The sequence below is a fragment of the Amyelois transitella genome, chromosome 3 (genome assembly GCF_032362555.1).
Source record: "Amyelois transitella isolate CPQ chromosome 3, ilAmyTran1.1, whole genome shotgun sequence".
Taxonomy (NCBI): domain Eukaryota; kingdom Metazoa; phylum Arthropoda; class Insecta; order Lepidoptera; family Pyralidae; genus Amyelois; species Amyelois transitella.
The window spans coordinates 9047987-9528929 of record NC_083506.1 but is presented as its reverse complement, the minus strand read 5'-3'; the positions used below and the strand labels follow the sequence as shown (position 1 = coordinate 9528929).

The 480943-nt window shown below is 36.3% G+C and overlaps 34 protein-coding genes and 1 non-coding gene across 48 annotated transcripts; 19 read left to right on the top strand and 16 right to left on the bottom strand.

Annotated features, from left to right (window-relative positions):
- The first annotated feature begins 4395 nt into the window (after nucleotides 1-4395).
- On the top strand, nucleotides 4396-22856 carry LOC106140131 (tyrosine-protein kinase Shark). 2 transcript variants are annotated; one of them, XM_013341663.2, is made up of 14 exons: nucleotides 4396-4635; nucleotides 5179-5275; nucleotides 5367-5443; nucleotides 5809-6017; nucleotides 9108-9306; nucleotides 9419-9559; nucleotides 9860-9965; nucleotides 10286-10515; nucleotides 10854-10994; nucleotides 11304-11622; nucleotides 11977-12206; nucleotides 19723-19919; nucleotides 20350-20575; nucleotides 20827-22856. In XM_013341663.2, the coding sequence occupies exons 1-14, from the start codon at nucleotides 4600-4602 to the stop codon at nucleotides 21031-21033; spliced, it is 2415 nt and encodes an 804-aa protein (XP_013197117.2). In that variant the 5' UTR covers nucleotides 4396-4599; the 3' UTR covers nucleotides 21034-22856. The 2 variants fall into 2 exon arrangements, with proteins under 2 accessions (XP_013197117.2, XP_060804073.1); XM_060948090.1 differs by lacking the exon at nucleotides 4396-4635 and adding an exon at nucleotides 4840-4974.
- A 57-nt stretch (nucleotides 22857-22913) lies between these two features.
- On the bottom strand, nucleotides 22914-25619 carry LOC106140132 (SLIT and NTRK-like protein 2). 2 transcript variants are annotated; one of them, XM_013341665.2, is made up of 3 exons: nucleotides 25300-25618; nucleotides 24222-24461; nucleotides 22914-23941 (listed from the first exon to the last, which is right to left on the bottom strand). In XM_013341665.2, the coding sequence occupies exons 1-3, from the start codon at nucleotides 25513-25515 to the stop codon at nucleotides 23150-23152; spliced, it is 1248 nt and encodes a 415-aa protein (XP_013197119.2). In that variant the 5' UTR covers nucleotides 25516-25618; the 3' UTR covers nucleotides 22914-23149. The 2 variants fall into 2 exon arrangements, with proteins under 2 accessions (XP_013197119.2, XP_060804091.1); XM_060948108.1 differs by lacking the exon at nucleotides 24222-24461 and having other exon boundaries at nucleotides 25300-25619.
- Nucleotides 25620-26017: 398 nt separating this feature from the next.
- On the bottom strand, nucleotides 26018-30255 carry LOC106140133 (uncharacterized). Of its 2 annotated transcripts, none has more exons than XM_013341667.2 (6): nucleotides 30104-30255; nucleotides 29823-30008; nucleotides 27941-28070; nucleotides 27579-27727; nucleotides 26980-27084; nucleotides 26018-26498 (listed from the first exon to the last, which is right to left on the bottom strand). In XM_013341667.2, the coding sequence occupies exons 1-6, from the start codon at nucleotides 30143-30145 to the stop codon at nucleotides 26367-26369; spliced, it is 744 nt and encodes a 247-aa protein (XP_013197121.2). In that variant the 5' UTR covers nucleotides 30146-30255; the 3' UTR covers nucleotides 26018-26366. The 2 variants fall into 2 exon arrangements, with proteins under 2 accessions (XP_013197121.2, XP_013197122.2); XM_013341668.2 differs by having other exon boundaries at nucleotides 29823-30025; nucleotides 30104-30236.
- Nucleotides 30256-31318: 1063 nt separating this feature from the next.
- Nucleotides 31319-42148, top strand: LOC106140134 (ubiquitin-protein ligase E3C). Its single transcript, XM_060950966.1, has 21 exons — nucleotides 31319-31493; nucleotides 31593-31720; nucleotides 32165-32368; nucleotides 32650-32769; nucleotides 33302-33428; nucleotides 33777-33927; nucleotides 34088-34311; nucleotides 34621-34993; nucleotides 35236-35504; nucleotides 35934-36160; nucleotides 36503-36671; nucleotides 36840-36954; nucleotides 37031-37149; nucleotides 37566-37677; nucleotides 37917-38049; nucleotides 38279-38491; nucleotides 39135-39229; nucleotides 39519-39679; nucleotides 40090-40220; nucleotides 40756-40925; nucleotides 41589-42148. The coding sequence occupies exons 2-20, from the start codon at nucleotides 31595-31597 to the stop codon at nucleotides 40921-40923; spliced, it is 3237 nt and encodes a 1078-aa protein (XP_060806949.1). The 5' UTR covers nucleotides 31319-31493; nucleotides 31593-31594; the 3' UTR covers nucleotides 40924-40925; nucleotides 41589-42148.
- Nucleotides 42149-71534: 29386 nt separating this feature from the next.
- Nucleotides 71535-94823, top strand: LOC106140160 (protein patched). The gene is made up of 16 exons (XM_013341711.2): nucleotides 71535-71949; nucleotides 79844-80036; nucleotides 86038-86183; nucleotides 86500-86711; nucleotides 86933-87140; nucleotides 88254-88523; nucleotides 88732-88872; nucleotides 89109-89238; nucleotides 89515-89762; nucleotides 90024-90212; nucleotides 90328-90468; nucleotides 90572-91444; nucleotides 91554-91736; nucleotides 92100-92342; nucleotides 92691-93023; nucleotides 93214-94823. The coding sequence occupies exons 1-16, from the start codon at nucleotides 71800-71802 to the stop codon at nucleotides 93484-93486; spliced, it is 3933 nt and encodes a 1310-aa protein (XP_013197165.2). The 5' UTR covers nucleotides 71535-71799; the 3' UTR covers nucleotides 93487-94823.
- A 1117-nt stretch (nucleotides 94824-95940) lies between these two features.
- LOC106140072 (voltage-dependent calcium channel subunit alpha-2/delta-3) lies at nucleotides 95941-153679 on the top strand. Its single transcript, XM_060951195.1, has 26 exons — nucleotides 95941-96041; nucleotides 107829-107910; nucleotides 116045-116155; nucleotides 137024-137249; nucleotides 139384-139515; nucleotides 140354-140631; nucleotides 145299-145412; nucleotides 145629-145824; nucleotides 146268-146404; nucleotides 146727-146807; nucleotides 146895-146975; nucleotides 147054-147128; nucleotides 147360-147374; nucleotides 147608-147718; nucleotides 148046-148259; nucleotides 148437-148482; nucleotides 148572-148744; nucleotides 149232-149322; nucleotides 149638-149670; nucleotides 150791-150904; nucleotides 151111-151381; nucleotides 151706-151957; nucleotides 152034-152148; nucleotides 152426-152747; nucleotides 153056-153242; nucleotides 153559-153679. Exons 1-26 carry the CDS (start codon nucleotides 95941-95943, stop codon nucleotides 153649-153651), a joined length of 3651 nt encoding a protein of 1216 aa, XP_060807178.1. The 3' UTR covers nucleotides 153652-153679.
- A 3108-nt stretch (nucleotides 153680-156787) lies between these two features.
- Nucleotides 156788-166052, bottom strand: LOC106140177 (exosome RNA helicase MTR4). Its single transcript, XM_013341738.2, has 18 exons — nucleotides 165866-166052; nucleotides 165656-165778; nucleotides 165251-165493; nucleotides 164742-164916; nucleotides 164316-164427; nucleotides 163710-163912; nucleotides 162946-163189; nucleotides 162410-162600; nucleotides 162157-162258; nucleotides 161767-161940; nucleotides 161226-161328; nucleotides 160275-160447; nucleotides 159754-159948; nucleotides 158925-159166; nucleotides 158453-158689; nucleotides 157971-158133; nucleotides 157516-157678; nucleotides 156788-156968 (listed from the first exon to the last, which is right to left on the bottom strand). Exons 1-18 carry the CDS (start codon nucleotides 165955-165957, stop codon nucleotides 156811-156813), a joined length of 3093 nt encoding a protein of 1030 aa, XP_013197192.2. The 5' UTR covers nucleotides 165958-166052; the 3' UTR covers nucleotides 156788-156810.
- Nucleotides 166053-167260: 1208 nt separating this feature from the next.
- On the top strand, nucleotides 167261-183101 carry LOC106140175 (lamin-C). The gene is made up of 10 exons (XM_013341735.2): nucleotides 167261-167842; nucleotides 172264-172396; nucleotides 172771-172969; nucleotides 173385-173506; nucleotides 173737-173877; nucleotides 179336-179541; nucleotides 180156-180396; nucleotides 180898-181119; nucleotides 181355-181447; nucleotides 181689-183101. The coding sequence occupies exons 1-10, from the start codon at nucleotides 167412-167414 to the stop codon at nucleotides 181731-181733; spliced, it is 1833 nt and encodes a 610-aa protein (XP_013197189.1). The 5' UTR covers nucleotides 167261-167411; the 3' UTR covers nucleotides 181734-183101.
- A 1256-nt stretch (nucleotides 183102-184357) lies between these two features.
- On the top strand, nucleotides 184358-191014 carry LOC106140176 (UPF0489 protein C5orf22 homolog). Of its 2 annotated transcripts, XM_060950976.1 has the most exons (5): nucleotides 184358-184582; nucleotides 187654-188098; nucleotides 188703-189539; nucleotides 189975-190220; nucleotides 190871-191014. In XM_060950976.1, exons 3-5 carry the CDS (start codon nucleotides 188733-188735, stop codon nucleotides 190973-190975), a joined length of 1158 nt encoding a protein of 385 aa, XP_060806959.1. In that variant the 5' UTR covers nucleotides 184358-184582; nucleotides 187654-188098; nucleotides 188703-188732; the 3' UTR covers nucleotides 190976-191014. The 2 variants fall into 2 exon arrangements, with proteins under 2 accessions (XP_060806959.1, XP_060806955.1); XM_060950972.1 differs by lacking the exon at nucleotides 187654-188098 and having other exon boundaries at nucleotides 184359-184582.
- Nucleotides 191015-195424: 4410 nt separating this feature from the next.
- Nucleotides 195425-250438, top strand: LOC106140127 (insulin receptor). Its single transcript, XM_013341659.2, has 26 exons — nucleotides 195425-195724; nucleotides 199473-199615; nucleotides 229077-229254; nucleotides 229721-229832; nucleotides 230545-230679; nucleotides 232259-232400; nucleotides 233147-233325; nucleotides 233758-233901; nucleotides 234277-234436; nucleotides 234851-234998; nucleotides 235323-235540; nucleotides 236115-236286; nucleotides 236674-236909; nucleotides 237480-237656; nucleotides 238036-238235; nucleotides 238533-238683; nucleotides 240409-240603; nucleotides 240845-240999; nucleotides 241396-241560; nucleotides 241954-242202; nucleotides 243588-243676; nucleotides 244057-244285; nucleotides 244644-244862; nucleotides 245490-245570; nucleotides 245720-245969; nucleotides 246214-250438. Exons 2-26 carry the CDS (start codon nucleotides 199510-199512, stop codon nucleotides 246444-246446), a joined length of 4323 nt encoding a protein of 1440 aa, XP_013197113.2. The 5' UTR covers nucleotides 195425-195724; nucleotides 199473-199509; the 3' UTR covers nucleotides 246447-250438.
- On the bottom strand, nucleotides 249543-252178 carry LOC106140073 (gamma-glutamylcyclotransferase). The gene is made up of 3 exons (XM_013341598.2): nucleotides 251833-252178; nucleotides 250265-250398; nucleotides 249543-249951 (listed from the first exon to the last, which is right to left on the bottom strand). The coding sequence occupies exons 1-3, from the start codon at nucleotides 251956-251958 to the stop codon at nucleotides 249555-249557; spliced, it is 657 nt and encodes a 218-aa protein (XP_013197052.1). The 5' UTR covers nucleotides 251959-252178; the 3' UTR covers nucleotides 249543-249554.
- A 132-nt stretch (nucleotides 252179-252310) lies between these two features.
- Nucleotides 252311-254030, bottom strand: LOC106140130 (gamma-glutamylcyclotransferase-like). Of its 2 annotated transcripts, none has more exons than XM_013341662.2 (4): nucleotides 253756-254030; nucleotides 253211-253384; nucleotides 252973-253106; nucleotides 252311-252730 (listed from the first exon to the last, which is right to left on the bottom strand). In XM_013341662.2, the coding sequence occupies exons 2-4, from the start codon at nucleotides 253325-253327 to the stop codon at nucleotides 252448-252450; spliced, it is 534 nt and encodes a 177-aa protein (XP_013197116.2). In that variant the 5' UTR covers nucleotides 253328-253384; nucleotides 253756-254030; the 3' UTR covers nucleotides 252311-252447. The 2 variants fall into 2 exon arrangements, with proteins under 2 accessions (XP_013197116.2, XP_013197115.2); XM_013341661.2 differs by lacking the exon at nucleotides 253756-254030 and adding an exon at nucleotides 253495-253679.
- A 940-nt stretch (nucleotides 254031-254970) lies between these two features.
- Nucleotides 254971-257976, bottom strand: LOC106140128 (glycosaminoglycan xylosylkinase homolog). Its single transcript, XM_060952751.1, has 6 exons — nucleotides 257378-257976; nucleotides 257046-257183; nucleotides 256481-256712; nucleotides 256016-256208; nucleotides 255641-255841; nucleotides 254971-255290 (listed from the first exon to the last, which is right to left on the bottom strand). The coding sequence occupies exons 1-6, from the start codon at nucleotides 257672-257674 to the stop codon at nucleotides 255083-255085; spliced, it is 1269 nt and encodes a 422-aa protein (XP_060808734.1). The 5' UTR covers nucleotides 257675-257976; the 3' UTR covers nucleotides 254971-255082.
- A 1097-nt stretch (nucleotides 257977-259073) lies between these two features.
- LOC106140074 (gamma-glutamylcyclotransferase-like) lies at nucleotides 259074-261488 on the bottom strand. The gene is made up of 4 exons (XM_060948891.1): nucleotides 261315-261488; nucleotides 260405-260538; nucleotides 259528-259684; nucleotides 259074-259202 (listed from the first exon to the last, which is right to left on the bottom strand). The coding sequence occupies exons 1-4, from the start codon at nucleotides 261486-261488 to the stop codon at nucleotides 259074-259076; spliced, it is 594 nt and encodes a 197-aa protein (XP_060804874.1).
- A 4935-nt stretch (nucleotides 261489-266423) lies between these two features.
- LOC106140075 (short stature homeobox protein 2-like) lies at nucleotides 266424-280152 on the bottom strand. Its single transcript, XM_060951492.1, has 5 exons — nucleotides 279554-280152; nucleotides 275137-275324; nucleotides 272351-272408; nucleotides 267230-267414; nucleotides 266424-266729 (listed from the first exon to the last, which is right to left on the bottom strand). The coding sequence occupies exons 1-5, from the start codon at nucleotides 279894-279896 to the stop codon at nucleotides 266529-266531; spliced, it is 975 nt and encodes a 324-aa protein (XP_060807475.1). The 5' UTR covers nucleotides 279897-280152; the 3' UTR covers nucleotides 266424-266528.
- A 50-nt stretch (nucleotides 280153-280202) lies between these two features.
- On the bottom strand, nucleotides 280203-283677 carry LOC106140076 (mitochondrial import receptor subunit TOM40 homolog 1). Of its 3 annotated transcripts, XM_013341602.2 has the most exons (3): nucleotides 281335-283104; nucleotides 281058-281252; nucleotides 280203-280646 (listed from the first exon to the last, which is right to left on the bottom strand). In XM_013341602.2, the coding sequence occupies exons 1-3, from the start codon at nucleotides 282040-282042 to the stop codon at nucleotides 280422-280424; spliced, it is 1128 nt and encodes a 375-aa protein (XP_013197056.1). In that variant the 5' UTR covers nucleotides 282043-283104; the 3' UTR covers nucleotides 280203-280421. The 3 variants fall into 3 exon arrangements, 1 of the variants encoding a protein (XP_013197056.1); XR_009657331.1 differs by lacking the exon at nucleotides 281335-283104 and adding an exon at nucleotides 283559-283677 and having other exon boundaries at nucleotides 280510-281252; XR_009657330.1 differs by lacking the exon at nucleotides 281335-283104 and adding an exon at nucleotides 283137-283500 and having other exon boundaries at nucleotides 280510-281252.
- On the top strand, nucleotides 283625-287051 carry LOC106140158 (uncharacterized). The gene is made up of 4 exons (XM_013341708.2): nucleotides 283625-284169; nucleotides 284323-284486; nucleotides 285188-285322; nucleotides 285637-287051. Exons 1-4 carry the CDS (start codon nucleotides 283854-283856, stop codon nucleotides 285781-285783), a joined length of 762 nt encoding a protein of 253 aa, XP_013197162.2. The 5' UTR covers nucleotides 283625-283853; the 3' UTR covers nucleotides 285784-287051.
- Nucleotides 287052-287818: 767 nt separating this feature from the next.
- On the top strand, nucleotides 287819-293294 carry LOC106140159 (mitochondrial enolase superfamily member 1). Its single transcript, XM_013341709.2, has 9 exons — nucleotides 287819-287978; nucleotides 288174-288392; nucleotides 288664-288786; nucleotides 289440-289590; nucleotides 289991-290148; nucleotides 290394-290536; nucleotides 290881-291044; nucleotides 292222-292403; nucleotides 292858-293294. The coding sequence occupies exons 1-9, from the start codon at nucleotides 287880-287882 to the stop codon at nucleotides 292990-292992; spliced, it is 1374 nt and encodes a 457-aa protein (XP_013197163.2). The 5' UTR covers nucleotides 287819-287879; the 3' UTR covers nucleotides 292993-293294.
- A 22-nt stretch (nucleotides 293295-293316) lies between these two features.
- On the bottom strand, nucleotides 293317-306746 carry LOC106140179 (WD repeat and HMG-box DNA-binding protein 1). The gene is made up of 17 exons (XM_013341739.2): nucleotides 306550-306746; nucleotides 306095-306338; nucleotides 305663-305845; nucleotides 305284-305347; nucleotides 305033-305148; nucleotides 304455-304623; nucleotides 302124-302255; nucleotides 301479-301683; nucleotides 301034-301216; nucleotides 300687-300849; nucleotides 297486-297609; nucleotides 296971-297179; nucleotides 296598-296696; nucleotides 296323-296445; nucleotides 294683-295000; nucleotides 294277-294420; nucleotides 293317-293687 (listed from the first exon to the last, which is right to left on the bottom strand). Exons 1-17 carry the CDS (start codon nucleotides 306624-306626, stop codon nucleotides 293424-293426), a joined length of 2817 nt encoding a protein of 938 aa, XP_013197193.2. The 5' UTR covers nucleotides 306627-306746; the 3' UTR covers nucleotides 293317-293423.
- A 274-nt stretch (nucleotides 306747-307020) lies between these two features.
- LOC132902723 (uncharacterized) lies at nucleotides 307021-312276 on the top strand. The gene is made up of 4 exons (XM_060948885.1): nucleotides 307021-307307; nucleotides 307527-308546; nucleotides 309175-309497; nucleotides 310334-312276. Exons 2-4 carry the CDS (start codon nucleotides 307534-307536, stop codon nucleotides 311656-311658), a joined length of 2661 nt encoding a protein of 886 aa, XP_060804868.1. The 5' UTR covers nucleotides 307021-307307; nucleotides 307527-307533; the 3' UTR covers nucleotides 311659-312276.
- A 92-nt stretch (nucleotides 312277-312368) lies between these two features.
- LOC106140153 (cystathionine gamma-lyase) lies at nucleotides 312369-321098 on the top strand. The gene is made up of 8 exons (XM_013341702.2): nucleotides 312369-312586; nucleotides 312984-313136; nucleotides 313723-313919; nucleotides 314114-314204; nucleotides 317385-317652; nucleotides 319031-319183; nucleotides 319686-319860; nucleotides 320143-321098. Exons 2-8 carry the CDS (start codon nucleotides 312984-312986, stop codon nucleotides 320285-320287), a joined length of 1182 nt encoding a protein of 393 aa, XP_013197156.2. The 5' UTR covers nucleotides 312369-312586; the 3' UTR covers nucleotides 320288-321098.
- Nucleotides 321099-323298: 2200 nt separating this feature from the next.
- LOC106140085 (trans-1,2-dihydrobenzene-1,2-diol dehydrogenase) lies at nucleotides 323299-326751 on the top strand. The gene is made up of 6 exons (XM_013341610.2): nucleotides 323299-323459; nucleotides 323973-324177; nucleotides 324442-324733; nucleotides 324974-325223; nucleotides 326088-326238; nucleotides 326567-326751. The coding sequence occupies exons 2-6, from the start codon at nucleotides 323973-323975 to the stop codon at nucleotides 326683-326685; spliced, it is 1017 nt and encodes a 338-aa protein (XP_013197064.1). The 5' UTR covers nucleotides 323299-323459; the 3' UTR covers nucleotides 326686-326751.
- A 5513-nt stretch (nucleotides 326752-332264) lies between these two features.
- On the bottom strand, nucleotides 332265-333707 carry LOC132902721 (uncharacterized). The gene is made up of 2 exons (XM_060948882.1): nucleotides 333539-333707; nucleotides 332265-332593 (listed from the first exon to the last, which is right to left on the bottom strand). The coding sequence occupies exons 1-2, from the start codon at nucleotides 333705-333707 to the stop codon at nucleotides 332265-332267; spliced, it is 498 nt and encodes a 165-aa protein (XP_060804865.1).
- Nucleotides 333708-335867: 2160 nt separating this feature from the next.
- Nucleotides 335868-336029, bottom strand: LOC132903812 (U1 spliceosomal RNA). Its single transcript, XR_009657496.1, has one exon. It is a non-coding gene; the product is annotated as a U1 spliceosomal RNA (small nuclear RNA).
- Nucleotides 336030-336653: 624 nt separating this feature from the next.
- Nucleotides 336654-339969, top strand: LOC106140167 (trans-1,2-dihydrobenzene-1,2-diol dehydrogenase). The gene is made up of 6 exons (XM_013341723.2): nucleotides 336654-336813; nucleotides 337074-337278; nucleotides 338254-338545; nucleotides 338794-339043; nucleotides 339142-339289; nucleotides 339484-339969. Exons 2-6 carry the CDS (start codon nucleotides 337074-337076, stop codon nucleotides 339600-339602), a joined length of 1014 nt encoding a protein of 337 aa, XP_013197177.2. The 5' UTR covers nucleotides 336654-336813; the 3' UTR covers nucleotides 339603-339969.
- On the bottom strand, nucleotides 339805-341716 carry LOC106140168 (gem-associated protein 2). Its single transcript, XM_013341724.2, has 4 exons — nucleotides 341480-341716; nucleotides 341019-341331; nucleotides 340672-340771; nucleotides 339805-339941 (listed from the first exon to the last, which is right to left on the bottom strand). The coding sequence occupies exons 1-4, from the start codon at nucleotides 341714-341716 to the stop codon at nucleotides 339833-339835; spliced, it is 759 nt and encodes a 252-aa protein (XP_013197178.2). The 3' UTR covers nucleotides 339805-339832.
- A 616-nt stretch (nucleotides 341717-342332) lies between these two features.
- LOC106140172 (probable RNA helicase armi) lies at nucleotides 342333-348068 on the top strand. 3 transcript variants are annotated; one of them, XM_013341730.2, is made up of 7 exons: nucleotides 342333-342500; nucleotides 342902-342959; nucleotides 343066-343457; nucleotides 343649-344070; nucleotides 344560-344712; nucleotides 344995-347271; nucleotides 347688-348068. In XM_013341730.2, exons 3-7 carry the CDS (start codon nucleotides 343271-343273, stop codon nucleotides 348036-348038), a joined length of 3390 nt encoding a protein of 1129 aa, XP_013197184.2. In that variant the 5' UTR covers nucleotides 342333-342500; nucleotides 342902-342959; nucleotides 343066-343270; the 3' UTR covers nucleotides 348039-348068. The 3 variants fall into 3 exon arrangements, with proteins under 3 accessions (XP_013197184.2, XP_060806311.1, XP_060806307.1); XM_060950328.1 differs by having other exon boundaries at nucleotides 342343-342449; XM_060950324.1 differs by having other exon boundaries at nucleotides 342346-342483.
- Nucleotides 348069-348723: 655 nt separating this feature from the next.
- On the top strand, nucleotides 348724-362183 carry LOC106140144 (protein hook). The gene is made up of 16 exons (XM_013341690.2): nucleotides 348724-348992; nucleotides 349443-349595; nucleotides 350136-350252; nucleotides 351151-351245; nucleotides 352332-352451; nucleotides 354491-354626; nucleotides 354980-355131; nucleotides 355308-355445; nucleotides 355915-356028; nucleotides 356355-356535; nucleotides 356941-357071; nucleotides 357526-357670; nucleotides 357868-358041; nucleotides 358313-358415; nucleotides 358698-358814; nucleotides 359318-362183. The coding sequence occupies exons 1-16, from the start codon at nucleotides 348905-348907 to the stop codon at nucleotides 359415-359417; spliced, it is 2064 nt and encodes a 687-aa protein (XP_013197144.2). The 5' UTR covers nucleotides 348724-348904; the 3' UTR covers nucleotides 359418-362183.
- Nucleotides 362184-362399: 216 nt separating this feature from the next.
- Nucleotides 362400-419463, bottom strand: LOC106140165 (cytosolic carboxypeptidase 1). 4 transcript variants are annotated; one of them, XM_060952413.1, is made up of 23 exons: nucleotides 419335-419463; nucleotides 411962-412044; nucleotides 411464-411554; nucleotides 411206-411286; nucleotides 410037-410207; nucleotides 409807-409938; nucleotides 409572-409703; nucleotides 409148-409291; nucleotides 408597-408794; nucleotides 408247-408514; nucleotides 407774-408033; nucleotides 407329-407524; nucleotides 407025-407147; nucleotides 405950-406073; nucleotides 404743-404950; nucleotides 404195-404367; nucleotides 403835-403972; nucleotides 399668-399846; nucleotides 367715-367802; nucleotides 367324-367488; nucleotides 366460-366636; nucleotides 364278-364396; nucleotides 362400-362890 (listed from the first exon to the last, which is right to left on the bottom strand). In XM_060952413.1, the coding sequence occupies exons 1-23, from the start codon at nucleotides 419459-419461 to the stop codon at nucleotides 362812-362814; spliced, it is 3456 nt and encodes a 1151-aa protein (XP_060808396.1). In that variant the 5' UTR covers nucleotides 419462-419463; the 3' UTR covers nucleotides 362400-362811. The 4 variants fall into 4 exon arrangements, with proteins under 4 accessions (XP_060808396.1, XP_060808390.1, XP_060808387.1 ...); XM_060952407.1 differs by lacking the exons at nucleotides 362400-362890; nucleotides 410037-410207 and adding exons at nucleotides 362899-363906; nucleotides 410240-410407; XM_060952404.1 differs by lacking the exon at nucleotides 362400-362890 and adding an exon at nucleotides 362899-363906.
- Nucleotides 380550-399502, top strand: LOC106140166 (uncharacterized). 2 transcript variants are annotated; one of them, XM_013341721.2, is made up of 6 exons: nucleotides 380550-380688; nucleotides 391852-391957; nucleotides 396867-396943; nucleotides 397156-397363; nucleotides 397775-397930; nucleotides 398521-399502. In XM_013341721.2, exons 1-6 carry the CDS (start codon nucleotides 380628-380630, stop codon nucleotides 398951-398953), a joined length of 1041 nt encoding a protein of 346 aa, XP_013197175.1. In that variant the 5' UTR covers nucleotides 380550-380627; the 3' UTR covers nucleotides 398954-399502. The 2 variants fall into 2 exon arrangements, with proteins under 2 accessions (XP_013197175.1, XP_013197176.1); XM_013341722.2 differs by having other exon boundaries at nucleotides 397775-397939; nucleotides 398521-398653.
- A 5311-nt stretch (nucleotides 419464-424774) lies between the features above and the next one.
- LOC132902720 (uncharacterized) lies at nucleotides 424775-426568 on the top strand. Its single transcript, XM_060948876.1, has 3 exons — nucleotides 424775-424905; nucleotides 425998-426130; nucleotides 426354-426568. The coding sequence occupies exons 1-3, from the start codon at nucleotides 424813-424815 to the stop codon at nucleotides 426566-426568; spliced, it is 441 nt and encodes a 146-aa protein (XP_060804859.1). The 5' UTR covers nucleotides 424775-424812.
- A 505-nt stretch (nucleotides 426569-427073) lies between these two features.
- On the top strand, nucleotides 427074-430420 carry LOC106140112 (uncharacterized). Its single transcript, XM_013341646.2, has 3 exons — nucleotides 427074-427173; nucleotides 428163-428327; nucleotides 428645-430420. Exons 1-3 carry the CDS (start codon nucleotides 427168-427170, stop codon nucleotides 429551-429553), a joined length of 1080 nt encoding a protein of 359 aa, XP_013197100.2. The 5' UTR covers nucleotides 427074-427167; the 3' UTR covers nucleotides 429554-430420.
- A 2780-nt stretch (nucleotides 430421-433200) lies between these two features.
- On the bottom strand, nucleotides 433201-438812 carry LOC106140090 (uncharacterized). The gene is made up of 2 exons (XM_013341618.2): nucleotides 438682-438812; nucleotides 433201-438203 (listed from the first exon to the last, which is right to left on the bottom strand). Exons 1-2 carry the CDS (start codon nucleotides 438739-438741, stop codon nucleotides 434499-434501), a joined length of 3765 nt encoding a protein of 1254 aa, XP_013197072.2. The 5' UTR covers nucleotides 438742-438812; the 3' UTR covers nucleotides 433201-434498.
- A 1708-nt stretch (nucleotides 438813-440520) lies between these two features.
- Nucleotides 440521-449767, bottom strand: LOC106140114 (uncharacterized). The gene is made up of 3 exons (XM_013341648.2): nucleotides 449647-449767; nucleotides 441543-441734; nucleotides 440521-441282 (listed from the first exon to the last, which is right to left on the bottom strand). Exons 1-3 carry the CDS (start codon nucleotides 449704-449706, stop codon nucleotides 440701-440703), a joined length of 834 nt encoding a protein of 277 aa, XP_013197102.2. The 5' UTR covers nucleotides 449707-449767; the 3' UTR covers nucleotides 440521-440700.
- Nucleotides 449768-461525: 11758 nt separating this feature from the next.
- On the top strand, nucleotides 461526-464672 carry LOC106140184 (dynein regulatory complex subunit 5). The gene is made up of 6 exons (XM_013341747.2): nucleotides 461526-461810; nucleotides 461926-462093; nucleotides 462300-462858; nucleotides 463342-463469; nucleotides 463918-464059; nucleotides 464433-464672. Exons 1-6 carry the CDS (start codon nucleotides 461526-461528, stop codon nucleotides 464627-464629), a joined length of 1479 nt encoding a protein of 492 aa, XP_013197201.1. The 3' UTR covers nucleotides 464630-464672.
- The last annotated feature ends 16271 nt before the right edge of the window (nucleotides 464673-480943 follow it).

The following is a 480943-nucleotide window of genomic DNA, read 5'->3' as shown; positions in this document are numbered from 1 at the left end:
AGTAGGCAGAGACTCTTTCCACTTGCACCTCCAGGCAAAGCTGTAAAAAAATATATTGCGATTTTATAGAAACGTCTTACATTTGTTATACTATTTTCCTTCTTTAAGTGACACTTTGTTAGGTTTCTTATTGCGTTCACGCTCTGTGATCGAGATTAGGAACGGTGGTGACTCACACATATTTAGGTACACCTAGCATTTTAAATTGCGCACGAAATTTACAGTCGTCCATTTAAAATAAGTTCGATGATGGGCGAAATAAAGTTTATTGTTGCATGTCAAATATTTTTGAATACAGTTAGTTACCTGATGCTTTTTTCTCATTCATAAGATTACCTCATCTTAGCTACCGTTCAGTTTTTGCGCAAAACATGGTAGTCGTGTAGCGTAGAGCCATTAGTCTTTAATAGTTTACCACAAATGCAATCATCTAAGATACAATAAATAGTTTTCAACAACTAAAAAGGGGCGATTAACGAAGAGTAAAAGAAGCAAAAAAAATATTTTTTAATTTTTGTCTGTCTGTCTGGGAAGTTATAACTTCGAAACGACTCAAAGGATTTGAGCTCGCAGTTTCGCATTGGAGCGGGTCAATACTATGTTTCGTCAAAATCGGTTAAGGGAAAAATAAGTTATGGTCAGGTTGTTTCTATTCTATTTTAGAAATAGTGACCAAGACAAAGATGTGATAGTATGTGTGTTAATGGCTATATAAAATTGTAACGGGGATAGGATACTATAGAATTAACAATAGATGTGGATACTTGTAGTTTCCACAGTACTATATGCGAAACGAGGCCTACACGCTGGCGGAGCAACAGCTAGTTGACTGTTGCGAGGGATGTCATATATTAATATAAAGACTAGTAGTTATTTCTACTCTCAAAATCATAAGAGAGAAAATTATCAAAAACATGGAATTATTATAATTTAAGAGATAATGGATCAAATTAATTTTCACAAATTTTAAACAAGGGGTAAAAAGGAATATTAATGTCGCTTCTTCCAATATAAGGATTACTTCAGAAAGTAATCACAACGTGTTATTTTACCACAATGGGTGAAGTGCGGACATAGGGAGCAAACTGGCTTGGGTGTCATCGACCCACCTACTGCGCTGGCGATGGCGGTAGAAAGTGGAGTGAGTCACGAGTGCGCAGGCGCAACGCGGCCAGCTCCAAGCTGCCTTGACGAGTGGACGACTTCCACCTTCCATTGCAGCAGTGTGACCCTGGTACAATGATACAGATATAGCTAACAAAACATTCAACTATAATTTGCCAATTCCACGTAAAGAGTACTTTTTACCGGGATGCAAGTTACCCGTCTCAGTTCTAATGTGTGTGTTAAATTTTATGAAGATTAACAATAAAGGGTGAAAAGCGGACAAATATGCGCACGATACAAATTAAATCTAAATTCTATCTTAAAGCCAAATAGCTGAACGTGGCCTATCAGTCTTTTCAAGACTGTTGGCTCTGTCTACCCCGCAAGGGACATAGACGTGATTATATGTATGTTCAAATTGAAAAAAAAAATTCTTTTACTTAACAGTAGATTTTTAGGTAGAACCATGTAAAACTATAGGAAGATGTATGCGGCTGTTTAACAAAAGTAATTAATTGGTTACAATAATAAAAAGTAACCGGGTGGGTAGTACTTGTATATATATTGTACATAATACTTATATAAATGCAAAAAAAAAAAACCATAATTTTACGTGTACAACTGGGCAAAGTTTCCAGTACCTAGAGGGCATTTGGTTTGTAGGTACCTCTAAGTATAATAAAACGCAGACAGGTTGCAGCCACGGGCCCTAGCAAATGAAAGTAAATAAACATTGCATTCGTGAGGTAAACAAACTTTGACTGGTTTGGCGGCTTCTTAGAACTATGGGAGTTAAATAGATACTTTCTAAAGAACTTCAGGTGTATCCGAGAGGTATCTCATATAGCAAGATAACTTAATAATATATCAACAAATAGATTAACGTACATATAATCACGTCTATACACGTTCAGCTGTTTGGCTTTAGAATTAAGATCCAAATAGTGACAGGTTAGTGGCCCATCGCCTACAAGAGTAATCCCAAATATAAATATCAAATAAATAAACAAAACAAAGTCCAATTATAAAGAAATTTGGAAGAGAGATAGAGAATAGATCTTCAAGAGTATCATAATATAAAAAAACGGGTATTGAAGTGAACGTGGACGGAGCTGCGGTTAACAGCTAGTAGTTATTCTATGCATAGGTATCTAGTATATTTTCTATTTTTATTAAAATCCTGCTTAGGTAGTCGCGGCGTTCAAAATTTAATTTAGGAAATCTTTATCAGTAATCGATTAATACCTCCTCTGAACGAAATTACGCAGTATAAATAAAAGTAAACCAAGTTGTTGCAATATATAAGTAAATCATTGGAAAAGATTGAGACATCGCTATTTAAAAGTTAGCTGGCTCTTTGGACCGAAAAGTAAAAGACCCAAACCAAGGTCTGTTTACCGGACAAATGAACAGTTAAGTACCCTCAGTACTTACATCGTCGGAGTAATCACGGAGTAGAATAAAATAATAGGAGTAACAAAAGAACACTGACTGACTAATTACTTGACTCACTATCAACGCACAATTTTAACCACTGGGTTCAAGATTTGAAATTTGGTATGTGTCTTTTGTGGTCTCGGGATGCACTAAGAGAGGATTTCCCGAAATTCCCATGGGGAGAAGTCCACAATCGTACCTAATAAGTCGTAAAATTGTAATAATCTTTTTTACATAGTGTGACTTCGGGCCGCCATGGTCTCCCCTGCGACTCTAATTATATGTCTTACGAAAGAAACTTTAAAAAATTAGAGCCGTATTAAATAAATATGGGGGCTTTTTGGTCATAAGAACTTTTTTGAAAAAGTTGCAAACTAAGGGCTTACTTTGTGCCTTCGAAGTATGGAAAACTTTTTTGGCTCCGTGATTTTTTGTACCTATTAGGCTGGCCTCATACTTCGATCTAATGTAAATTCTACCATGCATACATACATACGTATATACATATCACGAATTTTGCCCTTACGAGGAAGACAGAGCCAATAGCCTTGTAAAGACAGATCACTTTGAGCTGTATGTCTTGAAGATAGAATTGAGATTCAAAAAAATCAAATAGTGGCAGGTTGCTAGCCCATTGCCTGAAAGGAGAACCCCAAGTTTATTTCCTTTCCCTTGGTATACTTTTACAATCTGCACGAGAGGAGAAACAGCTGGCACACACTATGTTTTCTCTTTGCTACCAGACCAAAAGCTTGCACTATATATGAATGTGCCTAATATTCCCTTAATCGCCTTTTACTACATCTCCATGAAAGAGATTGAGTGATGAGATTTCTATAATGAGAATTCTTATCTTACTGCATTAAGTTACATTACAAACATCAAAGTAAAAATTACGAGGTTTGTAAACTAAAACATTCATTCATAAGCTGTCATTCAAGTTTCAAACATATATTTTTCATTCATAATCTCTAGGCACTAATTAAAAATAACTTTTTTCATTGTACTTTCCTAAAAAGAGATAGAGTATCTACTCAATAGAATGACTTCATTCATTTTTGAAGATTTATTTGAATGAAATTCAAAACAATGAAGGTCAAATCAGATACTTATTATTTTAATTACGAAACTTTTTTTACTTCTCTGAATTTTGAGAATTTCTCTATTTTATTTTAATTTATTTTTCAGCATATTCATTGTATAAAATAATAAAATATATTGATGATACAGCCATCTTATACATATATCTTGGAAAGAAAGAATAACTAAAATGTTCAATCAATAAAATCAAAATAAACTAAAAATAACGTTATTTATGATGCGTCTTTTGCTTATTTTTGTTCAACAGGTAAGTTTCTCTTTTAATCTTAAAATTAACTAATAAAGTTTAAGGAAACAGTTTTTGCAGTAATAATTCAAGTGTTGTTAATTTATTTATACTTAAATACTTGAATTTAAAACCAACTAAAAATAATTGAAGTTGTTTTAAAAAGCTACAAAAACTCGTGTTATTTTTAAAATTTTACATCGAAATAAACTAGATACCTAAATAGGTGTAACCAAATCTGCTTGCCTAGTGCCTACATAGGCATGTGTCTAATAAACAATAGTTAAAGAAGCAAAACATGTAATACTTAAATATGTATATGTGTATGGCGTATGAGTAAGACTGATATTAAAAAAGATAGGAATTTGCTGTTGATACCTATAGAATACTACTGAGTGGTGCATAACAATAAGAGGCAGTGCTGTACTGTAAATGCGACCAACTTACAACATTATGGAACTGAGTACATTGGTGATTCATTTCTCGGAATTGACCTTGCTATGAGTCATTCGCTGGAAGGCAGAGTCGGGGATACCGCGCCTGTCTGCCGGCTGCTCGGTACCTATAGACGCAATCCGCTCACCGCGATAACTTTACGTTCTAGTGCTAACAATAAACTACGAAAAATATATCTCAAAATGTGAAATCATAAAAAGAGAAGAATTATCATTAGATAAATCATTTTGAAGTACGAACTTTATTTATTTTGTGGACAAAAGTTGGATAACATGATAACAACCATGACGTCATTCATATTATTGAAGGTGAGTAGTAGCATACTATTTAAATTTATAGGAACATAATTTAGGATCCAAAATAAAAGTATTTCCTAGAATGAATCATCTCATAATTTCTTATCAGTTTTTTATTTGACTACAGTAGTATTCGTGACGTTTACAATTTTTGTGTTGACGAATTCTGGAGTACGATAATATTTTCTGTCTCTTTTTAGCACTTCACTAATTTATACTCATTCACTGCGACACCAATGTTCATTGGTTATGTACATCATTTGTGCGGTTAATGACTTGAGTTGTTGCGTGTGTTAGAATGAAATAGAAACAAAAATGGCGAATAGTTTGTAAAGTTTGATGTTTGATTACGTGCGTAAAGTTAAATCTAGTTTTTTTTTCAATTTGAATATTAATTAGTAAATTGGGATTTGAATATGTGTACTTGCTAAAAATTTGTGGCCTTAAAGGAAAGGAAGTGTAAACTCTCATTTCCACTAGTTGTATGAAATGTTGATGGAAAAGTTTTTAGTCATCTGATACACTTGTTGAACAAGTTTCCAATTAACTTTTCAGACAAACTCTTTTTTGTTGAGGATGAATAGAGAGGATAACGTAAACTGGTTCCATGGGAAAATATCACGGGAAACTGCAGAGAAATTGCTAAAAGAAGGTACGTACAAATAATCATGTAAGATTGACAGTGCTTTGTTTGTTGTTGTATGAAGGAAAACTGCTATGTACCTATTGATATGGCTTTGCAGAGGGTGAGGATGGTGTTTTCTTGGTACGTGAAAGCAACACTTCTCCAGGAGACTACGTGCTCTCGGTTCTTCACCAGGTTTGTGTAATTCGAAACTATTATAACCTATAACCAACTAATAAATGATACCTTGCTTGCTTTCCCTGTCACTATATATCTAGAAAATAATGTTTTATGTGACAATTCTTCATCAATTTATTACTTATGTTAAAGCCATCAATAGTTGACATTAAGTGCTTTTCATTTAATATCCTGAGTCTTAATTTAAGAATGTGCGCATTATGATTTTAGTTAAAATATGTTTTTCTTGTGAAGCTATTCTGATATAACTTCAACATTAAACTTATCAATATACTTCTGTTTTTTCCTTGTATAAATTCTTTATGTTACAATATTGTTAAGACAACCAAAATCAAAAATAAATACATATACTATACTTGCAGGGAGAAGTAGTTCATTACCAAATTCGGAGACATGGTGAAGATGCATTCTTCTCTATAGAAGAGCACACAACAGTGCACGGACTTGATACACTAATTCAGCATTACCGAGGAGACTCCAATGGCCTGGTCACTCGGCTATCTGTTGTTTGCAAAGGACAGCCACCACCTCATGAGTCTCGTACACAGGGAAATACCAACCTTTTACACAGGTAAGTTACGTATATTTATGTCTAAAATTGACTTAAAGGTAGATATAGAAATGTGACATTCATCATAAACCCTTCCTACTAAAACATTGTACAATTTGTATAATTTCATACTTTTATCAATGTATCACTGAGCACATAACAGTACCAGAATTCCTAGTAATCCTGACAGTATTATTGTTGGGTACATTTGAATTGGAATAATAAGTCTTATACTTATTATTCTGATTTATATGGTTTTGTACAATATTTTCTTTGTTTCTGGAATGGACTTACGATTCCATGACAAAGAAGGTACTTAACTGAATATTTAAATTTGAGTCAGGCCTTCCCTATTTATTCTCTGATGAAAACTAAATAAATTATTCTTTGATGTACCTACCTACTTATTTATAGAGATTTTCTACTTCTCATCTTTCATCTAACAATTTTTTTTACCTTAACCTATAAAACTTCACTGCTGGACTTAGGCCTTCCCAGAAATAGGGGGATTTTACCCATAGTCACCATGCTGGGCAGGCAGGTTGGTGACCGCAGTATCTATTGATTCTGGATTATATTGTCATATCAACATAGGAGGCCATACTGTCCACCTCCTGCTCAATCGCTTCTTATGATTCCACTCTGCCGGCACCACACGGCACAATTTTTTTTTCCAGTCATTTCTAATCCATACATAATATTGAGTACAAATACAGGGACTAAAAATTTTTCTCATTGCTGACTGCTTCTTTTAATAATTTAGTTGGTTAAATGTTACATGATGTCGAATTTTAAGGGACTTTTTCATTCAAACATTCTATGCTGAGCATGACAGCTTGTCCTTATCCTAATGTTGCCCAATACACCATGTATTAAGAGAGGATCAATCGAAACTTCCGCATGTTATTAACTACTGCTAAATAAATAGTGTAACATATTGATATTTATGTTGTCTTTGGGAATAATCCAGTACTTCCATAATAATCACTGGTTGGAGAAGGAAGTTCTATTAACTTGAGTGCCATATAAATTGCCCCTAATTTTTCCTTTGTGTTTATTGTTTAATGAGGACAGTTGGCTAACGTTCCTTTTTATTATGGTATGAAGCATTCTTGCCCTATCACACCATAATATTATGATGCAAGATGTGTGAACACAATATCTTATCTAGGAAACTGCTGGGGCAATCTCTAGTACTTTCTCACTGGGGTTATTGAACTGCATTTTTATAAACAGTGCACTAAGTACATGCAATATGATACTAACAAGTTTATCGCTGATTTCCTGTTGAGCATTGTTCAATACATTTATTCAATAATATCGAGAGAAGGACACGCCGTTTATGTCTACAAGCGTGTTTTCATCAATTAAGGAAAGTATAGAAATATACACAATGTGTAGGTTATTAGTTAGGAGGAGTAGAGATACAGGTGTTACCATTGCTACTAGAATTTGTTTTTGTGTATATGTTGTTATTATGTATTAGGCTACTGGCTCGCGTTTTCGCTGGTATATTTCAATAAAAGAAATGAACGTGATTTCCCAATCATATTTAAGAAAGTTTTAATAATAGTCGATAGATTTCGTTTCCTGCAAGGCCAAATGTTGGTCTTAGGTATAATTTTGTGCAATCACTCCCGCGCCATTGCATTGTTTCTAGTCATTCTTTATTTTGAAATTATATAAAATAGCTTTACACATACATAGCATTCTTCATATGCTACGTCGCAACTATTACTAATTACAATACCAAATGTGGTTTCAAATACGCTAATTAGTTTGCCACTTGTTTCATTAATAATACCTTTAGAGAGATGACTAATGTTATTATATGTCTTTGTTTAGATTTTTTAATACTTGGATTTTATTTCCTTTATCATATGATAACCGGGAATAACGATAAAACATATGTTTAGGGCGTAAGTTCCAGTTGCGTCCTAACTTGTCTGGAGAGCAGCCCCAGGTGCCTCTGTAACCTGAGTGATTCTGAAATGGGTATGTTAGGTTTTTACACAAAGCAACTCCCGTTACCTCCGCCTATATCACCAGCCTTTGCAAGAGAAAATGATCAATTTTGAATCATTATTACACTCTACACATCTATTTGCCTGAATATGCATCGATTAGCAATAGATTCTGCCTATATGTCTAAAGCTCGACATCATTTAGCATTGATATAATTTTTAGAGGCATTTTACCCTAGTAGAAGGTTTCTGCAACTTTTGCGATATTCAAAGAAATTAAAAGTAAAGATAAAAAAATGCTAATCTTCTCAGCCAAAAATCACGCTTATAAAACCTAGACTTGAAAACATTAGCTATCACGATGAAATCTCATGATGATGACTATAATTGTAAAAATATTTAACCTTGAGATTACCTACCTACGTCTTCGCGGCTACTATGTGTGTTCAAATGATATAAATATTTGGACATTACTCATTCGGTCCTCGCATCTATTGCTCGCGAAGACTAGCCATGAAATGATATGTATAACATCTGTGTTTGGCGTCGTTGAATCACTGCTTATACTAGTGACTCACCGTAATTATGATATCTATGCTAATGCCATGCCTGGTACTTAGATACTTGTTTATTTTTTAATCAGCTGAAATTATGACAACCTAATTTCCCAGTCTAATTACTGAAATAATTAAGAAGCAAATAATAACAGTGAGGTTAAAGAAGAAGTCCCAGTAAAGATGTTTGTATTATAACATGTAAATTGGTTCATACAGGGATTTATACGGTTTTATAAAACATCTGCCGACTGTGATCGTTATTCAATTTATTCAATGGACCCAGAAATGTTTAAGAACAAAATGCAATCATTTGCAATTCATGTGTATGACATGTTTGTAAATATAAAGTCAAAACGAATAGTTTGGAATTTTAACCCTTTACTTGAGTTTCTGAAATGTTCATTATTCATCGCGTGATTTAAAGTCATTCCCTAAGACATTAGGTTGAACCTTAGAACTTATTTCGAAAAGCGGAATAGACTTTAGTTACTACTTAAATGCTATTCAATTTTTTCTGAATTAGTTACTGAATCTTTTAGAATATCTTAGTTTAATAACCCGCTTTATACAATTTTAATTTCGTCTACCAGGGCGACGGAAGCGGGCGATTACACCGTAGTGTCACAGCTATTAGCGTGCGGGTACCACAGCCGCGACGCTAAGAATAAAGATGGACAGACAGCCGTTCATATAGCGGCTAGAGCCGGCCGGGACAAGATCCTGGCAAAACTCATCGAGAGTGGCGCCACCGTCAATGTCAGAGACTCATTCGGATACACGCCGCTACATGTGAGTTAAGACCTGTTTAAAAACTACGGTAGCCATCTTTTTCATTATTTATCTTTTTAACAGAAACAAATCTATCAGTCAGATTTACTGATATATAAAATCAATTTTTCAGTACACCTGCCAAAACAACTTACCCAGCACGGCAGAGCTGCTGATTACGAAGGGCCACGCCAACTATCAGATGCGGCACGCCGTCACCGGCAAGGTTCCGATGCACGACGCCGCGCAAAAGGGACATTTAGATTGCATAAAGGTACTTCTATTTATTTCGTACTCTGTGGCATCTTGTTTAGGCCAATGGCGCAATTCTGAAATTCAGGCTTTGCTTCATTCAGACAACATTGCCCTACAATTTTGTTTGATAAAGCTGCCGTGTTCAATGTAATCGTCAAATAATCAAGAACAGACTGTTGATGAGAGAGGAACGTGACCAGATTTAATCATCATTCTACATTAATTTCAGAAAGAATGACACGTTTCGCCAAAATCACAATAAGATTTTGCAGTAGTAAAGTAGCCAATTGCATAAGATTGAATATTGTTTTGTTTGCAGGTTCTATTGAAACTGAAAGCGCCGGCGCATCCGAGGACTATAGCGCAAGACACACCAGCACAGTTGGCCAAGCACAATGGACACACAGAGTGCTATGAATTCCTAAGTATGTATGCGTATTTATCTTTAAACCTAAAAGTTATAAGTACTGTAACAATTTAAATGTTTCATTTGTGCAGGAACTTTTTTATTAATTTATAAGAATTTAAGATTACTTGAAGACAAGGTTAAGATGCATAGGAACGCCTATGCATCTTAACCTTGGATTATAAATCTTACTTTTGGTTTTTAATCTCTATCAGGTTTGCATTAGATAACATTTGTCATATTAGCGTTTATCCCGGTTGTGCCCTCCCTAGGGAGAACGAATTCGGTAGTTAATGCCGATGTGGGAAGTTATAACAATTCATTATATAAATATTTCAGAAAATTACCAACCGGATCCGCCTAAAACGTCGAAAACTCAATGGTACCACGGCACGTTGAACCGAGACGAAGCCGTCAAACTATTAGAGGATTATTGTAAGAAAAATAACCTCAAAGACAAGACGTCCGACGGGGTGTTCCTAGTTCGCTACAGCGAGCGGCACACCGGTGCCTACGTCCTCACGATGCTGTGCGAAAATACATCGTACAACTACATCATTAGGAAAGACGTAAGTCCTTGGATTATATTTGCATTAGTGCAAAGATAAATTACCTGTCCTCAGCGACGTACATTCCAGTCCAATACAGTCACAATATATACACTAGTGATAGCCTGCAAGATGATTTCGATGATGACCTCACACTCGATATTTTTAAGGTTTTGATAAGCCGATGGATTCAGGCTGCTTCCAACCGGTCATATGAGGAATGAGATCTTTGGAGAAGCTTATCAAGTACCCGAAATCAATTTATTGCAGCTGAGATGATTGATGATAGTTTTAATACAAATTGATTGTCAAAGAAACAAGCAAAACATCGAATTTTATATTTTTAATGCGTATTTCAGAACAACAGCCTCTTCATAGACGACGGGCCTTACCTGGAGTCCCTGGAGCGTCTGATCGAACACTACTCGCTGGTGCCGGACGGCCTGCCCGCGCGGCTGCGAGCGCCCGTGCCGCCTGAACCCAAACCGCCGCTGCCCGAGGTCAGTATGACATCCAGTGAAGTAAACTTTGTAAATTTGTTTGTTTGTGAGGGTCATTTTTCGGAAATACTGGATCTATCATAAAAATTCTTTCACCATTAAAAAGTAAATCTGCGGTATCTGCTCTAGTTTCCATAAGGCAGATTTTTTTTATATTGTATTATATAATTATATATTTGTAATATCTCTGAAACACTCATGAATTATTAATTTGATTGACTATTGATATACTGCAAACATTATATAAAAATTTGGTAATCAAACATGTTTCCTTTCTATATTTATTGTAAACAAATTTCGCCATTACAGTTCTCAACAATGCCGCGTACAAAGAAACCATCACCGAGCCGAGCGGCCATGAACCAGACGCTATCCCTAGTCAAACACGACATCCTTGGAGACAACAACAAGATGTCGCCAGCCACCTCACCTAACAACAACGCGTTTGAACTATTGACTAGAAACCTTTCCTTCTCGTCAGACTTCGCAAACGACAGTCTGAACAATAACGAATGTCAAGACGATGACACGTATAAAGTGCCAGCAAATAATACAGCCGTTGTCACTCTAGCGGAGAATTACAATGAGATTTCGATTAATTCTGATGGACAGTTATCTACGTTACAAGGTAAGATAAAAAGAAACTACATTACTAGTCGTCCATTGCTAACGTCAACCTCGCCATTGGATTTTTTTTCTAGCGCCATCTACAGTACTCTTTCTGTACTACAGTCATACATTTTCGTTACTATCTTTAAAACTACTGAAGCCGTTGCGATTCCCAACTAATTTTAAAGTAATGCTAACATTTCCTTACTGCCTGGCATATTCCATCAAATCTAATCATTGCATGGATCATTGCATCTCGGAACAAATTACATAAAAAAAAACTAAAATTTGAGACATCACTTGCTCAGCACTCTGTATATAATTTTTAACAGATTATTCAAAATTATCGTAAATAAATTTATCGACGTTTCAGAATTCATCCCTATGAGCGAGTTGACGCTCGGCCCTGTACTCGGCGAGGGTGAATTCGGTTCCGTTCTCCACGCCACGTACAATGCGCCCGATCAGCCGCCAATACAAGTGGCGGTCAAGACGTTACATGTGCAGCATACTGATACCAATAAAGAAGAGTTCCTAGCCGAGGCCAAGCTGATGATGGCCTTGAGACATCCTTGTATAGTGCGGCTCATTGGAGTTTCATTGGTGAGTGAAAGTATAGCATTTCTTATAGGTTTCTCAAGATGTTTTCCTCAGCGTAATAAATTATAAGAATAAGGCTAGCAACCTGTCACTATTTGAATCTTACATCCATCATGAAGCCAAGCAGCTGAACGTGGGCTTTCAGTCTTATCCCTGTTTACACAGGGATATAGGCATATAGGCATCCCTTACGGGATATAGACATGTCTATTATGTATGTATGTAAGAATGCGTTTGACCATAGTCTGAATATTCCACGCCTGTGACTCACAAATAACTTGATATTAGTGATGTTCCGTATATCCGTATCCGTGGATATCCGAGGGACAATTAAGATCCGTATCCGTTATTTTTCGCAAGGTTTTTTACGGATCTTTTACATTAATTTTATTTTGTAATTGTATTAGGGAGAATGAAAACACTATTAAATTCCATAAAACATTAAAATTATAATTTATAGCATCACTTTAATAACTATGAGATGATGAGAAAACTAAAAATAAATTCTAATTGAATGACTGTTCTAATAAAGTAAATTAATACTGCTTGCTATATTAAGTGTAAATATTAGATGACACAAGTGAACACAAGAAAATTACAGGAACTTGAATAAATTATCAATCATTATTTAGATAATTAGCCGGGATGTAAAATAAAAAACTGTGTGTTGGTAAAAATAAAGAAAACTATATTAAAAAATCTTAAAACATAAAAACAATCCTAACTTTAATTCGTCTTAAGTCATTGTTGTGAAAATTAACAAAAGAAGCTCGTCATATTTCATTTTACAAAAATTTACTTTTTTTCTTAGCGGCCAGTGCGCTATACAACTTTAAACATTCTGCCCGCCAAAGACGACAGTCTTTCAATCTAACTGCCTGCCATAGCTAACTATACTTAGTATATCAAAAAATTCAAAGTACAAAATGTCTAATTTCCCTTAGGGTTCAGTTCAGTTGCACAGTTCATTTATCCAATTAAATTGTCATTTTTCTATATAAACAAATCAAACACTAAGTAAAAGTCTTATTATTATACATATAAAAATAATTGTAACTTTGTTCAATGAAACATTAATTTTCTTAACAAGTGGACTGTATAATAAAGAATGATTAAAAAAGAACAAAAGTAATGAGTAGGTTAATAATTTCCTTCGTCAATGATAATAACTCTAGCTAGACTATTTACTGGAGAATTTAAGTAATGAATCATGTACACTAACGGTATATACTATAAGCGGAATATTTTAGAGAATCAGTAGTCTACTAACTAGTGTAAGTTCCAAATATCATGGAACTTAGGTAATTAATAAGCATGTTACATCAAATATATATATCCATATTTACACCACATTTTTTAACACTTATTTAAAACATTATCCGAAATTAACAGTCAATCAACAGTTCCAGATTAAAAATACCTACTGAAGTATAAATTCAAGTTCTTTGAATAATCTAATTCCTTTACTGTTTTAAATTCCAAAACATATATGTATCTTATCCTAATTATTGTAATCTGTTATACAAAACATTAATTAATATTTACACATTTATTATAACAACTTTGTCTATGAGATGTTTTACTTTGCCACTTATTATCCACCCTAATGTTGTGTTTTGGGCGATCGCAGTTCCAAAGGGTGATTTGAGGAGACCTTCTCTAATAATGTTGCTGTAAACCTCAGCACCTAACAGAACATCGATTGTGTTAGGTGTATGATATTTAGGATCAGCTAACTTTAGGGTATTAAGTGCTGCCCAAGAAATCCCAATTGTCTTGGATGGAACAATAGTGGTTATACTATCAATTACATAGGCTTTAACATTTCTTATATAATCAGGTCTAATAAGAGAACGTATTGGTAAAATAACCATAGCTCTTGAATTAATACTTTTGCCACAACCTAAACCCGAAACCCTACAGTTTGAATAAAACTTCCTCAACCCCAGCTGTTTTGCCATGCCTTCTGTAACGAATGAAGTTTCCGAACATTGATCGACTAGAGCTCGAAGAGTGCGTCTTTGATTTTTATTAGTTTCGGTTGTGACTAAAGCTGTGGGAAGCAAGACATGATTTGTATTTCCTCGTGAGAGGTGACTGCTAATGTGTTTAACATTCTCTTCTAACAATGTAGGTGAGTCAAGGTTAACTTGGCACTGATCATCATTCTCACTTTCAGTTCTATGTTCTTTTAATCTATTTACTGAATATTGATGTAAGAGAGAATGATGTCTCCCTTTACACGTGCCACAGTAAGTTGTACTGCGGCAATATTTCGCTGAATGATTTGGCACAAGACAGTTATAACATATTCGATTAACTTCAGCGAACTGACGCCTTGCGCTGTACTCTAAATTAGAAAAATCGTTACAGTTACAAAGGCTATGACTACCTTTACAATATATACAAACTATTTCTTTTTCGAACATAGTTACAATTTTTGAGGAATTATTAATCATGTTACTATTTTTATCTTTAGTTTTGTTAAAATCATTTACTTTGGGGTCTAAAAATTCTAGTGTCCGACCGAAGCTTCGGCTTCGGCTTCGGCTTCGGCCACCTTCGGCCAAAAAATCCACCTTCGGCGAAGCATTCGGCTTCGGCCCAAAACCCGACCGAAGCCGAAGGTTTCGCCGAAGGTCCGAGCGACCGTCGAGATTGAACGAACTGTTACGAAAGTCATGAGGCGGCGGGGAGTCACTGTCAAAATATCACATTGCTGATTGCATGCATCCAAACAAGTCCGTACGTGTATTTAAACGAGTGTTTTGTATTGAATTTGTGTTTATCACATTCAAAACAAAACACTCCAACAATTAATTATTTAGTAAGAAGTTAGTGTTTGTTTATTTTATTTATTAGTCTAGTTTTGGTCTAGTCGAGTAAAACAAAGACTGATTGGTCTAATTGTAATTTGTGAATTACTGTAATTCAATTACATAATAAAGAAATCAAATCATTATTTTTTACCAGTAGGTAAATCACAAAATCAAACTTTTATACATACATACATAAAATCACGCCTCTTTCCCGGAGGGGTAGGCAGAGACTACCTCTTTCCACTTGCCACGATCTCTGCATACTTCCTTCGCTTCATCCACATTCATAACTCTCTTGATACAAGCTCGGCGGTTTCGGGTACTTTTGACCTGACCCTTAACCAGGACGTCCTTAATTTGATTAAGATACGTTCGTCTAGGTCTTCCCACTCCGACCTTTCCCTCCACACTCTCCTTGTATATCGGCTTAGTCAACCTGCTTTCATTCATCCTTTCCACATGACCGAACCATCTTAACATACCCTTTTCTATTCCTGTAACTACATCTTCTTTCACATCACAACATTCCCTTATCACGCTGTTCCTTATCCTGTCACTGAATTTCACACCCATCATACTCCTTAACGCTCTCATTTCCACTGCATTTATTCTGTTTTCATGCTTCTTTTGCCATACCCAACTTTCACTCCCATACAGGACCAACACGCCCCTGTGCACAGCCAGTCGAGCCTTTTTGGATAGATTCTGATGCTCATAAAAGCATGCAAAGCTCCATTCACCATGTTCCCCGCGTTCACTCTCCTTTCAATATCACTATCACACTTGCCATATGATGTAAACTTTGATCCTAGATATACAAACTCTTTCACTTGCTCAACTTTTTCTCCTCCAATCAAAATATTACATGCTGTCATTACTTTCTCCATTTCAAAAACCAGTGTTTTAGTTTTACTTACGTTCACTTTCATTCCTTTCTCTTTTAAAGCTTCATGCATACAGTTTACCATCTCCTGTAACTCCTCCGCTGATGACGCCAGTATAACCTGATCGTCGGTATAGAGCAGACATTTGACGAGTAACTCATTCATCCTTAATCTACTTTCAGACTCTTTCAAATCTGTCAAACAAATATCCATAAATAGGTTGAACAGTCACGGTGACGCAACACATCCTTGCCTAACGCCTTTCTCAATCTTAAACCACTCAGTGTGCGCTCCGTTTATCCTGACACAAGCACTCGAATCCTCATATAAGGATTTCAGTGCTCGTATTAAGAGACTGCTCACCCCATGCATAGAAAGTGCTGACCACAATTCAATCCTCTCAACTCTGTCATAGGCCTTTTCCAAATCCACGAATGTGCAGTAGACTTTTTGACTCTTGGCCAAAAACTTTTCGGCTATGCACCGCAAAGAAAAGACCTGATCAGTACATCCCATTCCCTTTCGAAATCCCGCTTGAGCATCCCATATTTTGTCATCAGTTTCATTCCTGACTCTATTAATCAATACCTTAGCATACAATTTGCCGACAACGCTAAGCAGGCTTATACCACGATAATTTTTGCAGTCCATTTGTGACCCTTTTCCTTTATAAAGTGGCACGATAACCGCCTTACACCAATCTTTTGGTACTCGGCCGCTTCTCCAACACAAATTGAAAAGGCAGTACAACTGTCTAGCTACGACGCCTTTTCCTGCTTTTAGCATCTCGACCGACACTCTATCATACCCAGCAGCCTTACCCGCTTTCATACTCTTAAGTGCTTCCACAATTTCAAACATTTCAATTTCGCCTTCCATCTCATTCTCTTTTTCTTCGCTATAGCAGAACTCTTTCTTATTTTCTTCCTTTTTTTCAAATAAACTTTCAAAATAGTCCTTCCATATCTTTAGCACACATTCTTCTCCTTTCACAACACTACCATCCTGGCATCTGATCCTAGTCAGCTCTCTGGTTAACTTTTATTTATCTCTAAACCAACCATCTCTATGATATATCAACTTCTATATGAGACAGTCAATATATAAACCTTCAATATTGAGGTTTTGAAATAATTTTAATATTAATTGTAGCTTGTAGACAATATAGTATAGTGCCGTGTGGTTCCCAGCACCAATACAAAAAAGAATAGGACTACTCCATCTCTTTCCCATGGATGTCGTAAAAGGCGACTAAGGGATAGGCTTACAAACTTGGGATTCTTTTAAGGCGATGGGCTAGCAACCTGTCACTATTTGAATCTCAATTCTATCATTAAGCCAAATAGCTGAACGTGGCCATTCAGTCTTTTCAAGACTATTGGCTCTGTCTACCCCGCAAGGGATATAGACGTGACCATATGTATGTATGTATGTATGTATGTATGTATGTTGTAGACAATATTGAACAAAATTAATTACTGAGTGCTGAGAGAATATAAACCTTCGGCTTCGGCTTCGGCCAAAAATAGACCTTCGGTCGGACACTAAAAAATTCTAATGAATGATATCTTTTTTCTAAGAACTCCTTAAACTGTATAAAATTAGGCAATTGGTTCGACTGAGAAGATATTTCGCTTACAAAAGATTGCTTACGAGACTCTTGATCTAACCTTAAACTAACAAAATATATAACTAAAATATCCCAAGACTGTACATCAATACCCAAGTTCTTTATTCCGTTTAACATATCTAATGTGCTATCTAATAAATCTTTAATGGCGGTGGCAGACTCTGTTTCTATCTTCTTTTTACTAAAAAACCCATTTAATATGCAGTTCACTAAATATTGTTTATTGTCATACCTGCTCTCTAACATCGACCAACATTGCGAGTAATTTTCATTTGTAATTGGAATATGACGTAGCAGTTGCTCTGCCTCCCCGGTGATACTTCCCTTTAAATAATGTAGTTTCTGCACGTCGTCAATGGCACTATTGTTATGAACTAATGAAATAAAGAGATCCCGAAACGTCATCCACTCTGTATATCTTCCTGAGAAAACTGGTATGGATATTTTCGGCAGCTTCACGTTACCTCTGTTACTAAATGCAGTGTTGAACGACGACGACTCGGATGTAACTAAGTCTTGATTTGGATTGCACAATTTTGCTACTAAATCTTTTAACTCTGATTTGAACTCGATATAAAATTCCTCCATGTCGTCATACAGTGAGTCCTTGAAATAACTACAGTCTGATAATTCCTTTATTTGTAAAAGTTTATAGTGGTTTGCTGTAAATTCAGTCCATTTTGCTTCTATAACTTGCAGCCTCGTTTCAATGTATGATTTTGACAATCTATCCTTAGGACTCTTTTGAAAGTTAACTTTGGACTTTTTTAATTGTATCATAATATTATTTTGCACGTTTATAAGCTCCATTGTTATATAAAATCACTTAAATTGTTATGTTTGTATTACTCACGCACGGCTCGGCTCTGTTCTTTTACCAACACACGATCTCTTCCGCCGCACTACTGCGGGAGTAGACTTCGCTCAATGATGCTGATGCTATACCTCCAAAGCCCCGCTATTGCAGCGCCTGGTATCACCGTCGAAGACCTACTGCTTCCTTTACCCCGGCACTTACACGAAAAACTTTGCTTAAATATTCTACCACTGGTTACTACAATTCGGCGCGTAAGGACCAAATATTTAGATAATTAGCCGGGATGTAAAATAAAAAACTGTGTGTTGGTAAAAATAAAGAAAACTATATTAAAAAATCTTAAAACATAAAAACAATCCTAACTATAGTTCGTCTTAAGTCATTGTTGTGAAAATTAACAAAAGAAGCTCGTCATATTTCATTTTATAAATACAATCAGGCACGTAACTTAAAAGTTTCAATTCATGAACTCAAATAGACTGACTTAATATAAACTATTACAATAAGAAACATTACAGGTCTTAATCTTCATATTCAAATTACATGAACTTACATACAGAATCTCAAACTAAACTTAAAAATATTATTATTCATCATAAGACGACAGTGAAACATCCTTTTGTAACAAAAACTTATGAAATTGTATGTACCTACATTGTTTGTAGTGTAGGTATCCTGACCATTTAAAACTAGTGGACTGTATTAATAATTACATCAGTTAAGAAATAATACTTTGATTTCTTCGTTTAAACAATATCATCTTAAAAACGCAAACACCATGTTAACACTAAACAATACAAGTTTTAAGATAGCTAACCGAAATGTATAAAGACATATGCATTAAAATGAAAATAAAATAAAGTAGAAATTTATAATTTATCTACAGAATCTTCAAATTAATTCGATCTATAAGCTGTGGAACATTATTTTGACAATATTTTATACTCATTGCACAATAAACAACTTCTGTAACTATAATCTTTTTTAAATAGAACTAATTCTGTTATTGGAAACAATAATGTATCGTGACTAAAATAAAATAAATAACGTACAAGTAGATACTATAATAACACACATCTAATATTTATTTACATACTTTCTTAGCGGCCAGTGCGCTATACAACTTTAAACAATCATAATTAAAATTAAGTAATGGTAAATTGTATTTCAAAAAAAGAGTAACTTGGCAGCTTTGTCCCCCATAAGTCTATTACGATGAGGATCGTAAACAATTCCGTGCGCCGACACTAAAAAATAGATCCGTATTCGTATACCCGGATTTTGACACTAAATATATATTCGGATCCGTATCCGCGGATATACATTTTTAACGATCCGGCACATCACTACTTGATATGTGTGCGGGCAGGGTCCGCCGCTGGCCATGGTGCAAGAGCTGGTGCCGCTGGGCTCGCTGCTGCGCGCGCTGGGCGGCGGGCCGGCGCGCGCGGGCCGACGCTCGCTGCGGCGCTGGGCGCGCCAGGTGGCGGCCGGCATGCGCTACCTGGAGCGCGCGCGCTTCGTGCACCGCGACCTCGCCGCCAGGAACATCCTGCTGGCCGACAGGTGCAACACATTTTATCGATGATTATCGAACATATTTATAACAGATTTCCGTAAAGAAAGTAAACTCAATCTCATGTTTGTTATCAGATAAGTAAGAAAAGTTCAAATAATTCGTGATTATCGTAAATTTTGAAATTTTACCAGGAAAATGATAACTCGAGTATTTTACCGACTAACATTCTAGTGCCAAGTAATAGTCCCAAAATATAGTTGTACTGAAAAGACTATATAAGCATATGCTTATAACGTAAGCAGTTTTCTCAATTGAACTATAGAAGTAAGCAGCTGTTTGCGTAACTACTCTCTCATGGAAAGCGGACCGAACTCTTCTAAATCAAACTTTTAAATCTCGCGTCTTTTCACCTTTGAATTTCAAAATCAGCACCATTAATTCATGAAAAATTGTCACATTTACCATTATTTCCTACAGACATCAAGTCAAAATCAGCGACTTCGGCCTCTCCCGCGCTTTATCCGCCGACAGTTCGTACTACAAGGCGCGCCGCGGCGGCAAGTGGCCCATCAAGTGGTACGCGCCGGAGTCCTACAACTACGGCACTTTCAGCCACGCCTCCGATGTGTGGAGCTACGGAGTCACGTTGTGGGAAATGTTCTCCTATGGGAAGCAGCCCTACGGAGATATGAGGGGGATAGAGGTAAGTAATTGTAATTTTACATCTTGTTTAAATATTTAAGTCGTGGTTGCAATCTTATCCATTAACGTCAATATTCGAGGACTGTTAAAGATAATTTGGCGTCTTCATTTGATTTAAAGTTTCACAAAGAACATGTCGAATATATTTTTTTCAAAGCTCGGTGTTCGTTAAATAATAAACTATTATACGTGCTTTGTAATATTTGATTTTTTCGAAACTTTAGGTTTATTAATTTTAAATATTTCCTCCAGGCAATACAATTAGTTGAAAGCGGCAAACGTCTCGACAGGCCAGAGGACTGTCCCGACGAGATCTACCAAGTGATGCTGGACTGCTGGGCCTATAACCCTGACCAAAGGCCCACCTTTAGTCAACTTGTGGACGTGTTCTCGAACAATCCCGAGTATGTAAACATCAGTGAACTGGCTCTAGAAGACAACGAAGACATTATTGTGTAAATAATTTTTATTTTTGCTAATGTAAATTTAAGCGTGACAGCTAGGCCTTTAACCTAGTATTGGCAGGTTAGTACACATGAAATAGTCGAGTCGTAAGAACAATTTAAAAATATTATGACCTAATAATCAATGTAAAATGCATTTTTATGGTTAAAAGATTTTATTGAATAATGACGTAATCACTTATAGTCAAGATTTGTGTTTGTGCTAGTTTGATATCGATATCTGAAGTGGGGATAGTATAGGGTGCGTTGCCATTGAAGCGTGGCTCTGTGGAGCTGAGTTAGACATGAAAGAATGATCGGTCACAATGCTCAAAATAAATATCTTAACTCCATTTCAGCATAAAAAGCATAAGGAGTTTAGAAAAAAATTAATGATAATTTATGGAATGCGAAAGCTGCATAAAGCGATGCTGTGCAAAGCACAGTGGTGTTTTTGTGTAATAAATTTGCAACGCAGTGACAGAAGTCCAATTCATTTATCAGCCATCTACACAACTCGGCTCCTCACAACTCCGCTACAATGTCATGTCTTTCATGACGCTCCGTACAGTTCCGTTTCAAGGGTAATGCACCCTAGGTATTCAATTTAAGTCGCCATTTTTAAATAAGTAGAACACATTTTAAGGAATTGCTTTACAAAAATTGCATTTTATGATTTAGATAATATGTACAAAAAGGAATTGTTACATTTTTAATTTTTTACCTAATAAGGCATACATATACTCGATTTTTCATAACCAACTCTTTGCATATGGGGATATATAATGTGAAATTGATTAAATTTAGATTTAACTCCAAAATAAGTATGCATTTAAGAATACTATCATTTCTATCACTGTACTCTGTTTTTTGCTATCCAGACTGTTGACTTTGTTGACTTCCAACTGATACCAAGGGAAACCACTATTGGCCCTTTTGGGTCTTACGGCACAATATATTTACCATGTGGTCTCCATTCTCGTTTTATATACTTATACATTTCGCTTAGCCTCTACCTCTTATACTTTTTAGTAAGTTCAAAAACTAGAAACTACGAGGAGGTCGCTAAAACATAACACCGAAACTATTTTGCCGTTATGTGCCTACTCTAAACGGGGAGTATTTAGGTAATAATTGTGTAAATAATCCTTTACTAATATTACATAGTGGATCTGACATTGTTATTTTTTAATTGCATTTGTGGTTTATTGATATTTATTCATGAATAAATGGCAGAGATATATTTTTATTATAAAGACATCAAATATATTTAAGCTTTATGCTTATTACTTTAATTTGGCTTGGTTTATTAGATAATATTTCAGAGAATATTTGTATCTATTTTAACTGAATCCATAGCAATCTAACTAATCTAAGGCAATAAACATGCCATGCCAAATACATTGTATCTCATAAGATTACTTTAATAATGTTCCTTACCTTTGCCAAAAACGGCCATCTGAAATAAGTTTAATCAAACATTCCATTTTACATAGTGAGTTCACGTTGACCCCACATTCAATTTGTTTTTTTTTATGGTGCGTTTTATTATACATTGTATTTACATAAGCACCAATGTAAATATTTATTTTAAGATGTGTTTATATTATATTATTGACAGGAAGATCGTTATGCAATAAATTTATTTCAATTATCGAGATGCCATTAACATGCCATAAAAAGTAAAAAATCATATGTAATCGTAATTATTGCCATGAGGTTGTGTTATATAATGTACAAAAAGCTATATAGTTACCTAATGTATATGTTTATTATTTAGAGAATTTATATTAAATTCTATATGAGTCTGATTTAGCTTAATACTTTTATATCGTGACAGATCTTATCGTTATTTAAGAAAATGTGATAAATGGTATTTATAAAATAAATAAACAATTTATGTTGAAGACTTATTTTTAATTTGTACATCTATCTTCTGAAATTAACTTAAAAACGCTATTTTTTTGTATAAAATTCTAGAGAATAATGTTTTACATATACATAAAATCGCGCCCTTTTTACGGAGAGTGTAGCCAGAGACTTCATCTTTCCACTTGCCACGATCCCTAAAATATTATACCTTAATTAAATTCAAAATATCACAATGAAAGAGTGTTCCGGTCAGATAACACTTAAATATTTATCCGGCACTCGTGATAGGGCGGCGGCGGCGTCTCCGCCCGGTCCGGCAGCCGCACGGCGTCCGGCCGCAGCGCCGCCTCGCGCGCGGCCGGCAGCCCGTACGGCGGGAACACCGCCACCCGCTCCGGCAGCGACAGCTCCCTCCGCAGCGGCGGCGGCGTCTCCAGCTCGGGGTTGATCACGGTGCTCCACAACAAGTTAGCCCTCATATCCGACCCCTCCGTCCGCCGCGTCCTCCGTCCCTGCCGCCGCCTCTCCGGCCGCGTGCAGACCAACTGCCCGCACTTGCAGAACTTCCGCAACCAAATGTACGTCCCCACCACGCCTATCGCCAACCCCAGCTCGAGACCGATGATAAACGCCTGAAACGCTGAAAAGTCTTCGTCGAACTTCTCGAAAGAAGTTAGAGGCTTTTCTGGAAGCTCGGGTGGTAATGTGGTCTTCGCTTCTGTTATGTTCCATACGTCGTTGACGTCCACAGCCTCCTTTTCAACCACCACGGAAACCATTTTCTCGGACATTTTCGCCATTTTTTTCTTGCATTGTTTAGTATAAGTGATTTCGCGGGAAACGATCCAAGTTTCAACGGCGACAAAATCTGGTGTACACTTTATGTTGTCGTTCCTGAACTCCAATCTATTCAACTTTCGCAGCGGTCGCAACACGTCCAGGGATAGGGACATCACGTAATTTTCACTCAAGTCCAACTTTTTCAAGTTTGGCAGCCTGTTAAAAAGTCTGTCGGGAAGACTCTTTATACGACAACCATTCAAATTCAGTATCTGTAAAAGAAACAGATAATAATAAGATCTCATTAAAAATATTGTTAATAACTACGTACTTTACGTAAAAAGAAACCTAATTACGCGCCAATTCGAAGGTGCCAATGCAGTGTTTTAAGCGAGAGAAACGAGACACCTCTTACATAGTTTTACTTTAACTACAAATGAGTATAAGTACTATAAATCATTATTTATAAATATGGCAAATGTTCTTAGCGGTCATCGAGGCGCCGTTTTTGAACATGAGAAGAAAGGGAATAAGTAATACATTCTAACTCACTTGCAGTTTTTGGTGCATAATAAGAGGTTCGTTCTTGATGTCCTCGAATATGTTTCCAGACAAGTCCAGGCTGTCCAACAGCGGAGTGTCCCAGAAGAGGTCCGATGGTATATATCGTAGCCTATTATTGCTAAGGTCTAAGTGGACTAAGTTATCTAAGCCAGAGAAAGCGTGCAAGCCGATCCAAAATATTAAGTTGTAGGAAAGGTCGAGTGCTTGCAATGACGTGTAGCCTATTGCCTGAAACAATTAAATATACTCGTAATATTTATAGTGTAAAAAATTAAAACTTAATCTATGTTGTACCTATGTAAATAGGAGACGTTCGAGGGTCGTAGGAATATACTAATGAACAAAAGCAATAATTAATGTATTTAAAAATCCTGTTAAGTTTTCAGGCAGGCAGCTGATGAAAGATCCTTCAGCGAACTTTACGTACAATCAAAACAATCGAGAAACATTTGCCTAGTAGTGACGAGATATATCAAAACCCTTAAGTTCTGACGAACTGAAGACGATGTATTTTCAAATTTAATAAGCAAAAATCAACATTAACTCAATAACAGCAGAGTTGACATCGCATTTTCAATCGGCGATACTTCCAGTAGGTAGATAACAATCTACAGTGATCTATTTTCATAAAGATAATGTAAAACATGAAATATGATAACAGATATTTCCGTACGTATATACTTAAATTGAAAGAAACCTATTTGTTCATGTTTACATTATTCTCCTTGATCACAGCGTAGTTCTGATTGTATTATCAGCTTCAAGGAAAAACATCTAAACAGAAGTGGGTGTATTACTTATTAAATAGCTTTAGCCCGCGGTTCCGTTTGCGTACAATGTCGTTTTATTGCAATTCTACGGAAACAGTACTAGTAGAGTCAATAGAAGATATGACAAAGTTTGGCGAAGTCGGCCACATGCCTAAGATCAATCCGCCTCGTAATGTACCTAATTCATGGTCAGTCGCGTCATCTTTACTTGGTATTGTGTTATCATAGCTATATTTTCAAGGTAGCACAAAGCCATCGTCACAATAAATCTTTAGAAAATTTACAAAAACACTTACTTTGAAGCAAAAGTTATCCAGTTCTGTTATAGCATTATGGCTCAAAACGTACACTTGCACTCCTTTGGGCACCCCCATTTCTATACTGATAATATTTTGATCCACACATGTCGCACGATTCAATCCATTGTCCGAATCGCAGTCGCACTGTTTCGGACACAGTTCCGCATCAACACACCCCAAAACAAACAACAATACACAATATCTCACCGCCATTTCTTATAATTTCGCACAATAAAGTAACGCGACACTTGCATTTGCATTGTCCTACAAACTTTACTGACTCACAGTATTCTATAAAATGGAGCAATGAATGATAATGCTTGGATTGATTACGCGCGCTATCACTCTGTACAATTATCAACAAAAGTGGGTTTACGTTCTTGGCTCTTATTTTACCGCAATAAAGCTCATAATTGAATCAAGTGCATAACTACTTTTCTGCTTCACTATAATGGTAGATTAGATCACTTGTTTCGTGCTGAAATAAAACTACTTATCTTTCGATGTAATACGTATATCGTGATCGTATCGCTGACTGGGTAACCTAGTATTTGGATAATGTCTTTAAACGAGTTCTTCCCATATTAAACGTCTTGAGGATGTCATCGTGCAAAATCACTTAGTGTAACGACGTAGACAACAGGTTTTCCGAAGGGATCGAAGTTTAAAGTACAAACTGTTAATTATTATTTTAGCAGTAGAAATAACACAAGAGTGAAATATAAAATTGTCATATAATATTTAACTTACACTATATACATACAGACAATAAAAATAATTAATACCTTCCTAAAGTTAAAATAATACAATGATAAAATTACGTCTGATTCTAAACATACGTACAGGTGGGATAAGTACCTACATACCTACCACTTTAATAAACATTATTTTAAAAAATCATTGAGATTAATTTCTTGAGACCAATATTTTCTGGTTTAATACAATTCGCATTTTGTGATGGTATTTTGCTTACTTAGTTTCTTATAACTTTTTTTAAGTATCTAAAACCCTCCAGTTCACGAGTAGGTTTTCAAATAGGTTTTGCACGACTGAAATGTACAAAACTAAAGTTCTGCAGCTGTTGGACCGTAACACCTTTTCATAGTGTAGTCGATGCCCATGAGAGCATTTCTCACATCATGTACCGAAGAGCTGATTGTTTCGAAGGTGCTCGCAAGCCGATTTACGGCTAGTGCCTGTAAATTAAAACGTAAAAACATAGTTTTAATTTATTGCGATCCTAAAACACTTCGAATGAAGCAATAAAAAATTATATCTATCCACAGGTGTAGTTGCGGATCAATCATTCTGTAAAAACAACACTAAAATGTTTTATAATCAACCTACACCTAAATTGATGGGGTTGTTAGTCGTTTTAGACCACAAGCTTTTTGCTAGCTTAAATAGGTAAATCTGTCAAGTGCTTTGATTCTCCTTGTAGGCGATGGGATAACAACCTGTCACTATTTGATCTATCTCTATCTCATACGCCTTCACGATGAGATAAGAGAATGTAGTTTAAAATTATTTCTAAATATTCCATTATTGGTGACAGCTTAAAAACTAAGCTAATGATTGCACCTTGCCTTGTTACGTTTCGTCCAGTTATTAACGTAAACCTCGTTAAATGAACCATAGTGACACTCATTAGATTACACTGTACACGAACATACTTACTTGAACATGTGCCGCGTCCGCAAGTCGTTCAAGGGACTTAGAATTGTCAAGCGAGGCTTGTGCCACTTGCGACATGGCGGTTGCCTGCTGACCCATAACATCAACCTGTAAATAAAGCTCACTAAAGTCAATGGCAGCAGAAGCAGACTGTAGCGGGAGCGATGATTCGGCTCGACCGCCACCAAAGGGAAGATCTTCCGCCAGGCTAGGTGTTATGCCTGGGGAACCGCGGCTCCGACGTGGTTGTGTCGCAGATTGTATATATACTCAAATCCGTGAAATCTTTGCTGGCGCGATTTAGACTTTTCGCTGTTTTTGACTGATAGCGACGCGTGATTTTATTTTTGAGACTTGTAGCGTATAATTGTCGCCACACAGACCATTAGCATAACATGTATTATATTATGTATAACAAACATAAAATACAACAGCATTTCACCAACCTCGACATGTTGGCAACCCTGAAAATATCCTGAATCAAATTAAATGCCATCATTGTTATTGCTTATGTGTATTGCTTTGTAACATAACATAGTTCAAAGTTTCTTGCAACTAGTTTAAGATTTAGTAAATGATATACCTAATAAAATATCACTTACCAATTTTTCCATTATACCTAGTTGCCTTTCATCAGACTCACTGGAAAACATATGGTCTAATTCATCATTATTTTTGTCAAAAATGTCATCCAGAGAATCATGGTCATCATCTCCATTGCATGGCTCTTCTTTGACACCTCTCTTTTTTCCTGAAAATAGTTTTACCTTTAGTCTTTGATGCTTTATTTATATACCATTTCGACAGACTATATAATGAGACACAGTAACAAATCTTTAAATATCAGTACAGATAGGCAAGCAAACATTTTTAAGTACCTTACTTTAAACTTAAATTTTTAATATAAATTTAACAATGTAATTATGAGAATGAAATGAGATAAAGAAAGGGAACATATTCTTACTTCCTGTGGCTGGTTTTCCTTCACTTAAGTCTATAATTTTCTGCTCCAATGCTGAAAGGGATCCTCCCAATTTTCCTTTTTCTATCTGCTTTTGTTTTAACATAATACTTCTCCTTTTATCTGACCAAAACTAAAAAAAAAAAATTTCCATAATGTCAAGAATAATAGGTTTATCCAAGTGAATTTTCTCATAAGTTTTAAATGAATATAATGATTACAGCTTGTATAATTTCTTTGGAAAGAAGCTGAGTGGCACATGACCACTGTCCTCAGCTTTTTAACATGACTACTGTCTATCTTCTACATCACTGTATAAAATCCTTATCCAGCTCAGATCATGATGTGTGTCAGAATGGCGGGTGTACCTCACGGATTTTAATATCTGTTTTGGGTTAAAAACGTACCTGATGTGTACCTCAGTGTACCTCTCCTAAAAATCTGTGTACCTCCTTCTATGTAAAGATTTTAAATAAAATAGGTACACCCGCGATCCTGACGTCAGGACCGCGGGTGTACTTCTAGTTAGCATATGTAGGTAAGTAAACTGTATATGTAGATTTGGTACCTCTTGTGTACCTGCAGAAACAAATATTAATTAAATAAAAAATATTAAGGGTGCTGAGAAAATGAAAAAAAAAAGTTTTTTTTCTTTGACGTCGTTTTTATTTTATAAAAATAACTACAGTATAAGTAACTAAAAATAAATTAATTGTAACAGGTGTCATTAATATAATTTATTTTAAGAAATTAATACTGTAGTTATTTTTATGTAATAAAAACCGGCCAAGTGTGAGTCGGACTCGCGCACGAAGGGTTCCGTACTATCATTTTTAGTATTTGTTGTCATAGCGGCAACAGAAATACATCACTTGTGAAAATTTCAGCTCTCTAGCTATCACGGTTTATCTACAGCCTGGAGACAGATGGACAGACAGACAGACAGTGAAGGCTTAGTAATAGGGTCCCGTTTTACCCTTTGGGTACGTAACCCTAAAAATGACGTCATAGAAAAAACATTTTTTTTTTCATTTCATCAGCACCTTTAATATTTTTTATTTAATTAATATTTGCTTCTGCAGGTACACAAGAGGTACCAAATCTACATATACAGTTTACTTACCTACATATGCTAACTAGAAGTACACCCGCGGTCCTGACGTCAGGATGGCGGGTGTACCTATTTTATTTAAAATCTTTACATAGAAGGAGGTACACAGATTTATAGGAGAGGTACACTGAGGTACACATCAAGTACGTTTTTAATCCAAAACAGATATTAAAATCCGTGAGGTACACCCGCCATTCTGACACACATAGATCATGGGTACACATTCAGATGCCTTAATATGAAAGGTTCACAATGTTTTCCCTTAAAATTTTACCAAAACAAAACAAGACAAGGTAGACAAAACCAAGTCTTGAAAAGACTGAAATACCATGTTTGTTACCATGACTTTGTGATGGAATTAAAATTCCAATAGTCAGGTTGCTAGCTTATAGCCTAAAAGAAGAATCCCAAGTTAATAAGTACACTTGATTTAATATTTTTTTTCTTTTATCTGCAGCTTCGTCCAGGCAAATTTAGTCCAACTAACAAGAGCACCTACAAGTTTTTTTTGTACTAAAGTTTGAAAGTATCCTATGTACTTCTCCATCCAGACTCTTAAATATATACATAATTATACACAGACACTCAAGAAGATATGTTGAGTAGATAATGTGTGAGAGAGGCAACAACCAAATAAACTCACTTTCGCATTTATAATATTAGTTGGGATAACAAGAACCTGACTCTTTAATGCTTCTACAAACACAAACAATATACAAAAAAAAAGTAAGACAATCAATGCACGATTTTCAAAAGTAACTAAAGCCTGGGCACCTTTATCCAGCCTTTGGTGGATTTGATAGCTCCATCAATTGAGTTTGCAATATTGGACAGCTCTATCCAACGTTTCTTGAATTTTTGTTGGCTTACTCCATACCGCAACTTTCTGTATGCGAGGTCTGGATATTTTTCCATAAATTCAACTACCGCTTTTAGTTGCGCTAGGCTTGGCCGAGTCATCTAAATAACCAGGATTGCTATTTAATAAAACCATACAGTAAGAACATAACAAAAAACATTCAAATTGCAATCGATTATTAAAATTTAGTACTAACACGGCCGTTGTCTATGTTTTCCGAATCAAGCAAATCAGACATGTCGTGTTCAATTACATTTCTACCATAATTCAGTTACAATAATTAAAATTGTTAGTCATTATTTTAGTAAAAACAAAACAAATAACAATTATTTATCAAACCCATTTCAATTTTCTGATATTGACACGAAGTGACGTTGATTTACGTTAATTTAATCGGGAATAATTGACCAAGAAATTATAAGTAAGTAGAAATGTAACAGGATCCTTACATGCGTGTCATATTTAAGATTCACGAGTCTTATCTTGAAATAGCCAATGTAGAACTCGGTAAGTACGGAATAATGAATAAAAAATAAGAAATGATGCGCCTTTTTACAAAGAGAAGGTAGGCAGAGAGAGAGAGTTTCCACGACGCATACTTATTTTGCTTTCTGACCAGATAAACCGAACTTTTTCATTACAGTTTATGTGGATATGTGTGTGTTTGTTACTCTTTCACAAACTTCTGAACGGATTTTGCATTAAACTTTGCAGTAATATAATTTAAACATTAAGTCTTAATAATAATAATATGGTGGCATATTTAGGGTGCCCACATGCTGTTGTATAGCCATCGATCAGCGATTCACCATCTGCCTAAACAACATTACGTGAGAGATTTTCGAGGCAGATGTTCGTATCTCACTCCATAGCCCAGCAATCCGGTCCACTAACATACCGTTAGCATAATCCAGACTAAGTAAATTCCTTCTTGGCAATAATTTGGCAGCTACAGAGGGTTGTCCGTTGGTGTATCTTAATGGTTCATCAAAAGTCCATAGCAGCCCTCTCATTTTAGAACAAAAGGTTTCAATGAGCCTCTTCAAGTTGGCTTCGGTCCCATGAACGGCCCCCAAATGACCAGGTCCCTATGGGCCCGGGCACATTTTATATGTACCAAAATAATAATCATTAATAATTTTAAATCTCATAAGTGAAAATCGGTATAAATTTTGTCTACCCCGCAAGGTATAAAGTTGTTGTATAGGAGTACTTGTCCAAGAAGTCGACGTTTTTCTTTAAGCGCGGCTCGATTTTCTAATGCGTTGGCTCCGTGTGTACAGGCGTCTTTAATGCTTTAATAAATAGATAGAGTCACCACTTCTCTATTAGTTCCATGGTGGCTTGATAGCCTTTTTAGTCCTCTTGAATATGGCAATACTGCTTGTTTATTATCTAACTCTGACATTTGATTGTACAAAAAAATCTTAACATTTGTCTTGTCATTCTGGAAATGAACAAATAAAATAAAAGGAGGATAATTTTATTTTGGCTTGATTTCTTTCGATTTTAGGGCATGTTTATAACATTCGAGTAAAAAGTTTTGGATTATTATATCAAATAATAAATAGTTATGTTAATTTAAGGTGAGTTATAATAATAATTGAACTTTTCAGCTGATTGTTGTTTGTATAAGATAAATGATAGGATGTTTTACTCTTTGATAATCCAGTACATTATTTCAGTCATGTATTCCTTCGAAGGCGACTTCAGGCGAAAGCCCCAACAGAATTTATCTGGTGCCAGCGCCCAGCGAAAGACTGACAGGGAAGCCTTGATATTGCAGTCACAGCAACAAAGACAAAAACGAGAGGTTTGTCTATTCTCGTTTAAAATTAATTAAAATTAATTCATTTTTATTCACTACACAGTTAAGTGTTCCTAGTTATAATTGATGTATATATAAGTAGGCACACTTAATTTTAAATATCCTTATAAAGGAGAGAGAGAGCCAGTAGTTTTGAAAAGACTGAAAGGCCAGGTTCGGTTGGATAGATTATTGATGCAATGCAAATTATTCAGCAACAGTAATTTGAGTTTTTATAAAAGTTTTTGTATAAAATTACTTGGGGTTAAATCATCTATTTGACATAAATTTTTTTTGAACTTTATTTTAATTCTCTCTCTTAGCAACAAATTTGAAATAACAAACCTAGGAAATAAGCTTTAGAGACGTTATTTATAATTGTTGACTAAGTAAAGCAGATTTTTGTGTGAATGAATTGTGTGACTTGCTTTAAATCTTTATTTGATATAGGAGTTCAGAAGGCGCCTCAACAGTACTATTAAAATCCAAGCGTATGTCCGAAGTTACCTCACAAAAAAGCATTTGAAACAATATGAGCGGGAGCAGTTTGACAGCATGTTTGTCGGGGCAAGGGCTGAAGACCACTTTGTGATATCTGCTCTAGTTGCAAAATTGCTCTTTTTCTACAATGATGGAATAGATTTTTCTAGATTGGTAATGTATCTTATTTGTTGCTTTTCATATTTTAGCAATAATTAGTTGTATTATTAAAAAAGCAGTGAACATAACAAATAAATAGCTGCTTGATTCGTGAAATGTAATATACTATGATACTTAATATTCAGTCTTAGATTCATCTTACCTGTTGTTTAACAGTATGGGACTTATTTTGTTCTGCCATACACAGCCATACACATGAGTGGGTTTGTGGTATAGTGCTTAAATTATGAAAAAGTAGGGTTTATTATATAATGTATGCATCATTCTACTTTCAGGTTGCAATCTCACAGTTATTATTAAAACAATGGAAGCAAGTGTTCAAAAGTGTAGAATCTTGTATCCAGATGAGGAGGCTCCTTGCATTGCATTTAAAATTATTGAGAAAAGAGTCTGAGGTGAGTAAATTATGGTGAGAATAGTACTTTTTGTGGGATGCGAGGTATGTTCTTCTCCCTATGTCCTTCAAGGTACTCCTAAGTATGTGTGTGCCAAATTCTATAGACTGGTCAAATAGATAGTAGACAAGCAAATAGGCTTTACCATTTATAAGTAATATTATTTTGGATAAGTATCGGGAGTACGGAATGGGACTGTTGGAGTGGGAAGACCGAATAAACGAACCTTGAACAAATCGGAGACATTGTAAAAAAATGGTCTGGTTAAGAGTACCCGAAACCAATGAGCTTGCATGAAGAGAGTGATGAATGTAGATAAGCGAAAGAAGTGTGCAGGGATTGTGGCAAGTGGAAAGATGTGGTCTCTGCCGACCCCTCCGGGAAAGAGGTGTCATTTATGTATGTGGTACAGATATGGATTTCACTATTGATGCTAGTCACATTTGTGATTAGCAGCTATAAGTTTATACATGACTTTAATGGAGAATTTGGAGAAAGAAGAAGTTGAATTTGTTTTTTATATTCATTTCAGATTCCCCTGGCAGTGCCTCTGAGAATGTTTGAAGTGTTCACTTCTCTGTCTTCGGCCGAAGCAGTGATGCCTTATGATGAAGTTGTAAATACCATTGGCAATACATATCTTTATCTTGTCAAAAGAGGTAAAACTTTCCCTTAAAAATAAACATTTTGTGTATCTACTTTTTCGACCTTGGCATGAATGAAGATTAAATTGTACAAAAATATTGTAGTAGTTTTGTAATATATATATTTTATTGGTCACAACTTCATGGATATAATGTTATCAAATAAAAATAAGTCTTTTTTGACATTTAATCTAAACATTTAAATTAAAAGTAAGGTAACCAACCAGCGCTGATCTCAAATAATCACTAGTATTTATATGTACAAGTACTAATACTATTTATATTTATTAAATGATGCTATGTATTTTCAATGTTTACGACATTCATCCATTATGTAATAATTTCAAATAATAAAAATTGCAGGCTATTTCAAGGACCTGTGCGCTTTATTGTGCCAAAAGACCCCCCCACTCTATGGACCATCTCCAAACCCACCAACTCCACTCTGTGGAGCACTACTCGACCTCATCGAGAGACCACTGCATTTGACCGTTCTTGACATACCAGGATATGAGTACGTTTGTGGTTGTTTTTTTTAATACAGTGTCATTGATAAATTAGTCGTTATATTAATCTAGTTCATTTTTTTTTTCAATTTAGGTTTAATATATTTTTATTTTAATAAATAATTTGATATACGAAATTTTAAACGATTTGCCAATGTTTGTTTACAGCGATACCATCATGTCTGAATTCGCATCGGCATTCCTCTGTAACCCTTATCCGGAGCCTGTAGAAATGTTCATACTGCCATCCCTTTCGGACCGGAACAACCACAAATTCCCGTTCTGCTCCCTCGTGCGGTGTCTACGGGATGACGACAAGTTTAATAGTAAAAGTTTAGTGAACGACTCCTGGCTGTTGCATTCTGTATTGTCTTTAGAGCCACCGGACTGTGGTAAGTGCGCAATTTTGTTTTTAAGTTCTTGCTTTGTAGGAGGTTAAATTTTACCATCACTTAATCATAATATATGTATCATTTCAGATAGTATTTCAATTCAACCTTTTAAACAAGCTTTAAATGTTGAATTGATTTTGAGCTTGAGAAATGAAACTTATTGCAATGATATAAAGTTAAAATTATTGGACACATTAAATTTTTATTAAGAGATATAAAGAGCACTTACACAAGTAATACTTTAATTATTATTAATTCATACTAAAAACAATCCAAAAATATTCACCTTAAATTTTAATTTTATTACAGTTAGCCAACTAAGAAAATGGGACAGTCCGAAAAACCCCATCGTGTTAGATTACCTTAAACTAATAGCCAAATTAACTGTTAATGTTTGTAATAAGCAAATTTCGTATGAGTATGAAGATTCACTGTACAGTCAAGAAACTGCAGCTGATAAGGATGACGACAGTGATAGTGAAACTGAGGTGAACCCTACGTCTGTGAGGGAGCAGACCTTACTCACGCGTTGTATAGAATTGCTGAATGAACCGGACCGTTTTGTGATGGTCATTTGCACTCAAATCACGGCGATGGACCTTACCGACGAGTTCTTAGACTGCGTATCTGAAATTTGCCATAATTTACTGCTCAGCCATAGAATGGCCTTGCACAAATACAGGTGAGAATAATTTAGTTTCGTATTAATTATCGCAGTACCTATACAAAATATTAGCTTTATTGGCCCTTTAAACGCATGTGAATTTTTGACATAATTTGGAAATGCTGAATTTTACTTATTCACCAAATCTTTTCATGTCGACAATGTGCATTCGTTAACGGTTAAGATTTATGATCTATATCTTTTCCGTGCCATTAGTAGTCGTTCGGACACAGCTTATTATTTTTATACTTTCTTTCCAGACTGTTGTACACACTAGCGTTCAAACCTATATTCCTGCGCGGTCTGTGGCGCTGGTTGAGCAGCATGAGCCACGAGTCCTCATTCGGCGGTTCGGCCACGCCGCTGCTAGCGGCGTTGTCGCGAGGCCTCGGCGCTGACTCCGCTGTGCTGGGCCTCGACCGGCTGCTGGCGCCGTTAGCGGTGTTCTGTGCTCTGTTCTCGCTGCTCATTGGCACGTTGCACGACACGGAGTTCTGTAGGGACCCGGAAGACGATGAGAGCCTGAGCTGTAAGTTTAGTTTTGATGATATATTTTTGTCTTAAATTATCCTTCTTAAAAATTTTTCTATCATTATGTCATTATAAGCACTGTGACATATAGCTCGGCCGTGAAGCCAGCGAATTTGGCACCACTTACAAAAAGCGACGAATGTAGCGCCATCTACAAAAGAATACTGGGTTTTCAAATCCTAAGTAAAGTTTTTACCGGAATGAAAATGTCCTTCTCCAGATTCATAATTATATGCACGCAAAATTTCAAGTAGATTGGTTCAGTAGATAACGCCTGAAAAGGCAACAAACAACCAAATAAACTTACATTCGCATTTTCCACATCAGCTGGGATTATGATCCCAGCTGATGTGGAAAATAGCCCAGCTGTTTGGTATGCCAAACAGTGACAATTCCCATAAGGTTGGTTTACTATGTGCGACATCAGTAGGTACAGCGCCGGAGCCGAGCGCGGGCGCGGGCGCGGGCCGCGTGCACGCGTTCTCGTTCGCGGAGCTGGGCGCGCTGTGCCGCACGCTGCGCCACGCGTGCCTGGGGCTGCTGGAGCTGGCCGTGCCGGGCGCGCGGCCCGCCGTCGCCGCGCCCTACCGCCACGCCGTCAGCAGCGCCGCGCAGGGCGCCGAGCACACGGCGGCCTGGTCGCATCTCTTCAAGGTACGGACATTTATACTGATATGAACGTACAGAAATTTTGTCACTTTGATTTCTAGAGTGTTTAAGCCATAATAAAAAATATCTTTGTTATGAAAAAAACTGTTTTTGGATGCATAATTTTAAAGTTTAGTGGCTTTTATGAATTTCTGTCTCGATGCAAAAGTAATTAAGCTTTGTTCTACATGGCTTGAGAGGAAAAAACTAACCCTGATATTTTACCGTACTATCTTGATTTTTCTATATTGTACACTCTTCGCAATTTTATTCCTTAGTGTTTCAGTAGCTAAATACAGTTAGTACAGTGTATACATATGTTATAAAAACATGTAATAATTTGTGTAGGTGTGCACGCACCTCCTCCGCTTGCTGTACGACCGCGACGCGCGCCTGCAGTTCTGCGGCGCGGAGTCGTGGCCGGCGCCCGACGCCGTGCCCGAGGCCGGCGCCGGCGCGCTGCTGGCGGCCGGCGCGCGCCGCGCTCGCGGGCCCGCCGCGCCGCCCAGGGACGCCGGTCAGTTGTTCATAATACTGTCCATTGATACTGTTACAAATTAAAAAATATATATTTTAACATTTGGATTTCGAAAGGTCTCCCTCGGTTAAGAATTGGTATTTTTCTTGTGTTTTCTCGGTTACCTACCTTATTTTAATGAATGCAATACAATATTTTGTGTTACAGAAGAAGGCCCACCACTCACTATAAAAGAGCTGAGAACGGTCACAATTCTACGGGAAATACCGTTCGTGGTACCGTTTTCTACGAGAGTTTTAATATTCCAAGGATTACTTATTAGGTATGTATCAAAGTCTAATGAGGTCGTACTAAAAGAAGTCTTAGGGATTTGTTATAATTTTGTTTGTCTGTTGCAGGGAAAAACACGATCACTGGTATGAAATGAGTAATTTCAACGAAGGCCCCTCAATAAATATCAGTGTTCGGCGTACGCACTTATACGAAGATGCATTCGACAAACTTAGCCCTAGTAATGGTGAGTACTGATGTTTATATGCATAGTAACCCATATTATATTAGAAATATTTAAGCTTCTCTTCCATCTTATATAAGCCACATTGCCATCAGGCAGAATGAGGTCAAAGGCACTTAAATATCCAGGTGTATTTAGATTAAGGGGAAAACAATTTAACTGCATTAAGATTGTGATTATGAGCTGAAACAAACTCAAAATTCAATGTGAACACATAATGAGTACAAATGTGTGATAGTGATAAGGTAGAAAACATTGGAAAAATGTGTGAATCGGCTACATTAAAAAAAAATAATAATAAAATTAATGACTACCAAATGAACTTTCGAAAATCTCTTTTCATACAGTCACTCCATGGCCCCTGCCATCAACTTATTTAACTGCTTAAAAATATATAAAATTCCGTTGTGTTTTATCAGAACCGGACATGAAGCTAAAGCTACGCGTGCAACTGATCAATCAGGCGGGCGCGGAGGAGGCCGGGGTCGACGGCGGAGGATTGTTCCGGGAGTTCCTCTCTGAACTCCTCAAGTAAGTTACCCTGAGCCTTCCTTTATATAGCTACCTTTATCTTACTCCTCTCATCATAAACTAGTCTGTTACAGTCTTACAACAACCTTCTTTTGTTCTTTAGTCCGGCAATGATTCTATTTCACTTTTCTTTGGTGTTGCCTTCTACCACAACTATAGGAGATAATGTAATAGTCTTATTTAACTATATATAACATTATTTGTTTCCAAATAAAAATAATTATTCTCATTATTTTCAGATCTGCATTCGACCCTAACCGGGGTTTATTTAGACTAACAAAAGACAACATGCTGTATCCGAATCCAGGGGTGAACTTGCTATATGATGACTTTACTATGCATTATTATTTCGTCGGCAGAATGTTAGGGAAGGTAAGGTTCGCCGTTCTTTATACATTCAAATGTAAAATAAAGTTTTATCTAATTCATCGTTTAAGTTTGACGAAGATATTAAGTTCAATGAGCAGATTTTGAAATTTAAGTATTTAGTAGTAGGATGCTTTATTGCAAGATCTTAAGATCCATTTTTGAATTAAATTACTGGTACGATTTTTTGTTTAATTTTGCTCTCATTTGTGAATCTTGTTGTGTATTTACCCAGGCGTTATACGAGAATCTCCTCGTGGAACTCCCGCTCGCGGAGTTCTTCCTCAGCAAGCTGTGCTCGTCGCGCGAGCCCGACGTGCACGCGCTGGCGTCGCTGGACCCGGGCCTGTACCGCGGGCTGCTGCTGCTGCGCGCGCACCGCCGCCAGGACGTGCCCGACCTGGGGCTCGACTTCACGCTCGTCAGCGTCGAGCTGGGCGAGCAGAGGGTGCGCACCGCTCCTGATGGAACATTCTAGAACATACATACATATCGGTCACGGCTATATCCCTTGCGGGGTAGACAGAGCCAACGGTCTTGAAAAGACTGAATGGCCACGTTCAGCTGTTTGGCTTAACGATAGAATTGAGATTCAAATAGTGACGGGTTGTTAGCCCATCGCCTAAAAAAGAATCCCAAGTTTGTAAGCCTATCCCTTAGTCGCCTTTTACGACATCCATGGGAACGAGATGGAGTGTTCCTATTATTATTTTTTATTGGTGCCGGGAACCTAATAGAACATTCTAAAATGTTTTCAAACCTTTTAGCACAGTTACTACTGGCGGACTTTTTTGTACTGTCGGCTGAATTAGAAAGCGTGGTGCTGCGAAAATGTTTAAAGCAAGACAGAGTGAAAGAATTAAGAGTTCTATTAGAGTACTTGTCATTATGTAAGAATGACAATACTACAATTTATAAAAATGACTTGATATTCTGAACTCGACCTCAGTTCAGACGACAGTTCTTAATTTTAGGTGTGATTATTGGGAAAGCAAGAAATACATGTTATGTCAAATTAATTTCTAAAATATAAGAAAAATCCTTAACACAGGAGTTTAGTTCACTTTAGGAGAACTGATATTTTGTTACAGATAGACGAACTGAAACCGGGTGGTGCCAACATTCCTGTCACCGCCGAAAATAGAATAGAGTATATACATTTAGTAGCTGACTACAAACTAAACAGGTGCGGACTTCAATTTAATGTATTAACAACAAATTAATATATGTAATACTGTATTTTAATATGTCAAGATTTGTTCCTATTCTTCTATCATTATAATTTTAATCGATTGTTCGCATAGTTATTGTGCCTTCAAGACTTTGGTTACCTAAAATGTACATGTGAATGATATTACATCCTGTGAAAAGATTTTACATTCGGAAAGCAGAAATCTTTCCAAAGCATGTAAAGTATCGATCGATAAAAAGAGACAAATTTGCCATATTTTTTTATTAAAACATTTGTTTTTTAGGCAAATAAGGTTACAGTGCAACGCGTTCAAACGGGGCCTGACGTCCGTAGTGAATGCAGAGTGGCTGCGAATGTTCTCATGTAGAGAGTTGCAGCTTCTTATCTCTGGAGCAGAGGTTCCCATTGACCTGGACGACCTGAGGAGACATACCCAGTACTCAGGTCAGTGAAAAAGAATCAGGATATCAGTTTTTACACAGACATATATCACAGCTTTATCCCTTACAATAAACAGAACCCGTAGCTACATGACACAGGCCACGTTTAGCTAGATGTCTAAATGTTGGAATTCAGATTCAGAGAAAGTGTCATAGGTTGCTCGCCCATCGCCTAAAGAGTCCCAAGTTTAAAATCCTTTACTCCTATAATTTATAAAAAACCAGCACAATATAAATCCCATTAAACTTATTGAGCAGTCAATCACTTATTCATTTTTTTTCAATTCCATCATTAAGACATCCGATTGTGGTCTTCTCCAGATCTTTTTCTGTGCCCCATTCCCGTAAAGGATTAAAATGGCATATTAATTGTTAATGTGACTCAGATTTCTTAAATTACTATTTGTTGAACAGGTGGTTTCTCCGACACACACCCGACGGTGCAATGTTTCTGGAAGGTCGTGGAGAACTTCACGGACGACCAGAGGCGGCAACTACTCAAATTCGTCACCAGTTGCTCGAGGCCGCCGCTATTAGGATTCAAGGTTATTATAAAAATAAAAATATTTTTTTGTCAGATTCCATGATCCATAGTTTTGTTAAGCATTGTTAGTAAGTTTATCGATATGAAAGTAAGTTTGTGTGATTGTCTTTCACGTCAAAACCGCTGAATAGACTTAAAACGGGTATGAAATTATGAGTAAGCGCCGGAGTCCGTCTGTGATCCGACTAAGCCCTCGTAACATGACACGCGCGACGCCGTTTTTATCGCGCGATAAACTATCGCTGTCCCGTTTCACGTCATAACAAATAGCGAAACTGCGATAGGTTATCACACGGTAAAAACGGCGTCGCGCGTGCCATGCCAAGGGGAAAGGAATGCAAAGGTCATAACGTAGAGAGACTGTCATCTCCATTTTATAATGCTTGTCAGCCACGTTGGATAACCGTTATACATTTAGTTGCCTGTATATGAAAGTATCCTCACTATTTTCCCTCATCTTAAGAACATCGGTTACCATCCAAACACGCTTTTATGATGGATTTATATGTCACTATATAAATATTTTTCATAACCAGGACCTCCAGCCACCATTCTGCATACAATCAGCGGGCGCATCTTACCGTCTCCCGTCATCTTCCACGTGTATGAACCTGCTGAAATTGCCGGAGTTCCACTCGGAGGACCAGCTGGCAGAGAAACTATTGTATGCCATACAGGCCGGCGCCGGCTTCGAACTTAGCTAAAAGTGAGTACTTCCCTGTTTGACCATAGAGCTGTCTATGAAACTGCTAAAGTCCCACTCGGAGAGCCAGCTCGCAGAGAAACTATTCTACGCCATAACGGCCGGCGCCAGCTTCGAACTCAGTTAGACGTGAGTACTTATCATCAATCTTTAGGCTCAGGAGGTTGAACTCAATAAAGTTGAAATTCGAAAATGAAGAATATTTGGTTTTCATGGTTTTTCAAAATGTTGAATTCTTATTATTTTGGACTTTTAAATCGTTGAATTCCCATAATGTTGATTTATTTTTGACCATAGAGTTGTCTATGAAACTGCTAGAGTTTTACTCGGAAAATCAGCTGCTAGCACAGAAGCTTCTGTATGTCATACAAGTAAGGGGATGCGGTTCGTACTTTGCTAGAAGTGAGTTACTGCAGAGAAAACCAAATATTCGTTTAATTTAATATAAACAGAAGCAACGGCTACCAAAGTAATTTAGTCACATCGCAGTAGGTCGCGTCGTGTCGCTAGTGGAGTTTAACAGCTATATTGTCCTGTTACTAGTTAATTGCTTGCTGTTATAATAATAGCTTTGTGAGATACTGGTATTCCCGTTTTATAATTCATTGATACAGCTTTTATTAATATTTTAACGCATTCTTATTATTTGTGACGTTTTCATTTCAGGATCAAATGTCGTCCGTGGCGAGACTCATGCGTGGATTATGTTGAAGATGTATACATTTATTGTACATTTTATTTCTCTACAATATTATTATCATAATAATATTTTAAATCTTATTGTGATAATGTATTAGAACTTATACATATAGTATTTAATGTTGTAAATGTTACCTACTTACTGTTCGACTATACTTTTTTTTCATTTACTGTTGTGACTATTTCTATGAAATCTATTTATTTTTCCTAAAGGTTTCTTATTCTTAACTATGTGAACGACAAAAATATTAATAATTAGATACGTGTTGTGGTTACTGATGTTTGTAGGTGTAAATAAAATTAGAAAAATATTCGAATTTATATATCTCTTACAACATAGGTATATGAAATTGTATAAAAGATATATTTTTTGTTCGTTTGAACTTGTATGTGAATGCAATGGATTATTTTAAATGCGAATAGTCGCATTTTACACGAGTCATCGCTCCTCTATTTGTTTAAAAGCGATTTTATATTTTAGTACCTATACAATAAAGCTGTCAACTCCGTGTTTCTGTTTTTCACTATATCTTTGTAACCTCAATAAAGTATGTATTATAATTTACAGCATAGGCCATGTTTAACTAAGTGCATTAAACATAGTCACTGTTACTTTTTCAATTGTTTAGCTGCGGTACGATGAAACAAAAAGGTCGCATACTCGGAATCATTTTTTAACAGAACGTTTTTTAACAGTACCACAGAATTAGTAATAGTATCTACTCTTGATATTAAAAAAAAGTTTTTGCTCATATAAATAACAGTGCAATGTTATTTCCCACATCCCAAAGACAGTGTTTAATCCTATATTTATGCCACACCCTAATCATTTTGATATATTTCAACTGTCGTCAGTGAGTTGTTTGCCATAGGACACCTCAGAGAATTAGAAAAAGCGTGATACGAGATACGACAGTGATGTATATTAGTTGAAAGTGTTTGTTTAGTAACAGCCACACCGTGCCTCTGCGGTAGGTAAAGAAGTGATGTTATACCACCCTGTATATAGCTTATTATTCACCCACCGATCACTCAGAGATTGAATGGGCGATACGAATTCAATTAAAGATTTATTGCCACCATCACGTGAGCGTTCCAGCAAAGAGCGCATCTATCACGTACTGTCGGGATCTAAAGCGGCAAACTTGTCGTTTCTTGTACGACTGACGGACAAAGTCTAGTAGTAGTAGTAACAAGCCTAGGCTATATAGTTTTCTTTTTCAATATTTTAGTACTAAACATCGCTTTTTTAACTTCATCATTATTATGAATGATTTTATGATTGTTTTCATGATTTTCCGGTCAGATCTTAGCTTGGCAATTGTTCCGGGCAATATCATTTCTGAAATTACTCGTATGAAACTACTCTCAAGATATAATGAGCGATTGGAATGATAGCTTATTTAAGTTTTATAAAATTATGATCTCAGTGGCAGATTTGTGCTCCAGTTGGTACCTGTAGGTACTATTCTGAACACAAATTAAAGCTTTAATTCATGAATTTAACTTGCCTTACCTTTGTATTTACGTAAACACAGTTTTAATTTATTTTTGTCTTCCAGTTTGGAAATTATGAAAACCATAGCGTCAGCGACTGTACCAGCGGTCATACATACCTGCTAACGAGGTTTATCGCGGGCTCATTTACCTCGTTTTAAACATCAATAGAATGCTTAATAAATTACACATCTAATAAGTAACCGTGAACTTAAGCTTGGAGCTCATCAATAACGCGCATTAATATTGGCTTAGGTGCATTCATCGGTTCCAAGATGGCGGGCTCTCGCCGCCATTAGCGTTTTGACAGTTGCAATCAATCTCGGCTGATGAATGAGGTTTGTTCGCAAGCGTGCGTGCCTGAGCCGTGTGCGGTAGCCACCGGCTCAGATCTTGCCCACGAACCCTAATTCCACATAACTGGCTTGTACATCACATTGTCAAAGTTAGCAACAATCATTCATCACAATTTTATGCTTCGTAATCATGATTATCCTAAGATACAAATCTTTTGATTCATTGTCATGGTCTTTGGAAAACTTATAAGATTTAAACTAAAGGCAAGGACTAAGTTCTGCAGGGATTTAATTGTCCATGATGATCCTCGAAACTGTTCTGTAGATACTTTTCTTCTTTCTAAGTAATCAATAGTGTCAGTCTCAGTTTAGTATATTATCGAGATCAAGCAAGTAGAAAAATGTAGATAGTTTTATGCCTAACTCTTCTGGAAAGGTGTATGTTGTGTTTTGTAATATCTATACATCGGATAAAAGATGAATTTAAGTCACTCGGTGAGTCACAGGGCCACCACGTTCGCGGCAACTATAATTCTGTGCCAATGAAAAGATTGAACGACTCGTCGACTCGTAATGAGAATAAAATGACCAACACATTTAAAATTTATTATTCAATGACGTATACGATTCAAGGAAAATAATGAAAAATCAAAGGTACGAGTATCTATAGGCCACAACACCTACGAAAAATTAAGACAAATGCAGAAGTGTTGTAACGCTAAAATAATTTCAAGCTTATATACACAATAAGAAATGCTAAAATATGTGTTTATTGTTCGCTCTAATAAGCAGTTATTATAGAAAATAAACTCGGTACACGATGATCGATCACCCTGACTTGCAAGGCGTTGTTCGCATTTACGCGCCATCTAAAGCGATTTTGCATGTGTCATTTAATTAATTAAGCTTGAAATCAGACACGAAGCACAAACACATTGATCATTGGTCTATATAGGTAGATGCCGAGATCCAGAAGATATTAGAAACATACATACATACATATAAACATATCTATATCCCTTGCGGGGTAGATAGAGCCTATTAGTTACAGTCTGGTAACTAATAGGCCGAGCCGGGCCGAGAGATTGTTTTTTTTCTGTTTGTTTGGCTAAATTATAGAATTGAGATTCATATATATATTACCGGCACCAATACAAAAAAGAATAGGACCACTCCATCTCTTTCCCATGGATGCCGTAAAAGGGGACTATGGGATAGGCTTACAAGCTTGAGATTCTGTTTTTTAGGCGATGGGCTAGCAACCTGTCACTATTCGAATCTCAATTCTATCATTAAGCCAAATAGCTGAACGTGGCTATCAGTTTTTTCAAAACTGTTGGCTCTGTCTACCCCGCAAGGGATATAGACGAGATTATATGTATGTATAAGATTCATAAAGTGACAGGTTGAAATCCCTTCGCCTAAAAAAAGAATCCCGAATTTATAAGCCTAACCTTTAGGTGCCTCTTACGACATCCATTGGAAAGAGATGAAGTGGTCCTATTCTTTTTTATATTGGTGCCGGGAACCACACGGCACTATATCAAAAACTATGTTTTCAATCAAAATCATGTATGTTCTCACATTCCTTTTCTTTAAAGACATGCATATATATAAAATATGCAAAATAGAAAAGATAAAAAAATACATACCTACTGGTTGCCACAAATAAGTCAATCTTACGTTTTATACAATTCAAAGCGCACTTTCCGTGTCTTATCCATACTGCGTGAATGACCAATTTACTCAAACCCAATAAGCGCAAAATCGTCATAATATTTTGCATACTCCAGCTTGCATGAAGGGTTTCTTGGGTTTTACTTTACATTGTTACTATGACGACGGTCAGCTATTCCGAGTTGTATATGGAGCCTTTGTCAGCTGAAGGTCTCATTTGCAGGCCAATCACGTTCAGGTACGCCTGTGACGGCACATGTACAGATTTGGTGACAACTCATTTGCTTTGCAACATTGTTCATCAAATTGCAATGTGTGGAAAGTTACCTATCGACGACTGAATAAAAATATTCAGCGGCCCGTGTGGACGTGATTTGGTAACAAGATTTTGTGCATGCGAAGTGCCTGTGTGATTTGTTGGCTTACAGTATTTCTACAGTTTTCTTTGTAGCTTAGTCTTACAACATATGCATCAATATAATAATATATTAATATATTGATGCATAATAGCTAATAATACCTTTACGGGAATAATACTAACATCATAAAATATTATCTTTTTATCCCCAATCCTAGATAAGTCTGAATAATTTAGGACACTGACTATGGGTGCTACATTAGCCCATTAAAATTCTGCACATACGTTACCGCTCGTGGGTTTGACTAGAAGCACCGGTTGCATAAAGATACAATCAAAGGGAAATAAATTGCAATTTGTTGCGTGGCTGTTATAGGTAATCAAGGCCCTGCCTTGCCTACAGGATAGTGTTGTAATTAGAATTGGTGTCAAATGGTTATTTTCGAATTAGATTCGTTTAGGTGTGGATTGAGGTGGAGCATGTGTAGATTCATCGTAATTTCATCATAATGTGGTCTTTTATCAGCTCAAGCTTGCCTTTTTGGTTTTCAAGCAAGTTCTAATTCCCGGCAAGAGGAGCTTGCTTCCTCCTTTAACATGATCGTCCAGGCTTCAAAACTGTATATCCATGTGTGTAGATAAATCCAATCCTTGGATGATGAATCAAATCTTCGTAATGTAGAGTTTTGACTGTAAAACTTTGCTGTTGATATTGACTGTGACACTGGAGTCTACCTGAGTTTGTAGTATAGTGGAAGTGGAGTATAGTGTGGAAAAAAAGGAAGAAAGGCTAAACTTTAGGTTTATTCAGAGTTGTAAAATAATATTTTTTACAAACCTTGGGTAAAGGCCTTGTAAAACAAATGTAGAAACATTCGTTTTAAAGAATATCGGTCCAAGATACTAATCGTTCCACAAATACAACAAGGCAAGTCTTACAATAAAAGGAACCTAATTGTATTGTGACTCGAGCTCTGAATAAGGCCGTGTTATGTTTCCACTTAAATTTGCCTGGTAATACAACAAACAGTTCGTGGGTGGTCGTGGACATTGTCGAGAGCTCCATTTTCTCGGAAGGTCAGTCATAGGCTCCGTGCCGTAAAGCCTTGCCTAGAAGATCGTAAACTAAAACCTATAATTACAGGGAATTGAAGTTTTCGCATATGAGGAAGTGGCTATCTTCGGTTTAGAACAGACGTAATGATTGGTTGGCGCAAATCGGTTCGAAGAACGGGTGTTCTGGAAACCACTGTAATTGTTGCATTAGTAGATATAATCATTCCGAACTTTATGGCCTAAAATTTAAACCACGATATCAATATTAATAAGTTTTTAATGAACAGAAAGAGTTAGACTAATTTTCAAAAAAAAAAACCTAGCTTGGATCATGGTCTCAATCATAAGTTGCCTTAATATGGAAATTCGCAGTTGCCTGCCGAATGAGCATCGGTTACCAATCAAACTTATGTAATAACTTGGGAAAGTGTCTTTGTTTGCCGCTGTAGGATTTGTACCTGGGCATTATGGATTTTTTTATTATGCGCTTTTTACCTGACTCTATTTATGATTCTCGCATTAATTTATATCATGTACCACTGCTACATAAACCTCAGTTGTTGTTTTATATAAGTATCAAATGTGTAGGTAGGTCGTAGGCATTAAGTATTTAATTTATATTTTAATAGCACGGTGCTTCTTTATTTGGAAAATAATCACTGGTTCCCAGATACTACCAGTGGTACATACTAAGCAGTCATTTGGAATAAGTATTCTGCGTGTGGGAGGAAAATGTGAAGCTATCGGGTGTGTGCCTTGGTGCAAGCTGAGGCTGCTCTTATGTTTATTAGAATTCCAATTAGGTAAGCTTATTTGGTTATGGAATTTTGTATGCGGGTTATTCACGTAGGCGTAGATAACAATTTTATGTGCATTCTTTATTTATTAAAAATTCATAGCATTTTGCAGTTCTTACTTTATCAGATAAAGCTGACAGAAAATGCCACATTCATGGTATTTTCTATCGGTTTAATCATGAGACCGAACTTGGATTCAAGGTGTCCGAAAACTTGTTCTTAACTTAATATTCATAAATAGGACTTCTATTCATCAGTTTCATCATTAGTTAGAAATAAAAATTTTCCTTAAGTTGTAACTATGATTATTAATTTGTTTATTCTTCGGAAATACTGAACCGACCATGAAAATTCTTTTACTGTTAAAAAGATGCATAATCTGCTATGTATGTACCACAGGAGAAGCCATGGCAGGCCGCTAGTAATATAATAAAGAAGTAGATTTGGGAATTTAATATTGATATAATCAGACACATCGAAATCTCCCCAACTCTTTGGCGGCATCAAGTATAAGGTCGGCCATGCTACCTGCATGGAGTACGCTGGGTGACATGGCGTGGATAATGTACCAGCGACGTTTCTAGGCGCACTGGAGCACTAGATGCGATCTGACACAAGATAAGTGCCTACCTCTCCCTATCTATTTCAATTTCATCCGAGCGAACGATATCTCTCAAATCTCGACCTTATTCTGTCTGCTGTCTGCCCCAAGACCACCCAAGTCGCAGTTAAACATAGATCCGTTTATTATTAATAGTGTAGACAAACAAAATACAACGAAATTCGAGCTGCAGATACGTTTTATTGCCGCTCTATCAACACTATTATTGTGATCATTATTTTTGATGAGCTCGTCATCAGGGACAATAAGTATCGGGGCAGTAAAAATATATTTGCACTCGTAAATTAGAGACAAATGTTATATTAGTTTATTTATCAACCTGTCACTATTTGAATCTCAATTCTATCATTAATCCTAACGGCTAAACGTGGCCTTTTATCATTACGTCTTTCAAAACCGCTTCCTCTGTCTACCCCACAAGGGATATAGACGTGCTTATATAAATAAATGAATGAATGTATTTATCAAAACTTTAAGACTGTCCTTAAGATTAAGTAGTAACGAAAGTAGCTAATAGTTTGCGAAAGTATTTCGACTAATTACTTAGAGTAAGTAACTTATCAAATAAATTGGCATCAATTTCAAGGCCAATTCGTTAAACCACGTGCTCGTCGTACCGTAGACCAAATAGACGCCTAAACCTTTTTCTAACCTTTCAATTTTTATTCTCAAATAGAAAGGTCCTTTACTTTTTTAGTGTTTCTGGAAATTTTCAGTTATAATTAATAAATACACAATCGCGTAAAGGATAGTATGAGGAGAAAGGGAGTAACCAGTGAGATGGCAATTGACAGAAGTAATTGGAAAAAACTAACACACTGTGCCGACCGACAAAGAAGAAAAAATACACAATCGCCATCCGCCTGACGTTATTTATCAAGATGATTTTCATGACTGATTTATCAGTTATTTGTGTTTTCCTACGAAAAAAAAAAACTTATTAATTCAAGAAATAAGAAGAGATCCTAAATAAAAATAAATTTAAAAAATACTCCGTTAATTGGTGAGTAGCGATATAATATTTATCGCAATGATCCACTGAATAGATGACGTCATTCTACGAAAACTAAAATCAATGACTAAAAGATTTTATACATACATAAAATCACGCCTCTTTCCCGGAGGGGTAGGCAGAGACTACCTCTTTCTTTTCTTTTTAAAGATTTTGCTGAAAAGATGCAAGACCATGTTCAAATTCAATGTTTCTTTCTAATTAGGTTAGAAAAACTTTAGTCAGCCAATTATTTGCCACATCATGTACGTACATATATCGCGGCCAACCACTTCATTCACGGCCATCATGTAAAGGACTTAATTTAGATGATAATAAAATGAGGTATATTCTTAACTTTAGTCGTTTGTTTGCGAATGAATTTTGGTTGTTCATAAAGAGTTACTGGTTTTATTTCTGTCATGGGCTTACCGACATCGACCCTCATATATCAAAATGTCTGCATGGTCTGGCGAAGGGTCCAAAATAAATAACGAACAGATAATAACACATATCCATTTTTGCTATTACCAGCATAGGACTTTCAAAATAAAATTATTATTATAATTATTAAAATTATAATGAAAATTGTACTACTCCAATATCTGCGGATGTTACGAGTAGACCATACCATTACGAAAACTTTGTTGAAACAAAGATTCCGGCGAATTGAGAACCTCATAAAGAGGTGCCTACATATTTCATAAACCATTTCATAAACCAAAATAATTTAAATAAGTAAGTACAAGTATTATGCCAAACAGCTGAACGTGTCCTATCAGTGTTTTAAAGACTGTTGGCTCTGTCTACCCCACAAGGGATATAGGTGATTGTATGTATGTAAGTACAACTAAAAGTGTTGAAAAATCTTACAGCAATCATACAGCGTTTGTAGGACATATTTTGTTATTTTATGAGAAAAGTACTTATCAACTTTTTGAATTTCTCTTTTATAGTTACACAGAAGAATAAGTACCTACCTATTATTTTGTGACCTTATTAGTTTGTATTATAAAATAATGGTCATACGTGTGTTCATTTCCCATAAATGCAATTCAACGAAGTGACCCAAATGAAATGTCAGATTTGCCAATAGTTAATTTGATATTTTAGAATTTACTGTCGGTCGTAAATTTACTTTTAATGGTTTATTTGATACCGGCGACGTGCGACGTGCATTAAATATTTTATTCAATTACAATAACGCAAAATTAGAAGACTTTGAGTGTTAAATGAATTCTGAAAAAAAAATACTTTGCATTCTGGAAGAACATTTAAAATATTATGTTATTAGGTTATCTGTAAATATTTTATGTACCTAAATCATTTTGATATACCATTTTTGAGTTTTGTAATTCGAACACACAAAATTGGAATTACCCTCTGAAAGTTTTTTATGCCTCTACCTACTCTACTGCATTACCAAAGGGTAATGTCTTTTAAGGTAGTTTTATTATATTTTAAGTATAAGTATTATTATTATATGTAAAGTACTTTCAAGGTAATATATACTTTAAATGTTTAATACTTTTGCCGACGATACCTGTCAGCCTGCACTGTCTCCGAGCAGCAACGTGGGTGGCCCGCTCTTGTTTCCTTTCAAAATAAGGAAAAAGATATTTAAATCCCAAAGGAAATTAGTCCCTTTAACACAAAACTCGGACCACGTGTTACGTTTTAGGGATAAGCGCCAGTTGATGGCAAAACGGAAAACGGATAATAAAATATTATTTAAGTTTGGACCCCTTGGTAGGGTTGCCATCTCACAGGCAACATTCCCGCGCTGTATTGCTATAGCAATACGCTGTGCAAGAAAGCTGCCCGCGCGAGTGTTACCCGTTGCCTCTCTGCCGTTTGGTGAGCGCCTTGTGAAGCCCACGTGCCCCCCTGCCCCACGAACCAAAAGTCTCGACATCAAAGGGTATGAAGTCATACTGGGTGCCAATGGTATTTATTAGTCTTATAGCGTTCCCGGGTATGCGCCGCCGCTCCAGCCTCCCTACTAGTCGCTGCTGACATCGGTGCAGATAAACGCCCTGCGTAGGATGTCGTTGAGGGCAGCATGGCGGAAATGACGGCCGGCACCCGAGACGCAAGAGAGTCCATGGTGGCCGAAGAAACACAGCAGTTGATTTACGCAGACTTCAGCCATGATGTGCAGACCGACAGCTACAAAGGATAAGTGTATTAAGGAAAGTACTTAAGGCAGGAGAGGAATAAGCATAAAGGCAGTGCCCAGATTCTGGCCTGGCCGCAGCTTGTTAGCTGCGGCCAGGCCAGAATCTGGGCACTGCACCACTGCACGGCACTGGGCCTCGCCCGGTCTCTGCCTGAGAAACCATCCATCTGGGAACTGCAAGTAGAAGGAACTGCAAGTGTAGTTTGGCTGGTAAATTTGGACTCAGTCTAGCTAGCCAAGGTTGAGGCTTAAAGTATATATTACCTACGAGATCGCGTGTGCTATGGATTGAGCAGAGGAATGCATACAATGCATTACTGAAATTTTGCAGATTCCCAAACCACCGTATAGGCAAAGAGGCTTCGGACCATGCCTGCGCACTAAAGCAAATGTTTAAAATGGATCCAATTTTAGTTTTCAAAAGCTGGTCAACAGAGTGTACCAAATTGGGAAATTTTCAAATAGAGCTACAACGGAGCAGGTAAGTAAATTTTGGAACGAGTAAATAACATTTTCAAATAAAGAAAGCGGAATGACTACTAATTTTAACAAGCGGTCCGAATGGTCATTAAATTTGGGAATAGATTTACTCAAAAGGGGAGGTATGGCCTGGTCGAAAATCGGTGAACCCAGTAGGTAGAGACTTCCTTTGGGCACAATTTTAATATTTTGGGGCAACATTAAAGAAATTTAAGATAATTTGAGATGCCAAAGATGTATGCAAAGATTTTTCTACATTTATTTAAACTTCATTGCACAAAATACAAATGTATAGCACAATTGGCGGACTTAATGCTGGAAGCATTATCTACCAGTCAAACATTGGATCTGACAGAGAACTTAATTCCTGAAAGAGTAATTTAATTTCGTGCAGCAGGATGTCCCTGTTGACCTAATTAAAGGCTTTTTGGACATCAAGCTTTTGAATAACTTCTCACAAGTCAGATTGTGTAAAAGTACGTAATCTTAATAATAATGGCATAAATGCCTAAAATGTTATGGAAATAAATAAATAATTCCTTGTCCAAGAAATAAAAGCGGGTTTTTTCTTTTATCAACAGCTCATAATACTTACGCTTACTAAGTTCTTCTAGTGAAAAAAAAAATTATTCAATTGAATACTATGAACGGAACTTCAATCGACGCATAAACATTCGCACTTAGCCGGTTTATGCGCTTTTAACATGTCGTCTGATAAGATTTATCGCTGGACTCTTTTTCGACATCAACTTGTGGTCAAAGTGAACGTTAAGGTTGTTGAGAACATTAAAAAGAATTACAGAGTACTCGAGTACGATTCTTATTTTGCTTTATTTGATTTAAATCCGTCCCTGGAGTGTTTACCAGGGATTTATTTATTTTTATGGAATGATAAGGGCTGCAATTGAGACAGGCGCGAGGTGCGCTGGCGCAGGTAGCTCGGCTACTGTGCTGAGCGTCCTGAGTACACAGCTTAGTCATACAATAAGTTCCTTAGGATGACCATGATATGTGAAAAATAAACCGATGTGGAATAAACTAACAAACATACATAGTCACGTCTATGATGGAATATTAGTGGAAGATATTTTTAATTGTTGACAAAAAGGGCTAGCGTCCATTTAAAGCAAAATTGTGTGTGATTATCGATATATGTATATGCATCCAGCTACCCATAGCCCGCGGATTCTCGAGAAATTGCTAGCGGTTGATAAAAAAAACACATTCACATAATGTATCTCATACTATATACAATCACGTCTCAATTCCGTACGCGGTAGACATAGACAACAGCCGAGGCCACGATTATCTCAAAATTTCAAATTTTATTTATTCCATAATATTCCAACGATAAACTGCCGTGTAGATACCAATGCAAAACGTCTTGGAAGCAGGGCAATTCGCCTGACGGGGAATTAACGTGGCTGCCGTGTTGTTTATACACGGTGCCACTCGAGGTAACAAGGGCCCGCTAAACTCATGCGCAAACACCGTCCGACACTATGCTCACAGTTTTTTCTAAAGATTGTTATTTTCTAGTCGGCCTTACGGTAGGCGTTTTTGGAAACGACAACAGCTTACTGAAATACGCGGATGTTGAAAAAATTTTAAGCTTTGCGGATGTTTTCGAGTGCCTACAGATACTATAAAAATAAAGGCGATTAACGGTAAGCTATTGTATTATGTCGATGACGAGTAAAGTACCTACTTTACAAAGTAAGGCGGTAAGGGCATCTCATAATATGATACGAGAAATTATAAGAAAAAAAGTTAAATACCAAACTATTTGACGGGAGCATCATAGAATACAAAGCAATGTTGTAGGAGATCTGGCTTATTTTAAACAGAAAATAATTCATTCATAATCTATACTGTCCGCTTGGAACGGTTTTTTTTACTAAATCGAATTTAAAAGTTTGAAAGTAAACAAGTAGTCTAATTGTAACAATTTATATAATTAATTAGTCTTGGGAAGCGTGAAGTTCTCACGAGGAGCCTGTCCAGTCAGCGCGACTGATTAAAGCAAATAGTTAAGTCAGACTACGTACAGAATCGACCAGGTATCAGAAGGCCCACTTTGATGATTCTATGTCTAATAAAATAGTTTCGTAATTCTTGGGTACCTAATTTCGTTGACATTCATCATATCATTTTAATCATTATTAATTTTAATATTGTTTTTATATTAAAATTGCATAAGCAAGCATAGTTTCTATTAAGATTTTTCTACGTTTTTATTTTTTGTTTTACTGTACTTACCTTTCCGTATCTGTATTTATTCTGTGGCAATATCTACCAGCTCAGGAAGCACGGTTATCACCGGGAGCCACTGGTGGCACTGTTTCCATTGGCTTAGATGTATTATCATATCTTGGTCAATCTGTGGTTTATTCACTAGTGCAGTCCGAGAGTTTGAAAAGAGAGAAAATTACATACAATTTTCACGTCGGTTAATACCATAGCGTAGACACGTGGTATAATTCACATGGGATTTGCGAAAAACCTGTATTCTTTGTGGGTGACGCTAAATTCGCGCAGGCGAAGCAGCGGGTAAAAGCGTTTTCTATATAAAGACAAAAACTCTACACGAGAACATCATATTTACTTTCGATTGCAAGTAAGTACTGCAAGTGTTTTATTCTTAAAAAGTAACACACAGTTTCACAAAATGAAAGTTCCCATTCTATATATTCATTTATATCATCATGATATTGAACAATATTTGCTAAATATAAAAAATACTAAACTCAAACGTTTCGCTTGTAGTTTATAACAATGGAAACGTATTGCAAGAAAAATCTTGAAGAGTGAATTATCGATGTCGCGCTTGCAGCCAAGTTTGTTCAGCCTTAAGCCAAATGCCACCTTGACGAAGCGTGGGGACATCAAAAAAGGCTGGTCCCGGCGACATCCTGCCCTTTCATCAGCCCTCAGTTTTTATTAAAGTCATCTCCATCGCAAGCCGGTAATGATTGATTACCTAATGTTTACTTTCGATTTCCGTGATGGATGTCACAGTTTGCTTTAGCTTGGGAAACGCAATCGAGTGGAAACATTTTAAACGCAAAGTGGTTACATTTACCTACTTATCTAAAACCAGGATGAGTCGACAGTGAAAAATAAACCTTCTCAACTGACTTCTGATCTGAAGAGAATGTAGTCGGAGTCATTTACAGGCTATTGTGCGGCGTGTTATCCGCGTCTTACTAATTGAGTCGTCCTACAAAAAATGGTATTGTTTGCAAAACTTAAACATAAATTACCTGCAGAATACTTGTTACTTGGGTGGTCTCCGTTTTGAATTTTACACCGACTAGGTTTGGTTTTGTGAAGCATAATTTACATACTTATATTGTTGTCGAGTGACTTAGACTAGACCTGATGAATATTTATTTATTTGTTGAAATTATTATAGTTAGAAGGAATTTCGAACTTGTTTTAAATAAATACTGGCATGTAAATATTCTTGACGTTTTGAACAATATAATCAATATAAGAAACGTTGATGCAAACAAAAGATAGATTTTATTATATCAGCTATCCAAATTCTCATGCTGCTAACACTATCAATAAGATTGTTTATGGAAGGTATATTAAATGCGAAACCATAAAGGTGCCGACAGAGATAAAATAAGTTATCTGTGAATTAAGTCTTTACATGTCAGGGCTTAATGTATTTCTAATCTTGCACCTGTTAAAAAAATAATACATGAGCAGACGGGTGCGTGACGAAAGATGCATCTATCGAAACGTTACAGGGTCGAGGGGTGGGCCAAGGGTTGGGGGGCGTACAAATTGATTACAATGCGGCGACGGCACGGCATACGGACCACCCAAGTGGGATATGGAGTTATTATGATCATAGAAATCGGAATAAAATAAGACAATAGAAATATCAGTTGCAGCTAAATGAATGATGTTTTGTCTTATTGCATTAAACGCATTTTTCTGCGCCGTTGTAAAGTAGTCAAATCTATGTCAGAATTGAGATGCAATATGAAAGGCTATGATGTCATAACATTCAGTTGCGTTGCGACTTCACATTCACCAAACCCAGGTTGGACACTTCTAAAGTCTTATATTATTCCGAATTCTATGAATGAGAAAGAATAGTGCCAGCGACTTCCACCAGCATTGTACCGCGATTTAGCACCACTTCACGGTCACCGCCTGAAATCAGAACGATTCAGTGTAACTTTTCCGCGTGTCTTTGTTATTTTTTTTATACACGACGTAAGGTTACACATTTTTATTTAAAAAGCAATATTCACACGACTTTTAGTCACGGATATAGGAGTACTTATTAAAAATAGATTTGCCTTAATACCGTACATTTATTGTGCACGAATGAGCTTTTGAAATAGATATAAGTAAATTGCAACCGAATTTGCATAATGGAGATTTATGTATCTGTCCCATTCTATAACAGGTCGAAAAGTTGTTACCTAGTACCTACATTAAAATAATATTTTTTTTGTAAACCTTGGCAGATAATCTGAGAATATGCATAATATTTTTTGTATCTAAAAAATAATAAGTGCCAATGGATTGATCGCTCATTTCCATCCCTTAAGACACGGATCACGATAATAATGGATATCGATGAAAAAATTAAGCAGTCAATTTAGATGCCGAAGGGAAACATACTAATAATATAATAATAACAGACCACCAGCACCCGGTTACAAAACTAATAATTCACGGGTTGAAAAACAGACACTCATAAAAACAATTAAATTTGACCGCTTTACCATAAAAGAGACTAACATGACCAATCCCAGAGCAATTAAGGATTCTAATGGCAGGAAAGGATAGTGAGGTGTACGTGAGCGGCCATTACAGAGGGAGTCTGCACGTAATGTATATTCTATGATGTTGATGAGGATGGTCCTGCGATGCTTGGTTGGTGGATTGATGGTCAATGATAATTTCACAGAAGGCATTTCGGTATTGTATAGGTACTTACTTACTACGGTTATTTTAACGAGAATCTTCCTTAGCAAGTACACGTCCATTTAAAAAATTGTTTAATTTGTATTTCAAAAAATCATCACAATTATAATTTAAGTAAGTATTAACAACTAACTATCTAAAATTTATATATATCAATCACTGTCAATTAGCCTTTTCAAGACTGTTGGCTCTGTCTACCCGCAAGGAATATAGACGTGTTTTTTCATATTGCATCTCAATTCTGAGATTGATAAAATCGAATTTTAATGAAAAAAAAATTATTTTTGCATTTTATCACGACTTTACGGAGTAGGCAGACCCAACAGACTCAAAGGAGTGAAAAAATAGAAAATCATAGGTTTAAAAAAGTTATTACCCACCCATTTCTTAAAATTATTGGTTGACAATGGTTCCAGAATTGAAAAAATAACACTTTGTTCAGTCTAGGAACAGGTACTTTTTTGTTATTGATTCTGTGGCAATGGAGCCATCCATATTTAATAATTATATACAGACTGCAGACATTATAAACTGCTGGGGGCTATTGAATCTTTTCTTAATTTTTATAGTTTCACTGCGTTGCGTAAAGGTAGAGATATTTTTTGTTTTGTATACTTAGTGTATGAGTCATTATAAATAAAATATTTTTATAAACATTGAGTGCGTTTAATGTTTCAAGAGTCCTCTTAAGGATATTTTTAAATGAGACTAAACATAAAACCAATCAACCAATAAAACTTTATTGAATACCAAAAAAATCGATTATTAATCGTCAGGGTTTCAGAAATATTTTAAAACGATGAGAGAGAGAAAAACAGCTTCATATTTCATTTTGTAGAAGAATTCACTTCAAATTAATTTCTAAAAATGTTTTTTCTTTTTCACCACAATTTATCTGAAAACTACGGCTTTAGAAACTTAGTTTGTGCTGAAATATAGACTTAAATTTTATTCGCTACTTTAAGATGTTGGAAACGCTTGCAGCCGCCAGTTACTGTTTGTATTTACTAATGAAGCCTGACGAAAGGAGCAATAAGGCCACAGGCACGGAGATTTAACACCACTGGGTAATGTGCCAAACAAGGTGCTCATCCACTCTCTAAGAATTTATTGTTAGCGAACAAATAAATCGGTGCAGTTAATAATTAGAGGTGGTATCTCATCATTCTCAAGTTACCACTATACAGATACGGAAGTCTATACAACTTATTCGCGATTCAATCTCATGTGTTCGATAAATAATCCACAAGAGCTTTATTGGACAAAAAGATTTGGCAGTTTTTACGGACGCCAAAATTGATGCGAAAAAGAGAAAATCAAAAGGCGCTACCTGATACCAAGAATTCTATTAAACATACAAGCTTAACATCTAAATGGAAATAAGTTAGTAGTTATTGTGAGTGATTTAGAATTTGTAGAAAAAGAGGCAAGATATTAGGCCTCTGATTCTAATTTTTCGTATGTAATTCGAGGATTGGTTCATATAGTTTTATTAGAAAATAAACCATATTTTGTTCTTGTAAATAACTGTCATAATGAGTGACCATGCATAATATTCAGCTTTCAATCGTATAACGTAGGAATTCATGAAGAAAGCTCAGTAGTGAGATTTTTAACTTCTATGCTCTTATTGTTCCATGCAAGTCGATTCAACTACTTTGTTGATTGTTTGTCACGCACACGACGGAAGATAACCAATGCACTATGAACATTTACACATGTATGGATGGGGACTTTGCAACTATAGAGACCGCCAGCATTTTTGTTCTTAACCTGTTTGTACAATTTATTACAATTAATAAATTGAGTCTTAAAAAAATCTTGTTATATTTCGGACGTGAGTGTCTAATGGAAGTGCAGCTTAACCCGTGAAGCGCTCGGCTTTGTTTCGCCGACGCACGGTGGGCTCCCGGGCAATAAACCGCCGCCGAACAATACTCGCATAAAAATGCGAAATTCGAGGGCAATGACGAAGCGTTACTTGATATCGATTGCTTCACATATACGTAAATTTATATAATTTATTATGTCTTTTTAAAATCTTAAGCAACCATCACCATATAAAATTAATAGTTCGTTTAAACGAAGATTAATTCGCTTTAACAAAATATTTACAAATCAATCCCTATCACCTTCATGCTAAGCCTCCGATGGGGACGTTCTTATCACAAGTGTACACCTAGTACCTAGGAAATATCGAAGATGGATGTTATCCAACCCCAAGCATGAGAACCTAATTAGTGCTGCTTCCACTCGATTTGTGAGGATGTCAGTATGGATATTTGTTACTCTTTCACGCAAAAACTACTGAAACGATTACGATGAAATTTGTTATGTAGGTAGCTGAAGACCCAGAATAACATATAGGCTACCCGGAGTTCCCGCGGGATTGATTGTTACGTTATGATTGGGTTTCCACGCGGACTAAGTCGCGGGCGGCCTCTAGTAAGAGATAAAGGCATGATATGTTTGTAATGCGGATGTTTTAAACTATGATAAAAGGCGAACTCTGAAGCGTTGTCTTAATTTCGCTGACTGTATTACATCACGGCCGTTTAATTTCCAACGCTTTCGTGTCTGAATTAAGTTATAAATCAAGCGGCCGCAGTTTTTGCGTCAATTAACATTGCATGCCATTTATAACGAGCGAGTTGTAACCACTCTCACCGTTATTGCTACGTCGATACACTTATCGTTGTACTATAGTTTATGCTTGATAAACGAACTGCTGTCATTTTTTTTAAGATCTTGTAACTGTATTAGCAACAATGTAAGATTCGTGTAGACAAGAATATTGTGATAATGTTTATTTTTTTGTCAATGTTATAAGTTTGACATGAAATTAGTTTTTTTTTCTGTGTTGATTTGTTTTTCCTAAATATTATGTGTCGGAAGCGAATCTTCTATCAAAAAACATCTTATTGATACTTAGTGTATCGTTCTAGAACTTCAATCGGCCAAGGAGGTCTCGGAACTGTTTGAAAGTATACAATTGCAATATTATTGAATTCGAGTTATAAATAAAAACAAAAAGCTTAGAAGAGGCTCGTTCAAATCTGTTTGAAGATAATATTACCGATCAATTAACACATAGCGAAGTCGTCTTCTTGTTTTTACTTTTACTTAAATAATAAGTTAGGGCTTTGAACGCAGTTTAACTCGATATAAATTTTCCGACTCTACATTATAGTACGTCGTATGTAAATTTAGGTCGTAAGCTTTTAAATAAAGTTAGTGTCTTTCGTAGTCAATATATAACGCAAATTACGAGTGATCGTAAATTCGTGTTAGTTAGCAAAGCTTGTGTTTCTACATTTCGTTCTTAACATAATCATGATTTTGAAATCTGTGAGCAATAAATTGCTCCTTAGCAAATCGGATTAGAAAATAGGAGTCATTTGTTTGTATTCCACAACCGTGTAGGCTGTGGTTTGCGCCCACCTACGACAGAAAAGCTATAGTCTTTATTACTTGAATGTAATACTTATGCATATACGCATTTGCTGTCCTTGAAAATATACATGGTAAATTTGATTACATTATCATCTTTTTTAGACTGTGCTCATGATTGCGATTACATGGAGCCCCTGCCAGTCACCAAAGATATGCGATAAGTGCTCGAAGAATCAAGCAATGATCTTCACCCTCCTTGCATCTCGGTTACATCTTCATCACTCTGAAGAGGAACCCGGGGTATGTCTGTGACCGTGGATCCTGGATAAGGGTAAGGGTAAGTCTGGTTTTTACACGAAGCGACTCCCATCCCATCTGACATTCTCAAACTGGGATGAGAGGCTAAGCATTCAGTTGCCTGAATGTGCAGGTTTCATCACGATGTCTTCCCTCACTGAAAGAGTATTGGTTAGTATTCAAACTAATACACATAGAATCTTAAATAGTCATTGGAATATGGTCCGAGGTGGGATTCGAACCTGTGCCTTTCTGCGCATCACGCATTTTAACCGGGCACCTTACCGATTCGACCACCGACGCTCAATCAAGCAATAGTTATAAAGTTAATATTATTCTATACTAACAAAAGTTAGGTAACACGCTGAATTCTTGCGTAACTTGTGTTATACAAATAAGACATTGAAAGGCTACCGGTAGATAACAATATGACCTTAATTCGTGTAGACTTTTTGTAATGCGACCAATAAAATTGAATATACCCGTATACTATCAAAGCCAAATTCCATGGCTGTTCTGGTCAATTATGGCTATGATTGTAACTTATATGATATATATAGGCCGTTGTTCTACAATGATGATCATTAAATTGAACGTCATTAGATCTTTTAAGCAACAACTTTTTCAAATTTCCCCCTACAAAATCTCATTTTTGAACTATTTAAAATAAAACATCGTCCTCCGGGTGGTTCCTTACATCACCCTGTTTGGATCGGAAAGCCGTTTCAGGACCAAGTCGCCTATTTCCAGGCGTTGAGTCTGCTCGAAATTATTGTTATATCTCAATATGACACGAGTATGATTAGGGTTAATAACATACAATTACGAAAGTACGCGTTTTCTTGATCGGATTTTCTATGACAAACGTCTATGTCTATGACTGGCAGTCGTCGCCGTCTAGTCGGAGCGTAAGGCTTGGCAAGACGAGCGCGGCTCGATGGCGGGCGCGGGCGCGTGTCACTCGCCGCGATTCCTGCAATAATCTCCTCGAGCGATTGCTCTATCCGGTGACGGAGTAAAGTATCACTAGTTGATTATTGTGTTTATTTGCGCGTCGCGAGCGTGTGTTGGTGCGGTGTGTGTGTGTGCATGCGTGCGAGCGGTAGTGGGCCACCCAGCGCGCGGCCACACGCGGCGCCCACCCACGTGGCAGGGGCGCTTACATGCGGCCCGCTCACTCGCACCGCTCGCCTATCGCACTCGCCCTCATGCTAAACTGGCTACCGTCGTCCCATTGCTGGACACTGATATGCATCCTTGATTGACACATGCCACTCACAAATACAACCAATCCAAATGAAATCAAATATATCACCCGTAAATATCTTTTACTGGCCTACGCAGCTTCCTACGACATTTATGAAATATGCTTAATAATGGTAGATCGGTAATTCTTAAAATGTACAATCTCATTTTGGCTTCTGAACCAGAATACGTCTCGTTGATGTTTTTTTCTTAGAGAAAACATAAATGCGATATTAATATAGATTTAACATTTATATCCCAACATGAAATATTTATATAAGGTGGGCCAGATATCTCCTGAGTCATGTGTGCAGCTCCATATTTAAGAAAAAATATGGTATTCATTTATATTTTGATTCAAGAGATACATCTATTCATCCATAACGTTTACCTAATACATCCCAATGAATACCAGCAACCCATGTCGGATACAATACCTATACGAGTATCTTCACGGTTACAATCAGATATTAATGCACAAGTCAAAGGTCATCAAGACATAGATCGTTTGTGTCATGGAGCAAATGTTCATTTCAGTTCCACGACGCTACATTACTCATTTTAAATATAAATGGAGTTCGGTCACCTACGCATTAAATAGTTAATATCGAAATATAAATGAGGTTTTAAATCACACTATTTATGTATTAAATGCATACGCCAAAATAGAATACTAAAATGCGTTGGGTGATCTTCGCCAAGCCTTCCAATATGAGTTACTTTTGTGAATTCCCTCTGCAATGTGTAAAAAATATTTGTAAATAAAATTGTTTTAGATTAAATCCCATCCTTCATAACAATATATTTTTTCTATTATTTATTTATTTAGAAAATATTTTTCGTGTGATTTAATTCCGTCATTTTATAATGACTAAAGTCTTTTCCTTAAGCTATATTCCCACCTCTCTGGAGTGTGCCTTTGTATTAAATAATAACTAGAGCTATAAAGTTTTTATATTGCCTGGATATTTCAGTTAGAATAAAAAACAAAGCAAATATTTACACAGGCCGCATTGCAAAATACCTGGCGCAAGCGCGTGCGCGGATTACTCCCGAATTTGGCAGTAACGTCGTCACCGCATCGTGGCCATGCGCAATTCAATTCATTCATATTCTGATTGAACTGAAAATAAATTAAATCACCTTTATAAATTTTTTATTCTTGGCCAAGTTATTAAAAATACGTTTATTACAGGTAATTTAAATACTTAGGTAAAGACGATGATTTTATCACATAATTTTTTTTATGTGGGTCAATCAATTAATTTTTTACTTTATTTACTCCTGAAGTATTATAATAATATAATTTACCTCAAGTCTGGTCTGACCCATGACATCAAAGCTAGATTTGATATCTTACCGATACTTACTGTCAGCTTAAATTAAGCACAAATTAATTTCATGTACATTTTTGCAAATTTTATTGTTTAATCCACTATTTAGGACTCCGTCCTCGTTATCAATTTGAAACTGCCACCTTGACTTAAATTTCTATTTGAACAAATTATATTGAAAAAATTCTTGGGTGTATAATCTATATGTAGAAACCACGATAAGTTTAACGGGTGGAAGAAAAATGTAAAACTATTAACTCAATTGGCCTATAGGCGAATAAGGGCGAATTCCAAGAGAATGAAGTCATAATGTTTCGGTACATTTATTACAAAAGAAGTTGAGTCAAAGCATAGCTTAATTTGTCTTGATGAACTCGAGGTAGGTATTTTTAAGATGTGAATTCCTTCTAGGAACAAAATACATTAACAGGTAAACTTCAAGTCAGGTACTTTTAAGAACTATAAAAATCCATCACTTTTGAAAAAGCAAAATGAAATAACAGATGTCATAATGAATTACATTTGCTATTGACCATACTAGAATTTTTAAAAGTATTTTGCGAGAAAAATACTACAGCTACTATGGAATAAAGACCAATAGATTTGACATAAAGTTTACTCATGATAGTAATAATGTCATAGCCTAAAGACTGATCATTATACGCCATTATTAAAGTAGTGACCATGAATGAATCAGAGTTTTTCAAGACTCTTGGCTCTGTCTACCCCGCAAATGATATGACGTGATTATATGTATGTATGTAAACAATAAATGGTACATAATAGAATGAATTGTTAGTATAATGGAAAGAAATCTTTATATTCTCCAACATTTATCTGACTTAAGTGCGTAAATAACAAAAACAGATAAAGTATTAGCTATAGTGATTAGACGGCGACAGGCTGCATTACCCGGCAGTTAGGAGGCAGGACCCGTCTACCTGGTTGTTATTTTCAAGACGCCCTTTCGGTTTATTATTCGGATATCAATCGATAGTCACTCGTCTCGATGATACGAATATATACAGTTTAGAGCGTCGGTGTTTAAATTCAAATTCGCCACACGCTGTTTGTCCGTATGTGTGCATAAATTTTTAAAATTATATTAACGTATTTGTTGCGAAAGGGCAGCAATTCCAGGCAAAGCAATTCAGTTTACGGAGTCGCCGTCGCCCCTATATAAACCGACATAATCACTAGAACAATCAAGCAAGCAAGCAAATCAACTTGTAATAAATCTCTTTTATAGAAAAGACATTTTTATCTAAACAAATTTCGATAAACAAAAAAAATGCCGCTTTAAAGACGCCGCGTGAGCTACCGAGAAATGATCGGACCCTGGGCGTGGCGAATCGCTTCGGCATCATTCTGCCAGCTATGAAGACATTAGTTTGACGGCATCGGCAAATGATAGGCATGTCGTCAGATCCCCGCCGGTTCGGTATGCGTTTCCGCCAATTTTTCAACTCTCTTCCTTTTTTAAATTATATCGTTTCCTTCGAATAGAGGTATAATTTGTTTGCTTTGGAAACGGATTCGATAGTCCCGATTCGTGAACGTTGAAATATTTGTAACACAAATTGAATAATAACGACGACCTCTTTTGTAATTGGTTGCGGCTCCTCGGGCCGATTCTCAGTAAGGACAAATATTTGAACTTAATTACATCGATATTTTTCTATAGCTTTGATTATTTTGTTCGTAAACGAGTCAAAACATCTTTCAGTGTTTCAACTCATTACATATGTTTGTGTGTCATATGTTTTCGTTTAATTTTCGCTTCAATCTATTGCAGATATCAATAAACAATAGCAGTGCTGTAAACTTTGTGCTTAAGAAAATTTACAGTATGTAAGAATCTCAATTTTCTTTCTGTTTTGTATCGCAGATTGGCCAACTGTAAAACAAAATAAAAAGGAAATTTTTAAGCGCGCATTATGTTCTAATTCTTCGATGCGGGAAAATTTTAGGGCTTAGGTGTTAAGCCATGCGGAGCGCAAGGAACTACCTACTTTTAGCGAAAGGTTTCGTCGTTTTTTTTTAATACCTAAACATACAAAATTGTGAATATGTCGAAAATTACTTAACCTAATAATTAATTTTGATGCCTCATTTCATGCCTCAACGGATTTGAAAATTCAATTGACAGATCCTACATATATTTTCAATTTCATCAAAATCATACCCACCGTTCGAAAGTTATCTAAATCGATAACTTTCGAACTTCTTACATATAAAAATGTACTTTCGCCCCAAGTTGATTGATATAACAACGGTAATACAATGAAAAATTATATGTAAAAAAGATATAAAATAATCTCTGCACTCTGCACATAGTATAATTGTTTGTCTAAAGTAACATTATATCGCGAGATTCTAGGCAAGTATAGCCGCAATAAAATCACTAACTGAGAATGCTTTTACCACAGATAACCAAGAATGATATGAACTTTACTGTTTTACTCACTCATTTGTCATACACTTTTATCTTTACAACGTTGTAATAAGCTTGTGAACGAATGCAACAAAATATCATGTCAACCATTAAACACAGTATGTAAACGGTTGTCAATTGCTAATGGTAAAGTGGATAAAATGTACGTAAATATAATATTTACATTTTTGTTTGTTTGGAAGACGGCAAGATTTTTGTTTGTGCAAATAAAAATGAAAATGTACTTAAATTTTAAAGAGAAAAGTTTGGTTAGGTTATATGGTTCAATAGCGGCAGACTGAATTTTAGGAATAAAATAGGCTTCTTTTATTTCAGGAAGCTAAGCGATTTCTATGATATCAGAATCTCGTACTAAGGCTAGTAAATATTAAAGACAATGTCGCGGAGAAGTTGAAAATTAAGACATTATGTGGAACGGCTGGCGACATTTAATGAATGCGAGAAAGGTGGAAGACAATGGGACGATTGTTCCCGATGTCCTATCGGCGCAGGCGCAGATGTGCCGCGTGTATAGCTACATTAATAGTTACGCACATCAGCGTGAATATCTTGTTTATTGGTTGGAATTTGAGAAAAAGTAACATGTTTGCTAGATTTAACGAAGTACAGAAAATGTTACCGGATATTTTATAATTTATATCTAAAGTACCTACTTACATTTTATTACAGCAATTTTTAATTATTATCTTTTCATTTTCCAACAAATGCTACAGATACTGCTGTATAACATAATTACAACATAAAAGTCATAAACCTGTAAAGTGTGCTTAATTAATTTGTTAATTATTTTGTCTAAGTATTTTGGTTGGCGCGGCGCGTCCCTCCGCGGCGACGGGTCCCGCCATCTTCCCCAGCCGGGACCACCCAACACGAACCCGCTACATTATTTTATTGTACAATAAACAAATTTATTGCTCCATATGGCTATTTATGTTTTTATTTATAAGGGCTTTTTGTTGGGTCGACTTTTTAGTAATCTTGACGGGATTGCGTTTATAAGTTTTGTGGTTAGCTGAGCTGGCTGTTTACGACCGACGCCGTCACATTTTTTGAGTTACATCGAATGTTATTAGACAAATGTCTGATTGATGGCTGAAAAATAATAGGCTCATGAATTTTATAATGGGTAATTTTTTTCGTAATGCTCGATCATTTATATTCATTTTTTCAACACACGCGTGGCCTATACAGATTTGCTACGTTGTTTATACTTACTAAGGTTAATAAATATTTAGGAAAATGAAAACATTACGTTATTCCGTATAATAATCTTAGACAAGATATTATACTTATTCAATTCACATTTTACGCCTTCTAAGTTTCTATTCTTCGTTTTAATAAAAGAGATGGAGTGGTCCTCTTCTAACGAGCCGCGACTTCTAGGCAAAGAATTAACTTGAATGCTAGGTCTGTAAACTTATATACTACACCAGGGAGACATATTTTCGTAAATAGAATCATCACATAATCTACTAATTATAAATTAATTTATTTTTACATGTTAAATGGTAACGTGATAAAAAATACATTAGATATAATGATGTTTTGCTACGACGTAACCACCTATGCTACAACTTTGTTGTAGCTACTATTCGGTAGCATCTGCAAAATTTGAACAGAATCTATTTTATTTTTTTTACTTTTATTCGTCAATGCATGTATATCCTATCCTTATTTAATGCCTTGCTGGCCTCAATATCTTATTTTGTTAAAAGGTCTTATAATTTATTTTTCTAAGTAAATTGTCGCATGGGACAATATAAAACATCCAGCATTATAAATACCGGTACGATCGCCCATTGCCATTTATGAAACTCGAGTAGTGATTGTGTATACCCGCTACATAAATTATTTATGAACACCATAATTCCTAGTAATCCCGCCTAGGACAAGCGCTCATTAAAATAATTAAACTATCAGTAAATACACGTTAGGGAACGTAGACATGCATTAATTATTAATTAGTCTCATAACAAAAAGTAGTGTGTATCATTATTGGAAAATATCAACCGTGCTTGCATTATGGATAGAGCGATCCGGTTGATGTAGGGTGGCCATGTTTGTATCTTTTTTGCAAAATCTTATTGGCAATTTTTCAAACAACAAACAAAAGACAAAGGAGAAATTAATTTGTGTAACTATATTTTAATACCTTTTACAGGAAACATTCTTAATTGTTGTTCATAGTTAAATGAGGATTAATTGAAATGGAACCGGAATTCTTCGCCAAAAAGGTTTTTTATTGTTAAGTTTGAAATTATGTAATAGAAAATAGCCCAAAACGAGCCCAAATATCATCTTATATTATTCATCAACATATTTCGCAAAACTTGTCACCCTACCGTACGCAGGCGGATAGTGAATTATAAGACCATTTAGATGCAAGCCCAAGAGCCGCTATCATAGAGTCATCACCAAGGCCACCCACGGCGCGCTACCAATCACCGGTCACTAGTCAGCTATCATTGGTCACCGGTCAACAAGAACTTCAAAAAAACAGATAATGTCTAAACAGATATTACAATTTACGCGGTAAGAGCAGCCAAATACCCAATAATTATAATAATACAACTCTTGGGCATTTATTTCATGTTGTAATGTCCATAAATCTCACCTTAGTGGTGATCATCTGGAACCTATAAAGATTCTGCCAAAAAATGGTGTCCCTCTACTGCCACATTACATAATGCGCGAGCGCAACAATTTCTTAAATTCTGTTTATCGTATGTCTAACGCGGCAATTTATCCAATTAGGAGCGCTCGCGGCAGACCACCCACAGCGCTGGCTATTAAAGATAAATTACAAATAATTTGGTTACGTTTATTTTGCCTTATGAAGCGATGATTGCGCCCACGGTTGCCACATGCTCCGTGTCGGCGATAATTAGCGATCAATTCAATTGACCGACTTGGATTGACTCGGAAATCTATTCAATGGAACCTTTACATAGACATGTTTAATATGGATGCGACGCCGTAAAATTATGTGTGTATCGCGGTCGCCGTCTGTAGTGGGAATGATTTGCAACAGGATACCTCTATTAATTGTCTGTGGCCAGTGAGCGCGCCAACTATAGACACACGTAAATTAAACCGCGAGTGTCCTTAATCAAACATTTTACTGCAGTAACTACACCAATATTTAACGAGGCCCACCGCGACAAGTTTTTATCAAGATAAGTACGGCCCAAGGTGCGAAACCTAAGAGTGCGAGCTGCAATTAAAGTACTCAAACAAATTGATTTACACAACAGTCTTTAGCGCTCGTGTTATCCCTTAAAACATTTTATTTTCGTATAAAAACGTTGATCTCTGTTAAATATAGGCAGACGCGCCATTGTTTTGATAATATGTATTTCAGAATATATTTGTTTTAAAATATCATTTTATTTGTACTTATACGCAGCAAGCCGCTCGCAATAAAGGGTAGAAACATCAGGTTTAAAAAGTGAAGAATGCTTAATCAATTTATTTCATATTATCTGAGATAATGAAGGCTCCACATGCCATTCTGGGCTGGCTGTCATTCAATCATCATGAGCTTGGCAGATCGCCGCGCCGTATCTTTATTCATGAGGGCCAGCGCTCGTTTTACGACCGCCGATATTGTGGAGGAACACATGCGACTCTAAATAAGAAGGTTTCAGAAGTGCCCTGATATTTTCTGAATATTTCAAAGGACTTGTATATCAATCCAAGTGAATACCCGAAACCATGGACGGGTTTGTTGAGAATTTGTTAACCTTACTATAATAGTGTGATACCATGGAAGTATTTTGGAATTTCCAACGGAGCAAATACATGGGCTAAAGCTAGTCTTTCCCATAGAGGGATAGGTAACAAGTGACTATCTTATGTTTCGCGATAACGTGCCCTAACGCTGCTTTGTCGTCTTTATACATGTCAAAATTACATTAGTACAAACAATTAGTTACCTACAAGTTTCCTGTGTTTTATTAAGTATCTAATGATTGTAACACCTTATCCGCGCAGCTCTCTTCTGTCCTTGCATTATTTATCACACTATAGTCGTGTGTTCACTAAACAACAGTATTGTCACGACATATCAATGAGCTTCCTCGATACTACTCTGCATTTCAGATTAACCAAAATATACCGTTAAGGTGAACGAAGCCTTCAATAGAAACTAAGATGTTCTAATTCAGTGTTATATTCTGAAAAGTATGGATTATTTATATCTACTGATATATGAATATCTCGGGTCCACTCCACTTAATGGGTAGGTAGGCAAAATAATTATGATGCTGAATCAGTCAAATAAACTTTCTTTAAAATATTTAAGTACTTTATTTATGTTTTCGTCGGAATTTTCAAAAATAAAGTAGCCTGTGTTACTCCTGAAAGTTTTGTCTGTCTCTATATCAAATAATCGTTAAAATTAATCCAGTGTTATTTAATTTATTTGTTACAAATTAGTTTTTTTTTCTAATATGCAAAAGACTAATTGCCTTTTAGTTTGCCACAATAAAGTCACGATTTTTCCAGTTTCCGTAAAAAATTCGGAAATGCCTTTTTAATTGCTTCCATACAATCCCTACATGTTAAATTAAATTCTATAAAAATATACCTATATAGATTTGTTTCCAATAACAAGTTAACCTTAAACCGCTTACGCCATTTTTAATGTAAAATTTTATTATACGTATCATAATCATACCAGTGACATTTCAGTTTGTATTAAGAGCCATTTTTATAATAACATTCCTTGCTTACTTTCTGAAATTCTTTAAATATAAATATAATGGTTATAATAGGTCACACGATATGGTTGGATTGCCAATGATCGTAATTGAAACGTACTACATTGTGATCCCCTACCTCACACAAGGTTCTAAGAAGATGTATTGGGCGACATCCCGCTGGGTTTTCGCCCGAAGTGTCAAAATGTCCAAGTCAAACCACCCTATAGACACCACAAGATAACTATTTCGTTTCAAACTCTTTTATTACACAAGTTTGAACCCGATTGGGAAACGTATAAAATCGGATTTCCACTGACAAAAGTATTTTACCATAATAGTATATTTGCGGTATCTTATGCAGGAAGATCAGTATCGATCTATTTCATTGCATTATCTTTTTCACACGAACCTTTTCAATTTGAATTGGGACGTTTACACCTAGTTTCTGGGAAGGTTATACTGTGAAAGGGAGTTGTCATCAAATGTGACTTAAAATCTTAATCAGATTAAATTATATTATTTCTAAAGATGCTATTGTGTATAGAGATTATGAATTTGATCGACTCGATTGTGCCTTTTTAGGAATCGTAGAGCTCAGTTAATTGGTTAATTAATATTTAGCATTGCAATTTCTCAGAAGTATCTATAAAAACTACTGCGGTAAAATGCGAAACATAAAAAATTTTTTGTTAGTTGGGTGTAAATTTTTCTTGTTGTTAGTATTAGACGCATGGCTTGAGTTCAAAATTTTAGAGGTATCTTTGTTAATGAATAAAAATAAAAATGAAAAAATATTTTAATTATCATTATTCAATCATATGATCGATTGTTTCAATAAAAAGTTTTAAGGATTTCATTACAATATTAATGACAAAAAGGAAAAGTCACTTTTTCTAGGTCTTCCTGACCATCCTGGCGGAGTGGAAGATACTTGGTCGGCACGCCCGCTAAATAAATTCATTAGCCGGCGGCTTTTTATGTCGGTAACTTCAAAGCGGGGCTCGCCGCCCTGCCGGGGGCCGGGGGCGCGCTTGCCCGACTTTTTACTCAGAAAACTCTGTAAACAAAATGATATGGTGCGTCCATCGGTACGTCTGAATGTTTGATCCGCCTTTATTATCTGTATACAGAGTGAATGTTTAACTAGCAAACCCCTCTCTCTTTGTGGTAATTGTGGGAATGTAATAACTTTTGAGTATGAGCAAACCATGCTAGTTATGCCTTTGATCTACCTCCTATGAGTACAGTTTGCCTTACTCTGAACTGTATTCACTTTCTTCATCTTATTATAAAATATTCTTACAACTTTTCAGGTTTCCTTTTTGGTTTTTGCATTCGATTCAAAGATAATGAAGAGTGCTTTTGATAATATAGTAGCTCAAATGTAGACTATAGTGGCACTGCAGCTTCATTCAATGCTTTTATTTTGCCGAGCTTTGCTTCCCTCTCATCGTAAAGTGTAAGCGAGATAGGCTCATCACGTGTGTGGTCCACCGGCGAGAGGGTTCGGGCGACTCCGGAGCAACTCGGGTCCGGTCGGGTCTCTGAACGGCAACATAACCGATCGAATAATAATGGCGGCTCAACAAACATTCAGTCTACGCATTCTGTGCTTGAAACAGTGCTGTTCCGGTCGCGCTAGTGTCAACACGTAATCGAGCGGTGACTATCGCAATCGAAACTCGGTATCGGTCCGTGTCGAACGGTAAAGTGTTAAATAGCAGTGAAAAATCCGAGTGTACAAGTGTGTGGTTATGTGGCGGCGAGTGATATGACCGCGTGTGCCGCCAGACGGGCTCAAGCCGGCTTCATGAGGATACTGGTGACAAGCCTGGCCCCGAGATCATGGTGGTTCCCGATTCCGAGGCTCCTTCGAATCCTCGGATAACGACTGCGAACGAGAGCCCCTCGGCCGCTGAGGCGCGCCACAGCACCGACTTGTACATACGCACCAGCTGGGTGGACGCTGCTTTAGCACTCTCTGAACTTGAAAAGGTGCAGTGTTTTAAAAATTTCACTACAAATGCGAATACAGTGTCAAGTTCCAATTGTCATTTTGCACGTGTGATTGTTTTTCTGCGAATGTCAATCGCATCCACGGAACGCGGCAGCAGCTTGGAACAGTGGCGCTGACTAGCGGTAATTGAGAGTACTATCAAGGCCGCGCGTATTTATTTTCTATTTTTTTTTTGGTTCAAACTTATATTGTAACAAAAAAATACATTAAGCATACCTTTAAGATTTCCTAAAATCTACCTTTTAAGAATTATCAAAAACAATTTTTTGAATCATATGTAGAACAACTGTTAATATTAATTCTCAATTACTAATCCAGTTGGATTAGGTAAGGTTTACCTTCGTTATAGAAAGTTTTTAAATGAATTTAAAGTAAGTAGATCGGTATACATTAGAGAGGTAGCAGCAGCGGACGGTTCGGGGAAGGTAGCGATTCCTAGAAGGCCGGACGCCCGCGGTGGTCGGCACCCCCGCCAGGGGCGTATTTGCAAAAACCTTTCTGTTACATTAAACTTTTTCTATGCGTTCATGACATATTTTAATTGATAAAAATAAAAACGAATAAAAATACTAGACCACAAATATTAAAACACAAAAAATCTAAAAACAATTAACTTAATCAATGTAAAAAATATCTCGCCGTGTAAAAATCGTGTTTAGGTACTCGTAATGGTTATGAAGTTCGTGTCGTATTCAGTATTCGAGATGAAGCAATTAAGGTGGGCGCGGGGAGATGCGCACGCGCAAGCGTTCGAGCTGCCGCGGATAGAGACATCAAGCGAGCTCTATTAGCCGAGAAACCTGCGCCCGCCCGGCTCCGGTATTACATTATACGGAACATTAATATGCCGAAGAACGTGTGTTTGCCCCATTAGTTAATAACTTATTTCTACGAAGCAATTTTATTTCGAAATCATTTCAATTAAATTTTTAAGTAAATATAATGTTAGGCCAGTTAAACGAGCATAAAATCGTTATACTTAAGAATGCTTTAAGAATATTATCTTTTTAAAACACTAGGGCACAACTATAAGGAACATGAATAATATAATGAAATTAAATTATATAACTTCTCAACGTAAAATAAAAGAATGCTATTCCACAGAGTTCTACGTCTGGCAGGACAGGACCGCACAGAGCTCGCCTCGTGGAATTGAGACATCTTGTGGTTTCCGATCTCTGCATCCCTTTCCATCTCCAAGGAGGAACGGATTCCTTCCCTTTCCTTGACTTTTATGCTCCATCTCTGTCCCACTTGTTTTTCCCACATATCGTTTATCTTCGTCCAAACACTGAGCTCGCCGGCGGTCGGCAGCTGCGCTGGAGACCTATAAATGATTGTACACCCACGATTTTCAAAGGAACAGCTTTTATAATTATGTTTCTTCCAGTTATTTTCAAATTTATTTATCCCCTTATGTATCAGATTTTTTTAAATTCCATTAAAAATTAGAAAAGTTAATTACAGAAACATATAATTACAAGCTGTAGTATGTCAGCGCAAAGGGTTAACCGCAAAGCGATTGCAAATGTGTATCGGATTACTGCAAATCGTTGAGGCAGGCAGCCGCGACTGCACGTGGTGTACACGCATCAGTACACAATCAGTTTTCCTCACCATTACCCTCGCTTCCGTGTAAGTAACCACAAGCAGCTGCCGCGTAATCAAATCAATTCTGGTCAAAGTTTTTATGAAAATACGTGAAAATATCGACTTTATTTTAAGATCCATACAATTTTTCTACCATATTTACTCAAGTTTCAATAAATAAACAATATCACGGCATTTCCCGGAGGGGTAAGCAGAGACTACATGTTGTCACTAGCCACGTTTTCCTTTAGTGGTACTTACAAGGTCATAGTTTTGGAGCTTAGGTATACTACTACAAACAAATAAGAATAAAACAAACCAGCTCAATACTAAAGAAAAGTACAATAACAGCTGCATAGTCTGCCCTAAAAATTTATTTACCAAGCCATAAAAAAATTGTAAGTCTATTCTATTATACTATCTAGTAATTTTAACTTTTCCTACTACCTGATTACAGATTTACCTGAGTTTTATGGTATACCTTATATCCATTGCAAAAAGAAAATATCCGTACACTTATATTATAAAGGTAGGTAGGTAAACTTGTATTGTTTGTTTGTTTGTAAGGGCTAATCTTCAGAATTTAAGGCCGATGATGTAAAATCTTTCACCTTTAAAAACAAATATATTCAGTAACATACATACATACATACATACATATGGTCACGTCTATATCCCTTGCGGGGTAGACAGAGCCAACAGTCTTGAAAAGACTGAATGGCCACGTTCAGCTATTTGGCCTAATGATAGAATTGAGATTCAAATAGTGACAGGTTGCTAGCCCATCGCCTAAAAGAGGAATCCCAAGTTTATAAGCCTATCCCTTAGTCGCCTTTTACGACATCCATGGAAAAGAGATGGAGTGGTCCTATTCTTTTATCTATTGGTGCCGGGAACCACACGGCACTATATTCAGTAACAGCAATGAAAAGTAGGTCTTTGACCAAAAGTTGGCGGTAACCTAGTGCGTTACCGATAGTGTGGCTAACATATGGTGGAACCGGTTGGGCGGGCTACCTAACACAACTTTCTCGAGGTTCCAACTCGAATTAACCATTAAACAGAAATTAATGCGATTTAAATTGCAACCATTAAAATGAAATTATTTTCACCGCATACTACGAAGCATAAGCAGATTAGTAGAATTAATATTGAAGACAATTTTATTACTGATAATATAACTTATATTGATACCTTATTACGCGTAAGTAATTACTCTTTATCTGAATAATTACCTAAGAGTAAAAAATACATAAATAAGATTCGCTGCGTTGTTGTAAGAAACAATCTATACCGTCGCCGGCGCAATTACGTTTCTACATTCTTTAAACTGGTTTACATTTTTCCGGTAAACTTGTTCACAGATTGAAAGAAGTATGCCTAGGTCGGGGATAGACCAATTGTATAGCTATCTAGAAATATGAATACGTAAATATGAAAGTTGCAAGCAGTAATTTCACTTTTAAGTAGTATATTTATAGATTCGTTAAACTGTTCGGTACTTACATTAGAAAATATTTACCTAATCTACATTATTTCAAGCCTTTTTCCCCTTGGACATAAACCACGATTCCACAAGCGATCTTTGCAAATCTTACTCACTCTTTCTCACTATGATTTTCACGAATTGTCAGAGATTGTGCCTAACAATTATAATTTTCTGATATGAGATTTTCTGCGGTGTATTCCGTGTTTAACTTCAGTTGAACTTAATAAAGAGACCAAATAATTGTCATCGCGAAAGTCACAATAATTTTACCACAAATCCAATTAACAGTTTTTGTCATATCAATTCAACAATAGAAAGTGCTTTGTTTTAACATGAAATTGTTTCTTTAATAATGTATTTATATAAAATGTTTTGGAGTTTGACAAGTAGCAAAACTATTGCCCAAGAAGACTGGTCCATGTTACATAACAAAGTTGTAGTGTTAGTGGTTCGATTACTACACTATGCGCCAAATTTTATGAGCTCTCGCTAAAGTTAGCACTTTCCGCAACGTTATATCTATATCGTAATTGCCCCTATCTAGACAACTTGTGTTTGACCTAGTTATTGAAACAGTGTTTTATGTTGATTTCGTTTATTATTTATGACATGTCGTATTGCTGTAGGATAATGGTTTAAATTAAATGACATATATAGTTACATAATATTATTAATAAGTAGTAACAGGTCACAAGATATTGATGAAAAATATTTGTTTGTAATTTTTCCTATTACACCTTATTCGTATCGAGATTGAGACCTAATTTTAAGAATGCCTTAAATATCAATTTATTTTAGGTTATGATATTTGTTAGCATTATTTCCTAGTACTACTATGCGTGACATAATATAATTACACAAAGCTCATACATATATCGAGTCATTGACATTCAGCCATTCAGTGACAAGGTCTGTCCGACTTGGGACGTGCTATATCAGCCCAGGCCTTGTTATTTATGACTACGCATTCTGCACGTAAGAAATTCAGAATGGAAATGTGGTTCTGATTTTTATCTGATGATTATCCAAATGAGATTAAATGTTTATCTATACATATTTAGTACTTTTGTACTGTACTTTTTAATATTTATGTTGGCTTATTCAATGATTATCATTTGAATCAAATTAACATTTGACTCATAATTAAAGCGTAACCCCAGGAAAATACCAGGATATTTACCGGTATCAGATCCAGGTAATCAAAGATCATACTATCTTTCCTTTTTAAACCGCTATCAACTGAGTTAGACATTTAACTGCAAATCGCTTTCCATATGCATTTGTGTAACGGAATGTGCGTCGTTAAGTCCGCATCTATCAGGGTGTAAACATGTTGTGCGTCACTGACCCGAGTTACCGAAATATCTGTCTACTACAAAACAAAGCGACGCTTAGACTTTGCTTTAACAAACTAGTAAATAATAAGTACAATGTTAAATGTACTCTAGACCATATTTACGTATTCTGAATTACTTTTAATCTTTTTATTTATTATTATTTGGTACTATGCATAGAAATCTGAATAATTCTCCTCATAATTACCATTTCAATTGTTTTATACAACTGTCGGTATGTGATTTCTCTTGTTTTTATCTTACACATGTAGGCTCAACTATTGGCGTGGTGTTCCGATACCGACATCCGCCGAACACCCTCCATCTGCATATAATGGAACGTAGGTGCGGCCCTCACTATTATCCCATCAAAATGCATGAGGCATCGTGCTTAGACCTTAGAGGCTAGTATACAAACTATTGGCACAATCGACCACCATTGCGTATTAATGATCAATGCTTTGTCTCTCAATCGTGCTAAAACTAATTGTTATAAGTCACGTTTAACTTGGGTTCACGGAATGGAAATGTATTTATTACACAACCAAATCTTTCACACTTAATCACAACGTTTAACAGATTGCCATACTTAGATCATAATTTAAAATTTCTGAATCTGGTAAAACTCGACGGTTAAAACGATAAACACAGCAAAGTAATGATGGCCTTGGCGGTTTTTGATGCACTAGGAACTAATGCTTTTACTATGTAATATAAGTACATAGTTACCTCTTGCGAAATATATACCTAGAGACAGAATGGGCTATTTGTCATTGTGAGAAACCATATACTTAGTCGTAGTAAATATATTTTTTGAGTATAAAGACTTCATTAATGTTTATAGGTACTCATTAAGTCCCCAAATCTTTATCAACAAGGCTCATTGTAACAATAAGTACTAACAATCACACAAGCCCACACACCATCAAGATTGATAATGTATACATTTATCATTACAAAAGTGAACCGTTTCGGTATATATTATTAGGTAATTATATAGAGACATTTATGACAACGAACTCGACCTCTGATAAGACACAAAATCGCCCGACAACTAACTGTCTGTGTGTATTCAAGATGATTAAGTTATATTAATAACTCCTACTTTGTTAAATATTGTTTTAGAAATACGAATTTGAAGTACAACACATGTGTTATGTAACTTGTTTACGACTTAATAACCTTCGATATGAAGAGGTTGATTTCTTACATGAGTAAGAAAGCTTGCTCACTGGTTAGGACACCCACATTAATCGATACTCGTAAACAGAGTTGATTGATTCGGGTGACAGTTAAAGTTAGTAGGTATTTGTGAATAGAAAGTCTACGTAAGCCGTGAATAGATTTACCAGAGGCAAGTTTATCGGGAAATCCAGCGCTAATCGTGAGAACGTGCGCGAAGTGCTCCAATCTCTTATCTCAGGAAGTGCAGTCGCCGGCGCCGGCGCAACGTGGATTACAGTAACTAATCTCGACCCGCAAGCTTGCGTCAGCGGTTTTACTCAACGCGACATGGAAGTCTGCATGATCTTCCTACGTTACTTTGTGTATTGGTGATAAAAATGTGCCTCGTATTTGGGATTGTTACGTTGCGCATACACCTGGATAATTCGTTACTGAATGGAGTGGAAGGGTTAGCGCAGCGTGGAGTTTAGTTTGCGTACTATACACGTGGGTCGCACGGCGGGCGACGGGCGCGGGCGGCGCGGGCGCATTCTTGTCGTGACGTCACGCCCACCCAGAGCGCCCGACATTCACCTCGACCGGCCAGCACGAACCGTTCTTACTTCGTAGTTCTCGCTGTATCTGCCATTATTGTTGCTACGATTTATTTATTTAGCTCGGAAGCCAAACAACTCTGTTTCGGCGGGAAGCGAATGATAGTTCAGCGAACTTGCTGCACGGACATGGACACTGGCGTGGCGTGATGTATACAGAATGAAAATAAACTCCTTGGAATTCGCTCAGGTCGCTAACGATTATTTAATTATCACTGGCAGGATCGCGTTTCTGACCCGCGGAACCACGCCCACAGTCATCAACCGTATTTTTCCTATAGGTAGCTATTAAAATATTTTGAAATAAATAAATACTTTGGCCTGGCAATATTGAAATTATTTGTAATTTTTGTTACAACATTAAATAATCTGGCAATCAAAATATCTTTGGGCTATATATAAATGTGCTTATTTAAGTCTCTAAGTGCCCAAGAATATACATAAATGTGATTAATTCGTGAGCATAGAGTAGGTTATCCGACTGATAAAAAATTAATTGACAAAATTCACATCACAGATTTATTGTTGAAAAATAATAAGGAAAGATTCTTGGAAAATCATAAGCTACTGTCCAATTCGATAAAAATGACACGTCGATAAAAACAATTGATGCAATCAAGAGTTACAAAGAACAGTAGCCATTCCGTTCCACTGGTGGCTCACAATAGACTTCTTGCTCTTTAACCCTGGTCCGTGCTTCAGCGATTGCTTCGGCGGGAGATTATAATAACATCAAACATTTTAAACGTCGAAATAATTCGTGAGTTGATTGTGATTAATGACGGGCTCGCCGGGTCGGCGCGGCACCCGTGGCGCCAGTCGCCGGACGGCACCGGACCGGCATCGGGTCGGAACCGACACATGAACGACGGCCTCTCTCGACGAGCTATCACTAATTGCACAATAATAACTCAATCTACGTCTCGTGTTGACCGCGGCGTTTACGTACGAAGTAATTGTAGTTTACCCTTGTTTCCGCTCCCCTGCGGTGACCAAGAAAATATGATACGACGAAAATGGAAATATCAACATTGACATCTTTGATATTGTCGTAAGATTAGCCGACAACAAAGATGAATCGATTGTTCGGTGATGAAGATTGAATACGACAACTTAGTAATGTGTGTACAGGAAAAACATAAATTATATTTCTAGTATCTTTTTATTGACTAATAATATTTGAAAGTTCTAATTTTTGTGGTCACTAAAACAACTGCTACGAGCGCTACGAAACTCGTAACCCGCCACTACGAAACTACAAATTAGCGTAGCACTGCGATCTAATTTGCCGTAAAACGCAAGTTATCGAAATTTTAACACATTAGAATACAAAAATTAACTCATATGATCAAATGCGGTCCAAAATATCATGAAAATCATATGTTACCATTAACGTTTTATTGAGCATTACCTATTGTTGTATAAAAATGCTTTCAATATTATTGCAAGGCCCTTTTGATACTCTTGATCGCTGCATTTTTGGAATATTTGACACTGATTCGCACATATTTATTCGAAAAGTTTTAAATTCCAAATTTATTACAATAAGCCAGTTGGTACTCGTTTATTTACTTAGTTACTTAGAAAATACTTGATAATATTTAGAAACGGTATATTTAAAAACATACTTAATATTATCTTACACCATGTTTTGTTGACAGTGATTAATTTTACGTTGCAGGGTAACATCGAGGGCGGGCGCACCTCGCTCTGGATCCGCGCGTGGCTGCAGGAGCAGCTCTACATCCTCGGGTGCTTCCTCCAGGGGGACGCCGGAAAAGTCCTCTTCGTCGCCATCCTCGTACTCTCCACCTTTTGCGTAGGACTCAAGTCTGCGCAAATACACTCACGAGTCGACCAACTCTGGGTTCAAGGTACTTGCACCTGATAATATCAAATTGTAGATTTACATTGTGCATCTTTCAGAATACAAATGCATCGCGGACGACTGTCGAGCCGCTTCCTCCTCCACGAGACGTGACTCGCATTCATTAAAACGACTACACAGCGCGCCGCGGTGTGTTAGCGCCCTTATACGACAAACTCGAATTTAATCGATGAATTTTAATACGACCAACAACCGTAGGTACCTATATGCGTCCGGTACGCTACTTGATTTTAATTAACATTATTTTGAACACTAAAATACAGGCGAGGTTTATGCGTTTATAATGTTTTATTATTATAACAGGGTGAATACAAATTGTTCTTAATCGATTATAAATTAGATAAATCAGATTCTTTTGTTTCTTAGTTTAGGTGTGTAGTCAAATAGTTTTATGCAAATGTCAGCGCTGTTAGAATAATAAACAAGTAGGTACTTTCGGGTGCAACGGTGCAGGTTCTCGACGTACTTATTTATATCCCGGCTCTCGTGTGACTCCGGAACTGTGAGGCAGGATGCGTATGCGCATGCATGCGGGCGCTGCGGTTAGCGTCAGACGAAGCATTGTGCTTCTACTACATAGGAACGAGTATATGTATGTCTGTGTTCCAGCACGATGAGGCCGCCATGACATACGCTTGTTTTGGTCCAATCTGAGGCATGAGTGTGTTTACAACGCATAATCGAAATAATATTCTTCGATTAGCATTAAAAAAGTAAAGCTTACTTCATAGAAGTGAAATAAATCTCAAGTCCATTTTCTAATTCTTGATACAACAATAACTTAAATATTTGTCTAGTTTCGCTCTCACCTATCAGTTTCATTCCTAATTATCGACGATGTGACTGTTTTATCTTAACTCTAATAATATGTGCTCATTTTTATTTACCTTATTTTTGATACAACACTTGTTTTAACAATAGATACATACATGCCACATATTAAAACAAAGTGAGTTTGAATAAGATCTGCCTTAATATTGTTCACATTCAAAATTACAACCTTTTGTCAGTACCAATTAGTTTAACCCGGACACCATTCTACCTGTTTTTACCTCACTTGCACTCAATTTGCCTTTTGTTTAGTGTAGTCCTCAAAATATTATTCACCCTTGAATATTATACGCTTCGCTCAAAAAATAAACATTGTAATGATTATTTGCCTTCTTTTTATTTTGGGCCGTATAGTGCAGGGTGGGCCTGTTAATTTTTTTGTTTATTTGGAATAGTTACATTTTAGTTACTAATTATGTCGAGGGATGCCGCATTTTTTAATACCTCTCAGTAGATAAAAAGTTGCCGGGAGTGCCAACATCCATTAAAAAAAATGGCAAAGTAATGGTCGCAAGTTTACAATTTTGAAATACACCACGACTGTACAATTGAAACAAAGCCAAGCATATGTGCTAGGGATTCAATTATTTAAACATAATAAGAATACTTTAGAAGACTAACTAATCGATCAACGTCAATCAACAATTAGGTAAACTAGTGACACTTTATGTCGTGTCCGATCTAAGACTTTAAAATATGGGCCTGCCCCTAAAGTATGCATGAATTGCAACAAGCATGACATTAATTTGTGAATAGCAGATGGAAATTTATCATTGCATAAAAAAATTGCCAAGTGCGAACGTTCCAAAAAGGAAGTGGGCGGTTTAATTGAGCACCTGTCTCGTTCCCCCACCCGGCTGTACTCACATGTTCCTGTATTAAAACGTTCCAGTCAATTTTATAGCACGAAAAAACAATTTACACCTTGCTCTTATATAAAAAGTCTTCTGAATAGGTATGATGACAAGGTCTTTAAACAATATATAATATCAAATGAAATAATGAGAAAAGGATATATAGCCCTTCTGAGGAAATTCTGATATAGTTTTAATTTTGACCCCATAAATGTTTAATATTCATTCAAAATATGATGGAAAAGTACATTAAATATCAAATATCATGCCTATTATGGTAAAATCTAGTGGAAACGATTTTTTAATTTGAAGTAGTATTCATAAATGCCACTAGACGCCAATCTACTGCACAAATCAAATAGTATACTCATAAATGTGTGTTAAAAAGAGCCCATCTTTGAATTTCTATTTTGTGCACATCAGTCTCCTGCTACCCAAATAAAATAAAATAAATAGACACATCACACCGATTGATATAAACAGCTACCGTACAAACAATACTTTGATATTCAACAGCTTCACAAAACCTTATCGCGGAACAAAAAGGCTCTGTTAAACCACGCCGGTCCAAACCTAACAACTTAATTAGGTGGCCCACGGCCGCCCGTAAATATCCCTACATAAAATAACGACTAATAAAACTAAAAAAGAAAAGATATTTCTATTGAGTCACAAAAAGGTTGGGTTCTGATTGTCCGACCGCTTTTGTGTGAAGACGTCGTGCTGCGCTGCGCGCCTGCGCATGCCTGCCCGGCCGGACCCGGACCCTTGTGACCTGTCTAAAATTCTCCAAGTTGATGTTTCAATAACTGGAGTTTTTAATAACTTAATACATTTTGGCTAGTGATTTAGGCATATCAGTCGAATTCAAAGCAGAAATTATTTTATAATAAAACATTTTTATCTGATTTTACCCAGAACGAAAGTTTATCGCGTTACACAGGCAAATATTAAAACATAGAAAAGATCTGAAGATTAAAGAATTCAAAAATTTAAGATAGAAATTATCCTACTAATTTTTATAAAGCACTTTATAGTTCTATCATTCGCTTTTTACTTACCGCAACCACATTCAGTGTCGTCGTTATATAGCGCAAGATTTGTTAGTGACTGGATAGTACAGCTTTCGCTACAAAGTACCGACGTGTCATGCGCATAGTCCGCGTTGCCGCAAAGGACGCGGTTTGTTTATTCCGCCATCCATCTGTTGTCTACGCTCTGGCTAATTTGCATAGAGGGCCAGAGGGGGGAGGGACGCAGGGCCGCCGGACCACACGGGCTCGGCACGGCGGCGCGCGGGTGGCCACAACCACATGCGCGAGCGCACGTACCGCTCCGCTCCCCGCCCTCCTCAACGTCATTCATTGCGATCGTTCGCGTTGATCGCTTGCTACCATCGAGTAGAAATGTTGTCATTATCGGTATGCACGCATCGCCAATGCAATACGAATATGTTTGGCATTCACAGACTTGCGTCGACGATTTAAGTACGTGCCAAATACAGGATCATTATGCATTGTGTCGTTAAGATAGCCGATTGTTTTCGTTTCAATGTATTTCTGATGTGTTACATTGATAACGTCTATAAAAGGAGTAGTAAGAAATTGAAACTCATCATTGACGTGGTGAGATGATTGGAGTCGGCGCGTGAAAGCTGCGCGTGCGCTTACGACATGATAACCTCACGCGACCTTGCGCTGTTTCCGCGCTTTCAGCCGCCACCGGCGCCGCTTGCGTTTATTGTATCGTCGCCGGCGTCGTTATCATTTTTTATAAATCCTTTGAAAAAATACGAACAGTTTATTATAAAATTCTTAAACCTAAGAAACAAGTTCACATTCCTTGGTTTCAAAACTTCTTCTACGTATCTTCAAAAGACCATCCAACGGCTGTAAGTTTTATTATTGGTATTGGATTTCAAAAAAATCAACCCGCGATCCAAAGTTTTTGTAAAGTATTTTTGTCACTTTTAATCCCCAAGAATTCGTTGTGATCGATACTTAAATCCATCTTCAGGCGATACTCGAGTGCTATGTATAGTACGGCAACATAAGCGTCGTAAATCGCGCCCACGGCTAGTAGGTGTTAAAATAGAGGCGCCCTGTGCGGCCCAACACGCTCGATTCCATTCCACTTGCTTTATGATAATCCCTAATATCCGGCACGAAGTATTCTTGGCCTAAAGTCCTTATGCTTACCACTGATCAAGCCCATTCTGCTTGGAAGATTATAATTTGTGTACAAGAATATGCATCAAACTTCCTCACGATAAAATATGCAATAAATGTAAATAAATATATTACAACTCTCTCTCTACAGTCTCGACCGCTCTCTGTATTGTCGATAATGTATTTTATTTCTTAACAGCTTAAATAATTTTAAATTTTGTAATACAGAGGGCCGTTACAATTTTAGTTTTATCATATAATAATGAACTTATTATCTTTCACCGCATGTTACACTTGTTATCTTACAAAGCTTTAATTTTTCATGAAGCAAAAAAAAAAGAAAAACGCGCAATAAACATTTATCGAATGTTGTTTTTGTGATTATTATGCTCGGTTATTAATCTAATTTACATAAACGAGTATGTTGAAATGATGACTAATATAGTGAATCTCATTTGAGAACCATAATCATCGAAAGGTCGGTAACATTAAGATGCTAAGAGAAATAGAAGGGGAAGAGGGCACTTCCTGGTTATATTTGTGTTATAAAATGTTTTAGGAATTCATTATTATTACGAGTATTATAACTTCGAGTCTGTCAAAACTCGCTGTGACAGCATGGTTTACATTGTTTAAAAGTATTTTTTTACTGGACTCGTCTTATAAATCGTTTAATAATTATTTCATCAAAATTAATATTAAACGAATTCTAGTCTTTTTAATACAATACAGATTTGATTAGACAAGATATTTTTGCGTTATCACAATAATGACCTACATTAATATACGTATCATCTACATAAATATTCGTTTAATGCGTACGAGTCACGTAACTTTAAGAAACACGTTTGGGAAATATGTCGGCAAAAACATTTTTCGACACTTGGCAGGCTAATTTAGCGAAAAAATGTGACAAACCGGCTCATATAAATCAGCGGTCGGGTGTTAATTGGCCCGGGTTGCTGTGTGATAACGCGCCAAATTGGAAAACACCCTTGTTAAGGACCCAGTGAGATGGCAAGATAAATTAAATGCTTCACTTTTAAAATCTTCAATATTTTACTTTAGAGAGAGCCGCTCGTTTCGCTAGTTGATGATTAATTCTAAACTATCTTTGAAAGTGAGAAGTTTCTTCAAAGCATAAAGTGAAATAGCATGTGCGATTATTTTCTATGTTGCCCTTTGAAAAGATATTCTTCTCGTATAAACCATTAATGTTGTTTTTTTTTCTTCTACAACTTTGTTGATTGATTCTTAAATGCTGGCTTTAAGGCAGGATACGCAAAAGTCAAAACATGTAAGCACGCAGTATGTAATACGTTCACCCTACGAAGTCTATGGAAAAGGAAAAAATCTTGCGCAAAAGATACTTCATAACATAACATACAAATGCTTTAAGATTATTTAATTACGTTGTGATGTGCCTGGCGACGACGGGACGAGCCCGTCACAACTTTGCGATAAATCACCTCGGTGTTAACGGCCGTCGCCGGAGCCCCAACAAATGTGTCGACACTCTCCAATAAACCAACAACCGAAGCACCCCTCGGATAATATTAGACGCTTTTTTGTTGCACTAATTAATTCTGGGAGTGATTTGATTTCTGTGGTAATTGAAATTTAAGATCTGCGCCGAATTTGTAGGTTTTAAATATGGAAAATTTGACATTTAAAATCCATTGAGTTGTATTGTTGTATTATCAATATACTTGACATAACCCTTCTTTAAGCGGTTGAAAATATCAAACCATTTTCACAACTTGTAAAAATGAACATGTAAATATAAACAGACCTAGGAGTAAATGAAAAATAAATTAATAAAAAGCCTCATTAAACCAAAGGTTTATTTTAATGAAGTCGAGCAGGTGACATTGTTCACCTTTGTGATTAAGAAATAATATTTCAACGCGATCTTAATTGCATTTTTATTGGTATTAAGACTTCTGGCCGTTCTCAGCCTTGATTGTAGCATTTTTAAAATCAAATTAAAAATCAAAAATATTGTACCTATATTAATATTGTGCTGGCTCAGCGACCTAAATTGGACCCTCCTTAAACGAATGAAAAATAACAGCTGACTGAAACGAGCACAGATTCAAACAATTTATTTTAAAACTTATATTTTTGTCCACAGAGGGCGGTAGATTAGAGGCCGAGTTGAAGTACACGGCGAAGGCTCTTGGAGAAGCAGACTCCTCAACACATCAGCTAATTATACAGACTGCAAAGGACCCAGACGCCTCATTATTACACGCAGGCGCGCTACTGGATCATCTAAAGGTATAACAGAAAATCTAATTATGTCGGTTAATTTTAAATTTTTCATGCGACATGCTATGAGCTATTTTTTAGTTTAAAAGATAATTTTGTGGTTACATGGTTATATAGAAAAGCAATATCCTAAAACTAGCTAATATCCTTTATCGAGATTCTTTCACGTATATCCATTAGTTGATGTCACGGGAATAAAATGATAAATAAGCTTAATTATTTGTAAGTTACATACTATCAAAACATTAGAAGTATAAAATGAAGATAGTGTTAATATGAACCTGTATCCACATCCAAATACTTAAATAAAATTATTTCTTACCAGGTAGTTCACGCAGCCACCCGCGTCACGGTTTACATGTATGACATCGAGTGGAGGCTAAAAGACCTCTGCTACAGTCCAAGCATACCCGACTTCGAAGCCTACCACATAGAGAAGATCTTCGACAACATCATACCTTGTGCCATCATAACCCCACTTGACTGCTTTTGGGAGGGATCCAAGTTGCTAGGACCCGACTATCCTATTTTTGTTCCGTAAGTAACACATCATCCAAATATATGAAAAATATGTGTTGTGTTGTAATTTTAAAAAAAGGTTATTAATATGTTCATTTTATTTTCTTCACAAAAACAGACTAACTGAAGCTCGTAGTGATACTAAATAAAATATATTTTGTAAACTTTAATTGCCGCGTCGACTACTGATATTTGGTAAAACCCTAACTTAATGTCCATATTGTTCTGTTTCTATACAGTGGTTTGAAAAACAAATTCCAATGGACGCATTTAAACCCACAAGAAGTTTTGGAGGATGTGCGGAAACTGAAGTTCAATTTTCCTCTGAGCACCATGGAGGCTTACATGAAGAGAGCCGGCATCACCTCGGCCTACATGAAGAAGCCTTGCTTGGATCCCACCGACACACAGTGCCCAAACTCGGCTCCCAACAAGAAATCAGGCCAAGTAAGTTTTACGGTTTTGGTTATTGTGCTACACCTTTAATGTGTACTTACTTATAAACTTATATTCAAGATTCATATATTCATATGTATATTTGACAATCAAATTGAGTAAATCTGTTGTTCTTTTAAATTCCAAAAATTTAAATCCTTTTAGGGTCAGTGAGAGTGAAAATATAATAAGAAATCATTTGTTATGCTTGCGTGAGACCCACATTAGGGACTATTACGATGACTCCCGGTTCTTTTATGAAGACTTCAATTTACGACAGTTTTACTAGCACATAAATAAAGCGTGTAGGATCACGACGAATAAAATAACTTTATCGAGGCAAAGGCATAAAGTTTAAATACTTTCCATAATAATAAAATATTTTTGGAAACGGTAATAAGGCAGGATGAAAGCGGTCGCCGCCGGGCAGATGGCGCGGCTACCTGCGGGGCCGCGGCCGCTCGAGAAAGTTTCGTGCCTGATCTGAGAATTCAATATGTGAGATAACATCACCTGAAGCTTCGCATTTCGCATACAAACGTCAACACAGTATTCCTACTTTTTTCATTGTTCTGTCTGGGTATAACTTAAAATAAACAAGCAATTAAATTATTTATGTTTGCGCCAAAGTGAACGGTAAATTGTGTTCCTTGATTGTTGAACAATAACAAAACAATTGGTATCCTTAAAGTGCGCGCTCGCTGCTCGGGGCCCGGGTTTGTTTTTGTGAGTGCAGTGCACAGAATGAGTCGGCCGCCACCCACGTTCGGCGAAGAGCCGCGCCGCAGATCGGGCGCGCATTGTTCCTTGCGCCCGCGCAGCCGGACCGCTGCATTATACGGGCGCATTGTAACACATTTCAATAGGTCTCGTTTGACGTTGCTATCGGCCGTTACAATGACACTTGTATCAATAATGCTCACCAACCATTGCTGACGAAGTCACTCGGAGACATCGTAAATTTTACGTGGCATTCTTTGTTCCGTAAATAATATCATCAAGAACAGGTGGGGCAGTGATTACGTAAAGGTATTTGTTATTTATAGGTATTTCTCGGAAAGTTTTTGATGTCTTTGTTGGAGATTCGGGGTGGACATTCTGTAATAGATGACGTAATTGTTATAGATTCCCGATGTAGCGGCAGAGCTGTCGCACGGTTGCTACGGTTTCGCAGCAGCCTATATGCACTGGCCCGAACAGCTGATAGTCGGTGGTGCCACGAGGAACAACACGTCGGTGCTGCGGAGTGCGCGTGCGCTGCAGACGGTAGTGCAGCTGATGGGCGCGCGAGAGATGTTCGAATACTGGGCTGACAACTACAAAGTTCACCATGTCGGCTGGAATCAAGAAAAGGCAGCCGCTATACTAGATGCATGGCAAAGGAAATTTGCGGCTGTAAGTGTTTAAATTATATTTTATAAAAATCACTCACCTCGAAACAATCACCCACTGTTAAAGTATTTATTGTACTTACCACCAGAACCATGCCATAATAAGGAGTGAGAGTGGAACGTTTTTGTTGTAGCATATGCTTAAAAAAATCAATCAACAAAATATTTATAAAAGCTTAATTGTGCTTACCATATTTTTTGTTTATTTCCAGGAAGTGCACAGGATGACTGCTTCTGAAGCAGTGTCGCCTTCATACAGTTTCTTTCCATTCTCAACATCGACACTCAATGACATTCTATGCAAATTCTCAGAACTTTCTTTGAAGAACATTATCATGGGTTACCTGTTTATGGTAAGTTTCCTTTTAGAACTTGTATAATACACTGCTTGTTAGAAATACTTAATGATAAATAAAAAGTCAAAAACCAAAACTTCAAAGAAATAACTCATCTGGGCATACTTTCTGCATATAGAAACCATGCGAGGAATCTACAAACAGTTGTCACCAGTAGATCAGGTTTTTTTATAGTTTGTTCATTTGTTTTTGTTTCTTCATTGTGCACATTTTTAGTTTTTATTTTTTTCCAGCTTATTTATGTGGCTGTAACCTTAATGCAGTGGCGCGACCCGGTGCGGTCGCAGGCCGGCGTGGGCATCGCCGGTGTTCTTCTGCTTTCCATTACCGTAGCAGCTGGCCTAGGCTTTTGTGCTTTGTTAGGTGATTATTTTTATTTGTTTTTAAACTCACATCATTATTTCTTTTTTGTTTAGTTTAGATTTTTACTTATTCAGTTATACTAGTATAAGCAAATATGCGGAAATGCAGGTTTTATGACTATCTTGAATAAAGCTCCTCAATATACTTATATTCAAACGATAAATGTTCTTCGATTAAAATTACAATCGGAATAAAAAACAGAATTCTAAGCAAAATATTATTTGATAACAAATTTACTAAACAACAAGCAATTAAAATATCATTAAAAATTTCCAGGTATACCATTCAATGCGTCGAGCACCCAAATCGTGCCGTTCCTAGCCCTTGGACTAGGCGTCCAGGACATGTTCCTTCTCACTCACACGTACGTGGAGCAAGCGGGAGACGTGCCCAGGGAAGAGAGAACTGGACTCGTGCTGAAGAAGAGTGGCCCCAGCGTGCTGTTGGCGTCACTATGCAATGTCATGGCTTTCCTGGCTGCAGCCTTATTACCTATCCCAGCTTTAAGGGTGTTCAGCTTGCAGGTACAATATAACCATTTTCTATAGTACCTGTGTTTATATAACGTTAGGATTAAAAAATATAAATACAAAAAATACTACCAGACCTGAGAATTTTGTAAAATCTTTAGACACGTAAATTTTATCTTCTATAATAAACTTCGGCAATTGCCAACTTTTGCGATAGACATCTGAAATTACATTTTATATAGCCCTAATAACTTTTTAAAATTTTCTTTAAAGATCTTTCATATCAATGTTCTCATCGTATTTTTTTTTCAACAGGCTGCCATTTTACTTCTCTTTAACCTGGGTGCGATGCTCTTAGTGTTCCCCGCTATGATCTCTCTGGACTTGCGAAGACGCTCAACGGCCCGCGCTGACCTTTTGTTCTGCTTCATGCCAGAAAGCCCATTACCCAACAGAGCAAACAACACCAACAACTGGTCGAAAGCAAGGAGTTCTAGAAATAAGGTACATAACTTACACAAAATGAAGTTGCATTAATTAAATTCAATGGTCTACTTTAGTAGGTCTGCTAGTAGGTAGACATTTCAAGATATCTACATGTATGAATTTTCTATTACAGAACAATTATAAGGATTCAACACAACAACCGCTTGATCCTGACGTAACAGGAACCACGAAAAAGGATTGCTGTCTCAGTCTATCACTTTCTAAGTGGGCAAAAAATCATTACGCACCTTTTATCATGAGGCCGGCTGTTAAGGTAAGTTAAATTATCTATCTGTAACATTTACTTAGTTACAATAATAAGGTTTAATTTTATAAACTAGTCATCAGCGTCTAATCTTTGATGTTTTTGTCTACAGGTCATATCAATATTGGTATTAATAATCGTAATATTGGCAAGTATCTGGGGAGCAACGAAAGTCAAAGACGGTCTTGATCTCACAGATATTGTGCCAGAAAATACAGATGAACACGAATTCCTTTCACGCCAAGAAAAATATTTTGGTTTCTACAATATGTATGCTGTGACGCAAGGTGACTTTGAATATCCCACGAAACAAAAATTACTTTATGAGTACCACGACCAATTTGTGAGGATACCGAATATCATCAAAAATGACAACGGAGGCCTGACGAAGTTCTGGCTGAGTCTCTTCAGAGACTGGCTTCTCGATTTACAAGCTGCGTTTGATAAAGAAGTAGAAAGAGGCTGCATTACTAAAGAGTGCTGGTGCAAGAACGCTACCGATGAAAGTATATTGGCATTCAAACTTATGGTTCAAACGGGTCACGTGGACAATCCTATAGACAAGTCCCTTCTAACAGCCCCAGATCACAGGCTGGTTGATAAAGATGGAATTATAAATCCCAAGGCGTTTTACAACTACCTCTCGGCCTGGGCCACCAATGACGCACTAGCTTACGGAGCATCGCAAGGGAATTTGAAACCGCAGCCTAAAAGATGGTCTCATTCGCCTGAAGACGTGGACTTGAAGATACCAAAGTCGTCACCTCTGATGTACACGCAGCTTCCGTTCTATCTGGCCGGGCTCAGTGACACCGAGAGCATCAAGACGCTGATAATGTCAGTCAGGGAGCTGTGTCTGAAGTTTGAAGCGCAAGGCTTATCTAATTTCCCGTCTGGTATACCCTTCCTGTTTTGGGAGCAGTATCTGTATCTTCGGACATCTCTGCTCCTCGCACTAGCATGTGCTCTCGCTGCTGTGTTTGTGGTGAGTCAGACTTCTTTTGTATTGTTTTGCTATCATTTCAATTCCACGTTCATTTCTAAACATTTGTCATTTTAAAGTATTAAGTAGTTAACCTTTATTTTCATTTTAGGCTGTAATGATTCTTCTACTGAACGCATGGGCCGCTGTCCTCGTGACCTTGTCTCTGACCATATTGGTACTTCAGCTACTGGGCACCATGGCTCTGTTAGACGTCAAACTTTCGGCTGTACCAGCGGTGCTTCTTGTGCTGGCTATTGGGAGAGGCGTCCACTTTACCGTCCATATTTGTTTGGTGAGTTTATTTTACTGTTAAATGTATTACACTTATATTTTCGACTTATATCTTGAATATTTGACATAACGAAGTTAAATCAACAGTAGGTCTGACTTCTGGATAGTTAAAATAAACTTCCGGAGATCTAAAGGAATTGATCTTGAGATCTAATTCTTACCACATTTTTAAATTACAATGAGACACAGGATCCCTATAGATATATATATTTAAATATTCATTTGACTAAACATGGCCATACAGCACACATAAAAATTGTTTTTTTTTTATCTTTTTTGATTTAACACAAAGCATACTTAGCAATCAAAAATTATAAAGAACATCTCGTTATTCGTTTTTTCCTAACCCTACTTATTTCTTCAGGCCTTTGTGACGTCAATCGGTTGCCGCCGGCGCCGCGCCGCGCTGGCGCTGGAGTCGGTGCTGGCGCCGGTAGTCCACGGCGCGCTCGCTGCAGCGCTGGCCGCGTCGATGCTGGCCACCAGCGATTTCGGCTTCGTTGCCCGCTTGTTTTTAAGGCTGCTGTTAGCACTTGTCGTTCTCGGAATCGTGGACGGACTGCTATTCTTCCCTATTGTGCTCTCGATATTGGGACCTTCGGCAGAGGTAATTGGGCATCGTTACTTAATACATATACTTAGATCATTATTACCCTTTTAGGCGCTTAGAGTTTCGTCTTCGTTAGAAAATCAGCTTTTGATTATATGAAGCTATTATTAATTGAATATACTTATGTATGTTAGTTAATTGTTTGTGGACACTATTTGAATCTCAAGTCCATTAAAGTGATCGTAAGGAATAAAGCCGTGATTATATGCATATATAGTCAGCTCCATTTTTGTTTTCATTTTTGTCGTTTGTTTTTCTCCTAGAATTTTTCTTCATTCTATAGGTAGGTATCTAAGTGAAAATAAAATGCTCACAGTTTGTTAAATAAAACATTTCTCTACACAGGTACGACCGATAGAGTACCCCGAACGGTTATCGACGCCTTCACCCATGAGTTCTCCGATACACCCTCGGAAGTCAAGTTCCAGTGGTACTGGCGAGAAATCCAGTCGGACCAGCAAATCAGCGCCAAGACCTTGCGCTCCTTCTCTTACCACCATCACAGAGGAACCTCCCAGTTGGCACAGCTCCGCCCCATCAGTGCAATCGTCGATGCAGTCCATCGTGGTGCAACCGGAGGTAGTTGTGGAAACTACGACGTACAATGGAAGCGATTCTGCATCTGGAAGGTCTACGCCGACAATGAAGTCGTCGCATTCTGGAGCGATAACTACTAAGGTGAGTTCTTGGATATTGTAACAAGTTTGTTTTGAATTTCAGTATAACCTAATACAAAAATACCCTCATATATAAAATTATTATCTTAATCTGACTTGGCAACTAATAACTAACTTAATTGATGCATATAATCTATTCGATTTATTAACCAATAATACCTTTATACTAATATATGTAGTATTATTTACAGGTAACGGCAACCGCCAACATCAAAGTGGAAGTGGTGACGCCGGGCGACAGAAAGTCCAGGCGATCGTACCACTACTACGATCGGGACCGTCGACATCGCGACGACGACCGCGAAAGAGACAGAGATAGGGAGCGCGACAGAGACCGCGACAGGGACCGCGAGGACAGGTCCCGGGAACGCCGCGACCGCTACCGGGACGAGAGAGATCACCGCGCTTCCCCCAGAGAAAATGGCAGAGACTCCGGCCACGAAAGCGATTCTTCAAGACATTAAGCCAACACTAGTGACCGTACAACGAACACAGCTCATCTTAACACTTATAGACTGTAGTGTAAATATTACGCGTGTATGCATATTGAATGATATGCTTGTAGGAAGAGACATCTTTACCTAAAGTTATCGAGTGTCATCTCTAATATCGAACGTAAAACATGTTTTAAGGATCGCAATACCGCTTATATTCAATGCCTTAAGACAGTATTACGAGTAATTTTAAGTTATCTTCAGTTAAATATATTGGAGGCTACAATTAATGGAGTGCTATCCTACTCTCGCAGTTACTTTGTATCGTTTGTGTGCGCGATGGTACTGAAATCATTCCATGGAGCTCGTTTACATCGCCGCACGGTGTAGACGCTTTATACCTTGTGAATTATTGTTAGTTCCAACTGTATAGACCAAATGTCATTTTAAGAGTTTATTTATGTATTTTATTTTGTGTGTTCCTATTTGAAAGACATTTCCACTCGACTCCGCGTTCTTATGTTGCATTTTAGACGAGGTAGATCTAAAGACTGGTCAAATTTTTATTGATAATTAATCATATTATTTATTTTATTTCTATTCAATTATATTATTCTGAAACCAGAGATCTGTGGAAAATCTCAGAAATATTGTACAAATTTATTAGTAAGTGATAATGTTAGGTTAGACATCTATTTATGAGATTACTTAGATTTCCTTAACTGTATTGTTGTGATGTTTAAATAAACTCTGAAGACTGCATTTAACGAGTTGGCCGTGGTTACTGCAGCTGCTGGCCGAGACGCGCGGCGCGCCCGCAGAGATCGACCGTACGCTGGCAGAAATACTGACCTCAGTAGAAGAAACTATGTTGTGACGTTTTGTGCAAAGTACTTATTAGATTGTATTAATTTATACCTATATAACATAATGATATTCTGTAAATATAGGTTTATTGTAGGGACGTATGTATACGCAATTAAAGTGCCTGCGCCTTCTTGGCGTTTATTACTTTTGTATCGTATTTTTACACAATTTTAAGAGACATATTGTCGTATAACTAAAAGGTGATTTTTTATCGCCATTTTACTAGGCCTGTTTAAAGGTGTTTTGTAAACGTAGGTTCCATCCTTATTAGACGGATTTTTAACTTGGAACATCGTTTCCAAATTATTCATAAAGTTTACTCTTCATGCCTTTTTCATATTTTTTAATTTGAATTTAGATAAACTTGGACTTGTTCCATGAGTTTCAAATCCGAACTGAACCGAGCTGTGCTTACATATTTTCATAATTGTATGTTGAATCAAAATTAAATGACAAATAAATTAAAGCAGGATAAAACTGTTGACTGTATTCAGAAAATAAACCACTATATTGTATTTGTGTTATTACTTTTTCTATATCCTTAATTTTTTTCATAAAAGAAACGAGTTTCGTTAAAACGAATGTCTTAAATAAGCTAACCCGGGTACGAAATAATAACGATTGCATTTTCTTCGATGTTAGAAGTCCGCTCCGAGGTCCGCTACAGATATTGTTTCTATAATTGTGCATCCTATGGCTCATACCATAAATATAGAATTTTCACGTGAAAACGTTCACGTTAGAACCAGATTCTAACCAGTTCATAAGTACTATGGGTTTGGGAAATATTGCTAAAGTTATCAGTCCTTCTCGGGAAATTTGTGCCTCATTTATTCCTCTTGTGGGTTAAAATATACATAACATAACAAATTAACCACAAAGACATCAAGCTAAATAAAACCGTTTAAAACAAATATATCGTTGTTTAGACTTAATCATAATGAGGTAATACGCGTAGTATGTCGTCACTCTCCGTCTAGTGTAAGTTATAAAATTTGTCGGAATTTCGGCGTTAGCAACGCCTGCGACATTCCTTAGAAAACGGGAGCGCGGGAATCAATAAAGGATTTCCTGGCGGCGTGCCCACGCATGTGCGTGGCGCGTCTCGTGCCGGCCGAGCACGCCGCCGCTCCATTCTGACCATAACCCTCCGCATGCACCGACCAGCCGACCTCAGGCACGACCAGCGTACTGCGAGCCGACTAATTAACCCTGAGGGAGACATGCGACGCCGGTCCCGCCGGATGTTTTTATAGGTTCGGGACTTCGGGAGGCGTTCACGGCGGTCGCTGACCATCAACCCTATGTATGAGCAAATAAATCTCGGTAATAAGTAGTAGGCCGCTGCGTTATTGGGCGTATGATTCGCGCGCAGCGTCAGTGCGGGTGCGGGGGTGCGCGGGACGGAAAGGGACTCCGCGGCGGCGCGCCGGCTTCCCGCGCGCCACTGTCCTCGCCCTGCGGCCGCCCGCACCGGTCTCCGCCGTCCCGCACGACCACTCGCCGACTCATGTGCAGTCGTCCGGCCCCTGGTGACATTGTCGGGAGATTGTGGTGTAGCTCGATGTAGGAGCGAGCCAGTGCTGTGTGTTTCGTGTCTGACATGTGGGGAGTGCGATGGTGCTGAGACGCAGCATGTCGCGGCCGCTTGGCCTGCTGCTGGCGACGCTGGCCGTGGCAGCCCTCGCCAACCAACTTGAGGACATACCGCACAATGAGTATGATTTAAATTTCTTACATAAATTAAATATACTTCATAAAAATTACTACAATATATCATATATAAATTCTCGTGTCACAATGTTCGTTCCCGTACTCCATCGAAACGGCTTGACCGATTCTCATACAATTTTGTGTATGCTCTCAAATGAGAAGGTCTGAGAATCAGCCGGCATCTATTTTTCATAACCCTTAGTGATAAGAGTTGTCCACCCTTAACATTTTTTTAACTAGAAATTACTTAAAATATTTATATGGCAAAACAACGTTTGCCGGGACAGCTAGTTACAAATAAAAATATTGTTCACTAAATACACATGAAGAACTTGCATTCTGTAATTGCATTTGTATAATGATTTGTTATATTTCATTAGATAATTTATTACACTAAAATATCAAATGTTTTCAGAATTCATAGCCGAATATCAAAACAAGTCTACTTCAATTAATTTCTGATGTGATCCTCATGAGAATGTATTTAGATCTAGAAAATAACCCTGGTATCAATGAAGACACGATCTCACTGCATTGAAGTATCCTCCCACTACTGTGAGAAGATTTACAAACAATTTTCCCCGTTCTACGAAACTCGTAGCACTCTACGAGCGCCTACGAATCTACGACTACGTAACACTATATTTTAAGCGTTATACTACGAGTATTACACTACATGCGTTATATTTTAGTCGTCATCATTTTTATTGCATAGAAACTACAGAGCATGGCATTATTTGTTATGGACGAAGAGATTTCATAGGAGTACTTACCTATTGAAAGTAATCAGCATTTAACACCTCGGTTGTATCAGTTTTAGTTATGATTCTTCTTCTTGGTCGTATTCTTTATGGCCAAAGGTCGTGTCCTTGTATGGAATTCGTGGTTCGTGGATAGCAGTTATCTGGTTAGACCAGAAATGTTATGCCTGTACCGTGTCCACCACTTGTTTGTTCCTAAGGCGGTTTACGGAGTATTATTTTCCAGTACCACATGTCAATGACATCAATTATTTTCCGTTTATACTGATCAAATCGTCTACGACTTCGAGCAACATGTAATAAATTAGGAAGACGAGAGTTCGAATAAATTTGATGGTGATATCCAAGTAATATGATATGCCTGGGATTGGCATATATTAGTTAGATATCACCATCAAAAAAATATAATAAATACAAAAGTTATTTGTTAACTCATCACGCGTTATCTTCTTAATCAATTTTCTTGAAAATGTAATTAAGAGTCTGGCGAAGTACATATCATATTTTATCCCGGTAAAAACTAAAGTTTCCGTGGCATTTGCTAAAAACATGTATTTTTTTGTAGGTGACGGTTCGCGCGGGCGAATTCACGGTTTAAAGCTTTAGTAACATTTTTGTCCTGCCACGACAATTGGCTCATTGAATTGTATTTAATGTCTTAATTGCAAACAAAAATTCATTACAAGAATTTTTCATAATTAAAGAAAGCAACAACAGGCCAACCATTTTCTTCTACAATATCGGTTTCCAACGTTAACAATATCCCCCTTTTGAGGAGACTTCTGGCTACTTACAACTGGAGCTCTAATAATGTGGTCACACTACAACTCCATTCAAATTACTTAAGAGTACTTATTAAAGACAACAAAGACAAACAAATTACACCAAGTCGTTTAAAGTTATTTTACTTTATGAAAAAAAATATTACTCTGATCAAAAGAAAAACCTATTGGAGATGACTGCAAGAGATATTGAATCATAGCGCCGATTCAAACCTATGAAGTACTTTTTTTAATGTTAAACAAACATACATAAAATCACGAATCTTTCCCAGGGGGGTAAGCAGAGACGACTTGTCGGATAACTGTCTAAGGATTATTGTGTAGGTATTTTTCATTTTATATAAAAATTATTAGAAATTAAAAGGATATACGCAACCCAGCGCAACTTGTATCGAGGGCAGGTGAACGACTTAACAAGAGATATGATTGGTTTGAAATTATATACTGCGTGCTAACCTTCACTTGTTGATATGTTTCATTGTTTTCTTGATAACATTTCATACAATGGTTGGATGCGGTAAAGAAATAAATATAATATGACCGAAATTTTAAATAATCATCATTTGAAGAAGCATGTTATATTTTTGGTTGATTTACTAATTGGGTTATTTTTTAAAATAAATTATGTATCTTTTTTTATTTTACAACCATGATCATATATAAATTACGAGTAGGTTCCCCTGCAAAGGTTGCGGAGGTCAGATGCGAGTCGCTTCGTGCAATACAGTATCATGGTCGCACCCCGGGCTCCAGAAAGGCGCGGATGTCGGGACTAACACCACGAGGAATAATATTTTATATAAAAACACATAATTCTTTTAAAACGTTTTGCTGTGTTTATAAAAAAGTCAAGTTGTTTTGTGTTACCTGTTTCTAAATATGTTAAAGCATGTATATTTGGACCTTTAAATCGAGAGAACGAAACATAAAACATACTTTCGCATTTATAGACTTTGAATACATATGTATGTATTCAAAGTCTATAAATGAAGGGATAGACGTGATTATATGTATGTACATATAATCAAGTTGATAAATCATTGAGGGGTAGACAGAGCCAACAGTCTTAAAAAAACTGAATCAGCTGTTTGGCTTAATGTAAGAATTGAGACTTTGAATAAGTATACGTGAAGTATTAGCAACCTATTGCTATTTGAATCTCAATTCCATCATTAAGGAGTACAGCTGTACGTTGCCTTCTCTCCCTAGTCTGTCTGTAGTCTTTTTAAGACTGTTGGCTCTGTCTACCCCGTAAGGTTTACAGATGTTATTATTATGTATCATGTACGAGTATAATCATTATTGTATGGTTATTACAGAGCTTGTGAAGTAACTCAACTTCGTAAGTGGTTTGTAAACTATGACAAGTAGACGCAACCACATTCCTTCCTTCTCGGTGTTGCCAACTTCACGTAGAATTAAAGTGAGGGTATTCTCATTAAGTTTATCAAATATATTACACTAATATATATTACACTAATATACTATACAAGGAATGTACAATTTATATATTTTTTTTTTAATTTCATTGTCTGATATTATACTTAAAATTATTTTAAAAAATACATAATGGTTAGTTAAAAACTTATAGAAGCAAAATTAAAAAATAATAATTGTTGAATTGAAATTAGGAGATAGTTTTTTTTACAAGTTGCAACACCATTTAGAAAACCCCAAGTTTATAAGGTTTACCTTATCATCATCATTTATATAGTCACGTCTATATCCCTTGCGGGGTAGACAGAGCCAAAAGTCTTGAAGAGACTGGTAGGCCACGTTCAGCTGTTTGGCTTTATTATAGAATTGAGATTCAAATAGTGACAGGTTGCTAGCCCATCGCCTAAAACGAGAATCCCAAGTTTATAAGCCCATCCCTTAGTCGCCTCGTACGACACCCATAGGTAATGAGATGGAGTGGTCCTTTTCTTTTTTATGTTGGTGCCAGGAACCACACGGCACAAAACCTTGTGTACCTTGATGGACTTTATGAAAGACTTTACGGCACACATTATAAAAGCAATTTTATATAATAACTAGCTTTTCCGTCGGTCTTCGCTCACGGGGTAATCTCCCAAAAAAAGTCTATGTCGCTCCTAAAAGTTTTCTTATTCTTATGTCTCTGTCTTCTACTAGTACTAATGCGAAACCACTGATGGAGATCAGCAAGCCTCCCATTTGCGACCTTGTTTTCTTTTGCCTAAGTTTCGTCTGTCTCTAATCCAATTATCATCAAAATCGGTTCAGTAGTTTGTAAGTATATTCGTAAGAAATCAAAAAACAAAATCACCTTCATAATATCATGAAGTCTATACTTATGACATAACACTAAAAAACTTTAATTATGATTGACATGTAATGAAAGAATATGATGTCAAAAGTAATTACAATCACAACACAAAGTATAATGACTGATTCACCATAAAGGGTGGTCCTACGGCGTAGCTGTGTCTACGAAGAATTACTACGCCGTAGCAGCCCCTACGCACTCGTCATACAAATGTAAATATACACCGTCACACAATAATATAAACAGTTCACAAACTGTTTATTTTTTTATATGAATGTGTTTATGTTACAGGCGTCAATGATATACACATAAAAAAATGTTCTATAAATATTTTTTGATTGGTTTGTTTCCTTTGCGCTCTATTAGTAGCTACAACACTACTTTTTTTTCTACCAAATTTCTTTACCGAGTTTATCTTTTATTCTTGCATAACTTTATTCGCCACATTTTAAAGATTAGGAAGACCGATATAGAATTCTTGCCCGAAACTTCGTCTTTACGTATTGAGAGTTAATATTATGTAAAAATAAAAACACAGATGTGCGATTCAACGAATAATTAAAATATAATAATTATTCAAGGTTGACTCCCTCTTTCCTCAGCTATAAGACGAATTCCGGTAATGACGTGTCGGAGGCTGAACTCCGGGATTCGCTAAACGAAAAAGTTCACAGCGACAGTTGTGAGCGGCGAGATGGATCAATTGGTGATAAATGAGCGTTCAGTTCGGTTGGCCGAGAGGCACGTATTAACAATTGTAATGAAGTGAGCCCACTTGCCACACGACGCGATTGAATCCCAACTAATGTTATAACCGCGAAAATGAGTTCATACCTCTTGACGGCGTATCTACTGAATTAGTCTTCTTAGTATATCACGTATGTATAATTAAGAGTCCGGAGAAGGACTTAGGGTACCTTTCATCCCAATAGTATTCATCCCATAGTTCCCGAGAGATTTGCGAAAAACGTTCGTCGCTTTTTATAGGTCGTGTTTAATCCGTCGCTTTCTGTAGATGGCGCTAAATTCACGCGGGCGAAGTTGCGGATATAAGTTTATTATTTTATACAGTACAAAAAATTGCTATAATTTAACTCATTCAATGAGAAATAATTTATTTATATATCAACCATAACTACTTGTCGTTGCTTCATTACCGTCCATAACACATGCTGCACAAAGAACATATACATACATAGAGCATTTGAATTTCACATTTCTGAAATTAGCCATGTCGCAAATACATTTGGACAATAGACATTACCTTATTGTGCAAACTGTGTTGTTAGTGTGTTATAAGTTGTGCTTTGAAGCAATTGCTTAAAAATTAATCAGAAATATGGCGAGTGATACACATGAGCAAAGCTATTAAAGTAACTAAAATAATGTACATTTTCTGAAGAACATGATGCCGTAGAGAGTTCCGAATAAGTAAACCATAAGAATCTAAAAGCTTATTAATGAAAAACTGTAAAAATTAAGTAAATTAAATAGGTATAACTTTCCCATTTTCATACGAATGAAAATTCCAATAAAGTAAGCATAGGTAGGTAAGGTAATATACCTAGTGCTTAAAGATAACGATATCGCCTACACGTCGAATGTTCAGTGATCCTAGAATTGATGTAGGTAGAGGAATATTTTACAGCTATGAGTGGGAGATTGCTGACTCCAAAGGGTGACTATGTGGGCGTGCAGGGTTGGGAGTTCCCCTTATTACAGGGTCACGGAGGTCAGACAGGAATCAATTCGTATAATGGCCAGACTTGCCCACTCTTGACCGTGACCTGGTTTCTATTAATGAGAAAAAGAGGGATTATGTGGGTAGATACCTGTATATTTCAAACTGCTGTCTTTAAAAGGCTATGTGGGCGTGCAGGGTCGGATTCAGATCTTGAAATACAGATTCAAAGAATTTCGTTATTATTTTCGGTACAGATCAATTTTCATTATGAGATTGTTCAAGCAATCCTTATTTTTATGACTTCCTGATCAACTCTAAATACATTTCATTAAAAGACTCTTCGGAATAGTACGTACATAAGCATTTCTCAGAGTTATTTAAATATTATACAAATTGGAAAGGTTAATTATTTATCTGCTAAGATTTTACATACGCACATATAATAGCATATTTATCCCGTACACCTCGTAAAACACAGGTAGTAGTAAATAAAAAAGGTAGCTAGTCGATAGTTATAAAAATAATCCCAAGTTTATAAGGCTTTCCCTTGCTTTGCATTTCCAATGAAACACACTATATGTTTCCACAGTATGAAAGTTTAACAGATTTTCGTTTAAAAAACTTAATAAACATTAAAGAATAATCAAGCGAACAATTTATCTTTGGTTTAAGTATATGTAACGATTTCGTAATATTCTTCTCAAATAGTGCCTGAATGCTCTCCTATTGCCTTTGCACTCTATATGTACATAAATTTGGAAGCCTGCAGGCTTCGGCTAATACAGCGAGTTTGTTCAGCCTAGCCTCGCTCTCGTACCTACAAACATAACTTTGAATAGAAATGGTTTATTAATAAACCTATTTAATAGCAACAAGCAAAAAAATAAGTTAATATGGACATTCAATCATAATTATTGCTTGACTTTAATAGATTAACAAAATTAAAGCAAAATAAAATTAAGTCATAAATGCGCTCGCCTTAAGGTTTGCTTTTAATCAAATTCTAAACGAAACTAGTTATGATCTGTTTCCTCAACGTAAATATTTGCGGAGCGGCACGCGGGCACATGTCAAAGGCGCCGGCTCCGGTATTGATCTAGCGGGGGGAGGTACCGGAGGCTGCATGGGGGAGGGTGCCGCGAACTACGGAGCAAGCTTACGTAAGGGCACAGCGCGTCTGACACCCCGTCTGCCAGCTTTGCCGGCGCTGATTAATAAAACAACCGTTATCGACGCCTGCAACCGAGATATCATCGCGCGCTATCTTTAATGAACTAACTCTGGACCTGTCGTTCGAAGCGCTCAAGTTAATACAAAAGATCCGATTATATCTGCAGCTCTTAAAGCACGTTAAATTTGACGTTATTACGAGTAGTTCAAAGATGATAGGATTTATAACTTTTAATTTATATCATTTTAATCATTCAAGAAACCCAACTATGTATCAACGTAAACTGCATGAAAATAGATTTGCCGCACAGATATTCTAAAGATTTACATTGAAATGGAAGTTTTGGCACGATTCTATAATAATTCGAGATCATTTTGAAGGTAAGCCGCAGCTTTTCGATATCGTTTCGTATCACGCATTTCGCCCGTCTCGCGCCCCAAATCGTCGCAGGCACATAAGCGATATAAACTCAGGTGGAAGTAAATCGCGTTACCCGGACGGCTGTGCTAGGGTTAAACCGATTACAGTAACAAGATATTTTAAGCGGATCCCTGCTGTCTCCCTTACTCTGTTATTCTCGGTAATCAGAGACTTCTTACAACCAAAATAATTTGTTTTTTTGCGTTTCGCCGAGTACTTAACGAGAAATGATTGCGGAAGCTTAATTATGAGTTTTTCTTAATATGTGACACTTAAAATGACGTATATTTTCGGATATGAATTAGAAAATTACTTTCATATATACGAGATAAGATTCAAACTTACAATTTTCGGCAACCTATCTATTTACTAGGAGGAAATATAGAGTAGATATCATAAATTAAATCTTTCGTCATAATAGATTGGACAAAAATATAGGTTTTTCTTAACTCAAGCATTCTACTATTAAATAAATTTAACACAGTCATAGCAGCCATCATATAAAGATGTATATAGTTGAACTGAAAGACGTTACGGGCAGTGGCGCCGGCGTCTCGGACGCTTGCCGCCACCTGGCGGTCCGCGCGAGCACTTTAAATAATTTTAAATTCGGAACTTCTGCCCGTGACGGCCAAACTTATGCCGACAATGCCGCGAAACATTCCCTGATTGCTAATGAGGACATTGTGGAACAACTTGAATTAAACGAAATGGAATAAGGAAAGATCTCAAAGGGCGAAGTTTTGGTGAAAATTCGTGGTTGTTTGGCATTTTTATTGTGCTCTATTATTTTATTGTTGGCTAATTCTTGGTTCTGAATTGGTAAAAAGGAAATAACAGGCAAAAGAAATTACTATTTATGGTCGTAGCAAACATATCAACTCGTAAACAGAACGTAAACGTATCAACTCGGGCGATCCTTTTTTTCCGTTGCGTTGCAGGAGGATCGTACGCAAGGTTACGATCGCGGTTCGGTAAGTAGTCGACTTGTCGTTACTTACGACTTTTCGCATCCTAGCTTACGTTTCTTCACGTTCAGTTTACTTAACAAGTGAACTAGTGCCGCCTAGCCGTCAACTCGGAGCTCGCTTGGCCACGCGCTTACGTTGAGTTGTCACCTGGTTGACAACGAGCCCTTAGGTGTATTAATATGTTAATTTTCTGTAGAAACTGAAATTTAATATATATTTAGTCTTACTAGGTAATATAAAATGTATTATAATGTAAACAAATAACTTACCACTTGGCTTACTTTATACATTGATATAAAAAGTACATAATGTAGAACTGTACACAGCGAGAATTGCAACTCTAGAGGAAGGCATTGCTATGTGCAGTAAGTGCAAGTATATTCACAGCGCTCGTGCGGTTGTAAGCTATTTCCATCTCTCCAGCGCTTGTAACTTATGAAAATACCCAATGTGGAATGCTATTTCTATTTTGAATACACATATTCTGGTTCAAACTGAATTCATTCATATAGTACTATCTCTCTTACGTAGGCATCATGGAATTAATATACATAACAACACTTATAAATTAAGTGTTGTATTGTAGGAATTTTACCTTAATCGTATTGGCATTGTTTTTGTGATTCCGCTTGTAAAAGTACCTAGAATAAAAAATAAAAATATCTAGAATAAAACACCAAAAAGTGTAAAGTACCCTCATCAAAAGTTAAACAAATCCGTTGTAATCTTAATGAAAAACTGTAATACCTTTGTAATATGACTTCTGGCGTGTGCTTGCCATTTTTGAAAAATCGTTTATAGAGATTAACGAAGTATGCAGAGCATACAAGGAAAAGTCTTTTTGTCGTAAATCAAGTTGGCGACAAAATATACGAAGCGGAGTTTGTTGACTCGCGCAGTCCAGAGAGGAATAAATATCGAACAGCTAGAAAAATATCTCAAGCAAATTTGTTTTTGGAAATATCGTTTTTAATACCCTACTTGCTAAGTTTGATGATTATTTTCTTCTTAAGCATATCAAAATAAGGCACAAAATACCCATTCTGTTTCCATCGGTCTCTCTTTTTAATACATTTGACAATGTCCCTCCAATTGTTGAGCGGTTTACCCACACTTTGGAGACGAAGTGTCTATCTAATTAAAATTTTCTTAATTTCTTGAGATAAATAAAGTTTTGCTTATAATTTATTTTACTGTATGTCTGTGTCTGCCTCCATTGAAAGACAATGGGATAAGACAGGTGTTCATACAGCAACATGTTACTGAAGTATAAACTCTATGTAGTGTTTCTGTCGGTCTATCTCCGCTGATTTGTACCAAGGACGTTTACTCGTAGGAGGCGTGCCCTTTCGTTTTTCCCTATTTACAGTCCCATGAGTCGTTTTCCCTATTATTCAATCGGAAGTATTTGTTTACAAATATATTTTATGGATTACCCAAGCGCGAGGCGGTGAGCATTAGTAGCAAAGTACACAAATATGGTAATTTATGTAGATGTACCGTAAATGAACCCGCCAATCCACTTTGCTGGAATCTTAATTTATAAGGCTCAGACTTCAACTTTGAGAATTTCTTATTGGGCCATATTTTTCGATTTACGTAGCTCACAGTAGCGTGTGAAGATAGTATTCATAAAAAGGCCTTATTAGCAAACTTATTAGTGTTCATTACTGAACTTAAGATCTGTAGTTATCAAACAGCATATATTTTTTAAATTCGTTGCGTAACTAACTAACACAGACCCTTCCCCCACAACTATTCGGCGTACGAAGTTAAAATGAAAACGTGAAATATTCTATAAAATTACAAGTTCATGTCATTCTCGGCACATGGAATAAGCCGTTATAAAATTAAACAATTAAACGTTTTATGAACGAGTAGCATGTCTAGTAGGAAGCGTACCCCAATGTTAACAGTTTATTCTTTAGCATTCTTCAAGCTAAATTAATTATTGACATATAAAACACAACATAACGTGAAATTAAATAAGTACTAATTATGTTTACTTCAAACACATACCACTTTTTATCGGTAATTCGCTAAGTATTGATGGTGCATAGAAATTCCTTGCCTATCCTCTGGGAATACTGCAGTCCCATAGAGCAAACTCGTTGTTCTATTTCATTCCCTCGCGGTGAGGGATAATCCTCCTAATCCTTCATCGCATGCAAGCGGTCTTAGAGCAATACGGCGACATTAATTCCTTAGTTGATTCTATCGTCGATGAAATGTACTTGAAAATTAAACGGCAATTCTTACTCAAATGATTATATTTACTTGGAACTCTCTCAATGAAAACAAAGTCGCGTTTAATGGAATCCATTTAATACTCTTACTAAAAATAAGGAATTAAGTTTGCATATGCGTCAATGATTGCATCGCCCATCAGTTCATAAAAAGGTACATTATCACAATTTAAGGCAGTACGAATGCACACACGGCAAACAAGATAGGTAACGTATGCCCCAGCCATGAGATATTTCAAATGTCATCTACAGATGAGATCTCTAAATCCAAAGAAAAAAGAAATAGTGAAATCCTTCGTTGATAAGCCTTTCCTTTAATAGGTTTTACAATCACGATGGGAGAAAATGCAGCTGGTAGCCACTATGTAAAATTTTAAAAGGATTTAATAAACGAAAGTGGATATAAAACGGATTCATAAACGGACATTAATTATGTATCCTCGTAGCAAAGGGAAGCTGAATGTGTTTGTCCGACCATGGAAACGGATCGAGCGCAGTCAATCGAATGGCGATCATTTAAATCTCGTTTGTGAAATTTTTATTATCGCGCCGAAGATGGGAATTAATGGGAAAACATTCAAATCGTGACCCGGCAACGAGCGCAGGAATATTGAGGTTATAAAAGTGACACTATAATACAGAAAAATAATAGAAATTTCGAACATTCAATTATACATTTGAAGACACGAATGCTCCAACTGAAATCGAATCAAGTTTGAGAACACGCACTACATATACAAAGTTAATGTAATGATTAAACCAATTCAAAATTTAAAAAAACTTTATAATCCTTTTTTGTAAAGTCAAAAACAGCCGAGGCTAGTACGCACATAATTTGGCTAGGTCGAAGCGCTGTTGCATCTTGTAAAATTTTCAAACATCGAATTCAATTGTTCTTTTTTAATTTTAATTTCAAGCAATACGTTGGCTAAAATACGAGTACCTACAAGATACAAAAATTTTCGAAACTCGATCTGTGCTTTTATAGAATGAAGAAATAAGAATTAAAAAACAAAATCACCAAATATATTTCGGCTTTACTTCTGCAACTTTTTTAATCCGAATCACAGGTATGGCTCTCACCGTTAATTAAATTGGGCACATCCCATCACAATGATTGCTATACATTTATACTCTGTGAAAGTATGACAAATATAAATGTATAAGCTCTCAAAACGAATTTATATGAAATAAGGGGTGGTTACCGAACTGGAAAAAATGCGTAACCTGCTTCCCCCAATCACATTTACTTCCCTGCGAGCCTTGACAGAATTATGGTAAATGTTTGAAAAAAAAATTTCTTAATACTGTTTTTCTTTTTATTTTGATTATTTAAATTGATTCACTCGTATATCCTTTGGTCATCTCCTTGGTTATCACGTAGGAAATGCTAATTTTATGTAAGATATTGAACTCATTGATTATGTACAACTTGATAAATAAAATAATGTGTAAATTTGTTTGTTTCAGAGTCAAAAACTGGGCGTTAAAATTCGGCGTAGACTTATGGGAGTTCGGAAGACATTTCACGAAAATGAATCAAATACAAAACGTGAGTATCTGCTCAACGTAGCTAGCCTATTGTTTTGCGAAGTGTGGATTTTCCTGGCTCGATCGCGGTCCGGCGTAAAGCAAGTAACTAGGCTTGTCGGTCGGACGCGTTCGTACAAAAATGCACTGTGAGAGAGTTCACACCCTGAGCCACCTCCTCATCCCATCTCCCCCATCCCCGGCGCACCCCCGCGACCCAGATACTTGCCGGTCCGGCTCGGGTGCGGATCAGATACACTGGAGTGGAGGTACACTAGCTGTACGATCTCACAAACGCAATAATTAACACATTACACACGTGATAGGTAACTTGCAATATGTTAGAATATTCAAATTGAATGTTTCGATTAATTTTATATGTGAAGTCAATATTCGTCGTTCATAAGAAAGCGTTCAAGAATTTAAAATTTCAACATCATTATTGTTGTTGCTCGACGTTCGAAAAAGTAACATTTGGCACTTGTTCGTTCTGGCAATTGTTGCTATTAAAAACATTAATAGATCATTTAAAACACTTGTTTTCCTAACTGAGTTTGGAATATCTAGGTATGTCTTTAGGTCTAGGTAGCTCAGATCACACAACGGCAGGCATTATTCCAGCGCTTATATTGAGCAAACATGATTGATTGCATTATCCTTCAGTATACAGAAAAGCCTAGGATATACTTTTGACATCATTTCCTTATTTGACTTTCAACATAAATATAAAACATATTTTCGGGTAATTTCATTAATGGCTTCGTCTTCAATAATAACAAAGTCTTTCTAATAACTCACGAGATAAGAACGTCATTTCCAAAACTTTTGTAATAAATGTCAATGAATAAATAATAAGAATGTGTATTATAATTTGTCGATATTTCATTATTATGTCCGTCGCAGTAATAAAACAATCAAAATTCTACGGAGCGAGGCCTCCGAGCAATATAATGTTGCGCAGAGAAACTTCCATCAGAACTTATTCAATATTAGCGGCTCTGATCGACCGCCCGCTGCGCTATCACTCATATAAATCGCTTTGTTTTATTCTACTCCACTATCTTGCGCAAACGTTTTATATCTTCCTTTGTTATTTCAGTAGAACCATCAGTTCAAGGTGGTTATTAGTTTCTTATCGATATCGTTATTCATTTCCTCTGGATTACGGTTAACTTAAAAAGTTTGAATAAAATAATCTTATTTGATAAGAAACGAGATATTGTGTTACCAATTTTAATAATGCATCAATCACTCTTTATTGCATTCTAAAATAATATATGAGTATGGAATATTATACTATTGAAAATCAATCTGATTTTCATGTAAACATCAGCAAACAATGTCGTGTAGATAATACGCCGCCTAGAACAGAAAGCTAGTTGATTCAATATGCAGCCGCTGTCATAACTTGTCATTCTGCTAAATGCAACGATGAGGAGATGCAATATTAATGGCTTCTATTGTTGTTCAATATTTGATCCCAATTATGATATCCTATATGATATATTTTATTATTATAATATTGTATCACAATTTCACCCAGCTTGTAGTTCACACTCTTCTCTTCAATTGGCGGTTTAAAAAATGCACCCGCCAAAGAAGTTCCTAAGCAAAATTTGTTCATAAAACAGCTTTCATTAAGTAATTTTCAAGGTAGTTCGTTATTATATTAATAATCATTGTTTCTGTCACCTTGCTCCGGTTTTACACAAAATAGAGACCGAGTGGAGAAAGCTTTCTGGCATTTAGAACAGCAGAGAATGCAATTGGGTTAAACTCCAGAACTTTGCTTTGTACAATTTATATAAACAACAGTCAGGGACAGATATTGTGCTTTTAAAAGCTACAAATATATAAGTTTATTAAGGTTATGTGTTATATTAAAGAAACTGATATTAAAATGTTGTTAGAAATATCGTCTATCAATTTTAGGAGAGCTGAGGGGAGTATTTTCAAGCCACAAAAACACGTCCTTTTTAAATAATTTCAACTTATTTTAGTAAGGCATTGATTGAAATTTATTTATTTACTCAACAGTATATAATTTGCATTTTTAACATTGCACTTAAGCATTTTTATTTATCATATACCCTCATGTTTATTCGCTTAATTTGGACATTAAATAATAGCCTAATACATAATATTGGAATTAATTTAAATTATAAATCCATAATCAAAGTTACAATCCGTGACATAAAATCACATGTACTAATCACATAACTTAATCTTCAGTTAAACTATTGGAATACTGATGAGAAATTTATATGCAACACAAAACATTTGTGAGAAGAATTGAATTAAGTAGGTTAAACTGTAGAACATTGCTACGAGCCTGCTACGAGCTACGAGTGCTACGAGCTACGACCGCTACGAACATCCGGCGGTGGGATTGTGAAGGACCGCTTTGTGCATTACAAGCACTTTCTCGGTTCATCGGGTATCATTCTATCACTACTTTAGATTACAATTTGATGGAATATGAATTGCAAGGATTGCGAAAGCAAAAAAACTTAGACTAAATTTGTCTAAGTTTTTTAAGAGTAAAAAAATATCCTACTTCATACCAAACAAAAAACCAAGTGCGATCTCTAAGCCTTCACTGACTTAAATAGACTTTAAATGAATATTGTGCTAACACACTTTTCGTAAACGATACAAAAATTTGTGCTTTTTTAGTAAGAAATTTACAAGGTTTGGTCAGAGCTGATCAGAGGATCTTAAATCATTAAACTCTCTCGATAGCGAAATTAATTCAAAATCTAAGCTAATAAATATGTTATAATCACCTTATTTTAAACTTTATCCGTATTGAATCTCAAAGAAAACAAGTCATACAATTCCTTTATTTCAGTACCTTGATTTCTTTATAACAAACCAATAATAGCAGTTGAACGTACATATGAATAATAAGAGTATCTAAAATAGATACTCTAATTATTCATATGCACGTTCAAATCCCGTTTAAATGAAATTGCTCAGTTAGGTTATCTTATTTACTATTGCAATATAACATCTTATTTAATGTAAAATAACGGCAAATCATAACAAAGCGAGTTTCGCGTCGCAGGTGGCAGTTGTTTGCAGCTCGGAATAATAATACTCGTTAGTTCAGCAACAACAAGTGATACACAACCTTTTCATAACCTTTTAACATCCCTTGCAATGTATTTTTATTAAGAAATTTATAGTGCATGAAAAAGATGTTAAGCAAGAAACTAACTGTAATTATTATACTTACAAGAAATGAATAAATCCTATTCTGTATAATTACAACAGTCGCTGGCATTCCCGCTAGAAAATACTCAAAATTAAGTTTAACATGAAATAAATGTTCTCCGCGCACAATCCCGACGTTGTAACGAGAATATGAAATTCCGAGACCGCTCCGACGCCTTTCCAAAACTTTAATTTCATTAGTAATACATTTTTAATTAATCGGCCCCTAGGTATACAAAGTTGGCGAATTTGACGGGTGTCGGCTGGGACTTTAATTGTTGGGAATGTCACTACGGGATGGCCGCTTTGTGGAATATAAATCTTCGGCTAGTTTCATAGGCGATGGCGATGGAGGAGTTTGTATTTAATTGGCTTGGTGATTTATATTCTTCATAGATACATATTTATAGTCACGCCTCTTTACCGGAGGTATAGGCAGCAGATATGTAATTTTTCCACTTACTACGATACGATTTCGGCAAACAGATTTTTTTCAAAAACTTCTTTACAAAATTCTGATTTATTTTCACCAAATCGTTCCCGTTTTGATCAAGGTACGTGATCATCTTGGCCTTCTTCTTCCAACGTATTCATTTATACTCGCTTTGTACATATTTCTCAACTTCATATTTGACCAACAGAAAGAGATTGAGAACTACGGAAAAAATTCGGAGTATTTTTTCTCATATGAATCTTGCTTAAGTATTATTTCACGTTTGTCATTATTAAATCCTTAATTACTGTATAAACATCATAAAACACGCGGCCGAGTATACAGTCCCCATCGAGACACCGGCGCCAGATCAAAGGGCGCGCCACGAGGGGCTTCCAATCGATCACACATCAAATCATCTCCTCATGTGTGAAAGAGTGGCTCAACACTGCTCCCACATGGCCTACCCTTGTGTGAGGGTGTGGCGTGAGGGATGGCGATGTTTTTGAGTGAAAATTATAACCCTTTCTCATTTTAAATCTGATACATAGCCATGCCATATGAATGGTGTCTGTTTCTTGAACTTGAATGTGATACAGGAAAGAGGTATATTTATTTATATATAATGTTTTCTTCATATATGCCGTGTAGCATTTAGTATGTAGTCCAGCATTTTAGAATAGAACTACTCCATATCTTTCCCATCAATGTCTTAAACGCTACTAAGGGGAAGGCTAATAAACTTGGGATTCATATTTTAGACGATGGGCTTGTAACTTGTGATTCAATCTCTAAAGCTTACAATTCTTATGACTTTTGGATTCGTCTACCCCATAAGGACCATGATACTTGTGTGTGTGTGAATAAATAAAATCTATATCACCGTAACTCAAACAGAATAGTCCAGAAGAGGTATTTGCATCATATATTCAATAATTCACGCCCATATAAGTACGAATAGCTGTCTGAATGGGTGGTGTGGTGTGCAGGCGACCGGCACAAGGTATCCTTTCTTTCGCTATATATTTTTTGCTAGTAAATGGAATTCCCTTGTGAGACGCGCAAATGCGGCGCGGACGTAAATTAATACATATACAGAAGGACAATTCGTACATTGATTACCTTAAATAAGATACTCTCATTTTATAATACAACTCGAAACACTTAACACTTATTTCTATAATTTGTGAAGCTTTGTTTTGGATTCGATTACTTTAAACCAATGTCATATATGAAATTTACTTGTTTGCCCATATTATTTCGTGCATAAATTAAATCACGGCTTATTCAGACTAGTGAAAGTAGAAACTACATCCTTCCACTAGCTTCATGTTTTCATGAAATCATGTCGATTTATGGTACTCATACCTACTTCATTTAAATGTATTTCCTATAAAATTACACTTCTGTAGTTTCTCTATTTGATGGGCGGGCGGAGTGGAAAATCCTGTACGGCGCACAAGAAACCGGCGACCGGACCGGCCGCCGGTCATGACCGTGCGTTTTTATCCTCCCATTTGTTGTGCGATTTTAGTTTTATACGCAATTTCTAGGGGGTTTTATTTAGGAAAGCTATTAGCTATGTGCCTTGCGATTTCTAATATTGTTTAATTATTTGTCTGTTTACGAATATAATGTATATCTCTGAGAAAAATGTTATTAAGTAATGTATGCCGCAATTATTTATTTTTATTTCTTAAAAATAATTTAAAATCTACTGTAACAATGATAATAATAAATTCAAATAAACCATCACATATTCAACATCGCGCGTCATTTTGTAGATCGCACATGACCTCTGATAATATAAAGATATTATGCTTAGTATATACATAGTCCTATCAATTAATTAAAAACGTCAAACGCTATACGAAAGTTTTTCCCGACTTTGTTATTCCCATTGTTCTATACATATAATAGTGAAGACAAACACAAATCAAAGGTTTGGGGGTGGTGTTGACGTACAAAGCGGATTAAATTAACTGGCTTAATTGAATTTAGGTGCCTTGTCGGGCAACGTGTCCCCGGACGGCGCCGGGCGACGCTGTGCGGCTCCGGACCGCAGGCGACCGCAATCGTTAAACGCTCACTTCAAATATTAACAAGGAATGCTTGATTGTTTCAATTTACGTACAATTGTGATGTTAGTATACTGGATATATTAAGGACAACAGTGTAATTAATAAAAGTAAATTATTAATTACCCTATTTCTTTAGTTAGTTGTAGGTTAATTATGTTTGAAAACATTTAAACAATTTAATTCCATGTAATATACAATACACGTGTAAATTAATAAACAGTTAAATAACCATTGTTACATATTATATCCAAAGACAATGTTGTTAACAGGTTACGTCTACAATGTAACTACTCATCTCAATCGGCTACATAACCAATCAACGATAACAAAAAATATATACTATAATAAGAGACACCACTGCTAGCTTCTCTTTCATGATACATTAAACCGTTTGTACCAGAATGTTACTCACCAAAGTCCACAAACGAATTCCTCGCACATCAAAATCCCTATAAATCAAATCAGCGAGTGTTCCCACCTCGTCCCACTCGCCACACCTTTACACACCCCGCATATTTTGCAATCAAAGTTCACGGCTTAATGCACCACCCGACTGGAAGCAAACCAGTCTCCCCGGCGCGGCGCAAAGATAACATCTTACATAAATGCTTTCCGATAGAACATTTGGGATCTTATCGATTTAAGAGGGCTTCGGATGTCGTTCAAGACAATGTAATGTATAGGGTAGGATTAAGAATGGTGACTGTCAGAGATGACCTACACAAAAAGGCGGTTTTGATGTATATTATATATCTTTATATGCGCGTATCCATTAAAATAAACTGAGCGTCTACTAATCAGAGAAAAAATAGTATATGTTTTACATATACCTAACTATTTGAATTTCAATTCTATCATGAAGCCATACTGAACGTGGCCTTTGAGGTCTTTTTGAGACTGTTGGCTCTATCTACCCCGCAAGCGATATAGATGTGACTATATGTCTGTACGGTTGGTTCGTATGTTCCTCTTTACATTTGTTCTCTGTACAGTTGAGTGCATAAGTGCGTAAACAACAACACAAACAGCTGAAACAGCTTTCAACTTTTGCAGTATATTGCAGTGATTTTCAACATTTAAGAGGAATACGGTGGTGCAAATCATTATAAATAGGAGCGCAGCGAGTCCGTCGTTAGATTTGATGGTGCACAACAAAGGCCACGAATACAATCCGAAATTCAATAACAAGCACACGGAGCGGGTGGCTCCGCCGAATAACAATAATTTGGCAGCCAGCATCCGCCAAATTCCGGACGTGTTCGTTCCATTTTTAAATTTGACAGGTCTCGACCGTTTTTCCATTGCTAGTGTGAGTGTGAGCACAAAGCTAGGAGATAACAGATACTAACTTATGTGACGTAATATAAGGTATTTAGAGCACCGTGAACGTCTTGTGGTCTCATTCTAACGAGGAGCCTTTTCTAATGACATTTTGGCTTCTCTACAGCCGCAGTGAAACAACTGATACTGAGCCAAGCCATCTCAAAATTAGTTAAAGTATTCCTAATAATTACAAATACATATTATAATTTTGTATTTTTCAATCGATGATAAAATGTATTAATGGTTATATTCTAACCATGTTTACTTGAAAGTTTAGAGTCCGCTAAAGGTAGCAATTATCATAGATGTTACTGCCTTTGTTGTTTACAGCAACCCAAATAAATACAATTACGTCTTTAACCTCCACGGTCCCTTACGGGGTCTACGCCTTAAGGGACCGTAGAGGTAGACAGGGACAGTTTCAATAAAATTGAAAATCCACGTTCAGCTATATGGCTCAGGCACCCAAATAAACGATAGAAGAATAATAGTCTTATTTCTAGTATACTAGAACCCATACATCTTACGGGAACAGATAGTAGATATACTTATACAAATATGACGCGTTATTTCTATTAACTACATATTTTATGTCGCGAGTCCCGCCGCCATATTGGACCCAATAACTCAACGCGTAATGTAGCGAGAATGGGACACAATTGATGTCATTTTCGCAAATTATGCGAACGCTACATGTCTGCCAATGTTTATCTGTGCACGGGAAGGCACTAAATTATGTTTGCCAGCGATGATAACACACTATTTAATACACAATACTGCGTGATAATGTGTTGTTGTTAGAAAATGTTTCATAACTATTACCTTTTAAATAAATATGAAATTTTTGTCTTATACAATTGGGATTTCTTAGGTTTTAAGTAAAGCTGTAATACTTAAAGTATATCATAATAACATCACAATATATCCGCCTTAATATTTGTATATTATGGCGGATATACAAACACTATAAACTAAAAACCCACCATTTAAATTAATTCAAACACAATTTGTAACTATTGCATTGACTCAGAGAAAGCACAGAATTCCCTTCACCCACAATCAAGAACAGAACCATAAATTCAAATTATGTGATTGTTTTGCAGAAATACCACGAATACAACGTGGAGGTGGCTCGCAAGGACGGACTGCTTCTCGTGCGAGAGTTGGCTGCCGAGGTCAAGAACCATATGGACTTTAAGATCAACGCAGTTATGGTGAGTGCTCTTAGTTATGTCTTATTCTATTATATCAATAGCCTAAGACTATAAATCTTGAGCCCAGGAAGTAGAGATGTCACCGCCGAGTCACATATCGCAGCCAAATCACACTTTTTACATCAAAAAGATAGCTGGGGTACAACAGTAAGTAATCCATCATCTGCACGCTACCAAAAATACAGTGGTCATTGCTTGAGATTATCCACTGTTTTCGATTCTTCATGTATCTTACCACGCCACAAAACAATCTATTTAGCGGCTTCTATACCCTAGGGTAATTTGTGTCCAGGAATTTTCCTCGCAGGCTGACTATCAGGACGAAGATTGAAAAAAGAGAGGAGAAAAATGTGTTAAATAACCCGTTCCTCGAAGCATTGGCAGCAAAGATAAAAAAAATACCGACGTAGTGATTATTACCAATTGCTGCTCCTATATAACGCTCCTAAATATTTTTCTAAAAATATAATTGTAGAATTTGATTCGTTTATGTGTTAACATTAACAAACTAAATACTTTTAAGCTGAAAGACGGAACAAATCTCTGTATAAAAGATATTCCGAAACAGATACTTATATATGTACATCAGTAGTATATAGATCTATAAATGGACAAATTGTCCTTTCGAGCTAACTTTATTATATTCGTAGGACAGTATTAAGTTTGAGAGGGAATTGGTCCGATTCGGGCGCGGGCCTGTATAAACACGACAACGATCAGATCACACACAAGATTTGATTCCTCGTAACAAAATGCGCATAGTAATGTAAAGGTCACTAAGAGAAACCTTTGCCAAAAAATTGGCTTAAACTAAAAGCGAATCAAGCAAGAAATACCAAGACTCAACCCCATTCTAAGACCTATTCCAATTTTATTACATAATGCAAATTAACCTTCGATAAAATAGAACAGAACAATAATTGGCCAAGAAATCGCGTAACAAATATATAAACAGTCAAATTAGGAACTTCATCATTTTTGAAGTAGGTTTAAATGGATATTCGTTTATTTAAAACCACCCAAAAACGCGACCAACATGATAACAGCTTGTCGTTTTGTTCTTTAAGCGTGGTCGTAAAATAGCCAGTGTAATGGTCAGAATTAGATAAGCTTTGCTTTGTGTTCGTCATGTTTCATTAAGTCACATTGTTTCTATCTTAGGAAACACAGCATTGTTTCGGTAAAAACAAAAAATCATTCTCCACCACAATGCTCCTCGAAAGCCTTTGAAAAGCTAAACAAACATTCTGAACAGGCATTGTCTAAGATTCTACATCGTTTGAAAAACTATATAAATATATATTCGGTACAAATTACACGAACTGAGTTAGCCTCAAAGTTCAAGACTTTTGTTACGAGATATTAAGGATACTTAATTGTATAATGAAAACATTATATAGATGAATATCTAATAAGAAAAATTAGTTTCACCGCTGCGCCATAGAGGCTGTCAACTTTTTACCTATTGAACTTTGCTGTGGTTTTCAACTCAAAGTTTTATACCAGGAACAAACTTTAATAATTAAACTAATAAAGTGCGAGCTTACCGTCCGTGGTCATAAAATTTCCAAAACCACTTATCGTGGTTCGTGGCGCCGGTGTTATTATTAACTTTAATACTATACTATCAATAAGGCCAACACAGTTGAAATAAAAATTAAGTATTAATAAAGATATCATTAGCAACTTCTAACTTAACCTATCCTACTACGAGTAATATTATTAATGCTAAAGTTTGTAAGGAAATATAAATGTGTGTACGTTTGTCACTCTTTCACGAAAAATCTTATGAATGAATTGTCATGAAATTTACTAATAATGTAGCTGACCCATCGAAATATAATATTAAAATAAATATACATAACTTAAAATTAATAGATATTTTTTTATAATTAGCTGTAACTGTCAAGTCAATCGTTAAAAAATTAGCTTTTTGAAATCTATATCGGTTTTTCTGTTCACTTTTAGTTAATACTCGTAGTTTAAAATGTAAATGTATACAGAACCTTACTTACATTAGTGCACAGTAGTATGTAGGCTCCACAAATCTCAAGGGTCTTTTTCCTTAATATTAAACGTAATAATCCCGAGAAACGTCAAGTAGCTAAATGAAACCAAGTAATTTAATTTAATCGCCTGAGGGATGAATTTAAGCCTCCACTTAATACAGGGCACCATGGGTAACATACATAGCTTATTTATAGGAACCGCTCGCTTCTTGAATTTCTAATTTAAGTGGCTTTCGTTTAATTATTTACTTGACTAAATACACCGAGATGATAGTTCCATAAGTACCTATGTTTTTTATTGAACTGAAAATAATTATATGTTTGATAGTCCATGCTTAAGGCGTCATCAGACTTGAAAAGAATCATGAAACTGACTGAAGACTGATCGATCAGTACCGAAGTTCTGTTAGTAAAATAATTAAATTTGGCTTCTGATCTCCTTCAGCCATGTAATCTTATCTTTAAAAACCGAGATGTGACGAGTACTTGGGCACATCTTTATACTAAATGCAAGTTGTAACACAAGATGACTGTACAGTTTCCTTCGTCTGTAAAAATTGCAAGGAAATATAGAGGCAGTCTGTCACAAAATAGAAAGCAACAGTACTGTTGGGCAAGTCGCGAAGTGGCGAGATATTGCGGCAGCGACACAAATACCCATGGCACAGAAAAGAGTATGCACGATATGTGTGTAAAGTAACGTACGGAGGGGTAGGCAAAATCTACATCTTCCAACATGCCACGATACTGGTACATATTGGGTTCCACAAATTGTAAAGGAACAATTTAAAGAAATGCATATTTTTTTAATTGTAATCGTGGGTAAGTAATGAGTAATGTCAACAAAACTCAACAATGGTAGAAATTCAAGACATTATACATATAAATTATTTTTCTTGAAAATGAGAACATGTTGATAACTAAACGAGAATATCGAAAGTTAATTTGAGAAGCAACCACTATTACGCCACAACCACACATTGTAAAATATCGCTGCGTCATCTAAAGAATTAATAAAATCATAAAATCGTCAAAACAGTTTACAAAAATTTCAAATTCGGAATCCTATGTTTACGTCAAAGTATAATCTCTTCCGTCCCTTCGCTCTTGTAATCCCTCGGTAGTGATAGACGTCTCTTCAGCATTAACATATTATTCAGCTATGGCGAAGTTAGCGACCTCCCCCCACTCCACCCCTCCGCCACTCCCCTCGGACACTCGCGATTGCCGCGCCCGCTGTTATTGGAATTCTTTGGAATCGCCAACTATAGTTTCTCAGACTGTTACCTAGCTAACTCCAGCTAGATGCAAACTCGACAATATCAGGGATAAGACGGGTTTTACATCGTATGAGTGTCGGAATGGGTTCGGAAAAGTTCATTTTGACTAAAAATTTTGAAGTATTTAGTTTTGGTCGCAAAGCAGTTTTATTTGTATCACATACAAGCATACGTAAATGGGTTTGCATTAATGAAAGGTGACACCTCTAAGCTACGAGCCACAATCTTTCACTATTTGAATCTCAAATCTGAACGTGGCCTATCAGCCTATTTAAGACTATTGGCTCTAACTTCCCAGCAAAGGATATAAATGTGATTATATATTTGTATGTATCTATGATGTAATAAGACACCTAATCAGACTCAGCAACGGTGAAATATATGATTTTAAATTACAAAGCTGTGTGTTTTTTCTCAACAAGAATATTCTCTACCAAACTATTATCATATATAGCAATAACAACTTTATATCTGCAAAAGCAACCTTTAAGATGTGGGCGAGTTTCAGCAAGTTGAATATAACTTGGCACTCAAAAAGCGTCACCGCCAGCGACACGCCGCCGTAGCATTCGAGTGCTACGATGCTACGACATAGCTACGAGGATGCTACGACGAGCTACGAGTCCTCCTTGAGTTGTAGTTGTATTAGCAAAGTATATTTCCAGAATGAGATATTTTAATTGAAACATAAATAAAGATACTAGTCAGCTCTTTATCCTTTACGGACAGACAGAGGCAATAGTCAAAAGACTCGATGACCACGTTTTATACTGAATGTCTTAATGATGAAATCGATATTCTTTGACTGTATAATTTGTGGCAAAATTTTTAGTTATTTTGTTCTGAATATAAATTATTTTATTGTGTCTGACTATTTTCTGTCGTTTTCTTTTGTAATGATAGTATAATCATTATAAAACTGCTTTGATTTATGTAAAAATGTAAGTAAATTTCATGGAGATCTGTTCAGAACTTATGACATGAGAGACGGACAAACAAATACACATTCACATTTATAATATTAGTATATATAAATTCTCGTGAATGTATGTATATACAAAATATGTATATTATCAGACAGACATAACGTTAGAGTTGGGGGCGTTTACTTACACTTTAGCAAACATGTAATAATTCAAGCGATGGGAGTGAACACCAAGTTTTATGAAAGAGTGACGATGTGCGAGAGTGAAAGCCAAGTTGGCTGGCATTGCAATATCGAGAGAACAGATCTGTAGATTTCTAAACATTTTAATTTTTGCACTGACTTATCTCAATAACCATCAAAATCCAATTATGGTTTTTAATCTCGTTGATATAGATGTATTACAGAATAATGAATTTATTATTTTCAATAATCATTGTTGGTCAGAACGAGACAATCCATTCTACTGATAATGTCAGTTTTTGCACATATTATTTTGTTGTACATTTATTCGCTTATTCAAACACATCGTATTCTTTTTAATTGTACCCGTTATCACTCTTTAAAAGAGTTTGAGCAAAATTACATCACTGTTTTTTTTTCAAAGGAGACGACAGATACTACATCTTGTCATCGTGTCTTATAAAGTACAAGTATTCTGTACCTGTACTCTCTATACTTTATACTCGGGCGTCCTAATTATTCGATCCGCGCCACCTCCTCAATGTCATTTGTGGTTTTTGTCTGAACTCCGACGTTCTCCTTTCGTAAAAGTTCGTTTTTGTCGATTTGTTCGGCTCCCTTTCTAATGAAGGCCTACAGGATTCAATTAACCGAAGATTGGAATGTTTTGTGATTTGTACCGGGCACGGAATCCCATCAACGCCCTTCAATCCGATACCTTGCAACCGTCTTTTAAATTAAACCGGCGAGAAACTTTAATTCGAAACATTTTTTTTGTACAAGTATATGTTTCTTACTGTAAAGAAGACAAGTAAACGTGTGATTTGTTCATACGTAGTTCTAACTACCTTAAAAATATGTTCATATAAGTATATCCTTTTAATATTATGTGATCTCTACTTACTTGTCCCAAAAAAGGTGTGATTATATCGCACATTTTGATACTTTATATATTTTTAAGACTATAATACAATATTAAATCCAATAATTAAACAGATTTTTAACGTTCTCACTAGTGATCATGATCACGTCGTGGTCAGAAAACAAGCCTTGACTGAACAATTCAACTCAGGTTTTGATTTCTCATGCTGCTTTGAATGTACTCGTATCATGGTAACGGAATTCTATATTCTGTTTGTAACCCGCTTAGTCGAATTTACGTGAATATTTAAGGCGATGTTGTAATACCTCTTGAATTTTCAACTAAGCCGATATATGACCCAAATACGTTTATATATTTTGGAAACATCTATACAAATTATATGTGTGGCAATGGAAAAGGTTCAACATGGTATTTTTGTAGTAGTTTACTTAATAAAGTACATACTTAATTTTGTAATTAGGTTGTTATATCAATGTTTTATACCACTCATTTTAAACAGCTTACAATTAAATATAAAACACAACTTAAAAATCTAGTTCTAAACTGTAACTTAAGAACGGTTACCTAACAGTCGGTTTGCGACGCCTCATCCCGAGACTCAAAGACGCCGCCATGGTGGGGGCGCGCAAGCTGAATGCACTCGATCCTCTCTGTGTGTGTGTATTTGCATTCTGACTTCGCACTCCCAATTTGCCGTATTGTTAGACGAACTCCCAACTCTGGTATAAGCGCTTCTGATTCTCCCTGCACTTCACTTAATTCAACACTTGACTACGCACAAACTATTAATTAAACTTCAACTTGAGATGAGCTAAATCAATATTAGCTCATGATATTCCATATTCACGCATCGTTTTACGGTTACCTTTAACATTTAAACACCTCGGCAATTTATACTTTCGTACATACCTCCAAGTTGTATCAAAGCGCCCGATTCCTTTCATGTTAAGCGTAGTTCAAATTCCTCCATGTGTATACGAAGTTTAGGAAAATTGAGGCAAAATTACCGAGTCGCTATGGCTGGCGGCGGCGCGGCATCGATTGAGCAATAAATCATAATAATATAATAGGCGTAATGTAAACAGTGCCCGCGGGATGATGCCCGCCGCCCGAGCCTCCCCGCTGTCCGCCTCATCCCGCCTCATCCCTCCTCCCCGCAGCACCCTGCCATAACACGCTTCTTTACATTTAACAGGACCGAAAAAGCAATTACTGTAAAGGTTAATCAAAATTTATTTTTTAATCTAAACGCGATGCGTCGTACACTCCCGATAGAATTTGGGTATCCCGTAAACATTTACAATCATAAACATATGCTTATTTTTGATCGAAAATAATAACCTACCCATTTATTATTATAATTTACGAAGTTTGAAAGAAAATGCCTACTGTTTAATTAAATATATATACGCAAATAAAGTGTTACTTAGAACGGAAGCATTCTACTTCTAAGTTAAAAAAGAACATGTTTTCATATAATATATAAAGCCTTTATATCTTACGGGGTAGACAGAACTGTAGAAAATAATCGAAGGCCACGTTGATGGAAATATGATTCAAAGAAATGGCAGGTAACTAGCTTATCGCGAAAAGGGAAGTATCCTAATAATAATCAACGAAAGTTACTTTGCGTGCACCTGATATATATGTATAAGTAAATATGGTTGCTACACTTAAAAGGTACTTATCCCTTCTAAGTAAGGATAGGTAAGGCATAGTTCACATTTTTAATTAACTACAGCTACAACCTGAGAAGAGCATATTTTAGGCTGTGCAGGAGCTGGCGGACGCACCGGTCTAAATCACAAATGCGCTTATGGTCTGCTTACGTAATTAGTGGACAAATAAAAGCTGTCCATTGCAATGAGGATGCAAGGCGAACCTATTATTTTTTTTAATTTAAAGCTACAAGCGCCTATTTGTCTTACATTCTGCAATGTAAGAGTCGAGGATGCAGCGCACACTGGTATATTCCAAATGCGCTAATGATCTGTTCGCATAATTATCGACCTACAAGCCCGACACAAACCACACTACAAACCTGTCGACAAAGAACAACAGGTTCAATTTAATTTCCCACAGAAAACATTTCCTGTAAATGGTTGCCTAGAGTTATTTACGAGTAATGTTAAAAAGTTATGAAGAATCATGTTCAGCTTACATTTTAGTCATATACTATATAGCTAAGCATATACCAAGTTCATATATACGAGTATATATGTTTATAATGCATATTTCTTTATGTACTTCTGAAATTCTTTCGATTTTTTAACAGTTGAAATATAAGCTAACAATTCAAATACAAGTACAATAATAATGAACAAAAAGAGAAATATTCAAGTATTTTCTTCAAAGCCACTTTAACTTATTTCTTATCTTGAACAAACAAAATCATCACGTTGAACGCTAAATATAAACCATTCCTGCCCACCTTTTTTTTTAAATTATAAACCAACAAATCGCAGATAGAAATACAAAATAGCAGAACAAACATGTGTATATAATTTTATCGGTGTATTTTACCCGACGTATTTGCATTGTTCCGAAATGAATGTCCTTTAAACAGGTACTCATTGTGTGCCCAAATACTAGAAATAAATTGATAGCGTTCGCGTGTTGTTTGTGAAATTGCAATGAACGAAATAAAGCTGTCCATTGCCGGGTCGGTTGCGTGCATGTTCTGGTTTTAATAAAGTGTACTCGTACATATATTTTAGGTTATAACTCTTTCTAGAGTCCATTTCTTTAGGTATATTTTTATAAAGACTTTTGCTATAGTATTATTATCATACATGCATACAATAATTATTAAAATATCATGCATATTGCATTGAAAATTATGTACTGTATAATGCAAATGTAATTTAATATCCTTTTCAATGTAACTGCAGTAAATACCAACATCATATTCATGTTCAAAGTAAGAAATTACGCGGTAAAGTTAAATGACTGTGGCAATAAGTTCTTGTAAGGCGAACAATCTCGTCTCCTGCGATGCGAAGCACGAGGCACGCCTCGAGGCGTCGAGGCAAGTTTCACCAACTATGCTAGAGTAACGAGAGAATGCCTCGCCAGCGGTAATCTTCATCGACACCGATAATATCCTTGAAACTAGTCAAATATTTTTCGAAACTTGAATAGTTTGTAGAGAACTTGAATGTTTGAACTGATAGTACCTATCATTTTCATTCAAACTACTCGTAATGTGATTACTCCAAATTTAACTTGCCTTCTACTGTGACTGAAAATAACAACATCATATTCAAGTTTCATAAAGGAAAATTTGGGTCTTTTCTCTTTTTATTTATTATAATTAGTAATGATAAATATGTTATTTATTAAAAAAATATATTTATAAAAATAATTGACAATTGGATTATTAAAACTGATCTTGCCATTACCTTATCAATCCCATAGGTATTTGTTTTATAACCAATCCATTTGCTGTCCATTCGGCAAGCCATTCCAAATCGAAAACCAGCAGATTAGGTAATGGCCCGTGATCACGCGAATAATAATTGGTCTATCAATCTATTCCCGGGGACCCTTCACGGCTATCTGATTAGATGTTAGTAAAAATTAATTATTCCCTTTACACACACATTTGTCTTATTGGGATATTCGCTTTTTACAAAAGAACCATTTCTTTTTACCCAACTTTCAACATATTAAAATCTTCAACTGCAGAATTATCGCGAAACTAACTACATACGTAGGTTTATAAATACATACAAAAATGTTTTGTGGCCCCTACTCGAATTGCAATGCTCTGTGTCATTCATCACATTCGTCTTACTGGAATATAGGTATGTTTTTGTATGTACAGTTTTCTATTCACGACTTGTTGATAATACCAAAAAATGTTTTCTAATCAATATTTAATTCGACCTTTAGGCAGCTCCTATCTGAAGTACTCTAATTTAAAGAATAGGTAATTTTCTGTCACTCATTCGTCCTTTTTGACAAATTGAGACTGCGGCGGTGTAGATCGGTGCAATTTATAAGTTAAAAGAAATTTCCAACTTTCCGATTGTCATCATACTTCACGATCATTGCATACTTTTTTCGCTTCATCCACATTCATAATTCTCTTCATGCAAGCTCGTCGATTTTAAGTTCTTTATTCTAAAGTTACTTATTCAACAGTAACCTGATTCATAATCACTGCAGCCCAAGACTGCAACTAGGTACTTCCCTCAATTACGCCGCGTTACTAAATAGGAGCAGAGCGAGTCTCGCAAAACACCAAATCTTGTCACAAGAGCAGCTTCTCATATGTTACGGTGGGCTGTACGTGTGTTGTACAAGCACGTCATAGTGATGTAACAAACAGTCGCATTCGCGAATATTCGTATATTCGTATTCGCACAATATTTGCGAATGTTTTGCGAATATATTTTTTTTACCTGTCAACACCACAACATAGAGTCCAATGAAATAATTTCCTTATATAAATAATTCCCAACAAACATTACTATTCCTAGAAACCGTTTTGGAATATTAATGCTTACTTAATTATTCTATCAACATAACACAGCTGAAAAGATTTTCATTAAAAATTAACAATCCCAAAAAACCTCATCACAATCTGTTAGTTAAGCTGGCTAAATACTATCGTCATTAATCTAATTGTGCTTCTTTCTTCTATACATAATAAGCTGATTGACGCATTCGTATTCGCGAATGTCGGTTGTAGAAAACCGCATTCGCATTCGCGAATATTCAAAAAAGGATATTCGCTACATCACTAGTACGTCGGTATTCTGTTGCAAGCTTGAGTGCAAGGCGCACCGCCAAATTCCGGAGGCGCGCCGCAGGCCGAGGCGGGGAGCGGGGAGCGGGGGCACAGGAACTAGTCCAGTGCACTTGCCGACCTTAATACCGCCATCAGCAAATTGCAAACAGCAGCTGCTTGTGACAAGAAATCTCTGACATAATTCACGCCATTGGACCGCAATTGGTGTCGGAAATTGCTATGACAATCGTCCGATGTGAGCGGTGATGACGCACCAATTGCACGTTTAGTCCAATTAGTTAGTCGAATCGATAAAATGATTTGAACTTTCATCATGATCTCAATCTTTGTTTTAAGTCCAATAATATCATTACTTGTTGCCAATCGCCAGCTCAATCATGTCCGAAACTCCGAACAAGAACTTCACTTTTTTTTTTGTTCATAATACTTACTCAAAATGTTGGTACATGTATATTCAAACGTAATTGAATGTTACGACACCACACTTTAACACAAAATAAACAAGTTCCCTAGAGAATTTCTATTGCGCTAGTCCGCAAACCTCGCAGATTAAATCATAAATCTTAAATCATAAGGTCGTAAACCGGGAAGAACATTAAAGTAATTTGCGGTGTGCATCAACACCGTTTTCGTGTAAAGCAGACGGGCCGAGCAATATCTGTCGGGAGTGCGCCCGGTTATTAAATACCATCCCGCTGGCTCATTGCACCGTCGTGACCCACATCCACTGCACCGCCCGACTTATACGAGTGGACTTTATCGATTCGCAGTCTTGAGACGCCCTCCCGTCCTGCTCGCACCCGCGGGATGCGCCAGGATGAAGCTCCTGAAGGCTACTTACTCAATATTCCAGAGGCGCGCGGGGACGCCTGCAATAATACGACGCTTAGGTAACACGCACTGAACTAAACGAGAGTTTTATGTGCGTCCGTTCTATAAATTGTATTCCGGTTTTGAAACCGGTGGGGATTTATCAAACCCTTCCTTTGAAAAATAGGTGCTGTTGCCGAGCACGGGTTAGGGAAATACTCGACAGTTATTTATTAGTCGTTAAATTGCCCTTATGAATATGCAGCCTTACAGTGTAACATGTCTTTAAATTGTGTATATCAAGTATGCAGCTACTTTGTGACTAGTCTTACAAAATACCATTTTATTCCTTCTAGCCTTAGTGCCTACTTCTAAAATAAATTTAGTTTTCTTTCCATACTTTCCATCTTTAGAATTAAGCTACTTATACTGCTCCAGAATATCATTGTTATCTTTTTAACCAAAAGTATTTAGTTATTTGTTAATTATTCCTGCCTTATTCAAGATCAGCTCGTTAAACATTAAGTACTTACCGTATAAAAACTGTGTACACTCAACTGCAGCCGTGCAGTTGAACCGTACAAAACCAGGACAATGCAGAAGACCACAAATCATGTTTGTTTGTTGTTAGTTGTTGTTGGTCATTATAAAGTTATGGATGGTTATCGCGGGAAGTTTAATGGAACACTCTCGCGATGTAATCTTGGCGGCTGCCGCAGGTACGCTCGTCCCCACACCACGTTACTTAACTAAATACGTTCCATTAAGGCACTTTCGTATGGTACAAAATATAAATATATCGTTCTTTTGAGTACGTATTTGAATTTTGATGTAACCTTAGTAGAGAAAAATAGCTTTGATATACATAGATGTGCAACATATCGTTGTCTGAAGCCGAAGCGGGGCTAGTAATAAGTACATTTTAACATCCAGATATGTGAACCAAAAATGATAAGCAATCTAACTAATAAGTATTGAACTAAAATATTTATTTTTATTTTTAATCAATCAATAACAAAAACGAGAATCCATTATCCGGATGTATTATTCAGAATCGTCAGTGAAAATATACTGGAAAGCGAAATTATTATTGCATACGAAAATGTATTTTCGGTAAAAACAATTTACTCATAATATTGTCTTCTGCATTAATTAAGTCAGCTATTTGGTAAATTTTAGCACTAAAAATTACGCACAGCGAAGTTTAATGCAAGTAAAATCCATGTTTTAATTAGCCGCCGCCGCTACGCTCATAGCCCTCATTTCACCATGCCTTCACTAGCTAAGTGCTTACTAGCAGGCAGCTGCTAACTTTAATATAAAGTAGCATTTAATATTTTACTACTCTGTCAAGAAAGTAGCGGGAAAAGATCAATAATACACAAACTGTTTGTTATTCATCCAAATTTATTTTATCACCTTCAAAATATGCTCCTTTAGAAACGATACACTTACGCCAACGAATAATCCAATCATCAAAACATTTTTTAAACGCTGTTTCCGGAATTGAGGTCAGTTCTCGCCGCGAATTCTCTTTTATGTCTTCTACCGATTGAAAACGGGTGCCACGAAGTGGTAATTTGAGTTTAGGAAAAAGAAAAAAGTCGGCTGGAGCCATATCTGGTGAATATGGTGGTTGCTCGATGGTATTTGTTGAGTGTTTGGTTAAAAATTCGTTCACAATGATGGCCTTGTGCGAAGGTGCATTATCATGGTGCAAAATCCAAGAATTTTCTTTCCATAAATCTGGCCTTTTTCGTCGGATTTGCTCTCTTAAACGCCGCATAACACTCAAATAATATTCCTTATCTACCGTTTGACCTTCCGGCAAGAATTCCGAGTGCACAACACCGCGATAGTCAAAGAAAACAGTCAACATGACTTTGACTTTTGAACGACTTTGGCGTGGTTTTTTCGGTTTCGGTTCAGTTGGAAGGCGCCACTCCGAAGCTTGTTGACTAGTTTGCATGTCAAACTCGTAAACCCACGTCTCGTCACCAGTAACAATGCATTTCATGAATGTTGGGTCGGAATTGACTCGTTCTAGCATGTCCTCAGCGACTCTCATGCGATTGAGTTTTTGAAAAAAATTCAGGTCTTTTGGGACTAGCCGAGCGGCAACATGTTTCATACCCAAATTATTAGTTAAAATGGTACGGATCGACTCGTGAGATACAGAAAGTTCGGTGGCTATCTCTCTCAAAGTTGAATGAGGATTTTCAGTCACTATTTCCTTCACTTTTGCGATGTTAACTTCAGTTGCAGACGATGATGGCCTACCAGAGCGAGGCAAATCTTCCATCACATCTCGACCGCTTTTGAACGCTTTGTACCACTCATAAGCACGAGTTTTTGATAAAGTCGATTCACCGTAAGCCTTCTGTAACATTTTCAGTGACTCCGAACACGATATTCCATTGGCAATGCAAAATTTAAGACAAACTCTTTGTTCGATGTTTTTATCCATTATGAAATTAGCAATACACACTAGATATGATATAACTAAAAATAGCACTGTATTTAATGTAAACAACAGATGCAACTCAAACTCCGCGCCAAAATGGAAAACAGTTGTGCCAATCTAACAACAACAAAAAAAACAAAAATTTGAATTTGGAACCATAAATAAATAATCCATTCCCGATACTTTTCTGACAGAATGTATATTAAAGACGTTATATAATATATGTAGATCCGACAAATGAAGTTACAGATAGAATTTTTTCCATTTTTAATTGCGAATTTTGAAACTTTAATTATGGTAATCCGTAGACTGACAATTTTATTTCAAAGTTCCGAAATAAATTTAACTCGGTTGGGATCAACAGAGCTATGAATTTGTGTGATAAAATTACAAAGTATCTTTTATTGTTTGAAGTTCGTAGGCAGGACATTTACAATACGCCTACTACAAGTTTGTATCAAAAATGTACCTTTGTATTTTTCGGGATGTTTAACGAGTGGGCGATTTTATGATTAAAACATAGGTTGTTTAGATTTTCCTTATTTTTCTATACACTCAAAAAAGCAAGTATCACATCAATAAATGGAAAGTGAATAAAATGCTCTATCGTGAAAAGAGTTTTCCAGTGTAAATTCCAAAATGTTTTATCTCAAATTCTGATAAATTAATAGGATTGTCATTTATTCCTTAGAATACGGTAATGACGGTAGAGATTATTTCTTGCCTCAAAAATTTTGAGGAACACCGAAGTCAGTGATCAACTACTTTATTTATGTAGCGGGAGCGATGATTCGGCTCGACCGCCACCAAAGGGAAGCTCTTCCGCCAGGCTAGGTGTTATGCCTGGGGAACCGCGGCTCCGACGATGTTGTGTCGGAGGTTGTATATATAGCTCCAATCCGTGAAATCTCTGAAATCGCGATTTGGATTCTTCGCTGCTATTGGCTGAGCGCGTCAATTTCTTCGCGATGATTGACAGTTGTTGTGTGATTTGATGTTGTGACAAGTGGCGTAGAGATGTCGCCACATTTATAACCGAAGTTATGGATAATAATACAGCTGAACTTTAACTTTTAGATTTATCAAGACTTGGCTCCGTCTACCCCGTGAGCAATAATGACGTTATTATATGTATGTCCATGCATAATACGTTTTTGTGTAATACGAGTTTGTTGACACTGTGAGTGGTCACGCGATCCCTTCAGGGCAGAGCAATAACTCAATATCACTCAACATACACTGATCGATATGCTTTCGTGCCAGCGGCGTGGTGACCATGATCAATGGTGGGCTGAACCATTGTCAACGGCAATTTTTTTTTTTTTTTTATATACGGGACAAATTACACTGATTGAGTTAGCCTCGAAGTAAGTTCGAAACTTGTGTTACGAGATACTTACTCAACGATACTATATTTTATAATAAATACTTATATAGATAAACATCCAAGACCCAGGACAATCAGAAAAAGATCTTTTCTCATCATGCCTTGACCGGGATTCGAACCCGGGACCTCCGGTGTCACAGACAAGCGTACTGCCGCTGAGCCACAGAAGCCGATGTCAACGGTAAATAATCTTTTTATTATTGAAAAAAAACTAAACGTTTATAGTGAAAACAAATTAAATCAAATGGCAATAAAAATATATAATAACTGACGCTAAAATGTGACAGTTTGCAAGACAAATGCTGTAACATCCCGGCCCACAACTGGCCCTTTATAAATTCTACTCTACTATTGAGTGTTCTTTTTGCCAATTTTTATTCCAGTTTTAGTTAAGTACTTATAACTCACCACAATTTACGTAAAGTATTTTATTTTACGTTCTCTACGTAAAATTGTACAAATTGAGTACGAATTAGGAAGCCCTTGGTGCGCGGCAAAGAGGGCGCAAGAGCGGGAGGAACGTGGGCGCTACGGGAGAAGGCTGAAGGGCGAGTTCAACGACCTACCACAAATATTTAAGCATGGACCATATTGGTCGAGTTTTAATACAAAATGTTTAATTTTTATCTTTTTCTTTAAGTATTGAAATGTGTTTGCGTTTTGGATGGATAATGATGTAATCAATTAAATAAAAGACTTTATTTTGAACTTAACACTAAAGAGAGTACAAATAAAACGACAGAGTTATCCGAAATCTTGAATTAATATTGGCTTCATCCTTATCAAAGATCATAAGCAAGTTAACGTTCATCAAATTTTATCCCCTAAACAGCAATTCAATTCACGTTGTGCTAAATTTCACTGACTAATCCACTCGCTCGCTCGACTCGCACGCTCCTTCATAATTCGAAGCTCGTCATGCGACCGCCGCAGGGTATCCGGTCTAATAAATGTTAAGCCAGAGTAATCGCGTTATTGTTTCGTCTCTACGTGCTTTCTTTATTCCGTTTACCGATAAATTGAGTTTTTCCTGCCGGGTAGCTTTTGAAATTAGGTACAGTGTATCCTGGCCAGTAATTGATTTTTTCAGCTCAGTCAGCTCCTAAAATAAGATTAAGCCCTTTGGTGAATAGCGGTATCGTTTTAATATATTTTTATTTAATAAGTTATTTATAGCCATCGTTTCAGTTGAGTTTCAACGGTGTTTGTGGTAAATGCAACGAGAATATTAGTAAAGCTTAGCTTTCGGCCGCACGTTTTAATAAAAATTTCTCTTTTCCCCATTTTAATAATAGTAGTAGATGAAAAAGTACGATCTTTTTCGATGACTAAATCGGTCTTAATCTAAAACCTGAAAGAAGTTACTAACAGAATTGTATATAAGTACGTACGTAGTAACTTTATTTGAATAGAACCACTCCATTCCTTCCCCATGGATGTCGCAAAAAGCGACTAAGGGATTATTGTACTTTATTATTTTTTATTAATTTAACAAAAAGCTAACTTAATAATAAATCAATAAACTGAACATAATAACGGAAAAACAGGAATAAAAGAAGATTGTTTTACAAGAAGATTAAGAAACTTACATGATAGCCCGGTAGATTCAGAGCCACCGCTTACATAAAAGTTTAACTTAATCGCTTTACAGCGAGTTTAGCTTGCAAAGTTCATATTAATTGAATACTAGTTGTACGTAGTAGGATTTTGGCTTAGAATTTAACGTGGTCGATTGGCCAATCTATGGTTTAAAGGCACAGGCTAACCACAGAAAAAATATTATTCCCTAAATATGCTTTGTTTGTCCCGTCTTACCGAGGGTAGAACCTAGGGTATCACCTAAAACCTTCAACTAAAAAGAAGTTAGCAGACACCAAGCGCTCCACCATGACGCAAAAAATAGGATAATAGAACATAGCTTAAAGATTTTAAAACATGCTTTGTATTTGTCGAGACCTGGGATTCATTTTGGTTTTCTTCATCTTCCAGTCTTGTATTTTGTTCAGGCCAACAAATACAAAGCTACTCGTATATACCTATCTAAGGATTTAGTTTACAATTCAATCTCGAAATTCGAAATGAGACGTTAGAATTAGGAGTCACTAAAACAGGATACTGAATTTTCGCGAGAACTACAAGAACGATATTTCGGACAAAAAACACAGGTACCATTAATAATATCCACGAAAATGCCCATGTAGCTGCAGTTAATCCACATTGGAATGACCACTAAAACCGTGGAAGGCAGATAAAGTATGGGGATTCTGATATAAATTTACGCGGGCTCGGCGGTCAGAAACTAATCCGCGCTACTTGTTCAAAATAACTGCTTTAATGCACCATCTTTCCGTCTATTTATTTTCTAATAGCTTTAGAGAACAACTTTTCCCAATGATCATTATATTACTGTGTTAGTCATAGGTATCCGAAATATCAAAGATTAATTAATGTTATTCCTTCATTAAATCTAGCAGAGGTTTAATGAAGGAATAACAAAAATAATTTCATTTCCAATTCCTCTCTTCGTCTGTCGGCATAAGCAAACGCTGGACTTATTTATATTTAAAAGTAATTTTAGTACTTTTTTACATGTACAACAATAGAGAAGAATAAATCAAATGGCTTCATTTTGAAGTCTTCAGTGCAATGTAAATTGACATACTGAAACCTGAATTCTTTACTTCTTTTTCGCGTTATATGACAAGCGATAAAGCTGGCATTCTCGAGAGCAAATTAGCTTTTTCACCAAGTTTATGGTGGCTACAAACTTCATATATACGCGGAGTACGTTTTACGTCCCGGGACAGAAGTTCTTACATCGTAGCTTGTTTTATGCCAGTGGTGTTGAAGTATTTTATGCTAACGACTGTACTAGGCGTCTTTTCTTTCGTTAATGGAAAGCAGCTGAAATATTCATTACTATCCCATTTTTGTTGAATATCTAAATTTTAGGTATATATTAACAAAACGGATACACGAATATTATGCGGGTCGATAGTCTAGTGGGCTTAAATAACTATACAGAGGTTATGTGACTTATGTTTCCAAATAAAATATGTAGAAAGTACAGGAGTTTTCTGTGCTTTCTTTATTCTGCTGAGAGAGCCGGCAACCGGCACTCACAAATAAGTTGAAAAATCGAGGGATTTGCCGCTGCGTCGTCGGAAAAACGCTAGCACCCGCACTTAATGAAACTGTTACGAAGAATTCCGCATTTCTGAGCGTCGTAGTTATGTTAATGGCGATTTGGGAACTTAATGCGTTTGCCGCAAATAAAAGCTGGAAATTAATACCTGTCCAAGAGGTACCGACTACAGGAGTATCGAGAAAAGTTGTTCATGTTTCTTTATCCAAAAAAAATTTTTGGCGTAAAGCGGCTCGCGCCGCGTCGCTCTCGCTCCGGACCGCAAAATAAATTGGATAGCAAATTAACTGTCTCGTAAATACTCTATACCCTATTTATTCTGACGTGAGACGAGATGTAAACAAAATCATCAATTTAGTGTTGCCCCGCGGTGGATTACGCTTTTTGAGGGTAAGTAATAAATAAGTTAGTGGTGGTAAGTTCGACAAACATGATAGAGAATGCGAGCATTACATGTATGAAATGTGTGTTTTTAATCTAATACAGAAATTATTCTACAAACTGATAACACTAATTTAGGTATGAGCTTTTTCGTGGCGAAGTCCTGGTAAAGAAAGGGATAGCTGCACTTTTGGTAACTGTTGCACAAAGGCTTATTATTAATCAGGGGATGTGATGCCTTCAGTGTAAGGTGATATATCTATGCTTTGAAGAGGAGACCCAGCTTCACCATGCAGACAAGAAAAATACTTCAAAGCCCTTAAGCATGAAATCAGCCTCCTAACTAGTCTAACTAACTACATACATATCTCTAATACTATAACACCGACGACGATCGCAGTCTGTCGGACGTCGCCGGGCGCGGGAGTGCAAGTTTTAATTACTTCGCCCCCACCCCGCTAGTCCCCACTGGTCTACTACGTCTCCAACTAAAAACAATCGTTTATAAACTGTTTTCAGACGCTTAAACGAACTTGCCGAATGCTAAACAGGAAATTAATCCTTTTTTTACTTTCATTTATATATTCTCGTGCCCTTAATTTTAACAACATTTAGCTATCTTATTTGCAGGCCCAATGTACTTCATGAATAAAAAAGGTACTACGATTAAGCATGCTAGGTACCTCACTATCTGCTCGTAAACATTTACAACGAAAAATTTATTAATACCATGTTTAGCTGATATAAATCGTTCTCTACTTCTTTAAATTCTAATACCTATCTTTGTATAGTTATTATTTGATCCTTGCAACAAATTAAAAGTTAATATTTTAAATTTCGACAGTTTTTTCAAAAAAAAAAAATTACCGATGTGAACAAATGATTACGTTTCTGTTTACAGTTTACTACAGTAAAACCACTGAACTATAATAAAAAAAGTGATGGGAACAAATTATAGAGATATTTTTAATATTATAAACCATTGTTGCCCACCGAAATTTCTACTCGTAATAAATAACCTCGCATAAGCAAGGTTTACCCAATAAAATAAGAAACCCCTCCGAGACTGGTCTCGGGGCGAGTCAGGCTGCTTTAAATGTCATTCCGTACACGCAACCTGGCTATAATCCGGGCAAGATGAAAGGGTTACCCGGAGGCCACGCAAGGTCACCTGCATCACCTTAACCCCTGCCTGTGTTTGTGTGACCCAACCTTAATTCTTTTAGACTCAATATAATGAAATTGAGATTAAACTGACCATATTAATTTTTATTCATTAATATGGGACATTTCAATATCACTTTATAATTTTCTTATCTTTTGGGTTTTACAACATTTGTTGACGTAAAATAAAGTTTAACAGACCTTCTTGTATCTGAATTGCCGGCCAGTAGTAGAATGATTACTGGCACTTAAAAAAAAAAAAGAATAGAATATTAGCATTAAAGAAATAAAATGAATTATCTATCAGCTTAGAATATTAGGTAAGAATCTAATGTCATTGATGTGATATTTTTATAATGATTAAAAGTACATAAGTTTTGTATTATAAATATGTATAAAATAAATTAAAAAAAATGTAATGTTTTAATAGTGATTAACATACAATAAACCTGTAAATTTTCAAGTTTGCCGCGTCGATATGACTTTCTGCGACAACGCTTCAAATATAATTATACATTACAGTAACATAATTATATTGAGCATCGGTTCATAAACCAATCAGACATAAAGTTATATTTTAACAAACAAGCGTTTCTTTTTAATTAATTTTTTAAATTAAGTATAGACTTCAGAATCTCACACTTTTTAAAACCTAGTTAAGTTAATAGTCCTGCGCGATTGAGCAGCGAAAACGTGCCCATTAAGACGGCACGGCTGATTATTTGTCATTTTTCATCGGCCCCGGACAAAGCCGGCGATCGATCAGCCCAATTCCATTCGTGCTAATTGCCACCGATTGTCTACTCTATGCCTTTATTCGGCCATTCTTTGTGCACCACGGCCTCCCCTGAACTTTGATTTAACCCTTGTAAAATAGAGGAAGTGACACAGGCTATTGTAAATCATATCTTGAATATTTCTTTGGTAAATTTTGTATAACACAATCATATTTTTTGGAATAGGTTTTTCATTGTATACATTTATTTAGACGCAAAAAGCGTGTGAGTCAGCTCACATTTAAGGGACAACCATAATATATATGTTTCTCAATAAACGTGTCTATTAAGAAACTCTTTAGCTTAATTAAATTCAAAATGGCTTAAGTACTATTTTTGACTTACTGGCTAGAAAGAAGAATTAAAATGAAAAGAAAATAAATAACGATTAAAGGGCGGTCAATTCCGCTGTTAAAATATTGTGATTTTCATCGTGACGAGGTTGCCTTCTTGTTTTTCCAATTGCCAACAAAGTCACATAATCCAATAAAAATAAAACTACAATTCTATAAATGCATGAAATACTTAAAATAGATTTCAACTAATACGGGAAAAACCCACCCATAGCAAAGTCACTACGTACATACGTAAACGTAAATACCTACTTTCTCTCCCTCTCTACTTAATCCTTTTGCACTTTCTGCAGTTACTCATCGAGACCTACCCTACTCACAGCAAAACTTTAACCACTTATTTTTCTTCCAGCGCATCATGGACAGCGCAGAAGCGGCTGCGTTATCCGCCAGCGGCAGCGGTGACGGAGCCCCGGGCTCCTACTATGACGCCCGATGGTTGAACGTGCATGCAGACGACGGTACTCTGGCCGCAAGAGCAAGACGACTGCTACTCTCGCCGAGCAGACACTTCGATCATATCGCCGTCAATACCAGCTTCAGCGCTGTACTCATGCCGCCTTATATTAATACTGAGGGTAAGCGTTCTTTTCAAAAACATTTAGTACATAAAACAATAAAGACCCACGGGATTTTATCACGTCGTTCGTCAGCTGAACGACTATGTAGACCACGATATAGGAGGCTTTCATCGTTCTATCAAAATGTTGACTAAGGTGATGGTTTTCTACATTGTTATAGAAATATTGAAGGGGAAACTTCTAATGAAAGTCCACTTAGACAGACGAATAAGGGTTGTTTTTCTTGATAGCGAACCGCATAGCCCATAAGCTCTTATTTGCGGTTTGATAAAGACATTTGAGTCTTTAATGTCTCAAATATATATCTTTTTGTGATTCAAGCGTATTAATTATTACGCGTGAATCACAAAAAGAGAACTCTGACACCCGTACTAACGTTGATTTTAAGAACGTCTTATTGACTCAGTAACCACGCATTATAACACGTATAAATAAAATATGTATATCGGTAGCAAACAAAATCATAACTTCCATATAATAATAGAAATATATCACGCTGACCCAAAATTTGTGAGTCTAACATGCTTTTAACCTTTAATTTGTTCCACCTTTTATATCACGACCACTGACATATTGACCAGACAATCCAAGGCCGATTTGTCCGATAACGCTTTTTAACGCTAAATTATATATGCAGGGAATATTGAACTAGTAGGTAGTACTCTATTGAGACAACAATTTTCAAAACCAGAACCAGAATAGAAATCATCACAAAACATTTTTTTTAAATATACGGAAAATAATTGACATCCCAGATTTGATTGTATTATTCTTCTTCTTACGCTTTGTACTTATCCAGTTGTAATAAGTATGATTTTATCCAGAAAAATGTTATGCCGTAAGATGTGATATACCTACCACTAATTGCGGAGGCGATGATAGTATTTCCATGTTAATAACATAGTTGTTTATATTAATACGTAGCTGTAACTTAATCCAGCGTTAAAATTTTAGATCATCGCACTGCTGAACAATGGCAGACATCTTTAAATAATGACAGCAATATGTATGTTGTTGACACGCGGGAACACGGAGTAGTGTCGTGACGGTGGGGCGCCATGATTTATACGGTCGTGACATGTTTATACTTATTACCCTAAGATTGTCTACTATTCACACAATTATTCTGATTGTAGATGATCAAATAAACATTGCGGAGTTTTGTTCCCATTTCTGTTAGAACTCCAGTTGGTACACGATGAAAATGAACGTTTTCTGATAGGCCTGGATTTATTTATATAAGTATTTATTGTAAATTGTAATATCATCCTATTAAAAATTTTACTTACTGTGTTTTTTTCCAGTAGAAGTAGTTTTGTAATCTCATAGTAACATTGTGGGGTTATGAAGACAAGAAAAGTAGGTAAGCCTATATTTAACATGAAATCCACTCAAAGCTTCCGACAAAACTAGTAAAGAACAGAGACATTTTGGTTCGATCTTTTCCTTTCATCTTGCGAGGGCAAAACAAACCATTAATTTTTCCGGACGTCTCGGCCCATAGGGAAGCAATCGCTGCCCAACGAAGCACATTTACCAATTACTCTTGTTTTAATTTGATGAGTGGTTACGAAAAATTTTCCTGATTGGTAGCGATGTATACGGCTAACTACAATTTATATATGTATTAACCATTAGTTACAGCTAAGTCAAACAGCAGAACATGGCCTTTCAATCTATACAAGATTGTTTACTCTGTCTTCCCCCTAATGGATAAAGACGTGATTATCTTATATATAAAATTCTCGTGTTTGTCTCCGTACTCCTCCGAAACGGCTTTACCGATTTCAACCAAATTTTGCATGCATATTCAGTAGGTCTGAGAATCGGCTAACATCTATTTTTCATACCCTATGTGTTAAGGGTTGTCCACACTTAACATTTTTTTTTTACTAAAAATTATTTATATGGCAAAACAACGTTTGCCGGGACAGCTAGTATGCATATAATAAGAGCGTATGTGAACACGGTAAAGGTCCCTGAATAAAAAAACAGCGCACTCCTCCAATGATGCGGCTCGTATAACCCGAAGGTTGGATGATTTGTATCGTCATTACTTGAATCTTGATCAAAAAATAATGCCAAGAATACAATTTCATAATTATGTATGTCTTTATTGTTTTGTAAACAGGTTCGGATGTGCAGCATCAGATCGCTTGGTCGGAGCACCTGGATCCGCTGTTCATCAACAATTACGAGATCGACCCCACGCTGTCGTGGCAGTACTACGCCTCCTCCACCGGCTTCATGAGGCGGTATCCAGGTATCAAAATACCATATCACTTCCACACCCAATATTTTTAATAGGAAAAGTTCGTATTTTTATTTGACATAAAAACTATTGAGATCTATTGATGAAATTTTGCATATATGTATATATATGAAGACATATCTTTTGGAAAAACAAACGGTTGCAAATTCTCACCAAAGCGAAACCTAGTTTAACTGAAGCTCAGGGAATAACAAGTAATTTTAAACTGCAAGTGAAATGCTGCGTAGCATTATTCGTAGCGCAGTACTACAGTGCTACGAGCCAGTGCTCGTGAGATGTGATGAGAAACATATTTGTAGCAGTCTACAAATATGTTTCTCATCGTCTCAAAATCTATTTCTCATTTACTTTATAGTATCTCCTTATCATATTTTTTGATGTAATATTATCAACAACACAAATTCCACACCGATTATCTTTTATACCATACACAGATCATTGGGTAATTGATGACATGTCCGCATAATCGCCGTATAATCAATCTTCTAATGTATAGAAACAGCGTTTTCTCTTCAGTGAGCATTATCAACCCACGCTACCTCCTGTATAGTATTAAAGTAGCCTTCCATGAAGCCTTAAACCTCATTAAATAAGGGCCCCTAAAATTCGTGTGTATGTATTTGTAACTCGGTCAATAGATCACATTTTTCATTCCGAGAATCTCATTTGGGAATGGGTTCGCTATTGTTTCCTTATCGACTTTTCTTGGTGAATTGTTGTAACGAATTCTAAGCGAAAAAAAATTATGTGGACATTTTTTTCTTTAGACACGAATCTAATGATTTTATCTTCAAAAAAGTTCTTTTTGATATAAGTCTTTTTGTTCCAGCCATGTCTTGGCCGCCCGAAGACGGCTTCTCGCATCACGCGCGAGACTTCTATGACTTTCGGTCTTCAAATTGGTTCGTTGAGGCCGCCACGTCGCCCAAAGATCTGGTGATCCTTCTAGATGATTCTGATGACCTGGGCTCTTCGTACTGGAGACTAGCTAAGGCTACCGTGTCTGGTTTGCTGGACACACTGGGCCCTAACGACTTCGTCAACGTTTACCGATACAGTGACAGCGTGTCGGAAATCAACTCGTGTTACACCAAAATGCTTGCTCAGGTGAGTTTTAAATTAACAAATAAAACAAATATTATTTGGGACATCCCAGTCACGTTAAAAAAGTATTAGGGCAACGGTCAGCAAATCCTACACACCGCTCATTTACGTTTCAGGAGTTTTCAATTTCCAAACTAACGAATACAACCGTGAAAATGAACTTTTACTTCTGTCTATGACATATATATACACGCGTATACAAGACAATCAGGTGTAATAAGACAACATAAGTTTAATTAAAACAGGCTTGCCGAAACAGGTGGATGTAACTAATTGTTTTACGTCACTCCTGTTTAGACTTGACATAAATCCTGAACGAAATATATTTATCCAGTCGATTCCTATGAAAACTGCTGCTCAAATGGTTAGCCATCGTTTTATATTTAGCTGAATTATGAAGTGACCATAATTACACTGAACGACTGCGGTTCCATTTAATTGTTATTTAGGGCCCATTTTGCGAACATTCGTGTGATATGCTAAATACATTAATAGACACCTCGACCGCGGAAAATTACTGAATAATCATATTTGAACCGTGTGAATTATTTTATTAGTATGAAGTGTAATCATTTAAGGAAAAATATAGTCAATTTTTACTTAAATGACTACATGATGCTGATGCGGTTGGTGATTTGTCAATATATGTTATATTTAACTACTCGTATGATATGTCAATATTACATATCATAGTTAAATATATATTGACATATCATAGTTAAATATTATGCGTTAATTTTTATATGATGAATACTCGACACCACCAATAAATTCTTAATCTGTGTTCGGCACACAAAAGCTCGAAATAAAACTAGCTTTCAAAGGTGTTGTCTGGCTTGTCATTTTGACACAGTCTCACTTCTACTAAAATACTAAGAAATTTGAGCATATATGTTTTTATACCACAATCAGTTGCACAATATCCCGCATATATAAATAAGGGTTCGTATAACACATAGGCCTGTATTAATATAATAGGTTCCGGCCCAGTCCCGCAGGGATCGACCAAGAATCCCTTGCAATGTCATTAACAGAGATATCCAATCCTATTTGCCACTTACCTAAATATATATTTCTCTGTCATATTTTGTATTTATAACTATTTTTTCTTGTAATATAGAAAATATTTTGATAATGTTGATAAAAACATGAACTTTAATTTTCGTTAAAATTACAAGACAAATATTATATACAACAAAAGACACAATATTAAAGTAACTGTCTTTTCTTAATAGCTTCATTCGATTAAATAAACAATGGCGGTCAAATAAAAATTAGAATCGTTCCATTACACAAGGTACAAGGACAATCGAACGTAATGTAGCGATCAAATCTGTAATACTTGTAAATTAGTACGCAAATGCAGGTATCGCGTGCGTGGCACGGACGCCATGGCAGCGGGCGCGAGACATTACGCACAAAATATAAATTATACAGAATTAATTGTAGTCATCACTTAAGAGCATGTTCTGTATTTCAAACTTTTCAAAATACTTCTAATAATGAATTCTTAACCATTTTTGGTTTTTCATCATAATGAAGACACGAGAACGTCAATGCTCAATTAAGTTGTGTGGAATGAGAATCTCGCGGGAGGAGATAGCCTCGGCTCTGCTTCGTCCTACTAGAAGAACGTATATTGTATGTCATTGACACTGAAAGGAAATTTATATGCATACCTTCTTCGCTCTGACAAAGACAAGTCGTATATATATATATATTTTCTCGTGTATATTGTAACATAACATTTTCTTATATAGTGAAGGAAATTACGCAGTCATGTTTTCAATGCCATATATTTTAAACATACAATACTAGCCAGATTTTATCATATAAAATACGCTATCCTTCCGTTCCCCCCTTATTTTCATCATAACGCGATAGGCGATACGCATCTATCCACGGCATACGCACCTTAATGGATTCAATCAAGCCAACTTAATGTAGGACGCCATTAAAAGCGGGCGGATACCGTAAGTTCGCAATTTCGACAATGGCTTACGTACATAAATTTAATCACACATTTTTTGCGGGATAGACAGAGCCATCAGTCTCAAGAAGACTGAAAGACCACGTTCAGCTGTATAGTTTAATGATGGAATTAAGGTTTAAACAAGACAGCTTGCTAGGATAGCCCATCGTTAAGAAGAAGAATCCCAAGCCTTATATTATTATTTCTTTCACCTTGATTGTTTTTTTCTAATAGCAAATGACATTTGTTGTCCCGTTTTTCAAACCAACACATGAATATTGTTATCCCTAAAAGTTGCAAGATTGTTCCTGCAACCTTTACGTACCTATTAATTTGCGTAATAAATTATGTCCTCAAAAAGCTGTAACTTTTCTCTTTGAATTTAGTCTTATTCGATTTATTATCTGTATTATAGAAGTAAATAACAAAACGTCCTGTCACCGCATTGCTAACATTTTCCAAGGCTTTTGGAAGACAAGTCAGTCAGTATGTCGTGTTTAGTTAGAAGGTATTCACGACATTGTTTAGTTGTTCACGCATTTTAATGGAGGCGCCGTACTCTTTTCATAAGTAACGTTCGTTAAATTGACATTTTAGGTTTCAAATAACACACATATAACAGTAAACTATTTGAAGTTTCGGTAGTCTCTGTCCTTTGTTTCTGTAAAGTATACCTACGATTGTAAAATTATAGAGAATTGTTGTAGCGGTCTTGGGTAGCGGGTGATATTATATTTCATCTACTTTATATCCACAGGCATAAATTTCTAACATGTTTATTTTTTGTTACTTGCCATACTTTTGACAATGATGAAAAATTAATATCTTTCATTTAAGTATAAATGACGAAGCAGGAGAGCGACTTAACAATTTGATAAGGCTCGTATTTCCGTAGACGTCTCGAGGAACTATGTATATGTAGACTACCATCAGTGCTCGTACTTATCCAGTTCGCGAGAATGTGGAAAGTTTCGAGATAAAATCTCCGGCACAAAGAAAGTGGCGCGTAGCTCGGGACAGGTGCGAGAAGTCGCATGGCTTATCGCATTCAGTTGCAGCTTTGCTTCGTGAAGTGTCACATTCTAAGTCCATTGACTCCATAACTTGAAGTTTAATGGCTACAATATTGGATAAATGTTGAGATTTTGAATAAAACTTAAGTTAATTTGACGCTTTTCTAAATTAATTAAAAGCTCTTGGACGTAAGACAAACTTGTAATGTGTATCTGCATCCAATGTAATCAGTTTACCTTGTTAACAGGCCACTGAAGATAGATCACGGTTACTCTATTAAAAAAACCTTATCTTCTCATCCCTGTATCATTATTATAGACTGAACTCGGAACTGCCAAAAGAGTATGAAACTGGGATTAAAAAAATATGTTTCAAAATAATAAAAACTATTATGCAACCACTTAGTTATTTGAATTCATTTTAATGTGATAATGCTTTACATAAAAAAAATCATCTTTCGTACGGCCCATTTAATCTTACGAATTTGAAGTGTGCGACACCAAACAAGACAGTTGCGGAGTCACGTATGACGCCGGCGGCGCTCCGCTAACATACGATCCCACATTACTTACATGGCAAACATTCCGTTTTATATGTCCCTCGGGCACAAATTAACAACTTACAGATACGAAGCTTCATATAAAGTACGAGTACATCACGTCATAACAACGCAGACTCTATCATTACTTTACGCACCAACCAACATCGCTTACGCAACTTTCAGACGCATGTCAAACGTTTGATCATCGTTTATGGTTGAAACTGTCATAAGTTGTGTGAACTTGCCTCTTGCCTAAGGTACTTGCTCAGTGAAGTTCCAAGTTTTGACAGCCCCTCAGGCAATCAAATTGCGAGTATGTAGAGACACTACGAGTCGAGACACAAAGTGTGTTGGGGCTTAGTGTTTGAGAATATTGGAAGGCACTAATACATACATTTTTGCGTAGGAATAAATTTTTGCGTAAAATACCTAAAAGCGTAATAATCTAAGCCTGTGCTTGATAAGTTTCAATGACGTTAACTATTTAACATTGTACGGGGTTTCATTTTGTAGTATGATTATTTTGTGCCAAACCAAATGAAACCTTGTAACAACATACATAAACTTTCATTAATACATCCGTGTGTTTGTTCGAATTAACAAGCTCGAGTGATTGCTACGTTTAAATTATGACTTATTTGCTGAGGGGAGCAATGTCGGTTTTACAGATATCAACATTCAACTTCGTTTATCTAGAGGCAATATATCAAATTCACTATGAATATTTCATAACATATTGCACCCTGAAATTTACGATCTTATAGAAACTTCGATTTTAATAGCCTATCTTCTAGCTACATAAATCAAAGAGCCACTTCTCACAATAGGCTTTCACGGAGACTCAAGGTTGTTAGTTGCAGCGAACCGCAACCTTCATATAGCTTAGATACAAACTAAGTTCCTATACAATGTAGCCTCGTTTTTAGTTCGATATAAAGTAGAACGTACCAAGGTGAACTATTTTCGATTCTTTATTGCCTACAGTAACGGAGCCGCATTATTCAACTGCAATGCTATGTCGTGTCTTATCTAATCCGAACTAGGAATAATAGCGTGCAAATGATGAGTTTCGCGGTACAATTTATATCTGTTTGTTGCACAGAAATCTATCCTTATTATTTATATTGTCTAATTTGTTAACAGGCCATTCCTGAAACAATAAGAGACCTGAAAACTTCTCTGTGGAACGCCGAGGCTTCTGGCGGCGTAGCCAATTTGACAGGAGCTCTGACTACCGCCTTCGAGATATTACACAGGGTAAATTTTAATAACACCTGTTTTACAAATTTTGATTAATTCTCCAATGTCACTGCAGTATCATACATTCACAAACATTATTGTTTGTCCTTCCCCATGCAACTACTTGCCAAGTTACGGCTAGAATAACGTGAAGTCTTATTTACTCTAATTATTTTATTTAATTTCCTATTCTTTACTATATATCTAGTTGTATAATCCAAATATTTTTAACAGTACAACCGTACCGGCCAAGGATGTCAATGCAACCAAGCAATAGCCGTGGTGGGGGCCGGCGGCGGCGCGGGCGGCGTGAAGGCGGTGTTCAGGACTTGGAACTGGCCGCATATGCCCGTGCGCATCTTCACGTACAGGGTGGGAGGAGATGCTGCATCCGGACATACTATGAAGGACATGGCGTGCACTAACAAGGGTAAGATAAAAATAGTAAAGATCTAGAAAGTTAAAAAGATCATACATCAACCAAAAAAGTACAAAAAATTTCTTCAAAAATTAACTACCTTATCATTATTGAAGTCACTATCAAATGCACCATAACTATGGAACTGACATGTAGAGAGCTATTTTAAATTCAGTCAGACCTTCTGGTCCACCAACTTAGTTCACTTTGGTCAAACTCGGGCTATCAACAACTACTTACCCGAACTTTCTTGTTTTACCATATCATACCATAGCATGCCAACTTCGGCTGAATGTTTAGTGCTTAAAACAAATGTAACAACTGTAATATAACTCATTCATTGCGTAATAAATCATTCATTCATTCATAACTTTGTTTAAATATTGCTTCATATGTGTAATTTATTTCAAAATATGTAGTTATTTTGAGTATTTTGACAAATAAATAATTTTCAGGATTTCACGTATCAATAAACGAGCACTCAGAGATCCGGCCTAAAGTCCTCCACCTGGTGGAAGTCCTTGCTCGGCCGCTCGTCATGTACCAGACTGTGCACCCCGTGCATTGGAGCCCCGTCTACGTGGGAGGCAAGGTATGGTGTTATAAACAATATACATTCATAGTCACGCCTACATCCCTTGCAGGGTAGACAAAGCCAACAGTCTTGAAGAGACTGAAATGCCACGTTCAGCTGTATGGCTTTATGATTTGAGATTCAAAGTGACAGGTTGCGAGCCCAACGCCTAAAAGAGGAATCCTTTGTTTATAAGCATTTCCCTTGGGCACCTTTTACACAGTTAATTTTCACAGTTAAAATGCAATGCGACCATATATGACTATTTAGTTTCTTTTTTGAAGTTGCGTAAATATGATAAAATTTAGTATTCGTTTTTTTTTCTTTATTACAATTACAGAGTAGCAGCCTTTCTAACGACGGCATGGGACAACTCATGACCTCCGTGTCGGTTCCTATCTTCGACAGGAGAAACCACACGGTAAGCGAGCACAACTGATTTTTATTTTTATCTGTATAATCAGGTGAACCAAAGAATAAAAATAAATATAAATTTATTATTTTCCAGCAAAGAGAAGCAAACTTATTGGGTGTGGTGGGGACTGACGTGCCTGTCGATCAAATAAAGAAGCTCGTGCCACCATATAAGGTATATGCATTGTTACACAAACACTTGTAAATTCAATTTTAAATGGAGATGAAAATTAATAAATAATATTATTTCCAGCTTGGGGTAAACGGCTACTCCTTCATGGTGGACAATAACGGGCATGTGTTGTATCATCCAGATTTAAGGCCTCTGGTAAGCATCTTAGTAGAGTTATTTTAAACTTTACGGTAGGATAAAATAAGAGATGAAGTTATCTTTTTCTGTATTACCGGGAGATAAAGAAATTTACATGTTTATATTGTATGTGTATTAAAAACAAAGTACATATTGTGTTTGTCCCGTATATTATGTTTATTCATTTGTAGTTATTTCTACGGAATATACCTACTTTTAAGCATTAAAATATATTTCTTTCTATTTCAGCACACGAATGAAGAAGTGAGTAAAACAAAGTCTTTAAAATTAATGTCAACTATAAATACTGCAATCGAAAAATTGATACGAAATGTATACCGTATGCTTAAAGATGTTAAATTTTGAGACATAACAACGCCGCCATTTGTTAAAAAAAAAGAAAAAGAAAACAAAATATGTACAATATTATACAATCAGGATTATACTATATTTTTGAATGGAGAGCTATTTTTATCATATGACAATGTATATTACAGTACACAGAAACGCTACGTCCACTGTACTCCAGTATAGACCTTACTGACGTGGAGCTGCTGGTGGACGCAGACGAGAACTCCAGGGTCAACCTGACCTCGCTGTTACTTGATGTAAGTGCACAATGTAAACGACATGCTTTTATTTGCTTTAACATGATGCAACTTGTAAACTCTTATAACAATGATATAAATGACTCTTAAGTAAACGGTGAAAGTATAATAATAACTAGGAACTTAGAAATCACTGTAATTTCAACGTAATATAGATAATAATAATTTTTGTGAATTAAAAAGGAATGCTGGAAATATCACACATCCATCCTTATATCAACATTTTGTTTCCACTGCATCTTGTGAAAAAACAAATAAAAACGATGATGTTTTTTAAAAACAATTGCATGTAACGAATCATGATCCTTACAAAAACTTTATTTGCAGCTCCGCCACGACATGATTGAACAGCGCGAAGGCGAAACTGAAATTGGGGTAAAGGTTCAATATGATGCCATGAGGCGAGTCGCCACTAGACGGCAACGATATTTCTACAGCCCAGTGGATGGCACCCCTTACTCGCTGGCAGCTGTGTTGCCAGATGGATATGGCATGTATGAACTGCAGGCGGAGCAGGAAGTAAAACATAGTCTTATTAATGGTAAGTATCTTGTTAATTTCAAAATTGATCATTTAATCATTTCACCGAATATGTATAGCATGCCATAAAGACAGTCCCTCTCAATCAAATCTCACTCAACTTTTTTTCATCATCATCTACGAGTACACTTTGTCGTTTTATTACATTTTACACTACAGTTAATTACTTTTTCCACAGTGACGGAATACTTCAAAGGCGATAACTGGAAAATCCATCCTGACTGGTAAGTTTATATATATTATCTAGAAAGTTCAATTTCTGAAATATAAACTTGCTAATTAACAGATTCACTAATAGCCCTGTTGTCTCCAGGGTGTACTGCGAATACGCCTCAACATCAGACCAAACATTCACCTCGGCGGAACAACAGCTTTTACACTTCTTGTCCCGCGCGGGGAGGCCGGGATGGAAGTGGATGTCGCTGCGACCGCGCGCTCTAACGCTGCACAACGCGCACAAGAAGCAAGATAGGGATTCTTATTACTGTAAGTTTCAACATTCAACTTGGCAGAAAACAACTGCTACATTTTCCGCGTGAGGTGGCCGGGATGGAAGTGGATATCGCTGCGACGCGCACATGAAACGGAATAGTAACTCCTAGATATTACTGTAAGTTTCAACATACATTTCATTCAACATGGCAGAACGACAACTGTTACACTTCTTGTCACTGCGACCGCTGTTTCAGGAAAGGAAGGAACTCTTATAACTGTTAGTGTATTTTAAGTTCCATTTTATGCGATAACAAACAAACCTCCAACAACGGATCAAACGATTAACTCGCTAGAACCAGAACTAGAACTAATTAAAGTATACGATTATGCTAAACAAAATAACATCTGACTAACATATTTATTATGACTGGATAACATCAGCATATTTGAGATTAACATCATGATTGGTAGAAGAAGAAAAAAATAACTACAACAAATTCACTTGCTTTATTAACAATGGCTTTGTTTTCCTTTTCAGGTGACAAAACTTTAGTACAATCGCTTATTCGTGATGCAATGGTAATAAAAGAATTGGACGCTCACACTGGACATGCCAGCCATCACTCACAGTAAGTAAATATTCAAATTTGAGCATGTTTATCGCATAAATTACCAAACTTCAAACTGAAACTCGTGCACCTACGAGTACGTATACTACAACTGAAACATGGTTTTCAATGGACCGAGATTGGTGCCCTCAGTAACACCTAAAAAAAAAGTAAAAGTAAAGTAAAAAAAAGTAAAAAAAGAAAAAAAAAAAAAAAAAAAAAGTAAAAAAAAAAAAAAAAAAAGTAAGCATGAAATTAATGAGTAATAAATAATATTATTTCTATTGCACTTTATTACGCTGATCACTAATTTCTATGTGTTTGTCACACGAATAGCCCGATAGCAACTTTAATGGCACTTCTTACAAGGTAACGTAACAAAGAATCTCAAAATCGTTCAGTAGATATGAGTTTGACATGCTGCTAGGATGAACAAATTGACTCACCGAGTGCCGTAGGCTTTGGTAAATATGATCTGCAAAACGCAAAATGGAAACGTATAAGTTTGATGTTTGATGCTAAAACTACGAGTGACGACGCCGAATACATTTATGACTAAAGTTAATTAAGACAAGTATACCGATTGCATACACATAAATTTATCAACACAAGCACAATGCACTTTTATTGTCAATAAGCCATATATAAAAAAAACAATCACGAAACATTAAATTAAAAAAAAATGTATAATAAAAGGATTCTTCTCCGTCCTATTCAATTAAATCTAATTTTCAGAAACCACAGTTACATGATTGTTTTTTTTTTCTAAATTTACTAACAAATAAGTAATTAGCAAGTCTGGATTCAGGTAAAGTATATAGGAATTGTATATAAGAATACGAATACATAAACAACGTACGACACATATTACTTTTTTAGCTTTCAAAGGAAGGTTTGTGTATTTTATAATATGTATAACATTTAGTTCAAAAGAGAACAATGGGAATTTGTTATGGAATTTGCGAAGTAGTATAAGATCCCAGAAATGATGCTTAAAATGATAAATAAATAGAAATTGGGAGACGAGAGACAATCCTAATATGGTACTAGCGGTCTGCCACAGATTTGCTCGTTTGCCTATGACACCTTTTCAACGCGAAAGAATTTCCCAGATCGGTTCAGTATTTTCGAATATTAGCACTTATAAACAAACAAAGTTACAGACGATGCCTGTATTATAGTATACATCACGGCTTTAGATTGTAGAAAACATTTGGTTTGTGAACTCGACCGTAACAAATACCGGATGGATGATGATGGTTGGAAACATTTTATATTCAATTGATATTTACTGTAGGAATGACCATCACTACCAACAATCTCAAAAAGACCATAAATTTTCTTTCCTTTGACCAAGAATGAAGGAATGAATGAAAAGTATAATTAAACAAACATCATTCCTAACATTGCCATTGCCAACCATTGCATAATGGTTTCTAGCTACTGTGCTCTCAACCAAATCCTGTCTAATCGTGATCTTCTATTGCAGACAAGGCCGCTTCCACAAGTTTGTGGTGACGCTTTCTTTCATCGCCACGCGCAGCGGCCTTCTCAAGTGGACCGAGAACAGCAACACCTCCCGTACCGCTGACTCCGCAGAACCGTAATAGCATTTTGTATTTAAAATTCTTAAAGGAAAGTTTTGGTTCAAACCAGGCATATATAGAACCATTTGGTTGGATGGTAGTTCTGAAACACCTCGGCTTGTTTAAAAATCTACAAAAATGTCCACTATCGATCACTATTATCAATTTATATTGTGGGTTAGCGCCGATCCTTCACTTCCTAATAAATGTTCTCGCATTCCAGGCATTTCAGCGAGAAATACGCCCGTGCTTTCGATTCCGAGTGGTACCGCCGAGCAGTGGAGCATCATTCTATTGAGCCGGAGAGTTTCGTGTTCTCCGTGCCTTTCCGGGACGGTTCCGAAGCGGACGACCTTTCTGGAAGGCCGCCTTTGGTTCTGGCCACGCATGCGGTGTTTGTGGCGTCGAAAGGTCATCGGGCACCGGCAGCAGTAGTTGGACTTCACTTCCAGCTGGACTCGCTAGCGAAACATTTCCTCAATGTCACATCAACGGTAAATATTGTAAATTTTCGTGAGTAGAAAAGTAGTTCGATAAATAAAAAATAAATAAATAAAAAAAATTCAACTTTATATGCGCAATAAACGTGTGACGTGTGATACCCGGCGAAAAAAAAAAAAAAGAATAGGCCCACTCCATCTCTTTCCCATGGATGCCGTAAAAGGCGACTAAGGGTTAGATTTATAAACTTGGGATTCTTCTTTTAGGCGATGGACCAGCAAGCTGTCACTATTTGAATCTCAATTCTATTATTTTGGGCCAAACAGCTGAACGTGACCTTTTATTTCTTGCATTTACAAGAAATTATTTTTCAACAGTGCACGGCAGGAAGCGTGTGTAAAAAGACGTGCGCTGGCGACGAGTTGGACTGTTATATCTTAGACGACAACGGCTTCATAATTCTGTCCGAAGATGTCTCGCAAACGGGCAGGTTTTTCGGACAAGTGGACGGAACTATCATGGACTCATTAGTTCAGGACCGAATCTACAAGAAAATAACGGTTCACGACCATCAGGGACGATGTCCTGATTCTAAGAACCCTTTTAGCGGTGGCGTTAACAAATTAACGGTAAGTGTATTCTTTTTAAAGTGTAATTTTAATTGTTTGGTCTTTGGGGTTTTACCTAATGAGGTTTATTTTTCAGCCGATGAAACCTCTGTCCTGGCTTGGAGGGTACATCGCAAAGTTGATAGCAGTTTGGTTCCCACTTTGGGAATCAGTACGCGGTAGAGCACATTCATATGTGGATGAAGAAATTGGTAAGCATCTTCTTACTTCTCTATTATATTTTTTTAACTTTGAATGAATTAACAGAATAATATTTATATTAACTAGATAAATAACCTAATGACAGCCTCGACTTCGCTGCTTGGTTTGAGAACTATTACTCCTAAAATATAAAATGTCGAACACCTGTCGAAGTGTAGAAATAAATTAAAGAAAGCTGACATCAAATCATATCATCTGATGGTGCAACTGGCAAATGCAAATATGAGAGATCAGGCACTCACAAAATACTCTTGTTATCTTTTCCAGCTGACTATGAAGACTACGAAACCGACCCAGGCTTAGGCAATGACGAAGAAATCGATCGAGACAGGGGCACATACGAGATCATTCTAGACGGGATTGGCAAAGGGAGTGGGAGTACCGAAGGGGGAGGGGCTGAACCTTCAAGGGGAGGAGGTGGAGGGGGCGCTAATATTGCGAGAGAACCACCAAGAGAAGCCGCCCGGTCAGCGGCTGTAAGGCCGTGTGTGACCAGCGCAGAGTTGTTCACGCTTCAGTCAACAAGGTTGAATGCAGCGCAGCCGCTCAAAGGAAAACTTACTAACTGCCATAACTCAGGATGCGAGAGGTAAGTAGTTTAAAGTATATAAGGAAAATTGTGTAAGTAAGGTACGTTCCTATATCCTAATCTTAAAACACTTTCGACAATTAAATTGTAAAAAAAAGAATCTCAAACGGCCAATGATCACAAACAAGAAATCAGTGATTCTTCAGTCTTCGGTTCACACTCATTCAGTATGATAAGCAACTAAACGTTAAGTCTAAAGTGTCATAGCCCTGAGTGAGCCTGGTTAAGCAAATTCTTCCAGGCCCCTCTGTCGTTGGTGAAACCGCTTCAGCTTTTTAACTCCGACACCGCTCTCGTTCTATCACCAGGCCGTTCAGCGTGCAGAAGATCCCGCACAGCAACCTGATCCTACTAGTGGTGGACACGCTCTGCCCGTGCGGCTCCAAGCGGCTGGACGTGCGCGCGCGCGAGGCCCCCGCGCGGTCCGCGTGCCGCCGAGCGCCGCCCTTCGCGCACCGACGACGACCTTCGCACTGCCTCTCTTACCATCCCGAGGTAAGTATACCTACATCAAAAACTCATGCCAAATCCCAACCTTAGTACCAGCCGAAAAGTGAGACAGACTGTCGCGCTGTGGCGAGTAAAATCAAGACTCATTTCATATAAACTAACGCCATTACAGACAAGATTAGGTATATGTGACAGCGACAAGCAGTGCGCGTGGGACTCCAAACTTCCGGACAATCGCGCCCGCATATAAGTAGGAGGCTCACCCACTATTAAGGTTTTAATTTATTTTCGTAATCATGAATGATCTCATTTATTCTATTCTTGAGAAAACCGGATAAAAATCTCATGAAACCTTTTCCAGGAAATCGAAATCCAATCATGCGGTCGTGGCGGTCGAATACAACCGTTATTGGCACTAGTGGCGGCACTGCTGCTACGGCTTTGCTGCACGTGACTGCTGCAACTTCAACTTTAAACCACGCGGCCGAGAACAACCAAGAGATGCTCATAGTACTCGACCAGATAAAGCATCCGCCAAGAAAATATGGGATCGGCCGCCGTTCAACAGTGTTCACTGTTCGTGTGTGATTGAGGACCGTTTGTATGAAATGTGGTGTAGTTACGAATGGTGTGATGGTAGGATAAAGCGTGCAAGTCACGCGAAGCGCGATGGTTAAGAGTTTTGATCTATTTTACCGACTGAAGTTTTGGTCCGACCAAATGAACTTTCGATCTTGTTTTGAGACAGGATTATCTATTCGATTTAGGATACGATAATAAATTAAATGTATTTTCCCCTCTGGTTGAGTTGTCACGTTCATATTGTAACTATTGCAGGCGCATACAGTAAATAGGTAGGTAACGAATATCTTGTTAAACTTAATTGAAGATTATCACAAACTTGGAGATCTTATAAATTATAGCTAATGTTAATAGGTATTAAAGATAATTAATGTAAAGATAATATCGTTTGAAACTGTTTTAGAAAAATTTACCTATGTTGAACATTACTCGATTTGTTTCTCGATAACTGTCATTTATAATATTAATCGCAATCTTATTGAATAGTTGCATAGTTGATGTATATAAGACTATTTTGTTTGTAGGCATTTCATTTGCTAATTTTATGTGTGCCTGTGTAATAATTATATAAAAGTCATGAAGTCAGAGGAGAGTATCGTGGCCGAGTGGTCATACATTACGCTTCCTGCAACTGTATGACATTTTGGCCAGCGGCATGGCACGTTACCATCAGAAGTCATACCGCTCGGTGTATGAGTTAGCTGGATTGGATAGTCGACCACACTTGACAATAAATGTGATTAAATGAAGAATCGTTCAATGACGCCACGACGCCGACTCTCGGACTTTCCATTCATCTAGTTGTTAGTATTTTTCTCGCCTAATCTTCGAATAATATCGTATTGAGGAAACTGTAAACGGTTTCATATTTTTATTGTAAATATTTTACTTACTTAAATGGCCTACTACATTTAAGAACGTGTGTTGCTAATGTTAAAGACGTTTAATTCGACTTTGTGGTTATAACTACGTCATATCGACCCATAAAATAATTTATTTGCATAATCTTGTTCCTGGACTTGAGGCCACATATTTTATTCTACTTTCATACGTAAAGCGTTTGGTGGTGTAGAAGAGTAAACGTAAGTATATAACTCGTTTGTACCTAACATAAATGTGAATGTTAAATAGGAATAAAGTTCAGATCCATATACCTACATAAATGAATAGACTTTTGATAACTACCTACATATATCATATCGAATAGTCATAATCGTAAAGTTTATAGGGTGGCTTGCTGTTGTCCGTTTGCCGCCATATCTTTACCTGCGGGAATATTTTGAAATAGTACAAAAAATATTACAAATAGTTATCAGATATCGCGTGCCAAACATCGGAGATTGTTTTTTTTTTCTCGACTAATGTATTTTATTCGACGGGACCGATAGTTTATGTATATGTAGGACAATGGCAAGCTGCGAATTCTGTCGGCAGTGTATCGATCATAGTAAGCACCTGGCTTTCCTAAATTTTTTGATATCTAAGCAGACGTTATTCATTGTGTAATGCCTAGAATGTATACGATCATTAAATCTTTAAGAAATTGATCGCCCCTTTACGTTGCAGCTAAATTGTTTTCTGGGCCACCTACTATTGCCGATACACGTCGTATTATCAAATCATACATAATCAAGTCGTTACATATACATATTCACGCGTAAAACAGAATCGTCGAGGGCGCTTTTGAGAAATTGTACATTTTGTATAAATAATACAGTAAGGAGTCGATATAATGGCGTAGAGATCGTTTTAAATGGTGAGTGGCGAGCGACTGGTAACGTATTGAAAGTGCTTATAGTAAGCGTCGAGTCTTCCATAGCAGTCAGCGCGCCCGAGAGTGTTTACTGTAACGTTAAGTATTAAATGATAATAATAGCGTATACTTATCATAGAATAGGCGAGCTCGCATCTTGTGCGTGCAGATATTTTTACTTGCACTTTGCGGGATTTAGTTCGAAATAACATAGACACAAAACAAATACCTCGTTTAGTTACTCGAAACGTAATAGCTAGACAGAATTAGCGTTTATTTCGCGTTTAGTTCTCGGACATATCAATTCAGGCACCAAATGACTATAGCGTAAGTGGTTTTAAATATTTTCAATTGTGATCTTTACGTGTTAGAGGGACGCCTCTAGTTATCGTCTAGATTCGTACGTACAATAACTTTTTAAGAGATACAGTGATATTTCCACTTTTATCAATGTGTGTCGCCGCTAATTGAGTTAATCAAGTCACTTTATTGAAAACCGAAAAATAAGTTAGATTGTTAACGTAAAAATCGGCAGTCCGCCAAAAGTAAGTTTTGGTCATCACCGGCACTGACAATTTTGTTGTTGTTTACAAATATGGACAGTGGGCCACAAAGTAATGCATACCACGTTCGATACGTCTACGATACGAAGTTTATTTTTCTTTGTGGCCCACTGTAAATATAATTTACTCAGTTTAATAAAGGACACATTTTAAATGTAACTATCATCGTTTGTCACGAGAACCATAAACAACTATAAAAATTATAAAGTTATATAAATTTCGTACCATTCAATTGAATGACTGATTAAACTAAATAGCCGCGACTAAGGTACATTTTTCTATGAAATCAAGGTTCGAATCCGTTAGTTTAATAAATATGTCGATCGTTCCCTTGTTCAAGCTTTTTAGGAGTATATTCAAAATTTGTAATAAAATTCCATATCGATTTCGGTGTCACTGTTTTCAAATTTGTTTTTCATGTATTAGTTTAATGAGTAGTTGTATTTGGGCACGGCCGATTCTGAACATGGTTCTCTAGTGTAATTCTAGTTAAATACTGTTCTTTTGTTACTTGCCAGTTCATGCTATAGATATACAGTAATTACAACAATAAAGTTCTCTTATAACATTGTGATTTTGTGTTTGATTTATTGGAAATTCCTATATTGACGGTCCACGCTTTCCACTCTGGCAAAAACAATATGTATAATACCACATGGCAACAACAAAAAAGCGGATAATAAAACAAAATAGACATATAAAAACCTATATTGATTCACATGTAAAGACTGGCTGCAAACACAATGTCTCTCTTGAGCAATTTGATGGCGTCACTGAACTTATTCTCCAAGTCTGTATTGCCGATGTTCTTGGCAGCTTGGCACAGCTGCCGAAGAACCTCCTCGAGACGACGCATGCAGCGGATTATTGACCCTGAGACAAAGTTGAGCCTTTGAGTATGTAAAAGATAACCAACTGGAGGATATCAATAAATTCTCGATCAAATGCACAAAATTACACACGGTAGGAAAGATCATCACGTCGCCAGTAAAGTCGAGTGGTTAAGGCAACCAATTTATAAACCATTTTAAGATACACGGTTCGAATCCAGCCGCGACCGTGTACCAAAGACGAGTCTTGTACATCAATTTTAATTCTAACCAATTCTCATACGGTGACTTCTAACATCATAAGAAAACCTTCACAATGCACGTTCAGGCAACTAGGTGTTTAATCATAATCCAAGCTCAAAAAGGTTTCTCTGCAGTCGAGGTCAGATGAGTATCGCTTCGTTTAACTACACACTCCAAGATCGTAATCAAAGCAGATCTCGGACTCCTGAGTGTGAACGCTCTGGATAAACCAGGCCAGGGGTGATGATCTACATAGGTATACACAAGGTTGGAAAGATTCAAGCCCAATAACTATAAGGCTTAGATAATGTAGGAATATTAGTAGTGGGGTAACAAACTACACTAACCTTCAAACACATCGGTCATCTTGCAGATCTGCAGGAAGCTGGCGCCTTTAGCCCAGGAGAGCACCACATCCATGAGCGTAGACTTGAACTTGCTGACGTACTCGTCTTCGTCGAGATCCATCTTGGCGTCGATCGAGACTTTTGCTATTCTGCGCGCGTATTCCTAAAATAATCAAACTCTTAAAAATGTCCTCCATTTTCTTCTATTGTATATATAAACAACCCAAACCGCTTCGTCTAGAGATTTGAAATATGGCATAGAGTTTCCAAATGGTCTAGGAATGCACTAAGAATTTCCCGGAATTGCTGCGAGAAGGGAAATTTACGGTATTTTACATAAGGTGCTTAGTTTTGACATTATTTTCGAGTATTTTGCGATACAAATCATCCAAGGCAATATCAAGCTATTACGTAATAACTTGTAATAAACACTTATTAAAATGATTGTGTGATACCTGGAGCTGCCTCAGCACTCCCCTGAGCTCCTCCCCGGCGGCGGACAGCTGCGAGGAGTTCTCGTCGCACACGAAGCAGCTGACGAGCGCGGCGCTCTGTTCCGGGGTCAGTGTGTTGAACACGCCGTTGAATATCAACTCGGTCAGGAGCAGCTCGTCCGCGCTGGAAGTTATTATGTATGTTAATGAACAAACAACTTAATCCGAAAACAATTTTTCTTCTAAACCAGATTAATTTAAGCAAATACGCAGCCACGGTAACATTTTAAAGTCAAATATTTAGGTTGTAATTAAGTACTTCAGCGGGCTGGCATTTTTATCGCGCGATAAATATTTTACAGACTGTAAAAAGAGATACATCAAATAATCTTAATAAATAGCCTCAACAAATGATTACAGATACAATCAGTATCATGCTTTTTTACACCGAGCAAGCCCCAAACCAGAGACACAAACTGATAAAAACTAATTTGCACACTAACCTACTTAATTCGCAAGCTATCCTGCCCTTCAGTTCAATAACATCAGCGGCCGTACAGTACCCCATTCGACGTAACACACGTTTCCTCTTCTTGAGTTCGTCCATTTGTAATATGCTCTTGGCTTTCTTCAACTCCGCCTTGGCCGCGATTAATTCTTCATACAGTTCTTGTTTCCGCTCGTAAGCTGCTGTTAGCGCCCCACGGTTCTTGTCGTTATGGAGGGGATGTGCGTATAATCTGCATAAATGACGGTTTGTTGTTTGTTATCAAATAATAGTGAAAGTAGGTATATAACAAACGAAGAAATAGGTATATGAATCATATATTTTTTAACTATAGAGCATATGTATTCAAAGTCAAGCCAACATATTCAATTAAAAAAGGCAATGTCTGAATATTGGGATTCTTCATTTCCTTGTAACTTTGTCTTCATTAAAACTATTGAACAAGAAAAATCAAAACTGTTACTCACCTTTCTTCTAATTCTTTAATTTTCTCAACACATTCTGTAAAAACCTTATCCTCAATCTTCATATCTTTAATGGGGTTCAACAGCGGCGGGCCATTAGGGAACCTTTTTTTGACTTCTCCTATGGTCTTTAGGACGGACTTTCGGCTGTCAGGCGGCCGTAGATCTTTAGGGTAGTACACGCGCAGTGAACTCACTTGGTAGATGAGCGTGTGTAGGACTGGAACAACTTCCACTTCGCCGGTCTGTGAGTCCGAATTAAAAAGAAATCTTTGTCGTATGGTATCAACAGGCAGAAAAAATAGAACCACTCTCCCTTCTTAAAACTAAAAAATCAAAACGGCCGTTGAACCTTTACCAAATAGTAGGTATCATTTGAAAACAACGTGCTGTGAATGGATTGTTTCTTCGGCAGATCAATAATGGGTCATCCTAATTTGATATTGTATGTATGTATGTACCTATATGTATTTTATAATAAATAATATTATGTATCTTGTATGTATTTATGCATTTTTTTATAATGTATGTATTTTTCAGTATGCATGTGCAATTTATCGTACCACCAACTTAAAGTTTTTTCTGTTTGGTCAGCTGGTTGACTGGTAGAGATTGCCAAACGGCATTGAGTCCGACTTTTGTTATTTTTTATTGTGCAATAAATAAAAACAACACACACACTTTATTGCGCAGGCACTGTATTCCAGTAGCCACTCTTTCCATCACCGACGCCAGAAAACGATATGAAAAAGTAAAGACGTACCTTCGCATAACACGAGATAAATAAAAATAAAAAAAAGAAATATATAATACAGATGCAGCCAGAACTCACATCTCCCGGAGGGCATGGAATATTTGTATCCGCATCTCCAGACTGCGGTTTCTTCACGTGCAGCAGAATGTCCACAACTATCGCCTGCTCCGCGGTCAACGGATTCTCTTCTTGAGGCCTCTTGCCTTTGCCCTTCGTCTTGTGCCGGAAGTTCACTATTATACCCCAGTCGTACTCGTATTTTTCTGTTTTAACCTAGAATAAAATGTTTTTATTGGATATCAAGCGCTTTATTCGCGATTAAATAAATTTAAGAACGAGTACGACGAAACGCGCGATTCACGTGAATTTTCTTTTATTCGAAATACAAAAATGTTATAAATTATAGTCGTATAAAAACAATTCTTATAGGTATTTGTGTAAATCAGTTTAAAAAAAGAATTAATTAGCTATGCTCTTTACTTGTAAAATCTTTAGCTATTGAAAAGCGCAAGGAAAAAATTGTTTTCAACGTTTTGTTGATAATTTCTCGACTTTTATTGGAAATATTCCACACTGACGTCAATATCACCTATAAGTACCTTAACAAGCCTGCCTGGTTGTAGGAAAGGTTTGAGGTACTCGGGCCTAGTAATGTAGGAGCGGAACTGCGCTCCCAACAGCTGCAACTGTGAACGGAGACTGCAGTACGCTGCTATAGAGTGCTCTTGTTCTACGCTGACTACAGAGTACTCTTTCTGCTTCGCCTTCACCTCTGGCAAAGATAAAATAAAAGAGGTTTTAATGATCTAAATAATAATTTGAAAGAGAACAAGTCTCTATTTTTTGTCGGCCTCTGTGGCGCAGCGGTAGTGCGCTTGTCTGTGTCACCGGAGGTCCCGGGTTCGATTACCGGCCAGGGATGATGAGAAACGAACTTTCTCTGATTGGCCTGAGTCTTGGATGTTTATCTATATAAGTATTTATTATAAAATATAGTATCGTTGAGTTAGTATCTCGTAATACAAGTCTCGAACTTACTTCGAGGCTAACTCAATCTGTGTAATTTAATAATATATATTTATTTATTTATATTTATTATTTGCTAGTAAGATACTTAGTTCTAGAGTCTGCAGGCCGTCCGGAGGAAACCCATTAAAAGTAGAAGGTTATTAAAGGTATATATTACAACTAACATTAAACAAAAACGGCTTCTAGGTGTGGTATGGCTGGTAACTGACAGGTTAAATCGATAGATAAAATAAGGGGTTAAAATTTTACCTAACTTTCCAACAAAAATAAGAAGCGTGTGAATCCGACAACGCGGCGGTGCCGGTCGCGAGCCGTCTCGCTGGAAGCATACCGAGCGCACCTATACATTACTTTATGCACTATTTTGTTTGAGGATTTTTATCTTTTTATATTAACCTAGAGAATATTTTGTTGGTTGTATATTATATAAAATTAACCGTATTCATGATGTGCTATGTCCTTAAATAAGAAAAACGCTGTATAGCCCCTGTGTAAAGCGCTTGCCACTGTTTTGAACTTACTGTCAATAAGGTCAGGAATCGCAGCTTGATTCTGGAATTGAAAGAAACTCCGCTCCAACATATACTCTGGGTTGATTTCTTCCACTCTCAGCAGGTTTAATACCTGTTAAAATACATGTTTTTAAATGACGATTACAATGAAATCAGTTATTTGTAAAATTAATTTTTACGTAGTATTATTATATATATTTTTTGCATCTTGTAAAATCACTTTGTTTGATACAAGAGTTCGATATTTAAGTATAGCTTTAGAATAAATTTATGTATAATCAAATAATTTAAAATAAATATCATAGGTTATACTTCAATTTCACAATCACTATTTTTTATTATTATGCGAAACTTGTAAATAAAAAATTACATACCCTACAAACTTGGGCATAAAAGTTGATTGCAGCATTGAATTGAATTTAAAATTGTACTTAAAATTATACACTTAACCTGGCGAGAATACGGGTCTAATAGATTGTTATCCTGCTTTCACACACAAGGCAATTCCAGTCATATCTTGTCGAATCTATGTAAATGGATCACTACTCACCATATTGTATGTGAGATGGAATGCCGAGTTGATGGGGTCGGCTTTACCCTGCACCATGCCCTTGACGACAGTCGGCGTGATCTTGTCATCGATCATCAGAATCACGATACCTTTGTCGTCCAAACCACGGCGACCAGCGCGCCCTGACATTTGGATGTATTCTCCTGACGATATCTGTCAGAAATTATAATATTTTATTAACTAAATTGTGCCCAGCTTTATGGCTACACAATAGCCTTTGAATCGAATTTAAATAAAATATTTTATTAGTAATTATCTATATTTGAAAATTGCGTCGATAACCTATGTATTTGGTCTGCAGCTGCTTCTTACACTTAAACATATGTTACTTATAATTTCTATTCCCAATTCTGAAAGTTATAAACTTACAAATCTGAAATCCTTTCCGTCAAACTTCTGACAACTTGTAAACACTACTGTCCTGGCAGGCATGTTTAAACCCATGGCAAAGGTTTCCGTTGCAAAAAGGGCCTGAAACAAAATGCTTAATGAATGACTTGCTGATCACATGAACCTAGACTCATTGATAAAAAGTTTTGCCATACAATCAACTCTCAAGGGACCCTTAATTAAAAAAAATGTCATTAGAATTATTTTTTATTCACAACACACGATTTATTACCTTTATCAGCCCCAATCCGAATAGAATCTCAATAGTTTCCTTGAGTATGGGCAGTAGTCCGCCATGATGGATCCCTATACCTCGTCGCAGAAGTGGGACCACATTCTCCACTTGCGGCAACTTGCGATCCTCCTCCGTCAACACGTCCATAGCATTGTTAAACACTTCGTCTACTAATTTCTTCTCTTCAACTGTCAGACAAATATCAAGGATTTATATTTATTTGTGTATCTTAAGTAATTAATTGAATACCGAATGGAATGTATGGGTTACACTTTTGTTGTTTAGCCATAAAACAAATCCAGTTCTAAATGTGAAGCTCAGTACTTATTTAAGATCTTGATAGCATCAGGCAAAAACACGAGTGATATAAACGAATCAGAAAAAAAATTACGAAGATTGGTTGATAATATGATTTCTTTGTTTTGCTTGTGGTACCTATGCACTAGCCCAATATGGCTCTCTAAAGTTCCACGGATGCGAAAGTGTGCTAAAGCTAATATAGTGGGGGTTGGCTAATTCTTTAATTTACATACTTGTGTTAAAATCCAGTTTAGCCATCTGCATCGCATATGCTTCACATTCCTTCTTGCTAAAGCTGAAAATAATGACAGGCGCGAAATTCCTCTCCATGATCATCTTCACAATATTGAAGATGTTTGTCTGGTTGTGGTTGCGCGCTCCGCCCCGCCGGCCGCGGGCGGAGTCACCCTTGGCGTCGTCCCCAGCGTTGCTTAGTACTGCCATCGCTGTGTTAAAATTGTCCTCCTTGAATTGGCCCTAGCAATAATATTTAATTTGTAAATGATACATTTTAATTATTGTCATTAAAATATAACTTTTATAAGTACAGGGTACTTAATAAAACAAAAATTGTTTAATGTCAAGGTCCCAGGGGTAAGTTATTCACCTTTTATAACATCACATATGTACAATTATGATTTAATGGCTTTGTTTGTGGCCTTTTCTAAGTGAAGGGCTCGATCAGCTTCAGTAACACCATCCCAGCATCATAAGAAAGCAAAGCGCAGGGCTTTGCTTAACATCCCTGGTTTTCTCAGAACTTCTCATACATACATATAATCACGTCTTTATCCCTTCATGGTAGACAAAGCTTAAAGATGGAAATTGTGACAGGTGCTAGCTCTTTACCTAACAGAAGAATCTTAAATTTATAAGCCCTTCTCTTATTCACCTTATACAACATCCACAGAAAAGAGATGAAGTGGTCCTGTTCTAAAATGCCAGGAACTCACGAGCAACTTCTCAAGGTTACCGAAAATCATAATGAAAACCTCACCTTCTCATCGACCACAAGATGAATGCCATCCCCACCAGCGGGGAATATGTAATGCTGCAGCGGAGTGGGGCGGTACTCGGTGTACACCACGTGGCAGGGCTGCGAGTGCAGGCGGCACACCCACTCGGCGAACTGCCGCGCGTTCGGAATCGTCGCCGATAGAAACACGTAGTGCACATTGTCCGGTAAGAGAATCAAGGTTTCTAAAAAAGAGAGCTTATGGTCATCTCAATTTTATCGAAAGCATACATACATATATAATCACGTCTATTCCCCTTGCGGGGTAGACAGAGCCAACAGTCTTGAAAAGACTGATAGGCCACATTTAGCTGTTGAGCTTAATGATAGAATTGAGATTCAAATAGTGACAGGTTGCTAGCCTAATTTATTTAATGTTGTTTCTAAAGAAAGTCAATAGTTGCGCGTAGTAAAATTAAAACCTCATAAATAACAAATTTGTGTAAAATTAAACTTTAAAAATTTCTTTTTTTTTTAATTTGGTAGTTCTCAGATGAAGAAATGACTTTTAAAGTAAAATAACTTTTAAAAAAATAGAATGTGGTAGGCATTCTCACTAATTGAACTAAAGAAGTATAAAAATCTTACCTTCCCATACAACACCCCTCTCTTTATCTCTCATGTAGTGAATTTCGTCAAAAACTACCCAACCAACTTCACGCATAATTTCAGAGCCTCGGTATAACATATTTCTTAAAATCTGAAATAACAATTTGAATTATTTTCAAAACAATAGTCTGACATAAAGATATCTATAGAGAGTGACAAAAATACAGTGTTCTTTCAAACAATCATTTACATTTTGAATTAAAGACATTTAAAGAGTCAATATTACATGTGTCATATGGTAAGTTTAATTATTTTTTTAATACTATTTGCCGAACACTACAAAACTCAGTAATTATCTTTATATACTGTGGCGACAACAAAACAACGTTACATGCCAGTATGATTTAAAGCAACAGGCAGAAGTTTACAATTATTCACTAAATAAGAGTAGTAACAATTCCCCACCTCTGTAGTCATAATAAGACATGATGCTGAAGGGTTAATGGTCACATCCCCCGTGATGAGACCCACATCAAGAAACTCTTCTGAGAACTCTCTGTACTTTTGATTAGATAGAGCTTTAATTGGTGTGGTGTATATTACTCTTTGCTTGTTTTTCAAAGAGAGTGCTATAGCATATCTGAAAAACAAAATGATGATAAGGAACATTCCTCAATGAAAAATGAGGGTCTTCACTTGTGTTTTTTCATAATGTTTCTGCTAAAATTATATTCTATATCTATGTCTGTACCAAACCCAAAGTTCATCAAAATTGGTCCAGTAGTTTTGGAGTTTGTGAAACAAAAATACAAATCTTTTTACAAGATTAGGTAGACTTAGATTGATATGAAAGACAAACCACTGAATGGATATAACAAACACATAAGATGGCTAACTATAGGAATTTGCTTTGAAAAGAATATTGGAAATTCCCAAAACTTATCAATAGTAAGAAAAAATTCAACATTACTTACTCTGCAACAACTGTTTTTCCTGCAGAAGTATGTGCAGACACTAATACTGATTGCAAGTTGTCTATGCACATTATTGCCTCTTTTTGAAAAGGGTCCAATATGAAACTGTACTGTTTGGCGGGCTCCGAAGTCAAAGGCAGGAGTGGTGCATACTCATGGTTTGGCGGCATAGCTACTTCATGTGTGCATCCCTCATGTGTTTCTAAAGTGTGTATCACAATGCGTGAACTAAGGAGATCTACACTGTAAAGAATTAAAAACAATGTTATTAAGAAAGTGTTGCAAATAAACAGAAACAACCTTCAAAGGTGATCCTTGCAATAAAACAACAGTAAACTTACACTCCAACAACAATTTGTGATTTTCTATAAAATGGTCCTTTATTGGAAACAACACAATACTTACTTTATATCACTAATCAAATCTGCATCATCTTCATCTGGTTTTGTTTTTTTTGCCTGACTTGTATCTGCATACTCAACCAGCTCATGAGGTCGTTTGTTGCTTGTCTGTTCTTGAGATGGTTGACTGAAATTTAACAAAACCAATTGATTGTAGGTATGTAAGCAAGAGCTTTTTTTTAAGGGTTTATATTTTATAGGTTAGAAAACTTACGGATCCTCTTTTTTCAGATTTGGGAAATGAACAGCAGATTCACTTTGTTCTTTTTCTTCGAAACAATCGAACAAACTATCAATATCAGCCATTGTGTTCTAAATTGTAAAATTGTGAATGAAATTAGTTGCCCACCATCCCAATAAATAACCAATCTAAGAATCTTGAAGTTGAAAACACTAGTGTTTTGTTGCCTATCGATATAGTCTATCGATAGTTGAATAAAACAACAGTATCGATAGTCACGATTTTGTCTATAGTATCAACTATCGATTGCTGCTGTCTTTGCCACTAAATATCGATATTATTGATCGAAGTTACTAGTACTCGATACGATTTTAGCAAACTGAGCTTCTTCTTCTAAGCTTTCGAGATTTTTGAAATAATAACTTCAACATTGAGCTGCAATAATAAAATAAATAAAATAAAATAATATCGATTATATTGTAGTTTATTGAAACTATTGTACCATAGTGAGCTTTCGATACTATCATCTATAAGTATATCGATGTTATAGACGATTTCCAAGGTCATCAACCGATTACAAAACAATCGATTGTTCAGCAATACTTACACTCAACCTTCGAACCGCTCCATCGAGTACCTACCTACAGTCGTGAAATCATAAACTGAAAATGACAGTGATTATATGTCACTTTTTATTTTATGACAAGCATAATCCAAGTATAGCAAGGGCAAAGTCTTCCATATCTCCGTAGAAATTTACAAACATACTTATGGTCACTTCTATATCCTTTGCGGGGCAGACAGAGCCAACAGTCTTGAAGAGACTGAATGGCCACGTTCAGCTATTTGGCTTAATGATAGAATTGAAATTCAAATAGTGACAAGTTGCTAGCCCATCGCATAAAAAAATAATCCCAAGTTTGTAAGCCAATCCCTTAGTCGCTCTTTACGATATCAATGGGAAAGAGATGGAGTCGACCACACCACCACCATAAAAATTTAATAACAACAATAAAATAAAAACGTTATGGGGCGTGGAATGCTTGCCAAATCTATGTCTTGCAGGTCTTTACTTAATACCTACGTCTACGATATTAATAAGTTTTTGTCATACGTTTTTATCTATAGATTCACAATCTTGATTTAATATAATTTGCTTTTAAATTTTATAACACTTTCTTTTTATAACACTATCTAGATTTAAATCTCAATTCTGTCATTTAGCCAAACAGCTGAATGTGCCCTATCGATCTTTTCAAGACTGCTGGTTTGTCTATCCTGTAAGGTATATACATGTGATTATATGTAACTATGTATGTTTCACTTAGAAACCCTAAGAACTAAATTGAAACACCACCACACACCGTATATTTCAAATTCTTACAAAGGCAACTGGCAACATTTTCTGTGACTCACTCAATTCAACGGTCACGTGACCAAAATCAAGCTTGGGTTTACATTTTGATTGGTTGTTCGTTCTTGAAGATTTCTTCTGAGAACTCGCTTGTGTCCGTGTGTCGTAAGCTCGCGCGTGGATTATTTTGTTCTATTCGATATCTTGAATTAAAAATTGTTTAAAATGTCTTCTAAAACCAAAAAGACTGTAACTTCTTCGTCGAACATAAGTGTCGTATCTTCAGTGCAAAGCCCCCCTCAATCAAGCACTCCTGTTGGCAGCCGCCCTTCCAGTTCAGCCGGCCGGCCGAGTAGCCCGCTAAGCCCTACAAGACATAGCCGCCTTCAAGAGAAAGATGCTTTACAAAACCTCAATGATCGTTTGGCGGCATATATCGACAAGGTACGTCAACTTGAGAGTGAGAACTCAGGTTTGCGCCGGGAGATCCAAACAACACAGGAGGTTGTCACCCGTGAAGTTTCAAATATAAAGGGAATGTATGAACATGAACTCCAAGATGCCCGAAAACTTCTAGATGATACATCCCGTGAGAAAGCAAAATTGGAAATTGATTTGAAGAGGTTGTACGAAGAAAACGACGACCTAAAGAAACGGTATGTTTATTGCTCTTATCACATCTAGACTACCATAAAATAGTTATATAAGGTTTTTAAATATTTAACATACATTTATACATTTTATGCAGTATTGATAGTTCCAAATTCCTTCCGTCTAACCTTAGCGTGAAGTTTACGTCATCCACAGAGTTTGCTAGCGGGCGCGGTGACGAGCGCGCGGCCTCGCTTTTACGACATACGTGACATCATAGCTCGATTTAGCCAAAGCATGTGAAGCATGCACACCTTAGTATACACTTAAGCAATGACAACATTCCTAATTGAAAGTCACTTATAACCTAGAATCCTAGTATTGTTTGTAAACAAATCTTAATTTCACTTGCAATACTAAAAATGATGACAATGAAAACAAAAAAGATGATTCATAATGTTATCAAAACATTGTTTTCTTTCAATTTCTTTTTTCCTAACATAAAACAGAAACATACAGTTTTCAGTACCTACCTACACTATATGTTTTAATCCAGTTTGTTCGGGTTTAGGAAGCAAGCTAAACATCTATTTGTGTCAAGGTGAAATTGCTTCTTCACTTTGATATCTCTGTTATTTTTGCGTATTTAATTTTGTATCATTTAATTGTTATTACCATGCTTATATGTATATATGACAAACTGTAAATAGTTATAATGAACTTTCATTTAGTTAAAACTTTATTCTATATTTTCTTTTTGATAACAATTCCCAAGCTTCTGTGACACAGAAAGGTCCCAGGCTTGAATCCCTGCCATGATGAGATACAATTTTTTGGTCTGGGTTTTGTATGTTATCTATATTAGTATTTATTAAGTATATTATAAAAAATAAAGTATAATTAAGTAAGTGTCCCAAACTAACAGGCTAACTCAATAATAATAATTTCACCTTTATAAACTATTATTATCCTTTTCAACAAAATATGAATTTTGGGATGATAAAAATTATAAACTTTTTAACATGTTTAAAGTTTTTTAGTTTCACATAAGTAGGTATGTTTGTGAATAATAATGTTGTTAAAAACCTTTACTACTACCGATCAGGTTGCATTGTGGCAGTAATAACATAGACACTATCTTAAAGTAAAAGGAACCTCAAGCCTCAAAGGCACCAGCTTAGAATACTTATTAGATTATGATGGCATTTCATCAAAAAACAAGAAACATTATTGGCTCAAGCACAACTGGAAATGGGCAAAAGAACAATATGAAAAATCTGAATCAGCTCTTCAAAGATATTTAGTGTATTTAACTTCCTATCTTATTTCATTACCATCTTGATGTATAAGCCTTGGTTAAGATTGCTTTATTCGGAAGTTGTTAGCTTTATCAAGTTAGCTAAGGTCATTTCCTTGTGAGAGAGATTACCTACATAGAGATCTTTTTAAGACTGTTTAATTAATTTATATAATGCTTGCTTCAAATGTAAATGTTTATTATTTTTTAGATCAGTTCATCTCTTCCAGTGGCTGCTGTAGGCAATTATGAAATAACACCCCTCTTTTTCCATCAGGAGTTAGAGAAAAAGGCAAATTTTTTGCATGCTGTGATACTATTCTTGTAGAGAATGAAAAAGAATATAGATAAAAATTTGATTAGGGAAATGCTAAAACATTTTGATCCTTCTAGGCAATGGGCAAGTGACATCTTCAAATTCCAATTTTACCATTAGATGGATATCAAAATGTAACTGTTGAGTCTAGTGACTATTAAATCTATCTAACCCTTAAGGATAAAGATGTCTAAACATATCTTAATTAATTTCAGGAATGTAATAAATGTAATTTAATGTTTTAATACTTCTTGATTAGTCATCATTGCATTTCATAAAACCTACAAACGTTTTTATATAAGGTCAGACAATGAAAAGATTATTTTAAAACATGCACAACAATGCAGGGCATTTCATTTGTCTCTTAACAGACTTTATGGTTGGCTGCCTATTTACACCAACCTGCTTGAGGACAAAACGAAATAATTTGGCCTCCTACATCATCCAAGCGACAACTAAGTTTATTCTTCGTTTATTGACCGCGACCACGTCAGCACACCGAAACGCCGAAGTTTTGCCCGCCCACGGTTTATCTTCATAAAGTCGCGTTCATATAATAGAACATAGTAATATATTGGCTATAAAGTCGGCAACTTGTTTGAAAACCGGAAACCGTACCGCCTGGTACTAACGATAAACGCGTCTCTCCTTTCTTCAGTATTGGCGTACATTGATGCCCCTCCAAAACTCGTAACTACGTAACTTTCTAAGAATTTAATTTTACATGCGAAGTAGATCATTGTATTAAAAATGTGACTTTAAACCGTTGCGAAACCACAAAAACAAGATAAAGTTTAATAAAATTCATAAAAATAACTCAATACATTCCATCTAATTTACTTGTATAGACCTCGCTTTATCTGACGTAATCGACTTTTATAGCTTAGCCGCCGGTGAGCAGCCGCATACTAATGCAACCTTCATTCCAAAATATAGGATGACGATTTCTCAAAATTATATCCTGACGTCATGGTCAGCTTAGATAAATTTATTTCTCTAATATCAAAATCTGCATAGACTTTGCTACCCCCACTGTTGCCTCCCACATTGTATTCTATTTTATAATGTATTTATTTATAAATTAGCAACTCTTTGCACATGTCTAATCTTCCGCATATTTCAGCAAATGTCAATAGTATCGTGTTATACTGTATAACTGCGTTAACGTTTACGATTACCTTTTCCCACGACATTACCTCGTGTACCTACCTATCTAATGCTATTATTACGAAGTTATTTTTCGGCTTACAAATAGATAGATTTTGCTACTCTTTTCCGACAAACCTATCAATCCGAAAAGTGTTTGATTTGTTACCAAAGTGCATGTCTCATTGCCCTTCCGTTCTTTAAAACTAATGTGAACAAATACTTTTTGTAAATTTATTTCAAAATACAATCTTCTGACACCGATAAAGTACAGACAAATAGATTACGTAATCTTCCAAAAATTGTAGTTATGACCTCAAATATGTTAAATATCATGTACATACTTATATCAAACGGTTATTAGGTACTAGATAACGAAACAGTCGACATCATCTCTAAAAAAGAATGTTTACATAATTTTGTTTACATTGACGATGGTCTTGCTCAATCGATTTATCGTTCCGTTTATTTTCGGCATGCCGTGTTCCGCTACGGAGACCTAGATTTGTGAGCCGACAATTAAGCGAGTGACATTCCCCTTTCTCTTTAAATCCCTCTTATCACGCATTCGTATATCGGCCAAGGCCCGCATTCTGGGCCCCCGCGACGTCACCACCGGCGCGGTGGCGGCGTCGGTTGACCGAGCGCGGGAAATACGAGTATAATGTATAATGTATTTATAAATTTAACGTTCAGCTGTATGCTTTAATGATAGTATTGAGATTCAGATAGTGCTAGGTTATTAGCCCATTGTTTTAACGAATTTTACAATCAGTATGTGAACGTGGCGTTTCAGTCTTTTTAATACTGTTAGATTGTTGTGGACGATTAGACTCTGTCTAATCCGTAAGGGATAAAGTGGTATTATATTTATGTAATGTATAAAATTAACCGCCAAAGCTGCTTGTTAGAATACGCCAAGCAGGCGGGAACCGGATAGTGGGATGTTTACTATTAGGTATACGAATACATTCCGTATATGGTTGCGCAATATCGCACGGCTTGCCGCTTGGAGACAAGACGTTCACCTCGCGCCGATGTCACGGTTCCAAGTTTTCAATAACTTGACCCTCAACATCCTATTATTATTATATTTAAAATTATATGTAGGTTTCTGAAAGTTATAAAATAAAAACCCATTAAAAATTAAATAATTATCTATTAAAATTTAAACAAAATCCAATTCAAAATTTCAAATCGCTCTAAAAGATGAGTTACAATCCCGTTTACATTGGCTTACAGGATTTATATTAGAAAGGATTCAAATCCAAATGAATAATGCAAGAGTTTATTAAAATGCCATGAAGGTAATACTACCGCTATCACAAATACTTTAGGAGCGCGTCATTAATTACTTGTTTACCTATCGGAAATAATTCATTGTATGAGTCGATGACATTGACATTATACAACGTTTTTCTTGGTATTTTACATCGACAAGCTGTTGCCCGCGTTTTTTCAAAATAACACTAGTGGGACAATAATATGAAGGTAATTTGGTTGTATGTGTAACCTGGATTATGATTACGCATCCAGCTGAGCCACGTAGACGTACTTGCAATATTGCGGATGTGATGGGTGACGGGATTCACTTCGTGTAGAATAAAAACCGGCATTTCCGACTTTGCTAAGGGGTTGATGATAAATAAATCAAAAATCTAGTTAGAAGCCTAAATTTCCGTCTGTCAATGTAATAACTAAAATTTTTATTTATTTATTAATTTCAGCTTGGACAAGAAGACCAAGGACTGCACGCAAGCAGAGAACCTTGCCCGGCACTACGAGACTCGCTTCACGGAGGAGAGCAACAAGTACAACACCGCTCTTGCCGACAAGAAGAAGGCTCAGGATGAAGCCAGGGTAAATTTCATTAACCTTCATAGATATTTTGTTAATTGAGAATGATTTGTATTAAATTAATGATGGCGATATGACGATTCGTTTCTGTAGACCGATACAAGATAACAATTCAGTGTTCATGAAATGGCACATTTTCGTTTGATATTATTCTTTTTAACATTTTTTTGTAAATATGTTGGCAGAATCAAACATTACATTACTACATTTATGTTGCAAATTAAAGCCCAGATTTAAGGGAGGTTAATATTAATTCAAGGATCTAAAAAATCGCTAGAAAATTGTTGATACATAAAAATGTCTTATTTCATCTGAAACTTATTTCTATTAGAATGAAACTATATTATTACTAACTAATTCATAAACATTTTTGCCAGGACCTTGCCAAGGAGTTGGAGAAGTTGCGCAAAGTGTACGCTGACACCCGCAAGACCCTGGAAGAAGAGATGCTGTGCCGCATCGACATGGAGAACACCGTGCAGAGCCTGCGCGAGGAACTCTCCTTTAAAGACCAGGTGTTCCAGCAGGAGCTGCAGGAGACGCGCACCCGCCGACAGGTGGAGATCTCAGAGATCGGTGAGTGACGTTATCATCTTTGTGTTAGTTTTGCTATTAAAGTTTGTTAGAATGAATAATACATACATATTATCACGTCTATATCCCTTGCGGGGTAGACAGATCCAACAGTCTTGTAAATACTGATATGTCACATTCAGCTGTTTGGCTTAGTGATAGAATTGAGATTCAAATAGTGACAGGTTGCTAGCACATCGCCTAAAAAAAGAATCTCAAATTTATAAGCCTATCCCTTAGCCGCCTTTAACGACATCCATGGGAACGAGATGGATGGAATGGTTCTTTTATTGGTGCTGGGAACCACACGGCACAATTAATAATATAAATAAAGATTTTTAGCAAAATGTAATTATAAAAGCCTATGGATAAATGTTGTTTTAACTATTTATGATTCATAACGTCAATAAATTTACAGATGGTCGTTTGGCCCAACAGTATGAAGCCAAGCTGCAGCAAAGTCTTCAAGAGTTGCGTGAACAGCAGGAGGCCAACATCAAGGCCAATCGCGATGAGATCGAGGCACTCTATGAGAACAAGGTACTAGCAATTATTTTATTTACTGGGTTCAAAAAATATAATTTTATGAAAAAGCATCCTATGCTTTCTCATTACTTCTGTAAGGATTGTAGTTAGTGAAAATCTTATAGTCATTGCTTTATCAAATAGAAATTTGTGCGATGTTTCAAAGTAATCTTTTTATGTTTATTTACCTAACAAATAATTGTAACATGATTGATTCTTGGCTTATTTTTTTACAATTTTAACAGATGAAGAACCTGCAAGGTGCCGCGAGCCGCAACAGCCAGGCGGCGACGGTGGCGGTGGAGGAGCTGCGCACCATGCGCACGCGCATCGACAGCCTCAACTCGCAGCTCAACGACCTCGAGAACAAGAACGCGGCGCTCAGCGTTAGTATTATTACACTACTTATTGTAAGAGAAGCAGGAATTCCATTTCTGTGAAAAAGTCGTTCCTAAAATATCTTGCAATTTTAGCTAAAAAAATGCATTGGTTTGACTGTATTTAGATAAGTCGGTGTTATAATTTATTATTTTCAGTTGTACGTAGATGTTTTAGTGACTTTATAAAAATAAAGGGTAACCGAATACTTTATCCAACTAAGCAATCTCCATAAACGCGTTCATGGATCGATACAAATTCTTGTTGATTACTCAACGATTCAGTAGCGCGTCCGTTATTTGTGAGGATAAAGTCACATATGCAAAGGCAATATATTATACCTATATCCATATAATGAATTATCAATATGCCTGTTTATTTAGAAATAAAGACGTAATTGCGTTTCTGTGAACAAAAGATTTCTTTATTTACAAAAGTTTTTTAACACTTTGATAATGACATAAGCTTATAAACTAAACATTTACTCACCTGTGAACAAAAGAAACAACATTTAAAGCCCTTATTTCGGGTCTATTTTAATAATTTCACAGGCAAGATTTTTACAATAAAATATCTGTTACACTACCTACACAAAATAATTCTAACCTAAATAATCACACTTGACATCTTGACGTTTAAGCTGCCAGTGACCTCAACTAATTAACGCGGCAAAATTTAAATTGCATACATTACATAAAGAATACCTATAAGTTTTCTTTACATTTCCCCTCCCGGAGAAAAACAATTACAAGTATGTAGTTGTTTGTGTATCAACTGGCAATGGAGTGAGTTTTGTAACATGGAACAAATTTGATTCTTCCTTTTTGTGACCAGCATCTACTTCATAAATTGTATTAGATATTTTTCTCAAAATCTCGTAGGGTCCAATTCGTAATTCATCAGTTTTCCTCCTATTTAAACGATTACCATTCTCCACATAAACTCTATCTCCCTCTTTAAAATCATGTTCCCTCCTAAGCAAGTCATATCTTTTCTTATTATAATCATGAGATTTTATGGTATTTTTATATGCCAATTTTCTATCACTTCTTAGGTCTTCATTTGAACATTTTGTTTTTAATTCTGGTGGTAGAATGTTTACATCTTCTCCTTCTAATAGGTATTTAGGTGCAAATTTGGTAACAGTATGTTCAGTCTCATTATATTTTTTTACACAATTCTGTGCGATAGTTGTCCATGCAATTTTCTTTCCTCTTTCATTTATTTTGCATCGTATCTTATTAACCAAAGTTTGGTTTAGCCTTTCATTAAGGCCATTAGAAAAAGGAGTATCCACAGCAGTAAAAATTATTCTTATATTATTATCTTTCAGAAATTCTTTAAATTCTTTGGAGTTTATGCCGGGATATTGGTCTGATAATATCATATCAATTTTATGACTTTGTGTCACTTCCCGAATAAGTTTAATAAAATTGTTAGAGCTTTGATTCTTTGACGTTAAAATATAAGCATACCTAGTGAAATGGTCAACTAAAAGATGTAGATACTTTTTTGTCGACCGTGATCCTCCAAAACCGCCAATTGTATCAATTGATACAATTTCAAAAGGATATCTTGCTGGTCCTAAATGTGACATTAGACCATATTTTGGCTTTCTCCTTGTTTTGTTTTTTATACATATTTCACATTCTTCGCAAGTTTGTTTTATCTTTGTGATTATATTCTTTGCTGAGTAGAATGGGGTTAATTTATTTATCATTTGTGTGCTTCCTAGGTGGCAATAAGTAATGTGTACATTTTTTATCAGTGTTTTGCTTAGTTCTTCTGATAATATAATTTTGTCTCTTCCTTTATTTTTTTTATAGTATATTTCATCTTTCAGTATTAGTTTGTTTATCCTTTTTTGTATTTCTTCATTTGCGTTTTGATCACTTTTTATCTGTTCTATAGTTATTAAGTTTACCACTTTCAATGCATCATCAGTATTTTCAGTTTCATCTAGAACAGGATTTCTGCTTAAGCAGTCTGCCTCTTGATTTGTTTTTCCAGGATTATATTTAATTTTAAAATTGTATTGAGATAAATAATATGTTAGGTCACCGAGTTCCTCATCAGTTCTTGATCTAATATTCATGTTTTCTAGAGGTTTATGATCGGAATACACCGTGAACTCCTTTCCCATGAGCCAGTGCTGCCAATATTTTACAGCTTCTTTTATTGACAGGCATTCTAGGTATATTGCCTTTTTCTTTTTTTGTGCTTCTGATAATTTTTTTGAGAAATAAGCAACTGGCTTATTGTTTCCATTTTTATCAGTCTGTTTTAACACTGCTCCTATTCCTTTTATACTTGCGTCCGTGTAAATGTTTATTGGTAATCCTGGATCATAAATTTTCAAAATTGGTTCGGAGCATAGTAATGTTTTTATTTCATTAAAAGATTTTTGACATTCTTCGCTCCATATGAATTTCACATCTTTCCTTAATAAGTTATGTAATGGTTCCAGGATGATTGCACTGTGTGGTATAAACTTATGGTGAAAATTTACCTTTCCTAGAAATTGCCGTATATTTTTCCTTGTTTCTGGTATTGGAAAGTCTTTTACTGCTGCTAAATAATCCTTTAGAGGTCTCACTGAATTGTTTTCTATTATATGGCCTAAATACTTGGCATAATTGTTTGCAAATATACACTTGGTAAATTTTAATCTAAGCCCCTCCATTTCTATTGCCTCCAGAAATTTTGTAATATGTGATATATGTTCTTCAAAGGTTTTCGAAAAAATGAGTATATCGTCTATAAAGTTTACTGCAAAATTAGAAAGCTTATTTTTTCTTATTATGTTACTCATTATTCTCTGAAAAATGGCTGGAGCCGTTTTTAATCCAAATGGTAAGCATGTCCACTGGAAATGTCCTTCCTGAGTAACAAAGGCAGTTTTATATCTATCTTGTATTTTCAAAGGAATAGACCAAAATGCTGAATTAATGTCAAATGTTGAGAAATATTTAGAGTTCACTGTTTTTATCATTAAATCCTCAATTAATGGGAATGGCTGTGATTGTGGGACGATTATTTTGTTTAATTCTCTGAAATCTATACATAGTCTTGTTTTACGTTCATCTTCTTTTTTGTAAGCCAGAGTTACTGGGGCGGCAAACGGGCTATATGATTCCTCAATCAAATTTTTTTTTAATAGTTTCGATATTTGTTCTTCTATTTCTCTTCTATCTTCAACTGTGCATCTATATGGTCGTTTGCAGCAGTATTTATCCATTATGAGGTCAATATGTGCTTCATAATCTCGTACGGTGCCAATATCATATTTATCCTTGGCAAATACAGTTTTAAATTTTTCTATGAGCTTGTCAATCTCTAATTGTTGCTGCTTATCTAGATGATTAGCAATCTTTTTAAATTTATCAGTTTCAATGTGTTCATTGAAATTTATTTCTTGTTTCACTTTCTCCGTTTTAGGACTTAATAATCTTGGCTCAGTTTTGTCTCCTAGTGCATCAGGAATGTTGACATTTCTATTGCTTTTTGTATTGACATCTTCTTTTTGATTAGCTTTTTGTATGATTTTTAGGTCTTCATTTTGGATAAGTCTGAATTTTTTAATACAATCTAATCCAATTAAAAAATCATAATTAAAGTTTTCTTTGTCTATGACGAAAATATCCATGTTTTGTTCTATATCATATATTTTAATTTTTAATGTCACAATACCTTTTGTTTTTTTCTCACCATTAATAGTCTTTAAATTTACTATTTGTGTATTCGTTGTAGATTTTTCTTTATTCTTTAAGTTTAACAATTTTGCGTTTATCAACGATACATTTGAACCCGAATCATAAATTCCAGTTATTTCTATGGCATCATTCAATAGCAAATTTATTTTTATTAATGGCGGTATCTCTAGTTTTTTGGATCTTTGTTATTTAAATCTGTTTCTATTTCAGAGTTATTTACTGATTTCACTATTGATTTCCGAGTTCTATCTTTAAACCAACAATTCTCCTCTGGATGATAACGTTTCCCTTTTTTTTCATTGATACAAATTTGGCATGGCTGTTTTTCTTCTATTTTTTTTTGTTTATTGTCGGAATTTGTAAATCCTTTTTTTTCATACTTATTTTTTATGACAAGGTGTTCCAATTTTCCTATTTCATTATATAGATCTTCTGTTTCTTGCAAAGCTTCTCTGTCAATTTTATCAGCAACAAAATTTGGCAAGCCGAATGCTATAAGATCAATAAGAATTCCAGTATCTATTTCCTTCCTAACTTCCAATAATAATTTTTCTTTCTTTAGGGCATATTCAAGTAACGAACCTGCTTGATATTTAAAGGCAAGAGCATATCTTATGGGTGACCAACCTTTATTTGTAAATGTCTCACAAAATGATTTCTCCCATTGGTTCCACTCTGATTCCACCGTGTGTTTTATTAACATACAATCATACCAATGTAGACTCGAAGATTCCATAAAATTTTTCAAAATTTCTATTTTTTTTCTGTCTTCGTTAATTTTGAAACGTTCACATTCCTTATTAAAATCTTTAATCCACTGGTAAGCATTTGTGGTTTTAGTTGTGAATTTTTGTATCATAAAATCTTTAGCAACCTTGCCTAGATTTTGAATTTCTGATTTTTTCTCTTTTTCTTCAAGTAATTTTTCTAACAATTTTTCCAAAGTGTAGTTAGAGCTGCTAGAACTAGACATAGTCTCTGGATCACTTTTAGTTTCTATTATTTCTTCTAGATACATATCATTAAATTGCAAGTTTTGTTCTTTATCCAAATACACTTCTGAAATCTTATCTGTCAAAGTTATCCAGATTTTCCTTACTTGGTGTCTTCTTTGTAATGTTTTTTTTATTTTGGCATAGTTTGGAGTACTTGTAATTGCTTGATGTTGAGTAATTGATTGATAATCGGATGGTATTCCATAGACCTGCCCGCTAGGCGTGGCAATTGAGGTTAAACATAAAATGTTTGTTTTTCCATCAGATGCTGTCTTCACAGCAAAATCAAATCTTAATTTATCCATAATTCTCTCAAAATATGTGCAAAAATGTTGTTTTATAATGAATTATCAATATGCCTGTTTATTTAGAAATAAAGACGTAATTGCGTTTCTGTGAACAAAAGATTTCTTTATTTACAAAAGTTTTTTAACACTTTGATAATGACATAAGCTTATAAACTAAACATTTACTCACCTGTGAACAAAAGAAACAACATTTAAAGCCCTTATTTCGGGTCTATTTTAATAATTTCACAGGCAAGATTTTTACAATAAAATATCTGTTACACTACCTACACAAAATAATTCTAACCTAAATAATCACACTTGACATCTTGACGTTTAAGCTGCCAGTGACCTCAACTAATTAACGCGGCAAAATTTAAATTGCATACATTACATAAAGAATACCTATAAGTTTTCTTTACATCCAGTTTTCTGAAACTAGCAAAGTAATTGAATTTTTTTCAATTTTAGAACCGCTGCCGCGAATTGGAACGTCAGCTGGAATCTGAGCGTGCTCGTCACGCCGAAGACTTGGCGTCATTGGAGCAAGAATTGGCTCGTTTACGTGACGAGATGGCCGCCCAGCTGCGTGAATACGCCACTCTTATGGATATCAAGATATCGCTGGACCACGAGATTGCCACCTACCGCACTCTTCTGGAGGGAGAGGAAGACAGGTATTGTTTGATTTTAGAATCATTCTGTCAGAGTTAGTTTTATCGTCGCCGGAGCAAGCGTTCTTATAAATGTTTTATTCAATAAATATAAATGTTTTATTCAATAAAGTTGGGCATTACTTAACATCGGTATTCCTGTTAACGGGTTTAGGGAATCGGGCGTCAGGTGTACTACTATAAATTCTTGACCTTATTCCTATGTCGTTAGCATAGTTATATCAACAAATTGGACAAAAATACAATATGTATAATGTGTCAGTCATCCTTCTCTTGTCTTTAGGCCCGGTTGCGTCCTTGCAAGACTATGAAATTATGAAATTATATTCATCCCACAAGAGATATAGGCGTGATTATATAATCACGCCTATATCTCTTGTGGGGTGCGGCCACGATCAGTTGTTTTGGTTAATGATAGAATTGAGAATCAAATATTGACAGGTTGCTAGCCCGTAGTCTAAAATAAGAGTCCCAAGTTTATAAGCCTTTTACGACATCCATGGGAAAGAGATAGAGTGGTTCTATTCTTTTTTTTTTTATTAGTGCCGGGGTTCACACGACAGTACTACGATTTTGCAGTAGGAATCCAGATTAAAATGACATTTAATATTATACAGGCTGAACCTGACCTCCCAGTCCCCGGGGCGCGAGTCGCGCGCGTCGGCCGGCGGGAGCGGGCGCCTGACGCCGGGCCGCCGCGCCACGCCGCTGCGCGCGCGCAAGCGCACTCTGCTGGATGAAAGCGAGGAGCGCAGTCTGCAGGACTTCAGCGTCACTTCCAGTGCTAAAGGAGATTTGGAAGTGGCAGAATCTTGCCCAGATGGAACTTTTGTCAAAATACGCAATAAGGGAAAGAAGGTTTGTAGACATTCAATCTTCATTCCCTTTGTATTTAGCTCGCAAACTGATTCTACTACATATTCAGTAGAATTAGTTTGCGAGCTGAATTCACATAATTAATTATAATTCGCATTTGCGAAGAACGCTCTCTGCAGGACTTCAGCGTTATATCAAGTGCTAATAAGGACTTATAAGAAGTTTTGTCAAGATAAGAAGGATATATCTGCAGTTTGAGAGATTCTTTTGTTTTGAACCGTCACATCTGTATGAATCCGTGAATTGGAACACATCTAAACCTATCTGACTAAATATTTGCACACAGATGATGACAAAAAAGCAAGTATTGTTTGCTTAGTTGGGCTGTGTAGAGGAAAACAACTACTTATTTGAATAGTCACAAAACTTATTTTTCTTTTCTTCTTAAAAATATGCCCCAGTCTTCGTTTCCCCCTTTGTTTGTGTACATCAAGTATCACCCCTATCTCAATATTTATTCACATTAGACAATCTATCCCACAGGAGCAAAGCCTTGGCGGCTATCAAATTATTCGCAAAGCGGGCGACCAAGAGACGGTATTCAAATTCCACCGCACCGTGAAGTTAGAACCGGGCGCGATCGCTACTGTGTGGTCAGCGGATGCTGGGGCCGATCACGATCCGCCGAGAGATATCGTCATGAAGGGACAGAAGTGGTTCGTGGCCGATTCCTTCACCACGGCGCTGCTCAACACCGACCAAGAGGTTAGTATCATTACTCTCTTATCGGCGTCACTGCACTAATCAAGAGTTTCTTATTATTGTCCTATATTAAACTACTTTTTAAAGAACATTGGTGATCAAATGTGGTCATTTACATATCAATGACTATTCCTGGGCTATGTACATTACATTGATTACTAATGCTACATAATGCTTATGAAAATTAAGTTTTAACTAGTATTATTCAATCCACATTGTAACCACATTTGTTCCGTAGGAGGTGGCGGTGTCCGAGCGGCAGCGGCGGCAAATCAGCACGAGCGCGCAGAGACATCGCGAACTCGCGCACAAGTTCCCGCGCCGCGAACAGGTAAAAAACAATATTTTTAGTATCTAGAGACACATCCAATGTAAGCCAAAAAAATGCTTAATATTTTTTTTACATATTTCCACCTCAGTAAATCAGAATAGTAGACCTATTTCGAATTTTAATAGCGTAACATACATAATCATGCCTCGTTCCTTAAGAGGTAGGATAAATTTTCATTTTTCATTATGATTGATCAAATATAGTTGGCAACATAATTTAAACTAATTCTTTATCTTTTAAGCTGGGCGAGATCCGTGAGGGCGAAGAGAACTGCCGCATCATGTAACGCAGCGGCGCCCCAGCCACCACCGGTGCCTCACGCTTCCCGGAGCGACGCATTCTGCCCTGTGGGCAACCTCCCTCACCGCTACCCCTCTCTACCACTGATGATCTTTTGCGTGCTTGCCGCATCAGCCATACTGTAAACCACTTCGTTCGGTGATACGCGTACTGTTTTGTAATCGTGCTTATATTTCCATGAAAAGATCTTTTGAGTGTTTTGTGTAAGCAGCGTATGTTGCAAAATAATCGGTAACCACTTAACATAATGTAGATCGTATCTGCCTGCTTTTTATATTTAAAAAAAAAGAACATCGTGTGAATTTCACCTCAGTAGATATTTGTTTTATGTTAGAATTAAAAACGCGTATATCGGCACAGTGAGGCGACACACTTAGCTAGCCACCCTTTTTATTTACATATGAGGTATAACATGTCGGTATGTTTGGGTGTATTCAGGGAGATTTTGCTCTGAAAATCTAAGACGTTCATCCAAAGATCTGGAGAGAGAACTTTAGAAAGACTACACAGTGCCCCCTCACTGGATTTACCCGATCTTTACCATGTATTGCTTTATATTATTAATTTATTTCTATTATGAAATAAGATGAGTTCACCTGTGACTCGTATTGAATGTATTAGTGGAAAATAAAATTAGTGGCTTGTTCAGTTCAGGCAAGTGAGAGATCACAAAGCAGACACTTCACTGCCATGTAAGGCATTTTCCTATTCCTTTTAAAGTCAGTGAACAAAGTACAAATTACGTTCACGTTTGGTAAGTATTGAATAATGAAGATTTATATTGTAAACTCCCACCCATTCACGACACATGCACTAGTTTGTAAGTAATTTTATATTGATAATTATCAAAGAGTATCCATCTGATATCAGAGCAAATGGTGTAGATTAAATCTACTAATATTCATAATTCTTAGTGATGTTGGACTAGAAAAATCAATGTATTAGGTTAAGTTACTTTTGACTACATGTCACATTAGTATTTAGGTAACAGCGTCCTTATTCAAATTTATTATACATACAGGTGCAAGTCTCAAATTATCAAGCTCTCATTTGTCAGAAAGTTATAATAAAGTAATAGAGGTAATATAAATATATTTCATAAAATAAGTATTTTATTGCATTTGTTTGTATTTTTAATGTAACCATGGTATTTTATATTTGGTAATATTAGTATTTTCTTTTTGTTTCGAATCACAGAGAGGATTGAATCTTGATTGTATTTGTTTGGTAAATGAGTATTCATGAGACCTTTTTAATTTGGACCCAGCTTAACTTTTTCTACTTATAAATTGAAACATTATTAATATTACAAATAAAATAATATTTAGGTTTACATAAGTGTTTTTTATTTATAACTTCCACTGATTTAACTACAAATTCCGTAAGATGCAACAAAAGATCTTAATATAACGCGAAAGTATAATTTTTTTTGCCGCCGTAACAGAATAGCTCGAAGCATGTCTTACCTAAAATTTACGGTTTGATAGAGTTGATATGGTTATTTAAATGAACATTAATACAATAAATAAAATTAATAGGTTTAAAGAACTTTATTTCTCATAAGAATATACATTCACTTAAAATGAGATAACAGGTAGGTAACTAAAAAATAATTACATGCATAAATTAAAAATTAAGTACTGGTCGCGATGTATAGCTTGAGTTTCTTTTTAAATATATTAAGACTGCTACAAGTTCTCAGCTCATTTGGCAACTTGTTATATAGTTGTGCTCCCTCAAAAATTATTGTTTTTTTTCCGTAGTTTGTTCGTGGTATTATAAGGTTGAGTTTATTTTTTGCTCGAAAATTGTGCGTGTCTTTTCTTGTGTTTAGTTGTAAGTTGGATTTTGTAGTATTAGAGATAATTTTTTTGATCAGATTACATGTATTGTATCGATAAATTTGTGTTAAATTAAATAATTTTGATTTTTCGTATAGCTCTTTTGTTGGTGTACGGAAGTGGCACGCAATCCCTTGTCCGAATCCCAACTGATATAAATGCGAAAGTAAGTTAATTCGTTTGTTATACTTCTTCTGATTGAATTACCACGTATTTACGTAACTTCAAAAAGTGAGACGTTTTAAAATAAAAAAAGAACAACATTATTTAATTAATTAAAACCTTTGATACTTTAAAATTAATCCGAAGCGTCAGAGTCGCGTTAAATACGGAGTGGAATGGCGATATGAAAAGAGATAGCGCCTTCTTATTGTCTTTTTTCGTGAGTCGCGTTATTATTAATAATTAAGTGGACATTCTTAGTCTATGATCGCTTTCGCGAGTCGCAACACGTAGATAAATTATGAACGTACACAGTAGGGTGTCTTGAGCAATGAAGAAGTATCTTATGGAAATACCGTAATTGTTCAACATCTCTCGCCCCCCATCTTTGTATCATAGTACATGCATAGGACACTTCCATAGGATAGTTCTTCAGAGGTCTTGAGTCTCAAGTAAAGACTGGTATGTCTTAATTTTTGCGCGCTTGTGAACATTAAGTGATGTTCTATAACACGTAAGAACATGTAAAATATGCATTTGCTTTGCTTACAAAAAGAAAAAAAAGCTGTCAAAGTCAAATAAATTGAACCAGCCCAAGTCAAATGGTCAAACCTTGGCCGCCTTAATATTAAAAAGTGAAGTGAAGTGAAACCTGAGTGTCAAACGGACATCTTACATCATTGTCATTCTCACATTTTATAGACATTTTAAAATAATTTCTAGGCTCACATTGTCTCGCATGATCTTATCAAAAATCAAACAAAGTTAACAAATAAACATTCCAAAAAAATATATATTTATTCAAAAGAAAGCTAGGAATTCTGAAATATAGGTTAGTAACTTTCTCGTATAAATTCGTGTCCTTTGTTTGAGTATTTATACTTTAAAATTTATTATTTGTTTTTACGATTTTGATTACATTGAGACTTACCTGCGTCTGCTCTCATCCACATCAGGAAGAACTTCTCTGGAGCCCAGCACTGACTCTTACTTACCAATAACGCATTAACAAACACCAGCCACTGTAGCACTATTTACCTCTATTATGTTTCCATCGGGTTCCTCTACTCTAAACAATTCCAAAGCTTATGCTTTGGAATCTACTAAAGTCACACCTCATTTGCACAAACTCTGCATTGATTGTGAGTTCAGATTTTAAATTATTGCTGGTGATTCAAAATTACATTATGCGGATGTGAATATTTGCTAAAATATTGTATAATCAAGTTAGTATCTCGTAACGAATTTATTTTGAGGATAACTCAATGTTTGTGATTTGTACTGAATATATTTATTTATATTATTATACTTTCTTATATATACTGTGTCTTTAAGTGTTACACAATGAACAAAGGCAAGTCTTATTCTAGATGTTGTTACTGGTACTGTGAGCTTAATGGGTGATTGATGGAATTGGAATTTAAATAGTGTCAGGTTGCTAGCCCATTGCCAAAAAGAATATTTTTTTCATGGTTATAAAATAATTAGTTTGGTTCCCGCTAGTGCCATGTGGTTCGCGGCACCTATAAAAAGAATAGGACCTCTCCGTCTCGTTCCCATAGATGTCATAAAAGACGACTTAGGGATATGCTTATAAACTTGGGATTCTTCTTTTAGGCAATGTGCTAGCAACCTGTCACTATTTGAATCCCAATTCTATCATTAAGCCAAACAGCTGAATGTGGCCTTTCAGTCTTTTTAAGACTGTTGGCTCTGTCTATCTGTATATGTACGGTCGCGTTCATAATTGCAGTCATAGTTCGCAAAACTTTATAGCTTGCACCGCTGCTATCACTCACAGATTCACACAAATAACACAATAAATAACAAGCGGTGAAACGTTGGGTAACGCGCCATCAAGAAGAGGGTAGTGTAAAAAGTCGACCGCGCAGCGACCGTCGTCCGCTAATAATCAACACAGCGACAGCCACACAGTGGAGATCCATGGTGGAACAGTACGAAAATAATGGCTTCATACCGACCAGAATATTTGCGGAACAGTTCGACACATTAGTGGTTACTGTTCGTTGAGTTTGCATCGTGAGGGACTACACCACAGACAGCCAGCAAGAAAGCCGTATTTATCCGAAATAAATAAGCAAAGACGTTTAGAATTTGCTGGGCAGTATTTGGATTTTACCTGGAAAGAAGCGATATTTACGGACGAAAAGTTCGTTTATGTCATCACTACACGGTAGGCTTCATTTATGGCGAAGAAATGCAACTCGGTTGAAGAAAAAAATATTGTGCCAAATATGGAGTCTGGACACATATCTGTAAATATGTGGGGCTGGATGAGTGCTGCTTGACCTGGGGAACAGGTGTGGATAGCAGGACGCGCTACAGCTACTCATTATGTGCAAGTGCTGGAAGAAACCATGTTACCAACTGTGCGGTATATTTATCCGATTGATGATATGCCAACAATATCATTTGTGTCCTGTGCATCGAGTCCATATAGTGCGTGAAAGATTCTGCCAGTTTATATTAAAACTACTAATTACTTAGATAGTATTTAAGGACAGCTTCAATATCTTTTCTTTATGAAAACGAATAATTAAGCTGTAACCTTAATAACAGGAGATAAGTAGATGATACAATTAGTGTAATATGCTGTATGTATAGCTTTATATAATCATCAATATGTAAACAAAACTACAGGTAAACTGTTTCAATAAAATTTACTAATTTTAATTATTGAATGTTTTATTTTCTCCCTCTTGTTTAATATTTCTTGCTGATTTCCGTGTTTGAAGACAACTTTCCGTGTTTGTAATTCTTAGATATCAGTTAGTTAGTCAGTCAGTTACTTAGTTCAAATGGCACCTTGAAACATTAAAAATTGTCAGTAACACAATTTTTTTTTTATAGGCAGAAAAAATCCTTGAATAACTTCGAAATCCAAGTAACGCTAGTAACTAGAACAAGCGAGTGTGAGCAAGCGAGATTATCTAATATATCTTAGATCTCACTTGCTCACACAAGTAATAAAATTGCTACCCAATAACTTTCAAAGGAACCACTACCTATGTTAGGGTCGTGTGCAGATAAACTTTCAACCTTATTGAAATGTCATAAGTCTGGCAGTCGCAGGCTTCCCTCTATAGGCAAATCTTATGCAAATAATGAGAGACGACGATATCTCGATCGACAATTATCGGGCCCAGTTCGGCCATCGTTGATTACCGTCTCTTTCTGTTTTGTTATGTTATATGTCATAGAATAATAAACTGTTTTACTTGGTAATCATTGGTATTAAAGACCGTATTCATTTGATGGAATATTTATTCTTTTTAAATATGCATGTGTGTGTGTATCTATTGGATCCACAGTGCACGCTATTTTAACCCGTAAGAATTTTAAAACTATGACTGCAGATATGAACGCGATCGTACAATGGCAGACTTATCCCAATTGGGATTTCTTCCAGTTAACCAAAATTTAAAGGAAAATACATATCAAAAAAGCAGTGCCCAAAAACAGCATTGAAGATTTATTGAGATTGTTAACCTATATCATAAATTGTCAATTTTAAAAGTATAAACAATTAAGAGTCGCCTTATGTTTACCACTTGTAACCATGAACAAAAAATGGGTCACTTCTCCCATCGTTTTCTGTCTTTGCTAAGCTAACATCACTGGAAGGCCACACCCCTATTTAATTGGTAAATTTTGATCAAAAAGAAGAAAAGCACGGTCGGCACAGCAAACCGCTAAGTAACGCTACTTAAATCTCGATGCTGACCCCACTTGGAAAGTTTGAAATTTTGGATATATCCTATAAACGCAGTTTTATGTTTTTATCTACCTTTGTAAATCTATGGGAGAAAAGAAATATATTAAATTTTTGGCTTAGGGTAAAGGTTTATGTAATGTTTGCCATTGACGATCTCAATGTGATAGGCTTACATCCGGGCGGGTCCTGCGACTTCCGCACCTTGACCCAGGTGGGCGGAACCGCGCAATAGGTCAGGGGGTGCCGCGCGGGGCGCGTGTTTGGGCGGCGTAGTAGCGTAGTGACGTCAGCCAGCCAGTATCGACCACCGCAGCCGTCACAACACCTACCCCACCCCCCACCGCAGGCCCCGGCGAGCACCGCGCATCTACGCATCGCGCCGCCCGGAAGTTTGCCCACGCTAATGGAAAACAGTTCAGAATTTACCAACATCTATGGACCACCCACACTTCAATTACTTTTCGCAGGCTTTGCGTCGTATCTCGACTTGATGCGCAATTATTTTGATGCCACATTTTATAAAACAACTTCAAAGTTCAGACGCCAAGCACTCAAAACACTCGCTAAATATAACATGCGTAGTTATTTTCGGCTATTTGTAAATATCCTACGGTACGGCGAGATCAATGAAAGTAATGTTCCAAAGGTCTGGGCTGGGCTTGGGCGTGTATGTGTGTGTACTCACGTTCTGTATAAAATATAGTCTCAATAGATTATATTTTTTGCTTGCCGAGTATAACTGTACATACATTATGCTTTCTGCTGTCCAAAATGTGATATTGCAATATTAATACCTAGGGCACCTTTGACCAACATTTGAAGTCCGACACAAAAAATATTTTCGATTTATTAACTTTGAAATCCCTCCACTCAAATTTTAAATGTATCCCACTTCTGCCATTGGTTGTATGTAAGTAATCTACGTAGACCAAATTCATTAACCAAATAAAACTAAACATGCTGTATGTAACAAATGAATTACTGATAAAAAGGCGGGGTGGAAATTTCCTTACATTTGGTGGCAAGAGACCTTGACCCATATTCGAGCACCCCCAATTCGGTTGAGCGACGTGTTGTCTTCCTGCTTTGAGGATGTGACGGTCACAAAGACAATAATATTCCATTGACACAATGATCTACGGAGTTTACTTATATATACGGTGAACATTGGTAGGCCATTACTGTATGTAATTACATAAGAAAGGGTTTTTTTCAGCATCATGAAGATTGTATAAATGTCAACAACATGTCCAAGGTTTCCGGAGAAAGCCTCAATCAACCATTAAAGCGCTTCAAAAAAGTTCCCGTTTACGTCGTAGAAGAGCACAATGAAGCTTTACAATTTATTTACTCCGCTATTGGGGGGAAAAAATTGCCGTTAGAAGGGACCACGATGTTACATTTTGATGCTCACCCGGACATGCTCATAGACCGGAAAATGAAAGGTGCAGAAGCGCGGGCAGGAAAGAATCTGTTGCCACTGTTACAAATAGAGAACTGGATAGTTCCTGCGGCGGCGGCCGGACACTTGCGCCGCGTGGTGTGGATGCGCCCGCCCTGGGCGACACAGTTCTCCGACGGCACTCGCGACATCCGAGTCGGCGACCACCCGCACACCGGCCAGCTCAGAGTTGACAGCAAAGAACCATACTACATGTCCGACGCTCTGTATTCAACACATCTTTTGAACGAACGAACGTTTACATTTACAGTGGCAGAAATAGCAGAGCCGACCCGGAAGAAATCTGATGACGAGCTACAAAAATTAGTCGATACTATCAGTATATCTAAACCTTATGTCCTCGATATAGATTTAGACTTCTTTAGTACGGGTAACCCGTTTTTAAACTTGTATGACAAAATAAGTTTATACGATCTTTTAGAGCCAATATTCAATTTTAATTTGCCAGAAAATGACGACGTTGAAACAGTAGAGAAAGTTGTAAAACAAAGGGAAGAGCAGCTCAATGAGCTCGAGAATATATTTGAGCACCTTGAAGAAAATGGAAATCTCCAGGCATATGAGGGGGAAAAAACAGATCTATTAACTAAGGTTTGTTTACGCATATTTATGTGTAGGTAATGTTTTTCATGCAAGTTCCACGAATCGTTCACATTTCTTACGAAGTAGGAAATAACGTTATGTAGATTAATAATAACTAAGCAAAATTGCAATAACAATCTATTTATTATAACTCAGTAAGCATTGTATGTATTTTGCATTCTAAATAGAAAAACAACATGCACACAATTATGCACATAACGAACATTACTTAGGTAATTTATATAACGTGCTCTTTTGTATGTAGTTACTAATAATGTTCGTTGTGCCGGCAGATTAGCTTCTGCTTGAGAGTACAATGTCTGTCTCATTCTCTAAGCAATTGAAATTCCTGGACATAATCGCGTCTTCTCTTTGGCTTGGTAGTTATAGGTCACTACTTGATTCCTAAATCTGATGTATTTTTCCAAGGAAATATTGTTTTAGGTATCAGTTGTAGTCGATGCAGTGACTAAAGAAGCGGAACGCCTTGGCGACAGTCCGGATTGGTTCGCCATATTTGCGGGCGGTTGCACCCGGGACCAGGGAGGGCTGCCCTTTCACATCAGCACGGAGCAAGAGGTCGAAGACATGGTCAATCAGTCGCTGCTGCCTCTACTGAGAAGATTGCCCGCACCGGTGCTGATCACTGTGGCGAGGTCCACTGATGATGGTTACTGTCCCAAACATCAGGTCTGAAGTTTTCTAGGATATAATACCTATTTTATTTTGTAAAAAAGGAATACATTAATAGGACCTTAATATTCTTTTACTTAATTTTTAATAAAGAAAGCATGTAAGTATGTTCTATGATAGCTGTGACTAATGGACACGCTGCTAAAAAGGTTATCAACAAATTAAGGGGAAAGCTTAAATTTTTGAACGACTGTACGCATAATCAGTGCCAACTGGGAACTTGAACTAAAAATGGTTTTATACTTTAAAGGTTAGCACCTGATAGAGTTCGTTTTCTAGTAATAAGGTCGCCTTTGACTTGTAATTTTTTTAAGAATTAGCTTTGCAAATTGTTATTGGGTCAATAAAGAGTCGTACAATGATGGCAGAAATGTAACGTACGACCTTTCAATATGTTTCGTGATGCGACCTTTACCTAACAAGTGCGTGTCAATCCGCTATTGCTGACCTAGTACACATACCTGACAAGAAGACACCTAACACCACCACCTAATATTAGGTATTGGTATTACATTACGTTCCATAATCTTGATATGCCTTTGTTTGTGTCTCCCCATTGTTTCGAAGATAATAGCAGTTAGCCTACAATAAAGTACAGTAAACCACTTACATACAGTAGGTAACACAAAGTTTTCTTGTTTTTCCAGGTCGATTTCATCCAGTCGCTTGTTTTGAAAACTCTACAAGAAGTGTTTGATACAGGTGAACCAGCTCTCCACTATTTGACTGTGAATAGTAACCGTGTGATATGATAAATATAAGAATATACTGTAATGTATAAGTATAACCTTGGATTTAGTTTTCTTTCTCGCCTTTTATATATCTGACTTGGCCACTTTCTGTGACATCAACATAGTAAATAGACGTCAAATTTAACGAACCTCAAATGAGACGACTAGTTCATGTTTCCTCACTCTTATTCCATAAAAAATTTGATAGATATGGATTAATTTAGTTAGACCTTCTCTACTCTTATCTACGTCACATTTTATAAAGTGGACCGCTATTTATTTAATTCGTACTCGTGATAAATATTCTGTGGAAACGCCCATTATATCAGACACGTACCGGAACTCAGGCCCATAGTTCTTAAGGCAGGGCTAATTTTACTGCCGCCATGGCTGTATAAAGTGGTTTCAAAAATTTTTGTATTGGTCATTAATCTGCTGAGTCGGCGACTCAACGACGCGGCTTCCCGCTCTAGTGCCAAATGCATCGCTGTAACTCACTATAATGCGCTTAACAAATGTCCCATTGTGGCGTTTATAAAGCGAAAATTCACATTTTATAACTCCAAGTAGGTACTTTCTGTATTTTACAAATCGTATTTTGTGCATTATTGCTTCGCTATTGTGTTGCTCGCGTGACGTATTTTGAGTGTGGGAAATATAACTTAATTAGAAGCACAAAAATAGCGCGTCCTTTGAGAAAAGCATATATAGTGACTTTGAGAGTAGAGAATGTCGAGAGTGTCGGTCTTAATTTTCGATTCATGAAACGCGTTAAGTGCATGGGCCCTTATTATGAAGTATATTTAAAACATTTGAAACTCAGCTCCATCATTGAGCTATAACGCTGATTGTGGCCTTCCAGTCTTTTCAAAATCGTTGGCCTGTCTTCCTCGTAAAGGATAAAGACGTGATTATATTGTATGTGTAACACTTCAAGACTTTGATATTTACATTGTAGTAAATTCAGTTTATTTACAAAGTAAGCAAGTGTCATTGGAATTGAATACTAAATGCTCTTATTAGTGAAGCAAAACCTTGATAAAACACTGCAATTTTAGACGATTGCAAACGTATGTATTCATGATAAGCCTGGGACCCTAAATTCCCTGTTAACAAATTCACAGAGGTAAGACAGCAATCGCTCTGAGTAATTCCTGAACTCCCACCACTTAATTGGGTCATAGGCGCTCCTCGGGTCATTTTAAGGAAGGAAAACTGATTAGACGCCAGGAGATTCATATTCTTGGCTTGTCTCTCGGTTATGACTGAAAAATGTGCCGCGTTGCGGGCGTTACTAGTAAGCAAAATAAACAGCCACTTAGCAATATACCTACACAGTTATCACAACCCAGTTACAGCAAGGTCCAGGACTGACCGACTGAGAGCTGTTATGTCAGGAGCATGTTAGAAGGCTATGTTAATGACTTCTTAGCAATATAACATAGCACTGCAATGCTAAAAAGTTTATCGTAACTAAATGCAATCAAACAACGAGAGTCTCAAACAAGGCATTCTGCAACGGTCATTTGGCCTACGAACCATTACAACAAGAAGTACAATAAATGTAAACTAGGCACGGGGAAAACCGCATCGTTCACAGAAGTTACTAATTTCATACCAAAGACAAGAAACTTTGGATATATTTTATCGAAATCGAATAAGATTTCGATAAAAAATATCAAGAATTCATCACACACGTCCAAAAGTCAAAAAGAGTAATGTAAAAAGAACCGCCTGAACAGCACTTTTGATTATTGAGTATATAAGTACTAACCATTACTTAGGAAACAATGTTTTCAGATCTACCTACCTGCCTGCACTACATTATAAATATATAAGTGCAGTGGGTAATATGATTCTATATTTTGAATGATGGAACAAACAATTTAGGTCTTCGATTGGGGGCGATTGGGGTCAACTGCGCATCGAAGTGGCGACGCCAACGTCGCTTACATCATGCGATAGCCTGGAAAACTTATACCAATTATAACCAATAAAAAGAATTACTCTTGTATGTATTTCTGTACATGCACTTGTACGTGTTATGTTTTATTGCCAGTAAATGACCCGCCCGACATTACCTTGTATGTGGACAACAATAACAAATGAGTGTTGAATTATGTATATTTTGTAAGGATAATGTAACTATTATTTTTTTAGCGGATTAGTAAACTTATGGAATTGCATCTTCTTAGACGTCTCTTTAGTATAGCAATATAATGGTTAGTTATATCGCTTTGTGTTTTGTTTTATTTGATTCAAATTTGGCAATGATTGCCTGATATGAGTTAATAACTAGCTTTGGTCCAGAGCTTCGCTTCTGTGGGAATTATCACAAATACCTCAATGGCTATGTTATACTTAAGTAAGTAGGTACTTAGACCTTTATGCCAATGTTTATCGAAAACCTAAGGTCGTTGTGTCGTATCAGATGTTTTTTTTTTAATTTAAGGTAAATAGTCATAGTATAACTACACAACATATGTACGTTTACTAAAAATAACAATATGGACGGAGTGATTATTTACGAAGTTTGATGAACACAAACGTAATAATATCCCTTAGGTCGTAAAAATTACAATACCTCTGTAGAAATACGCCACGAGAACACAAATTAATGAGTTACAGATACGACACTGTCATCCAAAGATGCACACAACGAAAAATGTAAATATGTACGTACAATTTTGGCACACAGACAAAGTTTCATCTTAGGATTGTAGGTTCTAAAAGTTATTAAAGTAATAATACGTGTAGCTATTGACTACTGGCTGGTAATTTTCAAAAAAACCATACAAATAATAAAAATGAGGCATACTTCTGAACTCAAGTATTTTTATAAGGAAGTTCCGCAGCGTAACGACGCACGAGCAGTTAATTTAGTGCTAAGTTTCGTTTTTAATTAGTTTTGTCCGGTAAATAAATCGTAAAGCTCTTTTCATTCTATCCTATATATTATTCAAGATTTATTTTAATGAATAAAAACCCATGCTAGTTTCCGGTTTAATATTTGGCCGAGGGACTCGAGCTGGTACTTATCATTAAGTGATAATATTAAAGTTAGGTAGTAGATACCTATGCCAATTAATTTCCTTAAAATGCTATCAGTTTTGATTTATTACATCCCCTTTTTAATCCATATGATGCCAGTACCTATCATGCTTACATTAACTTTATAGGATATAAAGCTTTGGCATAGGTATCAATGTTTTAGTTACTTCTTAAATAATACATATAGTCACGTCTATATCCCTTGCAGGGCAGACAGAGCTAACAGTCTTGAAAAGTCCGAATAGCCACGTTTAGCTGTATGGCTTACCTACTGATGGAATTAAAAAACAAATAGTGGCAGATCGCAACCCATGGCTTTAAAAAAGAATCCCAAGTTTATTAGCCTATCCCTTAGTTTCAAATAGTATTGACTAATATAAAAAGTAAACAGCAAGAAGAAACAAACAAAAAACTCTTATCTAATTTTAAAGTTTCGTCAAATCCCGTTTTTATCATATGGCTATGGTAAGGAGTACGGAACCCTAAAAAATATGTCATAAAAATAACGTCAAAGCACCTACAACCTACGGCTTGTTTTGCTTTGTACAAAATTTTTGTAGTTTGGCCTGAAAACAAACAGACACAATATATATCTATGAAACAATAACAAGTTGAGCTGTGGGTTGTTGGTGGGCAGTGAAGTCCCAATGCTCCCACACGGGGCCAGTGGACTTCTCTCCACAGGCCATGTGGGCTCTCGTGGTGAAACGAAGCATGGTCGTCCCCCTCGTCTTTCGCACCCTAGGTACGTCCAAAAAAACGGGCACGCGAGAACGGGCGAGTCGCATTGCGCGCATTCCTCTGCAATGTTGCCAACTAAATCTCTAAATTACCCTTCTTTCGTAATGAAGAACTTTTGGTCTACTCTTTAACTTTAACTCTACTATATAATAAGCAAGTAACTAAGCTTATTTCACAAACTTTCTTTAGTTTATCATTTTATTTTTCTTAGAATGACGAACATATAATAACATGTAATTATTGTACAATGGAGCATTAAAAATTTCTTTTGGCCATATACTTTTAATTCCGTTATGATCCATAATCTATGAATATACCCTGAAATTTTGGGGCAATTTTTTATTACTGCTTGTGATATCATATGAATGATAAATCCTTGAGGTCGGCAATGATTGGTGTCTATTCAGTAAAAAAATCTTATTATATTTAATCCTTAAATCACCACTGTACAAGTTCTAACTTCCAGGGTAGCTAGAACTAGCTAGGTAGGTCTATTTAAATTTTTAATTATTTCATTAATTTGTGACAACAAACTATAATATTGCTTAATTTAAAGAAATAGATAAAATATGGCAACACTAATCTTCGACTGGGTCGACGGCACGGCGGCGGCAGCGGCCCCGCGCGCGCCTCTGTGTGGCTTGTTTTGCACCTATCCCGCCCGCCCGCTGGCCTCTCCCTCTCCGTGCACAGCTTCGTTTCGTTTCGTCCGCTCGATTCAGTCGAATATCGCGCTACGTCCGTCCGTCAGTCGTACGCGCGCGTTGGTTGTTATAACTCGTGAATGTCGTGTCGCTCTCTATCACATGCTGTGTTTACAATACAGTGTTATTGTTTTTATTTTTAATTACATTGACTTGTGATCAGTGTGGGTGATTGTGTTATAAATTAAACGAATTTGTGTCTTTGGATCAGTTATTACGTACTGTTCAGTGTGGTTCACGAAGAGCAGACAGCCACGGCAGCCCCCGAGCGCAGGTAGCGTTTCGAATTTGTTTTCAATCTGATTACATATTTGTCTTGTGCAAAAACAATCGAAAGCAGGTAAAGTTTGGAGTTACGGACGTGTCATCATGAGGGGCGACGTGAACACAACAACAGATAGGCGTGATAAGTTGAATGTTGATAACGGCGTAGGTATCGTGTCGTCCGGTGTCCGTTTACCACGTGGTACGTTTCGGGCGGCGCTCGCGTTGTAAACATCTTGCCCTTCTCTGCTTCAACAAGCCGAAGCGGACACGCTGAGCTAAATTTTTTACGTCGTACTTTTGCAATTGCGTAAACTAAGTTCTACATTTGACTGCTAGCTCTTCTCTATGATTCCAATCATTGATTAATAGTAACTACAATACTTACTTACTGGTAAACATAGGGTTACAGTAAGGTAGGTACCTACTGACATACCATATCGTGTGGTTTCCTACACTATAGGATCAATTCAACTCTTTCTTGTGAATGTCGTAAGAGGCGACCAACAAAGTGACCTTACACAGTGCTTTACCTACTTCCGACAGGTGGTCACTTTCTAAACCTGGCTCCGACCTAGGGAGGACGCGATCGGGGCTATAGAATTTAATAAAGTTCCCATTAGTTAGATTGTAGACTCGAGACTATTGTAATTTCGAGTCTCACCTTTTCCTATACCACGAAAAACATAACTAGAGAGGTCCCTCCCACCCTGCCCACCAACTTACTTTTTCATGGTACTTTGGAAAGTACCTTCCTACTTTCCCTTTCAAAATTGGATTTACTCATGGAAATAAATCGGAAATAATATCTACCTACTTATACGTATTCCTATGGTTTAGTGAAAGAAGAACAAAATACTACGTTATGTAGGGTTTTAGTGAAAGAAGAACAAAAGACGTAATTTCTGTTTTTAAAACCATGAATATACCCTCAGATTTCGAAGGAGTTAAAGCATACGAAGTTACTTACATGAAACCTCACTCATATCGGGTTTCTTTTAGTAATTTATTTATCACATTTCTGTATTTTTACTGGGAATGTTATTTAATAGTTAGATGAGTGACGACATTTATTTATGAGACATGAAGGAATATAAAAACTGAAAAATAGTCGTCTTTATCGGCATCGATAAGCATGCTCGCGCGCTAAACATGCGCCTTGAAGTCTTATCACTTCAGCATGTCGAAAACTTGGTTTTATGGCCTTCTTGGCCTTCACTCTTATTTCTCTTCAACGTAAAATACCTACTAATTTTAAATATCATATTACCATCATTTCTAAAGTTTACAATCTACGTTTACGTACTTCTCCTATCTCTCTTTGAGTTAGAGGAACAATAATTGTGTTTAAAATAGAGCCAAACATATGATAGTCAAAGTTTCTGTAAAGGTTCAATTTTTATTTATTATGAAATAGCTGTGCCCGCGACTTCGTCCGCGTGGAATAGTTATTTGGGCATCATTGAAGCCATCGAGGATGAATAATTTTCCCCGTTTTTTTTCCCCACATTTTCTATTATTTATTTGTTCCTTATAGTCGCAGCGTGATGTTATATAGCCTAAAGCCTTTCTCGATCAATGGTCTATTCAACGCAAAAATAATTTTTCAATTTGAACCAGTAGTTCCTGAGATTAGCGCGTTCAAACAAACAAACTCTTCAGCTTTATAATATTAGTATTAATTAACAAAACTAATACAAAGTTTAAACATTATTTACTACATTGTTGTAGACCAAAAGTACCTCTTGCATTTCGTCGACATAAACTGGACGGTGCATGCCGCACCATCCAGTTTTTATATAGCTATCAACAATAAAAGCAATGCATCGCTGGAGTTCCGCTGCAGGCCGGGGTTGGGGGGTGCAATGTTTTGAATGCCGCGCTAGCAGAGCGCGCCGCCGCACTGGCCTCGCACCCTCATCGATCGTGCTGCGCTGCGCTGCTCTATTATTTATTACCAAATATATGGCGGCCGCGGCATGGGGTCGTCGACCTCGTCGCCGTGCACAGAGTGAAGCGTAAACAACTCTCAGAATGCAGCGCGGGAAACAGGTCCCTCACTACCTGCGAAGCGAAACCGCGTGCCCCAGGGACCCTACTACCCAGTATACTCGTAAAAGGACGCCGTTCATTTCATTTGCGCGGCGTTATCAAGCCGAGCAGACAGACGCCACGCGAAAACCACGTGGTCTCGACTTGACGCTTCTCTTGTACAAAGGTGATAAAACAAAAACAGTCACCGATAAGTGTCCGATGTGCATTGCATTTCACAGTGTCTTGTCTGCCTGGCTATTTTTAAAGGGTTGCGATTGCAACCAGAAATAAAGCAGCTCAAAATACACTTTGACGGTCGCAGTCGCGTTTCTCGTACTCACATACTATGTTAAGATTGCATTGTATAATGTATATGTCTGGTACAGCGGGTAAATGAAGGGTCAGATTTTATTAGTATTATTAGTCTAACAAATACAAGAATATTTCTCCTTTACAGATATATTTTTGAAGATCCAAAGATCATTAGATAAAAATGACATGAGACAATGTAGACCTACGCTAGTAAGTAAAGAAATCTAAATAAGTATTTTTACATTCTGTGATCATTATAACGATTCCATGCATGTTTTTTTAAAACCCAGAAATCAAAATAGTAAGACCACATCTCCGGACCACTAGCTGGATCTTGCTAGAGTATTTTCGATGAAAATTGAGTTGTACGAAAACCTTCGTGCACCAGTCCGACTCGCACTTAGCCGTTTTTATTTTTAATACATCTTGATCTACCTACTAATTGCGGGCATGCTAGTTAGTGGTTGTGCATGGGACACATTGGCATAGGCGTCAATTCCAAACATGTTTCATAACGTTTTCCAGTTACGGGTTTGTGGTTTCGTGGGAATTGCATGACTCCCACGCTAATTACCGGCGTATGCCAATCGTGGCCTTTGCAGACCATCAATGGAACTTGTATCCATCAATGAAACTACTATTGTTGTAATACAATAAGGTTTTTAAATTGCGGAGAATCTATTCTCGACGTATCGTGAGATCATGATTAGATGTAGTGATCTTACCCTTGGGCCATCCATGCTGGAATTTGTAGGCATACGTTACACTTAAAAAAATTGTTATAAAACTTAAAACTCGCAAATAATATCAAAGACAGTGTGTGTAGCTGTGACATCGAATTATTATATGATGGCTCAGCGAATATTTCTTTTGCGCCCCGTATTCAGTCTTTGATAAAAGTTAAGTGCATTAGAGCAGTCCATCAAATACTATCCCATGTCATTGCCAATAACGACAGTAACAAATATATTTAAATCCGAGAGGCTTCTAATAAGTTTATGTTTATAAATTTTCGATGTAAATAAAGGCTGAAAGACCTATTTAATTCAGATTTTCTGTGGTTTCTTTGTATTAGAACCTAATTTTTCACTTTTTGCTTCGTGCTTTGCATTGTTTCCGGGACTTAGTACGCCTCTTTTCCGGAGGTAAGCAGAAGCTCATAATGTACTTAAATGACACTTCGTAAAATAACTTGGTTTTAAGCATGAATTGTAAGTTGTTTTATTTGCCTTTCTTATAAACTACTATGTTACTTTGGAGGCCTATTCTATGTCTGTAATTTTTTTCCAAAATTGGTCTAGTAGTCATTGAGTTTATTGGTTATAAAAAAAATGCAAATCTTTTCTCTTTTCAATATCAGAATTGATCTTCGTAGGAACTGATGAATACATAAAATATGTTGTTTGTTTCAGCTCGGGTCATGCGGTCCGAAAGGCGTCGTCGTGCAGCATGAAGCGGCGCGGCGAACGGCGCGCCTGGCCGGCGGCGGCTGCGCTGCTGCTGGCCCTCGTCTGCAGCGTGCATGCCGCAGAGCCGGCGCGGATTGCACCAGACAGTAAAGAACTTATATGTTTGCAATATCTCTAAAAGTAATATAGTATAGTGCACTTAGGATTCCTATCCAATTATTAGCTGTTACATTTCAAGTTAGTATTCTGTGTCGTAACAACACAAGCATTATAATTATTATCATTATGTATGCCAACGATTCTATCAACCTGGCCTATTTTTTTTTAATCGCATAGAATGTGTACAATTTTATATTTATCATACAATGCGCGTTCTGTGTTTATACCCTTTAGGTCGTCAGCATCACAATTATTAGCTGGATGTCAATATTATATTACACACCTATCTATGAATTTCTACCATTCAAGAGAATGGTATAATATGCACCTCATTTGCATAGTAGGATTGCAGTTTATTTATTCATTGTCCCGTGTAGGAATAGACGTTCCTCGAAACTGTTTCTGAAACTGAAAATAAGTTTACATAGGTAGCCTAACAACAATGTAAAGCTAGTACTAGTAAGTCTTAGCAAATTTATTAAACACCAATTAATTTGTGTACAATTATAACAACAATGACCACTTTAAGTTATCTGCCGATATACTTGCGAAAATCTTTGAAACTTGGTACGCGAGCCACAACCATTTTTCTTGGATGATGGTTTTTGCACAATGAATAAAGTAATCACTGTTGATCTTTTATCAGAATGAAATAAACTTTCTAGAAAGTCGAGAATTTATTTGGCCATTTATTAGTTATTGAGAATGAGAAAACTTCGCTGAAAGTTCTTATTCTTTCAACTCTCTCTTGAACTGCTTTATCTGAACTGTCATCGAACTAAACTAAAGCGAACTTCTCAATTCTATTCCTCATTCCTTTGAAATGATCAAAGTGTGATTCAGATAGTGGACATTTTATTGTGAATTTAACTACTTAACATTTTTCATGAAGTGATGAATTTATAGTTTTTGAATAATGTCGGGATAAAAGTAACGTAGGTTGTAGTAATTTGATTGGAATCTAGCAATTAATTGTGCGGCTGTTACATTTCGTGTTGCTCTTACACGTGTACGTTGGTCCATTATTACGATGTTTTCGGGGCAAGCGACTGCTCGTCCGTCAACACCATCACGGCGGAACATTGAATTGACGCCCCCAGCTGCTATTCTTACCAGTCACGAGATATCGCTGTGTCGCTCGTGTAAGAAACATTAAATTGCCAGTATATCATCTTATTTTCAAATAGTTTTCGTTCAGTCCATTTTCACTACATTAATGTGCTGAAATAAATCAGGCCTATGTTTTTCTGTTATTGTACATTGAACTTGTTGCATTTTTAATCATTTACCTAACTAAAACAGACCTATTTATTACTTACAAATACATATAAAAGGTTGGCAAATGCCTCGACTTAGTTATTCAGAGATAAACAATAATTTGATTGATGAATGATAAAAAAAATCTCCTTTGTTAGCACAGTCCCGAAAAGAAGGAATTCTTTTCTTTGGTAATTTCATGTTTAATTTATAGTTACATTTACATTTGGGACCGAAATTAACAATTTTATGTCAACGTGATAATTCAAATACAGGATTTCCTTCGCAACCTTTCGTTTATCTGATATACATATTATATTTTTTGAGGCGCCTTTTGGGATTCATGTAGTTATCGATTGTATTCTAGTTTTTTTTAACCATCATCTGATGGAGATGATGGTTTATCCTCGTGTTGAGGCCAGTTTCGGTGGCACGTAAACAACGCGGCGGATATTAGCAAAAACTTTCGCGGTCATTGATCTAAGCCCGTTGTGTTCGGGGCCACTCATGGGCCGAAATTTTGTTTTTATTTGTGTATTTTTTGCTATTAACATGTGCACTGTGCTATTGAACCCTCGGCAAGAGTGTAACGCGCCTTCTTTTTTTGTAATTACCATATAACTGTTTACCGATTATTATTAAAGGTAGGCCATGGAATTCGTTTGAAATGAATATTAATTAACGTGAATTTAACCACAGAACCACAGCCTTATAACCCTGTAAACCATTTGATGATATAGGGCAATTGCTGGAGATTCTTCACAATTTCTTTCTATGTGTGTGTATGATATTACATATTCTCGTACAGGTGTTCATATTAGCTCCGAGTCTTAATTAAAGCATTAACACAAAATAAACTAATAAAAATGGATGCTACTCTTGGTATTTATGACCACTCGCGACTGACTTATGCCATCTATACATCACACATATAATCCGTCAGATAAGGAACGGAGTTTTGTTTGTTTGTTTGTAATTCTCCGGCCGACGGACTGGTGTGGTGAGGCCGCGTTTAGGAGGCGCCTCGCTCGACTTATCTATCAGAATTCACTCGACCGTGTGATATGTGATATCGAACTTCGCAATTTGAACGCACCACGTTTGTTTGTCGTTCATTATAACTACGAATTCATAGATAAACAATCACATTCTTGTTTCGTGTTTATAGTTGGTTCGGTGTACTAGATAATTACGATAAATTTTTCCGTTTAACGGTCAGAAGAACTCATTATAAATGTATCTAAAGGAATTTAATTTAAAATCGAAATATGTTCTTAATATTTGACTTACTTCTGGCCTTCCCAACAGGGCGTCAAAGTATGCGTATAAGTTTTAGAAATGCGGGATGAAGGACTCATGAGTTAGGACTTATGGATTTTTTTATGAAACTTTCAAAGGAAGTGCTGTTTGCCTCTGACAATTCTGGGAAGATATAAAAGAATAGGAACTTTAAATAATATTAGAAGCATTATTGTGCCCCGTATGGATTTCACAAACAAAATCTTTTAATATTTTCTTCCTAATGTAAATATCTTGAGTTTGCATCTAACAAGTGAGTAACAAGTAGGTAGTTATAATGAACTAACAGCATTGAGGATGTAAATAGTATTATTTGTTTCCAGCCGATAGAAATCAATGTGTGATTCATCTAATTTAAAATAAGGAAAATAGAATGCATAAATATTACAAAAATACTTCTAGTGGACAACACGCTTCCTGGATATGTAAACATTTATTTTTGTTGCGGTAATACAAGGGGACTGTAGAATACTTAATCCTTATAAATGACATAACATTCAAAACTAAAACAATTTTGTTTGTATTTGAAGATTTTATAAGAAGTTAAATCGTATATTTCGAGCGATGACAGTTTTGTTTATAAGTTCTTTAAAACGCAAGGCCGGAGAGCTGCCGTGAGCGAGCATGGAACAACCACTGATGGCTCGAGATAATTTAAGATATTCTTGGTTAACTCTCCAATTACAAAAGAAATATTTATAGCCCGGCAAAAATGTAACAAGATATCAAATTGGCTCATGAGAGTTTTCCCAAATTCTATTAATGAACACATTACAACCTGCCCATTGCCACACATTAAAACGGCTCAGTATTAGAAACATGTTTACCCAGGTCAGTGCACCTGCGGGACTTCGATGTTCCGAAAGTATGACATGCCTTGATAAATTAGCAAATCTCGAAATATTCCCAAATTTGTAGGTAAACCAACCGATAGCCGGTTTATTTCTGGCATTTAATTACGAGTGATACAATGTATTCCGAGAATTACACGATAACAACTACAAATTAATGACAGTACAGAAATTTATCTGATAGATTTCGCCTTCTGTAAATGGCATAACGCCTGTTTTTTAAGGCTAATACTTTTTCAATTACTGTTATATGCATTGAGAATAATTATCTCTTTTGTCTCTGCGCCTAACTAGATTTATCATTGAATTTTATTGAGATATAAAATGTTAATTAAGTAATGCAGATAATGCGAAGCAATTTATTATAGCTTCTGCTCATTTTGTACCTTCTTTCTTTTGTTACATATCGCACCCGAATACCAGTCGATGAGATAACGCATACGAACTTACCTAAATTAATTAGCACCTCCGAATAATTCCAACCAGTTTTCTTAATGTAGCAAATGTCGTCGTGTAATAAACGCATTCTTTTCTTTATTTAATTAATGTCCAAATACGTCCACAGCCGACGGGAAAAAAATTGCCACATATAGGTACACATATTTTGGAGTCTAATTAATGTGTTCCATTTTATGCTTATTCAATATTTTCTTTTGGATTAACACGTACTTACTGTATATAAACTGAAATATAAAATAGCAACTGACCTAAGAGCTTGATAGTCAAATTACTAAGTTTTAAATAATATATATTTTTATTTAAAAATATTTTATTATAATTTTTAAGGATTTGACGGTGTAATACGGGAATCCATTCGTGTAAAAACTCCTTATTCACTCCAACATCCTGATCAAAGTCGGACCCGTGCTCACCCTAGAAAGGGATGATAGGACACATCGGGTAGATGATTAAAGTAGAAAATGGCTAACTGAATTAGGTGATGACGGGCCGATCAAAAAACTGTCGGGCTTTATATTGATTGCCATGTACTTACCAATCGACTTTCTCCGAAGAATTATAATCTATTTATTATTAGAATATGATTATTATAATTATAACAATCATATTCCAAGGAAACTCTAACATGTTTTTCAACGGGTGCAGCTACAAGAAAACCTAAAATGATATTCTGGTTGTATTTTTGATTTTGTGTGGCCATTGCCATAATAATAACTTAAAACGATAAATAATTATAAAAACCGAAACGGCGAGTCATAATAAAAAGGCACGCTATAAAAGCACCTTCACGGCCCATAGGGCTAGCAAAAAGTTTATTTGAAAGTAAATTAGCAAGCGCCCCCTGTAATCTTTGCCACCGGTTGTTTACCAACGTGCGACCAGCTGTCGGGGTCAACGACCGCACCAGTCACGACCCCTCTACGACCCTCCGTATCAACATCGCCATGAATTAAAATCGCCTTGAACGATGGACTTCAAAATATCTACTTTACGAAATGCGCATTTTGCTGTGCATTATATTTTATTTGTAGTTTAGATTATGTCGATACAAATCTGTTGGTCATGAATCTTGTGATCATTCTCTTTATTAGGGTTTCGTACCTAAAAGCTAAAAACGGGAATCTATTTCTTAGCCTCCGCAGTCTGTTTGTCCGTCCATCCGTCCGTTGTCTTTCACCAGACTATGTATACCTCATAAACCGTGTATGCTAGAAAGCCGAAATTTAAAAAAAAAAATTGCGCCCTGTATCAGTTAATACTGCCAATACAATAAACGTGTATTTTTTTGCTCAATATTAATAATGGTAAGTCCGTACGGTAGACTTAAAAAAAATTCACAGAATATTTTATTGTATGCGACGTTTTAAAATAATTAATGAAATAAAAATAATGTAAGTTGTTATGTACAATAAAGTATTTACAAAAAAACAAGCTCCCATACAACAAATGCATTTTTTATAGGTAACCCCGAACCCTTCGTGCACGAGTCCGACTTTTACTTGGCTGGTTTTTATTTTTATAACTGACTCTGTGGTCCTTTGAAGGCGATTTTCGTCTTCTCTTTGGCAAAATTGTTATGATACTTGCCCTATTTTTGAAATAAACTATCAGTTGGTCATAGAAAATCATCACATACATACTTTATGTATGATCACGCCTCTTTCCCGGAGGGGTAGGCAGAGACTACCTCTTTCCACTTGCCACGATCTCTGCATACCCCCTTCGCTTCATCCACATTCATAACTCTCTTCATGCAAGCTCGGCGGTTTCGGGTACTCTTGACCTGATTGATCAAGATAAGTACGTTCGTCTAGGTCTTCCCACTCCGACCTTTCCCTCCACACTCTCCTTGTATATCTGCTTAGTCAAAATGCTTTCATTCATCCTCTTTCACATTAGAACATTCCCTTATCACGCTGTTCCTTATCCGGTCACTCAATTTCACACCCATCATACTCCTTAACGCTTTCATTTCCATTGCATTTATTCTGCTTTCGTGCTTCTTTTGCCATACATACACATAAAATCATCACGACGTCTCATATATACGTCCTCCAACGGGGAGTTGGGAAGTTGAGACATGTCAGGTTAATACATTAGGGCATTTTCAAAACCTACCACGGTCGTGGCTTCCCTACATCAACTGGGGCACGCAACCCTTTTTCTATATTTTCTTCATCTAGATCGTGTAAACTGATCAGGCTTTAAAGATGCCTTGTTTCGGAAGAAGCCTTAAGAAGTTTGTGTCAAACGGTGTCTGGTCTTGGTAATGATAATGATACCATGAGTCCTACTAGCCTACTATTCTACCTAATGTAACCCGTCTACGGTAGGATCCTTGACATCGGAGTGTGAACGTCAGCGTAGATTTTAATCTGGCACGCAATTGATATGTGGAGATTATCACTATCGGCTCAATAGGTTCACAAATAAAGCCACGTTTTTAAGAATATTTATCTTGCTTTCTCCATCCTTCTCTTATCACATACGTCATAAATTCCGAGTCGTTTTATGACACAGAGACCAGACACTGGACCCTGGAAAAAACTTCTCGAGCACTCACCATTATGAGCAACACCTGCACATCATCAAAAAAAAAAATTTGCGGCGGCTTTTTGTCAGATACGAAAAATATATCATGGCAGTTAATTTGCTTATTGAGTCACAAATCATTCCTTATTTGATCTGCGAATAGAACCTCAAATGGTTTGTTCTGTAGATAACGAGAGTACCATTGAACGAAGTTTTTCAAGATCAGAACATAGTTACTCGTACAGTTGAAGCAGTTTGTGGTTATTTTTCATAACCACAAACTGCTTCAACAGTATTTTTGAGTACCAAATTTTTGTGATAAGGGTTACTGTAGCCTACATGCGCTTATCTCATACAAGTGTTTGTTGATGTTTAGATGTTTTCTCTTTTATCTAAGTGTATTGGCGATGCATGTCAACTTATGTTATTAAAACATGGAGTTTGCTACAGTATTTTATTGATAATTTATTTTTTTACGGTGGGTTGACTGTCTGATACCACGGGTTGGGTGGGTATTTACTATCATATCCATGAAAAGAGATAGTGAGCGGGAACTCACACGGCATAGGTAAAGGATCGACATATGAAGCCCTTGTAAAGAGTATATATGTTAGTGCATGAAGTCGAGGTAGGGTCTTCGCCAGGTCGCGTGGAAAAAGGCGCGGCGTGCGGGCGGCGCAGCGGGCGGCGGCGTCGCGACTCCACGACGCCGATGTTTTACAATAACATTTTTATCGCAATCTAGAAAACTAGCACTATCATCTACGATAAGGCAATTTTTTTTTCTATCATTTTTTTTATTTTTTCTTAGAAAATTAGTTGAAACTTTTATTTAGTATTTTTAATTGTGATTCTTTTAGTACTTTATTTGCCTTACAATCCGTGTTGCCGAATATTTATGTGTTTAAATTTTTATGATACTAACATGAACTCTTACTTACATCCACGCAAGGTGCGTATGTTGCTAAACATGATAAGACGATAAGCGATAAAGTAACGCGTAAACACTTCTGCAATCATCAATTTTGCTATGATTAATCTAGAACTGTTATCCAAATATCACATAAATATTTCTGAAAATTTGTGAGTTAACACTAAATTATGATTGTCTTGAAAATTATTGCAATTCAAATATCAACGCAGTATGTTGATTATTCTCGATCCACTTTGTTTTAAATGATTGTGGTCACCCGATCTAGTGTTATGATATGAATGGAAGCGTAATAATGCGTATTAATGCTCCATTGAGTACAATATGACAAACATCCGGAATTCAGTAACACGCACGATCTAGCACTAGCCATGAATTATGTATAATATTTTTTTGCTGTATATTTTACTCGTTTTTATGATTCTTGCTCAGCTCCCCATTTCTTCACCCTATCTTCCTTTCCTTGTCTGGTAAATCATATTTGAGCGGAGCAATATGTGGCCACTGATACGGTTAACGCCCCTTTGCTATACGAACTCAAGTAGATTCTATGTATCATCACAAAAAATTAATTTCACACGAAATTTTTTCATCATTTTTTAATCTCCCAGTAACGGCGAAAGTCGAAAGACGTCTTTTCATACGAGTATAAAACATTTCACATAAGTTACGGAGTAGTCAGAACCAATAGGTTTGTTCCTATGCAAGCATAGGATACTCAAGGAATCCTCTAGCAACATAAAAATGTTATATTTTTAATTTTAAAAAATCTTTAGTAGTTTAGTAATGTGACGTATAAACCAGATGACCTACCGCACGCTAATCAACTATCTGCATTCTACAACTACAAGTAGTGTATGTATGTTTATGATAACTGATAAGCGATCATCGGTGTACAAGGCGACGTAAACAAACCCACTGTTAAGTACTAGGTATGTGCATAACTGCATCGTATGTATGGCTCATTGTATTATATTATTGTGACCTCCAGTTATACGTTCACACTATACGCATAAAGACTATATTATAACCGTACGTTCTAACTGAGACATTATCAGTTCTTTTTCTCTCTTTCTAGTATTTTCGGTCTCGGACTTTGATAACTGTAGGGTTTTTTACTGGCAAGTCTCGTCGAATATATTTTTTTGCTTTAATAACGTCACTTCCAATGTGAAGGAATAATGAACACTTTTATTGAATTTTCGCTGATCTTGTCCGAGTTTTTTCTAATACGAAGACTTGATATCGTTAATTGATGCCATTGGAATGATACTCACTTTCAATGTGCTGTGCTGTGCTGTTAGAACTAAATAGAAACTTTCATATCTAGAAGAACCGTTTCTTCAAACTGACAAAGATTGAGTATGCCTCTCAGTTTTACTTTTATGTTAAAAGAAGATAATATGCCTGCAGTATAGTTTTACCTTGAATAAACCTTGTTTTCTGTAATGAGTGATTGTGCTTCCTCAATTACTTACAAATGAATTGGTTGGTCACTGTCAACATTCATTACTGTTAGGTAATTAGGTATCAGAAATTTCATTAGGTATTCATCTAACTTTAACGAGAAAAGTTATAGGCAAATATTAATTTCGCCCTCTGTCAGGTATTACATGGCGCTGCTTTTAAGACGTGAGTTAATATTTGGTACTTGATATCGAAAATATGAGAACAAACATATTGATGCTGAAAAATAAAGATTCATTCGCAGTATATCATAAAAGAAAAATGCAAACGAATTATATCGTATCTGAATAAGACAGTCAATATTTTGATATAACTTTTCTGTTGCTTATTGACACGTTTATAATTTTCAACAAGAATAAAACAGCGCAAGGTGACGCCATGTTCAATCTTAAACTACACATTGACTCTGATAGATATAGATAGAGGACATATGGGTAACATGACCTACCGCACTCGTACTGTTGATACGCAGCCATCGGCCGAGTTTACAAATTATAACGCCAAGTTAGTGGTGATATGTGGTCTGCAGACGTCTTGCTACACCGGAAATTATCAGATTGCAATTGAATGAATCTATCGCGTCACATAAAATCTTTGCTCGCTTGATGGTTAATTTCGAATAATTGGTCCAGATATGTTCAGGTTGAAAACTAGTGTTAAATTATGATTTGAGAATTTTAACCTTTGGTTTTGCAAACTATAGGTTTTAGGGTTCCGTACCCAAAAAGGCAAAAACGGCCTCTGTGGCGCAGCGGTAGTACGCTTGTCTGTGTCACCGGAGGTCCCGGGTTCGAATCCCGGTCAGGGCATGATGAGAAAAGAACTTTCTCTGATTGGCCTGGGTCTTGGATGTTTATCTATATAAGTATTTATTACAAAATAAAGTATCGTTGAGTTAGTATCTCGTAACACAAGTCTCGAACTTACTTCGAGGCTAACTCAATCTGTGTAATTTGTCCTGTATATATTTATTTATTTATTTATTACAAAGCCTCTACTGTCTGTCTGTCCATCTGTCGCCTGTCTGTATCTCATTTACAGTGATAGCTAAAATGCTGTTTCTTTTTCAATTATATAGGTATTTCTGTTGCCGCTATAACAACCGACACTAAAATTTTTTAAAAATTAAAGGGGTAAATTTCTCTGAACTTATTAGGAGTGAACATGCAACGTGGTATGTATTAACCGCGTTTGTGTATTAGGAAATATTTAAATTGGATTTAACAGTTACTAACGCCCCTCTGGTCTATTAATGAAACAAATAGATTCTAATTTCTTTTGACAGAATATTCCTATGGTACTCATTATTGATAAAGATGTTTTTGTCAAATAATCTTATCAATGGAATTTGGTGAAGAGAAACATGAAAACATGTTTGTTATATTGTAAGAGTAAAGTAGTTATGTAACAGTGACATCGATTTGAAGAAAATTATCCATAACTAAAGTATTAAAGTTTTGTGTGTATATATTTAATTTTATCTTTCATTCCTAGCCCTAATGGTGACTGTTTTATTTAAAGTAATTGTATAATAATTATTTTTAACGGCCTCTGTGGCTCAGCGGTAGTACGCTTGTCTGTGACACCGGAGGTCCCGGGTTCGAATCCCGGTCAGGGCATGATGAGAAAAGAACTTTTTCTGATTGTCCTGGGTCTTGGATGTTTATCTATATAAGTATTTATTATAAAATATAGTATCGTTGAGTTAGTATCTCGTAACACAAGTTTCGAACTTACTTCGAGGCTAACTCAATCAGTGTAATTTGTCCCGTATATATTTATTTATTTATTTATTTATTTATTTAATAAGATCCTTGAACATTATAACGATCACTAGTTTGGGCTGTGCCATATTATTGTCTGTCGTTTGTTTCTATTAACTTACATCATACAGCCCAAACCTGGCTGGGTCTAGAGATTTCAAATTTAGCTTGTAAGTTTCTTATGGGGTCTCAGATGCACTTAGAGAGGGTTTTTCCGAAATTCCCACGGAAACAAGAATTAACGGAAATTTTTTTATACTATATACTAGCCGCGGGCGATCCCTGGTCAAAGAATATATTTATATATATACTTCGAAGTAGAAAATGGCATGTCGACGTCACAGCAAAAGTTTTGTCATGTAAGTATAGTAATAGATTTATTTTCGAAATAGGGTGCAAGGTATCACTTTATGTATGATCTCAACACAACGTATAATTAAATCTACTATATATTTTTGTGCAATTGGTGCATTTTTTTTTATTGATTTCAAAAATAAGGAAGTAAGAATAATTGTTTTAATTAACACGCCATGAAATTAGCCTGCAAAGATGCTATAGCGTGACGAGACTGTTTTTTTCACGTATCTTGCCAGTGCAGGCGCCGCCGCCGCGGCGCGCCTCGTTCACTCGTGCGGAATAGCCTAACTAGCCGCCTGGTCTACCCTATCCAAACGGATTATGATTTTGTAACAGTTAATTACAACGTATTTCTATAAATAATACGATAAAAATAGGTACTTCAATAAATTTCATAATAACTTTTATCACCTGCAGGCTAACATGAAGTTACTTGTTTTCTGTTTTATTACGTGTTATATAAAAGGAGAAAAAATTTCGACTGTTCCATGCTCAATTCCAAATGACAACTACTTAGATCCGTTGCTGGCGATCAAAAAGATGTGAGCTCATTATTTATTATTCTCAGAAACTCGTTGTTATTCTGACCAATTCCAATGTCGCCTTAAATGCAATTTCAAGGTTCCTCATGGTAGATTTTTATCTCGTCAAAGATTAGCAAAATTTTAAAATAACTCTTGTTTGTCCTGTGATAACGCCCGATAGCGCCGCCGCCTCCGCGCGTCCGCCTACCGCCCTGCTCTTATTTATATGTGATTAATCGTTATTAATATAACGAACTAATTACCTATGATCGTAATTCATATGGCGAGAATAAGACCCTTAACATATGAATGTGTGATCGAAGCACTTATCTATACTAATATTATAAAGCTGAAGAATTTGTTTGTTTGAACGCGCTAATCTCAGAAGCTACTGGTTCGAATTGCAGAAATTCTGTTTGCGTTGAATAGACCATTTATCGAGGAAGGCTTTATGCTATATATATAACATGACGCTGCAACTATAAGGAGCAAAGAAATAATGGAATATGTGAAAAAAACGAGGAAAATTATTCATCCTTGAGGGATGCCCAATATAACTATTCCACACGGACGAAGCCGCGGGCACAGCTAGTGGTGGATAAACTACGTCTGTGGGTGACGATAAATAAATGTATGTAACAAAATTGGCACACTTTATTATAAGTGATAATGACGTCACAATTGTTTGTTCACAACGTCGCACGGTACACGTGTACATTTGTTGCTTACGAGAAAGGCCGCCGGGAACTGTTTTTGTCCACTAGTATAATTAACTCGCGGACGATTCTCTCGCGATCATAGTAGTTACTACAGGCGCCATTATTATCTCGGCAGCATGTCTTACCTGACTTTATTCTGGCAAATGTAATTACTATCCTTAAATTGGTAGACCATAAAAAGTAATAATGATTTGTTGGTTCTCCCAAAATTCAAGTCAATTGGGAAACAATTATTAGAAAATTACGCAACTTTGTTTTTCTCTAACTCTTTTTATGTTCATGTCTTTTATTGTTATTCAACTGAAATTACTTGTAAATAAAGGTTTCATTGTTTCATTTGAAATATGAACTAATAAGGGTCAAAAATAATAACCTAAGAATATAAAAAGGATTATACGCATATACCAAATTTTATCTATCTTAATGTCGGGTCTTGTTTACTTTTCTAATTACAAGACGTGCACTAAATAGACGGCCAACCGGCTCAGGTTTAAATTTAAATCGCCCTATTTTCTAAACAACCATGTAAGTAGGTCATGGGGTTGCTCGTTCAGCGTCAGTACCCCATCTTAGCGAGACTGGGGTGGGCAGTTGTAATTGTGAACTTCCGTGTGTAGATAAGAATTCTCAACATTTTTTTTTGATATCTTGTATTCTTACTTTCTTTCATAACTATTATAAATAAATAAACAATATACATAACAATCCTATTCAAATGTTATTCCGTCCGTAAAATATTTCTGGTAAACCCTAAAGTCGCTATACGGCAACCGATATCTACCCGATACCGGCTTCAGGCAAGAAAATTGGTACATTGTGAACTTATGGAGGTCGACAGCTCCACTGCCTCGTGGCACGGGCTAACAACCTTCCAAAGGTACTGCTGCTCAAGCGGTCGTCGACCGTAACTCTTCATTTTTGTTCAACGCAATCAATGAGGTCCGAGCATCTACTACTGACCAAGCGATATGACTCTTTCTGCATTGGACCATTCCGTACCTGCAATTGAAAATGTTCACGATATTTTTATACCTGGGCGCATGCGCGATATCTACTCTAACGCTCTGGTTTGCTTTTGCGTTCAATGTCAGTATATCGGCTAATTTTATCACGTTTCGCACACGCTATATAACTATCTTGTTTGACGAGGCCAAACTAATGTTTGTTTTGATTTCGTTTACCAAAAAATGTGAACTATTTTTCTTTTGCGGATTTTACAGTTATGTCACCCAAGCATAATAGAATCATTATGTATTAAACGAACATAGTATAAAATGGGGATAACGCCGAACCACAAAAGCGTAGAACCATTGTATTAATTTGTAAAGCGATTGTCATTTCGGGCCAGGCTATATAATTACAAATAATATTTTTACGCATTAAGAACATGTAGGTACGCACTCCCAGTACGATGATGTGCTTTTATAAGTTTGATCTAGCTGAGTAAAGATTAAGATATGTTTGTTTGGCCGTTGTTATATTAATAATAATTTCATATTAATGGAATTTGAAATGTTTAGAGCATTTGAAAGTGAACTATTTTCTTCCTTTTTTTAAATAAATTAAGATTCACGAATGCGAAATTGATTACCCGAGGCTCAAATAACTGATTTATGATAATTTGAATATTTTAAAGCCAAATAGCTGAACGTGGCCTATCAGTCTTTACAAGACTGTTGGCTCTGTCTACCTCGCAAGGGATATAGACGTGATAATATGTATGTATGTATGTATGAATATTTTAATAATGAAATCTATCGCAGTTATGGCATGAGTGGACAAACTTGATACCTGATGTGATTTATTTATTATATATTTCTAAAATAAACTTTATTTTCTTAAAAAAAATTCTTAAGCTTACAGCAAATGTACTATGGATGGTTATAGTCGAACAATAAATTTAAGCAGAACAATTAAAGTACTCTCTATGCGCCCTCAGATCTGCAACAGTTATTTCATGATATATATTAAATCATACCCCATACACCAAGGCCTTTATCAGCTCATTTTCGTTTATACCTTCCAAGGATTTTCCATTTGTATCCGAACAGTTCTTTCAACTTGTAGGCGTTTTCCTGTTTACTGCTGTCGGAGATAAAGAATTTGAATATCATAAAATTCATAAACGTATGTACGTAATAAAACTCCATTAAAGTATTACGTTCTTCTTTGTTAGGATAGCACCGACCGTTTGACGTAAATACAAATATTGGGCACAGTGAACCGGTGAACGTATGGTTTGACGTTGTGATCTTACCTACTGGTTACTAAAAACTTGAAGCTGTCACCATGATTTGGCAAACAATTCTTATTCAAGTTAGTTTGTTCTATATGTTTATGGGAGGTTTGTTGTCGTAAGATACATATAATAAAGTTTTGGTCTCGTTTTATTTTACCTGGCGGCAGAGCCTTTATTTATGTACTTTTGATTTCTTACGTAAGAATATGCCTTTACACAGATATGAGGCATTGATGGTTTTAGTTTTTAAAGTAAATACAAACGCAAATCACTGATGTTATTTGGAATAATTCAAATTTATAAATCAGCTGATTGCAAGTTTTACATATATATTTCTAAGGAACGTGCGCGCAAATGTGATTTACTGATCCATTTAAAAAATGCCGCATTAATAGTTTTCGTTTCCAGTACTATGAAATTATGAAAGTCTTTCTTTTAAGGTTATACATTAACAACAGTCATAATTAGATATGTATTTAAGATCGTAGCTTTAAAAAAATCTTGCATACATAGCATGATTAATGGCCAAGCTCATCTTAAGCTCCCTTTCAATTATGGCATTATTATAGTCTCATTGTTTTTTTTTAAAGGAAGCAATACCAACCTTGTTGCTACGAGTATCCATTTTAGGTTTCCATTCTATTATTATCATTAAGGTACTTTTCATTTAGGACTCGCTGGTTGCTTGGCTCATTATAAACATAATGATTCGCTCCTGTATGGATTTGTGTAAGTGCGATTGTCGCTTAATTAAAATTACTTTGGCTAGGTGTGATGTTAATTCAAAACAACTTTAGTAACGGGATAGGTTGACACGTGGTGGTGTTGTCGAGGTGAACGCGCTGGCAATCACGACACGGGCTTACGATTTTCGCTGCTATTTCCGCTAGTGTTGTTTTGCAGAGAGGCTCCGATCGGGCGAGCTTGGACGTCATACTTACCTCACGATGCCTTGCTATCTCCTACAGATTTGTTTGTCATCCACATTCTCAAGACAGGTGCCGTCAAAACGAATAGCCTTATTCCCTTGGGAATATTTTAGTTAAAAGCGTGGGATAGTGTTTTGGGATTCAACCCGAATCTGTAACAAAAAAGCTTTTTAAACGTAAACAGAACAGAATGAAATGTTTTTTATCAAGTGTCTAAAAGTAGCTTTAGTATGAATTTTAATAGTTTTCTCCATAGTTATTATAAATTTGTTATGTTGACATCCATAAATATTTCTGTATCAACCGACGCTACAATACGTGTTGAAGACATTTGTTAGAAAATAAAACATTTGATTTTCTTGCACAACCATTTACATGTTTTTGGTAGGTGTCATCCATAAATTAGATTTTTATGTTAACGCATGCAATAAAAGTTTCACATTGTTATATTGCGTTGTTTTGTCAGCTGAGTGAGCGCAGGCGCTGGTTTGTCACACACGTGACATCACACAAACAACAAATATGGCACATATAGCGCCGCGCCATCAATACTTCCATTTCGGTAGACCGTGGCCGTCATGCATTTAGTACGCTAGCATGTCTGTATCGATTCCTAGAGTATTTGACCAAGAAGTTTTCCTCCTATAACTCTAAGGCGAATGTTAAAAATTAATGTACGAGCATTAACAATACACAGTGAAAAGGATATGTATGCTTTTAGGTCAGTTTTTTCTTAAATAGTATTCGACCTGAATGCTTTTCTATTGAACTTCGCCATGTCATCACAATTTCTTCAAAAACCTCTTTCTATGTCTGGGTACTATTACGTCTATTTTTCAAAACTAAATATATGCGTTTTATAAGTCATATTTAAGAAGCAGCATAAGCCTATTACCAGTCGTAGGCATCGCCATAGATTTCAACTTTGTCCAGTTGATTGGTTGCGTTTAAAATGCAAAAAGCAATTATATACTTCCTTTCTACGTCAACATATTATTATCACATTAAATTAGCTGAAATTAACGAAAACATAAGGATAACTGATACTGCAAAGCAAACTGATGCGAGTTTTATACTAGTAGTGTTAGTAAATATGTAATTTAAAAGAGACTTTAATTTAACCAATGGGACTTATAATACGTAAAGTACTTGTACAGGCAATGTTGTACGCAACGACTGCAAGAATTCCTGCAGAATTTTGCAGGTGGACCCAGCCTAAGAAATACTCGCGAACCGGTCTAGACAGAGGAGTGCGGTGCGGGCGGTGTGGTTGGTGGGTGGTGAGAGGCGGCTTGCAATCTGCTGCGTGCATTCCGAACGCATTCCAATACCGGACCCGACGGACGACCTAACGTGGTCTGGTCACACACCTATTTATAGTTACACCGACACAAGAATTAATTATACGCATGACATTCTAATTGGTTCGGCAATAAAAATCTGCATTGAGTCCCAGTACTAGATATGGTCCCAAATCAATGCAATCATCGTATATTGTTTACGATAGCCGTAGTAGAGGACTGATTTGTTGGCATAACTAGTTTAATATTCAAGATCTCTGATTCTTTGTTGCATTGTAAAAAACATAAGTCGAATATAAAAAGCCACGTGCCCTTTAAACCCTGTGTTATTTACAACTAGCTGTTGCCCGCAGCTCCGCCCTTGTGTAGGTTGGTTCTGCTATACCATACGCGAAAATATTATTATAGCTAGATTATGAAGTAAGTCAGCGCCACCTATTGAGAATTAATGTTAATAAATTATACACCCACATTCAAATTCAATAAAGACTGTTTTTCTCTTTATTGATATCGATAAAAGAAAGGAAACATTCTAGCTTTATGTAAACCGCATTCAACTCTGTTTAAAGTTTTGAAACAGTGCTTGAAGTAAATTTTCAATTAACCATGACTTCTTCTTCCCTTTTACATTAAAAAAAACAAAAGCACCTACTTATTATATGTATGTATTAACATATAATAAGTATGGAGACAAATTGGAAAAAACATTAATAAATCCAATGTGCTATATATACGTACTTACGAGTATACGAACTCCACATCTATATCGAAATCGTGTGTCTATTTTGTTGTGGTGAAGTAGTATCGACAAAAACCGACGCCTGTGCTAACTAGTAGTAAACATAATATTGAGAACGCCATTTAAATTTTAAACGATCAACCTCTGAGCGAGCCAGTCTGGTGAAGCAAAAAGTTGTTTACATGATTAACTGTGAGTGGCTTTATGTTCAGATGTGAGCTGCCTGTGATTGTAGCGAAATTTTTAATTTAAAATACCTAATACGAGTACGCTTCTTTTGTAAAATTATTGCATTGAAAAGCAAAATAATGGTTCATTTGCATACCTGATCAATGAGTGCCTCCTATTTTTTGTCTGCTTATTGTTTTGCTTTTTGTTTTAATTTCCATAGACCAATAAGCTTTATAAATTTAAATGAATAAGGATAGATGTGTTATAAAATATCACATAAAAATTTAATATTAGTTCTTGTCCGTCTTAAATAATAGTGATGATGTTAGGCGTAATAATTGGATATTGTGAATAGGAATGATACGCAAAAGCAGGGGGCTGCTGCTCTGTGCATTTCCGGAGCCGGGTCGTTGACCTAGGATTCACGACCTTGACGATTTGCAGTTAGACTCTTTCACGTTCTATCATCCTATAAATATTTAAAACACACGTGATGCATTTTTAGGCAATCTGTATTATTATTTGTGAGATTCTGGGTATCTGCACCTATAGAAACTGAAATAAATAAATAATTATGATAAATGATATTTGTCAGATCTAAGTCGCACACGAGTGAATCGGTCCGGCATTCGATGAGCGGACCGTTAATGAGTCACCAGCACCGGCCCGCGGCGACGTAAACAACCGGAGTCCGGAGCTACGCCCTCCGAGGCCACGCACAAATAAACGCGCCTCACTTGGGTGTATCGCCATCGCCAACTGTTAAGTCCGCAACGCAGCACGCAACACCACGTGATTACAAATAAATAAATTATGGATTTGTAACAAATAAAACATAAAAATACGACAAATTTTGTATAAAGTTAGAAGACATTGTATTGAGTGCCAATAACAAGTAACATGACTAGGATGCAGTTTTATTTACACTTTTCATAAACTGTGTTGTGTGTGTGTTTTCATAAACATTCGGGCGAGGTTGCTTGTTTTAACATTCATACCTAATCTTAATGGACCTCAGAGCCTCAAGTTTTTCAACCGATTTGAGCTTTTGTAAACTTTTAGGTGCTAATTGCTATTGTTAAATATTAAATCCTTAAGCTTTAAATCCTATCGCTAATAAACATATCTTTATACAAAAGTTTGATTGCTTACCGATATTGTTACGTTGTGGGGAATTTTCTGATTGTCTTTGTAAATGATATATAGGTTGTACCTAGTAAACTCTGCCCTCTCCATCTCTCTTTTGAATAATACAAAGAAAAATTAGGAAAATAATAACTCTAAATCAGCATGGATGCCACCAGCTCCGATATACGAATACCTAAGTAATCCTTCTGTATTCTCCATTAGTGATGTGACGTGACGTGCGTGACACCTCCTTCACGCGTCGTTTCCGCCGCCGACAGTCGCACGACCACATTCCAATAATTACCTTTTAAAATTAATTTACTTGTTTGTTTACGCAAGAAAACTCACAATAACGAAGTAAGCAAAGTTCATTTCCTTAATCAACACAAAACAAACGAGCTGTTGTGGTGAACAGTAAACAAAGCAGTTATGACTAGTATCTAAGTACCTAGTGTAAATTATTGTTTTGCTAGTAACTTGCTCTTGTCGCTCGCATTCTACTAGCTTTGAACTTTTCCAAGGCTAAGTTAACATTCCGGAAATTGTACTTATTCTAATATGTACTCTAATTTAATCCCAACCAATATTATAATGCGAAAGGAAGTTTGAATGTTTGTTTGAAATTTTGCGTAAATCTATATAGGTGATTAAGAGTTTGGAGAAGAACATAGGGTACTTTTTATCCAGTTAATTTTTTATTAACTGGATAAAAATTATTTTCGCTAATCCCATGGGAAATATAGTTTATTTCCCAATTCGCGTGTGTAGCTGGCGATAGATTGACGACGAAACTGCGGGTTAAAGCTAGTAAAGTTATAAAACACCCATGATTTTTAGTTTAATTTAGGGCGTGAAACGAAAACATGAACATAAATAAATGCGTTGTAGCAACGTATCATAAACTCCGGCTATATTTATTTTTAGGTCTATTCAGCGTCTTAAAATTCAAATTAAGTTATTAAAAACGTGCGTGAGAAACCAAGCGTGACGTATTACATACCGTGTCGTGACGGCAATCAATTTTGGGAATTGTCTGAACTATTTGGCACACATCATGACAGGCATACTGTGAGTGTCTAGTATGATACCGTCCTCATATGGCATTGTATTATGTAGAAGAAATATATGTACAGAAACTTATACATCTAATACGATCATATGAACTTATGAATTGTAAGAAATGATATACATTGAGATCCTTAGCATACGCGGTATCTCAGTACGAGTATGCGGGATCTTAGTGCTGCCGATTTCATTCAGCTTAGAAAATAAACACAAAGAATGCTACTTGCGACACCTGTTTTTCTACCACTGCAATGCTTGTTGGGTTTACCACGGCAATGCGTTTTTAACAGCGGCTGTCACGGAAGGCAGTACTTTTTCTAGAATAAAAGTTTGTCTCTGTAAATGATTATTTGTGAGGCGTTCACAATCTTCTATATGTATCAAAAATATAAAGTAAGTCATTCCTTAATATGCCTTCTTTTCTACTCATACTTTACTCTGTCATTACGCTTCGGTCTTTCCCTATTTAAGGACCTTTTAGAAACATGTTAATAATGGCTAAACCCCTCAATAATTATAACATTTTTAATAATATTATTTAATGCAGTTGTGGCAAAAAATCTGAAACTGTCATTGAGCACAGGGAAACTTGAAGATTTGGGGAATCTTTTCGGCCCAAGGATCTCGGTCCTATAATAATGGTCATTATCTCTGCTCGATGGCCTCGCTGGAAGATAGAATTTGTTTCGATCAGGGTTCTATTACCGCGTTTCTGCTCCGAATGCGTAAGTGAACGAATATGTAGGTGATGTGTCTGTGGAAGAGTTCCTATTACAATTACACATGGTTTGTCTGTCTCTTCCTCTTTAATTTGTTGTATTTACGCCGATAACTTAGTTGCAGGGCCGAAGGTGTACTCCCCATTTCGGCATTTCACCTTGGCCAGTTTTGTCCTCACCTTAACTCCTCGCCACCTCGGTAACTTTTGCACTGACCACTTAGTGTTATGCATGATTAGCGTATAGCTAATGCTTTTTCTACAGTTTAAGATTTAGGGCCCCATCGCCCTTCTTCTTTGGCATAAAGACAGAAAGTTAAATTTTAAATAAGCGTACACTAAGGAAAGGATTTTGAAATTTCCATGAGAGTGGAGCCTGAGTTGAGAACATTCTCGTGTAGTTTATATACTTCTTTGATGTTGCTACATGTTAACGTTTATTACAGTAATCTGAATCTACGTTAAAAATTTACATGTAAATTTTCAACCTACTTCAAAACAGTCGCCGTCGTACGGTGGGCTCAGGAGATAGATACCTGTGCCACCTCGCTTTGATTGGTGTTTGGGAGGTGACTCGAGCATCTCCTAAGCCGTGTGTACGTTAATGAAATAGTTGTACCATTTGTCCAGCTATCGTTTTACGATTTCATAGTCTTAAATCTAGCTGGCCATCTAAAAGTGTCGTACAAGACTTCTGGGTACGGGTTCAGTTGTACGAGCAGCATAAAGAAGTCAAGTCACGTTCGTTCCGCCAGTCCATGCCCGCGACGCGCCACTTTTATTACATTCTCCGAATAAATATCGTCTTCAGAACGCCTATCCCATCCTTTTTTACATGATGTTCATACATTTATTGACGACTACAATGCAAGCGAAGAAAATATATAATTCCACCTGTTATATCTACATGAACATATACAATAGATTGTGTTCCGTTTATATATTAATTACTACTTTCTTAAAAGGATTTCCTAATTCTATGGGGGCTATCTCACCGCCACCCATGGGTCTACCATTCCTCCGGTTATGCGAGCCAAATCATCTGAGGAGTCCCTATAATATGTTACGATATGACACTTCCTTTAAGTCTGTTAGAAATATAATTTTAGTTTGTATTGTATGGAGCTCGCTTATGTAACAGTGGCCTTAATTCGGTTGGCTGCACTGAATTCGATACATTACGTGTCACTGAAGAAATATCAAAATTAGATAGAGTACCAAGGTTCAAACATCTAAAGGTCCCCTATGAATGCGAGCATAAAACATATGTGTTGTTGGCTTTCTTTTCTACATAGTGTGGATACGGTTTTTTTCCGTTTTATTGCGTCATAAACGCGGTTTCCGCTGTGACGTACTCTCCAATGTTATGCCATGACCTGTGAGTGGGTACATTTGTTTCATGGCCTCTCGGTTTCTCAGATGGGGCAGCGACCTCTTCAGAACTAAATTTTAGGTGTGATTATATTTTGCATTACAGAAATAACTGTAAGATGATACCAGAAAAAGTAATCATGTCTTAATCTTGTTTTATTAGCACATTTTAAGATAAAGACTAAATGTAAAGTGCACGAAAACGGTCTAGGAAACGAGAAAGAGATATTGGCATGCAATAGACTACAAAAGAAACCACAGATAAGGGAATCAGCCTTAGAAGGCGAGAAAGGCTTAAAGAAAAAAGAAAAATAAATATCACACCGCAATATCCGATATATCATCAGATAAACTTTAAATACCACTAAAATATGTAGGTTGACGTAGCGACCCAACATTCATTTGACATAAAAACCTTTAATAAAACTAATAAACCTGAGAGTAGGTACCGGTTTTTATAGGTTTTTGGTTACATACGCGTTCCATTTCGTGTTAAAGGGTAGTAATAACAAGGCTTAGGTAAGATGGGTCTTCCATTAGATATAGGGCGCCGACGTACCCTTTACGATAGGATCGTGACCTGGATAAAGTCTGCTGTCCTTCCATTCTTGATTATTGAATTACCATTAATACATTTTGCTAGGTTAAAAGTGAACTAGTGAAAATAATACTTAATTCTTTTTTATAATATAAAGTAGTATCTTATTTTTGCGTGTAGTTGCACCCAAAAAAATGCTCTTGTAGACTCAAGGTCTGTCTTTCCGAAATCTTTTTCCATATTGAAAAGCGTTCGGGTCCCAATCACAGCTCTTTCTATACATAACTGCCAATATTTGTTATGAATGAACGTTACAAGTCTTCTTTACTTAATAAATACTTCAAGAAAATCTACTCGTGATAAAACTCTGTAGGAAAAGATTTATTGAATGAAGACCAAAATCTTTTGATAAGAATTAAATTGCTGTTTTGTATTGTTATTTATTTATTTATTGCTTAATTGAATTTGGAATGTTCTCAATCTGAATCCCCCAATGTCAGCACGCGAGGAGCGTTGGTGTGATAAAAGCAGCGCCCCACGACTATAAATATTTTTTACGAGCTGTTTATCGACACTCAATTATCAAAATGGACACAACAAAACAACATCTTGGTAATTATGCGCTGCGTGCGTTCTATATGCCCTTGTTTACGCATACATCTCGATGGTTCTAGGTTAGATTGCATTGCAGATATGTATTTCTATTAATATATGGCCAACAATGAATTGTTGTACAGTACACTCATTCATTGATCACTTAGTTTATTGATTACGTAAGTACATTTACTGTAGATACATCGTGTTTTGAACAATATAAGTATTTCAAGGATTAATTAAATTTCTTATTTCAACTTATTACAGATAGGTACATACATATATTCTTGCAATCCTTGTTTTATTCAAAGACTCTCTGGTGCGGATCCAATGTTATGTAATTTTTTTTTGTTACTTTATTCTCTAAAATTCATGTTTCTTCCTATAAGCAAAACTGAATACAATAGTTTTAACAATATACCTATGAGCAAAATTATACACAGAACTACATTCATAACTTTTCCTAATGAAATGCAAACAACGAAGGCGAGCAATGAAATCCGTATTTGACTTTGATAAGTTTTGTCGATGGTTTACTAATATTGTAAATAACTACTACCTACTTGAAGTAGCCGTCAGTGGGTATTATTGATGTTATCAGAACGTTTGATAACATAATCAGATCAAATATACTGAACAACAAACAAATCACCTACGTAACATTCATGTTTCTGGTTACATACATCCACATATATCTTGAGTTTCATTTTCATTCGTTTGCGTTTTGTCTTGCCAATAATGAGCTGGACGGAGATCATTACACGTGCACAGAACCATAATTAATCAGATCTTGGTCGGAGACAGTGACGTCTGACCGTGTTGATACGTTGGCTTAGATGAATCTTAGATAATTTACGCCCGGTGTGATCTAGAAAACTCAATTGTCACGACTACTACAAGAATATAGTTTTTTCTTGATTTCTTGAGTCAGACGTCGAGAGTTTGCAACATAAAGGCTCATTTCTAGAGTCTGGTCTACCTTCTATAATCGTGTTACTTCTAAACCTAGTTAATTGTCAGCCTAAAAGTAATGATGAATTGACTGCCATTACAACTCGATTCATTTCAAAGTCATTTGGGTGTAGATTTTTTTTGTAAATGAACGCGTTTGTGTTGTCTGCGAGACGGCCTGAGAGTCGACCGACCATTGATATCTTCATTCACAAACCGGAAATATAAATCAACGTAGCGCAACGACGACGCCCCACACTCGATTATTGTGACTATATGCCTAGTATTTCTCGACGAGTGATTGGCTGTGCTTGAAGATTAGGTTTTGTTACAATTTTTTATCTACATAATATTATATTTATTTGTTGAATAAATAATGCATGAATGATCGTAATCGCTTCTTTAGAAATCGGTTGTTTTGTGTGATGTGATGCTGGAATTGCACTACTTTCTCAACATCTAGAGCGCTAAAAATTTTGAATAATGCCACGTTCCGATTGCTTTGTTAAGAAAACCGCAAATGGAGCTATGGCATGGCATTCCAATAACTCTGATTGTTTTTAATTTGTCCGGCTCCGGCTTCACCGCACACCAGCGCATTACACAGGAGCGCTATTGGTGGTTTGTGTGTTGTTGTATGCGGTCAGACTTACAGTCACTTGAGTGGATAACCGGTACTATTTGCAGTGAAAGTGCAGTGAGTCACGCGCGATCGTCATGCATGCGCTATCGGAAATAGTGCTGTGCTGGAGAAGCGCGCGACGCGACCATTGTACTCCAAACCGGACCACTTCGCCAAATTAACACTGTTTTCTCTTATTTATATTTCAATTAAAATCTAAAGATCATCGCTATAATAATTATTATCTTACATCGCAATGATTTGGCTTATAGGTACTGATGATATAGGTACTTTGGGGTGCCTAATCAGGTGATTAACCTGGAATTGTATTCAATGGATTTGAGCCCTGTACTGTTTAGTATATATATAGATCACTGCACCATAAAATGTAATATTGATGAGAAATTTATCTGTGACTGTGTCATAAACAAACGATCTGCTTTTGTTATCTTTATCGTTGAGTATCCCTAATCAATTACATAAACATATGATCGTTGTCGCAATAAACTACTGGGTTGTACGTATGTTCTCGTATGAGTTATCGCACAATATGGAGATAAGAACGATGATACAATCCGAGAATGCAGGTCTGTTCGAGTATGCAACTTGCATCATCATCGCTACAATTATTATCATATGCAAATTTATCTTCAACAAGTGGGTTTCAGGCAAATAAAAAAAAACAGAATAAACAGTAAGAAAAAGTGTACATATTTCTAAAATTGAAGCTATACAATTTTTCAATAGACAACAATAAGCTTGCTTTGTAGTCAGAAAGAATCCGTGAATAAAAGTCCAAAACTCATTAACTTTCATTCATTAACCGCTACCAAACGGATCCTTTTACATAGTTACTACATATACTCACACAAACTTTGATTGTTTCTGTGACTGTTCCAAACATCAATTAAAAAGTTATATGTACGTACTAAAATAAGAAAGTTTTAATTTTTTGTTCCTTTAGAAAGGTCAGTGGCATTTTTTCATTTTTATGTGCTTGTTCGGCCTGCATTCCCCGGGGGGCGGCGCGGGTAAGGGGCGGAGGCTGTAGTATCGGCGTAGTAAGCGCGGGGCCGAAGGCGGGGCGCGGGGAGCATGCGCTTCGCGTTCAATATTTTGTTCAGAAAGTACTATGCAACGCTAGTGATGCGACTGATAATTTTATCGATGTTTTAGCGGGGTCCGGCAAATATTGAATAGTTATTATGTACTAGTTTCTTACCCATTTGAAATTTCCTTTCAGCCGATTGAGAAACTTTATAGTAGAATACAACTTTTGTTTATTTGTCATGTTTAAAGTAGAAAACTACAAAACAAATACATTTATAATATGATTTATTAAAAAAACATTTTGCTCCTGTAAGAAATCTGACATAAAATGTGATTCTAAGATATGGTGTTGTCTACCCCGTAAGGGATAAAGACGTGATTATATGTATGTTAATATATAATAATATATATAGATGTGATTATATGAGTGTTAAATAAATCTACAGACTTTCCATTAAGTTTTAATTACTTATGAACCAGTTTATATGATTATTAATGAATTTACCATCGTGGACATTTTGTAGACCTTCTTAAGGTATACAATATTTATATATTATTGTGATCTATCTCGTAGAGTTCAGCCAGCGTTTGCAATGTAAGCGCAAAAAAATGTGTTAATTTACCACTTCATGTTAGAAATCTTAAAGTTATCAGTGGTTGTCTAATATATTAAGCATGTTATTATACATATAAACCTTCTTCCTGAATCACTCTATCTACAAAAAAGCATCAAAATCCGTTGTGTACTTTTAAAGATAAAAGCATACATACATACGTACAGACGCGGGAAGCGGGAAGCGACTTTCCTTTATACTATGTAGTGATTAAACTAAGCCCAGAAGATACATTTGTTAGATATAATGCAAATAAGTAACGATGAATGACGATTCATATCTATTATATCGATATACGAACAAGATATTATGTCGCCAATACTACGTCGTCGACGCGTACAATAACATTCCATACTATAAATACTCGCTGGGCGAGTGAAGTGACCGCGGTGGGAGGGGGCGATGCGACGAGTTCATTTGCATCGCAATGCACCGCACCGCACTGCACTAGCTGGATGTTTGTGCCGCGCTAGTCTAGGTGTGCCTGTAAAAAATAAAAATATTATCTATAAAGGCTCAGTGGAATAGTTTTGTGTCTATAGACACATTATTGGAACATAGGTACAGTATTTATTACAAAGGGTATAGCCGGATAAGTATGACGATCTGGCCTCCAAATGAGAACCTTTATAGGTACAGTATTTATTACTTTGACTCTCTGATCTGACACTGACAAAGAGCGTGTCTTCGTTGCTAATATGGCTTTTATTTATTTACAAATGCTAGCACGTTGTTATGTTAACATGTATGTTTAGTTCGCAGCTCTTTAACGAACTAGTTTGATCATTTAGTTCGTTAGTTCAATATCTAACTCATGATTACGAAGAGCATAAACAGTACCCTCTGTTTCAATAATTAAAACAAATAATATTCACACAGTCTATATTTCCCACACAAAATAATATTTAGGGGTTAGAGATTCCGTCGATTCATCAATATTTTTAACAACCATTAAAATACCTACCTTAAATAATACTAATACCTACACGCTTGAGAAATCGACTTACGGTGTTAACTATGTTTTTTTTATTTATTATGTAGCTAGAGTTTTTACAGTGTACAGGATCTATATTTATTTTATATATATATATTTAATTAATATATATTTATATATGGGGATTGTGCAGGTATGTTAATTTTACAGATGATTTTTATTTTTATCGCCGTATGCATTACATAATATTACTTAAAAATATATTAAATCTTAAAGGTTTTCTTGAGGTTAATGACATTTTAATAGTTTGATTTTATTGAGGTCGATTTACGCTAAAGTCCCAACGTTCGTTTCACGCCGTATTGTTTACACATTGCAGTTCAGCCGACCCGCCATCTTGGTTTTCCCGCGCTTTTGCGCACTGCATTGGAGTTCTACTATCGGGTTCTCACTTACTCTAGGGTAGTGCGTAGCGTATTAACCTGTGGTATCGTTATCGATAGCGCAAAAAGTAATTTATTTTGAAACTTAAACTTATAAAAATATATTTAGTTTGCTGCTCAAAATATATTCAGATTACTAACTAGGTCTTTGACTTTAGCCGGTCCCATGTGGGATGGGTTTATAAAAAAACATTTAATTTTGCGTTTAATTAACACATGACTCAATAGGGGTTATCCTTTGAATATAAATGAATGGGATGTAGTGTAATAGGTAAATCTTCGGTCATATATTTCGTAACAGTATAATTTATCATTAAGCCAAACAACTGAACGTAGAGTTTCAGATTTTCAAGACTGTTGTCTCTGTCTAACCTGCAAGCGCATTAGACGTGATTATATGTATGTATGTATAATTTGACTTAATTTTCCTTTATTGTTAGAGTATCGGTTACCAATTGAATATAATAATATTTAACTCAGTAACGAGTCATTAATAAGTAAGTTTATATATTAAAGCATCTGTAGGATTAGATTTTGGGCACCATAAGTGGATTTTTTAAATTTTTCTCTAAAGTCCTATGTCGAAGAAAAAAAGCAATTAGAACGTTTTTAACTCAACGCAGTTTAAATACTACATAAGATATTTCACTTAAATTGACACAAATTCACTACGATTTGGATAATTTTTTTGATATATGTAATACAAAATTTCAAGAAATAAACAACACATGAAAGGGGAAGAAATTCCGAGGCAGTTAGTATCAAGATATACTTCACAATAGCGAATTGATCAATTAACGAAATTCCATGTGGTCTTTTGCGTAATTGTTCCCTGGGAGGCCATTAGGGCGGCAAATTATTCTTTGTTTGCGATACGACAATAACAAATTTATTAATCCCAATTAGTGGACATCCACGATTACACGTGCTACTCACACGCAATGATGTTGCGTATTTAGATTCTAAACCCTCGTGTAAAACCAACTTTCATTGCCGGGATGATGGTGATTTATATCAACAAGTCTCTTTGAACTTTTTAAATTCCATTATAAAACAACCAATCTTTGCCAACTATCTGAATAATGTGTAATGATGTTGTACTTTGTCATTGCTCATTCATAATCGTACTTTGTATCTAGTTTAAGGCGGTTTGTGTCCGAGTCACCAGTTCGTAAAGACGACCCTGGCCCTCAATAATATGAATATTTATCAATTCCCCTAATGACATATGGAAAGTTCCTGCGTCATGATATTTTTCATAAACATATGACTTGACATAAATGTACCCCTACATTTTCACTGTAATGTTACGACGTTGAAAACTCAGTTTCCTTCAAGTAAGAATATGTACTTTAAATTGTCATGGTCCACGGTTATTTACCTACCTCAACTCCATCTCACTACCATCTACAAGTAGGAACAATGAGATATAATTATTTTTGAAATAATAATCTGTAGTGTTTTAATATTAGTAGTTAAATAAAAAACATAGTACGCTAGGTGTATATATATAGTCACCATACCACATAATACATAGATCCACGTCTGAAGTCGCAAATGTTCTTATACTTTCGCGAGCCTACACAGTTTCAAATGATCGAGCATAGAGCATACATACATACAATAATTACGTTTATATTCCGTACTGGGTAGACAGAGCCAACAGAGTCGAAAAGACTGCCACGTTTAGCTGTATGATGGAATTGAAACTCAAGTACTGACAAGTTGGTAGGTCATTGCCTAAAAAGATAATCCCAAGTTTGCTAGCCCTTCACATGATTGACTTTTGCAATCTGCACGTGAAGACGACATAGAACACGTTTTTACTGCAAATTCATGCATTATCTAGGTATTTAATATAACCCATTTGTTTTTGTTACAGTATGCCCATCAATGGACATCAGGAACTCGCCTGAGAACTTGATCAACAGACTAAAGGGGTGCCGGGTGATCGAAGGCCAGCTCAGCATCGTGCTGATGGAGAAAGACAACCCGGACACCTTCAAGAACGTTAGCTTCCCCGAGTTGAGGGAAGTTACTGACTATATTAAAATCTATAGGTAATTGTTCTATATTTATTATAAACCACTGTTACATGACGTGATATTTTAGAAAATTGTCCTTGTTGGCCGTGGCATTTTCAGCGTCAATTCGAAATTTATTCCTTATACTATTACGAGTGTAATCCCTTAAAGAGTTGGTCAGCATGCTTGCAGAGATCAGACGAAAAAGGAACACGCAATCGGTACAAACGCAAAGATGATAATATAATGTCATTATTCATATGTTGTCGACTTTAGCCACGCCTTCCCATCATTATTATATTTAGAATAGAACCATCATTGGCACAAAATGTTAACAGAAAAACAGACTTGTCTCACGTGTAATTGTCTATTCAACTGACAGCTTCATTCATTGATATCCACAATGAATAACTTAAACATTGTTTTTCTACAAGTGTGTTAATTACACATGACATTTAAGAAAATATGAATGCTATAACTAATAATAATGATTTGTTTTCAGAGTAAGGGGCGTCCGCAACCTCGGAACCTTGTTCCCTAATCTCACGGTCGTCCGGGGGATGCGGCTGTACAAGGACTACGCCATCGTTATTTATGACAATGAGCATATAGAGGTATGTGGCAGCATATACACTTTAATTAAGGAGGTAAGACAGCGATGTACAGAACGCCCTCTGTGTTAGAGCTTGGGGAGATCTGATCAAACACAGAAGTGGCTGCTAAATTTGCTTATGCCTTTGCCCATTGAGAGCTTATGAGGAAGGATCAAAAGGTTGAATAGTTAAAAGCTCATCTCTGGCTTTGGCTGGTATTTCCGCGCTATGAAATGCCATAAATAGTCTTTAGTTCAAAACTTGGGAAAGAAATCTTGAATATTCAAAGTATGTATGGATCGGAGACCCGCGAAGATTAAACAAAACCGATCATTCGAAAGTGGGCCTAATCGTCCAATACATTTCTTATTTGAGTAAACTATCGTACGTAACATTAAGATAATTCTTGTTATTGTTTTGACAGTATATGACAATGACAACTATTCATTCTCCCGTCATCAACGACCGCCATAGTCCTCAATGAATTTACGCATACAATTTTAAACTTAAACTTAAGTGCCAACCCTTTTTGGCATACATCGTAAACGTGAATATCCATTTTATAGCCCGAACCTTACTCAAAATGCAACATTCGATTGTGCAATAAATTAATGCGAATAATAAACATGTCGATATGTTTATATTTTCATTCACAAATTTGAAATAGCTTGCAAAAATGTTTGCGGTTTTATTGGCGAGCGTGGGATGGGAATTGTAATGGATTTTGTTTCAGTCCCTGGGCCTACGCTCGCTGATGCGGATCCAGCGCGGGGGCGTCAGGATCCAACACAACGACCGGCTCTGCTACACGGAAACCATTGACTGGAGCAAGATCGTGGCCAAGGACATGGAGAATGTCATCATTAGGGTGAGTCTTGATTACTGTTGACAGATTTCTGAAATGATAAAAACTAATATTAGGAAAAAAAAACTAGAATATGCCCGCATCACCGCACCGCCCAGGTCAAATTAAACTGCTGTGCTTTGATATAAGTAACAATCATTTATATACATATGTATTTTATCTTTAAAGTTTAGAGATAAATGTTCCTTTTTTTATTGTATTAGTGTTTTGTATCACTGAGAACCAGTAATTGGCCATTTGTTCCACATACGTGGCGCTATTTTTGCAAACGGTTGTTGGTTTTCCAAAAGTACATAAATAATGGTATGTAACCCTTTGTGCAGCGCGCGTGTCAGCTAGCACTTGGTTTTATTTGGAAAAAAGATCAGTTCTTCCACATCATCTTTTATGCTATATGTGAGTTCTTTCATGTCTGAAAGACATCAAAAGAGAAAATATTACGGGCATTATTTGAGCACAAACCAGTAAACAGTGTAGGGTGTAAATTAACTTGGGATCATGGCCTTATTATTGTTTGTCGTATTTCTCGTAGGCGGATAGGGACGGGTGGGATGTTTGAAGCACCTTAATTACAATACAGACGGATAAATAAGATCTTCTTTACATTTGTATCCAACTGCTTCGTAAGGGTGGTTATGTTTTACCATATTTTACCTATTTAGCACTTATGTTTGTAATTATTTAGAGTGGATTCTTTTGGCAAGCTGTAATAGATAACATCTTATTCTTGTCATTTTAATTTGAGTGTCGATAATATGACTTTTTTTTTAAGTAATCTTAGTGAAGCTTTTCTTCAATACGTATTACGTAGCTAAATGTACTTGTTTATTAGCTATTGACGAAACTGTGAAGACTAATTTGAAGACCTAGTAAAAATTTCACAAGAAATTACCATGTAGAACATGTTAAGCATAGTCAAAATGCGGTGATCCGCTTGACTGCGGCTAAAGCGCCGAGTGGTCAACAGTGGCGACACTGCGGTTTGCCTGCAGCGCCTAATATCCGCAGTTCGCAATCTCGAGAGATTTCTTTGTTATTAGTTCCGGGCCCCAGCCCTCGCTCGCGTGTAGGCATTTCGTAGCAGCCGGCGCCGGTTCGTCCTAACATCTGTTTGAGGACTCTCCCGAGATACCCAGATCTGAGATAAAATATTCGTAAGGCTTTCTAGGAGCTATTTGCACTTAGTTTGTGCTTACTTTATAGTTAGAACAATTTTGTCGTTCAAATTACTGTTTTATTTCTCAACCAAGCGGTAGATAGTCAGATACTCAGTTGTTACTAAATCACTTTGTCTATTGAAATGATTAACTACTTGTTAGTGTTGAGATAGTTAATAAATTGTAATAAATTCATAATTAACCTACCAAATTGATATTTATCTAGTTAGCACAGCAACATTTCGTAAAGAATAACTGAGACAAGATTTTCGGTTATTGTCATGTGTTTGATCAGCGCCGGCCACACGCGCTCGCTATTTCCTGCCGTCACTCTGATTAGATCAGCCTTATGCGAACTGAACTGCGGTCATATGATAGAACCTATTTGATAAAGAACTGAGTTACATGTATAAAATTTGTTGCAGTCTAATTACGACCCTCGCCTCTGCGGGCTATGCCCAGACGCGCAAGAGCGCTCCGTGGACGTAGCGATGCCCACCGTTGGGCAGTGCCCCACCGACTCCACTGGCATGCTGCTGTGTTGGGACGACAAACATTGTCAAAAAAGTAAGTCACTTTCACAGTGTACATCACACACACACTGCGATGTTCGAACCACTGCCAACCGTAAGAACGTCGAAAAAGTCACTCAGACTATTATGACGTGTATTATATGTATCTACATACGATATTCTCAGAATATTAAAAAAAGTACCTACTTTGAATATACCTACTTCTTAATCTTCACCTTTGTATTGTTATTTTATGATAAATTACAATATTTGCATAAGTAACATTGTTTTGAATATCGATATTCGGCAATGTTCGTTCATTGACTTGAATGTAATTAAATTATTGCTCTGTTATTTTGCATAACATTATACGGTTATATGATAATGTATATTCACTAAAATTGACTATGTACGGTCACCTTGGAGGGAGTCTGGTGATGTTTATTTATTCAACGTGTAGGATATTCATAACAATGGCAAGTATTCACTAAAATAATAATGTTTCTTTTTTTGTGTGGAAGGAATTATTTTTTACGTTTTGGCAAATTGTTGGATCGCCAGACATGTTGGCTTACAAATATTGCATTGACCCATAAAACAAATATGATCTTCCTCCTGGCGTTAGTCCCGGTTACATCTTTAGATTTTTGAAGAAGAACCCGGGGTGACCCTGGATTGAGTGAGTCAGGTTTTCACACGAAGCAACTCCTATCTGACGACCGCAATCTTTGCATGTGACCTGACCCATATTGGACCATGGTTGTAAAAGCAATCATATTTAACCTACAATTATTTAACCAGCTTGCCCGAGCGAATGCGGGGAGAGCGGTTGTATGAGCGACAAATCGTGCTGCCATCGGACCTGCCTTGGCGGCTGCAGCGGTCCTACCTCCCGAGATTGCTTCGTCTGCAAGAACTATTCCTTTGGGTACGGGAACGAGAAAAAATGCGTTGAAGATTGCCCGTTTGGAACTTATAAGGTAACTTGAATATATGCAGCTGTATCTGATCGGAGAAGGTTAATAACATTGATATTGTATTTACGTAAATACATATAGTCAAATTGATATCGATAAAGCCGGGTAGAAAGAGCCTAAAGTCCTGAAAAGACCGAAAGGCCATGTATTATCATATTAAGTATCATTTATTTTGTCAACAGTCTTAATATGGCAATTATAAATGTCATGCAAACTATTTGCTGTGATTGGAAGTTGTTACTTGCTTCCATCAAAGTTCATAATCATCACGGTGTATTGTGACAAAAGGGGTGTTGTGTTAAGTTGACCAATCATAAGGATCCATTTATAATGTAATTTCATTGGTCGAATTCTGCACATCTATGTCTCTGATAAAGCCCTTATTTTAGTAAGGAAATTAACAGGTAATATAATAATATGATTTTTTTGTTTCAGTTGAAAGCCCGCTGCGTGTCGTCGAGCGAATGCCGCGCGATGCCGCATAGCTCCACCGACTTACAGGGCCGACCTTCCGTCGTTAAGGCTTACAAAATCTACAACGACTCCTGCGTTCTGATTTGTCCCAGTGGCTATATGGAGGTGAGAAATTATTGCCCATTTCTGCGCTTTACCACGTAGAGATATGTCTTAGATTCGTTTTTCTATCAGTTATCGTTCTAGCACTGTATGAGTATGTCCAGCACAATGTCAGCTAATTCGCCGGTTTATTGTTTTATGAATCTTCTCATTTTCATCTTCATAGTTAAATCTGTTACACAACCTGATTATCCCCTTTGCATTTGGTTGCTTTTGTGTGCTCTTGTGGTAAAAGTCCGTGATCTTATGAGCCAGTTGTCAAGGATAGCTTTTCCCAAAGCTTGTTGAGCTTGCATACATGCATTTTTTTCATACGACTTTCGTAACTAATTTGTAAAAAGAACTTATAGTTATCTAACCATATTTTCGTTATTCTAGGAAGGAGACGAGAAAAACGCTAGTTGTGTACCTTGCCCTGGAGCGTGGTGCCGCAACAACTGTAGCGGCGCCAAGATAGACTCCATCGCGGCCGTCGAGCAGTTCCGAGGGTGCACGCACGTGCGAGGGAAGCTTGAGATCGCGCTTAGGAGCAGCGGCGGTCAGTATAATAACCTATTTATTTAAATGCATTAATCAGAATAGTCATCCTCCTGGCGTTTATCTCTGTTAAGGGAGGGTTATTATTACTATGAACGAGTCTGGAGTGGGTAAGATAGGTTGCAATTGCTTGTTTTTGAAGCGGTTCCCATCTGACCGCACCCGACTTACACCCAGTGGTGTAAGTGCTTATTGCCCAAGTTGCTTCTTCGACATTAATGATGAAGGTAGAAGATGGAAGACTTAAGATATGGAGGAGTCTAATTTTTACAGTACCTCTTGTGCCTCAAGTGATGTGTTGATTTTGTCGCATCTCACGACATCCACAGGAGTCGCGTCCTATTCTAAAGTATCATGTCTTCTCTTGCGCCCTGAATGTCGTGTTTATTTTACTAAATTTGAATCAATTTGACAGGTAACACAATGTCGATACTGGAGCAATCCCTGGGCGAGATCCGCGAAGTGGAAGGGTGTTTACAAGTGACGCGCTCCTACATGCTAGTCTCTCTAATGTTCTTCAAGAATCTGCGGACCATCACCGGTGCACCTTTACCTGAATGCAAGTATGTAATTGTCTCTCTCATATTGTATGCCAGGTTGCATGTTGTTGTCGTCAGTCGCATTGTCGAAAGGAGCAATCCCTGGGCAGATCAGATGGAGGGGAGTTTGCAAACGATATAATGGTTGTCTGCCTCATACTAATAGTCTTTGGGAAAAGCAATGTGGATTATAATCGACAACACTCACAGGTCCTCGCAACAACAACACATGCCTAGTACCGATAGGGATGTTGACCATTGCGTCATGGAGGTCGTCCAAATATCCTGTATAATAGCGAAACAACCATTATTTTCAAACGAAGATAACCTTTCCCGCATTTGTTGCAGAGGCCAAGTGTTGAACATATTCAACAACCCGAATCTCGAATTGCTGTGGAACTTCGAAACTCACGGTCCTCTCAACATCACCGGTGGTTCCCTCTACATCCACTTGAATCCCAAGCTGTGCTTCGACAGGATCCTGCCTTTACAGAATATGACCAGCAACCCCAGACCGGAGTTCAACCAAACAGAAGTCTCGGACAGCAACGGAGACCAGGCTTCATGTTAGTACGGTATCATTTTGTTTTTATTATTTTGTTGCTTCATTATTATTATCCTAGCGTTTTCCTTTTGTTTTTATTTTGGTCATAGACACAATCCAAACTTCGCCCATATTCAAGGAGAACTCATTACACAGGAATAACTGCCGGTTGATTGCTCACCTTAAGTGCAAATCTCTATTAAAATGAATTATTGTTTGTCTGAATGTATCAGATCATAAAAGAAAAAAACAGAATTTGTTAAAATATATTTCCTTTTATTCCAAGACTAGCTGTGCCCGCGGCTTCGTCCGCGTGGAATAGTTATTTTGAACATCATTGAAGCCCTCAAGGATGAATAATTTTCCCCGTTTTTTTCACATATCCCATTACTTCTTTGCTCCTTTAAGTTGCAGCGTGATGTTATACAGCCTAAAGCCTTCCTCGATAAATGGTCTATTCGACGCAAAAAGAATTTTTCAATTCGAACCAGTAGTTCCTGAGATTAGCGCGTTCAAACAAACTCTTCAGCTTTATAATATTAGTATAGATCTAAAATATTCTTATAGATTGCTAAACATAGGTACTATCCCCATAGGTTTCCAAGAGCAACTACACCTGAAAGTCCACAAGAATGACCTCCGTGTCATATTGACGTGGAACGCTTACTGCGCGGGCGATGCTCGGAAACTGCTCGGCTACTCTGTGTACTACATCGCAGCAGAGAAGAATGTCACGTTCTATGGGCAGAGGGACGCTTGTTCTGACACGTAAGTAACATGGAAGGCTACAAGAACGATGTGGCACAAAGCTTGATATAGAACGCTCACCGCGCGGCCGATGCTCGGGATCTGCTCGCCTACTCGGTGTACGACATCGCAGCAGAGAACAAGGCCACGTTCTATGGACAGAGGTATGCGAGTTCCGACAATAATGAAGAACAAATAAACAATAGAGTGAAGAAGCCACTCAATTTAAACAGTCTAGACTAAGTGGCCGAAAGAAACGTCAGAGATGCGATAGTAAACCTGATTACCGCTAAGTTCTTTCAATCTCTGTTTCACCCATCCCACCACATTCTATTTTCATGCCGTATCAGGTCAGATTGTTTTGACATTGAGTGCTATGCATATGATTAAAAATTAACTCTTTTTCAGGTGGAATGTTATAGACAAAACGACTGACGAAGTGCGCAGTACAAACTTAACACGAGAAATTACTTCGAACAGCGAGTTGCTGATAAAGGCTCCATGTCCAGTGCAGCCCTCGTTCACCATGTTGCCGGATTTGAAACCGTTCACACGATACGCGGCATATGTCAAAGCGTATACTACGCAGCAGGACAGAAAGGGCGCGCAGAGCTCCATCATATACTTCAAGACGCTGCCAGGCCGTTAGTATGAATTTGATTACAGAATGCAATGCCGTGTGGTTCCCAGCACCAATAAAAAAAGAATAGGATCACGCCATCTCGTTCCCATGGATGTTGTAAAAGGCGACTAAGGAATAGGCTTACAAACTTGCGATTTTTCTTTTAGGCGACGGGCTAGCAACCTGTCACTATTTGAATCTCAATTCTATCATTAAGCCAAATAGCTCAATGTGGCCTATCAGTCTTTTCAGGACTGTTGGCTCTGTCTACCCCGCAGGGGATATTGACGTGATTAATGATTATATGTGTGTTTGTATGTACAGAATACTAGAAGGCTAAAAACTGAAAACAAAATATGTTATTGATGATTTTAAAGCACTGAAATTTTGGATATTTGAATTTGTAATTTCTTAACATTTGTAACAGATACTACAAACAATAGGTACCTATTATTTTAGTCATATAAGGCTATGCATAGAGAATGAATCAGAATCTGCACTTGCATCAAATAAAACAATTTGCTTAATACCTCAAGGCTCTAACATTTGATGATGAAATTTTAACCAGCATCTATTTATAATCTGTCGTCAGGTCCATCCCCGCCAACCAACTTGATTGTGGAACACGACGGCCCCCATGCCGTGACCATCAAGTGGTCACCACCGATTCTGCCCAACGGCATCCTCGTGCTTTACCACGTGGAGATCCAGGCCAACAGCTACAACAAGCCCAAGATCCTTGGCTCCAAGAGCAATTACTGCACCAATCGTATGTACCCTGCAATAGTATGTACTTAGTTGTTATATTGTTTTTATGCTGTAGCGATTGAGTGGCCATAGTGATATTGTATATTAACTGTTTGGTTATTGTAAATTTTTTTTAGATGATCTTAATTTTCAATTTTGTAGCCAAGAATAATATATCCGCCTGAAGATCAACCAATGAATGATGATGATTTAAAAAATAGGAGCTAAAATTTGTGTGCACGAAAACAAGTATAACAAACAAACAAACGAAATATGGGAAGTGAAATCACTTTAATGCTCTCATATTAATTTATTTCTTTAGTTTTAGTATCTCAAAATATAAATTTTTCAGGTGTCAAGTTCTATGTTATGTATAACCAATTACAATAACTTACACACAGCTAACGCGCTTGCGAACAAGATAAAGGCCGTCCACGAGTTGTCTCCGGAGGTTCGGAAGGAGAAGCAGACCGGTGACGTCACCAAGAACAGCACGTGCGCCTGCGAGAAGGAGGACGTGAGGACCAACGTCAGGTTCACCTCCCGCGCCGAGGAGGAACGCCGCGAGAGCATCAAGTTCGAGAACGACCTGCAGAATGAGGTGCGTCACTGGAGGTTGTGTAACATACGAAGTAGGTTCGTGACGTCATCAACAACATGGTATACAAAGGTTGTAAAACACAGAGGCAACTACTTTGCAGGTTATAGCGAAAGAAGCAGACTTCTTTGACATTGATGTGCCTCTCTCATCTAGACTATCTTGTACAATCTGGATTCGAAGAAAATCTTCCCCTTTTTTATATGATTTAAAAATTAGTTTTGAGGTTCTCAAAGTGAATTGCTAATAAGTTTGTGCCTCTAACTCCTTACTGATTACAGTTAATTCTTACAACTACAGGTTTATATAAAAACACCAAAGAAACAAAGAACATTAAAAAGCAGACGAAGACGCTCTGTAGACTCAACAATTCAAAGCATGCTGGTCATCCTTAGTGATAACAACAGCCCCAGGCTCGGGCTCAATTACTCCAACAGCACGGACGGCGATGGTAATTCACATTCTATTTATTATTATACCCTGTATGGTTTCACCCTCCATTTATCATGACATTTATGCCAACTTACAGGCTATCTTCTCTGTGCTTTTTCTTCGTCTTTGGCCATGCTTGTCACCTCACAAACCTCATCACGCCCATATGAACGTTCTCATTTCAGTCAAATGCAGTCGCGTCGAGCCTAACGTTTGCGTCATAAAGGACAATACAACAGGTTAACATAGATATTATTGTTTTATGTAACGGGTAACTGGTTGCTGCATGCGTCGATTTAAGGTTGTAGCTCACAAATTTTGATGACACTTACATTGCACACATCGAATAATAAACATAGAAATCTTTCTGCGTGGCAGACTCACGTATTTTGAGCTCTATTGTCAGACAAGGTATGGATCATTTTTTGCAGACTGTACACAGCGCCGGTTCGAGGCAAGTTTGGAGATAGAGCGAGATGCAAATATAGACCCCCTTGTCTGCCACCAGTTTGACATCAGTTTACTTGGTGTTTTATTTGCTGATTGATCGCTCACAATCAATATATTTGACAGCAAATAATTTTGATGACTCTTAGTACTTGATATTTGTGCACTTAGATTCTGGAGTGGTTACTTTTTTCGCACTATATAGCAGGGTCAGTCTTAAATGTACAGTCACGTAATTCAGCTACGAACCTTATAAGATTGATGAGCGAACTTCTGCATGATAAGACATATTAGTAATGCATGTTTGCGTAGATAGCGTGTTTGTCCCTTTCGCATAAATTCTGTAATACTTCTGGCAATAAAACAACATGAAATTAATCTTTTAATGTTCAGCTCCGTCGTTTTCCTTTAACAGTTTCACAAGAGAGAGAAAATGTTATGGTTACATAATAAGGAGCGGTACACTTTGTGATCAGTTTGAAAGGGAGTGGGAGTAACTTGATCGTGGATGTTTCCACGTGATATTGTTGTGCGATGATTCAATGCATGTACACTTTCTAGAGTAGATTTTAGCGAAGCAATTGCAATCTTATATAGACTATACTATACACACCATATAATTAACTTAATTATTTTCAAAGACCGGTAGGAAGGATATTTTCTTGTGTAAATTTATATTATATCCAGGCAGGTCAGGAATCAAGACTAGTTAACGACACATCACTGAATGCTATCATATGCTGTTTAATGCAAGGCGTGCATTGGAATTAAGCCTTGTTTACCCCAGTTAACCAAAAAATCATTTTAATTTTGAACTTAAAAAAAGAAACGATTCGTTTATGTGTTGAACACATGCCACTGACAGAAAGTATATACTCGTAAGAGTTATGACAGACAACAGGCAAATTCTTTTGCCCTGAAAAAAGTCGCATTGTTAGAACTGACTAATAAATTTTTGTATAATTTGAATTAAAATCTTGAATTCATCATGAACTAATTACTGGTGCTCATGTAAACTAGGCATAAAAAGAAAGGAATCATTCAATAAGAGATACCTGAAAAAACAATATAAACGTCTTGCATTTCGCACACATCAGTAATGTTTAACCCTTTACAAGTTTGATATGTTCATTTATTGTTCTTTTTATTCTATTCGGCAACATGTAAAACGTAATGATAATGGCATGGCAAAAAAATATTTAAACGGGACATTTTCAGCCTTATTAAGGATTAAACACTTCTTAATAATATTGAGTAAATATTCAATGCTATAATATGTTTCATTGTCTTTACGCAGGTTATGTTAAATCTCTGTTCTACGAGTTGAACACAAAGACTATGTCTTTGAAAGTGGATCAGATGCGGCACTGCACTTGGTACACTGTGAACGTGTGGGCGTGCCGCCAGAAGGATCCTAACGAAGAACAGTTGTATTACAAGGAGACTTGGTGCTCGGACCGGGCGTACTACACCTTCCGCACTCTGGAATTAGGTATTTTTTGCTTATGTTGTCTGAAATTAAGCTTGAATGCGAAGAAGCGAATCTTGAAGCTTGTAGCGAGAAACAAGAATGTTACCTATCACTCTTGTCAAGATTATATTCATATCGTGGCTCCTCTACACCGCGAGCGATTTTTTCTTTTTTCAACCACCATTGGTACCACTTTTCCTGGGTCCCACTTCCATCGTATAGGAAGTCGTGTTTTTAAGATTTTGGACTTTTCATCCTTTAGCGGGTGCGGACATGGTAACAAACCTGCGCGCGGAAATCCTGCCTTCCAACAAGACGGTGCCGGAGGTCAATGTGACTTGGGACCAGCCGAAGAACCCTAATGGTTTCCTGGCCGCCTATAGAGTTCAATATACGAAGATCGAGGAAAACAATCAGGTAATTTTTATATGTATTGGTATTGATTTTAATAATAGCTACTAACTAAAATGGGGTGATTTATAAACTTAATTGTGATACCTTAATTCAATTATGATGTATTAGGCACTTTTGGATTAGTTTATCCTGTATAATTAAAGATAATAAGAGGGATAGATAAGATTGCCCTTTAACGAAATATGTTACGAACTCCTTAGAGTGTTCCGAATAAAATATGATGCATGTTTGAACTTTCTCAAACATTATATTCCCTGAGATAAATGTATTTCCCTGGAATTATACTCGAAAAAAAAAAGGAATTTATTATGAAATTAACGAGAAACTGAGTTTTTACAACAAGAAATAAGTATACATACTACATATGGTTATATATGTATAACTTTTTACATGGCAAAGGGCGGCGAGTTGGCTTTGCTCACTTGTGTGACGGCGGACGACTACGAAAGCAACGGACAAGGCTACACGCTGAGAAACCTGCTGGCGGGGAACTACAGCCTCAAGGTCACGCCCATCACCGTCAACGGCGCCGGCGTCGTCTCTGAGATCTTCGTCTTCATACCGGTGAGTTGCTACGTTTCGTCAATGTGTAATAATTCATTTTGATAAAATAAGGTACGATTTTAATATATGTGGATTTTAAATACCATTTCATGAGGTTATACATTTCTATTTTGAAAGTTTAGTGTCTCTTTCATTTAGTTTCTGCGTTGTTTGTTCCCCTTCATCAAGTAAGACTGAAGATTCGAAGTTTTAAATTACTTACTTAGTTTTTTTAGTATAAATATTTTTTCAATGAACTCAGAATTAAAGTTAACGTAAACTCCTAATAGCGGTGAGAAAAATGTCGTTAAACAGCATTGGCAATGCGGAAATAAAAAAGAGTGAAAAAGCATTGTGAAAATTTTAACTTTTGTCTTACATCTACTTGAATGTACTATTTTTTTTTTCATACAGGAAAGACCATCCGGCCAAAGTCACGAGTGGATATGGGGTTTAGTCGGCGGCTGCTTCATAATGCTGCTGATGGTCGCGGGCGGCATCTGGTACGCGCGGCGCGGGCTGCTGCCGCCCAGCGAGGCCAACAAGCTGTTCGCGTCCGTCAACCCCGAGTACGTCACCACCGTGTACGTGCCCGACGAGTGGGAGGTGCCGCGCGCCAACATCGAGCTCGTGCGCGAGCTAGGACAGGGATCTTTTGGCATGGTGAGTCTTAATTACAATTCGTCCTTCGATGGGTTCGTTTTTGTGACTCGAAAGTTGTCCCGCGCCATCATGGATCTTTTGGTATCATAGTTTATTTATTGTACACTAACATCTGTAAGGTATGCTGCCCACCCGGTTCCAGGATTTTACCTTTCACTGTCCAAAGGTTGGCTAGAAGAGATTGCTAAGCGATAAGTCCGCCTTTGCTCAACATATCCATAATGTATGTTTCATAATGTATGTACTTCATATGTATTTTTTATGGGCAATAAAGATAATTTGTATTGTACCCGACGAGTGTAAGGTGTCAAGCGTGTGTAGCTTTCTTATTCTTTAAATAGCATGGTACAGTCCACTCTCGTTAATTCAAACCTGCGATAATTCGAACCTCTCTATAATTCAAAGTTATCACGAGTTCCCTACGAAATCTTTTTATATTTCGAACTAAATCCATACATTTTTGTACACTTGGTAATTCAAACAAAAATATCATTACTATATAACAAAACGACGCGTTAATTCGAACTCATCGGCGTTCAACATGCGACAATTCAGAGTTGCAGAGAGAAAGAGGCGGAAAGATTGTTGGTACAAATACGATTTTGCGACAAGTTCAAACGTGTATTGTTTTTGTTATGATTAGTTTGACTATTTGACACACACTCTAACTAATTGGTTTGTGTTATCATTCAGCTACTGTTACTCTTTCGTTGTGTAAGTATATCGATTAAAATTTTTTGTTAGTCACGAGCCCTAGAAAGTATAAATGTTTGACGATTGCTGAAAAGAAGAAGTTAATCGAAAAAGTAGAGGAAGGTGAGAAGAAAAGTGATGTTGCAAAAGAATTTAAGATTCCTCTGAGAACTCTCTCAACCATAATAAAGCATAAGGAGAAAATTAATGCTGTCTACAAAACGAAAGTGATGAAAAAGCATTTCAGGCACTTTTTCTCTCAAAAAAATGATTGAGAAGTCTGAGCAGCAGCAATATGCTTTGAAGCAAACCAGTATATCTTCAGAGTTCTTTCGAAAGATAAATTTATTCACATTATGATTACATGTATGTACCTTCACGAATGTACCTCTAAACGTTTATCATTCAATCAAGATCAACACTTAAGAATTCGAAGTTTTATTTATTTACTCTCACAAATTTCGAACCATTTGATATTTCAAACACTCGATAATTCGTAAAATTTTAAGAGACCCTCGAGTTTCGAATTATCGAGAGTCGACTGTATATCTTGTTTTCTTTATAATTATCTACCTACTGTCCCTCACTTTTAAATAGCGCGTGCCCATCGCATTTTTAGTTTTGAAAAAAGAACGCCATTTACGATTGATATATGGAATAATATTGCAATTAAAATTTTAATTTGTTTTCAGGTGTATGAAGGCATAGCAAAGAATCTTGAAAAAGGGAAACCAGAAACTCGATGCGCTGTGAAAACTGTCAATGAGCATGCCACTGACAGGTAAGATATCTGTTTGTTAATTTCTAAAATTTCACATGCATACACCATTCTTTGAGCAATAAGTATAAGGCTGAAGAAAGTTTAAAATAATTATCTGCATACGTCACGCCTTTATGCCTGTCGGGATAGACAAGCCAACAGTCTCTGTAAGGCTGAAAGGCCGTGTTCAGCTGAATGGCTTAATGATGGAATTGAGATTTAGAAAGTGACAGGTAGTGACCCTAGCCTATCCCCTACATGAAGAATCATAAGTCCCTTTATTGGCTTTTACAATCTCACGGGCAGAGAATGAAGCTGCTTCTACGCACATACTATGTTTTTCTTGGCTAGCATGAAATCATGGAAGCTTATAATTAATTTTACTATTTTATTTTATTCAGGGAGCGCATCGAGTTCTTGAACGAGGCGTCGGTCATGAAGGCGTTTGACACTCACCACGTGGTGCGATTACTGGGCGTGGTGTCTCGTGGTCAGCCCACGCTCGTGGTCATGGAGCTGATGGAATTGGGAGACCTCAAGACTTATTTAAGAAGTCATCGTCCAGACAATGATGGCTCCATCCCTAAGAAAGATGGGGGGAGTCCGCCAACGCTGCAGAATATATTGCAGGTCAGTAGCGGTTGATCAACGAAGCGTTCAGACAACAGTGGCGAAACACTTACTACTATATCTACTGGGCGTGTTCACGCGTGCTTACGCGTTATTGCTGCTTAGCAATGTTAGTAACATGACGAATGGAGCATTGTATTCCTAAAGTCTCTCTAAATATAGTCTCTCCATATCTGGGATAAACCGAAGAGTAACTTAGAAAGTGATAATAAGACATTTTTTTTTCAAAATTCGTACTCTTTAGTGCCGTTATCAAGGCATTTCGGAAACTCAAGAATTAATATCGATAGTATTGATACGGAATTTCGCTGAATGTCATTTTGGAAGTATTATTTAATTGGTCACTTCTTCCCCACAGATGGCAATCGAGATAGCCGACGGCATGGCCTACCTGTCGGCGAAGAAGTTCGTGCACCGCGACCTGGCGGCGCGGAACTGCATGGTGGCCGGGGACCTCACCGTCAAAGTGGGCGACTTCGGCATGACCAGAGACATTTATGAGACTGATTACTATAGGAAGGGCACCAAAGGCCTGCTGCCCGTTAGGTGGATGAGCCCCGAGAGCTTAAAAGACGGGGTGAGTATACAGTTTGCATTTACCTAAGACATTATTTGGTTACGGTTACGCATCACGCCTGCATACGCAGGTTTCCTCACATTGTTTTTCCACACCGTATATGCATTGGTTGGCAATCAAACTAGAAAGTAGATATTGGCACAGATTATGCCACTAATCTTGAAAATGCGCAGTGGACGCAAAACAGGTGCGCTGAGGCGGGTCTGAAACGCCGGAAGCGTTTTATTTGGCTCCCTCCAACCCACTCGCAAATCGTTTTACGTACCGGTGATTCGAGTGTTTTACTTCGTTACCGTCTTCCGTTGTTGGGAATCATTTTCTGGTTTGACTATTTTCTAGTTTTGATCACGTTTAAATTTTACGTTTAGTTTAGCTGTTTTAGTAGATTCACAAACCCATTTTTAATTTTATAAGTTATAGTGAATCACATTATAATACTATTAAATTAAAAATACTTTTATTTTTCTTTCCGACAGTACATGCGCAATCTACTCCATTTATTTCTTCACTCGTGACGGATACTCCACATGGTCGCCATAGAATTAGAAGTCGATGACCAATGCCCTTGATTTTCTTTATGATATGAAAGAGGATATTGTAATTGACGAGTTAATGTTTTCTTTTTAGGTATTTTCCAGTAATAGCGATGTTTGGAGTTATGGAGTAGTTTTATGGGAAATGGTGACGCTAGCAATGTTACCATATCAAGTGAGTATAATTTTAATATGTTCATGTTTAGGTTATGATTTATTTTTGTTTTTTTAAATTGTTATGAAATCAGATATTCGCGCTGCTCAACGACGTCACTTTGAAACCAGCCTAAAGAACAATTTTATTAATAAGGTCTTTGTCGACAGGGCCTGTCGAACGAGCAGGTAGTGCGGTACGTGGTGGAGGGGGGCGTGATGGAGCGGCCCGAGCACTGCCCCGACCGCCTGTACGAGCTGATGCGCGCCTGCTGGGCACACCGCCCCCACGCGCGGCCCAGCTTCCTGCAGCTGGTGGCGGACCTGGCGCCGTCCGCGCAGCCCTACTTCAGGCTGCGGTCCTTCTTCCACTCGCCGCAGGGCCAGGAGACGTACGCGCTGCAGCAGCGGACCAACAATGGTGAGCTATAACCCTGTCCTCAAGCAGCCTAAAGTCATCTAACATGGCTTTACCATGCCATCTAGTGATGACATTCCTCAAGAAAAATTACCGCTTGCAGTTATCCGTCAATTGGGAATTACACCCGGGGTTGTTTGACATGCGTAAACGCTTCAAGCACTCACACCAATTGGGCTTATACTATAATAGTAGTGTCTTTGTCCTCCGGTATTGGATTAATATAATTACTTGGGTTTTATTACAGAAGAAGAGCAAGAAATGGCGGAGGTGAACGTCGGCGCAGTAGCGACCGGCTCGGGCTCGATCCTGTTCGGCGTGTCGGAGCGCCTGGCGTCGTGGGTGCTGTCGTCGCTGCGCTCGCGCTCGCCGGACGACGCGGCCGCCGAGCCGCTGCAGCCGCTGCGGCCGGCCGCGCGCCCCGCCGCCAAGCAGGGGCCCAACGGCGTGCTGCGCGACGCGGGCGCGCCGCCCTGCTAGCGCCCGCCGGGCTGCCCGGAGGCTGAGGAGTGATGACGCGTGACACTTTTCACCATTTCATGGTCTTGAGTTCTTTTCAATTCTTACGACGTTTTGAATTAAAGCACAGCTTTTGGAGAATTTAAAACGTGTTGTATTTTATAGAAAACCCATGTTGAGGATTTCACGAATCTCTATAAAAATTAAATGCACTCGAGTCTGTTTCTAGATTAAATACGAAACCGCCCGACTGAACACAATGTGTTCTCAAAAGACGGGTGAAAGTGTCGCGCGGTGTCACCTAGCAGCCCTGCTAGCCCGCTCTATCTACCTCAGGCCGGCCGCTCGGCGCGGTCGGCTCTTCGAATGTTAGTCGTAAGCGTAGCTAGTAAATTGTCGCGTCCCGCGTCGTTTTATTTATTGCGAGTCCGGCGCCGAGGCTCGCCTCGACTCCGCCTCCGAAGAGGCAAGCGTCCCTCGATTCGTTTTCATATCAGGAAATTAATATTTTTGCTGAAGCTATATTGAGTCGATTCGTTTCGACGCGGATCCTATATAGTTTACCTCAATAATATAGTTGTATCGGTGTCATTTTTGACATAGCCTATTAATGTTAAGTTTACGATGTAAGTTGTAATGTGTGTAATAGCTATGTTATCGCATGGGCTAGTTCATGTACGAATTGATTTGTTCGCGTTCACCGGCTGACGTTTTCGTTATCTCGAGAGAAATCCCGACGAGTGTCAAATTTGTCGAGGTTGTTGATGTTGCTGTTAAAAGCGCTTTTTGTTGAAAGCGCATTCCTATCCACGAATTTGTCACTCGTACTGTTCGATGCAATTTTATGCAAATGTTATAATACTCAATCTGTTCGAGAGCCCTTCTTCCTCGCTTAACTGTTACTTGATGTCTGTCTTTATAAAAGTAATATTGGTTCTAACATTCGGTTTGATAACCAAAGACATTGACGAACTTGAAATATTCAATATTTTACTTGAAACGAAATGGACTAATAGTTAAAGATGAACGCCAGTTTATAGACTTATTATTTTACTTGACAATCAAAAATCATCTGACAATGTGCGTATCTACCTATTAGTTTAATATGTAGTTGTATGCATCCAAGATTTTCCCGGTTCAATCACAATGCAATAGAGATACCTGCCATTATTGTTATGTAGTTGTACTACCAACTATTATTGTTTTAGTATTTATATTTAATTATACTCTATATAATGTCTAGCTAATCGTGACAGACTAGAGAATCATATAAATAAATATTTAAGATTATTGTAATCTACCCATCCCGGCTAAATATGTTTAATAACATATTAATTTATTCTCTCACATTTGTAAAGCATCTACATTATGTATTATGCGGAATGATTTTAATATTGAGAGATCGTATGAATTGTAATTTGTACATTGGATATTAGCACTTTCGCACGCTGGACTCTGCGCATGCGCATCCGGCAGCTATTTCGTGAATAATCATATTTTTGGTCCCGATCCTATTACATAATTTTATGAAGTTCTATTTTATGGGATAAAAGTTCAAACTAATGTAACGTGTAGAGTTTAGTGTGCGACTGGCGTAAGACTACATATGTATATCATAATAATAAACTTAACGTAATATTCCAGAACAGGTATGAATACACACATATAGTATAATTCGATTATATTTAAAATATATAATAGTTATACATAAAATAATATTGTTATCATCAGGTTATAACTTGTCTCGATAAATAAATGTATAAAATAAATATACGCCAGCTACATTATATACATGTGTTAAGTTATGGAATGTTTTGTATTTATGTAAACTCCACCAAAGTTAGTCCGATATACTTGCAACAATCCTGTGCATTGGAGCGCTGCTCCCGGTAACTTTAACTAATGTTTAAGGGTATAAACGAGTGCCTTCAGACATCCAGCCTTCAGCGGAATGCAGGATTGTTGATTGTGTGGATACACATGATGCATATAATTTGTGCATTGTTTGTGCACCGACGGTATACGAATCGTGCAGTTCCATTTGTGCAAATTATATCTTTAATGTTAACTTCGGAAAAATTATCTCTTAGCTTTTTTTTATAACAAAAAGAACCACGACCGAAAACCGTGCCACAGGAATGTAATTCGACGGGCTGGCTTGGAGTGGGCTATGTGTTAGGCAGCGGAGTGGACGCCTGCTGTTCCAGCGCACCGCCCCCGGCTCGCTGCCGGCGACGGTGTCCCGGAACTGATGAATGGGTATGAGTATTGTTGTCATTGACGAGGGGCTCAAGGCACGTTGCATTAATTGTATCTTTTCAAATACATAAATATAAAAAAAAATCTAATTTCGAAAACACTCAAAAAAAAGTTTGATCATAATGAAATTTCCAAAGTATAAATCCAAATATTTCTTTAATTTTAGAAATTGCATAGTGCCTTTTGCTCAATTTATGAAATGTAAGTTAGTGTATGTAACTATTAAGCGTAATTTTAAATGTAGGCCATACTTTCGTTCCACCTTCGTCGTAATTCGCAATGATCCAGTGCAGCCCGCGCACTCGAGCTGCGCCGTAATGTTGTGCCGCTGCCTCGCGGTGCACAACGTTGCCTCGCACATACTTCTGCGGGCTTTGCTCTTCAACTTTTTACTTACCTACGCCCTTATTTTTATCAGTATTTAATTAAATTGTGATTTCCATCTAGTAAGGCAGTTACATTACCTCATTTTAGTAATTATATTATTCGTAAATTATTGACTGATAAAATATTTTCCAAATGATGTGTTCCTCGTGTGATTTGTGTGCGTGTTATGTAAAGTGTCGGGGTAGCGTTGTGCTTTATGCTCAATTTAGATACGATTTCACCAAACGATTTAGATAGTGTACAATTTTTATATTTAATTTAATTTAATGAGAACCGAGTACCTATTAATAATAATTTAAATATTTTACATTAATAAAAACTGGAAAAAATAAATGAAGTATAGTTTTGAATATCGAAATGTATCCTTAAAATATACCCCCTGTTTGAATATATTTTATAACTAGTTAAAAGCGAAGCCTATACATTTCTCAAAATAAAATAATTTTTTCAATAGAAATGTGTTTATTTCGTCAAAGAACATTTTCATCTGGTCTGAGCCTGCACTCTGACGTTTCTCGTTTTCAAATCGAGCTTGAGAGGCAGCCTGGGGATCCTGCCGGGCACGCGGCACTCGCAAGGTGGCTCCCGCGAGTAACGGACCAGTAGGCAGTCTGTGCGCACGCAGCCCTCGTCATCATTATGCTTCAATTTACGCAGAAAACTGATGTAATATTCTGGCAGCTCATTCACTATCGCACCGAGCAACATGATGCGCTGGTAGGACCATGAAGGCCATTGTTCCACGGGAATGGTGTCCTTATCTCCTCTAGGCAAGGGGTTAACTTTCTGAATATATGTTCGACATCTAAAGTATCCCATGTATGGCGTCAAAACTTCAACTATTTTTACGTAATATTTCTTCACCTCTACTTCCTTCAATCTAAAAATATGAACGTTACATAGGTACTACACAAAATATTTTATAGTCCGAAGTTTACACATTGTATTCTTCAAACGTTGGCATATCTATGCTAAATGACACATATAGGTCAAATTTGTTAGTGCCCTTCCACTAAAATGGACAACCATCAAAATTTCAAAGGAAAAACCATCGAATTTCGCTAAAAGAGTCGAACTCGATTAGTGTTTGTTACCAATTTACAGTTAAACCACTAAACCGATTTTTATGACATTTGGGGTTTATTTTGGTTGATAGCTGTGGGCGAAAGCTAGTAATTTACCAAATGATTTACCCATCTAAGGAATCCCTGTCGCTGATTTTCATGCGCCAAATGATACCCCATGCATGAGCATTGGCAGTCGGCACTAACGTAGCTGTAGGTCCTCCCCAATATTTGGAATATTTTATGAAATCCAGTCTATAATTCTATAAAGAATAAGGGTACTTAAAAATAGCAATAAGAAATTTATTATCAGTTATTATATATAATTAAAAGGTATCAGGATTTATCGTCGGATATGGTGATGGTGTGCTTTGCGAAGGAAGGCTTCATATTCACCATACTTTCTTTAAGAGGTCTTCGAATTTGTGAAGGCTTCTTTAGCAGCCCTCTAGGGCTAGATTAACCCTTTCCATGCGGAAGCATTATTTCAATTTCGCCGTCTCTGTACGGGCGGTTTTGTATTAAGGCCCTTCTATAAAACGATGGGCGAGATATTACGTCTTAACAAAACTGGTTCTACTGTACGGAAGGCGTATTATTGCGTTCTGTAATTTCTTTCGCTAGACGCGGATGGCGTATTATTTCGTTTTCAAAATTATATAGACAATTTTGGTGTTGCCATACCTTGAAACAATAACGTCTTTATAAGCAGAAATGAGCAAAATTGAATTATGATTGAGAATAATGAACATTTGCTGCAAAAATACAAAAAGAATATCAAATATTTATATAAAATTACTTGCATATATATTTTTTTTATAAAAAACTGAAATATGTAGTAAATTGAAATCAAATTTTTATTAATCATAATAATTTTTTGGGCAACTGGGTATGAGCAAGCATATAAGCAAATTAACACTCAGTTTTTTACATACTCATTTTACATTTTTTTATATTATTTTATCATGCTTTAAAAAAAAAATCTATGGTTATAATAAAATGTAACGAGGGTAGCTTAAAATTTAATTTATGAGGGTACAATAAGTAACTGGCTAGTTGACATATCTTGTACATTGTATCGTGTTTTTATTGGACATGGTGTTATCGGATTTGGAGAGTCATCATAACATTTCACTTTATTTTGTAAAATTCGTTGCGGTATCTTAAATACTTGAGATTCTTTGACCTCGTCAAAAGTTTCGGGAGAAATTTCATTGTTTCTTCCTCGTTTTCTAGATAAAATACTTTGCGACATCTCATCATCGTCGATAAAATTTGGTTGCGAATATGGTTCATGCTCGTCAATTTGAGTCTCATCTGAAGATTTATCTTTAAAAATATTATCGTCGAGGTAAAACACATTATTAAGAATTATAAGTAATAAACTTACCATTTATATTATTCTCCTTTTATTAGACTTTTTATATAAAAAGCTTACAACACTATCGGCGTAAACCATGCACTCATATCTACATAATAATAAGTAAGTATTTTTCCACCGTTTCACGTAAGGTTGTTGAGTTTATAACTACAGTACAGGGGAACCAACTTTCATATTGGTCTAATCGTTTAACACAAGGAATTGTTTTGGACGCAATAATACGCCCACCGTGTGGCCAACGGTTTTTAGTTATACGTGATAATACGCCAGCCGCATGGAAAGGGTTAAAAACAAAATCCTCACGAGGAAAACTTACCTCAATTCGTGCAATTGATACGAATTCTGGTGATAGATTGTACATGCGCATTCTGTAAGGAAGTATATTCGCGCCATAAGCGAAATATAAGAATGAATCAGGTTCTTTTATAGCCGGAGCATTCATAGTATTAAATGTGGTGGTAATCTTTATAAAGTTTAAAAAAATCCACTCATGATTTATGTATTGCTCATTTCTTCTTGTGTAAAATATATTGGCATTTTTATAAAATAGGCACCTTTATTTCAAATTGACATTTGATCATAGATTTTTACAGAATGAACACTGCTGAGGAATAATGAGAATGTCAAATATGTACTCAAAGCGGAATATTTGTCAAATATCTATATTCCGAATATTTTAAACAATAGAGAATAGAAGCATATGAAATACTATGATACTGAATGGAGATTTCCCAAAGATGAGAGAAAGATTGACTGGAGCAGAGATTTTGAGGGAATAAATAAACACTAGCTCATAGTGTAACATACATAGGTATATTATTATTAACATAAATAATATAAATCACAGTCACAAAGTACTAAGTCTTTGCTATTCATCATCATCTTGAATGTCAGTTTTATTTATTTATTATGGTAGGGCTTATTACATAAATTATTCCAAAAGCTTTTTCATGTTTGGTGCCTCTTGTCCATTATGTGGTATTCTCTCCAACTTCTTAATATATTCTTTGGGAAGTCCACACTCCTTGGCTCCTTTCAGAATGCATTCCATGTAGGTCATGGATGGCCTCCTATCTATTGGTATATCTTGATCATCCCTGCGTGGTGGCGGATTAATTGTCTGTTGATATGTTCGACATTCTACTTTCTTTCCATCTTCAGTAAAAATTGTGACAGTTTTAGGGAAGTACCAATTTGTTTCCACTCCTTCTTGTCTGCAAAAGTGAAATGATTTTTGTTAAAAAGCTTATTATACTTAAACTAAAATTCATTCTTTTTATTCATCTAATATCTAATGATTATCTTTTGTAGTAGTCCGACAGGTAATATCTTCATAATTTTCTTTTGTTAATCACTATGCATGTAATATGTATTTTGATGTCTATGTTGAGTCATTGAGATAATGTGAATAAAAATTTGTAACAAAATTATCAATCAATAAACATATGTATATTACCTATCTAAGGCTGGCATATGTATATTTTCAACTCTCCATATAGCACCCCATACTTGGCTTCCTTCTACAGGCACAATAGTTGCAGAGCTCCCCCGCCAGTTATCTGAGTACTTGATGAAGTCTAATTGATAATCCTGTAGATATTGTAAAAACCCATATTACCTATCATTATATATCCACATATTATATTGGCTATATATGTGCTGTGTGAGCCGCTATATTAGATACATATACTTACTTCTAATTTTCCGACGCCAATAAATACAGCAGATGGATTATTAATGTGAATTCGTTTCTTAAATAAATTACTGCCATAAGCAAAATACAAGAAAGTATCTTTAATATTGGAGATCATAGTTGAATACGTATTTTGTAGAGAAAACTTGGTTCACAAAATATTTTTTGGTGATAGCTGTAAAACAAAAAAAAAAACGATTTAGCACACTACCTATAAGTGTGTACTTACCAGTAAATAATAAATAAGTGAATCTTATAAATATTAAAACCACTGTCAATGCTCACAATCCGGTGTTTGCTCAAAGCCATGAAACATGTAGCACAAGAGCTCTCAAAATAAACATGTGATAAAGCGACCACGAAACTATTATTTTGATTAACTTATTGATGTAAATTAGTAGAAAAAATAATTATCTGCAGATTTGTAAAAAAAAAAATATCAAAACAAAATTTTAGGTTAAGAGTGATGTGATGTTATTCGATATTTTCTTATTCGTTAATTATAATTTCTAATGTTTGTTAAAAACTTCTAATTTATTATATTACAAGGTTTTGTTTAAGTAACTGCCTCCTCTTCTGCTCTCAGTCTCTAGTCTTTGTGTTCCGTATACTGTAACCAAAAAACTAAAGTGATATCTTTGGCTATAGTAGTCTGGTGCTCGGTGCATGAAGAGTGAGTACGCGAGAGGCGCACAGTAACAGCTCTATTATGTTCTGCGTTTGCGAGCGGTTTTGGTTAATTTTAAGTCCAGGTTTCAGTAAAAGATTACTCATCGATAGTGTACATAACTCAATGTATGATTCGCATCTCTAAAGATAAATGTTTACTTTGTCAGCTGGCTGATAACTGTCATGACTTATTTGGTTTTGTTGCTTATCAGTGTTGCCATTTTAAAAAAGTTCAGGCATGACCAAAATAATCTTTTTTTTTCAAAACAAGCAACGCATTTAATCCGACTATAGGTCGCGCGGTGGTTTAAGAACGCTCGGCAAAAGTAGAAGGGGCATGCGCAGTGATCAATTTTTAGGTCTATTAGGTGCGACGAGGAGAGAGGGGGGGCGGGTGTGCGCCGACGGCGACACGTATTGGTGGATTAGTCACTCTTTACTTCCCGCGTTGAGTTCGCGCGTCCCGTGTCTCTTGGGTACTGTTGCGCACAAATTGTTTTATCGTATTTGTACGCGACAACTTAAAATAATATATCAATTCTCAAACAGTACAAGTCGCCCCTACCCTATGTCCGTCCACGGTTGAATATAACTATGTCAAATTTCATCAAAATTGGTTCAGCCAGGTCAGGTTAAGTGTGAAAACTGAACATGCATACACACAAACACATTTTCGCATTTATAATATAAGTAGGGATTATAAGTATACATAAGGCACAAAATCCATACTAACATTATAAGTATATTATAAGATATGGATATACATAGTTAAATAACCGAGTTAAAACATAGGCTACTTTTTTTGGAAAATCACGCGGGCGAAGTTGCGGGACAACAGTTAGTATTAAATAAATAAAAAAAAAAAACATTTCCCTTAGCATTTTTGAGCGCGAATGTACACATGCGCCGTTTGCCCCCACTATTTTTTCCGAGCGTTCTTTAACCACCGCGCGACCTATACGTACTATGACAACGTATTTTCGTGTTTTTATGTTTTATGGTCACGAGTAAGACAGTATGATCGCAATATTCTCAAGACGTTTTGATGCGACATATAAAAAATATGTGCTGTATTTTGGTAAAATTTAAAAAAAAGATCAAAATTTCTCTCATAACAATATCTTTCTTTCTTTGTCGTTACAATATGTATGTATAACAATATTTATACTTAAATTATTAATCCATAAAAACATTTCTTTTAATATTAACTTATTTTAAATACTTTAGAACTGCCATGTTTCCCTATACAATACTGTATTGTTGCGTAAATTTTCAACAGTCTACGCTCAACTGCTTTATAATGATCGTCCGTCGCCAATTTGTACCCTTCAAACGACGAGAGAATTTTAATTGTTTCCGTCAGGATTCCCCCAGAAAGCAGTTCAAGATGTCGCCATGTAGAGTTTGATATCCTGTAAAATAAATTGAAGAGAATATTATATCACAAAAAAAACATATCTTTGTAAGTATCTGTATGGGAAACTGTAAAAATATGCATGCATCTGTGAAATAGAACTCCAGGCACTGGCTCCCACATCATCAACTTAAAGTGGAAGCGAGCCAATTTTAACAAACTTACTGAATAAAAATTTGTCATTGTTCTTCCTTCTGGCGATAATCCTGACACATCCTTATCTATCTCGAGAGCAGCTCAGGGTGCTCCATTTGGCAGTAAAACGTCAACCACAGCAAAATGTCTAATTTGAACATGATACTGGATTATAAGTCTGGTTTGATAAAATAGTGAGACAAAGGTACTTACATGCAGCACTGATATAGAGGTGCTAAAATATCCATTGCATCAGCTGTAGGATTTCCTAATCCTTTACCATTGTCTAATAGAATAATTTTGTCCTTGTAAACTTCATAATGATGTCGATCCCCATTTTGAATTAGGAAGTCGAATAGTGAAACATCTACTAGATTTAAAATTCGCTTTAAAGTGAGATTCTTCGTAAGTTTCCTGAAAAGTATGACATTATGATCATTTTTCTTCTACCCCTAATACAAACAGGGTAGTGAACTGAGATAAATAGTAGCTACAGAAGTTCACTTGAGCATCTTGAACAAAGACCACTAGGTTTTTGGTAATAACTAATATTTATGAAATACTTAGTTCATGTAACATTTTACTTACATACAATAATTATGCTCCAATTCCCAACTCATTTTTCTGCTGTTATAGGAGCGTCGCCACGGTGACGCATGGGTCTGAAATTTTTTTTCGAGAAATAAAATAGCTGCCCCCTCTATGTCGCCATTTTTGTCAGGGCAGACTGTATGTTTGACATGGCAATATAAACATTTTCCAAATATACACCGTGTTGTACCTGATGGGAAGAAACGAAAATGTATTGATTCCTTGATACTTAGCAATTATTAACTAACACCATATCGAGGCATCTATTTTAAAGAAAAAATCTTTTTAAATTGGGATTATCTTTTATCATTGCATGTTTCCCGTTGTATGCAATGCTTTGGAGCTTGGATCCATTTCCTTTTTAAGTTGATTGTTCTTGTTGCTTGAAACAATTTAAAAATTTGAATTGATTTTAGATATGTTTAGGTTTCCTAAGGAAAGTGATTTCCAAATTCTTATTACCATTTTTTACCATAGTGAGCTTCAACGATCTTGTGGCTACGGGAAACACATCATTCTTGACATTAATCTTTCTCAAGACTGAGGGAGCAATCCACTTAAAATTCATTACCATTGCTAGATAATATGCAAACACTTCAGAGTTGTGGCGGTCAAAGCCCCCGTAAATATCACCTGCTGCTATAACATGATTCAGCTCATATCTCTTTGGCTTGAACAGCACTTTATTTTTTCCCTGAAATTTTTAAAGTTACATCACTGTGGCAGGATTCACAATATTATTACAATTTGGACATTTGTATTGTAACTCAATTTAATTTATTATTTAATTAAAAAAATGTCTTTAAGGTATTCAGTACTTTAAAAAACAAAGGTAAGATCAATATAATAGAGGAGGTACCCAAACTGTTTGTGACTTCTCTGCTGCATTTTAAGCCAGATATCAGTGAATACAATAAGCATGCAGAAGTTGAAAACATATTAAAAAAGTATGACTAGGTGGTCCTATTATATTGCATAGTCTCTACTCTGGATTTTTCATCAACACGATTGTTAACCTCAAAGGTACCTCGAGTAGCAATGACAATTTCATTTGAGACCCTTTTGGAGCAACATCAACCAGGTATATTGTAGCTTTTCTCATTTTTTGAAGAAGCTTGCCAAGAATTCCACTTTCCTGTGGAAACAAAGACTCTTCACTTTCCCACTGAAATTATAAAAATAAACTATATTATTTTTTCAATGATGAGACTCATAACTATATATTAAATACTAACTTGAATACTTAATTAAATAACTTTAAGGTTAAAAGCTACAACAGGTGAACATAATTGTGAACATGGTTGTGAATTACTTAAGTTATCAATATAAGTATAGGTTGAAAAATAAAAATAAACTTACATTCTTTGAGTATTGCCACACATCCTTTATAATGTTTAATTTTGTTGAATTGAATGATTGGACTAAACTTCTTTGTATAGGTGTATATTTGGGATTTCTATTTTTGTATTGGCTTGGCAAGTAATTCAGGTAATCATTAATTTCTCTATAAATATTTGTGGTGAGGTCAACCTCACTGGGCACTTTATATGAGGATCCCTTTTTTCCTACAGTATTTAGTGTGTAAAAGAAATATATATTGAGAACAACAAGAATTAATAGAATTATTGAGAATCCAAAGGCATAATTCATAGACATGTTTGGTTTTATATTCGTAAAAAATTATCACTTAACTAATGTGAAACTGAACGGCAGTTTCACATTTATTTACGGTTAACATTATACACGAAAATGCTACACTAATGCACAGTGTTATTTGCAAAACCTTAAACTTCTTAATCACTATAATTTTGTATTAATTGTTCGATGTTAGTTAACTGGTTTTTGTTGTTTGATTTTGTTTCTTTGCCAAACACTTAACATTTCCGCGATCGACAATCAAGTCGACAATCGACGGTCGTTGCGTTTGTCTCTTTCGTGTTGAATTGTTTGACATGCAAAAGAAAAAGAAAGAGCATCGCGTTGAAATCAAAGAATTATTATTTTCCCTGTTCCGACAGTAACAGATTTCACCCATAATTTTTTTTTATTTAACTTCTGGACTTAAGGTGTCAGGCTATAGAATACATTGTGTTTGCTTTTCAATCGTTTATGCTTATAATACAGAATGTGTTGTTTCAGTTTCAGACATCCTAAGTACATCTTACCACAGACATGCTCATACTGACATTATTATATGTCTGTGGTGAAAGTGGTAATATCTAATCATTATAACTTCGCTAATTCGCAGAGTATGGAGCAGTCCATACATTAGCAGGAATCGAAGTAGGAAGATTTAGATCACCGCGGGTCGCACGCCATCTTGAGCGCAATTCATTCAAATGAATTAATGAATCACTCCATGTTATAGCTATATTATTGCACACAAGAAAGGAACAATGTTGTGGAAATAGTATATACCTACCTAGATGATAGATATCTAATTGATGATAGAAGATTTTAGTACAATGAGCGGTCTTATCGCATTGAGCGATTCTTCCAGACAACCAGTGGACGGAGAGGAAAAATACACAGCATACAGACGGTGGCGCAAGAAACAACATTGAATGAAAATACCTTTACTATACTAGCGTAGGTTGTGTAGGTACAGTAGGTACTCAGGTAAGTCCTATATTGTCGGATTTCAAAGATCTAGGTATAGTTTTGTACCAGGTTTTATACCATGGATCTTTGAAATGCAACAATATGATGGTAATAATCAATCGACTTCTTATTTATTAGGTCACTCAAGTCTTTTTGAGGCTATTGACTAACAGGCATAGACTATTCATGTTGCAAAGAAGTTAAAATTTCGTCTTATCTTCTGTTTTTTTGAGGTCCTCACCTCAACAGTAAATAACTAGACAATACTGGCTTTGTGTAGTTTAAAAATGGGTTAAACACACTAGGTACCTTAATTATTTATAGTAGAACTTTTTATTTATTTGAAGATGAAATATATCGGAGTACAAGCTAGTATATATAGTTTAGGTATCAACAGATGTACCTAAATAATTTTTTAATAATTTGTATTTAGGTATTTGTTAGGTAGGTGTTATTAATAAAAAGGGTATCCAAGACTTTTCCGGATCGTTTCATTTGCAAATTGTCCATTAGGGTTAATGGTCAAAAGCGACCCGATATAATCTGCTGGAAGTTTGCTCTCCACAGCACCCAAGAAAATCACCTGTAAAATATGTTTATTTAGTATGGTTTTACTATGGAATAAAATTTTTGCCAAAAATCTATTTAAAAGGAAAATTGTTGGCTGAAAGCGTTACAAGTTCTTACAGACTTTTTTTGGCGATGCTGGACCACCGTACAATTTGCATAAAATAAATTTATTTAGTGTTATTTAATATTTGGACAGAAATAGAACAATAAAAAAAATTAATAACTCACTGAATCGTGTCTCAGAAAATGGACGTGTTTGTCTTTATAAATTTATTTAAATATATAAAATGAGCGGAGTCGCACCTACTCTTTACAACTGCATTAAAACTAATGCTTGCCTGCAAGTAGGTGTTGGACGGTTGCCTTTGCATTGGCAAGTCATCAAAACTAGGAAGCTTGGTGGCTTGATATGTGCGAGCCTCGACGCTGATTCCTCCCGGCATCGTCACAGTCTTGTTCAGAGCAAAATACAGTCCAACGTCTACGCCTTCTTGCCTGATTAATTAAATTGACAAAAAAATCCCATCAAATTCATGCCATGCTTCCATAGGTAGCTAGGTTATTTATTTGAAGCTTCATACTAATAGGTAAGTATTTTAAATGCAAAAGAGAGGTACACATGTCTGTATTTCTGCCTGTTACGTTTTCTCGGCTAGAAAGTTGATTTTTAATGAAATATTGCATAAATATAGTTCATATCTTGAGGTTACACAGCCAGGTACTTGGGTATTTTCTTGCTTGGTATTTTCAGTATTACGCCTAGCTATACGTAGACTTTCACTGCGGTTGGATTCACAAAAAAGTCTTCGTTCCATTTTCGTTCATACCTTTAAATATCATCAATATCCAGTGCCGTGTGGTTCTCGGCACCAATAGAAAAAAGAATAGGTCCACTCCATCTCTCTCCCATGGATGTCGTAAAAGGCGACTAAGGGGTAGGCTTATAAACTTGGGATTCTTCTTTTAGGCGATGGGCTAGCAACCTGTCACTATTTGAATCTCAATTCTATCTTAAAGGCAAACAGCTGAACGCGGCCTTTCAGTCTTTTCAAGACTGTTGGCTCTGTCTACCCTTGCGGGGAACATACATATGTATCATCAATATCGGTCTAGTGAAGTTTTGAGTACATTCGTTACAAATAAAAATACATTTTATTTGCGGAAGGATGGACAAAAGGTATGAAGAACGGACAGTTATCCGTATAAACTGCTTACTTATCGAGACGGTCCATCTCCTTTTTGTCAAGAGTCCACAGGGCACCCCACACCACGTGTCCAGGATGTGGAACTATTGTGGCTACAGCTCCTTCCCAATACTTTATGTAGTTAAAGAAATCTAACCTGTAATCCTATTATAGATATTTATTTTTATACAAGGCTTTTGTTTCGACGATCTTGCGTGAACTCAAATTCAAACTCAAAATATTTATTGTATAACTATGTAGACATGTTGATGGATATACATTTAATAGTATCAACAGTTTGCCCCTTCAGGCATGCAATATTTTTAAGGCGACTACAGAATGTGGATGAAGCGAAAGAAGTATGCAGGGATCATAGATGGCAAGTGGGAAGATGTAGTCTATGCCCACCCCACCAGGAAAGAGGTGTGGTTTTATATATGTATCATAATACACGCCTAATGTGTGTACCTACTCATGGATTATTCACACCCACACATCACACCTTTATGCCTTATACGGTTAGCCATGCTGTAAATTTTTTTCCGTCATATGTTAGTCCTAATAGCAGATTGATAACCCATTGATAAAACATAAAAGTCCTAAATTTAAAAGCTAACTTTTAGGCAAAGAGTTATTAACGTGCCACTTCTCGGAATCTCAATTTTATTATTAAACTACTTAGCGACTCGCTTCACCTAACCACAGGTAGCATTTATAAATAAAAATCTTCCTCTGAAAACAGTGTTTCCTACATTTCAAACAGAAACAAAATACGTCCACAACTTTCAGAGATTAAGATTTCAAAAGTACCTACATACAGATAGAGAGAATATGGGGACTTTATAATGCATGTTCGTGTAGCATTCAAACTAACGTACTAATCAGAAAAGAGTTCCTACTGTTGATATGAGGATTGCATAAGAAGAATGTAAAATTCTTACCTTTAATTCAGCGGGACCAGTAAAGATCGCCGTCGGATTATTCAACTTTATTCGTTTATCAAGTAAATTACTACCGTATGCAAAATAAAAGAATGTTCCGTTATCATCTGAACAGAAAATGCTACACACGGACAGTACGAGAAACAAAAATACAGTATTCACCAACAGTGCCATGTTAATGTTATGCCTCTTACGTGAAATGCGAGTAACGTTTATATTACAATCCTATAAACTACCTCTATTCGTATCATACGCATGTCAAGAATGCAATAATAATCATATTATGCACACAGTGGCTGACAAACTGGTATCGACCAATATTTTTGAAGTTTGATGATTCTGTAATCATCTTCTTATTATTAATTAGAATGACTTATCTTAATTTAAAAATTCTGATGATTAGGTACCTTAATAGACTAATGTGTCCATTTCCTTAGTCGCTTTTAACGACACCCATATAAATGAAATGGCTTGGTCTTATTCTTATGTGCTGGGGCTGGGAATCACAGAACACAAATAAAATTAATATGCATTATGTATCTATACGTCGTTATCCCATAAGGGTTAAACTTAATTATTTATGATTAAGTGGACACTCTAGGGTTAGACAAATACAATTTTTTAAATGAAGTTTATTGAAAAGAATATGTGCGATGTTGGAAAATTGAACTAGTAGGTATGTTCAAAGAGACTTATCGGTGATATCATACTGAGGATCGTAACAGTATTTTATCACCGTAACGTAACCATTTTCGTTTTACAGTAATTCATGCATTAGAGCGAGCGTACCTAACTCCTCTTCAACTGCTTATAAAAATTAGTGATAAAGCTATGAAATCGATTATATTCGATGACTGATGTTCGTATGCCACATGACTATCGGAAAACAGATTCAGCAAATTTTACATGTCCTGTTATTTATGAAAAACATTGTGGCGTTATAAGTCTTGTCATGGCAGACAATTTACATCAAAACTTAAATCAAAAGTAGCGCAAAATTTGCTATATATGTAGTTTTATATTTGTCTTTCAGTGCCACAAATCCCGAAAAGTGTGCTTTTATTAGTAGGTCGATCAAAGCTATGGCGTGGCGTGTCATATCCAAACTGTAACATCACGTTCATGTGAGACAGCGTGACCCCGCGCCGATGTTAACGGGATTACGCCCAATCAGCATCGTCGCCGCCCTAATTGGGCGCCCCGGTAGGGCCGCTTTTTTAAACAGCTTGCGCAAACAAGCCACACCAGACTACTGATTTCACGCCATTTCATTGTTGTTTAGATAAATTGATAGATCTTGTTAGGCTGTTATAAGATTTAAGGTTCACTTGAGTAAACAAAACTTATTTATAGTTTACTCCCGTAGTTTTTATTTGTATTTATAGGTATATTTATATCTGCGGATAGGTATTTGCTAAGCGTTTGAGCGGATTTAGATGATAAATAATTAAAGTCAGATTTCAAAATAAGGCATATTGTGTAAATTTCGAGGAATCCTCACTTATTGACAATATAAAGGAAACCTATCTACGTGTAAAGATGTCCAATTTTAATTTCAGACCCCGCGGCTTGGCCCGCACGTTGATATATATTAGTCGTTACATACATACATATGGTCACGTCTATATCCCTTGTGGCGTAGATAGATCCAGCAGTCTTGAAAAGACTGATCGGTCACGTTCAGCTTGGCTTAATGAGAGAATTGAGATCCAAATAGTGACAGGTTGCTAGCCCATCCCCTGAAAAAAGAATCCCAAGTTTGAAAGCCTATCCCTTAGTCGCCTTCTACGACATCTATGGGAAAGAGATGGAGTGATCCTATTCTTTTTGTATTGTTGCTGGGAACCACACGGCATATATCAGTCAACATATTATATTATAGATAAGTTTATAATGGATACAAATAGTGACTTGATTTCAACTTTAAGACTGACTAGTTACTCGCAAAGTTTTACAAATAACTCGGCGTAAACAGTGTTTTCTCCAGGGAAATGAATTTGAAGTAAGTTCTACCTAGTTGGAATTTTTCTTGCAAATTATGATTCAAGGGTTTCCTAGAGATTAAAGATAATTTATTCTGTTTTGCACTACTTATCTGCGGTTGGAAAACCAACATGAGAGGTTTATTGTTTTATTGGCTAAGGTTTATAAATCTAGTTACCTACAGATTAGTTTCAATATTACTTAATTAAACACTTTTTAAATAAAAAATATATCGAAACTCGTAAAATTTGACAAAACTACAGTGGCTAAGTTCCTGTTATGTTATGTACCTAGCGACATATACTGATATCAATAAAAAATAAACAGAGGCTTTATATAAACGATGATATAAACCCTCATTGATATTCATGTATCAGCATGCTAGTGTACTCTTGTTGTTAACAATGCAGCGAGCCGTCGTCAGGCGAGGGCAGACCCGCCATCAATCAGCGCAAATACAGAAACAATCGCACCGATCCTGGTCTAAAATAATTATAATGCAGAATTATAACTACTTTTTTCTGCTCTGTGCCGTGTGGTTACCGGCACCATTAGAAAAAAGAATAGAGCTACTCAATCTCTTCCTCATGGATGTCGTAAAAGGGGACTAAGGGATAGGCTTATAAACTTGGGATTCTTCTTTTAGGCGACAGGCTAGGAACCTGTCACTATTTGAATTTCAATTCTATCATTAAGCCAAACAGCTGAACGTGGCCTATCAGTCGTTTTAAGACTGTTGGCTCTATCTACCCCGCAAGGGATATAGGCGTTATTATATGTATGTATGTTTTTCTGCTCTAGTAGATCTAATAGTTTTTTGTGATTTTACACAAGAAGTACTGAAATAAGATTTTATTTCTTTTCTTCTCGGCGAATTATATATTACCATAGACATAATTGATTAGCGAGTGCGCTTGTTTAAAACCAAATATTTTTAATTCTATGAAATTATAGTAATCAGACATAAGTTTGTAGGAGTCTACTAAACCTATTTATATATGAGCAGAACACAATTTTTAAAACAGTTTAAGATGTAACTTTGAAATTTTGATTTAACTGCTAAGATAACTTTTCTCTTACGCCAAGGATTGTTAAATTCGAATTCACGATTCGAGATTTTTGGCTTTAATATGAGAAAAAATTATAGGCGTTTAGGACACTGCATCTAGGCAGAGCATTAAAAGCCCAATATCAAAACACATTGGTAAAATTAATATAAGTATAATTATACCTACTTACATTAATTTTACTATACTTATATTAATTTTATTATACTTATATTTATTATTTTTAATTAGTTAAGTTAATGTTGGTTTAAGTAACTTGTTTAGGTACAATCTTTTTTGTTGGTCGAAAACGGATGTCTCTAGTTTTTTTATGTTAAGTGACTATTTTACACTCTCCATAGTTTGAATCCCCGGTCGGTAGCGGAGAGAGCCCTGTGCCCGAGCCCTGATTAATGGGACTCGCAGCAAATCGCGAACTCATCTGTATCACTCATTGCTCGCGGTCTCTCATTCTAATATTATTTTCAACGGAGATGCATTTATTTTTATTCGAAATTGATGTAATTTGATGTGATTCCCTCTTATCATAATATTGTGTATTATGCAGCATTGTGATTTTCCCTACGTGATCACTTTTGTAGAAAAATAGAATTTGTAAATATGGAATATATAGAGACTAACAAAGTTTAAGTATAACGTACCAACCAGTAGCTGTCTAGGTCATTATCTGTATAAAATAAATGGAGAAAAGAAACTTCCTCTATTATATTTATTTAGTGTAGTAATAAATATTATTGTAATTAATAATTATACAGCTATGAACAGAGCATTTTGAATTCAGTACTAAACACAATAAGTTAACCAGATAACTTAGTAAGTATTTACAACAATTTATAATCAAAAACGCGTTTGTTTTAATATTAGACAATATCAGTAACTTTATTACAATTAAGTCCAGTTAAGGCTAAATGAATTTAACGAGGATTAAACCTTCCAACGCGTGCACTTATCACAGTTTAACAATATACAAATTCACAGTTCATTTGGTCAAAGTTCACTTCCTTTCATAACATGAATCGAAACAATATTCTATTTATTTATCACACATTACTTCTATGCGTTTTTGAAGCAAAGACTACATTATACACACACACGTATACGGCATCTATATGATAATACTTAGAAATAAGTTCTTAGTCTATCAAAAGTAAGAGTAACTTCTCGTAAAGTAAAAGTAAGTCCTTCTGGCTTAAGTCTCGATTGCATCCTCACCGTTCTGGAGAGGTGGTCAAAGGCATACGTTTGACCATGGATCATGGATTATACCTCTGACCATGGATAACGGATTATAGATGAGGTGAGTCACGTTTTTACACGAAGCGGCTCCTATCTGACTTTCGTAACCTTTGCGGGGGGACCTAACCCGTATTGGATCGATTATAGTTACACATCCAGTTGCCTAAATGTGCAGCTTTCCTCACGATGTTTTCCAACACCGTAAGAGCATCGGTTAGTATTCATACTAATGTACATTATTAGTCATTGATGCCTTTCTGCGGAGCACTACGACCACCGATGCCCCTTTACAAAAGTAAAAGTACCTACATAGAACTGTTGCTTTAAAATTTACATAATGCATGCGCGAAATAAAGATACATAGGAAGCCAATTACATTAATTTAAATCTAAATCAGCATTTTATTTAACAAAGTGGTAGTAGGTAGTTTTAATGTCATTAAGCTGAGGTTTGTTCCTGCTCCTATAATGCAGGACGATGAACATTCTTCAATACTTATAAACATTGCATTAATCATGCATTAAGGTGTGTAACCCGGTCGAAAAAATGGTATATTCGAGTTAATAAACCATTTTTTTAGAAACATTTTTAGAAACATAAGTTCTTCTTAAATCGGTTAAAATATGATGAGAAAATAATAACTAATTTTACATTTACAATACGGTTCTGATTGAGTATATAATATTCTAAGTGCGGCATGCTTTTATTTTTTTTGTTAATTTATAATTATTATGTTTTTAATATGATTAAAATAGGTCTTTATGAATTTTTTTTTCATGATTTTTGTTTCAGTCAACCAAACCAAATGGCTTGACGTCTAATTTGAAATTATTGATAAACTAAAATCAGTAAGTAGGTAGATCTTCAATTTCAAATATCCACCTTAGGGGGATTAACTTGCGGTCATCTCGTTAAGAACTATAATAGGCTATGTGTCTGCGGAGGCGGACTGTGGGGGCGGCGGCGGCGGGGGCGAAGGCGCGCGGGCGGCGGCGAGCGCGGCGGCGTGGCGGCGCGCCTTGAGGCGGAGGTCGGCGATGGAGGACGACCGGCAGCGAGCTGCGAGTGCCGCCAGCCCCGCGTACGGCGGGCAGAGAGCCGCCGCCGCCGCTGCTGCTGCGCTCGCGTACTGTAGGTATACAAAAGCTGAAGTTGACCTATTTATACATAAGACTTCTTAAGACGTATGCATAAAGAAGTTTTTCTCTGCCGAACGCCATACAGTCTGCTATTAAGTAGAAGGTGTGACCTTGTTGAAAGTACACCACCTTTCCTGCAGATGTCGTTGAAATCAAATAAAAGACCACAACGCTAAAAACTTAGACGTCCCAAAGAAGTTTTAAGTCAGATAGGAAGCTGAACAATATAATATTAAAGCCCTGAAGGCAGCCTTCGGAAATACGCTATAATGGTAGGGAGGGAGGTAGGTATGGATAGAAAGGTAAAAATTTTTTGTGATGGGAAATTAGCAACACAAATAACAGTAAATCTTCAATAATACATATTGAGGAACAGAACAATAAAGAGAAGGAGATTATTATCTTCTTATAAGTTGAAATAACTTATATGAAGATAATAATCGCCAAGAAACAAACAAAAGCATGTTGAACCTAAAAAAGTATGATATACCTGATGCGCGGCAGCAGACAGCAAAGCCGAGTCGAACGGTGCGAAGGCCGCTGGAGGCGGATGCGGCGCCAGCGACGGCAGCGGCGGCGGCGGCGGCGCGCGCGGCACGGCTGACAGCCGCGGCACCGACACGTACGGCGCTACACGGCACGGCTCGAGTGGCGTGCCTCCACCACCTAGTAAACCTATTGACATAATTAAACTGATTTCAGACAGAATTACACAAGCACAAGGATAAACTTGTTTTGCATATTTATGCATAGTGCAAATCCTAAGGAATGCACGAGTTTTTGCGAAAGTTGCATAGTTATCTCTGTATCCTGCAACGGTTTTGTATCGTTGTGCATAAGACAAAACAGTGGCGGCTTACTTTCTCCATCTCTTTATGCATACAAATAGTTTTTTTCCCGTAACAATGTACGCGTGGATTATTGACGTTGACTTACATTATTGTACGACACTTGCTACATGCTAGCTACGCCTGACTACGCCGTAGAACGTCTAGTCGTAGCGACTCGTAGCAAGCGAGATTCAATGTAGATTTTATCAATTAAGATTTCTGTAATTAGGTTTAATCTTTATCGAACATAGTCCTCCTCCTCGCGTCGCTGTCCTCATTGCTGGAGATCGCAATTCTCCAGTTGCGGAATCAAAGAACGACGGGAAGAAAATGCTGCAGTGCAGTTTGTTACCGCTTCTTCTGCACTGACGCCTTGGAAGCGGCAGTAAACTTAGTTTTTAAGTAATTTATTTGACGTCAACCAATGTTGTTAAACCATACGTTTTGACAATAATTTAGCGATATATAGTATCCTATAGAAATGAATAAAAATTTTGAATTTGAATTTGACACCTTGGCCCGGACAGTTTCTCGCCACTTGTTTCTCTCCTTGGCCGAGCGAAGAGCACAGTGATATATAATTATATATAATAAGTAACGTAAATAACCCAGAGCTTTCATCACGAGTACTGCGTAATTTATCTTCAATATAGTGTAGCTTTAAATCTTATTCCAATTTCAATACTACCAGTACCAGGCCACGATTGATGCAGATAAACGAGAAACTCAAATCCGCCTCGAACCGAACAAGTAATTAAATTGATATTTAAGTAAAGCATAATTCCCTCGTAAATTAACTGAGATCCGTTGTTTATAGCCGCCGGGCGAAGTGGCCAATTAATAAATTAACTCGGATCTCACTGACTTAAGGTGTTCGGCCTCCTCTGAAGGATTCATTAATTTAATTACTTTCACCTTTCGCAATTACCCGTTAATAGATGTATTGGACTTGGTGTAATTGCTTTTTGTCTTCATTTAATTAAACATAGCTTTAAGAAAACCCGTTTATAGTCATTTGATTTGTGTTTTGCAAAGTTGAAAATAAGGTATTTTTAGAATTTTCGATGTAAGGACTTGAAAAGAGCTTAAGGAAATTATGGATTGAGTGTTTGTGTTTGAATGAGAATACTGTGAGATCAAGGCAATTATAAAACATTGAAATGACAGCAATTTTTTTTAGACTTAGTGAGAATTGTTACTGGGTTTTTAATACCTACCACTTTCATTATAAAATTTATGTAAATTTTGTCACATAACTTAAGCTTTTCTTGCTATATGATGTGATCATAATTTTTTTGTAAAAATAACAAAATAATTAAAACGTTTTTTAAAATCAAACGTGTAAACAGATGCAAGTTCAAAAATGTAAAAGTAATAAATTGTTCGATCATGTACAAAGGTCACAATTATATAAACTTAAAGTATGTGTTATTTGAAATGCTTTTCCTTTGACATAGAAAATAGCAAATGTGAGGTGATTTACACAAACAACGTGTATGTGTGGGCGCTGGAGTGGGAACGCGCGGAGGCGGCGAGCGCGCGGTAAATCAGAGGCGCTCCGGTCGCCGGCCGTATTATCAAAATGGATGCTCCCCGCGTGTATGAGTTATTTCCATATTTGACACTGAATTACTTTCGAGAAGTGCCGACATAAATACGAACCCGGCACGTCCGGCCCCCCACCCCCGCTCACCGACCGCCATGCATTTATTTGATTAACTCTGAGTTGTTTAATTTAATCGAATTAGAAGGTAAGCCGGCCGGGGCCCTCCTCTCGCTTATTTTAAAGCGTCCCGAACATCTTTACAGCGGTTTCTGCGCAATAAAATATCGCCACCCTCTCTGTGCGCGAATAACTTTACAATTTTATGAACAGGGGAACAATTAGGCGTCTGTATTCTTTTTACTCTAGAATTTCACGGCGTTGTGATTGTTTTTATAGCGGGTGCGGAGCGCGCCCGGGATTCATTTCTTCGGTAAAAATGAATTCTTAATTTTATGAAGACATACTACCTTATTTTTATGATTTATTGCGTTACTAGCGGAAAGTCCCTTTTTATTGGCCTGAATGTTTGTTTACATCTACACTTTTCTGTCCGCATTGTATATCTATCTTGCATTAAGCATAGAATTGCGTTCCCAGCTTTTGCCTTCAAAGAAGTTTACCGTTGACTATCGCCAGCCTGCATGAAAAAAACAAGATTTGAACATATTTCAGTCGCTAGTATCCCGTGCCGTACTTTTTACTCGTGTCCCTTAATAAAAGTACCTACTGGAAACCTCAGAGCGTGTAAAAAATCACTTGTATCCTTACGTGTATTGTAAGGACACAAGCGTATCTGATTCCTAGATTATTTAATTTCCGCCATGAGAAAAAAACATACTAACCTCCTGATGAAAAAGAATAAAACAAAAATATAATACTTCTGAGTAAACACATTAGTCTGTCAGACCCGGATTATTAATATTACCAACATAACGCCACCGCAAAGGACAGATTTAATCAATATAACCCGGAATCTCGTCACCTCCTTCAAAGGGGCAAGCGAAACGTTGCAAATAACCGTTTCATTTCACTTTACATGATTGTTCTCGTGTTAGCCGGGGTAAAGGGGGGAAGGGAGGGAGGGACATAAGTTAATAAGACATTTAGCAGGGGACGGCGCGATTGCGTCCGAATGGCTCCCCCGGGGAATCATTTTATTCGATTCCGGCGAGCGGCTTTTTTCCGCTTGACGCTCTGTTAACCGCTTGCTGTTAAGGCCACTGTACACCTACAATAAACATTCTGACGTTCGTCAATGGCGCAGTGGTAACGTGCTTTCATCTGAGTCTCTGTTTCGAAGCCGGGTCAGGTTAGGTGGAAGATCTTACTCAGATTGCCCTGAATATTTTTTGTTAATTTGTATGTATTTTCTTACAAAATGTTCTTATCGTTGAGTTACAATTTACATATAGCATTAATCTTGCACTCTCGAACGAGACGAATGTTAGGTCTAGATAGCATAGTAAAAAAAATTGCAAGTTTTCGAGAATATGTTGGTCTTTGCTAACACGTTCGGCCCAATATGTACAGTCGCCTTTATAATCGCTGGTATGATCTTCCCATGTCTTGCTTGATTATATTACTTTATTGAAGAAGACAGCCCATTACCGCAATCTGACGGGATTCATGTCAGATTCAAGATTACTGGGGAAATAGGACAAGAAGAAAAATATTTCTGCAATAATAGGAACGGATGGGTTTCTTTCTCTAGGTTTTTTTACATCGGTGTAATGCTGAATATAAATTAAATTAATGCTACTCATATTTTTTGTTGATATCATATCATAGACATAGAATAAGGTTAAGCAATTTATACTACATTGTGCAATAAATACCAAAGATGTGTATAATGTAAATATAATAAATCCGGCCAATCGAAATAAATTTTATCATATTCACTTATAGATTATATTTGATCATATATTTAGGTATATAATATAGAAAAAATTTAATATAATATAGATAAAACCAATCCTGTCCACGGAACAAAGCTCCCCTAGATCTAATTGACGGCTATAATTTAGAAGAAACTTATGAGTGGTTCGCTGAGATGGGACTTGAATCTTGACCGCCCCGTGCCGAGACCCGATTGCTAAGTGCGTTGTGCAATTTCCCGAATTTATCGCCGCGCGTCGTGTTCCCGGTTTCCCGCGTTTTTTACCATTTCGCGCGATTCCCGGCCCGCCATTTTAATTATTCATCCGCGTGAGTTATGGTCGAATTAAAAAACTGTTAGAGTCGGACCGGCGCCGGCGGGATTCGTAATCGAGTTAGACGGAGTGATGGAGAATACGTAATGTGCTGCGCTATGATACTCGATGTGCACCGGTTTATACTAAATTGTACAGAAACTGATTTACGCACGAATGAGCGATTAAAAGCGGAGCCAACGCGCCGAATAGTTTGCCAGAATTATTTTCAATTTGCAATTTCAGACTGCATTGCCGACCGAAACGTACGTCCCGTATACAAAGTGTAATGTAGCATGCCTATACGACAAACTTAATTAAACGAATATATTAAATTATCACAACTCCCATTTATTTTGTGGTTTTAATTTATTCATTTAATGAATTGAACGGGATTTATGAACGGTGGTACATCGAAGTAATTTACGATCATAATAATTATAGTACTCATTATTTAACATTAAAATTAATTCTTAGAACTTTTCACAAGATGTTAATCCTCACTAAGAAAGTGTTTCTAAATCTGTTATAACTAATAACTGATAACAGTAACCGAAAATGAAATAATGTTTTAAAAGTCAATATGTATATAAGTTCAATACGTCAGATACAAGCTACTCGTACGCGCCGTAGACAGGCTACGAGCGGTCGTAGACGGTGTCCTCTGCGTAGCAAGAAAACTACGGCGTAGATGCGTGCTCCGAAATTGTCATAAATTTGGTTTCTGCGTGTTACCAAAAAGTATAATTAAACACAATATTGAGATGATTTCTTACATTGATAAATAGTGAATAGAATCTTTGTTATTTAATTCGATCAACAAAACAGTAACTTAAAATAATTTTTAGGTGATGATGGGCTAGCAAACTACCTATTTGAATCGTGAAGGTGGCCGTTCCGTTTTTTTGGCTGTTGGCTCTTTTTCTACCCCATACAGGATACAGCCGTGATTCTATGTAACGCTGTTTTGTTTTCACTCTGGAGAAATATCCATCAAAGTACAGAGGTATTTCGCTTCAAATATTTGTGTAAGTTTGCTTACTTACCTTTGTGCATCTGGCTCTCGTGTTTTCTACATTTCGCCCGTCGATTTTGAAACCAAACCTAGAAAAAGTAACAGTTGATTAAATGGACGTACTGGATTAAATTATTTTTAAGAGAAAAATGACACACCTCAATGTCGAACACATTTTTTTAAGGTGCGGGGGTTTTAAATCGAGCTAAATATTACATGCAAAAGTTAATACTAGGTAACTTTTTAAAATCAAATTATGATTCTTTATTTGAAAGGCATTTTGAATAAAATATAATAAGTAGATACTGACATAAAGGACTCGAATAAACAACAAAGAAACATAACCGCATTACCGGGGGGCACGTTTCACTGATTGCACGCTGTGCCACTATGTGGTACTACAAACACTGGGGTGCAGACCAAATGTTACCTATTTTATTATGGATTATGGACTATTCCTTATTTTTGCCTGAGCGAGCCTAGTCAACAACCTAGTTCGTACCCGACTCAACTTCGTAAGGTAATGACTTCGTAAAATGTTGGAACGTAGAATTTGGGTCATGTTAAAAGTCTTGTTGGTAAAAGTGTCGTCGCATCTAATGTACTTAATCAGTCACATCACATTTTCACTTAACCAGCTACAGGATTAAAATTGACAATCAAAGGTTTTTACATCAAGTTTAATACGAAGCAACACCCGCCTGTGCTTCACGGCCTAACCCATTATCTTTCTTCTGACTAGTCTCGGTTGTGGCCTCATTACTCTGTATTGGGTGAGTCAGGTTTTTACACAAAGCGACTCCTGTATGATCTCCGCAACCTCACGCATTTTAACCGATTCGACCACCGACGCATTTCACGGCCTTTTCCATTTAGATCGTATTAACATCCAGGCCTGAATGTGCACGACTGATTATACTGTTTTTCCTTCAACATAATAGGTCATCGGTTAGCCATGAAAATAATCTATACTTATATTATAAAGCTGAAGATTCGTTCGCTGTTATTCGTTTAAATAAAGTTTGTTTATTTGAACCCGCTAATCTCAGGAACTACTGGTTCGAATTGAAAAATTATTTTTGTGTTTAATAGACCATTTATCGAGGAAGACTTACAAGGTTATTTATCATCACGCTGCAACTATAAGGAGCGAATAAATAATGGAAAATGTGAAAAAAATGGGGAAAATTATTTTTCCTTGAGGCATTCAATGATGCCCAAAATAACTATCTCACGCTAGTATAAGTATATTACTCGGAGTGTGATTTGCCATGGCCACAGTACGATTTGAAATTCAGTCGGGTACCTTATATATTAACCGTTTGACCACCGGCGTTCATAATTATTTTTATATTATAACCGAGACATTGCGAGCGGTGTCACAGGCCAATGGGAAGGTGCGAGCGAAACGACACTAGAGTGGGAGCGAGACCGATCGCTAACTAGGGGCGCGTTCATTAGCGCTGATTACATTAGACAATACACAACAAACACACATAAACATACCCTTTACTACTGTTCCGTTTAACTTAATTTACTACTTGTTAATTAATTGTAAGTGTATAAAGTTCATTTGTTTTTTAAACATTTTATTTAGATTTCAAATTAATCGTAAACATTTTACTATAATTATTATAAACAATTTATACTGGTCACTACTAATAAAGTAAATAATAAATTGCTATGTCAAGTTCTTTTTTTATCAAACCACGTAAAATAAAGCTTGAAATATTTTAGAGGACAAAATTTTCTTTACTTTAAAAAAATATACACAATAAACACAATCATGAAGGATGAAAAATACAGAAATCAGTTGTTGTCCCATAAAATTCAATCATTCCTAAACAGGACAATCCTCTTGACACTAGTGAAGACGTACTGACCGGCCAACCTTTCTTATTTATTCCTGTATCGAATCACACAATATTGAAATTACAGATGTGTGCCATAAGCAATTCTTTGCCAAAGTATTTTTACAGTAACTAAATGGAAAGATTAGAAATATAAACTGTTTATTTTGTAGCTTTAACTATGTGTAGGGCCATAAAATATATAATTTTATTAATTACAAATTCATCTTTCCAATCTTTCCAAGACAGCGACTTTTGTTAAAGTTTAATTATGTATGCCTAAAAACTTGAATATAAATAATACCTACTGTAATTATTTATTTAGGTTTTAAAACTAACGATGCAAATAAAAGAAGATGACTCTATAATATGTAAACATTTCACTTTTTTCATTCACGCTTACTTTTGTACAGTGGTTACCATATGTACAATTATTAATTTATATTACCAGCCATTGGAACATAGGCCACTTAACGCCGATCATGCAGTAATCGAGATGTATGGCTGATAAAGACTTGTTGGACTCGCAGCTAATTACTTGCATTAGCAATGAGGGGTCACAATGTTAAGAGGGTGACTGGATAACATTATTAATATTATACAAGCTTTGGGTACACTGACGCGCGATATTTCATTAGTCCTTTTTGTTTCGAGGTAGTTATAAACATCCTATCAAAACCTTAGTTATAATAAAATAGCTGTGCCCGCGACGTCATTGAAGCCCTTGTTCTTTTTCACATTTTCCATTATTTCTTTGCTCCTAATAGTTGCAGCGTGATGTTATATAGCCTCAAGCCTTCCTCGATAAATGGTCTATTCAACACAGATTTTTTGATTCGCACCAGTAGTTCCTGAGATTAGCGCGTACAAACAAACAAACTCTTCACCTTTATAATATTAGTATAGATGAATACTAATTGTAGATAAAAGGAAATGTTCAACCCATATAGCCGTAATATATTATCACCTGCACTCTAGCCTCGCTTAAGCCGAGTCTCTGACTGAGCTCCTCCCTCATGAAGGCGTCAGGGTAGTGAGTCTCGTCGAACAACCTCTCCAGCTCCCCCAGCTGCTCCAATGTGAAGTTGGTGCGAGACCGCCGCTGCTTGCCGCCTCCGTTACTGCCCAGGCTGTTGGGCGACTTGTCAGGGTGATCTGTCAGAAGGTGCTCAGTAATAAATAAATTCCATACTTCCAAAATATTATGGATTATAAACGAAATCCCAGAATGAACGCAGTAGGGATGTATTAAGTATTACTTAAAAGATTTTTTTGGTTCTGATAGATTACAAGATGTGTACCTTTTTATATCATGTTTCGTTAAGTTCATATTTAGGTTTATTATTTACATAATTACTTGTTAAAATTGTAGAGAGAAATCCTTATAGTTACTTTAATTTTTTTAAATAATGAAAATCTCAAAGTTTGATAGCTCAATTATTCATGTTTTTTTTTTTAGATTATACTTAAGTAGTTGAAATAAATTAAGACTAAAGCTGAAAGTATCCAACAAAATTCTTGTATTATCTTGCTTTTACGTCTAAAATTTGTTGGAAAAATCATACGTGTCTAAACGTGCCCACTTTAAAATTGACCGTGTTGCGGATTTAATATTCCTGCGGAGTTAAAATTATCGGACCCAAATAAAGAAACAAATACAAATTTTGCTTGGGCAGCAATCCGCGTGGTTTGTCTGTATAAAATTAGTATCTATATCTTTAAATTGTCTAATACGTAGTAATAGAAATTTGTGAGAATAACGCGGTGCTTAGAAGTGCCCTTCAAATCAGCATTCCATACGAGATTGTGTTTAGCTCCCCGGGGATGCAGGGCCCGCGCCCCGGGCACTGTGGCAGTATCGCTCTAAGTAATATTGATGTCGCAATCTGTGTCAACTTAAAGATAAATGTTGTAAATTGATTCGTTCCCGATTAAATGTTTGGAGTTCACTAGTAATTTGCTAATAGTAGTAAATGTGCGTATTATAAGGGTCCTCCAAATCGTTTGACATGTGCTTAGTTTTAAATGGTATGGGAAAATATCTATTGGGAAAATAGTATGTTTGCATCAGCTTTCTGGCGTTAAACCCGGGGAACCTTACTCATATTGAATTGTGGTAAGATAGGTTTATGCACAGTTGTCTGAATGAGCAAAGATTTCTCTCACCGTAAGAACACCGGTTAACTATCAAAGTAAAACAAAATTTGGAAATAATTAATCATTGAAACTTCGCGGTAAGATTCCACTCGGCTAGTTTTCTCAAGCAATTTATCCGCTCGACCTACAACGTTCTATTACAACCTTCGATCAATTATCGAAAATTACAACAAATAATGCGATATTTTAAATAAGCGACAATTAGCCAACACAAGCGACACAAGGTACAGATCAACTTGGGAAAGTCTCTGGTCTCTAGTCACTGGCTAACGCCGGCGATACGTTCACAGTCGTTTAAAGCAATTTAACAAATTGGGAAGCTCTCCTTTTTATACGGCAATTATGTAAATGGCGGGATTATCCAAGTGTGGGCGGCGCTGTGGGCCACTCCCGCTCTCCCCTTTAGCTTCAAGACTCCTTAGTCGTCTAACGACCTGGGAACAGTGATTAATTGACGAAAGCGCGAATACCCCGATAAACTCGGTGTCTGTGATTTATTTGATTGAAAAGTCTTTTCCGGATATCCATTAAGGGCTTTTTCATTTCGTCTGTCTCTCGGCGCTCGCTAATCCTCGATGATATTCATTAATGATTGTTTCGGAGAATAGGATTTGCGTTGGCAGGTCTATGTTTCATTCGCTAAGTAAGTACTTACTTAAATACACCTTTTGTTTTGAAAGTGGTGTCAAATTTGTTGTTTGAGACTTAATTAATTTAGAAAATTTCGAGGATACTTTACTGAGACAACAGTGAATAAGCAGTGTTGAATTCACGAAGTACCTACCTACGCGTCGGGCCAAGCGCAAATGTAAGCTTCTGTAGTTCTTCATCTATTAAGTACTTATTTCCGAATTATCTACTTTGTCTTTACAAAAAAAAACAATCCAATTGAAAAACTTTACCTCTTAAATTTTATTCACATTTTCATAGTTATTTAGATAGCTTTATTATGTTTTTGTCAATGGTATTAACAATATTTTAATTGTTTGTCGTTTATACCTTATTTTATAATTTATTATGAAAGGTGATATACAAGTAAATTTAAAGCGTCTACATTTTGCCGTTATTATTATTGAACAAAAAAATACGAAATAACAAGTTTATTGTATGAGGACACCTACATGTAGGTAATATTAGTATTTTTTTATTTTAAGAATTTGATGTTATAACGGCAACGTAATTTAAAAAAATCGGCGTTTTAGCTATCACTGTTTATGAGATACTAGCCTGGTGACAGACAGACGGACAGTGGAGACTTAGTAACAGAGTCCCGTTTTACTGACCTACGTAAGTAGGTATGTCAGTTTGTTCAAATTAAAAATTCCTGAAAAATTTACCGATTACGATTACGACGAAACTTGTATACTTAATTATTCTTTACTATGTGGGTATCACACTGTACATATATCCCTGAAAGTAGTAGGTAGGTACTGTTCCCATGGGATTCACGATGAACGACAATGTGGCCGAGCAAAATAAATTCGTCCTTTTGAGGTACGGACAAAATAGAAGGATAAGAAATCCTATTTTGTATCCTTGTGTTATATTTATTTATTTATTTAAAACTTAATTGCACAAAAAAATGTACAAAAGGCGGACTTAATGCCGTTTGGTATTCTCTACCAGTCAACCAGCTGACCAAACAGAAAAACTTTAAGTTGGTGGTGCGATAAAGTTTACATGCATACTGAAAAATACATACTTATTCTTAAAAAATGCATAAATACATACAAGATTATATCCTTGTTTTGAAAAAAATATACCAATTTAATAGAATACTTTTAGGGTTCCGTTCCTCAAAAGGACATTTAAAACTGGGGACCTCCTTCTCGTTGACCTTCATTCACGTTAAGGACAAAGTGAGGACATAATAAGGTATAAAGTATGGGGTAAGGAATAATACAGATAAAGGAAAAATCCTATATTTGGGAATTTATGTTAAGAACTTAACAAACTATTACAAACTTATATAGTGTAGTTCAGTTTATACAAAATGTGTGAATACCGCAAATGTAAGTTGATAAACTTATTCTTCAAGGTTTTATTATTATAATGCAAATTATTTTAAAGATAAATTAATAATAATTAGTCATCGTGAGATGAACTTGAACTGGATCTGAGTGATTGATCGAACGTTAATTGTCATAGGTAATTTATAATACAGGGTGACATTTAAAACAACTGCAATTTTCTAAACATAGACTATACCCATGCATCTGAGCCGTTTGAGCCTATTTTTATTTAAATTAAACGTCATCATTTTCACATTTAAAAAACCCTCAAAAACTTCGTCACACGCTTTATTAAATACCAATACTACAAAAAGAAATTAAAACTAAACATGTAAATGTATCAAGATCAAGTAAAGTACAGAGTTGTCGAGATCGCTCAGCTGAATGTGTCGTTGATCTCTGAATCTTACGCGGCGCTTTTCCGCCGGCCGGGGTGATATGACGTATTTAGGATAGTGGATTTTGATACTTTTGTTTTTTTTTCGTACTTTCTGAAATATGAATCGATATTTTTCTTTTAACGTTTTTAAATATCCTTTAGATGAGTACACTTAACAGTTAAATTTATGCAGTTGAATTAAAATTCATCCTGTATATATATCAAAGCGGTCAGTAAGCCGCCGGCTATCCCGGCGGCATGTGTAGATGCGCTATAAAAGAGTTATTCTTCTTTCTAGGGCATCCTAGGAAAGACAAAATTGCATCTGTATATTACCTACTTATACAGTGCAGAGTCATGATGCTTCAAGGTGGGAAGGTAAGACAAACACAGTACGACAAAAGACGTGCCACGTCTGGGGTAAGGTTAGGAATTACCGTATGATAATTTGCTCGTTAAATGCAAAAAAGAAATTACTTTCCGATTATTTAGCCAGTATCAGCATACTTTAAGCTTTGTCTTTTCACCTCACTGACCAGAAAGATGATACTTCAATGTAGCTTACTTTGGTTGAAACAAATTATACCTACCATAGACTTAGGAATTTAAAGTAAAAAGAAATTTGGACTTGCATGAAATCCAGTCAAAAAATATTAAGATATTAACATACAGTTAATTACACGATATCTCCAGAGTTCAGACACAGAAAATATTCCTCAAATTGATTTTAATGCAGAATCCACTTTGTATCAATACGTTTGGAGTTGAATGATTGAATCTAATCAAACATTATGTTGACATATACATATCTACATCCCAATTGGTTATCGTCTTACCATGTTTATCATCATCGTCATCTGTGTTAGCTTCTCTCTTGCAGTTGTGCGTCGGCACGGGCGACAGCAGCCAGTTGCGGGGCTTCTTGGCCGGCGGCACCTTCTCGTCCAGCGCCGTGATGTCCACCTCCACGTCGTCCGCGTCCTCGCCGTCCCCGGGCTCCGGCGGCGGCGCGGGTGCTTCGCCACCCTCCAGAGACTTGCTGACGAAGTCCGCCAGCCGCTCCATCACCATTACTGCCGATCGCACGCGTCGTCGCGCGCGGCCATCGCTCGACACGCTCAACCGACTGCGCCGTGATGGAGGCGGACGCCCGCCCACACCACACCACAGAATGATCATTTCCTTCCGAATAAACCTAAACTCGAAACAGTACAAGGTTCAAATTTATTGGGCGAGCGAGTAGGGCGGTATCAGAAACCCCGCCCAAAGCTCGCGCACGCGCCCGCCCTGCGTCTCGGCCGCTGGCGGCACTTCCGTGCCGTCGGTGGGATACACGCCTACATTATCGTTATGTCGAATGTGAATGTTTAATGTGCAGTTAGTGTGATGTGTCCCCCGGGGGTTCGGTGTCGATTTGTGAGGTGACAATGGTTACTAGACGATCATGATAATGGCTACAGGTAAGTGATTATTAAAACCAAAATATAAGTGCAAATTTTATTTAATCGTAAACGTAAGACATAATTGTAAACACTCCTATATAATATTCGTATTAAAATTATAAAATAATCTAATATTAAAATTGGGATATAAGTATCTATAAGGATAACTCTAAGATTACCTAACTTATCTGAAAACGAAGAAAATTCATATGAAACATAAGAGTAATTGGTGGGTTATTGATCAAAATATGAGAGTGTGGAACTAGACAATAGCGGCGGTAATCCCAAAGCCGAGCCTGAATTTGTCGTTGGGGTGGTTGAGCAACGCGGAGATGGCGCAGGCCAGATCAGCGTGCTTGCCGCCCAGCGCGCGCTCCAGCGTGGCCCCCACCAGCCCGTCGGAGTCGGCAGACCCGCGCACCGTCCAGTCCTCACTGCGCCATTCGTAAGCCAGAGTGGCTACTGCTCTGCGTATTGCGAATCCAACCTGTCAAGTTGAAAATAGGAAAAGCCAGCAGTAGGTAGCAGAATTAACTAACATATCGCCTTTTTCCTGAAAGGTAGTCAATATCTTTCTACTCTTCGCGCTCCTTACACACATCTTTTTTTCATGCAAGGTCGTCGGTTAAGGTTACCTTAACCGTAGTAATCGTGACATAACATTTCACCAGGGCCACCATGATCAATTCCTAATTATCCTGAAATTTACATTGTATAAGTATTTGCGATTTATTAAAATAGACTACCACACCACAATGAACGTAAATGGATGGTGAAACTACAAAAGAACATTAAATTTCAATGCTTCTAAATTATAAGATACCTACTTGAATGATAAAAGTAACAGCGATTAGAGCAAGCTGTCCCTTTCCTCAAGCGTCTCCGATACGTCACTAACCTCAAGCATACCAGCCACGGTGAGATATGGAGTGATAACCCTCGCGTAGCACAGGTCTAAGCCCCTATTGCCGAGGGTGGCGCTGATGGAATGCTCGTCACTGACCCATCGACCGGCGCCAGATGCAGAGCTTAGTTCCGTGGCCTGCCCCCGCGCCACTATCTCGGCTCCTAATGATATCTGCTCCGTGATAGCCTTGAAAATAAATCAACAGCACATTAATTACGAGATAAAAACATCGTCTTTATAGAATTACTTTGAAATGTTCTCATATTACCTGTAAATAATGCATTGCTATAAATTCACGATTGACCGCAATAATAGAAGCCGTAAAACTATTGAAGTATGCATCGAAAATGCTTTCAAAACTGTAGAACTCAGCATCAGCGATTTGCGCTACTACAGTCGCCCTCGTTCCTTGCGAAGGTCCGACTCGCATTTCGCAACTCATTTGTCCTCCGGGGGCCGCTTCCATCACAAAGTATGGAAGACCTGAAGGTTTTGATTTATCCACGTAAGACAATAATAGCTTATAGCCACCAGGAGACACAGAACTAAACGATAGCGAGTGTCCTAGAATCCAGTTGCTCTGAGAGCTTTGTTTCACGGACACACTTCCACCCTCGAAGCACTGCGGCAGGCGGTAGCGGGCAGCGTTGTGAATATAGCGTAAGAGACCAGGGTTAGTTGCTCCAGCAGGAAGCTCATCTGGATCTCTTTCAGAACAAGGCCCCTTACGCGACCCTGTAACGCCGGCTCCCGTTTTTCCTCGATCAGAGGCCGTAACTTTCGATTCTTTTGGACGGCAAACACAGGGTTCCAATTGGGACCCCGGCGGAGGCGCGTCCCCTGCCCCTTGTTTCCCCCGTGGAGCATCTGCCCTAATGGATGCTTTTGATGGACATTCCCTAGATTTTCCTGCAGCGTAAATTGTACTTAGTAAGTTGGTCCACCAAGGTGTATTGTATTGGGTGGTAGTTTCCATGTTACTTTTTTGGTAGAGTTGTAATTAAACAAAAATTAAATTATAAAATTATCGAAACGTCACAAAATTGCATGAATTACCTATGTTATTGTCAAATTGACTTCTTTTATTTTCTTTGTATTTTCTATTAAATGAGTACTTAGTTTCAATATTTACATACGACTATATCCCTTGCGGGGTAGACAGGGCCAACAGTCTTGAAAAGACTTAAGGGCACGTTTCAATATTTTTACTACTTACCTATTACTTTTATAGGCAGATATATAACTGTTGAACACATTCTCAGACAACACGCAACAAATTTTGTTATTATTTAATCTCACAAATAAGGAAATGGCGTTTTGAGATAAAGTTCCAATTAAATCTAGAGGTCACCAATCTCACGTACCTATTTTATAGTTTCCTGCAAAAACGGGACAGGAAAGATTAAAAAGTTCAGAAGTTCCGTTTGATTTCCAGTAAGTACTTTAGAATAGGACCACTTTATCTTTCCTATGGATGTCGTAAAAGGCGACTAAGTCGTAATTCTTAAATAAATTGAAGGCGATGCGGACTAACAACCTGTCACAATTAAAATCTCAATACCATTATTAAGGCATACAGCTGAATGTATCAGTGTTTTAAGACTGTTGGCTTTGTCTATACCGCAAGGGATATAGACATGATTAGATATATATTTTTAAATATGTAAAAAATGTGAAACCTACACATCAGGCAACTGAATTGCTTAGAGACCTTCCGTGATATGATCACAAGTGATCCAATAGAATAGATTTATTTTCAAAATCCACAAGGTATCACTTATTGACGTCACATCACTTAAATCTAATTAGGTATAACTACTACCGTTTCCAAAGGGCATGTGTAGAAGAAGCGGCGGAACAAACTACACTGCAGCATTTTCACCGGACTTCAATTTACAAATATAGATCTCGTAAATCTAAATTGTGGACGAATGCACATTGTCTACATTAAAAAATACATGAATGAATGTAAAACTAATTATTTCAACCTATGAATATTTCGACAAATAAATAAAGATTAGGTTATAAAAATAAATAAGGGTTAGGTTCCCCCTTAAAAGGTCGTCTTACCTCCAGACACGCGTGAATTACCCGATACCACCGTGCTCCTCTCCGAGGAGGGGAGCATGTGACCGAGACTAACGCCAGGAGAAAGAAAATATAATTTCTGCTTACGGTTGCATTTCATACAACTTAATTCTCAACATGTTAGAATAAGACCATTCCCTTTTATTCTACCTAGTGCAAAGATCCAATAGGCGTGATAGCGAAGGAAACCTGTGTCACGGGTTAGAACAACATTACCAGCTACTTCTCTACCCACGGCCACGCAGAGCTGAATCTAACTAGACTAGACCCCCATGATTGCATTACTACGTGTATGTAGGTATTTACCAATGTGATTTAAGTACATTATTTTCTCGGTCCTCTAAGCAACAACGTATCTTTAACAGGGGTATACGGAATCGAACAAAATATAAAAAAAAAATTACCTTCACTGACAACAACTGACAGCTGCTGTCAAAGTTCAGTCAAATCAAGATTTTGTCAAACTCAAAAACAAGTTTTCGTTTTTTACAGAACTAGTTATATTTTGTTTTGTGGTTTCTTTTTATATTTTACTAAACTTGAATTTGTTTTGGGAAAATCAAGGAAAACCTATCCTGAATATCACTTGTGTCATAACAGAGCACTTAGTCAACTACTAGATATAAGTCACTTGTTATCTTACACATTCTTTGTCCTTACGTATTGGTAAATACCACGGGTAAATACCTACCTGGAACAATGACAAGTGTTACTTCTCGTTTCCTGGATTTGATTCGTCGAAATCTTAAATCAGATGCTGTTCCGAGGCCCCCTCGTCCAAGTACAGAAGAGAATGAAGTGCCTGAAGAAAATCCCCCTTCAAATGATAGCACGGCTGACAATGCTTCGCAGGAACCTGACGAAATCTTGATAGAAGATAATGATAGCAATACAGAAGATGGACCAAAAGTGAAAAGTTCATTTTTCAAAAATAAGAAAAAGTCAGATTTTATGGGCTCAAAACCTAAGAGTGAAAATATTGATCCTAATAAGCCAGTAACAGTTAATACTCAAGGTTAGTTGTTTGTCATTTAATTTTCCTGTTCAGTTTTTTATTGTTTCACTTGTTTTGTCTGATGTATTACATGTTTTAATGAAAGTTTATTTTTTGTTTGTTTTGTTGATAAGACTATATTGAGGACTTTACCTATACTTGTAAAACTTACAGCAACGGGACATGTTGTGACCATAGTCAATAGCAAAGGAACACACTGGGGCAACAATTATGTCTATCATCTGGGCTCCAAGAAGGCTACTGTGGATGCTGACTCGGATGATGAAGTGATACAGAAGGACAATCTCATTGTCTTGGTATTAGAAGCTAAAGAAGAGGTGAGTCATAAAATTATTAGTTTAATAGACAACATACATACTCTTAATTCATTTCAGTCTATTAATATAAATGTATATTTTTTTGCTGTGTGGTTCCCGGCACCAATACAAAAAAGAATAGGACCACTCCATCTCTTTCCCATGGATGTCGTAAAAGGCGACTAAGGGATAGGCTTACAAACTTGGGATTCTATTTTAGGCGATGGGCTAGCAACCTGTTACTATTTGAATCTCAATTTTATTATTGGGCCGAATAGCTGAACGTGGCCATTCAGTCTTTTCAAGACTGGTGGCTCTGTCTACCCCGCAAGGGATATAGACGTGACCGTGTGTGTGTGTATGTGTATGTATATTTTTAAGACCAAGACTAACATCAAGAGGACTTCCTCTTGATGTTATTCTTGGTCTTAAGTAAGAACACACAGTCAATGCTGTGCTAGTGATCATTCATAAATAAAGTAATAGTTTAGTGAAACAATTTGTTTCTGCTTGGGCTGTCAATTGTGCCAAACCAGAAGTGATCTTTGCACAATATTTTGTAAGTCCTTACAATAAAGAAAATAAAAAAAATGCTAAAATCATCATACAGATTGAGCATTATAAGTTCAAGACTTCTTATTGGTCATGAATATCATAATAATCTAATCAGTTGCATCATTTTTGCATTGTGAATTTAAATAATTACAATCAAAATTTTTCAGATTGAACATGACTACCTAGATTTCATTGCAAAGAACTTAGGAAGAAAATGGAAAAGCTTTTTCAGAAGTTTGGGCTACACAAAAGGATCAATAGAAACTTTCGAGCATGATGAAATCAAAAATGGATTAGCTGAGGTGAGAAAGAAAACAAAATTTCACACATAGTAACATCTGTTATTATAACTATAATATATTAAAAACAATCAACTTCTTTTATTTATCTAATGTTTTAACTCTGCTCTACTATCAAAAATTGTATGTTTCTTATTAAAACAAACAAGAGTGGTGAAGAAGGTTCTTGTCTTATTCAATAACCACAATAACCTTGTTGGATAAAACAAACATTACAAATGAATACAAAATATGTAGTCTTAGATTTATTAAAAAATATATCAAATTTATTCCACTTGGCAAGTCAATAATGTTCTTTAATCTGTTTGTTTTTTCAGGTACGCTACAAGATCCTCTTGGATTACCAGCGCAATACTGATGACCCTTCCCTTGGCTACCTAGCTAACAAACTGTGGGAAGAAGGTGAAAGGGAGGTGGTCAAAGGACTATCTATTATTTATAAGAGGAACAAAAAGAAATTATAATCTACTAACTCTTGTGCGGGGATACCCTCCCGTAGGAATTTCATTAAAAAAGTAGCCTATGTTACTTCTTAATGGTTTTTTTTTATCTCTGTGTCCAAATTTCGACAAAATAGTTTTTGTTTTTTTTTTCGTTACAAACAAAAATACAATGTTATTATATTAGTATGGATTTTTGTGATAAAAAGCTAAAAGTACCTTAAAAATATATTTACATTGGAGCAGTTAATATGGCAAAAAAAAAAGATAATAGCATTTATTTACAAAAAGCATTGCTCCATTATTATTATTCCATTTTATATACAATTTCTTAAAAAAAAATTGGAGAGATGAATTATTTGTTACAACATAAAAGTACATTCCTTTTGTATTGAAATTTTTAAATTAGTTTTAAGATAAACTTTATTTATAATTAAAAACACATTGTGTAAAGTGTATAGCTAAACTAATATTCGTTCCGCAATGTTACTTTTCTTTTTGAGAGTTAGTTTCAACTTTTGATTGAGATGTGCCTTTTAAGGATAAAAATTGCATTGTGTATATTTAAAATAGCGAATTTAACGATCACAGTTTTTTCTCTTTGCATCCTTAGCTATTCGCTCATTACATGAAAGCGGTACTCAAGATTAAGCGGTTTTTACGCGGTTTGTTATGCCTTATATTATGTTATATGACCACTTTTATAAGTAACCCTGATGTACCTGCGCAAAAGGAAAATTTTTGTATAGCAAGAAAATATTGAGCCTATCAGAGCACGCCATTTGAACGAGCAAACTGAACTGTCTGCTATCATGAGATAGCAGGAGAAATTTTGTTTTTGGTTTTTAAGCTAACTTTAATGTAGGTACTTGTAATAAGGTGTAAAGGAATATTACCGATGCGACTTATAAAAGTGATAGTATTGTACTGTTTTTAATGACCAGTTACTATATATATTATTCATATTATATTTGGTCCAAGATATATATTAAGTTTTGATGATTATACCTATGTATTATGGTTAAAATATACGACAATACCTAATTATAAGATATTTTGTTAGGTTTAAGAAATTACTTTTATGCAATTTTTATTAAAAATCACTACTTTAGTCATTATAACGACTGATATTGCAACATCATATTTACCAAGATTAAAACATCACAATTATTCAAAACATTGTTAACAAATTAATTTATTATTATATGTACATATATTCTAGTCATTATATAAATTTATATCACGGTTGCAATTAGTAATGAATTTTAATTGTTTCAATATTTGACAGTTCTTATTTCAATAAATTATTTTGTACTAATTTTTGGACATTTTAATTATAAAAGTAAGCATTCTTAGAACTAAGTGCTTCATTATTCTCAATTATCTGAAAATAATATTAATGTATGTCATGCATCTACCTGCCCTACTACGTATAGGCGTTTAGAAATACTTTTCACACAATGTAGTTTTGGAAAACGATTTATAAATTGTAAAAAAATAGTGTACACAATAGTGTATTATTAACAACACACTAACAAGACTTAATATGTGTATGAATAAAATTTTCATGGCCATTGTAATGTTATGTTAGGTGCAGTGTTATTGTTTCGAATATCACCTTTATTCTAAAGACCCATTAAGTATATCGAATCAACTATGTAGTGGATCAAAGTTGTTTTCGCACACATTGCCCGGGTTTTACCCTAATAATGAATTAGGATAATGCTTTATTCTTGTATATGCCAATGAATGTTGTATATAAATATTCATACCTACATACATATAATCTCGTCTTAACGGGGTAGACAAGGCCAACGGCCCATACTGTTGGCTGTTGGCCCTGTCTACCTCGTATTAAGAAGTGATTATTAATGTATGTAGGTATGTATATCATAACTTACACAATCTAATGCTACATACGAGTATGTGTTGCTTTTAATTAAGACATGCTGTTGGAACATCCAATAGCATGTCTTAATTAAAACAAGTAAACAATAAAATGATAAATACATTTATTGCTTCGAATCTTGTGTTGATCGCGTTATCTCCTATATATTCGTTATTCACATAACTTGTCGTATCAAAGTTAGTTCGTATGTTGAGTTCGTCGTGCTGACACAATGCCGCTGCCTAATAGAAATGGTCTTAAAATCGTCTCATTAGACGTTAAAGACGTGAGATTCCCCACATCCCTTGGGGGTCACGGATCTGATGCCTTGGTAAGTACGGCAAATTTTATGTGATTATATTTTGAATGATATGGTACTTTCTTAAATTGTTGATATACCTTCACTCTGACCTAGTAGACCTAAAATAGAGGTCAACCTACAAAGTATTTTTCCATAATATGTTTTCGGTTTCATCAATCGAAGATTTGATACCGACCTTATCTGTTACTTTTGCCATTTTCCAAGCATACAGACCCCAATTACTCATGCGCATACGTGACTACAACCACTGAAAATGGGAAACAAGGGTTCGGGCTGACCTTCACCTGCGGCCGCGGCACGGAGATCGTGGTGCTCTGCGTACGCGCAATGAAGAGATTCATAGTCGGAAAGAATGCCGCAGATATCTTTTCTGACTTCGCTGGGTTCTGGCGTGCTATCACCAACGATTCACAGATGAGATGGGTAAGTTTATCGGTCATATGGTAAATAACAAGAGTTGCCAATAATAACTAAGTCACATTTTTCGTATCTACTTCAAACCGCAGAAGTGTTACTGGAAGATCTTATAGTGCTTTCGGAAATGCTAAGTTTGTTAGGAGTGGATAATTCAAGGTGTAATTCTGACTTTTTGGTGGTAGAAAAAAAATTGAGTGAGAGAGAGAGACAAAGTCTCCTATTTATACCTGTTTAGATTTTTGTACACTACTTTTCTATGTAACTTTGCTTGACACAGATTGGGCCTGAGAAAGGAGTGGCCCACCTAGCAGCAGCTGCCATTCTGAACTCGCTATGGGACCTTTGGGCAAGACTCGAGAATAAACCATTATGGAGACTGCTCGTGGACATGGAGCCAGAGGTAAAACGGTTTTATTTTCTTTAGTGAATTTTATTAAATTTCCTTGTTCATTTACTTATGACTTAGTATTTCTTTTGTGCCTTTGAAGGCAATAACATGAAGCTGAAATTTAAATACAAGTTCTTGAAGGATTAAATCACAATTACAAAGTCCTTCGACTTTTATGAATCTGTTTGGTTTTGGTTGGCGTTAGTTCCTGTATGGTTCATATCATGAGAGCTGTTAAAAATCTTAACTATATTGTTTTTTATACTTGATCGAAGACTGTATTATATACGGCCTTTCACATCATGAAATTAAGTGATCCGCTGTTTAGAACATATTTCTACAAGTATGCAGAGTTAAAATCGTTATCGCTATTAAGTAATAAGTACCTATGACATGAGAAAACAACGCGGGTATTGATAATAATGTACCGACTGTATAAGTCTTATCTGTTTAAAAAATATATAAAACTTACCTAATGACAACGGTTCTGAACCACACAAAGTATTTAGGCGAAATCAATAAACGGTTACTTTGTTGTACGTTGTTTGTTTGTTGTTCATGGTTTGTCTGGGAAACAAAAAACTAGAATATTTTTGAGTAACACTACCTATCACATACTTTATATGAAATTGAATCCCTATTATTTACTATTTATTTTATTTTAGGAATTAGTGTCTTCGATCGACTTCCGTTACATAACCGATGTCATCACAAAAGAGGAAGCTATTCAGATGCTCAAGGCAAAAAAATCAGGAAAAGCAGAGCGAGTGAAATACCTCATCGATAATGGATACCCAGCATATACGACACAAGTTGGTAGGCAGCTAATTGACTTAAATATCATGTAGGTATATAAGTTGAACTAAAATGGCGGCAGACTACGCTGGTGCTTTAATCGCCACCCGTACGCCCTTTAGTTTAATGGTCACCTTTAAACGCATACCCCGCACAGGTTCTAAAAGGCGGGGCCCTAATTGAGCAAATTAAATCCTAGCAAATTGAGTAAAAACTTATATTTGAAACATGGCGATAGACATGCTACGAAAATGTATTAACTTCTAAGGGAAACTAAATAGACCAAAAGGATTAAAAAAATGCATCACCAATATATTCGTTCACAGTATTCTATATATACACACACACTACATACTAACTAAACTAAACATTCGTCACCCGCAATCGGTATGAATTCTAATAATTATTTTACCCTTTTCAGGTTGGATGGGATACAGCGATGAGTTGGTAAAAGAACTGTGTGAAAAGTATTTGAAGCTCGGCTTTACGAATTTCAAGGTCAAGGTTGGCCTTAACCTTGCTGATGACCTCAGAAGATGTACTGCCGTGCGCAAGCACATAGGGAACGACAAAATTTTGGTGAGAAATTTCATTTACACTAATAGGAATTATCCAACCAATTTCAAAAATTCATTCACTTAAAATCAAAATGGACTGAATTATTTTTACGTAATAGACATTCATGCTGGCGAAACCGCATGCAAAGGCAATATACTCGTACCTAAGCCCCATAGATGTGTTATCTTTGAGTTTATAAATGAAACATTTTTTTTATTTACAAATAGAAAGAAGAATAAGCGAAGAACAAATTTATTTGTTCATAGATGGTGGACGCCAACCAAGCATGGAGTGTGGGTGAAGCTATTGAATGGATGAAGAAACTTGCGCACTTGAAGCCTCTGTGGATCGAGGAGCCCACTTCGCCTGACGACGTGCTCGGTCACGCGACCATCTCCAAAGCCCTTCGGTAAGTGTTATTTGCATAAGACTCAGGTACAAAAGTTTTGTGGTTTAGAACTAATTTCTTAATCTCACTCTCAACTCAACGCCTGATTTTATTTATAAGAAACGGCGGTGTTGGGCATTGGTTACGGTACAGAGATACATCTGGAAGGCAAACTCCTAAATATAAATTTTGTTTTAGAATGAATAAAATTGGATTCTATCGATCCTCTCTTTTTATTGCAAATGCTATTCTTATTTCTATGCAATCAGACAGAAAAAAGGGAACCTAAAAATTGTTATGACATTTTTATTTTCAGAATTATATAACTGCATTAGTTCCTCCATTAAGGTTGTTCATAATTTTAGGCCGTTGGGCATCGGCGTGGCGACCGGCGAGATGTGCGCCAACCGCGTCATGTTCAAGCAGTTCCTCCAGAGTGGAGGCATGCAGTACTGTCAGATAGACTCCGCTCGCATCGGAGGCATCAACGAGATCCTCTCGGTCTACCTCATGGCTGAGAAGCTGAAAGGTACGGCGGCATTGTTGTTTAGGCAGCGCTCAAATATTTAGTTGGCTGGTTGGTTGGTACGTGGTTGGGTGATTTGTTACTTCGTGTTTGGTTCAACAAAATAACGACAGATTATAAAAATCTAAGTAGGTAAATATCAAGTACTAGCTGTGCCCGCGACTTCGTCCGCGTGGAATAGTTATTTTGGGCATCATATTTAGTTTTGCAAACATCCTCCTCGTCTTTATCAATTATAGCTGCTAATTATTATGCGACTTGGCGACGACTTGGCCCACATCATTACCCGCGACCGAACGGAGACCGTATATATGCGTTTAGGGTGAGAGGTTGTGCGTTTGTTTGTGCAAACCAATGTTAGCATATATCTCCAAAACTACTGGTCCGATTTTAATAAATAAAAGGTCAGGCGGTCACGCGTATTAGAAAGAACGCTGGTTCGCCGTATTAAATGTTTCGCTGCAAATTGCTTATAACGACTATATCTCAAAACCTATTCGTCTGATTTATATACTGTAAATGGCAATTTTAGTCTACATGAAAAGCCGAAAGTAATAAACATATTTATTTGGATAAGGATTAATACTGAATTAAAGAAAATTGGTTTCAAAATAACTCATGTTTATAATGAAAAAATAATCTTAAAAAATGAACATAAAAGTGGTTATTGTAAGTAAACCTTAAGAGATAAATATATGCTCTCGCGGACTTTTTTGTGGCAAAAAATGAGTACTTCACGTCTTTAGTACATTGTTTTACTATATGTTTGTTGGTTTGCGCAGCGTTCGCGTGGAAAGCTCGCAGATGGCCGACTCATTCAACTTTCACCTGCATTGTTGACGTTTCCCGTAGGAAATCCGGGATTAAATGTAGCCTATAGCCTTCCTCGATAAATAGACTATCTAACAGTGAAAGAATTATTCAAATCGGTTCAGTAGTTTCTGAGATTAGCGCGTTTAAACAAACAAACAAATAAACAAACAAAACAAACTCTTCAGCTTTATAATATTAGTATAGATTATTCATATTTTGGTAGACTTAAAGGTCTGGTTCTTAAAACAGTTTTCGGCTTGTGCAGCTCTGAAATACAACCGATGGAAAAAGAGGGGTGTCATCCCTCTTTTTCCATCGGGGATTGATAAAAACAAAGAATCACGTTACAGATACCTCTTAATTTCAGTGAAAGTATGCCCGCACGCCGGCGGGGTAGGTCTCTGTGAGATGGTGAACCACCTGCAATTCTGGGACTACGCGAGTCTGTCCGGGACCATCGACGGCCGCCTCATCGAGTACGTGGACCAACAACACGAACACTTCTACGACCCATGTGTCGTGGAGAATGCGAGATATTTGGCGCCTAAGGTTAGGAAATTCGTTCATTCAAACAACAATTGTAAAAAAAAATATGTATACATGGCATATAAAGCCAAAAACTTGGGTTTCAAATTTATGGTAATATCCTAACCCTAATAATTAACATCTGACGTAAGATTATTACGGCTGGCAACTCCACCGGAAGACAGAAAGAGAGGAGACCACTCGGCATAAAGTGATTGAAATTCATACACAGAAGTACAATATGATCACGCCTAAGTCATCTCAAATTTTACATATATACATACATAAAATCACGCCTCTTTCCCGGAGGGGTAGGCAGAGACTACATCTTTCCACTTGCCACGATCTCTGCATACTTCCTTCGCTTCATCCACATTCATAACTCTTCATGCAAGCTCGGCGGTTTCGGGTACTCTTGACCTGACCCTTTGCTAGGACGTCCTTTGACTATCTCAAATCTTCTTTTAACATATTTCAGAATCCTGGCTACAGCACGCAGTTCTTCCCAGAGACGGTAGAAAAGTACTCTTATCCGAACGGCAGTGAGTGGCAGAGGATGTTTAGAGAGGGCATCTTCCCGCGGCCTGATGAAGCTGAACTTGTCAATGCTTAGTGTTATGTCCTCCTTTCGATAGGCAAGACCAAGAGTCAAAAAATTGAGGTGAAATGCAACGAACTAACCATAAGCTGTCTGGGAGTAGGTGTGATAGACATCAAAACAAAGAATTACTCCAAATCCAACCTGTCTGTGAAAAAAATAAAATCGCCTGCGCAATTGAAAATAAGATTTAAAGTTTTGGGTCTATTAAATGGCCAATAATTTGCTATTGTATCACGTAAACTATCCACATGAATTTATTTTATATAATTGTTACTTCTATTGATGAGAAAAATTTACTATTTTTTATAATATTTTTAAATAAATATAAAACAAATCTATTAAAAAAAGTTTATTAAACCTTACCTATGTACAGTCATAAACACACCTTACATTCAAAACTATGATTTAAAACAACAATTTCATTTATTAGTAGTCAGTCTTAACTAAGCTTTCTTTTGAAAAGCAAAGGCACTAAGTTTGGATTGTTTCGGGGCGTTTGTAATTGGTGGATCCGTGGCGTCACTGTGTTCGTCTAGTTTCCTCTTATTACCGTTGGTGTCGCTAGTCTTAGTCTGCAGACTCTTGAACATTCGGACGGCGTTGCGAGTTAATTCTGACGGAGTAAGGTCGGGACTTTCCTGCTCTAATGCCTTCTTGTTGCGATCGAACCAAATCACGAAGGTTTCCCCGTCGAGAGGTTTTAATGGCTGAAATATAAAATTTCCCTTTTTAAAAGCAATCGGGTGTTTTAATAGACAGTCATACACATTTCTCAAGACTTTTTACGAATTTCGAAGTTGAGTAGATAACGGATTTATCAATTAGTCAAACATGTAGGAAACATGTTGATAATGAGCTTTGTAGGAAAGCCTTAAACATGTGTGGCCCGAGCTTGACATAATGGCCTCTTAAATGCTTGTGCATTTTTGACATGGTGTTGGCATAATTTGTACAGTGTGTACATATTTTATTTTATCTTTATTTATTTGACGAAATATTCGTACATATTGAAATAACTAGTTCTACATTCATTCATGTTTTAAATGTAGACAATGTGCATTCGTCCATGATTTAGTTTAAAAGATCTATATTTGTATAATGACGTCCGATGAAAATGCTGCAGTGTAGTTTGTTCCGCCGCTTCTTCTACATATGCGCTTTGGAGGCGGTAGTAGTTATAATTAGATTTAAGTGATGTGACGTCAATAAGTGATACCTCGTATCCAATTTTGAAAATAAATCTGTTCTATTCTATTGATTGATAATGATAAATAATTTATACTTGATATTACTTACATCTTTATTCTCCGAAACGTCATCTGAAGAGTGCACTTCGACTAAAGTCCTCTCCGTCAAAGTCAGCGGGCTTTGCACATTCTTTGATGCCTCTTGTTGTTTTTTGAAGGGATTTCTTGCGCCACCAGGCGAAGATTTGATAGGCTAGATAAAATATAAGTATTTAAGGTATATGTGATAGCTTTAGAGTTTAGAGTCTAAAGCTATCACATAAACCTTAAACACAGTCTAAAGTTTAGACTGTCCGAGTCACATCTTATGTTTTATCTTCATTTTCTTTTCATTTATTTTAAATTATGGCGTTAAAATGATAAATAAAAGATAAATAAATAAAAAACCTTTCTATTAAGGGAACATTGCATGACAATGTTAAACAGGCGCCTTATACAAAATAAATATAACTTACCACTGGTTTAATTGGCGTGATATTTTCCGTTCTCTTCTCCTTAGCTTTCTGAGGTATAATCAAACTCGCGTTCATATCCTCTGTGTTCGTGACGTCATACGTCTCTTGCGTGTCTAATTCTAGGAAGTGCGAATTTTGAGCTACATTTAACTTCTCATTGTCTCTCTCCCAAGTATCTGCAAGGTTTGTAAGTTTATCTGCCAAATGAACTCGGCCGAGGCGAGATGCGTACTTGGCCGCTAATGGCAGGAGACGATCGTCTTTTAATAATTCCATTAGTTCTAATGCCCGCTGTTCTATTTCACTTCGACAAGCCAACTGTAATGAAAAGAATAGAAATCAGGCAATTGCACAAATACACACACAAAAAAAATTAAAGCCATAATCTGAAAGGGACCTTCATCATCTAAATCTGGCGTAATCTTGTGTTACAAGGTACTAACCCAACTAATCAATTTATTATAAACAAACTTCTACTTATAGATAAACATCATTCATAAAAAAAATTGTTATACAATCATAACTTAATTAAACATTGTTTATATATGCTCTGCATTAATTACGTCATAGAATATAATTCCAAACAATGATAATTCGGAATTATTGCAGATGTGACTTTGTTTATATAATTAAAATTATGTAAAGTTATGTCACGTTTTAGATAAATATCACGCGGGAATAACAATATTTACACGGCAAATAAAAACAACTCTACAAGCGTCAATGATAGTTGCATAAGCTGCTATACCCCGCATTGAAAATGTAACTCTGATCAGATGAAGATTGCACATACTCAAATATCTTTAAAAATACTACATCTTTGAATCGCCATTATGGCGCTGCGTAGATGTGGTATGTATGACAAACCTTTTCCGACTTGAAAAAACTAAATAAGGAGGTTGGTTGCATTTAGAATGCCCGAATACTAACATTAAGGACAGTAGGGAAGGAAGTAATATTTTGATTGGAGGAGAAAAAGTTGAGCAAGTGAAAGAGTTTGTATATCTAGGATCAAAGTTTACATCAGATGGCAAGTGTGATAGTGATATTGAAAGGAGAGTGAACGCGGGGAACATGGTGAATGGGGCTTTGCATGCCTTTATGAGCAGTCAGAAACTATCCAAAAAGGCTCGACTGGCTGTGCACAGGGGCGTGTTGGTCCCGACATTAATGTATGGGAGTGAAAGTTGGGTATGGCAAAAGAAGCACGAAAGCAGAATAAAGGCAGTGGAAATGAAAGCGTTAAGGAGTATATTGGGTGTGAAATTGAGTGACCGGATAAGGAATAGCGTGATAAGGGAATGTTGTGATGTGAAAGAAGATGTAGTTACAGGAATAGAAAAGGGTATGTTGAGATGGTTCGGTCATGTGGAGAGGATGAATGAAAACAGGTTGACTAAGCAGGTCGGAATGGGAAGACCTAGACGAACGTATCTTGATCAAATTAAGGACGTCCTGGTAAAGGGTCAGGTCAAAAGTACCCGAAACCGCCGAGCTTGCATGAAGAGAGTTATGAATGTGGATGAAGCGAAGGAAATATGCAGAGATCGTGGCAAGTGGAAAGAGGTAGTCTCTGCCTACCCCTCCGGGAAAGAGGCGTGATTTTATGTATGTATGTAGAAATCTTTTCTGTTACTCACCGCAAATAGTTTTAGTGAGGTTTCCCTCGCAGTCTTCACGTCGACGTCCGCAGTGGTATGCGCCCAGCGAACTAACTGCTCTTCATATTGAGACTTCTCAGACTCCAACTCGCAGAGGGGTATCTGTGAATTAATAACTCTCTATCGTATACTGAAATAGCACATCAGTAAATAAAAATTGTAAAAGTGAAATCGAATTTTAATCTCCGCCTTTTTAATCGCGCGAAAATGTATAACCGTTTCGCATTTTATTTTTTCTCGAGCAGTAGTCTTACCTGAATCGGCAATTCTGCCACTATTGGTTTAGGAACAGTGAGAGGGAAGGACGTTCCTCTACAGAGTATCGCACGAACTGTTTGCGTTGGTTCACACACCTGAAAAATAATATTAATAAAAACAGAGTTTCATATAAATTTTATGTTTTTCCATCATTATCTCTTATCGTGTATATGCGTATTGCGATTGAAGTATAGGAAAGCTTCACTAAGTCATTTGTCTCCTCGAAAAGTTGTCCTAGACAATTTAAAAAATTGGTTAACAATTACTTTCACTTGATAAAGAAACATGTAAAATTTTCTGCTTAATATTCTAGAGAACTACACATATTGGAATGTATTAAAAAAAAAGATATGAGAAACTGCTACTTACAGAAACAACAAACCAAGAGTCCGAAGCACCTTTAGAATGCGTATTAGTGTCACATACGGGCATCCAAATTCCACTTGCGACGTCATACAACCGCAACACGCCGGTACTATCGTACGCACATGGCGACCCTACATCGGAAGTGCCGAGCCAAGACAGTTTGGAGCCCGAGGTTAGGGGCAAAGGAACAGTTTTACTGCGAACTTGACGACCTAAAATTGTTTGAAGAAAACTTTAATGCTTAGGATAGTTTTATTTGCAGTATAAATTTTTTTTGATGTAAATTAGGATATTCACTACTGACAGGTTTGCCATGTTGGGAGCCCAGAGGTCACCTACGGTCGCAATCCAGGAGGGGATAAGTCAGGTTTCTGCGATCCGTTTGAACTTCACACTTTAATGGAATCTACCCCATATTATATCAAATAGCCTGATTTTGCAGGTTTCCTAACGATGTTTTTTTTCCCTCGCCGTAAGACCACTTTCACCTCCTTGGACTTAGCTTTATATATACTTACCATTGATAGCAACAATATCCATGTTAAGGTGCTGTTCCGAAACCGGTTCGCTCGCGTGGTAGACCGCCATCACGCTCGTGTTGTACGACGCCAGGCACACTGCCGGCCCGGCCAGCGATATCACCTGGAAACGAAATCTTAGGTTACTACTAAGTATGTTATTTGTATATTACTTTATTTTGTAAGTTGGTCAAGTACTTGCTAGATAATGGTCAAAAGGTGCAACCTGCGCTCTAGAGTGGCTAGCGCGCTAGAGAGAGAGAGAGAGCTACCTGTCGCTGCGTGCCCAGCGGCGTGAAGAGCCGCAGCAGCGCGGCGTCGCTGGCGAGCGCGCTAGAGAGAGAGAGAGAGAGCTACCTGTCGCTGCGTGCCCAGCGGCGTGAAGAGCCGCAGCAGCGCGGCGTCGCTGGCGAGCGCGCTAGAGAGAGAGAGAGCTACCTGTCGCTGCGTGCCCAGCGGCGTGAAGAGCCGCAGCAGCGCGGCGTCGCTGGCGAGCGCGCTAGAGAGAGAGAGAGAGAGCTACCTGTCGCTGCGTGCCCAGCGGCGTGAAGAGCCGCAGCAGCGCGGCGTCGCTGGCGAGCGCGCTAGAGAGAGAGAGAGCTACCTGTCGCTGCGTGCCCAGCGGCGTGAAGAGCCGCAGCAGCGCGGCGTCGCTGGCGAGCGCGCTAGAGAGAGAGAGAGCTACCTGTCGCTGCGTGCCCAGCGGCGTGAAGAGCCGCAGCAGCGCGGCGTCGCTGGCGAGCGCGCTAGAGAGAGAGAGAGCTACCTGTCGCTGCGTGCCCAGCGGCGTGAAGAGCCGCAGCAGCGCGGCGTCGCTGGCGAGCGCGCTAGAGAGAGAGAGAGAGAGCTACCTGTCGCTGCGTGCCCAGCGGCGTGAAGAGCCGCAGCAGCGCGGCGTCGCTGGCGAGCGCGCTAGAGAGAGAGAGAGCTACCTGTCGCTGCGTGCCCAGCGGCGTGAAGAGCCGCAGCAGCGCGGCGTCGCTGGCGAGCGCGCTAGAGAGAGAGAGAGCTACCTGTCGCTGCGTGCCCAGCGGCGTGAAGAGCCGCAGCAGCGCGGCGTCGCTGGCGAGCGCGCTAGAGAGAGAGAGAGAGAGCTACCTGTCGCTGCGTGCCCAGCGGCGTGAAGAGCCGCAGCAGCGCGGCGTCGCTGGCGAGCGCGCTAGAGAGAGAGAGAGCTACCTGTCGCTGCGTGCCCAGCGGCGTGAAGAGCCGCAGCAGCGCGGCGTCGCTGGCGAGCGCGCTAGAGAGAGAGAGAGCTACCTGTCGCTGCGTGCCCAGCGGCGTGAAGAGCCGCAGCAGCGCGGCGTCGCTGGCGAGCGCGCTAGAGAGAGAGAGAGCTACCTGTCGCTGCGTGCCCAGCGGCGTGAAGAGCCGCAGCAGCGCGGCGTCGCTGGCGAGCGCGCTAGAGAGAGAGAGAGAGAGCTACCTGTCGCTGCGTGCCCAGCGGCGTGAAGAGCCGCAGCAGCGCGGCGTCGCTGGCGAGCGCGCTAGAGAGAGAGAGAGCTACCTGTCGCTGCGTGCCCAGCGGCGTGAAGAGCCGCAGCAGCGCGGCGTCGCTGGCGAGCGCGCTAGAGAGAGAGAGAGAGAGCTACCTGTCGCTGCGTGCCCAGCGGCGTGAAGAGCCGCAGCAGCGCGGCGTCGCTGGCGAGCGCGCTAGAGAGAGAGAGAGCTACCTGTCGCTGCGTGCCCAGCGGCGTGAAGAGCCGCAGCAGCGCGGCGTCGCTGGCGAGCGCGCTAGAGAGAGAGAGAGCTACCTGTCGCTGCGTGCCCAGCGGCGTGAAGAGCCGCAGCAGCGCGGCGTCGCTGGCGAGCGCGCTAGAGAGAGAGAGAGAGCTACCTGTCGCTGCGTGCCCAGCGGCGTGAAGAGCCGCAGCAGCGCGGCGTCGCTGGCGAGCGCGCTAGAGAGAGAGAGAGAGAGCTACCTGTCGCTGCGTGCCCAGCGGCGTGAAGAGCCGCAGCAGCGCGGCGTCGCTGGCGAGCGCGCTAGAGAGAGAGAGAGCTACCTGTCGCTGCGTGCCCAGCGGCGTGAAGAGCCGCAGCAGCGCGGCGTCGCTGGCGAGCGCGCTAGAGAGAGAGAGAGAGAGCTACCTGTCGCTGCGTGCCCAGCGGCGTGAAGAGCCGCAGCAGCGCGGCGTCGCTGGCGAGCGCGCTAGAGAGAGAGAGAGAGCTACCTGTCGCTGCGTGCCCAGCGGCGTCGCTGGCGAGCGCGCTAGAGAGAGAGAGAGCTACCTGTCGCTGCGTGCCCAGCGGCGTGAAGAGCCGCAGCAGCGCGGCGTCGCTGGCGAGCGCGCTAGAGAGAGAGAGAGAGAGCTACCTGTCGCTGCGTGCCCAGCGGCGTGAAGAGCCGCAGCAGCGCGGCGTCGCTGGCGAGCGCGCTAGAGAGAGAGAGAGAGCTACCTGTCGCTGCGTGCCCAGCGGCGTGAAGAGCCGCAGCAGCGCGGCGTCGCTGGCGAGCGCGCTAGAGAGAGAGAGAGCTACCTGTCGCTGCGTGCCCAGCGGCGTGAAGAGCCGCAGCAGCGCGGCGTCGCTGGCGAGCGCGCTAGAGAGAGAGAGAGCTACCTGTCGCTGCGTGCCCAGCGGCGTGAAGAGCCGCAGCAGCGCGGCGTCGCTGGCGAGCGCGCTAGAGAGAGAGAGAGCTACCTGTCGCTGCGTGCCCAGCGGCGTGAAGAGCCGCAGCAGCGCGGCGTCGCTGGCGAGCGCGCTAGAGAGAGAGAGAGCTACCTGTCGCTGCGTGCCCAGCGGCGTGAAGAGCCGCAGCAGCGCGGCGTCGCTGGCGAGCGCGCTAGAGAGAGAGAGAGCTACCTGTCGCTGCGTGCCCAGCGGCGTGAAGAGCCGCAGCAGCGCGGCGTCGCTGGCGAGCGCGCTAGAGAGAGAGAGATACCTGTCGCTGCGTGCCCAGCGGCGTGAAGAGCCGCAGCAGCGCGGCGTCGCTGGCGAGCGCGCTAGAGAGAGAGAGAGCTACCTGTCGCTGCGTGCCCAGCGGCGTGAAGAGCCGCAGCAGCGCGGCGTCGCTGGCGAGCGCGCTAGAGAGAGAGAGATACCTGTCGCTGCGTGCCCAGCGGCGTGAAGAGCCGCAGCAGCGCGGCGTCGCTGGCGAGCGCGCTAGAGAGAGAGAGATACCTGTCGCTGCGTGCCCAGCGGCGTGAAGAGCCGCAGCAGCGCGGCGTCGCTGGCGAGCGCGCTAGAGAGAGAGAGAGCTACCTGTCGCTGCGTGCCCAGCGGCGTGAAGAGCCGCAACAGCGCAGCGTCACTGGCGAGCGCCACCACACTCGCGGCCGCGCTGACGCACACCGCCTCCTCGGTGTCCGGCAGCGACACCGACCACTCCTTGCTGCTCCCCACCAGCGAGATGCACACCAACTTGCTGGACACACAAAACAGAAGTTCATTAGGAACGTCCAGGAGCCTGACAGCCCAATTGTCGTAAGTATTTACTTCTTATTTCATCCTACTCGTGGCAACTTAAGATTTAACGTATTTATAAGTATAAAGGGACATGTTTCGCAGTCTAAGAAATGTACCTCCCAAATAAAGACTTCATCACTTACCTAGGTGTTTCACATGCTAAAGCTAGCACAGTTGTGGACAAACTAGCCATTGTGTGGTTTAAATAGTTATTTAGATTTATCCCGTGATGCACATTGGTGTCGTGGAACTCAACGTCTATACTAGATTCCCCGTTCTCTAAAGTATGACATCTGACTATGCCCACTTCATTCCAACATAGATATCTGAAAAAAAGACACAAAATTCATAAGTGCTGCATAAAAAAAACGAGTCGGCGTGTCTTCATATACTACAAAACGCCGTATTAATCATTTATAACTATTGTTGTTGAAATAACGTAATAAATAGTACCTAAGCTAGAATTGTTTTTCTTTTTTTTTGAAATCATATACATTCCTTGGTGAATGAACAAGCAACCGTTCACTATATTTGGTCGCAGTTGTCATCCCCAGATGGCAAACATGAAGCCTTGTCCATGCTTCCTACCTATGCTCAAGCTGTGAAGGCGTAGAAGACGGTTGGAAGGGAGGCTGCCGCGGCACCGCGGCGGCGACGGCGGCCACTCGCGACTGCGGCCGCGACTCGGGCTCCGAGGGCAGCCCGAGAGTCTCGTTCTTGATCTTCTCCAGGGAAATGGCGTTGTCGTCGTCGCTGTCGTCCGCTTGGATAAGTTCATCTACTAAGCCGTCATCTGTTGTGCAAAATTAAGAAAAGATTGAGTCTATAATACTTCACTTTATTAAAAGTTATTTTGCAATATTTTTAAAAGCAAGAAGAGATTACATAATACATTACAAACTTATGTGCGAACCATACTTTTAAAATAGAAACTTGGCTATTACGATTTTAGGCAAATGTTGCAGTACACATTTAATTTGTCTTGCAGTTATTTTCATGCTCTGCCTCCTTTTTGCATCTTTCCATCAAGTCAATGATCACTCAGCATAGAAATACCTCAAAGCATACTTCCTAAACTATCATCTACAAGAGGGTCTATAAGCCTATCCCTTAGTCGCCTTTTACATCTTTGGGAAAGATATGGAGTGGTTTAGACAGTAAATTAATCATAATTAACTTGCGTAATTTTTTTTAATCTTAAACGATCCACCAGTACAAGTAATAAAATATTACCATCTGCCCTCTCAACCATTTCAATATCATCTAAATTGTCATCTGCACCAAATTTGCTGCTGTCTTTACCATAACAATTGACTAATGTACCAAGTTGACCAGCAACGTCACAATAAGCAAGGACACCATTGCCTGAAATTAGAAGTAAGTAAGTTTGAAGTATTCTCCATTTCATTAAGGAATGGGTATGAACTTGACTTATCCACTTAATGTTCATCACAAGTGCTGTCGGAGCTCTTTTCCAGAAGTTTCTTTTCCTTACATTAGTAAAATTTACATTTTTCATGATGCAAATGCAAACAAAAGGGGAATAATAATATTTTAAATACAAAATGGTTTTTTTTTGTCAGTCTTTCACATTGAAACCACTGAACTGAAGTATGGAGAAGAATATACATAGTGTGCTTTTCACGCTTGGGAGCCACAGGGGAAAGCTATTATAGCTTGTTTCTGCTTTCACTTTAAAAACTGCTATATCTTAAGGCGCTACATTCAGATTACATGTACCTCGATGCGGGCGAGAGGCTCACCCCGTGCGGGGCTCACCCCCGACCACGCTTACCCCGCTAGATCGCCGCTGCACCGTAGCCGCTGGCGCGTGACCTCACGTACCGAATAAAGTTTGCGAATGCAATGGAGTCCGCATCAGAATATTTTGTTGTTTTTGATACAATAAAATAATTTTACAAAAAAACATACATATATTAAATTACATTATAAGCAATGATATAGTTGCGGATGTATGCAAAAATTTTGTATAAAATGAATAAGTTTGTAATGGTTTTAAAAAAACTACTCGTAATTACTTATTCGATTTCGTTCAATCAAAGGTAATTTACATAGTAATGTATATCATATATTTTTAGGGTTCCGTAGCCAAATGGCTACGGAACCTATGGTTTTCTATATATGGTTTTCTATCTTGGGTTGTCGTTGATGTCGGCGTCGGAATAATGCCATGACTATCTAAGTCCATAATATCAACTGTCGACTCCACACCATCCGCACTTCTCTGTTCGGACATTGTCAACGACGATATCGGAGACAATTTATTTTTCCTAAAAATTAATAACAATCAAATAATGGGATAATGACTGTGATCGTGCCAAATGAAGAAAGCGAAGAAAAGTAAACCCTGCGACGTCTTGCAGCTGAGGAGGTACCCTGAATAATACAGTTACCTAGGAGTAAGTACCTATAGAAAAAGACAGAACAATCATCCAGTAAAAAGTACTGTTTCCGTAGGCAAAGACCAGGGCAACAACTAGTGACAGTATAACCGACGGCGGCGGAGCTGTTGTTTGTTGTTGTTTTATCTATCTATCTACCTACTGCCGCCCCGCCACAAGCCGGTATCAAATGAAATATTTTTCACCTTCAGTGTTTGCGGAGAAAATCTCAGTAGGCATCTATATGTCTATCTATTAGTAAGTGTAATTAGTACCCACCATCTTAATTGTCCCATATGGGAAGCTCTTTCAAGGTTTTTTTTAACATGCTAACATTTAACATGCTATCATGACGTAAAATTATACACCTATTTACACTAAACGAAACAAAAAAACTGTATTAAAAACTAACCTAAACTATCTATAATAGGTATATTTCAGAAAGTACCAAAAAAAAAAAAGTATCAAAATCCACGATCCTAAATACCTACGTAATATCACCCCGTCCGGCGGAAAAGCGACGCGTAAGATTCAGAGATCAACGACACAATTCAATAAGCTGAGCTGACAATTATGTACAGAAATAAATTCAAACAAAATGAATGTGGGAAATTAAATACTTCGCAGAATATTTTTCAACGACGCTCGGAGCGATTGGCACAGGTCCTGCGTCGGAGAATGTGATCCGCGGAGTGAAGGCACGCTTACAAAGGATAGCGCTTTATCCCACCCGGTCGTGTAGGAATGAGACAGAGATAAAGTGTCAACACTCTACTGTCCAGTACTATTGTCGCAACAATTTTAATTCCTGTTTTCATCTATTTAGTTTAATTACGTCTAAACAAAACATCCAATCGAAATTTCATCTTCCAGAAGTTATTATTTTTTAATGATCTTCAATTTGGTACAAAATTCAAATTTTAAATCCTTATAGTTTGAGATAAATAATCGAAATCTAGACTTGTGTTCCTGAATTTTTTTGATCGAGGATTTTTGTTCCAATCGTGTTTTCATCTTCCACAAATATAATTGAATATATTTACTTTCATATCCAAAAATATAGAAACGATGCAAGTTATATTTTATGAGAAAAAACCAAGTGAAAATGACCCAAAATCTATGATGTATCGCCTTAACTATCATAATGTAACAAACAACTTGCCTTTAGGGTTCCAGGCCATAGCAGACACATTATGAGAAGTGGGATGGTCAATGATCCCCATACAAGTGCCACTCTGAACTTCCCACACGGCTATCTGACCGGCAATAGTGCTGCCAGCTAAGTACTCACCACAGGGTGAAAACTGACACTGAGATATTGCACATTTGATCTAAAAGTTTAAAACATATATAAATGTTGAACTATGGAAAAAAAATACTAAGTGAAACATGTGCTTCTTGGTACTTTAATAGAATAGAACCACTTCATTTTATTTTCATGGATGTTATAAAAAGCAACTAAGGAAAAAGGAATACTCATCAAGTACAACATTTACCATGATCCAATATGGGTTAGGTTCCCCTAAAAAATAGCAGAGGTCAATAAAACCTGTTTTATGTAATCTAGGATTGTTGGCAAATGCTACTTATCTCAAAAGAGTTGTGTGTATTCCATTATGTTGGCAAAGTTACTTATTTACCTTAATATGGGATATCATTTAGAATATGGTGAGGACTTCACATGTTTCATATTTAATTGGTAAGTTATAAGATTAATAAAATTTCAAATATAAACAATACCGAGCTGTGAGTGAATGACATTCTTTGCCCCCAACTTTCTGAATCTAGCAATATTACTTCTCTGTTACTTGGGTATGCTAAATATTTTCCTTCAGTTGGTTCAAAGTCCATACGGCCTAAAAAACACAAATTTTATAATTCTATCATAACGTTTGGTTGCAATAGCTTGAATTAATTAAATGAATAATATCTTTATAACTCTACAGTACTTGGTTCATTATTTTTACAGATTCTCTAATAACACAACTTACATAGGGCTTTCGCTGAGTAGAATGTATTTATTTTTTGAACACAGGGAACCTCCTTAATGACTTTCTGAAAAAAAAAATTTTGTTGTTTTATTTAAGTTACATGAAAGTTGCATGTCTAGTGTTATAGTGAAAAATTACTAAAAATTAAAACCATAGTATTGAGAATATTATTAGATTACTGCGTACTTCGTGAATATGATGTTGTAACTGTTGGTTGTGGACACCATATTTTTTTTATATTGCATCTCTATTCTAAGATTTGTTTGACAGTGTTATAACTATAGAAAACTGTGATTTAAGATCACCAAATCATTCTTATAGTTTCAATATGATATTTTTATTGTTTCATTATTATTATGGTTTCTATGATTGTAACTACCTGTGTGTCTATATCCCAGATTCTCATCACACCATCTCCACTTGCAGTGCTGGTGTACTTCATATGTGGACATATAGCTATACTTAGCACAGGCCCCTTGTGTTCACCCATCACAAACAAAGGAGCTCCACCTTCTAAACTACAGATCTTTGCTTCCATATTTTCAGATGAGCAACCAAGTGCCTGTAAATAATTGGATTATAATCTGGATAAAGGCTTATCTATTATTAAACCAGTATTTGTTGGAGACATAAACTACAAATACTTTATTTTATTTAATATTCTACAGGAACAGTACTTTTTCTAGTGTTTGTATAAAAAACTCATTTCATTTATTTCCTTGATTAATTGACCTGAGGCTTGTTATAAATATTTGGTATCAGGCCATATACTGAAGGAATATTATAAACCTGGATATAAAAAGACATTTACCTCAATTTTAGATGTGGATTTTATTTGTGTGACTGGTGCAGTAAAGCGGGTAATAATACCATCTTTATCAAACCCTGGAAAGGTGTAGGCTTGCACTGCATGGCTATCAGTTGCCACAAACAGCCTTTTATCTTTATAACATACTGCAAGTGCACTCTCCCCAACACAGTGTGAGTTTGGGTCATCATCTTCAATATCCATCCATATTCTAACATCGCCATCATGTCCACAAGTTATTATTTGCCTGAAATATAATAACATTGGTCTTAATAACTTATGGTGAAGAAAAACATCGTGAAAAAGCCTGCACACCGAGACAACTGGAGAAACATACATACCTCTTTCACGTAGGGATAGGAAGAGATTACATGAATATATAAGATAACTAATATAAACAAACTGTGAAATGAGATGTGAGAAAACAAATTACCTATTACTTCGAAACTATGACTTACTTTCCATCTTCCGTATAACAAATATCAGTATGACCCTCTGCATGGGCATATCTAAGTGGTTTACTTTCTATTTTCATATTTACTTAATATTATTCTAAGTAAATCTCTGTACAAGTTTGTTGATTTATTTCTCTAAAAACTTAAGAATAAAAAAAATTATCGAAACAAAAACTTCGTATTTTGGCATTGACAGAGTTAATGGCGGGAATTTTTTTTTTTTTACTTATGTCAAAAAAAAAAGGCAAGTACCCTAATTGTTATTTTTTACGGAACTCATCACTTGATTTGATTGGTAGTAGAGATACGGGCCAACTCATTTATTTAAATTCTCGGAGGCTGACGTTTAATTAATTTTTTTTAACTTTATCATGTTCCATATTCTACATTCGACACTAAAATTATTTATTAAACACTGTACGCTATTCGAAGCCTATAAATAAATGAGAGTGGCACTTCCGTTTCCGTATTCTGTCGTATTTCCGGCATGATTTACCGATATTTACCCCCTCCTTTCCCACCGCCACAGGCAGGCCACGTATTAGGTTGTGCGTGGCTCTTGCCTCATTGGCGTCTGTTTCCCCGTCCAAGACGGTTGTATTCTTTGTAAGTCAAAGAAATTATTTCAAAATATTTTTTCGTACAGATACGTAGTCGTAAAAAAAAAAAAAAAAAAGACAATTTGATAATTACTGGAATTTTGGTAAGATACCTACCAAATTTTTATTATTAATGTTTGCTTGAGCTGCTGCTTCGTTCAGGTAATTTATATTTTATTACTAAGTTTTATGTAAGAAGACTACAAAAGGTATTTGTAAGCAGGTACCTTTTTACCCTCTGGCAAAAGGGTAGAATAATATTTTTCCTGCAGCTAACTTTTATTACTATTTGATGCTTTTACGATAATACGATTTTTATTTTTTTTTTTTTTTTTTTTTATACTACCGGCTACCGATTAATATTTTTATTGTGAATTGTAGATTTAACATGAATAATGCTAATAGTAAAGACGATGGTGAGAACGATAACCGAAAAAGTGATAGTTCCAGCAATAGTTCATCAAGCAGTGATTCGGATTCATCATCCAAGAGACGGAATCGTAAGAAGTATAAAAAAGACAGGAGATCAACCAGGCTGCTTAAAAAGCTATCAAAAGAAGTAAGTGAATTACGTAATCAAGTTTTCCATCAACAATGTCAATCTACCCCAAATTATGTTGCTTTAGAGAACGATAATTTTATTGAAGCTAATATTAGTGGTGATTTATTCAGTCCAGCGATAAATATTACGTCTCCCAGTGGGGTGTCTCCTATTAAGGTTACAAATGAACAAAGTTTTAGCATATGTTTAGACACTAGTCTTAAAGAACCAACTATTGCAAAAGCTTCCGCTGAATATATCACCGCAATAAATAGTCTTCAACGTTTTGGTGACTCTACTTGGAGTGACGTCCGTTACTCTGAGGTTCAGAAAACTTATAGCCACTCTCCGGGATTTATTGAATTAGAAGTAAATGATGAAATTAAATCATTTGACACGGCTAAAAGTTTTTCCTTCATTGAAAAAAGTTATGCTACCCTAACATATGCATTACTAAAACAAAAAGAAACTCTGGAATGTGGCATACGAGATTTTCTTAAGTGGTCCCAGGAATCGGAAATGATAACTTATTTAGACATAAAGAACAAGATGGAAGATATTTTCTTGAAAGGTGATTTTCACAAGGTGTCTTCAGACGCTATGCAGTTAGTATGTGGACATAGAGCTGACACGATCCAACAAAGACGCGACGCCATTTTAAAGTACGTTAAAGATCCCTTAGTTAAAACAGCTCTGAGGAAGATTCCACCATCTTGTTCCCATTTATTTGAAGAGCAGACGTTTACATCAGTGTTGGACAAATATGGCGGTGTAAGGAAAATTTTCTGGACGAAGCCGAAAGCCAACAAACCTTCTGTGCAAGCAGGTCCACATAATATATGTCGTCATCCCGCACAGGGGTCTAGAAACAAGCCTGCGCAAGGCCATAATACAAAATATCGCCCACCTGCGCAAGGGGGTAGTTATAGAAAATATTCATCTGCCCAAGATGAACATTATGAATACCGTTCTGCGCAAGAACGCGATCATCAGGGCATGTCAAATGCTTCGCAGTCATTTCGTGGCCGCTCGGGACGTGCTGAAAAAACAAATGACAGACGAACGTCAAAACGAGCCGCATCACCTGCATGGAGAGGAAAATCCCGTGACAAACGGAGGCGATCCTGACTTCAGGAATTTTCAAGCCGGCCAACTCCAGTATTACTGCCAACAATGGCGGGACATGAATGCACCGTCATACATTCTAAAAATAATTCAGGGATATCTCATTCCCTTCGTAAGGAAACCTCCTCTTATAGTTCCAGAACAGGGCACTGCATTACAAATCCCCTATTCTCCGGAAATGTCAAAGGTAATACAAAACTTAAAACACCAGGGAGTACTGGAGATGGCTGTACGAAGTCCAAGCTTTTTATCAACCCTATTTCTTGTACCCAAAAGCGACGGTTCTTCTCGACCAATATTCAATCTAAAAAGGCTCAACCAGTATGTTCACATGCAACATTTTCGACTGATAAACATTCACAGCGTACCCGACTTCTTGCAAAACGAGGACTGGTTAGTGAAAATAGATTTGAGTCAAGCCTACTTTCACGTGCCCGTAGCAGAAAGACATCGTTGCTTCCTAAGGTTGATTTTCAAAGGAGAATTGCTACAAATGACGTGTCTACCATTTGGATTAAGTTCGGCACCGAAGGTGTTTGCGACTATAACAAATTGGATTGCTCAGATCCTTCGAGAAAAGGGCATCAGGCTTCTAGTATATTTAGACGATTATCTTTTAGCACATCGGGATCGGAACATTCTGGAAGATCAAGCTTTGACAGTCATCAAAACGTTAGAGCGACTAGGTTGGAAAGTAAATATGGAAAAATCAATTCTTACGCCTCAACGACAAATAGAATACTTGGGAATTTTATGGGATCCCTTGGGAAACCAAAAAGCCCTTCCAGACAAAAAAATACAGAAAATCGTTTCAGTAGTGAAAACATTGCTAGGAGCCAAGAAAATCGGATTGAAACAGTTACAAAGCCTTATAGGTATGCTAAATTTTGCCAGCTTCGTAGTTCCAAGGGGTCGACTACATTATCGGCACCTTCAACTTCTGTTGAATTCCGTTGTATCAAAGAAAGGCAAGTCATTTTTCCAAATCACCTGGGAGGCGAAAAACGAGTTGGCGTGGTGGCTAGAAAACTGTCACACGAAGTCATTGCTGAGAGTACCCGCACCTACTCATTTTCTGACTACCGACGCTTCCGACATAGCGTGGGGCGCGAAACTGAACAACAAAGAGTTGACCGGAAATTGGACTACATCCGAAAAAATGCTGCACAGCAATCAAAAAGAACTGTTGACTATATTGAAAGTACTACAACAAGGGCATCGATTACAGCTGGCAAATACCTCTCTTCTTATTCAAAGCGACAATCGCACTGTGGTAGCCTACTTACGGAACGAAGGAGGAACTCGATCGATGCCACTTCTAGATCTGACTTTTCAGATATTCTCACTGTTAGATTCTTACCAGGCTCATCTAAGAATCTACCATCTACCGGGAATGTACAATTCCGAAGCAGATCACCTTTCCAGGCAGCGCCGCCCTCCTCAGTGGCATCTCTTGCCAATAGCGACTCAAGTGGTATTCGAAAAATGGGGAATACCTTCAATAGATTTATTTGCATCCCAGATAGCCCACGTAGTTCCGGATTATGTATCAATCGACCTTTGGGATCGCCAAGCTGTCTACCACGATGCTCTCAGCCGGAATTGGAACTACCAATTAGCTTGGGTATTTCCACCACCGTGCCTAGTACCTCGAGTATTACTACACATGAACCAAGCAAAGGGCATATTTTTAATAGTGGTTCCACGTTGGGAACAAGTATTTTGGCGCACAGACCTCGAGAAAAGAGCAGTAGCACCACCACATACAATTTCGGAACTGCACGAGGTCCTTATCGATGCGACTACCAACCGGCCACCACCGAACATCAAATCGATAATTCTAGAAGTTTGGAAATGTGGGGGTGGGCCAGTGACCTAACTGATTGGACCGAAGAACAAAAACATATGCTAAAATCTGGATGGCGACAATCAACTTTAAAAACTTACAAGTCTGCATGGATGCGATGGGTTCGTTGGGCAGAGCAAAATCATGTTAACCGTAATGATCCACAAGGATCAGACTTAGCACGCTACTTGATTGATTTATCTCAAAAAGAGGGTCTGTCTTATAAAACTATACTTTTGCATAAGTCCGTAGTCGCTACACTCAGTAATACTAATTCATCATGTTTGAGTTCTCATATATTAGTCAAACACGCTTTGAAGGCAATTTCTTTAAAATCACCAGTTCCAGGAAAACCACCTATATGGGATGTTTCCTATTTATTAAACTATTTGTCTAACTGTCAAAGAGACAACAGTAGTTTGTTCAGAATATCCCAGCTAACTGCTATTTTATTATTGCTTTGTTCTGGAAGGCGTGTACATGATTTGACCCTGCTCGATGTCACACCCCAGCACATGATAATAGAAGAAAACTGCATAATCCTTTGGCCGCGCTTTGGGTCAAAAACTGATTCCTGTGATTATAGACAGTCTGGCTGGAAAATTATTGCAAATGAAAATTGTCAGTTATTAGACCCTGTTTATTGGATAAAACAATTAGTAAATGCGTCCCAATCAAGGAGACTAGAATGTAGTCAAAGATTACGCAATGCTCTATTCTTAACAGTAAGAGGTGACCCTAAACCTGCCTCTCGCACCGTGATCGGAGGTTGGGTAAAAGCCTTACTCAATGAAGCTGGTATTAAAGCTACTCCTGGTAGCGTCCGATCAGCAGTAGCTTCTAAGAATTGGGTGGATAACTTTCCTTTAGATTCAATTCTAGCTCAAGGAAATTGGCGGTCAGCAGAAACTTTTCGCCAATTTTATCGTCGTGAGATTATGCAAAACAATCTATATAATGAAAATAGAAATAATATTAGCGTTTTATTTAATCCAGTCTAGCAGCACTTGCTAATTAAAATGAATGAATATGAAAGTTAACATGTTTTGATTTACACTACGCATACGTATTAATATTGTTTTAGTTTTGTTTGAGAAAATAGAACTTTGAATGATTATACTTAAGGCAAGACTTATATATACCTATATAAAATAAATAATATTTTTTGCAATTATTTACTTTTACTTCCCCTCTATCATACAGCCTATCTTCACAGAAATAGCATTTCCAGTGTGTTCTCGTCAATAACAACGACATCACATTGGCGCTTTCCACCGCCAGGCGATAACAAACACGTCTCTCATTTATTTATAGGCTTCGAATAGCGTACAGTGTTTAATATGAGCGTTTTACCTTACAATAAAACGCTTATTAAATACTTACCTATTCGAAGCCTATACAATAATACCTGCCTGGCTCATAAACGAGACACAATGAGGCAAGAGCCACGCACAACCTAATACGTGGCCTGCCTGTGGCGGTGGGAAAGGAGGGGGTAAATATCGGTAAATCATGCCGGAAATACGACAGAATACGGAAACGGAAGTGCCACTCTCATTTATTTATAGGCTTCGAATAGGTAAGTATTTAATAAGCGTTTTATTGTAAGGTAAAACGCTCATATTTTTGATTTTATGTCGTTGTCACGGTTGTCAAGTACCTACATAGAATGACAACCTCATGACAATACAGCTGTTTATAACTGACATTATAACCCTACCCGTGTCGCGTCGATCGTATCGACTCGGCATGCAAAATGTACAAAGAAAATGCTTGACTTGATGTCATGTAGTGCTCAATTTCCGACGTGGTTCCAAGCCGGTTGGGCTTGTCATTTGATCGAGTTAAAGTGATAAGAGTTTCGTAAATAAATTCAAAGTATTTTTTTTATATACGGGAACTACGTTTATATCAAAGAAGCAACTTAAGGTAAATTATTTTGAATATAATAATGAGATTAATAATAAAGGCCTCAGAAAATAAATAGTCTAAAAATATGATGTAATTTTTGCAAAGCTGAAACATCATGTGTAACCTTGAATTTAATTTTAGATAGGTTTTAGTTTTAAATTAGCTTGTCTAGAAGAGAAGTAGATAAGATCAGAAGCCGGTTTTTATGTGAATAGAAATTTATGTACATGACGATGTAATCCAATCAATTTCTATCACTCTTGCTTGTAATGTCTAAATATATGGCATAAATATTTTATAAAGCTTCTATCTAAAGCGATCACTGCTATGTGACCTTTTTCAGCATTACCTATGTATTTTGATTAAAAGCCAAAAAAAATATAAAATTAAGATCTTATTGGTTTTTCCTGAACAGATGGCACAAAACGGGTTTTTAGAACAAAAAGTTGGGTTCGCCACCATTGCCATTCATGCCGGCCAAGAACCGGAAAAATGGAAAAGTGCAGCTGTGGTACCTCCTATAGTTATGTCCACAACGTTTAAGCAACCAGCACCAGCAGAACACACCGTAAAGTTTAATTCTTATTTTCCTTACTTCTAACTTACATTTATAAAGCATTTTTTTAAATTATATTACGTCCTTTTTTCGGACGACGTTATGTCTTAGAAGACAACTTTTACACAAAAGCACTATTGCTCTAAAATTCACATGGAGGTATGAAGCTGACCACAATTCTTTTTAAATACATATATCTGCACATCATAGTATTCATTTACATGTTGTTTCTGGCTTGTGATTGTTGGGGCGAATGCAACCATAATCTTATGAAAGCTGGGTATTAACCGTCTGTATGGTGTTTCATCAAATATCTTTCAGAGTGAATATCAGCGGAAGGGACAAAAGATGAAAGTACCTAAATGAACATTTCAATACGTAATTGCAAAGACAAGTCGCCGGATTTTCGTAAAACCTTTGGCAATACAATTAGCAAAGATTTGACGATATTAGTTACATTAATTATACCTAGTTATAAATGACAAACAAACGAACCAATATTACAAAACATAGAGTCACTAGTTAAGTAGAGGATCACTAACATGATGATTATAACGATAAGTTACGAATAAAAAAGTAACGTAAAGCGTTTTTACAGGGATTTGAATACGGTCGATCAGGAAATCCTTCTAGAAATACCTTAGAAGAATGTTTGGCCGCATTGGAAGATGCCAAATATGGTATAACTTTCTCTTCTGGTCTGGGCACAACAACCACAATTCTTGGATTACTACACAATGGAGATCATATAGTGTCAAGTGACGATGTGTATGGTGGCACGAATAGATTATTCAGGTACGGTTTTCGTAGTTAACCTTTGATTCAGAACAGAGTATTACCAAGTACCTACATGTTTTATTATAGTAATCAACCATTTGCAATCAATGCGTTAAACTTAAGATTCCTAATGTAAATAGCGATTTTGCCAGTATTCTTTACCTGCTTATATTGAAAAACAATTAATTCTAAAATATATCATTCAATTTTAGAGCGGTGGCAACAAAACATGGAATTGAAGTATCGTTCACGGACTTCACAGATCTCAAAAAAGTTAGTAGCGCCATTAAGGATAACACAAAGGTATGTATTATTTAATTTTATTGATATTTATTTCGGCTAATTTTCTACAAGGTAGGTTAGAGTAGGTTTTAAAAACAGGGTTGTAGGGCGGTCATAAACATGATTATGCTTTAAATAGTTACATATGTGTAAACCGCTATGCGTAAGAACGTTATGCTTAAAAATCATAATGCCATAAAACGGTATGCTACATTAAATTATGGCTTATTTTTATGGTATTAGATAGAGACTCGATAAAAACTTTTGAGTTTTAAATAACTTTTATGAATTTCTTAAAAAAACAAAATCGTATGCATGATACCAGTACCTATACAAGTGTGGACACTGGACAGGTCAAGCTTACAATGTGATCTTTGTATTTAAATAGCCCAACTTAAATATATATTCCTAATAGATCCAGCCAACAATAGTTGACTAATTAATTACAAACATTATTATTAGATTGTACCTATGTTTTACTATGTTTTATTGGTATCGAAATGAAGTTATCCGTACCGATAAATACATAAGTATTAAGGTCACTATACCTAGATACGAAATATTTAAGTAGGTACTTCTATAGTGAGGCTCTTAGTAGACGTGACCGATGTTATATGATGATACATACATAAAGTCACATCTTTATCCCTTTGTAAATAGAGCCAACAGTCTTGAAAAGACTGATATATGATAATATCATAATGTACCTATCGTCTTATCTTTCTTACTTACTTTTTATGAAGTGTCAGTAAGCACACGTGCACGTAGATTAGGTATAGGTATAATAAAATGCCATACTAAATGCATAATAATCAATGTATTATCAACTGCACCGCGAAGTAGCGGCACGCACGCGGCTCGCTTCTAGTGAAATAAACACTCTACTTGTTTTTTTTCAGAGAATCCTCTCTTTCATCACAACCTTTTGTGCGATAATATTACGTCAGTAATTCCGTGTTCTCTTTTAAATATTTTTTTATTAGAAGCTTTAGAAGACAGATAAAAACACACAGTTTTAGGACGATATTACAGTGTTCCCTTTCCCGTCAAAATTGTCGAAACTCCAGAAAAACAAATGAAACCAAATTATACATATTTCGTCTCGATAATAGTATACCTTAATGATTTGCAACGTTGAATCTCGATTTTTACTGTTATACCGTTTTACATTCCCTTAGGCGACCATTAATATAGTACAAATTATTCTACGAACATTCCGTCATAATGTTGTAGGAAAATTTAAAAAACTATTTAAAAAAAATCGAGACTATTTTATTTTAAATTATGGTTACAAAATGTTAGCAATTTATGCCAAGCTGTGAAAGGGTTACGAAAATGACCAATAAAAAAAATCGAAAACTCGCGGTCACGACCCGCGGGTTCAGTTTAAAAAGTCGAAAAGTCAAATTGGTAAATGTGAAAGAAGCGTGACGGTTTTTGATCGATTGTGATTGTAAAAGTCAATCTAGCTAGACAAAGGCTAATAAACTTGGGATTCTTCTTTTAGACAATGAGCTAGCAACCTGGCATAATTGGAATCTCAATTCCATTATTAAGCCATACTGTAAGTCCAGCTGAACGTGGCCTTTCAGTTTAATAGAGGCTGTTGGCTCTCTCTGTATGTAAGAATAAAAGCATGTGTATATCTCAATGGCAATGGTTCCTATATATTCGCTTCTTTTAGAAAAGAACAGTCGGATCGCTAATAAAAAAAAATACAAAATACCTACCTACTTACGATACGACTCAATAATCAAAAACTATGATCTAAAAAAAAAGAATAGGACCACTCCCATCTCTTTCCCATGGGTGTCGTAAAATGCGACTAAGGGATAGTTTTACAAACTTGGATTCTTTTTTTGCGATGGGCTAGCAACCTGTCACTATTTGTATCTCAATTCTATCATTAAGCCAAATAGCTGAACGTGGCCATTCAGTCTTTTCAAGACTGTTGGCTCTGTCTACCCCGCAAGGGATATAGACGTGACCATATGTATGTATGTATGATCTAAATCTATCTTCGGAAACGTTGCCCTGCAAAGGTTGCGGAAGTCTTAACAGGAGTCGCTACGAGTTAAAACCTGATTTACTCAATGTTTGTGGCCATACTCGACCCCGGGCTTCCCTACTAAGAAGGAAATTGTAACAGAGCTACCAGAGAAGGATAGTAATGATGTATTAAAGCGTACCTAATATAATATTAAGTATACGATATAGTCACTACAGGGCACACATTTCATAACGCTATCTTCGCGGTCAGGTGATATTATACCCGGTTAAGGATGTCAGCTTAACTGATACCTGCTACTTACGCTGGTGTTAGTCAGTCAGAATGATCTCAAATGAAACTTCAAAACTTTATAACTAAAAGTATGCCTATTTGAACATGCGTGGTGTTTTATAAAACAAACCGCAGAATTCCTCTCTATCTTTTGTTATCTAAGGATACTCCACTGTGACGCTTGCAGGTTATTAAAACAATATTTTAGCATATTGGCTTTACCGACGATAACACACGATAACGTTTTGTTATAAATACAATACGTAACTCTTTGTAAATATTATGTTAACTTTACGTATTTGAGAAAGAAGTAATATAAAACTAATATGATATCATCAGTCTTGTTGCATGAAAGTGGAATGTGCTAGCGATAATTTTTTATTGAAAATAGTTTCGTTACGCTTTGCATATGAAACATTTATATAAGTAGGTACCTAGGTAGGTCGGTAAATACCCATCTCGAGACCATAACTTATTTCAATTTCTATGCTACCTTTCTATTTAAAACCTTAGAAAATCATGCTCCTTAACTCCGCCAAATAGCGTGATAACCCTATATTGCCCCAAATCAATCAACGATATTTTGCAATCGGGCAAACCGGATTTGGTTTCGGTAGACCCAGCGTTGTTATGCTTCAAACCTCAAACTAACTTTAAGTTATGTTCAATTTATCAATTACTCATAAATAATAATATTTCGCAGTTCAAGTACTTTGTAGGAAAGTTAAGTTATACAAACAAGATAAATCCGGAAAGTTCGCCGAAAACCGATATCGCTTACCTAAATATGACATAGGTTTCAGAAAAAGTAGATATTCGCAATTAATTTTCAGATATTTCCTTGGGAATCCAGACATAATTTCCCTACAAAACAATAATGTAACTGTAAATTAAGTACTAAGTAATGCATTTTTTTATAGTTGCTTTGGATAGAAACTCCAACAAATCCCCTACTGAAAGTAGTGGACATCGCCGAAATAGTAAAAATAGCGAAGAGTAAAGGAGACATAATCGTAGTAGTGGACAACACATTCCTGACGTCGTACCTACAGAGGCCGCTGGACTTCGGCGCTGACATCGTAGTGTACTCCCTGACGAAGTATATGAACGGACATTCTGACGTTATTATGGGAGCAGTAGTTATGAATGACAGCGAGTTAGAAGCGAAATTGAGATTTTTACAAAATGGTAAGGAAACCTTATATTTCGAAAGTAAAAGATACATAAGATAAACATTTTTTGAAATCACTTTTTTCCATTCATCATCATAAAATGAAGTTCGAAACAAATAAATTGCTTATAAACAAATTTCAAATGTTGTAATATTGATTAAAACTTGATTAAAACTTGATGAAAAATTTTGTATCTTTACTAATTATTTGTCTAGGTATGTATATACATACATATATGTCTAGGTATGTATATCTGACGATTACACTGTTTGTTTGTTTGCCACCTAAGGCATATTTTTAACTTATCGCTCTTTTACCTTCTGCTATAAATATGTACCTACAAAATTTTTGTATCGACAAGACAAAATAAATCTTATTTCGAAATGAATTTCATTAGACTATATTCTTCAATCAAGTTGCCTAACTTCCAATAAATTTAGCTTTATCAGGTACTCAATAGAATTGTTGGTATGTAACAGGAAAATATATGGTCATAATTGAAGGAAAATTATGACTGGCATTATGTTAGCAAAAGATGATTCACCATTGAATTATCAATGTGTTGTTAATATTGTTTTCTTTAGCAAGTCATATTATCTGTACTGTAGGTATGAATTGGAAAATATAACATGCCACGTTTATGTATTCTATTTACACCTTTGTCATAAATGACATTCAATTACTTTTAATTTTTTCAAATAGTGTTACATATACAATTTTGATCAGTAATTTTCATCTAAGTTTACTCCCGCAATTAGGTAAGTTTGAATTGATAGCAAATTATGGAGAAATTCGTTCAGTTATCCCACTCGAGGAATGAAATTCGATTGCTATATGCTATAAGTGTTTCATATTTTTTATACCCAAGTAGCTACCATATATTTTCAATCTTGCAAATTCCTAAATCGATTGTTTCTGTTGCATAGTAGCTACATAAATCAAAGCGTTATATGCATGTTTAAATATTAGCGAATTATCAGGGGGTAAGTAGTTTACCAGATTTCATTTGTGCTTGATAAACAAACATTCAGTCATAGGTATTTACTTTTTATTGAGTTTCGATTGATTAACTTTACACTCTGTCGTGACGTGACCTAATTAATTAATCATATCTATAGATTTAGGCCTATCAATTTCAAAGTCTACATGAACGAAGTGTCATATTAAAACATGACTTAGCGTTTTTATATCATTAATCTTAATTACTATGATTACTTTTGTAAAGTCAAACTGCTCTGATCTGATATCATCCGGATTTCTTGAAGACGTCTTTTCATGACTGTTGGCTATGCTTCTCCACAAAGACGTGATAATATGTTTGTATTTATCTATGTCTTTTCCGTAATAAAGTTTATTTTTTAGTAAGCTTGTAAGAAATGAAATTCAAATTTCAGCAATGGGTGCAGTACCGTCTCCCTTCGATTGCTACCTGGTAAACAGAAGTTTGAAGACCCTCGCGCTTCGCATGGAAAGGCACAAGACATCTGCCATAGTCATAGCGAAGTGGCTGCAACAACACCCGAATGTTATCGATATCTTTCATCCAGGTAAAATATGTTTATTATATAGCACGTCTGTTTAGAGAGGTACACCTGGCCTGGGATTCAGTCTCGGTAGCATCCTAACCACTCTCGAGAGGAGCCCGGGGTAAGCCCTTGACCATGGATTTTGGATTAGGTGAGTCAGGTTTTTAAACGAAGCAGCTCCCGTCTGACCTCCGTAAAATTGTTTAGATTGATAGGTACTGATATCTAATAATCCTTGAAACAGGAAAACACTGTAAATCATTAAGAGAACTATTATATATTATTAATACCAACTTATTAATTGTACCACGTAATAAATTCTAATGCATTTATCAGTGATATTGTGCCCATCATAAAGATAAACTAGTAATTTTGTGCGATATGATGTGTAACAACAGGTGAAAGTTGCACATGTTTCATACCGAGGTAGATAAGAGTTAGTACGAAAGAAGCAAGAATAAATAAGGTATACAAGGAGCATCTTTGTCTTTATACAGGGTTGAAGTTTATTTTCATATTTCAGGTTTCCCAAATCACCCGCAGTACGAAATAGCAAGAAAACAAATGACTGGACACTCGGGGGTGTTCAGTTTCACACATTCCGGTGGCTTGGAGGAGTCCAGAAAGTTATTAAGTGCACTCAAAGTGTTCACCCTGGCTGAGAGTCTGGGAGGATATGAAAGTTTAGCTGAATTACCGTAAGTAACTTCTGTGTATGTTTGCTTAATAAATAGGTTTAATCAGTTACTAGGTCGAAGATGTTTTTTTTTTAATTTTTAGAGAGATTATAGTATTTTTACCAAAATTATAATATGAATATTTTGTAACTTGCCTAGATACGATTTGTTGCTAAGAAGAAACTAATATACCTAGATTTAATTTTAAATCGTCTCTAGAAGTTCATAAATGAAATAAAAGACAATGATCCGGGTTGCGATAAAATAATAATGACCATAATTAGCTTAATATTTATTTTGCAGATCTTTGATGACTCACGCGTCGGTCCCTGCCCAGCAAAGACAAGAGTTGGGTATAACGGACTCTTTGATACGACTATCGGTCGGATTGGAGGACGTCGTCGATCTTATCGCCGACTTGGAACAAGCTTTCAGAATAGCCTTTTAAATCACATAAAGCAACGATCTTTTATCATTACAATTGTCTGTTAGAACGCAAAAAGTGCATTTTATCGACTTATGATATCGTGTACAGTAGATGCTGAATAAGTTCGAAACTATTGACTTAAAGATTTATTAAGGATTTTACTTATTAAATAAAAAACACTATGACTACGGCTCACTCTGTAGGTACCACTTCTCTGAACTTGACACGACACTTGACGACGCTTTCAAAATTGCAAATCTTACCCAGCTAATTCTTTTCCTAATCCATTTAGAATCTCGAGTTAAAAATCTCTTTTATAAAAATAAAATCTTCAACTCATTCCGAAGAAAAGAAAATTATTCTGGGAACGCAGCAGTTTGTACATCAGTATAAATGTCTAATCTATATTTTCTATACAAAAAGGGGCCATTTGGAAACAGGCAATAAGTAAGCTACGACCGGTAAATGAAAGCGTAATTGAATACAAAGACAGACATTGTGCATCATAATCGAAGCACTTTCCTTGTTATTCACAATAGAGTTATTCAGCCCAATCATTCAATCTAACAGTCATTTTTAAATTTCGACGCATTCACACAATGCTAATATACCTTACCTTAGTTGTTAAAAGCGAGGCTAACTTATTCAACTAAAGGTTAATTATGTGCATTTTTACAATATGTTTGTATCCCTTCATTATTTCGTTCCTGTCATCACAAGAGTATTTTTATAATGTTTATACCACACATGTTTTATTTATTGCAATGAGTATACAAAGTATCTACATATATGCAAATGTTTCAAAATAAATAATTGTTACAATATTACTTAATCATTATGTTTTATTTAGTTTTAATTGCAATTGATTTTAATGGTTGCTGACGCTGAACGCTTAATTTTTGGTTATATAAATACGAGTCATGATCTTTTATTCAGTATAAGGAACAGTAATAAATAGTAAAAAAATCAGTCAACTCAACTAAGAAATTTCTGAACCAATTATCTACTGAACAAATCATCTTATAATTTTACGTAGGTTGGTATGTAAAAATATATAATTATGAGTCTGGCGAAGGGCAAAGGGTATTTTTTATTCTGGTAAAAACTATAGTTCAGCTTTACATTCGTGCGTGCGAAACAGCGGGTAAAAGCTAGTTAAGTATAAAAAAGATAATGTAATTATAATTCGATCAGTTATTAGGTATTGTTACAATACGTTGGACGAATACTAAAAAATCTTCATAACACGATCATGTTATACGAAGTGCGATGGTTTGTTCGTTATTACCTGAAAAAGGATTTGTTTCACTGAGTACTTACGTATCATCATCGTAATATGCATCGCAATTTACCACAAAGTACCGAGTTATTTAAGTAAATATTAGGTATATATGTAACTTATAGCTCAGGAAAAAGCTAGTACGAAAACTTATAAAATTAATGATTTGTAATCAAGTAACACGTTGATTATGCGCTATTTAAGTACTTTTCCAAAACTATGGCCATATTAAAATTATCATATATAGATAGACGACTTTGCAATCCTCCAGGGGTGGGGTCCGGAATGTTAATGTCATAGTCTGATATGATCATTTTGAGGGTTTTTTTTTCTCATTTCTAATTGGTTACTGGCACATCACAGTGGCATTGATACTGCCGCCAAAGATTGATGGCCGCCAGAAGTAACTGGTTCAACTGGAATTCACTGCTACCGTTACGCAGTCTGTGACGCAAATTCCACGTGTTCGCATTCACAGGCAATTAATGTTGCAGATTATTAGCGCGTCATACTTAGGACACCTAGCTAGATATAGGTACCTAGTATTATTTTTTTTACAAATTATCAACGTCTTATCAGTTAGAATTTTGTGAGCATAGATAGGAGAGTAATTTATCTATAGGTACAGGGTGCCACACTGTAAATACCTTCGATATTCCTAATAATATTAAGATAACTTAAGATACTGATTTTATAAAAAAAAAACGACAATTCTTATTTCTTGTATGGAGTTCTTGTTATGAAATTGCACAATTTTTATGAACAGCTTCGGATATACACTATGGAAATTCTCCGTCTTTACCATTTTTGAAGAAGCAACCTACTTAATAAAAATGCATTTTTTTAATATGGACCTTCAAACATTTCAGCAATCGACCGATCTAGCAACCTAGGCGAATTAATTTTAATTTTTTTATGTCCTGAAGTATAGTTACTCATATAATAGATAACAGATTAAACTTCTAAAGCAGTGGCAAAATAACACAGATTATGTTATTTGATATGCGTATCAGATTCAGTTCCAAAGTGATTGGTAATGTATTGTGAAGCTATCAATCTATAAAGTCACAAGAGATAAATAAAACGACTGGTGGATCTCTTATAAAGGAAATGTATGTATATCGATTATTTTATTGAAACAACAACTGAACTAGTTTGTCTAAAATACTTTTCTAGGAAGAACACAAATGCCCAAAAGTGAACAAAGATCTTCTATATCATGCTTGTGTTAGGAATGCCCATTCAATCGTTGCATAAACCGCACAATATTTGATACCATACCATCACAGCAACCGTGTGAATATTGTCGGTCGAAGGTGCGTCATAAATACTAGGTTCAGATTTTAAGTTATTTTGTGAACAAATCCTAATGAGTATTTTTCATTACACGAGATCTACGAAATAATCAGGGAAAAGTAAAGTATACCTACTCCTCCATTTTATAGAAGAGAGCTTACGGGCTTTGTTGCTTTTGGTCTAAACAAAACTTCAGGCGCAGAAAAATGAGGCTCGAATACACTGGCCAATTGGGACACACCAGTGGTCAAAGTATTTAAAAGGTTATCTATGAATAGTAAGTGTATAAATTTATATTTTCCCTGTACATTGTCGCTCAGGCAAAGGTTAAGTGACAGGTCATGGTTTAAGTTCAGTGCAGCTGATCATGTGTTGGTATAATGTTGACGTATTATGTAATTTACTATAACATCGGTTATAAAAATAAAATCCGATAAATAAATGATACGACTGTGCCCGGCTCTAAGATAAGAAAATAAATACCATAAAATCAGTACAGTGAACATCAGTCCACCGGCTATATTTGCCAAACATAATCGTACCTACATCAGTGACCTGGCTACAGTTCTAAGGAAAACCTGTGTTTGGCATTGTTTATAATTCTACATATACATCAAGGTATTTTAGCAATAAGAGTAGTACACGACCAAGTGCCTTCCTTACTATTTTCTTTAGTCATTCTACCTACTTACCTTCTGAATTGATTAATTACCTTGTTAGTTTTGTCTGTATATGTATAGTATAACTTTAGTTAAATTTCTATCTACATCTCTGGAGAGTTAGATAAAGGAACTAGTTGTTTTTCATTCATTGTTTCAAGTATAAAATGAATTGAAAAACGTGATTATCTTATACATTAACGTACATGGGTAACTTACTAACTCACTAAACATTATTTCTATGCTACTAACCTAACCTTTTTAATAATAGTTTGAAACGTCATATATGGCGGGAGATTCAAATCTTCCACAAAATTAGTTTCTTTAATTGGATACAGTTGGAGCTTTTTTTATTAAAAACGGTTAAGTATTTAAAATGTAAATATGTAGAGTATTTAGAGTTGATACCTAGACATCATATAAAGTACTCCTTTTTATCACCTTCCCCTTAAATATTTTTTTATGCTTTTAGATGACCATTCGTTGGGGAATTGTCTGTGCTGGGAAGATCTGCCAAGATTTTGTGAATGCTGTGAATAGTTACCCCGACAAGGGAGATCAGGTGATAGCTGCCGTCGCGGCCAGAAACAAGGAGCGAGCCACGGAATTCGCTAAACAACTCAACATTCCCAAAGTATTTGACTCTTATGAAGCAATGGCAGCCAGCAAAGAAATCGGTATATATAACCACAGAGATCTTCAAGATTTTAACCTTCCTTGTAATTTGATAATAAAATATAAGTAATGCTAAAAAATAATAAAATTACCTGATAATATGCAAACGTAACGTAACGTGTTTATGTAATTTTAATGACATTTGGCTTACTAAGTAAGTTCATTATTACTGCTCCATTACAGTTTTATTTTCTTTTTCTCATTTGTTGTCGTCTTACTGGTGAATATTGGTTTTAACGTTTGATTAATGTAATAATGGTTTACAGATGTTGCGTACATCGGAGCCCTAAACCCAGACCATTACGCGCTGAGCAAACTGTTTCTTGAGAATGGCAAACATGTTCTATGTGAGAAGCCGTTGTGTTTAAATTTTAAACAAACTGAAAGCCTTTTAAAGCTTGCCCAAAAGAAGAAGTTATTCTTGATGGAAGCCGTCTGGTCCCGGTTCGCGCCTGCGTATGTTGCATTGGAGAAAGACATCAAGGATGGAAAATTGGGAGACGTCAAGTATTTGGAAGTTAACTTTGGTGTTCCCATTAAATACGTAGAAAGAGTGACGTAAGTACAAATGGTAGATGTTATGGTATTACATGACAAGTATAATAAATATTTACAAAAGGGTAAGCGAACCATTTACGGGGGACCTCAAAACTTTGCTTTATGTTCTATTTAATTATAGGCTAAAATTGTCATAAGATACCGCTAAAGGACCAACTTAAAACTTATAGAAATAATGCTAGGGGTAGTTAACTGTAATTGATTGATAAATAAAATAATATTAAAACTATTTTTTTCCAGTAAGAAAGAGTTTGGTGGCAGTGCCGTACTAGATATTGGGGTATACACATTACAACTAGCCCAGTACGTGTTTAAAGATGAGCCAATAAGAATATCAGTGGTCGCAGAACCCCTCAACGAGTCAGGGGTAGATCTAATGGAAACAATAGTTCTAGACTATGAAGGCGGCAGGCGTGCTGTGTTGAATATCAGTGCCCATATGAGATTGTGGAACAGAGCTAATATTTACGGTACCAAAGGAAGAATTACGGTAAGATTTAGCTGGTTGTATTTATCACCTTTGATTTTGCTACAGCTATTTTATGAAACCATTCATTCATATCAGAAATAAGAGGGATTATATTTCTCGTCAATAATATAATGCTTTCGGTTTCTATGACTGGATTACACACTGGACTATATACTTGATTTATCGATAAAATTTGAACAAATACATACGTCTCCAGTTGTATTAGGATTTACAAGTAAAACAGCTCCATACAAAAAAGCATAAGATGAAATAATTAAATCTTAATATAATCTTTTACTAACACATCAAATTATTGTCAGTAAAAAATTCATTCCGAAGTGTAGTTGGTTGCGTTTTTTTGGATGGATGAATATCTATTCATCCATTGCATTGATTTATTAGTATTCAAGCTTCCGAGTTAAATAATGTTTATGGCAAACATAATGATTTAGCAGTAGGTATAAAACGAACTACATACATATACATACATCCCTTGTAGGGTAGACAGAGCCAACAGTCTTGAAAAGACTAAATGGCCACGTTCAGCTATTTGGCTTAATGATAGAATTGAGATTCAAATAGTGACAGGTTGCTAACCCATCGCCTAAAAAAGCACCCAAAGTTTGTAAGCTATCCCTTAGTCGCCTTTTACGACATCCATGGGAAAGAGATGGAGTGGTCTTATTCTTTTTTGTATTGGTGCACGGAACCACACGGCACCAGGATCCATGGTCAAGAGCTTAAACCGGGCTCCACTCTAGAGTGGTGGGGATGCAACCGGGACTATAGCCAAGAAGAAGAATTATTTTGAAAATTACTAATTCAATTGTTCTAAAAATACTGCGACTTTTAAAAATATAAAAATTTCGTTTTTTTAATTTCCAGCTAGAAGATCCGTTCCATTTCCCTACCGAGCTGATCAGGGAAGGAGGAAAAACCGAACGATTCCCACTGCACGACACGAGAAAATTCAATTTCGAAAACAGCGCTGGATTAGTTTACGAGGCAATTGAAACTGTCAGATGTATTAAGAATGGTAATTGTTTTCAAATTCATTATTCTTTGGTAAATACATATATGAATGAACAAATGAATAACTCTTTTTTGCACACAAAAAAGAACAATGTTGTGGAAACAGCAAATACCTAGATGTTAATAAAATATGGAATAGCGAACAAATAGGAGTCAATGTGAAGCTAGTTATTAGTAGTACTTACTACAATCTCTATTTGTTTTAGTCATGTAATAAATTAATTAAAATAAAAGTATACATATTAATTGGCACAATAAACAAAATAATAGCTTTAAAATTTTGAGGTAATTTTTCCGGCATTAACTACACTTTGTTTTTTTTATATCCACAGGTCTCCTAGAGTCGCCCCGTATGAGCCATAAAGAAAGTCTAGTCCTGGCCAAGCTCGAAGATGCAGTTAGGAAGCAAATTGGAGTCCACTTTGATGTTGATGACCAAGAGTTTCCATGAAAATTTTTTTTACTCAACGGTTATCATTGATTTTAAATAGATATAAAAAGCATTAATTACAAGCAATATGTAAGTTTTATTTAATAATAATCTACCCCTTGTCCTCCTACTCAGCAAAGAATATTCGCAAAATATTGGCACCCCCCGCCTACTTCCACCTCGCCTCGAATATCCTTCATCGCGGAATCCTGTTTCTGACTATTAGACTTAATATAATATTTTACCCCGATGCAGTAAATAATACAATTATGCCAAAGATGCCTGCAAAGAATGTCCTAAAATGTAAATTTAGGAACGGGCTGGACATCTGACATGGCTTTACTTTGCGACTGCCATCTAGAAACGACAATCAGAACAATTTCATACATACATATATCCCTTACGGGGTAGATAGAGCTAACAGTCTTGAAAAGACTGAAAGGCCACGTTGAGCTGTTTGGCTTAATGATTTAATTGAGGGATTGAAATTTTAATAAATAAATAATATAATAAACGGCAATATAGGTATTACGATGTGAATATGGGTAGTTCTACAAACTAAGGAAGAATTTCGGCTTGATTTCGGCCCGACATTTTTTTTACATTCTGATTGCAGAATCCACTGTAATAGCAAAAGTAAAACGTCTTTTAGTTAATCCTAAGCGGAACAGTCAAAATATTAAATAGTTTTTGATTTATGGCAATTTAAAGATAATCTAGCCACAGGAAACTGAGAGTGTAATCAGGATACTGAGAAATAAAATAAATATCACTCGAAATAAAAGTATTTAATTATTTATTTGACTAATTTGCTTTGTAACATTAATATAAAATTATCAATAATATTAAATTATCTTAATGCTTAAGATAATCTAGCCACAGGATACTGATAGTGTAATCAGAATACTGAGAAATAAAATAAATTCACTCTAAATCAAAGTATTTCTAATATTTATTTGACAAATTTGCATTGTAACAACAATTTTAAATTATCTTAATGCTTAAATTAAATGTCCAAGACATTAATCTTATACATAAAACAGTCTTGAATAGGAACATGAATCATCAAATGATCATTGAGCAAAAATATAATTATTCTTAATCGAATTAAGTAAAATCTCTCTTAAAGACAAGGTAAACAACATGAATGTACGAAGTCTGAGACTAAATGACATTTCAAACTAGTATTATACTTAAAGCTAGTAATAAAAAATAATTACTTTCAAAACAATTATTAAACAACTATATTTTGTAATCAGAGTCAACTGAACAGTCAGGGCAAGTAAATAATGCAGATTCACCTTTAATACATCCATCTTGTGCCCAATTATTACATATTAGACACTGTACCCAGTCACTTCCAGTCGTATCTTCGCTGTAGAGAACACCACAAATCAGGCACTCGCAATCACTGAGATTGTTTTTATTTTCATTCGCTTTTTTAGATTCATTTTCTTTACCTGTGTGTTTCTGAACATTCAATTTACTTTTCTGTCTTAAGTCTATTTTGTTACTATTAGCCGCTTTTTTAACTTTATCTTTCCTTGATATCATTTTTTTTCTGTTTCTGGTTGTTTAAGTATGTACTTTTCTCTTTTGGGTTTTACGTTTTCCTTCATTTTCTTTATCTCTTAGAGGCTCTTGGAATAAGTCTGGAAACAGAGTAGCAGAGTCGATGTCAGGCATGGTACTCAAAATTTCTGGGTTTTCTAAATTCAAAGTAAGATTACTTGTAACGCTCATGTCATCAATTTGTCCATTTGATTCTGTTTCACTTTCGTAGACGTCATTGAAAGTTTGCCGTGATTCTGTAGGGTATTCCAGTAGACCAATCCGGTAATGTTTACACATAAAACCCTCATCACAAAAACAGCTAAGGGATTTCATTTGAAGCTTTCGTGGCGCGAAGGCACTCCCCTGTACTTAATGGACTTTGAGCGTCCCATTAAAAGAAATTACATTCTGTTGATCGCTCGAAATCAACCTTTCCATGTCTTCAATTTCGCTTTTAGTGACGATAAAAAGTGTCACACCAGGGCAGCGACTTTGAATCACTCCACAAAACTCAGTCAGGTTAGTAACATCACCCCCACAAGCTACAACATCATTAGCAGTTCTTTTGCATACGGTGCCTACTCCATCGGGCGCACCTTTGCCGTGGCCAGCTTCGTGGTAATTCCAAGTCCAATTTACAACTCCAGAGCACAGGTCTGACATTTTAGACGCTAGTGTGAAGAACATTATTTTATTTCTATATTGTGTCACTGGACCGTCACTCAAAAAATGGACTGTAGTTACTTGACTTGGTAGTTCTTCCAATACAGGCTTTAAGTGTGCCCAAATAGCATAAACATTGTGACTCAAATCTGTCGATACAGTACAATACGATCTTTTAGATCCCTTCAAATACAAAACTACTGTGTGAAGTGAGAGCTGTGTACGAGATCCACCAAAATGAAAAGAATGTACTTCTTCGTTGTATTTTGTACTGAAGTTTTCTGAAAAATCCATATGTATCATGGCTTCTTGTTCAGTTAAGGTCTTTTTCTTTTCCGTTATGAATTGGTACTGATGAACAATATTTCTCTCGTGTTGAAAAATTCTACTTAAATCCTTCTTCAATTTCAAAACGAGTTCAAAATATATGATCGAAGAAACCGGTAGAAGAAATATCTGCTTTAAAATTGAGTTTCAAGATTCCACCCGAATACACATACTTACATACCTACTTGCGTACTCATATACATAGTATACACACATACATTACATATTAAATAAAAGCTTATAAAAATTTTAATATTCTAGCACAAAATAAAATATTTTAATATAATCTTCCCAGGATCCTGGATCGTTCTCAGTATCCTGGGTCGCAATTTTACAGGACCCTGAGACCAGGTTCCTGAGAATTTCTGTCTAAAAATGGAAAAAACATGTTAATTTATAACATTCAACAAAAAATAATCTAAACTAAGCCTTTGTGCTAGCAAATTACGTGTCAAAACACTAAAAATACTCAATTAATTATTAATTTCGTAAATAAATATCTTACCAGGATTCTGAGGGCTTCACTGAGTACGCCACTGCTTGCCTCGCCGACCGCACCAAGCTGACTAAACTACGCGCCACGTATGAACACAGACGAGATATTCTTTTGTCTCTTTTGTAGTACGATCGAATTAGCCAAACGGCAACATCGCACGGCAGTTAGCCTAGCGAATATTTGCTTGTTTTACACTAAGCAGGATCCTGATGTTAAATCGTGGGGACAAAGTTTAACGAAGAATTTTTAAGTATATATTTAAGGATATAAAATAATATCCACTCTGCCTAGAAAGAAAAAATAGTAATCTTATTTATTTATGTGTCATTTATGATCTTAACGTGAAAGTGAATAAAACACGATGCATTTTGAACTAAATTTTGGTTGAGGGACACTGCAGGATTCTGAGATTTCGGGTCTTTAAACAGAAATTTTGTTAAGAAAATATATGTGGATCTTAATTATTTACAGTGACCAACTAGAATTAGGTGAACATAACAGTGTCTCATACAAGAAAAATAGTTTAAAACAAATTTTTTATTATATTTTGACTGAGCCATTGAAAATTCCTTAGTTTGTAGAACTACCCATATATACTATTGACGTACTTTATTATTCACAACCACTTATACGTTACAAACAGAAAATAAACAAAACTGCATTTTTTTTTCTCTTTATACTGGCCTGCGGACGAAATGTAAACATATTTACCTATGGGTATGCACATTTTAAAAGATGACATTGCGCCCGCAGAAATTGGTTGTGGGCCAAATGTCCCCTTTATAAAACTAAGGAGATATTGATGGATATGAGCGACTTTTACTTTTCAGGTACTCTGTTAGGTATAAGTAATTTTTTATGTTTAATCATCATATTTAGTCGTGTAGTAAGTACTTTAAAAGTAACTTTTTCGGATTTAATTCTATTTTAGTCGTGTCATCAATCCATTGATGAGGCAGGATGCAGCTCTTAGATAAGTAGATAATATGAAAATAAATACGATTATAACTTATTTATTCAGCTCAATAAGCCAGCCAATTTTGTAAAAAAAAAATCATAGTACAGTGAACCGGATTCAGTCTAAAGAAAAGCCTATTAACTTATTTAAGATAATAGGTATACTCAATTCTACACACATCAAGGTAATTTACGAGTATATTAGCAAAAAATAAGATTTTAGAACTTATGTAGGTACTTACTTTTTTTTAATAACGGTGGTAGGAACAACCATGGAAAGTTTAACCATGAGTCTCTGTTAAGTCAGGTAATTATAAGAAGACTTCAAATTGAGGTTCCCGGATGCACAGACGAAATTTTGTTCCTACCCAAGGATTTCCTGCATATTTCAGAACCTTAAAATCATATTGATTGATGATGAGCTCAACAGTAATAAAATGTCTTTGCGTCGTCTTTCCAGTTCACCCTTATTGTTAGAATTATTATTAGACTAGCTGTGCCCTGAGATGAGAGGCCTTTGCCCTGTAGTGGGATCTTACAGGCTGATACTTTACTTTAAAATAGTAATATCTTCTAAGATGTTCATTGAAATCAAGTGATATCAAAGACAGTTGTGTTTACAATGAAATACTCATAATCAACAACAATCTTAAAAGATAGACATAATCAGTTTAAAAGTAGGTAAGAGGTAAAAACAGTACCTATCTATATGTATGTAGGAAGTAGGATAGAGCAGGGCGTCAGGCGGTCACGCGTATTAGAAAGAACGCTGGTTCGCCGTATTAAATGTTTCGCTGCAAATTGCTTATAACGACTATATCTCAAAACCTATTCGTCTGATTTATATACTGTAAATGGCAATTTTAATCTACATGAAAAGTCGAAAATAATAAACATATTTATTTGCATAAGGATTAATACTGAATTAAAGAAAATTGGTTTCAAAATAACTTATGTTTATAATGAAAAAATAATCTTAAAAAATGAACATAAAAGTGGTTATTGTAAGTAAACCTTAAGAGATAGATATATGCTCTCGCGGACTTTTTTGTGGCAAAAAATGAGTACTTCACATCTTTAGTACATTGTTTTACTATATCTTTGTTGGTTTGCGCAGCGTTCGCGTGGAAAACTCGCAAATGGCCGACTCGTTCAACTTTCACCTGCATTGTTGACGTTTCCCGTAGGAAATCCGGGATAAAATGTAGCCTATAGCCTTCCTTGATAAATAGACTATCTAACAGTGAAAGAATTATTCAAATCGGATCAGTAGTTTCTGAGATTAGCGCGTTTAAAAAAACAAACAAACAAACAAAACAAACTCTTCAGCTTTATAATATTAGTAAGTATTAGTGTCCGACCGAAGCTTCGGCTTCGGCTTCGGCTTCGGCCACCTTCGGCCAAAAAATCCACCTTCGGCGAAACATTCGGCTTCGGCCTAAAATCCGACCGAAGCCGAAGGTGTCGCCGAAGGTCCGAACGACCGTCGAGATTGAACGAACTGTTACGAAAGTCATGAGGCGGCGGGGAGTCACTATCAAAATATCACATTGCTGATTGCATGCATCAAAACAAGTCCGTACGTGTATTTCTCTCTCTCTCTTCAGCCCGTCTCTACCACTTGGGTGTAGGCCTCCTTCAAACTACGCCATTCATCGCGGCTCTGTGCCACTTGCAACCATCTTGTCCCTGCTATCTGTCTGATGTCGTCGTCCCAACGCATCTGGGGTCTCCCTCGGGGACGTTTTTCACCCCATGGTCGCCACTCGAGTAACCGTTTGCTCCACGTATCGGTCTTGCGCGCCATATGACCAACCCATTCCCACTTCAGTCTAGCCACGCGTTTGATAACGTCAGTGACTTTGCTCTGGTGCCTCAGCCACTCGTTTGTTTTGCGAACGTGATCCGAACCAGCTTTCTCTCCAGTGCCCTCTGGGCCACACTTAATTTATGCAGTATGTCCTTGGTGAAGACCCAGGTTTCAGCACCATAGGTGAGAACTGGCAAGATACATTGGTCGAAAATGCGTGCCTTTTGTTCGGCCTTGAGATTCATTTTAAAGGCAAACTCGAGGTTGGAATAGGCAGCCCAGGCCAGCCGCGCTCGTCTGTTGATCTCGTTCGCTTGGTTTTTCTTCCCAGTCACTATCTCTTGCCCCAAATATACGTATTTATGAACCTTTTCGATGGTGGTATGATTGACTTTAATGGTTGCGTTAGAATCTGACTTGGTCATAACCTTCGTTTTGTCCAAGTTCATTTCGAGGCCACATCGGGTGGAGGCGCCGTTAAGTTCTTCCATCATGTGTTGAAGTTCCTCGGGGTCATTTGCCAACAAAACGATGTCATCAGCAAAGCGCAAGTTATTTAGGCGATACCCTAGTATATTCGACCCACAATCCCCCCCGTTCAGGCTTCTTAAGATGTCCTCCAGCACCAAAGTAAACAATTTTGGCGAAAGCGTATCTCTCTGCCGTACGCCCCTCCCAATCGTAACTGGCTTAGTGAGTGGTGGTAGGTTGACCTGTAAGGTGGCTTTCTTGTACATATTCTCGATCAGAGCTGTATATCGATGATCAATACGTGCGTTTTGCAGTGACTCCAAGACTGACCATGTTTCAACACTGTCGAATGCCTTTTAGTAGTCTATGAAGGCTTACCACAGCGGCATCTGATATTCAGTAGTTTTTTTTTACAATAACTCTGATCGATAATATGTGGTCCAACGTGCAGTGACCGCTCCTGAAGCCGGCTTGTTCAACAGGCTGATACGAGTCAAGTTTTTTGGTAAGGCGTAGGGTTATAATCTTCGTAAAGAGTTTGTATATATGTGAGAGCAAACTGATAGGGCGATAGTTATTTAAGTTAGCTTTATTACCTTTCTTGTGAAGTAGAATAACTATGGCACAGTTCCAAATTTCGGGTATAGTTTGTTCCTCTAAGCATTTGTTAAAGGCTATTCTAAGTAGCTCAATCACTCTGTGTCTTCCGACCTTAACTATCTCGACCGGGATGTTGTCGCTGCCGGGAGATTTGCCGTTCTTCATCTTTCCGAGAGCATATTTTATTTCGCTCGTTGTTATTTCCGGTACATCCTCGGAGCCCACGTTCAAGATTCTACGTTTCACCACCTCTCTTGGTTTGGGGTTGTTCGATGTGTATAATCGTGCATAGTACCTCTGGATGAGTTCGAGTAGATACGTGTATTTAAACGAGTGTTTTTGTAAGAAATTAAATCATTATTTTTTACCAGTAGGTAAATCACAAAATCACAAACTTTTATTTATCTCTAAACCAACCATCTCTATGATATTTCATCAACTTCTATATGAGACAGTCAATATATAAACCTTCAATATTGAGGTTTTGAAATAATTTTAATATTAATTGTAGCTTGTAGACAATATTCAACAAAATTAATTACTGAGTGCTGAGAGAATATAAACCTTCGGCTTCGGCTTCGGCTTCGGCCGAAGGTTGTGACGATAGCCGATTAATCGGCTTCGGCTTCGGCTTCGGCCAAAAATAGACCTTCGGTCGGACACTAGTAAGTATAGATGACTGTTCACTGGGGCATCGTGTATGCTGGGATAATCTGCCAAGATTTCGTGAAGGCTGTGGATAGTTACCCCGACAAGGGAGATCGCTTGATAGCCACCGTCGCGGCCAGAAACAAACAGTGAGCCATGGAATTTGCATAATAATTCAACATTCCCAAAATATTCGACTCTTATGAAGCAATGGCAGCTAGCAAAGACATTGAACCTGAATGACTGCCAACAATACTCCATTTTTTATTAATTCTTCAAAAGGCGCCGCCCGCGCTGCCTGTCAAGCGACAGGTGAAAAGACAAACTTCCAAAGCACTCCTGACTTCGTTTAAACGCTAACGCTGATATAGGGTTAATATTGCTATTTCACAAACTCATCCGCATTACAGAGAAAAAACGAAATTAATGTAAAAAGCTCGTCACGTTCCAAAGGCACTTGCTGCACGATAAAAAGATATATTGAGTGTCAAATGCAGATTGCATAATATTATGAAATCCAATGTGATAATCAGTGCCTATTGTTTATTTTTGTTCTACCAATCAATGCTATCTTATCTTAAATTAAAATGGAAATAGTATACATACATGCCATCAACATTTAACTATACCCGTCGTCGTCTGATATATAGAATGAGGACAAACAGATTTCAGGTGTCCGCTGCCTATCCGAGGTGCGAGAAGCGTAGGTTCTAAGTTGTAGATACTTGTTGCAAATTACTCGATAGGTAAAGTAGTTATATTTTTTGATAAAATATATAGGTATGTATTGGTAAAGTAAGAGCAACCTGGTTATATTTATTTAATAAAAAATTCTTAATTAACAAAATTTGTCAAATAGAAATAAAAACAAGATAATGTCAAAATAACATAAGTCAAAAATTCGCCTCAAATCGTACCTGATGGTAAATTTATCCATCACACTGGCACAATAGATTTGTAAAATTTGGTACTGATAGTCTTTTCCCTCCTGAATATAGTCCCGGTTGCATCCTCATTACTCTGGAAAGGAGCCCAGTGTAAATCCTTGACTATGGATCCTGGATTGGGTGAGACAGGGTAGAGCGACTCCTAACCTAACCCGTCTGAATCATATAAACATATTGATACTGATAGTGATTTTAACTAATTATATAATTACAGATGTGGCATAATATATCATCCACAGGTCTCCTAGAGTCGCCACGAATGAGCCATAAATAAAGTCTGCTCCTAGCAAAGCTTGAAGACGCAATTCGAAAGCAAATCGGAATCCACTTCGATGTTGATGACCAAGAATTTCCATGAAACAAAGTCCCTATTCCAACATTTTGGTTACATGACAGCGGAACTATCTATTTTTTAATTATTCCTACCCCGAAAGGAAAAGCCGGTACCATGATAAAATCACTTGTCTTGTGCGGCCGTCCGACCTTCACAGCTAGTTTGCATAGGTTTGTCTAGTTGAAATTAAGAACACATAAGACTATAGTAGGTAAAGTTAAGTAAAAATTTTCTCAAGTCATAGATAATAGACTGAAGCGAATATTACTTACAAGTTACTCACAAGACCTAGTTTATTAATCTGCTGCAACAAAACAACAATATTATAATCTCGCATACTAAATTTTGAGTTTATACATTAGAGGAATTAAAGTGATTTTTGATTTAAATTAGTTGGGGGGACAGCGCGTACGCAGTCCCCACTATCAAAAATTACGCATCCGAGTTATCCACATTAGGGATAATCGCAGGGGTCAACCCATCCGTAGTGCAATGGACAGGCCTCGCCCCGGGGGAACCGCCTTCTTGATCACGGTATCCCCTATGCCAGGTAAGTATGCTTCAGAAAATTTAGCAAGGTAACGTAATCCATTACGAAAACACAACCATAGCGCGATTTACTTTCTAAGTGATTACTAGTGGCGACATCTAGTGACAATTTTTGGATAAAACTAAACTTAGTGCCATGCATGCCGAGGGAAAATGTTGCTACGAAAATTTGAATGGAGCACAGACCATTTATAGGGAGTTAATATAGGGAATAAGAGATTATAAGACACCCACATAAAATACAAGTAGGTATATCATTAACATCGTCCATAGTACACTGATAAAATCTGTCCCTATGTCGAGTCGACTTAATCATTTTAAGTGACCTCAAGTCGGACACGTAGGTAACTATGTAACTTTAACAAATTTTAATTATTAAATTCATGGTGCAAAAGCAAGTTCTGATATTTTATCATTTATAAAGATCCTATACGTAGAATTTGGGATACAGAAATTTAGATTTGTCCTATCAAGTTCGGTTGTAGCATAATTAATTTTAAATAATTTGAGAATTCTATTAATCTCAATCTAATCTCAGACCAATTTTCGGGCTTCAAATTATGTTGACGTTTATTGGTTACGTAATGTATTATCATAATAATCGGGGAAATAACTATAAAATCCGATAATTTGTTGATAGAGGAGAAACGTCGCTCTCCTTAAGATAAAGTAACACATAATAATAACACTGATTGTTTTGAACACAACAGTCGCGTGGTAACATTTGTGAACAGTGAACCAATCAGAGTCTTAAACATTTAATACTTTTCGTTGATTACTAGAAGGTGTCACTGTAAGTTAAGTATACGAGTAGATTAAGCATAAAAGAATACGAAGAATTTAATTCATAGCGAATGGGCATTGATATATGAAAATTTGAAGTAAATGTCCGAAGAGTTAGCCACCTTATTATCCCTTAGTCGTCTTATCTTTACGTTTACGTTGTTTAAGCATGTTTGACTGCTCTGACTGTAAATGTTTTTTCATAAATTGTTAATTTGCACTTTTTGCATGTGAATTGTCAAATGCAAAAAGTTTAATTTTTTTTACTAGATGACTGTTCGTTGGGGCATTGTGTGTGCTGGAAAGATCTGCCAAGATTTCGTGAATGCTGTGGACAGTTACCCCGACAAGGGAGATCAGGTGATAGCCGCAGTCGCGGCCAGAAACAAGCGGCGAGCCACGGAATTCGCTAAACAACTCAACATTCCCAAAGTTTTCGACTCTTATGAAGCAATGGCAGCTAGCAAAGATATTGGTAAATATGACAACGGTTTTATATGAGTAAATGTGAGAGCGTTTTTAGACGATATGTGGCTCCCGACACATTAGAATAAGACCACTTCATCTTTATCCCAGTTGTTCGTACTTTCACTACACACAGCTTTCACTATTTTTCAATATGGGCTAGGTCCCCTTGTATAGGTTGTTGTGGTCAGTCGAGAATAGCTTCGTGTAAAAATCTAACTTAATCATCGTCCATCAAAGGCGCACCCCAAATCAGTCCAGTAGTGTTTGAGTTTTTTCCTTACAAATATACAAATCTTTTCTCTTCATTAATAGTGTGGATTAGCCTTTGATTTCATCAGACAAAATCGATTGTAATCGTAAAAGGGTATTAAGACTTTCTCATCCATTATGTTAATAAATAATTTATGTTATTAATTTATAGTACGGTTTATTTTGTAACGTGGTATGTATGTAGTGAGTGTAACATGTGTTTTATCTCTAAGGTCAGACTCATAGTCAGACTATGGTTGCATAATAAAACGAAATCTTATTGAAATTGGTAAGTAAGTAGATACTCGTTGAAGTACCTACTAACATAGATAAATTTTAATAGGTACTTATCTCACTCATTGAACTAATCGTGCAAGTTACGTACATAAGATGGTACTTGTTTTGCAGCAATTGTACTCTTTCTATATTAATATTATAAGGAAGTAAAGTTTGTAACTTTTATTGTTTGTAAAATTTAATATTCAAAAATACTGCACCGAAAATTCTTACCTTCATAAAGGCATAACTGCGGGTGTTTAAGTCACAGAAATATTATAAGCCTATATTTCTGTGTATCTATATTTACCACCTAGTGAAGCCATTGCACGACGCTAGTCTAAGATTTATGACTATAAATGACTGTATATGATGATGAAATGACTGTTATGATTTGTGGTTTTGATACACTAATTCCTATATTCATACATGGGATAAACTAATACATAATTTACAGATGTTGCATATATCGGAGCCCTCAATCCCGACCATTACTCACTGAGCAAACTGTTCCTTGAGAATGGCAAACACGTTCTTTGTGAGAAGCCTATGTGCTTAAATTTCAAACAAACTCAAAGTCTTATAAACCTGGCCCAAAAGAAAAAAGTATTCCTAATGGAAGGAGTGTGGTCCCGGTTTGCGCCTGCGTATGTTGCATTGGAGAAAGACATCACGGATGGTAAATTAGGAGATGTCAAGTTTCTGGAAGTTAACTTAGGTGTGCCTATGGAATACGTCGACAGAGTAACGTAAGATATTTTTATAACTTTGAGGCAAACACGGCTCAGGAAATACCTGGGCCACCTTCCACCCACCAATCAAAGGGAGGTGGCACAGCAATCTCCTGAGCCCACCATACTTATTTAGTAAAACCCTATTTAATAGAGTTCATTGAGTTGTATAACACATACATCACGTTTGTATCCCTTATTGGGTTGACAGAGTCAAGTCTCGAAAGTACTGAGTTGTATAAATAAAACAATTTTTTCCCTTTTAGAAAAAAAGAGTTTGGTGGCAGTGCCGTGCTAGACATTGGAGTATACGTATTGCAACTTTCCCAATATGTGTTCAAAGACGAACCAGTGAGGGTATCAGTCGTTGGTGTGCCCCTCAACGATTCAGGTGTGGACCTGATGGAGACCATTGTTCTGGACTACGAGGGTGGCAGACGCGCCGTTTTAAACTTAACTGCCCATATTAAATTGTGGAACAAAGCTACTATATACGGCACCAAAGGAAGAATTACGGTAAAACTTACATAGAATGAATGTCTCTCCTTAGTTCCCACTAAGTAGGTACACTTTCAGCTTTAAGTTGATATATTTGTTCATGATTCCCTTTTCAGCTAGAGGAACCTTTCCATTTCCCCACGAAGCTGACCAGAGAAGGAGGAACCGAAATCTTTTCATTGCATGACTCAAGACAATACAACTTTGAAAACAGCGCTGGATTAGTTTATGAGGCATTAGAGGTCGTGAGATGTATTAAGAATGGTAAATAACTTCAACTAAGCTGCTAATTTAAATAAGTTTAAAAGCCTTTCCCTTAATTTACATTGTTTTTAAGTCTTTCCCTTGATTTTGATTGACATTTAAATCAGGTAGGAAAGAAAATCAGCTGGTACTACATTAATACTATGAGTTACTACTGTTACTACACTACTTACTAATATATATTTTTTTTACAGGTCTCAATGAATCACCGAGAATGAGTCATAAAGAAAGTCTGATTCTGGCAAAGCTCGAGGATACAGTTCGAAAGCAACTTGGTGTTCATTTTGATGCTGATGATCAGCAATACACGTAAAATATTAATGGAGTTTTCAACTTACTTTTAGTTACTAAAACTTGAACTAGTATCAAGCATTAGATAAATGTGTATGAAAAGATAACTATGTTTGTATGTTTTAACTTATTAGTTACCATTAAAAAAATGTTTGGTGTTTGTAAAAATGTATTTGATAAGTCTAAATTGTACAATTATTGCATAGGTACTTAAATAATATAATACATCATTACTTACATTAAAATGTTATATTAGTCAGCCAAATCGTATTGCCTAAAATAACGGGACACCAAACATATAAAAATGTTCAATGGTGCTACATCAGAAATTACATTTTCATCTTCCTGGTTCAGGTTTGATCTGAAATGATTAAAATGGAAATACATAATTGGTTTGTAATTAAAAAGGAACAGCTTAGAACAGCAAATGGTTAGCTGAGCGAAAATATATTTTATGTATGTTTGTAACGAAATAACTTTCGAAAAGTTTCTGCCTGATTTTGACAAAAATTAATATGTGTAGGATCTTAAAATAGATTTTTTAATCAGTTAACTAGTTACGAGATCTTCACAATTTTCTAAAAAATTTAAATCATCGTGGTATGAGTATGTCTCAGTTGGCGCTAAAACGTTGATTGATTGTTTGTAAGGGCAAATATTTGGAAATTCAGACCATGAAATTTTTTCACCGTTAATGAAGTATATTGTGGGTGTCATAGGCTAAGGACAAATATACCAGGGCCATGGTGGGTCGCAAGTTAGTAATATTTTTGCAGATTCAAATAGCATATTTTGATATTTTGTGTTGAATGATTGCTTATACAGAACTTCATAAGACAAACTAATCTACTACCTTCAAGTAGGTAGACATGCGAACACAGTTACCCTGAAGCTTTCTTCAGGGTAACTGTCTACTGTGTTCTTCATCAGGTGATATCCATCTTCACAGTCACACAAGCAGCAAGCCATAGAATTAACTGAACAAAATTTCAAAAGTATTTGTCTTTGATGAATCAGGCAAGATTGATAATTATGAAAGTTATTTTAAATACCTAAAGGATATATTTACGAGAGCACTAATAGATTCCTACCTTATTTCTGCACATCTTCTAGCTAAACTTCTTAGTATACTTATAGTTTCTGACAAAAGTGGCTGCTTTATGCAGGCTAAAAATGCATATATCCATTGACCTGGAGAAGGAAACACACAAAAAGGTATTTTTCATTAAAAATGAAAATATACATACTTAGATATACATATATAACTGAGTATACAGAACCAGTCTCAAGAGAGTAAAAGGCCTGCTGCTGTATGGCTTCAAGGTGGAAACGAGATCCAGATAGTGACAGGTTGCCAACTCAAAGTCTAAATAAACAAGCCCAAGTTTACTGGCTTTTTTTGTCAATTGAGACAAATGAATGCTTGTGCTTAATTTACCTATTTTATATCCAATTGAGTGACCAGGTTTAGTTCCTTTTATTATTTGAATGAGATTTTCCAATCCATCATCAATGAGAGTATACTGCAGTCCAAGAACACATGAGAGAGTGGGTTCATTCTTGTCGAAGAAGTTTTTCCAGCCTTTTGGGTTGTTGTGTTCAAATACAATTGATTTTACATCATTTGGCCATACAGATCTTTTCTTTTGTATACGTGACACATACATGCGAACCTCTGAAAAGTCAGCCACTTGTATATTCTGCCATTCTATGGTTGGTTTCAGTCTTTCTGGTGCTTGTGCATGAGGCTCCTAAAAATGAACAAAATCCTCTGTGAATTTATAATGTTAGAATGACCACCTCCATTTGTTATACTCAATCACAGAATATAGAATACTAAGTAGTTTCAAATATTCGTGACAGGACTGTTGAAATGTAAAATACCTTGGCTGTCCTTACCTCTTTGACAAAACAAGACTGGTTTTTAGCAAACTTAGAATAATCTTTGTTACATTTAGTGATTGTTGTACACTTTTGTCGCTCCTGCATAACTTTTAACAAATATTCTTCTCCGGAAGTTGGGACATCTTTCAGTTCTACATCAGGGCTTATTTGAAAACATGGTGACATCAAAACGTCTGATTCTGCTTCTTCGTCATGGCAGCGATTTTTAAAGACACATTTATTTTGTGGCATTCTGAACGCATGTAAAAATTAGACCCATATGTATAAAAAATTTCAAATAACAAAAGTTAAAAACAAAAAGAACCAACTATTACTGTCACTACTGTTCAGTGCTGCCAACTGTCGTCGATGAGATGGCGCTAAACTGGTAAAAACACTATATTGTCAAAAATTGCCAAAAACAAGTGCCAAAATCTGTAAAAACTCATTGTAAAATGGTAAGTTTGACTTACAGACTATATTCTAGACTATACTAATATTCTATTAAACGAACAATATTTTTATTATGTAAATTTAAATGCGCTTGACCGAAATATATAATTTCTAAATCGTACAATTATTTGTTTTTTCAATTCATCTATAAATTCTTTACTTGCCTAGTAGAATATAATACACCATAAACAAACATGCACGAAAACACTCATAATCGTCAGAATAGTATGACAATCAACTTATAACAACAGAACAAGCTATAAGAGCGCCATCTATGATTATCTTTGACCGGTCGGCCTCATTGGCAACTGTCTCCGAGAAAGCGCTTTTAGTAGCCAAAAAAGCGCCAGTTTGCCAAAATTACAAGCGCAAACTAAAGTCAATGTCATGCAGTCATTTCATTCAGTTATGTCATTTGCAAAGTCATTTGTAACGTTCGTATCGTAACCATGAAAATATGTATATTTTATTATTACATTTTATTCATCTGTGATTAACTGTTTCATTGTATTTTATAATCTTAGTTCAGTAGGTAAATACCTTACCTGCCCTTGTATAATTTGCAGGTACCATCTGTTTGCAGGTAATAAGCTTTGTGATTAGTACTAGTATTAGTACGTAGTACGAACATTATTAATAAAATAAACAAATAGCAAATGGCAGAGAGAGGCAACGGGTGAACTCTCGCGCGAGGAGCTTTCTTGTCGTCCAAACTTAAATAATATTGTTTTTAGTAAAAAAAATACTTTGTTTTAATTAAGTTATTAGTATAATTTAGAAATTGTAATAGTCATATTTTGTCTACTTTATTAATATAACATTATTAACTAACCTACTCAGTTTGGGTTCAGAAGAGAAAAAAAGATTCATTTCACTTAAATATTTTTTTGGAAAAAGGATAATTCTCTTCTCTTTGAAATAACTAATATGTGGATAAACTTCTTTGTAGTTCTAATAAATCTTTAAACTTGTTTTTTTTTACAGGGTAATGTCTACCTCAAGCAATATTTCGCAGTCTGTCTCAGAACCTGAAACACCACAGGTAATGAAAGTTGTTTCTTATAAATATTTGCCAGTTTTCTTGTACCAACAATTTTTTTTAACTGCTTTAAACTTTCACATTAATTATTGATAATTTATTTTTACAGAGCACAAATCAAAGTAGAATTCAAAATTTTGATCAATCATTGAATCATGTGGAACTTGGCCACAGCATTGAGCAGTCCTTGAAGAGTGCTCAAAAAGAGGTGCACCAAAAGAGAATTCAGTTTCTAAGAAAAGAACTTGACTATTTGAAATCTACTGAATGGAAGTTTGAGTTTGATAAGGGATTTCTCCAGTAAATGTGTCAAAATGATTTCATATTTTTTATCATTCTTTAGTAACTGGTTTTCTAAAAATGTGGATGATGATGACGATGATAAAGAAAACTTTCTTGCTGAAGAGCTGCTAGATTTAGAAGTGACAGAACCAACCAGTTATGAATTGGAACCAGTACAACCTGAAATACCAAGAGGCTCTGTATGTTTTAAAAAGACAGGCAAGTGAAGTAAAAATAATTTATTTTTTTAATTTTTGGGGCTAAACATAACATACCTGAGTATATAGGTATATACCTATTGTATCTGTAGTTATTTCCATTATTTTTAGATTAATATTTAATTAACAACAATTGATTAGTTTATTTTGAAGTTTGATTGTGATTTAAGTTAATATTCATACTATTTTCAGGTATAGTAACAGTCATTGAAGAAGATCGGTATATCCTAATAGATGGTATTCTTTATTACGACCTTTCAACTTGCTGCATCAATTTGAAAGTGAAAGACAAAGTTTTGTATCTTGCCTATAAAGATTCTAATGACTCTATAATAGTTGTAAGGATCCTGGAAAACCAGGGCATATGCTGGGAGGATGAAAAAGAGTTTGAAAAAGAAGGAGATAGTTTTCAAGTTATAGAACACACACTGGTAGGAGAAGTGGATGACAGGGAAGATCGGTTTGTTATAATAAAAGGCAATGAATATGACAGATTGAAATTCAACCTGGACAATGTGGAAGGGACTATTGTGCCAGTGAAAGGGGACTGGTTAGAGTTAAAATGCAAAGTGCAGTATGATGAAAATCATCCAACTGACATTTCAGCTGCTCAGGTTAGTTGCAATTAGTAGAGAAATGCATGAAGCATAATATTCAATGGCTTATAAATAATTTTCTTTTGACAAAGAAAAGACCAATGCTGGAAAAGTTTAGTTTCTTCAGTGATAGATTTTTTAGGGCGAAGTATCAGCAACCTTTTAGGGAGTATGACCCTTTTGAGGAGGGTTTGATTCTGATCTTTAAAGGGATTCTGTGTGCTATTGAAGAGTGTTCTGTTCTGTTCTCTAGCCTCGGGAGGGTTCAGTGCTTAGTAAGTTTGAGCTTGTAGCTTTTTGAAATAAACTTATATATCAGAAATAATTGAAATTTGATTGATTGAAATGTAAAATGACGTGAAAATGTGCTTGCAATGGCCTATTTTCTGAATAAATTTTATTTTGTTTGGGCTACCTAGTCCTTTGCCCCTTGTTCTTTGGCTGCAGAGGTAAACAAGTTTTATATACCATTCATCTACCGGCTCTTTGAATCTGTATTTTTTTCAGGTATTGCAAGTTACATCATTCAAACCATTGAGAACTAAAATTAAGACTGCAACTATATCAAATTGGTTTGGTGAATACGGCAGCTGTGATCGTCAGATTTACTTCGACAAACAATCTTTACAAAATGGTGTTACGCCAACAGTTGGTACTAAGGTCTGTGATCCATACCATTATAAAATTGTAACTGACTGATGACCCTACTTAAATGAAATTGCCACATAAAGGATACCTATGGGGGATCGATAATGTATATGATACCTCCAAGGTAGAATTTCTTTAATTCAGATTGACATTGGCCTGTTAGGGTCACAGATTTGGTATCCGATTACAATACAAAAAAAAAATGTATATTTTTACACCATTAAGCAAAAAATTAAGCACATTCAATTTTATGCATTTTAAAAGTTGTAATTTCAGTCTATATGATAATTTCAGGTTATTGTTGAAGCCATTGAAAGTATCCAAGGAACGTGTACATGGAGGGCTATAAAAGTGGTTATTCTTGATAATGGAGCTCCTGTTAATGAAAATACTACAGTCGGTGATGACTATGAGGAAACTAGCAGTGTAGAAAGTGAAAAAAATTTAGAAGTGACAAAATCAATAAAATTTGATAATGTTAGTATCCAACAAACAGCTGTCCTCCAAATAAATATTACAAATAAAAGCAATGACACTCACATTTTGAATAAATGGATTATGCTTAGTAGAAAACGTGATTCGCAAGTTGACATCGAGCCGTTCTTAAGTCGGCCTAGAAAGATTTTTCCACAGGATACATTTTCTCTCAATGTAACTTGTAAACCAAAATTTTTAGGAAGTACCACAGAATGTTTGGTACTTTCATTCAAAGGGTTTCAAATTAAACGATTTATTGACATGAACATTGTCGATAAAACTAATTCAAATGGCATTAGAAATGATATACTTTACAAGTCGGAAAGTGAAAAAATAGGAATTATGCGGAAGATAAGAAATAATGGAACTATGACAATAATACCAGGTGTGAGGCCCGTGAAGCCACCAGCCTTTATACCAGTCAAACTTGGCATGTTTCCTATACCAGACAAAGTGTGGTCAGCTGTGCTAGGTGATTCAGAACAAACAATATATGGATCTGACTTTCATAATATTTTGGATAGAATTGAGACTTATTTACCATGCCTAATTCAAGATTTAAATATTAATAACTATATTGACAAATGGCATACATTGTTATATATGGAAGAAATACAGGCAAATATAAGTATGAGGGCATATGATACGCCCAAAGCCTTCTTGATACGATGCCAGGAATATCTTTGTCTTGAAATAAAAGGTCTGGCAGAGAGGAGACCTTCACTTATAAAAGGTGATCGAGTGATCGTTAAAGATATCTGGAGTGACAGTGCCCCACAATACGAAGGGTTCATTCATGCTATCAAAAATGATATGGTTCTTATTCAGTTTAACCGACATTTTCATGAGACATACTCTGGGAGTGATGTTTCAATAGAATTTCACTTCACCCGGACTATGTATAGAAGAGCACATCAAGCAGTAAATCTAGCTATATCTAATTTGGGGCCCGATATTCTTTTCCCACGTCGACTTACATCTCGCAGTCATCAAGTACCATCTGAACATATGCAAAACATTAAATGGTTTAACAATAGTATAAATTCAGGCCAAAAATCTGCTATTACTAACATTTTAATTGGAGAATGTCGCCCACTACCATATTGTATATTTGGGCCCCCTGGTACGGGTAAAACTATTACAGTTGTAGAGACTATTTTACAAATACTAACTCTAATGCCAGACAGCCGAATTTTAGTAGCAACTCCATCTAATAGTGCTGCAAATTTATTGATGGAAAGACTTATTAAATATAGGGATGTAGTTCCCAATTCCATAATAAGACTGATAGCCAGTTATTTGGTAGATTCAGATAACATTCCAGACATAATTAAACCATTTTGTGCAACAATGGACATCGCAGCGAAAGATTCTTCGAAACCAAAACATGTAGTGAAAGATGGGATAAATCTCAACTGTCAATCTTCGTATATAGGAAGACATCGGGTTACGATCGGCACTTGTAACTGTCTCGGCGCTCTAGCGCAGATGGGTTTGCCTAAGGGTCACTTCAGTCACATTATCATTGATGAAGCAGGTCAGGCCACTGAGCCAGAAATAATGATACCACTGACGTTTCTAGATAAAGATAATGGGCAAGTTATTCTTGCTGGTGATCCTATGCAACTGGGACCAGTGATAATGTCAAAATATTGTCAAAATTACGGCATGGATGAGTCTTATCTTTCACGATTGCTTGACACCTATCCTTACCAAAAGGATTATGCTGCATACGCCGATGGCTACGATTATCGACTGGTCACAAAATTAAATGACAATTACAGGTCATTGGAGACAGTTTTATCATTGCCTAGTGAATTGTTTTACGATTCAACTCTCGTTGCTAAGATTGATCAAAACCAGCCATGGTTAAAGAAGCTTCAAAATGATATTTCAGAAATTCTAGATCTACCAAACGCAAATACTGGAGGTATCTATGTGCATGGTATTAGGGGCGAGAATTACAGAGCAGAAGACAGTCCTTCCTGGTATAATCCACATGAAGCATCAATGGTGGCACTTACCACATGTAAATTGTTTAAGAACAAAATCAATGCTGATGACATTGGCATAATAACACCTTATATAGCTCAGGTAATTGAACAAACGTGAATATTTATTGTTTGAATTTAATCCTAATTTATTTACTTTTGTGATTTATAGATACGTAAATACGTCTGTATCCCTTGCGGGGAAGACAGAGTTAACAGTTTCGAAATAACAAAGGCCACATTCAGCTGTATGGTTTCATGATGGAATTGTGATTCAAATAGTGACAGGTTGCTAACCCATCGCTTACCCAAGGATTCCCAAGTTTATAAGCGTATTCCTTAGTCGTCTTTTACGACATCCATGGGAAACATATGGAGTGTTTCTATTCTAAAGTACTGGACACCACAGCACTTTTTGTTAATATTTAAATGTCTAACATTATTTAACTGTGACCAACTATGGTTGTGTAAACAGTTGAAAACACATAGTATTTGTGCAATATTTTTATTTATTTCCAGATAAGACATTTAAGACTGCTGTTTGAAGCTATGGGTCTACCACAACCAAAGATTGGGACTGTTGAAGAGTTCCAAGGACAAGAGAGGCCAATTATACTTATATCAACTGTGCGGGCATCTGCTTCTCACCTTGCTGAAGATCATAAGCATGTATTGGGTTTTGTGAAGAACCCTAAAAGGTTAAATGTAGCTTTAACAAGAGCTCAAGTAGCAGTTTTGTTATTCTGTGACCCACATCTTCTAAGTAGGGATCAATTGTGGCGGAATGTTATCCAACGAGCTGTAAAAGAAGATAAATATGTAGGCTGTAATCTACCCAGTGCCGTGTTTGATGATCAAGAGAGATTTTAAGTTTAGGGTATCTAATAAAATCTTTTAATAAATCTGTTTTTATTCTACCTATGATAACAATCCCAGTCCCAACTATAGTCCGTGATATGATGAAATTAAAATTTTAATCATACGTTTAAGCATTCACTCTTAATTTTTTGCCCAAAATAAAGGCAAAAATATTAACACCAAACAGCCTTTCGGGCTGTTTCGGTTAGCATATAAAAATAAGTAGGGTGTTAAAGATATTAAGAGAAAGGTGACTTTAAGTCGTTAAAATTCTGACGTTAGTTCCAGTTATGTACATTCTCAAATTTGGTAAGGAGCCGGGGTGCGCCTTATGACTATGATCTTGGGTTGGGTAAGTTAATCTTTGGTTCAAGGTCCGATTTTTACATGAAGCAAAAGACAGAATACATGTGAATTAATCGAATTTTTGTTAATACGGATACTCTTCGTGCGAGAGTCAGACTCGCACTTGTATAAATATTTACGTTGAAATATAATACAGTTGCGACTATGTTTCCACTCACCAGCCCACTGAGGATGAATACAAAGTACTCTGTGCACCGAGATTTACATTTTAACCGACTTCAAAAAGGAATGTTCTTTTTACAAAACCGTACACGAAGATAGCTTTGCTTTATTTTTGTCACACTGTCAGTTGTCAAGCTTGACGTTGTCAACTATAATTGTGAATGTAATACGTCATTCAAACGTCATTCTAAAAATCCAAAGATACAAATTGTTTTCTGTAGTATTTACTCTATTTTTATATATAATTGCGCTCAAAAAAATATGTTATATCCGAAATAATAGTGTTCTTGTATCATCAATAAGTAGTCTTGCATCTATTATCGTGGAAAAGTTTATTGAAATTTTCAAGAATGGAAGCAAATGGTTCCGTTTTATGCGACAATCTCATCAAGTGGTTGAAAACTCTAAATCTTAATGCAAAACATGGAAATCCATCAGGTAAGCAGTGTGGGTCTCGTTTGATCATTACTACTTCAGTTGGTATTTAAATTAATAATTTAAAATATGAGGTTACTTGGTCACATCTGTATCAAATGTCGACCACTAAGTGGATAATTTCGTCATAGAGCTCTTGTTTTTATTTGATTGAGACATCATTGAGGATTTCATTCGCCTATTGTGTTTCTTAATACAGTAAGATATTCTCCACTGTTGACGGTTATTATTAAATTAGATACTGCTTTGTGGATAACCTTTTTGGTTGTGGTAAAGTGCTTTAAGAATGTAACCTATTCAAGTGAGAGTTGAAATAGGCAATTAAAATATTGGGGCATTGCTATTGCACTATCATCAAGATTAATTAAGTTTATAATAAAATTTAAAATTTTTGGAATAACATGATGAATTTAGCTAATTTTAATGAAATGTGTATTAATTAATTTTTTTCAGAATTATCTGATGGAGTGGCAATTGCGGAGGCAATCTCTCAGATTGCCCCTGAATATTTCACATCAGCATGGAATTCTAAAATAAAAACAGATGTAGGCCATAATTGGAGATTAAAAGTTAGTAACCTGAAGAAAATATTGGAGGGTGTAGTAGGTAAGCTATGTTTATTCTGGTTTATTTCTTTCAATTACAGTATGTGTATGTTATTTGTGTATTGTAAAAACCTAAATAAAAATATAATATGAGCAAGAAGATGTGACAATGGTTCCTTTTTTGCTTAACTTTATTTTACAAGTTTTATGGCAAAATTGGTATTGCTGTTAAAACTGAATCACATGATCATTTTCCTCCATTTCCTTCTCTTGATGAGGTTATTAAAATATTACATTCATTATGATGCTTATATACATATACATTTTATACAAACATTAGTCACAGCTATACAACTTGCGGGAAAGACAGAGCCAACAATCTTGAGAAGACTGAAAGGACCTGTACAGTTAAACGGCTATATGATGGAATTGAGATTTAAAATAGTGACAGGTTGCTAGCTCATTGCTTGCAAAAAGAATTCCAAGTTTATATCCATGGATTGTCTGTTGTTCCATGTCAATATTAATTTGATCATAAATTCTATTCTTAATATGTGATGTATGCACCTAATAAAATTATATACATTTATTTTTGTTTTAGATTATCATCAGGATATTTTAAATTTAAGTCTGCATGAGTTTCCTAGGCCTGATGTGGTGAATATAGCAGAAACAGGTGATCAAACAGACCTTGGCAGACTGCTACAGCTTGTATTGAGTAAGTATGAAGCTTAGCTAGCCAAGCTCTTTTAAGAATACCTACATCTATTGTTAGGTACATTTAATTATAGCTAAATTTCCAAAGGCAATTTCTGTGGGTTTTTGTTTCTGATTGGCTACCATAAGATCATAATATAAGTATTAAAACTAATTTTAAAAATCTTCCTTGTATGTAGGGGATATGAGTAATTTTTCATTGATCTTTTTTTATAAATAAAATATTAGAGAATGTGTCCACTGGCAATTTTAATTAGAAATTCATATTGTCATTATTAGTAAAACTTACATATGCAGTCCTGTGAACAAATGCCAGTTTACATACAACCATCATTCTTAATTAATTCCAAATTAACATTGTATACTACTTACATTTTATGAAATTACTTTGCTTGTTTCTTTTATTAATGAAGCACTTTCACTTGTACCATATAGCCTAAACATTAAACATATTCGAGAGTAATTGGATGCACTCAGATATAATTGCAATGACTTCAAGCTGTAGAGGAAAAAACATGAATATTTTTATGTTCACAAACTTAATTTAGAAAAAGAATTTGAATGGGATATTTAAAATGTTTTGCATTATTTTCTTAATAGCGATTCTTAATAAATGCATAGGTTAATAAAATTAGCTTTTGTTCTCCCGTGGGAATTCCCAGACGAAAAGTAGTCTATTTTACTTGTAAAAATTTATCAGTCTCTTTGCTAAATAAAATAAAAATCGGTTTAGTTGCTTTTACATTCGTGATAACAAACAAAAATCTTTCCTCTTTATAAGTTAAGTCTTGGATTTAAGATTTTGTATACCAAGGTTAAATATGATCGCTTCTGTTAATATCTTTAGATTGTAGATTGATGATAATTGTGTATATCCATGTTTTATGTTTGATATACAGGTTGTGCAGTAAATTGCAACAAAAAAGAAGAGTACATAACTCGCATTATGGAAATGGAGCTGTCGTGTCAGCGTTCCATTATGCAGGCGATACAAGTAAGTTATAGGTATCTGATTAGTATTCATATCTCTTTCGTGGTATTCCTCATATGGAGATGCTATTCAATACACAGAGTTCGATTTCAAGTATATGACTTAGATAAAAATAATTGTTTATCAATACATAGCTAGAGATACAACGAATATTCGTCAATTATTCGGTATTTAGCCTATTCGGCCATATTTTCAAGTATCCGGTATCTTATCGGCAGTATCTTGATCAAATTAAGGATGTCCTGGTAAAGGGTCAGGTCAAAAGTATCCGAAACTATAAGTATTTATTAAAGAAACCACAAAATCAGTAATTATAGTCTAATTAAAGGCTAAATTATGCATGTTGTGACACGATTTACTAGCAAATGAAACAAACTCCTCCCGCCACGTGATCGCGTCCGTTCCTCGACATGCCGCTGCGGGTAACGCGTGTTTATCTCGCCGAATATTCGGCCAGGGATACGACCGGATATTAGGTACCTATTCGGCGAAATCACCATTCGATGCATCCCCAGTAAATGCAGGTGATTTTTTTCTCTGGTTGTCGGAAGAATAGCTTACTTTCGTGAATCAAAGCCTCTTTTCTTGCCCCGAAAGTTGTAAAAAGTCAGAATAGATCTTTAGTTATTTGTGTCAAATAATTTTTTTTGGCTCTGCAACTCCATCAGCTGAGTAGTGGTTAAAAAAGATAACATTACAATTTTCCATTATATTTTTTTACCTGCATATCTTGGTATTAACATGCACACGAAGAAACTTTTTCCAAACTATATCATAAATCTTTAATCTCCAATCGACCATCCGTCACTAATTAATTGTGTAATATATAATTTAGTTCAGTCGACAGCGTTTTCATGCACCGCTCATAATGGCTACACGTATGGGCGCGACGTTACAAATGCTCATTGCAAAAATGAAGCATTCAGTCTTACTTAACTTCACTTTCGAAGTTGCATGCTCGTTACTTGCCGTTTTAAACAGAAATACACATATATATTTTAATAACCTTGTATAACGATTTATGTTTTGAGTTAGTTGTAGTTTGAAGTGCGTTAGTTTTGGTTGTGTGATAAAATATTTTGTTTAAAGGAATTGGAGACATTGACTTTGGGTGTGAATCGAGGGAGTATAGCCTTGGAAGGCGGCGGTGACCATTCGGATGATATGAAAGAAGCGCTCGCGCAGAAATGCCATGAACTTGATACTAAGGTATGTTATAATTATTGAATTTAATATTTTGTGTGAGTTATAATGTTTGATTATGTTCTTACTTTGAATGTTTTAAGTTAATTGTTTCAAGCAATATTTGTGAGTGAGTGAATTTATATATTCTTTATGGATCAATAAATATCTTTAAACTGATTTTGATAAAATGATCACCTTTACAATCGCTAGTCTATTATGTATTGTACAAAGTTAGCAATAAACCTAAAACAAGATTTCATGGTTTTTGTCACTATTTGTGAAATAGCTGAATGTTTTATTCTACTGTTGGCTCTGTCTTCTCCGTTAGGGATTCAAACGTGATTCTATGTATATATTTATTTATTAAGTAAATAATCAAGTACTTAAATTATATTTAGTCCATTTTTACCTATGTATATTTTTTTTGGTACCTATGTATATTATTATATACTATTAAACTGTTCGAATGCCGACGCTGTCATGTTTTAAAGCAAGTTGTTGCTCTAATATGTAAATAGATTTAATCTATTATTCGCCGGGCTCCTCTTCGAATAGTTGCGAGCGTAACCGGGACTAACGCCAAGAGGATGCGAATCTATTATGTGGCACAACATGAATGACAGGCACAGTCCATAGTCATATGTATCAATGTCAAGTTAACTGGGGGGCCTTTTAGATTGTTATCATTATAGATCAACCTTGTTATTTCTTTCGCGGCCTATACACCGATCACTACAATACATTGTTATTAGATCACTTTTTATTTTCGTTTTGTACCTCGCGAGTAAATAGTATTTAATATATTGTACGTGTACTTAGATTATTTCATTTCGCATTAGTACATACATTGCTTCTATGTATATGTGACAGCCGCTTCTTCTACACATGCGCTTTGGAAGCGGTAGTAGATATGATTACATTTATGTGACGTCAATAAGTGGATACCTTTTATCTATACTATACTATTTTGAAAATACATCTATTCTAATCTCTTCCCGTGCAGATCATAAAAGTCAATGAAGGGAAAGGCTCATATACTAAGGATTTTTCTTTTAGGCGATGTGCTACCAACCTTTCAATATTTGAATCTAAACCGATATCAGAATATAGAAATCCGATATGTGTCCTAATTATAATCTAAATAAATATATATCTGTCATGGTTGTGAATTGTTTCCAATTTACAGAAATAATAATCACTAAGTACTGGAATTTATCTCGAGCTGTGGTCATGCACGTTAAGCATCAGTTATGCTCTACATCTTATGGGTCATTTGAAGATTATGGTTATGACGCCTCTCAGTAAAGGTAGCTTTATAAAGCATGCGATAATAACTCTCGCGTATTAGTAAACAATGTTCTCTGACTATTGCCTTTCATTAATTGTAACGCGAAGATTTTTATCCAAGTTTTAATAATTTTTTTTAATAATATTGCGTACACAATAAATACAAACCTTGATACCAATTATTTTAACGCAGCGTATTAATACTTAACAGTTCAGTGGCGAAATTTATCGTTTTCAGCAATTCAACACGCAAACAAATTTGATACACCATTATGGTTATGTACCATTCCATTTAAATAACTGGTCTTATTGTGACACTTTTCACTAACGTTGCTGATTTCGAGTGCGACGAAAAATTTCACAAATTCGAACGCCTATTTTCAGCTGCGATATTTATTTGAACCCCATACTAGTTGCCAAATTCTTAGAGATGATACTCCATCTATCTTCAAATTATTGACCAAATGTGCAGGTCTTAGCTGTACTGGTAATTTGTTCTACGTCGACAGATGAACATCACAATAGGCAAGGCTATATCAATATTTTGTTTTAGATAATGTTCCGTTGGCAGCCGCGTTGTAGCAGTATGTATAGTCGCACAATGCTTATATGGGTAGAGTAATATTAATGTTTCCCAAAGTTAGAACTATTTCAAAATTGATTATCGAAATTTAGAATTGATCTGATTGACTCATCTTGAACTGTTATAAAGAAGCAGCATTGCTGCGCCATCATTTATCAGTTGCGTTAATAGTATTTTTTATATTTTTTAACAGGTAAAAGTATTACAAGAAGAGAAGATGACTCTTCTGAGCGAGGTGGCTCGGCTGACAGCGGCGCATGCGGCCAACGAGAACGTAGAGGACCAAGATTTGGATGACGCGGGCGGCTCGCTGGGACCTGCGCATGCTGGTATGGATGTTATGAAACTAGTTGCTGCATATAAGTTGAAGTTAATGTAGAGTATCACGACAATTTCGGATGTCTGCCATATGTCTTGATGTTGACAATTCTTTGACAGTTTCGTTTTCTTTTTTTAGAATTTCATTTGTAATTTAACGCACCTGTATAAGTTGAGCTTCCCATTGTATTTGTCACACCGAGGCTTTATTTAACTGAAAAACATTTTATCAAATCATATTCGACATAAATAGTTTTATTTTTCGAAGTTTTATATGCACAGTATTGCACAGTTATGAGGGAGATTTTGTTTTTTAATTCGCATTAAATGTTACCTTCAATAAATGTTACGGTGTGAATTCCAGGTACATTACGTTACAGCAACATGCGCGGACAACTGGACGCCCTGAAGGAAGAGTTGGACAAAGTGGAGTTGCAAAGAGACGACCAGCGGGCGCGGGCCGACGCGCTGGAAAGGGAATTGGCGCTGCTGAAACTGAGGAACGAAGAGCTGCAGGTGAGATTTATCGTCGGAGATGATATACGAGCACATTGCACATACTGTGAGGAAAATAATAGTGAAGTAACATTGAATATTGAAGCTAATTGATGTTATTTATAAATACTACACGTATTAAACGGGCACGTAACGTAGCTCTATTTTATCTCGGATGTTATAATATAAATTTTCAGATAGCGGCGTCAGAGAACGTGGTGCTAAAAGATGAAGTGGACGCGTTACGAGAGACTGCAGCCAAGGCGGCCGCGCTCGAGGCCACGGTCGCCTCCTACAAGAAGCGGATGGAGGAACACGTCGACCTCCGAAGACAGGTGATGTCATAAACAGTTACAGTATTATTACTTCTATTATCTCATTTATTTCATTAATAAGTAAGTCTAAGTAACTTAACGTCTAATAGTTATTAAGTAGATCCTAGACATGCCATTTAGTAGCGCGCCATTTGAATCCACGAACTGAAATGTCTGTTATTATGAGCGAGATAGCAGAAGATTTTGTTTTCGGATTTTAAGTTTAATGCGCTTGTGAAAAGGTCGTTATTTTATTAAGTTTGCGTTCGAGTTTTTTGGCCGAGGCGACTATTACAGTGGTAATACTGTCGATATACATCGAGGATTATCAAAATTGACAAAAAGAAAAGTTATTGAAACATTTTGTGTACTGGATGTTAAATTCAATAAAAAATTGAAACTAACGCAAGGGTATAGAATATTGTATTCATTACTTAAAATATCTTTACAAAAAACGGACTTAATGCTAAAAGCATCACATTGGCGACAGGTGAAGCTGCTGGAGCGCGCGAACACGGAGCACGTGCAGCGCGCCATCGAGCACGAGCAGGCCGCCGCGCGCGCGCACACGCTGCGCGCGCAGCTCGACATTTACAAGAAGCAGGTAACACTGGAACGCTAATATATATGCGGTATATTCATAGCACTGGTATTCATATGACAAAGCGGTTTAGTTCTACTTACTACTTGGACAGTTATAGGGTTTAAATATTTGAAGCTTGTAAGCTCATTCTCCTGGTGTTAGTTCCGGTACTTATTCACCTCGACTAGAGAAAAGTCTGGGTCGCTTCTGCGGGGATCATCACGATTTTTTTACACAAAGCGACACCCGCCTGTCTTCCGCAACCTACACAAGGGAACCTAACACAGGTTGACATGGACCAATAGGTAGGTATCATTTTATGAAATCAACATGAAAATAATTTTCAGGTGACGGATTTAAATGAGAAATTGGACGCAGAAATAACGAAGGCCGACAAACTGGAGATAGAAAACAAGAAACTGAGCAGTCGCATTGCGTCCGCGCAGCGAGAGCGGGACACTCTGCTGCAAGAGCGAGACACACTGCGGGAGACAGTGGATGAACTTCGCTGTTCGACGATAACAACTGGTAATGTTGCTGCTTTAATAATACAATTTTTTTTAAAAATAACATAACGCACTGACAAAATTCACGATAAAATTACAGCGCATAAAGATAACGGTGGTTTGCCATAATATAAAATGTATCATCCTGAAGATATTTTGTTCGTTTTATACTTAAAATAGCTTTAACTTTTAGACTTTAAGTATTAGAGAGAGGGGAACAATATATTCTTTCTCCTCACTTTAATTGCGTGTAAGAGAAGTTCTTTAAAGCCTTATTTCAAAAATTTCTAATTACCGCTTAAATTATATATTACCGCGACTTATTATAATTTCGTTTTTTAGAGCTTGATAATTATCTGTCATTAAAAAACGTATTTTGGATCTGTCTGATGTTGGTCTTTTAATATAAATTCGTAAGCTATTTCAGGAGCTAATGAAGGGAACGTATCCAGAGAGTTGTTGCCGAATGATGTAAAAGAGCAGTTGGTCCGCCTCGAACACGAAAACAAATTGTTACGACAGAACCAGGGCGCGCAGGCGGACCAGGCTTCGGTACAGGTACCTACATCTACATTTTTTAAATAAAAAATACCAAATCTTTCCAAGCAATTTATCTTTTGTTTATTTATCTAAATTACTAAGATGTCGAGTTTTAAAGTCGGCAGAAAACTTCGTGATGAAAGATACAGTTTAGTATTTGGGCAAACTGTATTTTTGCTCTACCAATTTAATTATATTTGGAAAAATAGCTCTTTGGTTTAAAAGCCCAACGTGATTTAAGATGACACGTTTGAGTAAATGAAGTCAATCTCAGTTTTGCAGCTAAGATTCCGAGATGTTTAATGTTATAGTTTTACCATCAGTCAGTTCCGTTCGTGGGTTTAAATGGCCTCTGATGTACAAAATATTTTCGCGCTTTACAAAAATAAGACTTCTGTTCAGGTACATCGGTGTAACTTATGACAATGGTACATAGATGAAAAAGTTGTGAATAAAATTGTTTTATTTATAGGCCCTACTGGAAGATTACGCGGCGCGATTAGAAAAGCAGCGCAGCATCAACCGCGAGGCCAATAAGCGTATCATGCAACTCGAGGCTTCACTCGAAGCCCCACATCCAAGGCTCGCCTCCGCCATGGAGGACAACCAAAGAAAATGTGAGCTATGTATATTCGTATTATAAAGCTGTTAAGTAAAGAAAATAATTTACATGTTTGATATTAAGTATCTACCTTTGAGAGCGTCGGTGGTCAAATTAGTATAGTCAATTTATCTATATAAAAAAATCGATAATCGTTGCTACTTAATATTGTATACTGAAAATCGAGCTAATAATAATAAAAAACTTCCACAGCGTTACAAGTAGAAGAATTGCAAGCGGCCCTAGCGGAGGAAAAGCGACGCGCTAGCAAACTTCAAGAAACTTTAGCGGCGAGGGAGGCTGACGTCATCGCGATGGAGGACCGCTACAAGAAGTGTGTGGAGAAGGCCAAGGAGGTCATCAAGAGCCTGGACCCCAGAACCACAGGTAGGTAATTGAAATAAGATCGAGTTTTTATCGAATAGTCGCATCTCTGGATTGGCTCCGCATTGTATGTGGAGCTTCGTACTTTTTAGTGCCACATCCACTGGTGCCACATGTGATTGGCTGGTGGCGTGTAACATTTGAAATGTCACCATAGACTCTTCGTTGCTATTGGCTGACCTCGTCGTATTTCTCGCTGTGGTTGGTTGATGGCGGGTGACGTTTGAGATGTCACCATAGACTGATCATTATAACGAGTTTTAATTTATTCCAGGTCAACAATCGCTGGACACCACACTGGGCTACTCTCGCGCCGGCAACAACAGCGCTAACGCTTCCCGAGCAGACATCACGCCCGCCAACAACAACAGGCACGAGTCAGTATATCGTCTTGTTTGTTTAACGGCTTGAGAAATACTTCGAAAACCGATTAATAGAACAGAATGATCGAGTTGGGAATTACAGAAATAAAAATAATATATTCTTGCACAGCGAATCACTGAAATTCGCTCAGTGAAATGGCGTCAGTTTCCATGAGCGTTTCTTTAAAAACCAAACATCCCTTGATGGAGAGTCGCAAAAGTCTTGTTTAAAGGTTTAGTTGTTAAGCTAGAGAGTTTAAATTAATGAGATAATTTTGAATTGGCCTTATGTCTCAGATGGAGCGGCAGCGGCAGCAGCTCCGAGGGCCGCGTGGGGCACAACGAGCAGCGCCTGCTGGCCGCCGCCTGGTACCAGCTGGGGGCGCGCTGTCACCGCGACGCAGTGGACGCCAGGTCACTGTGCTACATACACTCACTGTACTCACACATACACACAGTACAGGCAGCAGCAGCGCCTGCTGGCCGCCGCCTGGTACCAGCTGGGGGCGCGCTGTCACCGCGACGCAGTGGACGCCAGGTCACTGTGCTACATACACTCACTGTACTCACACATACACACAGTACAGGCAGCAGCAGCGCCTGCTGGCCGCCGCCTGGTACCAGCTGGGGGCGCGCTGTCACCGCGACGCAGTGGACGCCAGGTCACTGTGCTACATACACTCACTGTACTCACACATACACACAGTACAGGCAGCAGCAGCTCTGAAGGCCGCGTGGGGTACAACGAGCAGCACCTGTACACGCAAACATAATATGCATCCAGTTGCCTGAATTTGCAGATAATCATCTACTTCTATTGTACATAACTCAGACAAGGGTTATTGCGGTTCATAGCCGAGGTAAACTTATTAGCATTCTAATAAAATAATTCACATGACAAATGTGTTCTCATCCAGATTCGGGCTGCTATCCGCGGGGCACTCGTTCCTGGCCCGGCAGCGCCGCCAGCCGGCCCGCCGGCCCAACCCCACGTCCGTGTCCGCGCCCGCGCAATGACACACTGTCGTGCACTACGCCAGAGCCACGGGCGAGACTACCATACTGCGCTAAATGGATGTGTGTGAAATCATTTATACTAGTGTACGTGTTCACAGCGTTGACGTTGCGATAACGCTCCTTAACACTAAAGGGGGCCGTTCGACGAATGAATACGCAACCTGTATTGAAGTATACAACTTGGTGTAGAAGCCACGATAAAGCTCTTCCACATCGGCGTAGACGTTCGATGAAAGAATCCACAAACTAAGCGTCGCTTTGTCGCCGAGTCTGAAACTGTTCCCCGACGGACGTTTGTTATATGAACGGTTCGATAGCAGAACCTTTTTTATGAGTCATCGACAAAGTTCATTCTGTCAACGAAGGTGAAAAGCTGAAGAAGAAAAATTGTATCATAGGTCAAACGACTATCTGGCAGAGTTTCAGGCTCATTGCCGCATTTTCTCTGCAGTAGATTAAATGCAGCAGAAAAAACGACGCGATATCACGGCTGCGTTTTAGTTCATTAAACGCCTACGCTGGAAAAACACTTGTGTGAAACCGCTCTAATGGTGACTGTTAAAAATACAGGAATCGAAAGTTATGCTAATGAACTAGTTACTAACTACACACTTACTAAAAGCGGCTGAAGAGATATAATATTGTTATTCCAAAACTGGAAGTTTAATGTTTGTATGTGATGTGTGGATTAAAATAACTTTTAACTTTGCCGGTACTTTGTTGGGTTGGGCATCATCATGATTATAAAATGACTACTCAGTTAATAGCTGAATTATTGTTCATTAAATGAAAAGTCTAACTATACTACATTTCCGTAGTTATTTAATGTGAGAAAGACGAAAATGTATGAAAAACCCGCCTTGCCAAAGATAATTGTTTTATTGTATTATATATTATTTCGTAACAGGTTCTCTTTACGCTTGAAACTAAATAAATAATGGTAAATAACTTTGTTCGATGACGACATCCATTATTTAAACACATTCCAAGCGTAGCCGGGCGGGTTAGTAGTACTATATTTATGTATTTGTAAAATAATTGTGCCTATTAGTACTAATTAGACGGCCGATGTGTCGTAGTGTTGTCTTAATGTCTTATTTTCATTTATATAGGGCCCCGTGCTGCCCCCAGCAAATTAAAAAGTAGTGTCTTTAAAAACTGAACACTTATATCGGTCCCCTGTATAGGGTGCAAGTGGAACAAATAGTTACCGAGCCGATATATTAGAGGTACTATTTATACCATCGTATGTTCCTCGTCCTTATTTTATTTTCTGTATGACGTGTGCTTGTGTAGTTTAGAAATGACCTTGATGCGATTGGCCAAGGTTCACTTTGAAAGCGGCCATTATGATTCGACAGCTTCAAAATATGCATATTTTTCTAAAGCTTTATATCGCGTGCAGTATTGTAAAGTCCCACCAATTTATCGATCTTTGCCAATCGCAACGTATTCATATATTTGAGGCAGTAGTCTCTCGTCAATTTTTACCTATTTATAGTTAATTTTCAGTACATATACACAATGTTAACGTTGTTATAATTGTGCGAGCAATCGAGAGAAAACTCGTCAGCAAGTAGTGACCAGAATTGATATGAATTTTACTTCAGCCCAGGGCAGGGCAGCCAAGGCAGACTCATATTATGTAAATAACTACATCAATAGTGTTGTGCCGCCTCCACATAAACTTTCCTTATTATATTTATAACTCACCAAAATGACTATAGTTTAGCACATACACACATTTGTTTTTAAAGTAGTAATTGTATTTGGCTAGTAGGTATTTTATATCATCACATTTTTTATGTAAACGAGAAAATGTATTTTTCTTTGTGTGTGATTTGTAAACGAAATTATTTATTTAAGTTAGGCTTAATGCTCAACCACGTTCAAAATTAGGTAGAATTAAGTTGTTATCACTGAATAATATGTTAAAGAGAACATAGCTCGCGAACAAATTAACCAGATATGCTTTTATTGCATTATTTATTTCTAATAGACAGTAACCGAAAAGTTACAATAAATATTAATTTTTATATGTTATACGCTCTGCAAGCTAAAGAATATTAATTTAAATTATTTTATTATTAGGTACCATCATCACACTGTACAAAAGCTAAGGTCAAATATTGATAACGCAATACCTCTCCCAGATTTTTAATTACCAGCTACATTGTTTTAAATAAAAAAACATTGCAAGAATTTACAAGTTTTGTGCGAAATCACAAAGCCTTTACAGGTTAATGTACCCATCGCCAAAAGTTTACAATGTAATTATACCTTTATGCATATTTTAATGACCCGAATATATAAAAAACTAAAAATGAAACGACTTGTTCATAAGTTTGGACCTTTTCAACAAGTGTTATATCAACTATAATTGCGACAAATGCATTACACGAGTTGCCCCAAATCTGTATTAGCAATCAAATCAATAGATGATTTTTTAGTTGTTATCTCGCAGTTCTTACAGAAGCGAAACAGCATAATATCAACAAATCACAGCGGAACATTCTTTGCGAACTTAACCTTATTGATCAATGTCTGCACACATTAAATTCGCATCTATGTGAACGCATCCTTATCATGTAACTGCGTTGTGCATAAAGGTATCTGATGACTGCTACTTGTGTGTATAGCATTTGTAAATATGTACCTCCATCCCTTCAATGATTTATCTGGTGCAGTGAAATGTGAATTATTTATACACCCTTATGTTAAGTAAAATGTGATTAATTGTTGATAATGACAATATTGAGTTTTGAGATAAATAATATATATAATTTTCCTAAACTTGCTTTTTATTTAAAATTATCAGAAGTAGTTAACAAGCTGAGTGCATTTTCACGCGCTCTGGGTTTCTGACCTGAAAATGATTAGTAGTTAATTAAAAGACAAAAGTGATTTCACAATGTATTCATATTGAGATCACAAGCAACTTATAATTTAAATTGTTTAACAAACCAAACAACTTATAAACATCACAGACATTGCACGGACAATTTTTGTACACGATCAGCTTAAAATAAAATAATCTTATAGTGGTTACAAATACATGAAAAAATCCTATGAAAATAAATAAAATAAATATATTTCTAAAACACTATCTAAAAATCGTATAACAAAAAGCAAAATCAAAAGGGGTTTCCTTGACAGATAAAATTTGTAGGTAGGTTTCTGAACACTATATTTTTGTAGTGCGAACTTAGACTAACAGCTCCTCCTTTGCTCCTTCACGTCATAATGGCCGTAGTGGACGCGGTTGCATGCTGCGAGACTGCAGTTTTATATAGAATTGCGTGGTCGCATTATATTGAGCAAGCGTTAGTATACACGCCCGCTGACGCTTTTTTGATGTGAATGGGGCCAAAAGGGAAATGAAATCTCGAAGGATCTAATCGAAGTCTTCATCTGAGTCCGTCTTCAAAACGCTATCGGAACCGGAGCCGGGCTCGCTGTCCACCGCTATCTCCCTGCAAGCAAAATAATAGCGATGAATTGAATGAATTGACATTAGAATAGAACGCGCTGGGAATGAGACGCGTTTTCGCAGAGAATGAATCGCGAAATCCTAATCGAACGGATAATCGATCATCGCTCTTTTATCGCACGTTGTTCCTGTATGTAGGTTCGCATTTAGAATTTTTTTTAGTATTATTATGTATCTTCTTCCTCTTTGCTATTACCAACGTCACGTAGAGTCGGTTCTCTTAATGTTTCTCCGCCATGATATTTTGTCTAGGGATGTCGGGTCGGGTAGATTTTTTTCTAGTATAATTATGTAACTAGTTACTTATTTCCAAATAACACATTAAACTGACTCCTTTTGAGTCTTAATCTGACTCCTATGACCTACTCTTTATTATAATGGTCAATCGTACAAAATTTATGACATGCCACACAATCTTATAAAACGTTACAAAAATTATTAGGGGTCACACATGCTAGCGGGACATGTTATCATATGCACATACAAATGTATCTAACGGCACACATTAGTCTGCAGATTAGGAACAATTAATACGGAATCTAATAAGACATTAGCGCGGGAACACGTTTCTGTGGTTATGTCATACATACGAGCGTTGGAAACGAGAAACCAGTATGGGGAGTACCTAACACAGTAATCATTTTTGCATACATGCTTATTAACGCGATAGTAAATATCTTAGACTACGGATCCGCATTCTTCAATATGTTTATGTATCTACATATTTTGGATATTCGAGAGCCAAACTTATCAAAAAATATCTTTGTCAGTTCAGTACATTTATGCATATATAGTCTTAAATTATTTATAATAAGAACTATGGAACGGTTAGTATTAGTTTAAATTTACTTGCTGGCAAATTTAATTTTTTAGGATGGGATCGGGATTAGTAAAAAAAATAATATAACATTACGGACGTGACATACACAAAAACATGCCTTCAGTGCCTCTACTTGCCTGTTAACTCCAGCGCCATTCAAGTTTATCTCAACGATATTTCTGTTAAAATAAAATAAAAGAAAATTGGATATCTTTTCACGTCCTTAATAAAGACGAAGACGAAGTAAATAAATAAGTACCAATACCAAAATTACCTTCAAGGTAATAGATTCCCTCTGTTAATTTTATAGTTCCTTGACTTGCGTGAAAAGTATCCTATATCTGTTTCCGAACTCTACACTATATACGTGCACAGTTTCATAGATATCGGTTCAGTGGTTTTGACGTGAAAGAAGGACAAAAATCACGCTTTCTCATTTACAATATTAGAATGGATTTCTCCTCTGCGGTCCTCAAACTATAAGGCCTACAAGGTCCTAAAACTTAGCCGCCGTTTCGCTTGATGACTGCAGTCCTATTAAGAGACTAACCCGTTAAGGTCTTTAGTGAGCTGTATGTCGACGTTGGTCGCCGTCTCGTTCAGGCCGTTGAGGGCCTCGCAGAAGTCACTGCCCACGCTTTGCAGATGTTGAGTGTTCAAGTGGAAACCCTGCAAGTTGAACAAATACATTCGTTAAGTTTAAGTAACTTAAACGTACATACTTATCATTATTTGAATCTCAATTCCATTTTTAGCCGAACAGCTGAACGTGGCTTTTCACTCTTTTCAAGACTGTTAGCTCTGTCTACCCCATAAGTGTATATATGTTTATGTATGTTTACATGCAAATATACGTATCATCACGTCTATATCTTGCGGGGTAGACAGAGCCTATAATATCAAAAAGATTAAAAGGCCACGTTCAGCTGTATGGCTCAATGATGGAACTGAGATTAAAATTTAACTTTATGACAATGTCAATTTGTATAAGTGAGATTACTTAACATTTTGTTTATCACATCCACCACAAGCTAGAGTTCAATAAATCAAAATATGAACAAGAAATAAAGTACTTAAAAGATAAATGTTTAGCACACCTACAAGTATTGTACACATATTCTTTTGATTTATGTACAATGAAGAATAAATTAACGTCGAAAAATATGCGAATTATTATATCTACAATGAAGATGTATGATGGGCGAATTAAGATAATAATCTTTGAAATATATTTAAGTCGCAGTAAGATCGCCGCTCTGAACTGTTCGGGATTGGACATGAAAAGTGCGTAGTGAGTCGCTCATCAATATTGCAGATCAATATTAAGATACCAACAGTACGCAAACTTATTCATTTAAATGATGTCGGTATTTATGAAAAAGGACCAAATGTGGGCTTCCATCAGTAAAAATATATATAAAAATCCATTACATCAAAGATGACTTGTTTGCTATACAACTGACTCAATCTTTCAACTAAAAGACTTCAACGCGCTTGATACTGTTACGTTTGTGAATATCAATTTATTTTGTTTGAACCTTATGGTACACAAAACTTAATATATATTAATAGCGACAAGCGACGAAAATGTTTGTACAAGTAAAATATTATATTTAGTAAACTATTATATTAGAAATTTGGTGCTCATATTTCTAATATACGTATTTTGATAATGATTTCCTAATAACAGGTTAATAACGGTGAAATTGTATTATTTATTGACTTTCAACATCAACACAGCTTCTCAACCATTTGATTTGAAAAGTCGAATTGCATCAACATAGCTCAGTATACATTTGAGCGGACCCATGTCCAATACACCGTTTAAGGGATATAGGGACGCTGCAACATATTTTTTCACTCTTTGACAGAAACGTTATAAGTCATGGACTCGTAGTAATCGCTACATAAAAAGCTGAACAAGTTAGTCACGTTAACGGACGAAGGCATCCGTGCACATAGTTGATTGCAGATTCGTTGCGCCCTTATCAGGCGCATCGCGTATCGAGTATGTACAGTCAACCGCATCTCAAGTTACATTGCACGTAACTCTATACCGCGACCCGTAACACGGTATAGAGGTGAATTTGAGTAGATTGATATACTGTTGACCGTACGAGCCTCTGCCTCCCCTGCTAGATGTATAAGCCCGCATGTGGCGCTCAAAGTATGGTTAGCAATCGTCTTAGCTAACTCATAATATTCTAATTGGTTTTAAGTAAGACGTGAGATTTATCATATTGGAAAGGTCTCATAGATCTTGGTCTGGTTTTGAATCGTTGGACAGCTTTGAATCCTATACGTTTCCTTTATGAGTTGATATGAAAGGGAGATGTAGTGTAATTTCACTGCCAAGAACCACTTTGAGTCTTAAACAAGTCAAGTGCTTTATCCGCTATCTAATATGGAAATAAATAACTTTAACAGTCGAGATATCTTTTGCTCTCAGCGGGAATAGGATATATGTAGAAATACTTTTTATATCGTGCACGCGAAATAATCATAAAACGTGTGCACAATGCAGTCATATTCAAATAACAGGAATGAATTTTAGTATGATAATATATTTATCTTAGTACCCCATTAGACCTCGAAGGAGATAGCGAGGCGACATTTACATCTTTTACATTGGTTGGCAAAATTGTGCATCAGATAAAGGAAGGAGAAAGGAGATGAGGCTTTGTCTGGCAGTCGGACTCAATTAAAACTAAAAAAAACATCTAGATACTCACCTTAAAGGGTCCTCGATCGAATCCGCAGAAGGAGGCTTCCATGGTGTAAGACCTGGTGACGCCGAGGTGTCGCCACACCGTCACCCTGGCAGTGCTCTCCCGTTCGCGCTCCACCCGGAACGAACAGGAACCCAGGGCAAATGCGGGAGATATCCGGTGCATCAATGCGGGCAGCATCTTGAAAAATATTTTATGTAACAAGAAAAGACATTTTGACTATTTCTTTTGTTATTTATATTATTTCGTTTATTTTCCATATAAGGGGACTGTAAGGTTACGTTAAGCTGTATGACCTTATGATGGAATTGTAATTCTTTTTTTTTAAACCAGTAAAATTTATTTATTTACAAATGTAAAAGATAAATTAAATTGATAATATCCGTTTCCAGCTCAACCATGTTTTGACGATATCTTTTAAATTAGTTCGCAAAACCAAGAAACAAGTTTTATGAATCTCTGAAAATTAATCGCGGAGGTGTATCAAAAGACACCAAAAATTTTCAAATTAATTGATCCGGTGGCATGTAACTGTACATTTCGTAGTGGAGCAAAAGATTTGCAAAGATGTTAACAGTTCATGTGTGCAGGTTGAACTTAATATTACAATAAACACGACAAGTACATTTTCAAAGATTTTGTTTCTTACATTATGTAATGTAGGAATCAAAATCGTCACTTCTCTGAAGAGCAGATCGATGTTCGCCTGTGACCACGGGCATTGAATGAAATTAATTACTTACCTAACTCAGAAAATAATCATTGATAATGGCCGTGGTAGGATTGGATTGTTTGCACCTAAGAGTTACAACATCTAGTTAATAACGATACTTTTTTGTAGAAATATTATCAATTGGATTTCTTTACCAAATACTTGACAGGCTCATCTTGCACAAGCCGATCGTTGCTGCACCAACTTTCCGCGGCGGCACAGCCGTAGAAGAACACATTTTTCTTGCGAGAATGCCCATGATAGTCACAATATACTAGAGGCGGTTTCTTCCAGACACGCACCAGATATTCTATGAGGCCCTGCGTGCATAAAGGTAAATATATGAATCTACACAATTTCTATTGCAAGTAAATATTTTTAAAGCTCAATTCGAAAAGAGAACGTTCTATTTTAATTGTAGTTGTTGAGTTTAATTTTCAACTCGTTTATTTTAGATGGGAAGCTATAATAAAGTGGTATAGACCTTTCAATTTACGCAAGAGTTATAGAACTGCAATAGGGACATTTGTATAAAATCAAAATTACCTTCGTGTGATAAATAGAAGGATGCAAAACTGGATTCGGTTTACACCAACGTCTGTTTAGATCTTCATTAGTCAGGCCGCAGCGATGGCTGCAACAAGAAATGACATTTTACAGGACCAGATAGCCGGGAAATTTCCCTGCCTCGTAACCAGTCATACGTGTCATTTGACACAACGCCTCCAAGCCTGCGACGCTGTTATCGTTATTAATATCATACACGTCTATCTTTGATAGGGCCGTATCAAATCAACTTATTTACAACTCAATACGGGGTTTCGTAGCGGTTATTTCATTAGATGCCCGACACGACCGCGTCGAAAGCTATATCGGCATATAAAATTATAATTTGATTCATGCGCGTTTAAGGCGCACGGACGGGCAGAGGTTCGCCAGGACAATTTAATATGACAAGCTATTAAATTAAATGAATGGCTGACCACGTAGCGTTTGACGAGTTGCGTGTTGTCTTTTCGAAGAAACTGCCGCGTGTGAGTTGCCTGCCACTCCTCGCGCCGCCACGCGATGCTACACTAATTTTGGTTCTCATTCAAATCTGTATTCACCGCGGCTCCAAAATTGATTTACGCCGATCGTAAAAACAGACCTTTTACATTTATGGTTCCTTTTTCTAATATTTTTTATTTTGTGTCTTTAAACTTGACTATGAATTTGCTTTAAAGGATAATTTAAATAAATGGAATTGTAGTTTGTATTTTGAAATTAGATTTATAGTACGCGTTTGTTACAAGTAAAAGCAAAAATAGAATGCATAACTATCAAAATGGGGAAATGTTTTTGTTCGGCTTTATTAAATTATTAATAACGAATGTTTATGATGCCAACAAGCAATTATAGTAGTCTTTCAAGTCTTATTTTCTCTATACAACCACTGCCGCAGTATCTGCGTCTATTATGAAAGAACAACGTCTTCAATTGTGTCATTATTTACAGCTACATAAACTTCAGTGCGTCTGCAATCTACGACAATTCACTACGAGTCTCCCGTTATTAAAGGGCAATTCTTATAGTGTACGTGCTTCTGACATAATCGCACACGGCAGCAGGGTACGTAACGGACAAAGAAATCATAAGGCGCGGATAACTGTAACACATTTCAAAATATAAAAAGCTATATTAGCCACTGTAATGATGTCTGTAAGATCGCGGAAATGGGTTGTAAACGAAAAAACAAAATAACCCACTGCCCAAACGACTTCCCAAGAACTGATTCGTTTTAAATTCACACCTCACAGATCTCGATAAGAGAACCGAGGCGGGTATCGACAAATTATTCTCGAGATAAGGACATATTTTTTGTACGCTCGGGGCTTTTTAATGCGGCAAACGATTTTAGAGGAATTTAATAATTCGTATGATTTCAAACAGCTCGTTGCGTCTCTGCCTATTTGCAGTTCTACGAAGTGAACTCGGTGCGCATTTTTTCCTGGATGACCGTCCAATTAGGAGTGGTTCAGTGGAGACACATCATTAGCGGCGCGGGCGCTGGCATAGGTCCTCGACTCCTGCGATGGTAGCGGCCGTCCCTGGCCACGGCCTTCGCTCGCCGACCGGTTGCGCATCTTTTACTCTAATCAGGTAGAAAAAATAGCGTCGGTCGCATGCGCGAACGAAAGCGAACAAGCAAGAATCCGCACCCTGTCCTGCGTGTTTTATGGTGGTTCGTTGCGGTACCAGAGGGACTCGCGCAGGGCTGTGCTCAATCATTCATTAGCCATTTGAAAATTCATTAAAATAGACACATAATGCAAAAATAATGTTTCATTCATTGAGCTATAATTTTACCATTCTGTCAGTATTGTTAGGAAGATAGAAGACAAACGCTTAGTGATAGGTACGATACATTATCTCGTTTTGTGGAAGTTACATTAAATTCTATTCATTTGGATTTGCATTATAATGAAGTCTATTACAAGAACATTTTCCAGGACAAGTTCTAAGAATATATATATTAACCTACATAAATAACGGTAAAGTGTAATTATTCGAAAAGTTCATTAAAATTTATTATTAAATTAAAATTATATTCACTTTGTATCCACCTTCGGGCAGACTCTTAGTTGGCTTGTACTGCAGTAAAAGAGGTAGGCTTTCTCTCTTCGAGATCTGGGTTGTGTTTTATGGTTTTGTATAGTTTGTATCTTCCTTAATAGACATCTACAGGAAGCCTAAAAGTTTTGTTTTGTTCGAGTTCACTTAAAATGATGCATTTCATTAATGAGACATATTGAACTGGAACGTTCTACTATTACAGGAAATAAGTGCCTATCAATTTTAAAGCACTTTAAAAATGTAGAGTTTATATGTAGTAGTAGCCCTTTGAGGTCCCCAGTGACGGGCACGGCTGGTTCAAGGGTCCGCCAGCCATCTATTTTTAGAGCTCCCCGCGTACCGATGCTATCAGGCGGGCCATAGCACGGCCTCGCTCCGACGTTACCCGCCCTCTATGCACCCTTCGCATATCGTCCAGCCAATAAAATAGACCAAAGGAACATCGTTTTATATTTATTTCATTTATTTATAACACATGTCCATTGTTTCTACTTGAATGGTAATTCATAGCTCGAGGCGCAACCGACCAGCTTCGTGAAGATGTTTACATTGATGACATTGCACGTCGATAAATAATATTATTGAATGCAGTGAAATGTGTTAACTCACATTTATGTTGGTTTCAGAGTGGGATAGATCGTATTTATTTAAGTATCTGTCGTTCCTTGCTCGGAACGCCACACTCATCCGTATTCTGAGCGCGGAGGCTGTTTCCTGCGAGTCTACCAGGAGTACATACCTAACCTACCACGCGTCCTCGATAGTCCCAATCGATTGTATATCATAACTTTGGTACAGTGCACATTCTAATTGAAAAAAGAAATGTCTCCAAAGCCTCTTCCAGGGTAAACATGAGTCTGTTCTTGGATTTCGAGAGCTAGTTGGACGCCGTCGCTAGTTTCGCTGACCGGCGTCGATAACTCTGTATTCGTGTCCAACACCGGACACGGCGCGAGTTATTTACGATAGTCGCGAGACAATCGGCCGGCCGCCGCTTATCCGGTGCCACCGCGACAATAACATGACGTGGCCGTCTTTATTAAATAGCGTCCTTTGGAATTAACACGTGCCTAGCTTATATTTATAGCGATGCTGAATCATCCGCCCGGTATGGCGGTTACACTCGGGAATGCACAGCAAAGCCGTCTTTGCAATTTATTGTCACTGCGAGATTGCGACGTTGTAATGGTTCTTAATATTTCAGCAGCATAACCGTCATAGAGTCCATAGATATTTCGAAATCATGGGTACTAAGTGCGAGAGCTTGGGAACATGAGCACAAATGAAATAAAATGCAGTCTGATGGTCATGACCAAGACAGAACTAATAATAGTTAGTAATTCTTGGCTGGGTACCACAAATTGATTTTATTACCAGGTTACTGGTGCAGTTTGCTTCAGTCTACAGGACAGTTCAATGACACATGAATATATCTTGTCTCCGAGAACTGTCCACATGACAGGAATGCAGCCACCGTTCACTCCGTTATGACTTAAAAATATTGCATTACCCGGCACCCAAATCTCTAAGCAAACTTAATTTTATCGTGACTGTACATGCATGCATTAACAACACTTATGTTTTGATAGCTGCGTCCCGGGGCTTTGCCCCCGCGGGATATTCGATATAAAAGTGCGCTATGTCCAGGTTATATAATCCCGTGTACCTCATAAAAATTCTTCAAGTACATTTGCGTGAAAGACCTACCTACATCCACCTCAATGATATATGTATGTACTTGGAAGTTAAATAGACGTTCACCAGAATAAAGTCATTTAATAACTTATTGATGATTTGCTTTGGCAGATAGTATAGTTTGATATGCAGTATCACCTCGTGTGTAGCGGAAGCTTGCGGTGATTACGAAGCCACGTTGTTTGTATAGATGCTAGCCATTTGGAAAATATAATTTCGCGTGGAAGCGCATCTCATGATTTCCCGTTGGTAATCGGTACTGTACTGCATAAATAGCAATAAAGAGGTTATGCTTATTACCCATAAGTTATTATTATCATCACCTAAGGCTTTACATATAAGTATATGCAAGAGGAAACTGACTGATTAACTGATACTTATATCATCGCAGATTCCAAACAGCTGTAAGCAAACAGCAGATATTTGAAATTTAGCATGTAGATATGTAGTTTGAGGGTCGCTTTAGAAGAAGATTTCCCGAAATTTCCCCGACAATCGTTATTAACAGAATTTATCGTATTACGCGGGCGAAGCCATGCGCTTTTTCTAGTCTGTGCATAAATTGGAGCGAAGTAATAGTTGTCGCTTCATTTAAAGCGTAGCATTGAGAGTTGGAAGCAAATCCATTTCACGGGCGCCGGTCGTGAGACAGCCGCGACAATGATGAACTCCAGATAACCAACATCCAGTTTCGGTAACCTCACCGCCGCTTTACTTCTATTGATTTACGTGTTGCTTGTAATCGTCAAGCGTGAGCCTCGCCACGAATTCCGTGACCGATTTGTGTAAATAAAACATCCCAGTTAGTTTATGCCTTTTTTTCACAATACTTGAAGTTCTCTGACAATGCAAATTCGAAGTAATGCGCCTCGTTGGAATACATTACGTCTCAAAGTACACAACTTACAAGATGATGGACAGAACGACTCTATTTATTACAATAATGGCTCAGTTACTCAGCAACAAAAGAATAGCCGGCTGGATGATGCGAAGGGCCTAAGTGAATTATTTACATTATCAATGAACTGGATGTCCTTGGTCTCATAATTCTTTTTTTTTTCGAAACGTGCTCTTTTTATTCTCACATATACTTAGTCACAACGAAGAGAAAAAAAAGCGAAACAGCATGCTTTCAACGATAAGTACTTACACAAATATATTTAGATGTCTAATATATTTTATATTTGTGTAATCTGCAACTGCAACTTAGCCACGCAATAAAGGATTGATAAGAGCGAAGTTCCTTCTCCAACTTTGAATTCAAACTAACATTTAGAAGACTGGTATCCGCCAAAGCATATTGCGTCATCAAGTTACATTTCAATCAAAGGGAAAAGGTCAAGTTGATGTATTGTACGATGACAACACATCTTTAGAAGATCGGTTTCGGATCAATCCCGCGGTGAGTCGGCGGGTGATGTCGTTGACTCCGACTGCCTATTACAATGACGCGAGTGATAGAGCGTGAACTATTCGCACGAGTTTAGCGTTCTTTGTTAATGCGAGTGTCAGGGTTCTTAGGGTTGCGTTACGTAAAATATCTAGAATAGAGAAATAGCCAATATTACTCGGAACAGAGTTCAAAAATGAAGAAGCTAGGTTGATTCTCGCTTAAAATAAATTGTACTGTAAACTAGATAATCCTGCAACTAAATTTAAAAAAAAATATGACATAGATATACTTACTTACCTACATTACAATTTAAAACACTGAAAGTCAGCAAACTTTACTTATGTGTGTTATTATTTTTTGCAAAATATTTGTGGCTACAATCTAAACAACGTTTTGTAGATAGCAAAGGTTATATCAAAAGTGACATTAAAATCTCTTAAAAATCCCAAGCTTTTAAATCAATTAGATCTTGTCTTTGTTTTTCTCAAATGATATCTAAATGATAGGGCCAAAGCAGATCACTGCGCTTATCAAAGAAATGTGAAAATGTAAGCAATAGTTTAAATATAGTGAGTGATAGATAAGTGCATAGTATGAAAAGTATGCCATATGCAGATATTCTTTATATGCAAATCAGGCACGTAACAAATATTTTTATAGTTATATACAGCAAAAGTTATATCAAAAGTGACAATAAAATCTCTTAAAAATGCCAAGCTTGTAAATCAATTAGATCTTGTCTTTGTTCGTCAAGCTAACACTGTGAAATACCACTTCTGTAATGATAATATTTTGTGGTGCAATGCCCGCTGCCGGCGGCTATGCGTTGCGCTGCGCGGGCGCCGGCACAGCCGTAAGCCCTCAGAGCCGCTATTATGAGACCCTCACACTCCTCGGCATCGTAATTCATTAGCTGACTTCATTCGAATCATTTTATTTATTGCGGCTTAGGTTTCGTCAGTGAATACCCTCGTTTGTGCTTTCAAAGTTGCAGTGCTCTTAATGCTCAGACGACTTTAGAATAATAAGGACAACTGAATAGACGACCGAGGTCAAGGCTTTAGGAGACGCATGTACAAAGTCCTCGAGGAGGTTTTTCATTTTATTACTTTTCCCTTTTGATTTACGATTTAACAAGGATTTATGAGTCGTTAGTTCATAAAATAGACTATGCCCAGGGTTGTTAACATGGTTATTATGATTGCAATACATATAAAATTTATTATTATACTCGTAGTAGAATGTAAGACACAATATCACAATCGATAACATAAATGATTTTCTCATTTTTCGCAACCTCAGCAACAAGCAATAAAAAACGTAAAATAAAAAGCTACACAATATTGGCTACATAATATAAGCCACCAGATTAAATAAAATTTAAATGTTCACAATAATTATAAAATTAATTTGTTATAACTTAGCCGATGTTCGTGTTTTTATTTTGACGAAAAAGGATTGATGGGTTCGCCGAGGTCGACAGGCGCAGGGCACCTATCAGACTAATTCCGAGAAGGTCCAGGGTTCGATATTAATTGCCACTTGTCCGTTCATATCCCAGGAATATAGCTCATGGCCAGATCTTTTCCAATATAGAGTATAAAAATCAAGGTGCTTTTGCACATCGCGAAGGATTTTTAAGTCTACGCATTTAATAATTTAAGATACTTATAGCTTTTGCTAGCTATTAATGTAATGTAAATTTCGAGTTGAATCTACAATAATCTGAGTTCGTTACTAAGACGATGGTAAAGCGTCACTTTCAGCATACTAAGTTATTCAGCTGAACGAGGTCTTTTCGAGACTGTTGGCGAAGTATAGGATGAAGATAACTGATATCTGTAAGTATAAAGAAGATTGATATATGTATATACATATGTATGTGTACCAATATCAATAACTTGGTGCCCAAAAAAAATCACTCATACATACAGAAAGTGTGTTTGATTGCCAAGACTCATCCCCAGGGGATCCGGAAGCACAATGAGTGCAACTAAATTGTGCAATTGAGCTTTAGCTACGCCGCTCCGGTGCGCGCTCCGCTGTGTGAACCAATCTCTTCGTTTCCCAGAGATACTCATTTTTTCCGATGCATTTCTTATGTAATTGTTCTGTTAAAATTTTTCACTTTAATGTATACACGAGGAAACTATGTTTTAATAATTAATTAGTCACCTAATTGTACATAAAATATCTATAAAAGGTTATAAATAAACCTACATTGAATTTGACTCAATATTTTGAAAGTCAACAAAGTTATCAAAGGACCGCAAACTGGTTGCTAAACACGGCGCACAAACAAAAGATTCGTATGAATAAAACACATAAAGGAAATATTTTTTCTATAATATTTGTGAGTGGTCTGTTGGTTTAAGAGTGCAGTTGCTTGCTGTTCAGAAAATAAGGGTGTGTTTGCGACGGCTAGGGCCCAAGTTCAGTCGTGAGAAAGCAGCGATCGGCGCCGCAGATGAGCCATTGAGATTGGATTTACGATATTTTAAAATCACGTTCATAACCTTGAACCTGTGGGAAGGAAATCACACCTTAGCACACCAATTATAATCATCATTATCGCCATTTTCAGGTGAATTTGCTGAGTACTTTCGCAGTCTCCTTCAACGGCTGTTTGGCATGTTTATTATCATATCTAGAGACCATCTTAGTTCGCTGATCGTAATGTGGTTTGCATTAGTCCCGGCTCGCAAACACTTTTGTGAGTAACCGCTTATTATTTTAATGAGCATAATTTTGTGCGATCAAACTTAATTGTTTTCATAACTCTTTCATTACTTGTACGTTATAAATAGGAGCGGTATAAAATAATAAATTGCTTACTCCAAACCGATCTTTTTTTTTAGTTACGAACTAAGTCGTGGTAACTTCGTTCATGCTATTGCTTCGAGTGGCGGCGCCTATGACTTAAAATTTAATTAATCAATTATAAAAGAGTGGCGACGTAATGTTATAACACCGAGGTCAATATCCTCAGACTCATGAGAAATTTAACGGAGAAAAAAATACTTCGCATTAAAAGAGTTAACGAGTTTGCACTTAAGCGTTACTGTTTATAATAACTTAATATTTTTATACTTTTATTAATAATAACAATTAGTATTAAAGCAGTTTTTTTCTTATGAATTTCTCGCAAATGATATTAAAAAGTAAACTAATGTTCTTAATAGGTAATTAAAGATATTCCTTCTGGTATCAACCTCCAGATAATTTAATAAAAGTTACTGAGGTTTGCGGAACAGGAATTTTACTAAATAAGCTTGTGATTAGAGGTTGTCGGTGAGTCTAGGCCGAAGAAAATTATAGGGAACTACACGGCTCCAGTACGGGCGGGCTGGCCACACTTCGACACCACCGCTCTGATTCTGACACCTCTTTCTTGCCAGCGCCGTGTAGGACGCCAATTATAACGGGAAACTATACCTTGGCTCTGCCTAGCCCGCTGTACCAATCTCGGGAAGTTATTGTTAGAACATACAACCACCCAGCGCGAAACGAATCAATAATATGGCACAGCAGTTACACCAGCTTCTGGTGTTAGACTTTAGTTTATGATATATAAACAAGTTGAATAAGAATACTAGAAAATACTTGATTTTTAATCATGAAGTCTGAAAATCTGGCGTGAAGCAAGGAAACCAAAACAAAGTACATGTATAGAGGAGGAAGATAAACTACTTTAATTGTAGTATGAAATGATATCATTTTAATAAGTCATAATTAAAGAGATTCGTTTGTTGCCAAAGCATGCTTATAAAGAGAAAAATTCCGGTCATTTTCGTTTCCACAGGAAATTCGGGAAATGCTCTCAGTGCGCCTCAAGACCACATATTATGACCTACACCGTCGTGCTAGATTACAAATTTCTAGAATAAAAAATTGCGGATTTGCGTGGATTTGTCAGTCATTCCTTCAGTCCTCTTTTATATATTAAAAAAATATTTACTTCAGGGTAGTTGAAAGGTATGCAGTCAAGAACATGAAAATTTGAGATATCTCGTATATCTCAAATTTAATTCAGACTGATTGACTTTTGCATAAGAATTGTTCCCATGTTTGAACCCAATCAACATTCCATATCGTTTAAATTATGGACGTCAACGGAGGGGATAAAAACATAAACTTCATAACAGTTCTCAGAACTTTCGGTCGTTACGACTATGGTGATTTTTTTCCACAGTAAACAAACCTTACGGTTTCTATAGATGTGAAAAAATCGTGACTATGAGCCGCGGATTTACTGTTATTTGTATAAAGCGTCATAACGAAGCAAGTGTACGTAAACTGTGGAATCAGCGAGCGTGCAAATGGACGTCACTGGCTTTAATAGCGGCGCTCGCGACAGCTCCGCGCCGAAAAAACTCAAAATTGCCTCCAACCGGTATGCGACAATGACTGAATAACAACACCACCATACAAAAACTTCTCATGAATTGAAGTGCGAAATGGCAATGAAAATATATAAAGAATTTTAAATTTTTAATGGCAATTTAAGGCTAACTCAAATTGATTCGTTCAGCCAATTTTATGCTTTTCTGAAGATATGAATACGAAAACAATATTCCTACATTCTCGGTAGGAAAAGGGTTGGATAGTAGGACTTAAGTTCGTTCAACTCGTCATCGGCGAAACGGAAAAATGACTGCTTATTAATATTGATGTGGATTCACTTAAGGTTATGGTTGTTAACTAAATAATGAGTAATATCCGTTTCATAGATTCTTATCGACGTACAAACCTACTGAAATGTCACGTCTCGTAGAACACAAATCTTTACTTGAACTGAGAAATAATATTTTTTGCCCAAATGACATCTAAATGATAGGCCAAAGCAGATCACTGCGCTTATCAAAGAAATGTGAAAATGTAAGCAATAGTTTAAATATAGTGAGTGATAGATAAGTGCATAGTATGAAAAGTATGCCATATGCAAATATTCTTTATATGCAAATCAGGCACGTAACAAATATTTTTATAGTTATATTCTATGGAAATTGTAAAGCGCTCGCATCGAAGGCTCCGTATAATGACCACGCAATATTCCGAATGTTATTCTGGGACCTGGACATCAACTAAGGTTGTGTACAAGCTATTTTATTTTAAGTGTTCATTGCTATTGCGGTTGACTATTATGCGGTTATATTAAAAGTGGTTTTAAAGCGATACGTGTAGCATTTTTATAATAACTGCGTAATCGGCGACCGACCACCGTGTGCGCAGTTCCACGCACCCCGCCATCATTAGAATAAGTATTCGAAACCGAGATACACTTACATTAATAGTTTTATATCACAGAGCAGATATAAATTCAATAATGTTATGAGCTTAATGGTTGGACATCACCGATTTTGTTGGGTATTTTAAAAAACCTCTAAGTAAATGTAGAATAGCTTTTCATTTAATAATTATTGTCTTTTTAGAGATAAAAAGCTGTAATATAGTTTTAAAATATCTTTCTTTGACAATGTTTCGTGGAGATACTTAAGCAGATTATAAATCTCTTGTTACAATCCTGACAAATCTCTCTCGCTTTAAGTGTGTTCCCTCAAAGACAGAAAAGGTAGGATGAAATAAGTCTACCATACCTAAGTGGTAAATTGTGTAAAATTTGAAAATGATATAATGGCATTGCGTAAAATAAAGAAAGTTAGCTGGTTGTGGTTCAAAAATGCAAACAGTGTTGGTTTTCTTCACTTGTTTAATCATAAAAGCACTGAACTGCTTTGTTAAGTCTCTTCGATAACGAAATTTTTTTAGGCAAACAGTTGAATTTTTGTAGTTTTTGAATACTCCGTGCATTAAAATAAAAATTACTGTGAATGAAATGAACAATCTGTACTGACCACTGAAGCAACCTAATTGGACCTACAACCCACGTGCAAGCATTTTTAATGAGACAATTGTAGACTGTTTCTATAACTGATTCAGTAAATCATTCCATCAATAAGGCTTTGTATCAGGTTTTGTATTTTAAATAAACAAGAGATCTAAGACAAGGGATGTTTTGTTCTGGGCGTACTTCTATAGAGTTCCTTCTCACATTAGACGGTAATATTATTTTTTTATGAGTAAATATTTTCATCTATTATATATTTAAAAATTTCGAGATAATATAAATTCATAGTGATCTTTTCTAAAGGGGGGAAGGCTTGCTAACTAAAGTTTCAACGAGAACGATGTTACTTAGATATGGTACTGAAAAAAATGCAATTAGCAGAATTCTAAATACGCACTTGGGCAAAGTTGTGGTTTAATTATTATTTGTGTTATAACATTTAACGTTTTGTTTGTACACTCTCGACAAAAGAAGTCACGACTTATTTTTATTTTGAAAGAGTCGGCATGTGCGGTCCTATTATTGCTATTATACAAAACACCACAGTCATGCACTGGTTCAATTAAACGCTCCCCCGAGCGGCGTTACATCTTCGCTTGAAAAAATCTTTGTATCGTTCGAATCTCTACACTTTTGCTTCTTTTGCAGCTATTAATGTAATATCTCGATTTTTTTATTGAAATAAAACCTCGGATTTTATTTTATCGTCCCGTATCGCTGAGGAGCGTTATTCATCTGGTGTAAAACAATACTGATGGCTATCGCGCCAATAGGACGAAAACGCATTTAAAAATGCCAGAGCTTTCTTGCAATTCAATTTTTGTTAAGTGCAGTTTCGTGTATTGAGAGTTCAATGGGACATTAAAACTAGTTTGTGTTTTCATAGTGAGTTTTTACTAGTGTCTTTAAAGTAAGGTTAGATGGTGTGTAGCGTGGAGGCGGTATCCAGCTAGCAGCGATGCCGGTACAGGCGTCTGCGAGTTGCGATTGCGACCAATTAACGTGGCTCTCCAGGGAACGTGTTTGCAGAGCTGGACCTCGGCGGCCTGCTTTCAACTGCTGCGAGTGTATCACCATGATTTTATTTCACCATTACTAGATGTAATAAATAATAATGCTGCGAGATTTTCAATTTAATTAATATCATTCTTTACATTAAATTTTAAGTGTTCTTTGACGATAAATGTTTAAGTATGTTTGTGGGCAAAATAAGTCTCGTAACAAGTAAAATCCATGTTTTAAATTTTATAAGTACCTGATTATATGAATAGGTGAGTACCAACTTCAGGCTACCAAATGAAAAAAAGGAGGGCGTTTTTTATTCACACGCCCAAAGTTGTAAGTATAAATTAGTATGCCTGCAATAATTGCACACGGGTTGCGTGTCCGATCTTCAATGGAAGATATAACAAAGGCACACCCTTGAAGCGCGCCGCATTGCTTTTTAAGCCGAGAAAAAACTACGACAACCCTTTGGACAAGCGGAGAATTCGCGACGACCGCAACAAGAACAAATTGAGCGCGAACTATTGTGCGGTACGATTTGCCGAGATAACTCCCGTGTCGAGGAGCGCGGGCGCCGAGCGTCCGCCGCCGGACGTCCGTCTGAGACCACACCACTGGTGTAGCGAGTTCAAAGAACAGCATTTCATCCATTGCCGAGAAGAAATGCGCTGGGTTGAGTTTATCGGATTAAGCTTGGCGATGTACGTGTAGCTAACGGGTACGGTTGGGCTTTGGCTCCCGGCTGGCGTGGTATAGTAGTACGAGCGGGACGCGTCGCTGTTATAAGGGGGGGTCCCGGGCTGCGCGCGCTCAGTGTGCCCGAGTGTCCCGTGTTGCGACAGCGCACTCCCGTGTGCCTGATTTATACGCACTTGTCCGCATCAAGAAACTATTTCTCCAATATGCAGCTGGTTTTGGCAACATGCTTCCTGCTTTTCGCAGCCACCCTGGCACCTTCTGCAGGTATGTTTAATATTTTTTATCACTTATTTTATCGAAGGAATTAACCCAGGATGTTGTTGGGTAATAAACATAAATTCTAATTGAATATGACAGTTTGCTATTTGAATCTACTTGTTGATAATATTATTTTAGGAAACTGTTTTGTTTTGTCACGAGTACTTACAAAACTTTTTAAAGATCAATAAGTTAAGCTTCTTACTAATTTCTCTGTAGATAAAAATGGTAGGTGGTAATGAGAAGTTAACATAATATAATTTTATAAGTCATTGCCATTGGCCAAATAAATTGCTGGATATTTTAACAGGTAAGTACAGTACGCACAATGCACTATAGAAAAGAATATAAAGACGACACACTAATATAAAACAACAATGTTTTTATCGAAATAATGTGTCTGGAGCGGCAAAGGCTGCTAATTATATGATGAGTATTGAGGAGGGTAAACACAATGGTATATTTCCATTTGAATACTCCTGTAAGATGTAATTATACAACAACATTCATGTTTCAATTAAATACAAAAGAAATTTCAAACTGTGTAGCTGAACAAATCACCCAACTGAATATTCTATTTTCCCATCAGACAAACTGACTAATTTTTTAATAAGATTGGTTAGTTTTATACCCTTCATTATATTTAGTTAAAATAAAAGTTGTAGAAACTACTAAGGGGCCTAAAATACACATTATTCAACAAAACTTTGGTTGTAACACTTGGATCATAAAGATTTCAGAATCAGCCACCGTCCAATATAACAAAATAACATAAATACCTTATCTACATTAAACCTAAATGCAAAACACAACCTTTCTTCGCATTTGGGTAAAATAAATGCAAAAAAAAATTCAAATTAAAATGCAACAAATAAATAATGCGAGAACAAAACTATTGCAGCAATTATAAAATAACTTACAATAACCATGTAAGTTTCTTTCTAGGGTTGCTAATGAACCTTACTTGCCGACGATAAGGTTTGCTTGGGGACCGCAGTAGCGAGGTGGTAGTTGTAACCTGAAGGTCTTCGACCTCCTTGTTGGGCTTTCATTACAGTACAATGGTGGTTCACTTTGTTATTAAACCCACTATTTCTAAACAACTTGTTTTGCTTTTAAGTGGCATTCCTACAGGACGCAATCTGATAGTTCCGTACGCTAAGAACGCTCGTTTCCCAGGATTTATTGGCAATCTTGTTGTATACAACTTCGATATTTACAACTTTATGATAAAATATGGTTTTTACTAGCATAAGGCTTGAAATTCACCTTATATGAATTCTAATGATATATTTGAACGATTGCTAATAAAATAATTTAGCCCATTTTTACAGTTACCTATATAGTAAACTAAATTAACATTGGGTTTGATATTAGGTAAGCCTTTCGTCGGGTTTGGGAGTGTTATCAAACATATGAAAATTTTCAGTGATAAAAATAGTATTATAACGTCATTTCTATTAAAAAAAACAGTATCAAAAGTAGAGGAAAGAGGCGTGATTTTATGTATGTATGTATCAAAAATAGAGGTCTCTGTGAATATTTTTTTTAAATCAGTGAACCGTTTCCTGAAGGTTCTACCAAAAACAACTTAACAACTTGTTATGCTTATAAAAATTGTAAGCGATATTCAAATAGCGGGTACAAAGCGGCGAAAACGGCGATAAATAGAACCTTCTTCGTAAAGTTGCTTAGAAAATACATTTTAATAAAGAAAAACAATCGGGTTGCTTATGAAATGGTTGTTGCGTCTGTCACACGCAATAAAACCTCCGGCGATTGGTGTAGTCGACAGGTAATATCAACAATGCCTTAACCACAAATTAAATGGAGTACAGACACAGCTTCATGTTAAGGCTCTACGAGATAGAAAAATATTTTTTTTATGTTAAGGCTTTTCACAACACTTTCTTACATAAAGTTGAATTTCGCATTCACAACTGTTCTTCTTACTGTTAATCAAAATAAAAAAAAATTTCAATCTTAAGGGCCTTCAAATCTGACGATTCGCTGAATTTAAGTGTGAGACACAGTTAGACATTAATCGTTATAAGATGGGTAAATTATTAAATTAAAAACCCCAGTCAAACTTCAGCCAGAACACATACCTAAACATCTCTAAAATTGTAGTATATTTGATCACTATAGATGCTTTCGCGTATAAGTGTCAGTGTGGGATGAGGTTTTATTTCTTATTCAGCATATTTTGTAGCATTACATGTAAAGTAAGCCATAAACAAAGGAAGTCCGTGGCCCGTGTTGACTCAAGTGCAGTTCACGATCCACAGGTATCCGCGGAACAATGCCAACCGTCTCATATACGCTTGTTCGAACCTTCTACAACAACCATGTTACCGACCTGGACGAGGTGACACGAACGAGGCTAGTACAAATAATTTTATTAGAAAATATATGTACTTATTTTAGAATATTGGTATGAACCTCCTTCTTACTAATGAGTCAGCATTACACATACAATGCTTTGAATAATGAAGAATACACTTTGTAGAAGCTTCACTGAAGAAGTTAGACAAAGTTCTTTTCTGCAGATATACTAGTATTTAATTGATGTTAACGATGTTATTATGTAAGTAAAATTTGAATTAAAATTCACCTTTGCAAAAATGCTTGGACTAAAGGCAACGTAGTTTCTACTTAAACCAAACAAAAACAGTTAGCCAGGAAATAAAATTAAAGAGTCAAGCGAATGTAATTACAGAATTACTTAATTCTCAGTAAACATGGGGTGTCAATGACTCCGGCATGACGCTAGCATTTTATTGGGTTGCAACGAATTACCTCATTGTGAGGTTCGAGTGCAGGCTGTGAGAAACTCGACGATTTATACCAATCAAGTTGGCTGCAGCGATTCCGCTAATGAGCCGTGTCCATGGTAATCTGACAGGTTATCGACAGGTCGGCAAAAACACTGGAACGGAAGTCGATGTTGAGAAAAAAATGTGCGGGGGTGCGGAGGGAGTTGGTGGTAACAGGTGCGCGGTTCATCGCCCCGACTAGCCGCCGCGTGGCAGGACCCGATCATAGTCGGATCTATACGACATATTTTAATAGCTCATACGTGAGATGCAATGCATTCTGGCAGGAGTACCGCAATTTATATGATGCATCTGATAAAGTTTCGCCGAAAAAGACGAAAAGCTTTTTGCGACGAGTTGCAAAGGTTAAGAAAAAGTAATCTTGATGATACGACAGCAATATCTATCCACATATCTTCACAAGATGACTTTAAAATTGCTTATGACACACACTTTGAAATCTCAGATCTTTGCTTTATAAGGTCTTTGTTTAAAAAATAAAATTCAATAAACTAAAAAGAAACAAAAAATAACCAAATGTAAAAGAGGTTCTGCAAAAAAATGTAACAAAATTAAAAGCAGTATCAGACTTAATTTCATAACTGCTACTTCATTGATTAATGATGGTATGAAGAAGGATGAACTAATTTTGTTCAAGCTAATTATGGAAATGTTTGTAATTTCGAGGCAGTCAATTATTTTGAAAACACCAACAGAAGTGAACAAGGAAACTGGTAGGCGGTGACATGGAAGTTCATTGTTCCGTTTAGTTGTCACAACACTGCAGTCGTGCATTAAGACAGTAATTGTGGAATCACAACACACGTGCGCTTTCCTGTGTATAACTTGAGCACTAGATATTATTATAATCACGATTTTTTAAAACACGAGCATGACTCACATTGTGCGTCATGCTCAATCCAATTTTTCTGATCAACATCCACGAAATTGTTTTCAAAACTATGATATTTTTTTATAAGCTGTGGTTTGTGTTAATTTGATATACCTTTAGACAAAAAATGATGATCTCTCGTTATGGATCGGAATTCTTAATAAACATTTTTTTTGGATCGTATCATCGTGGCTATAAATTTAGATTGTTTCTTGTTTTTATTTTTGGGCAAAGATTTAAGCTATAAAATGTAGCATTAATGCAAGATAAATCTTTTAAGTACCAAAATGGTTAACACCACCCTTATTAGATTTTTTGCCGTTGGATTTTGAACGTAATGCGGTAAGAGCAGCAGGTGCTTAAATTATACGAGATTACGGCATCTCCCGGATTTGGTAAAAGGAGGGATTATGAAGAGCATGAAATGTTATACCAAGAAGATAAATAAAATATTTTTAAATATAAATAAGAATGTTTTGTACGACCTGCACGAAGCAGAGTTTGCCGTAGGGTTGTACAAATGCAATGCAATATTTTCCAGTGAAATATTTGACATTCGCGAACATTTGTTTATAGTGGTATGCGAGCGGGACCAGGGCCGGGTCGGCATCGGGTTTGATTACTAAAAATAGTCCGGTGGGTGCATTCCGCGGCGCGGGGAGGGGGGCGTCGTCCTTGGCCCGTCTCGTGAGCTTCGTTTGCTCGCCATTATCTCTAGATCCCTTTTTTGCCATCCGATCGTTATCCGACCGCGAACAATTCGATCGATGTTCCCACGGACGCCGGTAATCAAGGAGTTTCGATAGACACTCAAATTGCACATTTTTTACGCTACATTGACTTAGAATAATTCGTTGAACATCCTGTGGCGTTGTGTGCTTTGAATATTTTGATTAAGTTGGAATTCGATTGATTGTCCTTGATGTTACCCGAAGTTAACTTTATATTAACTTTTCTGTCGTTTTATCTGTTTGCATTAGAGGAAAGACTTGTGGCCGCGACTTAATGTTATATACCTTGACCATGATTTTGTAGAGGTTTGACTCGTAACAAAAATGCAGCGGCCAGGGTCGGCCGGTGGTTGCACTATTGCAGTGACTGGTTTGGTTATGTAATGTAATGCATAGTATTTCGCTCGCATAAGTGCTACGAGCGTGCGCTGCGCCGGCGGCGGCGCCAATGTCTGCGCCGTGGTATTTTAATAATTTGCATAAACCATAATAACAGTTATAATAATATTCTATATTTAGACATGAATGTTACCTCCTATTGACATTAATTTTGTTTAACTGGTTATTTTTTGTCACTGCATAATCCCTGGACTCCTGTCTATGGATAATACAATATAAGCCAGGTGAACGCCAGGACAATCCATCAACATTATCAAAACTCATTAAATGGACGCTTTGATCAGTTCTTTAAAAATAATCAAATAAACATAATTTCAGAACACTGACTGACTGGAATATCTCATTTCAATGAAGTAACCTGGAATCAAATTGTTTTGCTGGCATTAATGTCTGGGATCTCTTTTTATCATTTTAATCCTAAAAAATATAACGGCATGAGTTATCTTTTATATCTTACGGTGCTTAGTGGAGTGTTCAATAGTTATTTTCGTGTAACACCTTTTGTTTGACATTATTGTATATTATGAATCCCTTATCTTTTCGCGATCCCAGTTGCACCTTCGGATACTAAGACACAAAGACCAGGATTTAAAGTCTAAGTGGCTGATAGCCAAATAACTGGTTGTGGTATTGCATATATCCCTAAATAAGATAGGCCCGAGAAGAGTGTAGGGAAAAGGTCAAAGACGCACCCCGGGTTCCTCTGCAGAGAGGTGAAGATGTCATCGGAATTAGAACCGGAAATAGAAGAAGAGTGTATGGATTTAACGACTCCGCAATTACCATGGACACCGTGAGCGAGTTAGAGCTGTTAGCAACATCTAAGTTAAAAATAAAAAGTTACTGTTATTAAAGGTTGTAAAAAAGAGCATACCGCTTACAATATTTATTAGTACTAATAAAGCAAAATTACACTCAGCTAATACTTTTTAATACTGTAAATGATGAACTATACTAAGTTAAGTATTGTAATTGTGTATAAACAGGAATTTTCTAGTAGCTTTTTATTATAACATTCTAGACATATAAGGCAGTGTATGCATGGGTAAATTTCATACGGAATAAACTTGTTTTAAATAATTATACATAGGAATGGAGCTTTTTTCAAGTTACGCAAGATTAAAACATGTAAATTAAGCAAAAGAAGTATGTAGGGATTGTGGAAAGATGTAATTTCTACCTATCACTTGCGGAAAGAGGCGTGGTTTTGTTCATGTATGAATGTATGGAGCTTTTTTGTGTAAGTTTTATAGGTTAGTCATTCACGCTACAATGGAAACTTAATTAGACGCGTTTATTCCCTTATTTTAATGATCAAACCAATCTATACACCTAGTTAAAATAATGTATGATGTTACCCAAAGGTATCATTTTTATAACCTTTTTCTCAAACACCGATTACACGTTAAGCTCTGACTAGTATAAACTTTATAATAGTATAAACATTTTAAAAATACTGAGAAAAAGAAGAGAAAAATTTGACTTTAAAAAGACATCAACGCATCTTCGACATTAAACATTATATTTGGTATATACGCACTAAGAACACTCGATCATATACGATCTCATGGCCAGTTTAAATTATAAAGTGTTAATCAATCAACATTAGAGGAGAATTCTAAACCATTTTCTCGAAGTTAAACATTAAAAAGTTTTCAGAAGCTTTTTATTTGTATTTGTTGATGCGTATTTAAATTACTATCAGTAATAAAATTGATATCACGATTTAATCCTAAACGCTGCAAAAAAAACTCAAACACGTACCTACTAAGCGGCGGCTATATTTCTACTACTTTTAAAATTTTCGTATAAGAAACTTGACGATGGTACTATGATACCGATGCACCAGTATATTCCCTTATTTAATCTGTATAAGACTCTCCAGTCATCCTGTGACCAGGGTCGGTGCAACCAGGTTGAAACGCCAGGAAAAAAAGGTATGTTCGCGTTAATTTCCGTTTGAATACATTAATAAGGGACATATTTTTATACAGGAAACTTCAATAACAGGATCTATCTTGGTATATGAGTACCTAAACCAAAAATATGAAAAAAAAATCCCAACCCTATAAATGACAAATCTATATAATGTTAAAGTTCATCAAAGAGTAAATATATACTACTAGGGAGATAGGTGTACGTCCTACCTTCCGGAAAGCTATAATAAGCCCACTAAGATAAAACCGACGTGTTACGTTTTAGAATCGATAGCTAGTAACGTGGGCGTATCCTATGTATAAGTATATGCAGGCGAGATGTGAATGGTATATCTGGCCACTTCCTCCTGGCAACCTGCGACGTTTGATTGACTGATCGTATCCGAAGTGCGGCGACGTGGCCGGAATTAATTGTGACAATCAAAGAAACATTGGTATTAATTTATTATACAATCGAATGTGATGCTACGATATTTTTATTAGCCTGTGAGAGAGAAATACACGTTGGATTTTTAATGTCGATTTAAATTTGTTTAGCTGATTCTATTAATATAAAAAATGAGGCACAACCACAATTGAATTTGATCTCTATCTACGTCTCCGGGAGAGACGAGTGATAGATATTATTTAATTTTTGTACGTAGTGATACAACATGATATTAAGAATACCTATATTATTACTTTTATAGTGATCAGACAATTTTTCGTAAATTTAGTATGATTACTTTACTCTACCGTAACATCAAATTATCATGAACAAAAAAATAAACATTTTATAAAAAAAAATAAACGATTAAATTATACATGAAGAAAATCAAGTTGTTGCGCAGTAAACCTGATTATTGACAACAATAGTCATACTAATACCAATTGTAGACACTCCTTGGACTTTGGCGACTGTCGGCATTTGGACAGAGGCCCGTTAGTATCCGGCGCAGGCGCAAGCGGATCAGTGGCCGGATATCCACTATGTAGTGCACTAACCCCACGCAATAAAAACTACAAATGCTACAAGAAATTACGCGCCAATGATTCCGAAAAAATGGGAACTTGAAACGATGTTTCACTTGGCTCGGTAGCTCTAGTAAATGATACAAAAATGTGTCCGCGATGTTTTAATGTAGATACGCTAGTTCTGAGTCTCATGAAGCTAATTCCTTAGAATCGGGTTTCCAAAGTGCCCTTAAAAATTAATATAATTAAGTACCTAATAAAAATTTGTTATAAGAGCACCGATGGCATCTCCTTGTAAGATATGGCATCTCGGTTTGGATGGACAAATCGGCAAACATTAGGTGCCCTCACCATACAGTTAGCACAACAGACTACTACAATACTGAGTGGCTTTTCAATGTTTTGTCAGGATATGCGGTGCATCTTCACTTCCAAAATACTGTGGTGCATACAGCTACAAGTAGGCAAGTGGAGACGTGACGCTACGCCACATCAGTATGCGGCGCGCGCGCATGACTCACGCGACGTGATACGCCTTCCCGACGCTCATTGTAACCCCTACGCTCGTGTTACTGTCAGCCATCACTTTCTAAAACTACTAACGATCGCCTTTTATGCCAATATATTAATATAATAGAGCAGTAGAATTTCTAATGCCGTTTGTTATTTTTTTTTTAGTATAAATTCTTTTTTGTGCCAGTCTAAACTTCTGCTTTTTAGAATAAATATCATCAGGATAATAATCATAAGAAATGAATAACGTTACCTTTGCTTTTTTTAAAATACATCTCATTAATTTAATATAATACGTGACAATATAAGTAATCGCGCTTTCAAAGTAATCTCCTTAAACGTACCTATCATTTGTAAGCCAGTCAATACTTGCAAAAGCGGCGAAGAATGGTGGTATGCAGCATTCATCAGTGAAAGATCTTATATAAATGGTAAAAGCCAGGCACGAGAGTAATGCGCGACATCATTTATGCATGAGGCAACATTATGCATGGATTCCAGCCCGCAGCCCTCTAATAGCCGAGTAAAGCCCAGTTGTAGATCCACGCCTCTAACGATGTTCTTAACAATAATAATTGATTCTCCAAAGCAACTATACCAAAGTACGATAAGGGTAAATTCAATTTATCTTGGACTTTATGACTGTGATAAACTTCAAATAATGGCAAGAATGTTTCTAAAGTCATTTTGTAAGTTTAAAGTTAGCAATCCGTGAGAATGTGCCCGCAGTGACTGATTGAAACTGTTAATTTACTAGTATACCAACGAGAGCGGTGTGGATATCTAAACAAGCTTGTGTAAATTATTGGAAGTAAATTACTTCCACTTGGATAGTGTGATTGAGAGCAAATAACACGGCATTTATCAATCCCACAGTCGATTAATGAGTTTGCAGCTAGTATGCAAATCAGTGGAGCAAATTCTAGGATGGCTTCCCGGCCGAGCCGTCCGGCTAGGCCCAGGATACATTTAATTATGTTTATTAATAGCTTTCGTGATGGTTATAAAGCTTGTTCGTACGAAGACAGGATGTTAATCTTTATTTCCTCCGGTAATTGTTTGTAGATAAATCATACCGTTTAAGGTGCTATGAGGCATTTACGTAGAACACGTCAGCATAAATAAAATACATTGACAGTAGTTATGTATGCGAGTTCACATGACTTCATAGACTTATGGTCATGGGTACGACAGCGATCTTTTTATGCGTACGTGAGCACTTTGCCCTATCAGTGTACTCAGGCAAGCATAGCATTCACGCGTGAGTTTGGAGTAGTTGGTTAGGTTGGTTTGAAGATTAAAATTTTATGCCATAAAGCTTCCTTCCCTAATATTTCTACAAAGCTTGCACTTCTTTTTACCTGTAGGTATTTCAGTTTTCAAAAAGCTTTTTTCACTTTCACCTTCAAATGATTTCAAATTCAGTATCTAGTCTTTCAGTTTCTATAAAAAAGTGTGTATATAACTTGAGAGCCCGGGGGAGTCTTCTACGTAGATGACATTGCAGTTCTATGAACACGACGCACTGCGTCTGAACACGGTGTATTGACCGTGTCGTTGCGCCTGCGCACCTGCTCACTATAAATCCACTCTAACTACAAGCGCCGTCGCAATTCTTTTGTTTCGCGTTTTGTGTTGTTATAAATTTATAGCTTAATTTATACAGTTTATAGTCTGGACAAAATAAAACATATTCTGCTTATTTGCAACCATCATCCTCTTTTAGGTTAAATACAAGAGAGTTTATTGAACGAATTGATAAAAAAAATAATGATTGGTTGGTTGATGGAAATTCATATGTGGTGGTAATTTATCGATCTACTTTGTGCTTGACTTGAGATCTTACTTTTCGAAATCTATTTATCATTCTTGGCATCGAATTATTATCTCATAATTTTCATGGAACTAAACCGGCTTTAAGCACAAATAAAATGAAAATTTCGTTCTCAAAGAAGTTCGTTAAAGCCTCGATTGAAGAATAATTCAATAGCACGAGAAATTCCATAGAATACCTTATTAGCATAATAATGCAGGCACCGGTAATTAAGACATAATGTCAAAGGTCCATATATTAATGCGTTTCCACTGCATCGGATATCCAAATTGGGTATAATGGCCGCGGTGCACCGCAGTAAGGCAACCATTGAATTTAATTAGGCCTGCATCCAGAGGGGGTCTCACCGCAAACACTTAGCCTTTTATGTCGAGCAAACACAATGTATCAAGTTTAAGAAAAAAAAATTGTTTGCGTTTTACTTTAATTCAAAATAAATAAATAAAGCGTTTTCTTTTTCTAAAAATAACCACATTTTTAACATCTGAATCTATATGAAAAAAAGATGCCGCCTACATTAATTCTATGAATTGAAATATCATTAATTTTGATGAATTGTTAGATGTTAAAATGATACTAAATTCCCTTTGGTGTTAAACGCACACTAAGTAAGATGAATGAGTTAGGTCACGATGAATACCGAGCGGGGTCAAATTCATATTGTGCCATATTTCTTTGTAACTTCTAACTCCCACACATAGTGTTAGCATGCGTCCGGATAAAGCGGGTATAGTTGGTACATTTTCGGCCAAAATCGGTGTTAGTTAGAATAAGTACTTTTCAAGAGGCCGGGTTGCGAAAAGTATCTTTAAGGGTTTAGGTTTTAGGGACTATCTTACCTAACGACGGGTTTTAAGTGTGAGAAAGCGTATTTTAAATATAAAATTTAATTATACCTCATTAACATTTAAGTGAGACTTGTTGTAATTTCTACTTACTAACATTTTGTTGTACCAAGAATTAGTTATTTACTTTTAATTACGTAAAAGTATTGACACTGTCAAAAAGAATTTTATTTTTAAATACAAATTAACACAGCCAAAATTATACTGTTAAATTCAGGCCATTAACGTATTCATACTACTTGTTCCAGCACAAAGGATAACGACAATTCAATTGGACGGCGTGCAGTACTTCATCTCGCGGATGAACCCGTACAGCCCAGAGCTCAACTATTTCTTAGCATACCAATACTGCAGGTACGAATTCTATTTTTTTTAATGGATGATAGATAAAGCATTTTTTATACCTTAAGACAGGATAGGTAGTAAAAATTTACTTTCAAATCTGAATATCTATGTCAGCAATTTGAAAGGTTAATGGATAAATTAGATAGGAATTACTATTTTATTTAATGTAATACAAGCCTATATTATTCCTAGGGCTAGCTTATGGCAATGGAAAATATCCAACTGGTCTAATGTGTTTATGTTTATTCATTAAAAAAAATATATTATTCCTCTCTACTTACTTCATTAGCAAATATTATGGCATACATTTAAATTTAAAACATCCAAATACATCAATAAAAGCGTGTTTGGCACTGTTTGGTCCTAGAATGGGATCTCGACGGGACTAACTGTCTAGGTCCTTGTTTATCTTTCTTTCGAGATAAATCCCGTCGTGACTCGCAAATCCTTATCTGTCCTGTCGTGTCCACGGTCCTGTTCAAATTCTAGCATAACTAAGCCGGGTCGGCGTTAACAAGCGTACACAGGTTCGACGCCTCCACCAGGAAGTTAACCACAGGGACATTTGCATTACCGTTAAGGGTTCTGGGAAAGTACTCGAACAATATTGGTTTTGGTTAACCATCACATTAACAGAGTCTGTGGGGAAGCTACAATCTTGCTAAGTCAACATTTGTCATAGGAGATTTAGTGTAAATTAATACCAGTGAGCTAGTTTGAAATGAATAAAGTGTCGTAAGTCTTATCTAATTAAGAGTAAAGTATGAAAGCAAAAAAATATCGCCCAAATTGATTGTCAGGAAGTGGAAAAAATATGAGTTTCAATCAGCTCACGTTGAAGACGTGACCGTCACCAATGTGATGAAATGGAGATGTACAAAAAAATCGAGTATTCGAAAAATTTTGTTCGATCCAGATAAAACGGTGGACTCACAAATTGCTAGAAAGGTCAATCGCCTTGCCAATGGCCAGTCACGATGTCCTTTCGGACAGCGAAGCCGTCACGACCTATTTACAGTTCCAATTGTTAGCGATGGGAACTTATTTCAAGTATTTGTGGCGGCAAGGGCTCTGCGCAGACGGCGAAATATTTGTTCGTGGAAAGAAAAAAAGTTAGCCAAACATTATGTACGGCATGTGGTACTTTTTGTGTATCGCTTGCAATATCTAATGGACCTATTAGGTAAATGTGTTTCTAGTTTACTGTAAATCTTCAGTTGACTGTGTCTTCTAAACTAAACTAAGTGCAAAATATGTAGATTACGAGTTAAATATGTCACACATGGCATTGACCTAACATAAGCATGATTACTGATAGATTGACGTCGACCAATGTTTATGTATTATAGTTACATCCTCATTTAATGACAAATCATTTCGACGCAAATGGATACAGATATCTTCCTCCTGGCTTAGACCTGGCCTTTGACCATGGATCTTGGATTGTGTTTTTACACGAAGCGACTCCTATCTGACCTCCGCAACCTTTGCAGGTAAATCTAACCCATATTGGATCCATGGTTACATATCCAGTTGCCTGAATGTGCAGGTTTCCTTACGATGTTTTCCTTCACCGTAAGAGCATTAGTTAGTACGAGTATTCAACTTATGTACATAACATTGAAAAGAGTCATTGGTGTATGGCCGAGCTGGGATTTGAACCAGTGCCTTTTATGCGCATCACGCATTCCAACCGGGCACCTTACTGATTCGACCACCGACGCACTTGGGTACCGATATCGATTAAGGTTATCTTAACGCGATGCGATGCAAAAGACGTGTATTTTGTCATGTCGACAGCCGTGTCGAAACTGTACCGTGGCGAGTCGAGATTACTTACGGTAGTAATGATACCATGTTTGGATTACGAGCTTGGACTCACATTCATGTATGACCGAGTGACAGTTTGATAAATAGCACTGAAAAAGTCATTAGACTTGAGTCTCGTTAATGGCGTTGAAACAGTCTCAATTTACAATAAGTGTAACGTGGAACCATAAATCGGTTATACTTAAATGTTATTTAACGTTCGATGGTTAAACACAAATATAGACCTGTATAAAGATTAAGAGATTTTTCATATGTTGTATCAATAAAAAAGTACAATTCATATTCACGACTGATTATTAACATTTATATAGTCCTATATAGGGATTAAGAGATTATTCATATAATGTGTCAACAAAAAAAAAAAAATTATATACAGGACTGATTATAAGATTAGATGTGTTTGTCATTTTATTAAATTCAGGTGCATTCTGGGCAGACTCTGTACCTACAAGGAATCTATATCACTGCTGGATAAATACGATGGATGCAAAATAGCAGCCTTCATTCCCGAGTCCGTATAAATCTCTTCACGTACTTGTCTCGTATCTTGTCAGTATTAGAAGTTATTACAATTATTTACATGTTTTACGGGTAGATTTTTAGAATACGCCATTTCTTATTCAAATGATTTTCCAGTACTCAGCATGTTATTATTTACTGCTAACGGTACTAAAACCCGCCGGTATAATATGCATGATGGGAACAGAATTCATTGACAAAAACTGTTGCATCAACTGTTGAAAAGTATGCCAGAGTCCTGTATTGGACACAAATAAATAAAATAATGGCACGTCGATATCAAGTGGAGAATAATTTACGACGGTTTAATTCACCACCAGTAGTGGACTCGAAACGTGAATAGCATTCTTATGTGTGAAGTTCATGAGAAATGTATAGAGCGTCATCGGAAAGCTCGATACCTAAGTTCTATAAATTGATAGAAATTAATACTATCATCGTTTTGTTGCCATTTCAACTTGTAGAAGACAATATACTGGTTAAGATCTACGTGGTGATGTGCTTCGGATACACTTTAGTAGAATCAGGCTTGATAAATTCGTCGAACTAATTGTTTTTCTCAAATACGTGACGTCGCGTCAAATATTTACATCAATAACAATAAATAAAGACGTCGAAAAAAATCTTTTCAAAGGTTCGATAAAAACGCTGTTCATAAACGAGTACTGCAACGACTGGAACAAAAAATATAATTTATGATCGCTTACCAGCTTAAAAAATAGACCATTCGAAAACGCTGGTATTCATTCCACTGCAATGACTATAACTTTAATTGGTCTTCACAATCTCCTATTCCATTCACTGCTCAATTGACGTACACGATTTTTTATCGCTATCAGGTTGTCATATACTCTGAGATGTGTGTAGACTTGTTGGGCCATTTATCGCAATCATGGGATGTCGCGGAGGTTTTTAATCCGCAAGAGTTTATGAACCTTCCCTTGGAATGCTACCCAGCGCCCAGCGCTACGCCACGCCGTTCTTAGGTGGGTTACACACTGAAAGATATATGAAAGATAAATGCGAAATTATGTTGAAAACATCTCATTAAGAGATTAAAATTGCTTTGTTTGTTTTTCTTTCAAATATTCTCGTAATTGCTTTTGTTTTTGTAATTATGGAAGCACACATAGAATTTACGGAAACGATAATGCATTTTTTCATTTTATCAATGCACAAGAAACTAATTTAAATTGTTTTGTTTTCCTTAAGCAAACTTAATATCTAATATTATTGCGATATGTTATACGTTAAAATACGGATATTGAACAAATTGTATAAATAACAAATTAAACATTTTATATACATTACAACAGCATTAAATAGTCAAAATGCATAAAAAACTGAAAAGGTTTATAACACTAGTAAATAAAGGAATCGAATTAGTTTTTGGCTTTTTATTGCCAAACCTAATATATCTGGTGGCTTGAAATACAGGCTTTGCCTAGTTCCCTAGGTGGGATGGCAAGGTGGGATTTAATGGAACAGGGTTTAAGTTCACAAAAAATCTTTTTCGTTAATATTTTGTATGTGACAACAGCCTTAGCGAATAAATTGCATCCCGCTGAACAGGCTCCGCATATAGTATCTTCGCGGACTAATAGCTGAATAGATTAGCCGGGGATGTTATTTAACTAAATCGCGTTTAAGGATCCGGTGCGACGGGTACGGGTCCGGTTATTCACTATATTAATAGTACAGAAGTGTAATGAAAGTTAGATCGAAACGTTTACTTTAATGCATAAAAAATAAAAATTTTCTTTTAACATTTATTGGGTAAAGTGAAGGAGGTTAAATTCCATGAAAGGAAAGGAGAAATAGATGAAAAAAAGTACAGAATGATTGCTTATAAAACCTATAACTATACTATATTCTCTGAACCGTCTACAAGCTCTTTACCGAGGAAATAGTTTGGTAGATACTAAAATCGAAACTATGACCTGCATTGCCGTCGTTCAAGCAATAATGTTTTAAGGAAAAATCGGATTTATAACATTATCAATGCCGGAACCCTCAAAGTTCAGTTGCGTTTCAGCTCAAGTTATAAAAGGCATCGGAGGCTGATCTGAAATCTCCTTAATTTGTACGAGTATCGCTACTACTGGCGACGGCTGCATAATGTCCACTTTATATTTCTGTCAATGTCATGAACGTTTGTTACAATGTATATAGGTACAACATCTTGATATTATTCTATTGCTTAAACGCTTATATACATTTAAATAATAAATAAATTTTTTTGGAGTCAAGCTTTAGTAATTCATTTCCACAAGGAAATGAAACAATAAAAACGTAGAAAAGTGGTCTTTCTTTCACACTTTCACGTGGCTGATACAACTATAAAATAAAAGAAAAAAGTCTGAAGTATGATTGTTAACAACTGAATAGGAACAGCAAAAATTGATTTGTCAAAATATTAGGCAACGACACTTTTTAATTTTAACACTTGTACCATATAAGACAATCACACAAACTGTGTAGGAGGACATCACCAACATACCGACAATTCGTATCCAAAACTAGCCATTACTACCTCCATAATGATTTATTTTGTTTTTCTCCGTTTCAGATCACTAGGACTTCAATTAGCTTCATTTGAAACGAAAGAGAAGGCCGATTCTATAACGACATACCTCACAAATGCAGGTAATGTTTAGCACCAATTTTTACTTAATCCGTGATAGAATAGTTATATTTGCCAACAAAACGTACCCTAGCACGGAATGCCCTGAAACAGTTGAAAATACCAAACATTAACCAAAGACAAACACAGAAATAAAAAATATCATAATAACTATATTCTCCATGAGCGAGTTAAAACAAGAATTTAAGCTTAATACACCACTCAACATTTTCAGGTTACAACAAATACGATTTCTGGACATCTGGCAACAATCTGGGCACGGACATGTACCTGTGGATGAGTACCGGGCTCCCGTTCAACGCGACCTTCAACTACATGAGGCGGATGGCCATCGACATGCCGGCTCCACACGCCGACGACAGCATCGACCCTCTGGATGTTCCCCAGGGAAGCACGGCGCCACAACGCACAGCCAGGCATGGGTACGTATTATTTGCTATTTCTTCAGTCGCATCAAGTCTAAAATAACAAATGTTGAGTGAAAACATCACCAGTTTCAGATGGGGCAGATTATTCAAACACAAATTGTTTTATAATAAAAATGACCAAATGAAATTGTCAACGAACACAAAATTTACTTAAGTGATTTATATCAATTTTCTCTAACTCTTAGTTTACGTTTAAGAAAAAAGAAAACTTTTTTGGCAACACAGAGTAATATTTTTTACATCATAATATGGTGCATTTTTCTGTGTGGGAAAGAAAGATAAGCAATTATTCTTTCTCATTATTTCCTAATTACTGTTCGCGCAATTCCCACGTCACGCTCCGCCGGGACCGCTAAGTACTTTGACTTAAGGCGTGTATTGTACAAAAACTAGTCGGTATTCCAGAACGGAGCACGTGATGACGAACGGGTGCGTCGCCCTCAAGGCACCTACATTCCATTGGGAGCCCCAGCACTGCGGCGAGATCAAGGACTTCATTTGTGAACAGACGCGATGCTACTACTACAACTACGGCTCCATCCCGGTGTCCTCGGCACAGGGGTAATGCAGGTGAGATGCCAGCCGTCTCCGGAGGCCCGCTCCCCGTAAAGCCGCGCGCCCCACGTGTCCACTAACTTAGCTCCTTGATTAGGCACAAAATGCGTTTACCATAGTCGTGTAGAATTTGTGTAGTTTGATAGTTTGTGTACTAACTTAAATAAATGTGTGCCTCGGTTTGTCAATGTAAGACTGCGCGCGGGCCTGCGGGACCCGGCCTCTGCGCTAACCCAACCACCAAACAAGAGCCCTACACCCAGCCGACAACGTTCGGCCTGTCACTCCTCTGTTGAGCAAACCTAAAATCAAAATTCATAATATCATTTGGTGGGTGGGTGAAGGGGGCTTTGCTTGGTATCTCTTGTTTATTTTGTTTTAGAATTTGTAATATAACTTATTATTGTGATCTCTCTAATAATCATCTAAAATTTAAGATGGCAAAATTCAATCTCACCAAGTAACGAAAAAAAAATTTCATCAGCCTAGAACACGGATGCTTAAAAGAGATCGAATTTAATTTTCATTGCTTGGAAACTGCTTGGGAACTCGAATCGACTCCCGAGTCTGCGGCTGACCTCCTGTTCTCCTCGCAGGAAGCCACTCTCCCTGACGACCACCACAACCGCGCACCCGCTCACGTCTTCTTCGCCGCCGCCACCCCGCTCCGAGCACCTGCCCACACACTTCACCCTAAATGACCTCATCGGAAAATTGCGACCTTCTTCTCTGGACGGCCTACAGTCGCCGCACCTCAAGACCGGCGCGCTTCTCAAGTCTCCGCCGCAAATCGACTCTCATTACTCGCGAGCGGCAGATGCCCACTCACACGACCAAGAGCAGAAAGAGGAGCCGACGCAAGGTCCGTACGCGGACGATGAGGGCATGGTGGGCGACGACCCCGCCGCATACCTGACGCAGGAGGCGGCACATGAGGCGGCGGCGGACGACGCGCCCTCCACGGCCGAGCCGGACGCCACCGAGCACTCCGTCCACGCCAGCGGTATGCTGGCACCCCCCGCCTACTAGCGTCCCACTCGGACCGTGCCTGTCATATTAGCGATTACGTTTCTTAACAATTAGGTATTCAGACTACCAAAAGTATTATTTCTTTACTTAGAAACCAGTATGAGGTGCTCGAGTTAGGAATATCACGTCGGGTTGCATTTCGCTTCTCGGTTTATCGTTGTCTTTATGTAAATGATAATGCCAATCGTTAAATCAGTCGAGGGACTTAACGAGGGACTATGGTGATTTCGAAGATTTATATGAGGCAAAAGCAATTATGAAGACGCTGGCGACTCGAACGAGACGACTTGCCTCCGTCTTCACGCGTTGAATATCACAAAATGAATATTCCACGATTATAGGTACCTAAACTTCATAAGAAGAGTGTAGATGTGTTAGATCTCTGGTGTTTTCATTTAAACCGTAAAGTATATTAATTTAAGAAAATTAAGCGGATTTTTTTTGGACATATCATTTGAAATAGTGGATTTTAAGATAGTGTTTATATACGTGACGTAATTAGCTAAGTATTTTAAGTTGAAACTCAAGAATTTAAAGAATAGTGATGTAGAGAAGTTAATAAAGTTTAAACTTTACAAGAAACTTTCATTCTAATCGTTCCTTTTATTTTCATCCTCAACCCATACCTTGAGTAGGTAATTCAAGTCATTTCGAAGCTAGCGATAAGAAAACTTTTAAATGAGTGAATAAGAATTGCTGTATGGAAGTACTTGCCAGCCATTAATGACGCCTTCTACATTGAGCATGGGCACGATCTTGAACACGTACTTCGTCCGGAGTGCAGCCGCGGCACTGGTGTCCCCTAGGAGGTACCCGAGCGTCCCGTCCATCACCCACGACGCGTTGCTTTCCCCGGGGTGTACCCGAGACGTAAGGAATATTATTTCTCTATCCTAAAATAAAATAATACTCTAATGTATGCGACAGTAAAGTTTCTAGTAAAAGATTTTAATTTACCATGATAATTCTTATGAATTGGAAATAGTGGATAAGGATAGTGTTACTGCGCACCTCTTTAGGAAACATTACAACAAATTGTATGTACAATTTATGCATCTCGTAAATAGTAAGTTTTCGGGATTTCCCTGACAATTATTAAGAATTACATACATACATACATACATAAAATCACGCCTCTTTCCCGGAGGGGTAGGCAGAGACTACCTCTTTCCACTTGCCACGATCTCTGCATACTTCTTTCGCTTCGTCCACATTCATAACTCTCTTCATACAAGCTCGGCGGTTTCGGGTACTTTTGACCTGACCCTTTACCAGGACGTCCTTAATTTGATCAAGATACGTTCGTCTAGGTCTTCCCACTCCGACCTTTCCCTCCACACTCTCCTTGTATATCTGCTTAGTCAACCTGCTTTCATTCATCCTCTCCACATGACCGAACCATCTTAACATACCCTTTTCTATTCCTGTAACTACATCTTCTTTCACATCACAACATTCCCTTATCACGCTGTTCCTTATCCTGTCACTCAATTTCACACCCATCATACTCCTTAACGCTCTCATTTCCACTGCATTTATTCTGCTTTCATGCTTCTTTTGCCATACCCAACTTTCACTCCCATACATTAATGTCGGGACCAACACGCCCCTGTGCACAGCCAGTCGAGCCTTTTTGGATAGTTTCTGACTGCTCATAAAGGCATGCAAAGCTCCATTCACCATGTTCCCCGCGTTCACTCTCCTTTCAATATCACTATCATACTTGCCATCTGATGTAAACTTTGATCCTAGATATACAAACTCTTTCACTTGCTCCACTTTTTCTCCTCCAATCAAAATATTACATGCTGTCATTTCTTTCTCCATTTCAAAAACCAGTGTTTTAGTTTTACTTACGTTCACTTTCATTCCTTTCTCTTTTAAAGCTTCATGCATACAGTTTACCATCTCCTGTAACTCCTCCGCTGATGACGCCAGTATAACCTGATCGTCGGCATAGAGCAGACATTTGACGAGTAACTCATTCATCCTTAATCCACTTTTAGACTCTTTCAAATCTGTCAAACAGCTATCCATAAATAGGTTGAACAGCCACGGTGACGCAACACATCCTTGCCTAACGCCTTTCTCAATCTTAAACCACTCAGTGTGCGCTCCGTTTATCCTGACACAAGCACTCGAATCCTCATATAAGGATTTCAGTGCTCGTATTAAGAGACTGCTCACCCCATGCATAGAAAGTGCTGACCACAATTCATTCCTCTCAACTCTGTCATAGGCCTTTTCCAGATCTACGAATGTGCAATAGACTTTTTGACTCTTGGCCAAAAACTTTTCGGCTATGCACCGCAAGGAAAAGACCTGATCAGTACATCCCATTCCCTTTCGAAATCCCGCTTGAGCATCCCATATTTTGTCATCAGTTTCATTCCTGACTCTATTAATCAATACCTTAGCATACAATTTGCCGACGACGCTAAGCAGGCTTATACCACGATAATTTTTGCAGTCCAGCTGTGACCCTTTTCCTTTGTAAAGTGGCACGATAACAGCCTTACACCAATCTTTTGGTACTCGGCCGCTTCTCCAACACAAATTGAAAAGGCAGTACAACTGACTAGCTACTACGCCTTTTCCTGCTTTAAGCATCTCGACCGACACTCTATCACACCCAGCAGCCTTTCCCGCTTTCATACTCTTAAGTGCTTCCACAATTTCGAACATTTCAATTTCGCCTTCCATCTCATTCTCTTTTTCTTCGCTATAGCAGAAATCTTTCTTATTTCCTTCCTTTTTTTCAAATAAACTTTCAAAATAGTCCTTCCATATCTTTAGTACACATTCTTCTCCTTTCACAACGCTACCATCCTGGCATCTGATCCTAGTCAGCTCTCTGGTTATAGTATTTCCTCGGGCTGACCTTACGGATTTCCAGAATACTTTCAGATTTGACTGAAAGTCTTCTGATAGCCTTTTATCAAAATCCTCTTTATACTCTTCTTTCTTTCTAATCACAGCTTTCTTAACCAAATCTTTCATTTTCTTATATTCCTTACGTGCTTCATTCACATCTTCATCTATAACCTCTTGCATTCTTAAGTTAGCTTTTGCTGCTAACAAATCCAGCCATGCTTTCTTCTTTAATCGCACTAGTTCTCGCACATCTTTACTCATCCACGCATTTTTGTGATTTTTTCCTTTCCTTCTTCTACTTACACCACACACTTCAACAGCTACTTTCACAATTCTTTCTTTAAATTCCTTCCATCCATCTTCAATATCGCTCATTTCCTCTAAATCTTCAAATTCATCCTTCAGTCTATTAATATACTTCTTACCTACATCCATATCTTGCAAATTTTCTACTTTTACTCTTTCCAAAGCGCTGGTTTGCTCCCTTACCCTGTGCCGCCAGCGATTGAAGATACCCCTTATCCGGGATATCACCAGTAAATGGTCCGAGTCAATGCCAGCACCGCGATATGCACGGGTATCCAGCACTTTGTTCTTCAATCTTTCATCTACAATCACAAAGTCTATCATACTTTTTAAAATACCTTCCACTCTTGTGTAGGTGTGGATCTCTTTATGTTGAAACATTGAGTTCGACACAAAAAGATCCCACTCTAGACAAATTTCTAATACACTTCTTCCATTATCATTCACCTTTTCGTCACCAAACGCACCAAGCACCTTTTCATATCCATCACGCTTTACACCCACCCATCCATTAAAATCACCTAACATAATAATCTTCTCATTTGGCTTGGTAACTTTCAATACTTCTCTTACACTATTCCAGAACTCCTCGTTTTCGCTTTTTGCTGATGTTGTACCCCTCGAACCCACATCCCAAGGTGCATAAACACCTAGAACGAAGATCCGAGTGATTCCAACTTTCAGCCTAATCCATAGAAGACGAGGGCTGACACACTCATACTCATTCACGCACTCAGCCATTCGTGCAGAAAGAATTAGACCGACCCCTTGACAGCCTCGGCTGGTACTGGAAATTCCAGACCAATACGCCGTGTAAGGGCCGTGCTGCGTCGCGTCGCATCCTTTCCGCTTCGTTTCATTCACGCACAACACATCCAAACGTCTTTCATCCATCATCTGGCATACTTCCTCAATCTTATCCTTCATTCCTCCTCTTACATTCATCGTCGCAAAGCGGCTTTCAGCAGACCGCATACCGCTCCCGCCGGGAACGAGACGTGATGGGGTGCGGACACCATCGCCGCCATCTAGGTGCTCTTTCAAAAAATTTACATCCATGCGATTCCCACGAGACGCTAGGGAAAAATTTTGTCCGCCCCAGCAGAGCCCCGCATGCCAGGGTAAGGCTAGCCATTACCTGGGGGTCGCCCAACCCCATGGCGGAAGTGGCACGCTCGAGACTAGGCTCGCCCCTAGCCATGCATCCATCGGCGCGGCAGACCTTAGATTGGCAGGGATTTACATTAAAGAGGAATCCCAAGTCTATCCCTTAGTCGGCTCTTACGACATCCGTGGGAAAGAGATGGAGTGGTCCTATTCTTTTGTAATGGTGCCGGGAACCACACGGCCAAGATTAAGAATTAATGGCTTAATAATATTATCCATTGCCACTATCACCCAGATATGTTGGTAAAAGAAATTTCTAAATAGAGATATATAAAGGAGCAAATCGTTTCTCTATTTTAAAAAGAATCTGGCTCATCCTACACTTGTACAGTAAGGAGGAGACAAAAAAGATTCGTATTAGAAGTTCATTCAATAAGAAAGAAGCATTGCCATAAAAACAAATGTAGGCGTAACAAACGCTGTTGGTGCTTCAGTTAAAACAAATATGCTTTTTAAAATCAATATGAGTAAGTAAAATTTGTTTTCCTAAATTTTTTCTTGACAGATGTATCATACTATATATAGTGAACGTACTGCTATAGGACTAGAGGGGGTATCTTCGGAAGATATTGTAAGTAGAGGCACTTCGTTACTGTTGAGTGAGTAGCAGAGTGGCTCCGCGCGAAGGTAGGCGCCGGCTGGCATCTGCAAGCTCCAATGCCAAATTTTTGCCTGAAAAAATATTCTAATCATTCATTTCATGAAAATACTAAAACAAATATCTTAATCAATCACGTCTTTTCCCGTAGCAGAGTTAAGTGTACTGTGTCACTCTAAAAGGAGTCCAATGTTTCCAGTTCTGTATAAAATCTAGATGTATTAATGACAGTGAAGTAGTACTTCCTATGACTTATCCTTATACCAAAATAATTTAAACCAAATCTAGTTCCTTACCATCATCATAGAATAAGTATAAGGGAAGTGGTAGGCGATGTAGCAAACATCGTTGGTGTGAGGAAACTCGATATTGAAGGTAACCGTGAGATAGCACTTGTTGTGGTTCTTCTGGTTCGCATAGTGGTAGCTGTTGCGGTAGTAGCAGATGTCCGAACCGGCTCGAACCCACCCTGGTAAAGTATTAAAATAGAAGTATGTTTGTGACGTATTTACTTTAATTTTATTCTGTTAGTGTAGGTTGCGTCCTCTCGGAGTAAAGCCCGAGGTACGTGTATGACCATAATCTTGGATTGGGTAAGTCAGCTTATTAAACGAAGCGACTCCTGTCTGATGTCAGCAACCCTTTACAGGAGAATCTTACCCGAACTGTATCGTGGTTACACATCTAGGTGCTTCAACTCCTGATTTTTCATGATGTTTTACCTCATTGCAAGAGCTTAAAACTAATGCTAAACATGTCTTTGAAAAGAGTCCTCCTCAGAAATGGTCGCTTATAGTTTCAAGGTTTATAAATACTATTTGCTATTCAATTCGAAAATTGTTACCTGGTCTTCCACTAACAGCTTCCCTTACGGAGTACATAACTGGTTTCATGCCAAAATTGAACTGGCTGTCAGACTTTTCACAATTGACGATATTAAAAGTATACGGGCGTCCTTGCTGCATGTTCCGTACTTCGAAGTAGAACCACTGGTGTCTCTTCGTGGAGTTGACGTCAGGCATTAAAATCAGCTCGTATTCTCTGGGGCCTATCTGGACATAAGAGAAAATAATATTTGCCTAATGAATAGTACGAACAGTTCAAGGTCTTTGTTAGTGATCAAATTCAAATTCAAAACTTTTATTCATTATTATGGGACATTTCAATATAACTTAATAATTTTTATATCTTTCGCTTTCATTACATTGGTTGACGTGAAATAAATTACTAAAAACTAAGTTTACTGCTCCTTCCAAAGCTTCAGCGCAGAAGAAGCGGTAACAGACTGTATTGCAGCATTTTTTTTTCAACAACGCCAACTTCACAATTATCCAAACTTAGAGTAGAAATGTGGACGGAAGAATACATTGTTGTGATTGACTTATACGAAATTTTAGTAATAATCAGTACTATAATAAGCCTTCTCTCAAAGTACTTTACTGACTTTGCTAAGCTCATGATACGACATGATTAATTTATGTTTATTTCGTAAATTTCTATCAGTTGTAGCAACAACAATGTGTAAGTTTTTGGAAAAGAGGTATTTTTCCTAACATATATTATAAGATCAAAAATATACTGGGATGCTACTGTATGTATATTTATCAAAAGAGTTGTCTTAACGAGTCTCTTGGACCTAAACCGTAAAAAGTGCGAACTGCCCTTTTCTGAATTATAAAACAGTTTGTTCAGTATATCAGCCACGTTACACAATAAAAGTAAACCATATGATAACAAACTATGAAAATAGCTGAAATAAACAAGCTACTTATGAGTATTAGCAACATGTTATTAACAACATTAACATCAGATGCCAAAAGAGCTGTTTTCTTTAAGAAACATTTATAACTGTTTTTATTAACAATACAGCGAGTAATGGTAAAACTTATTTATATTACTGGTTAAATTTTAGGGTATAACTAAAAACAAGGATTATTCGATAAGCATGAGTATTCAGGGTAATAATCGCGAGGTTATTAACCGATTACAAGTGTTAATTATTTCAATGTGTAATGAAGGTATTTGCTAAGCTTTATTAATTTTTTGATTACCTGAATAGCCTTCCTGAGGTTCCCAGATTCAAATCTGGATTCAAAATTCAGTCTTGAAGAAAATGTATTGAGTTTTGTAATTTCTTGCTCATCAGTATTTGTCAGTAACGCCACATTCTCATAACTAAAATAAAATATAATGGTTTATCAAAACTAAAATCTATACATATAATAAATCTGTAAAAGGGTCAATTCTGTACATTGAAAATATAAATAGTAGGGGGTGTTAATGGATTGATACCAAACCCAAAAATGTGATTAAAAAAAATTTTGTCTGTCTGTCTGTCATCACGTGAAAACTAACGGTTCGAATTCGATGAAACTTGGTATAATTATACCTTATTATCCTGGGCATAAAATGGGATACTTTTTATCCTGGAAAATTACGTAAAAAAAATTGGAATTAAAATTGTATTCGTGTAATTTTAAACCGTGCTTTTCAGCGCGACCTTTTTGATTAATGGATTTGATGGCATTTCTAAGACTGTTCCGATCAGTTATTTGTAAATACTTTTGTAAATATTATAGTAGTTTAAGTTTTCATCGTAAATTGAATTATTTAGGTTGGTATTTTATTTTCTTTTTGTTTATCTTTGGAAACATAGGTATAGTAATAAGGTTATTTAGGTTATCCTACTACTATTATAAAGGCGAATCCTACTACTATTATAAAGGCGAAAGTTTGTATGGATGTATGGATGTTTGTTACTCTTTCACGCAAAAACTACTGAACCGATTACCATGAAATTTGGTATGTAGGTAGCTGAATACCCAGAATAACACATAGGCTACTTTTTATCCCAGAGTTCCCGCGGGATTGATAGGGTTTCCATGCGGACGAAGTCGCGGGCGGCCTCTAGTTAGGTTATAAGGTAAAGTAGGTTAGTTAGAAATAAACCATCCACGCGAAGACCGACATCCGCGCGGACAGAGTCGCTGGCGGAAGCTTGTAATATATAAAGTTAAATGGTCAATACAAATAAAAGCCATGTATCTAATACTTATTTCAAATATTAATGTGAAATTTTGAACAATCATACAGCATTCTTAAGAATGTTCCTTTTTTATTTTCTACCTTTTTTGTGATAAAGTTTCGGGATTTGCTGTTGGGCCGCAGATCTGATCTAAATCGTAAACAACTTCATTCATATATGCTTCCGGATTAATTGCTCTGTCTACGCAGGAAAGTAGTTTTGACCTGTAATTGTAAATTATTGTTTTAAAAAATAAAATAAAAAACCTTATTATCATATACTTACATGATCCACTTCATTGCCCACCCTTCTGGGTGGGCAATGAAGTGGATCATGTAGTTACTATGCAATAGCCCCGTAATTCTCTACAAAAAGAACTAGCGTTTATTATGTCAAGCACCTTACCTACACGCCGAGCGTTCCATTTTGTTCAAGGGCTCAGGCAGATTTGCGCTTTGTCCACCCATCATATCAGGGTAGGCTACTTTTACGAAAGGTACCACGCTCTTAACTCTGGATGATATTGTGCAATATACACTCGCAAAGGAGCTATATTTTGAGATATCCTTGTGAATTTTCAGAGAAGAACATGAGGTTGTAGCTGAAATGAACAAAAAAGTGTATTAAGTTTTACCTTTCAGAGGAATGTAACTAAGTATTACAATCCATCTAAACGTGAATATTGGCTCTGGCTCGTAAGGGAAAAGACGTAATATGTATCTATTCGTGTCTACACACAATTTTGTTCTACAAATATATTTTTGAGCAATTAAAACAATAATCAAAATTTTCATCATTTCCATATTTTTTCATGTAGAAGATTAGTTCTACGAAAAAAATATATACTTACAGGTACTTTCGTGGACTTTCTGAGTATGATAATTTTGACCTTGTTGAAATGAAGGAGTTGGAGAGCTAAAGTTGTCATAGTCTGTATTTCCTAAAGCTGCAGTAAGAGAAAGGTTAAGAAATGATGGTCCGTTTCGAGTTGAAACCCCCTGCTGAGATACAAGAAAATCTTCTAAAATCGATCCACGAGAATTAGATCGACTTTTGACTAGTCTAACTTGTTTATTATAAGATCCAAACTCTTTGAAGTAAATAAAATATCTGAAACAAAATGTTTTTGGTACATAGTAACATCGTACTTAGTTGTACTCGTAAGTTTGACGAGTGTTAATTGATGTTGTCAAGAATAACAGAAAATATAAATGGGAGGGTGAAGTAAATTGGGAAAACGCAAATATGAGAGAGGGGGAGTAAAATTTTTTCAGTCAAGTGGATATTAGAAACACTTTTAATTTGATTAGCAAGAAGTCCTACTTTTTTAAGTCTTCTATATCTCTCTCATTAGGATTTATCCAAAGTGCACTTTGTATACTATCGCCACTTTTCATTTGAATCTTGTCATCATCATTCGCTTCTGTTTTAAGTTCATTTTCTTCAAATTCCATGTCAGGAAACTCATCAACCTCAACATCTGTGTCAGGACCATCATCATCATCATCATCAAGATCAGAATTAACAGTCTTTGCATCAAAATTAGCCCCATCTTCTTCATCTTCATGACATGGCCACGATGCATTTGTACCTGTAATGTATTAATACCAAATAATTTCAGTGCCTAAGTATTTTTAGCAACTTTTGTGGAAAAGTTATTTTTTATTACCCACCTTTTAACATTGGGCCAAGGTTGAAAGAGGCAGGGCTAGATATTGGGACCGGGAGAGCTTGATGTTTGAGACATAGCGTGATAACCGAACATACACGTGCTAGTAAACCATCGAATTCAGGTTCATCTGGACACTGAGAGCAAAACCGGTGTAACGTCTGAACATGTTTCTTGGTGCACAAAGCTCTTCTCCCAGCTTCTGAAAAATTTACTTGCATGAACTTCTTTTTCTTTGTAGTGTTATCGCATTAACGTGAAAAATACAAATTTAACAAGAAATTTAGAAACATCTTTTTTTTATTACTATGGTATAAAACTTACTCATCATGAAATATTTACATATTTCATGATGAGTAAGTTTTATACCATAGTCTACTCAGACTATTTACGCAAAAATTACCTTGACTTAGTGACTGATGAATTATTCTTGATTTTTAAAAATAAAGGAAAATATTGTTACTTTAATAGCAGTAATAAATCAAAAGTTGAAAGGCAATTTAATTACATACCAAATAAGATTTTGTTTGCAAGTTGTCACATAAAAATACGTACTTATATTGCAAAGGTGCTGCAAAGTCTGCAAAATGTGGGCGCATATCTTGAGCCTCATGCGCCCCTCGTAGCGGTCCCAGCGGTCGAACACCCGGAGCAGCACAGTACACAGCCCTGTCTTCACGATCTGCATGCAGCACACCTCTGTGTGAGTTACGCACGTGTGATTCATGTGACATAACATTCGCCGAACATGCAACTGTATCAGGCACAAATGTAATTGCCATACAACAATGTGATCTAAAAGTTTTGTTGTGTAACTTTTGCTATTAACTATCCCATCAACCTTATGAATGTGATAAATGACAATTTGAAGTGACTTGTGCATGTTCTATTGTTTTCGTAATCGATAATATATTAATCACATTAATGTCATAAAGTAACATTGAAACGTAAAGATAGTTGTATAAATTTATCGACTAACTATTTTTGCTGAAGTAATCGACAGCATCGAGGCACAGCCGGAGCCTGGCAGTGGGAATGAAACCCAAGCTTGCAAGTACTCGCTCATATGTCGCTATTACCCCGTCTCGAATCAAAATAGATGTCGTGACAACTGAAACATTTTAAAAGTAATAATTAAAAAACCTTTTTTATTGACTATTTTATGAGCAAGAAAGTGAAGGTTTAATATAATTTCTTTGTCATGTTATGCTTACCATTTTTTGCGAGTTGTTTCACGATAACTAACAGTGGAAAAATAAGCTTGTTATCGGTAAAGTGCCCTTTTAGTATAAGATGCATTGTTCTAACACATCCAAGCATCCTTATTTTCATGGCAAATTTTGGATCTAAAACAAAATAAAATAAAAGTAATAAACCTATAGGTATGTGGACATCAAGTGTGTTCAATGCAAATTAACTAATCATTAAATTTGCTATTTGTGACCTCGAGAGCTAAGCGGAGCCAAAATCCAGATGAGATCTTGCAATACTAATTCTGTCCCAGCGTGGCGATCACGTTTGTCATGCATGGTCGATATCACCTTCTTTATAATTATTTGAGTTCCTTTAATTGCTATACAGTCTTGCATGCATTGCTGTCGGGCGAGGTTGTTAGCTGAAAACAATATTGCTGATTAGCAGTCGTACCTCTCGGCGCGAGCGCAGCAAGAATCCAGACGAGGTCTTGCACTATCAGCTCGGTGCTAACGTTTCCATCGCGTTTATTATGCGTGGCGACCAAAACGCGGATAACTGCCTCAGTGCCGTTTAACGCTATGAAGTGTTGCGCACATAACTGCCTTGCCATGTTGTTTGCTGAAATTATCGATATCGGCTGTTTTCATCACTATTCTTAGTTCAATGTATGCCAAGGCCAAGGGATGTTCAAGAAGCCACATTTGGAAGTTACTTAATGCAATTTAGTTCAAACTTTTGTGCCGCCTACATACATGCCGACTTTATTGCATCGACTATCTAATCTATGTGTATGTTAATTTGATTGAACACAACAGCACGGTGATATGACAATTGAATATACAGTTGCTCCAATATTACAGATTACAAGGTTGCATTGTTCAGTTGTCCAATGTCAAGTGAGAGAGCGTCTTAAATGTCAGTTGGGCTGGTCCAAAGTAGTTGAACAGAAGAATAAAGTCGTTTGGCAAAGTCTTATAAGAAGTATTGTGCAAATCGAGCAGAATTATGTGATATTTTTTTAATATCCTTAAATATAAAAACACGCTGCAGATTTGATTAAGATCATGCAAGGCACAACAAACCCTTTTACAAATAAATATAATCGTCCGCCAGTAACATTCATAACTCATAGAATAAATAATTTACAACTATTTTATGAAGAGCTTTTCTTCAGCACCTTTATCAATTGCTTGTTGAACATTTTTCGATACAAAATAAAACTGTATTATTCTCCAAGTGTCCAACAGACTTGAATATCAGTAGCGTTTTAGTACACACAGAGAATTACGTATATTATGTACAGTTCATGCATTATTCGCAATAATAACTTGATGTGAGTTTATGCTGTGAGCTGACGCACTATTTAAAAATTCCACAAAACAATTTTTTACATAAAGCCCCACTTCGGTGACATACCCTTTTTATTTAGAGGTGATATATTTTCTTTTCCTGCCTTTTTGATTTCTTTCTTCTTGCTTGACGGCACTTCAATGGGGACTGGTTAAAATATGAATAACTTTTTTTATGATAATGTAAAGTACATAGGAATAGTAAACTTTATATACTAAACGATTGCATGAAATAAAGTTGGATGGCATGATACGTGTTTGTCATATTTCATAAATTTATTATATGTATATGTATGTGAATAAGAGAAGGGATATAAGAACCAACCTGAAGTTTTTTTGCCTTTGCTTTGTTTTAGACATAGTGCTTCTCTCAATATTGATGTTATATAGGTTGAAGTCGCTGTGTCTCTTGAATTCTAAAATAAAAAAAAACATAATTATTTATGTTTTTCCGTCTCAAATTCCCGGCACCTATAAAAAAAGAATAGGACCACTCCATCTCGGTCCCATTGATGTCGTAAAAAGCCACAAAGGGATAGGCTTATAAACTTGGGATTCTTCTTTTAGGCAATGGACTAGCAACCTATTGGTACTAGTCAGTATTAGAATCTCAATTCCATCATTAAGCCAAACAGCTGAACGTGGCCTATCAGTCTATTCAAGACTATTGGCTCTGTCGCACCCGCAAGTTATTTAGCAAGGAAATTTACAGAATAAACAAACCAAGAACTTCAAAATATGCCACAAAAAATAACATTACTTCTATGGTGTGTAAGCAACCAACTTAAAAAAAATATATTATAAACAAGTGAACCAAACTTACTTCCAATATAGATAGTAACATCTGCATGGCCCCAGACTGCTTGTTCCATAGCTTGTCAAGTGTACTTTGGCGGACATGTTTATCTGAAAATTTATTAAAATGCAAAAGGTTAAAAACAAAGAGAGAGAAGCTAAATGTAAATATGGCTATGAAGCACTTAATTTCTCGATATTTCATTGAAAAAAGACTAGGAGTAAAACTGGATCCTCCGAGCTATACATAATTGAAGGCGATGCTTTGAGGCCAACTAGTGGTATTTACTACTTCATCAATAGCTCTAAAAATGATGATTTACAATCATTGCAACATTGCCGTATTTTTGCCCGAAGTATATAATTGTCTGTCTGTTTTCTTATATATCATGTAGCGTCTAAAGAATATTTTTAAGAGGAATATTCTGACAAAATCGAAGGCAGCAATTTAAACAAGCTACGAAAATGCATCGTTAGAGCTAAAAATAACAAATTAGTATAATTTATGCTATAAAAATTACTATTAGGAATGTGTAGTTTGACATGGACTAATGTGTTAAGAGTCAATAGATTGCGGAAGTGTCCATAAATTAGTTCAAGTGCATTGTTGTTTATATGCTCGGGATGCAGTAAATGACCTAATGGTGACACTGACAGGCCGCCCCGGCTGCGGACCTGGCACCGAGCCAGCCACGCGTATTGCACGTCAAATCATTAGCATGTTAACTTCTACGGTGTTGCTTATAAAATTTAACCGTCTTTTCGGAGGTATTTCACTCATTTGTCAAATAAAATACCTGTTTCTCTCTAAATCTCAAGTTAAGTGATCGTTAACCTATCGAGCTGAACGTGGCCTTTAGTTTTGTTGAGACTATTGGTTTTGTCTGCCCCGTAAGGGTGAAAATATCCTTTTATGCCCTATTACCCGTCGGTGTCATGGTATCTTATAATATCTTAACTGATAAATCAATAATTTGGTTCTATCTCATTGATATCCTGTGTTTGAATTCGATAATGCAATCTGGAGCACACTATGTTGAAGGAGAGAGTTCGTACTTAAACATTTTTTAATAAAGAACTATTGCACTTTAGATATTAAAATCCCTTATTGAACCAATAAAATAAAATCTTTGGCAACACCACACAGTCAAAACACAAATGTAAAGATAATGCTGACGCCATAGCAACAAACAGTCGCAGACGCACTTGCGCTACGGTTACAGCCAAATATTCCGGACACTTACTCAAGTCTAATGTATTATGAGTAAATAAATATGGCTGTGATTTTAGGAATTGCTCCAGAAACAATATAACTTTATTTCGTCAAGAAACGATAAAGTAAGAACTTAATACCATCAAAACATCGATTGCCAGGTGGAAATTGCAGTATATAGCCTTGTATTTTTAATGGTACAAAAAAGTATTAAACTACAAACAAATACCACCAAACAACTTGAAATTGGAGATGGAATGGATATGCAAATTTAACCTCATGAGAATGCATCTTGCACTAGCAGAATCCCTTTCTTGTTCTTAATGCATAACTTCAATATTGTTAAGAAAGGAATCCCGAAATATACTTACAAGACAGATGAGTGTAATTTCTATCTAAAAATTAATATGATTTATGGTTACAAGTGGTCGCCGACGCGCGTACTCGGTTCCCATCATAATATCCCGGCATTGCCAACGACAGAATTGTAAACATGTCCCTGTCCTCAGCTGCCAAACAAATAATCTTAACATCTTGATTGGCATTTAAACTTGGTTAGTTATTTGTGTTATCCCATAATTAAACCATATAAAAAGAATGTAGGTACGGTTACATACGGTAAGTATATCAAAATTAAACGAGAGAAACCCACTCCTGTTATTAGGAAGTACATTTGATTTTGCTTTAATTTGAAATCAGAACACTGGTCACGTCAAAACATATTTTAATCATATCAACATCGTTCATCGATCCAAATTAGCATTTAATTGGATTTTTAATAAAACATTAATTATGTGCCAACAGATTGGTGTAATAAATATTCCAATCAATCAAAGACAAGTTCCTATGAGCATACCAGAATAAAGGCGCTATTGGCAATAAAGCAATAAATCCAAATGTTAAAAGAGATATAAATATAAAAAAAATAACACTAAAGTATTTTATTAAAAAAAAAATAAAAGGTAATAATAAAAAAAAATAAGTATAACATCAAATAAGGCAACCGAAACGTATATACTGATATAAGAGTTATTATTGTCCAATTAAAATTTAACAATGTGTCAACAATGTAAGATATGACTATTGTTTTTAGTTTACATGAATCAATGTGTAGATAATTTATTAACCAAAGTTATGTTCTGCTTTTATGGTATGATCTAGAGAAGTATCACACCAACCAATGTCAAGGAACAGCTGATTTATGCCACCACCAAAATAGACGGCCGCTCTGAACACCATTACATCATTGTTGTTAGACACGTCTAGAAAAAGTATGGCTATTCTAACGCACACCAATCGCTAATCTGTTGAAAAAATAAAGATCTCAGTCGAAATCTACAAAGTTTATTTGTAATTCAATTCGATTGCCTTTAATCTTCCTTAAAGTGGTGTTACAAATTAATGTTTATTATATCTGAAATAGAAATATTTTTAAACGCGTAAACTCCTTCTTCAAAAGCTTTTTTGTAGGAAACATAAATTGCGTAGATCAATTTCAAATTATCGATACTTCATACTGTATGTAAATAAGTAGACATAGACTCAGATAATGGGGTCCTGGTACAGATGGCGCCAATCGGAAACTAAACATAGGGGTACAACCCCTAATAATATGAATAAATTAATGGTAACACTTAGAAGCCGGCACGGAACGGACGGTGTTTTGGCTAAGGGCCCATTGTACACAAGCCCCTGGAGGCATCTCCAATCACGCGATGCCAGTGCCATTGCAGGTATAACATGACACTCTTTTCTGATTTAATGTTCCTTGGAAATTCTTTTTAAATGGTTGCATATCTGGTTTGCTGAAAATGTATTTAAGTTAAGCAAAGTAGGTCGGCGAACGGTTTTAAGCTGCAATTGGAAATAACGTTCGGATGGCGTGGCAAAATGAATACGAAGCATGTTTCAGTCGTATTTCTTCATTTATTGGAATATACCGCAAATCATATGATCATACTTGATCATTCATGGCTAAGCGTTGGCTAAGCGCATTCATTTCAAGTTAATAATCATCATTATCCTCCTCGGTTTCGTTCTCAAGGGTGCTCCTGTGACCATTGGCCATGATTCAGGATATGGTAAATCAGATTTTATAAAAAGCGAATCCCGACTGAATTCCATAACAATTACTAGGGGAACTTTTAGATTGGATGTTTAAAATGTACAGTGCCATTTTTGAACGTTTTTCCATAGAAATATTCATAGTTGAAGACGGAATTTTTGTACAAATATATCTAGTACCTACCTATTCTACCTATCTAGTCTAGTGAATGTGTAGATATCAGGAGTATTCATTCTGTTTGTGTGTTGCATGATAATACTTAATAATATTCAACTATCTGATTCGATAAAGCTAATGCGTTCCTTACTCACGCAAACAGGGAGTGAAATTGATTGAACGTAAATGTTTACAGTTTTATCACACCCTTTAATATGATTGCACTGAATACTTAAAATTACCTACTTTTTGAGAGAAGGATTAATCCTGATCTTGACAGGTAACTCCATCGACTTAGTTTAATCATCGGTAATTTCAAATTTTTTTTACATGTTATATTGCGTTGTGAAGAATTAAAATAGTGAGGCAAGCCAATTAATGCTGGCCGGTCGCCTTGTACTGAACTAGAAATTGTTAAGTATCTTTAAACGTCAATCATCTAGGTATACATATCATCTATATAGACTAAACAGGAAACTACTATTGTTGAAATTTGGCGTGTAGGTTTCTTAATGTAGCCTAAGGGTGGGTACAAAAGGATTTTCCGAAATTCCCGCGTGAACTGAAATTACGAGATATTTGAATAATCCGGGCGGGGTCGCGAGACTACTCTCTCAAGATTTTATATATAGATATTATTTTGTATGACAATTTACATACTTACATAAAATTACGCCTTTTTTTTGGAGAGGTAGGCAGAGACTACATCTTTCCACTTGCCACGATCTCTGCATACTTCTTTCGCTTAATCTACATTCATAACTCCCTTCACGCAAGGTATCGGGTACTTTTGATGTTTGACAATTTCATTTAATGAAATATACAAGAATCTGATCTAACGGGGATATAGGTTTTGTACACAGTTATAATATAAAGTGGCAAATTTTTGCATTATTTTAAACAGAATAGTTATATGGGGCATGATGTATACATTTTCGAATCGTAACTTTTTAATGTGAATAAATAATTTTAACATCTAACAGACTGGCTTTAGATGAGAAGTATGTATATATCCTTCCTACTCTTTATCTTTAGTAGCTTTAGGATTCTTTACTACAGTTAATACATTGTCAGATGCTTGTATTCCTTCAGTTGAGTTATATCTATGCAAATTACAGTTTCCCACAATCGTGAAGCCGTATTTCTGGCATAGTGCCCAGCATTAATTTTTAACAGCACCTCTCTACTAACTAATGTAGAGAAAAATAACAGTACTAATGAACTATTTTCTTGCTGGAGACTGTTACAAATCCCATCTTGTGACGTGTAACATCAAAAGATTTTAAGCGCTGCAAAAATTGTTTCTAATTTACCCCGCCATATAATTTACTTGTGTAATTTACGTTACATTACTATGTTTCTAATTTACCCCGCCCCCGCCAATAGCGTACCAACTGCATTTTTAAGGCACAAAACTCGAGCGCTTTGTAGGCTCATGATCCTCCTGGTTTTTCTCCCGGTTGAGTTTTTTATTATGGAGGTAACTCGCAGCGCATCCGAGAGTGGCCTCGTGAGGGAATATAAAGCATTCCCGTGTGACCTCCTTGACGGAGGGATACAGTTTATTAATTTCATCTCTTAATTATAGAGTATTTCTGATAGGAAAGTCGACTAAAGGCAGATATGTTAGTGATCAATATGTACTGGATCTCTGCAGATACTCATTTTGACAACACATTCTGCAGTCGCCTTTCAGCCTGACTTGAAAATAAAGAGCCAGACTAAGTTTTACAAGTTTTCACTATATCTATTCATATAACGAAGTAATGTAAAACTGCAAGTCGGACTCGCGCAGGATGGGTTCCGTATCATCATCACGTTTGGTTACTTAAATATTTATTTATTATATTCACGTTTCTACCTGATATTAATATCGACCAAAAAAAATACGTATGTTGTATGAGACTGTAAAGTAGGGCTCTAATAATTACTTTATTATTATTTGATTATTTATTTTAAAAGGTATTATAGGTACATGTAAATATTCTGAGAAAATTTTAAGCGGCTACCTGTTACCGTTATTAATATCTGAAATAAAATACGAAAAGAAACACGTTGATTGTATGGGGATACCCCCTTTATATTTTTTGTATTTGTTATCTTATCGGCAACCGAAAAACATAATTTGTAAAAATTTCAGCTTTGTAGCAATCACGGTTTATCCGATACAGCCTGGTGACAGACAGAAGGACAGACGGATAGACAGACAGTTTTTTACCTTGTAGGTACGGCGCCTTAAAAATCACTGTTATATAGAGTCCTGAAGTCGATTAAAAGAGAGCAACTTCTAACCAATTTGTAAAATAAACCTTTGGTAATACGTGAAACTGCGGTATATGTGACCAACGCACCTTTTACGACTTCCCTACAGTTATTGATGATTTTATCTCCTATAATTCTATAATATTCACATAAAAAATGAGTCTTTCATTTAAACTATGATGCGTTTTATAGTGGCGTCGCCGACACGCTAATTTGTAATTTTATTGATTTCCTGATCGCATTTTCATTTCAAGGTTGTGCGATGTTTACCGGTACTCTCCAATCTACCGATATGAATATCCTGCATAATTATAAACTGGATGGAGCGAATGTATTCACGTCGTCTAGACCTAGACTAAATTATTCTAGTTTACATGGTAACAGTAGTTTTAAAATTTTTGCCATACACTTTCGGCCAGCGAATAGGAACACTTCGTCACTTCATGTATATCGCCATCAGGTACGAGCTTCTCGTTTTCCGTGTGGTTTCTAGCACTTTTCCATGGATGTCGTAACTTGGGATTCCTCTTGTTGGCGATGGATTACCGTTTGAATTTCAATGCCATTATGAAGAAATAGGGTAGAACGTAGCCTTTCAGTATTTTCGAGACTGTTAGCTCTGACTACAAGACTACAAGAGATATAGACGTGACCATGTGTGTGTACGTGCTCCTCGAAATGGGGCCGGCTATGTAATGTTACAAGTGTACTTTCGAGACCACGTTGATAGAGGACTTTGTACTATACTGACACATTCACTAATGTTTTTTCACTCGTCCTAAGAACATCGATTTTTCAATTTACACGGACGAAGTCGAGAGTAAACTCTAGTGAGAAATATGCTGAGGACCAAGCATTTATTGCGCAAAAAAAATGCATCCGAGCCATTTATGGAGTTGCTCCAGACGTATCGTGTAAGCCTCTCTTTAAATTATTAAACATTCTTCCACTTCCTTGTCTGTACGTATTTGAAATTGACAAATTTGTAAAAGTTAATTACAAATTGTTCAAAGAGGCTGAAGAGGTATACCCAAGAAGCACAAGAAATGTGCATAGACTGGGTTAGATGTAATACCGAAAAACGAAAGATTTAAAAATAATTGTTACTTTATATGCATATCCATATTTAACATAATACCGGAAGACAAAATGTTTGAATTATAATTTATTCAAAAATAAATTATTTTGCTGGCCTATTGAACATTCTTTTTATACAGTCCATGAATTCCTCAATTTTAGATAAAAATTAAATTTATTCATAATTATTTTATTTTCTTGAAATCAAATATTGACTTGACATAATATTTACTTCATTTTATTAAAAATTAATTAATTGACTTATGTATAATTTTATAATAATTTACATGCTATAATTAATGGCTGACCAGGAGGAAATATGTTTGATTTTACACCTTTTGCAAACCCTAGTCAAAAGCAAATAAATATTCTATTCTATTCTAAAAAAAATGGGACTTTATCAGCATCAGGCGCGTATTTTTAGTGCAGCAGTCCACCGCCGGTTTTTCAGATTGTAAATTTGGTTTTTAGATCCCTTATGGTTTAGAGGTGTGCTTAAAGAAATTTCCCGAAATTCTAGCTAAAGGGAAATTGATGGGAATTTTTTTGCTTTACGCAGGTGGAGCCAAGGGCTTACTTTTCTGCCAATTATTTTAAGGATAAAAAAATTGTTTTTTTTTTTATATACCGTGTGAGGTGAGCCTGGCGTTGATCCGCGCGGTGATGGCTCGGGCCACCTCCACGGAGTCCGGGGCGCGTTGCTGGTGCAGGCGGAGCCGGTCGAACAAGCAGTCCACCGCCGATTCGTCCGCCATACGATATGCTGTAAGAGGCAAACGCCAATTTTATATGTAAATGATAACAAGACTAATCTGTAACGCACATAGTCAGTGAATTTACAAAAATACTGATATTAATAGGAAGTCCTTTATGAACTTTTATATTGCATGAAAAACAATTACTGGCATATTCTACAAGTGGCAGAATTTAAAAAATAACGAATATCGTTTCAAATAATGTTTTTTTTTAATCCCTTTAAAAAAATCTATCACCTGGACGATTATGGTAATTCTTTAAAAGCATGATAAGTGACAGCCTTTGTGACATAAGTAGGCTTTCTTTGTACGTCTATTTACATTTATAACATAATATTTTGAAAATTATATTTGAGTCGAATAGATTATTTTTGGTTAAAGGTTTTATATAAATACAACTTTACATCAGAACCTCAAGCTCTGAAGCTAGGCCGTGGCGGGCGCAACACCCAAAGATGAAAGAGAGAAATTACAATCGATTTAATTAAAGAATTAATATTACGTACGTTAAAGTTAAAGGCATAAATAGCATAAACAAATTAAAGTTTTTTTTCTTTTTTTGACCGAGAATAATGTAAGTTGGAAGAAGCAATATTGTAAAGGAAATGGTTGTGGTCACTGATTAGTAGGGTGTTGAACTCGAAATGTTTATATATGATGTTTACAAAACAAAACATAAATTAATGTTTGAGATGTGATCAATTTTCGTTGTTTCACTATACAAATTAATTAGAGTAGTTACTAGATCAGGCCTGTGTTTCTTATTATGAACAATTTTAACAAATAAATTACATAATATACGAGAACCTAAAATATTTTTGAAAATGTAGGCCAAAACATAATCTGTTTCTACTGAGGCCGCTTGATATCTACTGTAATGGTTTTGAGAATGATGATATTTAACGTACGTGGGTGTGTGGTGCTGTTCCTTCGCGATAATTGGAATAAGTTGATGTTTTTGTAAACAATTAGTGTTGTGTGCGAGCGTTTTTTGTCGCTGTAGCGGTGAGCGCCGCGACGGCCGAAACCCGACTGATCCCGACCGCGCTGAAAGGAAAAGCGGAGGGGGCGGGCGCGGGGCAGACGTCACGCTGGGAAATTGTCTCTCGGCTCCCGGCTAGTCTAGCACGCTCATTCACTAAAACATCAGCTGATACACAATAATTACCATACTTCGAATTACTTATGCATCGTTTCAGTGAAATCTATACATATAATAAAACAGTAAAAATATTTTGTCTGTACATTTAGTATTTTTGACTGAAATGGATAGAGGGACACTTAGAATGAATAATAGAAAGAAAAATATATTTTTTTTAATTTCTTGTCTGTCTGTATGTATGATCATGATTATCTCCGAAAGTACTGAACCGATTTACTTTAAACTTTCACCAATTGCTTTGTTTTAACTCAGAAAAACATTTAAAGTTTGTTTCATCAAAATCGGTTCACTAAAAAAAAAGTTATCGTCATTTGAATGAACTCAAGGCAAGGTTTGCCTGCAAATAAGTTTACGCGGACGAAGTCGCGGGCAACAGCTAGTATAAAATATATACAGACCAAATAGGTATATGTAGCTACTAGGTAGGATATAGGTGATTATTTGAAATTGAAACTTAAAAAAAAAACTTACATTTTCTTTTTGGTTTTTTTATTTCTTCAGTTGTTTGGGCCGAAGAGTCAGTCGATGCAAAAACTAGGGATATGAAAAAAAAAGCAATAAAAATAAATGGGAAAAGGGATTGTCGGCTGCTGTAGCGCAGAAAGTGCTTGTGTCGAAGAAAATATTAAGTCACGTTGAGTTCGGCTAATCGTTTGCAAAAGTATGTCCTTCTTTTCTTAAAACGCTGAGTTGGAGGTAGCATACCTACACACCCCTCCGGTTAAGGGGAGTGATTTATGTAAGTATGTATACACAATAAGTGGCCATGTTTTAATTTCTTTAGCTTTTTATGGACACCACGAAATATTGGCAATTTCACACGTTCCTTAGTATAACGGTCTCTACAGGCGAACAGAGTGCAACCTGATCCTTTCCAATTATGGCATCTTAAATATACGAATATTTAAATTAAATACTCCATATAAAAGACGAAAAACATTCCTTATACCATTCTGAAGTACAATTTATTTCTTAGAAAAACCATGTTGTTCGTATCAACAATAGTAATCTATTTTTGTCATTATTGTCATTATACTAATCTATTAAGATGTTATTTATTCAAAGCAGGATAAAATAGGTTTATTAATTAAAAATAGAAAGGTATTACGTGAAGATTTAGATACGACCTATCTTTATGAAATCTGGCCATTTATGTAATTTGCTTACTGATAAATTATGAAAAGACTCCATAATCCATTTATATCAAAATTAACATTGTAGTTAAAGGCACATGATACCTATATTGACGAAAAGTTATCTCAATTTTTCTATTTTCTAACCAAAATGGTACTTACTTTTCCATCTTTAATGCAGACAAACAGTAATTACAAATTGCATTAGACTTTTGTCCGGAGCTTTGCTTTCATGGGAAGAAAAGTAGCCCATATTTTAAGAAGGCCTAATCTACTATTACAAATTGTGGAAACTCGGTCTAATAGTTTTCGAGTTTACTATGAATTATGAAATTAGTGAAAACTTGTTAACGAAAATCAAGTTAGTTGATGAAATAAATAAATATGAAACTATTCAGATGAGTAAAGTTCAATTTGTAATTGTTTCACTTATTGAATTCGTACTTTCTTACGAACGTACGTACGTAAGACATCTTGTCTCATCTCACCTCTCTGTCTTAACAAATCCACGCAAGATGACTTAAACTTTTCTTGTTTGTTTATCAAAAAATAATAAAAAATATTGGATAATGTAGGGTAAGTGTTTCGGCGTCAAATTACGAAACAATAACTTCTACGAAGGTTCATTTACATTAGGTGACATATTATTTGTCTTTTTGGAAGTATTTAAATTTAGGTTATTTGTAAGATTCATTTTATTTTTCGTATTCAAAATTCAAAAATTAAAAATTTTTATTCATTATTATAGGATACTATATATCGCTTAATAATCGTCAAAACGTATGGTTTAACAACATTGGTTGACGTCAAATAAATTACTTAAAAACTAAGTTTACTGCCGCTTCCAAGGCGTCAGTGCAGAAGAAGCGGTAACAAACTGCACTGCAGCATTTTCTTCAACAACGTCAACCTTACAATATTAATTAAACTTAGTGATTCGTTAACACGATGATCATGATGTTCATATGCGAATTTGCTGATATTTGATGATAATCTATTCACATAATGATAACAAGTTACGAGCGATAAATCTGTCGTAGAGTGTTAAACATAAATTTAACATAATTTTTAGATTTAGTTGACAAAAGCCCACATGAGTTTGACAATTTTTTGGTTATACTGTATTTACCAGCAAATAATATTTTTATAATAGAGCTTAACATATTTTAAACTTTAGAACAATATCTAAGCTTTCTATTAAGTAATGGTCTGGCATATGTCTACAGCTCCGTCAGCAAAAAATGAAAAAACCCCTTTAATTCCTGTTCCCGTAGGAGATTTAAGAAATTCTCTCATAGTGCTGTCCCTTATGCTCCCTCAAGGAACATACGTGCCTAATTACTCTTAATACGTGCTAAGGGTGCTACTGTTTTCGGCAAATAAGGCAATGGACGGACAAAGTTATGAATGAACACACCTGACATTTTCGATTGAGTGATGTAGAGACATTAATATTATCTTCATATTATAGTTTACTGAAATCCATTTCAGTTATACGAAAAAAATGTACTTATTATTTTACATGGAAATTATTACAGGTATTTATTTCAGATTTATTGATTAACGTACTTGTCAAATCGACGTTAGACATTTTTGTGGAGGCTACACAAAAAAGGCTACACCTCAGGACAACACAGCCAGTATTTAAAACGAAAAGGCTCAACAAAGAGGTAACGAGTGATAAATTGGAGTACATACCGAGAAGTAAATATTTTGTACATTTAATAGCCGTACTCCTAAGTGAGCGTCGGTGGTCGAATCGGTAAGGGGCCCGGTTTAAATGTGTGATGTGCATAAAAAGCACAGGTTCAAATCTCAGCTCGGCCATGTATTAATGACTATTAACAAAGTTATGTACATTAGTTTGAATCCTAACTGCAGCTCTTACGGCGAGGGAAAACATCGTGAGGAAACCTGCAAATTCAGGCAATTGAAAGTATAACCATGATCGATCCAAAACGGATTAGGTTTACCTGCAAAAGTTGAGGTGGTCAGATGGGAGTCGCTTCGTGTAAACGCCTGACTCACCCAATTCAGGATCTATGGTCAAAGGCATATCTTGGGCTCCTCTCTAGAGTGATGAGGATGCAACCAGGAGAAAAGCATAGAGGAAAAAAGCCGTAATCTTAAGTGTAGTTAAATGCTCTATGGATACACTAGTGATATTTAGACAATGAAAATTAAAAATTAACAACGACTTAAATTATGAAAGTGCCGATAAGAGTACGGTAGCGAATTTTTCAGAACCAAATAATTTTCTATAAAGTATGCATGATTTATAGGTGTAATATTGCATGATTATTGATCACATCAGATTGGTAGAAATGTCAGTGAGAGATTGGTAGCAAATGTCAAGAGATTTAGATCTGGACAAGCCTTGAACGGTGTCCACATAATATAATTTTGTATGTTGAATGTCAATGGAGTTTAAACAAGACCCAACGTTAGGCTCTCTTTGCTCTGTGCAGTTGTATGCAGCAGCAAAACTTTCTGACTTTGTAAGAAGTTACTGGGTAGGGTACCCAGTAACATTGGTATGTCTTCTCATTGGCAGCATGTATTGCTGCTTGCACTTTCATCTTAGGGCATTTGTGCGAGTCATACCTAAAAAATTATCGATTTGGGAAAGAAGAATGTAAGAAATATTGTAGTATTTTCAATTCTTCCAGTTTCTATAGACTGAGCTCAGTTTCACATCTTCAAAATCATGGAAGTCTGAATAATTCCTGTCAATTATTACAAGTTACAAAGAGAGACTTGAAAGGAAATATCAAAGCGCGCAATTATTTTTTTGAAAACAAGACTGGTTCATAGATCTGTATAATATAATGTATCTGGCTGACAGCTAGTAGTAATGATATAAGAATGTGCTTCTTTGTTTATTTTGGTATAGAAAATATTAATAAATATTTTCAATGTTTGTTTTTGTTGATATAAATACAAATGAGGTGGATGTGTTTATAAGATGAAATCAATAAAAACACCGTTTTCTTGTCTACTAATTTAATAATTGCGACGATTTTGTATAATTCACACGCTTGAAGTACATTGTAATAATGCATACACTTTGTTTTGTTGTCTTTAATTTAATATTACGTTTAAGTAGTACGTTGACATTGCATGTCGATAAGGAAACCAATAAATCACAGGTATTTTTACAGTACATTTACACACATTATATTTTATTATGTTATTAGTACATTATACTCGTAGATAACATTTATTCGAGACTTAGGATGTTATATTCCCAACATTCCAAATTTTAGAGTCTAAAGCAGTAAATAATAATACATTTAACGTTTAAGTAAAACTAATTTTTTTTTTGTTTATTTTGGCACAAACAGTCATTACAACATTTTTACAATTAGAATTACATATTAAATAGACAAATAGCGCCGAAAAATTTTACAAAAACATTTAAATTATGCTAGTGTGTTGACAACATAACAATTGACAAAATAGCTAAACAAGTAACTGGTTAACGTAATACATTACATTACATAAATGGTTTTCACATATAAATTAAAGCAGCATTTATCTAATTATTTTACGATGCTGTTGAAAGTGCTAGGAATAATTTCCTTTTTAGAGTCTGCAGCGATTGGTTATTTTACCCCTATATGAACCTATACTTCAAATTTCATCGTAATCGTTACAGCGGTTTTCGAGAACGCTAGTATCGTTCTCGAAATAATATATATATATATAAATTACGATGAAATTTGATATGTATATATATATATATATTTGTATATAAATGTATTTATATACAAATATGTATTAAGCAAATATTTCTTTTTAAAAGTAAAGGATCGACCGGTTTTTGAACAACACATATTGTGAATAGTAGTATTTTGTTTTGTTTACATTTTTATCTTTATATTCAGGTAGCGACCTTTATGCATAACTGGGTAATTAATAATTAATGCATAGCTATGCAGGAAAAAAAAGTTTCAAAAATTTTAAAGGCAATATTCGCGCGTTAGGCTATAAGAGACTTAAACCTGATTTTCATTGATTTATCCCTGAAGTGACGAAAGAAGAAGAAGTCCGTATGTGAAGATCGGGGCAAGTTGAAAAATTTATGCAGCCGACAATCCTGCCACTATTCATGGATTCCAAGTGGTGATTTAGACTTGATTCAGTAAGGCTAAAAGGCTGTGTATAGCATTTATTGTAATAATAAACTTAAAAATAAATAACATCTCAAAATATGCTCATATTTTTTTGTATTGTTCCAGATGATCATTTTAGAGAATACAACTATGATCAGTGATCAAATTGTTAAGCTTAATACCACCTTAAGCTTTGAAGGGTCAAGTAATGCTACCGAAGCAGCTCTCTTATTAAGGAAGAAAAGACAAAGCGGGGCCGGTAAGACTGTACTCACTCATTGTATCTTGTGACTTTTGCTTTGCCTTGGGTTAAGCCCATAGGTCAAATATGTGATATGTGAAAATGTGTGAATGTCAAAAGGCACACTCCGGCCTCTTCTCTAGAGAGGTGAGGATCTCAGAATGTATCCGAGACTAACGCAGGAGGGAGAAGAAGATGTGATGTAAGAATTTTTTCAATGCTGAAAAATATTTTGTTTCAGGCAAGTACGCTGACTCTGCAAAGATGGATCAAACAAGACTTATTCGTTTATGGCTACAGCTGTTTGCAAATGCTTGGGGAGCCGTGTACATTGGGGGAGCGCACCCTCTCCATCACAATGTACCGAAGCCTGTGGTAGGCATGTTCAAACGAAGGATTGGAGAGTTTCTGTTCCCTAAACCGAAGGGCGAAAGAGACGAAGATGAACCATCATGATCAGAGTTGTCAAAGCTTATATCTTTTGAATAAAAAAAATACTGTTTCTAAATACTATTAAAACAAACTCGTATTGTTTTCTTCATAGAATCATATGAAGTGACACTGTCGCTTACTCTAATAACACTTAACAAAGCATTCATGTTGTTACTAATAATTCAGTCAGAATGAAATAGTTCAGTTTTATATGAACGGTGTCTTTTAAATTTATTTTCGAATATTTTCAAGTATAGTATAGGTTCTATTCTTGTACAAAAACTTATGAAAATGACGTCTATTCAACACCTATTTGCTACACAATGAGATAATATAATCGATATAGTATGCAGAAATATAGCATTCATATCATTTTTATTTTCAAAATTTCAATTATTTTAAGCTAATGGTGGCCTTCCATTCTTAGACTACAGGTTATGTTTACACGGTAAGGAATAAAGACATTATAATGTAAGTAAGCGAACAGTCCTGTAAAAATCTCAAGGCGTATCCAGTGACTTTCTTTCTTTTTGTCGTGGGCGCGACAACGAAAACGTATATATAATAGTCGTCCAAAGAATCTCCACGCTTGTTACACGGACCGTGCCGCCACTGCCTCCGCGATGAAGGTATGATCTCGCGCAGCTTTCGGACGAACTAGTTTCATTTGGCGTTCGTGTGTGATCAGTGTATATTATTGTGTGCCGACCAGTTTTTGTATTGAGCATATTATAAAAATTATTAAGTGTTTTATGGTTATCGTGATATTGGTAGTCATACTCTATGACAGTGTGCTGCTGCTGCTCCTTTTACCGTGTATATTGTAAGAGTCAATAGTGAGAAAGAATTACATTTTAGGGGATTGGATAGCAACCTGTCATAATTTCCTTAGGATTATTTTGATTGTGGTCTCAGTCTACCCCGTAAGGAGTTAAGACGTGATATGTATGTGGTGTGTGTATTTCAGCTTTTCAACGGTTATCGTAATGTTAGTATTGGCTAAACCCTCATAAGTATGCAAGAAACATTCAATCTGTTGTGGGCACGTTTAGAATTTCAATCTTTCGCAAAGTGGAATGTTTCCTTTTCTAGAACTTATCCAATTTCTTTGTTATATTTTTACATATATACATATAATCACGTCTATATTCCTTTTGGGGTAGGCAGCGCCAACAGTCTTGACAAGACTGATGGTCCAGGTTCAGCTGTTTGGCTTAATGTTAGAATTGAGAGAGTGAAAGGTTGTTAGCGCGTTGCCTAAAAGAAGAATCTTAAATATCCTATCCTATCTCTTAGTCGCCTTTTACGACATCCATGGAAACGAGATGGAGTGATCCTATTCTTTTTTTTTATTGCTGCCGGAAACCATACGGCACTATTTATATATAAATATTTATACGTTCATACAAAATATCACGCTAATAGATGTTGTTTATTTAAAAAATCTTAAATTTTTCTATTATTAAATAAACACACATAAAATAATTTTATTATTATTTAAATGAGAAACACATACTTAAACAAAGCACAGAAGGCTACGTTGAACATAAAAGTGAAAACATTTAGAAACCTTCTTAACAGGATTATGCAGAAATTTAAATCCGTGTGTGATAAACAGGTGCTGGCGTTATTAATATTCTGTGCGGTGTCAGCAAACGCTGCGCCCGGTGCTGGTGGCACGAGTGTAGCTTGGCCTGGTGGAAGGAAGACTACTAGACAACTGATCGCAACCGTCACGCCACAAATTAAAACAGCCTTTGCAACCACGCAATATATAAATGCTGTAAGTAGAAGTTCGATGTCATTTTCAAACTTGTTGGCCGCTATGGAAATAATTGGTTCGCAACCAGTTGAGAACATTCCCTACATGCTGTGCGAGTTTTAATAATCTTATTGTAAATATTTTTTCTAACACAGCTTCTTATATGTCCCTTTGTTTATTTTTCCTTGATAAACGTGTGATAGTGTTCCAACTTCTTGACAGTTTTATCAAAATATTTTTGATATATTGATGTATTGATAAATCGTATTGAAAAATCGATAAGCAAGGCATTAAAGATATTTCAAATATCACTAAGGGCGTTATTACTTTTGTTACAGATACCCTTATCATCGCTGTCAGGATATGATCAGCAATTTATTTACCAGCCGCAGATAAGCCACTTTAGTCCTTTTCAACCAGCCTTCTATCCTATAGCCGGTGGATCATTTATCCCACAAGGAGGTACCCTATTCACTGATGGTTCATATTTGACTGCTGACGCGTCATTTTTCCCACCTGGCGGTCAACTTATTTCTGGAGGAGGATCATATTATCCTCCAGGAGGTATTGTGTACCCTCCTGCTCCAGCTGCTCCCACAGCACCAGTACCAGAACAACCATTAGCAGATACTCCCTCTCAACCTGCAGGAGATTCAGATACGGCAGTTGTTGATTCGGCAGAGTTTCCACCTGAAAAACAGCCATCTACACCAGATGCGAAGCCACCGCCACCGAGCAGTTCAGGCATTCCACCTCAAGGTTCCACGCCGTCGACTGAACAAACTCAACAGGACAGCACTGACGCATCGTATCAACAATCGCCTGATCAGTCTACTTCATTTCCCCAATTCCCGCAAACACCCCAATACCCACAAGCTCCTGCTTCAAGTTTCCCACAACTCCCACAGGCTCCTGCATCAGGTTTCCCACAATTTCCACAGGCTCCTGCATCAGGTTTGCCACAATTTCCACAGGCCCCACCATCAGGTTTTCCACAATTCCCACAGGCCCCTGCATCAGGTTTTCCACAATTCCCACAAGCTCCAGGATCAGGTTTTCCACAATTCCCACAGGCTCCAGGATCAGGTTTCCCACAATTCCCACAGGCTCCAGGATCAGGATTCCCACAATTCCCTTCACAGTTGTTCCCTCAGCCATCTCCTTCCCCACCGTCCAGTTTTCCTTCAGCTGACAATAGCGATAGAGGAGTAGATGATGAAGATACCATATCCGTAGATTCTGCATAATATTGGTTATTATATGTATTTACGTTATTATGCGATTCATCAATAAGTTCCTTGTGTAAAAACACTAGTTAAAGGATTTCCAGTAGTTAATAATAGATGATAAACCATAACAGAATGAGTTTTTATGGTTCCGCATTAAAACGATAAGCTCTCCGTATAATTCCTTGCTTTTGGCAAATAAATGTCGTAATCCAGTATTAGTTTATATTCTTTTAATATTTTGTTTGCCTATTTATGACTACCTAAAGGTTCAGAAAAGAAGAATATTTTACTAGTCGTTGCCAGGGACTTTGCTCCCGTAAGGATTTTTGGAAAAGAATGAACCTAAAAGCTGTTAATTAAAATCGCTTTGGTAATCTGGTATTTTCTTTATCAAAATGGCTTGACCGGAAGACAAAATTACAGACACATTTGAATATTAGTATCCGCCTCAAAAATTATTTGATGTTATGATAAGGATCAGTTACTAGTTTGAAATGTGCGATTTTGAAAGAAGTTTAGTTAGTTAGGTTTATACGTTTTATTATAGTAAAATGCCTAATAGGTAACCTGATTCCAGTAACATACAATTTAAAAAAATATTCGTTTAGTTTTTTTTTCTATAATCAACCGATTAAATACCTATATTAAGTTAATTTTATTCACCGAAAAATGAAGGAAGTAACGAAAAAGAAAGTTGTTTTTAATTTCAAAAAATATTTAAAAAAACGCAATTACTCGCTTATCATAAACCGATTTTGAATGAAAAATAAAATCCTAAGTTATTCCTTTATCCAACAGGTCAATATCAACTTAGGGAAATAGGATGAACTCTTAAAATTTTATCTTTTTCATCACTCTATTCCTAAAGTCATACAAACATTTGTTGGGGTTGTATAAAAAATAAAAATATAAAGAGATTTAAAGTCTTGTAATGAAAAAATACTTTTTACTCAACAATTTCATTAGCTCCCAACATCTTTTTTTAGGAGTTCCAAAATCAATTTCTAGTTAATAACGTGCGATTGGATGGTAAAATTCAAATTCAAACCGAGCAAGCAATCCTATCGAAACATGAAAGTAGAATTCATGTATTTCAAACTTTTGATTCATATTATACATCACCATAAAAACTTGACCCTGGCAGTAGTACACAGGCAACCTGCCTCTGAAGAATACGTACTGCATTGGTACATACATCTTCATCACTACACATTGTAGGCGAAAGCGTTGCGTGTCGTGTTCTTCAAGAAGCTGAAATAAATATAAATATTACTTCATGCTATGTAGGTGCAAGTTTTTATTACATTCTTTCCAACTAATATCATCGGAGTTCCGAAAATTCCAAATATGATTTAAAATCATGCTGATAATTTTTCGTAAAAAATTAAATGTTAAAAACTATAATCATTGAAATACAAAAATAACATAAAGAATAGGATAAAAATTTAATGTGAGCCAAAATGCATCCGGTTGCATAAACCCTAATAATAAATGATAAAGATTGTAAGGATGTATGGATGTGTGTGTTTGTTTCTTTTTCACGCAAAAACTACTGAACTGGTTTTGATCAAACTTTGCGGTTATAGAGCTTAAACATTGGAATAACATTATAATTCAAGATTTAAAGCCGACAAAGTTGCGGACAACAGCTAGTACTTTTAAAATACTTTAAGATCGAAATGGACACTTACGGGTGACTGGACTTTCCATTAAGATAATTTTATCTAATTTTTACCTGTTTGTCCTCCTAGTGTTAATCCCGGTTATTTCCACACCTTGAGAGAGAGAAGCTTGAGGTGCGAATTTTGACCTTGATTCTGGATTATGTAAGTCAGGTTTTTACATGAAGTGACTCCCATCTTTTTCAGAGAAATCCAAATTACATATATAAACCCATAAGTAAACAATGGGGCAACAAGCATCCCTCGTAGCATGGCACGCGCGACGCCGAGTTTATTGCGCGAAAAACTATCGCTGTTTCGCTTTTTATTATGACGTGAAACGGGACAGCGATACTTTATCGCCTTCTACGGGGGCTTCACTAGATGAATGTTATATTCCCAGAACATACACAGTTATGTCAGTCAGTCACCCAATAACGCGAAAGTCTTTTAACTTATAATCCAAACGTGGATTAATTATTAAGGCAAAAATACCGTGACATATAATTCTGACTAGAACAAAAGAGTCGTACAATGTATACTTACATACGCAAAATGGGAATACTTAGCGTCATGCCAGGTCTTTATTGTCATATTAGCAGTTCTCCTTAAATATACTTTTTTGGTGGAATCACTAGTACACCAACCAAACTTGTAGATAGAGTGTAGATACGCTACAATAATTATAAAAATACTTAAAATTTTTTACAAATTTAATCTTTAAGTAAATCAGGTTTAAATGGCCTACGAGTCTTGTACTTTTCGGATTTGTTTACCCTGTAGTCCCCAGCACTTCATCTCTTTCCCATGGATTCTCCTTTAAGCAATGAGAAAGCAACCTGTCACAATTTGAATCTTAATTCCATCATTGAACTATACAGCCCAACGTTGTCTTTGAGTCTATGCGAAGCTGGGACTACAACTTTCACAATATTTCTTCAACTTCGTCGACAATAATTTATTTCTTCATAAAAGTTGACCTGACCATTTGCCAGAACTTTGTCAATTGATCTTTTTCGTCCTGGCGCTAGTCTCGGTTATATCTTCCCCGAACTGGAGAGGAGCCCGGGTAGCGCATTTTGACCATAATCCCGGATTGAAAGAGTCAGGTTTCACATGGTTTGTAATGTTTTTAGTTAAAAAGTACTTGTTAGATTAACACGAGTGATATGCCATAACTTACTTCGAGGTAGTCTCTCATGCCAAGAAGGCATGGGGATGCCTAAGCGAGGGCCCTGGTGCGCGTACATGGCCGTGTTGGCGGGCACTGCCCTCCAACCACTTCCAATCATAGCTTCTATTCACGAAACAAAGTAAATGAATGGTTAAGTTAACCTTTCGTTAACTATTTAACATTGAATTCTATCGGAGCTACTAACTAAATAAACTTTATCTACCCCGTAAAAATTAAAGACACGTAAAATAAGAGCGTCGGTCGTCGGAAAGACACAGGTTAAAAATTCAGGCAACTGGATGAGTAAACATGATCGATCTAAGGTTCCCGTGCAAAGTTTGCGGAGGTCAAATAGCAGCCGCTTCGCGTAGTGAAGATGCGACTGGGACTAAAGCCAGGAGGAAGAAGTAAAGAATTAAGACGTGACAATCGGTTTTTATTATGTTACAATTTTACTCACCAAATAATAATAGCAAACCAGATATTATTAACATTTTTAATTTCATTGTGCCAATGTGCGATGCTTAGTCAACGGGTTGTAGTTAGAAAACTGAAATAGATTGGTTCATGCTCACATGCAGTTTAGTTTGTTTATAAATATATGTTGCTTCGAGAACAATAGTCGATTTTTGAAGTGATTTAAAATATTTACCGATTCTTAAATTTGCAATACCTGAAGTGCACAATTTACAAACACATATTTTTGTTTGTTAACACATGAACATCATTCATGCAGTGAATCAGTTGCATTTCAGGTGTTCTTTTATTTTCAACAGATTTCAATAAAAGGGACTGTTTTGTTTTTGTTTATATTTCGGATAAATCAATTAATTAACAATTTATTCACTGATACAATTAAATACTACAATGCTACACTCACAAATAATTGACCTTCAAGGCATGGTGGGTCTGTATAAGTAGGGGATGAGTTATATTTATACTAATATGTATTTAAAAATAAACAATATAAGGGTCATTTATTGATTTGTATAACTCGTAAGTCTAGTGGAATAAAAATTCTTAGTGTTCTTACTAGTAAGTTTATTTGAATGGAAAATCCCAGTAGTTTTATTCGGAAGATTACAGGAATCAGAGGTCATCAATGGGGTCGTATCCTTTTCTTCCGTTTTGTTAAGTATAATTTGGAAAACATAACATAATATGTGGTTTATACATTTATTTTATCAATCTAAAAATATGCTTCTTATTCAACTTAAATAACAGTTTATATTATGCAATTATTTCTTATATGTATGTTTAATATTATATTTCACCTAAACTTCTGGTAAAGTGACTTAATTTTATATATATTTGCATAATATACTTAATATCTACTTAGTTCTTCTACAAGCTTAGCTAAGTATAGAAGTATTATTTTTCATTAAATTTAATAGCGTGATCTTTTCCCATCTAAATTTATCTACTCATTATTAACATTAAATAAGTGCTTTCAGAGTTGAAATATAAAATATTTGACGCCATTGTCTAAAAGCTGCATAAATTACCTTCTTATGTATAATTATTATGTAGGATTTCTATATCAAATAAATATAACCTTTTGATTGTTTTGGTTGCACTTCATTATCACACTGGGCTGATTCGAACCAGCGTACTTTGCCGCTGCTTCAAAATAAGAACGTTAAAATGTTCTTCCTTCACATTTTTAAAGATATTACAGGTGCTACAATACCAATCTATTCAGATAAAATATTTTATGACTTAAAATTATTATTTACAATTTTTTAAGCTTACTCAGGGGTCGAGTCATCGGGTCTCGTAGACGCAATGTACTTCTTTTTTCTATGAATGCCTTAAAATAACAATATAAAAAGTACTTTTTAGCCGACTTCAAAAAAGGAGATGGTTCTCAATTCGACCGTATTTATCTTTAAGAAAGAAAAATTACAATTTCCATTCCATCTATTAGTGACATTTTCGGGCGGTGATAATACAGTCTAGAATATTAATAAGTAAAGAAATTTACAACATGTTTATTTTTATATTATAGGTACTGTCCCGGCGCTGGGCAAATTACATGTACAAAATTAATCTATTAAACCTTAACAATAATAAGTTAATATACAATAACTATATTATCAATAGACAAATAAAAATGTTCTTTAATAAATCAGCCACTGCTAATACTCATAACAGATTTTCTGGAAGAATTCTGTGAAAATTCTGGTTTGATTACTGTAACCCATAGATTTCTGGTAGAAGGATCACAAATTACAAAATACATAAACAATACAAATCCTTGAATGGTCGAAGTCAGACAAAAGAGGTAAGACCAAATATAGTTGTTAGAAAATGAGAAAAATCCGAAAATCCAAGTTAGACCTAACAAAAAGAATAATAAAATAGATACCCTTAACTGTGCCCAAATCAAGGTTTTATCTGGTATTCTCATGTCAGGACATTGTGCTATCGCTCTTATTACCAGCACAAACATGACAATATTAACACACAGTATTATACAAATTGGAAGAACGACTCCCATCATAAAGTAAGAACCTTTAGGATAACATATTCGATGGTCTATTGATGGATCTGGGATATAGTTTGCATGACTGAATATTAACGTTATCAAAACTGGAATAAACGGAACACCCCAACCTAAGATTGTGAATTTTATCATGAAGCGAGACGGTCGCGATACCCCTAGAACTCGCACGTAGCGAACAAATTGTAATGTAGCTGTAATCAACATCCACATAAAATTGGCTAATACAGAATAATGCAGCAATGCGCCCAAAACAATACAAACGATTCTCATATGAGACGCAACAACTTGTTTTCCGTCATATTCCTTGAAAATTTTACTGTCAAGATTAAATACTATCATCAAAACTAATGGCAAAGCAATAGCTGTAGAAAGTTGTAACAATACTTTTGTTCCTGCCTTTTTTCTCCAAACATCAAAAACCAAAGCTGTTACCCATATACCAATAACGCCTAATAGTGACAGAAAGCTACCAACTAAAGTTATTATGTTTAAAACTTCTGCGTGCGTTTTATTAACAGGCGAAGTTTCGTCAGAAAAGTAATGTTTAATATCAATTAGCTGACCAAAGTGTGTCAAATGGTAACATTTACACAATGTTAAATTATTAGACATTTCAAGAGCATAGCACCCACGGGTAGCCCATTGTCCTGGAATTCTACCAATTTTAGAATTCTCAAAATCCCAAAAACTACAAAACCTAAATGTATCTGTTTTATTTATGTTACTGAATATAAGAGGGATGGGATATTCTAAATTTGTTACAAAACCTGGTACGGATATTTCAATAATTCGACTATTAATAACATGGTCGGTTTTTCTTAATTCTTGAAATACTACATCATTGTGATAGACATTTATTATTATATGCAAATTTTTTAAATCATCATCATTGCACTTACTGTCATTAGAAATGACCTTAAGATTTTTCAACACATTATACGGTAACCATGCAGCTATTTCTAAGTTATCAATTGACAAAATATCTTCTATTATTGAGTTTGCATATAATGGCATAACTTCCATATCTGTAAATTTATCCGACAATCCGGTTCTTAAAATTGCTAAACCTGTTATATTATTATATTTTGGATAAGATATTTGAATAACAAATTGGTCTTTTATAGCCGTTTGATAAGTGGATTTTGGTAGTAGACTATTATTCAAGAAAATATTTTCCGCGAGTACTTCAATTATATTCTTTACAGAATCTAATAAAAAATTACTCGAATTAAGGGTTTGCGCTAAATTTAAGGATCCATTGTCAACGTCCATTACTCTGTCCATAACCCAAGCTATATTTTCAATATCACCCATATCAATGTTTGATTGATTATATTGGAGAACTTTGCATATATATTGCAAAGACATTGATAAATAATAAATATCTGCAGGAATCATTATATCAGTGTCGCTCAATACGAAATTGAGACCATCAATTAAAAAGCGAGAAGTTGTATTTTCAGATGTTTCTCCTTTGACAAATTCATACAAAAATGTCGTTATGTTAGACGGTGTATAATTTTTATCGCATTTACCTTCAACATTATCCCACTTACTACCTGTAAGGTAAGACCCATTACATAACCTTTTAACTGGAAGTCCATTTTTTTGTAAACAAAATTGTACAGGAGTGGCAATTTGTCCAATTGGAGTTAGTTGCCAGTCTAAGGTTATATAATCAGATGAATTAGTAGGCAAGCAATATGTTGAACTAGCTAAATGAACAAAAGTGTAATTATATTTTGGAAACTCTTGATGAGCTTTTTCTTTCAAATCGACTAAAGTTATTTGCAAATTTTGAGCTTCATTATCATAGGTTCTATTTATAGCAATATGCAAATGCATAACTAAATCGATAAATCCAATATTGTCGGTCATTTCCATTACAAGCGTATTTTCAGTCTGAAATATTTCAGTTATATTTTCTATCAAATAGTTAATATCTGAATAATCTACTATTTTATGGGAATTTATTTGAAAAATCAATGCAAATACATGAACTTGACTACCTTGAGGATTTACAATTATTTTCTCTGTTGTAATTAATGAAAAGTTTTTTGTGTGTCCTTCACACCAATATTGGGCAGACATATCAGTGACAAGATCAATAACATACACAATTTTTTCCATTTTATCAATGATATCTTTAGTTCGAAGATCAATGTAAGGGAAATCATTAACTTCAATTATTGTTATAAATCCTTGTGCATTTGAGAAACACTGTATACCTTTATCATTGTCATCGTATAACCATAATCCAGATGGATTGTATACTGTCAAGAAAAGCTTGTTTTCTATTTCATTGTATTCTAAAAGAAACTCAGCTGGCTCATAAATCATTTCGGTTTCACAAGCCATACATGATAATGTTACTAAAGTACTGAACAAGCTCAACGTACCAGCACTATTTATAACTCCTTCAAAAGAATTAAAATTAGTCGGTAAAACACTTGTTGTGTTATTTACTAAAACATTTTTCTCATAATTATTTATATTGGTAAACCAACACCAGGTGTCGTTATGAACATTGTCCATTTCTGCAATTTTCTTAAATATAAATCTTCGTAAGTTATCTTCAATTATGTGTCCCATTGGTTTGTTACATTTTCTGTCTATAAATTGAGTAAAAGTTAAACCAGATTCAGTGTCAGCTTTTTCTATGCCGAGACATATTCCATCGTCGGACATAAATCGAAATGCATGATATCCGTCGGGACATTTTGCTGGATATTGTAAATCATTAATATAGAAACATAATGTTGGATGTTGTTCGCCGCATGATTCGGTCACTAATTCTCTGCGTTTTATATCAAGAAGTAAACAATTCCTTGCAACTTGTGATCGTAACGGTAATTCCCCATTTATCTCCACGTGACGTCCCCAATTGGTTCCAGGTATATACCAGGTCAGAGGTTGAAATGTAGACATTCGTTGTGCCGGTAACCAGAAGTATTGCGAGAAATTATAAGAAATCAATGACTGTAGTAAAGAATCGATTTCCGTTTTATCAAAGTCGGTTATGACAGATGCACCTCCGCTTTCGTAGCAAGGAAAATTCCAGGCTGATTTTTGATGAACTTGGTAGCAGTAATCATTATTATCGGAAATCCTGTGATAGCCGGGAGGACATGTCGATAGGTTGAAATACTGGACGACTTTAGAGCACATAATTTCATCAAGTTCCGGTTTCCATTCAGATCCCGTACAGTTTCGGGTGACAATTTGATCATTATTGTAACAAATAGGATCTGACTCTATATTATTTCCTGGTGGGCTTTTCCACCATGTTACAGTTAGGCCGTTGTAAGAAACTTCAGTTTGACATTCCTGTAAATAATTTAATTATAATAGTAATGTCCAAAAAATAAATAAGTAGTATATATCTTACTTGTATGTAACAGTTATGCCCAAAATAGATCATGGCTTTTCCTCGAGGGATATAGACGTGATAATATGTATGTATGTATGTAGATCATGCAATACGGTTAATAATCCGTAATTGAAGTAGATAAAAAAAATGATTTAATTTATTAATACCTAATGACAAGAATGGCGAATTTTACGCGCACAAATCTTTGCATGCTTCTGTTTAAACCCTCAGCTTTTATTTATAATTAATATGTGTTATTACCTTCTAAGATATACTAATGGCAAAAATAAAATCTAGAATAATGATTTTATTACAATAGTCCGTTAAGCAAAATTTTTTTTTCTATTAAAGTGTTTAATTTACCTACCGTTTATTCATAACGAATTGTAATGAATAATTACTAAACTAGTCAATAAAAAAACTATTTTAACTTACTTGTAAGCTTATATCGACATGAAACACAACAAGGGCAACAAATAGTAATAACTTATTCATAGCTTGGATTGTTCACAATTGACATGTTTGTTACTCGTGCAGCAGACACGTTTGTGATTTACACAAGCACGTCAGGAATTACATGCTTTTTCTGATATGAAGTCATAACTCAATAACGCCTGATTGAAATATGCAAATATACATGGTGTTTCAGCTTAGACTCTCATCACCCACCGGGCGTTGCGACATGTTTAGGAAGAAGCTGCGTCCACCTGTATCCCGCAGTGAAAAAATCGGGTTGAGTTACATGAAACTATTCCCGTTTGACTATATGGGAAACTATTCCAGCTTGAATTATGTCTATAGATCTCCCAACCTCGAGTAGGTAGAAAGTCAGGTTATACGAAACGTCTTTCGTTAGTCCGAGGAAATCCTGCACGGACTAATATTTATAGATATATATAATAATAGAGTTCGCCTCTTTCCTGCGTAGATAGGCAGATGGGATGCCACGATCTCTGCACGCTCGTCGTTTTAAGGTAATCTTGATCTGACCTTTCGGCAAGACTCACCGATGTGATCAAATATTATCTTGAGATACTTGACAACTTATTTTAAAATAAGTACTTAGTCAAATTGTTTGGTGGTAAAGACAATCGTTAGTCTTAGATCATACTTTGTAAGTTTTATCAATGCGGCAAAGGTTTTGTTTCAGGCAAATAGACTATCGTACAACTTTGCGAAGTCATTCAAAAATATATATAAAATACCTCAAAATAAGATTTATTAAGATATATAACAAGGAATTATATAGATATAATAAGATATATAACTAAGAATTATAGCTTGTACAGGTATTTAGAGTTCAGTAAATAAAATCACAGCCTGTGAGGTAATTTATCGAAGTATATTAACGCCGGTGTCATTATACTACACGGCTAGGCTTTAGATAATATGATAAGCTGTATCAATGTTTATTGATTTCACCACACTACTAGGTACCACACAAATAGGAAAAACCCTCTTATCATTAACTTGAGCTTTTAACTAAGTCAATACTTTATGTAAACCATATAAATGTATGGTTTGATATTTTTTGTTATTCTCAGAATTTATTATGTCAACCAGAAATATAATCTATCTGTGTTATGGGGTTGGCTCAAAGGTTGCTTGTCTTCATACGTATTTTAAAATACCTATGTGTGTATGCAAATATTATGATTACATATAGGTATGTCGCTCTCAAATTAGTTAATATCTGTTGTTTCATATATATCTGTTTGCCTTTATCAGTTTTTTACACTGGTGGAGAATGTTATTTAACCTACCTGGTGTAGTTTTAAGGCACAATAAAGTTTTAAGTATAAATACATAATGATATTAGCCGTGTGGTTTCCGGCTTCTTTTCTGAGAGAATAGCATTTGCTCAGGATGTAACTGGGACTGACGTGACGAAAAATTAAAGAAATAATTAAACTAAAAAAGACGTTTTAAGTTTATTTATTTCTGAATACTTCTTAAAAACATTGCTCTCCATAATGGAGAGCAATGTATTTTTTTATTTCAGTTTATTATTGCTATGCCCCAATATTTTAGTTTGATGGTGTATCACCAAAGATTTGTAAATCGAACTGGTCATCAAAAAAAATTGATATATAATAAAAAGGCACAATTTTTAAAAGGAAAGACACAGCACAGAGAGTTATCCAGAAGTCAGCTTTTCCAGTCAGGTTTTAGTGCGTATTTACAGATGGGTAGGAACCATTGGATGTATAAATGACAAAAAAATTACATTATAATCACATTTAATTTAAATTATATCTAGTAGCATAAATTTACTCCAAATGTTAAATTATACATCGATACGACGAATTATAAAAAATACAAAAGGTAAAAGTATTGGTATAATAAATTAAATAATCTCCAGGAACTTTTTCTTGCCTCAGATCTGTCTTAAATTAATTACAACTCTGACCTTCTTTGATTTAAGATATCAATGTGACACACAAGTATTTATTACTAAGCAGATTTATCAGACTTTAGACCTCCTTGTGGTAACGGAGGAGGTGGTACGTTGGGAATGGCAGGATCCTTAGACTCGAAGTTCAAAATATTCAGATCGCTCGGTTCCGGTGGAGGAGTGCTAGCTGTCGGTTCAGGGTTCCTCTGCGCCGGAGCAGCGGTAGGAATGGCTTCCTTTCCTATGAACACAGGTGCTGACTGTCCTAAAACATTACCAAGTGGCCGATACAATGGTAAAGGAGCATACGGGCTATAACTGAACGGGTCAAATGGATCATAGAATCTGAAGCTCGGGTATGTGTATGTGAATGGCCCAACTTGAGAGAACCCTTGATAAGCGGGGTCTATTCGTCCCAGGGGTAAAACTTGTGGGGGTAAACCAAATTCATTTAAAGGAATAGGTGATTGGGTGGTGGGTGGTGGCGGAGGCAATGTGGATGCTTCGTTCTGCGGTTGTTCTGAAGGCTCTGGAGACGGCGGCGGGGGAGGCAGCTCTGATGAGGCTGGTTCCTGGGGAACAGGATCTCTTGGTATTTGTGGCATAGGGTCTTTTGGATGCGCGGTTTCTCGGTGAATTCCCTGAAATATTTAAGTGACACATTAAAATCAAATATGCTCCGTATTAAATTATGAAATTGAGTTTCAAATATGAGTGTTGTTAACCCATAAAACACCAAAGTTAGCGAGCTTTGTCCCTTGGCTGACTTTGACAATTTGCGTGGAAACTACTGAGTATTAAACAAATAGACCAGCTTGTACTAGAAGATTCTGCTTATTACTAGAAAAAATACAGAGTGCCAATTTTTTTTATGATATTTATAAGAATACGTCATGCTTACATTGCCAAGAGGGAAATCCCCATAAAATATCGCCGGTTGGAAAGGGTAATATGATTCATGAAGCACAGGCTGATACACGGGGTAGGCTTTGCTGGGCTCCAAGTTCTGGTTGGACGTAATGAGGGCGTTGTAGACCTTCGGAACTCGACCAGGGGCCGGTTCAGCAGTCACTGCTATCAGCAGTAGGAACATCTGCAAAAGAAGAGTAATTTATTTATATTTTATGTTTGCATTGACACAAAATTACATCAAAATCGGTCTAGCGATTTAGTTGTAGACAGACAGAGTTTCGCATATGTAGGTACCTATAGATAGTGTGGATTGTAAGTACAAATACCTACAACAAAATACAATTAGAATAACTATAAGGTAAATAAGAAAAATTTTATGTGAGTTACTATAATAGTAAATAATGTTGTAATTTAACCCGGGGATTTAAATTCAACAAAATCTCGTGAGCATTATTGAATGAGTTGATCATGTAATTGGTATTTTTGGCCATCGGTCTTACCACTTATCTAATAGAGCTTACTGGGAGCCGGAGAGGCTTTTTAAACTATTTTACATTATTTTTAATAAAAGTTAAAATTAGTGTCTATTTTATTTTGGTATTAAAAATTCAATGTTACCGTCACATAAAGTCCAATGTTTAATTAGGGTGAAGGCAATTTCTTTAATTTTTATATTGGCAAAAATAATTTTATTTATGTTCTTATTCAATAATCCGTTTTTATTTTCAATAAATAATAGGATCGTAATGATTTTTCATAACTATTTGATTTTATAGGTACCTAAAGGAGAAAATACTCAGACTTCCTTGTGGCATTTTAAATCAATTCATACTTACGTAAATATTCAAGACCTATAAGAAGAGTCTGTACTGTTTACATTTGTATGATTTTAATCATATCATGCCGTTTTCCGCTTCTATTTGTATTATTATAGTGCTCCCTTAGCATAATATATTTCAAAATGCTTCAAGTAAATGCCTATAATTTTCCTGGCTGCAATAGAAAACCAGTTTTTTGAATTGCATTAGGTACTAAGTTATAACGAGAGCAATTAGGATTTACCTTGAACACTGCTTTGCTTAGTGATTCATAACGTTATTATCACAGTATGTGGTATGTAGGAACAAAATATGTGACCATACCCAGTTCTCCAAATACCTAGGCCATAATCGAAAGCAAGTAATCTCACGATTGAATTATCTAGGTTAAAGTTTACATATTACATTATAATTAGTAGACGTTTTTTTTTCTCGATAAAAAAATCTGTGTTCGTCTCAGCACTTCTATGTGTACCTACTCACAATCCCAAATGTCATGAGGATTGCTTAAATAAAAACGTGAGAAAGAGATAAATAAACAACCGAAATTCTACATCTGTATATATGTATATGTATAGAAGTGTTGCATTTAAGTAGTCATATTATTTCGACGAAGACGGTTGCATCTAAATGAAATGCGCGCTATTCAAGAATATCGACTCTGTTTACCCCGTAACAGACAAAGACGTGATATATATTATTTGTATGTATGTTAAACGATGTCAGTGTCGATCTCATTTCCTTGTGAACTTTGTGGTTGATATTTCTCCGAACCTTGTCCGGACCTTTCACAATTCGCCAATATGCTGTCTGTTTATATTGCTATAGGTGCACTTACATGTTATTTCATTGACTTGCTTCAGATATTATTAAAGTCTATATTACTAATGTGATCTCTACTTGGGCAAAATTTTAATAAAATCATTTGCAAATTAAAAAAAGAACAAAACTATTTTATACTTGCATTAAATTGAATTGCCAGCTTGAGTAGAAAAAACAAATTATTCAGAAAATGTCGATATGTTTACCATATTTCTTGGTAGAAGTGAGTTGTGGTAGAAAGGTTAAATCGAAAAGGTTTAAATTATAAAGTACCTAAGCGAGTAACTCTACGGAACAGGGAGATAAGGAGTCCTTCACATATCTCTTAGAAAAACAGTAATATGTTTTATAACTACTTAATAGTCTTTATTTAATAGAACGAGATTTCTAAATCACATTCCTACAATTTAATATAAGTACCTAGTTTAATGAGCTAAACAATGTCAAAATGACCTAAATCATAATGTTGATACGTTTTTATTTTAGCTAAGTTAGGTAGGTTTCAAGAAATATACATATATACGTGAACAACTCTACTATGTCATTCTTGACGACATAATTATGATTGACTATCCTCCCACTAACTTATATTTATACATTGAGATGATAAATTTAATCTTTTATGAGAATTTCAATGGCGCACCCACGTTACGCCTTGTTAAATTGCAATGAACTATTTTAATTTTAATATCTCAATACAAGTTAGTTTCGTAAAATCTGCATAGTTTTTTTGAGTTGACTGGAAGATATATCATTAAGGGCCTGACCCGCTTCGGTACTGTATTCATGTTGATTTTTGTTTGATCAATATAAGTTTGGCACACTTCGGGAAGATGGGACAGGAAATGTGATTTTTTTATTTATTTATCAGACAAACATTTATGAACTATATATATTGTTCTAACGGGTTAAGGTATTTAATAAAAAAATATTTTACAATAAATTTAAATCAATTCAAACATTATGAAATATTCCATGGATAATTCTGCCTTCAATGGGCACTATATCACTTATCTTAACCAATCTTATATGGACAAGATATAAAACTAAAATTATATGTCATACATACAAGAGGCAGGGCGTGGCGAACGAGCCACATTTTAAGAACATTTTAACGACTGTTAACAGGCAAAAAGTTAATAATGTCTGTTTTATTCCTTACACGACTAACAGCAGCCTGCTTATATGAAGCTTATTTTGCTAAACCTTTATAAAGATTGGATATTTTTACCCCACTGTGACAGAAGGAAGGTAATTTTTCCATACTTTTATCAATTTCAAGTAAATAGATTATATTTTCTTTTTTAGTTCTTCTTAAATTGTGTTTATACTTATTCCTGTTTCATATTATTTCTGACTTAGTTAAGTTAGATACTAACAACTAATCTCTATGTTAGTTTGCTCGTGCTGATAAGCAAAAATCTGAATTGTCTGTGATATAACTTTTGTAAGCTTTAGATAAGGTTATAGTAATAATTGCACCTCGAAAATAGCCCTTCTAAATTGTGGGCAACGATTTATATATCGTCTACATCCATTAAAATCCATTATAATTAATCATATCATAATTTTTCTACTTTAAACCATGAGTGATCTAATAACAAAGATTTTTTTTTATAAAAATGAAACTTTTGAAAAAATCCTGGCTTTCCAAAGTCTTTTCAGTAATGCGAAAAATACGTTACCTACTGTTTGATTATTTATTTCTACAGCTATAACAAGTAAGTATCCTTATAGGTGGTAGGTTAGCTCGTGGGAACGGGATACTAACCAATGGATATAATCAAAAGATATGAATCATAATCAAGAAAACTTTGACGTTAAGTGCCTATTACGAAGGATAACTGCATTTTGGAACGCATATTTCTGTACTTAGTGCACTTGTCGAACATGATGCAGACAAAAGATATAGATTTATTTATTTTTATTTTCAAAATAGGATACAAGGCTTAATATCGTCAAAATATGTCTATTATCGCTTCCAAAGCGCAGGTGTAGAAGAAGCGACGGAACAAAGTACACTTCAGCATTTGTACCGGAAGTCAATTTATAAATATAGATCTAAAATCTATACAATTGTTTCGAATGCAAAATAAATAAACTGTTGTATGAAGCAATAAAAAATCTACAGTAGGTACTAGATACTCTAATTCGTTGAGGTAGGTAATACTTTTTTGTGAGTGATTTTCTTTTTTGCTCCAAGTAGTTTTTCATTGTTGGTCTGTTTGCTTTTTTATTATTTCCAATATTAGAAATACAATGAACAGTCGCCTTTGCAGATTCTACGAAGTTAAAGGTCAACGACGTCGGTAAATATTAACATGGTCCCAGTTAGTCTCATTAATGAAAACTAATAATCTAAATTATACTTATGTTTTAAGTATGTATATCAGAGATATCCTGGCAAAAGATAAAGAACCTGAAATCGCCGAGCTTGCATGAAGAGAGTTATAAATGTGGACGAAGCAATAAAGTTCGCAAGGATCGTGGCAAGTGGTAAGCCGGTGTACCGCTCCGGGATAAAGGCGTAATATTATTTGTGTTTTCTAAGGCCATTAGTAAGGAAGTATAAATTTAATTTTCCAACATCGACATCTAAAACTGTACTATAGGTATAATACTTATAAGCACAATTCTATTGTTATTATTGCACTTACAGTCATGTTAGAAAACGCGCACAAATATATAAAATTATTTAGATAAATAATGCCAAAGAATAAAGCAATAAGGCTTTCTTTGTCTAGTTGTACATTTTACATGCAAAAAGTTTAAACAAATAAATAAATCGTACGAAACTCAAAGGTGCCAAGATATAAAGTTCACGGGCAAATTTAAGTATGTATTTTAAGTTGATGAACTTGCAAAAGGGCTACTGCATTACATAATTCACGGCTGTTATTATGAGAGCAAAGAAGTAAATTAATTTTCGGACTGCAAAACGACTACTGCATTGCATAGTGAAGTCACGGCCATGGTGCATAGTGTTGTGGCTTGTACAAAACGGATAATGGGCAAGCAGCGTGGGTCCGGCTCCAATGCGGAAGCCGTACAATGCCACGTCTCTATAAGCCACGCGCCAAGCCCCACCCAAGGTCTAAGAAATGGAACGTGTTGAAAAACTAAGGTCAGAATTAGCCACTTGAATAATTAAACTTGTAGCAACAATAGTGTCTCGTCATACTTTAATTTATGCCCAGAACGTTAGGAAGTCTTATTCAAATGTTATTGCTTGTATAACTTATGTTGTTGATTTCAGAACTATTATTTCTTTTGTTGTAATGAACAGAGTTTTTAAAAAGAGTAATAAAAATTTCTCCCGTGTCAGGAAAGCACTAGAAAAGCTCCACATATGGCTAGATATTGTTTAGATGGCTTTTTACTTTATTTGACTATATTATAAAGTGAACAGAATAAAATGCTTTATAAAAGGACCTTGATGCAGAAATAAAAGAAAAATACATGTAGCGCATCATTGTGCATTCACGATTGTTGACTAAAGGTCAGTGAACTTTGCGGTGCATTGCATTGCGTCGAAAACCTTGCAATTTCCCAATGCAGCGTCGTAGGTGAGCTTATTGTGAGTCAGTAGATAAGGGCTCGAAGGCATGCCGCCGCCTCTGGTACGTGATACCTCTTTCTGAATTAAATTTAAATATAAAGTGGTGAATAGACAAAATAATGGGCTTTAATTTTGTATTAGTCTGGTTAATGCTGTATTGAAGAAAAACCCACGCAGAGAGTTTGAAAAGTTAATCTAGGGATGGGCTTCTTCTTTTGGCTGGCAACCTTTCACTATCACTAAATCTCACTTCCATCATGAAGTAATTACGTTCAACGTGGCCTTTGAGTCTTTTGATTATTTGCACTATCTACCTCGTAAGGGATGAATATATGACAGGTTTAATAAATCGTTGATTTTGTTAAATATTTTAGACGTTCATCATATGGGTTGTAATGGAATTAGTTTAGAGTACAACAAGATCGCTCCATTTGTTCCTGTGTATGTCGTAGGTGGCGACTTAAGGACAAAAGCATTCACTTAGTGAAGTTTAGCAAAACGAGATCTAATCCCGACGTGCAGCGTGAGAGGAGGGGATTTCAAATTATGGCTAAAATTAAAAAAAAGGTATGATTACAGGAAGAAATTATAAAAAAGTTTAGCATTTATTTTATTCGTATTTGACTTGATGTTCATTGGTTCAAGACCATGTGACTATCTTGCTAGTTTTAAATTCACTGGTGTCAGATTAATTGTCTTTACTTCTTAGCTAATTTTGTAGTCGAGTATTGACAAAGTGATCGACTACAGTTCTGTGAAAAGCACTTTACTCGTACTTGTATTACTATGCCGTGCGTGTACTGCGAATATACAGTCTGTGTAAATTACATATTGTCTAAAGTTAATTTTACAAGTAAACAATACATGTCTATAAGTACATCACTAGTGTTTTCTAAGAAACTATTGTCTTTTGTATACTCAGTATTCCAGTGAAAGTATTTGTGGTATTTCGTATTTAGGTACTTTTCATTACGTTCAGGATACTAGTAATAGCCAAATTACTTGTAAAGAAATGACGTTAAACATTTATTTGAGTACTTTTAGGAAAATATTATTGCCCTCTTACGATATATTATTACCTGAGGTTTCAATAAAAATCATAGAGATTAACTCAAATAGCGGAAGGTCAGGTCAAGACGAAAGGTCAGTTCAAGTGTCACCTAGACGAGCTCACATGAAGAGATTGATGAAATTAGATACGTATTTAGGGATCGTGGGAAAGTGAAATGTGTAGTCTCTGCCTAGTCTCCAAAAAAGAGGCGTGATTATATTTATTTATGGATATAGGTATACTGCATGCAATATATTATATGATTGATAAGATTTGAATTGCCGCGCAATAGGTCGTGGGCAACAAATCGACATACAGAATTACCGATGTATTGACACAATTTATCTACAAATGTCAGAGAGTTGTGGGAACCGAGTCAGGCGGGTCATAGACATAGAGCGCCGTGTATTGTTTATCATGCTGATGTGTTATTAGGTGGAACCATGGTGGAAATTGATTACCTATAGGGTTATCACTTCTTATACACGTATACGATTGCCCGCAGCATCGATTGCGTTTAAAAAAACACCTTTTCGGTTCGTATAGCCGAACCACTGATAAGCCAATGAATATAATTTGCAGTGTCTTTAAATGTTTTGATTATGATTTCAAGAACAAAAAAAGTTTGCGTCAAACCTTCAGTGAAAACGATGACAGTATTTTTTTATTATCTAAGACTTTTATTGTGTTGGCTGAATTTCAAAGATTTCATGCTGTCAGAATATAAGAAAAAATAAACGAATTATGTGATAATGTAGAATAATAAAAAGCATGTTGAAACTCTACAATACCTTTAGATAGTTTGCTAGTTACTGTTACTACCTAGGGTAAGTCATCTTGCCACATTGCGTTTGCGTTAATCGATCACGATTCTCCTCATTCATTGAAATTTCGCAAGTTTATTAACTAGAACATCAAGTTAGGCAATTCAAATGCTTCTTAGAACTTTTATCCCAGAGCAGCAGATGCAGACTAATAAAGTCATGAATCCATGGATGGGCAAAATATTTTACGAGAATTATGTGTGCATAGCTTTAGCCGAACTATTTAACAAACTAAGAAAAGGATTACAATATATGAGAGGTACTTAACTTTCTCAATTGATGCCTAACCGAAACAATTTCCTAAAGGTACTCATAATATTACTCCGAATAGGTATTTTCGGATATCCCATCGGACCACCCAGGGCTCAAACCTGTCTATCAATTACTCACTTTGTTATCAAAGTGAGAACATTACCGAAATAGGATTATTCTTATTTCAGTAATGTCTATAAATTTCGGTATTTCTTTGTAAGTAATACCTACAATTAGACTAAAAAAACACTTTCTACTTTTACGTAAATAGTAACGCTACATATTAAAGGTTTCTTATCTTTTGGCTATTATATAATAGGTTAACATAATCAGCATAGGCAACCTCATATACTTACAAATGTTAAGAATATGCTAATCGTAATAATTTATACCAAGTAATTAATGGAAATTAAACAAAATAATCGCATAAAATTAAAATATCTGTTCACGTTAATTGACTGATCGTTAATATGTGTTAAATTATTCAACTCTTCTAACGTTGACAAGAATATGTGACTACTTAAACTGACTTAAGTTATATAAAAAAATATGTAAAATAAGTGAAAATATAATTAGACACGTAAAACTAGATTAGAATGTAGATTAGTAAGTAAAAGTCCATAAGAAGGACATTGCAATCCTCGCTTTGCCAATGTCAACCTGTATCTAATTGATAGATAAGTTAGGAAAGAGGCGTTGAAGTGTTGTGTAAGAATTTTGGAGTAGTGGTTGGTAATGAAAGTTTGAGTTAATGAGTTAGGACTCACGTGCAGGAGTTGCGTCGTCATGTTGCGAGCCGGCCGACGAGTGGTGGAGGAGTGGCGCATGCGTTCGAGAGCTGGTGTCGCAGGCCGCGGCGCGGGCGCATGGAGCCTGCCCCTCGCCCTCACGCTGGCCTAGAAGAGACACGAGATACAATTTGGTACTCGGATATGGTTTCACTTTTATTGCTTTTATTTTAGTTAGTTTAGGTAATAACTTTTTGAATTAAGATTAAAGTGTAATACTTACTAAATTTTGTTTTTATTATAGATCGATATAAAAGCCAATTTATGATTGAAATTTCCGGATAGATTCATACGAGTATATGATGGCTATGCAAAGTTTATTTGCTTTCAATTTTTTTTTATAAAATTGACAATAACGCGTTTCAACCTAACTCACATTCAATATATTTTGCTTCAGTCTACCCCTTAAAAGGTAAGATAACTATCTCTGTATGTATGTACTGGTACTGTTACTGTTGTTACTGTATCTGATATCAGAGAAAGATCATCTACTTATTCCATTTTAACGCTGTTGTAGCGGGAGTGATGATTCGGCTCGACCGCCATCAAAGGGAAGGTTTTCCGCCAGGCTAGGTGTGACGCCTGGGGAACCGCGGCTCCAACGATGTTGTGTCGGCGGTTGTATATATGCTCCAATCCGTGAAGTCTTTGCTTGCGCGATTTAGGTTTTTCGCTGTTTTTGACTGATAGCGGCACGTGACTTTATTTTTTTATTGTTGTGACGTGTGGCATAGACATGTCGCCACACTGTTTTTGTAAATTTTAATGCTCCTCAATATAATATTTTAAAATCATTGACGTGAATAGTAATCTTTATAATCATAAAGTTTAAGAAGTCTACTTATATATTTTATTTTAATTGGAAAAATAATGAGGTAACATCCAGTGTTTCTATATCCGTGCATGCGTCCTTGCTAGCGAATGCAACGCCAGTGCTTTGTCCTACTAACTGATACCGATAAGCTTCTGGGGTGTACCTCGCTGTAATTGTTTGCTTTATATGGCCAAAAAGCTTTTAAGCACTACTTTTTTGGATAAAGGCACTTCACAAATGGTTTTTACCATTAAATGTAAACTTCCCACATCTAGAATAACTCCTAGTCACGCTTCAGGTACCAGATTTAATGAGATTTTTAAAAGTTAATACTTATAGTTAAAACTTAAACATAACTTAAACTTAAAAATTAAATACGACATAAAATTAATTTAATCGACACCGTGAAAATAAGGTATGCCCCATATGATAAGCGGTTACGTATATATTTTAAACCATGTGACTCTAATCCAAAGTTCTCGCAGTGTTGTTATCGTTATCGTCATTTTATTTATTTATATATTGAAATACTCCAAGAAAAAAAAAATAAAAATAGAACTTAAACTAAAAAAAAATTAGTGCAAGGACTTTATTTATTATGTTTTCAATTATTTCATGTTCACAAATTGATAAAAATAATGAGGTAACTATTTAGCTCTTTGGTACAGAAAACTGGAGAAGGTACATTACATACTTAAGTGAATTTCATTTAGTGTGCTTGTTGCACAATATAACTTTAATTAAAAATTGCAGAATATTAACTTCAATTCTTAGTTCTCCTGGTAAGACAACTTAGGATGACGGGAAAATGTCGAAAAAAAAAACCTTTGAATTTAAATAAAATATATTTATTGTTCCATCTGCAGATTTCACTCATAACCAATAACAACACGAATACTTTCATACAAAACTCAGTGGATTTTCTCAACATTTGCTTTGTAACTTTGTAAATGTTTCTGCGATTTCTGGTAGATGGCGCTGATACCTATGTTTCTAAGAGATTTTAATCTCTACGTATAATTATACGTTTTGTGGTTTATTGGTGCACGTTTTTTTCGACTACAAAATCCATAGCTCTATAATACGATATTATAAGGGTATGGATTTCATATCAAAACCTTGATTATTTGAGTCATTTTCTCTCATTTTCGCGTATTTCTAGTTGTCAATGCTTATTTAAATGTATTTGTATACCTATTGTAGCTGCCAAGTAGACTTGTAGATGCATAACTACTTAGACACTTGTGCGATTGATAACCTCCCTTTGTATTGACATTTTATAAGTATTGAAATTATCAATTATCTAAACGGACTTTGTTTGGTTGTCGTTGTGATATTGGCATATAGATAATTATATGACTTATGATGCCTTTTAAGCATCCGCATAGATTTTTAAATTTATTACTGCAACAAAAACTTTAGAAATTGAAGAGTCAGTTTCGAGTCGACGACGGTCGTTTGACTAAGAACGGTTCGACGACATCATTTTTAATCCTAGGATACGAAAAATTTAAATGAAACACAAGCAACTTCGTACATCAATCATTAAAATTATTTATTTACACTTATATACAAACTTATCTACAAAAAAATCTTGTATTAGCAAAATATTTTTTTTTCTTATTCGAAAATCTTTCATATCAAATATACTCGAATGGTATATGACACGCTCGCCTTATAACAAGAAGTGGCAGCTGTGGTAGGCAGACGACAAAAAATATGGCGAATGGACTAAAGAGGATGCAAGCTCCCAGCCACGCCATCAGTAGCCAAGACGGAATTAATGCCATTTGCTCCAACATAATTTCAAATTATTCACAGTCATAAACAATTCATCCTTGTGAACGATCGAATTTTAAATTATACGAAGAACAGCTCTGCTAGCGGTACGCGTGCGACTAGGAACGCCACCTGTGAACAATGGAATATAAATTTAATTTAGTTAAATACATAGGTACCTAATCTAGTGACTATAACTACCATATCATATAATATAATATTTCTAGTTATTGATAATAATATTATTATTAAACAAAGTTTATTAATACCCAATTGGGGGCTTTAAGTGTGATAAAATGATAACCCTAGGAGTGCCATTTCTGCGAATTAACTTGATAAGCAATATGTAAATTGCGCAAAATTCATTAATTCAAATCGATTGTAGGTTTAGCTCGCGGCTTTGCTGGCCAGTAAATTAAAGATCTTTCCAATGAAATCCCATAAGGCTATGTTCTCCAAAAAGGGTAGAGGCTCTGGAGTATGAACGGGAGTGGAAAGGCAAGGGTTAATAACAGTGGAACCAATGACATGGTCCCTTGAGGACAAGTGGACATGGTCATAGTCACTGATCACCAGATTAAACCATATTTTTACATTAGGTATGCTATTGCAGGATTCCTCGCGATGTTTTCTTATTAGAACAGCTTGTTGTTAGGAAGGAATACATTGAAATAAATCCATACTTATAATATTTTAAAGACAAAATATATTTTGCTTTTGTTTGTTATGCATAAAACAAAAAATACTTGATCGATTTTTGTCATATGCGCCACAAAGAAACCCAATCTTTTGGAGTAACATTAGCAAATACATAACTTCTTTTACGAAAATTTCAATGGGAAAAAGAAATACGAGAATTTAAGCCATCGAAGCTGAGGTTTAATTATCTTAATCATAAAAAGAGTCATAAGGAAACTGTTCCGGAACTAGGTACGTTGTCATCAGTCGCATGCAATTGTTTTTATACGTCTATTTCCAGTCATTTCGTAAAAGACCTTAGCACATGACCTCCATACCTAATGCGCAATACACAGGTTGTTTACCTTCAAATTTATGGGCAAGGTGTGAATGAATCTGTACTGATATTTATTGACATCGGATTTCAGGAAACCGATGACGTCGACGCCGAATGTGCCATAAAAGTAATTTTAGTATCTACAAAATGTTATTACTCTTACATGCAACGTTCGTCTTAGAAAAAAATATATGTTCTTATCAAAATACAAATAGCTACTATACCTGTTAGTTATCTATTATATGATTGAGTCAGGTAAATTGAGAAAGAAATAAGAAAGAACTATTATCAAGTTAAGTCTGGCATCATTTTTTGTCTCCCTCAGTTACAACACGCGTTACTCAACTGTAATCAGCGTAACAAACACCGTTGCATATTGTCTTATCATCACTATGTGTAATAATTGTTGAGAACAAGAAATTGAAGAATTGATTTCTCAATAAGTATTATTTTATTGGAATTTTTTAAACACGATATTATGAAGATATAAAGTAATTGGTATGCGTTAAAATTTTGTGTTATCAAAGTATCAAAAGGCGTATCGATAGTTGAGATTGTTTTTGTATAACTCAGATTATTATAGAGACTTGTGTCTATTATAGAAAACTGTAAATAATCTTATTAGCCACATAAGTTTTATCATTAAATCGTTATTCATATTAATGGTTTACTTTTCGAGGGAAATTTATGAACTTCCCTGAGCGCCGGCAAACGCTAAACAACAAACCTAGATGCGTTTATCGATCAGTAAATTTATTTATATATCGTCATTATCCAGGCATTTACTTGCCCTTTCAGAGAAAAGCATTAATTGACCATGAAAGTGAAAATTACTATATCTTATTTACCTAAAAAGGAAAAATGGAATTTATATAGGATCATTCGGTTGTTTATACATATTCATAATGAAAGATATATCATTTAAGTATTTTGCAATGAAAAATAGGTAGGTACCTAAAATATCTAACATCCAGTAATTCAACTAGACGTATCAGGTGTTTAGAGAAACTAATCCAACTAGATTACAGAACCAACATTCGATATTAATTGAAATCAAACAACATGAAACTACCGAACTTTGCAAACATTAATCAAAAATATTTCATTTCGGGCGCTTGTTTACCGTGTTTTACTGAAAGATTTAACCGAAACTTTATTTATCAAGTAATTATATTAAAATAAATATTTTCATTAAAAGAGTTTTTTTTTAGTTCTTTTTGAAATCATACTCACAGAATATTGAAAATTTTCTTGTAAAATTATAATGGCTCAGTTATTGACCTACATCAGTGATTTCATAGTCATACGTAACGCGAAGAAAGACTAAATTATACTTCATCCATCATTGTGAAATGCAAGGTGTACAACGAAATTTACCTCAAATTGATTTTACCTTGAAAAGTTAGCAGAGGTACAAAGACGGGGATAAGCTATCGATGTTGTACGATACGACCAATGTACGACAGATAAGGTCTTGGTTAACTTGGTTAGATTGAAATAATTTGTTTATATGCTGGCTGAAAGACTGTTGGCTCTGTCTACCGCGTATGGGTTACATATAAATGATATTTGTACATGTACGTTTTTAATTATTTAATAAATATTTTTCGATTCTACCTATATTTATCTTAATTCACTGATTGAACTGTAATTATAAAAGTATATAAAAATAATATTACGTGAAATTGATTACTGAAAATTTTTCAATTCAATTGCTTACAACAATTTTTTTTATTGATTCAGTCATTATTCAGTCTAGTTGTACGAAATCTATTATTCAACAACTACATATTAAGTTCCTAAAATAAAAAAAATAATAATAACATATTAATTTAAATGTAAAACTCATTCATGTAACCATAATATCATGTTTTATTTTTATTAAACTTTATCAAAGAACAAGAATTTAAGTGAATAATACTTTTAGATTTTTCTTTCAGAGAAAAATGGAGTTGCAAATTTCAATTGAATGCATTACCGACAGAAGTACTGAGACACGTGACTACATGGATGTAAACAAACACTAACCGTAGCAAGAGTGTCCTTTGAGCACAGCGATAGCGGGTCGTTATCCTGGGGTTGAGCAACGCTATACGTGCTCCATTTTAAACAACACTGTCACTTTCAACAATGCACTGCACTGGTATTCGGGGGTCTAACAGCGGACTGTATGGTCGGAAGGCTGTCGGCGCTGGCGCACGCAATGTTTCGACACCAAGCGAGAGGCGAGCCGGTAATGGCATCTCCTTCACACATAAGCCCGAAACTGCGGAATAGTGAGACCACTGCGTCTCAGCTGCTGCAACTGGTCGACCTTCTATATCTACCACGATTGCTAAGAACCTTTTGCAATAGTTCACTTGGAATTCCCTCCTTGGGCCACTTATGACCATAAATGCTCTGCCATTCCTACCAGAATGTTCGGGGCATTTTGGACCACTGGTTAACTTTATTTTATTCTATTCTTGAATTACCTTACCATTTTGTTACAGCAATTTAGTAAGGAGGCGGTACTTAACAGCCTTAAAGAAACAATTACCCCTTAACATAAATATTAAAGTAATGAACATTACTAAACTAGGGAGAAGAATGAATCCAATTAGATTGAGAAAATGGAATTACTAACAAAATATTGTAATAGGGTTAAAGTTTTAATTATTATAGGGTATAAAAAAATGTAGAATCAAATCTTGTTGATTTTGATCACCCAGGCGACTTGCCATTAGGTGATTTCAGGACACAAAAATATTTAATAAACCTTAAAAAACTGTTCAATTTACGGAACTAGGTATATCATTGATTATGAAATAAGAAGAAAGATTTTACCCTTTGTTTCTTATAAATTCGATTCGAACTACTTACTTCGAATTTACTTAACACATTTTTAATCAGTATTACACTTTGCACCTACTGTTATACAGTTTATTTTTATTAGGACTGAAGTTCATTAAAAGTATCCAAAAATAATTATATCTTGAGCAATAGATAAAAAAATATGTGGGTTTCTTAAACTAAGAACTTTTCCAAAATAACTTGTTGACCAACCAAACAAATTTTGAAATCACTATTAAATGCTAAAAAAATATTACAAGACAAAGAATTTACATAATAGATCGTGTGTATCATTTATTTATGCAGAAATGACGTTAACATGAAGATGGTTAACTATCGAGGCCATGGTCAAGCCGATTCAAACCAGTTATTATAAGGTGGTAGTTTCATATTGCACGTATGTTGCAGGGCGCTTCTAGATAAATTCGATTGCATTATGTTTATATTTTATCAAACGTCGCACCCCGGGCGCCACTTTAGAAAGGTGAGGATGTAACGTCACTAACGCCAAGGTAAATTAGAAGAAATTTGTACCTTTTTAATGAATTTTAAAAGAGATCAAAAGTTATCTGAGGTATTGCCTATCCAAGACGCTTTAAACAAAAATGAGAGGAACGTTGAAGTCAAACGTTGACCAAGGAACGCTGCGCCAGGGGCAATATTTGCGATTGCGATTAGGCTTTTGCGACGTCGTATTTTTTTAAGAAGTTTTAATTAATATTTCATATCAGGCTTAAAATCAGTATAAACAGAGGGAAATAAGTTTTCAGGATCGTTCTGTTCACTGCATCGCAATAAGGATAATATAAAAAAAAATATTATATGTTTTTTTATTATTATGTAGATTTAACTTCACCATCAAAACCTTCCTGGCGTTAGACCCGGTGTGTTCCCTCCTTTCTGAAAAGGATAGACCTTGGTACGCTGGGTATACTCGTATACGCCTATGACTATAATGATCCTGTAGTGGGCAATTTAGATTTTTAAAGGAAACAGCAACTTTTTGATCAGGGTAACCTAAATCCGTATTGGAGCACGGTTAAACTTCAAGTTGCTTAAATGTGTACGTTTCTTTACGATGTTTTCTCCCACTGTAAGAGTGTCGATTAGCATAGTATGTAAGGTAAGGTACGTAAATAAGAAAATAGAGTACACGGGTGCTTCTCATAATTGAATTTAACTTACATCATCCACAAGTATTCCTCGTTGCTTTTGCTGGTCTGTTTCTGTAGAGGCCCGTACTGCGTATGAGTACCTGCAGGTCAAAGAAAATATTTCATAAGTCTGAGTTTAAATAAATGCATAAATCAAGAGCACTCTAAATTCCAGAGTACTACGTATTTGTTTAAGTTCAACTATACTAAGTCTATAGGTTAATTTATGGCACATATGTGGTACTGTTCCTTTCTTTAAAGTAAAAGGAGATTAAATTTGTTTTATTTGTGTTTCGAATGGGTATTGGACTTGGGTTATTTTTAGCTAACTTAATGTCAGACAATCCCTTTACCTACGTCAACTGTGGCATCTGTTTAAATCAACTTCCCTCGAATAGTTTCAGAAAAGATTTTTGCGTGAATTATGCAAAGATCCATAATGGATAAGTTTATTACGGCATTTTAGCTTGACATCAAGTCCTCTCCAGAGTATTAAATAAAATAATGTCGAGTTTATCGAGTTAGTAGTTGGCAATATCGAATAATTTGTTTTTTTTTTACTATTTTGGTAGCTTACGAAAGCGTTTCAAAAATTTTTATATAAACATCAACGTTAATATATTTAGCTAAACTAAAACTTGGGCGGTTTTTTATTTCAAAAAAAGATAATATAAAATGTACAAATATCCAGAGTTAATGTGGAGCACTAAGCCTATTATCTCAGTTTAATGACTGCAGCCTCATTGTATTCTTGAAGAAAAACTTGATTTTATAAAGTAGACCTTGAATATAGCCATCGCATGCAATGCTAAGTGCTATAATCATTTGATGTAGTACTTTACTGCAGCATTACAAAGTTACATTCTATCATTAAGCCAAACAGCTAAACGTGGCCTTTCAGTCTTTTAAAGACTGTTGACTCTATCTACCCCGCAAGGGATATAGACATGATGATATGTATGTAAGTATTACACAGTAATTTCATTTATCTGCAATGAAAAACACTAAGTATCTATAGGTATCCATATTTTATCCCTACTTGTATTATAAATGTGAAAGAATGTCTAGTTGTTTAAACTGTAACTATCTAAATAGCAGTTAACCTTTTTATTTCAAGAAAACGCTATCGGTTTTTATGAAAAGCGGGACTTTTTGTTTGATGCAGGCGGTGCCGCAAGGAATTTTTCGTCAATTTATGTTTTAATCTACACGTGTAACAAATTTCAGCCCATTTTATTCAGGTCATTACTAATACCTTAATGTTCTGTCAGGGCATTAAGGTATCAATGTCGTGGCGTTACGACATTGAAATCAGAATAATATATTATTCCATGATTTCATGAAATTGACGGGATTTTTGGTAATATTCGGACGGAGCGGCGGGCATTCACTACATTTTTGCAGATATAGACCTAACAGCAGCTAGGAGCCCTAGGTCTAATTGTAGCCCGTTTGATAGTTTCCAAATTAAAAACCCATTCTGATTTCATTGAAAATTTATTCAAATTCATTTCACGTTTTATTATCATAATGTATGTGTAAATCGATGTAATAATAATGTGATAATGAATTAAAATTGACAACTATACGTAGACAATTAGAAACTCGAAATGTAACATATTTATAAAACCACATTAATTCGCTGGCAAATTAGAACCACAACACAACCTAACTAAAATGTACAAATAACGTAACAAAGACGTAGGCGTATTATGTACTTACATAAATGATTTTGTAAGTAAATAATGTCCAACATTAAGTTTTCAAAGATAATAAATGACCCCACGTGAGACCCCTAAACTAATCTTTTGTTTACAGACCTCGGCGGCATCTATTCGATCACGGTTAACTACTTAAACTGGTTTGCGTTCACTCACTGCTTGCCTTTACGAAAAATGCTCAAAAATCTATAGAAAACAAAAGTAACCTTGACGCTGACACTAGACTAAAGGTGTGAAGACACAAGTTTATTGATCTGAATAACCAGATGTGTGAGTGTTTACTCGTATGTGTATGTAGTAAATTATGTCAATTTACAATAAAGTGCACGTCTTTTAATACGTTTAATAGATATTATTATAACCTTGATACTAACAAACTTAGACCAATGTAACTTAACCCAATTTTAAGGAGCTACAGTGCTTAAATAAGTACAGCCGGGGTTGAAACAACCCCATTATAATAAATTTATTACGGAGAAACAATGCCTGTGTAGATAAATGCTTAATTTATCGATTAACTAAGTAGTACAGGTTTAGATGCCTTTAGAACATTTCTTCAATGGGGTCCCAAGATTTGTTTAATCTTAAGTGTTTATATTTTAACGATATCTTATGTAAGTTATGGCTTTTGTGTTGTTTATCAAAGTCATTACCGTAGATGTAACCAAACCAGCATACAAAGAAGGGAAACGAGTTTGCATTGAAGTCAAACAAGGAAATTGTTTGTGGTTGTTCAAAGCGACGTTATTTGTATGACTTTATAATTAAAGTAACTTATTTTCTATTAAGTAAAAAAAATGAAGTAACGCAGGCAACGACAATGAGATACTTGTTAGATAATTCGTTTTATGGAATTTCATTCTTATCACTATGTATTCCTTTAAAATAAGATTGTTTGATTTTAAATCTCGTCTGCTACATTAAATGCCCATCCTTTAAAATAGATTTGATAAAATTACTACAAAGTTAAATTACATTTTTTCTTCATCATGTCATTAAACATATTCACACATTAAAAGTAAAACTGAAACATGTAGTTTTCAAAGGAATATTAATAAATTCATTGAAAACTATTCTAATTAATGCAAAACTATTCAAAAGTGCGGTAACCATTGTACGAGTACCTAACACTCAAATTCTCTGTTTCTGCAGGTCGTCAGTGAAGCGGGACGGTATTGCAACGCTTATGTTACAAATGAAGCGTTCGCAATTTTTGTAAGCAAAAATAAGGCAACAGATGGCCATTATGGCTCAAATCTACCATTATATAACATCTCTTTACGTAGTTTGGGTCATATGAAGAATTACATCGTATGTGGCCATTGGATGTTAATAACATCTGTGTTTTGCAAGAAAATGTTCACAAAAAAATTGGTTTGTAATGTCTATGAGTATTGTGTGAGTGTGTAGAACTCTGACTATGAAAAAAACACTATTCCAATAGGTACCTGATTTTTATCAACAAATCTTTTAAATATTAATACTTGGTTTCAGTACTTATATAAATGATACTTTAAAAATTATCAAAAAATTTAAATTTTTAGTAGCTTTTAAACTTACCCGTTTGATAATTTTGGTTGGTAGAGCTGTTGCTGTTTTCACTTTCAGTGCGCGATCGCTGAGTGAACAGCAAATTCCAAGGATTATAACTAGAGAACTGCGAACTATTTTGTGTTTTAGTGACGTTCTTATTATTTGAATTCATAATTGTGTTATTAAAATGTAAGATCAGGAAACTTTTCAAAAGGACGACTCTCACGCACGCTGGTTGATTAATAACAAACTAACAGATGCCGGTCGGCGCTATCGGTTGTTTTGAGCCGATCATTGCCGAAGTACGACGGAAACGACCGACAAAGTATTTACGACGTGAACCTTGTCCAGTCGACACAAAGAATTATCAAGTTAATGATATAATTAAACTAACTTACCATGATAAACGTAAGTGGTCCAATTATTGATAAAATGTCATTACGGATATCCTTGAGATTAATTTGATTTTCTTAATTATTTGAATATACAGCCGATTTCAACAACAAGATCTTGAATATTGACCATAAAATACACTTAACGATTATGCTTAGCAAACCCAAGGATTTAAGCACCGCAACGAAGAATGCAATCGCTAATACGCAGTGATAAGAGAAGAGATTACGAACAAACAGTAATTACCAACATTATCCTATAAGATTCGTGACATGCCCTCACGTAGGTACGATCCAGTCAAAGACTGAAGATTTATAGAAATTATGTTCTGTATCGGCAGGAATTATTTTAAGAGCATTCTAAAGTTCAAGTAAATATTCTATATCTGTAGTTTAACCTTTTAATAGGTACGTACATGTTGAAACCTTATTATTAGTACCTTACCAAAAAGCCAAAGATACTGTTTACTCTTTGGTTTGCGTCGGTATAAAAAAAACTAAACAATTAAGTCAAAATTTGATACGTAAATAAATCGATAACAAAACTTTTGTTTAAATAGCCTCAAGGAATATAAATACTTTAAATATAATTAAATAAAAAGAGCAAGGACTTGCAAAATGAAGATTCCTTACGTGGTATCAACTAATACGCGTGATGCATACAGAATTACTAATGCGATGAAGAATTCTCTCGCTGAACTTCCTAGGAAAATTTTGGCTGAGGATTTTGAATGGGATGATAATTTTACCCCAGCTCCACTTACATATTTTGCTGCTCTCGCTCTTTCGAGAATTTTTCATAGAATTAACCCCTTACATAAAATTCTCCAGAAAGACGTTAATATGCTCATGGATTTGTACCCAGCTACAATACCACTTAAATATAGTGTTCCTTGCATAAAGGTACTCGTAAAGCTATTTTGAAATACCTAGCCTACAAAAAACAGATCATTTGCACCAATGAAAAAAGGTTTTTATAACAAACCATTATTTTATTTAATGCTGTATCAAATTCTAGGATGAACAATATTGGAAAAGGTCATATGCTACAAAATTTCCCGATAGAAAGGAGTTGGGCGTTTCCTTTTGGAAAGGGAAATACCTATCGGCATGTCTACAAGACTATTTAGAAAATGTCAACCCAGATGTATTTATAGAAGAAGATGCTATAGAATTGGCGACATTGGTAAGATAAATATAACTTTAATCATAAATACAAAATAACGACTTTTGGCTTTGTCATCAAAATATTTTTTGTCCCAAAAATGTTATCTGGAAAGGATTTAATAGATATCAATAATCTGCAACTTGTCAGAAAGTAAAACTAGAGAACGGAAAACTGCCCTCAATATAGATACCTGTTACCATTATCATATATGATTCTATTTTCAGGTGAGTCCATATATTTATGAATTGGGTCTCAATCAGCTGCAAATGGTTCGTCAACCAACACCTCCGGTCCCATATGACGACGTTGTTGAAGATACCTGTGAATACAGCGTTCCCAAACTTTACGACCATATACCACTTGAACCAGTTCTGATGAAACTCTATAACTTACAAGAAATATCATTAGTTTTTGGTATTAACAACGTTGCTGATAACTATTTGCCAAGGTATTATGAATTCTCCATGGCAGATTGTGAGTCCCTTTGCAGAGGCCTTGAAGATTTAAGACATTTGAGACTATTTCGTATTAATCGGAGCAACTTAGATTGTTCAAAAGTCAAACTAATTCTGCAAAATTTGGTGAAGAAGGAAAGCATTGAAGAGCTGGATTTCAATCATTGTAAGATTGGCGATTACGGAATGAAAGCTTTGGGTGGTTTCGTCTTCATTCACAATAACGTAAAGAGAGTCAGAATAGCCAATAATCGTTTTAAAGAAGTAGGCGTGCAGGGGATAGCGTATGCCTTGCAAATGAAGCCCGCGGCGCCGATAGAACTGCTTGGTAAACGTTTTAATATTTATGCTACAGATAGTTAAAATAATAATTATCATTTCATAAACATTTAACACTTTTGACTCGGCAGTATTCATCTTAAACTTACTTTATCGAGCTAAAAAGCCTTAATTTATGAAAAATACTAATTTATAAAGAACTTAGATAGTGGTTCGAATTGTTTAAAGTTTAGCCAAAGAAAACCCAGTGAAATCTTATTAAGGATACTACTTGTTAATATGTGCTATTTAAAAATACCGTGCCCATGGATACTAATACTTTCAAATGAATCATCTACATATTTAAATCTCATAATTTATTTCTATCTCATTTCAAATCCAAAGCACCCCAGAGATATCCTATCATTGAAACACTATCTTCCAATTGAGTTGTGTTATAGCCTTAGGGTGCGATATAGTAATACGGTTACTTGTCCAAATTAATAATTAAATAGATCACACATTAGATCCTCTCGTTAATTATTCACAATAGATTTCAGTTTGAATCCGATGTCCCTCGAATGTGCGACGATATTCGCTGCTGCGTTCGTACGCTGTAAAGAGAAACCACAAACTTTGATTGTCAATTCATGCGGTTTTAGAGGCCCTTCCGCTGAAAAGGTAATGTTTGTTTAACTTGGGATATATTGTTTAAACAGAATCCGAATGGTTTATGAGGGTATTTCCACATTATGTACGCAAACTTGACGCTTTCTGTGGCGAAAAAAATTGTTTATATCGAGAACATAATTGGTGTAGAATAATGATGACGTAAATTCATAGTATTTTATATCGAGTAAATAAAACGTGTAAATTTTCTTAAGATACATTATACAGTAGTCACATGATACAACCAATATAGAAAGCTTAGTTTAAAAGGTCCTTCAAGCCAATTATAATACAGAGAGCAAGTTCCAGAAGCTTGTTCATATACACCAATTAATAACGGTGACAATTTAAACAATGACAATATATATGTCTTGCTTATAAGGTTCATTTACTACGTAATTTTTTATGTTATCGTTCAGCGTTGTTACCTATAAAAAAAATTCGTTTCACGCATAATCAGATGGCTGGTCTGCTCAGCCTGAATCGTGGCCTGACGAGATTAGACATGGCAGCGAATGACCTGTCTGGCGAAGCTGAAAAAACTCTCATACGCGCCCTGGAGCAGAATAAGAAAATCCTCCGCATAGACCTGAGAAGGACTCGTTAGTATTTTTATTACGTCTAGAACAGAGTATTCTTCTTTATAACGTCTTTTTGATTAGCGTGGATCCATAATTATATATAAATACATACATACATACATATGGTCACGTCTATATCCCTAGCGGGGTAGACAGAGCCAATGGTCTTAAAAAGAATCCCAAGTTTGTAAGCCTATCCCTTAGTCGCCTTTTACGACATCCATGGGAAAGAGATGGAGTGGTCCTATTCTTTTTTGTGTTGGTGCCGGGCACCACACGGCACTTTATATTGAAATACATTTTTCATATTTAATGATTTCAATTAACTTTTTGTCTTGTGGTATCCACCAGTTTTGTGATGGGTCTAGCTCTATACATACAAACATCTTTACAGATATTTCGGAGGAAACACAAGCAAAGGTAGATGAGCTTTTAGAGCGAAACAAGAAACTGATCGGACAAGAAACAGAGCCAAGTGATGAGATTCCTCCGCTCTACCTGAATGAGCCTGAATACCTTATTTGGGAGTATAATCCTAATAACCCCGACTATACTCCCGGTCGATATCCCACGAGAGTGCCGGAAGTATAAGAATGAAAATTATTCAGACTCTATTTTAATATTATTATTTTTTTGTTGTTTTACGAGTATCTTAATTTTACAATGGAGGATTTAGATAACATTAATCTTATTTTTGCAGGATAATATATTTTATTTTATTATTTAATCCTTCTGATCTTCTTTAAATAAAAACAAAGTACAAATTGTTGTTATTCTAGCCTATTCTTGATAAGTGGCTTATCCATTCATTATATTATAACAACTGTTTTTCATTATATTTAACATACCTAATTTTAATATAGTTTAAACCCATTGAAAGATAGTATGTGCAGAATAGTTTCACAAAATAATGATTTATGTGTCCCGCTCAGTTGGTTGAAATATGTCTACTGGTACGTAGCAGCCCAAAGTCCATTTATTAGCAAGTCGCCTCTGCACGAGGCAGCCTTGATAGCTTTGCCTCGTCGGCTAAACGCTAAGAGATGGAAACTGTCTGATTGAACTACATATATGAATCTGAAGTTAGACATTTGTGAGTCTTTTTCAATTTTCTCTGTTTTTTTGTTAGACTAGAAAGCAATAACTTCTATTGCTTTACAAACTACTGTTTTAGATAAACGTTGTTGAAATTACCGTACTTTATGTGACAATTTTAAATGCACTCTGTTTAATTTGAAAGTTGTCGTATTTCAATAACTCATATATGAGTCTATTTTGAAAACAATGACTTCAACTGATTTTGTGTATAAGTTTTAAATTTCAGTGATTTCAGTGTAAAATGTATGTGAATTTCATTAACGCTCCTTTCATTCCAAGCCAACTAAAATAGCAAACTTTTAGAGCATTACATTGGCTTCAACTGCATTAATATTTAGTTCAATTTATTTACAAGCGGTCACTGCGTAGTTTATAGTTTCTATTTACAGTCACATGGCATGACTGACCCGTTCTGAGTCCAATGTTCATTTAATAAATTCTAATTACTCTACTTGTGTAGTAATTAGTCAATACCTACAGTTGTCATTTTAAGGCTATGATTTAAAAACTACTAAATTTTAATAGTGTAACAAGTGGTTAGTTGCAAGTCATGCTAAGTTATTTTTATTCCTAGTAATTATCCAACCATATGGTACTAACTAAATTGTATCATACTTATATTTTAGACTAATTTTATTTTTACTTACGGTATTTATTTACCTATACTGATTGAAATAAAAAATATTGATTTTGTAAACTTTATCTTATTTAAAGTACGTTTAAAATTATCTAAACAAAGCTATGAGAAATAATATTTAGTCATGCTCGTTCTCCTGATGAATGATAACCAAATATACATATATTTAGTGATACAAAACATTGGCGTTACTAAGTTTGTAGAATCTGATCTGATAGACAACAAGCCAATTAGATTTATGCAATTAATATTCACACTTGAGCAAATACCAGTATACTAAAATAAGCTTCACGTTCAATTTCATTTACTCTTATGCAATATAACATTCAATGCGTCAACATTACACTGTATCTCACACAATCGCGCTGATTTTAGCGCTGCCGCTGAAATCATATTGATTAATTGAGTTTTGTACATTGTATTCATCTAATGATTGCTGGTTTTTGTAGCCGCGTAGTCCGCTTGTCCGATATCGTATTCTTAATATTAAGAGTTACATTAGGACTAATACTGCACTATAAGAGATTAGTACAGTAGTAAAGTATTAGCTATCATAGATATTTATTTGCATAGGCATAAATTCCACTAGTGTCATTGATTTGTTACAATTAATCTCACCTTCAAAAAAGATCACCATGAATTTTTCAAAAAAAAAGTAATGAATAATGTAGGTACTACATACTTTAACGATTATTGAGAAAAATCAATTAAGTTATTACGTTTTTTCAATTAGTAATTCTCTTATTAAAATATACATACCTAGCTGGAGGTTGGCTCGGTTTATCTTTCATGCAAAACTATAAATTTACAACGGTTCAAAATTAAACAGAAGTAGCAAAAAAGGAGGATACAGTTTGAAGGGTCGATAAAAAGTGGTCTGACATGATATCAGTGGGCGGCAACGGGGTAGACACAGCCATCTGAAGTGGCCCTTTGTGAGTGCCCGACATGAAAGTGGATGGCGGTCATAATGCTAACCGGAGGCTACTGAGATCTTTATGATACCTATCCCTCAATTTAGGTAAAACATTCAATTACATTACGTAAGTGTGGAATCATCCTATTTATTAAGAATAAATTTTTAAATCTATAAGTACTTAACTACAAAAAAAATTATAAAATATTTAATTTATAAATTGTTCAGTACTTGCATAGTATCAACCTGCGGGAGTGTGCCCAGAAGGCTGGCAGAACTATCTTTTATTTTTCTTGTCGTGTTAAATTTCCAAGACGGAACGATATTTATAAAATACTAAATACCTAGAAACCTACACACGAAATTTCAAAGGCTTAGGCTGTGATATGTCAGTAAGTCCATCCATCATCAGCTTCTGTTCTAAATATAGGAGAGTTGAAACAATAATAAAATGCTGCGATTGCGAGCCGCGTCTCCTGACAAACGAAAGCGAGCAATGTCCCCGGGCAATTCAATTGCTACAGTCAGAAAATCAATCAGTTTTTCGCTGATGTAACAAATTCTATTGTGCCACCGATTCTTGCATTAGGCTGTGCTTCCATATCTTTAACCCAATATTAAGGTTTCTCGGTCCAAATAAATGTTTAACATATAGTTTATGTAGCCTAACCTGAATTAAATTGAATTTTATCCAGACATAATCTTACAACTTCTACGGTTTCTCTTTCAGCTGTCGAAAAATACAATTCTGGCTATTTTCGGCGGTTCGTAATCTCAAGTAGAAAGACTTCTAAGCTAGGGTAACTAGACACGTAACACATTTGTCCATTTGTAATTCAATACCCTCTTCTCGGGAACACGCAAAAATTTCAATTTGTTTTTGAATCTGATGTAGATCGAGGACGAAACTAGGCTTCCCAAATGCCAACTTCTCGGCGTTGAGTGCTTTTTATGTTACTAATGAATAATAAAATGGGTATCAAGTGAGTGGCAAGTGTCAATGGGCACGTTAGATTCGGTATGCCAAAATAAACTATGCCTTGATTATAACGGCGACGTTCTAGTGAAAGATCAGGTCGAGGGAACCTTAAGCAGAAGTCTTCTACTTCCTGGCTTTAGTCCCGGTTGCATCCTCACCTCTCTGGAGAGGAGCCTGAGGTATGCCTTTGACGATGGATCTTTGATTGGGTGAGTCAAGTTTTTACACGAAGCGACTCCCATTTCACCTCCGCAACCTTTGCAGGTAAACCTAAACCGTATTGGATCCATGGTTACACATCCAGTTGCCTGAATGTGCAGGTTTCCGCACGATGTTTTGCCCCACCATAAGAGCATCGGTTAGTGTTCAAACTAATGTACATAACTTTGAAAAAAGTTATTGCCGCGGTAGGATGTTTAAGTTTTCTGTCTTTCTATCCGTCTGTATGTTTGTAATACAAGGGGTTAGCTTTTTTCTTTGTGAAGCGGACGAGATCACGGGCAACAGCTAGTAATTAATACGTATGGTCAATGACGATGTATGCAAAATATGCCATGTAGCATTCCTATCCGAATTCATCTTTGGAAGCCAACCGCCGCGCCGTATTGTTGCTTCCGGAATGGGGAACGGTCCTAGAATTGCTGACAAAACTCGTCTGGATACGTTCTAGAAACCGAATGCATTTCTGATGCAGTATAAATAAACCATGAACCGTTAAGCTTGCATGAATTGTACTTATCGTGTCGAGAATAATTGATAAGATTCGAATTCACGACTTATTTCGAAATCGCAAGTAATTCAACTAAGCAGACAATAACTAACTAAATAGTCAGTTGTTTTTCGGATTAATAAAGAATTTTGATTTAAAATGTACTTTTACAAGTTCGGCCAAACTAGTTTCGATCGTTCTTTATCTCTTTTATAATTAAATTTTATTTATACAAAATATAAAACAAATCGGCCCAGCCGTTTACCCGTGCAACACAACAGGCAGTCGGACTGTAAGTATTTATATTAGAGTAAATAAATGTGTATAGAGTATGGATATATATATGGATGTCTAATCGATTATAGGTCTTAATATTTCCTTCAGCCTTACCTAAAACCGCGGGTAACAGCCGCCTGTCCCCACTGCTCGACTTCATTACTCGGGTGATTCCTAAATGGCGAGTGACATGAACAATTAGCATTAACAAAGTAGGGTGATTGAACTCACGGACTGTTCCTGAAATATAGGGCCAAATAAATGAAGTGGGTATGGTTACCATCAGTTTTTGGCTCGCTATGGTTGCTAGCTGAAAAGAATTATTTTAAATTCAGTCTAATTCATTACTTGCATCCATCAATTCAATTATATTTATTACACCCATGGTTGTGTAAGGAAGGGCTGCAAAATAGGAATCGAGATGTATTTTTTTTATTACTTTAATGTTTGTTGCCCGTTACAGTTACGACTGCGGTGAACTTTTGATAGTATACATACATTATCAATGCATTATACATTATTTTGGCAATATAAGTATTTATATAGGATTCCTTACAAAAGTTACCACAAATGTTGACGCTTGAGTGCTTCTTTAATACGCTAACTATTATTAACCTTTAAACATTGTTTTTTTTTTTTATTTTTTAAACTAACGCAACCTGTCACTACCAGCACAGTCATTTTAAAAATCCAGTTGTACTTACTTAGCCCTCACGTCTAGTTCGAGACTTTTGTAAGGGGTGCAAAATTAATATGGATATTTTTTACGTGGGATGTCGAACAAAAGATTTTGGGACGAGTAACGGTAGTAAGCAGAACTCATGGTAGCCTTACACTATCCGTACAGAATGACGCAAACTATTTGACGGTTAATGTACGAAACAAAGACCCACATTACGGTCAGATAATGTCCAAATGTGCGGCCGCCATCATTCAGAAATGGCCCACAATATTGTGTTATTGCCGATTGAATAGATTGTGCCATGTAGAATAAAACGGCCAAGCCCACGATATTTTACAGGTATCCCGGCAGAAATCATATAGAAAATCCTACTCTAATATTTTCTTCTTTTAGGTAGATACATATATTGAAGACAACCACAATCTGTGGTTTATATCGCTGTAGTTAGTCCGAAGACTGAAGTTATATCTGCAATTCATACACACAAACATACAATGATGTATTTATCCCTTACGGGGTAGAGAGTTACAGACTTGCCTGTAAGGCCACATTGAGTTATGATATAAATTTTTGAAAGTTTGCAATATAGACAAATAATCCTTCCAAAAAAATCACCAGTTCGTAAATACCTACTAAGTATTTTTTAATCAAATCTCTTAGAAGTCATTGCGTATTTTTAATCAACTCGCAATGATTTCTAAGAGATTTTCTTAGGAATGCAGTTGAAAGGGGGCAAGTGGGAAGTACGGCACGGAGCGGGCCTGCATTGCTCCGACGAGGTATTGTACTTTCATTTGTGCGGCCTATTGTGACCCATGCAATATAGGAGTTGGTCTAAAACGTAGATGGAAAGTATAGTTTGATGTGCTATGTTATTCGCGCATGGAAATAAATTTTAAACTTTATTGGACTGCTTCTTACATCAAGTACTCGTGTTTCTAAACATTTCAGCTATCAGCTAACGCAAACGAACTATGTGACAGTTTAAAATTTGCATACAGTAATTCCTATGCTAGATTATTCTATGTTAAGAGAATTTTAAGTAATTGCTATAAAATATTATGATCACTCAATTTCTATCTCGAGAATGTGAAAGGAAGAGAATATTTTGACACCATGATCCAAACTGTATTAAATTCCCCTGTGAACAAAGCCATGGGGGTCAGACAGGAATCACTTTGTTTCATTTATTACCTGACTTACCACTAGCCTGAATTGTGGTCATACACTGCCCTGCTGTACGAGGAGCGCCAAAATCTAGGAGGGAGCAAGGTGACAGGAAATGATATATGAAAAATACCGTTGAATAAACAAGATTATCATATATACTAAAAAAATATTAAAAAGTTCGGTTAAAATGAACTTTCAAGTTACGCTCATACTGACCAAATTGTAACTAGGGTCTACAAGTAGATCAAACATAATCTGCCTGTGAATTTACGTAGTAAATAAATTATATTGTTTAAAAATTAAGTAGTTATCAAGATGTTTATACCAAGTCGTATACATTAATTCATATAATCATGTCTTTATCCCTTGCGGAGTAGACAGTGCTAGTGGTCTTAAAAGACGGATAGACTAAATAGATAGATAGATTAAGTCTATTCGACAGTCGCTTAATGATAGAATTGAGATTCAAATAGCGACAGGTTGCTAGTCCATCGCCTAAATGAAGAATCCCAAGTTTATATGCCTTACCTTTAGTCGCCTTTTTCGACATCCGTAGAAAAGAGATGGAGTATAATCAACTCGTATAATCACTAGCTTAATAATAATTTTTCGCAGTTACACAGTAATTTATGTCTCGTGTACGAACTTGATTCAATGAATAGTCGTAGACAGTCACGGAGTCATCCTAGAAGCAATAAAAGAAATGCAACTTTGTTTTTAATAGCCCACACACGCTATGGCTCGTGTTTCTTTAAGTCAAGAACGTGCAAATATACATATATTGTACTCTACTTATGTATTTTACAGAAAGCTTTCTATACTTTATGGGAATTAACGTTGTAATAAGGGCCCACAGATAAAATATCTAGTAGTTTGGAAACCACAAAAAGCCGAATAGATTTTTACGTAACACCTTTTTCAAAATATATTCTAGTGTATTTGACCTCCTTCATTAAAAGTTGGTAAGATGAGGTCTAAAAATGGTTAACGTTTGATACAAACGCGGGGAAAGAATATTGTCATTTTCCTTTGTAATTGAAATGAAGACTGTCAAGATTATATTTTGGTACATAAGAATTCTTTGCCAAATACTTTAAGAGGTGTACTACAACAGTTGTATTATTGGCGTACATAAATTAATTAATTCCCTTCTCCGGTCTGACCTCCGCAACCTTTTTCAGAGGAATGTAACCCGGTTTTAGAACTAACACTAACTAAAAACGCTTCAGCCCATCTGTTGGTATCGTCACAGGGAGCCGTGCCGCACATGACTTAGTTTTAATCTTAGTCCATCTACTCTCTATTCCTATATTATTTATGTAAATGCTTTGAAATTTTATATTACAATCATATGAATGGAAACTATTAACTCAAAAGATTATTGCAAATTATACAACAACAGAGCCACTTACCTTATATGATATCAAAGATATGTACAAATGTTCACACCTCTACTCCAGAGGCAGTTATTATAAATTTCCCCTTGCCAAGATCCAAAATACGTAAATAATTTATTATGTTAGTACACTTTTATCGAGATTCTGTTGTGTTTAACTTTAACTACTTATGTAGTCATCTCAGAAAATTGGATTTTTTAAAGGTTTGAAATTATGGAAACAATTTTTGGTAACATGAAAACGTTCCCTGGGTTCATATAAAAAAAACAATGCCAAACTATGTTGGTTTCTAATACATTATGAAATATGGCAGACAATGTTTTGACATATTTTTATTTGAAGGGAATTGATGATTCACGTGGATCCCCTAGGGAGCAGGGTAAGGTAAGTTAGTAGACGTACCGTCACTGCTGGGATAGAATACATTTTTCGAAAAAAAACCATTTTTCCATTGAAGAAATTATTTTCCAGATTAAATTTGGAATTGTTATCAGTCCCTTATAGATAAAAAATAATAAATAATAACAATATTCGTGAATTTAAATAATAACGCAATAATAGCCACTATAATAACAAAACATAAAAAATTACATTTTATCACAGTTTGGTTTTTGGTAGGTACTGGCCGCTTGGGGTGCCTTATCAGAAACAATAAAAAAAACGTTCATTTTGAAATATTTCTTTCTTGTTTGTTTTTATACTTATGTGTACTTATTAAAATTTATTAATCAGGATCAAAGATGCGAATTCTCCAGCACAAAATAGTACAGAAAGATTTGTTTATTAACCCAGATAACAATTGAGGCATATAAATCTGTGGCGCTGTAGTAAGGACTAGAGATTATCTTAATGATTACGTTCTCAGCCGGGGCATTATGTTGATCACATCCTTTCAAAGCGCCGCTATGAAAATTATGCCCGGCTAAATGAGACGGCGTCAATGCTATTGGTAAATTAATTAATTCTATTTAAGTAGAAATTACTATTAAGATAGAAATTACTATTAAGACGCCCTTCAGATTAGAAAATAAAACATTTAAATAGATTTCAAATTACGATTTAAATGTTTTATGTTAGAAATATACAATTTAATCTTCTTAATTTTTAATATCATCATTTAACAAACTGTTGATACTTATTAAATATTCGTCTACTTATGAGCACCACTTTAGAGTGAGAAAGTCAGGTCATATCACCATAGTGAAATATTCATTCTTACTCATAGCTTTTAAGAAAAATAATTGAGTCATCATTACCCTCCTAAAATTAGTGTAGTCTCTCTTCTGACCTGACTGACTTTTGACTCTCGTCTGACCTTCGTTAATTTTGCAGGAGAACCTTACTCATATCATAGTTCCACATTCGATTGCTAGAAAGTGTAGGTAACTACACGATTTTTACCCTCATCGTAAGAACATCGATTAGCAATAAAACTAATAAAGATAACATGGAAAAAGACAATGGTACAGAATCTTAACCAGTGCAGCACAATTTTTTATTCGGGTGTTCCTTAACCATTCTAAAATCGAAGTTTTAAAATGTAAGAAAATCCTTACATTTAAATACAAATACTCGTACCTAAGTATGCAGTAGTAGTAAAGCGGCAAACAGCAGCGAGCGAGCATTGTATAGTTTTAAACCAACTCATGCTGCTAACACGACACGCTGGTTGACGTCGCAACTCGCAATGAGATGTAGGGTCGCCTTCTCTCATTATATTTAATTATCTTTTAATTATTGATAACATTATCTGAATATTATATCAAGTAGCACGTTGAAATAGTATAACGGCTGCATCTTCACCTTTCTAGAAAGGAGCCAGGGGTGGGCTCATGTCCACGATTGTAGATTGAGTAAAGTCAGGTTTTAACACTAAGCGGCTCACGTCTGAACTGCACAACGACCTTTGCAGGGGAACCTAATCCATATTCGATCATGGTTACAATTGGCTGAATACGTAGGTTTCCTCACAATATTTTTCCTCTCTAAAAGAACATCGGTTTCATTGGAGCAGTCAAACTATAATTGAGCAGGAGTGATTACACGACCGCAGCAATATTTGAACATCTGCAAAGCTCATTATGAAAGTTATAGTAAAATTATTAAATTTAACATAATATCCAGTCTTAATAACATCTTAATATTCATAATATCAAAGAGGCAACCCTAGCGGTCGCTTAGCTGAAACTATTTCATCTGTTGCGTTTCTGGAGCGGTAAATATTTCGCTGGTAGCGGAAAAAAGGAGCTTGGCGAGAATGGATAGACACGGTTATTTCCGCCGGCGAAGTCTTGCGTCCAATCCCAGTCGCAATTGATGTCGACCACGCAGATTATACGACGTTTTATAGCAGAATATCGTCTTATCAGCTTTTCATTTGGCAATATGTATACGAGTGTTTGCCTGATAGAAAATTTACAAAGTACATTAAAAATGAGCTTTGTAGGAAAGCCTATTACAGCACGAAGGATTATATTAATGATAAACATGTGTTCGAGCTTAATATCATGGCCTCTTAAATGCATGTGGATTTTTGTTATGGTATTGACCTACTACTATGTGCATTCGTTCATGATTAAGATTGCTGCAGTGTAGTTTGTTCCGCCGCTTCTTCTACACATGGGCCTTGGAAGCGGTATAAAATTAGATTTAAGTGATGTGACGTAAAAAAGTGAAACCTTAAATTGACTGATAACCCTCCGTTATCCGTTATATATTTTAAATTACAGATAAACTACAATACGCCCGTGGCACAACTAAATTTCCCATTCCCACGGGATTACTGTTCTTCACTTCACTGTCTACACCTGTAAGCAACATTAAAAATAGCGCCTTACGATTTCAACGAACTGCTGGTAGTCTTTATTTCTTCATTGCTCCTAAACCAACAGTGGTGTATAAATACATTACATTTATACAAATGGCAACCAAAATGAGAACGTGCCCTCAGGATATTTGTACACATAGTGAATAAATATTTGCCTTGTTGTAATGGCTGGAACGTGAAACGCTCAAGTTGACTGTGCATCCTGTGGACTTCTATTAAGTTTCTGTCTGATATCATTTTGACATTGATAGTTCCATTATTTGCCTAATGTCTGGGTAGGTTTTTCATAAATAAACTGTTATATGAAATAGAAACGAGATTTTTATTTTTACAATCCTATTTGTATGCTAAAGTGCTTTTTGAAGCTTAGGTTTTTTTCTAAGATAACTCTGATAAAGCTTAGTTTAACATAATAAACGAATGAGGTAGAAATTTTAAGAGAATGTACAATTTTCTTGAAGTTCAACACATATACCTCTTAAATATATCAGGTTCAACAATAGGACAATTTAAGGCTGGTCTATAGACGAATCTTCTCCGGAACGTGAGGGAATCGCCTCTTTTTTCAATAGTGCATGGATAAAGAGCTCTTGTTTACTTACTTTAAATTTCTTCTATCTATATATTTATTTGTCAGCTCCTACACATACTTAGCCACGTTGTTTTTTCGTAAATGTTACACCAGTACAGTTTACAGCACCAATATTCGTATGTTTTGTTTTCACTAGAGATAACTGAAACAACATTTTAGATTCATAAGGTATCTTAAAGTGTTTGTTGTCTAAATTCACAAAAAATGTATGTGGCTTGTTATCCATTAATATTCTCAAATTTCTTTTCACTATGATAGAATAAGATTTAGAGAAATGAATTAAAAGTTAAATAACTTATCAAAATATACTAATAAAGAACATTTAAAATGCAGTGCACGATGAAGTACACAAGATGTCTAAAGAAATGTCATGTCGGCGAAATGTAAGTCCTCACCTCAGTATACAAAGCTTGTGGCCTTGCAATTGTTCCACCTAATAGTGATGCTATATCTGCATAATATCGATAAAAATCTTATCTTATTTTTGAGAATATTGGCTCTGTCTACCCCGCGATGGATAAAAGTGTGGTATTTGACTTTTACACGTAGGAAAGAATCGAACGATACTAAAATCATGATGTCGGTATTTAAAAAAAAAAAGCAGTGGATAATATGTAATAATAATATTGAGAAATTAGATATAAACTAATTTGATTCAGGAGAGCGTAGGCTCTTGTTGATTGGATATCTTAAAAAGCTCAAAAATATACGTATTAAATAAAAATTGGATCCGAAAACAAAGCAATAAATTAATTTCTTATAAGTAGACAGGGAAATTTCAATTACACTGAATCCTATTAAAGAGGTGTCTCTTTACACTTGAATTGATTTAAAATTTATTGAAGGTTTATCTGACTGAATTTTGGAAGAGTTTGCAATGTAAAAAATATTGCGCTCTTGATGATTATATCTGCTATTTCGTCTTCAGCTTAATACATTTTGCTATATTGAGAACTTGTTGCCCATGACTTGGTTCGCCGTAAAGTTCACTGTCAATTTTTCATCCCCTCTTTAACCCCTTCTACCGTACTTCTTCGTACTGAACTTTTTTTCTACGCCTAGTTATAGTTTATTAGAAGTAGTTATTTGTGTTAAAACAAAATTATTCTTCCTATTAATTTCATTTCTTCGATGTTTCTTTTCTTTGCCATGTCAAATTTTACTTAGTTATGTATCGTTAGGTGTGAGAGAGCCTGGTGACTTGTAATACAGGAGATTTAATCCTACCTAGCTCAGGCACCACTTCTCTCCACTACAAGTTTTACAACAGAAGTCTGTACTTACCTATATTCACCTATGTGGAGAGAAAATAAACAAATTTTTAATTTAATTTTAATTCTACCTCTTTTTTCGCAATTAAAAGCTATCTTTGTGTTCTTCTGGGTCAACTGCATCTTTGTACCAAACTTTATCAAAATAGGTTCAGTAGTTTAGGCGTAAAAGCGTAACAGACAGAGTTAGAAGAGATTTATACACAATAATGTCTTTTTTTTTTAATTTGACCTTTAAATGCATTGGTACTTTATTTTTGAAGTGTTTTCCCTGGGCGTGTATGTTCATATTATGTTCATTCATTTGTGTTCCTGAATCTCTGAAAATGTGGAGAGAAAATAAACAAATTTTTAATTTAATTTTAATTCTACCTCTTTTTTCGCAATTAAAAGCTATCTTTGTGTTCTTCTGGGTCAACTGCATCTTTGTACCAAACTTTATCAAAATAGGTTCAGTAGTTTAGGCGTAAAAGCGTAACAGACAGAGTTAGAAGAGATTTATACACAATAATGTCTTTTTTTTTTAATTTGACCTTTAAATGCATTGGTACTTTATTTTTGAAGTGTTTTCCCTGGGCGTGTATGTTCATATTATGTTCATTCATTTGTGTTCCTGAATCTATAGATACCCAACTATGATGCAAACTTAGATCATGAAATTATAGGTGTCCTTTTATATATATTAAAAAAATTGAGCTTTTTCTTTCAAAAAATGTGTTGTATGTAAGTAGTTATCGAAATAGTAATACACTAACTAGTAGAATATCGATAGTAACTAACCAACCCATCACTAAAACCGTGTAGTGAGGCTACATGTCTAGCAACCACTATAGTTTGTATAAGAGATACAGTGTAGGCTCAACCTCGCTTGTTCCACCTAGAATAGCAACGTATAAGGGCAGACGTTTACATAACAGCCTACAGATAGGGTATATTTTCGTCTGAAATAACATGCTTATATTTTGACACTCATTTACTACATCCACATCAAGCTTTTATAGAAGTTAATATCCTATGTAATTTCCATACCTGAAACAAGAAAACTTCTTTACACACATGGATAGTGATATTTCATAATAGTAATTATCTTGGTAATATTGCACACTTCATTATTGCATAGATGATAAATATATAGAATTATTAGAGAGCGCCCGCTTATAACGATAAATCCCCTTCAGTTTCAAATTTCATCTCCATTGGCTTAGTAGTTTTTGAGATCATGATCAATGTGTGAATGAATTAGTGTATGAGTGCTTTTTGCTTTAATATGTTCTAATAGGTTTCAATGTATCGCCAAATCGTTGGATGGATATGGCTTGACCCCTGACACCCCTAAGCCAGATTTTAGGGAAATATAGCATTGTTCGTGCATATTGGAATGTACCAGAAGTTCTTACGTCTCCGAAGAGAAGCCAGGGTTTCACCTACAACCACGCTTGTGGATAAGGTAAGCAATGTTTGAAGATAAAGGGACTCTTGTCCATCTTCCTCAATCAAAACCATAATGAACCATGGTTACGCCATCAGTTATCCAAAATCCATTATGAGGATTTGAACAGGTGCATGTCGCTACCTATACTAGTCGACTACTGGCATAACGGACTGAAATTACAAACATACATACCCACAGTCACGTCTGTATCCCTTGCGAGGTAGACAGAGCTAACAGTCTCAAAAAGTCTGAAAGGCCTCATTCATGGTTTTAAAGTAAATAAAAATATATTTAGTCAGTATAAATTTGTGTCAGCTAAATATACTAGACTAGATTAGCAGTATTATACAAGAGTTTAGTGACAGTGTATCGATGGTTATATCAACGTATACGTCTTTGTTAATGAACCTAAGTATGTTGATTTGTTCATCAACTTCAATCAAGTTTAATATAATTAGCTAACTACTTACTCTCACCTGCGGTAATCTTATTTAGGGTATAAGGGCGGGGGTTAATTCGTCTTGAAGTTTACAAGGTGTATAATGTGTCTGGCGGGGCAAAGACAGATAAGTTATTTTTTTTAAATACTTCGAAGAGCAAGTGCCTAAATGACTGAAACCAAGTAATTTTTTTTTTTATCAGAGCTGATTTTATTCGTCTTGATACAGAATGGCATTGATTCTTGATCAAACTTGGAAGTTGTGGAATAATTATTATTTTAAGAGTAGCTCATCAAATCTTTTACGGCGGTGGGAATCAATATTTACGTTTTATAATTTTTTTACTAATGAAATGAGAATTTTAGAAATGAGTTATTTCACAGTGTTATAGACAACAACGGATTATTAATAGGACTAACGTAGTATAACAGATAACTGGTTAACGTGGGAACTTCAACTGTCATCTATTATACTCGTATTTAGGAGTGAGAAATAAACGATAACAGTCCCATCCATAACAGCGATTCATACACGTCTAGTCAACAATACTCGTATACTAACTTACCCTAATTTACTGCAAATTGGCCTCTTTTACCTCGTCATAGAATTCCATACAGGTTACTTGATACGCGGTTGACTGTACGCTGAAGGGTTATTTATAGTTACCTATTTATAGTTTTGGGAAGTTAGCGGTGGTTGCCACTATTTCATTCACTTAATGTTCCTAGCATATACACACTTAAAAATGTCACTGTGATCTGAGCCAATTGTTTAAGCTAAATTGTTGTTATTGCGTAGCGACAATAATGGAAATATATGCGATTTAATTTTAATAATTTTTTTACACTTTAAATTGTGACAAGCCAGTTAGTTATTATGAAGAATATAAAATGTTTGTAAAGTAAATTACATACAACTTGCGGATTTTCAAGATTTCAAGGCAAGAGTGAAATGGCATTTCGCATTTGAACTTGCGTGCATTATTATCATTCTGCTTACCACCAGGCAGATTGAGGTGAAACGCACTCAAATTATTATAAAAAAGTCGATTTTGTTCGCGGGTAAATTGTTGTATAAGTGTTAGGTAATGTGATATCGGATTGGTGTGTTTACATTTTTTCCAAATCAGGTCAGTAGATTTTAAATGAAAAAGTACTTATATATAATAGGATAATATGTGTTATAATAAGATAAGATGTCTAGCCATACCTCAACCGCCAGGCCAGGTAGAAGGGTAGGCCGAAAACATCATGGCTGGACGTCGCAAAAGATGATATGACTGAAATCCGAGGGCGCCGTTAACCGGAGCAAGTGGAGACCGAAAAGTCGGAAGGCGGATCCAGACCCCCGAAACACTTCTGTGGAGGGTGCAACCGGGAACATGCACATATGAGAGAGATATAAAATAATAAATAAGATATGAAATACATACTTGTTTTATATTTTACTGAAGTATGATATATTTACAAAGCACGGAAGCCATCTCAGTTGGGATAAAGTGCTACTTCATCTTCTGAAGACGGACACAGAGGCTGTATCTTTAAAGCGGCTGCTTTCTAAAAATAACAAAGGCTTTATGCTTTATTTATGCGCCGTGTGGTTCCCGGCACCAATAGCAAAAAAGAATAGGACCACTCCATCTCTCTCCCATGGATGTCGTAAAAGGCGACTAAGGGATAGGCTTACAAACTTGAGATTCTTTTTTTAGGCGATAGGCTAGCAACTTGTCACTATTCGAATCTCAATTCTATCTTAAAGCCAAATAGCTGAACGTGGCCTATCAGTCCGCTCAGGACTGTTGGCTCTGTCTACCCCGCAAGGGATATAGACGTGATTATATGTATGTATGTATGTACAAAGGCTTTATTTTGGGTTTTAGCTTTAGTAAGTTAAATAAATTCAAGTTCATTAGGTCTGCAGAAACTAGTACCTAACAGTGATATTACTATTTTTAATTTGATTAAGGTGTAATGTAGGGGATAGGCTAATATACTCAATACCATCATAAAGCCAAACAGCTGAATCTGAACGTGTTTTTTCGGCTTTTGCTTGACTGCTGGCTGTGTCTCTGTCAGGGAAAAATACGTGTTAATATGTATGTATGTATGTGTTATGTAACCATATTGGTTTTCCATATATAATAAGAAGGTGTTGTTTTGTTGTACTTATATGTTTTACGTATATTAAATATAGCTGACCCGGCAAACGCTGTTTTGCTAATTATTTTTATATATTATTACGGAACCCTATTGTTTTCCAAAATAAAATATAGTCTATGTTACTCGTGGATAATGTAGCTTTCGAGTGGTGAAAGAATTTTTAAAATCGGTCCAGTAGTTTTTGAGCCTATTCATTACAACCAAACAAACAAAGTTTTCCTCTTTATAATATTAGTGTAGACGAACGACCTGCCCCGGATTCATACGGGTAGTATTTTTGATAAAACTCATGCATATAAATTTTCACCCTATATTTTAGA

Excerpts from the sequence above, each read along its gene's own strand:
- LOC106140072 (XM_060951195.1), top strand. The coding sequence starts at position 95,941 with ATGGTGCTGAGACGCAGCATGTCGCGGCCGCTTGGCCTGCTGCTGGCG. Across the intron at positions 146,976-147,053 it reads AGCTCGTGCCACCATATAAG|CTTGGGGTAAACGGCTACTC; the intron begins GTATATGCATTG and ends TATTATTTCCAG. Across the intron at positions 151,382-151,705 it reads TCCTCAATGTCACATCAACG|TGCACGGCAGGAAGCGTGTG; the intron begins GTAAATATTGTA and ends ATTTTTCAACAG.
- LOC106140090 (XM_013341618.2), bottom strand. The coding sequence starts at position 438,741 with ATGAATAAGTTATTACTATTTGTTGCCCTTGTTGTGTTTCATGTCGAT. Across the intron at positions 438,204-438,681 it reads ATGTCGATATAAGCTTACAA|GAATGTCAAACTGAAGTTTC; the intron begins GTAAGTTAAAAT and ends AATTATTTACAG.
- LOC106140160 (XM_013341711.2), top strand. The coding sequence starts at position 71,800 with ATGGTGGTTCCCGATTCCGAGGCTCCTTCGAATCCTCGGATAACGACT. Across the intron at positions 71,950-79,843 it reads CACTCTCTGAACTTGAAAAG|GGTAACATCGAGGGCGGGCG; the intron begins GTGCAGTGTTTT and ends TTTACGTTGCAG. Across the intron at positions 90,469-90,571 it reads TCATGAGGCCGGCTGTTAAG|GTCATATCAATATTGGTATT; the intron begins GTAAGTTAAATT and ends TTTTGTCTACAG.
- LOC106140127 (XM_013341659.2), top strand. The coding sequence starts at position 199,510 with ATGAAGCGGCGCGGCGAACGGCGCGCCTGGCCGGCGGCGGCTGCGCTG. Across the intron at positions 240,604-240,844 it reads CTTCCGCACTCTGGAATTAG|CGGGTGCGGACATGGTAACA; the intron begins GTATTTTTTGCT and ends TTCATCCTTTAG. Across the intron at positions 245,571-245,719 it reads TAGCAATGTTACCATATCAA|GGCCTGTCGAACGAGCAGGT; the intron begins GTGAGTATAATT and ends CTTTGTCGACAG.
- LOC106140177 (XM_013341738.2), bottom strand. The coding sequence starts at position 165,957 with ATGGCTGATATTGATAGTTTGTTCGATTGTTTCGAAGAAAAAGAACAA. Across the intron at positions 162,601-162,945 it reads TAAACTGGATTTTAACACAA|TTGAAGAGAAGAAATTAGTA; the intron begins GTATGTAAATTA and ends TTTGTCTGACAG. Across the intron at positions 161,329-161,766 it reads TCCATCTCACATACAATATG|GTATTAAACCTGCTGAGAGT; the intron begins GTGAGTAGTGAT and ends GTATTTTAACAG.
- LOC106140114 (XM_013341648.2), bottom strand. The coding sequence starts at position 449,706 with ATGCGCCACTCCTCCACCACTCGTCGGCCGGCTCGCAACATGACGACG. Across the intron at positions 441,735-449,646 it reads TGACGACGCAACTCCTGCAC|ATGTTCCTACTGCTGATAGC; the intron begins GTGAGTCCTAAC and ends CTTCTTTTGCAG. Across the intron at positions 441,283-441,542 it reads GGGATTTCCCTCTTGGCAAT|GGAATTCACCGAGAAACCGC; the intron begins GTAAGCATGACG and ends TAAATATTTCAG.
- LOC106140144 (XM_013341690.2), top strand. The coding sequence starts at position 348,905 with ATGGAAGCAAATGGTTCCGTTTTATGCGACAATCTCATCAAGTGGTTG. Across the intron at positions 348,993-349,442 it reads AAAACATGGAAATCCATCAG|AATTATCTGATGGAGTGGCA; the intron begins GTAAGCAGTGTG and ends AATTTTTTTCAG. Across the intron at positions 357,072-357,525 it reads CGGACCAGGCTTCGGTACAG|GCCCTACTGGAAGATTACGC; the intron begins GTACCTACATCT and ends TTTTATTTATAG.
- LOC132902723 (XM_060948885.1), top strand. The coding sequence starts at position 307,534 with ATGAATAATGCTAATAGTAAAGACGATGGTGAGAACGATAACCGAAAA. Across the intron at positions 308,547-309,174 it reads TGTCGTCATCCCGCACAGGG|CGTACCCGACTTCTTGCAAA; the intron begins GTCTAGAAACAA and ends AAACATTCACAG. Across the intron at positions 309,498-310,333 it reads CAAAACGTTAGAGCGACTAG|ATAGCCCACGTAGTTCCGGA; the intron begins GTTGGAAAGTAA and ends TTTGCATCCCAG.
- LOC106140175 (XM_013341735.2), top strand. The coding sequence starts at position 167,412 with ATGTCTTCTAAAACCAAAAAGACTGTAACTTCTTCGTCGAACATAAGT. Across the intron at positions 173,878-179,335 it reads ACAAGAACGCGGCGCTCAGC|AACCGCTGCCGCGAATTGGA; the intron begins GTTAGTATTATT and ends TTTCAATTTTAG. Across the intron at positions 181,448-181,688 it reads AGTTCCCGCGCCGCGAACAG|CTGGGCGAGATCCGTGAGGG; the intron begins GTAAAAAACAAT and ends TTATCTTTTAAG.
- LOC106140159 (XM_013341709.2), top strand. The coding sequence starts at position 287,880 with ATGCCGCTGCCTAATAGAAATGGTCTTAAAATCGTCTCATTAGACGTT. Across the intron at positions 288,393-288,663 it reads ACGATTCACAGATGAGATGG|ATTGGGCCTGAGAAAGGAGT; the intron begins GTAAGTTTATCG and ends TGCTTGACACAG. Across the intron at positions 292,404-292,857 it reads CGAGATATTTGGCGCCTAAG|AATCCTGGCTACAGCACGCA; the intron begins GTTAGGAAATTC and ends AACATATTTCAG.
- LOC106140130 (XM_013341662.2), bottom strand. The coding sequence starts at position 253,327 with ATGATCTCCAATATTAAAGATACTTTCTTGTATTTTGCTTATGGCAGT. Across the intron at positions 253,107-253,210 it reads TTGGCGTCGGAAAATTAGAA|GATTATCAATTAGACTTCAT; the intron begins GTAAGTATATGT and ends CAATATCTACAG. Across the intron at positions 252,731-252,972 it reads CATATGCCAGCCTTAGATAG|ACAAGAAGGAGTGGAAACAA; the intron begins GTAATATACATA and ends TCACTTTTGCAG.
- LOC106140085 (XM_013341610.2), top strand. The coding sequence starts at position 323,973 with ATGACCATTCGTTGGGGAATTGTCTGTGCTGGGAAGATCTGCCAAGAT. Across the intron at positions 324,734-324,973 it reads AAATACGTAGAAAGAGTGAC|TAAGAAAGAGTTTGGTGGCA; the intron begins GTAAGTACAAAT and ends ATTTTTTTCCAG. Across the intron at positions 325,224-326,087 it reads GTACCAAAGGAAGAATTACG|CTAGAAGATCCGTTCCATTT; the intron begins GTAAGATTTAGC and ends TTTAATTTCCAG.
- LOC106140165 (XM_060952404.1), bottom strand. The coding sequence starts at position 419,461 with ATGGCGGACGAATCGGCGGTGGACTGCTTGTTCGACCGGCTCCGCCTG. Across the intron at positions 407,525-407,773 it reads GAAAGTCCACGAAAGTACCT|CTACAACCTCATGTTCTTCT; the intron begins GTAAGTATATAT and ends TGTTCATTTCAG. Across the intron at positions 406,074-407,024 it reads GAAACTTTATCACAAAAAAG|TTATGAGAATGTGGCGTTAC; the intron begins GTAGAAAATAAA and ends ATTTTATTTTAG.
- LOC132902720 (XM_060948876.1), top strand. The coding sequence starts at position 424,813 with ATGCATACACTTTGTTTTGTTGTCTTTAATTTAATATTACGTTTAAGT. Across the intron at positions 424,906-425,997 it reads AGGAAACCAATAAATCACAG|ATGATCATTTTAGAGAATAC; the intron begins GTATTTTTACAG and ends GTATTGTTCCAG. Across the intron at positions 426,131-426,353 it reads GAAAAGACAAAGCGGGGCCG|GCAAGTACGCTGACTCTGCA; the intron begins GTAAGACTGTAC and ends ATTTTGTTTCAG.
- LOC106140158 (XM_013341708.2), top strand. The coding sequence starts at position 283,854 with ATGACAAGTGTTACTTCTCGTTTCCTGGATTTGATTCGTCGAAATCTT. Across the intron at positions 284,170-284,322 it reads AGTAACAGTTAATACTCAAG|CAACGGGACATGTTGTGACC; the intron begins GTTAGTTGTTTG and ends TAAAACTTACAG. Across the intron at positions 285,323-285,636 it reads TCAAAAATGGATTAGCTGAG|GTACGCTACAAGATCCTCTT; the intron begins GTGAGAAAGAAA and ends TTGTTTTTTCAG.
- LOC106140179 (XM_013341739.2), bottom strand. The coding sequence starts at position 306,626 with ATGAAAATAGAAAGTAAACCACTTAGATATGCCCATGCAGAGGGTCAT. Across the intron at positions 302,256-304,454 it reads TATGGCCTGGAACCCTAAAG|GCAATGGTGTCCTTGCTTAT; the intron begins GCAAGTTGTTTG and ends TTCTAATTTCAG. Across the intron at positions 297,180-297,485 it reads GGATATTGTTGCTATCAATG|GTCGTCAAGTTCGCAGTAAA; the intron begins GTAAGTATATAT and ends AAACAATTTTAG.
- LOC106140153 (XM_013341702.2), top strand. The coding sequence starts at position 312,984 with ATGGCACAAAACGGGTTTTTAGAACAAAAAGTTGGGTTCGCCACCATT. Across the intron at positions 314,205-317,384 it reads CCATTAAGGATAACACAAAG|TTGCTTTGGATAGAAACTCC; the intron begins GTATGTATTATT and ends ATTTTTTTATAG. Across the intron at positions 319,184-319,685 it reads TATCGATATCTTTCATCCAG|GTTTCCCAAATCACCCGCAG; the intron begins GTAAAATATGTT and ends TTCATATTTCAG.
- LOC106140184 (XM_013341747.2), top strand. The coding sequence starts at position 461,526 with ATGAAGATTCCTTACGTGGTATCAACTAATACGCGTGATGCATACAGA. Across the intron at positions 461,811-461,925 it reads ATAGTGTTCCTTGCATAAAG|GATGAACAATATTGGAAAAG; the intron begins GTACTCGTAAAG and ends ATCAAATTCTAG. Across the intron at positions 464,060-464,432 it reads CATAGACCTGAGAAGGACTC|ATATTTCGGAGGAAACACAA; the intron begins GTTAGTATTTTT and ends ACATCTTTACAG.
- LOC106140131 (XM_013341663.2), top strand. The coding sequence starts at position 4,600 with ATGATAACAACCATGACGTCATTCATATTATTGAAG. Across the intron at positions 5,444-5,808 it reads TGCTCTCGGTTCTTCACCAG|GGAGAAGTAGTTCATTACCA; the intron begins GTTTGTGTAATT and ends CTATACTTGCAG. Across the intron at positions 10,995-11,303 it reads CCAAACCGCCGCTGCCCGAG|TTCTCAACAATGCCGCGTAC; the intron begins GTCAGTATGACA and ends TCGCCATTACAG.
- LOC106140112 (XM_013341646.2), top strand. Across the intron at positions 428,328-428,644 it reads CCACGCAATATATAAATGCT|ATACCCTTATCATCGCTGTC; the intron begins GTAAGTAGAAGT and ends CTTTTGTTACAG.
- LOC106140168 (XM_013341724.2), bottom strand. The coding sequence starts at position 341,716 with ATGCCACAAAATAAATGTGTCTTTAAAAATCGCTGCCATGACGAAGAA. Across the intron at positions 340,772-341,018 it reads CTCAATTGGATATAAAATAG|GTCAATGGATATATGCATTT; the intron begins GTAAATTAAGCA and ends TTCCTTCTCCAG. Across the intron at positions 339,942-340,671 it reads AGAAGATGTGCAGAAATAAG|ATCAAACCTGAACCAGGAAG; the intron begins GTAGGAATCTAT and ends TAATCATTTCAG.
- LOC106140172 (XM_013341730.2), top strand. The coding sequence starts at position 343,271 with ATGATTTCATATTTTTTATCATTCTTTAGTAACTGGTTTTCTAAAAAT. Across the intron at positions 344,071-344,559 it reads CTGACATTTCAGCTGCTCAG|GTATTGCAAGTTACATCATT; the intron begins GTTAGTTGCAAT and ends TATTTTTTTCAG. Across the intron at positions 344,713-344,994 it reads CGCCAACAGTTGGTACTAAG|GTTATTGTTGAAGCCATTGA; the intron begins GTCTGTGATCCA and ends TGATAATTTCAG.
- LOC106140176 (XM_060950976.1), top strand. The coding sequence starts at position 188,733 with ATGTCCAAGGTTTCCGGAGAAAGCCTCAATCAACCATTAAAGCGCTTC. Across the intron at positions 189,540-189,974 it reads AAACAGATCTATTAACTAAG|GTATCAGTTGTAGTCGATGC; the intron begins GTTTGTTTACGC and ends ATATTGTTTTAG. Across the intron at positions 190,221-190,870 it reads GTTACTGTCCCAAACATCAG|GTCGATTTCATCCAGTCGCT; the intron begins GTCTGAAGTTTT and ends TTGTTTTTCCAG.
- LOC106140132 (XM_013341665.2), bottom strand. The coding sequence starts at position 25,515 with ATGGCGGTGAGATATTGTGTATTGTTGTTTGTTTTGGGGTGTGTTGAT. Across the intron at positions 24,462-25,299 it reads TGGATAACTTTTGCTTCAAA|GCAATAGGCTACACGTCATT; the intron begins GTAAGTGTTTTT and ends TAATTGTTTCAG. Across the intron at positions 23,942-24,221 it reads TTATGCACCAAAAACTGCAA|ATACTGAATTTGAATGGTTG; the intron begins GTGAGTTAGAAT and ends TTTCTTTTACAG.
- LOC106140133 (XM_013341667.2), bottom strand. The coding sequence starts at position 30,145 with ATGTCTGATTTGCTTGATTCGGAAAACATAGACAACGGCCGT. Across the intron at positions 28,071-29,822 it reads CCACCAAAGGCTGGATAAAG|TTTTGGTCAGATAAAAGGAG; the intron begins GTGCCCAGGCTT and ends TTTTTTTTTTAG. Across the intron at positions 26,499-26,979 it reads CGGACGCGGCACATGTTCAA|GCACTAGCCGTAAATCGGCT; the intron begins GTAAGTATGTTC and ends TTTAATTTACAG.
- LOC132902721 (XM_060948882.1), bottom strand. The coding sequence starts at position 333,707 with ATGAAGAACGGCAAATCTCCCGGCAGCGACAACATCCCGGTCGAGATA. Across the intron at positions 332,594-333,538 it reads TATTCTACTTCACAAGAAAG|AGGGCACTGGAGAGAAAGCT; the intron begins GTAATAAAGCTA and ends AGTGTGGCCCAG.
- LOC106140073 (XM_013341598.2), bottom strand. The coding sequence starts at position 251,958 with ATGAATGCTCCGGCTATAAAAGAACCTGATTCATTCTTATATTTCGCT. Across the intron at positions 250,399-251,832 it reads TATCAATTGCACGAATTGAG|AATTATAGACTGGATTTCAT; the intron begins GTAAGTTTTCCT and ends TATTCTTTATAG. Across the intron at positions 249,952-250,264 it reads GACAGGGATTCCTTAGATGG|ATTGAAGGAAGTAGAGGTGA; the intron begins GTAAATCATTTG and ends TCATATTTTTAG.
- LOC106140167 (XM_013341723.2), top strand. The coding sequence starts at position 337,074 with ATGACTGTTCGTTGGGGCATTGTGTGTGCTGGAAAGATCTGCCAAGAT. Across the intron at positions 337,279-338,253 it reads GGCAGCTAGCAAAGATATTG|ATGTTGCATATATCGGAGCC; the intron begins GTAAATATGACA and ends CATAATTTACAG. Across the intron at positions 339,290-339,483 it reads CGTGAGATGTATTAAGAATG|GTCTCAATGAATCACCGAGA; the intron begins GTAAATAACTTC and ends TTTTTTTTACAG.
- LOC106140075 (XM_060951492.1), bottom strand. The coding sequence starts at position 279,896 with ATGATCATTCTGTGGTGTGGTGTGGGCGGGCGTCCGCCTCCATCACGG. Across the intron at positions 275,325-279,553 it reads TGACGATGATGATAAACATG|ATCACCCTGACAAGTCGCCC; the intron begins GTAAGACGATAA and ends ACCTTCTGACAG. Across the intron at positions 267,415-272,350 it reads CGAGAGCCAGATGCACAAAG|GTTTACTAGGTGGTGGAGGC; the intron begins GTAAGTAAGCAA and ends TTATGTCAATAG.
- LOC106140074 (XM_060948891.1), bottom strand. The coding sequence starts at position 261,488 with ATGGCACTGTTGGTGAATACTGTATTTTTGTTTCTCGTACTGTCCGTG. Across the intron at positions 260,539-261,314 it reads CTGGTCCCGCTGAATTAAAG|GATTACAGGTTAGATTTCTT; the intron begins GTAAGAATTTTA and ends TATCTATAATAG. Across the intron at positions 259,203-259,527 it reads CGTCCAACACCTACTTGCAG|GTGATTTTCTTGGGTGCTGT; the intron begins GCAAGCATTAGT and ends CATATTTTACAG.
- LOC106140166 (XM_013341721.2), top strand. The coding sequence starts at position 380,628 with ATGCAGCTGGTTTTGGCAACATGCTTCCTGCTTTTCGCAGCCACCCTG. Across the intron at positions 391,958-396,866 it reads TTAGCATACCAATACTGCAG|ATCACTAGGACTTCAATTAG; the intron begins GTACGAATTCTA and ends TCTCCGTTTCAG. Across the intron at positions 397,364-397,774 it reads CAACGCACAGCCAGGCATGG|AACGGAGCACGTGATGACGA; the intron begins GTACGTATTATT and ends TCGGTATTCCAG.
- LOC106140076 (XM_013341602.2), bottom strand. The coding sequence starts at position 282,042 with ATGGAAACTACCACCCAATACAATACACCTTGGTGGACCAACTTACTA. Across the intron at positions 281,253-281,334 it reads TAGCAATGCATTATTTACAG|GCTATCACGGAGCAGATATC; the intron begins GTAATATGAGAA and ends TTTATTTTCAAG. Across the intron at positions 280,647-281,057 it reads CCGTGGCTGGTATGCTTGAG|GTTGGATTCGCAATACGCAG; the intron begins GTTAGTGACGTA and ends TCAACTTGACAG.
- LOC106140134 (XM_060950966.1), top strand. The coding sequence starts at position 31,595 with ATGTATTCCTTCGAAGGCGACTTCAGGCGAAAGCCCCAACAGAATTTA. Across the intron at positions 32,770-33,301 it reads TATTGAGAAAAGAGTCTGAG|ATTCCCCTGGCAGTGCCTCT; the intron begins GTGAGTAAATTA and ends TATTCATTTCAG. Across the intron at positions 38,492-39,134 it reads TCGAGCTGGGCGAGCAGAGG|ATAGACGAACTGAAACCGGG; the intron begins GTGCGCACCGCT and ends ATTTTGTTACAG.
- LOC106140128 (XM_060952751.1), bottom strand. The coding sequence starts at position 257,674 with ATGTCTATGAATTATGCCTTTGGATTCTCAATAATTCTATTAATTCTT. Across the intron at positions 256,713-257,045 it reads AATTGTCATTGCTACTCGAG|GGAAAAAATAAAGTGCTGTT; the intron begins GTACCTTTGAGG and ends TAAAAATTTCAG. Across the intron at positions 255,291-255,640 it reads CCTCTATATCAGTGCTGCAT|GATATCAAACTCTACATGGC; the intron begins GTAAGTACCTTT and ends TTTATTTTACAG.